Source organism: Oncorhynchus mykiss, chromosome 8 (genome assembly GCF_057628025.1).
Source record: "Oncorhynchus mykiss isolate SJ-2025 chromosome 8, ASM5762802v1, whole genome shotgun sequence".
Classification (NCBI taxonomy): Eukaryota; Metazoa; Chordata; class Actinopteri; order Salmoniformes; family Salmonidae; genus Oncorhynchus; species Oncorhynchus mykiss.
In genome coordinates this window covers 67666093-68242808 of record NC_143029.1, presented here as the reverse complement: position 1 = coordinate 68242808, position 576716 = coordinate 67666093, and the positions used below count along the sequence as shown (strand labels likewise).

The window sequence follows — 576716 nt, the reverse complement described above, 5'->3', positions numbered from 1 at the left end:
GAGAACATTACTTTAAATAGAACCATGAATAAACCTGTAGGAAACGTTATGCTGAAGTATTGAAATTCCCACAGAAGAACGTTGTTTCATAACATTCTCTGAGCTATTGGAGAACATTCCCCATGTCAAACCATTTGGAGAACGTTCCTAGAACATTACAAAAAATGTTACTATGTTTGAACTTTTAGGAAACGTTCTGTTTAAAGTTAAAAAAAACATTATTTTGTCAAGTTCCTTAAAGGTGATGAGAATGTCCCAAAGACAAGCAACTATCCTGCACCATAGGACAACCATGCTCCCACCAAGCTCTAAGAAACATATGGTTCACTGAATGTTATGAGTGAGCTGGGTCACAACTCATTGTCTTTTGTTACTATTGTTTTGATTACGCTATTCCCACCTGCCCTGTGTGTATGTGTGTGTGTGTGTGTGTGTATGTGTGTGTGTGCTGTGTTTCTGAGTGTAGGAAGCATCATGTCCATTTAGAGTACAGTGGAGAGGCATGAGGCAGGCACTGAAGAGAGCAATCAAGATGTCATAAAAACACTATCTATAGTTCATTGCTTTCCTATCTCTTCTTGTAATTGGCACAGCTGTGTGCTGGAACCTATGAGAGAAATCATAGATTCACAAAAACGCATGGACCATTTGGACATTGTGAGGGGAAATAGAATGTTCAATATGCACATCTCATTCTCCAGCTATATGGTCCAAAAAACATCATTAATTTCTGTACCATCGTCAAGACAGTGTTATGTGGTCCTTATGACAGAGCATTCAAGTAAAGTGTTACTAAACTAGGATTACCCAATACCCAAAGCCTTTATAAGGATCTCATTATCTCAATAAAAGCCTCTGGCATTACCAAAAAAAAAATCACCCAAACACTGATGAATGAAATACTTTATAACCACTATTCCTTTGTGTTTTTTATGTTTAAAAATCAAATGAGAGCCATGCTGAAGCCCTGGCGGGCTGTGCCGGGTCGGGTCGTACCATCTTTGGCGTAGAGGGAGATCTCCACTTTCCTCTCCTCGGAGCCCAGCAGAGCCTTGGCCATTTGGGCCACGGCAGGCCTCTTGGTGTGCGGCCCATACAGGAAGCTGCAGGTGCACGGCTTCTGCATGACCTCAGCGCGCGTGTAGCCGCACATGCCACAGAAGGCGTCGTTACAGAAGATGATGGCGCAGTTCTCCACGCGAGCATTGGCGATGATGAACTTGCGATCTGAAGAGGGAGGGAGTAATAGATCAATATTGTTTTAATCTAAAGAGTCATTGCAATTTGTCATCACATATAATACAGTCTACTACAGTTCAATCTAGTACAGGCTTCAGTGAATGAGTCAGAATACAATCAGACATTTTATTAAATAGTTTGAGGAGTGATCATCGGATCCAGATGGGGCAACTTGTCCCCCTGGCAATCTAATGTAAGTTAATGGTACCTAAATTAGCATTTTCCAAATTATGTCCAAATCATTTTCAAGTAACATCATTGAATTACAAAGTCATTTTTTCAGATACTTTACGATGATTTGGACATGAGATGGTGCGAAAATTATTAATAGTGAAATATGCAATACCATTTTGTTTAAATATTTGATTTATTTAATTAAAATAAGACACATAGACTTTAGCCTTTAAGAGTTAATTATACATTTAAAAAATAGATTTTAAACACTAATCTTCAGGGGGGCAGTTACCCACAGCACTTGGGAAAAACTGCCCTTTTGTAAAATTAAGATTTCATTAAATAACTAATGCATTCGGAAAGTATTCAGACCCCTTGACTTTTTCCAAATTTTTTTATGTTACATCCTTATTCTAAAATGGATAGTTTTTCCACCCCCCTCATCAATCTACATACAATACCCCATAATGACAAAGCTGAAACAGGTTTTTAGGAATGTTTGCAAATGTATTAAAAATACAAAACAAAAAAACTCACATTCACATAAGTATTCAGACCCCTACTCAGTACTTTGTTGAAGCACCTTTGGCAGCGATTACAGCCTAGAGTCTTCTTGGGTATGACACTACAAGCTTGGCACACCTATCTTTGGGGAGCTTCTCCCATTCTTCTCTGCATATCCTCTCAAGCTCTGTCATGTTGGATGGGGACTGTCGCTGCACAGCTATTTTAAGGTCTCTCCAGAGATGTTCGATCGGGTTCGAGGGCTCTGGCTGGGCCACTCAAGGACATTCAGAGATTTGTCCCGAAGCCACTCCTGCATGGGCTTGGCTGTGTGCTTAGGGTCTTTGTCCTGATAGAAGGTGAACCTTGGCTCCAGTCGGAAGTCCTGAGCGCTCTGGAAGAGGTTTTCATCAAGGATCTCTCTGTACTTTGCTCTGTTCATCTTTTCCTCGATCCTGACTAGTCTCCCAGTCCCTGCTGCTGAAAAACATCCCCACATCATGATGCTGCTACTTACTTGTTAGATATGACTGCATGGTCGGAACTAGAAGCACAAGCATTTCGCTACACTCGCATTAACATCTGCTAACCATGTGTATGTGACAAATACAATTTGATTTGATTTGACCATGCTTCACCGTAGGGATTGTGCCAGGTTTCCTCCAGACGAGACGCTTGGCATTCAGGCCAAAGAGTTCAATCTTGGTTTCCTCAGACCAGAAAATCTTGTTTCTTGTGGTTTGAGAGTCCTTTAGGTGCCTTTTGGCAAACTCCAAGTGGGCCGCCATTTGCCTTTTACTGAGGTGGCTCGGTGGAGGCCTGATTGGTGGAGTGCTGCAGAGGTGGTTGTCCTTCTGGAAGGTTCTCCCATCTCCACAGAGGAACTCTGGAGCTTTGTCAGAGTGACAATCAGGTTGTCACATCCCTGACCAAGGCCCTTCTCCCCCGATTGCTCAGTTTGGCCAGGAGGCCAGCCCTAGGAAGAGTCTTGGTGGCTCGAAACATCTTCCATTTAAGAATGATGGAGGCCACTGTGTTCTTCGGGACCTTTAAATGTTCAAAAATGTTTTGTTACCCTTCCCCAGATCTGTGCCTCGACACAATCCTGTTTCAAAGCTCTATGGACAATTCCTTCAAACTCATGGCTTGGTTTTTGCTCTGACATGCACTGTCAACTGTGGTACTTTATATAGACAGGTGTGTGCCTTTCCAAATCATGTCCAATCAATTGAATTTACCACATGTGGACTCCAACCAAGTTGTAGAAACATCTAAAGGATAACCAATGGAAACAGAATGCACCTGAGCTCAATTCCGATTCTCATATCAAAGGGTCTGAATACTTCTGTTTTTAATTTTGTATACATTTGTAAACATTTCTAAAAACATGTTTTTGCTTTGTCATTGTGGTTATTGTGTGTAGATTGTTGAGGAAAATGTTTTATTTAATCTATTTTAGAATAAGGCTGTAACATAACAAAATGTGGAAAAAGTCCAGGGGTCTGAATACTTTCTGAATGCACTGTATTTCCCTTCATAGTTTGCTTGCCTAAGCATGACCATCCATCATCCACATACCTCATTTTAACCAAACTTTGCTTTTTTTGTGTCAGCAATTGGACATTGTTCTTAGGGGGGGCTAGTTACCCCACATTACCCTATGCTTACTGGATACATTTAAAGCAAGCATTCTTTCCAGCCTTACTGATTGAACCTTTCGTAAACTAAAATACAATTTAAATTGGTTATTCTACTTGACCAAACATGCCATATCAGTGACACTAAGGCATGTAACCTTGCATGAGAACTAAGATGGGAGAATCTGTACGGTGCAAGTCTGTTTTCACATTCAACTACTAAACTTGCTGTTTATATCAAAACTATAAACTGTTTAGAGCCTTAGAAAAACAAGTAGATGACGTTTTGGTATCAAAATATGTCCCCAGAAGGAAACATTCAGTGATGGATTTTAGTTATTGAAATGTAGCTGCTTTACTCTCTCCCATCCTGCTTAGAAATGCAGCTCGGGTTCTTCAGGTCCTGCTGTGATATAAGCCATATTTATGCCCTGACAGACACTGCTGCCCTATTTATATCCACTTGAAATGTTGGTCTCCCAGTAAATGTCAGGTAGAAATGTAGCCATGCCTTTATCATTAGACTATGTGTGTAAAATTCAAATAGCAAGAGGGTAAACATAGAATTAACCCAGAGACTACACAATCAAATGTGTGGCATACTGTACATATTTAATCTTCACCTATATTATTTGGTTCAATATTTGCTAAGTCATATCAAGGCAACATTTTGCAGAGACAATACGCTCCTTTTTACAAGACAATCATAACACTATATAATAGAAAGTGGTCACATCTCATGAAACCTATTAACTTTAATGAACACGGGCAGATTACCTACAATGATAGCCTAGTATTTTCATTTTAATCGGGACAAATTGCAATTAAGACGCATTTTGCAAATCGAAAGACACGGTTTGCGTTACATTCCAAATCACAGCATGGTTCCCCAAAATGACTCAATATTGAAGAAAAAAAGTTCTTACTCTGTCCTTCGAATTTTCGGATGATTGTATCCAGAAAAGTGTTCTGAGGAGCCACGTGTCCCCGCCGAACAGGCATCTTTTGGGCGGTATTTCCCTCGGTTTGGAAAGTTGGACCGCAGGCTCTTGTCTAGATCTCGCACTCTGCACCGCTGTAGCCTATGTGGCCCCTATAAAAATCCCAAAGTAGCTGAAAACATGTCACAGCCACCACCAAGTCCTGCGACGTGACGTGTCAACTACTTTTTTAATCACTTTCTAAAGCAGACACTCCGACGATTGTATTTATACATTACCCAAACAAGTAGTATATTTGGCCGTGTATCAACCGACCTGCTTTGATGTTTACGGATGATGTATCCATCCTTTTCTTCCCTGCTTGGAAGTAGCAACGCCTCTTCAGTGAAAACTGCAATTCCAAATCACAGGTGCCTACAGGACTGTGCTGCGGATAATTAGAACATCTTTGACATTACTGCTCTATTATCCTGTTTCACTGTCAGACCGTGGCTGCAACCTTTGCTTTTGAAATGACGATGGTCTATCAAGTAATGGATGGAGTTCTCAGGAAAATAATAATAATAATTTGGGGGAGGGAGAGTTGGGATGTGCAAGAAACTAATTTCCGTTACTGTAACAGGACAAAGGACAACAGGAGAAATATAAGTACCCCTGCATCTCTGTCAGATGCGTCTCTGTAATACTACTAGCCACCTAGCAATTGTATGAAGTTGGCTTCAGCTAGCCCAGATAGGTTCCCAAACTCTCAACCTCATTACTAGCTACCAAGAAGCCATTTCGGCTAGCTTGTCTAACTATCTTAGCTGGCATGCCTGCTGGCAAGGTTGGTTGTTTTTAGAAAAGAAAGCAATAACTAAATGTCCTGAATAATACTCCAATTATTTTCAAACATTTACACAATTGTTTTTGCAGAGATGCAGAGAAGCATTATTTTTTTAAGTCAGGATACAGACAGCTCAACTGGTATGCTTAGATATGTAGAAAAATATTTTACAAATATTTTGCATAGAATTAAGCATACTGATGATGGCTCTAGGTTGCAGGAAACAGCTGTTTCAGGTGTTTTGAAAAGGCAAAATTCTCCAACTTTCACCCCTCCTGACCTCCACCCTGGCCAATGTCATGTATATTGTTCTCCCCCTAATTTAATGTACTTTGTGCCCCATAGGATTTTTGTCTCTGTCCGTTCTCCAAGGAGTGTTTTTGTCTTGTTGTTATACAGTCAAACTCAGGTTGACAATTTAAGAAATTACTTTATTGAACAGGATATTTCCTTTCTGTGTGTTAAAAATTGATTGTGATATTGCAAAGGGTAAAACTTCTACATATAGGCCTAGATCAAGGAGATTCATGCTTTGCTAATTATTTAAAAATATATGCTATTAAATAGCCTACCATCTTATAGCATAATTGATTCACCACCTGGGCTATGCTCATTCACATTGGACCATGTGCCATCATTCCAGACTGAATAATGAAGGGTGTGATTGCCATCTAGAGACACAGAAAGCACATTACTAGAGGGTTTGTGGTAGGTTACAGTATGACCGTATGACCAGCAGGTGGCAACAGCAGGTTATAAATGGCCAGGTTTGAATGCTAAACATTTTAGGATTTTGCTCTCATATGCAATTAACCTTGTCTGTTTATGTTCCACTGTCTACAGGTTCTACTTTGGCATTTGATTCAGCCATTATGTTCATTACACTTAACAATGGCTATAAGGGAAATATGAAACTCTACCTGTGTGCAAGCTTGTCTCTCGAACCTGGGCCTCGAGAGACAAGCTTGCACCCAGGTTGAAGTTCATATTTCCTTTATAGCCCTTGTTATGTCCGCAAGGATGGGTTTTCAGCCGTCTTGGAACGTTTGGTATAATGTGCTCTTAGCAAAGATTTCCGTATGCTTTGCCTGTTGCTTTCTGACTGTAGGTCTAGTCCCTAACTAAATTGTGAAGGATATGCTTCTATGTCAAAACACTGCCCATTGACAAGCCAGTCAAATTTAACAACGTTTTTTTTTTGTATTCCAATGCTACTTTGTTCTATCCAAACTATAAAATTATCCAACTGGTAAGACTACAGATGATTGACAACATGACAAATTGGACTATACTACAGCATTTTCCAAATAGTTTATCTGTCCTGTTGACATTTGCTTTTCAATTGAAGTACAGTTGTTTTTGTCAATACTGTATGAGCTTTGACAATAAACTACCTACGAACTGCCAAAGGAACACTTAATGAGCCTCACAGTCTTACAAAGTATTTAACCTCTTATCTTATCTTCCCGTGACAAAGTTTATGACCATACTTCTAGCACATACCGAGAACACAGTTTGATTTACAGACTTAGGGTAAGTTGAGCCAATGGCAAGTTGAGCAAATGGCGAATGTGCATAAAGTTGGCAGAATTCATACTATCTGACGTCATTAGCACTATCCACTCAGTTTTTAAACTACATCACGCAATATGGTTTAATGTGCCAATAAATCAGCACAATCTACTTTTTTTGTTCAGTCTTGAAGCTAAAATTGGGATAATGTATACTCTGCTAATGACAATACCATAAAAAAAAGTAACGGAGAGCAATGTACAATATGGCGAACTTAGAAAAACGAGGAATTTGTGGTAAGTGCATGGGGGACACCATCTTTATGCACCTCCTCTATTGAAGGGTTTTCTTAACAGGCATAATGCAGGGCATTGTCGCTGAGGTATGAAGAAACAACAAGGCCTGTCCCGTGTTAGAAAAAAGTACAACGTTTTTCTAAGGTGTTTAAGACTGAGTTAAAAGATGCTTAAAATGATTAAATGACAAAACGTGATTATGATTGTGTTTGGGAAATAAAGATAGACCTGGTTTTAAATAGTGGTAACATTTCATTCAGCAGCATACCACCCTGCATCCCACTAGTGGCTTGCTTCTGAAGCTAAGCAGGGTTTGTCCCTAGATGGGGGACCAGATGCTGCTGGAAGTGGTCTTGGAGGGCCAGTAGGCACTCTTCTCACAGGTCTAAAAAAAAAAAGGTTTTAAGAGTATCCCAATACCCCAGGGCAGTGATTGGGGACACTACCCTGTGTAGGGTTCCATCTTATGGACGGAATGTTAAATGGGTGTCCTGACTCTCCGTGGTCACTAAATATCCACTTATTGTAAGAGTAGGGGTGTTAACCCTGGTGTCCTGGCTAAATTCCCAAGCTATCATGATCACCTGATCATCCCCAGCTTACATTTGGCTCATTCATCCCCCTCCTCTCCCCTGTAACTATTCCCCAGGTTGTTGCTGTAAATGAGAATGTGTTTGCAGTCAACTTACCTGGTAAAAAATTAAAATTCAGTACATGAATTTGTAGGTGCTTAACTTACCCTGTCCTGTGGCTCAACTTAGCTTAACTTAGAGGACACTTTTTTAGGACAAGCTACAGTATGTTTTCAAAACTGTAATGTTGAAATGAATTCTGATTATTTCCAGGGATGCATAACACCCTGAAATATATGTACATATCTTTCTTAGAAAGAATACTATATTTCCCTTGATGGAGTAATGCTGAATGTAAAAATTGTCTCAACAAAAAAATGGCTCAGCAATGATTACTGGAAGATGTATTTTAACATTTCAGTTAAATCACCCAGTAGTAGATTTGAGATTATTACTATTTTGTGGCATTTAATGTTATTCGTATGGTTTTTCCAGAATCTTCATTGTCATTAATAGCCTTTGGTCTTTTAAATCCTTATCTTTTCCAATTGTTCCATATGTTTTCTCTGGGGCACACTCAGGCTGATGTGATTTCCATGTGTTGCCTATAGGGCCTTTTGTGTTTATTGCCGTTTACCCCAGGGGGCCACTCTCCCTCGCTCTCGACTGGCAGGGTCAGTTTAGCATTCAACACCTCTGAATTACCCAGCAGGCTTTGCTCTGTGTGAAAGGAAACTACACTGTGTTTACCAGTGCTAATATGTAGTAGTCTACTGGCCTACAAAGGGGGGTAAAATATAGGAAGGAAGACAAAATCCTGTGTCACTGTACCATAGTTCTACAATGTAAGTTACAAATAAAGGGCTTTTTTCAGTAAAGGGAGAGTTGTTCAGGAAGAGGTGCCCCCTGTGACATTAGGAGTCTTGTCTATTGTAGGTGCTATAGCCTAGATGGGGATGAGGTTGAGTGGAGTAAGGAAGGAGGACTTTCTCTGGGGGAGGAGTTGTAGAACACTCCTTATTTGGAGAGAGCCTGGTCACATGGGGACAGAATCTAAGCAATATAGGTGAGAGAGACAGAAGTAGATAGCACTTCGAACTGTGCCTCGAAAAGGTGAGAGGGACTAGAGTAGTATACTTTCTCAGAATAGAGCCAATGCGGTGAGGGGATAAAATGCCCACCAACTTCACTGTGGTTCCTGTAGAGGATGGCGGGGCCGGGAAGTCAACTCTCGAAGGTGTGTTTAGTGAGGAAGATGAAGAAGACGTTTCTCCACGACGGCCCTACTCAGGTGAGGGCACACTATGTTGACGTTTTCAGGACAGGCTCAGACAAGCAGTGTAGAATCTGTAGAACAGCTGAACATGTTGACTTTAACTTAGCTTTGGAACACAACATTCCTCAGGGAGTCCAAACAATACACAGACTCCCAATGTTGTGTCCCAAATCTAACTGGCCCTTGACTTACAGAATTCTGATATGATATATGGCTTTGTTTGTTTGTTTATTTTTCTCTGTCCTAAGGAGACGAACATACCTTTTATGACAAGAGCGAACTTTTGAACTTTTTGTCATTTTGACAAGAAATCAATTCCTGAAATGAACCAAAAACAAGTGAGGGCTTTCTGAGATCTTCCTTGCCTTTCGCTCTCTCTCTTTCTACCTCTCACTCTTTCACTCACTCATTCACACATCTTTCTTCCTCTTAATGTGAAATCTATATGGATAGTAGTCTGTTCTCTTCCAAGGTTTCTCAGCCTTACATTCCACAGTGGAAGTCACTGCCAAAATGCCACTTGTCTGTCAAGTATTAACTTGCTGTAAACCAGTAGAGCTCCACTGTTCTCTTCTTGTTGGAAGGGAGAGTGGGTTAGGGTTAGTTTTTTTAAATGTCACAGGCTGACTGTCTGCTCTTTACTACTGTAACGAAACTATTTTAGTATTTGCACATGGCATTCTTGTAAAACCGTAGTAATCTCAGATTCTGAGGTGTTTTTTCACTTGGGGGGGGGGGGATTATATACCCCAGATGTTTGTTTGTTGGAGTGTGTGGATGTGTTTGTGCTTGCGTGGGTGTCTGCCTGTGTTTTTCTGAACAAACTCTTCCCACATTAAAAAAACTGTAGTATTTACTGTAGTGTTTAGTATTTACTGTCGTGTTTGGGACATGACTGTGGTATTTACTGTAGTGTTTTGCTTACATGACTGTACTATAGTATAAATACTCTAGTATTACTATAGATAAATACTATAGTATATACTAGAGTTTTTTATGTTTTTGTGGACATAACTGTAGTATTTACTATAGTGTTTTATTTTATCATCTTTGACATAGAAGTGGGGGCTTTCTCCTTGAGGAAACCTACTGGACAATAGTAAAAGAGCACATTTCCATAACCTATAGGAAGATAAGAGTCTGGAGTCTGAACGGATAGTTCAGAGCTTCTGCTCTTCTCCCGAGTGGCGCAGAGGTCTAAGGCACTGCATCTCGGTGCAAGAGACATCACTAAAGTCCTTAGTGAAAGTCCTGTAGTATTTACTACAGTGTTTTTTTTGCGGATAACATTTTAGTATTTAATATAGTATTTTACAGTACGTTATAAAATTATATCAAATATAAAACACTCAAGAAAAACAATCACATTCATCAACAAAGAGGTCCTCAATCAACACTGAACTGCCCGAAAGGCACCAGAACATCCAGTTGTAGGGAACTCTGAAGATTGTTCCATACATTGGGTGGGAAGAGACTAAAAGTCTGTAGCAACAGATGGAATTTCCAGAGTTAGCCATCCCTGTGATCGGGTATGGTAACCCGTACTTCTATGGGCTTTATAAATGAATTAAAGGCAGTGTTTCGTTTTACGCAACGTCAAAGAGGGCCATCCTACTTTATGATTGAGCAAGTAGTGATTTGTTACTTTCCCTCTGGCCAGTTCAGTTAAGTGAGTTTAGCTTCCAGGTGCCACCACTGCTGCCTGAGGGGGGATATGAGATATTAGAATACAATATTGGCCTCACAAAGTGGTAAGGAGGGGTCAGAGGTCAGGAGCAGTACAAAAGATAATCGAGGAAGGTAGAACTAGCGCTTGTGTTTGATCATTTTTGGAGTAAAATGCTATGGGATTTACAGTACTTGGTGTTTGGCAATTGTAGTGCCCAATTGAGTAAAGTCAAACACAAACCTTTCTTTACTACTAAGAAATGGTGCTTTCATTTAAATCTAGCTGCAGATTAACATTTCCAGTGTCACTGAGAGTGGAGCTCTTAACCTTTCTGACTGCTGTTTGTAAAGGCAGTACAGTATGAGTCACACAGGATACATGTAAGGGAAGGCTATGGGCTATGGTCACATTGGCTGTAGTCAGCAGTAGGAATGCTCCACTCAGTTCCAGATTACCAGCTCTATCTGTGTTACATCATGTGCTCTCCTCTATGTTCTCACGCCAACAGTACCTTTACACAGTGCTGTCTCCACAAAATACATCCAGTATAAACAACTTTTTTTTCCAAATGGGCTGCCTCAGGGTAAAGCTTCACAGAATTGTTTTTCTTTAACTGACATTATGGGTCTCTCCCTGAAATGCACTAAATACTGTATACTGTCCATAAGTGCTTTTTTTGTGTTGTCATAAAACTTTACTTCACCAAAGTCATAAAACCTGTGGGCCAATTGCAACTATTGAAAGCCACCAGATTATCGCCAGCTGATCTCTACTTAAACCATCAATATGCTCTAAAATCACCCGCAAAGCTGATCTCAATTTCAACCAACATTAGCCAGGAATTTACCATTCCTAACGCAGATGTCGGGGATGTCTTTTAGTCTTGATTGCAGCCAAAAATAATGTAAGACAATTTCGCTCTCTGGTTAATATTATCATCAGAACAATTTAGTCCTACTTTATGAGCATTCTAGGGGCGATTTATCTATTTGACAATCATCCCATTCAACTGAAATTAAGTATTTCCTCATGTACCACAGCAACTGAAGCAATTTACCAAACACATTGTGTGAATGGAAAACTAATGTTCTACTCTTATTGTTGCAATCATGCTTAGTTTACCCTGCAGGTGCATGTAATCTTTCGTTTTAAGAAGTGCAGTAGTAACCTTGCAGGAGCGTGTAAAATTCTGCCTGTTGGTTGCAATCGAGCCTGTCTTTCTAATCCAGTATGTGGATTGCCGAACATATTTGATTCTCTGTTGATTTCATTCAGTGAGCCTGAGCCTGAGTCTGAGGCAGTGTGTGTGGCTTGTCTGGACAAGACAGGACAGTTATCCCTGTCATTCATAATTGTGTTTATCAATGAGGAAGAGTTGGGCCTACTTCCTTTTTGGAAATTTAGGATGCCAATTGAGCTACAGAACCACGGTAGGCTACATGCTAATTATTTTGACTTAACTTTGCTTCCTGTTCTGAAAACTACCTCCATTGACATGCCAATTAAACATCAGACAATTTCAGACAATTTCAGTCTTGGGATGAGGATGAGATTACCATCTGTTGGACATATCTGTTTTTCTGTGTCTGTGTTCCTAGAGAAGACAGAGGGGCTCTGTGGTTACAGTCAGGCTAACCACACTGTTTGTTTACAATGTGATCTTCCAATCTATTTCTGTCAGAAATGTTGTCTCTGCACTGACTTACTGTAGGTTCTTATCCTACAGTCATAGCCAAACGTTTTGAGAAATATAAATTTTCACAAAGTCTGCTGCCTTAGGTTGTATGATGGCAATTTGCATATACTCCAGAATGTTATGAAGAGTGATCAGATGAATTGCAATTAATTGCAAAGTCCCTCTTTGCCATGCAAATGAACTGAATCCCCCAAAAACATTTCCACGGCATATCAGCCCTGCCACAAAAGGACCAGCTGACATCAAGTCAGTGATTCTCTCGTTAACACAGGTGTGAGTGTAGACGAGGACAAGGCTGGAAATCACTCTGTCATGCTGATTGAGTTCGAATAACAGAGTGGAAGCTTCAAAAGGAGGGTGGTGCTTGGAATCATTGTTCATCCTCTGTCAACCATGGTTACCTGCAAGGAAACACATGCCGTCATCATTGCGTTGCACAAAAAGGGCTTCACGGGCAAGGATATTGCTGCCAGTAAGATTGCACCTAAATCAACTATTTATCGGATCATCAAGAACTTCAAGGAGAGCGGTTCAATTGTTGTTCAGAAGGCTTCAGGGCGCCCAAAAAAGTCCAGCAAGCACCAGGACCTTCTCCTAAAGTTGATTCAGCTGCGGGATTGGGGCACCACCAGTACAGAGCTTGCTCAGGAATGGCAGCAGGCAGGTGTGAGTGCATCTGCACGCACAGTGAGGTGAAGACTTTTGGAGGATGGCCTGGGGTCAAGAAAGGCAACAAAGAAGCTGGAGCTTCTCTCTAGGAAAAACATCAGGGACAGACTGATATTCTGCAAAAGGTACAGGGATTGGACTGCTGAGGACTGGGGTAAAGTCATTCTCTGATAAATCCCCTTTCCTATTGTTTGGGGCATCCGGAAGAAAGCTTGTCCGGAGAAGACAAGGTGAGCGCTACCATCAGTCCTGTGTCATGCCAACAGTAAAGCATCCTGAGACCGTACATGTGTGGGGTAGCTTCTCAGCCAAGGGAGTGGGCTCACTCACAATTTTGCCTAAGAACACAGCCATGAATAAAGAATGGTACCAACACATCCTCCGAGAGCAACTTCTCCCAACCATCCAGGAACAGTTTGGTGACGAACAATGCCTTTTCCAGCATGATGGAGCACCTTGCCATAAGGAAAAAGTGATAACTAAGTGGCTCGGGGAACAAAACATCAATATTTTGGTTCCATGGCCAGGAAACTCCCCAGACTTTAATCCCATTGAGAACCTGTGGTCAATCCTCAAGAGGCAGGTGGACAAACAAAAACCCACAAATTCTGACAAACTCCAAGCATTGATTAAGCAAGAATGGGCTGCCATCAGTCAGGATGTGGCCCAGAAGTTAATTGACAGCATGCCAGGGTGGATTGCAGAGGTCTTGAAAAAGACGGGTCAACACTGGAAATATTGACTCTTTGCATCAACGTCATGTAATTGTCAATAAAAGCTTTTGAGACTTATGAAATGCTTGTAATCATACTTCAGTATTCCATAGTAACTTCTGTCAAAAATATCTAAAGACACTGAGGCAGCAAACTTTGGAAATGAATGTTTTTGTCATTCTCAAAACTTTTGGCCACGACTGTACATAGACAGAAATAAGAGTAAGGCATTCAACATAAATTGATTACTGAGGCTGTTGAAATCCTGTTCACAGGACACTGCTGGCCAACACACAGTCATCCTGAAGCTCCTTAAATGTGGCTACAAGCTCCACTCTGTCAATAGACGTGCACGCATGTGTAAGGGCAGAACCAGGTTTTTGGGGGCAGCGCTCACTTTTGTCCACATCGTCGTTGCGTTCCAACCAGAGAGGAAGTCTGTCTTGTGTAGTACATATCTACTAGGGGGCTTGGGGAGCCAGAGTAGTTTACCAAGCAAGAGGGTCCTTGTGTGGTGTATGTGCACTAGGGGGAGCCAGAGTAGCTTACAAAGCAAGAGGGCCCTTGTGTAGTGTATATCCACTAGGGGGAGCCAGAATAGCTTACCAAGCAAGAGGGTCCGAGGCACTCTAACTGTAGCTAGCAACAACATTTAAACTTCCGGATCCGGTGTTATATGCCTTTTTGTTGACGAATACTATTTAGCTAGCTACATGCAAACATGTCTCTCTAAGAATTGCAATTGCTAGAGCTTGAACAGCGAGTTGAACTGCTCTTACTAAGAGAGGACGATGGAGAATACATGTCTCTTGTCCAACCTATGTGAAACATTGACGAGGAAAGACCTTTTCAATACTTTCGGATGTCGGTTGCCAGATTTGACAACTTGCTTCAGTGGCTTGCCCCTTATCTCACACGAGAAATTCACAACTTGCCCCGTAAGTGCTGCAGAATGGCTGTCTGTGTCTTGCTGCAAGATATAAGCTAGGAATCTTTACAGGTTGTACCATCTTCACGGAAGTGTGCCAGGCTATCTGGTATGTCCTGAAGGAGGATTTTGTTGCTTATCCTTCCGTGGAAAAATGGGCAGAAATCGTCAGAGAGTTTGGGGATCGTTGGAATTATCCGTTTTGTGCAGGAGCTGTCGACGGAAAACATATTCGGATGCGAGCTCCAGCGAACTCGGGCAGCGAGTACTACAACGACAAGAGCTTTTCCTCAATAGTCCTTATGGCAGTCTGCAAAGCAAGGTAGCGCTTCACCATGATCGACATGGTCGGAAGGGAGATGTGGGAATCTTCTCACAAAGAAAGTCCCAACTCATTGCATTCCAGCTGCCGCTACCAAGACCAGAGTGCTTGCTGGGGACCCAAACACAGAGCCCATATGTCTTTGTGGTAGATGAGGCATTCCCTCTGAGGGCAAACCTGATGCGACCATATCCAGGTGTTACGGTGCGTGAATGAGGACCCAAAAGCGAATTAACGTAAACAGAGCTTCTTTAATAACAAAACAAAACGTAGGCTCAGATGGACCGGCAGGTTCCGACAGGACAGGACAAGGTTGCAGCAAACATGACGATAGTCTGGTTCAGGCATGAACAACACAAACAAGAATCCGACAAAGACAGGAGCAGAAACAGAGAGAGATATAGGGACCTAATCAGAGGGAAAAAGGGAACAGGTGGGAAAAGGGGTGAATGAGGTAGTCAGAGAAGACAAGGAACAGCTGGGGGAAAGAGGGACAGAAACGGTAACCTAGTACGACCAGCAGAGGGAGACAGGGTGAAAGGAAAGGACAGAAACAAGACACAACATGACAATACATGACAGTACCCCCCCACTCACCGAGCGCCTCCTGGCGCACTCGAGGAGGAAACCTGGCGGCAACGGAGGAAATCCTCGATCAGCGCACGGTCCAGCACGTCCCGAGAGGGAACCCAACTCCTCTCCTCAGGACCGTACCCCTCCCAATCTACGAGGTACTGGTGACCACGGCCCCGAGGACGCATGTCCAAAATCCTACGGACCCTGTAGATGGGTGCGCCCTCGACAAGGATGGGGGGGGGGGGGGAAGACGAGCGGGGGCGCGAAGAACGGGCTTGATACAGGAGACATGGAAGACCGGGTGGACGCGACGAAGGTATCGCGGAAGAAGAAGTCGAACTGCGACAGGATTAATGACCCGAGAAATACGGAACGGACCAATGAACCGCGGGGTCAACTTGCGAGAAGCCGTCTTAAGGGGAAGGTTCTGAGTGGAGAGCCAAACTCTCTGACCGCGACAATATCTAGGACTCTTAGTTCTACGCTTATTAGCAGCCCTCACAGTCTGCGTCCTATAACGGCAAAGTGCAGACCTGACCCTCTTCCAGGTGCGCTCGCAACGTTGGACAAAAGCCTGAGCGGAGGGGACGCTGGACTCGGCGAACTGAGATGAGAACAGCGGAGGCTGGTACCCGAGGCTACTCTGAAAAGGAGATAGCCCGGTCGCAGACGAAGGAAGCGAGTTGTGGGCGTATTCTGCCCAGGGGAGCTGTTCTGACCAAGACGCAGGGTTGCGAAAAGAAAGACTGCGTAAGATGCGACCAATAGTCTGATTGGCCCGTTCTGCTTGACCGTTAGACTGGGGGTGAAAGCCGGAAGAGAGACTGACGGAAGCCCCAATCAAACGGCAAAACTCCCTCCAAAATTGAGACGTGAATTGCGGACCTCTGTCCGAAACGACGTCTGACGGAAGGCCATGAATTCTGAAAACATTCTCGATGATGATTTGTGCCGTCTCTTTAGCAGAAGGAAGCTTAGCAAGGGGAATGAAATGAGCCGCCTTAGAGAACCTATCGACAACCGTAAGAATAACAGTCTTCCCCGCTGACGAAGGCAGTCCGGTGACAAAATCTAAGGCGATGTGAGACCACGGTCGAGAGGGAATGGGAAGCGGCCTGAGACGGCCGGCAGGAGGGGAGTTACCGGACTTAGTCTGCGCGCAGACCGAACAAGCAGCCACGAAACGACGCGTGTCATGCTCCCGGGTGGGCCACCAAAAACGCTGGCGAATGGAAGCAAGCGTACCCCGAACGCCAGGGTGGCCGGCTAACTTGGCAGAGTGAGCCCACTGAAGAACGGCCAGACGAGTAGGAACGGGAACGAAAAGAAGGTTCCTAGGACAAGCGCGCGGCGACGGAGTGTGAGTGAGCGCTTGCTTTACCTGCCTCTCAATTCCCCAGACAGTCAACCCGACAACACGCCCCTCAGGGAGAATCCCCTCGGGGTCAGTGGAGGCTACTGAAGAACTGAAGAGACGAGATAAAGCATCAGGCTTGGTGTTCTTAGAGCCCGGACGATAAGAAATCACGAACTCGAAACGAGCGAAAAACAGCGCCCAACGCGCCTGACGCGCATTAAGTCGTTTGGCAGAACGGATGTACTCAAGGTTCCTATGGTCAGTCCAAACGACAAAAGGAACGGTCGCCCCCTCCAACCACTGTCGCCATTCGCCTAGGGCTAAGCGGATGGCGAGCAGTTCGCGGTTCCCCACATCATAGTTACGTTCCGACGGCGACAGGCGATGAGAAAAATACGCGCATGGGTGGACCTTGTCGTCAGAGAGGGAGCGCTGAGAAAGAATGGCTCCCACGCCCACCTCTGACGCGTCAACCTCGACAACGAACTGTCTAGAGACGTCAGGTGTAACAAGGATAGGAGCGGATGTAAAACGATTCTTGAGGAGATCAAAAGCTCCCTGGGCGGAAACGGACCACTTAAAGCACGTCTTGACAGAAGTAAGGGCTGTGAGAGGAGCTGCCACCTGACCGAAATTACGGATGAAACGACGATAGAAGTTCGCGAAGCCGAGAAAGCGCTGCAGCTCGACGCGTGACTTAGGGGCGGGCCAATCAATGACAGCTTGGACCTTAGCGGGATCCATCTTAATGCCTTCAGCGGAAATAACAGAACCGAGAAATGTGACGGAGGAGGCATGAAAAGTGCACTTCTCAGCCTTCACAAAAAGACAATTCTCTAAAAGGCGCTGGAGGACACGTCGAACGTGCTGAACATGAATCTGGAGTGACGGTGAAAAAATCAGGATATCGTCAAGGTAAACGAAAACAAAGATGTTCAGCATGTCTCTCAGGACATCATTGACTAATGCCTGAAAGACAGCTGGAGCGTTAGCGAGGCCGAAAGGAAGAACCCGGTATTCAAAGTGCCCTAACGGAGTGTTAAACGCCGTCTTCCACTCGTCCCCCTCCCTGATGCGCACGAGATGGTAAGCGTTACGAAGGTCCAACTTAGTGAAAAACCTGGCTCCCTGCAGGATCTCGAAGGCTGAAGACATAAGAGGAAGCGGATAACGATTCTTCACTGTTATGTCATTCAGCCCTCGATAATCTATGCAGGGGCGCAGAGACCCGTCCTTCTTCTTGACAAAAAAAAACCCCGCTCCGGCGGGAGAGGAGGAGGGGACTATGGTACCGGCGTCAAGAGCTACAGACAAATAATCTTCGAGAGCCTTACGTTCGGGAGCCGACAGAGAGTATAGTCTACCCCGGGGGGGAGTGGTTCCCGGAAGGAGATCAATACTACAATCATACGACCGGTGTGGAGGAAGAGAGGTGGCCCTGGACCGACTGAACACCGTGCGCAGATCGTGATATTCCTCCGGCACCCCTGTCAAATCACCAGGCTCCTCCTGTGAAGAAGAGACAGAGGAAACAGGAGGGATAGCAGACATTAAACATTTCACATGACAAGAGACGTTCCAGGAGAGGATAGAATTACTAGACCAATTAATGGAAGGATTATGACAAACTAGCCAGGGATGGCCCAAAACAACAGGTGTAAAAGGTGAACGAAAAATTAAAAAAGAAATGGTTTCGCTATGATTACCAGAAACAGTGAGGGTTAAAGGTAGCGTCTCACGCTGAATCCTGGGGAGAGGACTACCATCCAGGGCGAACAAGGCCGTGGGCTCCCTTAACTGTCTGAGAGGAATGTCATGTTCCCGAGCCCAGGTCTCGTCCATAAAACAGCCCTCCGCCCCAGAGTCTATTAAGGCACTGCAGGAAGCTGACGAACCGGTCCAGCGTAGATGGACCGACAAGGTAGTGCAGGATCTTGAAGGAGAGACAGGAGTAGTAGCGCTCACCAGTAGCCCTCCGCTTACTGATGAGCTCTGGCTTTTACTGGACATGAAGTGACAAAATGACCAGCAGAACCGCAATAGAGACAGAGGCGGTTGGTGATTCTCCGTTCCCTCTCCTTAGTCGAGATGCGGATACCTCCCAGCTGCATAGGCTCAGCTCCCGAGCCGGCAGAGGAAGATGGTAGTGATGCGGAGAGGGGGGCAACGGAGAACGCGAGCTCCTTTCCACGAGCTCGGTGACGAAGATCAACCCGTCGCTCAATGCGAATAGCGAGTTCAATCAAGGAATCCACGCTGGAAGGAACCTCCCGGGAGAGAATCTCATCCTTTACCTCTGCGCGGAGACCCTCCAGAAAACGAGCGAGCAAAGCCGGCTCGTTCCAGCCACTGGAGGCAGCAAGAGTGCGAAACTCAATAGAGTAGTCTGTTATGGATCGATTACCTTGACATAGGGAAGACAGGGCCCTGGAAGCCTCCTCCCCAAAAACAGATCGATCAAAAACCCGTATCATCTCCTCCTTAAAGTCCTGATACTGGTTAGTACACTCAGCCCTTGCCTCCCAGATTGCTGTGCCCCACTCACGAGCCCGTCCAGTAAGGAGAGATATGACGTAGGCGACACGAGCAGTGCTCCTGGCGTAAGTGTTGGGCTGGAGAGAAAACACAATATCACACTGGGTGAGGAACGAGCGGCATTCAGTGGGCTCCCCAGAGTAACACGGCGGGTTATTGATTCTGGGCTCCGGAGATTCGAAAGCCCTGGAAGTGGCCGGTGGATCGAGGCGGAGATGGTGAACCTGTTCTGTGAGGTTGGAGACTTGGGTGGCCAGGGTCTCAACGGCATGTCGAGCAGCAGACAATTCCTGCTCGTGTCTGCCTAGCATCGCTCCCTGGATCTCGACGGCTGAGTGGAGAGGATCCGAAGTCGCTGGGTCCATTCTTGGTCGGATTCTTCTGTTACGGTGCGTGAATGAGGACCCAAAAGCGAATTAACGTAAACAGAGCTTCTTTAATAACAAAACAAAACGTAGGCTCAGATGGACCGGCAGGTTCCGACAGGACAGGACAAGGTTGCAGCAAACATGACGATAGTCTGGTTCAGGCATGAACAACACAAACAAGAATCCGACAAAGACAGGAGCAGAAACAGAGAGAGATATAGGGACCTAATCAGAGGGAAAAAGGGAACAGGTGGGAAAAGGGGTGAATGAGGTAGTCAGAGAAGACAAGGAACAGCTGGGGGAAAGAGGGACAGAAACGGTAACCTAGTACGACCAGCAGAGGGAGACAGGGTGAAAGGAAAGGACAGAAACAAGACACAACATGACAATACATGACACCAGGTAAGATACACTAAATACATATGACTATACATATGATGTGAAAAGAGTAAGAGGATGGGGGCCTACAGTATGTCCAAAGCATAGGCTACACAGTTGTTACAGTACACATTTGATAGCTTTCATCTTCCTGTTCAATACTAATGGAGTATGTTTCTTTTATTCAAAGTTTCTTCAGGCCTTGATGACGCCAAGAAGATCGACAACTACCGCCACTCAAGAACCAGACGAATTTCAGAGAATGGTTTTGGGATCCTTGCTGGAATATGGAGGGTCCTGGGACAAGCTCTTGAGCTTGCCTCAGAGAAAGCTGAGGCCATTGTGAAGGCCTGCATGGCCCTCCACAACTACCTTTGCACCACAGACACTACAGACACTGACAACACTGTACATCCACCCCACGTTTGTTGACCACTCCACAACGACTGGGTCAAGGAGAGTGGCGACAGGTGGTAGAAGGGGACACCAGCTACCAAGAAACATGTCGGCAGACAGGGCAACCAGTGTTGCTATAGACTTGCGCAACAACCTAGAGAACTAATTCCTCACACCAGCTGGTCAAGTGTCTTTCTAGGATTCTGCGATCACGCGTGGCACCCTACAGTAAATGTTGGAGTGTGTTTTGCAAAACATGTACACATATGTTCTCTTCCTCTGGTTGATTACTGTTTTATATGTCATGTTGTGAGCTCCACACTTTGGTTTGCAGTTGGATTTGGCTGTTTTACTTATTCACACTTTACAAATCACATAGTCTACCATAATGACAGTTACTTTATCCTTGTGTTTTAGTTTGTAATATATTTTTTGGAGGCTAGACCCTTGTGAAATTTACCTAACCTTGTGTTATGTGTAGTGGCCTTTCAATGAATGGCTGTTCAGCTGTAGACAATAAGGCTAGACCCTGGAGCCATTTACCTAATTAACATAATACAAGGTTGTACATAGTCATGTGAAGTGACCTTTTAATGGAGACCTTCCTGCTATGGTACATGGTTGAGAATGACTGTCCAGCTGTAGACAATAAGGACCCCCAAGACTTGAACCTCATCTACAGTTGAAGTCGGAAGTTTACATACACCTAGCCAAAAACTCTGTTTTTAACAATTCCTGACATTTAATCCCAGTAAAAATTCCCTGTCTAAGGTCAGTTTAGGATCACCACTTTATTTTAAGAATGTGAAATGTCAGAATAATAGTAGAGACAATGATTTATTTCAGCGTTTATTTATTTCATCACATTCCAAGTGGGTCAGAAGTTTACATACACTCAATTAGTATTTGGTAGCATTGCCTTCAAATTGTTTAACTTGGGTCAAACGTTTCAGGTAGCCTTCCACAAGCTTTCCACAATAAGTTGGGTGAATTTTGGCCCATTCCTCCTGACAGAGCTGGTGTAACTGAGTCAGGTTTGTAGGCCTCCTTGCTCTCAGATGCCTTTTCAGTTCTGCCCACAAATTATCTATATGATTGAGGTCAGGGCTTTGTGATGGCCACTCCAATACATTGACTTTGTTGTCCTTAAGCCATTTTGCCATAACTTTGGAAGTATGCTTGGGGTCATTGTTCATTTGGAAGACCCATTTGCGATCAAGCTTTAACTTCCTGACTGATGTCTTGAAATGTTGCTTCAATATATCCACATAATTTTCATACCTCATGAAGCCATCTATTTTGTGAAGTGCACCAGTCCCTCCTGCAGCAAAGCACCCCCACAAGATGATGATGCTACCCCCGTGCTTCACGCTTGGGATGGTGTTCTTCAGCTTGCAAGCATAATCATTTTTCCTCCTAACACAACAATGGTCATTATGGCCAAACAAACAGTTCTATTTTTGTTTCATCAGACCAGAGGGCATTTGTCCAAAAAAGTACAATCTTTGTCCCCATGTGCAATTGCAAACCGTAGTCTGGCTTTTTTATGACGGTTTTGGAGCAGTGGCTTCTTCCTTGCTGAGCGGCCTTTCAGGTTATGTCGATATTGGACATGTTTTACTGTGAATATAGATACTTTTGTTTCCTCCAGCATCTTCACAAGGTAATTTGCTGTTGTTCTGGGATTGATTTGCACTTTTTGCACCTAGGTACGTCCATCTCTAGGAGACAGAACGTGTCTCCTTCCTGAGCGGTATGACGGCTGCATGGTCCCCTGGTGTTATTACTTGCGTGCTATTGTTTGTACAGATGAACATGGGTGGTACCTTCAGGTGATTGGAAATTGCTAAGGATGAACCAGACTATTTTGGGCTGTTTTCTTTGAATTTTCCCATGATGTCAAGCAAAGAGGCACTGAGTTAGACGGTAGGCCTTGAAATACATCCACAGGTACACCTCCAATTGACTCAAATGATTTCAATTAGCCTATCAGAAGCTTATAAAGCCATGACATAATTTTCTGGAATTTTCCAAGCTGTTTAAAGGCACAGTCAACTTAGTGTATGTAAACTTCTGACCCACTGGAATTGTGATACAGTGAATTATAAGTGATATAATCTCTGTGTAAACAATTGTTGGAAAAAATACTTGTGTCATGCACAAAGTAGATGTCCTAACCAACTCCCAAAACTATAGTTTGTTAACAAGAAATTTGTGGAGTGGTTGGAAAACGAGTTTTAATGACTCCAACCTAAGTGTATGGTAACTTCTGACTTAAACTGTACACAGCTCATGTACAAAGCAGTTCAAGTTTACTGAGTGACTGATTCAGAACAGTAATATGTTCTGCTACAAGTTCAAATAACCAGACAAAGACATTTGCAGACCTTTTAGATTTTTTTTTACAATCATAAGCGGAAATATCAGGAGGAAAATGGTCCAATATAAAACACAATGTAATACACAGGTGAAAAGTATGATGAAAGGGGAAATAAGAGAAAAAAACACAAAGTAAACAGCAATAAATTACCTAACACCTTAACATGTGAATGAGAAAATAAGTAAATATAAAAAAAACATGCAAAATAACCCCAGTAAATTACCCACCACCTAAAGTGTAAATAAGAAAAAAGCTTTTGAGGGGTAGGGTGCTCTGTCTCACTCGAGAACAAATGGAGTGGGGATGCTCAGGAGTATTTCTGTCTGTAATAAAGCCCTTTTGTGTGGAAAAACGTATTCTGATTGGTTAGGCCTGGTTCCAAAGCCCACCCATGGCTGCGCCCCTGCCCAGTCATGTGAAATCCATAGATTAGGGCCTAATGAATATATTTCAATTGACTGATTTCCTTCTATGAACCGTAACTCAGTTGCGTTTATATTTTTGTTCAGTATACATCATGTCATATACATCATATCATATCATATCATATCATATCATATCACATCATATCATATACATCATGTCCCAAACAAACGGGAGACATTTATCAGAAGGAATACCACCCATGGCACTATGTCATAGATGGCCTTTTCTGGACACTGCTGCCAGTTTCTGTAACTCCTGATGGTGGGGGGGGGGGGCAATGCAAATAGTCTGGATGGCCATTTGATTAGATGTTCAGGAGTCTTATGGCTTGGGGATAGAAGCTGTTTATAAGCCTCTTGGAACTAGACTTGGCGCTCCGGTACCGTTTGCCATGCAGTAGCAGAGAGAACAGTCTATTACTAGGGTGGCTGGAGTCTTGAACAATTTTTAGGGCCTTCCTCTAACACCGCCTGGTATAGAGGTCCTGGATGGCAGGAAGCTTGGCCCCAGTGATGTACAGGGCCGTACGTACTACACTCTGTAGTGCCTTGTGGTCGGAGGCCGAGCAGTTGCCATACCAGGCTGTGATGCAACCCATCACGATGCTCTTGATGGTGCAGTTGTAGACCCTTTTGAGGATCTGAGGCATGATCTGACCCATGCCAAATATTTTCAGTCTCCTGAGCGGGAATAGGTTTTGTCGTGCCCTCTTCAGGACTGTCTTTGGCGTGGTGTATTCATGCATCTCAATAAACTATAACCTTAAAATGCATTTTTTTTCCTTGTACAGTTGTGTAGATAGATTCATCACTGATCCTACTTCCATCATCCATGTCAGACTTACTCCCATCTGAGCTACCTGCCATGGCTGCTTCATTCTCAGTACAGCTATGCACATCCACCAACCAAACGCATTACTGCGTTCACTTTCGAAACCGAATGTTATGATCCAACACAAAATACAAAAAATGTCAGTGTCCAAAATCAAATACGCAGTCCGAAGCGACCTCAAAGGAGCGTATTACAAGGAGTCGCCCCTTTTGTGATGAAAAACAACATTGCAATGCTATGCTACGCTCCGTGCCCTCCGTCTCTGTAGTGTGTGAATTGAGCTTAACACTCAATAATTAGCCTATACCCTTGGGGCATTCAACTGTTGTGTTATGAAGATCTGGGTTGAAGATATGCAGTATTTTGTTCTCAGTGAACCTACATTATGTTGGATATCTTGTTTACAGTAATTGAACATACTGGTAGTTGTTATGATATATTCTTATGGTGTTCTGCATGGTGTTACATGATACTGTTGTCATATGTCAGATAAGCGAATATCTGTCTTTACTGTAGACATGGTCTACTCAGCTGTACCTAATAGCTGTATGTCATGTGATCGGAGCAGATAACTCTAACAACATAGTTATTATTAAGTTATCTAGGTTATTCTGAGAAAGGAACCAGAGAGAATGGGAGTAAATTGAGACAACGTTTGTTTCCTAGGCCCTAGTGTTCCATTTCCCACAATCCCCTTATAATCCCCTTCCCCTCCAGGTTCCTATCCCAGATATTTAGTGGCGTACAGGATGTCAAAAGGTTATGACGCAAGTGGACTGTTGGAGCCCTTTTTGTGTGGAAATAGTCCTCCTTTCAGGAAAAGGATGTTTGTTTGTGATGCTTGAAAGCTCTCTATTAAACGTACAGTATGTTTCCCACATTGTTCTTCCATTCAGGAAAAACAGACTCAGTGTCAAGAGACAGTCATCCCTTTTTTCCATTTATCAATTGCACTTTGTCAAAGAGTTTGGTCATGAGGCCTTAACATGTATTCCAAAAAACATAAATTATAAAGACAGGGTGAGACCCAGATGCAGACACAGTGTAACGATGTACGCTAAGAGTCGGGAAGCAAGTTCAGGGAGTGAATACTTTTAATAAATAAATGAACAAAACAAAAAACACAAGCAGCGCACCGACATGAAACAGGAACAGAAACAATGACGACTGTGGAAAAAACCAAAGGGAGTGACATATATAGGGCAGGGAATCAAGGAGGTGATGGAGTCCAGGTGAGTGAGTCCAGGAGGTGATGGAGTCCAGGGTAGCCTAGTGGTTAGAGTGTTGGACTAGTAACCGGAAGGTTGCGAGTTCAAACCCCCGAGCTGACAAGGTCTGTCGTTCTGCCCCTGAACAGGCAGTTAACCCACTGTTCCCAGGCCGTCATTGAAAATAAGAATTTGTTCTTAACTGACTTGCCTGGTTAAATAAAGGTAAAATAAATTTTAAAAATGATGTGCAAATGCGCGTAACAATGGTTACATAAACCCAACGCGCGGGTCTCCGACCATGATGATGATCCAGGGGATCAGGAGCTGACCGGTTACCGTGTGGGAACCTATCAAACTGGCTGAGGCGCAGGAGCATGATGACAACCTAGAGCACCTGAAAGAGAGAGAGCATATGTGACACACAGGAGACAGATGGTTCGAGTCTCTGATATTTATTATGGGGCAGGCAATAGGCAGGTCGAGGACAGGCAGAATGCCAGAGTCCGAAAGGTACAGGGCGGCAGGCAGGCTCGAGGTCAGGGCAGGATGAATGGTCAGGCAGCCGGGCTAAGTGTCAGAACAAGCAGAAAAGGTCGGAACCGGGAGGGCTAAAAAACAACAAAACAAAACAAGAGCACAGCAAAAAAACATGCAAGTATGCTTGAAGAGACAAACTGGCAACAGAGAACTCCGGTATAAATAAGCTGGGGAAGATGGGCGACACCGGGAGGGGGTGGAGACAAGCACAAAGTGAAACAGATCAGGGTGTGACCGAAATAGGACAGCACTCTAGTCAAGAAACTGAAATTGACATATTTTTATTGCTGCCCAAACGTTTCAGGTATGAACCCTTCTTCAGCATGTAAGGCAATGGCAGTCAATGTCACAACAATACCACACAGGTGGGCATAACATGTATTCCAATATAAGGTCCATTGATTAATATGCGTGAATGAAACGGAATCAGAAAGGACATTGTAGGCTAATATGAGTGGTTTCAATATGTATTTATGACCTTTATTTAACAATCTTACTGGTGGATATAGGCCTAGAGGAGAATTACGTGTTTGAGAACTAGAAGCCCAAGTGAAGGTGCTAGCTGGCTGCAGTCCACATCGTCACACGTTCTCTCTATGACTTTTTCACCAACTGTTCATTTTTTTTTTTACTTTACCCCTAATTCTGTTACCGAATTTAGCATCTGCACTGTTATTTCAGTAAATGTTTTTTTTTTGTGTGTGTGTGTGTGTGGAAATTGTTAAAAGTAGTTGTTATGATGTGCTTCTCGGTGAGAGGTGTAGGAGTCAGGCGCAGGAGAGCAGGTATGTCTAAGAAGCGTAATTTAATAATATAGTCCACCAATACAAAACGGTAGAGACAAAAATCCCCAACATACGCTCCAACTACGCTCCACATACTCAGAAACTCCTGACATACAGCTATTAGGTACAGCTGAGTCGATCATGTCTAGAGGAACAAAACACAGTACCGACACTAAATACAGGTGCGTAACTGTGAAAACATCAAAATACGAACGAGCAACAAAAACCACAAGTCTAATCCCGCACGAACTAAGACAGGCAACAGGTTACCCTTATACAACACAGAATTAAACACAAATGAAACCAGGTGTGAAAGGATCACAGACAAAACAAACAGAAGAGGAAAAAGGGATTGGTGGCGGCTAGTAAACCGCCGAGCGCCGCCTGAACAGGGAGAGGAGATACCTTCGGTAGAAGTCGTGACAGCAGCTCCCGCAGCGCGCCGACGCCGGCCTCGAGGACGACCCGGAGGACGAGGCGCAGAGCGATCCGGATGGAGGCGGTGAAACTCTCTTAGCATAAGTGGATCCAGTATGTCCTCCACCGGCACCCAGCATCTCTCCTTCGGACCGTACCCCTCCTAATCCACGAGGTACTGAAGGCCCCCCACCCGACGCCTCGAGTCCAGTATGGACCGAACTGCATACGCCGGCCCCCCCGATGTCCAGGGGAAGGACCTCCCGCACCTCATCTTCTTGAAGCGGACCAGCCACCACCGGCCTGAGGAGAGACACATGAAACGAGGGGTTAATACGATAATAAGGGGGAGCTGTAACCTATAACACACCTCGTTTATTCTCCTCAGGACTTTAAACGGCACCACAAACCGCAGACCCAGCTTCCGGCAGGGCAGGTGGAGGGGCAGGTTTCGCCAGACCCGGTCCCCCGGTGCGAACACCGAGGCCTCGCTGCGGTGGCGGTCAGCACTTGTCTTCTGCCACCCTTCGCCCTGTTTAAGGTACCCGTGGGCGGCCTCCCAGGTCTCCCTTGAGCGTCTCACCCAATCGTCCACCACAGGAGCCTCGGTTTGTCTCTGATGCCATGGTGCCAGAACCGGCTGATAGCCCAACACACATTGGAAGGGCGACAGGTTCGTAGAAGAGTGGCGGAGTGAGTTCTGGGCCATCTCTGCCCAGGGGATGTACTCCCCTGGCAATACGACCGCAGAAACCTACCCACCATCCTGGTTCACTCTCTCCACCTGCCCATTACTCTCAGGGTGAAAACCTGAAGTAAGGCTGACCGAGACCCCCAAACGTTCCATGAATGCCTTCCACACCCTGGACGTGAACTGGGGACCCCGATCAGAAACAATGTCCTCAGGCACCCCGTAGTGCCGGAAGATGTGAGTAAACAGGGCCTCCGCCGTCTGTAGGGTCGTAGGGAGACCGGGCAAAGGGAGGAGATGACAAGACTTAGAAAACCAATCCACAACGACCAGGATCGTGGTGTTGCCCTGTGACGGTGGCAGATCGGTCAAGAAGTCAACCGACAGGCGAGACGAAGGCCGCTGTGGAACGGGAAGGGGTAACTTCCCTCTGGGCAGGTGCCTAGGAGCCTTGCACTGAGCACACACCGAGCAGGAGGCCATATAAACCCTCACGTCCTTGGCTAGGGTGGACCACCAGTACTTCCCACTAAGACATCACACCGTCCTACCGATCCCCGGGTGACCAGAGGAGGGGGACGTGTGAGCCCACCAAATTAGCCTGTCTCTTACCTCCAGCGGAACTTACACCCATCCAGCTGGACACTGTGGTGGCGTAGGCTCAACACGCAATGCTCGCTCGATGTCTGCGTCCACCTCCCACCTCACAGATGCCGCTAGACAAGAAGCCGGGAGGATGGGTGCAGGATCCGCTCCTCCGTGTCATCTAGTCGGGACAGTGCGTCTGCCTTAGTGTTCTGGGAGCCTGGTCTATAGGAGATGGTAAACCTAAATCGGGTGAAAAAAATGGCCCACCTTGCCTGACGAGTGGTCAGTCTCTTTGCTGCCCGAATGTACTGTAGATTCCGGTGGTCAGTCCAGGTGAGAAAAGGGTGTTGAGCCCCCTCAATGTCTACACACCTTCAGGGCCCTGACAACAGCCAGCAGCTCCCGATCCCCCACGTCATAGTTTCGCTCCGCCGAGCTGGGCTTCTGAGAAAAGAAAGCACAGGGGCGGAGCTTCGGTGGCGTACCCAGGCGCTGTGAGAGCACTGCAAAAGAGGGGTTCTGATGCGCCAGCAAGGGAGCCGAGGTAAAAAGAGCCTTCAGGCGACCAAAAGCCCTGTCCGCCTCAGCCGACAACCCCAGATGCACCGGCCCCCCCTTCAGCAGTGACGTAATGGGAGCAGCCACCTGCTCAAAACCCCGGATAAACCTCCAGTAGTAGTTGGCAAACCCTAAGAACCGCTGCACCTCTTTTACCGTGGTTGGAGTCGGCCAATTACGCACGGCTGCAATGCGGTCACACTCCATCACCAACCCCGATGTGGAAATGAGATACCCAAGGAAGGAGACGGCCTGTTGGAAGAACAAGCATTTCTCAGCCTTGATATACAGGTCATGCTCCAACAGTCGCCCAAGTACCCTGCGCACCAGAGACACATGCGCGTGTAGCGGAATAGACCAGACTATAATCGATGTAAACAACCACACCCTGCCCGTGCAGGTCCCGGAGAATCTCGTCTACAAAAGATTGGAAGACTGCTGGAGCATTCTTCAACCCGTACGGCATGACGGGGTACTCATAATGGCCAGATGTGGTACTAAACGCTGTCTTCCACTCATTTCTCTTCCGGATATGCACCAAGTTATATGCACTCCTGAGATCCAGTTTTGTGAAAAAACGTGCTCCGTGAAATGACTCAATCACCGTGGCAATGAGAGATAGCGGGGTAACTATACCCCACCATGATGAATTTTAGATCTCTATAGTCAATGCACGGACGCGGCCCTCCCTCCTTTTTCTTCACAAAAAAGAAACTCAAGGAGGCAGGTGAGATGGAGGGCCGAATGTACCCCTGCCCCAGAGATTCAGATATGTATGTCTCCATAGCCACCGTCTCATCCTGTGACAGGGGATACACGTGATTCCTGGGAAGTGTAGCGCCTACCAGGAGATTTATCGCACAATCCCCTCGTCGAGGAGTTTGTAATTGGGTCGCCCTCTTTTTACAGACGGCGGTAGCCAAATCAGCATATTCTGAGGGAATGCGCACAGTGGAGACTTGGTCTGGACTCTCCACCATCGTAGCACCGATGGAAACTCCTACACACCTGCCTGAGCACTCCTCTGACCACCCCTTTAGAGCCCTCTGTTGCCACGAAATCCTGGGGTTGTGACGGGCCAACCAGGGGATCCCCAGCACCACAGGAAATGCAGAAGAATCAATGAGGAAGAGACTAATTCTCTCCTCATGACCCTCCTGCGTGACCATGACCAGTGGAGCCGTAGCCTCCCTGATTAGCCCTGACTCTAATGGTCGGCTATCTAAGGCATGCACTGGGAAGGGTTTGTCAAGCTGAACAAGGGGGATCCCTAACCTATGCGCTAAACCACGGTCAATAAAATTCCCCGCCTCGCTTGAATCTACTAGCGCCTTTTGCCAGGAAGGAGGGGAAAATTCAGGAAAACCAATCAATACATACATGTGACCAACAGGGGGCTCTGGGTGAGCTTGGTGCCGACTCACCTGAAGTGTCCGAGCAGTACTCGGCCTGGTATCTCGACTCCCTGGAGGGCCCCCCCAGCACCGGTCAGCAGTGTGCCCTCTGCAACCACAGCTGGCACAGGAAAGGCCCCCTCCTCCGGTCGCCCTCGCTGCAGCACCTCCTAGCTCCATGGGCGTTGGAGTGGAGGAACTGGGGGATGGAACTAATAGAACTCGATCTGGACGTCCGCGGGCCGCCAGCAAGTTGTCCAACCGAATGGACATGTCAATCAGCTGGTCCAAGAAGAGGGTGGTGTCTCTACAGGCCAGCTCCCTACGGACGTCCTCATGCAAACTGCACCTATAGTGATCAATCAAGGCCCTGTCGTTTCATCCCACACCAGCGGCCAAGGTCCGGAACTCTAGAGCAAAGTCCTGAGCACTCCTCTTCTCCTGCCTCAGATGGAACAGCCGTTCACCCGCCGCTCGGCCCTCAGGTGGGTGATCGAACAAGGCCCGAAAGCGGCGGGTGAACTCTGGGTAGTGGTCCCTCGCCGAGTCAGGATCGTTCCATACCGCGTTGGCACACTCCAGGGCTTTACCTGAGAGGCAGGAGACAAGGGCGTTCACGCTCTCACCTCCCAAAGGAGCCGGATGAACGGTTGCCAGGTATAAGTCCATCTGGAGTAAGAACCCCTGGCACCCGGCCGCCGTCCCATCGTACTCCCTCCGGAGTGCGAGTTGAATCCCACTGGGCCCAGGCAATGAAGGAGAGGGTAGTGGTACTGGTTGGGTTGTGGCTGATGGAGGCGTGGGAAGGCCACCTCTCTCCCATCTTTCCATCGTTGCCATCACCTGATCCATTGCGGTACCCAGCCGGTGTAACACTGCTGTGTGGTGTTGAACGCGCTCCTCCATGGACACTGGGAGTGCGTCCGCTCCTGCTGACTCCATATCTGAAGCGTAATTTAATAATATAGTCCACAAATACAAAACGGTACAGACAAAAATCACAAAACTATGCTCCACATACTCAGAAACTCGTGCAACCGCACGGAGGAACAAAACACAGTACCGACACTAAATACATGTGCATAACTGTGAAAACATTCAAATACGAATGAGCAACAATAACCACAAGTCTAATCCCGCACGAACTAAGACCGGCAACAGGTTACCCTTATACAACACAGAATTAAACACAAATGAAACCAGGTGTGAAAGGATCACAGACAAAACAAACAGAAAAGGAAAAAGGGATTGGTGGCGGCTAGTAAACCGCCGAGCGCCGCCTGAACAGGGAGAGGAGATACCTTCGGTAGAAGTCGTGACAGTAGGGCTTATGCATATAGTTGTATGGTTGGTTTAACTTTACAATCATTGGTTTTGTTGTGGCATACATTTTAAAGTAAAATATCTGAGTCTCAGCGTCATTCCGTTACTGTGGAATTGCCCTTGCTAATGAAAGTGTGTCTGATCAAGTTACTGTAGCTGCAAAGAGTGTCAATAAGCTTTAATTCTGAACGCTTGAATCAGATCTCTGGTGAAACGGGGACCTCTTTTGGCAAGGCTTTTCATAGCGTGGCGTGTGGGATAGAGCTTTTCATTGAAACATAAGTAGTACCTCATCTGATAGTGTGCTGTGTCATTTGAAATATGGCATCAGATGTGCTAGTCATCACCACAGCAGACCTTTCAATGTCACTGTCAGACGCCCTTTCAGGTCCATGTTATTTATGTGCCAGACAACAACTCAGCAGTCTATTGACTTTGGTGTGGCTTGCACTTTTCACTTCCCAGAGGATCGGGTACACATGGATGGATTATTTCTCCACGTCCTCTGTCTCAGCTACTCCATAATGATTTCCATTTGAGCTGTTAAATGTAAAAAGTACAGAAGACTCGGATTATGTTTGAGGATTTTTGCGGCCTGTATACTGTTTACACACTTTTTATGCTAAGCTAATAGCTGAGTGGAATAAATGTGTCAAATCAAATTGTATTTGTCACACGTGTTTAGCAGATGTTATTGCGGATGTAGCGAAATTACTGTGTCTCTAGCTCTAACAGTGCAGTAATATCTAACAGTAATATCTAACAATTTCACAACAATACACACATCTAAAGTAAAGGAATGGAATTAAGGGTATTTAAATATTGGGCGAGCAATGTCAGAGCGGAATAGACTAAGATACAGTAGAATAGGATAGAATACAGTACATACATACAGTATATATGAGATGAGTAATGCAAAATATGTAAACATTATTAAAGTGACTAGTGTTCCATTATTAAAGTGGCCAGTGATTCCAAGTCTATGTATATAGGTCAGCAGCCTCTAATGTGCTAGTTATGGCTATTTAACAGAATTGAACAGTCTGATGACCTTGAGATAGAAGCTGTTTTTCTGTCTCTCGGTTCCAGTTTTGATGCACCTGTCCTGACCTCGTCTTGTGGATGATAGCTGGGTGAACAGGCCGTGGCTCACATGGTTGTTGTCCTTGATTATCTTTTTGGCCTTCCTGTGACATTGGGGGCTGTAGGTGTCCTGGCGGGCAGGTAGTGTGCCCCCGGTGATGCATTGGGCAGACCACACTACCCTCTGGAGAGCCCTGCGGTTGCGGGTGGTGCAGTTGCTGTACCAAGCGGTGATACAACATGACAGGATTCTCTCAATTGTGCGTGTGTGCGCGCGCGCGTGTGTGTGTGTGTGTAGGGTCATGCTCTGTAAGCTCATTGAGCTGTGTTTCAGGGCACATAATTAAAGTAGCTAAAGCTGCACCCTCCCCCTCCCTTCCCCTCTCTACACCTCTCCCTCCTCTACCCCTCCCTCCAGTGAGTGGATGAGGGGTCAGGAGCGCAAGGGCTGATGCTGCTCCACTGCCTCCAGACAGGACAAAGAAAGGATGTCCACAACTCTGGAGCAGCTGATTCCCAGGGCACCAAAGACACGTTAATCAAATCTGCTACAGAAAGCTACCTAGCGCAGAACAGACAGACATTCATAGAGAACTGTGTTACACAGATTCAAGTCAACTCAGTTGAAGGGGGGCTAGGCAGAGCAGACTGAGGTCTGTAACTACTGAGGTTTCCAGTAGCATACTGGAAGAGTGTTGTGGACCCCAGCTGCACCTCCCCCCTGGTATGGAGCGTGGGGAGGGTTCACGACGATCAGGTGAGCTCATTTGTGTGATAAACCCTATGAAATAATCAGGCTAGACATATTTGCATTTTCACAATCTGGTCTGTAGTAAGAATTTTGCTCATGACCACAGCTGTTTGTCTTGTTGTGGAAGCTTTGGTTATGCCATCATCATGTATGTGTTTGTTAGGTCTGTCCTTGTGTATTGTACTGTAGTTGTTAGTCTGTGATACGTATATCTGCGTTTGCATTAGTGCTGGGGGGACCGAGGGTTAAATATAGGGATTTGATATCTCTCTCTGTCTCTGTGTCTGTGCGTCTTACCTTCAGGCTCAGGTGTGCTAGGCTAGGCAGCTTATGAATCTGCCACTGTGGAGGCTTAACGAGTTATAAACAGCTCTCATTGTCATTTATTATCATAGAGGCCGCACCACTTCACTTCACACTACCTGATGAGATTGTGTCGTTGTGTGGACAGATTTTTCAACATTTGGGTGGCTTTAAATAGTGAAAATGTCTGTTAAATCAGCCAAATGGTTAATATTTGAGCGAGAGAGATTTTGTCTACATTGGAGTTAAATTAAGATATTCCTAGTGTCTGAGATTCTTACCTTGAAGTTATTCACTTAAGCCAACGGCAAAATGTGTTATTATCATACAATTTGGCAAGTGCTTCTACTGTATGTTCAGCTCTGTTCATCTCTGTCAACAGAACAAACATACTGTAAATCAATAGGATTATCTCCCAGAATTAATGCATAAACCTGAACCTATCCACCTCCCTAGATTGACACAGTGTCAGCTCCCCTCTAATTTATTGATGTAGCCTGATAGAACTGGTACCTGCGCCTTCCCTGTGTCTGGAATGAACAGAGCAGATGGAGATGGATGGTTCTACAAATGCCCTCGTCTTATCTTCGGAAGACTGGCTGGCTTTCCTTAGCCTACTGTAAAATGTCCTGGCTGTCTGTCAATTGTATTTAGTGTGCTAGTTTTGGTTTGCCAAACTCATGTCATTAGAAACAGCGACTGTGGAAAGAGACTACCCACTGGAAACAAACTGTTTGAATCAACATTGTTTCAACGTAATTTGTCAACGTATTGTGATGTGGAATCTCTACCTGGAAAAAATATATTGGATTCGAACCACAGGATTATGTCATCATTGTAACCAATCTTTAGCATGGACAAACCTTGTAAAATATGTTGAATTTTAACCTTTGAAACAATGTCAGATCTTCAACATTATATCCACAATATGTATATCATCACTTTTGCTATACAGTAAATAGCCTAATAACTTGTCGTCACGTTAACAAATTATGTTGGATTCACGTCTCCAACTAAACCCAAAATAAAAGTTAAAGAATAGGATTAAGCCATTGGCTCAGATTAAATTATCCAAGCATTATACATGGTATGACCAAAAGTATGTGGACAACATCTCATTCCAACATCATGGGCATTAATATGGAATTGGTTTCCCCTTTGCTGCTATAACAGCCTGCACTGTTCTGAGAAGGCTTTCCACTCGATGATGGAACATTGGAAAGGGCCTTCCCCAAACTGTTACCACAAAGTTGGAAGAACATAATCGTCTAGAATGTCATTGTATGCTGCAGTATTAACATTTCCCTTTACTGGAACTAAGGGCCCTAGCCTGAATCATAAAAAACAGCCCCAGACCATTATTCCTCCTCCACAAAACTTTACAGTTGGAATAATGCATTCGGGCAGGTAGCGTTCTCCTGGCATCCGCCAAACCCAAATTTGTCCGTCGGACTGCCAGATGGTGAAGCGTGATTCATCACTCCAGAGAACGCGTTTCCTCTGCTCCAGAGTCCTATGGCAGGGAGCTTTACACCACTCCAGCCGACGCTTGTCATTGCGCATGGTGAACTTAGGCTTGTGTGCGGCTGCTCAGCCATGGAAAGACATTTCATGAAGCTCCTGACGATCAGTTATTGCGCTGACTCCTAGTGAGTGTTGCTACCGAGGACAGATGATTTTTATGCTCTTCAGCACTCGACGGTCCTGTTTTATGAGCTTGTGTGGCCGACCACTTTGCGGCTGAGCCTTTGTTGCTCCTATATATTTCCACTTCACAATAACAGCACTTACAGTTGACCGCGGCAGCTCTAGCGGGGCCGAAATTTGACAAACTGACTTGTTGGAAAGGTGGTATCCTATGACGGTGCCACGTTGAAAGTCATGGAGTTCTTCGGTAAGGCGGTTCTACTGCCAATGTTTCACTATGAAGATCGCATGGCTGTGTGCTCGATTTTATACACGTGTCAGCAATGGATGTGGCTGAAATAGCCGAATCCACTAATTTGAAGGGTTGTCTACTGTAACTATAAATGTCTTCTTATGCAATCATAGAAACCGTGCATGTCTGTGGAGATCTTCACAATTGCTATAATAATCTGTGCAGAATCTCGAACAGCATTGATCACTTGCACTAGGTAATTTTTATATAATCTCAACTGCAATCCAGGTCATTTGGACGTTGTAACGTATGCGCTTGGAGTCAGGAAGAAAGTGCCGAAGGTGAGTTTAATGATGAGAGACGGCAGATAAACAAAACAGGAGACTCATACTGACCAAAACCAACACGGCCTGATGACTGAGGCTACTGAGGGTTAACTAAAGGGAGAGTCAAGGTGTGTCACGCCCTGGTCTTAGTATTCTGTGTTCTCTTTATTATTTTGGTTAGGCCAGGGTGTGACATGGGTGATTTATGTGGTTTGTTTTGTCTAGGGGTTTTGTAGTTTATGGGATTGTGTTTAGTTAAGTAGTCTAGGAAAGTCTATGGTTGCCTAGAGTGGTTCTCAATCAGAGGCAGGTGTTTATCGTTGTCTCTGATTGGGAACCATATTTAGGCAGCCATATTCTTTGAGTGTTTCGTGGGTGATTGTTCCTGTCTCTGTGTTTGTTGCACCAGATAGGGCTGTTTTGGTTTTTCACGTTTATTGTTTTTGTGTATTGTTCATTTTTCATCTTTTATTAAAGATGTATAAAGATAGCCACGCTGCATTTTGGTCCTCCTCTCTTTCACCAGAAGAAAACCGTAACAAGGTGATAAGATCCAGGTGTGCATAACGATGGGGAGCAGGTGTGCTTAATGATGGTTGCCAGGTGTGCGTTATGATAGTTGCCAGGACTGGTGGTTAGTAGACTGGTGACGTCTAGCACTGGAGCAGGAGTAGGCGTGACAGTTGTGCTATTAGCTGAAGCACAGTGATAACACATTAAGTCAGGGTTTCCCAAGCTCAGTCTGCGGGGCCCCAAGGGGTGGACGTTTTGGTTTTTGCCCTAGCACTACACAGCTGATTCAAATAATCAACTAATCATCAAGCTTTGAATCAGCTGTGTAGTGTTAGGGCAAAAACAAAGATGTGCACCCCTTGGGGTTTGGGAAACACTGCATTTAAGTTGCTGTATAAATATCTGAAATTGTATTCCCATTTGAACTTTGCTGTGTTTTAAATGGTTGAAAGTGCAGTGATAACACATTTGAGAATTCAACAAACTTCTGGCTGTCTTTTTGAGTGGATGAATAAAGGTTGAAATCTCATTGATCAACGTCTCAATCAAATATTACCCAATTTCCATGTTGGAATTACGTGGTATATCCAGTGTGTACTGTAGGGCAAACTAAATATGTATTGCAAAGAAATCTGATGCTTGAGAAATTGTGCACTTTTCATTGAAACCCTCTTGGGAAGTAACATCCCATCTCATTTACAAGGAAGTCTCTGTAATGGAAATGGTTGATCTGTTGTGATGATTAATAGCAGATTGGCGAAACACCTTTTATGGAACTCTGTCTGCTGTTATAGGCCTGAATACTACACTTCATAATGAGATGACAACATTGAAATGTTCCTTATCACTGCATCTCACCTCTTATTTTACACCAAGTGGAGAGCAATCATGAGAAAATAACATTGTATTACAGTATCACAAAAAGAGAGTTTTGTTCAGGGTAGTTTGTCCTTGTTCATCATACTGTACAGGAGATCTACAGTGTCATTCTCATTGACCAGTGTCACTAGCAGCCTCATCAGATGCACACGATCGCATTGATTTCTCTCGTCACAGCATAACCCCATAGGACATTACTACAGAAATGACAATCAACATGACTTTGTCTGGACTGTAGAGGTTTTCTTTATCGATTGCAGAAGAAAGTGGTGTTTGTGTTGTTTCATAAGAAATGTAGTTTAAAAAGAATTGCAATATTTTGGTACCATGTAATCAATAAGATACCATGAAATCAATAGTGATTGGACAGACAAATATAGTAGAGGTGTTTTCTTTCTCCTTGTCTGTTGTCTCCCAGGAGATGTCACTCCCAGAGAGAGCAGCCCTTTCATCAACAACACTGACCAAGACCAAGAAAACTACTACGATGGCAAAAACATGGCTCTCTTTGAGGTAATCCACATGTCAAGGCTTTTGATATCATAATGTAATTCATTACCACATGGGTTTAATGCCACTTTAATCTAAAGTGAGAGCTATGTGCTTACATGGATTATATTGTAGAGTACATATCATCCAAACATTTGTTGCTTTTGTTTGTTCTGTACTTGGATGTCTTCAATGCCATGATGTCCCGATTCAATGTCGTTGTATCCTTATTGACAGGAAGAGATTGAGAGCAACCCCATGGTGTCCTCCCTCCTCAACAAGCTGGCTAACTACACCAACCTCACCCAGGGGGTCACTGAGCATGAGGAGTATGAAAATGAGGAGGGGGTTACAAAGATTAGAGTCAAGGTACGGACCACATTACCATTGTGCATTATTAAGAATTTCTCCTGGTGGGTACTTTGTGGGAGACCTCGCTAAAGAGGTACAGTAGTAGACAGACATTGTATTAACTGTCAATCCACTTGACAATGACGTTGTTGTTGGATCACAATAACATCTATATTATTGTGCAAACCAACATGAGTTGACTAGGTTAGTGTGGTAGCTATGCAACAGCACTTCTGAGAGCAGAGCGCATGTGAGAATATAAAGCAGCATTCTTCTGACCAACCAACCAAAGAAATACTCCTACTGTTGCTATTCAGCGTCACAGCACCAACACGAGGCCGCAGAAACTAACCATGCCTCTGTCCCCTGACAATTACCCCAGTACCTCTCCCTGCTGGAGATCTGATTGGCTCAGGGGGGGGGGGAGGTTGTGGAGACAGAGTGGATAGTGAGGATGCCACTCCAGGTTGTGAACGGTCTATGAACAAGGGCCACATTGACCCTGGTAAAAAGGCGTATAGGAGAACCAACAGCAGTATTGAGAGAGGGCTGTGTTGTGTTATGGGATATATGGTATGTACTGTATTCATTGCAGTGTCTTTGTGGGGGGGGGGGGGGGGGGGGGGCTGTCGATATGACGTGTGTGTGTGTGTGGGGGGGGGGGGGTTCTCTGATCTTGAAAGAGTGGGGGCCATTGCACCTTTGGAGTATAACAGGGGGTGCTTATGTCATCAGGCGGTGGATGAAACATTAGAGTTGTTCATTTATCCTGTGGTGATCGGGGCATGGATTGTATGGCTGTAATGAAGTTCAGCAGATCATTGTTAAGGTAGCCTGTTACTGTACACTGTGTAGCATTATGTTTGACTGTTATATTTGGCTATTCATGCTTTCCAAACTGTAAAAGCACACAGAGCAAATACAGTATAATTTCACTGAATAGTTCTGTTGTTTATTTCTCTGGAGAACTGCAAAGGACTTCAAATACATTACTGTTATGACATATGAGCATGAGTTGGGCATGTGGAAAATAGGCTGGGCACTGTGGAAGGATTCTCTACTGATGCTTTGTTACTGACGTCTTGTTTCTGATGTCTTGTTACTGATGTCTTGTTACTGATGTCTTGTTTCTGATGTCTTGTTTCTGATGCTTTGTTACTGATGTCTTGTTTCTGATGTCTTGTTACTGATGTCTTGTTACTGATGTCTTGTTACTGATGTCTTGTTTCTGATGTCTTGTTACTGATGTCTTGTTTCTGATGCTTTGTTACTGATGTCTTGTTACTGATGTCTTGTTTCTGATGTCTTGTTACTGATGTCTTGTTACTGATGTCTTGTTACTGATGTCTTGTTTCTGATGTCTTGTTTCTGATGCTTTGTTACTGATGTCTTGTTACTGATGTATTGTTTCTGATGCTTTGTTACTGATGTCTTGTTACTGATGTCTTGTTTCTGATGCTTTGTTACTGATGTCTTGTTACTGATGTCTTGTTTCTGATGTCTTGTTACTGATGTCTTGTTACTGATGTCTTGTTACTGATGTCTTGTTACTGATGTCTTGTTACTGATGTCTTGTTACTGATGTCTTGTTACTGACGTCTTGTTACTGATGTCTTGTTTCTGATGCTTTGTTACTGATGTCTTGTTACTGACGTCTTGTTTCTGATGTCTTGTTACTGATGTCTTGTTACTGATGTCTTGTTACTGATGTCTTGTTACTGATGTCTTGTTACTGATGTCTTGTTACTGATGTCTTGTTACTGATGTCTTGTTACTGATGTCTTGTTTCTGATGTCTTGTTACTGATGTCTTGTTTCTGATGTCTTGTTTCTGATGTCTAGTTACAGACGATTTGTTACTGATGATTTGTTACTGACGTCTAGTTACTGATGTCTAGTTACTGATGATTTGTTACTGATGATTTGTTACTGATGTTTTGTTATTGATGTTTTGTTCAAAGGACATTGCTATGTCTTTTAGCATTACATCTGACTACTCATTGTCTGAAAAGCCAATGCAAACTGTATCCTAATGCCACTCTCTCCCTAGACCCCCATAAAAATAATTATTTACGTTCTAAATTCTAAACTATGACACACGTTTATACTGCGAACAATTTATCAGTTGTGTTTACATAATTTTATCAGACAATATTTGCCAAACTTCATTTGGCAACACAGGAGGATGGATGTGGGATGGAACAGGCTAAACCAAAACAACGTATGTGATGGAATTGTTTCAGGAGGATTGGGGTGATATGGTTGGCATGTGACAGTGTTGAGTATGTGTAGAGAGAGTAATGAGAGTTTTATGAGAGTAACCCTGCTAAATTATGTTTGTAGTCGTGAGAAAATATTTGTAATCGTGTCGCTACAGGGCACAGTTAAGCAGCTGACTTCAGACCAGTGACTTCACCATTGTTTTTTATGCTGCCAGTGACCGGATTCTGACTGAAATGGTTTTGATGGTTGCTAATGAGCCAATTGTAAAATAAACATTTTCTAAATAGTGTACGGCTCTGATAATAGTCTGTCAGCGCAAGTCTTTTTGCCCACAATACAATTGAAGACCAAAAATTATCTCAGTATTTACTGTGGCTGATTTTATTTGATTTATTAGGATCCCCACTAGCTAGACTTACTGGGGTCTGACACATTACATGAGAGACATTACAGGCAAAATACTTTAGAGTTTACATACATTTAAAAACATGAACATGTATTGTGCGTGTGTGTGCATCAGTTACACATACATGTCAGTACATACAATATACTGTATATATAAAAATATGTGAACACCCCTTCACCCCTTTAGCAGATTCAGTTATTTCAGCCACATCCATTGCTGACACGTTTATAAAATCGAGCACACAGCCATGCGATCTTCATAGTGAAACATTGGCAGTAGAACGGACTTACCGAAGAGCTCAGTGACTTTCAACGTGGCACCGTCATAGGATGCCACCTTTCCAACAAGTCAGCTTCTCAAATATTTGCCCTGCTAGAGCTACCACGGTCAACTGTAAGTGCTGTTATTGTGAAGTGGAAACGTCTAGGAGCAATAACGTCTCAGCCGCGAAGTGGTCGGACACACAAGCTCACAGAACGGGACCGCCGATTGCTGAACTGGTCATCGGGAGCTTCATGGAATGGGTTTCCATAGCAGAGTAGCCTAAGATCGCAATGCCAAGATTCGGTTGGAGTGGTGTAAAGCTCGCCGCCATTGGACTCTGGAGCAGTGAAAACACGTTCTCTGGAGTCATGAATCATGCTTCACCATCTAGTAGTGCGACTGACAAATCGGGGTTTGGAGGATGCAAGGAGAACGCTACATGCCCCAATGAATAGTGCCAACTGTAAGGTTTGGTGGAGGAGGATTCCTTGCTTCCAACTTTGTGGCAATAGTTTGGGGAAGGCCCTTTCCTGTTTCAGTATGACAATGCCCCCTTGCACAAGGCGAGGTCCATACAGAAATAGTTTGTCAGATCGGAGTGGAAGAACTTGACTGGCCTGCACAGAACCCTGACCTCAACCCCATCGAACACCTTTGGGATGAATTGGAACGCCGATTGCGAGCCAGGCCTAATCGCCCAACATCAGTGCCCGACCTCCCTCTCAGTGCCCGACCTCCCTCTCTTGTGGCTGAATGGAGGCAAGTCCCCACAGCAATGTTCCAGCATCTAGTGGAAAGCCTTCCCAGAAGAGTGGAGGCTCTATTGGCAGCAAAGTGGGGACCAACTCCACATTAATGCCCATGATTTTGGAATGAGATGTTTGACGAGCAGTTGTCCACATACTTTTGGTCATGTAGTGTACACACAACAAGTTGGTCACATGGGGGAATGGTGTTGTGCCATGAGGTGTTGCTTTATTTGTTTTTTGAAACCAGGCTTGCTGTACACTTGCCCTATATAAGATGGAAGGAAGTTCCATGGACTAAGTGTGTGTGTGTGTCAGTGCTGTGTGTAAGTTGGCTATGCAAACAATATGGAATTTCCAACACATTAATGCCTCTTTTATAAAAACAAGAAGTGATGTAGTCAGTCTTTCCTCAACTTTTAGCCAAGCCAAGAGAGACAGGCATGCATAGTATTAATATCAGCCCTCTGATTACAATGAAGAGTAAGACGTGCCGCTCTGTTCTGGGCCAGCTGCAGCTTAACTAGGTCTTTCCTCACAGCACTTGACCATATGACTGGACAATAATCAAGATAAGAGAACTAGAGCATGGAGGACTTGCTTTGTGGAGTGTGGTGTCAAAAAAAGCAGAGCATCTCTTTATTACAGACAATTGACCTTGTATTCTCAGCTGTATTTTACAGGATTGTACAACATTGTATTGTATGCTGTATTGTGGCATGACAGTACATCTTATAGGCCCTGCTGTACCATAAGCTGACTCATGGTAATCCTACTGTACCTCTTTTCTTCCCTGGCCCTCTACGTTGGCTCCTCCAGAGTCCTCAGATGGGCACATTCATCGGCGTGTACCTGCCCTGCATGCAGAACATCCTGGGAGTCATCCTCTTCCTGCGTCTCACCTGGATTGTTGGCACCGCCGGCATTTTGGAGTCTTTCGCCATCGTCGTCATGTGTTGCACCTGTGTGAGTACTATGTAGTAATACAAATAGAGTACTAAAGTGTGAGTACTATTGGGCTTAACTACTTACATACAAACACTTCGTTTTGGGGAGTTCAGGTACTAAACTGTGGAATTCTCTGCCAATCTTAGTTCTCTCTGCCATGAATGAAGCGGTCTCATTTTGGTCCCTGAGGACATTGTAACCATACACCCACCAATGCTACTCTTTTGTATTTTTTTTACTCTCTTACAGACCATGCTGACAGCGATATCCATGAGTGCTATTGCAACAAATGGGGTAGTGCCAGGTAATGTCAGTTCAACTTATTTTCCACCTTGAATAAGAAACCTCAACCTCAACCAATAAGAAACCTTATTTAGCACTCTATCACTATTGCATTGGAGCTATAGTCTGTGGCTGACTTCTTTTCCTTTCCAGTCCTTTTACCTGTATCTGTTCTCTTGCCCCATGCAGCCGGAGGCTCCTACTACATGATCTCCAGGTCTTTGGGACCAGAGTTTGGTGGGGCTGTGGGCTTGTGTTTTTACCTGGGAACCACATTCGCTGGCTCCATGTACATCCTGGGTACCATTGAGATCCTTCTGGTAAGGATAAAACATTGCCTGGTCGTGATATAGGAAATACACAATGTTTAGAGGCAGGAGTTTTTCATTACCACATGACTCTTCCAGGAGTTGGTACCTTGTAACAGCCTATAACAATGGCTTAGACTTTTTCCTGGACATGTCACATGGGCCGGGAAAACTGTTGGCCCAAACAATGTTTCATGAAGGTAGTGTCCGAGCTTTCTCCTATTCTTGTTCCAGACGTACATCGTGCCGAACGCTGCAGTGTTTGTGGCGGAGAAGAAGGAGGGCGAGGCGGAGGCCATGCTGAATAACATGCGTGTGTACGGGACTTGCTGCCTGGCTCTCATGGCTCTGGTGGTGTTTGTGGGAGTCAAATATGTCAACAAGCTGGCCCTGGTCTTCCTGGCCTGTGTGGTGCTCTCCATCATGGCCATCTACGCCGGAGTCATCAAGACCGTCATAGAACCACCAGACTTCCCGTGAGTTAGATAGTTAATCTATAGGCAAAGGAGATGCTTGTGTCTATGTTTGTCTGGTCAGATTCATATTCACACTTTAAAGGACCATCATCAGTCATCTGATCTACAGGGATGAATACTAAAGTGATCACACATCGATATCAGTGAGACAGATATTTATAGACGCTTTAGAGTGGTTACAGTGGCCAAAAGGAAAAGATTCTTAGTTCTTTATACAAGAAAATATCCTGATGAATATATGTATATATTTCCCACAGAATCTGTCTCCTGGGGAACCGTTCCTTACAGAACCACAACTTTGAGAAGTGTGTGAAGACAGAGGTGATCAAGAACGTGACGTACACCACTAAGCTGTGGGAGCTGTTCTGTGACAGCCGCCACCTCAACGCCACCTGTGATGAGTACTTCACCCTGAACAACGTCACTGAGATCCAGGGCATCCCAGGCCTGCTCAGTGGGGTCATCAAAGGTCAGTGGAGCAACAAGACAAATTTCTCAAACAATTGTTGCGTGGTAATAAAGTTATCTGATTCTGTGTCAGAGGACACTTATTGGCACTACTACTACTTACTCACTTACCAAATGATTATTGGCATATTTTATCAAAGCCGTATCATCTGGTTTGATCAACCTGGGGCACAATAAGGAAGTCAAACTAGTCGGGTCATGGACTCTACAAGGCGTCAAAAGTGTTCCTCAGGGATGCTAGCCCATTTTGAGTGCAATGCTTCCCACAGTTGTGTCAAGTTGGCTGGATGTCCTTTGGTTGGTGGACCATTATTGATACAAACTGGTGCGCCTGGCACCTACTACCATACCCCATTGGAAGGGACTGAAATATTTTCTCTTGAATGGCACATATACACAATCCATGTCTCAATTCTTTGAAGGCTTAAAAATCCTTCTTTAACCCGTCTCCTCCCCTTCATCTACACTGATTGAAGTGGATTTAACAAGTGACATCAATAAAGGATCATAGCTTTCACCTGGATTCACCTGTCATGGAAAGAGCAGGTGTCCTTAATGTTTTGTACACTCAGATTATAGTCTACTATAATGCGTCTCCTCTGTGTCTCCTGTTAGACAACATGTGGGGGGACTACGGGCCCAGTGGGATGCTGGTAGAGAAGAAGAGGCAGTCATCTGTTCCAGCCCAGGATAACTCCAGAGATATCTACATGCCTTACGTCTTCAACGACATCTCCACCTTCTTCACTCTGCTGGTGGGAATCTACTTCCCCTCCGTCACAGGTTGGTATAGTAGCCATATTGTCATATTGTAGCTACCTCCATATGACATAATGTATTGTTTGTCATCCTCACGCTGATTGTAAGGGTGTTACTGTAACTTGTGCTTTGGAAGAGTTACTGTAACTTACGTTTTTGTGTTTTTAGTTTTGGTGTTGTTTTCTGCTGTGGAGATTTAAGTATGTTGGTGATTTCCTGAATTTCAGCTTCTGAAGAATCTATGTGTGTCCCATCACAGGAATCATGGCGGGCTCCAACAGATCTGGAGACCTCCGAGATGCCCAGAGGTCTATTCCTTTCGGCACCATCCTGGCCATAGCAACCACTTCTTTCATTTGTATCCTTGGAGAAACCATGGAGTTGATGACGTGCATGTGTGGAGTGGTGTGCATGCATGCATGGAGTGCTGGCATGTGTGTTTTAGTGTGGGAGAGTGTATGTGTTGTGCATTTGTTAACTTTGACAACACTATTTCTTTCTTAACCCCAACTCCCAGACATGACCTGTGTTGTGCTATTTGGGGCCTGTATCGAGGGTGTTGTTTTGAGAGACAAGTAACTACTATTCCACAGTTATTATTTACGACATGGCAATAGCTGTTATGACATTATGTACAGTAGCATTGATGCAGAAGCCATCCCTGCTGTGTATAACTTGTATATTTAAAGACCTTTGTGTCATTCAAACAGTGCCTTCAGAAAGTATTTACACCTTTTGACATTTTCCACATTTTGTTGTGATACAGCCACATTTTTGTCACTGATCTACACATGATACCCCATACTCTCAAAGTGGAATTTTGTTTGTAGAACGTTTTTTAAATCAATAAAAAATGTAAAGCTGAAATGTCTTTAGTCAATAAGTATTCAACCCCTTTGTTATGGCAAGCCTAAATAAGTTCAGGAGTAAAAATGTGCTTAACAAATTGCATAATAAGTTGAATGGACCCTCTCTGTACCACATATATATAATTATCTGTAATGTCTCTCAATCGAGGAGTGGATTTCAAGCCCAGTTTCAACCACAAAGATCAGTATTGACTCATGGGTGTGAATACTTATGTTATTAGATTTCATTTTCAATCAATTTGCAAAACTTTCTAAAAACTTGTTTCCACTTTTTCATTATGGGTTACAGTACCTGTGTTTGTATACCATTCAACTGTGTCTGTTTCCGCTACAGATTTGGGGACTCTGTCAAGAAGAACTTGGTGATTGGAACTCTGGCATGGCCTTCTCCATGGGTGATCGTGATTGGCTCCTTCTTCTCCTGCTGTGGGGCAGGGCTGCAGAGTCTTACTGGTGCCCCTCGTCTGCTGCAGGCCATAGCACGTGACGGGATTGTCCCCTTTCTGCAGGTAAGAAGGTCCTAAAGTCTTTGCTATGCCCCTTGCTATTGCATCTCAATAACATAAACACTTCAGCTAGTTTCTCTATCTCTTTATTTTTCTCTCTCCTTCTCCATCTCTCTCTCTCTCCCCTCCTCCAGGTGTTTGGTCATGGTAAAGCCAATGGGGAACCTACCTGGGCCCTCTTGATGACCGCTGGGATCTGTGAGATTGGAATCCTTATTGCATCACTGGATGCTGTTGCCCCCATTCTCTCAATGTGAGTGTGTTCAGTATGTGTGTAGAAGGTGATACTGCAAATGTGAGCTTGTGTCTTTCTCTCTATAGTAATGGGATGTTTTATCCTGTCAGTTGTGTACAGTATTAGCTCATTGTCCTTTTGGAAGCCTATAAGTCCCTTCTATTCGTCTTCTCCGTGGGGCTGGGTTGCAGGTTTTTCCTGATGTGCTACCTGTTTGTCAACCTGGCCTGTGCCGTCCAGACACTGCTCCGCACTCCCAACTGGAGGCCCAGGTTTAAGTTCTACCATTGGTGAGTTAATATTTCCCATGCCAAAAGTGTCAATTCAGGGATCTTCGACTCTGGACCAATATTAAGTTACAGCCCAGCACTAACACACCGAACACATCCAATCAACTAATCATGAAGCACTTTGTGAAATAGGTCATATGCAGTCTTAAGAGCAAATATTCAGAAGGAGGCAGAAGGTTCTGGTGCAAAGGTGTCCATATTTCTTAACAGTGATAGCCTGCGTTAAATATTTACAAGACAAATGGGTAGACAATGAATTTACTTCTCACACAAAATACCGAACTGCACTAAGCCTAAAACAGGCTCACTCTGTAGCTTCCATAGCTCTTACATATGTACATGGCTCAAGCAGCCTCCCCTCGATCAACAAACCCAATCTACCTAGAAACCTAAAACAGGCGCTTATACCCTCTAAGCCCCTCTCTGGTACATACCCATGTCCAATGACAAGTAACCACATAATTGGTATACAAATGTAACTGGCTTCCTCATAATTACCCAAATGCATACTGTACATTCTGTCTAAAACAGATGTGACCACTTCCATGTGCACTTTCAATTGGGCACACGTTAAACATTAATCATGAATTCTTACATGAATAGAACCTGCGAATGACCGCAACTCAGTACAGTATAGTGGTGCGCAAAGGCGCACAACTCAAATGACACAGACAAGACATGACTCACAGTGCTCCGACACAACGTGGGAAGTATGAACAAAGGAAAGCATTAACAGAATGAAACAGAGTCTCTAACTCGTGAGTGTTGCAATGATTCTGTGCACTGAAACAATGTTCCACTCTCGTAGGCTAGAGACAAGTAAATCACCGCATTTATGTTTGGAACCGATTATACGAAAAATACCTTTCCATACAAACATTTTACTACAGAACTGGGAATTAACCTTAAACAGTAGCTTATTGCTAACAAAGGAGCTAAATACTTATATTATAGTCATGTGCAGTGTTGAGTATAATGCTTCTTGAAATAAATGGCAAAATGCACATGGGAAATAGAAAGTGCTATTTGGATATAGAGCCGATTAGACAGTGTGCGTGTTCGTGACAAGTGGGCATAAATCCACATCATCACACACTTGATAAGTTAAATCAGGTGTGTCAGTGCTGGGCTAGAACGAAAGCCTGCACTGCTCAAACGTGCCCAAGATCAGGATGTAGTAACTCTGACCTAATGCCTATCCAACCAATAAGCCCATTCAATAAACTGTTGTCCTGTTCTCTGGTCCCTGCAGGACGCTGTCATTCCTGGGGATGAGCCTGTGTGTCTCCCTCATGTTCATCTCCTCCTGGTACTACGCTCTGGTAGCCATGTCCATCGCTGGATGCATCTATAAGTACATTGAGTACAGAGGGTAAGATTTTGGTTTTCTAATAACAGCTCAATAACATTAATTCAACTACTGCAATTGCATTGGTAATGTCCCCACTCAAATCAAATCAAATGTTATTGGTCATGTACACATGGTTAGCAGATGTTAATGTGAGTGTAGAGAAATGCTTGTGTTTCCAGTTCCGACAGTGCTATAATATTTAACAAGTAATGTAAGGGGATGGAGTAAGGAAATGTACATATAAATATATGGATGCGTGATGGCAGAGCGGCATAGGCAAGATGCAGTAGATGGTATTAAATACAGTATATACATATGAGATTAGTAATGTAGGATATGTAAACATTGTTAAAGTGGCATCATTTAAAGTGACTAGTGATACCTTTATTAAATACATTTATTAAAGTGGCCAGTGATTTGAGGAACTTAAAATGTTCACCGAGGAACTTAAAATGTTCCACCTTCTCCACTACTGTCCTGTCGATGTGGATAAGGGGGTGCTCCCTCTGCTGTTTCCTGAAGTCCACAATCATCTCCTTAATTTTGTTGACGTTGAGTGAGAGGTTATTTTCCTGACACCACACTCTGAGGACCCTCAACCCCTCCCTGTAGGCTGTCTCGTTGTTGTTGGTAGTCAAGCCTACCACTGCAGTGTCGTCAGAAAACTTGATGATTGAGTTGGAGGCGTGCATGACCACGCAGTCATGGGTGAACAGGAAGTATGGGAGAGGGCTGAGAATGCACCATTGTGGAGCCCCAGTGTTGAGGATCAGCGGCGTGGAGATGTTGTTTCCTCAGGGAGATGTCCCCACGGAATTAAATATAACACAGTATTATATCTCTAGAGTCCATGCCTTTCTTTAACCCATTTTCTGGACAGTGTTTTGTAATTATACAGTTTGGTTACAGTTTGGTGTATTGGCATTGATATCTAAATGTGTGAGATTTCTGTAATCCTAACAGGTTTTATGTAGTGCTCCTGCCTTTTTTAACCCTCTCTCTGATCTCTTTCCTCTCAGGGCAGAGAAGGAGTGGGGAGACGGGATCAGAGGTCTCTCCCTGAACGCTGCCCGGTACGCTCTGATCCGCCTGGAGGAAGTGCAGCCACACACTAAGAACTGGAGGTGAGAGGCTGAGAGCAGTGTAGAGCGTAGGGTGAGGAGGGTGAGAGGGTGACTCCTGAGGGCCAGAGTCATACTCAGTTATGTAATTTTCCACTTTTCCACTTAGACACATTGTACATTAACTTTTAAATATGAAGAACATGTATTTGACGTTTGAGACCCATAATGTGCGTACATGAATGATATGTCCTTCCTTGGTCTAATGTTTCTGTACTTTAGGTTTGAAATGTAGAGCTGTCACTCTAAAAAACGAAGGATGATGACTGACATTTGGTTGTCTTGCTGTCCTGCCTGATGACCTAGTTTAGTGGCTTGCCTTGATGTCTATTTATCTGAACATACACTGACTGTACTGTATCTCTCCCCCCAGGCCTCAGTTACTGGTGTTACTGAAGCTGGATTCAGACTTGGGGGTGAAACACCCTCGTCTGCTGTCCTTTACCACCCAGCTGAAGGCAGGGAAAGGTCTGACCATCGTCAGCTCTGTGTTGGAGGGCACCTACATGACCCTGGGGGCTGAGGCCAAGAGCGCAGAGCAGGTGAGAGACACTAATATCACATGACCAGGGTGGCAGAGAATCAGTGTTCAGACAAGGTAAGATGTGCAGAACAGCCGCAGTTGGAACAGAATCACCCTTGGCTACTGATTCTCAGACCCGTCCAATATGATAAATAGAACTGCATTACTAGTGTTTTGTGCTCGCTGGAAGCAGGTGTAATTTAGCCACCCACTCAAATAGTAAAGAGTAAGTAATATTATCCCTGACTCTGACATTCTTACTCCTGTGCGGTCACCACATTGGGGGCTATGGAGTTCTCAATTCATTATCCCATAAAAGAGAATTCTGCCACCTGCTGGGAGGTCAGATGGGTGTGCTAAAATATCATAGAGGCAAACCGTTAGAGATGAATAATATACTCAGTAAGTTACAATATTAATTTACAATCAAACTGGTGAAGAGAAATACATTATTATATCTGTTTACCTCACTCTGTCCTCTTCCTCATCCCAGATTACAATCTGATGAAAGCTGCCTTTCCGTTTTTGCTCTGTCATGCTACCCTCCAGCCATGGTCAATGATACATTCTGACTGGTCTAATTCAAGCACAAAGAGGTCAATAAAACGCTATGCGAGGACAAACGCCAATGGCTCTGTAGAAGTTCCTGTAGTCAGCTATATAGATGTTTCCATTTATTAGCCACACATGTTAAAACATGATTTTGGTCACTCACTCTTGACTTCATGTCCAAGTTTAGAAAGAATTCATAAAGCTTACAACTCCAAAAAAGCCTCCTTCATACTTTCTGCATAATTTCTGTAGTATACTTGCATCAAAATGTTTAATCTATTATGAGCGGCTTGCAAGTGTAAAAATAGCATTCATGGAAACTATTTATATTCACTCTGTCCTCCATTAATCCATTTTCCTCTTTCATTCTCTTTCCTCCTGGCTGTTCCTCTTCACTTGGTGCAGAATGTCAAGTCGGCCATGCACGCAGAACGTACCAAAGGTTTCTGCCACGTGGTGGTGTCCTCTAACCTGAGGGATGGTTTCTCCCACCTGATCCAGTCGGCAGGGCTGGGGGGCATGAAACACAACGCCGTCCTCATGGCCTGGCCAGGGGCCTGGAAACAGGCTGAGGACTCCTACCCCTGGAAGAACTTCATTGGTCAGCAGTAATTTCATACTCTACTATACTTTACTATAATAGTCTACAGTACCTTTAAGTAGCATCATCAAGTATGTCTGACTAAAGTAGTTTCTCCAGAAGACATTCACATACATTTGAAAAATTAACCTAGCTAGTTACACAACAGGGCCATAAGTATGTGGACACCCCTTCAAATTAGTGGATTCGGCTATTTCAGCCACAACCGTTGCTGACAGGTGTAGAAAATCGAGCACACGGCAATGCAATTTTCATAGACAAACATTGGTATTAGAATGGCCCGTACTGAAGAGCTCAGTGACTTTCAACGCTGCATCATCAAATCACTTCTTCAAATTTCTGCCCTGCTAAAGCTTCCCCGGTCAACTGTAAGTGCTGTTTTTGTGAAGTGGAAACATCTAGGAGCAACAACGGCTCAGCCGCGAAGTGGTAGGCCACACAAGCTCACAGAACAGGACCGCCGATTGCTGAAGTGCGTAGCAATCATCTGTCCTCGGTTGCAACACTCACTACCGAGTTTCAAACTGTCCTTTGGAAGCAACATCATCACAAGAACTGTTCGCCGGGAGCTTCATGAAATCGGTTTTCATGGCCGAGCAGCCGAGCAGCCGCACACAAGCCTAAGATCACAATGCGCAATGCCAAGTGTCGGCTGGAGGGGTGTAAAGCTCATCGCCGTTATACTCTGGAGCAGTGGAAACGCATTCTCTGGAGTGATGAATCATGCTTCACCATCTGGCAGTCCGACGGATGAATCTGGGTTTGGAGGATGCCAGGAGAACGCTACCTGCCCGAATGCATAGTGCCAACTGTAAAGTTTGATTGAGGAGGAATAATGGTCTGGGGCTGTTTTTCATGGTTGAGGCCACTTTTTTCCACTGAATTGATATCTCAACGCTACAGCATACATTGACATTCTAGAATCTAGAATGTCAATGTATGCTGTAGCGTTGAGATATCAAGATGATTCTGTGCTTCCAACTTTGTGGCAACAGTTTGGGGAAGGCCCCTTCCTGTTTCAGAATGACAATGCCCCTGTGCACAAAGCGAGGTCCATTCAGAAATGGTTTGTCGAGATTGGTGTGGAAGAACTTAACTGGCCTACACAGAGTCCTGACCTCAACCCCATCAAACACCTTTGGGATGAATTGGAACGCCGACTGCGAGCCAGGCCTAATCGTCCAACATCAGTGCCAGACCTCACTAATGCTCGTGCGGCTGAATGGAAGCAAGTCCCCCGCAGCAATGTTCCAAAATCTAGTGGAAAGCCTTTCCAGAAGAGTGGAGGTTGTTATAGAAGCAAAGTGGCGACCAACTTCATATTAATGCCTATGATTTTGGAATGAGATGTTCGATGAGCAGGTGTCCACAAAACTCCATATACTTTTGGCCATATATTATACCTTGAGTGAGATTTGGTTTTGGGTTCCGAGAATGTCAAGCAAGTGAATGTCTTATGGTCGAGTCAAGTGTTTTTCCTGACCAAATGACCTGACCAGAGTCTGTCAAAACTGTGGGACCTAATTATATGGGTTTCTTGTTATGTGGGTCCTTATCCCACAGAGACGGTGAGAGAGACAACGTCAGCCCATCAGGCCCTGCTGGTTGCTAAGAACATTGACAAGTTCCCCAGCTCTGAGGACCGTCTGGGGGAGGGCACCATAGATGTGTGGTGGATCGTCCATGATGGAGGCCTTCTCATGCTGCTGCCTTTCTTACTGCGCCAACACAAGGTACTCTGACAGGGGCACCATATACCCATGGGTACTGTTGCTTTGTAAAAAATATATATACAGTGCCTTGCGAAAGTATTCGGCCCCCTTGAACTTTGCGACCTTTTGCCACATTTCAGGCTTCAAACATAAAGATATAAAACTGTATTTTTTTGTGAAGAATCAACAACAAGTGGGACACAATCATAAAGTGGAACGACATTTATTGGATATTTCAAAAAATTGTAACAAATCAAAAACTGAAAAATTGGGTGTGCAAAATTATTCAGCCCCCTTAAGTTAATACTTTGTAGCGCCACCTTTTGCTGCGATTACAGCTGTAAGTCGCTTGGGGTATGTCTCTATCAGTTTTGCACATCGAGAGACTGAAATTTTTTCCCATTCCTCCTTGCAAAATAGCTCGAGCTCAGTGAGGTTGGATGGAGAGCATTTGTGAACAGCAGTTTTCAGTTCTTTCCACAGATTCTCGATTGGATTCAGGTCTGGACTTTGACTTGGCCATTCTAACACCTGGATATGTTTATTTTTGAACCATTCCATTGTAGATTTAGCTTTATGTTTTGGATCATTGTCTTGTTGGAAGACAAATCTCCGTCCCAGTCTCAGGTCTTTTGCAGACTCCATCAGGTTTTCTTCCAGAATGGTCCTGTATTTGGCTCCATCCATCTTCCCATCAATTTTAACCATCTTCCCTGTCCCTGCTGAAGAAAAGCAGGCCCAAACCATGATGCTGCCACCACCATGTTTGACAGTGGGCATGGTGTGTTCAGGGTGATGAGCTGTGTTGCTTTTACGCCAAACATAACGTTTTGCATTGTTGCCAAAAAGTTACATTTTGGTTTCATCTGACCAGAGCACCTTCTTCCACATGTTTGGTGTGTCTCCCAGGTGGCTTGTGGCAAACTTTAAATGTCACTTTTTATGGATATATTTAAGAAATGGCTTTCTTCTTGCCACTCTTCCATAAAGGTCAGATTTGTGCAATATACGACTGATTGTTGTCCTATGGACAGAGTCTCCCACCTCAGCTGTAGATCTCTGCAGTTCATCCAGAGTGATCATGGGCCTCTTGGCTGCATCTCTGATCAGTCTTCTCCTTGTATGAGCTGAAAGTTTAGAGGGACGGCCAGGTCTTGGTAGATTTGCAGAGGTCTGATACTCCTTCCATTTCAATATTAGCGCTTGCACAGTGCTCCTTGGGATGTTTAAAGCTTGGGAAATATTTATGTATCCAAATCCGGCTTTAAACTTCTTCACAACAGTATCTCGGACCTGCCTGGTGTGTTCCTTGTTCTTCATGATGCTCTCTGCGCTTTTAACGGACCTCTGAGACTATCACAGTGCAGGTGCATTTATATGGAGACTTGATTACACACAGGTGGATTGTATTTATCATCATTAGTCATTTAGGTCAACATTGGATCATTCAGAGATCCTCACTGAACTTCTGGAGAGAGTTTGCTGCACTGAAAGTAAAGGGGCTGAATAATTTTGCACGCCCAATTTTTCAGTTTTTGATTTGTTACAATTTTTTGAAATATCCAATAAATGTCGTTCCACTTCATGATTGTGTCCCACTTGTTGTTGATTCTTCACAAAAAAATACAGTTTTATATCTTTATGTTTGAAGCCTGAAATGTGGCAAAAGGTCGCAAAGTTCAAGGGGGCCGAATACTTTCGCAAACCACTGTATATTTATAAAATAAACTGCTTTCTAATGGAGGCCAGATGTTCACAAAGTGAATTGCAGGGGGCCATTAAACAATTTCCTTCTCCGTGCCAGGTGTGGAGGAAGTGTAAGATGCGTATCTTCACCGTGGCTCAGATGGATGACAACAGTATTCAGATGAAGAAGGACCTGCAGATGTTCCTTTACCACCTCCGTCTCAATGCTGTAGTGGAGGTGGTGGAGATGGTAAGTAGCTGCACTCACTCAATCATATGTGTTAAATAGGATCAATAAGAAACCATTTGTCATTGTTTTGCCCAAAATATTGCTTTGTATTTATGTCCTCAGCACGATAGTGACATTGCAGCCTTCACCTATGAGAAGACCCTGGTGATGGAGCAGCGCTCTCAGATGCTGAAACAGATGCAGCTGTCCAGGAACGAGAGGGAGAGAGAGGTAACGTGGTGCTCTACTCTGTCTGGCTCTGTTTAACTCTATCACTATAACCAGGTGGTTCAATAGTGAATAAAGCATTGTTTATATTGACAGGCAAACACATGATCACTGCTTTCAATGTTAACTGTAGGCCTGTGCAAAGTGTTTAAAACAAAGACAGCGATTGCACTTCACGCACGGGACAGATTATATCTGTGTTCCTTCCTGTTACAGTAGTTATTTACATCCTTGTCGTGTGGGGCTCGTAATATTGGCCAACTGTTGTGACATTTTGGCCTGTCCTGATTTCCTGCTATTGTGTTGGATGTTCTGGGCTCGCATTGGGTTGGGCTTCAGATTCAGAGCATCACAGACGAGTCGCGTATCTCCATCAAGAGGAAGAAGTCATCAGTGGTGGAGACACTAAAGGCCCCAAACACACTACAGGTCCCAAGCCTGTCCATTTCCAGGGACATGGATGAGGAGGTAGCCAAGCAGCCACGTGATGTCCCATAAACATCCCATAAGCATCTCCCTCCCCTCTCCTTCGCCACCCTCTAGCCCGTCCTCATACCTGTATCTGACATGGACAGAGCCACAGCTATTAAATACCCCAAAAATGGCTGTGATTTGTGAATTCTTGAGGAACTCTTAAGGAATGACAGAGATGTTCAAGTAGCAGCGTACTCCAATGCTGTATGTGTTTCTGGAAGCAGTGCTGGGAAGCATTGCTCTGAGGGAATATGTCTGTGGCAAAATAATTAACTGGAACTGAATTATAGGATGTCTATTGCTGTGGCCCTCTCCACGTCATTGTCACCACACTCCTCGATTAACTTACCTGAGAGTTATCGGCTTTGTAGCAGCTATTAGACTTAGATCTTTTTAGAACTAAGAACTTAGAGCGTTTTAGAAAACTGCCAACCGCAACCCTTCAACTAGAAATGTAGTCCCAGTTCTCATCTTTCCAGTATTTACCATTTTCAACTTCACTACAATTTATTTGCATTATGTTTTTATTATTGTTTGCTGTAGTACACTTCATTTTGTTCCTATGTAATGCATTGTTTTTATGTCACTTTGTTATTTTCATGTTGAGTCATTGAAATGTATTTCATTACTTTTCCGTGGAGGAGACAAATTAAGTAATGAGAATATCATCCCTAATACAATGTGGATCTTTTGTTAGGAGTAACATTATCATTCTTGTCGGTAATGCAAAAGAAGGATAATCTCCATTCTACACTTGGGCCGGCCTGCTGATCCTGTCTGATGGGAGGCACCACTTTGTTTAGCGTGCTGCCTGGGTCTGTAGTAAAACCAGTGTTGTTATTCCCCAGGCTCAGCTGATCACTAAACTGGGCACTAAGTCGCACGGCAACCTCAACGACAACGCTCCCGCCACGCCCGACCACCGCGTCCACATGACCTGGACCAAAGACAAGCTGATCACCGAGAGGAACCGTAACCGCAGCGAACCCAACGTGGGCGTGAAGGACCTGTTTAATATGAAACCGTAGGTATCTCCCCCTAGAGGCTCCAGGCTCACACTGCAGCATGCTGTTGGACCAGAAGTATCCCTTTCACACTACTCAGTCTAGCCAAGCCTTGCTGTTCTGTACTGGTCTTGTATTGGTACTGGGAATTCCATAGATGCACCTGTCTACTGCACAGATACTGAATCATAGCAACAATAGCTACTGTTATTTGAATTAGAGAGTGTGTCATGTACCATTACTTGAACTAGTCTTTGTTCTTAGGACGTTACATAGTGAATAACCTGGCATCAGTCTGTAATCCATCATTGACAAATAGTTGTCCCTATTTGTATATGAAAGAATGTGATTAACCGATATATATGTTTTGTTTCCTTCCTTCTAGCGAGTGGGAGAGTCTGTAAGTCAAGTTTCCCTTTGTCTCAACTGTGTGATGGTATGTGTGATCCTTCCCTTTCCATGTCATGACCTTACAGTTTTTATTGGAGAAGCGAGGGTTGTGTGAAGTCTTTCTTCACTTCTCTCCTCCTCCTCCTCACAGTTGATCTGCATGGAAAGGATAACGTTCTCTCTGCATGCATGACCTTGCCTAACTTGCAGAGACTGTTTGCTATAACCATGAGCATATTATATATAACATATTTGCCTTGATGTATCAGTTAGTAAGGCGTGATATTATTACTAAAGACAAAGTTATTTTGTCATGAAATTATCTCCACCTACAATACTCCTTAATTAGATTATGTTAAGCCTACTAATACAATGCTACTGTAACCATGACATGAACCTGATCTCTATGCTTCTGTAGTATCAACATGACATAACTCCTGACAAGGTCAGTCATGAACACTGTCAGAACAATATAATACAGTTTATGGTATGTCTATACCGTAGCATGTCTATTGAGGCCTTCAATATACAATGACTTAGGGTAGCTAATTGGTTTACTGTCAATTCTTGGTAAGCGTGTTACTAAATTTGAGTCATGAGCCATGACGCCGTCAGGTCACTTATAATGAATGCATATGACAGGTGTGATATCATGTTTATAATAGCATTCTGTAGTAGGATATAAGGCATAGTCTAAGGTTGTGTCTCTAATGGCAACCAATTCCCTATATAGTCCACTACTTTTGACAGGGCCCATTGGGCTCATACGGCTCTGGCCAACAGTAATGCATTATAAAATGAATAGGGTGCCATTTGGGACACAGCCCAAGTAGAAAACATGTAAGAATTGTTCCTCCTGAGTTCAACCTGTACTCTCATAGGAACCAGTCTAATGTGCGGAGGATGCACACCGCGGTCAAGTTGAATGAGGTTGTGGTCAACAAGTCCCAAGGTGCTCAGCTGGTGCTGCTGAACATGCCTGGGCCGCCCAAAACCAAGGGAGGAGATGAGAATTGTATCCTTTTTTAAACCACTAGTATACTCTGAACTGGACAACTGAGTGTCCACTTAGTCAGTATCATCTTACAGTAATATCAACTGACATGGATGGAAGCTATACGCTGTTTTGAACACCATAAAGTAGTTTGGGTATCTCCAGCTGTTATTGCCCTCATTATTTTTACTTTTGACATTTCAAATGACTGTACCATAGATGCCATTAGTACTCTTCCACATCAATGTTTATATCCAGACTGCAGTTGTTTCTCCTTTACCCCATGGCCTATAGACATGGAGTTCCTGGAGGTTCTTATGGATGGGCTGGACCGGGTGCTGCTGGTGCGTGGCGGAGGCAGGGAGGTGATCACCATCTATTCTTAGCGCCAGCAGACACAAGGCGGGCATGGTGCAGCCTCGGAGCCTCCGGTGTGGCCGGCCAGCCAAGTGGCTGGGCCTCAGCCTCTGCCACAGTGCCAGGAGAGGAGCTGGGCGCCCCCTACAGTATGGGAGGACAGTAGGGGGCTACCTCCACTCTTAGAGCAGGCTGAGCACACACCGCTGCTGACTGGTGGAGGACATCAGAGGGCACTCTGGATCATCCTCCCTTTTTATTTCTTGTCATATTCCTTTCAGGTTTTCCATGTCAGTCGTTATGAATAGGAGTTGTTTCAGTAGAACAAAGTGCATGAGTAATGATATTAGATTAGATAGAGACGTCCTCTGATGACATAGCTCAGGGCACTAATGCAGTATGGTCTAGTCCAGTGATTCCCAAATTGTAGTGCGAGCGAGGAGTCAGCGGGGGAGGGGGGCGCAGTAAACTATACTGCATTAGTGCCCTGAGCTATGAGCAGAGGATGTCTCTGTTGACATAGCCCCCCACTCTGTCCGGCTTTCAACTTACTCTTGAAAGTTGTAATAGTAGAATGCCCAAATTGCAATTTCATTGAGTAGTAATGCATTGGGTATTTTTCCTCTTGTCATTGCATACCTTAGAGAGCTATTTATAACTTGTCATAAATGTCCAGATCAACTAGCCCATGGCAGCTAATGGTTTTTAGCTTTTGCCCATAGAAATAGACTTGGCACGCGTGCAGGATGTTTCCCAATGCTGGAATGAAAAGGTTTGGGAACCCCTGGTCTAGCCTTTAGCTGATATGGGATGTAGCTTGTAAGTTCAGATGGTAGACAGGTGTTTAAATAGCAGGTTGGGCAGCCTACTGCAGTAGGCCACAATACAAATATGTAGTTTTGTTACACTAAATTAGATAGGTTATGTTTTATTTTACAGTACTATTTAAGGTAATTATTAAGTAACTGTTATGTAACTACTTTTTTCCCCATAGAATGTCTGTGTAAATACCTGATCAAACAGCTTTAAAATAAAGTCATAGCCAGGAGATATGGATATGCTATACACAATAGTTTTGTATTTGAAACAGTTCTCACCAAAGCAAAACTCTTGAGATTTTTGTGGTCCATTGTGGTGACCAAACTTAATATACTGTACATTAAGATAATCACCAGGCTTCATTTGATCTAATCAAATGACGGGCCTTTATGGTTTGGATTCTGTGTCAGAGATGAGGCAGAACAGAAGTCAAACTGTACATTCTGATCCTCGAATGTCTATGAGTGCGTCCCAAATGGCACCCTATTCCCTATTTAGTGCACTACTTTTGACCAGAGCCTACAGTTGAGGGATCTTAATTTGAGCCAGTTTGCTACAGCAGGAAAATAGTCCTGCAGCAACAGGAAATGTGAATTATTATGTGGCTTATAATTAATGGACATTTTTGTAGGGGTTAATACATTTTTCAGAATGGAAAATCAGGTCTGAAATTTCAAAGTGTAAATTACAAACTTTAGAAGCCTTTTTAAACCTTAAATACACTTTTACATTTCCTGCATTGTATGAAAGTTCTCCTGCAACAGAGTCATCAAATGAAGATCCTACATCTGTATCAGCTCTGGTCAAAAGTAAGGCACTATATATAAAATTGAGTGCAATTTGGGAGGCAGCCTATCATTTAGGTGTTATATGGGGAATGAACTGTACAGTACATTGGGTTATACTGAATAGTGTATAACTGAGTGACATAGTATCCATGTCATGTCACATTTTGCTGCACAGCATGACATGTGTGTGTTGTCTAGTGCAACATTAGACTTACTGCACTGTATGCATTATTGATTCCTTTTTCAATTCACTAAATCAGGTGACTGACTACTTCTGCTGTTTACATATCACAGTGTATTAGGAAACATAGTACCTTATTTAATTGTCTGTGTTGCTGTGTACTGTGCTCACCAACTGTGTAGCAGCAAAACGTCAGATTCCAACAGTACATGTACACTTAAATAGGAAAGCAGCCATTGTGTGTCGATATTGAGATCATTCATGTTTCTTGAATTGATTTATTTAATGTAAAGTGACTGTCTGCACTCTGTCAACAGATGTTGGATGTGAATTCATGTGCTTCCTGTGGGATACTGTAAACATTTATTTATGTCCCCATAGAGTATTGCAGGTTAACATAGGACTATGGGGTCGACATTATTGTACACTCCACCAAAGCTTATGCTGTCTACAGTACCTACCTATATGTTTGTTTGAATCCAATCTCGTGAGGTTATACTGTGTTTTGAGGGAGCCTGTATGTGTCTGCGGTCTGCACCATATGAAATTATGCAAGACATACTGTATGTTATTTGTCACTAAGATTTAGCTGATGTTGTTTTTAACAATAAGTGTCAGCTGAATATGCAAGAACTATACGACTATGACCTGCTCTATGACATGGTGTCTAAATCCATCATTTAAGACAGATGGTAGATGAATGCAAAGATTGTGTTGCACTATTTTGTATTAAACTATAGATTTATTTGACGGTATTATATATTGCTGTCCTATTATATTCTGTAATCCACCTTATAGAAATACAGTGGGAGATAAAGTACAAACATGTCAGCTGATTCTCCTCATATGATATGTACTGATACGAACCCTATAGGTTCAGATGTGCCAAAGATATTTTGAATTAATGAATGACTGAGTTAACGTATTTCAATTTAATGTTAACAGCATATCATAATAGTATAGAGTATGTAATATCTGATATCTCTAAGTAAACTCTTAAGACTCATTTACTCGTCCATAGTAAGTGTTTATTGAAAACTAAAATGAGAAATGTAAGTATGGTTTTCCCTCTACATCAACAATCGGTAGGCAGCATAATATTTACTGTTTCCTTTCATCTTCTGTAACTCTTTAGATTTTTTTTTCTTCCTTTTTTGTAAATTGCATTGAGAAAATACACTGTTTGAGAAGACTTGACTGTTGGCGTTTGAGAAAATTGTCCTTACCATTTCGTAACGTGTGATTCCACTGTTTAGGAATAAACAAGCTACAGCCTACATATTTAAGAGACTGTGTGAATAATGTGAATATAATCTGAATAACAACTGGGGCCATATAGAAGTTGTACCAAGTTCTTGTTTTTATGTTTCAGAGGACATTGCATACAATAGAAAAATGGCTCAAAACATTTTACTGGAGAGGTCTTGTTGGCAATCAGAATCATGTGAAAACTTCCCACTGTCAATAATTTGCAAAGGTTTAGCACTCGTGACAGTGAGAACTAAACTGGGCCAGTCAGTTATCAGTAGCAATTAAAAGGCTTTCATTACATTGGGACTGGAAAACTGTACTGCACTCAAAGGTTGAACTTTTATCCAACATCCACTATCATAGCCTACCATAAAAACAGCATGATATACATTTGAAAACACTTTCCAACATGCTGAAGCATATCCTATGACATTTCCCATGATATTGTCTTATTTGCTGCTTGGCCGCTTTCCACTGGCAAGGATTATTATCATGTGGCTGGGAATCAACGCCTAACAACCTCTGAAACTGTCCCAACAGCCCAGCACAAACAGCTACTGTGTTAAACCAACTTATGTAAGTCCTTCCAGACTAAAGGGTCACAGACACAATGATAACTAATGTTCTAGAAATAAGTATAATGCCTCTAACAACATGCATTTGTATCCCAAAGCACATGAGAATTTAATTCAAGTGAGCCATGTTTATTGATGTTAATGTTGTTTGTGATTAGTGTTTTCCCATTTAGGACAGTACACCCACCCATTACTTATCGGAGAAGCCCTCACTAAAACTTTCCTCCCTCACAGACAGTTTTCAAATACATGTGTGCCGTGATGCGTGAGCAAACCAGACAAATTAGGAAATGAGGATCGGCCAGGAACTTCCAGAAAAACTAAGATCTCCATGATGTTTTGTTTCCCTTTATGGGTTAACTATTATCATAGGATGTTATTCAATTATTTTCCACTTACTTGGCCCACTTATAAATGGCATGATGGGGGTGTTGTACCATGCTGTACCATATTAGCCATATTTCCCTGGGACAACTAGAGCCTTGCACTACATGTCTTGTTCTCTTTTTAGAGTCTGACTGGGGAAGGGGAAACCTCTGTTTTTGTTCACAGGCTGCTTTTAGTATCCTTAGAGAAATAATACTATGAGAACTGAACTGAACAGACTGATTTAGTATTGGGGGTACAGAAGGGTGACATGGGTTTTGAGATTATACAGTTACATTGGAGAGCTTTATGTCACACTCAAAACAGTTACCCAGATATCAAACTTCTCAGCTTTTGTATGCACTTTGCCAAGATGTAGTTTCACTGTTGTTATCTTGAAACATTTAATGTAGGAAGCCCCCATCCCAAATCCATGCCCCACCTCTCCTCTCCTGGATGTTTGATGGTCTGTGACTAAAGAGAGCAGACTGTGGCCCTTTCAGCTCAGTGTCACCCTGGGTACCCCACAGATATCAATCAATATTCAAAGCCTGACAGAATTCTAAAATAATGGGTCCCATTTTGAACCATTGTACACACCCCATTCCCAGAGCCCAGTCTATAAGAGGTTGCTTCAGAGACATTGGGGTGGAGGAGGCAAACCTCTATGGAAATGTTTTTTCTCACTCACATTATAGACATTTCCCTACAGGCATTATGGTAAGGAATTATTGTATGCAGGAGGACACTTAAGACAGTGTGGAGTAGCTTAGTGGTTAAGAGTGTTTGGCCAGAAACTGCTAGTTCAAATCCCCAGGCCGACTATGACTAGGTGAAAAAGGCCCTTGAGCAAGGCACTTAACCCTAATTGCTCCTCTATGTCACTCTGGATAAGAGTGTCTGCTAAATGACTGAAATGAAAATAAGTTTAGCTGTTTATCATACAGTACATCACACCTCATAAATTGAAATATGTTTATCACAAACTGTGGTACTACCAGAGATTGTATCAAATACTGGGGGCTAAAGTGTGCTAAAGTGTGTATTTGTGGGGGGCTGTGTGTGTGCAGAATGTTCATGGCAAATGTACATTTTGTGGCTCCATTTTCTACATATTTGAAAGCTTCTTTGAAATCATCTTGTGCTCAATCAGAATTGAACTAATTAAATTGATTAAGATTGGTAATGGCAATTGCTGACCCATGGTTTGAAAGATCAGAATGACATACACTGTCCTGATTTAGCCCTCCTCTGTAAGCTGCTAGCTAACCCAGTCACATCCCACAAATGGCATTCCACACAAGTCAAATTTCAATTTTTTTCGAGCACTGTGAATACTAAGGCTGTTCTTGGGGAAAATCCACTTTCAGTACGTAAGCCATTACCGCGGTTACCAAAGCAATCAGTCAACAACCTATAACAACAGTAGGGACACAGCAGGGGATCTGGCCTCCCATCATGTAAAAGAAAGCAAGTCTCACTTCTCAGATCTAAACTCACCATGTAGGCCGACTCAGAAACAAAGCAGGCATTGGGAAAATATTCATCCACTCTCCACTTTTAAGCCTAAAATGACCAATTCAAACTCATTCTACTGAAACGAGTATGATAAAACTGTGAGTTGAATAGGCTTACAACATAAAAAGGAAAGGCTTTTTTAAAATCTACCTCTGAAAAGGATGATAGTGATCTCATATACAGATATTGATGCTTTTGATGGCCACGGTTTGTGCCTTCCTTAGCCACAGTTTAATTTAACCACAACATACAGGTTTGTCATCATGGGCAGATTGGCGATTAAGAGTACACTGTGAATGGAATCCTTGGAGATCAAATGAACAGTGAATGAACGGACAGTGTCCTGATTGCCCATTGAAACTCCCATTCCTTTCCACTGCCTCGAACAGTTAGGTTTGGAACCATGTGAATTGTCCAAGAGGATGCAGACCCGCGGCCTGACATCGCACAATCTGACATCGCACAAGAATATCACCTGCCCTTCCCCAGAGCCTCTTTCACCACCAGCCACATGAGCCATGCGTGCCCTAGCCAAATCACTTTAAGTAATTTGCGGGACATTAACATTAAAGTTGATTTGACCCTCGTTCCAAATTTAGCCAATCTAACTAAACTTGTTGAGTGCCTCTTTGTAACATCTCTATTGGTGTCTAGGACAGAATACTGAATCTCAGATCAAGAATGTGAACATTTTGTTTTCTGAATAAAGAGAGGTTGTTGTTCGCTAGGTTTCAGTGGAGAACAAAATTACTTAGGCTTTAATAACGTATCAGCTGCATCTTGCTGAGAGTGGAATTCAACTAAGCCCTGGGATGTAAAGTAATGTTCTCAGTGCTTAGTTATCATCAGAATGCTTGTCGAAGGTGCAAGTGATGTGAAGAATGTGTGTTACTTTAGATTCCGTTTGGGTTACTAGATTCGAACTGGGATAGTTTGGAGCAAAAAGATAAAGAAGCATGCTGTGACTGCAATCTTTCTATCAGATTACTCTACTGGCGATAACATTAATTGCCAACAATTCATTCACAATCTGCCAACGGAGTAATGGGTTAACTCTACAGGTCAGGATTTGTAACTTGTGAGAGACAGCCAATAGCTGACCAAGGGCAATAACACTGCTGGGTCATTAGCTAGCTGTGTCTTGTCTCAACTTAAGGCCCTGGCCGCTACACTTAACCCCAGGGGTCGGAGGTCGGCTGACACCAGACCTTGTTGATAACAAATGATTTCTGTTGAGTGGCTTCGTTAAGAAAAGGCTCAGTGACCTGGCTTGTTAAAGCAGGGTCCAGAACAGCCAAATTATCATTATATTGCAGGGGGGGATACAGAGGTTGAGGAGACAGGTGCTCCTGCTAGAAAATAATACCTCATGCAGATGTCACTACTCACAAGCCTTAAAGCCTAATGAGAGGAACCCCCCCCCCCCCACCCCCCCCCCCACCCCACCCCACCCCTCCAAAAAACAATGGAGAGGGGTGGTATTTGTGGTTCCAAAAATAAATAGGCTAAACTAGTAATATCTGTTAATGAATCTCGGCCTTGAATTACTGTAAATACTAGAAATCAGATGAGTTATACATTTTTAAACATATTGTAAGAATTACATGGCACAGAATTATATGATGGAACAATGCCGTCTCTATAGTGAAACAAAAGCTCTTTGCAAGTTCCAGCAGAACATCTTCATTGTCATGACAACAACAAATCAGTTATGTAAGATAGATAGGATCTAACCCTGTACGTATTGTCCTTGGGAGTTTAGAAGAGCATGTAAACTCCAATCATCAGGGAGAAACAATCATGTCTGAATTCTCCACAGTTTAAATGTAGAGTAGGGAACCTTTACCAGAAAACCATTATCATTCTGACACCTACTAACTGTAGGTGTTAACATCCCAACCCAACTATTTTCTCTGAAACCAGCCTCTTCTGTGTTCTTGGTGAGGGAAAGATTGATACATGCAGATAGCTGTGAATGCAGCTTTGGGGCAGTATGATTCTTACAATGTTCTTACAATGTTCTTATGTTATAGTGCAATGGTTTGCCATAACACGGCTTACTTTGTCAGTGCGTGACTATGCCACTAGTTCCTTTATTACAGAATTAAATGGTTTTGGTTTGGGTATGTAATGATTTTGGTTTGGGAATGTAATGGTTTTGGTTTGGTTATGTAATGATTTTGGTTTGGGAATGTAATGATTTTGGTTTGGGAATGTAATGATTTTGGTTTGGGAATGTAATAGTTTTGGTTTGGGTATGTAATGGTTTTGGTTTGGGAATGTAATGATTTTGGTTTGGGAATGTAATGATTTTGGTTTGGGAATGTAATGGTTTTGGTTTGGGAATGTAATGGTTTTGGTTTGGTTATGTAATGGTTTTGGTTTGGGAATGTAATGATTTTGGTTTGGGAATGTAATGATTTTGGTTTGGGAATGTAATGGTTTTGGTTTGGGAATGTAATAGTTTTGGTTTGGGTATGTAATGGTTTTGGTTTGGGTATGCAATGGTTTTGGTTTGGGTATGTAATCATGTTGGTTTGGGTATGTAATCATTTTGGTTTGGGTATGTAATGGCTTTGATTTGGGTAAGTAATGGTTTTGGTTTGGGTATGTAATCATGTTGGTTTGGGTATGTAATGGTTTTGGTTTGGGTATGTAATCATGTTAGTTTGGGTATGTAATCATTTTGGTTTGGGTATGTAATCATGTTGGTTTGGGTATGTAATGGTTTTGGTTTGTGTATGTAATCATGTTAGTTTGGGTATGTAATCATTTTGGGTTGGGTATGTAATGGTTTTGTCATGATGTGTTTTGTGAGACAGAGGAAAGTGTGGCTGACTGATTAGAGGGCTTCAGCTAAAATAACAATTAGGCAAATTGTCTGAGTAAATTATTTTCAAGTCGGTGCAAGTAAATTAACAACATAAATCTTCATCAGGATTGCTTTCATTAGAGCTTTCTTTCCCTCTCCCAGTGTTCTTGGAAACATCATGTCATAAACTTTGATGTAATAAATCAGTTGATGAACAATTATTAAATCATATTAGATTGACCAATGACCATCCAAGATTGATGTTAACATCTCCATGATCCTTTAAAGAAACCACATCCAATTTCAAACTCTGTTCTGGAGGAATATGGTGCAGTTGCATTTCAACTGATATCAGCTCATAATAGCATATTGTGTCAGGTATTTGTGGGGATGTCTGGCATGGTCAACATGCCAACAGGGTACACCTTGCTAGCGCTACCCTTGTCTCCAGCAGGCCCAGTTCATGAAGTCTGCCACAGATTAGCATCTAGACAGGGTGCTGAGAGTAATGTGATACAGGGTCTATGGAAAGGCCTTAACAGACCCCAGTGGTTGATGACAGCTAAACATCAAACAGACTTGCAAGGTATTCACCTATGACCTTATTACTAAACTTCACTGTCACAGTGCCACTACCTATTGTTAGGTATCAGCCATGAAAGGATGTTTACCATTCGTTTTGCAATATTTTATAAATATTTATTTCCTTTATTTAATTAGGCGAGTCAGTTAAGAACACATTCTTATTTTTAATGACGACCTAGGAACAGTGGGTTAACTGCCTTGTTCAAGGGGAGAACGAACTTGTCAGCTCAGGGATTTGATCTTGATCTTGCAACCGTTCGGTTACATGTCCAAGGCAGTTAACACACTGATTTTTTTTTCCCAATTTTCCCCAACTTGTCTCATTGAGTCAGAACAAAATTAAGGCTAACTCAAAAATGACAATTTATTGCAACACTCTAAATGAAACACTTGTGGAATTGGTTATACAAACTTTTATTTTTTTACAGTATGTAGAGGAGCTATCCCCAGCCAGCTTGATAAAATGATTGCAATATAGTTGACATGCCATCATATTCAGTAGGTCTAATAAAAATAAAAATAAACAGTGCTACTGGAAAAGTCTATGGCAGTTCAGCTAGTCGCCATTAAAATTGCGAGGATAAGAAGTTTAACGCAGCGGTTCAGTGAGGGATTTTAAGGAGTCAGATTTCCATGTCCATGGGCCAGTGACTCACTGAAGAACTGAGAATGTCTTTGTTCGATTGGTGGGTTTACTCCAGGCTGAGAGAGAGAGAGAGAGAGAGAGAAAGAGAGAAAGAGAGAGCGCGCGCGCGGGAGAGAGCTTGAGAGTGCACTCAGCCGCAGGAGATGCAAAGGTCCGCAGGAGACAGAGCGCGTGAGAGAGCAGATTCCAACTCTAAGCACGTTAAGGACCATTTTGAATGATTGGATTTTGCAAATCGAGCCCAAAATGATTATTCGGTAAGGGTGTTTATTTGAATGTTTTGTGCTTAATTTTGAAGACCAAAAAAGTTTCGGGCTAACTCACCTAACATCATTTGCTTATCTCCAGCATGTCCAGGTGGTCTCTGGTTATTCATCTCGTCCTGCTGTATCACTTTTCTACTGCGGTTGAGGTCATTGAAGGTAAGACGTTTTGAAATGTAAGTATTCATAATTAATATAGGTCTATTTGATGTTTTTTTTTTCGGGGAGATAGGCTACTTGGAAGTGCTGTATGTGATTCTCAAAGCCTAGGCTATTGACCTGCTACGTGTTCCGCGGTAAAGAATGTCTTGACTCTGACTACTCTTGGAATGAACATGGGCTAATTGAAAGACAAAAGTATCTTATTTTCAAATAGCCTTCATTATGTGAAATTGGTTACATACAGTATGTCAAATTGATAAAGGCTACATGATCACTTTGCGAGGAAGTTGATTTAAAGCTTGAATCCTTAGCTGCTAAATCGATTTTTGGACCTATAAATGAATGTTATACTCTATACCCATTGATTGTTGAAAAATATAACGTATAAATGCCTTGTGAGCTTAGTTCAACTGTTCTACCCCATCAGAACCAATCATATAAGCTTGTTTTACTCCAATGTTTGTAAACTATGTAAATGTAAACACACACTGTATATCCTCAAAACATGATTCAAACTCTAATTTGGATGGCCAGTCCTTGCATCTATAGCTCTGTCTATGAAGTTGAGAGTGGTTACGTTTCTCCAGGCCATCCCTCGGCTTTTTACTAAAACAGAGGCTGGGCAACTGCTTTGTTATTGTTTCAATTAAAGCCACAGTGCCGGTCATAATTACGTTATTCCTGTGTTTTATATCATATTGTACAACAGGTGATGAAACTAACTGCAAAAGTGTGAAAAAATGTAATCAGTGTTATTTCCTTATACATGCTTTCCGAAAGTATTCACACACCTTGATTTTTCCACATGTTGTTGTGTTACAGCCTGTATTAAATGTGGATACGATTTAGATTTTTTTTCACTGGCCTACACACAATGCCCCATAATGTCAAAGTGGACTATGTTCATCCAAATGAATTAAAAATGAAAAGCTGAAATGTCTTGAGTCAATAAGTACTCAGCCCCTTTGTTGTGGCAAGCTTAAATAAGTGCTTAACAAGTCTATGTGAGTCTGCCCCCCCCCACCCCCACCCCCCCTCAACAAGTCCATAAGTTGCATGGACTGTGTGCAATACTACAGTTTAACATGATTTTTTGATGACTACCTCATCTCTATACTCCACACATCCAATTATCTATAAGGTCCCTCAGTCAAGCAGTGAATTTCAAACACAGATTCAACCACAACGATCAGGGAGGTTTTCCAATGCCTCGCCATGAAGGGCTCTTATTGGTAGATGAGTAAAAAAAATCTGACATTGAATATCCCTTTGAGCATGGTGAAGTTATTATTACACTTTAGATGGTGTATCAAAACACCCAGACACTACAAAGCTACAGACGTCCTTCCTAATTCAGTTGCCGAAGGGAAGGAAACCATTCAGGGACTTCACCATGAAGCCAATGGTGACTTTAAAACGGGTTATAGAGTTAAATGGCTGTGATAGGAGAACTAAGGATGGATCAAAGCATTGTAGTTACTCCATTCCACTAACATAATTGACAGAGTGAAAATAAGGAAGCCTGTTCAGAGTACAAATATTCCAAAACATGCATCCTGTTTGCAACAAGGCACTAAAGTAATACTGCAAAAAACGTGGCACAGCAATTTACTTTTTGTCCTGAATACAAAGTGTTATGTTTGGGGAAAATCCATTATAACACATTACTGAGTACCACTCTCCATATGTTCAAGCATAGTGGCTGCTTCATGTTATGGGTATGCTTGTTATTGCTAAGGACTGGGGAGTTTTTCAAGATATAAAATAAATGGAATGGAGCTTAGCATAGGCAAAATCCTAGAGAAAAACCTGCTTCAGTCGGCTTTCCACCAGACAATGGGAGATGAATTCACCTTTCAGCAGGACAATAACCTAAAACACAAGGCCAAATATACACAATAGTTTCTTACCAAGAAGACAGTGCATGTTCCTGAGTGGCAGAGTAATAGTTTTGACATAAATCTACTTGAAAATCTATGGCAAGACCTGAAAATGGTTGTCTAACAATGATCAACAACCAATTTGAAATAATTTTGAAAAGAATAATGGGCAAATGTTGCACAATCCAGGTGTGGAAAGCTATTTAGAGACTTACCCAGAAAGACTCACAGCTGTAATCACTGATAAAGGTGCTTCTAAATAGTATTGACTCATTGGTGTGAATACTTATGCAACTCTGTGTTGTTGTCTGTTCACACTGCTATGCTTTATCTTGGCCAGGTCGCAGTTGTAAATGAGAACTTGTTCTCAACTAGCCTACCTGGTTAAATTAAGGTGAAATAAAAAATACAAATAAATAAATGTAAATGAGATATTTCTGCATTTTATTTTCAATAAATGTGCAAACATTTCTACAAGCATGTTTTCACTTTGTCATTATGGGTAATTGAGTGCAGACTGGTGAGAAAATAAATCAGTTTAATAATTTTTCAATTCAGTTTTAGCTTTGAATGGTGACATCACCATGCTGTAAATTGGTTAATAGACCAATAACAAAGAGAGTACCAAATCTCGATACCAATAACAGCAATTTTTTTGTTTTTCCCTCCCCACTCAGACCACTCCCAGACATTTGCTAAAAAACTCCTTTTGCCCATTTTAATGGAATTATATTACAGTACTGTACTTAATTGTTACCCAGAAATGAAATGATTTGATGTTGAATATAAAAACGTCTGCATTGGGCCTTTAAGGACTCTGGCATTAAGGTGTGAGATGTAAGCCTATTTAGTTTTATTTTAGTGTACATTACATTGGACCACCCAGGCTTCAGATGCTTTTCAAATGACCCGTCAGCTGAAAATGTTACCTCCACACTGAAAGTTGAATGCAACTATTGTATTGTATGAATAGCTGAAGGCAACTATTTGATAAACAGATTCAGAGCTAGTCTGAGTTATATGATCATATGACGTCCTTATGTGGACCTGCATTTTTTGCATATGTATTCAAAATAATATGTGAGTCACATACAGTACAATACGTATAAATGAACACTTTTTAGAGTGTATAGATATCCCCCCTTCCAATTTAGCATGTCTAATCGATTGAATTTGTTTCAATGGGTCCTCATATACTGTGCTATAGGATGTGGTTCTATTGCTTGTTTGATGGGACATGGTCTCCTCCCCATCCTCATGTGTGCACAGTGGACCTGGAAGCAGTGGTCTGGTTAAACACAGCACCTGGGTGTGAACTGGTGTGGTCACTTCTTATGTAAATTAGGTCTTCCCTCTTGTCCACATGCTTGTAATGCTGACCATGCCCGTGTGGAAAAGTGACTTTGAAGTGGGAGAGGAGGAAAACACTCCCAGCCCATTCTCTCGATGGGTTTTAGACAGGGACGTGAGAGGGAGGGATGATATTGGGGTGTTTCTCCAACCCTGTGTGACAGGGTTTAAATACGGTTTCTGTGTTTACAGAGCTGCACATTCACTGGGTTTAAGTCAAACCAAGAAAGCCAAAAACATCCCCTCTGGCTACAGACTAATTGAGTTGGTGAGCAGATATTATCCATTTATGCTTCAGCTTGCCATCTCAGACAAGTGCACTATTGTGGAACCTTATGAAGTAAGGTTCACTAGGACATTGTTATTACCATAGAGATATAACTGTGCTGTTATCTAAGGTTGTTACTTTATCATCAACCTGACTCTGCACAGTACCATCTGTTGAACACAGACTTAAGTTAATCGCTGAAGTGCTATTCAGAAATACATATTTCATTTTCAATCTGCTGTCTAATGGAGTGGCTCTGGAGAATATCATGTTAACTATGCCTCGAGTCAAATTAGAATAAAGAATACCAAAAGCCTGTATAATAACATAATTCTGATTCGCAATGTGCAGTTTTGAGATGTCTGCGTTAAAACATCGGAATGTATATATGTATGTGTAGGAATGTCGTAATTCTAAAAATAATCATCACTCGATTGCCAAAACATCTGGTAATTAAGACGTGAAAGGCAACAGGGATTGTGTCGTCTTCCCACAAAATACACTGCTAACTGAGGTATAAAAAAAAATATGACTGAGGACTTCATCATTTTACAGTCAAGTCTATTTCACAGATTTTTAAATGTTTTATTGGGGCCGAATATTACTGCCTTTCACATTTGATATTAGTTTAGTGCAGTTCCTCACGAAGGAACTCATGTTTGGTCAATAAAGTACAGTGAAGTGACCCCCAGTGGGAGTTTTCTTTCGAAGCCCAGTTAATATGTTGAACAATTCACAGTATTAACCTTATTCAAAGATTTATGGGCTAAGAAATTCCCTCCACTTCTTGGAAAGGGTCCCAGTGAGCTCCATTTACAGTATATTGCCATGAAAAACAGAATTGTGTTTAAAGACCAACTGTAAAAGTTGTCACTGAGCTATAATGTAACGGTTAGCTTTAGTTTTGAGGAGAAAAGCCACTCAATGGAAAGTTATTTTCCTTTTTGGGACGTTGACGTGAATACAATATTTTCCATGTGCTCAAATGTTTTTATTTTGTAGACGTGAGGTTTCCTCCTTGGTTACATCTGTTGAAAAGGCTAGTAAGTACAATCCTCATCTAAAGATGATCCACATTTGAATGTGAAGGCAATCTTGTGTCTGCCTTAGAAAACTGTAAGTGACATGAGTTCATACGAGAATCTTATCTGATTACAATCTTAGAGCAATCTTAGAGGGAAATGTGTTTTTAGACAAACAACACATGAAGCTTTAAATTCACTAGAATTCATTAAAATCATGTCCAATGAGGAGGAGTTCAAATGAAGGGGAACATAAAGTATAGTGTTCCTGGAGGCTCCATGGGGGGCACTCAGCACTCTCCCTCTCTCTCTCTCTGTCTCTCTCTGTCTGCTGCTGCTCCGTCCTGTAAAGTTGTGGAAACACGCCCAGTGAAAGGGAACCCTGGCCATTATGCAGCTGTGTTGGGGACGACCTGACACAGATTCATAGAGAGATTACACTGGCATGGAGAATGAATGACTAGATGTACCTCCTGTCAACACCTCACATTTAGGTTGCAACATCCCAAATGGCACCCTATTCCCTTTATAGTGCACTACTTTTGACTAGGAGAGTGTTATTCCTGCTGGGTGGTGTCTTCTCTCTCATCTGTGAACTCTTGCTCTGATTGGTCTGCTTGTGTTTGTGCTGCATAGATCACATATTGTTAGATTATAGCAGCATCTCACCACCTCATCAAAGTGCTGTCTCATGAGAACCATTGAATGAACTAGACCAGGTGACACATTTAACATCCCAGGTGTGTTCAAACTCTACACTGTTCTCAATGTTAGGTAGAGGTTAACCAAACGTAGCATGTGTAAAATAAATTAAAACCTGTCAGGGGAGGTTCTCTTCTGCACTGTTCAACCAATCCAGGAGCAGGAGTTAAGATGTCACCTGGTTAATGTTAAAAAGCAGAAGTCGTGTCAGAGGCTCTCTTTCCATTTCCCCTGAAAACTTGAACATTCGGTTGTTGGGGACTCTACAGAGGCTAGTTAGAGGTGAACATGAGCTCAAAATGAACTTGTAAGATCATAAATGCTGCTGGCATATGGGTATATTTACACCAAATGACTCCAGTCTTCTCCTGTGAGACCATAATTAGAGGAGAGTGTGACTTGGGGGCTACAAATCATTGAGATACCAGTCGACACTAGACAGTGATGATCACAGTGACAGTTCATAGTTTGAGGGCACGTTACTAAGTTATCTCACTTGTACATTTGACCTCTTTCACTCCTGTACATTTGACCTCTTTCACTCCCTACAAAGGGAGATTTATGAATGAACTCTGCTGGTGCTGAATCACTGCTCAGTCACTGTAACAAATCTGTCTCAGTCTGAACAATAATCTAAAGAGGTTTGTTTTACTGGACTGTTTTCCTGTGTGGACATAATGTTGCCACATTTTGTTGTGACGTGATGCCACCAGTGCTGTATGATTTCCGATTGGTTGAGTGAGTCAGTGAAATGGCTAGATAGTCTTTATAGAGCGGACTGAAAGACAAAACAAGACCCAGAGGCATTGTGTTCTTTTTACCTGCCAAAGTATGTGTGTGTGTGTCTGTGTGTGTGCGCATGCATTTGTGTACTTCTTGTTTTTGGAAAGGGCTTGCTTGTCTGAACCCTGATACACTGCTAACTCTTCTGTCCTGTTGTGTTGTGAAGGGACCCTTGGCAGACCCAGAGAGACGGCGCAGGCCCTCCTCTGTCTGACCCAAATAAGCATGAGTGGCAGACCACACAATGCATCTCAACAGGTCTCTCTGCCCAGCCATTCCTACTAATTGTGGGAACAGCGTTGCAGCAGAAACGTCCCTAGTGAACTGTACTGTACTCCCAGATGTTATTAGGAATCTAGTTCTTAAACAATTTATTGCATTAATGGTAATGTAGTACTTTAGCTGGCCTGACCTCCCACTCACCTTTACCCCAGGTTAGAAGGTATTCATATAGAATTAGATAAATAAACTAATCTGATGCTCATTACCCAGCAAGACAGGTGATGTTTCAGAAAATGTTCATGTTAATTACATTGATCTTTAAAGGTGTGCCCTTAAGGCTGACCCTGAGCTCTGTTTGTTATTGCTTCCAATGAGGGCACGAAATGAAATATGGCCGTGTTAGCCCTTGTAGTGCTACTGTACTGTAGACCTGTGTTCAGGTCAGCCCAGCCTCTCTATACAGCCTGTGATAGCCCAAATGTAAATAGTTACACCCAAGCACAGGAAGACATGGCCATGAATGAACTATTCTCAACTGAAACATGATGTAGAGGTGTTTAAGAGATGAATAGGACTGGGGGGCATTTAAATGCAATCACTTAGATTGTAGACAGGAAATCAGAAAATGAGAGGGTGGTCTCATAAAAGTTGTGGTCTAATGTGTCTATTTTTGTCTGTGTTTAAGAATGCCACGATTTGATGTTATGCTCGGAAGACCAAAAAGTGGCACTATTTACAGTTGAAAGTGGCATGAAACATTTCAGAATTTCAGTACTAATAGTACTCTGTGAACATCCTGAAACCAAGAAAATGTCAGCTACTAGCACCTGACCCCCCATCCATCACCCCCCCCCCCCCCCCTCCTCCAGTGAGAATGGGATCTGAGGATTTACACTTGTGCTCAAGAGATTAGAAGTTTCAAGATTTTTCAGGCTGAGAAGTTGTGTTTAGGTAGTGGCTTACAGCTGGGCCAACAAGAGGACTGGCCACAGAAGTGTCTCCTAGCCAACCTTCACAAATGTCCATAGACAAGAAACCTCATGATACTCATATAATACAATGTGTTGATTGGAGATTCAATAGAATTCTCCCATTCAAACTCATGTAAAATCCCACATATTTGGGGCGTTTGAGCTAGTTCAAACAATTACACAATTGACAATGGGAGTGAACCTACAAGGCCACCACGGACCAAATGAGCTCATAAAGGGTAGATCAACCATGAGAGACCACTTGTCTATAGGACTTACCACATTGACTCGCCTATTCAGCTCTCCCAATTATCTGGGGCACGCATTACCCAATGGAAAAACCACATAAATGAGCACATGGCCCTCCTCTGTCCCCTACTACGCTTGTCTTCAGGCGATGGTGGGCTTGGGGTGAGGGTGGGGATAAGGGTGGGGGTTAGGGTAAGGTCGGGGGACACTTTTTCAGTGGGCCAGATGTCAAGATTGACCAAGGCTTAGCCCCGCATGCCAGGCTTAGTATTGTCAGAGGACACACAGCTGTTGAAAGAGACTTTGACATTCAAGAGTTAATTGAAGTTAATACTAAAACGTTGCTGGAACGTTTCATGCCTTGTATTATTCAATCTGTGGACATTAGTGTACACATCGTACAACTGAAGGATTCCTGATCAATATCACATTTTATTGGTCACATACACATGGTTAGCAGATGTTAATGCGAGTGTAGCGAAATGCTTGTGCTTCCAGTTCCGACCGTGCAGTAATATCTAACAAGTAATGTAACAATTTCACAAATACCTTATACACACAAGTGTAAAGGAATGAATAAGAATATGTACATGTAAATATATGGATAAACGATGGCCATGCGGCATAGGCAAGATGAAGTAGATGGTATAGAGTACAGTATATACATATGAGATGAGTAATGTAGAGTATGTACAAATTATATAAAGTGGCATTGTTTAAAGTGACCAGTGAAACATTTATTACATCTAATTTGTAATTATTAAAGTGGCTAGAGATTTGAGTCAGTATGTTGGCAGCAGCAACTCAATGTTAGTGATGGCTGTTTAACAGTCTGATGGTCTTGAGATATAAGCTGTTTTTTAGTCTCTCAGTCCCAGCTTTGATGCACCTGTACTGACCTCACCTTCTGGATGATATCGGGGTGAACAGGCAGTGGCTCGGGTGGTTGTTGTCCTTGATGATCTTTTTGGCCTTCCTGTGACATCGGGTGCTGTAGGTGTCCTGGAGGGCAGGTAGTTTGCCCCCGGTGATGCGTTGTGCAGACCGCACTACCCTCTGGAGAGCCTTACGGTTGTGGGCGGAGCAGTTGCCGTACCAGGCGGTGATACAGCAGGACAGGATGCTCTCGATTGTGCATCTGTAAAGGTTTGTGAGTGTTTTCGGTGACAAGCCACATTTCTTCAGCCTCCTGAGGTTGAAGAGGCGCTGTTGCACCTTCTTCACCACGCTGTCTGTGTGGGTGGACCATTTCAGTTTGTCCGTGATGTGTATGCAGAGGAACTTAAAACGTTCCACCTTCTCCACTACTGTCCCGTCGATGTGGATAGGGGGGGTGCTCCCTCTGCTGTTTCCTGAAGTCCACGATCATCTCCTTCATTTTGTTGACGTTGAGTGAGAGGTTATTTTCCTGACACCACACTCCGAGGGCCCTCACCTCCTCCCCGTAGGCTGTCTCGTCGTTGTTGGTAATCAAGCCTACCACTGTAGTGTTATTTGCAAACTTGACGATCGAGTTGGAGGTGTTCATGTGTTATGTGCTCTGATAACTTCCAAAATAACTTGCATTTAACATAGGTTTATATTATTGACCTCACTGTAATGCATTTAATACAAGTCATTCCACTCAATCAGCCAATGCCAGACACGGTGTATCTTCTTTACTCAATTACCAATGGCTGCAGGCAACTGCTGTCCACCATTCCTACATGGCTGTCACAGCACACAGCCACACGCTTTAGGCCACTGTCTGTATCTGAGGAGAGGAGAATGTCTGAGGTTGGGTAATTCTCCTCTCATGACTTTCTTTAAAGCTAATAGAATTGGCTGGACGACCTGCCCTGAACATCACAACCACTTTGGTCAAAAGAGACCCTCTCTGTACTCACTCTGTGGAGAGCTGTGTCGCTTTATCCACTAAGTTCACTCAAGGTTATCTAGAGCCAAAGCCAAACTCTGGATTCATGGCATAGAGGCATATCCTCAAATACAAGGCGCCTTTGGGATATTTTAATTTGCTGCTGAGCCACGTTACTGCTCTTCAAGGTTGTGAAAGTCGGTAAGCCGAAGTGCAAAGTACTTTTCTGTATACGTTACCCACTGTCAACTGAAGACCTGTAAGTAAGCCGTTCGATTAGTGAACATACTCACTCAAGGACATTGATTGTCTATCAGTAACATCAACATCAGGTTTAGTCTATTGCTATACTCAATCTGCACTCTGTGGTTTACACAAAATGGCAGGGTCACCACCCAGGCGTAGTATTTTGGAAATACAGTTTTGTATCTCAAGGTTGGGTTGGGTTAGGTTGATGTCTCACAAGGGTCAGATATTGCTGTGCCTTAATAATCCTTTGTTGGCTTTTTGGCTTTTCATTCTTTCTCTGAGGACATTCTAGAACAGGCATTCTTATTGTGAGGTCAGCTTTCTGGCCACCCCCAGGTTAGGTAACAACACACCCACTCATAGGCTCTATCTTCTCTCTGTTTTGGGGCTTTTCCCACCATACTTAGTCTGTCTCCTGGGACCCCTCCTCTCTTCCCAGCCCAGGTTAACTGTGTGATTGATCCCTGAGTGACAATAGAGGAGCTCCCTAGTTCTAAAATAATTGATTGAAGAAAATGCATTCACTCTCTTCTCCCCCCCTTTTCAGCTCTGACCTGCAGGTGGTCACTGTGTCTTTAGCTGGGTGTTGGGGAGACAGGAGGTGTCTTCAGCTCTAGCATTCTTTACATTCTCTGGATTTCACCTTCCCTGAGGGAGGCGGTCTGCATCACAATAAGGATGGGCAGGCCTTAGTCCTACCTAATCACAAACAAAGCCTATGTCAAAACCCCCTAGGACTGGTTTACACACATGGGGTGGCAGGTAGCCTAGTGCAAAAGAGCATTGGGCCAGTAACTGAAAGGTTGCTGGTTCGAATCCCTGAACCGACTTGGGGGGGGGGATCTGGGGGGGATCTGCCAATGTACCCTTGAGCAAGGCAGTTAACCATGTAAATCGCTCTACTTCCACTTTTAATCCAACCCCACATACATAGGTTTTGGCGAGGTGAACTGCCGCACTAGGAGTTCTTGTAGGGGTTAAGTGCCTTGCTCAAGGGCAGGACTTTGGCATCTAGGATTTTTTCCTATTGCTGTTTTCCTAGCAATAGGAAAACAGACCTGCAATCGTGGCTGCATTGAGTTGGATCGCTAGGAGGGAGAGGGAACTTATGTATCTATGTGTGGAGGGAGAGTTTAAAGGTGACATGTTCTATTATTACCTGTCCGAGAGTGGAGAACAGTCACACGCTGTCTACCTCTCCACTGGTCTCCATACCTAGCTCTTATATCTAGACAGGGATTGGGATTTTATGTTCCTCTGACACAATCAATACATTGGCTACTGTATGGACATGCTACATACTCTGTCCTCAAATTGGATTGGTCCAACTGTAAATTCAAAGGAATGTTTTATGCTTTTTATGTCAAGTTGGCATTTTGTCCATAGTAACGCCCTTTTATTTTAATGTCATGTGGCAGTTTTATGCCGTTGAGATTTGATGTAGTTTTATTAAAGACATTGGCCAGCCCTCAGATAAAATTTAGGCTAAACTGAATGTATACAGTGCATTCAGAAAGTATTCAGACCCATTGACCTTTTCCACATTTTGTTACTTTATTCAGCTTCCCTGTAATAGTTTGCAAACCCTGCCACATCCGACGAGTGTAGTACGATTCAATCTTGCCCCGAAGCCACTCATGCGTTGTCTTGGCTGTGTGCTTAGGGTCGTTGTCCTGATGGAAGGTGAACCTTTGCCCCAGTCTGAGGTCTTGAGTGCTCTGGAGCAGGTTTTCATCAAGGATCTCTCTGTACTTTCATCTTTCCCGCCATCCTGACTAGTCTCCCAGTCCCTGCTGCTGGAAAACATTCCCAACAGCATGATGCTGCCACCACCATGCTTCACTGTAGGGATGGTGCTAGGTTTCCTCTGGACTTGACGCTTGGCATTCAGGCCAAAGAGTTTAATCTTGGTTTCATCAGACCAAATAATCTTGTTTCTCATGGTACGAGAGTCCTTTAGGTGCCTTTTGGCAAACTTCAAGCGGGCTGTCCAGCCTTACTGAGGAGTGGCTACCTTAGTATTTAAAAAAGGGATTTCTGTTTTTTATTTGTGATACATTTGCAAAATATTCTAAAGACCTGTTTTCACTTTAAATTTTTCAATTGTGTGTAGATTGACGTGGAAATGTTTTTATTAAATCCATTTTAGGATAAGGCTGTAACGTAACAAAATGTGGGAAAAGTCAAGGGGTCTGAATACTTTCCTTACTGTAAACAACTGGTGAGGATAGTTACTGGAGAAGGGATCTCCTGAATATCCTAACGTCTGGTGGCATACTAAAAATGTATTATTTATCAAGGAAAATAATATTCAAAGAAGAATAGAACATCAGAATGTTGGTCTTGCTACATGATGGGACAAATCTTTTTTTGAGAAAGAGACTGAGATCATACTGAACTAGAGGCCGGTGGGCCCACGTGTCTGACTAAATCACCCCAATAAATCCAGACTGAACTAGAGGCCGGTGGGCCCCGTGTCTGACTAAATCACTTCAATAAATCCAGACTGAACTAGAGGCCGGTGGGCCCCGTGTCTGACTAAATCACCCCAATAAATCCGGACTGAACTAGAGGCCGGTGGGCCCACGTGTCTGACTAAATCACTTCAATAAATCCAGACTGAACTAGAGGCAAAGTGGGCCCACGTGTCTGACTAAATCACTTCAATAAATCCAGACTGAACTAGAGGCAAAGTGGGCCCACGTGTCTGACTAAATCACCCCAATAAATCCAGACTGAACTAGAGGCCGGTGGGCCCACGTGTCTGACTAAATCACCCCAATAAATCCGGACTGAACTAGAGGCCGGTGGGCCCACGTGTCTGACTAAATCACTTCAATAAATCCAGACTGAACTAGAGGCAAAGTGGGCCCACGTGTCTGACTAAATCACCCCAATAAATCCAGACTGAACTAGAGGCCGGTGGGCCCACGTATCTGACTAAATCACCCCAATAAATCCAGACTGAACTAGAGGCCGGTGGGCCCACGTGTCTGACTAAATCACTTCAATAAATCCAGACTGAACTAGAGGCAAAGTGGGCCCACGTGTCTGACTAAATCACCCCAATAAATCCAGACTGAACTAGAGGCCGGTGGGCCCACGTGTCTGACTAAATCACCCCAATAAATCCGGACTGAACTAGAGGCAAAGTGGGCCCACGTGTCTGACTAAATCACTTCAATAAATCCAGACTGAACTAGAGGCAAAGTGGGCCCACGTGTCTGACTAAATCACCCCAATAAATCCAGACTGAACTAGAGGCCGGTGGGCCCACGTGTCTGACTAAATCACCCCAATAAATCCGGACTGAACTAGAGGCCGGTGGGCCCACATGTCTGACTAAATCACCCCAATAAATCCAGACTGAACTAGAGGCCGGTGGGCCCACGTGTCTGACTAAATCACCCCAATAAATCCAGACTGAACTAGAGGCCGGTGGGCCCATGTTTCTGACTAAATCACCCCACTGAACTAGAGGCCGGTGGGCCCACGTGTCTGACTAAATCACCCCAATTAAACCAGACTGCTTTTGATCTGCTGCCCATAATAATGATACAATATTTGAGGAGCTCTTGATGAGAGAGCTTCCCAGTGATGGTGATTTAATGTGGCGAAGCTCTGTTTTTCTTCACCCGTGAAGCCTCCTTTGCTTTGCTAAATGATTAGTGAGAACTGACCTCTTGTCAAGGTTGGCTGACAGGTTGGCTCTTCTCTTTAGTGAGACCTGAACCCTACTGACATCACATTGGTCAATCTAAAGTGGCAGAGACTGCTGTGATTAGCTGTGGGTTGTATGAATTTACGACTGTGCTGTAAGCTATAGGCAGTCCCAGTTGGTGTTCATGTAATATTAAGGAATTCCCCTTGACCACGCCCACAAATTGGGGAAAACATTCTTTCCTATTGACCCCCACTGTAAAAGAGGCAACATCGTCGTTGATTTTTTTGTTATACAGAAATAACAAAACGTAGAAAACACAGCTATGGTGTTGTTCAATGTACATGTAGACAGGTCAAAAATTCTGACCTACGGTTCGAAATGCTCCAACGTAGAGAAATAGAGCCTGCAAGAAGAGCCCTGTGGCTTCAGGCTATTTGGTGTTGGAGAGGAAAAGGGGCATAAGGGAAGCCAAACAATATAACTGTTCTCTAAGTAGTGAGAACGTTAGGGAGCAGGCAATGTTGAGCAGGCAATACATCAGTCCTCATTGTTCATTGCAATGGGCATTTAAATCACTTTGGGCCAAAGCTCTTCTATACATGTGATGAAGTTGCAGGTGTTACTATATTACTATATTGTCAAAGGTCTTGTGTGCTGTTTCCCTTTGGAAAATTAGTCTCATCTCTGTGTGAATAGATTCACAACATGCTTCAGCTGATGGCTCGTGACAATAAACCAATTAATGGATGTTGTGGGGGCATTGAAGTGAGACTGAGGTTAGTGGTTACCTTCCCTGGCCTCCTAGCTCCCTGCCCCCTGGCCCCTAGTCCCCCTGGGTAAGACTGGAATTAGAGAGGGGTGCAACATGGATCCCCAGAACACCCTTACAAAAAATACTACCACCAGGGGGCAGGCAAACCAGGGCTTCCTTTCTTCCTCTCTGCTTTTCTCCAGATTACAGTAAATCCATCATCTGGTCCATTTAGTAAACTTCCAGTCCCTCATTAGGACCACGGTAGCCCCAGTGTCCAGTCTCTTTAGTATGGAGTCCATCCATAGCACCTCTGTGGATTGCTGTGAAATGATAATGCACTGTCTATTCCAAGTCCCGGTTGAAATATACAAACATGCAGATCACAGTAACAGTTAGTGTTCAATGGATGATTGTGTATAGGTAATCTTACTGTGCATTTTAATGGGTTACTGTTACTGACGCAATATCTGAACAGTGTGTTCCTCTGTTACATATAAATGATTGGTCAGGGGTGGGCTCATCCTCCTCTGTGTGTGTGTGTGTGTGTGTGTGTGTGTGTGTGTGTGTGTGTGTGTGTGTGTGTGTGTGTGTGTGTGTGTGTGTGTGTGTGTGTGTGTGTGTGTGTGTGTGTGTGTGTGTGTGTGTGTGTGTGTGTGTGTGTGTGTGTGCGCGCGCGCGCGCGCGCGTGCGTGTGTGCGCGCGCTGCTGGCAGGGCTGTCAGAGCCATGAGTATTGAGTAGCGGAAGAGGCTTCTCTTTGTCACTATGCCTGCCTGCCTGTCTGCCCAGCACCTCTGATCACTGAACTGTGCAGGCTTGGCACAAACCCATCTCCTCTCCTCCTCTCCTCCGTGCCTTGTTTCTCCTCCCCTCTTTTGTCACAGTCCAGCTTTACACTCTCCCATGTCAAATCAGTGCCCATGGCCCCTCAAAGTCAGACAGCCACTGATTGGCAGATTCCTGGCCCTGTACTATTTGCCCTAGTTGAGCGTTTCTGTCAATAATTTAAAAAACTGTGGAGATGTACCTCTACACCTGTACTTCTATTGAGTTTATTAATGGACATGAATGCAACTGACTGAGGATAGGTAATATGTTAAATGCCAAATGTTGTAGAAACCGTTAATGTTCAATTTAATTATTTGTTCGTTTGTGGTGCCTTTTTTACAGAATACTTTTGAGATCTTGTAGTCCTGATTTCTGTCCCTGGGGGATTGAAAAATATGTGCAGTGCTCACCATGTCCTTATAAGCACGAAATATCTCTTCCAGGAGCCTAGCCAATGTCGCAGTGCCCATTATTGAACATTCTTCCAACTGACCACCATTTGTTTTGTAAGCAAAGACCAGTGATAGACAGTTCCTTCATGTTCAGTAAGCTGTAGTAGAGTTGGTGATAGTGGTATACGGAGGGGGATAGCATTACTCAAGAGGGCTGTGACTTACATGCTCTTAACACACCCACTGTGATGCGAGCCGGACATAGTGTAGAGCTACTGCTGTGCTGGATGTATAGTAGAGCTGCTGCTGCTGTGCCGCCTGTGAAATACCTAAGTCTGCATGGTGCTGAGGAGCAGGGGTCACTGCTAGACACTGAGCAGAGCAGAGGAGGACCAGGAAGGGAGAGCGAGAGGAGAGAGAGAGCGAGAGGAGAGAGTGGCTCACAAACACACACACAAAGAGAAAGAGAGAGAGAGCGAGAGAGAGCATAAAGTGAGAGAGTTAACATAGATAGAAGGAGGGAAGAGAGGGGAGGCTAAGAGCTGAACTGTTCTGCTGAGAACATACATCTTGTTGAAGTTTTGAGTCAGTACTTGGAGCATCAGGACAGGATGGCTCTCCTGCGTCTTTACAGTCTGCTGCTGCTCATGGCTCCTGTTCATGGCCAGTGGTGGAGTGCTTTCCTGGGGAGAGCACAGGAGATGACCACACAGCCCCTCACCACCATCCCCACAACCACCCAGGTATTGTGGACCACAGAAGGGACAGAGGTGGGCCAGGTGGGGACTCAGACGGAGGTCTTCACCACTGCACCTGTTCAGAGTACCCCGCTACAGAGCATACAGGAGCCTGCTGGTGATGGAACCACAGAGATCAAGCCCAAGGCTAAGAAAATATCTCTGAAAATGTGGAAGAGTCGTGGTGAGTTAGTCTGGAGTATGCTGGGTGATGTAGTTGTTTCAGTTTTATTTCCGTGGTGGGATTCTGACCAAAAAGTTGTCTTTATGTTGTGGTTAAATAACAATCAGTTCTGTTACTGGTTCTGTACATTAGTGTTTGCAATTTCAATGAAAGAGAACCAATGCAGTAACGATTTAGCATAATGCTCTGAAAACTCTTTCCTGAAGGAATCTGAAGACACTGACACGTGGCAGCTGTGGATCTGTGGACTCATGGTGGTTCATTATTTTTGTTAAAGTAGTCTCAAACTGATACTTGTAGTGGGATCATGACAGGGATTAGTTAGTGTGTTCCCCCACAGCTTGAGTGCGGCTACGCTTTTTTAGCTTGTCTAATTGAGGCTGTGCGTTGTCGAGGGGAGTAGGCTTGTGGTTTCCTGCTAGCCCCTTGGTTTCCAATGTTAATCCCTATCACATGATATTATAATAATAGGATTAGGGCCAGGGGCCTTCCTGGAACCTGGAGAAATTGGGGTCTGAGCGTGAGCATTGTTTCAGAGCCTCCCGCTGGGCTTGGCTGGATTGTGGGGTGAGAGAAAGAGGGAAGTGGGGGACAGACGGTTGAGGGATGGGAGGGCTGGGATACGGGATCCAGAGTTATGTGTACCACAGGATGATGGTTCCGCTGGGTTGTGGGGTGAGAGAGAGAGGGGGAATCAGGGACGAATGGGTGAGGGATGGGAGGGAGGAGATACAACATGTTTATCATTGAGATAGATGGTGCACCAGTTATAGTGTAAATCAGTTACCAACATACTAAACAAAGCAGAAGAATAAACGTCCTCTCACAATAAACTGTGTTTATTTTCAGCAAACTTAACATGTGTAAATATTTATATGAACATAACAAAATTCAACAACTAAGACATAAACTGAACAAGTTCCACAGACATGTGACTAACAGAAATTGAATAATGTGTCCCTGAACAAAGGGAGGGTCAAAATGAAAAGTAACAGTCAGTATCTGGTGTGGCCACCAGCTGCATTAAGTACTGCAGTGCATCTCCTCCTCATGGACTGCACCAGATTAGCCAGTTCTTGCTGTAAGATGTTACCCCGCTTTTCCCCCAAGGCACCTGCAGGTTCCCAGACATTTCTGGGGGGAATGGCCCTAGCCTCACCCTCTGATACAACAGGTCCCAGATGTGCTCAATAGGATTGAGATCCGGGCTCTTCGCTGGCCATGGCAGAACACTGACATTCTTGTCTTGCAGGAAATCACTCACAGAACGAGCAGTATGGCTGGTGGCATTGACAGGCTGGAGGGTCATGTCAGGATGAGCCTGCAAGAAGGGTACCACATGAGGGAGGAGGATGACAACAAGCTCAGTCAGATGATGTTGTGACACACCGTCCCAGACCACGACGGACCCTCCACCTCCAAATCGCTCCCGCTCCAGAGTACAGGCCTCGGTGTAACGCTCATTCCTTTGACGATAAACGCGAATCCGACCATCACCCCTAGTGAGACAAAACTTCAACTGGTCAGTGAAGAGGGTTTGTGCCCATAGACGACATTGTTGCCGGTGATGTCTGGTGAGGACCTGGCTAACAACAGGCCTCTCTCAGCCTATTGCGGACAGTCTGAGCAATGATGGAGAGATTGTGCGTTCCTGGTGTAACTCGGGCAGTTGTTGTTGCCATCCTGTACTTGTCCCGCAGGTGTGATGTTCCGATGTACCGATCCTGTGCAGGTGTTGTTACACGTGGTCTGCCACTGCGAGGACGATCAGCTGTCCGTCCTGTCTCCCTGTAGCGCTGTCTTATGCGTCTCACATTGCAATGTATTGCCCTGGCCACATCTGCAGTCCTCATACCTCCTTGCAGCATGTCTAAGGCACGTTCACGCAGATGAGCAGGGACCCTGGGCATCTTTATTTTGGTGTTTTTCAGAGTCAGTAGAAAGGTCTCTTTCGTGTTTTCATAACTGTGACCTTAATTGCCTACTGTCTGTAAGCTGTTAGTGTCTTAACGACCATTCCACAGGTGCATGTTCATTCATTGTTTATGGTTCATTGAACAAGCATGGGAAATAGTGTTTAAACCCTTTACAATGAAGATCTATGAAGTTATTTGGATTTCTTATGAATTATCTTTGAAAGACAGGGTCCTGAAAAAAGGACATTTGTTTTTTTTGCTGGGTTTATATGTCTGATGTCTTAACTGACTAGAAGAATTGGGTGCTAAATGATCGTCCAGTAGACTCTTAAGTAAATCACAAGTCAAAGAGGACAAACTCTCTCAGAACAAAATGTGATGTTCGCATTTATAGTAAAAACATGAGCTTCATGATGAAGGCTCTCATGTCTATTCTTCTGTCTGAGCTTTATCCACCATGGTAATGTACAACAGCTGTCTGTCGCTCCAGCCTCCATAAACAGTAGCTCTGCTCCCAGATATCCGCTCACTCAGTATGACAAGCTACTTAAAGAACTTTACACAGGTTCACACCCTTCACCTGTATGTTATTAGCATTACTATGTTGATATACTAAGGCAGGGTCCTCATTGAGGACATTGGATGTGCATGTTTCGACCAAATGTTATACATGAAATTCTAATGGATCTCTCTCTCTCTCTCTCTCTGATCCCACTTATAGATTGGCTTCTCTGTGGCAGTCTGGGTTGTGTGACTCAGTCAGTGTTTGTGTGAGGCAGCATATTGTGGGAGGCATTCATTCCGAGTAGAGGATGTTCAAACACTACGACCCTCCTCCCTAATTGTCATGTATTTTTCCACTTCGCTAATTTGATGAATTACAGACCCAATCAGAGACCCTGTCTAGCCTAGTGGCAGAGATCCGAGGTCCACTGATGTGTAGAGGAGGGTTAATACTTGACAAGACTGAGGTGAAACTAACGGCCAAGAGGTTACCTCAGTGGAATGTTGGGGTGAGAGTGGTCGTCACGGGAGACGAGCTCCATGTGGGAGAGAATGGAGAGAATGTGATCGATCTTTCTCCACTAAGCACTCTCCCTACACCACGATGATAAGCCCACCAACGCCAATGAAAGGCTTTTCACCTAGTTTCTGGAGTTATTTGGGGGGAATTAGGGTCTGAAGAGGGGAAGAGGAAGAAGAGGGAGAGCAATGATCCATAGGTGAATGTCTAACTCATTAGGGTTTTGTTACTGTCAGTGATGGGGATAGATTAATTTGTGAAAGAACTATAGACCATGGACACATCAGTTACCGCAAGATGAGATATTCTCTACATCTGTGCTTATGCTTTGTGTGTTCTCATGCAAACAATGATGTAATAGTGATTGTGATGATAGTCAGGTGATAGCACAGAAGTACATCTGCTAATGGATTAGATACATTGGAGGAGATCCATAAATGTTCAGTGGTGAAATGGCATATCTTTATGACGTATGGTGACATATCTTGACGAGAGCATTGGATGTTATCGTTGTACAGTTATGCAATGCTGAAATCAGAAATGTTGCTGATATCTATAATAGTACCGTACCCTTCTGTCATGACGTTGGCCTGGGGGAAGGTTTATAACAGTCATAAATACCTCTTCCCCCCCTTTTCCTCTCTCTACACTTAGCATCAGGTAGCTTGGTCACAAAAATCTGAAAAGCAATCAAATTAATCGTTTACCTTTGATGATCTTCAGATGTTTTCACTCACGAGACTCCCAGTTACACAACAAATGTTCCTTTTGTTCCATAAAGATAATTTTTATATCCAAAATACCTCTGTTTGTTTGTCGCGTTATGTTCAGAAATCCACAGGAAAGAGCGGTCACGACAACGCAGACGAAAATTCCAAATAATATATGTAATGTCCACAGAAACATGTCAAATGTTTTTTATAATCAATCCTCGGGTTGTTTTTAAAATATATAATCAATAATATATCAACCGCAACGGTCTTGTTCAGTAGGAGAGGGAAAGGAAATGGCTGTCCGAACTCTGTTGTGCGAGCAAAACCCATGTGACCACCTGACGAGATGTTATCTTTCCGGCTCATTTTTCAAAATAAAAGCCTGAAACTATGTCTATGCCTTTAAATGGAGCAATGGGAGGCTATGGAACATGGAGTTTTCAAAATAGAAGCCACTTCCTGGTTTGATTTTTCTAAGGGTTTCGCCTGCAATATCAGTTCTGTTATACTCACAGACAATATTTTGACAGTTTTGGAAACTTTAGAGTGTTTTCTATCCTAATCTGTCAATTATATGCATATTGTAGCATCTGGTCCTGAGAAATAGGCCGTTAACTTTTTTTTCTCCAAACATAAAAATAGTGCCCCCTAGCTTCAAGAGGTTAACACCCCGGCCATCCTACAATCTAAGCTTGATGCCCTCAATCTCACACAAATTATCAATGAACCTGCAAGGTACAACCCCAAATCCATAAACACAGACACCCTCATAAATATCATCCTAACTAACTCTCCCTCCAAATACACCTCTGCTGTTTTCAACCAAGATCTCAGCGATCACTGCACATTGCCTGCGTCCGTAATGGGTCTGGGGGTCAAACGACCACCCCTCATCACTGTCAACCGCTTCCTAAAACACATCTGTGAACAGGCCTTTCTAATTGACCTGGCCGGGGTACCCTGGAATGACATTGACCTCATCCCGTCAGTAGAGGATGTCTGGTTATTCTTTAAAAGTGCCTTCCTCACCATCTTAAATGAGCATGCTCCATTCAAAACATTTAGAACTAGGAATAGATATAGCCCTTGGTTCACTCCAGACCTGCCTGCCCTTGACCAGCACAAAAACATCCTGTGGCGTTCTGCATTAGCATCGAATAGCCCCCGTGATATGCAGCTTTTTAGGGAAGTTAGGAACCAATATACACAGCCAGTTAGGAAAGCTAAGGCTAGCATTTTCAAACAGAAATTTGCATCCTGTAGTACAAACTCAAAAAAGTTCTGGGACACTGTAAAGTCCATGGAAAATAAGAGCACCTCCTCCCAGCTGCCCACTGCACTGAGGCTAGGAAACACTGCCACCACCGGTAAATCCAAAATAATTGAGAATTTCAATAAGCATTTTTCTGCGGCTGGCCATGCTTTCCACCTGGCTACCCCTACCCCGATCAACAGCCCTGCGCTCCCCACAGAGACTCGCCCAAACCTCCCCAGCTTCTCCTTCACCCAAATCAAGATAGCTGATGATCTGAAAGAGCTGCAAAATCTGGACCCCTACAAATCAGCCGGGCTAGACAATCTGGACCCTCTCTTTCTAAAATTATCTGCCAAAATTATTGCATCCCCTATTACTAGCCTGTTCAGCCTCTCTTTCGTATCGTCTGAGATTCCCATAGATTGGAAAGCTGCCGCGGTCATCCCCCTATTCAAAGGGGGAGACACTCTAGACCCAACTGCTACAGACTTATATCTATTCTACCCTGCCTTTCTAAGGTCTTTGAAAGCCAAGTTAACAAACAGATTGCCGACCATTTCGAATCTCACCGTACCTTCTCCGCTATGCAATCTGGCTTCAGAGCTGGTCATGGGTGCACCTCAGCCACGCTCAAGGTCCTAAATGATATCATAACCGCCATCGATAAAAGGCAATACTGTGCAGCCGTATTCATCGACCTGGCTAAGGCTTTCGACTCTGTCAATTACAACACTCTTGTTGGCAGACTCAACAGCCTTGGTTTCTCAAATGATTGCCTCGCTTGGTTCACCAACTACTTCTCCGATAGAGTTCAGTATGTCAAATCGGAGGGCCTGTTGTCCGGACCTTTGGCAGTCTCTATGGGGGTGCCACAGGGTTCAATTCTCGGGCCGACTCGCTTCTCTTTATACATCAATGATGTCGCTCTCGCTGCTGGTGATTCTTTGATCCACCTCTACGCAGACGACACCATTCTGTATACCACTGGCCCTTTGTTAACTAACCTCCAGATGAGCTTCAATGCCATACAACTCTCCTTCCGTGGCATCCAACTGCTCATAAATGCAGGTAAAACTTAATGCATGCTCTTCAACCGATCGCTGCCCACACCTGCCCGCCCGTCCAGCATCACTACTCTGGACGGTTCGGACTTAGAATATGTGGACAACTACAAATAACTAGGTGTCTGGTTAGACTGTAAACTCTCCTTCCAGACTCACATTAAACATCTCCAATCCAAAATTAAATCTAGAATCGGCTTCCTATTTCGCAACAAAGCATCCTTCACTCATGCTGCCAAACATACCCTCGTAAAACTGACTATTCTACCGATCCTCGACTTTGGCGATGTCATTTACAAAATAGCCTCCAACACTCTACTCAACAAATTGGATGCAGTCTATCACAGTGCCATCCGTTTTGTCACCAAAGCCCCATATACTACCCACCACTGCGACCTGTATGATCTTGTTGGCTGGCCCTCGCGTCATACTCGTAACCCACTGGCTCCAGGTCATCTATAAGTCTTTGCTTGGTAAAGCCCCGCCTCATCTTAGCTCACTGGTCACCATAGCAGCATCCACCCGTAGCACGCGCACCAGCAGGTATATCTCACTGGTCACCCCCAAAGCCAATTCTTCCTTTGGCTGCCTCTCCTTCCAGTTCTCTGCTGCCAATGACTGGAACTAACTGCAAAAATCTCTGAAGCTGGAGACTCTTACCTCCCTCACCAGCTTTAAGCACCAGTTGTCAGAGCAGCTCACAGATCACTGTACCTGTACATAGCTCATCTGTAAATAGCCCATCCAATCTACCTCATCACAATACTGTATTTATATGTTGTATTATATGCTGTATTTATGTTGGCCAGGTCACAGTTGCAAATGAGAACTTTTTCTCAACTAGCCTACCTGGTTAAATAAAGGTGAAATAAAATTAAATAAATTAATATAGAGTTTGAAATATTTAAATATAGAGTTTTCTATACAGCTTTAGGCTCACACTGTCACGTTCGCTGGAATAAATATCAGACCAAGGCGCAGCGGATGTTGAGTTTCACTTTATTATTAAATCATGAGGAACTTAGCAAAGACAAAAACAAATAAACAATAAACTAACAACGAACCGTGACTACTGAGATGCTACGTGCACTAACTCAAAACAATATCCCATACACACAGGTGGGACACAGGTGGGAAAATCAGCTGCCTCTAATTGGGAATCATACAAATCATCAACGTAGAAAATAAACTAGAACACTACATAGAAATAAATAAACTAGATCACCCCCAGTCACGCCCTGACCCACTTCACCATAGTGAAACAATGGCTCTCAGGGCATGACACATACATGTGATTCTGTTCATTTTGTTTAGATCTCATGAATATGTTGTTTCCTCCTCCTTACAGACCGTGGCTCTACGGGACACCTAGACCTGACCGAGTTGATCGGAGTGCCACTCCCTCCATCTGTCTCCTTCATCACCGGCTATGAGGGCTTCCCGGCCTACGGCTTCGGGCCTGACGCCAACATCGGACGTCTCACCAAGACCTTCATGCCCGATCCTTTCTTCAGGGACTTTGCCATCATTGTCACCATCAGGCCCAGCAGCAAACAGGGAGGGGTGCTGTTCGCCATCACTGATGCCCAGCAGAAGGTGGTGCAGCTGGGGTTGGCACTGACGCCCGTGGAGGACGAGACCCAGAGGATTCAGCTGTACTACACCGAGGGGGGCGAGGAGTCCTCACACAGCCAACAGGTGGCGTCCTTCAAGTTGCCTGATATGAGGAATAAGTGGACGCGCTTCACTCTGTCGGTGCAGGACCAGGAGGTACGCCTCTATATGGACTGTGATGACTTCCAAGCAGAGACCTTCCACAGGAGCAGCCGCCAGCTCAGCTTTGAACCCAGCTCAGGCATCTTTGTGGGCAATGCTGGAGGAACTGGCCTGGAGAAGTTTGTGGTAAGTAATGTCTACCACTTATTGGTTTTCTGTTTCATTTGACCATGTTGCATAGTGTGTCTGTGTTGGTGTGTGTGTGTGTGTGTGTGTGTGTGTGTGTGTCTCTGCGCTGTGTAGTGTGAGTCCTACTGTTTGCCCAGTCTGTGTTAGCATGAACATTACTCCAATAACAAGATCGTCTGTGTAGAATTATTCTGAACAACTGTACTAAAAGCTCCACAGATGGGTATTCTTCCACCTGGCTGTGCACCACTTGTTTAGCATACAATATCCTATTCTAACAAGAATGTTTAGCTATATCATGTATAGTGATTACTGTATGAATGTGCTCAGTCATGGATTATAGTCAGTTGATCACAGTTTTTCAGAATCAGCTCATATATGGTTGTATAACTCAGCTCCAAACATTCTGGTATTTGACAGCCATCGATAGGACACAGACCTGATTCAAGGCTAACGGGAGGTCTTGGCGGTCTCTCAGAGAGGAAGGGAGAGATATCAGTAAGCCTTGTTTAATAAACAGAACCACCTCTGCATGGTCAACTCAGCTCAGCTCAAGGCCTCACGTTAATGTATCCTATGATCTCTGTTCCAGTCTTCCCTGAGAGGAGAGACTGAGGTTCACTCAAATCAAATCAATTTTTATTGGTTATATACACATGCTTAGCAGGTGTTATTGCGAATGTAGGGAAATGCTTGTGCTTCTAGTTCCGACAGTGCAGTAATATCTAACAAGTAATCTAACAATTCCACAACAACTCCCTAATGCACACAAATATAAGTAAAGGGATGGAATAAGAATATATACATATAAATATATGGATGAGCGAAGGCAGAGCGTCATAGGCAAGATGCAATAGATGGTATAAAATACAGTATATACATATGAGATGAGTAATTTAAGATATGTAAACATTATTAAAGTGACTAGTGATCCATTTATTAAACAGTGTCTTCCCCTTCTACCCCCACATTGACTGTCTTTCAGTGACGTTACAGAGAGTGAGACCATTGAGATATTTCATCTAGATTATCTATGGAGACAACTGTACGGCTGTTTCAATATAGTCAATGAAAATATTAATATCATACTTCAAGCCCAATAAGAGCAAAAGTTCCCTTAAAGCCTGGCCACTTCAATATGGTCCAACAAACACTGATGATGGAGTGAATGTGAATGGGACTTTATTCTCCAAATGAACCGTCCTGCAATGTTCTTTATTAGCATGCGGCTGTGCTTTAAGAGTGGTGCTGACGGTGGTGGTAGTGGTGTGTGTTTGGGAAAGTAGTTTCCATGGCGATGGCAGCAAAGTGGGTAGCTTTTCCTTTTGTTGTTGTGAGGCACTTTGGTGCCGGCCAGGGGCCTGAGCGGTCCAGGAGGGGTAAAGACAGTGTCAGTCAGTCAGAGCAGAGGGGCCAGAGAGGGAGGGAGGAGAGGGGGAAATAAGGGGGAGAGAGAGGGAAGAGGAGAGGAGTGGAGGGAGGGAGGGAGGGAGGGAGGGAGGGAGGGAGGGAGGGAGGGAGGGAGGGAGGGAGGGAGGGAGAAATAAGGGGGAGAGAGAGGGAAGAGGAGAGGAGTGGAAGCAGAGAGGTGGAGGGGGGTGAGAGTAGGTGGGAGAAGGAAGAGGAGAGAGGCAGAGAGAGGAGGAGGGAGATGGGTAGAGGGGTGAGTGAAAGGGGGAGAATCAGGGGGAAAGAGATCCCACAGCCAACAGAACACAGTGGACTGTCTTGCTGGGAGATACAATACTGATGGGCCAAATGCCTTGCCAAGAGATGGCTCTCACCCTTCAAAACCAGCCTGGACAAAGCTCTGGGTTTTGTTCTGATGCAGCCTTCATTAGTTTCACTCGCTCCCTCTGTCTTTGTGTCTTTGGACTTGTGTTCTGCCTCTGTTTCTCTCTATCTCCTATGGTATGATTTTATGATTTCACAGTAAATGTGTTTCAGTCAGCAGTTTGCTGTGTTCTGTACTCTGTATTTTACTGATCATAATCTGCTACTGTACGTGATGTTAATCTACTCATCCTGTCGGCTTCTAGTCCATGGGCCTTAGCCAATGCTTTTGTTGCCACACTCTTTCATGATCACTGGTATTCTCTATAATGTCCTCCAATGACGTCATCGTGTTGCACATTACACGCTTTAGGTTAATAACGCGGAAGGAATGCTTGTGACAGTGACAGTTAATGAGTGGGTGCCCAGCCCTGTCAAATACTGCTCACAGATTAAAATGTGTGTAACCATGTGTTGCTTGTAGAAAGGGCCTCTTGCCTCTAAATGTAAGCATTTTCTACCTGTATAGGAAAGCCTTCAGAATAAACGTTCCTGCTGTGTGACTCTTTTTGCTTCTCTCTCTCGTCTCAATTTAGCCAATTCAATTAGCTATATCAGCACAATAACTCCCTATTATACATCACCAAAGCATTATCACATCTCTCTTTCCCTCTGTACAGGGCTCTATCCAGCAGCTGGTGATCAAGCCGGACCCCAGGGCTGCAGTGGAGCAGTGTGAAGAGGATGATCCCTATGTGAGTGTCTACACCACAGCCTGTTCCATAGATATGTATTCATCCATAGCCTTGAGCTCCTGATATTCTAAAGGCCTTGCCAGTACAGATTCTTTAATACGTGTTAAGCTTCTGGCTCTCAAGACTAATTTATACATGACTTGACTCTGCATAGAGCATACTGGTGGCTCCCTCTTGTGTTTAAAATATGAAGTACTGTTTCTGGTTGATTGCTTCACTGGCTCTCACTCATATCACTCACTATGTAACAACATTTGCCTGTACAAAGCTGCCACTACTCTGGCCTTCTGTGCCTAAATGATGGAATGAAGAGTTAGTTTCCTCTAATGGTTAGTGAGAGAAATGCTACTTCTAGACTACTGGTGTCAATCTCTTCTTTTTTATTTTATTTTTATTTCACCTTTATTTAACCAGGTAAGCTAGTTGAGAACAAGTTCTCATTTAAAACTGCGACCTGGCCAAGAAAAAGCACAGCAGTTCGACACATACAACAACACAGAGTTACACATGGAATAAACAAACATAGTCAATAATACCGTAGACAAAAATAAAAATCTATATACAGTGAGTGCAAATGAGGTAAGATAAGGGAGGTAAGGCAATAAATAGGCCATGGTGGCAAAATAATTACAATTAGACACTGGAATGGTAGATGTGCAGAAGATGCATGTGCAAGTAGAGATACTGGGGTGCAAAGGAGCAAGATAAATAAATAACAGTATGGGAATGAGGTAGTTGGATGGGCTGTTTACAGATGGGCTATGTACAGGTGAAGTGATCTGTGAGCTGCTCTGACAGCTGTTGCTTAAAGCTAGTGAGGGAGAAATGGGTCTCCAGCTTCAGTGATTTTTTCAGTTCGTTCCAGTCATTGGCAGCAGAGAACTGGAAGAAGAGGCGGCCAAAGTAGGAATTGGCTTTGGGGGGTGACCAGTGAGATATACCTGCTTCTTTGAATAGAGATGTGTGGTAATGTCTCCTGTATTCCAGGCTTCTGGGGATGGGAGTGGGGATGACACGTTGCATGACCGTGAAACAGATGACAAGTTGATGAACATGGAACGAAAAAAGGAAACAGCACAGGTAAGTAAAAGTGGGAGGTGTGAGCACGGGGTGTAAGAGAGGAATGTGTTCGGTGAAACAGAATGTCAGCAGACGTTGGGTGAGCGTTGGTGAGACAAGGAACGTCCGCACAGCTAAGATTGGCTTGGGCACAAGGCACATTGTTGTCTGAGCAACACTCCCTGATAGACTTCATTGGACGTCTCTTACATGTAGCAGAACAGCTTTTCTGTATCATCAGTTGAAATTTGTCCTGGTACAAAACACAAGTATGTAAAAGTGAACACTGGGGGATATATTCAAGTTCAAGTAAGAAGATTCAGTACCTCCATCTCTACCCAGAGATAAGTCTCTACACTGGCCTTTCATGTGTGTTATGGCTATGGGTAGCAGTGGTTGTTTATGTACCTAGTGAACACCCCTTGGTTGTTGTCCGTTTCTCTTCCTTTGCTGGATTGCTCCAGATTCTGGCTGTGTGTTTGCTAAATTCACTTTCATCCTCCTATCACTAGCCGTGTAACACACTGTACTTGTCATCTCACTCTGCCCCTAAATAAACGCACAATCTGCCCTGACCCCAATTCCTACAAATAAATATATTACATAAGCTGCCTGTTCTTATTTGAATCTTGTCCAGATGTTTTAATTAGCTAGATATTTCATTGGACAATTGGACAATTATAATTTATTTCAAATAAATTTGACATTGTTTTATCAGTTTACTTACTGTTCATTCCTGCTTCCCTCCCTCTTTTTACAATATCTCCCTCCCTGATTTTCTTTCCCTCCAGCCAGAGGACATGCTAAGCGTGCCAGTGCGAGCTCCACCCACAGAGTCTCCAGAGTTGGAGCTAGATGAGTACACTGTTCACCTGACCCCCACAAACAAAGCACATCAGGAGATGCTGCTCGAAGGTGGGGAAGGCAGGTTCACCATACTCTGATCTTAACCAATCATGTCATGGCATTACAGGGCACTTTCAAATAACTTGATTGGCAAGCTTGATTTAACTCACCTGGTGACTGTAAATTATTAGATTTTCCCTTTGCATTGATCAATCTTATTTGTCTCTCATTGGCTATTCTAGTTTTTTTTAAAGGTTACATTTATTTAACTAGACAAGTCAGTTAAGACAATGTTTATTTTTTTCAATAACAGCCTAGGAACAGTGGGTTAACTGTGGCACAATAACAGATTATTACCTTGTCAGCTCAGGATTCGATCTTGCAACCTTTCAGTTACTAGTCCAACGCTCTAACCACTAGGCTACCTGCCACCCCAGGTAGTCTAGTGGCTAGAGCGTTTGTTGTTTGAAAATATCAAATATCCCTCAATGGTTAGCATTAATTGAAGCCTCATTGGTGAATCCTATTGGTGTCGCTTTTTCCTCTCAGGACCCCACCAAACAGAGGAGCCAGGGGAGAGGTCAGGGGATGTAAGTAATAGCTAAGATTATTACAAGTAACGTGCCTCAAACCCTGATCTGCTTTAAATGCTTAAGTTATTCAGCTTAAGTTATTCAGTATTTAATAGATTCTACACAATGTTCTCCTGCTGATCCTCAGGGCAGGCCTCTTAGCTACGGACAGAAAGGAGAGCGAGGAGAGCCTGGGCCTATGGGTCCTGCTGGCCCCCGTGGCCCCCCTGGCCCTTCCAATCCCTCTGAGGATAGGTCTGGACACGGCCAGCCAGGACCAAGGGGCCCTCAGGGGCCTTCAGGGGCCCCTGGGGTGCCAGGGAAGGACGGACAGCCTGTAAGCTTTACCTCATTATAATCTCCCATTACTCTGTGATACTAGTACATGTTTGATTATGTTTTCTATTATCTTTACTTGATAAGATTGAACAGATACATCTAAGGACTGTTCTCATTTCAGGGAAGCAAGGGTGAAGATGGAGACCCAGTGAGTACATCTGGTCTTGTGTCAAATGTGTATGGTTTTGTTATGTTATTATAGAAATATACTGTATGACCTATGATGTAAATATGACCTATGTTAATCCCCACAGGGACAAAGAGGACCTTATGGATTCCCAGGGTTGGCAGGAGAGGTTGGAGTCAAAGGAGATAAGGTACAATAATTACAACTAAATAATTATATATATTTGTGTATGAGATAGGCAGTTAGTCTTACCATGTTCTCTTCTGTACAGGGGGACACAGGAGTAGGCTTACCGGGGCCTCCAGGCCCTCCCGGACCACTCAAATCTCACAGTGTACCGGTGGGTGTCAGTGTAACATCCTGGAAACATTGGATTGAACTGGGGATTTGTTTAATTGCTTGTTTTCCTTTGAATTACAGTATGGAGAAGATGCACTCGGCTCTGGCTTTGGGGACCTTGACGATACAGAATTTATCAGAGTAAGAACATTCTTCTAATCTGTCATTCTGCTGTCAGTCTATCTTGTGAGCGGACCAAGTCATTTGGTGTCACTCTAAAGCGGAAAGGTGGAATAAACGAGTCAGGAGTAGGTTCTCTTGATTGAACACAGTTCTCTATTGAGAGATTTCTGTCAATACAAACACTCCAACACAATCAATGAGAGTCTCCCAAGGAACAACATACACATTCTTCTTTAGATGACACAGGAACACAAGAGACGATTATCTTTCAACTATAACAACAATCACAGATTTGTCACCGTCTTAATGGCTCTTCTTGGATAGCTCCCCTCTCTTGGTAGCCATTCTAGATAGTTTATCTTCTTCCCCTTTCCTGCTGGTTCCCTCCTCTCTCTTATAGGGGAAAGAGAATATGTCATTAGTACTGTCAGCTGTGCTTAATTGCTTCTGGTTACCTTGTCTCACATGCCTTGTTGGGCTACTATCAGTGAGCTCAGCCTGCCCTCTGGTGGTCCTTCCACAATCTGTTATGTTTTTTCTCTCTAATAAAACGTCTCTAGGATGAGTATTTGAGCCTCGTATTACCAGCCTGATCTCGCAAGCTCTCATAAATATGTTTCACTACATGGAATCACATATTTAAATAAACTTGCGATATCAGGCTGGTAGTAAGAGGCTAAGCATATTTACCTCTCTGTGTTAAATGTGTGCTATGGCATCCCATATCCAGCAGATAGGGGTGTTTCATCTGATCACATAGAGTTGAGACCACTCCACTATAGTGATGTGGTGATTTTAGTGAGGTGTCCTCTCTCTCCTAGGGTTCCCCTGGTCCTCCCGGCCCTCCAGGTCAACCTGGCCCGCCTGGTCCCACCCGTTTCTTCGAAGCCTCCGAGGGCTCATTCCCTGGACAACCAGGTTCTCCAGGGCCACCTGGCAGAGACGGCCTTGTTGGGAAACCTGGACCACCGGTGAGATCTCTCTCTGTCCCACGTTATCCTTATTAAGATCCATTATGGATGGTTCCCCGTTTCCACCGGTTACCAACTGTTGATGTTCCCACTTTTGTTTTGTATTGTAAATGTTATTTTATAGTCTATATGTGTATGCATGCATTGTAGCTGACAGTGGTTTCCTCTCTACTCTCTGTTGTTATTGACCTGGCTGTCCCTGGCCTTTATTGTTTCAGGTGATTGAGGATTGGTTTAGTGGTTCTGGTTCGGGCTCTGCATTTGGCTCTGAGTTTGGCTCAGGGTTGTTCGGCTCTGGGCTTGGGTCTGGCGAGGTATTGCCCTGGTTCCGTTACTGAACCAGTAGGCTTGAAAAGGAAGACTGTACTCTCCAACCATGTTTTCTAACAGCCTGGCCCATTTAACTTACTGTGTGTGTGTGTGTGTGTGTGTGTGTGTGTGTGTGTGTGTGCGCGCGCGCTTATTGGCTTCTGCTTATAGTTGTTTACCCATCTATGAAACCATCAAGGCTCTATGCTCATCCCCCATCCTCTCATTAAATGAGAAACAACCCAGGTTTGACTTTAACTGCCTTGATGGACATTGAGCTTGAGCTACAGTATGTGTTTCATACATCAAACATGGTCCAGCTACATTGGAGAGAACCTTCCTTTTTATATAAGTCTGTTGCGTGCGTGCTTTCACTAACTGCATTGATGGAGCTTGCACTTTTATTTTTTACAGTCGATGAGCCATGTTGTTCCTTCAGGAATGGCAAAGGGAAAATGGTGGCACCGGCTGGCTAAGATGTATTAAAAATGTTGTTCAACCTATTGAGAAAGTAGAATATCATATTTTATGATGAAAAGTAACTAATTCTGTTGGATTAAAGTAATTGAAAAAATAATCTCATCATGAATAATTATGAGAAACCTTTTAAATGACTTGGAAGTTATCTTTGCAATGGTACATATGGTAGATACTATGACACTAAGAAAAGCAAGACAGTCTTGGTCATGGTTGACTAGTCACTTGTGTGACCTTTATGTGTAGGAGATTCAGAGAGCGACGGTTGTGACATCACATCTCTCTGCTGTTGATTTAAGGGTCCTACTGGTCTGGATGGGGATGCTGGGTTGACAGGGCCTACAGGTCTGAAGGTAAGATGACAGTAACTCAGGAGGCTATTGTTTGTATTTTACAAGGGAAATTAGCTGGCTAGATCCCATATTACCATGTCCATTGCAAATGCTTGCTCAAATCTATCTATTTTCCTCACATAGGGTGAACAAGGACTAGCTGGACCAAACGGACCAATGGTATTTTAACCATCTGACAACTCAGTTATCAATTATAAAATGCATAAATCAACCAATGAGAGCTTTGTTCCTAATCATGCTGTTGACATGCAGAAGCATCTACTTTAGGTGTTGTCATTTTAAGTCAAAACTATACTTTGTTCTTCATAGTCAGTTAAATGGGTCTGTTCTTCCTCGCAGGGTGTATCAGGTGACCCAGGGCTGACAGGAGCTACAGGACCGATGGGACCAGAGGGGAAGACGGGCGACCCTGGACCTCGGGGGCTGCCTGGCCCCCCCGGACCCCCAGGAGGAGGATTTTTTGTCGAGGTGCTGTTTTGTTGATTTTACTGTTGAGTCAGTTTCCCATCATACTGTTGTCTTGTTTTGTCTCTATTAATTCTGAATGCAATAATGTTGTGTGTTGGTGCTTGCAGGATGTGGAGGGGTCTGGGAAGAATGACATGGTCCTTGGCACAGAACTCAAAGGCCCTCAGGTGATTGAGATTGGTATATGTGTGTGTCTCCTGTAGTTTTGAAGTCATTTTACATTGTATTTCACCTTGAGATCCATGGGAATAACTGTTGTTATCTACTCTCTTCTGTAGGGACCTCCTGGTCTCCCTGGCCCTGCAGGACCAAAGGTAGGATTACAAACGAGGAAAATAACTAGGCTGTGGAAAAAACTAGGTTCACATGGAAATCTGATCAGTTTTATATCCTGTCTGTTTTCTACAGGGTGAAGATGGGAAGGATGGGGCTCCTGGGTTGTCAGTGAAGGTTGGTTGCATCTCTCTTACACCATCTTCTACAATATTATTAGTGGACATTGGTGGATGTGTCTTCACCTTTGTTCTGTCTCTTTTCAGGGTGAGCCTGGTGCTTCTGGACCTGAGGGACTCCAAGGGCTAGCTGGGTTACCAGGCGCCAGGGTCAGTATTGAACCAGAAAGTATAGCATCATCTGCAGTAACCATGAATTTAAAGTTTGTAGCTAGCTAAACCTCAACTACTACCTGTCTAATATTTTTAACTGTGTTGTGTGTGCTTGTCTCTGCAGGGATTGAAAGGAGACAAAGGTGATCCAGGACCAAAGGTATGTTAGTGTTAGACAGCAGAACGACTCCAAACTAACCCTGATGTGGGCTGTTCTTCTGTTCATCATATGTTCATCATATAATACTTGTGGTTGTATCAAAGCCTGTTACAACATTATAGACCATCTTTGGTTGTGTCATTCAAATGGCTTGTTGAGTTCATGGGGGTTCTTTGTCCTAACTCTCCTGTGTGCGGTGTCTTACAGGGGGAGTGTGGTCCTGATGGACACAATGTACCTGGTCCTCCTGGTCCTCCCGGCCCTCCAGGACCAATTATCAATCTGCAGGAGGTACGTCCACCCCACACACCTCTCATCCCCTGTCTGAGTGCTGTTTCACAAATCACACACACACATTGAACAGGAATAGAGCTGTTGTCGTTTATTAAGGGTTATTAACTTCATGAGCATTCATAACAGGAAGTAACTTGAGTTGCCTGTCACCATCCACATGGTTTTAATATATTCATAGTTTGTACAGTATGTAAAGCTTACAGCTAGTATAGCTACATTAGATTTGCTACTGTAATCAATATGTCATATGTTTATCCTCAGCTCCTCCTGAACAATACAGAGGGCATGTTTAACATCACTGAGATACGTGGGCCCCCTGGCCCAATGGTAAGTAGCACAATGTTAATTTGATGTATTTCTGAAACTCGCCCATTATATTTAAATGGCAATATCCATTATGCTTTACATGAAATAGTCTGGATGCTGGAGCATGGCACATATCAATATGCCTCAGGGCAGTTTGCATTTATTGCTATTTCATGCATGGGCAATGATGCTAATTATTCATTCACATCTGTCATGTATGAAGCCAGAATGGCCTGTTTTCAATTGCCATGCCTATTTACTAGAGATACTCAGCTAAGGGTCAACCTAACCACCCAAACAACCATAATGCATACTTGATCCATAACACAGGCTACTTATACAATGCATATGCTTCGCCTACTTACATAATGCATACACATACACTTAACTATGATGTTATCAGTTTTAAAAGCTTGTTCTTACATTACAGCCTTGGAAATGTTTCTGCTGTATTTTGTGAGATGGATGCTATCATGCTAGTATATTCTGCAAAGACGCTGCATGCTACTTTATTATTGCATGTGATTGACAGCTATGCTGACCCAGTCCTGCTGCCTGCCTGTGTGTGTTTTGTTGCATGTCACAGGGCCCTGAAGGCGAGCCTGGCAGAGCAGGATTCCCTGTAAGAGCAACTCCATACTTAATATGTGATTACTGGGTTGTTCCACGAAAAGAGTGCCCTTTCTTTGATATTTTAAGTAAAAATTGTGCACTAATATTGCATTTTAAAAGTCTGTGCTGTTTAATATGGACCACATGGAGAATTCAATAAATCTGTTTTTTTTATATGAATAAAGTCTTGCTGAAGTGCCAATATTCAGCATTTTGACATGTCCCTCCATCAACCCTGTAACCCACTTAATCCCAAAACGTCCAAGTTTCACCTGCATTGTAAAACCCTAGTTATTTTGTTGCTTTGACAAAGTCATTTCTGATGATTATTATTTATTTGATGTGACAAGTGATTCATTTACAGTACGTCTGTCCCTCAAGGTCAAAGCTGTTACGTGAACTGAACTCGTAATATGGTGAAACAGTTTTTTTTTCAAAAGAAACATTGAACATCTAATATTCAAATCATAGAGTAAAAGCAGGTGAGCTGGTTCTACTATTTTTGGCAATTTTCTGGTGTTTTGTGGTGGAAAACTGAGTGGGTCGAGCATAACATGATTTAACAATTAGATTTTTGGGGTGAAGCTTGCATTCAATTGCCAATCCCTGCTGCACACAACAAGCTTCCATTCCCCCTGTCACAATGCGATTTATGGCTGCTTTAAGAAGAAATCGTCAACGGTCAACCCTGTTACTTTATTTTTTATTAACCTCTTAAGATGGGAAAACATGTTTTTTATGAAATTAGACATGTGGTCTTTATGACAGAATGTTCAAATTAGGTGAAATCAAAAAAATAATTTGACCAAGGTACACTTCTCAAAAGGCACCGAATTAGTGGAACAACCCAACCCCATATATAACATTCAGGATGGATTGTATATTTATGTACTACTGTAAATACCATGCTGATTTAATTTTGTCTTTGCTTCCATGGGAAGGAATTGGGTAGGTTCCTTATCATAATGATGAGTCTGTAGTTCTGAATATAACATATTTTGACTCAGCCACTATAAGTAAATATGCTCTAATATGCTTATCTTCTCTGTCCATAATTATTATTGTGGTCTTTGCCCAGGGCCCAAGAGGACCAAAGGGTGACAGTGGGCTTCCTGGTTTTCAAGGTCCACCAGGAATGAAGGTAAGGATCAGAAGCTCTGTTAATGTTTACTGTCCCTCCATGCCAGATAAGTACTACTTCATGGATCTTACATCAGATAGGACTTTAACAACCTAACCAAGACCTGATGATCATGTCTATGTGTCTGCTATGTATTTCCTCCTCATAGGGTGCGAAAGGGGAAGCTGGTGTCACTATCGCTGCCGATGGAACTGTGTTGACAAGTGTCAGGGGGCCTCGGGGACCAAAAGGAATCAAGGTGACTCCTCTCTCTACCTCTAGGGTTAAAGGTCACTGTATGGTAGTGGTTTTCTGATGATTAGGTGCTCTGACCATGTCGGTGTGCTTTTCACAGGGTGAGCGTGGCTTCCCTGGAGCTTATGGTGTCATGGTAAGTCAATGATGCCTTGTAAAAGCATAAAATAATGCTCTATAGAAATGTACACTTGTATTATACATATTGGTATCTGTAACAACTGTAAACATCTACTGTCTAGTAGTGGGTGAACGTGAAATTATAGAAAAGCATGTTATTTTTCAGGGACCAATTGGACCAACTGGACAAAAGGGAGAATACGGGTTCCCTGGTCGACCGGTCAGTGCTTTTTGTCAACCCTCTGCTGTTTTAATTTGGTTGAGTAAAAGATGAGTCAATGTAACTTTCCCTGTTTAAGTGTTGGCCTTCTTACCTCCGCAGGGGCGACCTGGAATGGCAGGGAAGAAGGGAGACCAGGGAGATGCCATTGGTCAACCAGTAAGAATCGCCATCTTAAAACATGATTTTATGCGAGTACAGTACAATCAACTAAGTGACAGAAAAGTGAGGTGTCATTGACTGTGATTGATTGATCTGTGTGATTGTGTTTGTAGGGACTTCCTGGTCCTCCTGGCCCTCCCGGACCCCCAGGACCAGTAACAGGGCTCAATGGAGTAAGTACAGTATGCCTGTATAAGTACACATTGATGTCATTGCTGTATAAGTACACATTGATGTCATTGCTGTATAAGTACACATTGATGTCATTGCTGTTTCTCTACTATAATTAGTATGCGCTATGGAAGAGATTGGTCCTTTGATTTAGTAGCAATGTTCATATAGAAGCAACAAGACACACCGGAGACAAACAAAACAGAACAACAAAATGGTAGTTTGTCTCCAGTAATGATCTAATGTCAACACATGAAGAACTCGCTTTCATTGGATATCCAGATGTCGTCAATATCAATGCTGATGTCATAATTTTCCTCTGAATCTTAAAGACAGTTTTTCCGGTCCGTCCCAGACCGTTCTGCAAAACACCAGTAAGTTTGTGTTTGAGCCCCTTTAAGGCTCTTTGGGTGTGGCGGCGCATGTAAGTCCGTGGGCTCTTACCCCTAACAGGCAGCCCCTCCCTTCCCTCCCCTCCTGTCTGCAGCCGTGCTGTCTCCCTCCGTGTTTCCTGGGTTTGTGGTGGTCCTCACGATAGCATAAAGCTGGCTCCTGCTTCTCCGCAGGTCAGAAGGTCATGTGACATCATAGTCACTTTACATATATTTATATATCTCAACCACACTAACTAGCCATATTGACTTCAATACATACATTTTAGAATCTATGAAGAAGAAAAAAATCAATTTTCTGCCTGCTTTATGCTGACGGTGTAAAAATTCCCCTCGAGTGTTCTTGTTCCTTAACTCTGAGCCCTGGTTTGGCGGGGTGGAAGGTTTCTACCCCCGGCATGTTGCTGTTGCATGTGGTTTTATCTGTTGTTGTTTTTTAGCTTTACAGTGCTAAAATGTTAAGGCTAACTCCTGTGATTCAAGGTGACCAACCAAAATAAGAACATTAAACCGAGTTCCTTACTACCTCTTGCCATCCTTGTCCTCATTCTATGTTTAACTTTTGTGTGCAAGGCTGGCATGGATGTTTGGATGCCAATTAGGCTGGCATGGATGTTTGGATGCCAATTAGGCTGGCATGGATGTTTGGATGCCAATTAGGCTGGCATGGATGTTTGGATGTAATTACAAATCTCTCTCCTATAACATGTCTTTTGATTTTCAGACATTTTTGAATGGCCATCTTGACTGAAACAAAACAACTATACCTGTTGTGTATAGGATGTAAAGCTGTTTTATTGTTGATTATTTGGTGGTGGATCTGGTTGTGGGTATAATTTCATATTTTAACCGTGAAATCCTTCCACAATAACCATACCATTTTGACTTGTAGGTTAATGGCAGCAAAGGGTCGTCACAAGGTAAGTCATCAGATATTCCATTGTGCGCAAGGCATACATTATACTCTTGTGAAAATGAATCTGAGCATACAGGGTGATCATCATAACCGTATGATCACTAGTCTATGGACAAATATTTTCAACATATACATACAGATGAGCTCAGTGGTCTCATACACCTGTACTGTATTTCTGTGAAGGTGGCAGGAGAAGAAACGGAGGTGCTAAAGGGGAAAAGGGAGATGTTGGACTTCCTGGAATGCCTGGAGAACCAGGTATGCATGTGCAGCCAGGGGTGCAGTTTCTCCTCCATTTAACTTGTTTGTTGGCAATAATCGCACTTGATTAGAACCGAAACTGTTTCCATGAGCGTCCTCAGACGTGTTTGCAACCGACATACAAGATGACATATAAGATGTGTGTTCTCCCTCATCAGATGATATTCTACCAGAAGGCTTTGTAGTGAGTATTTTACCTTAACTTCTTTGAAGAACATTTACCAGTTCAAAACTCACTGTATAAGTAGTGGAAATGTATGTTATGTAAATCTTATGCATGTGATAATACATTAACAGTCTGATTCAACCAAACTGTTTGTTCCTCAGGGAGAAAAAGGAGACATGGGCTATGAAGGAATGAAAGGAGACCAGGGTGAACCTGGGTTGCCTGGCCCTCCAGGTCTTCCTGGGAGATCAGGCCTTGTGGTGAGTAATTCCAGGCTCAAAATACTCAAAAGTACAGTATACATTTTACAAACTATAGTCAATGTAAATACATGATACACCTATTACTTAGACATTTCAGTAATGGTCAGAGACACTGTCAAATGTACATTTTGTATATGCTTATGTAGGGGCCAAAAGGTGAGTCCGTCATTGGCACCGTTGGTCATCCTGGAGCTCCTGGTGAACCAGGGGTTCTTGGCATTGGACGACCAGGCTCTCGGGGGCCCCCTGGCCCTGCCGGACCCCCTGGACCACCCCCTGTCTATGGTTCAGGTAACTGTGCATGGTGTGCTCGCTAAAATACATCTTAAACTTAGCGTTGCTGTCAAGTTCCATATGTATGCATTTGAAAAGCACAAATGTATGTTTAGTCGACCTACAGTACACTGCGATACCTTTGTATGACTGTTCTATTTTTCAGCTGTGAGTATTCCCGGCCCACCTGGGCCTCCCGGTCCTCCTGGGATTACTGGCTATGAAAACCCGGTAAGGCAACCAGTAGGGTACTTCCTTATATACTCACCAAGTCAACATAAAGAAATGTGTGTATGTGTTTACCGACTTGTGTGTGTGGGTTTGCGTGTGCACTAGTTCTCACATTGTCACCATGGATTGGCTTGAGCAGCGTTGTCTATGTCCAGAGGATTCAGTGTGAACTTCCTCTCTTCTCGCACCAGGTGTCCACATACAGGAACACCAACAGTTTGATAAGGGAGAGCCACCGTGCTGCAGAGGGCTCGATGGCATATGTCTCAGACAAGGGAGAACTCTACGTTAGAACTAGAGATGGCTGGCGCAAGGTTCAGGTACTGCATGCCTTTACAGTCCCACAGTGATGTCTCCAGTTAATTAGAGCCTTTGATATGGCTAAATGTAGCAAAAAAATATAAAATGTGATGTTGCCTGTGCTTATTCAGTGTGGTGTGTCCTGTCTCCCCAGCTTGGTGAGCTCATCCTCGTCCCAGCAGAGAGCCCATCCTCTGCAGTGTCCCAGGCCCTGAGCAGACCAGGAGATCGCACCATACCCCACAGGCCACACAGCCAGGTACTGTGGTTACACTGCGCATTATATCTGCTCTCTTCAGTTTGTTATGAATATTTCATTTATGATTTCATTATTCATTCAGTGTCAATCTGCGCTTGTTTTTTTAGGAACTAGTTGGAACTAGCTACGTGCCCAACTATAATGTCCTACCTCATACAGTACACTCAGTACCAGCGGTAAGGTGGAATTTATACCTCTCAGTTGCGCATTTATACCTCTCAGTTGCAGTCACCGTGGACTAGCTTGAGCTGTTGGCAATGGTTACTTCCATTGACTTTTGCCCCCCTCAGCTGCACCTGGTGGCCCTGAATGCTCCGTTCTCTGGGGACATGCGTGGCATCCGGGGAGCAGACTTCCAGTGCTACCAGCAGGCCCGAGCCATGGGTCTCACTGCCACCTACAGAGCCTTCTTGTCCTCACACCTCCAGGACCTGGCCACCATCGTCAAGAAGGGAGACCGCTACAACATGCCCGTCATCAACCTCAAGGTACAGCTGTTGTCTCTTATGACAACTAAAACATAAACAATGGACTGATAGGTCCTGAGTTTTTTTGGTTATGATGCGGTTGTTGAAATTAAAGCGAAGCCAGTTCAGAAAGGGAAACCGAAAACCGGCTAGCTGATGCGTCAGCTGAGATTGCACCAATTAGATGCTAGTAACAATCACGCTTACCTTATTTGGCGGTCTATTTCATCTGACCGGTTCTGCTCACACATCCTGCTGCCGCTTGCTGCTAGTCTGCATATGCTTCTTTTGCTCCCACCACCCCAGCCTCCACATGTTAGATTCTGTTTTCCTGCTAGGGAATTGGTATAGCCATCCCTGCTTGTAGGTCATTTTAAATATTGATACTTTGCTTGCACAGTGAGCTACCCTGAAGGAGCAGAGCCTATATTACCAAGATTTGCATTATTCATTCTTTAATAAATAGTTAAATATATTTATACGTGGTGTTTCCTTTCTGAACTACAGGAAGTATGTGACTGTAAATGTGGCTTTAACCACATCTTTTCCACAGGGAGAGGTGATCTATAGCAGCTGGATGAACATATTCTCTGGGAACGGAGGCGTGTTTGACCCATCCATCCCCATCTACTCCTTTGAAGGACGGAACGTCATGACGGACCCTACTTGGTGAGTGACCAGCTTTGGCTGACCCCTTAAAACACACACAGAAAACAATCACAGATTGGGATATTTAGGTGAACACTGATGCAAGTCACTCTGGATAGGAGTGTCTGTAAATGTAAAATGGCATAGGTCTGTGTGTAACTCTCAGTGTGTGTTTTCTGTGAATGCAGGCCTCAGAAGCTGGTGTGGCATGGCTCCAGTACGGTGGGCATCCGTATGACCACTAACTACTGTGAGGCGTGGCGGGCGGGTGACATGGCGGTGACGGGCCAGGCTTCGCTCCTCCAGACAGGCAGACTTCTGGGCCAACACACCCGCAGCTGCTCCAACCATTTCATAGTGCTGTGTATCGAGAACAGCTACATTGACCACAGGAGGTCTAATTAACATCAACACACATACATCTAGTATACTCTCTCACAAACACACACACATACGTCTCCTATTAACATAGAGCAGCTATGTGCTGGACAACATGAGGCGCTATCACACACCACAGCACTCACATCTCTACCACAAAAAGACAGAGCAGCTTCATACTGACCACAGATGAAACTCCCTCTGTTCATTCACCTCTCAATATTAAACTCTCATCAACACAGCATCACTACATTGCACTGGTCACTAATGTATGTTTACTGTTTCTTTAAGAAAGGTGTAAATATAATGTAAATTACTTCCTGTCAAAAGCACTGCATCACTCCAATTCATTGTGTTTCAATTTGACTGAAGGAATGCCAAAGAACTGGTGATCAGCAACCAACCGACTAACCCACATTGTTTCTGCAGGAGTAGCCTTTAACACGGTTTATTTTTGTTGGTTTGCTCATTCGAGTCTTATTCTTAAGTGCCTAGTAGAGTAGTTTGCATAGAGACAGCAACCATTCTAACCTTTTGTGGTTTACTGTATCAGACCCCAAAACAAACAATATGATGAAATTAGGACGACTGATTTTTCTGTTTTCCGTGATAAAAAAGAATAATGAAATGCCAGGATCTATTCAGACAAGGGAACCATGTGTTGCTCCCTCAAGCCTTGAAGTCATTTAGATGCACTGAGTTTATTTGAATAGTTTGGGGTTTCCATATCCATGAAGGCTTTTTGTCTGTGAAAATTAAGGGTTTTTCTGTTGCGAGCGACTTTGTCTTAGTATTTAAGTTGAATTCTAAGTTTCGTATTTTATTTATACTGTAACAGCACATAATCTTAAAATGTGGCAGCACATAGGTTCACTTTGAAAATTAAATTGAACAAAATATATATATATATATATATATATATATGTTCAATCTGCCTGCGCTATCACCATGAAATAGTTGTTTTTGTACGGTATTCCACTAATTGACTTACTGTAGATGTACTTTAAACAAATCTATGATTGAGAACTAGATATTTGAATAGCTGTTACAGTGATTCAGAGAAACTATGTACTCATTGACTGGTGCTCAGTGAATAAATGTTTTTTTTTAAAAGTCTTGGCTATTAATTTAATGTGGAGCTTAATTTAATTTGTGTCAATAAATGCATTTACACCAAATGTGCACTAGATGGTAGCACACCATCTCGCTTTACCGATAGTGTTGTTGAAAGTGGGATTGGGACGTGAACCTCAAATAAAACACCTCAGCATAATTTGATATGAGCGCTGATACAGCTTTATAAATCTGGGTGGTGACATTTAAACATATTTCTGGTTTGTGGCTCAACGGGTTATCAAATCGGTCTTACTGGATGACTGACTAGGTGTTTCTTACATGTGCAATGATACAGTACCACCTCAGTGCAAATGGAAGACTTCTATGTTTCTGTTTTGAATTATTCATTGACCACAGTCATTTTATTATATAGACGTTCTTCTTGTGAACAGTGTTCTCTGAATGTGTCATTGTTTCCCTGAATCTAAAACTGCCACGCACTGATCTGTTTCACCTGTCTTTGATTGTCTCCACCCACCTCCAGGTGTCACTTGTTTTTCCCATTAGTCCCTGGGTATTTATTCAGGTGTTCCGTTTGTCTATTGCCAGTTTGTCTTGTCTGTCAAGTCAACCAGCGTGTTTTTCCGTGCTTCTGCTTTTTCTTATCTCTCTTTTACTAGTTCTCCCGGTTTTGACCCTTGCCTGCCTTGACTCTGAAGCAGCCTGCTTGACCATACTGCCTTGCATTGACCTCAAGCCTACCTGCCACTCTGTACCTCCTGGACTCTGACCGTGTTTATGATATTTTGCCTGTCCACGACCATTCTCTTGTCTGCCCATTGGGTTATAATAAATATCATAGACTCGAATCATCTGCCTCCCGTGTCTGCATCTGGGTCTCGCCCTGTGCCCTTATAGTATGAACTGGACATGACAGATCCAGCAGACTTGGATCAGCTCCGCCACGCTGTCTCCCTATAGGGAGCCACCATTGGGAGACATGAGGAGCTACTGCTAGACCTTTTGGAAGGGCTTCGCCACGACAAAGGGTTCAAGGCTATTATGGCGCAAATCAGGGAGTTAGCTCATAGACAGTCTGCCACCTCCGAGACACACCCCCCCCAAACACCCAGTGAGCTTTTCACTATTAGTGGTGGGTTTGAACAGCCTACCTCGGCTCCCCGAGAACCCCGCTTACCTCCTCCGGAGCGATATTCTAGGGATCCCGGAACCCAGGGTTTTCTTTCCTCATTTTTGAGCTGCAGCGATCTTCGTTCCCTTTGGATTGGTTGAAGATAGTGTATATTATTACGCTAATGTCGGGAAGGGCGCTCCCCTGGGCTACAGCAGTTTGGGAGCATCAATCCGCTATTTGTTGTGATTTGGAAGACTTCATGACAGAGGTGAGGAAGGTTTCCAATTCTCCGGTATCCGGGAGAGAGGTGGCCTGAACTACTTGAATTACGGCAAGACTTTCGCACGTTGGCCGCCGAGAGTGTCTGGAATCCGGAGTCCCTATTCGATACCTTCCTTCACGGATTATCAGAGGTGATAAAGATGAGCTAGCTGCTTGGGAGTTTCTGGTGGACCTCGATTCCCTCATCGCCCTCACCATTAGGATTGATGGATGTCTACGGGAACGCAGGAGTGCGAGGTCTGGCCTAGGTCACACTCATCCATTTGCTGCGGCTCGCTCACCTCCGAAGGAATCCGGAAGTCCCCAAAAGCTGTTTTTCCGAGAGGATCCGAGGCCACCCGAGCTCTCTTGAGAATCATCGATGACAGGTGAGTCGGATACACCGGAACCTATGCAACTGGGAAGAGAGATTATCGCCTAGGGAACGTTCACGCAGGCTAAGCTCTAATTGTTGTCCGTATTGTGGTGCTGTAGGGCATTACATAGCCACCTGCCCAGTGAAGAGACCTGAATCCTTAGTAGGTACAAGTACACTGGTGAGCCTGACTGGGAACCCTTTAATTCCCATTACCCAAACTCGATTTTTATGTGATCTTGCTGTGGGGAGACCAGCCTAAGTCTCTCCGGGTGCTCATTGACTCTGGTGCAGATGCGTTTCATGGACGCTACCCTTCTATCGGAACTAAGTATCTCTCCTCAACTCCTCTCCGTTCCCATGGATGCCAGGGCACTGGACGGCCACTCCATTGGAAGAGTTACACACAGCACAGTTCCCATTAATATGCGGATATCTGGAAACCACAGTGAGTCAATACAGCTTCTCATTGAGTCTCCACACATCACTATTGTTTTGGGCTTTTCTTGGCTCCAGAAGCACAACCCGGATATTGACTGGACCACGGGTTCAATCCTGAGTTGGAGCCCATTCTGCCATTCACATTGCCTGAAGGCGGCACAGCCTTCCCCAGAATGTCTGCCTCCAGGATTGAGTACAGCCTCAGATCGCTCTGCCATTCGCGCAGAATACCATGACCTCCTGGAGGCTTTCAGCAAGGCTCGTGCTACCTCCCTTCCTCCACATCGTCCTGCCGATTGTGCTATTTACCTCCTCCCGGGCACCACACTGCCTCGAGGCCGGCTAAATTCCATGTCTGGTCCTGAGACCAAGGCCATGGAGGAGTACATCGAGGACTCTCTGGCTGTTGGGAGTGTTCGTCCTTCTGCCTCTCCTGCTAGTGCAGGATTTTTCTTTGTGGGGAAGCTCAAGACCCTGCGACCCTGCCAGTGGACACTGAGTACCTGGTCATGCCGTTTGGACTCCTCAACGCACCCAGTGCACTAGGACTAGTCTCCCAGTCCCTGCCACTGAAAAACATCCCCACTGCATGATGCTGCCACCACCAAAAATATAGAATACATTTTAGTTTACTAAAATTAATTTAGTTTAGTAAAATTAGTTTTTAGCTACAGCCATGTCTATCAGGCATGCTTAGGCACATATTTTTATAGTAAAACCAGCTTATCAGTTTTAGAGATTTACAACCGTAAATTGTTATTGTATCTTATCACTATTAGCTAGTAAACTTAGCTAGCTAGTTTACTGGATATGCAATAATTGTTATTTACATCTGTTTGGAGTCTTATCTTGTGTCATGCCTATAATTTTGTGAGATTGAAATGCATCCACTGTCATAATCAATCTCAAAACTCGGCAATTATGTTACATAACTAGCTAGTAGATTTACAGTTGCTGATGTTAAACGTTTGCTAACAAGTTAAACGTGAGGCATGGCACATAAATTAGCAGGCGCCAGGCTAACCAACCAGCCAACTCCAGTCATGTGCTAATGTTTGTTGGTAAACCTAGCTTTAGGTAGCTGGTTGTAACTTTGTAGCTTGCTGTTTAGTAGCCATATCTAAGACTGTAGACCTGTAGTTGTTTAGCTAACTTAGCTAGCTATCTAAGTTAGCAAACAATTGTTTTTTGATTTCCCTCCACTGAAACAGTCTGTTAGCCAGCAATACACAAAATAGGTTTCAGTAGATAAACTAAAGTGATCTAACTAGCTAGGTGGCTTGCAGGAAAAATTACTTACTTAGCTAGCCTCCGTATTTGTCATCTGCCCTCTTGGTGCTGGCATCGGATATAGCTAAATCCAAGTATTTCTTTCTAATCCTCTTTCCTATATTCCAGTTGAAACATCAATGGTTGAATGTCACCATGTAGCTAATAGAACATCAAAAAATGGTATATCGTCAAATTCGTTGGGTGGAATCACTTGACGCCATTGCGTCAGTTCTTTCAGTTTTGCCCAAAGGATTGTGTTGTTAATTAATGTCTGCCTCCCTTTTTAAAAAGCCTGCCTCGGGGGAGGATGTGGCCAGAGCACCAAGCACCGCCCCACACGAGTTGTAGTCTCAGAGACTGGAAATAATGTGTCTGCTTGTATATTTAGCAATGAATTCAGGGATAGAAACATTGCTGAAAGACGTCCAATGGCTCTACTGAACTAGGACAACATATCTACCCACACAAAAACGTATAGCGTTATCAATACCACATAGAGCACAGGTGTCAAACTCATTCTACGGAGGGCAGTGTGTCTGCGGGTTTTCACTCCTCCCTTGTTCTTGATTGATGACTTAAGGTCACTAATTAATAATAATTAAGTTTGCTACACCCACACTAGCATCTGCAAAATATGTGTATGTGACCAATAAAATTTGATTTGAACTATCCACACTTGGTTGTCTCAGGCTTTGCGCAATGCCACAAAGCAGGACTACATTTATTTTCAGATCACACCCCCATATCAATAGACTAGAAGCCGTCATAGGGTGTATCATTCAGCGCGCGAAGCCCAGTACTTCCCTACTTCTGGGCAATTATGTGTGAAACACATCTCACTGACGTAGGCACGCCTCAGACATGATGAAAACATGCCCAGATTCCTCCAGATTGAAATTCCCCATTAACCAAATTAGACGCTCTCTCTCATTGACCTCCATAAAAAAATATGAAAAATCGCCACCTGCTGGAGAAGACAGATTTTGGGCCCAGTTATCCCTCTCGCTTCACCTCTTCCTCTATTCTCACTAACTGCACCATGAATGCAGCCCTCACTTGCATTGTTGGAGGCAATATTTGTCAACCAATCATTAGGGTGTTTTTGTTTGACCCACTCGAACATGAACATAGATGGGACTGAAACATGATCGGGATAGAATTGAAAATTATATTTGAGACCTCTTTCTAACCAATTAGTTGTGCACATATTGGGTCTCCGGGGTGGTGCAGGGGTCTAGGGCACTGCATCGCAGCGCCAGCTGTGCCACAAGAGACTCTGGGTTCTCCAGGCTCTGTCGCAGCCGGCCGCGACCGGGAGGTCCGTGGGGCGACGCACAATTGGCCTAGCTTAGTCAGTGCGGCTTGGTTGGGCTGTGTTTCGGAGTCCATGTTGTAGCGACAAGATAGTAATTACTAACAATTGAATATCTTGAAAAGGGGGGTAAAAAAAATTTTTTTTTGCACATATGTTTTCAGTTTGTGATATGGGGTATAGAAAAGTTTATTTAGACGTTTATACAGAAACTTTTACAAACAATACACCGTATACAAAAGTATTTGGACACCCCTTTGAACTAGTGGATTCCGCTATTTCAGACACACTCGTTGCTTACAGGTGTATAAAATCGAGCACACACCATAGACAAACATTGGCAGTAGTGACTTTCTCAGCTCAGTGACTTTCTCAATGACTTCCAACAAGTCAGGTTGTCAAATTTCTTTAGAGCTGTGCGCAATGCCAAGTGTTGGCTGGAGGGGAGTAAAAGCTCGCCGCCATTGGACTCTGGAGCAGTGGAAATGTGTTCTCTGGAGGCATGAATCACGCTTCACCATCTGGCAGTCCAACGGACAAATCTGTGTTTGGCGGATGCCAGGATAACGTTACCTGTCCCAAGGCATAGTGCCAGCTGTAAAGTTTGGTGGAGGAGGAATAATTGTCTGGGGCTGTTTTTCATGGTTTGGGCTAAAACCCTTAGTTCCATTTAAGGGAAATCTTAACACTACAGCATACAATGACATTCTAGACGATTCTGTGCTTCCAACTTTGTGGCAACAGTTTGGGGAAGGCCCTTTCCTGTTTCAGCATTACAATGCCCCCGTGCACAATGCAAGCTCCAAAAATAAATGGTTTGTCAAGATCGGTGAGGAATAACTTGACTGGCCTGCAAAGAGCCCTGACCTGAACCCCATTGAACACTACAAGCTGGTGTCCACATACCTTTGGTCATGTAATGCATCTGGCCTTCTCCCCCTCCCCCTTCACTTCAATGGTGGGCTGAGAATAACTTTCCTTGTCTCTAAATATTAAAATAGAGTGAAGGACAGAATAATTTGACTGCTCTCTGCTTGGTGTTACTTTTCATCATGTTCTGTACTCTAGTTTCTCTCTGTTCAATAGCTTTTGTCTCTTGAGGAAGAAGGCAAGCTGTCAGGACATTCTGTATTCAGGTTTTATTCTCTCTCTACATTGAGCTCAGTAATAGTGTTTTGATTTACAAATACCTTATTCTTGTTCTCAGCTGAATTGCTCACCTGGGAGTGCAGGCAGATGTACTGCCTGAGCCCTATGGGCCCTGGTCAAAGGACTTGAACTATATAGGAAATAGGGTTTCATTTAGGAGTGGGATGCAGCCATATTTTGTCAGCTGGATAAATATTTAATCTTGTTATTTCCAGATTATTTATTTAGAAGTGGTGCCTGTACACAAAGCGAGATCCATACAGAAATGGTTTAGTCGAGATCGTTGTGGAAGAACTTGACTGCCTGCATAGAGCCCTGACCTTAACTCCATCGAACATGAATTGGAACACCGACTGCGAGCCAGGCCTAATCGCCCAACATCAGTGCCCAACTTCACTAATGCTCTTGTGGCTGAATGGAGGCAAATCCCCACAACACTGTTCCAGTGGAACATTCTAGTGGAAAGCCTTCCCAGAATAGTGTAGGATATTATAGCAGCAAAGGGGGGGACCAACTCCATATTAATGCCCATGATTTTGGAATGATGTGTTAGATGAGCAGGTGTCCACATACGTTTGGTCATGTAGCGTATGTTGACGCTGCCATGTTAATCTGAGTTTTGCTGTTGGGAAACCACTACAGTGTCCGACTTTCGGCTGTCGCAGATGCACCTCCCCCGACTTCATTCACTGATTTTCGACTACCGTCTGCATGCTTGAACACGCCCAGTGTGAGAAGGGGTTGGGTATGAGAGAGAGGTTAAGGGCGGTTGGGGGAGTTCCATGTGGGCGGGGTATTTTCGCGTTGTTGGCAATCAGACCATTTTTTTTCCTCCAAGCAAAGAATACAGAAGTTGGTGAGAAATTGCCCAGAGTAATTTGTTATGACAATGGATACAATACGCTATTATTTCATATTTTTGGTCACGTTTCTTGGAGCAGGAATTCACATATCAATCGGTAAGTGAAACAGAATGTTTATTGTCAAGCAAATGACCAGGCGGGTGAGAGAACGAATAAAAAGTCACTTGCACGAAAATGGCCTCAGTTGCCTATAGTTTAGGACTAGGAATTGCCATGGCCAGACATTTATATCCCGTTGTGTTGAAGTGGCTGATATGTTGTCTAGCAAAAGAGAGACTCGACAATTGCTCTTTCTGTACTTGGTGAAGTCGATGTGTCCTGTATATATTTTTTGTAACCAGTTGTTTGAGTCATAGAACGAGCAAACCGAACCGAATGAATAGGATCGGCACATATGAGCTGTTGAAAAGGTGACAGTTTTATACTTGATACAATGTCCAGATAATTATCATGGAAGCGTGATAGGGTGGCGACATTGGATCATACAATGCTCCCGCTTCGTTGCTGAGGATGTGTAGTGTCTCTAGAGATCTAAAAAGCTCGTCATAGCACTTGTCGAATACAACAAAATAAGTTATCTGAAGACATTAGTCCAAAGAGCACATTATCATCTAAAATGTCTAAATAGTCGATTATTGATAAGGACTCACGTAGGAATATCAATATGTAGCCTAGGCTAAGCCCCTAGGCTATTTAACGTTAGATACACTGTTGCAAATAACTGACTACCGAATGACCCGTTTACCAGATTCAAAGCATACGATTTGTTACATAATATTGGAGACGTATCGATTCAATACGTGGTGTTTCTGATAATTGACTAACAAGGAATGATTACTTAGCCTACCAAACATACTCTACGTGCCTGCTGATGCATCCATGGATACTGGGGGCGCATGTAGCCTACGTTGACATTGTTACCCACGAGTAGTTGCCTGAGGCATCAATTTATATATTTTTCAGCTTCTCAATTGAAGCTTTGCTATAGCAAAATTACCTTTTCACAGTATAGTCATTATCTCGAGTTCCAATTCTAAAATTGTGCAGTGAGTTTATTTTATTTTTTATAACGGATGGATAGGAGATGTAGTCTAGAGATGAGAAGGTTATAGTTAACGAAGCCATAGCGTGTTTAATCTTAATCGCGATCCAATTTACGGAGTAGGCTCGTGGAAACAAAGCATCCCATCTGTATGAGGAATGGTGATTGGCTCCATTTGTCCACTGATGGGCAGAGCTGAGAACGGCTCATCCACACATACCTTCAATGTACAGAGAGCACAAATGTTCCAGCACAAGCATCTTGTAATGGATGACTAGAGGAGAGAAAAGCAGGGACATGATCAGAAACATGATCTCGTTTTCTGCTGTAATATGTCATAGGTTCATAAATGAGTAATGTTATTTTGCATGGTTAGATCTCATCTGGTCAATGCCTATCAGTGTACTGTGCTGAGATGTGAATAGGTCTATATGTAATTTCCATAATGTGATTTACGAACCTATAGTCTACCATAGGGAATAAACCCTCCTCAGAGCACATTCCACAATGTGCACAGAGGGATGGAGTTCTGTGAACCAATTGAAGATGGGTCTTTCCATGTCATTTCAGCCATCCACAAAGCCCACCATCTCAGATTGTATCTGTAGTTAGAAAGAGACAAGATTAGCATTCCTGCTAAATTTGGTTGAAATATAATTTCATCTCTGATAAATTAAGGTAATTGATTCCACACAAATTGGCCATTTTTAAATTATAGGATTCATATGCTAATTCAGAGACTTTCCTCAATTGGCCCAGACCAGACCTAATATTTAATCCACTTTAGAATAAATCAATTTGATGTCACGTGCCAAATACAGCAGGTGTGGACCTTACAATGAAATGCTTACTTACAAGCTCTTAACCAACAATGCAGTTAAGAAAAATAGAAATATAACAAATAATTAAGGAGCAACAAAAAAATAATAGTAGCGAGGCTAATATACAGGGGGTACCGGTACAGAGTCAATGTGTCGGGGCACCGGTTAGGCGAGGTAATATGTACATGTAGGTCGAGGTAAAGTGACTATGCATGGATAATAAACAGAGTAGCAGCAGTGTAAAAATGGGGTGTGGGGACAATGCAAATAGTCAGGGTAGTCATTTGAATAACTGTTCAAGAGTCTTATCGCTTGGGGGTTGAATCTGTTAAGAAGCCTTTTTGACCTAAACTAGGCGCTCCGGTACCGCTTGCCGTGCGGTAGTAGAGAGAACAATCTATGACTAGGGTGGTTGGAGTCCTTGGCAATTTCTTGGGCCTTCCTATGACACCGACTGGTATAGAGGTCCTGGATGGCAGGAAGCTTGGTGTACTGGGCCGTACACACAACCCTCTGTAGTGCCTTTCGGTCAGAGGCCGAGCAGTTGCCATACCAGGCGGTGATGCAACCAGTCAGGATGCTCTCGATGGTGCAGCTGTATAACTTTTTGAGCATGTGAGGACCCGTGCCAAATCTTTTCAGTCTTCGGATGGGGAATAGGCGTTATCGTGCCCTCTTCACAACTGTCTTGGTGTGTTTGGACCATGATAGTTTGTTGGTGATGTGGACACCAAGGAACTTGAAGCTTTCAACCTACTCCACTACAGCCTGTCAATGAGAATGGGGGTGTGCTCGGCCCTCCTTTTTTTGTAGTCCACAATCATTTCTTTTGTCTTGATCACGTTGAGGGAGAGGTTGTTATCCTGGCACCACACTGCCAGGTCTCAGCCTATAGGGAGGAGGTCAGTCTCATCATTGTCAGTGATCAGGCCTACCACTGTTGTGCCGTCAGCAAACTTAATGATTGTGTTGGAGTCGTACTTGGCCATGCAGTCATGGGTGAACAGGGAGTACAGGAGGGGACAGCGCACACACCCCTGACTGGCTCCTGTGTTGAGGATCAGCGTGGCATATGTGTTGTTACCTACCCATACCACCCGGGGGCGGCCCGTCGAAGTCCAGGTCCAGAATCCAGTTGCAGAGGGAGGTGTTTAGTCCCAGGATCCTTAGCTTAGTGATACGCTTTGAGGGCACTATGGTGTTGAATGCTGAGCTGTAGTCAATAAATAGCATTCTCATGTAGGTGTTCCTTTTGTCCAGATGGGAAAGGGCAGTGTGGAGTGCAATAGAGATTGCATCATCTGTGGATCTATCGGGACGGTATGCAAATACCGACCCGACAGCCATGCCACATCTGAGCCGGTGTAGTACGATTCAATCTTAGGCCTGTATTGACGCTTTGACTGATGGTTCGTTGGCAGGAATAGCAGGATTTCTTATAAGCGTCCGGGTTAGAGTCCCGCTCCTTGAAACCGGAAGCTCTACCCTTTAGCTCAATGTGGATGTTGCCTGTAATCCATGGCTTCTGGTTGGGGTATGTACGGTCACTGTCGGGACGACGTCATCGATGCACTTATCGATGCACATGTCTGTGCTAGCAAAACAGTCCTTTAGCTTAGCATCTGTGTCCTCTGACCACTTCCTTATTGAGCGAATCACTGCTTTAGTTTTTGCTTGTAATTTACCTTTATTTAACTATGCAAGTCAGTTAAGAACAAATTCTTATTTTCAATGATGGCCTAGGAACAGTGGGTTAACTGCCTTGTTCAGGGGCAGAACGACAGATTTTTACCTTGTCAGCTCGGGGATTTGATCTTACAACCTCTCGGTTATTAGTCCAACGCTCTAACCACCAGGCTACCTGCCGCCCCATAAGCAGGAATCAGATTTGTTATGGTCAGATTTGCCAAATGGAGGGCGAGGTAGAGCTTTGTAGCTGTCTCTGTGTGTGGAGTAAAGGTGGTCCAGTCCCCCCCCCTGGTTGCACATTATACATGCTGGCAGAAATGAGGTAAAACAGATTTAAGTTTCCCTGCGTTAAAGTCCTCGGCTTCTAGAAGCGGTGCCTCTGGGTGAGCATTTTTCTGATTTCTTAGGGCCCCACATCCGGTGAAACTGCAGAGAGCTAACATTTTAAATACACCATTCGTTGTATTAAACATTCTTGTAAATACATGTATCTTACATCATTTAAAAGATGAACGTCTTATTAATCCAGCCGCTGTGTCAGATTTCAAAATGGTTTACTGCAAAAGCAAACATGCGATTTTCTGAGGACGGCGCCCCACACACACACACACAAGTATTATTAGCATGTTCCAACCAAGCCTTAGCGTCACGAAAGTCAGAAATAACAATAAAATACATTGCTTACCATTGAAGATCTTCCTCTGGTGGCAATGCCAAGTGTCCTAACTACACAGTGAATGTTTGTTTTGTTTGATAAAATAAATTATAGCCTAACACAAAACATTTGTAAACCGGTTGCGTCTTGATTTCCGTCTCATTCAACTTTGGACGAAGCATTCGTGGTAATTACACACACTAAACAAACGTTTATCCAGTCATGGTTGGTTTCATTGCAATCCTCTGGTTGTTACTAACGCAATCCTCTGGTTATTACTAACACAACCATACATGATGATTCTTTTCCCAGGATGTATTGACCGAAACAAACCGATTTGAAGACACCAATCAATGACCTCATTGCGCACCAATGGTAGGACCAGTCTATTGTTGATTGACTGTATTTTGGCCCAATGACCACTGATCATCTTGAAATCTAGCTTGGAAGATAGCCAATGAGCTAAGGTAAACGGCAATATGTAATGGTTATACGTTCGAAGACCAGCATTTGTCGTAAACTCTGGCGTAAAAGAGGTTCATTCGCCATTGCAAATCCTACTTGACGGAGCTATGAGTGTTATGCATAGCAGTACATATTCAATAACATTTTCAACAAGTTTATATATTTAAATTATGGTGAGTAAATCAGGAAAAGCTAAAACAAAGTCTAGGTATACAGATTTAACCCAAATTATAGAGGAAATCTTCAGAAAGATGAATCTTTCAGCGAAGCTAGTTTTGCTAGTTTCGACTCCCAGACGGAAGAAATGTTTCTGCACGGCGAGGATGCCATGCTGGATTGGTAAGTTCTAATGCTAATGTCATTGTTTGAAATTAATATGAAATATTATTCATTTGAGATTTTTTTAGTTTTTCTTATTTTATTTGCAATATAAAAATATCATCTGTAATGAAATGTGTAAAGTACACATTGGCAATACTGTGTGTGTGTGATATGTTTATGTAAAATAAATGTACAAAATATGGAATGGAACAGCTCTTCACCATAGTGATTATGTTCCCTGTACTCAGATATATATATATCTGTTTATTTTACGTGTTGATACAGGGCTCATACGTGAAAGTATTGTTACTGATTTTTGTAATCTTTCACAGTGGCAGTGATTCTGATTATGAGCCGCCACTGTCTAGGTGTCCATCTCCCTCTGAAGCTGGTTCATCCAGCCGGACCTCCGCTGTTTACTGCTCCTCACCTACCTGGCCATCTAGAGATGTGAAGTCTGTGACAAAGAAGAGGAGGTGGGGAAGAGAGAAACCTGCAGAAAGAGGGCCAGAGGGTCATTGGCACTCTGTATTAGAAGATGATGTGGAACCAAATCCACCAGTTTTTAGACCCAGAAGGCAGCCAGGACCTCAACTAGACATGAATGCAAAGTACAGCCCCCTTCAACTTTTTCAACTGTTTTTCAACTCATCAGTTGTTGATTCTCTGGTGGCGAACACAAATAAGTATGGGGCTAAGAAGCAGGCAGGAAAGAAAGAGGCATGGAAGACCATTTCCATGTCAGACCTTTTCTGCTACTTTTCAATGGTCATTTACATGGGGCTGGTGAAGTTGAAAACTCTAAGGGACTACTGGAAAACGTCAGCTCTCTATCAACTGCCTTTCCCCATGACTATCATGTCTTGTAAAAGGTTTCTGACTATCTCACGGGCGCTTCACATCAGTGACCCAGAAATTGATGGGGAGAATGACAAGAAGAGAGGCACACCAAGGTTTGATAGGATCTGTAAAATAAAACCTCTCTACCCCAGCATCGTTGATGCCTGAAAGACTTACAGTATTTTCAGCCCGCCCAGAACCTGTCCATCGATGAGAGGATGGTAGCCTCAAAGGCCAGAATCAGCCTCAAACAATACATGCATAACAAACCAACCAAATGGGGTTACAAGCTGTTTGTTTTGGCTGATTCTGTGTGTGCCTACACTTGCAATTTTTTTGTTTATGAGGGGAAAAACAGTTTTGCTACCGGTTATGGACTGAGTTATTATTCCGTTATGGAGTTATTGGATTTTCAACTGCTGAGGAAGGGCTACAAACTGTTTGTGGACAACTTCTACACAAGCCCTACCCTGTTTACAGAGTTGAGGAAGTGGGAGGTGTGGGCTTGTGGCACCATTCGTACCAACAGGGTGGGATTTCCAAAGACCAAGGTGAACGACATGCCTAAGTGGGCTGAGCGGGGTACCATACAATGGATCCGTGAAGATGGCCTGCTGTTTGTGAAGTGGATGGATACCAGAGAGGTGGTCATGTGCTCCAGTATCCACAAGTCTACAGAATCAGTTCTGTTTGCGTGCTAATATAAGTACCATTGACTTTTGGGCTGTTTCCCCCCTCTTGGTCGACCAAGAGTGGTCTATTTTTTTAGACCAATTGATTGGTAAAAAATGGAAACCGTGGATTTGTCAATATATAGACACAGTAGACACAGTGGAGATCACGTCATCAGGCTTGTGAAGGACGGTGCCTGGGCATGGACCACAAAAAATCTCCCCCTTCCAGCTGCTGTGAAGGACTACAACAAGAGCATGGGAGGTGTGGACCTGTCAGATGTGCTAATACAATGCTCTTCACAAGACCATGAAATGATACAAAACATTTTTCTATCATTTCATTGACATTGCTGTGGTGAATTCCTTCAATATCCAGAAGGAAATGGCCAAGAGCTGTGGACAGCCCCCCCATCTCACAGCTAGCCTTCAGGGAGCTGCTGATCCAGGAGCTTGCTAGCTACAGCAAGTCCACTGTAGCACCTTCTGCTCCAACCAGTGGTGTTCACCTGCCCAGATTCATCTCTGCAGGCATGAATGTGCCACAGGGCAAAAAGGGCACAGTAGGGAGACGTCGTTGTGCCCTTTGTCACAGGAAATGCCCCATCACCTGCACCACCTGTTCAGTAAGCCTCTGCTTTACAGCAGAAAGAGACTGCTATGGGCCATGGCACCAGCAGCACAATATTGTGTAGAGGACTGAGGGTCTTCACAATATTGTAAATAGAACATGTGTAAATAGTTACCCTTGTTATTTGTTTGTTTATTATTATTTATTTATTTTATATATTTTTTTCTTATATATTTTTTTGGGGGGGTGTGTGTGTGTGTGTGTGTTAGAATATAATTTATGTATTTTGTATATAGTTCTTTCCTTCAAAATGTATCACTGTACCAACTCGGCCACTTGGGTACATTTGGGTACATTTGTGTGGGACACCTGGGTGACTTCATGCTCAATGTCATGTAGCTCGCTCATTTTTTAAGTTATCTGTCTAAAACGTTGCTCAGCTATTGTTGCCATCTTATGTTCTTCATTCAAATCATTCACAGCATCCTATCTGTATGTTTGGCTGTTCTTGGTAATTTGAAAGATGATGCAGCAACAATAAAAAACAGAAAACGTATGTTTATTTCCTTGTATTTTATTTTACCAGATCTATTGTGTTATATTCTCCTACATTCAATTCACATTTCCACAAAATTCAGAGTGTTTCCTTTCAAATGATACCAAGAATATGCATATCCTTGCCTCTGTGCCTGGGCTACAGGCAGTTAGATTAGGGTATGTATTTAGGTGGAAATTGAGAAGGGGGGGGGTTTGCTGACGACACAACGGTGGTAGGCCTGATCACCAACAACAATGAGACAGCCTATAAGGAGGAGGTCAGAGAACTGGCAGTGTGGTGCCAGGACAACAACCTCTCCCTCAATGTGAGCAAGACAAAGAAACTAATCGTGGACTACAGGAAAAGACGGTCCGAACAGGCCCCCATTAACACCAACGGGGCTGTAGTGAGCTGGTTGAGAGTTTCAAGTTCCTTGGTGTCCACATCACCAATGATCTATCATGGTCCAAACACATCAAGACAGTCGTGAAGAGGGCACAACAAAACTTTTTCCCACTCAGGAGACACAAGATTTGGCATGGGTCCCCAAATCCTCAAAGTTCTACTGCCGCACCATCAAGAGCATCCTGACCGGTTGCATCACTGCCTGGTATGGCAACTGCTCGGCATCTGACCGTAAGGCACTACAGAGGGTACTACATACGGCCCAGTACATAACTGGGGCCAAGCTTCCAGCAATCCAGGAACTATATAATAGGCGATGTCAGAGGAAAGCCCATAAAAGTCCAGTCACCCGCACGGCAAGCGGTACCGGAGCGCCAAGTCTAGGACCAAAAGGCTCTTTAACAGCTTCTACCCCCAAGCCATAAGACTGCTGAACAACTAATCAAATGGCCACCGGACTATTACCCCCCCTCCATTTGTTTTGTACACTGCTGCTACTCGCTGTTTTATTATCTATACATAGTCACTTCACCCCTACCTACATTTACAACTTACCTCTAACCTGTAGCCCCGCACACTGACTCCGTACTGGTACCCCCTGTATATAGCCTCGTTATTTTGCTTTATTTGGTAAATATTTTATTAACTCTTCTTGAACTGCACTATTGGTAAAGGGCTTGTAAGTAACCATTTCACTGTTAAGTCCAAACTTGTTGTATTTGGCGCATGTGACAAAGTTTGATTTGATTAACCACGTTTCCATCCACGTCATACTGTATTTAAAAAAAACAACAGCTGTGATGGAAACAGGAATTTTCGGTAATGCAGACAGATTCTACATGGTGAGATCTTTTTGTGTCAGTAAAATTCTTTATACGGATTTTAGAATATTCACATCAATCTGTCGTCAACTGGATGGAAACATATCTATTGTTAGACATTTTTGTTGATCCAAATCAGATATTATGTACTTTAATATTTATTGAATATTATATGAATCCTTTAATTTAAAATGGCCAGTTTGGGTGCAATCATTTAGCTTCATTTACCAGAGAGAAATTATATTTCAACAAAATAATGTTGCAAGAATGCTAACCTTATATTTCTTACAGAAATTATTTCAGTACAATCTGAGATCTAATACAATTTTATTGGTTGTGTACATAATTTAGGAGGTTTTGTGGCAGGTGCAGCGCAATGCTTATTTTCCTAGTAAACAATGCAGTAAATGTCTACAAAATAATAATAAACTATGAGATGGTGGGTGTCAATCCTTTCTTTTGTTTTTTTTCAGATAAAACGTCACAGATTTCACATCAATTGACACAACCATCGTTTAGCTACTTTGTCAACCAATATTTCTCATCAACAAAGGCTTTGTTAATGAATGCTTCTGCTCCACATATTGAATAAAAATGGTCGGGCCAGCACAAATTTATAGAATTTCTTACATTTTATTTCGTAACATCAGCCTCAAGGACACATATTTTGGTCACAAAGGCTTTGTTAGCTGTCCACAAAGCTAGAATATTTCAGCCAACTTTTTTTTGTGAATTGTCTGGGCTGTTCTATCCTTGACACTGCTGTTATGAAATAGCCTAAACATAAGAAATAGCCACTGCACTATATTTGTGAGTGCTGCTAACCTCTACATTCATTATGTAAGTGTTCAATGTCCTTGGTGACAGGCAATGGGTTAAGCAAGAGCCATAGGCTAGATGGATATTCTATATGACTGGGTAAAGCCTTCGGATTCTGCACAGGCACTAGGCATATGCAGACCGACCACATAAAAAGCTTATCCCACTATCTGACAGAATTATGTTGTTGGGTCTAACTGTTGGCAGAAACACTTGTAGCCTTGGTTTCTGTTGGGTGTGTTCATGACTAGGTTTTGATTACGCTGTAGTGCTTATCATTTTCATGACAGGCTATAGACGGGTTTGTTGTTTAGCAACAAACAGGCGCATGCTCAACTATGGGGCAAAACTGTCTAGGTTGGCTTAGTGTTGACAATATTTAATCTCTAATGTTTATTGAAAACATAAATACATTTGCACAATGAGCACTTGTCTCTCAAATACATTGTTAGTTTTTGGTTCGCTAGCCAGCAAATGTGAGCCATATTACCATAGACGTGACATCAGTCAAAACAAGACATGGTATCAAGAACAAGATGAAACTAGCTGAAAACGAGCCACCTACATTCCCCACGTGGCAGCTTCTTGTCATTGTTGCTAGATATACACACACACACTGTAGTGTATGTGGACACCCCTTGAAATTAGTGGATTCGGCTATTTCAGCCACACCGTTGCTGACAGGTGTATAAAATCGAGCACACGGCCATGCAATCTTCGTAGACAAACATTGGCAGTAGAATGGCCTTACTGAAGAGCTCAGAGACTTTTAACGTGGCAACGTCATAGGATGCTACCTTTCAGTTTGTCATATTTCTGTCCTGCTAATCTGCCCCGGTCAACTGTAAGTGTTGTTATTATGAAGTGGAAACGTCTAGGAGCAATAACAGCTCAGCAGCGAAGTGGTAGGCCACACTAGCTCACAGAACAGGACTGCCAAGTGCTGAAAATCTTCTGTCCTCGGTTGCAACACTCACTACCGAGTTCCAAACTGCTTCTGGAAGCAACGTCAGCACAATAACTGTTCATCAGGCGCTTCATAAAATGGGTTTCTGTGGCCGAGCACTCGCACACAAGCCTAAGATCACCATGCACAATGCCAAGAGTCGGCTGGAGTAGTGTAATGCTCGCCGCTATTGGACTCTGGACCAGTGGAAATGTGATGAATCACACTTCACCATCTTGAAGGACGAATCTGAGTTTGGAGGATGCCAGGAGAACGCTACCCGCCCCAATGCATAATGCCAACTGTAAAGTTTGGTGGGAAATCATAACACTACAGCGTGCAGTGACATTCTAGAAAATTCTGTGTTTCCAACTTCGTGGCAACAGTTTGGGGAAGGTCTTTTCCTGTTTCAGCATGACAATGTCCCCGTGCACAAAGCGAGGTCCAGACAGAAATAGTTTGTCGAGATCAGTGTGTAAGAACTTGAACACCTTTTGGGATGAATTGGAACACCGACTGCAAGCCAGGCCTAATCGCCCAACATGAGTGCCCAACCTTACTGATTTTCTTGTGGCTGAATGGAAGGAAGTCCCCACTGCAATGTTCCAACATCTATTGGAAAACCTTCCCAGAAGAGTTGAGGCTGTTATGTCTGCAAAGGGGGGACCGACTCTATATTAATGCCCATGATTTTGGAATGAGATGTTAAACGAGCAGGTGTTCACATACTTTTGATCATGTAGTATATGTTGATCTGAGCCTTGTTATTAGAAAACCACTACAGTCTCTCACTTTCGGCTGTCGCAGATGCCCTTCCCCTGACTATATTCACCGACTTTCAACTACAGTCAGCCCGCTTGAACACCCAGTGTGAGTGAGAAGGGGTTTGGTATGACTGAGCGGTTAGGGGTGTTCCATGTGGGTGGGGTATATTTGTGTTGATGGCCAATCTGACATTTTATTTTTCCTCAACGCAAAAGACTAACGAAGTTGAGCGTGATTGATTGCCCAGAGTAATTTGGAATGACAATGGATACAATGCGCTGTTTCTTGACGCAGCAATTCACATATCCATCGCTAAGTGATCCAGTCACTGCCGTATATGGCTTTAGACACAGAATTGTGATTCTCTTAGTTAGATTTTCACACTTGGTTTTTGTTTTCAAGAATTGTGTTTTCAAACATGGCGCAGGTCACGGGGAACCGAGCTGCCAGGAATGTTTATTGTTACGCAAATGAGAAAGCCGGGGAGAGAACGGTGGGCTGAGAAGAACTCCTGTGTTCCCAACTCAACGTTCGCTTTCCACATCATGACATTTTAATACTCTATCCCTGTTCTGGATAAAACCTTAAATTGACTTTCCCTGTCTCTAAATATTCAAATAGAGAGGACAGGATAGTTTGACACTGCTCCCAGCCTGGAGTTACTTTTCATCTAGTTTCTCTCTGTTCAATAGCTTTTGTCTCTTGAGGAAAAAGACTAGCTGGCAGGACATTCCATATTCAGGGTAATTCTCTGTGTGTAGATCTACATTGAGCTCAGTAATAGTCTTTGATTTACAAAGACCTGTTCTTGTTCTCAGTTGAAATGCTCACCTGAGTGTGCAGGCAGATTCCAAATTGCACCCTATTCCTTATAGGAAATATGGTGTCATTTGATAGTGGAATGTAGCCATAGTTTTTCAGCTGGATAACTATTTAATCATGTTATTCCAGATTTATTCATAAGTGGTGCCTGTGAATCGAGACCGTCCGTCTGTGCACTGCCAACAACTATAACAAGTTAAACTGACAAATGTTATTTATTTTCACATTTCCAAACAAGTGTACAAGTACCTTACAGCTCAGCATTTCTCCGCTCGCAAAAAAATGAATTAAACTAAGCAGGTTAGGGTTTTTATTGTACTTGGACCAACTCGGGAAATGTTTCCTCTGAAATTGGTTGTGTTGGTTGGTGTGCTATAAGGACAATATGGTTTGCCAAGACAGGGGAAAGTGAAAACACAAACGTGATCTCAGAAGTACATTGTTGGCATTGTAGGTTTCCACAATATTCAAATATCCTTTTACCCTAGAGCAAAGCAATTTTATATGAATTATCGATTAATATAAAATAATTATAGAGGAGCAAAGACTGCTCTTTAGAGACTGACAACACAATTAGTCACTAAGCTAAGGGCAAAACATTTGGTGTTTCTCGAAATGCATACTACCGTATTCCGAGCACGCAAATTGGAGTACAGCAGAGTCGGAGTATGAGTCCAAATCATAGTAGGTCTATAGGGCTAACTGGCTAGCTCCTACTGTTAGCTAGCCAGATGACCATGAATAATTCTTAGCTAGCTACCCACAAAGATTTGACATGCCTAACATTAGTTTTAGGTCATTTTTGCCTGTTGAACTATCTGGTTAGCTATATTTTAATTGTCATATTGTAGCTAACTGATAGTTATGAAGTAAAATGTTTGCTTTGTGTATTGTATATCATGTTTAGTCTTTATTGACATTTTCCTGGCTGGAAGAAGGTTCAGTGAATGTGTAAGTCCGTAGTAACTCAACAGTGCTAACTAGCTAGTTAGCTAGCTACCTACAAAAAATTGACATCTACCTTGCATAACCTTAGCTTTAGGTCAGTAGAACTTTTGTTTTGCATATATCTTGTTTCATCTCCATTGTTGCCATTGTCTTGGCTATAAGAAGGTTCAGTAATTGGGAGGATCAGTGTGAGGTAATATGGTAGGTGCTGCTCAAACAGTGGAGGCTGCTGAGAGGAGGACGGCTCATAGTAATGGTTGGAATGGCGTCAATGGATAGGTATCAAAGATGTGGTTGATACCATTTCATTAACTCCATCTACACGGACCCGAATCTACACGGACCCGGGTCTCACCGATGAGTTCGTACCACACCAATCTTAGTTGAATATTTATTTACTAAAAAGCTAAAATGATGATAAAAGATACACATAGACAAAACACATTTTAGGCTATTGATTAGAACTTAGTATAACGGGCCAACACACTATGGCGCGTGTTACCCAAAATGGGGATTTCAAAAAAGAAAGTACACGAGAGAAATATACATTTGGGTGAATTTGTCAGCTACACTATTCTGACCCTAGCCTTGCCCCAAACTGCCGCTCTTATGGGTCAGAATATAATGATGTAATTACGTGGGGGAGGTCTCCGAGGATTCTCTGCGTGGACCGTTCAAGGGACCGTTCAGCTGCTCGATGATGCACTTCTCCGGCGCGCCTTTCTGGTCGTCCTCACGATGTCAGTGTCCTTTTGGCTTAGGAGTCTGTTCCCTCACCCTTGCTATGGAAGGGGTCTTCTGAGGACAGACAGCTCAGAGCTCACAGCGTAGGAATGAAACAGTGTAGAGACCACAATTCGATGGGAGATGAAGGCTAGGTGGTTCGACTTGAATTCACCCGCTTAGACACAGCTACTTATCCATAGCTTGGGTAGAAAAATATTTCTTTGTCTTCAAACTTGCATTGCGTTTTGGGTTTGTTGACTTTTTAGACCTTGGCTGCAGCTTGGGTTACGTAGTCTTCTCTGGAAATTCTTTACTCACAGGTTTTATATCCTTGGTCAGAAGTGGGCATAACCGCCTTTAGGGCAATTCTCTGGGCGTACCAAGTTAACCAAGTTAAGGTCTAGATTTGACTCAAATCCAATTTTAGACAACTAACTTCACATTTCATCTTCCCCAAAACATTCTCTTTGATTTGGACATTTTTCCATACAACGTACAATGTATAAACATCAAACATATACTAGGAAAACTCTACACGTTACAATGTTTTCGTAATAACGTCATCTATTAACCTTTTCATAACAAAACAAAAATGACATACATTTTCATATTCCATTTATCGTCATGACCACCATTGTGGCTGACGGAAACCATTGTTCCAAAGTCCCTTTATTTCATGTGTAATGTTCTGAGGCTGGTTCTCCACGACAAAGGAATTTGTCTGTGGCCTGAGATTTACCAGGAGTGTGAGGGGTCATGAAACCCCCACATCTTCAGACCCCTAGATCTCTCCTCCTCTGTTGGAAATGAGAGATAATTGTTGTGGTTGTTGTGTTCTCCTGTAACCTGACCTGATCAGGACAGTCATGACAGAAGTATGCATATTGACAAACACCCAATAATACTTATAAAAACATTGTTTTTTCCCGAAACCACTGTCTAGAGGGTGTATGGAGGAACATGTGTTTTTGAACGCTTGTTTTGGAGTGGCTTCTCCATACGTGTGGCTGTCTTCCAGTTCAGTGTGACTCACAGGGTGGATTTGGAGAAGACCAGTTGCTGTACCAGGCTGACTTTTTATTTTATTTTCTCCAGACTTTGCTGTCTGTCACTTCCCCTACAGGCAGAGCAGGCATATTGAATAATGCTTCAGCAGAAAACACATTCTGCAGAAGCCCAACAGATTCCATTGAAGTTCATCAAGTCAAAAGCTATACACTTGGCTTTGTGTTCCAGCTCTAAAATCGATTTAGGTTTGTGTTAAATTAGGTAATCTCAGTGTACTGTCATCAGCTAGTCCGAATAGGCTCACACCTACTGAATTACTCTGAGGTCCCTAAAGTCATGAATGGGCAAGGAACAGGCCACGACCAGACATCTGCTGAAATCAGGCCTTGCCACACCACACACACACACTCGTGAGGACAAAAGAGCTTCAATCAGGGTGATGGAGCAGAGCAGCAGGGCTGTGACCTGACTATGGAAATGAATGTAGAGCTGTCAGCTCAGCGGAGTCAGACACACAGGGAGGGAGAAGCAGCTGATCAGTGTGACCAACACAACAACAGCGTCAGATTAAGATTAAATCTCTCTCTCTCTCTCTCTCTCGGTTTATTTCATTCCATTTGACGAGTTTTGTCATTTTATTTTGTTTGGAGCGCTCCTGTCAATGTTGAGTAAGGACGCTCACCTGATAACGCTTAGAAGTAGGCCTATAGGCTACCTGGCATGCGTGCCATTGTGGGCATATACGTGTGCCAATTTGGGGATCTGATAGTATTTCTGATTGACTTAACACACCACCACTAATGAGCTGTGGAGCTTCTCAAAGTAATGTTTTCTTCACCTCAAACGGCAAACAAACTAAGTCTGTTTTTACATCCATTGAGATTGACAATAGCTCCTCAATGTAGTTGTAAAATCTTTCCAGCTCTCCCCCTTTCTATAACCACTCAGTGTGAAAGGGAAAAATGTCATACTCTGATCCAGTGGAAATTTAATAAAATAAGCCTACCTGACTATTTCTTATTAGTGCTTAACTTGGAGAGAAATAGGTTCTGGTACTCATTTTGGGTGCTGGTAATGTTTCTATTTAGGTGCAGGAGTTCCACAATACTTTTAAGCTAATATTATATAAGAGGAACTGGAGCTCAAACAGTAGAACATTTGAGGTGTTGGTACTCTGCTCCGGTGAGCTCCTGTCCAAGTCAAGCACTGCTTCTTATCCCTTGCACAAATAGCCTACAGCTGTGTCTGGCCCGAGCTCACTGGTGTGGGAAACTGAGGGCCCAGAATATTTTATACAATTTTGCAAGTTCAGCAATATTTTATACAATGTTGCAAATTCTCGCAAGCTTTAGGGACTCAAGTTAATAGTTGATACAATGTTTCAAGTTCAGGCCATGCAAAGCCAATGTGATTTATAGGATACCTGCAAGCTGCTGTTTTTATTTGTTGGCTTTATGTAGGCTAATTTTACACATTTGGCAATAGAAGTTGCTTTTTAGGTTTATCATTTTAATTTAGATTTGGATAGAATTTTGATTAACCACATGACAATGATTTTGAGATATGAAGACTATTATAAATGTGCATATTAAAACTATATCTGGCACGCAGATTGGTAAAAATGGTAACATAAATTGGTATTCCACATGAGAAAGCTTGCCGACTCCTCTTGTAGCCTATTACCGGTAACTTCAGGAGAGTAGTGACAGAATCTGTGAAATCCAGCAGGAGAGGGAGGAGAATGTTTGTTTGTTTGTTTGTTTGTTTTGGTCAGGTTGGTCAGGTTAAGTTTTTTTTTTCTCTTCTGGTTATCTAGATCTCTGGCTTTAATCTTATTTCATCAAACAGTAAGCCTAAAGCATCAGATAAGCTCAATGCATATAGTTGATTTTATTAAAACACAAGGTGTGTCAATATATGGAAAAATACACATACCATTTTTATCTACCAAACGATTGGTCGAAAGAGCAGGCGACTTTCGGTTGAGCAATATATATTTTTTTCAGGGACAGTCCTAAAATAAACACCTGTCTAGATAAGGTTCCACAGTTGACAGTGCAGTACTTTTTCGAGCTGAAAGACGATGGCCAGAGCTTACCCATAATGTTGCACAACGATGTAATTCAGTAAGTCATAGTTTTAGTAAAAGTGTGATATATTCAGGCTTGAAGTGCTAAATCCAAATATGTGACTTCGGATGTTTCCGGGAGTCTTGCCTGTCTTTTTCAATGAGATGTGCAAATTATTTTCAGCCCATGTTTCAGGGTTGGGTTTTATATATTAATCAGAAACACCTGCTGCAAAGTTCTTCCTATTCGCAAGTCATCTGTAGCCTTAATTTAAAACAACCACAAAGTCAAAATTCGCTATATCATACACATTTTATGAAAAGAAAAAGGTTGTGCTAAGGTTAGCAGTGCGGTTGAGTTAGGTTTAAAATCCAATTTTTAAGAGAAAATGTAGAAGTGTATTACTTTGTGTCTGCCACCTTGCCATGGAGCCAATTAAAATAGGGTGTGCAAACTGTTTTGGCACCTCCTTTTTTACATGCAAATTATCATAATTCATGATCCATCAAATTTCACTTTGTTTTTAGGAAGTCTGCATATTTTTATTTTTATAAATGGTAAAATTGTGTGATCTGACTGCATTTTAGAATGCCGCTCCCCCTGTCACCCCAAGATGAATGGTTTTGACCAATAATGTTTTAGGCAAATTCCTTTTGCATGGCCGGGTGTGCAGAGTTGGCTCATTCCATTGATCTTAAAGAAAAATCTCCACCCATCCGGGGGACCAGTCCATGCAAAACAAACTCGCCCATTATTTCAATACATGCTCCAAACCGTTTAGTGGTTATACTATCCATTTTACCGGAGCTTATATAATTTTTATTTCTATGGCAGATTTGCGGCCGCAATTTTGATAATGCAATGAAATTTCGCTGCCCTATTTCGATAATGCATTCATATTTCCTTATTTTTACTATTTTCTACATGTAGAATAGTGAAGACATAAACTATGAAATAACACATGGAATCATATAGTAACCAAAAAAGTTGCCATCCTTTGCCTCAATGACAGCTTTGCACACTAAAAGCTTCTTCAGGCTAGGCAACCTCCGGTGAAACTGGAGGGCGTGTAATTCAAATAAATAATCATTAAAGTTATGGATATTAAACATTTAGGAACATACAAGTGTCTTATATAGGTTAAAATATTTACTTTTTGTTAATCTAACTGCACTCTCCGATTTACAGTAGGCTTTACAGCGAAAGCATGCCATGTAATTGTTTGAGGACGTCACCTCACATCAAAATATTTTTCCACCGGGCACAGGTTTCATAAATTCACAAATAGCAATTAGATATTCACTTACTTTTTGAAAATCTTCCTCCGATTTGTTATCCAAAGGGTCCCAGCTATAACATGTAGTGTCATTTTGTTAGATAAAATCATTTTTACATCCCAAAAAGTCTGTTTAGGTATGGCAATCAATTTGAGTAATCCACTCGTTCAACATGCCAAGATAGGATTCTGAAAATCTTCCCCTAAACTTTGTTTCAACAAGTAAAAATACGTTTCTAATAAATCCTCAGATACTATAAAATGTAATTCAACTATAATATTTTATACGGAAAGAAGTATGTTCAATAGGAAAACGATATTAGCAGGTGTGTCCTCTTCCTCACGCGAACATGCACACATTTCCAAGTCTGTGTCCCTGTACTAAAACTCAATATTCTTCCTCGTTTTAGAAGAAGCCTGAAACCTTGAACATTGAGTACTGACACCCAGTGGAAGCCATAGGAATTGCATCCTGAGAGCTAGATTTCAGAATGCCCCTATACTTTCCATTGTAAAGCATGGGCTTTTCTTTGGATTTTCTCCTACCATATCTATTGTGTTATAGTCTCCTACATTATTTTGTCTTCTTTCCAATGGTACCAATTATATGCATATCCTGGCTTCAGGTCCGGAGCAAAAGCAGTTTACTTTGAGTACGTCAGTCAGGCGGAAATTGAGTAAAGAGGACCCTAGCCCTAACAAGTTTTTTTAAACTGAAGTGGTGCTCCCATAACTTTCATTAGCTGGCTAAGGTTAGCATGCTAGCTAGTTACACTGACAGCTGTCAGTCAGTGCCCCAGTTCTCTGCCACACATGGAATTCACCACAACATTTCCACCCCCATTTTTTCCCACCTTTATTTAACCAGGTAGTCCAGGAGAGAACAAGTTCTCACTTACAACTGCAACCTGGCCAAGATAAAGCAAAGCAGTGCGACACAAACAACAACACAGAGTTACACATGGAATAAACAAGCGTACAGTCAATAACACAAAAAGTCTATATACAGTGTGTGCAAATGGCGTGAGGAGCTAAGGCAATAAATAGGCAAAGTAATTACAATTTAGGAAATTAACACTGGAGTGATAGATGTGCAGATGAGTCTGTGCAAGTCGAAATACTGGTGTGCAAAAGAGCATAAAAGTAAATAAAAACAATATGGGGATAAGGGTAGGTAGATTGGATGGGCTATGTACAGCTGCAGCGATCGATTAGCTGCTCAGATAGCTGATGTTTAAAGTTAGTGAGGGAAATATAAGTCTCCAGCTTCAGCGATTTTTGCAATTTGTTCCAGTCATTGGCAGCAGAGAACTGGAAGGAAAGGCGGCCATAGGAGGTGTTGGCTTTGGGGATGACCAGTGAGATATACCTGCTGGAGTGCGTGTTACGGTGGGTGTTATCGTGACCAGTGAACTGAGATAAGGCGGAGCTTTACCTAGCATAGACTTATAGATGACCTAGAGCCAGTGGGTCTGGCGACGAATATGTAGCAAGGGCCAGCCGACTAGACCATACAGGTCGCAGTGGTGGGTGGTACATGGGGCTTTGGTGACATGGATGGCACTGTGATAGACCTCATCCAGTTTGCTGAGTAATGTGTTGGAGACTATTTTGTAAATGACATCGCTGAAGTCGAGGATCGGTAGGATAGTCAGTTTTACGAGGGTATGTTTGGCGGCGTGAGTGAAGGAGGCTTTGTTGTGAAATAGGAAGCTGATTCTAGATTTTATTTTGGATTGGAGATGCTTAATATGAGTCTGGAAGGAGAGTTTACAGTCAAGCCAGATACCTAGGTATTTGTAGTTGTCCACATATTATTAGTCAGAACCGTCCAGAGTAGTGATGCTAGTCGGGTGGGCGGTTGCGGGTAGGGAACAGTTGAAGAGCATGAATTTAGTTTTACTAGCATTTAAGAGATGTTGGAGGCCACGGAAGGAGAGTTGTATGGCATTGAAGCTCTTCTGGGGGTTAGTTAACAGTGTCCAAAGAAGCGATATCATGGATATACAGTGCCTTGCGAAAGTATTCGGCCCCCTTGAACTTTGCGACCTTTTGCCACATTTCAGGCTTCAAACATAAAGATATAAAACTGTATTTTTTTTGTGAAGAATCAACAACAAGTGGGACACAATCATGAAGTGGAACGACATTTATTGGATATTTCAAACTTTTTTAACAAATCAAAAACTGAAAAATTGGGCGTGCAAAATTATTCAGCCCCCTTAAGTTAATACTTTGTGGCGCCACCTTTTGCTGCGATTACAGCTGTAAGTCGCTTGGGGTATGTCTCTATCAGTTTTGCACATCGAGAGACTGAAATTGTTTCCCATTCCTCCTTGCAAAACAGCTCGAGCTCAGTGAGGTTGGATGGAGAGCATTTGTGAACAGCAGTTTTCAGTTCTTTACACAGATTCTCGATTGGATTCAGGTCTGGACTTTGACTTGGCCATTCTAACACCTGGATATGTTTATTTTTGAACCATTCCATTGTAGATTTTGCTTTATGTTTTGGATCATTGTCTTGTTGGAAGACAAATCTCCGTCCCAGTCTCAGGTCTTTTGCAGACTCCATCAGGTTTTCTTCCAGAATGGTCCTGTATTTGGCTCCATCCATCTTCCCATCAATTTTAACCATCTTCCCTGTCCCTGCTGAAGAAAAGCAGGCCCAAACCATGATGCTGCCACCACCATGTTTGACAGTGGGGATGGTGTGTTCAGCTGTGTTGCTTTTACGCCAAACATAACGTTTTGCATTGTTGCCAAAAAGTTCAATTTTGGTTTCATCTGACCAGAGCACCTTCGTCCACATGTTTGGTGTGTCTCCCAGGTGGCTTGTGGCAAACTTTAAATGACACTTTTTTATGGATATCTTTAAGAAATGGCTTTCTTCTTGCCACTCTTCCATAAAGGCCAGATTTGTGCAATATACGACTGATTGTTGTCCTATGGACAGAGTCTCCCACCTCAGCTGTAGATCTCTGCAGTTCATCCAGAGTGATCATGGGCCTCTTGGCTGCATCTCTGATCAGTCTTCTCCTTGTATGAGCTGAAAGTTTAGAGGGACGGCCAGGTCTTGGTAGATTTGCAGTGGTCTGATACTCCTTCCATTTCAATATTATCGCTTGCACAGTGCTCCTTGGGATGTTTAAAGCTTGGGAAATCTTTTTGTATCCAAATCCGGCTTTAAACTTCTTCACAACAGTATCTCGGACCTGCCTGGTGTGTTCCTTGTTCTTCATGATGCTCTCTGCACTTTTAACGGACCTCTGAGACTATCACAGTGCAGGTGCATTTCTACGGAGACTTGATTACACACAGGTGGATTGTATTTATCATCATTAGTCATTTAGGTCAACATTGGATCATTCAGAGATCCTCACTGAAGTTCTGGAGAGAGTTTGCTGCACTGAAAGTAAAGGGGCTGAATAATTTTGCACGTCGAATTTTTCAGTTTTTGATTTGTTAAAAAAGTTTGAAATATCCAATAAATGTCATTCCACTTCATGATTGTGTCCCACTTGTTGTTGATTCTTCACAAAAAAATACAGTTTTATATCTTTATGTTTGAAGCCTGAAATGTGGCAAAAGGTCGCAAAGTTCAAGGGGGCCGAATACTTTCGCAAGGCACTGTATACAGAGAAAAGATTCGGCCCGAGAATTGAACCCCGTGGCACCCTCATAGAGTCTGCCAGAGGTCCGGACAACAGGCCCTCCGATTTGACACACTGAACTCTGTCTTAGAAGTAGTTGGTAAACCAGCCGAGGCAGTCATTTGAGAAACCAAGGCTGTTCAGTCTGCCGTTAAGAACACAGTGATTGACAGAGTCGAAAGCCTGGTCGATGAAGACGGCTGAACAGTACTGTCTTTTATCGTTTAGTGATATCGTTTAGTATCTTGAGCGTGGCTGAGGTATACCCGTGATCAGCTCAGAAACCAGATTGCACAGCGGAGAGGTACGGTGGGATTCAAAATGGTCAGTGATCTGTTTATTAACTTGGCTTTTGAATTCTTTGGAAAGGCAGGGCAGGATGGATATAGGAGTATAACAGTTTGGGTCTAGAGTGTCTTCCCCTTTTGAAGAGGGGGATGACCGCGGCAGCTTTCCAATTTTAGGGATCTCAGACGATACAAAAAAGGTTGAACAGACTGGTAATAGGGGTTGCAACAATGGCGGCGGATAATTTATGAATGAGAGGGTCCAGATTGTCTAGCCCAGCTGATTTGTAAGGGTCCAGATTTTGCAGCTCTTTCAGAACATCTGCTATCTGGATTTGGGTGAAGAAGAATCTGGGGAGGCTTGGGCAAGTAGCTATGGGGGTGCGGAGCTGTTGGCCAGGGTCGGGGTAGCCAGGTTGAAAGCATGGCCAACTATAGAAAAATGCTTATTGAAATTTGCGATTATCGTGGATTTATCAGTGGTAACAGTGTTTCCTAGCCTCCCAGCTGCAGTGGGCAGACCTTTTTGGAGTTCGAGCTACAGGATGCAAATTTCTGTTTGAAAAGCTAGCCTTTGCTTTCCTGACTGACTGTGTGTATTGGTTCCTGACTTCCCTGAAAAGTTGCTAGTGCAGTCCGCCACAGGATGATTTTGTGCTGGTCGAGGGCAGTCAGGTCTGAAGTGAACCAAGGGCTGTATCTGTTCTTAGTTCTATATTTTTTTGAAAGGGGCATGCTCATTTAAGATGGTGTCCTCATACAGCCCTTGGTTCACTTCAGACCTGACTGCCCTCGACCAGCACAAAATCATCCTGTGGTGGACTGCACTAGCAACTTTTCAGGGAAGTCAGGAACCAATACACGCAGTCAGTCAGGAATTACTTTTAAAGAACGACCAGGCATCCTCTACCAATGGGATGAGGTCAATATCCTTCCAGGATACCCGGGTCATGTCGATTTAGAAAGGCCTGCTCGCAGAAGTGTTTTAAGGAGCGTTTGACAGTGATGAGGGGTGGCCGTTTGACTGCGGATCCATAGCGAATGCAGGCAATGAGGTAGTGATCGCTGAGATCCTGATTTGAAAACAGCAGAGGTGTATTTGGAGGGCAAGTTGGTCAGGATAATATCTAAGAGTGCCCATGTTTACGGATTTAGGGTTGTACCTGGTGGGTTCCATGATCATTTCAGTGAGATTGAGGGCATCTAGCTTAGATTGTAGGACTGCCGGATTGTTAAGCATGTCCAGTTTAGGTCACCTAACAGAACAAACTCTGAAGATCGATGGGGGGCAATCAATTCACATATGGTGTCCAGGGCACAGCTGGGAGCTGAGGGGGGCCTATAACAGGTGGCAACAGGGAGACTTATTTCTGGAAAGATTCATTTTTAAAATTAGAAGCTCGAACTGTTTGGGCATAGTCCTGGAAAGTAAGCCTGCAAAGTTCTGTCAATCTCTGCAGTAGCTTGCAACTCCTCCCCCTTTTGGCAGTTCTATCTTGACAGAAAATGTTGTAGTTTGGGATGGAAATCTCAGAATTTTTGGTGGCCTTCCTAAGCCAGACACGGCAAGGACATCAGGGATGATGGACTGCTAAAGCAGTGAGTAAAACAAACTTAGGGAGGAGGCTTCTGATGTTAACATGCATATTTACTTTCTATCCCTTTTCGATTTTTAATTTGTTTATACCTTCCGGTAACCTGCCTCACCCAATGTGATACGGAACCGCTATTATCTTTACATTTTTAGAACACACTCAAGAACCTCCAGAAGCTAACCAGCTAACTGGCTACAAGCTATTTAGTCATTGTTAGTTTTCTAACCTGGATAACACTCGCCAGTCCAGCTTCCCTGCCCCATCCACCGCTGCCCCTTGGACACTGATCACTTGGCTACATAGCTGATGCATGCTGGACTGTCCATTAATCACAGTAATCCATTCTGCTTGTTTATGTTTTATCTGTCGGCCCCAGCCGCACTTAGGCTCTGTGTGTAGTTAATCCGACCCTCTCTGCCTAATCAATCGCCATTCTACCTGCTGTTGTTGTGCTAGCTGATTAGCTGTTGTTGTCTCACCTACTGTTTTAGCTAGCTCTCCCAATTCAACACCTGTGATTACTGTATGCCTCGCTGTATGTCTCTCTCAAATGTCAATATGCCTTGTATACTGTTGTGCAGGTTAGTTATCATTGTTTTAGTTTACAATGGAGCCCCTAGTTCCACTCTTTATACCCCTGATACCTCCTTTGTCCCACCCCCCCCACACATGCGGTGACCTCACCCATTACAACCAGCATGTCCAGAGATACAACCTCTCTCATCATCACCCAGTGCCTGGGCTTACCTCCGCTGTACCCGCACCCCACCATACCCCTGTTTGCGCATTATGCCCTGAATATATTCTACCATGCCCAGAAACCTGCTCCTCTTATTCTCTGTCCCCAACGCCCTAGGCGACCAGTTTTGATAGCCTTCAGCCGCACCCTCATACTACTCCTTCTCTGTTCCGCGGGTGATGTGGAGGTAAACCCAGGCCCTGCATGTCCCCAGGCACCCTCATTTGTTGACTTCTGTGATCGAAAAAGCCTTGGTTTCATGCATGTCAACATCAGAAGCCTCCTCCCTAAGTGTGTCTTACTCACTGCTCTAGCACACTCTGCTAACCCTGATGTCCTTGCCGTGTCTGAATCCTGGCTCAGGAAGGCCACCAAAAATTCTGAGATTTCCATACCCAACTATAACATCTTCCGTCAAGATAGAACTGCCAAAGGGGGAGGAGTTGCAGTCTACTGCAGAGATAGCCTGCAAAGTAATGTCATACTTTCCAGGTCCATACCCAAACAGTTCGAACTACTAATTTTGAAAATTACTCTCTCCAGAAATAAGTCTCTCACTGTTGCCGCCTGCTACCGACCCCCCTCAGCTCCCAGCTGTGCCCTGGACACCATTTGTGAATTGATCGCCCCCCATCTAGCTTCAGAGTTTGTTCTGTTAGGTGACCTAAACTGGGATATGCTTAACACCCCGGCAGTCCTACAATCTAAGCTAGATGCCCTCAATCTCACTCAAATCATCAAGGAACCCACCAGGTACAACCCTAACTCTGTAAACAAGGGCACCCTCATTGACGTCATCCTGACCAACTGGCCCTCCAAATACACCTCCGCTGTCTACAACCAGGATCTCAGCGATCACTGCCTCATTGCCTGTATCCGCTACGGAGCCGCAGTCAAACGACCACCCCTCATCACTGTCAAACGCTCCCTAAAACACTTCTGTGAGCAGGCCTTTCTAATCGACCTGGCCCGGGTATCCTGGAAGGACATTGACCTCATCCCGTCAGTTGAGGATGCCTGGTCTTTCTTTAAAAGTAACTTCCTCACCATTTTAGATAAGCATGCTCCGTTCAAAAAATGCAGAACTAAGAACAGATATAGCCCCTGGTTCACTCCAGACCTGACTGCCCTCGACCAGCACAAAAACATCCTGTGGCGGACTGCGCTAACATCGAATAGTCCCCGCGATATGCAACTGTTCAGGGAAGTCAGGAACCAATACACACAGTCAGTCAGGAAAGCTAAAGCCAACTTCTTCAGGCAGAAGTTTGCATCCTGTAGCTCCAACTCCAAAAAGTTCTGGGACACTGTGAAGTCCATGGAGAACAAGAGCACCTCCTCCCAGCTGCCCACTGCACTGAGACTAGGTAACATGGTCACCACCGATAAATCCATGATTATCGAAAACTTCAACAAGCATTTCTCAACGGCTGGCCATGCCTTCCGCCTGGCTACTCCAACCTCGGACAACAGCTCCCCCCCCCCCCGCAGCTACTCGCCCAAGCCTCTCCAGGTTCTCCTTTACCCAAATCCAGATAGCAGATGTCCTGAAAGAGCTGCAAAACCTGGACCCGTACAAATCAGCTGGGCTGGACAATCTGGACCCTCTATTCCTGAAACTATCCGCCGCCATTGTCGCAACCCCTATTACCAGCCTGTTCAACCTCTCTTTCATATCGTCTGAGATCCCCAAGGATTGGAAAGCTGCCGCAGTCATCCCCCTCTTCAAAGGGGGCGACACCCTGGACCCAAACTGTTACAGACCTATATCCATCCTGCCCTGCCTATCTAAGGTCTTCGAAAGCCAAGTCAACAAACAGGTCACTGACCATCTTGAATCCCACCGTACCTTCTCCGCTGTGCAATCTGGTTTCCGAGCCGGTCACGGGTGTACCTCAGCCACGCTCAAGGTACTAAACGATATCATAACCGCCATCGATAAAAGACAGTACTGTGCAGCCGTCTTCATAGACCTTGCCAAGGCTTTCGACTCTGTCAATCACCGTATTCTTATCGGCAGACTCAGTAGCCTCGGTTTTTCGGATGACTGCCTTGCCTGGTTCACCAATTACTTTGCAGACAGAGTTCAGTGTGTCAAATCGGAGGGCATGCTGTCCGGTCCTCTGGCAGTCTCTATGGGGGTGCCACAGGGTTCAATTCTCGGGCCGACTCTTTTCTCTGTATATATCAATGATGTTTCTCATGCTGCGGGCGATTCCCTGATCCACCTCTACGCAGACGACACCATTCTATATACTTCCGGCCCGTCCTTGGACACTGTGCTATCTAACCTCCAAACGAGCTTCAATGCCATACAGCACTCCTTCCGTGGCCTCCAACTGCTCTTAAACGCTAGTAAAACCAAATGCATGCTTTTCAACCGTTCGCTGCCTGCACCCGCACGCCTGACCAGCATCACCACCCTGGATGGTTCCGACCTTGAATATGTGGACATCTATAAGTACCTAGGTGTCTGGCTAGACTCTAAACTCTCCTTCCAGACCCATATCATACATCTCCAATCGAAAATCAAATCAAGAGTCGGCTTTCTATTCCGCAACAAAGCCTCCTTCACTCACGCCGCCAAACTTACCCTAGTAAAACTGACTATCCTACCGATCCTCGACTTCGGCGACGTCATCTACAAAAGTGCTTCCAACACTCTACTCAGCAAACTGGATGCAGTTTATCACAGTGCCATCCGTTTTGTCACTAAAGCACCTTATACCACCCACCACTGCGACTTATATGCTCTAGTCGGCTGGCCCTCGCTACATATTCGTCGCCAGACCCACTGGCTCCAGGTCATCTACAAGTCCATGCTAGGTAAAGCTCCGCCTTATCTCAGTTCACTGGTTACGATGGCAACACCCATCCGTAGCACGCGCTCCAGCAGGTGTATCTCACTGATCATCCCTAAAGCCAACACCTCATTTGGCCGCCTTTCGTTCCAGTTCTCTGCTGCCTGTGACTGGAACGAATTGCAAAAATCGCTGAAGTTGGAGACTTTTATCTCCCTCACCAACTTCAAACATCTGCTATCTGAGCAGCTAACCGATCGCTGCAGCTGTACATAGTCTATTGGTAAATAGCCCACCCATATTCACCTACCTCATCCCCATACTGTTTTTATTTATTTATTTTTCTGCTCTTTTGCACACCAATATCTCTACCTGTACATAACTATCTGATCATTTATCACTCCAGTGTTAATCTGCATAATTGTAATTATTTGCCTACCTTCTCATGCCTTTTGCACACAATGTGTATATATAGACTCCCCTTTTTTCTACTGTGTTATTGACTTGTTAATTGTTTACTCCATGTGTAACTCTGTGTTGTCTGTTCACACTGCTATGCCTTATCTTGGCCAGGTTGCAGTTGCAAATGAGAACTTGTTCTCAACTAGCCTACCTGGTTAAATAAAGGTAAAATAAAAAATAAAATAAAAATAAAAAATGAACCCAAGGCTTTTAAGGTTACAGAAGTCAATAAAAGAGAGTGCCTGGGGACACGCAGGGCCTGGGTTAACCTCCACATCACCCGAGGAACAGAGGGAGGAGTAGGATGAGGGTATGGATAAAGGCTATCAAAACTGGTCGTCTAATGCGTTGGGGACAGAGAATAAAAGTAGCAGATTTCTGGGCGTGGTAGGATCGATTCAGGGCATAATGTACAGACTGGTATAGTAGGGTGCGGGTACAGTGGAGGTAAACCTAGGCATTGAGTGACGATAAGAGAGGTTGCATCTCTGGATGCACTAGTTATGCTGGGTGAGGTCACCGCATGTGTGGGAGGTGGGACAAAAGAGGTATCTGAGGCATGTTGAGTGGAACTAGGGGCTCCGCAGTACACTAAAACAATGCTAACTATCCTAAACAACAGTATACAACGCATATTGACATTAGAGAGAGGCATAAAGCAATCACAGGTGTTGATTGGGAGAGCTAGCTAAGACAATGGGTACGATAACAACAGCTAATCAGCTAAGACAACAACAACAGGTAAAATGGCGATGAATTGGCAGAGAGGGTCAGTTAACTACACACAGGGCCTGAGTTCGAGGCTGGGGCCGACAGAAAACAAAAATAAACGAAATGTATTACCGTGATTAATGAATTAGTCCAGCAGGCTTCAGCTATGTAGCCAAGGTATCATAGGTTCCAGTGACAGCAATAGATGAAGCAGGGAAGCCGCTGGGTAGTTTTTACTACGCTAGCAAGCGAATGACACAGCGTTGAAAAAAAAAGAGTTAGCAGGCCGAGGCGAGTAGAAGCCTCTGCTCCGATGTCCGGCAAAGGCCGGTTGAGGGCACAACGGATGGAATTACGTCGGCAGACCAGTCGTGATGGAACGGTGGGGCTCCGTGTTGACAAAGGGTCCAGGCCAGTTGGCAAACTAGGTATTGTAGCCAGAGTAATTTAGTTTGCTAGCCGGGAGATATGCCTGGCTCGCGGTTAACTGGTGCTAGCTTCAGGACATGGGCGTTAGCCACTATAGCCACTCGGTAGCAGCTATGATTCGGTGCTAAGGTCCAGAGCTTACGGCAAGAATCCAGTGGCGTAGTGGATTCTAGTCGTGTTAGTGAAGAGCTCAGCTGTGTAGCTGAGTGATCACTGAGCATGCCGGCAGGTGGACCTGGCTCAAAGCTAGCTTCAGGGCTGGGCCTCTCGGTGCCAGCTAGCTAGCTGTGAAGATCAGGGGTAATGGTCCAGGGCTTACGGCAGGAATCTGGTGTTGTAGTGGAGAAAACACCCCGATACTGGCAGGCTGTCCAGTATTTTCCAGGCTAAAAGTGGCTGGTGTCTGTGCAAAAGGTAAAGGCCGCTAGCAGTGGCAAACAATGACTAAATAGCTAGTAGCAGGTTAGCTTCTTATGGCTAGCTCCTGATGGAGGTTCTGGCTATGACGTTTAAAAATAGCAGATCCGTTTCACATTGGGTGAGGCGGTTTGCCGGAAGGTATGTTTAATAATTTAAAAAAATGTATTAACAGCCTGCATCAGTCTTTGAGGTTGAACCTAAATGAGAATTTCTGCTCTGACAGGAATTGCTTGAAATTTGTGCGGCAACTTCCTCTGAGGTGGGCCTTAACTTCAAAGTAGCCTATGCTTACCTGGCAGAATGATATCATGATTATTTTCATGAATCCAGTGGGTATTTGTTTTGCAGACTCTACCATGACGTGCACTACAAAAACACAGCTAAACAACAGCCTCTTGCTAGGTGTGCATTTTAAGGCTAACTACATCCAAAAATCCAAATGTCTTAGATTTTTCCAGACCTCAGTGGTCATCTGATTGTGTAAACATTGTTGGGGACTTAAACAACAAAATTGGATGTTCTTTCAATTATTATGAAATTCTATACATGTTTTGTTATTTAACTGGAAAAAAAATAAACATAAAAAAATAAAGATAATGTGGGCTATTTACTTCATTTATCTGTTTTATAATTTGAATAACAAACCATGGTGGTAATTCATATCTTGCAGTAAAGCTGTAAATAAGACTTTGGTTTCAAGAGAAGACATGTTAAAGGTTTAACAGGGGATGCCTGGCTGTCTACTTTTTTTGGGGGGGGGGGGGGGGCTACTCTATGTACTTGTGGAAAACACTAAGCTGTATAGGATGAGCCATGACTAGAATATAGTTTATATATATAAAGTGGTAAAAAAGTTTATTAAAGTGACGAGTGTTCAATGACTGTATAGTGCCGTGACCCGTGACCCAAAAATGATACTTTTGAATAATCTGTCCATAGAACATTCTTTCAAGAGTCTTGATGTTCTTCCAGGTGCTTTTAGGTAAACTTGAGTCAACTTTTTGGATGACATGGGTCCCCTCATGTGTGGGGATGCTTTGCTGCCTCAGGATCTGGATGACTTACCTTAATAAAAGGAACCATGAATTCTGCTCTGCATCAGAGAATTCTACAGGAGAATGTCAGGCCATCCGTCTGTGAGCTGAACCTGAAGCACAGCTGGGTCATGCAGCAAGACAATAATCCAAAACACACAATCAAGTCTACATGAAATTGGCTAAAAAGCAGCTCATTTTACCTTTTGGAATGGCCTAGTCAAAGTCCTGACCTAATTCCAATTGAGATGTTGTGGCATTTCATGCTTGAAAACCCACAAATGTCGCTGAGTTAAAGCAGTTGTGCATGCAAGAGTGGGCCAAAATTCCTCCATAGTCATTGCAGCTCCCAAGTGGTGCAGCGGTCTAAGTCACTGCATCTGAGTGCTAGAGGCGTCACTACAGACCCTGGTTTGATTCCAGGCTGTATCACAACCAGCCGTGATTGGGAGTCCCATAGGGCGGCGCGTAATTGGCCCAGCATCGTTAGGGTTTGGCCTTAGTAGGCCGTCATTGTAAATAAGAATTAGTTCTTAACTGGCTTGCCTAGTTCAGTAAAGGTTCAATTAAAAAAAAAAATGTGGCACAACCAGTTATTGAGTGTAAGGGGGTAATTGCTTTTTCACACAGGGGAATTGAGTGTTGCTTAACTTCTGTTAATTTAATAAATAAAATAGGTTATTTGTAAACTCAAGTTCCCTTTTTCTAATATTAGGTTTTGGTTGAAGATCTGATTCAGTATCAAAAATATGCATAAATAGAGAAAATCAGAAAGGGGGGCAAATACTTTTTCACGGCACTGTACATAGGACAGCAGTCTCTAAGGTGCAAGGTAGAGTATCTGGTGGTAGCTGGCTAGTGTCCTTAGTGTGACCGTTGTCCACTGTTTAGGGCCCCCGAAGTGTTCTCTTGGACCTGAGAGAAGCCTTTTCCAGCGAGGCCAATGACTATTACAACCTTTTGTGACTAGGGGGCATTATTTTCATTTTTGGAAAAATAACGTTCCCGTAGTAAACGGGATATTTTGTCAGGACAAGATGCTAGAATATGCATATAATTGACAGCTTGGGATAGAAAACACTCTAAAGTTTCCAAAACTGTAAAAATATTGTCTGTGAGTATAACAGAACTGATATTGCAGGCGAAAGCCTGAGAAAAATCCAATCAGGAAGTGCCTCATGTTTTGAAAGCGCTGCGTTCCAATGCGTCCCTATTGACCAGTGAATGGGCTATCAACCAGATTACTTTTTCTCCATATTCCCCAAGGTGTCTACAGCATTGTGACGTAGTTTTACGCATTTATGGTGAAGAATACCCGTAAGTGGCTACATTGCGCAAGTGGTCACCTGATGCTCCCAGAGTGATTCTCGCATAAAATACAGAGGTAGCCATTATTCCAATCCGTCCTACTGAAAAACCAATTGGTGGATATATTATCAAATAGATATTTGAAAAACACCTTGAGTATTGATTATAAACAACGTTTGCCATGTTTCTGTCGATATTATGGAGCTAATTTGGAATATTTTTCGACGTTTTCGTGACTGCAATTTCCGGGCGATTTCTTAGCCAAATGTGAAGAACAAACAGAGCTATTTCGCCTACAAATATAATCTTTTTGGAAAAAAAGGAACATTGGCTATCTAACTGGGAGTCTCGTGAGTGAAAACATCCGAAGCTCATCAAAGGTAAACTATTTAATTTGATTGCTTTTCTGATTTCCGTGACCAAGTTACCTGCTGCTAGCTGGACAAAATACTATGCTAGGCTATCGATAAACTTACACAAATGCTTGTCTAGCTTTGGCTATAAAGCATATTTAGAAAATCTGAGATGACAGGGTGATTAACAAAAGGCTAAACTGTGTCTCAATATATTTTACTTGTGATTTTCATGAATAGGAATATTTTCTATGAATATTTATGCCCGTTGCGTTATGCTAATTAGTGTCAGTCGATGATTACGCCCCCTCATGCGGGACGGGGAGTCACTAGAGGTAGAGCTTCTGCAGCAACAGGGCCCTTGGCTCTACAGGCCCTACCTCACCCTTCAGCTGGTGGAGACGTCTCGCATACCTTTCCTTTCACTCCCGCTCTCTACCGCTCCCCACTCCATAATTTCCTCTGGCTGTGTGCTTAGACCCAGGCATTTCCATCTGTCTCTCTGTGCTCCAACCTGCTGCTGCTCACAATCAATTTTATTTTCTCTCTTAAAGCCTTTTAGTGATTCCATATGAAACCAGCACAACAAAAAAATACTATGATTTTGAGAATTTTCACAAAATTGTACCCATAGGATGAAAATGGTTATCAAAGTTTGCATATTTATATTTGGCATATTTATATTTTTGGCCTTACTCAGGCTTCCTTTTTTAAGCTGCAATATATAACTTTGAGGGTGACCTGACCAAATTCGCTTAGAAATGTGAATTATAGATCTGTCATTCTCAATGAATTCTCTAAGAAGTTGTAGATCTGTTCTATGTGCAATATTTATTTCTACACTTCCATTGCTGAATTTTTGTTTCTGCATCTTTTACTTTCTGTTTTGTACACCAGCTTCAAACAGCTGGAAGTTCAATATTTTCGCTTATGGAAAATATATTTCACAGCGTTTTACAATTATTCTTTACACTATACGTGCTTGTTTTGTCACAAACTGAAATTAAGCGAACTGTTAGAATTTTAGCAACAAGGAAATGGCAGAGCAATTTCTGCACACATACACACAAATGTTTTCTGTATGAAATGGGATGTAACAAAAACATGTGCAGATATTCCAACCTGGAACTTTGATATGAGTGTGGAGGTATATTAAGATAAAAACAATTTTGATTTGACATATTTTGTTCTTCATGTTTCTAATTTTCTATATTCATAAATTGAATGTAAAATATTTTGTTTTACTGATCTCAAACGGAGCATGCAGTAAAGCTTCATATGCCACATTTGAGCTTTTTAGCACCTACAGATGAAGCATTATGGAGTCTTACAGGCCTGGGTAAGGCCAAAGTGTCATAAATATGCCAACTTTGATGAATTATTTCTCTATTATGATTTTAGGTATGTCAACAATTCTTCCTTCAAAGGACCATTCTATGGATACAATTTTGTGGAAAAAAAAATGTGTCCTTGAATGACTTTTTAGTGATAAAAGCATGCAGTGGATGAATTGGGTTGTCATTTTTTTGAGGAATCCTGCTGGTATTGGGTTTTGTTCATTGTGTGTTTTGGAGTTAAAGAATTTTTAGTGATGCTGTAGCTGAGTTGTAGTGATTATCCTGTTCCAGTGAGGCTGTCAATCATCATTCTCTAAGATTCTGTTCCCGCCTATTGGCAGGCCTTGCTCTTTCTGGCTTGGGGGCAGGGTAGTGGGTGCCGGGTGTTGCCAGTGGTGCTGTCTGATACTGTTAGGCCTTATGGCCGTCTGTCTGTCAGTCATCCTGCTCCCAAGCCATGTCACGCCACCCACAGCCTCAGGTATGCCTCCAGAATATGAGGGGAGCAGGAGAGCGATTGTAAGACCATCAAGGCTGCAGGTGCCTGGGGGGAAAGGAACAGGCAATCATTCACTCCTCTCATTCCCTTTAGCTCTGATCTCTCTCCGGTTTCTTCTGCTGATCACAGTATTACAGCGACCATACTGATGAGCTTTTCCAATGCTCTGAGTCCTATGAGAACACCTCCTAGAGAATCGTTGTTTCTTTGTCCTCCTGTTCTTTATTTATTGTCCTGGCTCTATTCTGCTGTAGCCTCCCCTGTAACCTGTACACATCCCCATGTACAGTGTGTCCAGTAGACGTTTTCTCTCCGTCTGCTGGTCTCTAGATTGTAAATGTCTAGTTCTACCTTGGGTTTCTTTTCATTCCACCATTGAGATATAAATAGGGTGTTCTTATTCTATGATGATTGGATGGCACAGTGGGGGCTTCAATTCTATGCCATTCGGTTATATGGAGCAACTCACTCTGTCTGCCAAGCCCACTGTCTGACTGTTACATATGTGAATCTCCAATGCCAGCTACCTTTTTGTAAACAGTAGGAAAGATGGGCTACTTTGAAGCTAGAAAGCAGCTCCGTAAAGATATTTTGATGCTAGTCACCTTTTTCAGATCTTTTGGTGCTTTTCAGCTGCTTGCTTTGAAGTGTAACTCGTTTTGATCAGCGCTGACATCAGGGGTGTCAAAACATTAGTGGTGCCTTTCCATCTATTGATTGGCCAGCCAGGTTGAAGCTCCTGTCACTGCTGATAGAGAATTGATTGGCCAGAAATACAGATAGAGGACAAGCTGTGGGAGAGAATAAGTAGTTTTTGACTGATTTGTCTAATAACCCCTAGAGATTGGGTAAGTAAGGTGGTTGTGGGGGAGTGAAAGAACCAAGGCAAGGAGTGCAGAGTGGAAGGAAGGAGTCTGAGGAAGGGAGGAGAAGCTGGCTGGTGATTCACGAATGAATTAGGCAAGCACTCTAGGCAGCGATACTTTGAGCGACTCGGAGTACCTGCCACCTCGTATCGGTCTCCTGGGTGCCTGCCTGTTCCAGTGGACTGGTTGCATCCCAAATGGTACAATATTTCTCCGTAGTCCACAACTTTTGACCAGGGCCCGTATGAGGGAATATCGAGCCATTTTAGGATGAAGTGGGACTCAGCGAGCCATGCAGGGTTCATCCTCATTCCTCACACCCAGGGCGGTGTGATGTGTGATAATGATCAAACCAATTTAGAGGCTACATGGCATGTGTAGGACATGCATGCAGGCCAAATCAAGCGGAGTTGGCTGTGCTGGATAAATTCTGTTGCATGCTCTAGGCCTGTGTTTCAATTAGATGTTGAAGGCTATGCGTGATCCTCAGAAAGCTCCTTTGTTAAATAGTTGAAGGTCTAGTACAGAACCCAATATTTATTGAAACCCAACTCCACTGTGCATCTCTTTCATATAATGACACAATGTTAAGCGTTTGATAAATGGATCGAAAAAAGCAATTTTGAAGAAAAAAACGACTTATCCTAACTTTTCTCTTTTGGGCTTGGAGATTTAGGTCGATACTTTTGTTTTTATGTTTTCAGCAGTCTCTGCCAAGCAGATGGAGAGAGCAGTAGATAGATGGATGCTTCAGTCAGTGCTACAGGATAAATGATTAGACTGCCCCTGCCAATTTTCTCTCACAAACAACTCTCCTCTCCTGACTCTCTCTGCAGTACTCCTGCCATTACAACTCCCTCTCAAGTCCCTACCCCAGATCCTCTCTCTATGAATGCAGCAGAGTTCATTTACGGATAGTGTTCCTTTAATGGCCACCCTCTCTCTCCCTTCCTGGGCTCGTTTCAAGCCAGAGGTCTAGAGGTCCGTCTAGACTTCCTGCTGTCCCACACTGCTTTAATTGTAGCCTGTGGTTTGGTGAGAGGCCATTCTAGGTTGGGCATCCAGTGTGTGTGTGTGTGTGTGTGTTTTGTGCGTGCCTTTGCGGTGTGTTTAGTGTGTCTAGCCTACACAGTAAATTTGCAAGTGTCAGTCTTGGTTTTAAGATACAGTAAGTGTTCTGAGTGATTCTAGTGGGGTTAACATCAGTGAGATTGAAATGTACACGTTATTTGAATCCCAGTGGAATCACCTCTGCATGGTGGTGTTACTCGACTGTGTTGAGTTCATTTCCGTTAACTCTTTGACTATATATATTATACATTTAATTATAGCCAGCATATTGTGACTTGCAGGTCTGATGTGGCTCATTCAAACACATTCACTTGGGCAGAATTTATTGAACGAAACCACCATCATGTCTCTGTCACTATCAAACACAGTTATGGGTTACACAGTTATCGCTCACATAAATTCAAAACATGAATTCAAAAGGCATACTGGGAAATACGCAAATAAGCCCCCCCCCCACCCCCCAAAAAAAGAAACTAACACTAAATATGTTATGTGTACCAGCATCAACTTTAATAGCCATGGTGTTAGGGACCAACACTATAGTAGGGTTGTTAGTTTGTCAAGACTTTGTAAAGTGTTAGTTTAACACTATTTTGGTGGTTCATATATAATTTCTAAGAAAGTGTTACATTTTAACACTGTGGATGTTAAGATTCTGATCTCAAATTTGCTGTGTATGTAAGATCACAGGAGCTGAGTCACTTGCTGCAGGCTGGGTGTAGTGCTAGGCCCACTACATCTGGCTTGTGTTGGCTGCTGCTCTGCATGATGGCACGTTTGTGCACATGCACAACTATACACACCCCTCCCCCAGCCATCCCTGTGTAACCTGAGCTATGGGGCCAAAGGCTGACCAATAACAACCCTCTAGTCTGGATTCTCCTGTTGCTGTGAAGGCATTAGCAAGTCTTTCCTTCTACTTAAGGGTCACACACAACGCACAGAATTTTGATCGAGCCTTCATCTGCCGATTGTTCAGTGTTTTAGTGACACCCCTCTGTAGACGTCTGACTGATGCCATTTTTCACCTGATTCTACATGTAAAATTGTTGCTCACTCGCCGCACATTATGTTCAGAAGACCTGAGGTGCTAATTCCTCTTGGCCAGAAACCGCTATTGGTGTGTCTGAGCCCTTACTGTGTTCTATGGTGTCTTCAGTTGCAACCCAGTATCAACCACATCGTGTACTTACAAACCACATCCGCTCTTATCACATTTATCCTGCAATTACTGTTCTGAAAAAACATCCCTACCTGTTGTGCACTAAGAGTGACAATTTTCATATGACAGAACTGGTGTATATTCCAGACATATTGAAAATGTTAATGTGTTGACTTGGCTATGCGTTTCTTTTTTATCAGATGTACTTCTTCCTTTTATCAGAACAAGCACTTCTTTCTTTTTATCAGATTTTGTTTCTATATTCTGTATATTCACTAAAGCCCATCCCCTTTCTCCTCTCTCAGCGTTGCAGTGCGACTGCCAGTGGTGTAGTAACAGTACCTGCTACACGGATGGCCTGTGCTTTGTGTCCTTCGTCAAGTCGGGCAGTAAGATGGTGGCACAGGGGAGCAGGTGTTTACTGGAAGCAGACCTCATCCCTAAAGACAGGCCGTTCTTCTGCGCCCCTTCCAAGAAGGAGAACACCGGTGTTGTCCCTGTCTGCTGCAACAGAGACATGTGTAACAAAGACCTCAACCCAGAAGACTACTCAGAGACATGTAAGTGTCTGATATGTCTCAGGTCTCTATCATCTTTCACATGCATGACATGTCCTAAATTGGCTACTAGCTCATAGGCAATTACCTAATGTGCACTGCATCTGTGTAGATCTGAAAGGAGGAAGTCATAATATGAAAATGTTGCCCATCATATTACCATATACTTTCCTAATCATTTCAGATGTACAAAACATGTTTTGGGGGTAGGTGCTAGGTGTATATATGTGGTATTGGGTGACTCAATCTAAACAGCAAAGCAGAGAACTGATGGCGAGACAATATATTTCTAAAGCATGTTTGATCCTCCATTCACTATTCTACAATAGAATAAGGGTATATCTCCTGCACAAAGCATTCCCTGTACTTTCAAGGACCATGGACCTTGAAATATGTCACAGAATTGTCTGTGTTACTGTGTGTGTGCGCGCTCTGCATAAGTACAATTGAATTTTTCCCCCATTCTGCTCCTCTTTCAGTTTCTGTCACCTGCTTTGTTAAATATGAACCCATACATACAGGCCACAGGCCCAAGTCATTTTTCAGCTCTGATTTATTGGATGTTAGGTCATTTTTATAAGAACAGGGGGTGATTGTTAGTGATACTATTCTCCCAGCAACAACCCATGTTTCTTCATGAGTTATTTACTTTCTCCCCGCAAGGCTCTTCCTGTTTCTTTTATAGCACTCTCACTCATGCGGGAGAGTCACAATTACAATTTAGAAACCCAGTATCCTGGACACGGACACACATTCCATTGAACAAACATTTTAGTTTAAGACCATCTTAATCTGTGTTCAGGAAACTGGCACTATATGTCACTGAATATATCTGAAGCAATGTCTCTGCTTGGACACGCTGTCGGGTTCTGCTCTTGTGGTCAGAAAGAAGCACCTCACTGCTCCCATTCTTGATCATGGGTCTGGAACTGCCTCCATGCTGTGCTTCTCAGTATGGTAGTCAGCAGATATCCTCTCTCACCATACTGTCATTCAGTAATAGCAAGGCCGTTCTTAAGCCTTCCTCTGTGTGCAGCTGTGACTATTGGAAAGATTTGACAGGTTGCAGTCACCAGGCAGTTGGATGATTTGAAAAGCTCCAGAAGCGACTTTTGAGGCTTCATAATGGAATTCCACGACAGCTCTTATTCTGAGAGCTGAAAGTGTCTGACTTAAAGTTCCATTAATATTTGATCACCCTCACGTTTCAGATCACACTCCTCTGATTCTCAGCCAAATCAATTAGAGAAAGTCTAGCCAGTATCAGGAAATGCATTTGAATTTAAACCGGACCGTTGCAATGTTTTCGAAGGAACTCTTATCAGTTCCTGCTTTTTTTTTATCACTGTCCCATGCATGTGTGTTAGTATGGCACAACACTAACCCCAGTCTCGTCCCCCCTCCAGTCCCCACAGCCCGTACCCCTCCAATGAGCCCAGTGACCCTGGCGGCCGTCATTGCGGGGCCGGTGTGTATGCTGTGTTTCGTGCTGCTGCTGGTGTTCTATGTGTGCCACAGCCGCTCGATTATCCACCACCGCGTGCCTAACGAGGAAGACCCTGCCATGGACCACCCCTTCCTGGCCGACGGCCATACCCTCAAAAACCTCATCTACGACATGACCACCTCAGGCTCCGGATCAGGTGGGTTTTGTAGTTCTATGTACTACTGTACATTCATCACACCCTTTGGGAGATACGTTTTAAACAGATTGAGTTTAACCTTTCTGATCTCCCCATCCCGGATCCGGGTTCGTGAATACAGACTCAAGCTCATTACCATAACGCAACGTTAACTATTCATGAAAATCGCAAATGAAATGAAATAAATATGCTAGCTCTCAAGCTTAGCCTTTTGTTAACAACACTGTCATCTCAGATTTTCAAAATATGCTTCTCAACCATTGCAAAACAAGCATTTGTGTAACAGTATTGATGGCTAACGTAGCATTTAGCATTAGCATTCAGCTGGCAACATTTACACAAAAAAACAGAAAAGCATTCAAAAAAATAATTTACCTTTGAAGAACTTCAGATGTTTTCAATGAGGAGACTCTCAGATAGCAAATGTTCAGTTTTTCCTGAAAGATTATTTGTTTAGGACAAATCGCTCCGTTTTCTGCGTCACGTTTAGCTATGAAAAAACCCCTGTATCCAGGATTGTGTAAATCTATCAGCAAGCTCATTAGCATAACACAACGTTAACTATTTATGAAAATCGCAAATGAAATGAAATAAATATGCCATCTCTCAAGCTTAGCCTTTTGTAAACAACACTGTCATCTCAGATTTTCAAAATATGCTTCTCAACCATAGGAAAACAATCATTTGTGTAAAAGTAGCTAGCTAGAGTTAGCATTTCGCGTTAGCATTTAGCGTTAGCATTAGCGTTAGCATCCAGCACGCAACATTAACAAAAACATAAAAGCCTTCAAATAAAATAATTTACCTTTGAAGAACTTCTGATGTTTTCAATGAGGATACTCTCAGTTAGATAGCAGATGCTCAGTTTTTCCAAAAAGATTCCTTGTGTATTAGAAATAGCTCCGTTTTATACATCACATTTGGCTACCAAAAAAAATCCATAAATTCAGTCCTCAAAACACAAACTTTTTTCCAAATTAACTCCATAATATCGACTGAAAACATGGCAAACGTTGTTTAGAATCAATCCTCAAGGTGTTTTTCACATATCTCTTCATTGATACATCGTTCTTGGACACATGCTTTCTCTCCTGAATCCCAGGAGAAAATGACCGCACCTGAAGATTACGCACAAATTTAGACAAAGGACACCGGGCGGACCTCTGGAAAATGTAGTCTCTTATGGCCAATCTTCCAATGATATGCCTACAAATACGTCACAATGCTGCTAAGACCTTGGGCGAACGACAGAAAGTGTAGGCTCATTCCTTGCGCAATCACAGCCATATAAGGAGAGAATGGAAAACAGAGCTTCAGAAATTCTGCTAATTCCTGGGTGATGCATCATCTTGGTTTCGCCTGTAGAATGAGTTCTGGGGCACTTACAGACAAAATCTTTGCAGATTCTGAAACTTCAGAGTGTTTTCTTTCCAAAACTGTCAAGAATATGCATAGTCGAGCATCTTTTCGTGACAAAATATCGCGCTTAAAACGGGAACGTTTTTTATCCAAAAATGAAATAGCGCCCCTAGAGCTCTAAGAGGTTAATGGAGGAGGTGTAGCATGCTCTACTATGGTACCGATAAAACCGGACATCTTGTACAAAGCTTTATCTTCGTACATATGTTCCTAAAGTTAACATAACAGTGTCCCTTCTCCCTACCAATGCAGTTTTAGCACCTCGGGGTGCTAGAATCTCCCTTAGGATAGATTTACCTATTCCATCTATTTTAAATTGGGATGCTATATCAGCCCAATGCACAAAGTCTGACTGTAGGCACTTTCAAATGACATTTACTGACAGGGTTATGTAAGTTGTTCTGAAAATGCCTAGAAGTTGTTTCTATAGAGCTGCAATACTGACCTTGGGAACGCTTACAGTTTCTCATACTAAATGGGTTGTATTAAAGAAGTTCTTCAATTCTGTGGTTTTCTATGGAGCGGTCCGCAAGATGTAAATGAAATGTTCTTGGCTATGAATGTTTCAGCGAATGATTGAGACCTGAGTGTTTCATCAGTAATACATCCGTTTAGCAGCCGGTGAGACTGTGACATACAGCTAGCTACCAGTCAAGGACCATCATTCAATCATGGAAACAGAATCGTATTAATCTAATTAAATCAGAAAAATAGAATTGTGGCCATCATTCCATAATGGCTTTAACATGAACTGTCCATAGAACTGGAGATGAAAAGTTATTCAGCAACTTGATATCAGCCTTCTATTGATGGCGAGGTCGTGACAGTATTTGGTTTTTCCCTGCCCTGGCACCAACTTACTGGTTATTCGCTTTGCTCATTGAGTTTAATGTCCAGGTTGAAGAGAAGGTAAAATAATGCAGACCACCCATGCAGCTGGAACGTGGGCAAAAGCACGCTCTAGAACAGGGTTTTCCAAACACCTCTCTTGCCTCTCCCCCCAGGGGCACTGTTGCAGGAATTAAATTCCTCTGTTTTAATACCCAATTAAAATGAAACACTTAATCCTTACCGTTACCCGTAGGATATTCTCCTTGGGACTTTCAACGTTAATATCTCATATCTCACTACTCTAGACTAAGTTTCCCTCTCCTCCCCTTAGATATTAATTTCTTTCAGCATTGTACAGGTTCAATTATTCTGTTCACCTAGAATTACCCTGCCTTCTCACCAAGCCTAATTTATCCTCACCTGTTTTAATATATCTATCTGCTACTTCTTCATAGTCAGACTACTTCCCATATACAGATAGACTACTCAGGTTAAAACTTTATTTAGGTATGTTTTTTGAATTAATGGCTATCCTATTTGTACAGAACAAGCGTCCCATCAAACAATACGTACTATATCTCTCCTTAATAACCTTCCGGCTTGCAAAACCAGGATTTATTAAGCTCTAGTTTATTTATGGTAGTGCACCTTACCACAGGTCAATTTCAGACCTGTTTCCTTCCTATCGATTTTGGTTAAAACACAAAGTAGAAACCCATTGTATTTGTTCAGAATATTCAAGCACCTATCATTGATTAAATCCAAACTCCTTTAGAACATTCAATCAAAAATATCCCAAATAATCCCTCCCAAATTCGAGAATAAAGGCTACTGACCTTGCTGCCGACTGGGAAAAGCACTGTTCGTTGGATCTAGTCACCGTTCCTGTCGGTCTGGGGTGTACATCGGCCTAGTCGTTCCCTCAATTCAGAGGCCAGGTCTTAAATAACGGGACCAGACCCGCTCGTGCACGATTTACTCGGCGTACGACCTCCAGATGGCAGGGACGGATATTTAGATCCGGCTCGAAGGACCAATTGTTGCAGGAATTAAATTCCTCTGTTTCAATACCCAATTAAAATTAAACACACAATGGACAGAGCCCAGTCTTAAAGTCAAACAGCAGATTTTATTCACGAGAGTACTGCTCCTTACACATTTTACCACAGGTTATAAACTGAAAATGATGTCAGCGTTTTCTAAATGTTCCGTCTCTTCTTGACACTGGTAGAAAGGCTCTATAGTTCTCAAGCCTTCCCACCTCGCCTAGAGCCAAGGTCAGCCAGTGTAGATAAGCATTCTAGCCAGTCTGGCGATATAGTTCATTCATTTCTACCAAGGAACAGACAGTCATTGTTCTAATTCTTGATTATATTTACACACATTATATTCAGTACTAGGATTAAAAAGAAAATTCATACATATACAGTAACATAATAGTATTCTGATTAGGTCATATACAGTAACATAATAGTATTCTGATTAGTCAGTCCTGATTGAAATGTATACATAATTAGTCATTAGTGATAAAAATTCCCTTAACAGGCACCTTTTGTTTTTTTGCCTTAGCAATACACTGTTGATTCAGATAATCAAAGTTTGATGATGAGTTGGTTATTTAAATAATCCGTGTAGTACTAGGGGGGGGGAAACCAAACTGTCCTGCCCCCCCCCCCCCCCCCAACTCTGGCTTCAAAGCAGAGTTGAGTTTGAGGGTTCTAGACTGTTTTATATACATGTACGGTCTACACCAGGTGAAACCAGACAGACAGAGGACCAAGGTACAGACACTCTTCAGACAGTGACTAATTTGCTCTATTTTCCGAAGATATTTTGTTTGACGTCTTTGAAACAGAGAGTAGCTACAGGTCTGACTGTTGAAGTCTTCCTACTGTACCTCTGTCTCCTTCAGTGTTCTTCTGGCCTTGTGCATACATTGGATTTGTCGACAGAAGGAGTCATTCCATTTTTGGATCCAATGGTCTGCTTTTAATCCGTGTCTTCAGTGTCTCTTCCACACAACCACCATCACAGTTGCAAGTTCCTCTCACCTTGCTGTATAGAACTGCTTTCAAACTTCTCCTAAAACCCTGGCCTCCTAATAACTGGGCTCCCTCTCCATACAACCCCCCCCCCCTCCACAGGTCTGCCCCTATTGGTGCAGAGGACCATAGCCAGGACCATCATCCTGCAGGAGAGCATCGGAAAGGGAAGGTTCGGGGAGGTGTGGCGGGGCCGCTGGCGAGGAGAGGAGGTGGCCGTTAAGATCTTCTCATCCCGGGAGGAGCGCTCGTGGTTCCGTGAGGCCGAGATCTACCAGACAGTCATGCTTCGCCACGAAAACATCCTGGGCTTCATTGCCGCTGACAACAAAGGTCCGAGGGAATATTGGAACAGGGTAGTGTTCAGTAGGGAGAAACATTTTTGAAACAGGGAGGTACTTGTCCAATTAAGAGCCCAGATTTTCATTTTCTGTAGGAAAATGTTTTGATAGTGTGCCCTACTGCACATGACTGTATTGATCCTATTTTCTATGACCAATGATGCTCTTAATTTGACAAGAAGTTGGAACTGTGTATTTGGGACCAAGATAGTATAGTCAGGATACTAGCGTTTCATTGAGTTTCTCTGATGATCTGTTGTAAATGCAGGCATTGTGTAAAGTGTAGCTCACCTAACTTATCTCTCTCACTCACTGTTCTCTCTCTCACTGTTCTCTCTCTCCTTTCTTCTCAGATAACGGCACGTGGACCCAATTGTGGCTGGTATCAGATTACCATGAGCACGGCTCCCTTTTTGACTACCTGAACAGGTACACGGTGACAGTGGAGGGCATGATCAAGCTGTCCCTGTCCACCTCCAGCGGCCTGGCTCACCTGCACATGGAGATTGTTGGCACGCAAGGTGAGGAGGACCAATCAAAATGTGGCTCTTAATGTACTTCGTATAGCATATGTATCCACATAACATGTACATAGTTATGAAATGTAGTGGTTTTACTCTGCACTCAGATATTCCTTTCTCTGCATCTCTCTTCCTTTTCCTCTTCTCTCTCTCCCCCGCTCGCTCTCGCGCTCTCTCTCCATTTACCCACTTCCCCCTGTTCTCCTCCCCACAGGTAAACCTGCCATCGCCCACCGCGACCTGAAGTCTAAGAACATCCTGGTGAAGAAGAATGGTACTTGCTGCATCGCTGACCTGGGTTTGGCTGTCCGGCATGACTCTGCCACTGACACCATCGACATCGCCCCCAATCACAGAGTTGGAACCAAGAGGTGACTGCCTGCACGGCCAGAGAAACAAGTGTCTGCAATACACACAGAGGGAGAAACACACATACACTGAAAACACAGAAATGGACACACACACAGACAGATAAAGAGAGAGAAACCTCACGTAATGCGACAACTACTTAAGATTAGGTAGAACTCAATTAGGTTGCATTATTTTGCTCGGGTCCCTTAATCCACACGGCTGTGTATGCCCTCATTGGAGTGCTGTCAGTATTGAGTCTGTCTTGGGCTGAGGCTCAGGGAAAATGACATCTGAGTCATTGGGCCTGTTGACATTGGATGCCTGTGAGTGATAGAGAGAGCGGAGGAGTGATGACGAGAGAGACTGCTGAGTGGATACAGCGTTATCTCTGAAATCTTAATCCGCTCAGTGGAAGGAGCGGGTTGGCAAAGGATCGCTATCTGATCCGATTGATCCATTACACTTCTCGGGTAACAGTGTAAAACATGGTTAAAACGATCATTTTGATATCATGAATGGTGAATTCTTGCATCCATAGCTCGGTCTATGAATTTGAGAGTGATTCAATTTCTCCAGCCCCATCCCTCAGCTGTTTACTGAACCAGGGGTGAGACGGCCCCTTTGTTATTGTTTCTACTGCTGATTACTGCTTTAAGGTATCGCCTGCATTACTTTTATTTGCGTTAGTATCGCCATTTATCACTAATGTTCATTGTTTACAGTTTAAGTCGGAAGTTTACATACACTTAGGTTGGAGTCATTAAAACTAGTTTTTCAACCCCTCCACAAATGTATTGTTAACAAACTATAGTTTTGGCAAGACATCTACTTTGTGCATGACACAAGTCATCTTTTCAACAATTGTTATGACAGTTTATTTCACTTATAATTCACTGTATCACAATTCTAGTGAGTCATACATTTGTATACACTAAGTTGACTGTGCCTTTTAAACAGCTTGGAAAATTCCAGAAAATTATGTCATTGCTTTAGAAGCTTCTGATAGGCTAATTGACATAATTTGAGTCAATTGGAGGTGTACCTGTGGATGTATTTCAAGGCCTACCTTCACACCCAGTGCCTCTTTGTGTGACATCATGGGAAAATCAAAAGAAATCAGCCAAGACCTCAGAAAACAAATTGTAGACCTTCACAAGTCTGTTTCATCCTTGGGAGAAATTTCCAAATGCTTGAAGGTACCAAGTTAATCTGTACAAAAAATAGTATGCAAGTATAAACACCATCGGACCAAGCAGCCCTCATACCGCTCAGGAAGGAGATGCGTTCGGTCTCCTAGAAATTAATGTACTTTGGTGCGAAAAGTGCAAATCAATCCCAGAACAACAGCAAAGGACCTTGTGAAGATGCTGGAGGAAACGGGTAGAAAAGTATCTATATCCACAGTAAAACGAGTCTAATATCAACATAACCTGAAAGGCCGCTCAGCAAGCAAGAAGCCACTGCTTCAAAACCTCCCTAAAAAAGGCCAGACTACGGTTTGCAACTGCACATGGGGGCAAAGATTGTACTTTTTGGGGAAATGTCCTCTGGTCTGATGAAACAAAAATAGAACTGTTTGGCTATAATGACCATCGTTATGTTAGGATGAAAAATGGGGAGGATTGCAAGCCGAAGAACACCATCCCAAACGTTAAGCATGGGGGTGGCAGCATCATGTTTTGGGGGTTCTTTGCTGCAGGAGGGACTGGTGCACTTCACAAAATAGATGGCATCATGAGGGATGAAAATTATGTGGATATATTGAATCAACATCTCAAGACATCAATCAGGAAGTTAAAGCTTGGTCGCAAATGGGTCCTCCAAATGGACATTGACCCCAAGCATACTTCCAAAGTTGTGGCAAAATGGCTTAAGGACAACAAAGTCAAGGTATTGGAGTGGCCATCACAAAGCCCTGACCTCAATCCCATAGAAGATTTGATGGCAGAACTGAAAAAGCTTGTGCAAGCAAGGAGGCCTACAAACCTGACTCAGTTACACCAGCTCTGTCAGGAGGTATGGGCCAAAATTCACCCAACTTATTGTGGGATGCTTGTGGAAGGCTACTTGAAATGTTTGACACAAGTGAAACAATTTAAAGGCAATGCTACCAAATACTAATTGAGTGTATGTAAACTTCTGACCCACTGGGAATGTGATGAAATAAATAAAAGCTGAAATAAGTAATTCCCTCTACTATTATTCTGACATTTCACATTCTTAAAATAAAGTGGTGATCCTAACTGACCGAAAACAGGGAATTGTTACTGGGATTAAATGTCAGGAATTGTGAAAAACTGAGTTTAAATGTATTTGGATAAGGTGCATGTAAACTTCCGACTTCAACTGTAGGTACAGTGCCTTGCGAAAGTATTCGGCCCCCTTGAACTTTGCGACCTTTTGCCACATTTCAGGCTTCAAATATAAAGATATAAAACTGTATTTTTTTGTGAAGAATCAACAACAAGTGGGACACAATCATGAAGTGGAACGACATTTATTGGATATTTCAAACTTTTTTAACAAATCAAAAACTGAAAAATTGGGCGTGCAAAATTATTCAGCCCCCTTAAGTTAATACTTTGTAGCGCCACCTTTTGCTGCGATTACAGCTGTAAGTCGCTTGGGGTATGTCTCTATCAGTTTTGCACATCGAGAGACTGAAATGTTTTCCCATTCCTCCTTGCAAAACAGCTCGAGCTCAGTGAGCTTGGATGGAGAGCATTTGTGAACAGCAGTTTTCAGTTCTTTCCACAGATTCTCGATTGGATTCAGGTCTGGACTTTGACTTGGCCATTCTAACACCTGGATATGTTTATTTTTGAACCATTCCATTGTAGATTTTGCTTTATGTTTTGGATCATTGTCTTGTTGGAAGACAAATCTCCATCCCAGTCTCAGGTCTTTTGCAGACTCCATCAGGTTTTCTTCCAGAATGGTCCTGTATTTGGCTCCTTCCATCTTCCCATCAATTTTAACCATCTTCCCTGTCCCTGCTGAAGAAAAGCAGGCCCAAACCATGATGCTGCCACCACCATGTTTGACAGTGGGGATGGTGTGTTCAGCTGTGTTGCTTTTACGCCAAACATAACGTTTTGCATTGTTGCCAAAAAGTTCAATTTTGGTTTCATCTGACCAGAGCACCTTCTTCCACATGTTTGGTGTGTCTCCCAGGTGGCTTGTGGCAAACTTTAAACGACACTTTTTATGGATATCTTTAAGAAATGTCTTTCTTCTTGCCACTCTTCCATAAAGGCCAGATTTGTGCAATATACGACTGATTGTTGTCCTATGGACAGAGTCTCCCACCTCAGCTGTAGATCTCTGCAGTTCATCCAGAGTGATCATGGGCCTCTTGGCTGCATCTCTGATCAGTCTTCTCCTTGTATGAGCTGAAAGTTTAGAGGGACGGCCAGGTCTTGGTAGATTTGCAGTGGTCTTATACTCCTTCCATTTCAATATTATCGCTTGCACAGTGCTCCTTGGGATGTTTAAAGCTTGAGAAATATTTTTGTATCCAAATCCGGCTTTAAACTTCTTCACAACAGTATCTCGGACCTGCCTGGTGTGTTCCTTGTTCTTCATGATGCTCTCTGCGCTTTTAACGGACCTCTGAGACTATCACAGTGCAGGTGCATTTATACGGAGACTTGATTACACACAGGTGGATTGTATTTATCATCATTAGTCATTTAGGTCAACATTGGATCATTCAGAGATCCTCACTGAACTTCAGGAGAGAGTTTGCTGCACTGAAAGTAAAGGGGCTGAATAATTTTGCACGCCCAATTTTTCAGTTTTTGATTTGTTAAAAAAGTTTGAAATATCCAATAAATGTCGTTCCACTTCATGATTGTGTCCCACTTGTTGTTGATTCTTCACAAAAAAATACAGTTTTATATCTTTATGTTTGAAGCCTGAAATGTGGCAAAAGGTCGCAAAGTTCAAGGGGGCCGAATACTTTCGCAAGGCACTGTATCATAATTAAGAGGACCGTGTCCAGTGTCGTTCCCACAATGATATAAGGAATGGACAAGGATGTGTAAAAGAGTAGATGAGGATGTGAAAATGGTTACGTGTACAACAATGTGTCAGGCTAATGCTATACAGAGGGATGGAAGAAGGGGGTGTGAGGGGAAGTGTGAAAGGAAGAGTGTGAGGGAGGAAGGTTGAAGCTGAAGTGTTGCAGCGCGGGGCATGTCGAGCAGTGCTGGGGGGCTTGGCTGGTCACAGCGGTCACCAGCAGGCAGCAGCTAATCCGCCTCACTGATGCGGTCTTTCTGTGCGTGCTGTCAACCCCACTTCAACACACACACAAGCTCACACACACACATACACACATGCACATGCACACTCACACTGACGTGTGCAAACACACATTATGTTCTCCTGTCCTTGTGGAGACCTAAAATTAAATTTCTGTTCAAAATCCTATTTTCCCTAACCCCAAAACTAACCCTAACAACCCATAACCTAAACCTAACCTCTAAGCTTAAAATAGCCTTTGTCCTCATGGGGACATGGAAATGTTCCTTGTTTTGAGGATTTTAGGTCCCCACACGGACAGAAGAACCCACACACACACACACACACACACACACACACACACACACACACACACACACACACACAACGTCCCTTCCCCCCCCCCCCCCCATCTCACCACCACTGTCCCCTGGGGCCTCCAACGACATGTTCCCCCCACCAGGCGGCGCTGCAGTCAGTGACAGTGTGCTAATGTGTCGCCTGGCTTTGTATTCTTGCCACACTGCCCTTCCTGTCCTTTCATGTACACTGTGATGGACCGTGAACTCTAACCTACTACAGCCCCTCTCTCTCGCTCGGTCTTGCTCGCACGCTCTATTTCTCTTGCGCTATTTCTCGCTCTCCCGCTCTCTCTCTCCCGCTTTCCCTCTCCTGCTCTCCCACTCTCCTGACAACACTGCAAGGCTCGCCTCGATCAGATCATCATGTAGTGAAGGATTGGACAATAGACTTGAGAGTGTACACATGGGTCACTCAAGATACTCTGAGAATAATGAGATCATGTTGTCACACTGTCTGAGAGGCTAAAGGGAACTGTCTGGTGAATGTCTCCTCAGGTACATGGCCCCTGAAGTCCTGGATGACTCCATAAACATGAAGCATTTTGAGTCATTCAAGCGGGCAGATATCTACGCCATGGGCCTGGTGTTTTGGGAGATCGCACGGAGATGCTCAATAGGAGGTGAGTTAACACTATGCTCCGAGTTGTTTTGGCCCCAAGGACCTTGGCTAATTCTGAAGCATCAAGTCCATTACACAGAGCAGCCAGCCACTGACACAAGGCTTTGGATCTGTGGGACTCTGACTCTTCTCTCACCTGTCCCTTTAAGGCTTGGTGTCATCACATTTGTCATTCTCTGATATTTTCAACATTTTCTGTCAGAATTGTATCGTAGATTGCCATTGGCTTGTGTTCTTAGATTGGCATTGGCCTTTATTCTGTGTAAGCCTTTGTCTAAGCCAATCCTGTGTCTTTTGCCCCCCTAGGTATCCACGAGGACTACCAGCTGCCCTACTATGACCTGGTCCAGCCAGACCCCTCGGTGGAGGAGATGAGGAGGGTGGTGTGTGACCAGAAACTACGGGCCAACATCCCCAACAGGTGGCAGAGCTGCGAGGTATGACACCATGCACTTCTTACCTTTAGGCACTGCCCTTAGGAATATCATCCATTTTGTTTCTCGCTCCCACTCTCTGTTTCTCGGTTGGTCTGTCTACCTCTGCTCTGTCTCCATCTCTTGCTTTCTCCCCCTCTCTCTATCTTTCTCCATTGTTTTGTCTCTACTCTCCTTTCGGTCTCCTGCAAACAGCCTTCCCACTTCATCATCACTAGATCCACTCTCCCTCTCCTCTGTCTTTATTGATGCACTTTGTATTGCTGGAGAACAGACAATTAGATTACATCCAATTTGCAGTAATAAAGCTTCCTAATCAAATCATCATCCCCTGCAAGGTTACAATGGCTGCTGCCAGAGCATCAGCATCCCAGGTCAGCTGTAAAGCAAACCACTGGATTGATGGCCAAGCTTGTGAATATTAAATGGCCCATCAGTCTATAGTCCATCAGTCTAACTGGCCCATCAGTCTGTTCTGTTCACTCTGTCTGCAGTTGGAGAAACAAGGCAGATATGAGCGGTTTTAAATCACTCAAAGCTGATATGCTAAATTGACACGAAGAGCACATCAGGGACACGTTCAAAGAGATGAATAGGAGACCATCTCTCTGCCCTTGTCTATGCTGCTCGTCACTTTAAATCTGGAGATGGACTGGTGTTCGTTCAGCAGTGCTGAGCTTTCTCTCTCTGTCTCTAATGTTGCCAATGTTAAAAGTCATAAACATTTCCACAGCTCGGCTGCGTGGGTGTGAGCCGCCGGCATACATACATACACGTAGCAGCAGCCTTTAGTTAAGAGAATGAGTTTATCTGGATGTCTAGACAGGTCTGTTCCAGCCAGGGTCATGTTGTTTAGCGGTCTCCTCTAATAAGCAAAGCATTCACACAGACCGCTGGTTCTGAGGCGGAGCACATGTCCGTGACATCTCGACAATGAAACGCAATGTTGGTTCAGGAACTATGTTTATTATAAGATGCGGTAAAGACGTCAATGGAACAGAGACCGTGGGGATAGAAAGACGTCGGATTGGTGCACATTCAACAAATCTGATCTAACAAATGGGACATTGGTAGTGGTGGACAAAGTGTCCGATTTTCATACTTGAGTACAAAATAAAGATGAATAGAAAATGACTAAAGTGAAAGTCACCCAGTAAAATACTACTTGAGTAAAATATACTTAAATATCAAAAGTAAATGTAATTGCTAAAATATATTTAAGTGCCAAAAGTAAAAGTATAAATAATTTCATATTCCTTACATTAAGCAAACCAAATGGCACCATTTTCTTGGTTTTTATAATGTACGGATAGCCAGGGGCACACTCCAACACTCAGCCATCATTTACAAACAAATCTTGTGTGTTTAGTGAGTCGCCAGGTCAGAGGCAGTAGGGATGACCACATGTTCTCTTGATAAGTGTGTGAATGGACCATTTCCCTGTCCTGATAAGCATTTACAATGTAACGAGTACCTTTTGGGTGTCAAGGAAAATGTATGGAGTAAAAAGTACATTATTTTCATTAGGAATGTAGTGTAAAGTAAAAGTTGTCAATAATTTATAAATAGTAAAGTACGGACACCCCAAAAAACGACTTAAGTGGTACTTTAAAGTATTTTTACTTAAGTACTTTACACAACTGTTTATTGGTCATCCATCACCATTGATGTATTGTAACAGGCCCACAATGTGGTTACCAGTGTTAGATTTTGATATTTGGCTGTTTTTGCTACATAACATTTAGAAGTAGTCCCTTTTCAAGTTTAGAAGAAGTTGAATGCTAAATGCCGACTCCCGTTCATTAAAGGTGGCTTCGGAAAGTATTCAGACCCTTTGACTTCTTCCACATTTTGTTACGTTAAAGCCTTATTATGAAGTTGATAAATACATATTTTTCCTCAGCAATCTACACACAATATCCCATAATGACAAAGCCAAAACATAATTTTTTGACATTTGCAAATGTATTAAAAATAAAAAACAGATAACTTAAATATTCAGACCCTTTGCTATGAGACTCGAAATTGATCTCCGGTGCATCCTGTTTCCATTGATCATCCTTAAGATGTTTCTACAACTTGATTGGAGTCCACTTGTTGTAAATTCAATTGATTGGACATGATTTGGAAAGGCACACACCTGTCTATATAAAGTCCCACAGTTGACAGTGCATGTCAGAGCAAAAAGCAAGCCATGAGATCGAAGGAATTCTCTGTAGAGCTCTGAGACAGGATTGTGTCGAGACACAGATCTGGGAAAGGGAACCAAAAATATTCTGCCGCATTGAAGGTCCCAAAGAACACTCCCATCATTCTTAAAAGGAAGAAGTTTGGAACCACCAAGACTCTTCCTAGAGCTGGCCTCCCAGCTAAACTGAGCAAGCGGGGGAGAAGGGCCTTGGTCAGGGAGGTGACCAAGAACCTGACTGTCACACTCTGACAGAGCTCTGCAGTTCTTCTGTTTAGATGGGAGAACCTTGCAGAAGGATAACCATCTGTGCAGCACTCCACCAATCAGGCCTTTATGGCACACGACAGCCCGCTTTGCCAAAAGGCACTGAAAGACTCACAGACCATGATAAACAAGATTCTCTGGTCTGTTGAAACCAAGATTGAACTCTTTGGCCTGAATGCCTAGCATCATGCTCTGGGGATGTTTTTCAGCGGCAGTGAGACTAGTCAGGATTGAGGCAAAGATGAAGGAAGCAAAGTACAGAAATATCCTTGATGAAAACCTGCTCCAGGTTGTGCTCAGGACCTCAAACTGGGGTGACGGTTCACCTTCCAACAGGACAACGACCCTAAGCACACAGCCAATGTTTCTACTGTGTTTAAAGCTGCCCATTTAATAGTACATGCTCTAGCAAACTGAAATATGTTATTAGAAGAACAATCAAAGTCTTGATTGAAGAATAATTATAGTGTTTATTTAATTTAAAGATGTGTTTGTTTGAAACACTGCACTGTATCCCTGTTGACGTGCCATTGCAGAATCATTTGCGTGATGTGCGAGTCTTCAAGGAATATGTATTGGTTGATAGGAATAACGTTGTTTATGATGTGTTGAAATTTCCATGGAAAATGATGCGTTTATGGTTTAAATGTATTTTGGGCTATTGCTTAGGCCTACTTAGGTGCTTATTTGGCCTTTTCCCGAGAGCGAGCAGGTGGGGCAGGTAACAGGTTGGCAATAGTAGAGCCATACCGAAGTTTTGTTATAAACTTTTCAGGCATCAACTCTGTCTATTAGCTACTGAGAATATATTTGATTTATCCAAATCGTTATGTCAATGCCCTGTCTGTTATTTTTTGCACAAAGTCTATTGGCCAATTCGTCCTGCACCGTCGTCACTGTCCGATCCGCTGCCTCGGCTCATGCTTCACAGTAGGTGTTCAGTGTCCGGGCATACTGCTGATTACAGCCCTGCATTCAACACCGTAGAATCACTGACACATCAACAGGACCGCCAGGACCTTTGGCGGCGATCGGGGGATTGATAAATAGGGATGTTGTGGATTGGTATTCAGGCTTGTGGCTGTGGCCTGGATGTTGTAAGTCTGACCAGCCTCTTCACGTCAGAGCTCCATTGTGTCTCCATTGCTTACAGGGTAACGTTGTCATTGCTGAGACGTGCGCACTATGGGTTGAAGTCTTAGTTCAGACTTCTGCTGCAGGTTCAACACCATGCCTCTGAGTCTCTGTCACTGTTTATCTCTCTCACGCTCATGAGTTCTTGCACAACAACAGTGATTCTACTTCAAAGAATGACATTGACTTTGGTTGCAAAGGGAGGGTATATTACTGGGTATACATTCAGAAGTTTACCAATAAATTACCAGCATTTTGGTATCTTCCAAGGATTTTATGAAATCTATCACAAGACATCTAGTGGTTGTTTGTTGTACTTTAGATTATCACAGGTAATTATCTCTGTCCCTCTGTGGCTTTATCACAGGTAAAATATATGAAATAATTAAACAAGATGATTAAAATGAAAAGGCTGTAAAACTACACATTTAGTGAATACCATTTATGTTTTATATGATAGATTCCGCATGAAATATGCTTAATATTTTTAGACACTTGTTAATTTTACGTTGTCAATATGTATTTGTCAATGTTTTGGTTTCAAACTGGTGGCAGTTATGAAAATAGTTGGACAAGTTTCAGAGGTAATTGAAAATAATCCCATTTATAATTAATGTTTTTTTTTTCATTAATTAGGCTATTTTCTCTGGAACCATATGGTCTATCTACTAGAAATTCATAGTCGATGTGGACACAGATATAAAAAATTAACACCAAATATGAATAAAACATTGTTTTTTTTTAAATGACAAATTACCAAGTTATGATAGGTTGCCATAGAACTTCTGTTAATTACCAAAAATCCTGAAGATTCTGGTAAATTACCAGTAGCTTTGTAACTCTAATTGTGACATTGCTACAGACATGGTGTATACTCAACGATTGGTGGGGGCAGCTACTATCTCCGTGCTCAACAACTTGCAAAACAAAATGTGGGTGTGTTATTGCTGCTTGTGATATTGACCCACTGTCTCCCCTGCCTCTGTCCCCTCCCTAGGTGCTGCGAGTGATGGCTAAGATCATGAGGGAGTGCTGGTACTCCAACGGGGCGGCCCGCCTCACCGCGCTGCGCATCAAGAAGTCCCTGTCCCAGCTCAGCCAGCAAGAGGGCATCAAGATGTAGACTAGAGGGTCAAGACTACCTGTCTGTCTGGACTTTCTTTCTGTCCCCATCGCTATGTGCTGTTCTCTTCGACATCTCTTTCTCTGAAGAGGAAGGGAGGGGATAGTACAATTCAGGTGTGTGTGTGTACCTTTCAATGTCTCATTCCTTCAAGGCTGATTGGAGAGATTGCTTCTCTGCTCTTCTCTGTTCTCCTCTGATATTGCATCAGGACATGGGTGGATTCTGAATAACATTCTAGACTCTGGATGCAGAGACACAACCTCCTGTCCCTCCCGTTGTTTTGCCTGACTGTATCCATCCCTTCTTTCTTACCCCATGCAAGAAATGCTGGACTTTATTGGGACCTCCTGTAGGAATTCCATTGCAAATATTCTGAATCAAAGAAAATATGCATTGAAAGAAATTCTAAATTTTGATATACCTCTCTCTGGTCATTTCTCAAAGTACCAAGGTCAGTGTCTATTTAAGTGTTTTGTTTAAACATGATTAAGTGTTACTTATATGAATTTCTTTATTTCACTTAATATCTTTCACCTTCAAATGTTTATTTTACAGATGCCAGATCCATATTTTTTTATGTGTTTTGTCAAGCAAAACAGAACATGACCTCATTAAGCTTTGTCAAAATGCAGTGAAATATGCAATATCTTGTTCATTGCTATGTATATATATGTTCCTTAAAGTGCATACAGTGCATTCAGACAGTATTCAAACCCTTTGACTTATTCCACATTTGTTACGTTACAGCCGTATTCTAAAATTGATTAAATTATTTTTTCCCCACTGATCAATCTACACACAGTACCCATAATGACGAAGCAATTTTTTGTATGAATGTTTGCAAATGTATAGGGGAAAAAAACTTGGATGGGGAGTGTTGCTGCACAGCTACTTTCAGGTCTCTCCAGAATTGTTTGATTGGGTTCAAGTCCGGGCTCTGGCTGGGCCACTCAAGGATATTCACAGACTTTTCCCGAAGCCACTCCTGCATTGTCTTGGCTCTGTGCTTAGGGTCCTTGTTCGGTTGGAACGTGAACCTTCGCCCCAGTTTGAGGTCCTGAGTACTCTGGAGCATCAAGGATCAAGGATTTTCATCAAGGATTTGTCTGTACTTTGCTCTGTTCATCTTTACCTTGATCGTGACAAGTCTCCCAGTCCTAGCCACTGAAAAACATCCCCAGAGCATGATACTGCCACCACCATGCTTCACCGTAGGGATGGTGCCAGGTTTCCGCCAGATGTGACGCAATCTTGGTTTCATCTGGCCACTCTACCATAAAGGCCTGATTTGGTGGATTCCTGCAAAGATATCTATATTTTTTTATAATTTAAAAGTTTACAACTTTTTTCTCCCCAATTTCATGGCATCCAATTGGTAGTTAGTCTTATCTCATTGCTGCAATTCCCATACAGACTCGGAAGAGGTGAAGGTTGAGAGCTGTACGTCCTCTGAAACACAACCCAGCCAAGCTGCCCTTGACACAATGCCCACTTAACCCGGAAGCCAGCCACACCAATATGTCGGAGGAAACACCATACACCTGGCGACTGTGTCAGCGTGCATTGCGCCTGGCCCGCCACAGGAGTTGCTAGAGGGCTCATGGGACAAGAACATCCCTGCCAGTCAAACCCTTGCCTAACCCTGACGACGCTGGGCCAATTGTGCGCCACCCCATGGGTCTCCCGGTTGCGGCTGGCTGCGACAGAGCCTGGACTCGAACCAGGATCTCTAGTGGCACAGCTAGCTTTAGACCACTGCACCACTCGGGAGCTCTGTCAGAGTGACCATTGGGTTCTTGGCCACATCCATGATCAAGGCCCTTCTCTCCCGATTGCTCAGATTGCTCGGACAATTTCTTCAACCTCATTTTTGCTCTGACGTGCACTGTCACCTTTATATAGACAGGTGTGTGTCTTTCCAAATAATTTCCAATCAATTTAATTTATCGCAGGATGGATTCCGTTCAAGTTGTAGAAACATCTCAATGATGATCAATGGAAACAGGATTCACCGGAGCTCAATTTTCGACTCTCATAGCAAAGGGTCTGAATACTTATGTAAGTAAGGTTTTTCTGTTTTTTATTTTTAATAAATGTGAAAAACTTTTGAAAAAGCTGTGTTCACTTTGTTGTTATGAGGTATTATGTGTAGATTGATTAGTGGAAAATGTATTTAATCCATTTTAAAATAAGGCTGTAACGTAACAAGATGTGGAAAAAGTCAAGGGGTCTGAATACTTTCTGAATGCACTGTATATGAGTGGTTGTATATGGGTGTACTCAATTCCAATGCATTTGGTGTGTGTGTGTGTGTATACAGGTGTACATTCTGTATGCATGTGTACTTGCAGTACATCTACGCTGATAGATATACATGTACCTCTATTTTATACAAACTGCTCTTTTGTTATTTCAACCACAACCAGGAAGTTCTCTGAATCAGTCATCCAATCATATGTTAATGTGGTAGTAGGAGGTTCTCTGAACAAATGGCTCCTCCCACTGCCATAGGAAATGAAGCAGTGGAGATCAGGGTCATATTCATTAGGCACCAAACGGAAGGAAATGGACTGAAACAGGGTGGGTCTACCTGGACTAAATGTATCTAATAAGATAAATGTTTTTAAACATTTTGCTAAGGTGTGCACGAATGAATAAAACCCAGGGTTGCCATTAGGCCTAAGCAACACCATGATACCAGTTTACCTGTCACTCTTCTCAGCAGTAATGCATCCTGTACAGTTTTAAGGGAAAGCATTGATGGAGCTACATTATGTAGGCTTTTTTATTTCCTGCATACTTTTATTGCTTTTATGTCAATGAGTTTTCACATATCTATGGGCATAACATTTCAAACAAGAATGTACATTTTGTATATCTTAGAGATGTGTACAGCTCTACCTTGACAGTGAGAAAGCCCCTTGAGACCTATACAGGTCCTGTAGTTGGATCTTTCGTTGTTGGCATGAAAGAAAAAACGAAATGTTAATTTATTAGTTGGTAATATCCTTATGCTTTTAAACTTATAGATTTGATCATGTGACCTCACTTTTTATTTTCCAATAGGACAAAACACAGTAAACATGAATTTAAGCGAGTAAAGGAAATTCTGTAGACATTGTTTCGTATCGCTTCAGCAGTAAGGAATGCACTTTTTGGCATTGTTGTCTTACATGATCCCCAAAAAATCCTAATCCCAAATAGGAGTAGGCTACAGTATGATGAAGAGAGTTCAGATGGATGCTCCTCAATAAGTGCCATAGCATTTTGTTTGACGAGTAGTGCTATTTTTTAATATATATTTTTTGACAAAGGCACATGTATTCATATCTGCTACTGTGTTGTGTTGGTTTTTGTCTTTCAGCACGTTTACAGCATAACCTGCTTTAACCAACCAAAACACCCTTTAAATGTTGTGCCATACATGAATGCAGAACTGGTCAACCGGGCATCATGTGGATGAAAAACAATAGATTGTGTTTTTTGGTCACATTCATCAGACTTGAGGTGAAGAATATTGCTGCTATAATATACTGTTTGTGTTGAACCAAAAAAGTATTATTATTTTACAGTGGAACACAAGATGCAACCGTTCTCATTTACTCATCAAAAAATGTTACTTTCTACCGCATTCTTCTGTCTCAAATCACCAGCAGCCTTTCACTTTCTGAAGCAGCATTTGACTTTTCTGAAGCTAGAAACATCCAGGTACTCCTCTCAGCAACATCAACCACCTCTGAGTCCCTAGCAGCAGGACTCCACTAACTATGGACTCCACTAACTATGCTCACTATCTGCTAGTGTAGTGTTCACCAGGAACTTTGTATTTACCCCCTCCAATGTCAATGTTTTACGATATTTCCTTTCCCAATTGTTCTATAATCTACAAATGTGGTGTGTTGTTTATGTCATGCATGGTGCTTTATACCTGTATACTGTACCATTCCCCATTAGTTTAGTTTAACTAGTGTGTGTCACTGAATTCCCCATTCTGCCAGTGATACAGTATGTAGCCATCATTATACAGGCATGATTACTGCTGTCACTGACCTGAACTCAAGCACTAAACGAGGAAGTGCCCCGCAGTTGTGTACTGAATGAGATGCTCTGATTAGCAGAAGGGGAAAACGACCAGTGAGGCAGGCAGGCAGCAAGGCATTCATATTTAGTAGTGGGCTTCTGATGCAACCGCAAAATTGGAAATTGATATTTAAGCTCTGCTGTGTAGTACAGATTGTGAAAGAATTTTAAAAATGTTTCTGGTAAGCAAGCCATTGTGAAACGTACAGTATTTGATAAATGGGATCCAAGCTGAAAGTTCTGTTGTGGAAAATGACTAAATCAGTCATGCTATCCTGTGTTTTACTTAGATAATTGTTCTTGTGTTTAATGCTAGTGTTTTTCTTGCTGATGCAGCCTTGTCTTGTGTGACTTAGTCATAAGTCTGGGCGTACAGATAAGAGCTGGGTGCAACCGCAGTATGTGACATCCCGTTTGTACTATCTGCAAGAACTCCTCTGTGTGTAAACTTGCAGGAAGTAACAGACAATGGTGGCAACGTCAGCTGTCTTAATCTGCACAGACAAGCTAAACGCCTCTTATACACCATGTTCCCCACCCCTGTTTGCACACATCTGCTAACTGCAACAGACAAAGAGGATGGACATTTCTCTAAAAGATGAGAGCCACTGTTCGTTGGGCTTTTAACTGCACTGTTGAGTGGATTGTTGACCGCTCCATTTTTGCAAATCTTATAATTAAATTCTTCAAACAACAATTTTGTCTCTCTTCCCTTATGGTTAGAATTTCCACTACAGTTCCCTTGACATCTTTATCACATGTTCTACAGTAGCTTTTAAGTGTCAATTAGCTGCAGTATGTGCTACTACATGCTGGCTCCAGTACAAAAGAGCCTTCTTATTTCTAGCAATGCCTACTTTTCACTTATGTAGAATATTATATGGAACCATATTCAAAGTACACCATATGTGCTCCCATGATTCTGCTGAAAAGGGAGGAAATGGAACAAAGTGAAGTTTGGCTAAAAAGTAAAAACACAATCGAAAAATGTTAACTATACCTCAACAGACCAATGTTTTTTTCAATTATAATTTACCTCAATGTACATAATACTTTATCTACCACGTTTTACATTTTATTTTTATGAAATGTCTAATCAAAAAAGTATATTTCTTTATTTGAGAGTGGTAGTCGGTGTACTGTTTGTCCCATATGTGTAAGAAGTAATCCTATTGCCTGAACCAGAATCTGAGAATGTTTCATCTTGAGAATTCTGCAGAGTTTTATAGAAAGGCAGTATATCGATGATTTGTGCCAATTGTGAGGTCGGCATTTTCTCCTCAAGATACAGTATGTTGTATTTACCTTTTACAAAGTGTTTAAAAGAATGAGCGCTTGACATAGGAATTCAGAGGACACTGGCTATTATTTGAAGATAATGTATAGTGAAGTAAGATGTTTTGTGAATAAATATATACACATTTTATTACCTGACTTTTTTTCCCCCTCTTTCAAAGGTGCTCTGTTGTTGGTGAATTCATAAGGCACTGCAGCCAAGTCATTCAATTGGTATTGCAATATAGAAGTATCCAACAGTTTGAATATAAATGCTTTAATATAAGTGGTGTATGTGTTATGAAATTATTGTAACGTCGACCACATTTGCCCCTTCCATGCTGCTCCCACCAACAGATGGTGGTGTTGCCTAAAAGTACACGGCCACAGGGATTCTTGCATCTAGTGTGATGAGTTGCCAGCTTTACACTACTCCCATACCTGATAGCACATTCAAAGATTCTAGTACTGTAAATGCATCCATTTGACTTTGATTTCCTAACATTTGATATGACATTAGGGGTTTGGGTTTCCATGCCATTGGGGGTTGGGTTTCCTTGTTTCTCAATGTAATCCATCAGGTGTTCAAACTTTTATGACGTCTGGGATGTAAATAAGTAATGTGTTCAGGGGGAAATAAGGAAGGGTCTGACTGTCTATAGAGTCTAGACATTCCCTGGAGACCCTGTCTGGCTGTAGGAGATCCCTCTGTTCTGACCCATTGGAGCCAGACTGAGAACATCAAGCCATCTCTTACCTCTTGACAATTCATCCAGACATCAATGCAGTGTTCCTTCATTTGTCAAATCCAATTTGAGGGTTCCAAGGTGGTGAGTTCTGGAATTCTATAGTGTGAAACTTGAAAAATCAGTAATTGGACTCTTGAAGGGGGAAGACATGAGCATGATGGGTTTCTATAGGTGCTGAGCATTTTAATTGTAACAGATTTAACAATGACTACATGCTATTTGAAAGGGAAGAACATTTTCAAAACCGGGAGAGAATAAATCAAGTCTGGAATGAAATAAAATCACCCTTCTGGATTTGGGCAAGTTAATCTCTTTATCCCTCTTCTGTCCTCACTTCATCCATTCATCATTTCCACATTGCTATATTTCTAGAAAGCTTGATAATGGTGGTCAGTGGGAATACAGTGAGCACAGGGAGACACATTTACCATCTGAAAAATGTGTGCTTATACATGCTCTGGTGATATGATAGTTCTCAGAGGTAATTCACTCTGGGATTAAATTTTCTGCATTATTTCCATTCTGGGAAAAGTTATGTTCTGACAGTTGGTCTGATTTCCCTTCCGGTTTGTTCTAGTTCTCCATGCCTTGGCTTGGCCTACTTCCGCTGATTTTATTACAAACAGTGCATTCGGGAAGTACACTGCTCAAAAAAATAAACTAAAATAACACATCCTAGATTTGAATGAATGAAATATTCTTATTAAATACTTTTCTTTACATAGTTGAATGTGCTGACAACAAAATCATACAAAAATTATCAATGGAAATCTGGATTTGGAGTTACACTCAAAATTAAAGTGGAAAACCACACTACAGGCTGATCCAACTTTGATGTAATATCCTTAAAACAAGTCAAAATGAGGCTCAGTAGTGTGTGTGGCCTCCATGTGCCTGTATGATCTCCCTACAACGCCTGGGCATGCTCCTGATGAGGTGGCGGATGGTCTCCTGAGGGATCTCCTCCCAGACCTGGACTAAAGCATCCGCCAACTCCTGGACAGTCTGTGGTGCAACGTGGCGTTGGTGGATGGAGCGAGACATGATGTCCCAGATGTGCTCAATTGGATTCAGGTCTGGGGAACGGGCGGGTCAGTCCATAGCATCAATGCCTTCTTCTTGCAGGAACTGCTGACACACTCCAGCCACATGAGGTCTAGCATTGTCTTGCATTAGGAGGAACCCAGGGCCAACCGCACCAGCATATGGTCTCACAAGGGGTCTGGGGATCTCATCTCGGTACCTAATGGCAGTCAGGCTACCTCTGGCGAGCACATGGAGGGCTGTGCGACCCCCCAAAGAAATGCCACCCCGCACCATGACTGACCCACCGCCAAACCGGTCATGCTGGAGGATGTTGCAGGCAGCAGAACGTTCTACACAGCGTCTCCAGACTCTGTCACGTCTGTCACGTGCTCAGTGTGAACCTGCTTTCATCTGTGAAGAGCACAGGGCGCCAGTGGCGAATTTGCCAATATTGGTGTTCTCTGGCAAATGCCAAACGTCCTGCACGGTGTTGGCCTGTAAGCACAACCCCCACCTGTGGACGTCGGGCCCTCATACCATCCTCATGGAGTCAGTCTGTTTCTGACCGTTTGAGCAGACACATGCACATTTGTGGCCTGCTGGAGGTCATTTTTCAGTGCTCCTCCTGCTCCTCCTTGCACAAAGGCGGAGGTAGCGGTCCTGCTGCAAGGTTGTTGCCCTCCTACGGCCTCCTCCACGTCTCCTGATGTACTGGCCTGTCTCCTGGTAGCGCCTCCATGCTCTGGACACTACGCTGACAGACACAGCAAACCTTCTTGCCACAGCTCGCATTGATGTGCTATCCTGGATGAGCTGCACTACCTGAGCCACTTGTGTGGCTTGTAGACTCCGTCTCATGCTACCACTAGAGTGAAAGCACCGCCAGCATTCAAGTGACCAAAACATCAGCCAGGAAGCATAGGAACTGAGAAGTGGTCTGTGGTCACCACCTGCAGAACCACTCCTTTATTGGGGGTGTCTTGCTAATTGCCTATAATTTCCACCTGTTGTCTATTCCATTTGCACAACAGCATGTGAAATTTATTGTCAATCAGTGTTGCTTCCTAAGTGGATAGTTTGATTTCACAGAAGTGTGATTGACTTGGAGTTACATTGTGTTGTTTAAGTGTTCCCTTTATTTTTTTGAGCAGTGTATTTAGAACCCTTAATAGTTGGAAAAAGTCATGTAACAGCCATATTCTGAAATTGAGGGAAAAATGGAAAAACATCTATGTACACACAATAACCCTTTATGACAAAGCAAAAAAAGCGTTTTAGAAAATGTTAGCAAATTTATGAAAAAAAAATTATATCACATTTACATAAGTATTCAGACCCTTTTACTCAGTACTTTGTTGAAGCACCTTTGGCAGCGATTACAGGTTCAATTCTTCTTGGGTATGATGCTACAAGTTTGGCACACCTGTATTTGAGGAGTTTCTCCCATTCTTCTCTGCAGATCCTCTCAAGCTCTGTCAGGTTGGATGGGGAGCGTCGCTGCACAGATATTTTCAGGTCTCTCCAGAGATGTTTGATCGGGTTCAAGTCCGGGCTCTGGCTGACATTGGTGTAAAGTACTTAAGTCAAAAATAAAGTACTACTATTTAAGCAGTTTTGGGGGGTATCTGTACATTACTTTACAATTTATGTTTTTGACAACTTTTACTTTACTACATTCCTGAAGAAAACATTTTCCCTGACAACCCAATGTACTCTACATTTTGAATGCTTAGCAGGACAGGGACATTGTGAAATTTACGCACTTATTATATATTTTTTTTATTTTTCAATTTAACCTTTATTTAACTAGGCAAGTCAGTTAAGAACAAATTCTTATTTACAATGACGGCCTACACCGGCCAAACCCGGATGACGCTGGGACAATTGTGCTCCGCTCTATGGGACTCCCAATCACAGCCAGTTGTTATACAGCCTAAACCACTTATCAAGAGAACACGTGGTCACCCCTACTGCCTATGGTCTGGTAGACTCACTTAACACAAATGCATTTGCTTTTGTAAATAATGTCTGAGTGTTGGAGTGTGCCCCTGGCTATCTGCAAATTTAAAAAACAAGAAAATGTTGCTCTCTGCTTTTCTTAATATAAGGAATTTGAAATGATTTACACTTTACTTCACTTTATCTATACTTTTACTCAAGTATGACAATTGGGTACTTTCTCCACCACTGCTGGCTGGGCCACTCAAGGACATTCAGAGACTCGTCCCAGAGCCACGGCTGCGTTGTCTTGGCTGGTACTTTCTCCACCACTGCTGGCTGGGCCACTCAAGGACATTCAGAGACTCGTCCCAGAGCCACGGCTGCGTTGTCTTGGCTGTTTATTTAGGGTCATTGTCCTGTTGGAAGGTGAACCATCACCCCAGTCTGAGGTCCTGAGCACTCTGGAGCAGGGTTTCATCAAGCATCTCTCTGTACTTCGCTCAATTCATCTTTCCCTCGATCCTGACTAGTCTCCCAGTCCCTGCCGCAGAAAAACATCCCCACAGCATGATGCTGCCACCACCATTTCCTCCAGACATGATGCTTGGCATTCAGGCCAAAGAGTTCAGTCTTCGCTTCATCAGACCAGAGAATCTTGTTTCTCGTGGTCTGAGATTCTTTAGGAGTGGCATCCATCTGGTCACTCTACCATAAATGCCTGATTGGTGGAGTGCTGTAGACAAGGTTGTCCTTCTGGAAGTTTCTCTCATCACAGAGGAACTCTGGAGCTCTGTCAGTGGGATCATTGGGTTCTTGGTCACATCTCTGACATCTCCCCGATTGCTCAATTTGGCCTGGTGGCAAGCTCTAGGAAGAGTCTTGGTGGTTCCATTTAAGAATGATGGAGGCCACCATGTTCTTTAGGACCTTCAATGCTGCAGACATGTTTAGGTACCCTTCCCCAGATGTGTCTCAAAACAATCCTGTCTCGGAGCTCTACGGACAATTCCTTCGACCTCATGGCTTGGTTTTTGCTCTGACATGCACTGCCAACTGTGGAACCTTTTATATAGACAGGTGTGTGCCTTTCCAAATCATGTCCAATCAATTGAATGTACCATAGGTGGACTCCAAGTTGTAGAAACATCTCAAGGATGATCAATGAAAACGGGATGCACCTGAGCTCAAGGGTCTGAATACTTATATAAATAAGGTATCTGCTTTTTATTTGTAATACATTTGCTAACATTTCTCAACCTGTTTTCGCTTTGTCATAATTGGGTATTGTGTGTAGATTGCTGAGGATTTTTTTTATTTAATCAATTTTAGAATAAGGCTGTAATGTTATAAAGTGGAAAAAGTCAAGGGGTCTGAATAATTTCCGAAGGCACTGTATACCACAAATGCACTTCATTTTCATAAGACTTTGTGCAACAAGAATCCTTGTTTTTTTTAAAAAGCCAAACAGATGGTCTCTGTTCTCCTTGACAAATTGATCGACTGCAAGTCAATTCTATCACATCATGTGCTCTTCCCCAGCGGGGTCCACCCTATGTTCCCTGGGCCCTGTGCTCCCTCAGTCCCCACTGAACCAATTTCAATCAAAATTGGCACAAAAAACAAAAATATCAACGCAACATGTAAAATGTTGCTCTCATGTTTCATGATCTGAAATAAAAGATCCCTTACATTTTCCACATGCACAAAAAAAGCTTATTTCTCAAATTTTGTGCACATTTGTTTACATCCCTGTTAGCATTTCTTCTTTGCCAAGATAATCCATCCACCTGACAGGCGTGGCATATCAAGAAGCTGATTAAACCGCATGATAAAAGGCTACTCTAAAATGTTCAGTTTTGTCACAAGACAATGCCACAGATGAGTATTTCTGTCTGTAATAAAGCCCTTCTAATTGGCTGGGCCTAGCTCCCCAGTGGGTGGGCATATGCCCTCCCAGGCCCACCCATGGAATCCATAGATTAGGGCCTAATTTATTTATTTCAATTTACTATTTGCTTATATGAATTGTAACTCCTGTAAAATCATGAATTGTTGCATCTTGCGTTAATATTTTTGTTCAGTATCATTTATATTGTTTTGGGGATGGAGATCATTAGAATAATACCCAATGTTCATTTTCACACATTTGTCATTTAGCAGACATTTTTATCACACCATAGTGGCATCACACTTCCATCACACAGTAAATTTGGGGTGATAGAGGGCCACAAAATTGTGAGATACTATTAAAATGTTATAGAAAAGTACTGTATGTTTTATTTAAATTGTAACTAATTACAAAATACATTGCATTGTAGTTCAAGCCAGTGAAATACACATTTCAATTGCTCTTGAGTATTTTGTATTTCAAAAACATGTACGGTAACAGAAATACTGCCCATCTCTGTTCAATCATGTAACAGTGGATCAACTCACCAAAAGGCATGAGTACATCAAGAGTGAAAAATATAAGCTATGTAAAATGTTATCACTCCCTTTTTAACCTGGGTAATATTATGTGTAGTGGAGGATGCAGGATGACACATGAATAAACACATAGCCATCCCAAAACTACACTGCCAGCTGTCCTGAGGCATGAGTAAATACACTTTTTATACTCTAGTAATACAGTGCCTTGCAAAAGTATTAATCCCCTTGGTGTTTTTTCTATTTTGTTGCATTACAACCTGTAATTTAAATGGATTTTTGTTTGGATTTCATGTAATGGGCATACACAAAATAGTGAAAATTGGTGAAGTGAAAATTAAAAAATTACTTGTTTCAAACAACAACAAAAAAAAGTGGTGCGTGCATATGTGTTCCCCCCTTTGCTATGAAGTCCCTAAATAAGATCTTGTGCAACCAATTGCCTCCAGAAGTCACACAATTAGTTAGATTGCACACAGGTGGACTTTATTTAAGTGTCACATGATCTGTCACATGATTTCAGTATATATACACCTGTTCTGAAAGGCCCCAGAGTCTGCAACACCACTAAGCAAGGGGCAACATGAAGACCAAGGAGCTCTCCAAACAGGTCAGGGACAAAGTTGTGGATAAGTACAGATCAGGGTTGGGTTATAAAAAAATATCTGGAACTTTGAACATCCCACCGAGCACCATTAAATCCATTATTAAAAAATGGAAAGAATATGGCACCACAACAAACTTGCCAAGAGAGGGCCGCCCACCAAAACTCACAGACCAGGCAAGGAGGGTATTAATCAGAGAGGCAACAAAGAGACCAAAGATAACCCTGAAGGAGCTGCAAAGCTCCACAGCGGAGATTGGAGTATCTGTCCAAAGGACCACTTTAAGCTGTACACTCCACAGAGCTGGGCTTTACGGGAAGAGTGGCCAGAAAGAAGCCATTGCTCAAAGAAAAAAATAAGCAAGCTCGTTTGGTGTTTGCCAAAAGGCATGTGGGAGACTCCCCAAACATATGGAAGAAGGTACTCTGGTCAGATGAGACAAAAATTTAGCATATTGGAACATCAAGGAAAACACTATGTCTGGCACAAACCCAACACCTCTCATCACCCCGGGAATACCATCCTCACAGTGAAGCATGGTGATGGCAGCATCATGCTGTGGGGGTGTTTTTCATCAGCAGGTAAACTGGTCAGAATTGAAGGAATGATGGATGCCGCTAAATACAGGGGAATTCTTGAGGGAAACCTGTTTCAGTCTTCCAGAGATTTGAGAATGGGACGGAGGTTCACCTTCCAGCAGGACAATGACCCAAAGCATACTGCTAAAGCAACACTTGAGTGGTTTAAGGGGAAACATTTAAGTCTTGGAATGACCTAGTCAAAGCCCAGACCTCAATCCAATTGAGAATCTGTGGTAAAGATTGCTGTACACCAGCGGAACCCATCCAACTTGAAGGAGCTGGAGCAGTTTTGCCTTGAATAATGGGCAAAAATCCCAGTGGCTAGATGTGCCAAGCTTATAGAATTGCTGTAAAAGGTGCCTCTACAAAGTATTGACTTTGGGGGGGTGAATAGTTATGCACGCTCAAGTTCTGTTTTTTTGTCTTATTTCTTGTTTGTTTTTCAATAAAAACTATTTTGCATCTTCAAAGTGGTAGGCATGTTGTGTAAATCAAATGATACAAACATAGGAAAAATGCCAAGGGGCGTGAATACTTTCGCAAGCCACTGTATAGAGAAGCGATAGCTTTCTCAGAAAACTGAGAATTGACCCGGAACAAAGTGCACTCGCAACAAACCAGTATATCTAGATTGAAGGTGCCTCAGTCAGAGCACATTTTTCAGGTAAGGTTTGAAAGTGGATGAGGTGAATCATGTAGTGCGGGTACACGCGCACACACACACAAGTTGTATGGACTACTGAGCATCATTGTGTAACAGTATCTTGTGATACAGAGAGCTCTTACTGTGAACAAATATTTTGAGTCGGTGGATTACATTTAGGATGTTGGATAAAGAGCATGTAATCGCGTCATTAAGCAATTGGGGACATTATGCTAATATCCTCAGGGTTTTGTATTCAGTGAAGAGAGTAATCCTGTGAGCCACTGACTGCTGCTGTGCTGCTGCTTCACACCAGGAAAATACATCTCTAGAAAGTCAGCTTGTAGGTGCTTGCAATGTCTATAGTGTACACTCACTATAGTTCTCCATTCAGAGAACCGTTTTCTGTAACGAGTGTGGCTTACAGTAATTTAATTTAGTTCTGTATTAACAGTTGTTGGAAATAAACAAAGGGTTCATTTAACATGTTTTAAGCTTTTTAAATGAATCGATTAAAAAAAGCTCTGCAGGACGTGTACAAAACACCCATTTATAGGATTTGATGTGTGGCATCCATTTAAAATGAAAATCCATTGGAAATGAGTGAACTAATGGGATACTGAAATCAATGGTTTGTGTTCTACATCAGTACAGCCCAACAGCTTGCCTCACGTACAGAATATAAGAGCTGGATCATGCTTGAAAATCAGACATGTTACACAGATGTTGACTGACACCTGGTGGTTTAAAGTAATGTATTAGGATTATTGTTGAATGAGAAAAGTGAACACCAGAAACTTGTGATGAGAAATATTAGATTTGGAATCTGTGTACAGAGCATTGTAGTGACATTATCTTGAACCATTTGGAAGGAACACAATACATTTCCAGATTAATCACTTACCCCAGAGCCAAACTTTATTAGGCAAGCTGGTGATACATGTTAACTGTGTACTATGCTAATTCAGGATACCGTGAAAACATTGTGAGAAACAACAACCACAATCTACATCTGAATTCATTAGCAAATTGCATAGATTATTGGCAACACTACTTTAATAAAATATAGAAGACATCACAGGAGGTTGGTGGCACCTCAATTGGAGAGAACGGGCTCGTGGTAATGACTTGAGTGGAATCAGTGGAATGGTATCAAATACATCAAACATGGTTTCCATGTGTTTGATGCCATTCCATTTCTGTTTTCCCCTCCGCAGCCTCCACTGGAAGACATACACAAAATTCATTTTGAGGGACACAAAGGGAAACAGAGTTGGTATTTCTACAGTATGTCCACAGTATTATAGGCTACTAATCTGATCTAATCTACTGATCTGTACTAGGCTGCTGATCTGTACTAGAGATACTAAATGCTACTGATCTAATCTACTGATCTGTACTAGAGATACTAAATGCTCTGACAGCAGTGATATTAAAAACATAACATATAGTGGGCAATAATACAGTATCCTGAGTGGGTGATCTGAGTTATGCTCAGATAGATGCTGCTCTTCCAGCTGACACAGTGTTGTTGACAGAGCACCATGCAGGCAGGCAGGCTAGTTGTTAATAGACAAACTGTTTGGATCCATGTCTGTTTTATACCATTGGGTCTCACCTCTGGTCGACATCTTAGAGGTGACATGAAAACAAACACTGAGACAAACCCATTGTGATTCAAACTGAGGCTGCTCTCAGACACAGACTAAGCTTAGTCCCGGACTAAAAAGCTATTATAATACATGTTTCAATGCATGCTTTTTAGTCCAGGATCAGGGTTATTCTGTGTCCAGGAAACCAGCCCTTAATGAGCATGGATGTTTTAACCACCGAGATGCTATTCCATTACCATACCAGACTCGCTTTCTACTCGAACGTGGGCCAGTGACCCATCTCTGCACTCAGTTGTGGCAGGGTTGAGAACTCTAAAGGGTTTGAAATCATTTAATTAATTCCAATGTCTTTTTCCTCCTGGTTACCTCTTTTCCGAGGTCTGCAGCACCTGTTCGTAGGGTGGAGGAGGGAGGTTGCAGTAGGCGGGAGGGGGAGGGTGTGGGTAGGGTGCTGCCATGTGGGAGGGGTGGACTGGGTGGGGATGGGCTTGTATGGGGTATGTAGGTGTGAGTATCATCCCTCCTGAGGCTCCATAGTTTTGCATGCCGGGCTGCTGCAGTCCTAGAGGACAAAGAGAGTAGAGAAATTAATGGAATTTACCATGGTCACCATCTATGCACTATGTATTGTGTCAAGTTTTATTTCGTAAGGTTGACGTAAATAACGGGGCCAGCAATACAGGGCAGATCACAACACACACAACACACAATACCACTATCCTCTAGACTTCTGCATTGTGACTGCTACATTTCCTGACTGCTATAGTGAAAGCTGAACTGATGATGATGATGAGTGATGTTTGGGTTTAGAGAGTATGTGTTACAGGCATGAATATGAATAAGCAGCATTTCTCTCCAACAGCTCAGTTTCCATTGGTCCACTCAGGGACAAGGATGGACCATGGTGCAGGACTGAACTAGAACATATTACATTTTACACCTCAACACAGATAACATATGGAATATTAGCACCATTATGTTTTACTCCAATTCCCTCCGGAGCCAGAATATTAAATATTAATACCAATATTTCCAGGTCAGTGACTGCAGGGTCTTGGAGGAGAGTGTGTGTGTATGAGAGAGAGAGGAGAAGGGAAGAGGGTGCCATTTGGGATGATCCAGAATCAGTAGTACAGTCAATCACTGTACTGTATGAGATCAGAAACACAGGTCCCATCTGTCCCGACATCAGAAGTTACTGAGGACTGGAGCAAACTGAGAAAAGTTCCTTTGTACTGCTGTGTATAAATTACTGTGGAATAGTTAGCAATGAAATGAGAAGGAGACAAGGACATGAGTAGACGGGTGGAGTGGGAGATAAAGTGAAGGAGATCTGGAGAGAGGATGTGGGAGTGGGTAGTTGAATGAGAAAATGAAGGAGGTGTACTTGGAAAGAAATAGGATATATAGTGAGGGTAGGGAGAATGGGAGAGGGATTGGATGTATAAGTATGATATGAAGAGGAGGAAGTGGAGGAAGAGGACATGGCACAAGGCGGTTGGTGTGGCTGTGACTCACCTGAAGCTGTCATTGGGTGTCTGGTGAATGACACATTGAAGGTGTCCTCAGGAAGTGGGGAGGGGTTCATGCGTCTGCGGATGAAAAACCCTGCCCCACAGCAGAACAATACGCCCATCATCAGCAGGAGCCTGCAAACACAGACAGCAAAACTTGAACGTTTATTCAGAACTTTCTACGAGCATCGTCAACTCCAATGTAATATGTATATCGCCTTACAGCCAGAATGGGATACATGAAAGAAAGAGAGAGCTGGAAGATTTTCTGACCTTACGAGGGAAAGAGACCTCCATGCATTGAGTCCTCTGACATCAATGGTAGTCTTTGAAAGACCTTACATGCTCAATTTAATGGAGTTAGAGAGTTCATCCTTGACAGTCTGGACTCTTATTACACAAGTAAAATAATATCCCAATAGCCCAGTATCGATATAAATTGGACAATCATGTACAGTACCAGTCAAAAGCTTGGACACACCTACTCATTCAAGGGTTTTACTTTATTTTTACTATTTTCTACATTGTAGAATAATAGTGAAGACATCAAAAAAGACAAATCGAAATATATTTAATATTTGAGATTCTTCAAAGTAGCCACCCTTTGCCTTGATGACAGCTTTGCACACTCTTGGCATTCTCTCAACCAGCTTCATGAGGTAGTTACCTGGAATGCTTTTCCAACAGTCTTGAAGAACATATACTGAGCACTTGTTGGCTGCTTTTCCTTTACTCTGCGGTCCAACTCATCCCAAACCACCTCAATTGGGTTGAGGTTAGGTGATTGTGGAGGCCGGGTCATCTGATGCATCACTCTCCTTGTTGGTAAAATTGCCCTTACACAGCCTGGAGGTGTGTTTTGGGTCATTGTCCTGTTGAAAAACAAAGGACAGTCCCACCAAGCACAAACCAGATGGGGTGGCGTATCGCTGCAGAAACACTGACAGTGTCACCAGCAAAGCTCCTCCATGCTTCACGATGGGAACCACACAGGCGACCTCTGCGTCTCACAAAGACACGGCGGTTGGAACTAAAAATATCAGACCAAAGGACAGATTTCCACCGGTCTAATGTCCATTGCTCGTGTTTCTTGGCCCAAGCAATCTCTTCTTATTATTGGTGTCCTTAAGTAGTGGTTTCTTTGCAGCAATTTGACCATGAAGGCCTGATTCATGCAGTCTCCTCTGAACAGTTGATGTTGAACCATACTTAGGTAGCCTTTTCCCACCTGTGTGGTGTGGGTAGTTATTTTCTGTTTAGTGCGTTTTGCACCTGACGGAGCTGTTTCGGTTGTTCTTTTGTTGCTTGTTGTTTAGTGTTCAGCTTTACCATTAAAATTATGAACACGTACCACGCTGCGCTTTGGTCCTCACCTTCTTCCACCAACGGCCGTTACAATGAGACCAAAATTTAACTTTTTGGCCTGAACGCAAAACGATTTGTCTGGTGAAAACACAATACATCTTTCCACCCAAAGAACACCATGTCATGTATTGTCATGTTGTGTCCTGTTCCTGTTCTTACTCTTCACCCTGTCTCCCTCTGCTGGTCGTATTAGGTTACCTTTTCTTCCCCCCTTTCCCCCAGCTGTTCCTTGTCTTCTCTAACTACCTCGTTCACCCCTTTTCCCACCTGTTCCCTTTTTCCCTCTGATTAGGTCTCTATATCTCTCTCTGTTTCTGCTTCTGTCTTTGTCGGATTCTCGTTTGTGTTACTCATGCCTGAACCAGACTATCGTCGTGTTTGCTGCAACCTTGTCCTGTCCTGTCGGAATCTGCCTGTTCATCTAACCTTGTCCTGTCCTGTCGGAATCTGCCTGTCCATCTGAGCCTACGTGTGTTTCGTTATTAAAGAAACTCTGTTTTGTTAATTCGCTTTTGGGTCCTCATTCACGCACCTGACAGAAGAATCCCAGCGACTTCGGATCCTCTCCACTCAGCCGTCGAGATCCAGGGAGCGATGCTAGGCAGACACGAGCAGGAATTGTCTGCTGCTCGACATGCCGTTGAGACCCTGGCCACCCAAGTCTCCAACCTCACAGAACAGGTTCACCATCTCCGCCTCGATCCACCGGCCACTTCCAGGGCTTTCGAATCTCCGGAGCCCAGAATCAATAACCCGCCGTGTTACTCTGGGGAGCCCACTGAATGCCGCTCGTTCCTCACCCAGTGTGATATTGTGTTTTCTCTCCAGCCCAACACTTACTCCAGGAGCACTGCTCGTATCGCCTACGTCATATCTCTCCTTACTGGACGGGCTCGTGAGTGGGGCACGGCAATCTGGGAGGCAAGGGCTGAGTGTACTAACCAGTATCAGGACTTTAAGGAGGAGATGATACGGGTTTTTGATCGATCTGTTTTTGGGGAGGAGGCTTCCAGGGTCCTGTCTTCCCTATGTCAAGGTAATCGATCCATAACAGACTACTCTATTGAGTTTCGCACTCTTGCTGCCTCCAGTGGCTGGAACGAGCTTTGCTCGCTCGTTTTCTGGAGGGTCTCCGCGCAGTGGTAAAGGATGAGATTCTCTCCCGGGAGGTTCCTTCCAGCGTGGATTCCTTGATTGAACTCGCTATTCGCATTGAGCGACGGGTTGATCTTCGTCACCGAGCTCGTGGAAAGGAGCTCGCGTTCTCCGTTGCCTCCCTCTCCGCATCACTACCATCTTCCTCTGCCGGCTCGGGTGCTGAGCCTATGCAGCTGGGAGGTATCCGCATCTCGACTAAAGAGAGGGAACGGAGAATCACCAACCGCCTCTGTCTCTATTCCGGTTCCGCTGGTCATTTTGTCACTTCATGTCCAGTAAAAGCCAGAGCTCATCAGTAAGCGGAGGGCTACTGGTGAGCGCTACTACTCCTGTCTCTCCTTCAAGATCCTGCACTACCTTGTCGGTCCATCTACGCTGGACCGGTTCGTCAGCTTCCTGCAGTGCCTTGATAGACTCTGGGGCGGAGGGCTGTTTTATGGACGAGACCTGGGCTCGGGAACATGACATTCCTCTCAGACAGTTAAGGGAGCCCACGGCCTTGTTCGCCTTGGATGGTAGTCCTCTCCCCAGGATTCAGCGTGAGACGCTACCTTTAACCCTCACTGTCTCTGGTAATCATAGCGAAACCATTTCTTTTTTAATTTTTCGTTCACCTTTTACACCTGTTGTTTTGGGCCATCCCTGGCTAGTTTGTCATAATCCTTCTATTAATTGGTCTAGTAATTCTATCCTCTCCTGGAACGTCTCTTGTCATGTGAAATGTTTAATGTCTGCTATCCCTCCTGTTTCCTCTGTCTCTTCTTCACAGGAGGAGCCTGGTGATTTGACAGGGGTGCCGGAGGAATATCACGATCTGCGCACGGTGTTCAGTCGGTCCAGGGCCACCTCTCTTCCTCCACACCGGTCGTATGATTGTAGTATTGATCTCCTTCCGGGAACCACTCCCCCCCGGGGTAGACTATACTCTCTGTCGGCTCCCGAACGTAAGGCTCTCGAAGATTATTTGTCTGTAGCTCTTGCCGCCGGTACCATAGTCCCCTCCTCCTCTCCCGCCGGAGCGGGGTTTTTTTTTGTTAAGAAGAGGACGGGTCCCTGCGCCCCTGCATAGATTATCGAGGGCTGAATGACATAACAGTGAAGAATCGTTATCCGCTTCCTCTTATGTCTTCAGCCTTCGAGATCCTGCAGGGAGCCAGGTTTTTCACTAAGTTGGACCTTCGTAACGCTTACCATCTCGTGCGCATCAGGGAGGGGGACGAGTGGAAGACGGCGTTTAACACTCCGTTAGGGCACTTTGAATACCGGGTTCTTCCTTTCGGCCTCGCTAACGCTCCAGCTGTCTTTCAGGCATTAGTCAATGATGTCCTGAGAGACATGCTGAACATCTTTGTTTTCGTTTACCTTGACGATATCCTGATTTTTTCACCGTCACTCCAGATTCATGTTCAGCACGTTCGACGTGTCCTCCAGCGCCTTTTAGAGAATTGTCTTTTTGTGAAGGCTGAGAAGTGCACTTTTCATGCCTCCTCCGTCACATTTCTCGGTTCTGTTATTTCCGCTGAAGGCATTAAGATGGATCCCGCTAAGGTCCAAGCTGTCATTGATTGGCCCGTCCCTAAGTCACGCGTCGAGCTGCAGCGCTTTCTCGGCTTCGCGAACTTCTATCGTCGTTTCATCCGTAATTTCGGTCAGGTGGCAGCTCCTCTCACAGCCCTTACTTCTGTCAAGACGTGCTTTAAGTGGTCCGTTTCCGCCCAGGGAGCTTTTGATCTCCTCAAGAATCGTTTTACATCCGCACCTATCCTTGTTACACCTGACGTCTCTAGACAGTTCGTTGTCGAGGTTGACGCGTCAGAGGTGGGCGTGGGAGCCATTCTTTCTCAGCGCTCCCTCTCTGACGACAAAGGTCCACCCTTGCGCGTATTTTTCTCATCGCCTGTCGCCGTCGGAACGTAACTATGATGTGGGAAACCGCGAACTGCTCGCCATCCGCTTAGCCCTAGGCGAATGGCGACAGTGGTTGGAGGGGGCGACCGTTCCTTTTGTCGTTTGGATTGACCATAGGAACCTTGAGTACATCCGTTCTGCCAAACGACTTAATGCGCGTCAGGCGCGCTGGGCGCTGTTTTTCGCTCGTTTCGAGTTCGTGATTTCTTATCGTCCGGGCTCTAAGAACACCAAGCCTGATGCTTTATCTCGTCTCTTCAGTTCTTCAGTAGCCTCCACTGACCCCGAGGGGATTCTCCCTGAGGGGCGTGTTGTCGGGTTGACTGTCTGGGGAATTGAGAGGCAGGTAAAGCAAGCACTCACTCACACTCCGTCGCCGCGCGCTTGTCCTAGGAACCTTCTTTTCGTTCCCGTTCCTACTCGTCTGGCCGTTCTTCAGTGGGCTCACTCTGCCAAGTTAGCCGGCCACCCTGGCGTTCGGGGTACGCTTGCTTCCATTCGCCAGCGTTTTTGGTGGCCCACCCGGGAGCATGACACGCGTCGTTTTGTGGCTGCTTGTTCGGTCTGCGCGCAGACTAAGTCCGGTAACTCCCCTCCTGCCGGCCGTCTCAGGCCGCTTCCCATTCCCTCTCGACCGTGGTCTCACATCGCCTTAGATTTTGTCACCGGACTGCCTTCGTCAGCGGGGAAGACTGTTATTCTTACGGTTGTCGATAGGTTCTCTAAGGCGGCTCATTTTATTCCCCTCGCTAAGCTTCCTTCTGCTAAAGAGACGGCACAAATCATCATCGAGAATGTTTTCAGAATTCATGGCCTTCCGTCAGACGTCGTTTCGGACAGAGGTCCGCAATTCACGTCTCAATTTTGGAGGGAGTTTTGCCGTTTGATTGGGGCTTCCGTCAGTCTCTCTTCCGGCTTTCACCCCCAGTCTAACGGTCAAGCAGAACGGGCCAATCAGACTATTGGTCGCATCTTACGCAGTCTTTCTTTTCGCAACCCTGCGTCTTGGTCAGAACAGCTCCCCTGGGCAGAATACGCCCACAACTCGCTTCCTTTGTCTGCGACCGGGCTATCTCCTTTTCAGAGTAGCCTCGGGTACCAGCCTCCGCTGTTCTCATCTCAGTTCGCCGAGTCCAGCGTCCCCTCCGCTCAGGCTTTTGTCCAACGTTGCGAGCGCACCTGGAAGAGGGTCAGGTCTGCACTTTGCCGTTATAGGGCGCAGACTGTGAGAGCTGCTAATAAGCGTAGAACTAAGAGTCCTAGATATTGTCGCGGTCAGAGAGTTTGGCTCTCCACTCAGAACCTTCCCCTTAAGACAGCTTCTCGCAAGTTGACCCCACGGTTCATTGGTCCGTTCCGTATTTCTCAGATCATTAATCCCGTCGCAGTGCGACTTCTTCTTCCGCGATATCTTCGTCGCGTCCACCCGGTCTTCCATGTCTCCTGTGTTAAGCCCGTTCTTCGCGCCCCCGCTCGTCTCCCCCCCCCCCCCCCCCATCCTTGTCGAGGGCGCACCTATCTACAGGGTCCGTAAGATTTTGGACATGCGTCCTCGGGGCCGTGGTCACCAGTACCTAGTGGATTGGGAGGGGTACGGTCCTGAGGAAAGGAGTTGGGTTCCCTCTCGGGACGTGCTGGACCGTTCGCTGATCGATGATTTCCTCCGTTGCCGCCAGGTTTCCTCCTCGAGTGCGCCAGGAGGCGCTCGGTGAGTGGGGGGGTACTGTCATGTATTGTCATGTTGTGTCCTGTTCCTGTTCTTACTCTTCACCCTGTCTCCCTCTGCTGGTCGTATTAGGTTACCTTTTCTTCCCCCCTTTCCCCCAGCTGTTCCTTGTCTTCTCTAACTACCTCGTTCACCCCTTTTCCCACCTGTTCCCTTTTTCCCTCTGATTAGGTCTCTATATCTCTCTCTGTTTCTGCTTCTGTCTTTGTCGGATTCTCGTTTGTGTTACTCATGCCTGAACCAGACTATCGTCGTGTTTGCTGCAACCTTGTCCTGTCCTGTCGGAATCTGCCTGTTCATCTAACCTTGTCCTGTCCTGTCGGAATCTGCCTGTCCATCTGAGCCTACGTGTGTTTCGTTATTAAAGAAACTCTGTTTTGTTAATTCGCTTTTGGGTCCTCATTCACGCACCTGACACACCATGCCTAAAGCAAGGCGGTGGCAGCATCCTGTTGTGGGGTTGTTTCTATTCAGCAGGGGCTGGAGCACTTGTCAGGATAAAAGGCAAAATGGACAGTGCAAAATACCGACAGATTCTTGAGGAGAACCTGCAGCCTTGAATGTCCTTGAGTGGCCTAGTCAGAGCCCCGACATAAATGACTTAAAGAGTGCAGTCACCATGCAATTTGACTGAGCTTGAACAATTCTGCAAGGAAGAATGGACAAACATTGCACAGTCTAGGTGTGCAAAGTTAGTAGAGACAAAAACAAAGAGACTCATGGCTGTAATTCAAGCAAAAGGTGGTTCCACCAAGAATAACTCAGGGTGGTGTTCACTTATCCAAATAGGGTATTTTGCTGTTTTAATTTGAATTAATTTTCAGATAAAAAAATAAAATAATTATTTACCAGGCGATTGTGGGTTACTGTGTGTAAATAAAGCTTTTATGTGTTTCATTTCAGGCTGTAAGGCAACAAAATGTGAACATTTTGAAAGGGGGTGGTGACTTTCTATACCTGTTATGAATTTTATGAATAATGACTAAATAAATATAACATAGAACTATAACTAACAGAATTCTACCCTGTCACTGTATGATTGTATGAAATATATATCAGAATCATAAATCTAAATCTGATGTGTGTAGTTCTAGTCAGAATTAGAACAAGGACTTTTTGTTCCTTTTTAATATGAAAGCAGGGTGCAAGTGTGAAACAAATGATAAGAAGAGCTATCGACAGACAAGCTGTTCTACTGTGTTCCTTACAGGACATTCTGTCCCCACCCAGGGAGGGGAGAGACCTTGGGCTTGTAGTAGATTGTATAACAGGTGGCAGACAATGTATGAGTAGGAGAAGACTTGTGAACTATATTGTCATTGTCTCTGAGAGGAGGAGGGACATTTATGACGAAATGTGAGGTATATAGAAATGATAAGCAGAGCTCTTGTAAATAAACATGCTGACTATGGTAGACTGGCCTCTGTCTGTTTCATTTTAATAAGAACCTTACAAATTCTTAGTAACAGACAGAGTATTTTAATTGAAGTTCAGTTTATGAACATTGAGAACAAAATTATCTTAACAATATCCACTGTATATGTACATACAGTGCTTTCAGGAAAGTATTCACACCCCTTTACTTTTCCAGATTTTTTGGGGTTACAGCCTGAATTTAAAATTGATTACATTTAGATGTTGTGTCACTTCTCTGCACCACATAATGTCAAAGTGGAATTTTGTTTGTAGAATTTTGGGGAAATTCATAAAAAAAAAAATAAAAAAAAAATGTCTTGAGGCAATAAGTATTCAAACCCTTTGTTAGGGCAAGCCTAAATAAATTCAGGGGAATAAATGTGCTTAAAAAATCCCATTAGTTGCATGGACTCATTCTGTGTTCAAAAATATTGGTTAATATGATTTTTTAATGACTACCCCATCTCTGTACCACACACAATTATCTGTAAGGTCGCTCAATCAAGTAGTGAATTTGGTAGATGTGTGTTAAAAAAATATTGAGCATGGTGAAATTATTAATTAGGCTTTGGATGGTGTATCAATACACCCAGTCACTACAAAGATACCGGCATCCTTCCTAACTCATTTGCTGGAGAGAAAGGAAACTGCTCAGGGTTTTCCCCATGAGGCCAACGGTGATTTTAAAACAGTTACAGAGTTTGATGGTTGTGAAATGAGAAAGCTGAGGATGGATCAACACCATTGAGGTTACTCCACAATACTAACCTAAATGTCAGAGTGAAAAGAAGGAAGCTTGTACAGAATAAAAAATATTTCAAAACATGCATACTGTTTACAAGGCACTTACTGTAAGTAATACAGCAAAGAAAATGTTTTGTCCTGAATACAAAGCATTATGTTTGGGGAAAATCCCACACAACCCATCACTGACTACCACTTTTCATACTTTCAAGCATGGTGGTGGCTGCATCATGTTATGGGTATGCTTGTCATCGGCAAGGAATAGGGAGTTTGTTGTTGTTGATAGAAATAAACAGAATACAGATAAGCAAAAGGCAAAATCCTACAGGAAAATCTGGTTCAGTCTTCTTTCCAACTGACACTGGGAGACTAATTCACCTTTCAGCAGGACCATCACCTAAAACACAAAGCCAAATCTACACTAGGGTTGCTTACCAAGATGGCGTTTAATGTTCCCGAGTGTCCTAATTACAGTTCTGTCTAAATCGGTTTGAAAATCTATGGCAAGACTTGAAAATGGCTTTCTAGCAATGATCAACAACCAACTGGACAGAGCTTGAATAATTTTTAAAAGAGTAATGGGCAAATATTGTAGGTGTGCAAAGCTGTTAGACACTTACCCAAAAAGACTCACAGCTGTAATCTCTGCCAAAGGTGTTTAACATATATTGTCTAAAGGGGGTGAATACTTATCTCCTCAAGATATATTAGTGTTTTATTTTTCATACATTTTTTATAAATGTTAGAAATCTCTTCAATGTTATAGTATTTTGTGTAGATGGTTGATAAAAAGTCAAGTCAATCAATTTTAATCCCAATTTGTAACAGCAAAATGTGTGAATACTTTCTGAAGGTACTGTATCTACCTCAATTACCTCATACTCCTGCACATTGACTTGGTACTGGTCCTCAGTGTATAAAGCCAAGTTATCGTTAGCCCACTCATTGTGTATTTAGTTATCATGCTATAATTGTTCTATTATTTCTCTCTGCATTGTTGGGAAGATATCATAAGTAAGCATTTCATTGTTAGTTTACACCTGTTGTTTTACGTGACAATAACATTTGATTTGAGGTGAAGGATTTGTTGTAAAATATAGTATAAGGACCTTTCTCTCAAACAGGTGTACTGAACTAAAGAACCAACCAAAGTCAAGATGAACCTCTACGCTGAAGCATGAACAGTCATGCATGCACTAGTTTGTCCACCCGCACCCGCTTGTAATTGCTAATAACCCATCCCTGAATGGGCAAGACAATAGATTTAAGTGCCTTTGAATGGGGTATGATAGTAGGTGCCAGGCGAACCAGTTTGAGTATATCAAGAACTATAATTCTGCTGGGGTTTTCATGATCAACTGTTTCCCGTGTATATTAAGAATGGTCCACCACCCAAAGAACATCCAGCGAACTTGACACAACTGTGGGAAGCATTGGAGTCAACATGAGCCAGCATGCTTTCAACACCTTGTCGTCCATGGTCCGAAAATTGAGACTGTTCTGAGGGCAAAAGTGGGTGCAACCCAATATTAGGAAGGTGTTCCTAATGTTTTGTACAATCAGTATCTGCTAAGTTTCTGCTTATAAAACCAGACATTTTGGTAGGCTATTTCTTAGTCAACTTGTCTATAATTAGATACATGTAGCTTTTCTTGTCATTATGTTTCCATATTTGATTTATTTTTATTTATTTCACCTTTATTTAACCAGGTAGGCAAGTTGAGAACAAGTTCTCATTTACAATTGCGACCTGGCCAAGATAAAGCAAAGCAGTTCGACACATACAACGACACAGAATCACACATGGAGTAAAACAAACATACAGTCAATAATCCAGTATAAACAAGTCTATATACGATGTGAGCAAATGAGGTGAGATAAGGGAGGTAAAGGCAAAAAGGCCATGGTGGCAAAGTAAATACAATATAGCAAGTAAAACACTGGAATGGTAGATTTGCAATGGGAGAATGTGCAAAGTAGAAATACAAATAATGGGGTGCAAAGGAGCAAAATAAATTAATTAATTAAATACTGTAGGGAAAGAGGTAGTTGTTTGGGCTAAATTATAGGTGGGCTATGTACAGGTGCAGTAATCTGTGAGCTGCTCTGACAGTTGGTGCTTAAAGCTAGTGAGGGAGATAAGTGTTTCCAGTTTCAGAGATTTTTGTAGTTTGTTCCAGTCATTGGCAGCAGAGAACTGGAAGGAGAGGCGGCCAAAGAAATAATTGGTTTTGGGGGTGACTAGAGAGATATACCTGCTGGAGCGTGTGCTACAGGTGGGAGATGCAATGGTGACCAGCGAGCAGGGATAAGGGGGGACTTTACCTAGCAGGGTCTTGTAGATGACATGGAGCCAGTGGGTTTGGCGACGAGTATGAAGCGAGGGCCAGCCAACGAGAGCGTACAGGTCGCAATGGTGGGTAGTATATGGGGCTTTGGTGACAAAACGGATTGCACTGTGATAGACTGCATCCAATTTGTTGAGTAGGGTATTGGAGGCTATTTTGTAAATGACATCGCCAAAGTCGAGGATTGGTAGGATGGTCAGTTTTACAAGGTTATGTTTGGCAGCATGAGTGAAGGATGCTTTGTTGCGAAATAGGAAGCCAATTCTAGATTTAACTTTGGATTGGAGATGTTTCATATGGGTCTGGAAGGAGAGTTTACAGTCTAACCAGACACCTAAGTATTTGTAGTTGTCCACATATTCTAAGTCAGAGCCGTCCAGAGTTGTAATGTTGGACAGGCGGGTAGGTACAGGTAGCGATCGGTTGAAGAGCATGCATTTAGTTTTACTTGTATTTAAGAGCAATTGGAGGCCACGGAAGGAGAGTTGTATGGCATTGAAGCTTGCCTGGAGGGTTGTTAACACAGTGTCCAAAGAAGGGCCAGAAGTATACAGAATGGTGTTGTCTGCGTAGAGGTGGATCAGAGACTCACCAGCAGCAAGAGCGACCTCATTGATGTATACAGAGAAGAGAGTCGGTCCAATAATTGAACCCTGTGGCACCCCCATAGAGACTGCCAGAGGTCCGGACAGCAGACCCTCCGATTTGACACACTGAACTCTATCAGAGAAGTAGTTGGTGAACCAGGCGAGGCAATCATTTGAGAAACCAAGGCTGTCGAGTCTACCGATGAGGATGTGGTGATTGACAGAGTCGAAAGCCTTGGCCAGATCAATGAATACGGCTGCACAGTAATGTTTCTTATCGATGGCGGTTAAGATATCATTTAGGACCTTGAGCGTGGCTGAGGTGCACCCATGACCAGCTCTGAAACCAGATTGCATAGCAGAGAAGGTATGGTGAGATTCGAAATGGTCGGTAATCTGTTTGTTGACTTGGCTTTCGAAGACCTTAGAAAGGCATGGTAGGATAGATATAGGTCTGTAGCAGTTTGGGTCAAGAGTGTCACCCCCTTTGAAGAGGGGGATGACCGCAGCTGCTTTCCAATCTTTGGGAATCTCAGAAAGAGAGGTTGAACAGGCTAGTAATAGGGGTGGCAACAATTTTGGCAGATAATTTTAGAAAGAAAGGGTCCAGATTGTCTAGCCTGGCTGATTTGTAGGGGTCCAGATTTTGCAGCTCATTCAGAACATCAGCTGAGCAGATTTGGGAGAAGGAGAAATGGGGAAGGCTTGGGCGAGTTGTTGTGGGGGGTGCAGTGCTGTTGACCGGGGTAGGAGTAGCCAGGTGGAAAGCATGGCCAGCCGTAGAAAACTTTTTTGAGTTAGTGTTGCAGGAAGCAAATTTCTGCTTGAAAAAGCTATCCTTGGCTTTTCTAACTGCCTGTGTATAATGGTTTCTAGCTTCCCTGAACAGCTGCATATCACGGGGGCTGTTCGATGCTAATGCAGAACGCCATAGGATGTTTTTGTGTTGGTTAAGGGCAGTCAGGTCTGGGGAGAACCAAGGGCTATATCTGTTCCTGGTTCTAAATTTCTTGAATGGGGCATGTTTATTTAAGATGGTTAGGAAGGCATTTAAAAAAAATATCCAGGCATCCTCTACTGACGGGATGAGATCAATATCCTTCCAGGATACCCCGGCCAGGTCGATTAGAAAGGCCTGCTCGCTGAAGTGTTTCAGGGAGCGTTTTACAGTGATGAGTGGAGGTCGTTTGACCGCTGACCCATTACGGATGCAGGCAATGAGGCAGTGATCGCTGAGATCTTGGTTGAAAACAGCAGAGGTGTATTTAGAGGGCAAGTTGGTTAGGATGATATCTATGAGGGTGCCCGTGTTTAAGGCTTTGGGGAGGTACCTGGTAGGTTCATTGATAATTTGTGTGAGGTTGAGGGCATCAAGTTTAGATTGTAGGATGGCTGGGGTGTTAAGCATGTTCCAGTTTAGGTCGCCTAGCAGCACAATCTCTGAAGATAGATGGGGGGCAATCAGTTCACATATGGTGTCCAGAGCACAGCTGGGGGCAGAGGGTGGTCTATAGCAGGCGGCAACAGTGAGAGACTTGTTTTTAGAGAGGTGGATTTTTAAAAGTAGAAGTTCAAATTGTTTGGGTACAGACCTGGATAGTAGGACAGAACTCTGCAGGCTATCTTTGCAGTAGATTGCAACACCGCCCCCTTTGGCAGTTCTATCTTGTCTGAAAATGTTGTAGTTTGGAATTAAAATGTCTGAATTTTTGGTGGTCTTCCTAAGCCAGGATTCAGACACAGCTAGAACATCCGGGTTGGCAGAGTGTGCTAAAGCAGTGAATAGAACAAACTTAGGGAGGAGGCTTCTAATGTTAACATGCATGAAACCAAGGCTATTACGGTTACAGAAGTCGTCAAAAGAGAGCGCCTGGGGAATAGGAGTGGAGCTAGGCACTGCAGGGCCTGGATTCACCTCTACATCGCCAGATGAACAGAGTAGGAGTAGAATAAGGGTGCGGCTAAAAGCAATAAGAATTGGTCGTTTAGAACGTCTGGAACAGAGAGTAAAAGGAGGTTTCTGGGGGCGATAAAATAGCATCAAGGTATAATGTACAGACAAAGGTAAGGTAGGATGTGAATACAGTGGAGGTAAACCTAGGTATTGAGTGATGAAGAGAGAGATATTGTCTCTAGAAACATCATTGAAACCAGGAGATGTCATTGCATGTGTGGGTGGTGGAACTAATAGGTTGGATAAGGTATAATGAGCAGGACTAGAGGCTCTACAGTGAAATAAGCCAATAAACACTAACCAGAACAGCAATGGACAAGGCATATTGACATTATGGAGAGGCATGCTCAGTCGAGTGATCAAAAGTGTCCAGTGAGTGGAGAGGTTGGTTGGGGGTCACGGCGATTTAGACAGCTAAATCGGTAGCAAGCTAGCATAGGAGCAAGCTAGCATAGGATGGAGGTCTGTTATTAGCCAACTCTTGCGTTCCGTCAGTAGATTAGTGGGTTTCCGTGTGGTAGAGGGGATTAATCCAAATCACACAACAACAACAAAAATAAAAACAATAGATATAGTTATAGAGGCCCAAGAAGAAAAATAAATAAATTAATTAAAATAAAATAAAATAAAAATTGTCCGATTGTCTATTCAGATAGCAGCCGATAAGATAGCCAACGGCTAGCAGGCCGCAGATGGGCGCCCAGGCAACGTTGCACCGGAGGAGCCAGCCGGACAATTCCCTCGGGTAGACAACGTCGGCAGTCTAGCCGTGAAGGCCCGGTGGGGTTCCGCGTAGGCAGCAAAACGGGTCCGGATAGGTGACTGCAGCCCAGGAGTGATTGATGGAACTCTTCAGCTGGCTAGCTCCGGAACAATTGATGTTAGCTCCGGAATCGACGAAAGCCGATAGTCACACGGATAGCAGCTAGCTAGCTGCGAGATCCAGGCATGGACGTCCAGAGCCAGCGGTCGAAATCCAGGGACATGGAGAGAAAAATTGGTCCGATATGTTCCGCTCCGAGCCGCGCTGCGCTGCACCGCGCCGTACAAAACTGGCGATAGATTCTCGAGCCAAAGGACAGCCGATGACCACAAACCGTGGTCAGCTGAGTACCAACGATTAGCCAGTAAATAAGCTAACTAGCTTCTGAACTAGCCCCTGAACCAGCTTCAGAGTAGCTTCTGGACCAGCTTCTGGCTAGCTCCCGGATAGCTTCTGGCTAATTTCTGGCTAGCCTCTCGGAGGATCACAGATCTGAGGTAAATAATACTTTTTTATATAAATATAAATTGGTGAAGCGGATTGCAGGAGAGTGTTCTGAAGATGAGTTTTTGGAAAATTAAAAATGTATGTGAAAAAAAAGTTGTAAATATATACTGTATATATACGGGACACGACAGGACGAGGACAAAAATACGTCTGAACTGCTATGCCATCTTGGGGGAAAAAAAGAAGACTAAATAAACCCTAGCTCACCAGAATATTGGTACATCTGCTTCCAGCTAACACTCTCAAAAACGTAGATCCCCTGAACGCAGCTCACTCTCCAGATCCCAATCACCTGAATTCTAATCACCTGTTCACACACCTGTATGTCATTATCACACAGTATTTAGTTCAATTCTTTGCACCCCATCATTGTGAGATAGTTTGTTTTGTGACACACTTCTAGTCGGCACGCTGGTTTTCCTGTAATTTAATCCTCCCGTGTATGATTGTTTTTGCATACCTCACTAAGACACCTTTTGCCTATTCCCTGCCTGTACTTTAGCCTATCGGATTTCCTGTTATCAACCTATTGCCTGATCTCCCAGACGACGTTACTAGCCTTTTCCCTGCCTGTACTGTTGCCTTTTTGGACCCCCTGTGTATGACCTTCTGCCTGCCCCTGGACTTCAATCTAGGATGAACAAAAATATAAACGAAACATGCAAATTTATCAAGATTTTACTGAGTTTAGTTCGTATAAGGAAATCAGTCAATTGCAATAAATTCATTAGGCCCTAATCTATGGTTATCTATGGATTTCACATGGCTGGGAAGGGGGGAAGCCATGGGTGGGCCTGGAATGGGAGCTAGGTCCAGCCAATCAGAATGTGTTTTTCCCCACTAATGGGATTTATTACAGTCAGAAACATTCCTCAGTTTCATCAGCTGTTTGTGCGGCTGGTCTCAGACAATCCCGCCGGTGAAGAAGCCGGTTTGGGGGTCCTGGCCTTGCCTGGTTACACATGGTCTGTGAATTTTTGCCCGGGTTGGACTTACTGCCAAATTCTCTAAGACGACATTGGAGGCGGTTTATGGTAGAGAAATTGACATCAATTCTCTGGCAACAGCTCTGGTGGACATTCCTGCAGTCAGTATGCCAATTGCCTGCTCCCTCAAAACTTGAGACATCTGTGACATTGTGTTGCGTGACAAAACTGCACATTTTAGAGTAGCCTTTTATTGTCCACAACACAAGAGCACCTGTATAATGATCATGCTGTTTAATCAGCTTCTTGATATGCTACACCTGTCAGGTGGATGGATTATGTTTGCAAAGGAAAAATGCTCACATTTCTGGGATCTTTAATTTCAGCTCATGAAACATGGGATCAACAATTTACATGTTGCGTTTATATTTTTGTTCGGTATATATAGTTGACATCAGTAAAGTTTTTCTCTGTCATCTCTACTTTCGCAGAGCAAAGGCGTTTAGGGACCGGGGAGAGAATGCAATAACTCTACCCAAAAAAATGTAAAGATTTTCTGTGCAAATTTTCCAAATGACACCAGTTTGACCGGCTTGTATTGGAAATAGAAAGCTGTGAAAACAATCCATGTTTCTGATAATATTTCAGTTTGGCTTGAATGCATATTTTATTTGGATTAAATAGTATCAGCTTTAATGATGCTGATACAGATAATGCCTTTTACAGAAGGTATCTAATTGTGCATTTGCATTCTCTCAGGATGCTGAAAGAAATAAATCATATTTCTCCACTCCTGTTCCAGAGTCAAAATGTAGCCAAAATGTATAATTTTACTGCGAGAAATGCTTAATTCTGAAGGAGTTAATATAAAAAGATTATTGTAAATAAAAAAGTGTTCTAGCTTGTTATGGCTAGCGTTCCCCTAGGGGGTTATGAGCCCCTCCTTTATAGTAGAATCATACAACCAGAATCTAAAGACGGTGACATCTTGTGGAAGCCCTAGGAAGTGCATGCACATCCATATCTAAAATGGACATCAAATGGCACTGTTTTCAAAATCGAGTTCTCACTTCCTGTTTGGATTTCTTCTCTGGTTTTTGTCTGCCACACAAGTTCTGTTATACTCACAGAAAAAATTCAAACAGTTTTAGAAACTTCAGAGTGTTTTCTATCCACCAGTAATAATAATATGCATATATTCCTATCTGGGAAAGAGTAGGAGGCAGTTTACTCTGGGCACGCCTTTCATCCAAAAGTGAAAATGCTGCCCCCTAGCCCCAACATGTTGTTCTTAACTGACTTGCCTAGTTAAATAAAGGTTAATCAATAAAAAATAATAGGTTATAGGCCCTACAGTCAGTGTCTGATCTGAAGAGTAGGCTACATACAGTTTCCTTGACATCTCATATGCCTACTTGAAGTCACCTTCTTGTGACTGTCGAATTTGTATAACACCTCATAATCATCACACATACTCTTTCCCAAACATTACTTTTCTGGCCCTCCCTTCTCTTTATTTCCAACTCTATATTTGAATTAAACTCCGACATTGTCCTTTTTGCCTCAGTGGATCGATGTAAATTTTTTCTGCCTGTTCCTAAAACCATTTAGCCATGGCGTGTAGACAAACGTACAGTTAGACCCTAAAGCTTAGGCTTACGCACTAATGCCAGATAGCCTAGAATAATGAATAAAAATTAATGGCTTTTTGTAGGTAGGCTATTGTTTCCTCTTTATTCAACCCACGCTTCAAACACACAATATTTAATGACCCTAAACACGCCTGACCTGTGGATATAACTGCGGGGACTGCAGTTTGAGTCAACTTGCGCATCACTAACATGCATGTATGCTAGGGCTGACCCCATTTAGTCGACTAGTCGATTGTTTGGTCGATAGGCTGTTGGTCGACCAAGATTTCTTTAGTTGAACATGTAATCAATAGCCTAACTGTTAAATGTCCCTGGATTTATAAATCATCAATGTGCAGTGCCTTGCGAAAGTATTCGGCCCCCTTGAACTTTGCGACCTTTTGCCACATTTCAGGCTTCAAACATAAAGATATAAAACTGTATTTTTTTGTGAAGAATCAACAAGTGGGACACAATCATGAAGTGGAACGACATTTATTGGATATTTCAAACTTTTTAAACAAATCAAAAACAGAAAAATTGGGCGTGCAAAAATATTCAGCCCCTTTACTTTCAGTGCAGCAAACTCTCTCCAGAAGTTCAGTGAGGATCTCTGAATGATCCAATGTTGACCTAAATGACTAATGATGATAAATACAATCCACCTGTGTGTAATCAAGTCTCCGTATAAATGCACCTGCACTGTAATAGTCTCAGAGGTCCGTTAAAAGCGCAGAGAGCATCATGAAGAACAAGGAACACACCAGGCAGGTCCGAGATACTGTTGTGAAGAAGTTTAAAGCCGGATTTGGATACAAAAAGATTTCCCAAGCTTTAAACATCCCAATGAGCACTGTGCAAGCGATAATATTGAAATGGAAGGAGTATCAGACCACTGCAAATCTACCAAGACCTGGCCGTCCCTCTAAACTTTCAGCTCATACAAGGAGAAGACTGATCAGAGATGCAGCCAAGAGGCCCATGATCACTCTGGATGAACTGCAGAGATCTACAGCTGAGGTGGGAGACTCTGTCCATAGGACAACAATCAGTCGTATATTGCACAAATCTGGCCTTTATGGAAGAGTGGCAAGAAGAAAGCCATTTCTTAAAGATATCCATAAAAAGTGTCGTTTAAAGTTTGCCACAAGCCACCTGGGAGACACCAAACATGTGGAAGAAGGTGCTCTGGTCAGATGAAACCAAAATTTAACTTTTTGGCAACAATGCAAAACGTTATGTTTGGCGTAAAAGCAACACAGCTGAACACACCATCCCCACTGTCAAACATGGTGGTGGCAGCATCATGGTTTGGGCCTGCTTTTCTTCAGCAGGGACAGGGAAGATGGTTAAAATTGATGGGAAGATGGATGGAGCCAAATACAGGACCATTCTGGAAGAAAACCTGATGGAGTCTGCAAAAGACCTGAGACTGGGACGGAGATTTGTCTTCCAACAAGACAATGATCCAAAACATAAAGCAAAATCTACAATGGAATGGTTCAAAAATAAACATATCCAGGTGTTAGAATGGCCAAGTCAAAGTCCAGACCTGAATCCAATCGAGAATCTGTGGAAAGAACTGAAAACTGCTGTTCACAAATGCTCTCCATCCAACCTCACTGAGCTCGAGCTGTTTTGCAAGGAGGAATGGGAAAACATTTCAGTCTCTCGATGTGCAAAACTGATAGAGACATACCCCAAGCGACTTACAGCTGTAATCGCAGCAAAAGGTGGCGCTACAAAGTATTAACTTAAGGGGGCTGAATAATTTTGCACGCCCAATTTTTCAGTTTTTGATTTGTTAAAAAAGTTTGAAATATCCAATAAATGTCGTTCCACTTCATGATTGTGTCCCACTTGTTGTTGATTCTTTACAAAAATGTTTGAAGCCTGAAATGTGGCAAAAGGTCGCAAAGTTCAAGGGGGCCGAATACTTTCGCAAGGCACTGTATATACAGAAATAAGACCAGTTAGCCTTGTGCTAGCCTCATCTCCCGGCTAGCCAACAATGTAAACCAACTACAATATCTCTCTTGCCAATTGGCCTGGACCCGTTGTCGACACAGAGCCCTGCCGATCCATCACGACTGGTCTGCTGATGTAATTTGGCTCTCAACCGGCCTCTGCGTCGTGGATGTCAGTGAAGACCCATCTGCTAGCCCCAGCCCGCTAGCTTTCTGAACGCCGTGTCTCCCTCTCGCCTAGCGTAGTAACGACTACCGAACGGCTCCCTGTTTCATCACCTACTGGACTGTTCATTAACACGGTACTTCATTTTGTTTATCTGTCGGCCCCAGCCTCGAACTCAGGCCCTGTGTGTAGCTAACTGACCCGCTCTGCCCATTCATCAGCCTTTTAATCGTTGCTGTTGTCTTAGCTGTTTTCCCGTTGTTGTCTTAACCCTTGTTGTCATAGCTCTCCCAATCAAAACCTGTGATTGCTTTCTGCCTCTCTCTAATGTCAATATGCCTTGTATACTGTTGTTTAGGGTAGCTCTCATTGTTTTATTTACTGCGGAGCCCCTAGTCCCGCTCAACACGCCGTAGATAGCTCCTTTGTACCACGCCCCACACATGCGAAGACTTCACTTAGCTTAACTGGTGCCTCCAGAAATGCAACCTCTCTCATCGTCACTCAATGATTAGGTTTATCTCCACTGTACTCGCACTCTACCATACCCCTGTCTGTACATTATGCACTGAATCTATCCTACAACGGCCAGAAATCTGCTCCTTTAATTCTCTGTTCCCAACGCACTAGACAACCAGTTCTTATAGTCTTTAGCCATACCGTCATCCTACTCCTCCTCTGTTCCTCTGGTGATGTAGAGGTTAACCCAGGCCCTGTGTGTCCCCAGGCGCTCTCATTTGTTGACTTCTGTAACCGTAAAAGCCTTGGGTTCATGCATGTTAACATCAGAAGCCTCCTCCCTAAGTTTGCTTTATTCACTGCTTTAGCACACTCCGCCAACCCTGATGTCCTAGCCGTGTCTGAATCGTGGCTTAGGAAGGCCACCAAAAATTCTGAAATTTCCATCCACAACTACAACATTTTCCATCAAGATAGAACTGCTAAAGGGGGAGGAGTTGCAATCTACTGCAGAGATAGCCTGCAGAGTTCTGTCATACTATCCAGGTATATGCGCAAACAGTTCGAGCTTCTACTTTTAAAAATCCATCTCTCCAGAAATAAGTCTCTCACTGTTGCCGCTTGTTATAGACCCCCCTCAGCTCCCAGCTGTGCCCTGGACACCATATGTGAATTGATTGCCCCATCTATCTTCAGAGTTCATACTGTTAGGTGACCTAAACTGGGATATGCTTAACAACCCGGCCGTCCAACAATCTGAACTAGATGCCCTCAATCTCACACAAATGATCAAGAAACCTACCAGGTACAACCCTAAATCCCTAAACATGGGCACACTCATAGATATCATCCTGACCAACTTGCCCTCTAAATACACCTCTGCTGTTTTCAACCAGGATCTCAGCGATCACTGCCTCATTGCCTGCGTCCGTTATGGGTCCATGGTCAAACGACCTGGCCTGGGTATCCATGAAGGATATTGACCTCATCCCGTCAGTAGAGGATGCCTGGTTGTTCTTTAAAAGTGCTTTCTTAAATATGCATGCCCCTTGAAAAAAAAGTAAAGTCTGGTTCACTCCAGACTTGACTGCCCTTGACCAGCACAAAAACATCCTGTGGCATACTGCACTAGCATCGAATAGTCCCCGCGATATGCAACTTTTCAGGCAAGTCAGGAACCAATATACAGAAAAGCAAAGGCTAGCTTTTCAAACAGAAATTTGCATCCTGCAGCACTAATTCCAAAACGTTTTGCGACACTGTAAAGTCCATGGAGAATGAGAGCACCTCCTCCCAGCTGCCCACTGCACTGAGGCTAGGAAACACTGTCATCACCGATAAGTTCACAATAATCGAGAATTTCTTTTTTTTTACCCCCTTTTTTCTCCCCAATTTTGTGGTATCAAATTGGTAGTAGTTACAGTCTTGTCTCATCGCTGCAACTCCTGTACGGACTCGGGAGAGGTGAAGGTCGAGAGCCATGCATCCTCCGAAACACAACCCAACCAAGCCACACTGCTTCTTGACACAATGCCCATCCAACCCGGAAGCCAGCCGCACCAAAGTGTCAGAAGAAACACCGTACACCTGGCGACCGTGTCAGCAGGCACTGCACCCGGCCCGCCACAGGAGTCACTAGTGCGCGATGAGACAAGGATATCCCTGCCGGCCGAGCTGGTCACGGGTGCACCTCAGCCACGCTCAAGGTACTAAACAATATCATAACCGCCATCGATAAAAGACAGTACTGTGCAGCCATCTTCATCGACCTGGCCAAGGCTTTCGTCTCTTATCGGCAGACTTTGTTTCTTTAATGACTGCCTCGCCTGGTTCACTAACTACTTCTCAGATAGAGTTCAGTGTGTCAAATCAGAGGGCCTGTTGTCCAGACCTCTGGGGGTGCCACAGGGTTCAATCCTCGGGCTGAATCTTTTCTCTGTTATACACTGCTCAAAAAAATTAAGGGAACACTTAGATTCCAAGAACACAGGATGAGATGTTACTATCCTTTGTGCAAGCACTTCCAAGAGTTAATGAACAGTGAGCCTGGTGAAATTTGGGGAGCGCATCATCAGTAGTGTACCTTTGGTTCCTAGGGTGTTTCGGCCTTTCACACTATACACCCTCCCCAAAGGCGGCCAGCGACAGGGTGATCAATCCTACACTTGCGTCCCATTCCCAATTAGTCATAGGAGTTGCCTTGTTGATGATAGCCAACATCCCATGGGACTATGCATGGCAGGGGCATCCTCCTCCCTGAGTCAAGCATTGTTGACCACATACCTCCTGGCCCTCTCACTTCGGGGCCCAGCTGGGGTCTTTCCTCTTCATCCAGAGCCACTGACTGCTGCCTTCTGCCGCCTCCGATACAGCTTTGATTGCCGAACGCTGGCTCTGGCCCTTAATTCCAAGGTCTCTAAGCAGTCTGGTTGTAGATGTTGCCACAAAACCTCTGCAGCCCACCTCCACTGGTCGGACTTCTGTGTTCCAGCCATGATGCCGTGCTTCGGCAGCTAGATCGGCATAGCGCAGATGCTTTCGCTCATAAGCCTCATCTACTGAGTCCTCCCAGGGTACTGTGAGCTCAATGATGAAGACCTTCTTGAGTGAACGGGACCAGAGCACCATGTCAGGTCTTAGGGTGGTGGTTGCGATCTCCGGAGGAAACACAAGTTGCCGGCCAATGTCAGCTAGCATTTTCCAGTCGCGGGCCAAGCGCAGCTGGTCTCGCTCTAATGGTGTCGAGCCGCGCTTCGGTGGTTTAGCCCCTTCGCGGACAAAGTTTGTCCGTAAGGGGTGTGATGCTGCTGGGGGTGGTAGGGAGTTGGTGGCAGCTCGCTTGTCCTCCAGGGCGGACGCAAGGTTTTTAAGGACTTGGTTGTTACGCCAAGTGTAGTGTCCTTGAGTGAGGCTTGTTTTACACCCTGTGAGAATGTGCCTGAGGTTGGCTGGCATGGAACAGAGGGCACAGTCCGGATCTTCACCATACCATTGGTGAAGATTAACTGGTGTTGGAAGGACGTCATATGTTGCTCTGATGGAGAAGCTCAACCGCCTCGCTTCCATGGCCCACAGATCCTTCCAGCTTATCTTCCTCTTCTCCACACTGTCCCATCGAGTCCACTGTCCCTGTTTGGAAAGAGAGACTGCCTTGGCCCACCTTGCAGCCTCCTCCTGATGGCGTACTTCCTGCACTACCATCTTCCGCCGCTCTGGTGCAGTGGCCTTACTCCAAGCAGCACGGCTAGTTAGCCCAAGGCCTCCTCTCCCTTGCTGAACATGACCCACAATGTCAGCATGTCTGAGGGCTGCTGTTGCCTCCTGGACTGCTTTTCCTGGCCTCCATTTGCGCCCAGTTGCCAAGGTCGGCGCGTTGTTGCTCACCACTGGGTCTCGAGATTCATTCAGTGTCATCTGGAGCCTGGTTTTTGAACACTTGAATTCCTCTGTTAGACTGGTGAGGAGCAGCTTGAGGACACCATCTCCATAGAGGCCTATGGTGGTAAGGCATCGTGGAACTCCGAGCCACTTCATTAAGTAGCCTGTGACTCCTCTTTCCATCTTCTCCACTGTTGAGATTGGAACCTCATACACTGCTAAGGGCCACAACACCCGGGGTAGGAGACCAAACTGCAGACACCAGGCCTTTAACTTTCCAGGTAGCTGGGTGTTGTCGATGGACTGTAGGCTACTACTGATGTCTTTGCACAGCTGTTGCACCTGGTCTTTGTCCTTCAGGCTTGCATCATACCACCTTCCAAGGCTTTTTACCGGCTGCTCAGACACTGTTGGGATTTGGTCATCTCCGATGAAGAATTTCAGGTCAGAGAGTACTCCCTTCACAATCGAGATGCTGCGTGACTTGGATGGTTTAATCTTCATACGGGCCCAGCTGATGTTCTCCTCAAGTTTTCTGAGCAGTCTCCTGGTGCATGGGACGGTGGTGGTCAATGTTGTAATGTCGTCCATGTAGGCTCTGAGTGGAGGGAGGCGGAAACCAGAGTCGACTCGCTGTCCACCAGCAACCCATTTTGAGGATCTGATGATAACCTCCATTGCCATTATGAATGCCAACGGAGAAATGGTACATCCCGCCATTATACCTACATTCAGGCACTGCCATGAGGTGGTGAACTCTGAGGTGGTGAAGCAGAACTGCAGATCCTGGAAGTACGACTTCACCAGGGTTGTGATGGTGTCCGGTATGTGGAAAAATCTGAAGGCAGACCACAGGAGTTCATGGGGCACAGAGCCAAATGCATTGGCGAGGTCGAGAAAGACTACATGGAGGTCCCTTTTTTCCACCTTGGCCATTTGGATCTGGTGCCAGATCATGCTGGAATGTTCCAAGCAGCCAGAGAACCCTGATATTCCTGCCTTCTGTACAGATGTATCGACGTACGCATTCCTTTGCAGGTACTCGGCCATCCTCTGGGCAATGACCCTAAAGAAGATTTTACCCTCGACATTCAGTAAGGAGATTGGGCGGAATTGGCTGATGTTCACTGCATCCTTCTCCTTAGGGATCAGGACCCCGCCTGCCCTACGCCACACTTTGGGTATTATCTTATTTTTCCAAGCTGTTCTCATAAGCCTCCAGAGGAACCTCAGGACGTCTGGTGCGTTCTTATACACTTTGTACGGGACTCCATTTGGCCCCGGGGCTGATGCTGTTCTTGCCCGTCGAACTGTGTTTTCCACCTCTTTCCATGTCGGAGGGCTGGTCTCAATATGATGTTCCGGGGGTTCAATGGGTGGGATATCTGATGGGATGGCCAGATGTTCATGTCGCTTTGAGTCAAAGTTTGTTGTTCTCAGGTGCTCCTCTAGGTCTTTCTTTGTTGTTTTTAGAGCTCCACTTTTTTCCTTCGTGAAGAGACTTTTAAGGAACTTGAAGGGATCTTTATAGAATCGAGTTCTAGTTTGTTCTTTCTTCCTTCTGCGTTTCCGTAGGTTCTCTGCTCTGCGGAGGGATGCCAACCGGGTTTTGATATCAGCCTGAAATGCCTCTATGCCCTCCTTTTCCACTTCCGAGGCCTTCTTCCACTGTTTCTTAAGCTGTCGCCTTTCTTGAACGAGGTGCTTGATTTCTTGTTGCCTCCTGGAAACTGGTGGGGTTGGAACCTTTCTCCCGCCTTTTGCTTCTTCCACTCCAAATCTTTCTGTCCCGTACTCATAGATAATGTCCCCCATCCTCTCCAACTTCTTCTCCACTGTGTCTCGAAGTTTCTCGAGGGTCAAGGTAAGGTCAGTATTCACTGTTTCCCACAACTTCTTGTCACTGGCGCCAGGCCACTTCACATACGGCCTGTGCCCTGGTAGTCTCCTCTCGACTGCAGGTCTGGGAGGCTCGGTGAGTTCCACTCCTGTTGTTGGTTCCACCTCAGTTGTTACTTCGGTGCTTGAGTTTACGTCCTCCATGACAGTGGTGCTGATGCACTGCAAACTATGGTTTGCGTCCAGTTGCTGTGCTTCATTCGACTGATTTGATCGCTTTCGCAGAAAGTAATCAATGCGAGGCCTCTGTCTCTCTTTACCCAAACACCCCTTCTTCCCCTGGTGGATCCTCAACCCATGGTGTGATGTAACTTTCCTCCAACCACAGACACATACCTGCATCTGTTTGTGGCCCGCTGTTGCAGCAGAACTTGTGACAGTTGCTGTGGTGTTCTCTTGTGCTGTGCTCTCATTACTCGTAGTCGTTTCCGGTCCAGTCGTTACCATGTTGTCAGCCGATGAGTCATCTTCCGCCCCCGCTCTCGCAGACTCTAGGGGTATTCTCGTATGTTGACTTTCTGTAGCTAAAAGCGGGTGTTTCCAACATACTGCGAAGCATGGGAAACTACAGAAATGGGAAGCTACACCATGACTGTCCCAGTGGGGTCTATTCCCTCCTGTCAGCCGTCTCTCCGTGCCGCCACAAAGACTTTCCCCTGTTGTCAGCTGATCTTTATCAGCAGTCACTGGACAAGTCCAGATATTCAGATTCCAAGAACACAGGATGATATGTTACTATCCTTTGTGCAAGCACTTTCAAGAGTTAATGAACAGTGAGCCTGGTGAAATTTGGGGAGCGCATCATCAGTAGTGTACCTTTGGTTCCTAGGGTAAACAACACAATGTAACTCCAAGTCAATCACACTTCTGTGAAATCAAACTGTCCACTTAGGAAGCAATACTGATTGACAATAAATTTCACATGCTGTTGTGCAAAAGGAATAGACAACAGGTGGAAATTATAGGCATTTAGCAAGACACCCCCAATAAAGGAGTGGTTCTGCAGGAGGGGACCACAGACCACTTCTCAGTTCCTATGCTTCCCGGCTGATGTTTTGGTCACTTTTGAATGCTGGCGGTGCTTTCACTCTAGTGGTAGCATGAGACGGAGTCTACAACCCACACAAGTGGCTCAGGTAGTGCAGCTCATCCAGGATGGCACATCAATGCAAGATGTGGCAAGAAGGTTTGCTGTGTCTGTCAGCGTAGTGTCCAGAGCATGGAGGCGCTACCAGGAGAAAGGCAAGTACATCAGGAGACGTGGAGGAGGCCGTAGGAGGGCAACAACCCAGCAGCAGGACCGCTACCTCCGCCTTTGTGCAAGGAGGAGCACTGCCAGAGCCCTGCAAAATGACCTCCAGCAGGCCACAAATGTGCATGGGTCTGCTCAAACGGTCAGAAACAGACTCCATGAGGGTGGTATGAGGGTCCGACGTCCACAGGTGGCGGTTTTGCTTACAGCCCAACACCGTGCAGGACGTTTGGCATTTGCCAGAGAACACCAAGATTGGCAAATTCGCCACTGGCGCCCTGTGCTCTTCACAGATGAAAGCAGGTTCATCTGAGCACATGTGACAGAGTCTGGAGACGCCGTGGAGAACGTTTTGCTGCCTGCAACATCCTCCAGCATGACCAGTTTGGCGGTGGGTCAGTCATGGTGTGGGGTGGCATTTCTTTGGGGGGCCGCACAGCCCTCCATGTGCTCGCCAGAGGTAGCCTGACTGCCATTAGGTACCGAGACCCCTTGTGAGACCATATGCTGGTGCGGTTGGCCCTGGGTTCCTCCTAATGCAAGACAATGTTAGACCTCATGTGGCTGGAGTGTGTCAGCAGTTCCTGCAAGAGGAAGGCATTGATGCTATTGACTGGCCCGCCCGTTCCCCAGACCTGAATCGAATTGAGCACATCTGGGACATCATGTCTCACTCCATCCACCAACGCCACGTCGCACCACAGACTGTCCAGGAGTTGGCGGATGCTTTAGTCCAGGTCTGGGAGGAGATCCCTCAGGAGACCATCCGCCACCTCATCAGGAGCATGCCCAGGCGTTGTAGGGAGGTCATACACACTACTGAGCCTCATTTTGACTTGTTTTAAGGACATTACATCAAAGTTGGATCAGCCTGTAGTGTGGTTTTCCACTTTAATTTTGAGTGTGACTCCAAATCCAAAATATTCATGGGTTGATAAATTTGATTTCCATTGATAATTTTTGTGTGATTTTGTTGTCAGCACATTCAACTATGTAAAGAAAAAAGTTTTTAATAAGAATATTTCATTCATTCAGATCTAGGATGTGTTATTTTAGTGTTCCCTTTATTTTTTTGAGCAGTGTATATCAATGATGTCGCTCTTGATGTGGGTGATTCTTTGATCCACCTCTACGCAGACGACACCATTCTGTATACATGTAGCCCTTCTTTGGACACTGTGTTAACAAAACTCCAAACGAGCTTCAATGCCATACAACACTACTTCCGTGGCCATCAACTGCTTTTAAATGCTAGTAAAAACTAAATGCATGCTCTTCAACCGATCGCTGCCCGCACCCAAACGTCCTACTAGCATCACTACTCTGGACGGTTCAGACTTAAGAATATGTGGACAAATATAAACACCTAGGTGTCTGGCTAGACTGTAAACTCTCCTTCCAGACTCATATTAAGCATCTCCAATGCACAATTAAATCTAGAATAGGCTTCCTATTTCGCAACAAAGCCTCCTTCACTCATGCTGCCAAACATACCCTCGAAAACTGACTATCCTACCGATCCTTGACTTTGGGGATGTAATTTACAAAATAGCCTCCAACACTCTACTCAGTAAATTGGATGCAGTCTATCACTGTGCCATCCATTTTGTCACCAAAGCCCCATATACTACCCACCACTGCGACCTGTATGCTCTCGTTGGCTGGTCCTCGCTACATATTCTAAGCTCCAGGTCATCTATAAGTCTATGCTAGGTAAAGCTCCGCCTTATATCAGCTCACTGGTCACCATAGCAACACCCACGCGCTCCAGCAGGTATATTTCACTGGTCATCCCCAAAGCCAACACCTCATTTGGCCACCTTTCCTTACAGTTCTCTGCTGACAATGACTGGAACAAATTGCAAAAATCGCTGAAGTTGGAGACTTATATCTCCCTCACTAACTTTAAGCGTCAGCTGTCAGAGCAGCTTACCGATCCCTGCAGCTGTACACAGCCAATCTGTAAATAGCCCATCCAACTACCTACCTCATCCCTATATTTGATTTTGTTTTTCTGCTCTTTTGTACACCGGTATTTCTACTTGCACATCCTCATCTATCACTCCAGTGTTAATTGATAAATTGTAATTACTTATTTATTGCCTTACCTCCTTACTACATTTGCACACACTGTATATAGATTTTTCTATTGTGTTATTGACTGTACATTTGTTTATGTGTTTTTGTTGCACTGCTTTGCTTTATCTTTGCCAGCTCGCAGTTGTAAATGATAACTTGTTCTCAACTGGCCTACCTGGTTAAATAAAGGTGAAATAAAAATATATAAAAAATGTAGCAGATATTGGATATGGTATAAAGAGTATGTGGCCTACAGGCTGGAGATAAAATGTATGACAATGTAATGAGAAGGACGCTTTTTACATCATGCAGGTTCCTCAGATCAAACAGCCTAACCTATATGGGCACAATCAAATAAAATGTGAACTGTCATGTTAACAAACAACATATCCTAAAATCAGAACAGGCCAAAGTAAAATGGACATTATGGAATGGACAATCACTGTTGTCCAGGTGTTTCACCCCATTGCCATGATCAGTGGTTTCAAGTTTGTTTCTGTAAAAAAATTTGACAAGCTGATTACAGCAAGAAAAAATTGCTTCTGCATTAACCGCTGTGTAAACACATTGCGAATAGGCTCACTATAAATCCTTATAAAGTTGGGTAACTGATACTCAGTGCATAAATAGCCAAATTGATTAGTCACAGGAATCAGGACAAATAAAGCCAACGCAATGGCCTGTTTTACAAATGGTGGGCCTACCACATGGATGGGCATCCATAAAATGCCCTTGGGCCGACATGGTAGGCTACAACCAAGTAAGCACAAGCAGACATCTTTTGGATGTCTTTTTTTGATATTGTCCGGACTTTGTTTTTTGGTGTTTTACAAATGGTAGGCTTACCACATAGATGGGCATTCATAAAATTAAATTTCAGGCAACACTGTAGGCTACACCTCAATAAACATGGACCAACACCAACGCCTTTTGGACATATTTTCTTGGTGCAGTTCCAGACCGGCCTTGATTTCCACATCCACTGACATTGGTTTTTGGTCTAAATATAGACATCTATAAATGACGTATTCAACTTTCATTCAGAACCAAATATGAGCCTGATTTCAACACCCCCGTCTGTAAAGTATGTATTTTCAACATCTGGAAAATTAGTATTTTCAGCGTCCTAGAAAATATACATTTGAACATACAGAAAATACCTTTCACCCTTCCAGACTCATATCAAACATCTCCAATCTAAAATCAAATCTAGAGTCTTCTTTCTATTCCGCAACAAAGCCTCCTTCACTCACGCCGCCAAACTTACCCTAGTAAAACTGACTATCCTACCGATCCTCGACTTCGGCGATGTCATCTACAAAATAGCTTCCAATACTCTACTCAGCAAACTGGATGCAGTTTATCACAGTGCCATCCGTTTTGTTACTAAAGCACCTAATACCACCCACCACTGCGACTTGTATGCTCTAGTCGGCTGGCCCTCGCTACATATACGTCGCCAGACCCACTGGCTCCAGGTCATCTACAAGTCCATGCTAGGTAAAGCTCCGCCTTATCTCAGTTCACTGGTCACGATGGCAACACCCACCCGTAGCACGCGCTCCAACAGGTGTATCTCACTGATCATCCCTAAAGCCAACACCTCATTTGGCTGCCTTTCGTTCCAGTTCTCTGCTGCCTGTGACTGGAACGAATTGCAAAAATCGCTGAAGTTGGAGACTTTTATCTCCCTCACCAACTTCAAACATCTGCATTCTGAGCAGCTAACCGATCTCTGCAGCTGTACATAGTCTATCGGTAAATAGCCCACCCAATTTACCTACATCATCCCCATGCTGTTTATATTTACTTACCTTTCTGCTCTTTTGCACACCAGTATCTCTACCTGTACATGACCATCTGATAATTTATCACTCCAGTGTTAATCTGCAAAATTGTAATTATTCGCCTACCTCCTCATGCCTTTTGCACACAATGTATATAGACTCTCTTTTTTTTTTTTTTTTTTTTTTCTCCAGATCGCAACCCCATAGAAAATCTTTGGAGGGAGTTGAAAGTCCGTGTTGCCCAGCAACAGCCCCAAAATACTTATTTTCCACCATAATTTGCAAATAAATTCATTAAAAATCCTACAATGTGATTTTCTGGATTTCTTTTCTCATTTTGTCTGTCATAGTTGAAGTGTACCTATGATGAAAATTACAGGCCTCTCTTAACTTTTTAAGTGGGAGAACTTGCACAATTGGTGGCTGACTAAATACTTTTTTGCCCCACTGTATATTCACGCCTAGAATAAAAACCTCCAGGCTTGCATCCTAACTGCCAATTTATTCGGAAAAAATAAAGAATTACAGGGAGCAGTTTGAAAAATAATAATCCTGTCCGAATCATCTTCTGGAATAACTGACATTCTGGACTAATAGTTACATAACCAACGTTCTCTAGTAATACTAGTCCTGTGAGAATAGGTCTTTGGTCTAAAGAGAGCAAGGGATGAGGGAATAGGGAATGTTTTTCCTAAACAAATTAGGGATTTCAGAAACATAACTTTTCAGTCAGAAATAGCTTTAATTATGTTGCACCTTCAGCCACATGGACAGCGCAATAAACACTTTGATGTTCTGTGGTGTTCGCTGCAGGAGGAAGGAGAAAGAGACAACTGGATGCTAGTCACAGTCACCCCGTGTTTTTTTTTTTAACACAGCGCAGCAAGTCTTACCCTGGCCCAGCACTATCAAATCAAGAGTAAGAGAGAGAAAGCGAAAGAGACAAAGAGAAAAGAGAGAGATAGAGCAGGGAGGGGAGTAGGAGGGAGTATATTAAATAGAGTAGGATGAGAAGCTAGACTGGCAAGCTAGTCTTGGGGGAACTCACCAGAAGTACCATAGTCTCTGGATGGAGAGAGCTCGGACACAGCACCGCGTCCCACAGCAGTCCTCATACGACCGGCATCTACAACGTGCACGCGCACGCGCGCACACACACACACACACACACACACACACACACACACACACACACACACACACACACACACACACACACACACACAGAGAGAGAGAGAGAGAGAGGAATCCTTACAATCACCAGCATCTAGAAAACTGAGAGAGAAGGCTTTTCTACAAACAGTACAGCCCTCTCAAAACACATTCAGACAAATGGCAGTTCTCATATGCACAGTACTGAGATAAATGTCTGAGACAAATACCAAGAGGCCCAGGAGAATAGACATATCAAGCAGATGACAAACGCTCTGCAGTCTAAGGTGAATATTAAGTAAACTATTGAGGGAGCACTAGAATTTGTTCCAATTTAATTTCAGTTTGTCTTGAGTCCCTGAGCTGAAGTTGGATATCTACAGTTGAAGTCGGAAGTTTACATACACTTAGGTTGGAGTCATTAAAACTTATTTTTCAACCACTCCACTAATTCCTTGTTAACAAACTATAGTTTTGGCAAGTCGGTTAGGACATCTACTTTGTGCATGACACAAGTAATTTTTCCAAAAATTGTTTACACAGAGATTATTTCACTTATAATTCACTGTATCACAATTCCAGTGGGTCAGAAGTTTACATACACTAAGTTGACTGTGCCTTTAAACAGCTTGGAAAATGCCAGAAAATGATGTCATGGCTTTAGAAGCTTCTGATAGGCTAATTGACATAATTTGAGTCAATTGGAGGTGTACCTGTGGATGTATTTCAAGGCCTACCTTCAAGCTCTGTGCCTCTTGGCTTGAAATAATGGAAAAATCTAAAGAAATCATCCAGGACCACAGAAAAAAAATTGTAGACCTCCACAAGTCTGGTTCATCCTTGGGAGCAAATTCCAAATGCTTGAAGGTACAACGTTCATCTGTACAAACAACAGTACGCAAGTCTAAACACCATGGGACCACGCAGCCGTCATACCGCTCAGGAAGGAGACGCGTTCTGTCTCCTAGAGATGAACATACTTTGGTGCGAAAAGTGCAAATCAATCCCAGAACAACAGAAAAGGACCTTGTGAAGATGCTGGAGGAAACAGGTACAAAAGTATCTATATCCACAGTAAAAACAAGTCCTATGTCGACATAAACTGAAAGGCCGCTCAGCAAGCAAGAAGCCACTGCTCCAAAACCGCCATAAAAAAAAGACAGACTACGGTTTGCAACTGCACATGGGGACAAAGATCGTACTTTTGGAGAAATGTCCTCTTGTCTGATGAAACAAAAATAGAACTGTTTGGCCATAATGACCATCGTTATGTTTGGGGGAAAAAGTGGGAGGCTTGCAAGCCGAAGAACACCATCCCAACCTTGAAGCACGGGGGTGGCAGCATCATGTTGTGGGGGTGCTTTGCTGCAGGAGGGACTGGTGCACTTCACAAAATAGATGGCATCATGTTGTAGGAAAATTACGTGGATATATTGAAGCAACATCTCAAGACATCAGTCAGAAAGTTAAAGCTTGGTCGTAAATGGGTCTTCCAAATGGACATTGACCCCAAGCATACTTCCAAAGTTGTGGCAAAATGGCTTAAGGACAACAAAGTCAAGGTATTGGAGTGGCCATCACAAAGCCCTTACCTCAATCCCATAGAAGATTTGAGGGCAGAAATGAAAAAGCTTGTACGAGCAAGGAGGCCAACAAATCTGACTCAGTTACACCAGCTCTGTCAGGAGGAATGGGCCAAAATTCACCCAACTTATTGTGGGAAGCTTGTGGAAGGCTACCCGACATGTTTGACCCAAGTTACACAATTTAAAGGCAATGCTACCAAATACTAATTGAGTGTATGTAAACTTCTGACCCACTGGGAACGTGATGAAAGAAATAAAAGCTGAAATAAATAATTCTCTCTACTATTATTCTGATATTTCACATTCTTAAAATAAAGTGGTGATCCTAATTGACCTAAAACAGGGATTTTTTACTAGGATTAAATGTCAGGAATTGTGAAAAATTGAGTTTAAATGTATTTGGCTAAGGTGTATGTAAACTTCCGACTTCAACTCTATCTGAACCCCCTGCTGATCAATTGTCAGCATCTGTATGCAGGAGAGCTGATGATGAATGGCTCTCATTGTGATGCCTTTATTTGTATGGTAGGTTCAACGGAACCAAGAGTTTTCAAGTCTTGGTTCCATTGAACATGCCATGTAAATAAAGGCATTTTAATTAATGATATGAAGAGTGCCTTGGTCCTCCTTTCTCTTTGATTATTTTTTTTACCCATTTTACCAAAGAACACCTATCTACAAAGACCTACTATTGTTTACCCTGGCAGCACTTCCCTTCCTTTTTTTGCTACATGCTCTCATTGTGACTTGACTACTCTACACACACACACACACGCAGGCACGCACGCGCGCACACACACAAAATGTTTTATATGTCAAATATAGGAACCTTTAGGTAAGAATGAATCATACTTAGTCATTGAAGTAAGTAGAAACTCATTGATTTTAACAAATTACTTTTCTAGTTTTTTCTATGTCGATGGGGCAGTGCTTATTGTATGAGGCAGAGACGTGATTTGGCAGTTCCAGGCTTCAGATCTGCAATGCGCAGAGAGCCGCGGTATCTGATGTTTTTCAAGGGCAGATAGCAGTTTCAGTTTTAAACATAGAAGAGATATGATCTATGGCATCATTACAGATTTCAGAGAAATGTTCATCATCCACTGATCTGCACTGAACATCCAAATCCTCTGGCTAAATCAACGGCAATCCACTTCCATGACAAATCCTCCACAACATTTGAAATACTCCCTCTCCTTCTGTCAGTATTTTGTACTGCATTTTAAAACCAGCAGTACTATAAGTGTGAGAGCTGAATTTCCGGCTTTCAGCATTAAGGCCATCCATTACACAAGTCATTAGCAGCACACCGCTAGGAGAGGGCATAGAGCTGAGCCAGCATTCTCTTAATAGTGCACTATTTCAATTCCACAGTCGCCCTGCAATATACTGTATTTCATTAGATCTGTGTGTGCACTATTTCACAGAGGCAATTCAATCCAAATCCCCCAGTCACTGCAGCATGCTAACTCCCAGTAATGCTCTCTTCTCTCTCCTACCATAACTCCAACTCCATCCTTACGCTTTACATTTTTTATAACTCCTACTGATGCACCACCACTGTAGTGCATTTTTAAAAGCTCCTCATACATTGAAAATGAGGCCTTTCTAAAAAGCAAGTGCTCGAATTCTGCAGCCAGCCTAGTGGCTAACATGTTTTTATAATTGCAAAGACTCTGTCTGAAGACTAATTATTAGTCCATTAGTTCAATGATTTAGATAGAAGTCAAAGAGCTTCTCCAATGTAATTTCTCAACCCAGTGGATGCTGTGTAGTCTCAAAAACCAGACCCTCGGCAACACAGTGACTATGGTCTGGTTTCATTGATGGAGTTTTTAGGCATAGAGGAACTACGTCACAGCCTACGTCACTACCTTTCCACTTAAATAAAATACGAAATAGTAGCTAGCAAGATGGAGATCACAAAGCTTATTTTTAATGAGTGCATTTCGCAAGTGGCTAGTTTGCATCAACTACCTTAACTAAAACCACTGCAAAGGTTTTGTCTGCAAACTTTGGTTTTGAATCCCGACATTCTGGCATATCTGCCTGGTGATTTGTTGGGAGTCCCCAGATTTTTTTCACCTTATCAATGTAGGCAGTGACGTAGGTATTCTATGCCAAAAGAGTCCATCGTAGAAGCCAAACCCTAATCACTGTGATGCCTAGGGTCAGGTCCTCGAGACTAGATGCTGTGTTGGATTTGATGATTGGATTTGGAAAAGCTACAGCTTATTCATTATTTCCCTTCGCCGCTTCGACAGCATGCTTTTTGAATGACTGCCAAAATGAGTCTGCTATGATAGTGGAGTGAGTCAAAGGCTGGTATTGACTCATAATAACGTTACCAACCTGGGTTATTTCTCTGTATTCATTTTCTTTAACCAAACACCACCCGGCCTTCAAACAAGCCAGAGGGAATCAATAGACTGCACTCTTTAAATTCACAGTTTAATCTGAATGGCAGAAGGTTGAAAACAAATAAATGTGTCTTATAAAATATTAATGTCTTACTATTAACAATTAATATACAGTATGCTGCAATGTAATTTTGTCTGTGCCCAGATGAATTATGTTACACTATATGTACACTATACTTACATGAAATAGATTGGGTAGCCTCCTTCAAAATACCAGCAGTACTTCTTGGAAGCTGTGCACTGTATATGAGAAGAGGAAAACTGGTCATTGATTTATAGTTGCTGGTAGGAAATCAAAGACCAATCTCAGAGGGAAAATGAAGCATCATGATAAAATAATCTTGAAAGGCAGAGAAGAAATGAGAGAACATGTTGAATGGCCATTGTGTTGGGCATGTAAACATGTCAACCATGGGAATTCCTTGTAGTTGAATTTCTCTGTGATGTGCCAAATGTGACCACCAAACAGGACTTGGTTGTCTTGTCATAAACATTGGTATTATAAATATCACTTTCTTAAGCAAAGTTCATATTTCATGAACCAAGCTTCTATTTCATGCTCTGTGTTCAGAGGCCAACTCAAGATGATTGTGAACCGCTGACTGCAAAGTCCAGACGAGACCAGAACCCACTCTGCACACATACAATGCAGCCTCTGTCAGACCAGGCCCAGGGCTTTGTGTATAACAAGCCTCTAAATGAGATACTGGAGAAAAACAGGCTGTGGACTCACTATTACTGCCCTCACTGGGCATAATCACAAGCTATTCCACTGTGTTCTTTTCTGAGGCTCTGGCTTGTATGATGATGAGACGTCCACTTTGTTTGATGTCCTTCCATCACCATTTAAAGCATGTGTGACCTGTGAGGCGAGCCAGCTAGCATTCGCCCTTGTGTAATGGGAGTAATTGTGGGAAACACTCCAGCCTTTTTTCCACACCAGCCTGCCAGGTGGATGTTTGTGTCCACGGTCAATTGCAGCTAGCAGGGTGTCCCTTCCAAATACAGTCATGGCAGGGGGACACAAAGGCAGCCCCTGAGCAGGACTGGAGCCTGCCTTTGTGGTCACGGAAAGGACCACAAAGAGCTGTTTGTCACTGCTTCAGCTCAGTGACAATTAACAATGGTTAGCAGAGGAAGAGCTGCCTCGTGTGTGTGTGTGTGTGTGTGTGTGTGTGTGTGTGTGTGTGTGTGTGTGTGTGTGTGTGTGTGTGTGTGTGTGTGTGTGTGTGTGTGTGTGTGTGTGTGTGTGTGTGTGTGTGTCAGTGGAGGCTCCTCAGAGGAGGAAAGGGAAGACCATCCGACTCAGCGAATTTCATAATAATAACATTGTGAAACATTAAAAAAGGTGATCGTTTTTAGATAAATCTATACTAAATATATTTATGTCACCAAATAATTTATTAAAACACACTATTTTGCCATAAAGGTCTACAGTAGTCTCAGCAGCACTCTTTAGGCTAGCACAATGGTGTAGCCAGGGGAGAGCTAGCTTCTGTCCTCCTCTGAGTACATTGACTTCAATACAAAACCTAGGAGGCTCATGGTTCTCAAACCCTTCCATAGACTTACACAGTAATTATGACAACTTCCGGAGGGCGTCCTCCAACCTATCAGAGCTCTTGCAGCATGAGCTGACATGTTGTCCACCCAATCAAAGGATCAGATAATTAATCTAGTTCTGAAAGCATAAGCTACAGCTAGATAGCACTGCAGTGTATAAAATGAGAGAGAAATACAATAGTTGAACAGTTTTGAATAAATAAATAATTTTCAAAATTAAGGAGAAGCAAGAGAGCGAAAGAGAGTTAACTATATTTCACAGTATATATTTTTTTCACTTTCACTTACTTAGCTAGCGTCAAATGCAGCTAGCTAATTTAGCCTACTCAAACACCCGGCTCAAACGGGGTCGGATGCTATGTTAGCTAGCTGGCTATGGGTATCCAACACTGGAACTCTTCCAAGTTAAGGTACGTTTTGGTTTTATTCATTTATTACCACCGGGGCCCACCGGTGTAACTGCTAAAGTGCTAAAGTGTTTGTTCTAGTAGCTATGTTGACTATGACGTGACAATGATGTAGGCTGTGTGTAGTGGATAGTGGTCATGATATGAAGGTTTGGCTTGGAAAGGTTTCTTCACCTAGATAGATGGAATTATATATACAAGAATTTGTGCGTGATCAGGGGTGTTTTCATTGTGCCTTTTCTGTTGAAAAACTTTTCTTAAACGGAAGCAAACGGAACGAAACATGTATAACCATATCTGAATTTGTCCACTCAAAACTTGTTTGCAGATGTTGGACTATTGATTACACCCTAGATCAGCTAGATGCACGCAAGAGTGTGCAAGGCGGCATTGAATGTGGCACTGTCTGTCACCTTGATTACTCAAAATTCTCTCGACCCGAATTACCTACATTGTCAACTTTCATTCATATGCTAGGTTGTAGCAACCTCATGAAAATTCGAATATCATGTAGTAGCCTAAACCTATCGATGTTACATTGAGCTGGGTGAATGGAATATGAATGACAGTCATCCAATATGCTGTAATAGGACATGTTCATAAAACAAAAATCATCCTTCCTCATCTTAAACGTCACCAACCAGCTACCACCACCAACCAGTGTGTTGTCTCTTATTTGATGGAACCAAATGATCAGCGGCAAGACAAGGCCAAACTAATTCATATTGTGGTATGATATGATCCAGGCTGATGTAAATATGAGCCCAGTAAGATTGTTATGAATGCTGAATTTTTCAAAAGAATGTTTAATTTCAAGAACATAAAATAGATCTTAATATATTACTACAGAATAGCCTTCGATATACCACTGACTTATGTAACCTTACATAACTGCCTAACTTTCATACGCCTTAATAGTTTTCAATAGCCTACAATTTCTGCAGCAGCAAGGCACATTGTTATGTTGACATTTAATTGGCTTTAATTCATATTTGAGAGACCAACGAGTCAGAAGCAAAAAGAGGGCAATAATTATTCACTTTCATATTGATTGAATTACTGACTATAAATATCAGATACTCACCTCATCCACTAACCAAAACAGAAATATGATTCCACACAGAACTGCCATAATTCACGAGATGTCAACACCGGACAGTAGCCTTGTTCACCTAAACACCGTGATAATCCAAAATTCATCAGACATAGAAATCATTCTTTGTCCATCTCGTCGCATAGTGCGTTTGCAGTTTGGCGAGCCACGGGCCACGACTGTTCTATGTTTATTTCGCGCTGTCAATCGGTGCCATTGGTTGGTGCGGCTTCAAACAGTCAAACAATCGGAGCTGATCTGTTCTTCACAGTTGAGTTCGTCACTGGCAATTAGCTTTAGCATCAAATCGTATTGTACATATTATTTTTTACAAACGTACGTGTTTTCCCTCTGCACACATTCGCGTAAAGATGATCATGATCCACACGACACGCCCCTACAGTATCCCTAGGAACACTGCACTCAAGGACGCAGAAGCACTGCTTGAAAGCGCTGACAGACCATTCATTCAGAACTATTTTTTTTAACCCATGACAGGCTATGACTCCACACTGTCACAACTTCTGTGTAACAACATTTAGATCACACAAATCATATGCAGTATGCAACGCAATGCTATAGAGCCCTCAAACTCAACTCTGGACCTCAAAGCCAGTTCCACTGAGCTTTTTATTTGTTCGCTTCTTATCAGGGGCTGATTTAGACCTGGGACAGAAAACCAGCAGGCTCGGAACCTTGTAGGGAAAGAGTTGAATACCCCTGCTATAGAGGTTTTGTAATTTGTAAGAGTAATGAGTAATGAATGAAGGATTTAATACATTAATATATTTTCTGATCTTATTGGTGTGGGTGTGTCTAAATGTTGTCTACATGTTGTCTAAATGTTTCATGAGTAGCCCATAGTGTTCTCTCTGATCGCCATCAGTTACTGTCTGTGAGTCTCACAACAGAAGTAGATGACACAGGCAGGAGCAACACTCATGTCCATCGCCTGGCAACCATATATCCTTCAGAACAGACCAGTATCATGGCCCTGGGTCCGGGTTGCAACAGCTTGTGTGCTTGTGTGCTTGTGAAACATCAATACAGAATAGTTCTCATGCATGCCTCTACAATGCTTTATTATTGGTGGTTGCCTGCCTGAAATCTTAAGCTGTCAATCGGTGCAGCTTCAGACAGTCAAGCAATTGGAGCTGATCTGTTCTTCACAGTTGAGATTGTCACAGGCAAAGTCATTTCCGGGCAAGAGTGTCTGCTGGCATCATGCTTGATGAGTAAACAGTGTTTACTCATTAGGTGTGCTTGCTGAACACAAAGCACAACTCTTGATTTCTTACATAGTCATTATTAGATTTCTTTAGCCAGCTCTAGAGCTTAAATCTCTGGAGTTTAAATATTTAAGACTGCCCCAACTCAGATTGCTTGAGGATTTTATTATAGAATTTATACTTTTTTAACTATAACAATATTTAAATTATCTCCCAATGCATTTCAATGGCATAAAAAGGCCTATAGACTTGAATGGTCAAAAAAAAGCTACAATTCTAGACCTTTCTCATACACGGTTTAAGCTGTCAACACCAAACCGACATTGAGATGTTCAGACTGGCCCAACTTAGATTTCTTGTCAAAGGATATATGATACTTTTGGAACTATACATTTTAAATTGGCATAAATTAACATGGGTTTGAATGAGAATCATAGGAATACAGTGGTTGCTATTCTAAATGGCCCTGCCCCTACAAGCTACAAGATCAACTTTAAAACGTTCAGGTTATCCTAACTTCAAATTCTCTAAAACCAGAATGAGACAAAATAATATGAGAATATTGTTCCTACTGGAAGATGAGGAAAAATGAGACCTTTCCAGCTACGTGATCATGCTGATATCGGAGGAGCTTGACATTGATGTATCAACGTAGGATCTGGAGCGATGCCATCCGATCAGCGTCAAACAGAAGAACGCTAAATATCCTTGCATGGTCACCTTTAAGCTGTGGAACTATAAGACCAAAGTCAACATTCTGAAGGCACAGGAGGGAAAGGAAATCAAAATCCATGGTCAGTACATTCGATTCCTCCAGGACCTGTCTGCTAAACTGAGGAAAAAACACAAGAGATTCATTCTGATCAGACAGTCACTGGAGGAAAAAGGTATCAAGTCTCAACTCCGATTCACGACAGTACTATGGGTATGAAAGGGAACACATAAAAAGCGATAAGTATACTAGGCTACATACAGTGATTCCCAAGACCAGCTTATCGTAAATTGAGACAATATGTGAGTGGGTGTTTGTATGAGTGGGTGTATGTGTAGGTGATGTATGTGCATATGAATGGGAGAGTGAAGGGGGGTGAATATGAATATGTGTAGGAGTGCGGGCGGGAGAGAATGGGTGTGCGGAGGTATAGGGTGTATGTTGTGTGTGATTGAAGAAGAATGTATAAGTAAATGTATAGAGGGGTGTAAATGTGTCTGAGAAGAAGGGGGGGGGGGAGGTTGGGATAAACTAGGCCTGGGTGGGTAAGAGAAGGCAAGGATGGGAGGTGGTGATAATCTTGGCTTGTGGGAGCATGGGTTTGTAAGGATGGGTGGCTGGTACTACATAGCTATATGGAATTGTTTTAAGAAATATATGTACTGTATAAAAAATGTGTTTGATTACAAATTATTTTTGGCCTTACTGCCCATGCAAACGCATTGAATAACAGATTCACTACATGGAACAACAGATAGTCCCCCCCAAAAAAATCTGAAGGAAGTTTGTTCGGAAGAGTCTGTTCTATATCTGAGAGAAATAAGAACGATTAGGAAACACTTTTTAATTATTATTTTTTACATGTATTTAACTTCTTCTTTTTGGCACTTAACAGTCTCTATATATACTTCCATTCATTTTTCAACCGGTACTGGGGGACCTTCAGACCAGTCTTGTGAGGCCTGTGAGCATCCTACAGCAAAACAACAAACACGTGCGTGTTCGTGAGTCTCACCTGTCATTTTGGAGTCACTTTTATTATAAATAAGAATATGTTTCTAAATATTTCTTCACTACTGTGGATGCTATCATGATTACGGATAATCCTGAATGAATTGGGAATAATGATGAGTGAGAAAGTTACAGACGCACAAATATCATACCCCCAAGACATGCTAACCTCTCACCATTACAATAACAGGGGAAGTTTTTTTGGGGGGGGGTATGATATTTGTGCTTCTGTAACTTTCTCACTCATCATTATAAATGATTCATTCAGGACCTTCTGTAATCATGGTAGCATTCACATTAATGTGGAAGTGTTTGGAAACATTTTACTCTTATTTACAATAAAAGTGACTCTAAAATGACACAATACATTATTTACCATTCATTTCTATTGGGCACAAAATAATCTGAAACACAACCAAGACAAACAGCAAATAAATCCAACAAATTTGTAGAGTCATTGCGTGCAATGAATATGGGACCCAAATACTTAACTTTTTACTACTTTAATACACATACTGTATAAGTGAATTTGTCCCAATACTTTTGCTGCCTTAAAATGGGGAGACTATGTACAAAATGTGCTGTAATTGCTAAACTATTCACACGATATGGATAAAAAATACCCGCAAATTAAAGCTGACTGTCTCCCGAATTTTGTGATATCCAATTGTGATCTTGTCAAGTCTCAGCCTTCGCCTCTTCCGAGGAGTTGCAGCGATGAGACAAGATCGTAATCACAAAATTGGGCAAATTTAAAAATAAAAAAAGGTACAGTAGGGTTGTGGATCAGAAAACCAGTCAGTATCTGGTGTGACCACCATATGCATCATGCAGCGTGACACATCTCCTTCACGTAGAGTTGATCAGACTGTTGATTGTGGCCTGTGGAATGTTGTCCTACTCTTCTTCAATGGCTGTGAGAAGTTGCTGAATATTGGTGGGAACTGGAACATGCTGTTGTAATCCACACCAAGTGAAATCACTGCAACACTTAAGCTGCAGTCAGGTTCAGAATGGGTGGAAAGAAATAAGTTAGAAATATGTTTGTTTCAAAAACTGAAAGCATTATATTTGGGACAAATCATTCACTAAAACCTAAACCTCAACAAAATCTTGTAACGAATAATGTGGTAATTGAGCAAGTTGAGGAGACTAAACCATGGATTCTAAACTGTCATGGTCAAAACATATTGATGCAACAGTAGCTAAGACGGGCACCGGTCTGTCCATAATAAAGCGCAGCTCTGCCTTCTAATCAACGCTATCAACAAGGCAGGTCCTACAGGCCCTAGTTTTGTTGCAACTGGACTACTGTCCAGTTGTGTGGTCAGGTGCCACAAAGAGGGATTTAGGAAAATTACAGTGCCTCTTCAACCTCAGGAGGCTGAAGAATTTGGCTTGTCACCAAAAACACTCACAAACTTTTACAGATGCACAATCGAGAGCATCCTGTCGGGCTGTATCACCGCCTGGTACGGCAGCTGCTCCGATGATAACCGTAAGGCTCTCCAGAGGGAAGTGAGGTCAGCACAACGCATCACAAGGGGCAAACTACCTGCCCTCCAGGACACCTACACCACCTGATGTCACAGGAAGGCCAAAAAGATCATCAAGGACAACAACCAACCGAGCCACGGCCTGTTCACCCCGCTATCATCCAGAAGGCGAGGCCCGTACAGGTGCATCAAAGCAGGGACCGAGAGACTGAAAAACAGCTTCTATCTCAAGGCCATCAGACTGTTAAACAGCCATCACTAACATTGAGTGGCTGCTGCCAACATACTGACTCAACTCTAGCCACTTTAATAATGGAAAAATTGATGTAATAAATGTATCACTAGCCACTTTAAACAATGCCACTTTATATGTTTACATACCCTACATTACTCATCTCATATGTATATACTGTACGCTATACCATCTACTGCATCTTGCCTATGCCGTTCGGCCATCACTCATTCATATATTTTTATGTACATATTCATATTCATTCATTTACACTTGTGTGTATAATATAGTTGTTGTGAAATTGTAAGGTTAGATTACTTGTTAGATATTACTGCATGGTCGTAACTAGAAGCACAAGCATTTCGCTACACTCCCATTAACATCGGCTAACCAGGTGTATGTGACAAATAACATTTGATTTGATTCTCCCCTACCAACCTACACGTGCACTCCTGTGTGAATCACAGCAGGCCACCTTGTCATCCCCATGGCAAAGCTCCAGGGCTAAGCTTGGGCGGCAGGGCCTTCTCCAGGGTCGCTCCTCCCTCCAGCAATCTGTGGTTCTAAGTCCATCACCATCTTTCAGTCCATCCTGAAGCCCCACCGCTTTGACAAAGCCTGTCCTTAATCCCCCCCCCCCCCCCCCCACCCCACCCACACACACACACAAAGAAATACACTACTCTCTTCACCATACTGAGCAGCACCTAACCCAAAGCCTTACCCTAAACTGTGTTCATATCCAAATCCCAACCCTACATCACACTCTATCCCTTTCTTGAGCCCACCCCTCTCTTTATTCATGTTCTTGTTTAGTCTGATGTTTTGACTCCTGTTAATTTGTTTGTTTTTGTAGTAACTTTGGGTCCTTGAAAAGCGCTCTATAAGTACCATGTACTATTATGACACACGGTGACTATTTCATCAAGGATGAAAAGCCAGAATCATACAGGAAGATGATCAATCAGGCACACTTTATTAATATGGATACCAGCAAATTATGAATCTTATAGCAAACTATACCGTTACAATACACTCAAAACATGTAAACATTCAGGCATTATAATCCAATATAACAGCACAATTCTCCCTCCTCAACTGATAAAGAAATGTCATTTCCTCTCCCTATAAATTGCTAATAACACTACAGTGACACCCAGTTAAGTGTCCAAACCACACTGGGTAGTGTGTACTTGTGTGACACGGGATGCGACGATAGATATCAATAGATGGGACTGACATGGATGTTAACAATGGAGAGAACTGAGCAGGCCAATAAGGCACCAATTCAGTCTGTCAGCATCCCGGAATTAAATACAACACTAATTTGGAGACCATTGAAATACTGGTTTCTGTTGTGGCCCCATTCAGAGGGATAGTCACTGGGGAGACAAAGAACAGGAGGACTTATTCTACCATCGAATTGCAACCTCTTTTAAGTTTCATCACCATCAGCCATGCAGAAGTAGTTTTGAAAAAGAGAGAAAAGGAGAAGGGAAGCATGTTGCAAGAACAATCACAAGAGTGATTTATTTAGTGCTAACACCAGGGAAGTATTTTCAGCAGTGGCGTCACGTCTTTGTAAATGAAAATGGCGCTTTATGGTTGAATAAATAGAATAAAGCAACACTGTCAACACATGACAATACACTCCCTCTCCAAGGAATGAACATGAATCAAATAATACTTTAAAACAGATGTGCCAATTGCAGTCTAACAACATTTTGACAACTGAAGTTGCAGTGTAAATAACACACTTTCACCTGCCAGAGCTATCTAAATATTCATCCGTGCAATATTTAGCTGGGGTATCAGGCAAACACCTATTGTAGAGAGTGAATGATTTGAACATGCAAGGATCAGTATGACACTGTTTTGCTTTCCACTTCTGAGTGCACGTAGCTAAACGACATAAGTCAATAAATGTCATGAGATAAATAAGTAATGAACATATAAAAGCACCACCAGCTAATGCTAAAGCATCATGAGCTGTGTTCAACTACCAGAATGTTATAGTACATGTAATGTAGATTAACTTGAATAAGTAACACAATGCAAACATCAAACTATTAATGGACCTTTCATCAATGTGAAGATGTAGTACATCGGAGGTCTGTTGTGAGTAACAGCCTAACCCTAATATAATAAGCTGACATGCCTTAGAGACCTATCTGTTTCTGAAAGGCATTGCACGTCTCCTTTCCCTCATTTATGAATAAAATCCCTTAACATTGCAAAGACGTTGCGAGTGCGTCTGTCAGTAGTACAGCAGGTTACAGTAGCTGTACTGTAGAAGGCTTATTTATGGCCGGATCTTGTGCGCTTGGACATCTACCAGTAGGCTGAGAAGAAAAAAAACATAATTTCTAGAAAACCTGGGAATTTTGGAAAAGTTACTGTAACTTTGCTGGGGCCCCCCGGTAGGCTGGGACCCCACTGTGTCTCTAGGCGTCCTGGGCTGATCCCTGGCCTTGCTGGCTCAGCTGCTGGATGCGGTCGGCCAGCTCCAGACAGTGGAGGACCCTGTGGCGCTCGGCATGGAGCTGGTCACGGGGGACCTGGCCCAGAAGCTTCTGACTGAAGAGCACCAGGTCCTGCATGAAGAGACCCACCGGCTCCCTGGCAGCCGGGGGAAGCTGGGTCATGGTGCATGAGTCAAAGCGGAAGTTGATATTCTTCACTCTGGGCAGGCCAGGACCCCGCTCCTCAATCCATGTGAGAGGCCTGTATTAAAACCATAATATGTTACAAGGAGGTTATAGTTAACCCAAAGTTTCAGGGCTGGACTACCAGTATTTTCTTTAGATGTAATAAAGGCAATTATGTTTGAGGCTGGCCGAATAGCTAGGTTTGAGGTGTTGTGAAGGACACGTTATCTGATATTATTACTTGATCCTAATGTACAGTACATACTTCTGCTCTTTAGTCATGAGTTGAGTGGTCATCTTCATGTACTTGTTCTCCTGGTCTTCCTCCATGCTGGCAGTGGTGACAGACAGCTCTCCAAACAGATCCACCAGCCAGGTAAGCCGGGCGATGCCACTGAAAGCTGGAAACCCAAAGCCCGGCTTCAGAGGACCTCCTATCAGACGACACATAGGAACACTACAGTCAGAAGTAGTTGTAAAGGGACATGTAATCCATTGGCTCATTGTCAATCATCATCTGGTTACATTTAGGACTGGTTAGCACACATTTTGCATTGATTTTGTACTCATCACATTACAGTACATACACTGTTGTGGTGCGCATATATATATATATATATATATATATATATATATATATATATATATATATATATATATATATATATATCACACCATAAAGCATAAAAGGAACATGAACATTGAAGTGAATTTCCCAACAGATACAGTTATATTTCATTTGGTGCTTGCTGCCTCGTACAGTCCAACTCCTAAAACTGCCCTGACTCAAATGTCAGACACTACTCCCTCTGGCTCTTCGACTCGCTCTCCGCTACGATTCTTAGTCAAAAGTCAGCCGCTATAAAATATTGTCTGTCATCTGAGGTTGTGTGGAGCGTTTCAAGTTGAGAACTATGATTTATTATTCAGTCACGGCTGCTTTAGGAGAAGCCCATTCATATGCATTAACTAACTTGTTCCCCAGCAGTGCTCTGATGAATAGAACAGAGCTAGTCTGCATCCCAAATGGCACCCCATTCGCTATGTAGTACACTACCAATGACAATAGTGCACTATGTAGGGAATAGGGTGCTGTTTGACATGCACCTCTAGACTTCATCAATAACACCCTGCTGTATTTCACACCAGAGACCTGTCTGCCTGCCTCACTCCACAGGCTGGCTCTCTTTCACATCAACCTAAATGGGTGTACTGTGGAGACTGAGAAAACAACATTTTACAAGTCACTTTGATGGGAGCTATACTATATCAAAAGCTCTGGAATTAAATATTCATTCCGAACCCTGTGACCTGGACGATGTACATCAAATTGATACGTTATGCAGTTATTTTAGGTGATGTATCAGTGTTGTATTTGAGGTGATGCATCAGTGGTGCTGGGATTTTTGTGTATTTGTGCTTTACTCCCTGTCCCAGTCTGTCTCTCACCTGTGAAGTGAAGGGATCCTTCCTCCAGCTTTTTCCCTGCTATGTCCTTCTTCAGCTGCTTAAAGTCGGCTGTCAAGAGTTCTATGTGCTCCTCATGCAGGACCACTCCTAGGTACATAGTAGACATAGAACATTAAATACATAGGTGATCAATACTAGTTAAGATACGCGTCTACTACATCATCCCCATAATGTAATCAATACTTCACCCTGTCTTCTCTATACACTTCGAATTAACCAAAATAAATCTCTCCCAATGATTATGTCCAGCTCACCTTTTTCCTGAGCCAGGTCCCAGAGGTCCACGGCAGTCTTGTATGTCATGGCCATAGGATATTCCACACAGACATGCTTCCCAGCTTCCAGAAATGTCCTGTGCTCCGTTAGAACATGCAAAATAGTATAGGATAATTGTGTTTGTTTGAGTAGCCAAGAAGGGTGTCAAAGAGACCTTGCTTCAACAGAACATTAATAAAAAATTATGAAGACGATTTAAAAAGACTTCTGTACTAGGGAGATGCACAACTCAAATGTAACTTAATATCCCAAACTTTCCAGTAAGAGCCATTGGTCAATGTTTCAATAACCCAGGGTGTTCAGAGTTTGGAAAACTTCACATTGACCACTCTTAAACTCCTTGTAACTTTCTCAAAAACATTGTTTCCAATTAAATTGACAACAAAAGAAGATAATGAAGTATCCTGTATGAAAAAGTCGTTCAAGAACATTTCAGCGCCCCCCCCCCCCCCCCCCCCCCTTTACTTTTCGTTTCCTTTACAGTATGAAGGGCAGTACCTGCTGTTCCATTTAGACCGTTAGCCTGGAACTGTCTAGCAGTGAAACATGATGACTATGTTCTCAACACCCCTCATTAACCAGCCTAAAATAACTATCCATTCTTTAACAGCCTGTCTAAGCCTCTCTGTACACTCCTAACATTTAGCAGTGAGAGGGAGAGTAGAAAGCATAATTTAAGAGTGTGTTTTCGCTACAGTTTGCAGTCATAATGAGGGCCCTTAGAGAGCAGTAGCCTTGGTCATGCTCTCCAGGGTTTGAGAGGTAGACATCAAACAGCTACACATATTGTAATCAGCTGTGGGAGAGGGAGGAGACTGCTCAGGATAATGTGAATGCCAGAGGAGCCCCCCGGGCGACATTTGTTGATACAGCTCCGGAACCGCCTCAGATGTTACCTGATCAATTTACAATGAAGCACCTATGAGGGTCAAGGACGATATCTTGAACAACTTGCTAAACTGTCGTGTTTCTGTGTGTCCCAACGTTGTATAATACATAGCTTATAAACTACAACTGTTAGACAGTTTGTCTGAGGGCCTGGTAAATGGAACAGGCTCAATGAATGGTTAATTAACCTACAGAGCCTCAGTGGACTGAGAAAGAAAAGCAACAGTGTACTGAAGCTTGACACGTGTTCCAGTGCTGACTCCTAGTGGTGATTTGTAACATGGTGAAACTATAGCTCTGTTGTGTAAGAGCACTTCAGACAAAAACAAAACTGATGACGGGATAACTAAACAACTACCACAGAGGACCGTCAGAGACATGGGGTCAGTGAGAGAGTTTTACCTGATGTTTTCCTCATGCACAGCGTTTTCAGTGCAGACGAAGGCCACCTTTATGTCATCTCTCCTCAGGGCATCCTCGATAGTGATCTGTTTCACTCCCTGCTGCTCCTCTAGGGTCCTCCTATGGGAAGACAGCACTAGAGTTGTATTCAGTAGGGGGAAAGTGATTTGAAAAAACATGAACTTGTCAACAGCACAGTTGAATTGTTCCGTTGTGTAAACAGTGTGCACGACCCAGGCAACATGGTCATCCACACATCCCAGCTGCTGCCTCTGTGATCGAGTACAGGACAGGTCAGTGATTATATATCACCATTAAACAAGATCACGTAATATGATTTTAATCGCCTGGAGCTTCACTCTACAATATTGAAGTATTACAAAAGTTAAAAAGCGCACAGTGAAAAATGACAGGCGACTGACCTTGACTTCAGTGCTTATTTATTTCATATTTTCAGTGCAACAAAGGTCATTGCACTGCAAATATACACTGAGTGTACAAAACATTAAGAACCCCTGCTCTTTCCATAACAGACTGACCAGGTGAAATGAAGGTGAAAGCTAGCTATGATCCCTTATTCATGTCACTTGTTAAATCCACTTCAATCAGTGTAGATGAAAGTGGGGGAAGACACATTAAATAAGGATTTTTAAGCCTTGAGACATGGACAGCTTGGAGCAGACATTTTCTCTCTCTCTCCTATTGAAAAAGCTACGGTCCGGTTGAAATATTATTGATTATTTATTGTAAAAACAACCTGAGGATTGATTATAAAAAAAAAACATTTAAAATGTTTCTACGAACTTTAAGGATACTATTAGGAATTTTCGTCTGCCCGTCATGACATGCACGAGCCTGTAGATTTCTGAACAAAACACACCAACCAAATGGAGGTTTTTGGATATAAAAATAATCTTTATCGAACAAAAGGAACATTTATTGTGTAACAGGGAGTCTCGTGAGTGCAAACATCCGAAGATCATCAAAGGTAAGCGATTCATTTTATTGCTTTTCTGACTTTCGTGACCATTCTACTTTGCTGCTAGCTGTTTGTAATGTTTTGTCTGCTGAGAGAGATGTCCTAACATAAACGCTTGGATAGCTTTTGCTGTAAAGCATTTTTGAAATCTGACACGCCAGCTAAACTGTGTTTTGCTATATTGCACTTGTGATTTCATGAAAATTAAATATTTTTAGTAATTTAATTTGAATTTGGCGCTCTGCAATTCAGCGCATGTTGACGAAAATTATCCCGCTAAAGGGATGGGTGCGCCAAGAAGTTAATACTAGTTGTTCCTGCCAAAACCAGCACCTGGACACACTGCTGTGCACAAGGTTTCTATTTATTTCGTATATTGCAACCATTGTTTTTTATTTTTTTTTTATTTATTTTTTACTGTCAGCAAACAATGAGATGTCTTGGTGCCTCACCTGGAAATGAAGCCTTTGACACTGAGCTTCTCAGCTGCACTGGAAGGCAGAGGGGCTAGCATGTCCCTGATCCTCACAAAGCCTGCTGTCCCGATGCCCACCACTACTGAACCAAACATGTCTGACAGCAGAGCGAAACAGGGAGTTGGGAAGGAAATGGTTAGAAAGAAACCAGTGTCTTGCTCCTTTCAATTCTGTCAAAGCCAACCTACAGTGCGTTCGGAAAGTATTCAGACCCCTTGACTTTTCCTAATTTTGTTACATTATAGGTGTTTAGAAATGTTTGCAAATGTATTAAAAATAAAAAACCTTATTTACATAAGTATTCAGACCCTTTGCTATGAGACTCGAAATTGAGCTCAAGTGCATCCTGTTTCCATTGATCATCGTTGAGATGTTTCTAGAACTTGGAGTCCACCTGTGGTAAATTCTATTGATTGGAAATAATTTGGAAAGGCACACACCTGTCTATATAAGGTCCCACAGTTGACAGTGCACGTATGTGCAAAAACCAAGCCATGAGGTCGAAGGAATTGTCCGTAGAGCCCCGAGGTAGGATTGTGTAATGTCAAAACATTTCTGCAGCATTGAAGGTCCCCAAGAACACAGTGGCCCCATAATGATAAAGTGAAAACAGGTTTAGAAATTTTAGCAAATGTATTAAATACAGAACTGAAATATCACATTTACATAAGTATTCAGACCCTTTACGCAGTACTTTGTTAAAGCACCTTTGGCAGCGAGTACAGCCTGAGTCTTCTTGGGTATGACGCTACAAACTTGGCACACCTGTATTTGGGGAATTTGTTCCCATCTTCTCTGCAGATCCTCTCAAGCTCTGTGAGGTTGGATGGGGAGCGTCGCTGCACAGCTATTTTCAGGTTCTCCAGAGATGTTCAATCTGGTTCAAGTCAGGGACTTGTTCAGGGACTTGTCCCGAATACACTCCTGCGTTGTCTTGGCTGTGTGCTTAGGGTCGTTGTCCTGTTGGAAGATTAACCTTCGTCCCAGTCTGAGGTCCTGAGCGCTCTGGAGCAGGGATCAAGGATCTCTCTGTACTTTGCACTGTTCATCTTTCCCTTGATCCAGACTAGTCTCCCAGTCCCTGTCGCTGAAAAACATTCCCAGAGCATGATGCTGCCACCACCATGCTTCACCATAGGGATGGTGCCAGGTGTCCTCCAGACATAACGCTTAGCATTCAAGCGTTATGGCATTCAGGCCAAATAGTTATTGGTTTCATGAGACCAGAGAATCACCTTTAGGTGCCTTTTGGCAAACTCCAAGTGCGCTGTCATGTGCCTTTTACTGAGGAGTGACTTCCGTCTGGCCACTCTACCATAAAGGCCTGATTGGTAGAGTGCAGCAGAGATGGTTGTCCTTCTGGAAGGTTCTCCCATCGCCACAAAGGTACTCTGGAGCTCTGTCAGAGTGACCATCGGGTTCTTGGTCACCTCCCTGACCAAGGCCCTTCTTTGCCAATTGCTCAGTTTGGTCAGCTCTAGGAAGTCTTGGTGGTTCCAAACTTCTTCCCTTTAAGAATTGATGGAGACCACTGTGTTCTTGGGGACCTTCAATGTGGAAGAAATGTTTTGGTACCCTTCCCTAGATCTGTATCTCGACACAATCCTGTCTCGGAGCTCTACGGACAATTCCTTCATTCAACCTCATGGCTTGGGTTTTTCTCTGACATGCACGGTCAACTGTGGGACCTTATATAGACAGGTGTGTGCCTTTTTCGAAATCATGTCCATTCAAATGAATTTACCACAGGTGGACTCTAATCAAGTTGTAGAAACATCTCAAGGATGATCAATGTAAAAGGGATGCACCTGAGTTCAATTGAGTCTCATAGCAAAGGGTCTTAATACCTATGTAAATAAGTTTTTTTTGTGTGTGTGAATACATTTGCAAACATTTCTAAAAACGTGTTTTCACTTGGTCATTATGGGATATTGTGTGTAGATTGATGAGGGGAAAATGTATTTCATCCATTTTAGAATAAGGATGTAACTTAACAACGTGTAGAAAAAGTCGAGGGGCCCGAAAACTTTCCGAATGCACTGTATGTCCAGGACTTATCTTGGGTCTTTGTGCAATGTGCACAGTTGATAAAGGCTTCCTTCCTATCAGACCTAAAATGGTGCAGTGTAATAATGAGTACACTAACGTTAGCTATCATGGTGGGATGCCCCGCGACCCCGCGATAGCTATATACATCTCAAGCTATCCATATTACAGATATATAAACTAGAACTAGGGTGGGGTGCTGATCATTACAAATTACAAATGCAAATCATTACAAATAATAGGAACATTCGAGGTCTCCATTGATTTACACAAGTAACTTAAAGATTAGACAAGGAATTTCATAATTGACATGAAAATGGTAAGTCTATGTTCTGCATGACATCAAGAACAAATACAGTAACACACGTACAACTTCACGAATTTCCTGGAAACAATGCTGCAATGCTGTCCTTGTTGAATGAGTTCCGCATTCAGCACTAATTAAAACTGGTTTACATACAAGCATGATGTCCTTACCTACTTTCTGTATTGCCCTTGACGACAGTAAATTGACGCAGATGACTCGCTTATGTGAATAAACTGCTACTGTCGAGCTCTTGTCGCTGTGATATAACTGTCTAACAACTTTCATAACACATTTTTTTTTCAAGACAGCTTGCGTGTGACGTGTACATAGAACGTGAAGTCTCATCACGTGATATGGACGTCTCGCCTCTTATGTGGTTGTACTTTTTGTTATAAAAACAAATTACGACATTAGGTAATTATTATCTTTTCGTTCATTTACATAACGTTTACATGTATTTTAAAATGTATGGATGTGTTTTAGCCAATGACTGGTTTCAGCTCAAGCCAGCTTTAGGTTAGATTTAGGTAGCAATATGGCGACTCCCATAAATACAGCATGAATGTCCTCAGTTCAGTCTCTAATTGAACTGTTGTTGTAGATTACATTCTGAATTATATTTTTAGAGTAGTGCATTTTCCTCTAAATTGAATTTGGTCGTAAAAGTCTTCGTACGAAATGCCTACACCAGACTACAAGAACGTTTTGCTTGAATTAATTTCCAAGGCTGCGCTACAGTGCTATCCTTGGTTGCGCTTACCCCCAAAATATGAATTACACTTTGAATACCCTAGAGGGCGATGTCACAAGAAGCCTAATCTATAACGTTACTGAACAAAAATTGTTACGCAACAATTTCAAAGATTTTACCGAGTTACAGTTCATATAAGGAAATCAATCAATTGAAATGCATTAGGCCCAAATCCATGGATTTCACATGACTGGGTAGCGGCGCAGCCATGGGTGGGCCTGGGAGGGCATAGACCCACCCACTTTGGAGCCAGGCCCATCCAATCAGAATTGTTTTTTCCCCACAAAAGGGCTTCGTTACAGACAGAAATACTCCTCAGTTTCATCAGCTGTCCGGGTGGTTGTTCTCAGACAATCCCGTAGGCGTTAGGTGATCGCTGGATGTGGAGGTCCTGGGCTGGCCTGCTTACACTGGTCTGTGGTTATGAGGCCCGGTTGGGCGTACTGCCATATTCTCTAAAACAACGTTTGATAGAGTAATTAACATGAAATTGTCTGGCAACAGCTCTGGTGGACATTCATGCAGTCAGCATGCCAATTGCACACTCCCTCAAAACTTGAGACATCTGTGGCATTGTGTTAGGTGGCCTTTTATTGTCCCCAGCACAAGGTGAGCCTGTGTAATAATAATGTTTCAATAAGCTTCTTGATATGCCACACCTGTCAGGTGGATGGAGTATCTTGGAAAAGGAGAAATGCTTACTAACAGGATGTAAACTCATGAAACATGGAACCAACTCTTTATAAGTTGCATTTCTATTTTTGATCAGTATAGATTGACACTAATATGAATATACTGTAGGGGATCATTTTAAGAAATACAGTGCCTATAGAAAGTCTACACTCTTGAACTGTTTACATTTTGCTGTCAGAAAATTAAATCTAAAAAGGATTACGTTACATTTGTTTTCATACAGATCTACACAACCTACTCTACTCTACATTTTCAAAGTGATAGAAAGTCATAGAACATTTTCCAAATTGGATAAGTCTCTACCCCCCTAAGTTAGTACTTGGTGGAAGCACCTTTGGCAGCTGTCACAGCTGTGAATAATTTTTATAAAAATTCCACCAACTTTGCACAACTCTTAGGGTGACATATATCCATTGTTTTTGTCAAAATTGCTCAAGCTCATTCAATTTGGTTGGGAATCATTGATGGACGGCAATATTCAAACCTTGTTCTTTATTTTCAAGAACATTTAAGTCAGTACTGAGACTAGACCACCCAGGAACACACAACACCTATTGGAAAGCCATTCTGGTGTGTCTTTGGCATGAATATCTTTGTAATGTAAGATGCACAGGCATCTTTCTTTTCAATTTGTCATACAGGCCAGTAATATGGAGTTAATGCAAAGTTGTTGATCCCTATGTATTTTTAAGTATTGTTGTGGATAAGCTTGTTACAGGCAGGAACTGGGGAACATTTTTCATAACTTTCTTTTACTTTGAAAATGTGGAGCAGGTTGTGTAGACCTGTAGGAAAAATATCTAATGTAATCCCTTTTTAGATTTCATTAAAGGCAGAAAAATGTGAAAACAGCTCAAGGGGGTGTAGACTTTCTATAGGCACTGTATTTTGTGCAAATTTGTACCTGTGTACAGGTCTTAAGTGGGTTCTCAGGGTAGTCTTGTGTTTTAAGTAGTCTTGTCTTGGCTTTCTCTGCTCCAAGACACTGGACTGTTACTCTCTCCCTGTCTACTTTTTAAAATATATATAATTAATGCCCTACCCAAACCTCGTTATTTCCTTGTACAATTATAAGCCTACTGCACCCAGTCACACAGAATTTGGTCAGTAAAAGAGGAAATTGTAATTTTAATGTCTGACCTACCCTTAAAGTTAGAATCCTTAGTTGCTACATCCATTTTTGTACTTATCAGATAATAAGGCTATTGATTATTGAGGAATATGACTAATAAATGCCTCATGAGCTTACTTAATGGTCGTAGCCCATCAGAACTTAAAATATAAGCTTGTTTTAGGCCTAATGATTGTAAGCAATGTAAATGTCAACACTGTATAGCCTCAAAACATTGTTAAATCTATAATTATGTTTATCATGGATGATCAGTCCTTGCATCCATAGCTATGTCTATACATTTGAGAGTAGTTACATTTCTACAGGCACATCACTCAGCTTTTTACTAAAACACAGGCGGGGCGACCCTTTGTTATTGTTTCAACTAAAGATCTTAGCTTTAAAGGGATAGTTCACCCTAATTAGAAAGATATATATTGGTTTCCTTGCCCTGTAAGCAGTCTATGGACAAGGTAGGACACAAATCCATGCTTTGATTTCATCTGTGCTTCATGTCAAAATCATACTAAAGTATCAACAAAAATGTATTGTGTAACTCAATGAAGTTACTTACAGATGATGTGGACATGTTAATGTAGGTACCATTGATTTGCATTGGATTTGTGCCAAACATGCTAAAAAGCTAGCATTTAAAACAGTGGCCAAGTAAACAAAACCAAAGCATGGACTGCTGTCCATAGACTGCTTACAAGGTAAGGAAACCAATGTAATTTGGGTGAACTATCCCTTTAACAAAACAGATTTGATAAAGACGACAATAAAGAGTAACAGATCCAAAATAAATATTATTATTTTATGAGTTGGATGATCAATTGTGCAAATTATTTGAATGTATGCTCCTTTTGACTCAAAGATTCTGATGAAATGTGGGATGGTTTTGTGGAATTTGTACATTTTGGAGAACGTCTTTATAACTTGTATGTCTGTCATCAAACAGTCCACTCCCCAGGATATTCTTGTCACTGGTACTGTGAGTTTGCTACTCTAAGCAACAATCATGAGGGTCTCCACAAGCAAACTCCAGCAGATGGCCATCTACACCACCTTGTTGACTGGTGCTGGATGCGGCACAATGTATTACCTTCTGCAAAGTACGTATCACTCAGTGTAGGTGTTGCCATGGATAATTCATGGTTCTTTAATGTAAGAAAGTGAATGAAAGCAAAATGTGCTCATGTAAGTATTTCTGCCTGCCACTCTTTGTTTTCTTTGCTAGAGAACTTCTCACGGTCGGACTACCACCGTCTAGCCCTGGAGCAGCTGAAAGCCAACCAGACAGCCATGGACAGTCTGGGAGCACCACCCCTGAAGGTCCACAACATCCACCTGTCTGACCGACACAACCGGGTGGAACCTTACACGGCTGAGGTAGCTCTCTGGGGATATTCCTCCTGTATGGGAACCAACTAGGAGCATCACCAGCATTACCATTATCCATCACTGTGTGCAAGATATTAATATTACTTTTTATGTTTCAGATCAAAATCCCAGTGACAGGATCTAAAGATGGTGGCTACCTCTACACATCCTCAGTAAGAGACCCCCAAACACTTGGGTATGTACTCTTCATCAATATTATTCTATATAAATACAGAGGAAATTAGAGGAAATTGATTGATCCATATAATGCAATTGAATGCTGTTGTTCATCATACAGTAAGTACCCTTCTCTCTTTCCCTGGCGCCACTAGGTGGAATTTAACGCAGGCAGTGCTGCAGCTTAGAGAGGGTCAGCGTATTGACCTTCTCACATTCACACCACCGCCAAATAAGACAGAAGGACTTGAGACAGGCAACTGGTCCTCCTGATCTGCTCACCAGTCACCAAAACTACAGTGTGATGAAGGTAGAACTGCTACAATTGTCCCCATGTCATCAGGCATGGTGTCGCCATAGCTTTATGAATTGAAGTGTCATAGTCATATTTGAAAAAAGCACCAGAGTGCAGTGCTGGACACTTATTTAGACAAAAGGGCATACACAAGCTGCCTCTTGGTTTGGAATAACCACAGTCATGTTGATGATTTGACCAATGTTTATCAATGCTACTGTGTACATAACATTTACATACAGGGAAAATGAAAAAAGTGCTACGTCCATAAAATGTCATGCATATTCATTTTGCTCAGCGCTGTCCTGAGCAAAATGTTCATCCTACTGGTGAAAATGAAAGGACAATAACAGAGCAGCAATTGTGTCATATGCAGTGGTAAAAAACAACAACATATTCCTAGTATAATACAATGCATCTGATGAACATTTCTCCAGATTAACAATGTAAATTGGCAGTGTTGGGGAAGCTACTCTGAAAAGAGATTACCAGCCACCAATTACGTTAAGTAAACTATATTACTCAATCTGCAATGACATAGAATATAAATAGCAAGAACAGATAACTCTGTAATAAGATGTTAAGAGAACGTGTAATTTATCCTATTAAACACAAAAATGTTGTTTCAGGTGAGAATTAGCCAGGTCTGAAAATTAAGGAAATTCTTGCCTACCTCACTCATATTTTATTTTTACAAAAAAAAGTAGTTTAATTCCATTAGTTACCTACACCACTAGATGGCAATAAAGTCATTAACTATTGAAAACACTACAAATATTTGAATTTAGTTGCACTACCACAATGTGCAAAATGTAGTTTAATTACTAACTGAACCACATTAAGTTCAGTACACCCCAACACTGGTAATTGCTTAGTCCAAAGCCATATCTTAATATCCAGCACTTGAGAAACATTTAGGCAATGGTTCCAGTTGTACTGTACAGTATCTGAACAACCAGAAATGTTGTCTCCCAAGGAGGTATTGTTCTATGTTTTCAGATTGATTTATTCGGATGTGACATTTTACAGTGAAAATGAGATCTGTAAAACGTGGAAAATAAACGTGGAAATAAACAGTCAAATGGCTTTATACAAGTTATGATAGCAAAATAAATTGTACTTGTGAATTCTGAACATACTGTATGAACATTAGGAAAAGAATGGCAAACAAGCTAAACATGAACCACAATATTAAACAGAAAGTGAAAGAATGGAACCAAACAAACAACGTCAGAAGTTGAATTCATTGAAATGCAATGCAGGCAAACAGATATATAGTTTGGCTTGTGGAGTACAGACAGTGTGGTGTGGTAAACAATATACAATCAGTAAAGAGTCCATCTACAGTAGAAGTGCTCATACCCATCTATCAGAAGATTATCTTCTGTAGGGAGCTGAATGACTCCTCAAACCTGAATCGCTTGGAGACGGCCTTCGCATCCTGAGACAGTCTCTGGGTCGGGCATCATCGTTTTGCATTATCCTATGGTGTAGGCAGCCACTACTATCAACTCATAAACAAACATGAAAATGCACATCCTGAGGCTGTGTTCCTAGTGGCCAGTGATTTTAATGAAGGGAAACTGAAATCAGTTTTACCCCATTTCTACCAGCATGTCACCTGTGCAACCAGAGGCGACAAAACTCTAGACCACTTTTACTCCAGCCACAGAAATGCATACAAAGCTCTCCCCTGCCCTCCCTTCAGCAAATCTGACCATAACTATCCTCCTGATTCCGGCTTACAAGCAAAACTCAAACAAGCAGGAAGTACCAGAGTGGTACAGAAGTGGTCCGACAAAGCAGATGCAAAGCTACCAAACTGTTTTGCTAGCAAAGACTGGAATATGTTCCAAATTCATCTGATAACATTGAGCTCTTTACCACATCAGTCACCGGCTTCATTAATAACTGCATCAACGACGTCATCCCCACAGTGAACGTACATATACAGTGCATTCGTGAAAGTTATTCAGACCCGTTGACTTTTCCACATTTTGTTACATTACAGCCTGAATCTACACACAATACCCCATATTGACAAAGCAAAAACAGTTTAGATATTTTTGCAAGTGTATAAAAGAAAATGGAATATCACATTTACACAAGTATTCAGACCATTTACTCAATACTTTGTTGAAGCAGCGACTACAGCCTTGAGTCTTCTTGGGTATGATGCTACAAGCTTGGCACGCCTGTATTTGGGGAGTTTATCCCATTCTTCACTGCAGATTCTCTCAAGCTCTGTCAGGTTGGATGGGGAGCGTCTCTGCACAGCCATTTTCAGGTCTCCAGAGCTGTTCAATCGGGTTCAAGTCCGGGCTCTGGCTGGGCCACTCAAGGATATTCAGAGACTTCTCCTGAAGCCACTCCTGCGTTGTCTTGGCTGTGTGCTTAGGGTCATGGTCCTGTTGGAAGGTGAACCTTCACCCCAGTCTGAGGTCCTGAGTGCTCTGGAGCAGGTTTTCATCAAGGATCTCTCTGTATTTTGCTCTGTTCATTTTTCTCTCAATCCTGACTAGTCTCCCAGTCCCTTCCGCTGAATAACATCTCCATAGCAGGATGCTGCCACCACCATGCTTCACCGTATGGATGGTGCCAGGTTTCCTCCAGGTGTGATGCTTGACATTCAGGCCAAAGACTTCAATCTTGGTTTCATCAGACCATTGAATATTTTTTCACATGGTCTGAGAGTCCTTTAGGTACCTTTTGTCAAATTCTAAGCGACCTTTCATGTACCTTTTACTGAGGAGTGGCTTCCATCTGGACACTCTACTATAAAGGCCTGATTGTTGGAGTGCTACAGAGATGGTTGTCCTTCTGGAAGGTTCTCTGGAGCACTGTCAGAGTGGCCATCTCCCTGACCAAGGCCCTTCTCCCCCGATTGCTCAGTTTGGCCAGGTGGCCAGCTCTAGGAAGAGTCTTGGTGGTTCCAAACATCTTCCATTTAAGAATAATGGCCACTGTGTTCTTGGGGACCTTCAGTTCTGCAGAAATGTTTTGGTACCCTTCCCCAGATCTGTGCCTCAACACAATCCTGTCTCAGAACTCTGGACAATTCCTTCAACCTCCCTCATTGCTTGGTTTTTGCTCTGACATGCACGGTGTCACTGTAGGACCTTATGTAGAAATGTGTGTGCCTTTCCAAATAATGTCTAATCAATTGAATTTACCACAGGTGGACTCCAATCAAGTTGTAGAAACAACTCAAGGATGATCAATGGAAACAGGATGCATCTGGGCTCAATTTCGAGTCCCATAGCAAAGGGTCTGAATACTTATGTAAATAAGGCATTTCAATTGTATTTTTTTTACTACATTTGCAAACACCTGTTTTCGCTTTGTCGTTATGGGGTATTGTGTGTAGATTGAGGGAAACATTTATTTAATCAATTTTAGAATATGGCTGTAATGTAACAAAATGTGGAAAGGGGGAAGGGGTCTGAATACTTTCTGAATGCACTGTATCCCAATCAGAAGCCATGGATTACAGGCAATATCCGCACTGATCTAAAGGCTAGAGCTGCAGCTTTCAAGGAGCGGGACACTAATTTGGATGCTTATTAGAAATCCCGCTACGAACTCCGACGAGCCATCGAACGGGCAAAACGTCAATATAAGACTAAGATTGGATCAAACTACGCCGGCTCTGACGCTCGTCGGATTTGGCAGCGCTGCAAACTATCACGGATTACAAAGCTGCCCAGACGAGATTAATACCTTCTATTCCCGCTTCGAGGCATGCAAATATGAACCATGCATGAGAGCACCAAGACCTTCAAACAGGTTAACCTTCACAAGGCCGTGGGCCAGACGGATTACCAGGACACGTACTCGGAGCATGCGCCGACCAACTGGCAAGTGTCTTCACTGACATTTTCAACCTCGCCCTGACCCAGTCTGTAATACCTACATGTTTCAAGCAGGCCACCATAGTCCCTGTGCCCAAGGACGCCAAGGTAACCTGTCTAAATGATTATTGCAACCCACACACTCACAGATACTTACACTGACTCTCCAACACACACACATGCACATTGACGCCACTCACACACAGTTTTGTTTTTCTATCGGACCGAGCTTCTTCGAAAAGAAAGCACAGTTTCGGTGGCGTACCCCCGAGCGCTGTGATAGCACAGCACCCACCCCAGCCTCGGATGCGTCTACCACCACTATGAACGCTAAAGAGGGGTCCGGATGCGCCACCACGGGCGCATCAGTGAACAGCGCCTTCAACCGATTGAAGGCTCTGTCAGCCTCTGTCGACCACCGTAAACGCACTGGCACCCCCTTCAGCAGTGAGGTAATGGGGGCCGCTACCTGGCCAAAACCCCGGATAAACCTCCGGTAGTAATTGGCAAACCCTAAAAAACGCTGCACCTCCTTCACCGTGGTTGGAGTCGGCCAATTACGCACAGCCTTAACGCGGTCACACTCCATCACCAACACCGAGGTGGAAAGACGATAACCCAGGAAGGAGACGGCTCGTTTGGAGAACACACACTTCTCAGCCTTGACGTATAGGTCATGCTCCAGGACTCTACCAAGCACCTTGCGCACCAGAGACACATGCGCGTACAACCGCACCCTGCCCGTGCAGGTCCCTGAGAATCTCATCTACAAAGGATTGAAAGACGACTGGAGCATTCTTTAACCCATACGGCATGAGGAGGTACTCACAATGGCCCGATGTGGTACTAAACGCGTTTTTTCACTCATCTCCCTCCCGATTACGCGCTCCTGAGGTCCAGTTTCATGAAAAAACGCGCTCCGTGAAATGATTCCACCGCCATAGCGATGAGAGGTTGCAGGTAACTAAACCCCATTGTGATGGAATTGAGACCTCTATAATCAATGCACGGACGCAGACCTCCCTCCCTTTTCTTCACGGAAAATAAACTTGAGGAGACGGGTGAGATGGAGGGCTGAATGTACCCCTGTCCCAAAGATTCCGTGACATGTCTCCGTAGCCAACGTCTCCTCCTGTACAATGGGTACACGTGACTCCTGGGAAGCACAGCGTTTACCTGGAGGTTTATCGCACAATCCCCCTGTCGATGAGGTGGTAATTTAGTCGCCCTCTTCTTACAGAAGGCGATAATAAATCGGCATGCTCAGAGGGAATGCGCACAGTGGAAACCTGGTCTGGACTCTCCACCGACGTGGCACCGATGGAAACTCCCATGCACCTACCTGAACACTCCTCTGACCACCCCTGGAGAACCCCCTGTCTCCACGAAATCCTGAGATTGTGACTGGCCAGCCAGGGAACCCCCAGCATCACTGGAAACGCAGGTAAATCGATAAGGAAGAGACTAATCCGCTCCCTATGATCCCCCTGCGTTAACTTGTCCAGTGGAACAGTGGCCTCCCTGACCAGCCCGGACCCTAATGGCCAGCTATCTAAGGTGTGCACGGGGAAGGGGGGGATCTATCGGCACCAGCGGAATTCCCAGCTTGAGGGTGAGTCCACGATCCATAAAGTTCCCAGCTGCGCCTGAATCGACTAGCGCCTTATGCTGGGAAGAGGGTGAAAAATCAAGGAAAAAAATGTATACAAACATGTGACCAACAGGGGGCTCTGGGTGAGTTTGATGCTGACTCACCTGGGGTGACCGAGAAGTGTTCTGCCTGCCCTCTCAACTCCCAGACGGGCTCCTCCAGCACCGGTCGGGCCGTGTGTCCTCTCCGACCACAGCTGGTGCAGGAGGAGCCTCCTCCTCCGGTACCCCTCGAAGCGGCCCCCCCTAACTCCATAGGAATGGGAGCGGGAGGGCTAGGAGGTGGAACTGACAGGACCCTTTCTGAACGGGAGTCGTGACAAGTTAACATATCCTGGGAACATAGCACTATTCTTTGACACTCATAAAACTAATGGAAGAAAGTAGGTGCTTAACGAAGTGATTTTTTTATTGACATTCGTTAACAGTATATTTGCTTGAATTGAAAGCGCAGCCTGAGAATTACTGAGCCCAACAGACAACCAAAGAATACTGTCGGGCCAAGAAAATCAAGGAGGACATAGTGGGGACAGACAGTGAAACATATATACCTCAGAGGGTTTCTGAGAACAAAATAATGGTTTTAAAACGTTCACTAGCTGCCATCTCTTAAAGAGGAAATATCATGTGAGATATTTTCAAAATAGGCAACAGATTGATGTTTGAAAATTGCATTGCTTGATCTTCAACCACACAAAATGTGCATAGCATGAGACACATTTTCAACAGTAACTTAAACATACTGCATAAAAACATAGTGTAGAAAATAAATAAATAAAAATACATGAATAACTCCCTTCAATCTTGTACTGTATATCTGACAGTTTGTCATTTCAAAATGATTTCAGGAACATATTACTGAGTATATTAGAAATTGTTATACATTTCCTGTATATCTTACAGCCTTTCAATTTTATAATAGCAACTGTAAATGCACTCACTATACATTCCAGAATCTTAGTTGTCCAAGGAAAGGAACACGAGATAAAGTGAACAGATTGGATCAGAAACATAGGTCATGTAAGTACAGTAGTGTTTAATGTAAGTTTCTGGTGTCTCTCTTCTAATATCAAACTACTATAACGATGCACATGAAAAGATGGGACATATACAATTAATGAATTGGTCTGCAATCAACTCAGTTATAGGCTTATGTCTGTGTGACAGTGGCATGCTGTCATATACAGTGTTTTCATGTTAAGGCATGGCATTTGCAGACTATAACAGCTGTCATATCCTATTGTGATAAAGTCGCGATAGCATATGTGCATTAAATGTCAACACGAATGTAAATTAATAAAGCAACCCTGTGGGGTCTGTCCTAAAGGATGTGGCATGGCAACCTGGAACGGACAAAAGACACTCCAACATGACGTCCATTTTGAGTCAATTACATTTTCATCATGTCATACCACATATGGCTGTGGGCAAGGGTAGACATACAGGCATACACTGAAACAAAAGCAAACATGTTAACTCTGCTAAAACACAAGCGGTAACAGGTCAACAGCATTGTATGCTACTGTATTTATTTCAGCAAAAACTATATTTGCAAGTGATGTTAGATTTAAAAATATAATTGATTTTTGTTTGAATAGTGGTATACCTATTTCAGGTGAGTTTACTAAGTGTTAACTCCTTACAAGTGCAACAATTATTCAGGAAGAATAAGATCCAGTACAATCTAAACACAATACCCGCAAATTTACTTCAAATCATCTCTCTCTTGGTGTTTGAAAATGATAACAAAAAACTTCAATATCTCCTGTTGTGTTTTCCATGCTTGAAAAGATCTTGTAAAAAACACATTAAAATATATATTTTTAAATTTCCAAAATAATGTGTGGTGTTATTCCCAGTCTACCATATACAGATGAAACAAATACATTTTGTGATAATGAAACATTCATAATATCCTGACTGAATTGTGTTGAAACAAGAGAAAACACATCTCATGTAAACATCAAATGGTTCTTAAAATCAAGAGGGGAAAATAAGTTTTCACATGGAACACATCAAAACAGTTATTCTTCTGATCAGACATTGGTAATAAAGTGTGTTTCTTCACCTCCCTTCACTCTAATCACTTACAGTGAAACTGTGGTTTGTGTTAATTTCCCAATCAACATCAAGGTTTACATCAATTCCACATATTTAGTGATAACACATCGTTTTGACTTCAGTTACAGTGCAGTATAACAACTAATATCCTTAGAATCTTCCAACAGTCATTTTGCGAATTGTGGGAGGGTCTTGCTATATTTTGGAATCTCTCTTGATATATCACAATGTTCACAAAATCTTGGTAAAAATCATATTTACTTGAAGTTCTTTATGGACAATATGCTTTGGTTATTATTTTAGTAGTAATACCCTTCAGCAGCCATTTTGTCCTTGAGAGCTGATGATGAGCCAGTCCTTTGCTGATGTCCTATCCTGGGATAATCCCAGTCGCAGCAGTATTTGAAGTGGAATTGTTGAAGTTGGAACACAACGTTTTGATATAATGTTGGTTGTAGTGGTTCTTCACGTGACAGTTTTTGAGGCATTTTTCTCCCTCTTATTATGTGAATTGAGGCATTTCTTTAGTGATAATTGTGGTTGTGATTGGTGATAGATTGTGACGATGCTAGCTGAGGCTGTTGGTGCAGAGATGGACTAGCCGATTCGTTGGTGTGATTTGTTGAGTCATGGCCCTGAGTACTGTTATAGGCTGAGGCCAAATAAGAGCTATTGCATACAGCTTGGTTACTTTATGCAATATCCCCTTTACAAAGGTACATTGTAATAGGTGAGTAATGCATGCGGTGGTGGTTGGCTTTTCCTTTTTCTTGTACACTGTACATAGATTGTTAAAAAAGAGAAATGTACAGTCCTCTGGTTGTTGTATTGAAATGTACAGTAAAAAGGGAGCGTTGCATACAGTAGAATCCCCGGTCCTGAGGCACAGGATTCGACAGTAAGATCTTGACTGCTTTCCAAATGGAACCCTATTCCCTAGTGCAGGGTTCCGCACATGATGTTATTTACATGGACATAAAAGACTGTAAAAACACCAGCAAATCAGCTCCAAGTAATTTTAACTTTGGAAATCTGTTCCAAAGTATTCCCACGCATAATAACGAGATATTGTGATCATATACAAATGTAAGTAACGTTTGAAGTGATTGTTTTAGTGAAATATTATATCTGTTTGGGATTCTTGTGGTCAATTTGCAGTCTACAAATGATTTGTAATTACAGTATGTTCCGGCCCCCTGACCATCCCCTCAAGAAAAAATTGTCCCGCGGCTAAATCTAGTTGATGATCCCTGCCCTAGTGCAATACTAAGGGCACTATACAGGTAATAGGGTCCCATTTGGGATGCACAATGTCTTTCTCCTTCACTCAAGGCCAAAGGTGCTGGTCTCCTCCACAGCGATAAGCAGTTTATCATAGAGCATGGTGTAGGAAAGGTACGGAGGGAGATCCAGCCGGTTGAAGCATGTGTGTGCCCTGGAAGATAGATATACTGTAGATCATCAGCATTAGACAACCACATCAACTGAATAGTTTTTTGCCAAATGCGTTGTATGTGAAAGTTATGCAGGGGTTTGAAGGATAACATAATTAGGAAAGTTTGAATCCAAAGCATGTACAGACCTATAATAGCCTATAATTTAATCATACAATTCTAGTCTTGGGTAAAGAGTTTACTGTATATTACCTGGGTAGAGCGGTGATCTTGCCCCACTTCTCGATACAGAAGCGTCGCAGGCCGTTGCTGCCCCGTAGTGCGGTGAAGCCCTCGTAGGGAACACTGGAGGTGCCCGTCACAAACTGCAGCAGACGCAACCTCTGCTCGTTGTTGAAGCGCTCCACTGCCCCCCAGAACCACCGGATCACTATGTGGCTGTCATGGTAGCCTGCAATGGAGAAGGCCAACGGAGGTGGTAGCTGGTCCCATACCGGATGTGCAGTAGCCAACTCCTTTATTGTTGCAATGCCATAGAAAAGTTGGCTACAGCATATACAGTTTAGGACCAGGGGCTACAGGGGGGCTGGTTCAACAAGGGAATGTGGCATGTGTGTTCAGTCCATCTAACAAGATTGACAATTAAATGTCAATCAACATACAACATACAGTTGAAGTCGGAAATTTACATACACTTAGGTTGGAGTCATTAAAACCCGTTTTTCAACCACTCCACAAATGTCTTGTTAACAAACTATAGTTTTGGCAAGTCGGTTAGGACATCTACTTTGTGCATGACACAAGTAATTTTTCCAACAATTGTTTACCAACAGATTATTTCACTATTTCACTTTCACTGTATCACAATTCCAGTGGGTCAGAAGTTTACATACACTAAGTTGACTGTGCCTTTAAACAGCTTGGAAAATTCCAGAAAATTATGTCATAGCTTTAGAAGCTTCTGATAGGCTAAGTAACATCATTTGAGTCAATTGCAGGTGTACCTGTGGATGTATTTCAAAGCCACCTTCAAACTCAGTGCCTCTTTGCTTGACATCATGGGAAAATCAAAAAAAATCAGCCAAGACCTCAGAAAAAAAATTGTAGACCTCCACAAGTCTGGTTCATCATTGGGAGCAATTTCCAAATGCCTGAAGGTACCACGTTCATCTGTACAAGCAATAGCACGCAAGTATAAACACCATCGGACCACGTAGCTATCATACCGCTCAGGAAGGAGACGTGTTCTGTCTCCTATAGATGAACGTTCTTTGGTGTGAAAAATGAGTCCAATATCGACATAACCTGAAAGGCCGATCAGCAAGGAAGAAGCCACTGCTCCAAAACCGCCATAAAAAAAGCCAGACTACAGTTTGCAACTGCACATGGGGACAAAGATCATACTTTTTGGAGAAATGTCCTCTGGTCTGATGAATCAAAAATATAACTTTTTGGCCATAATGACCATCGTTATGTTTGGAGGAAAAAGGGTGAGCCTTGCAAGCCGAAAAACACAGTCCCAACCGTGAAGCACGGGAGTGGCAGCATCATGTTGTGGAGGTGCTTTGCTGCAGGAGGGACTGGTGCTTCACAAAATAGATGGCATGAGGCAGGACAATTATGTGGATATATTGAAGTTGAAGCTTGACTGCAAATGGGTCTTCCAAATTGACAATGACCCCAAGCATACTTCCAAAGTTGTGGCAAAATGGCTTAAGGACAACACAGTCAAGGCATGGGAGTGGCCATCACAAAGTACAGACCTCAATACCATGGAAAACTTGTGGGCAGAACTGAAAAAGCATGTGCGAGCAAGGAGGCCTACAAACCTGACTCAGTTACACCAGCTCTGTAAGGAGGAATGGACCAAAATTCACGCAACTTATTGTGGGAAGCTTGTGGAAGGCTACCTGAAACGTTTGACTCAAGTTAAACAATTTAAAGGCATTGCTACCAAATACTAATTGAGTGTATGTAAACTTCTGACCCACTGGGAATGTGATGAAAGAAATAAAAGCTGAAATAAATAATTCTCTCTACTAGTATTCTGACATTTCACATTCTCAAAATAAAGTGGTGACTCAAACTGACCTAAGACAGGGAATTTTTACTAGGATTAACTGTCAGGAATTGTGAAAACTGAGTTTAAATGTATTTGGCTAAGGTGTATGTCAACTTCACAAACACATATTACCCATAAAAACATGTTGGGCTAGATTCCCTTACCCACTACATTCACCATAGTCCTACACGTTTTTAAATTTTTTTAATTGAACCTTTAATTAACTAGGCATGTTCATTGAAGATTCTCCATTAGCTAATGTCCAGTGATGTGCTTCACTGCAGTCTGCTCACCTCCTCTATACTCTGTGTTGTTCCTCCAGTCATTGAGGTCTATCTCAGCTGTCCCAGCAATGACCAGCTCCAACTCTCTGGCATCGAACACTGACACCAGCCGTGAGTCCACCACCTGGAGAAATATTGCAGGAACATAGAACATTAAAAACGATGTAGGAGTGTACATACTGTATGTGACTTGTTTCAGGTAACTATGTTGCACATCACTACTTCACAGGAGAGGCATTTGAACGAGAGAGAGAAAGACAGAGAGAAAGATTGCCAGCCGGGCCTGCCGGTGAAACTGCTAAACTGCTTTCTGACTGTACACTGTACCGCATGATTTTTACTAACGTGTTAGCTCTAGTAGCTATGTTGACTAAACTTTGTAAGCTTGTAAACTTTAATTCATAGACTTCTGTAGGTTTTAGCAGCCTCATGATGGGTACAAGGAAAATGTGAGTATCATGTAGTAGCCTAAACCTAGCGATGTTGCATTGAGCTGGGCGAATGGAATATGAATGACAGTCATCCAATATGCTGTAATAGAAATAAGGTCATGCTAATAAAATAAATAACCATACTCCCTTGGCACTGACCGCCACTTGTGCAGATAATCCTTTCTACCGCAGCTTTTCTGAAAGATATCATGAAGAAGTACAAAAGCGTTGCTAATGCTCTCCACTTTCTGGAAGAAGCTAGTGCCATGCTGACACTCTCTGACTCTGAAAATGAATCAGATGATGAGGAAATCCCTGATGTAGGTAAACACATTTTCATTGAATCAGATATTGTAGAGTCTTCTGGACAGTGATAGGGAAGAAAATCAGTGGAATTCCCGATGGAAACAGAGTATGATGGCTAAAGAGATGTTAAAAGTTCTGCTGTTCGATTGCAAATATGCGGAGGGAGTTGAAAAGAGAGCACAGAAGGCTGTTGTATGAAACAACTGTCTCCGAATTTCATCTTCAAACTTAGGGCAACCATGGCATCTGACAGAGAGGGCGAAGCGTTCATCCATGTATACAAGTAAGAGTCTAGCTAGCTACATTTTCAGATATTATATGTTTTTAATTTTGTCAGCAAGTCATTTTCACTGCAAGTTAAAGCTTACTGTTAGCTAGGTAGCTAACGTTAGCTGGCTGGCTCGAGTAGAAATATTATTCACATCTCAGAAATCTACTTGCATTGCTAGTTATAGCCTAATGTTAGCTAGCTATGCATGGTGGCTAGCTATGACAATCAGTATGGGTTGATATTATTGCCACATTCAAAACAACTGGGAACTCGAAACTAGGAACTCGGGAAATCTCAGACTTACAACTTCAGTGCGTACAAGACAACTAGGAACTCAGACAAAACAAGCTCCAACTGGGAAAAATAATTTTGAACAGTCATCCAACACGGAATGCCAAGTCCGTGAACCCGGGCCTCTTTCTAGAGCCCAGACTTTCCAACCTGAAGATCACTGATGTCATGATTTGACCTGGTATTTTTCCAAGTTCCCTGTTGTCTTGAAAGCACCATAAGGTTCATTGTTTAGCTAGCAAGCTATCAGGTAGCTAATGTTAGCTACCTGATAAGATGGCGCCGGAGATGAAGGCTAACGTTTTGCGTGCCCCCAGCCGATTGTTTTCTTGTTCGTTTATTCGCGTTGATTGTAACTTATTTTTGTACTTATTTTGTACATAATGTTGCTGCTACTGTCTCTTATGACCGAAAATAACTTCTAGACATCAGGACTGCGATTACTCACCACGGACTAGCAGAATCCTTTTTTTCCCTTTCATGACTCTGTCGAGCCCGACGCGAATGACATACTGCTTCCTCGGGAACAGGCCCCGATCCCCTTGATCTGCGTGAAGAGGAGGCGGAGAAAGAGGGGCCGAAGGTCAGGCTGCCTTCTGAGAATTCATAGGCGATCGAATAAACCTACCTGCAAACGTGCAATCTTTGGAGAATAAAATCGATGAGTTACGTGGAAGATTAAACTACCAACGAGACATTAAAACTTTAACATCTTATGCCTCATGGTGGCTGAACAACGACAATATCAACATACCGCTGGCTGGTTATGCGATGTACCGGCAGGATAATACAGCAGCGTCTTGTAAGACAAGGGGAGGCAGACTATGTATATTTGTAAACAACAGCTGGTGCACGATAACTAAGGAAGTCTTGAGCTATTGCTTGCCTGAGGTAGAGTATCTCATGATAAGCTGTAGACCACACTACCTACCGAGAAAGTTTTCATCTAGATTTTTCGTAGCTGTTTACATACCACCACAGTCAGAGGCTGGCACTGTGAATGAGCTGTATTCCGCAATAAGCAAACAAGAGAACGCTCACCCAGAGGCGGTGGCGCTCCTAGTAGCCAGGGGCTTTAATGCAGGGAAACTTAAATCCGTTTTACAAAATTTCTATCAGCATGTTAGATGTGCAACCAGAGGAAAAATAACTCTGGACCACCTATACGCCACACACAGAGACGCATACAAAGCTCTCCCTCACTCTCCATTTGGAAAATCTGACCATAATTCTGTCCTCCTGATTCCTGCTTACAAGCAAAAATTAAAGCAGGAAGCACCAGTGACTAGATCAATAAAAAAGTGGTCAGAGGAAGCAGATGTTAAGCTACAGGACTGTTTTGCTAGCACAGACTGGAATATGTTCCAGGATTCCTCCAATGGCATTGAGGAGTACACCACATCAGTCATTGGTTTCATCAATAAGTACATTGATGACATCGTCCCCACAGTGACCATAAGTACATACCCCAACCAGAAGCCATGGATTACAGGCAGCATCTGCACTGAGCTAAAGGCTAGAGCTGCAGCTTTCAAGGAGCGGATCTCTAACCCGGACGTTTATAAGAAATCCCGCTATGCCCTCCGATAAACCATCAAACATGCAAAGGGTCAATAAAGGACTAAGATCGAATCGTACTATGCCGGCTCTGATGCTCGTCGGAGGTGGCAGTGCTTGCAAACCATTACAGACTACAAAGGGAAGCACAGCCGAGAGCTGGCCAGTGACACAAGCCTACCAGATGAGCTACTTCTATGCTTGCTTCGAGGCAAACAACACTGAAACATGCATGGGAGCACCAGCTGTTCCGGAAGCCTGTGTGATCAAGAACTCCGCAGCCGATGTGAGTAAGACCTTTAAACAGGTCAACATTCACAATGGCGCAGGGAAAGACGGATTACCAGGACGTGTACTGTGAGCATGCGCTGACCAACTGGTGTCTTCACTGACATTTTCAACCTCTCCCTGTCTGAGTCTGTAGACCACCATAGTCTTTGTGTTCAAGAACTCTAAGGTAACCTGCCTAAATTACTACTGACCCGTAGCACTCACGTCTGTAGCCATGAAGTGCTTTGAAAGGCTGGTCATGGCTCACATCAACACCATCATCCCAGAAACCCTAGACCCACTCCAATTTGCATATCGCCCCAACAGATCCACAGATGATGCAATCTCTATTGCACCACACACGGCCCTTTCCCACCTGGATAAAAGGAACATCTGTGAGAATGCTATTCATTGACTACAGCTCAGCATTCAACACCATAATGCCCTCAAAGCTCATCAATAAGCTAAGGATCCTTTGACTAAATACCTCCCTCTGCAACTGGATCCTGGACTTCCTGACGGGCCGCCCCCAGGTGGTAAGGGTAGATAACAACACCTGCCACGCTGATCCTCAACAAAGAAGCCCCTCAGGGGTGCATGCTCAGTCCACTCTTGTACTCCCTGTTCACTCATGACTGCACGGCCAGGCACGACTCCAACACCATCATAACATTTACAGATGACACAACAGTGGTAGGCCTGATCACTGACAACAACAAGACAGCCTATAGGGAGGAGGTCAGAGACTTGGTCGTGTGGTGCCGGGTTAACAACCTCTCTCTCACCGTGATCAAGACAAAGGAGATGATTGTGGACTACAGGAAAAAGAGGACTGAGCGCGCCCCCATTCTCATTGCCAGGGCAGCAGTAGAGCAGGTTGAGAGCTTCAAGTTCCTTGTTGTCCACATCACCAACAAACTAACATGGTCCAAGCACACAAAGACAGTCGTGAAGAGGGCACGACAAAACGTATTCTCCTCAGGAAACTGAAAAAGATTTGGCATGGGTCCTCAGAAGGTTCTACAGCTGCACCATCGAGAGCATCCTGACTGGTTGCACCACTGCCTGGTATGGCAACTGCTCGGCCTCCGACCGCAAGGCACTACAGAGTGTATTGTGAATGGCCCAGTACATCACTGGGGCCAAGCTTCCTGCCTTCCAGGACCTCTATACCAGGCGGTGTCAGAGGAAGGCCCTAAAAACTGTCAATGACTCCAGCCACCCTTGTCATAGACTGTTCTCTCTGCTACCGCACGGCAAGTGGTACCTGAGCGCCAATTCTAGTCAACAGCTTCTACCCCAAGCCATAAGACTCCTGAACATCTAGTCAAATGGCTACCCAGGCTATTTGCAGTGCCCCCCCCCCCCCCCCCCCCCTCTTTACACAACTGCTACTCTGTTGCCATCTATGCATAGTTACTATAATAACTCTACCTACATGTACCCCCCCCCCCCCACCCCCCACCCCCCATATATAGTCTCGCTATTGTTATTTTACTGCTGCTCTTTAATTACTTGTTACTTTTATCTCTTATTCTTATCCATATTTTTAAAACTGTATTGTTGGTTAGGGGCTCATAAGTAAGCATTTCACTGTAAGGTACCTGTTTTATTCAGAGCATGAGACCAATACATTTGATTAGATTTTTTAAGCTACATGTCTAAACAAAAGACTCCCCTTTGCCAGATGATTACATGACCCATCAAGTTAGCCAGTTGTGTCTAGGGTTGATTACGGTCATCTATTTTATTTAATGAACATGTTTATATGTCTAGACCAGGTATTCATTTCCCCAGGGGTACGTGCAATGCCGTTGGGGGTACATCAAATAAAAATGTGATTTTTACATTTTTTTTCCTTCACATTTTCAAACAGTCCATTTATATTTTCCAACGGGACTGTACATTTAGGTGAGTTTTTTCCCCGCCTGAGTAGCCTCGTTTTACTGCTAAAATAAACATTTTACCGTCTAGTGTTCAGCGAAATAACAACATAATGTCACATACAGGTAGCCTAGTCAAATAATTAACATCCAATCACATTAACCGTTACTCTCTCATGGGAATTCCACTAACGGTCCGTATGTAGCTGCTGCTCCTGTTGGTATCTGTACTGATGGCGCAAAAGCCATAACAGGGAGACATAGTGGAGTGGTAACGCGTGTGCAAGCAGTTGCTCTCGACGCCACTTGGGTACACTGCAGCATCCACCGAGAGGCTCTTTCTGCGAAGGGAATGCCTGACAGCTTGAGAGACGTTTTCGATGCTACAGTGAAAATGGTTAACTTTGTTAAAGCAAGGCCCCTGAACTCTCATGTATTTTCTGCACTATGCAATGATACGTGCAGCGACCATGTAAGGCTTTTACAACATACAGAAGTGCACTAGTTATCAAGGGGCAAATTATTGACACGTTTTTTTTCAATTGAGAGACGAGCTCAAAGTTTTCTTTAATCACCATAATTTTCACTTGTCTGACCGCTTGCATGATGACGAGTTTCTCACACGACTGGCCTATCTGGGTGATGTTTTTGCTCACCTGAAGGATCTGAATCTAGGATTACAGGGACTCTCCGAAAATATATTCAATGTTATGGACAAAACTGAAGCTATGACTAAGAAGGCAGAGCTCTTCTCTGTCTGCATTAACAAGGACACAGGTCTTTCCATCATTGCATGATTTTGTGTGTGCAAATGAACTCAAGCTTACGGACAATGTCAAATGTGACTTACTTTCCCGAAACGGATGACACAAACAACTGGATTCGTTATCCCTTTCATGCCCTGCCTCCAGCCCACTTGCCGATATCTGAACAAGAGAGCCTCATCGAAATTGCAACAAGCTGTTCTGTGAAAATTGAATTTAATCAGAAGCGCCTACCCGATTTCTGGATTGGTCTGCGCTCAGAGTATCCTGCCTTGGCAAATCGAGCTGTTAAGACACTGATGCCCTTTGCAACCACATACCTATGTGAGAGTGGATTCTAGTCCTCACTAGCATGAAAATGAAATACAGGCCCAGACTGTGTGTGTAAAATAATTTAAGACTCTGTCCAATACAACCCAACATTGCAGAGTTATGTGCATCCTTTCAAGCACACCCTTCTCATTAACCTGTGGTGAGTTATTCAGAATTTTCCATGAACAAATAAGGTTTTATATGTAAGATGTTTAAATAAAGAGCAAAATTATTGATTATTATTATTTTATTATTTGTGCCCTGGTCCTATGAGAGCTCTTTGTCACTTACCACGAGCCAGGTTGTGACAAAAACTCACCCTCATTCTTATGTTTAATAAATGTATTGTATAGTGTGTGTGTAGCAGGTTTACAATGATGGCAAAAAACAACATTTGAGAGTGCGCTGACCCTGGTGCTAGAGGGGGTACGCAGCTGGAGGTTGAAAGTTTGAAGGGGTACGGGACAAAAAACACGTTTGGGAACCACTGGTCTAGACAATAGTGACCCATCTACTTAGATGTGGCTGGGGGGTGGTTATAGCATTTCTTTCACACGACCCATCAATTTAGACAAGTGTGTCTGGGTAAGAATCATTTAATATTTATAAAATATTTATCTGGGCACTTTCTATTTTTGATATTGCTACTATACAAATATGCAAGTAACCATTTCACTGTACCGTTTATACCTTCTGTATCCTGTGCATGTGACAAATAAACTTTGATTTTATTTGATATAGTCTCTGTTTGCCAGATGTGTGAATGTGAAGAACCACATGACCTGCACCATAGTCAGATTAGGATATTGGCCAAGGAATAGATAGTGTATTTTTGCTACTTCTTTCACCACTTCTATTCTTGAAATCTTTGGTAGTTTACTACACTACCTTACTCACTCTGTTTAGCACATGGTCTCAAATGTGAATCCTTAACGATATGGGTGGGGCTAAGGCTTAAGAGGGTGTGAAGAAGAGCTCTCCAGTTGGTGTACCAAAACATTCAAGGGCCATTTTTTCAAAAGTGTGGTTACAAGTTTATTAACTTTCAAAGCAGAACTACTTTCCCAGTGTTCCTCAACTGCAGTGTATGATATACCATTTTCTAGCTCTGAGTTTCTACTTTTATCCAATATAAAAATCACAATTTCAAATAATTGTTTCAAATATGTAACCCAAGCCGGTCGGGTCACATATTTAGACACATTGCTCCCATCATTGATTTGGTGATTTCATTTGATAGTCATTGCATTCTAAGAAACTTTAAGAAATCCTATTTGAAGTGCAAAGTGAAAACCCTCTTAAATCATAGCAAGGCTGGAAAAACAATAAACCAAATTGGAAATATTGGGGGGAAATCATGCCATGGCCAATGGTTGTTGCCCTGAGAGTGTTTGCTCTACCTCATAGAAGCCTCTGACCAGTGCCTCTGTCTGCTGGACCACTCCTCTCTCCACCCTCCACTTCACCATGCGGTCAATGTACTCCTTCTTATTCTTTTCTGTCACATTAATGTGGGCCCCTCCAGACTTCAGCTCTCTCTCTGTTACCTGCCCACAAAGAGAGTAATATCCATATAACAATACAGACAAATCTTACAAAGGAAAAGTCCCCATGAAAGTGTACAGTATACAGTATACTGAAATATACACTGTAAAAAAAGTTATACAGTACTTCAGCTTGCTATGGGTGTATGTGTTTAGACATTGTACATTGTACGTATTAGTACTTCCCACATACCTGTCCGAAGACTTCCTCATTCACAGTGAAGGTAAGGTCCAGCACATCAGTGATGTCATTGTCTTTCATCCACTGTAGACTCTGATGGAACTCCTCATCTAGATACTCCAGATCACTCAGGTCAGTGGCTCTGCACAGGTAAACATATTTATCTCACAGATGAACACATACCTAAGAGGGTGTGAAGGTGTGGGTGTGTGGGGTTCACTAGCTATTACTGCACAAAGCAATCCATTGTCTTAAAGTCAATTAAGGGGAGTGATTAACTTTCTTTGTGTGTAAATGTAAAGGATGCTGATTCTGTCAGTTGTTCTGTCAGTAGTCTATCATCATCATCATCCAATCTGGAGAGACTTGTCTTTAGTTATCACGCTAGAAAGTCAATCTGGGTTGACTGTGTTAAGTCTAAAACTACTGGCAACATTTATGCCTGATTGCGCACTAATCAATTCTGGATAATGTTTCTTTCTTGTGTACGTGGCAGAGACATGTTTCCATATAGAATAATTGTAAAGGCCAATTCAGACAGACAGAGACAGAAACACAGACAGGCAGGTGTGCAGGCAGACAGACATAAACTCACAGTCTGAGGAGAGCCTTGTAAAAGGGCCGCGTGAAGAAGGCATCCAGGAGATATTGGTGGATCAACGCCAGTCCCAAAATACGCCCACTAAACCGGAACCTGCACAAAAACACACAGAGACAGGTCTCACACACAATTACAAATCCAATGCAATGAAAGTGTTTAGGTCTCATCACATGAGACTTCCATGAAACCCATTCATTTTCTGTCTCAAATAAGTAAACGAAGAACAAGCCCATGGTCATGTTCATTAGGACAATGGAAAACACTTGAAAACGCTTTGCAACAGAACACAACAAAGATTGTTTCTCATTTGACAAGTCAAGGTCGTCCCTCACAGTTAGTCAGTTTTCTTCCCTTTGGTGCCTAATGAACACAACCCAGGACAAGTTTAAACCCAGGACGAACAGATGTCCTCTCACCATTCCAGATGGTTCTCTACGAAGGCAGACATGGGGCTGATCTGGACGGTGTACGTGTCGTTGGCTGAGTACTCAAACAGGCCATAGTAGGGGTTGAACAGCTCCTGAGACAGCAGGAAGAAAAACTCTCTGGACGGCCCACTGTAGTCCAGCCTGACGGCGTGGGAAGAGAAGAGACCAGTTATCTGTCAGTAGCAGTCAGTGATGCTAGAAGAATGAAACAGACATGCACTATCCTCTATATAGCCCAAAAACTAGCAGTTCATTCTTTAAAAGACGAGAGGGGGTTCTTTCTTGACACATGCATTACTTTTTCAAGTAACTTAATTTAATTCCATAATTGTAAAGACATGCACTTTCATGCAATGGTTGAACTCCACAGATCAAAGTCCCTCTTTGTTGTAATGTCTGTGTTCAGGTCAATAGAAGCAGCTTTGGCTTACCCCTCCTCTCCTATGAAGGTGATGTAGAGCTTATTCCTCTGTAGTTCCTTGCGTGAGTAGGCCATGACCTGGTTAAAGGTACCCTCCAACAGGTGGTCTCTCCGGACAATAAGCCTGGAACACAACAACATCATAGGATGCTGAGCAACACAGACATGGATATACAACATGGTGCTAATTTGCACACACAACCCTAAAGTTTCTTAGAAACAGTAGGGTTGTGGCCTCCCAGGTGGCGCAGTGGTCTAGGGTACTGCATCGCAGCGCTAGCTGTGCCACCAGAAACTCTGGGTTCGCTCCCAGACTCTGTCGCAGCCGGTCGCGACTGGGAGGTCCGTGGGGCGACGCATAATTGGCCTAGTGTCGTCCGGGTTAGGGAGGGTTTGGCCGGTAGGGATATCCTTGTCTCATCGCGCACCAGCGACTCCTGTGGCGGGCTGGGCGCAGTGCGCGCTAACCAAGGTCGCCAGGTGCACGGTGTTTCCTCCGACACATTGGTGCGGCTGGCTTCCGGGTTGGATGCGCGCTGTGTTAAGAAGCAGTGCGGCTTGGTTGGATTGTGTTTCGGAGGACGAATTACTTTTGACCTTCGTCTCTCCCGAGCCCGTACGGGAGTTGTAGCGATGAGACAAGATAGTAACTAATAATTGGATACTACGAAATTGGGGAGAAAAACAGGGTAAAATTTAAAGAGAAAAGAAAAAGTAGGGTTGTATAGAGCTGTAACTATACTTGAAAAAGGTGTGAGTGATCATGTTGCTGGACAGTTTTCCTTACTTGATTTTTCCTGGGCCCTGGCCATAGCCTTTAGCCTCCAGTTTCCTGTAGAAGTTGCGTAGTTTGGCCTCAAAGTCTCTCCGGTACGGGGCAGGTGCTCTCGCTCTTGACATTCCTGTTGACAAGCGCATTCAACTCCATGACATGAGACACAGACCACACCAGGATAACCATCTGTGACGTTTTTATTTGACCAATTCTTGTGAATTAACCAAATGTGTGTACATTTTCAACCCACTATCTCTCCATTTGTCATTAGTGCAAACCCACCTGGAGAACTCTGTGGTGAAGACCCAGGTGAACAACGAGGAGAGAAGCTGAAGCCAGGATGGAAGGAGGGTGGAACATATGACATGATTTCCTCTTCAAACAAGCTGCATAGAGAACAAAAAGTCACAAAAATGAAAATAATTACAATACTACAACAGTTTTTTTTTTCAGGGGTAATATGTACAGTTGCATCCTACCTCAATAGTATAACCAGGTCTGCATCACATGCCAGTTTCTCCAGTCTTTGGGTACCCTCTGTTCTGATGTAGTGGATCTTTTCCCTGCAAGCACACATGACACTATAATCTGGACTAGACTGGGTAGGTGTGTTTTATCAAATCTGACATAGAATAGAATAACTTTATCATCTTTATTACTGTGTAACTATTCCTATAATTACAGTGTAACAAGTACTCATTAATACACCGTACTTAGGGTTACTTCAGGGTTAGGGTTGAACCGAGATGTGGACATTAATGCTAGGGTTAAGGTTAGGGTTAGGGTTAAACCGAGATGTGGACATGAAGCTAGGGTTAAGGTTAGGGTTAGGGTTGTACCGAGATGTGGACATAAAGCTAGGGTTATGGTTAGGGTTAGGGTTGTACCGAGATGTGGACATGAAGCTAGGGTTAAGGTTAGGGTTAGGGTTGTACCGAGATGTGGACATGAAGCTAGGGTTAAGGTTAGGGTTAGGGTTGTACCGAGATGTGGACATGAAGCTAGGATTAAGGTTAGGGTTAGGGTTGTGCCGAGATGTGGATATGAAGCTAGGGTTAAGGTTAGGCTTATGGTTGAACCGAGATGTGGATATGAAGCTAGGGTTAAGGTTAGGGTTAGGGTTGAACCGATATGTGGACATGAAGCTAGGGTTAAGGTTAGGGTTAGGGTTGAACCGAGATGTGGACATGAAGCTAGGGTTAAGGTTAGGGTTAGGGTTGAGGCTTGGGTTAGGGTTGTACCGGGATGTGGACATGAAGCTAGTGTTAAGGTTAGAGTTAGGGTTAGGGTTGAGGCTTGGGTTAGGGTTGTACCGGGATGTGGACATGAAGCTAGGGTTAGGGTTAGGGTTGAGGCTTGGGTTAGGGTTGAACCAGGATGTGGATATAATGCTAGGGGTAAGGTTATGGTTACTGCTATAAGTAATAATGAGTAATTACAAGACTTGTTACACTGTAATTACATGAGTAGTTACACAGTAATAAAGGCACTAATGTAAGGCGTTACCCTTTATTTCTCCCAAAGGAACCAATACAGTAGTGAGTGAGAAATATTCAGATTATCTGAATCTACAAGGTCCTTATTTGAAAAACAAATCCAATTTATCCCCCAGTGTTTATCTACCTCAGGGAATGGTTCCTGGACAGGGCTGGCTGGCGCTCTGTTAGAACTTCTAGTATTCCAGGCTGACGCAGGAAGACCACTATCTTCTCATTATAAGCTGTGAGTGGAATTGAGTTCAGAAGACAGACTTACACAACAGAAACTATATGGTAAATGTGAATTATGACTGTGTTCTTTGTGTATGTACAGTACACACCTTGTGGCACTGGGTCTGGGGGATGCTGACTCCGTATTGCTGCCACCACACTGTTCCCTGGCCGTGACAACAAGGCCACACCTCGACTACGGGAGACCTCAGAGGCCTGAAAAAATACATATGAAAAAAGGATCAGTTATAAACAAGCAAATACATAAATTAAATTCCATATTTCCATCATTCTATTACATGATTGGCCCTTATTAAACAGTTACTACACTTAAAAACAAGGAAATGTCTTCTGTGTGCTGTTTGACTCTCCTGACCTCTCCTGCGCTGTAGCTGCGTAGTCTCTGCAGGTGCTGCCTGTGGGTCAGGTGGTTGGGCAGGCAACCGTTCTGTAGGGGGATTCTGGGGTCGATGAACGTGGTCGCCCGGCTGTTGTGGTCCACAAAGAAGTTCTGGACCAAAGAGAAGATGTTACAGGTAAAAACTTACCAAAGTTAGAAACACAAATCTAAACACTGCTAGATCTGAAGGCAAATACCAAATCAATAGTATAATTAGTATACTTATTCAGCCCACCCCACCCCTCAATTTTCCCACATATTTTCCATCTTTCAACCAAGGTACAATCAGCCCTTATGTGAATAGGTGGGTGAGTTATCTGTGGATGAACTGAGGATCTTTGTCTCTGCACCTTGCCCTGAGGGTCAGTCTTGATCTCCCAGCCCCGGGGCAGTTCCAGCTGGGCGTCAGCGAAGCGGTTGAGGAATGTGACCAGGTCTCTGTTGTGCTGGTACCTCTCAAGGTTACGAGCATCTCTACGAATCTTCAGGATCATGTGCTTCAGGCACGTACTGCTGGTGAACATGCGATAGGCCCCCTGAGAAGAGAAGAAGAGCTCGGCATGACCATGGAAACTAGAAACTCCATATGCAAACAATCTGAACCAAAATGGAAGAATATTAAGCATCTGTTACTGAAGACAATACGTTACTAAGCATTGATATTGCTGTTCAAAGGGAAATTATGCTTATTTGTCAGATGAGCCATGCTGACTGTGTAGAGTTATAAATGTCCACTGGGGAGACAGGTACTCACATAGTTGGCGTGGAGGACAGTGAAGAACTCTGGGTGTGTGATGAACTTCACTGCTGGGCTCTGTAGCAGAGCTGTGATTTTCTGACTGTTGACTGGAGATGATGATGATGAGGAGGAGCTGTCTCTTCTCAGCTCTACACACACACACCAGGAGAAACAAAGGAACAATTCACTGAATGGTGACTTATGTACAATTTTGTATGTATGTAGTACTTTGATAAGTCTCTCACTAAACAGGATATGTGTAGACCCATTAGTTTTACAAAGCAAGACTACACTTAAATAGCACATCAGCTTATTGCATTCTGTAATTGTGACATTGTGGTGTGGTCCTACTCACCATTAGCCATTGGAGGAGAGTCAGTCTCACTGCTGTTGTTGTTGAGGCTTGTTCTCTCACTCCTGCTTCTGCTTTCTTCATTCTCACTCCTGTCTGTGGCCATGGTCCTCTGGATGCTCTGGTACCTGACAAACACACCAGCACACATTTACCAAACATCCAGAAATCAGAGCACCGCTGCCTGCATGTAGACCAATTCTTTAAGAGTGCAAGAAACTAGTGAACATGACTTATCATATGCTATCTCTTATCTGAGTATGTTTACATGCACAGTAATAATTTGATTCTAAACTGACTATGGCAGTAGGAAGATTATGCAGTAATCATGTAAACACATTACCTTGCTTATCTTAATTGGCGTACGGTCAACATCGAAGTAAACATAGGCAGATTAAAACAACTTGTTTTAATCTTTCAAATTATTAGAACATGTAAACATCTTAATCGGTGTTCCAGCGGTGTATTTGATCTGTGTATGTGCTAACACCAGCCGAGAGCCTCCCTCTTTAGACCGAATGAAGTGAGTTCGGAAACAACTCAATATATGCGTCTTAGAAGTAGTTTTCACATACAAACTGTATATGTGCGAACTCAGAATCAAATATGCTTCCCAGAAATAACATGGTAGAACGTGGTAGAACGTTTATTTTGATTGGTGATTTTCTGCATTTATCAGAGTGCATTCAGTATCCTGATTTCAGATCTGTCCATGGAAACAGGATTATGTGTTACGGTGAGTAAATGAGGACCCAAAAGCGAATTAACTTAAACAGAGCTTCTTTAATAACCAAACATAGGTAGGCTCAGATAGACCGGCAGATTCCGACAGGACAGGACAAGGTTACAGCAAACATGACGATAGTCTGGTTCAGGCATGAAACACAACAAACAAGAATCCGACAAGGACAGGAACAAAAACAGAGAGAGATATAGAGGTCTAATCAGAGGGAAAAAGGGAACAGGTGGGAAGAGGGGTGACGAGGTAGTTAGGAGGAGACAAGGAACAGCTGGGGGAAAGCGGGGGAGAAAAGGTAACCTAATACGACCAGCAGAGGGAGACAGGGTGAAAGGAAAGGACAGAAAGACACAACATGACAATACATGACAGTACCCCCCCACTCACCGAGCGCCTCCTGGCGCACTCGAGGAGGAAACCTGGCGGCAATGGAGGAAATCCTCGATCAGCGCACGGTCCAGCACGTCCCGAGAGGGAACCCAACTCCTCTCCTCAGGACCGTACCCCTCCCAATCTACGAGGTACTGGTGACCACGGCCCCGAGGACGCATGTCCAAAATCCTGCGGACCCTGTAGATGGGTGCGCCCTCGACAAGGATGGGGGGGGGGGGGGGGGAGACGAGCGGGGGCGCGAAGAACGGGCTTGATACAGGAGACATGGAAGACCGGGTGGACGCGACGAAGGTATCGCGGAAGAAGAAGTCGAACTGCGACAGGATTAATGACCCGAGAAATACGGAACGGACCAATGAACCGCGGGGTCAACTTGCGAGAAGCCGTCTTAAGGGGAAGGTTCTGAGTGGAGAGCCAAACTCTCTGACCGCGACAATATCTAGGACTCTTAGTTCTACGCTTATTAGCAGCCCTCACAGTCTGCGTCCTATAACGGCAAAGTGCAGACCTGACCCTCTTCCAGGTGCGCTCGCAACGTTGGACAAAAGCCTGAGCGGAGGGGACGCTGGACTCGGCGAACTGAGATGAGAACAGCGGAGGCTGGTACCCGAGGCTACTCTGAAAAGGAGATAGCCCGGTCGCAGACGAAGGAAGCGAGTTGTGGGCGTATTCTGCCCAGGGGAGCTGTTCTGACCAAGACGCAGGGTTGCGAAAAGAAAGACTGCGTAAGATGCGACCAATAGTCTGATTGGCCCGTTCTGCTTGACCGTTAGACTGGGGGTGAAAGCCGGAAGAGAGACTGACGGAAGCCCCAATCAAACGGCAAAACTCCCTCCAAAATTGAGACGTGAATTGCGGACCTCTGTCCGAAACGACGTCTGACGGAAGGCCATGAATTCTGAAAACATTCTCGATGATGATTTGTGCCGTCTCTTTAGCAGAAGGAAGCTTAGCAAGGGGAATGAAATGAGCCGCCTTAGAGAACCTATCGACAACCGTAAGAATAACAGTCTTCCCCGCTGACGAAGGCAGTCCGGTGACAAAATCTAAGACGATGTGAGACCACGGTCGAGAGGGAATGGGAAGCGGCCTGAGACGGCCGGCAGGAGGAGAGTTACCGGACTTAGTCTGCGCGCAGACCGAACAAGCAGCCACGAAACGACGCGTATCATGCTCCCGGGTGGGCCACCAAAAACGCTGGCGAATGGAAGCAAGCGTACCCCGAACGCCAGGGTGGCCGGCTAACTTGGCAGAGTGAGCCCACTGAAGAACGGCCAGACGAGTAGGAACGGGAACGAAAAGAAGGTTCCTAGGACAAGCGCGCGGCGACGGAGTGTGAGTGAGCGCTTGCTTTACCTGCCTCTCAATTCCCCAGACAGTCAACCCGACAACACGCCCCTCAGGGAGAATCCCCTCGGGGTCAGTGGAGGCTACTGAAGAACTGAAGAGACGAGATAAAGCATCAGGCTTGGTGTTCTTAGAGCCCGGACGATAAGAAATCACGAACTCGAAACGAGCGAAAAACAGCGCCCAACGCGCCTGACGCGCATTAAGTCGTTTGGCAGAACGGATGTACTCAAGGTTCCTATGGTCAGTCCAAACGACAAAAGGAACGGTCGCCCCCTCCAACCACTGTCGCCATTCGCCTAGGGCTATCCGGATGGCGAGCAGTTCGCGGTTTCCCACATCATAGTTACGTTCCGACGGCGACAGGCGATGAGAAAAATACGCGCATGGGTGGACCTTGTCGTCAGAGAGGGAGCGCTGAGAAAGAATGGCTCCCACGCCCACCTCTGACGCGTCAACCTCGACAACGAACTGTCTAGAGACGTCAGGTGTAACAAGGATAGGAGCGGATGTAAAACGATTCTTGAGGAGATCAAAAGCTCCCTGGGCGGAAACGGACCACTTAAAGCACGTCTTGACAGAAGTAAGGGCTGTGAGAGGAGCTGCCACCTGACCGAAATTACGGATGAAACGACGATAGAAGTTCGCGAAGCCGAGAAAGCGCTGCAGCTCGATGCGTGACTTAGGGGCGGGCCAATCAATGACAGCTTGGACCTTAGCGGGATCCATCTTAATGCCTTCAGCGGAAATAACAGAACCGAGAAATGTGACGGAGGAGGCATGAAAAGTGCACTTCTCAGCCTTCACAAAAAGACAATTCTCTAAAAGGCGCTGGAGGACACGTCGAACGTGCTGAACATGAATCTGGAGTGACGGTGAAAAAATCAGGATATCGTCAAGGTAAACGAAAACAAAGATGTTCAGCATGTCTCTCAGGACATCATTGACTAATGCCTGAAAGACAGCTGGAGCGTTAGCGAGGCCGAAAGGAAGAACCCGGTATTCAAAGTGCCCTAACGGAGTGTTAAACGCCGTCTTCCACTCGTCCCCCTCCCTGATGCGCACGAGATGGTAAGCGTTACGAAGGTCCAACTTAGTGAAAAACCTGGCTCCCTGCAGGATCTCGAAGGCTGAAGACATAAGAGGAAGCGGATAACGATTCTTCACTGTTATGTCATTCAGCCCTCGATAATCTATGCAGGGGCGCAGAGACCCGTCCTTCTTCTTGACAAAAAAAAACCCCGCTCCGGCGGGAGAGGAGGAGGGGACTATGGTACCGGCGTCAAGAGCTACAGACAAATAATCCTCGAGAGCCTTACGTTCGGGAGCCGACAGAGAGTATAGTCTACCCCGGGGGGGAGTGGTTCCCGGAAGGAGATCAATACTACAATCATACGACCGGTGTGGAGGAAGAGAGGTGGCCCTGGACCGACTGAACACCGTGCGCAGATCGTGATATTCCTCCGGCACCCCTGTCAAATCACCAGGCTCCTCCTGTGAAGAAGAGACAGAGGAAACAGGAGGGATAGCAGACATTAAACATTTCACATGACAAGAGACGTTCCAGGAGAGGATAGAATTACTAGACCAATTAATGGAAGGATTATGACAAACTAGCCAGGGATGGCCCAAAACAACAGGTGTAAAAGGTGAACGAAAAATTAAAAAAGAAATGGTTTCGCTATGATTACCAGAAACAGTGAGGGTTAAAGGTAGCGTCTCACGCTGAATCCTGGGGAAAGGACTACCATCCAGGGCGAACAAGGCCGTGGACTCCCTTAACTGTCTGAGAGGAATGTCATGTTCCCGAGCCCAGGTCTCGTCCATAAAACAGCCCTCCGCCCCAGAGTCTATTAAGGCACTGCAGGAAGCTGACGAACCGGTCCAGCGTAGATGGACCGACAAGGTAGTGCAGGATCTTGAAGGAGAGACAGGAGTAGTAGCGCTCACCAGTAGCCCTCCGCTTACTGATGAGCTCTGGCTTTTACTGGACATGAAGTGACAAAATGACCAGCAGAACCGCAATAGAGACAGAGGCGGTTGGTGATTCTCCGTTCCCTCTCCTTAGTCGAGATGCGGATACCTCCCAGCTGCATAGGCTCAGCTCCCGAGCCGGCAGAGGAAGATGGTAGTGATGCGGAGAGGGGGGCGACGGAGAGCGCGAGCTCCTTTCCACGAGCTCGGTGACGAAGATCAACCCGTCGCTCAATGCGAATAGCGAGTTCAATCAAGGAATCCACGCTGGAAGGAACCTCCCGGGAGAGAATCTCATCCTTTACCTCTGCGCGGAGACCCTCCAGAAGACGAGCGAGCAAGGCCGGCTCGTTCCAGCCACTGGAGACAGCAAGAGTGCGAAACTCAATAGAGTAGTCTGTTATGGATCGATTGCCTTGACATAGGGAAGACAGGGCCCTGGAAGCCTCCTCCCCAAAAACAGATCGATCAAAAACCCGTATCATCTCCTCCTTAAAGTCCTGATACTGGTTAGTACACTCAGCCCTTGCCTCCCAGATTGCCGTGCCCCACTCACGAGCCCGTCCAGTAAGGAGAGATATGACGTAGGCGACACGAGCAGTGCTCCTGGCGTAAGTGTTGGGCTGGAGAGAAAACACAATATCACACTGGGTGAGGAACGAGCGGCATTCAGTGGGCTCCCCAGAGTAACACGGCGGGTTATTGATTCTGGGCTCCGGAGATTCGAAAGCCCTGGAAGTGGCCGGTGGATCGAGGCGGAGATGGTGAACCTGTTCTGTGAGGTTGGAGACTTGGGTGGCCAGGGTCTCAACGGCATGTCGAGCAGCAGACAATTCCTGCTTGTGTCTGCCTAGCATCGCTCCCTGGATCCCGACGGCTGAGTGGAGAGGATCCGAAGTCGCTGGGTCCATTCTTGGTCGGATTCTTCTGTTACGGTGAGTAAATGAGGACCCAAAAGCGAATTAACTTAAACAGAGCTTCTTTAATAACCAAACATAGGTAGGCTCAGATAGACCGGCAGATTCCGACAGGACAGGACAAGGTTACAGCAAACATGACGATAGTCTGGTTCAGGCATGAAACACAACAAACAAGAATCCGACAAGGACAGGAACAAAAACAGAGAGAGATATAGAGGTCTAATCAGAGGGAAAAAGGGAACAGGTGGGAAGAGGGGTGACGAGGTAGTTAGGAGGAGACAAGGAACAGCTGGGGGAAAGCGGGGGAGAAAAGGTAACCTAATACGACCAGCAGAGGGAGACAGGGTGAAAGGAAAGGACAGAAAGACACAACATGACAATACATGACATTATGAGGGTATTGGGGTGTTGGTTTAACATGGAATTATGAATCGTTCTTCTTACAAAGCATGTCAACGTTTTAATCAAACTATTATAGTAATCTGACTATCAACAATAATTGCATTATTGTGTGCATGTAACCGTACTCATTGAGTCTATGCAGTCAAATCCAGCTTGAAAGGTCACAATTTGTCTGCCAGTAATATTTAGTGCAGATTCTTAACTGCCCGTAGGGATAAAATACAGTTGTATTCTATTGAATATGGACTTTTGTTATTGAATTCAATGTTAATTCATCCAGAGAAGAGGGGCAGAACTCAAGCTTATACTCACAAAGCCCCAGAGAGAGAGGAATTGAATTTGAGACCATTGATCAATGGATTATACCACCATAATAGTCTTCTACACATGTAAAGTCTGACAATGAAAAAGATCTCTGACACAGCCCCGACACTGTCCACTGCTCATGCTTCCAATTGGACACGCTTCTCATTCCAGACACACACAGCGAATTCCACCAGCGCAGCAATAATGAATTTCTTCTCCCTCCCTTTCTGTCTCCCCAATCCCATTAAGAGATTTTAATGCACTGCAGTTGTATAATAACACTTATGCAATAACACTTATTCACAGCCTGTTCTGCACATTTCTCATTTGATTTTTACTGTCAAGTAATTCTTTCTCCATCCAAAATATCTCAGGCATTTGATAGAGAGTTCTTCTGGTAATGGCTCTAATATTAGCCCCGCCAAAAAATCACACCTTACATAGCAAGCAGCCACAGCACATACCAAATGTTCAGCACACAAAATATATTGGTATCAGAGATTCAATCATTTGATCTTAATACAGAACTCCCCAATACTCATAAAGAACTGAACCATTTATATGAAAATCATCCAAAAAACAAAGAGCCTTTACATTCTTCCTACAACCACCAAATGGCCCTATATAATGCATGTTTTCAGTTGTGCTTTTTGAACATTAAATAAAGAAACAATTCCAAAAGTATCGTAGTGACTTCAAAAAAAGTGGAGTGACTACAACATGACTACAGAACTGTGTTTTGGACACTGTCTCCCTAGCTCTCTTCTCTTTCTTACCCTCTACCCCTTCACTCACCTTCTATTGAGCTGTTCCATCTGCTGAACGGATCCGGACCTCCTCATGCCGTCGGGCGTGGCTGCTGAAGTGGGTCTCTGCCACGTGGTGGTCCTGTTGATGTGGTCCACATAGAACACACGACCATGGCTGTCCACACGTGCCTCCCAGTCTACACACACACACACACACACACACACACACACACACACACACACACACACACACACACACACACACACACACACACACACACACACACACACACACACACAAGCAAACAAGAAAATGCACATCCAGAGGTGGCACTCCTAGTGGCCAGTGATTTTAATGCAAGGAAACTAAAATTGGTCTTACCTCATTTTTACCAGCATGTCACCTAGAGGTGAAATAACTCTAGATCACCTTTACTACACACAAATCTGAAATCTGACCATAACTCTATCCTTCTGATTCCTGCTTACAAGCAAAAACTCAAACAGGAAGTACCAGTGATGTGTTCAATACAGAAGTGGTCCAATGAAGCAGATGCTTAGCTACAGGACTGTTTCGCTAGCACAGATGGGAATATGTTCCGGGATTCGTCCAATAACATTGAGGAGTTTACCACATCAGTCACTGGCTTCGTTAATAAGTGCATCGACAACATCATCCCCACAGTGATTGTATGTACAATATTAGTCAAAAGTTTGTACACACCTACTCATTTAAGTGTTTTTCTTTATTTTGATCGTAGCGGGATTTCTTATAAGTGTCTAGATTCGTGTCCCGCTCCTTGAAAGCGTCAGCTCTAGACTTTAGCTCAGTGGGGATGTTGCCTGTAATCCATGGCTTCTGGTTGGGATATGTACAGTACCAGTCAAAAGTTTGGACACACCTACTAATTTCAGTGTTTTTCTTTATTTTTACTATGTTCTACATTTTAGAATAATAGTGAATACATAAAAACTATGAAATAACACATATGGAATCATGTAGTAACCAAAAAATATATTTTATATTTGAGATTCTTCAAAATAGCCAAGCTTTGCCTTGAATAGCCAAGCTTTGCCTCATAAGCTTTACCTTTGCACACTCTTGGCATTCTCTTAACCAGCTTAATGAGATAGTCACCTGGAATGCATTTCAATTAACACGTGTGTCTTGTTAAGTTCATTTGTGCAATTTCTTTCCTTCTTAATGTGTTTGAGCCAATCAATTGTGTTGTGACAAGGTAGGGGTAGTACAGTCGTGGCCAAAAGTTTTGAGAATGACACAAATATACATTTTCACAAAGTCTGCTGCCTCAGTTTGTATGATGGCAATTTGCATATACTCCAGAATGTTATGAACATTCAGATGAATTGCAATTAATTCCAAAGTCCCTCTTTGCCACGCAAATGAACTGAATCCCCCCAAAAGAATTCACTGCATTTCAGCCCTGCCACAAAAGGACCAGCTGACATCATGTCAGTGATTCTCTCGTTAACACAGGTGTGAGTGTTGACGAGGACAAGGCTGGAGATCACTCTGTCATGTTGATTGAGTTCGAATAACAGACTGGAAGCTTAAAAAGGAGGGTGGTGCTTGGAATCATTGTTCTTCCTCTGTAAAATATGGTCACCTGCAAGGAAACACATGCCGTCATCATTGCTTTGCACAAAAAGGGCTTCACAGGCAAGGATATTGCTGCCAGTAAGATTGCACCTAAATTAACCATTTATCGGATCATCAAGAACTTCAAGGAGAGCGGTTCAATTGTTGTGAAGAAGTCTTCAAGGCACCCAAGAAAGTCCACCAAGCACCAGGACCGTCTCCTAAAGTTGATTCAGATACGGGATCGGGGCTACACTAGTACAGAACTTACTCAGGAATGGCAGCAGGCAGGTGTGAGTGCATCTGCACGCACAGTGAGGCGTAGACTTTTGGAGGATGGCCTGGTGTCAAGAAGGGCAGCAAAGAAGCCACTTCTCTCCAGGGAAAAACATCAGGGACAGACTGATATTCTGCAAAAGGTACAGGGATTGGACTGCTGAGGACTGGGGTAAAGTAATTTTCTCTGATGAATCCCCTTTCCGATTGTTTGGGGCATCTGGAAAAAAGCTTGTCCGGAGAAGACAAGGTGAGCGCTACCATCAGTCCTGTACCATACCAACAGTAAAGCATCCTGAGACCATTCATGTGTGGGGTTGCTTCTCAGCCTCAGACAATTTTGCCTAAGAACACAGCCATGAATAAAGAATGGTACCAACACATCCTCCGAGATCAACGTCTCCCAACCATCCAGGAACAGTTTGGTGACGAACAATGCCTTTTCCAGCATGATGGAGCACCATGCCATAAGGCAAAAGTGATAACTAAGTGGCTCGGGGAACAAAACATCGATATTTGAGGTAATGCCGTCCCTTGTAGGGGTGCGTCACTTGAGTGGGTTGAGTCATTGACGTGATCTTCCTGTCTGGGTTGGCGCCCCCCCCTTGGGTTGTGCCATGGCGGAGATCTTTGTGGGCTATACTCGGCCTTGTCTCAGAATGGTAAGTTGGTGGTTGAAGATATCCCTCTAGTGGTGTGGGGGTCGTGCTTTGGCAAAGTGGGTAGGGTTATATCCTTCCTGTTTGGTCCTGTCCGGGGGTATCATTGGATAAGGCCACAGTGTCTCCTGACCCCTCCTGTCTCAGCCTCCAGTATTTATGCTGCAGTAGTTTATGTGTCGGGGGGCTAGGGTCAGTTTGTTATATCTGGAGTACTTCTCCTGTCTTATCTGGTGTCCTGTGTGAATTTAAGTATGCTCTCTCTAATTCTCTCTTTCTTTCTCTCTCTCGGAGGACCTGAGCCCTAGGACCATGCCTCAGGACTACCTGGCATGATGATTCCTTGCTGTCCCCAGTCCACCTGGCCGTGCTGCTGCTCCAGTTTCAACTGTTCTGCCTGCGGCTATGTAATCCTGACCTGTTCACCGGACGTACTACCTGTCCCAGACCTGCTGTTTTCAACTCTCTAGAGACAGCAGGAGTGGTAGAGATACTCTTAATTATCGGCTATGAAAAGCCAACTGACATTTACTCCTGAGGTGCTGACTTGCTGCACCCTCGACAACTACTGTGATTATCATTATTTGACCATGCTGGTCATTTATGAATGTTTTAATGTTTGAACATTTGAACATCTTGGCCATGTTCTGTTATAATCTCCACCCGGCACAGCCAGAAGAGGACTGCACACCTCATAGCCTGGTTCCTCTCTAGGTTTCTTCCTAGGTTTTGGCCTTTTCTAGGGAGTTTTTCCTAGCCACCGTGCTTCTACACCTGCATTGCTTGCTGTTTGGGGTTTTAGGCTGGGTTTCTGTACAGCACTTTGAGATATCAGCTGATGTACGAAAGGCTATATAAATACATTTGATTTGATTTATTTCGGGTCCATGGCCAGGAAACTCCCCAGACCTTAGTCCCATTGAGAACTTGTGGTCAATCCTCAAGAGGCGGGTACAAACAAAAACCCACAAATTCTGACAAACGCCAAGCATTGATTATGCAAGAATGGGCTGCCATCATTCAGGATGTGGACCAGAAGTTAATTGACAGCATGCCAGGGCAGATTGCAGAGGTCTTGAAAAAGAAGGGTCAACACTGCAAATTTTGACTCTGCATCAACTTCATGTAATTGTCAATAAAAGCCTTTGACACTTGTGAAATGCTTGTAATTATATTTCAGTATTCCATAGTAACATCTGACAAAAATATCTAAAGACACTGAGGCAGCAGACTTTGTGAAAATTAATATTTGTGTCATTCTCTAAACCCTTTGGCCAAGAGTGTATACAGAAGATCAGGAAACAGACTCCAGTGTCAAATCTGCTGAATTGGAGAATCGCCTCTTGAATCGGGGCAACAGCGTTCAGGTCCCGAAAGATGCAGGTATAAGGGCTGGAATACTTGACAGAGAGAACTTGTTGCGAAGGTGAGTGCCTTGTGATACATCAGAGAGAGTGTATTCTGTTACAAAATACAACACTGAAGCAGAGAACATTAAGAATCATCCAAAGTGATATGCTACTACGCCAAGTCTTCCCTGAGCCACCAGTCATACGCTTGTCCGACCCTAGATGTCCGACCCTAAGTGACAAATTAGTCCACAGTTATCTTCCTGGGGACTCTCAAAAAACTTGGCTGGACCACAAACCCAGATGTAACCAGTGCAACCATTGCAGAAATATTGCACAGAATAAGTATTTTGTTGACACAGCTTCTAAAATGGAGTATTACGTCAAGCATTTCATTAACTGCAAAACCACTCATGTCATCTATAGATTGGAATGTCCACAGTGCAAGGTGTTCTACATTGGACGGACAAAGAGACGCTTTCAAGACTGCTTAGTGGAACACAAGTACGCCATGCGGGTAGGCAATGAAGACTACCCCATGCCAAGGCACTACAAGTCCTTACACCATGGCAACCCTGACTCCCTACAAGCTATGGGTATTGATCATGTTCCGGCCTCAATTAGAAAAGGGGACCGACCGTCTTAAACAGTTAAACCAAAGGGAAAGTTTTGGAATTTACAAACTACAGGCCACTAAGTACCCTGGTTTAAATGAAGATATGGATTTACAAACTACAGGCCACTAAGTACCCTGGTTTAAATGAAGATATGGATTTACAAACTACAGGCCACTAAGTACCCTGGTTTAAATGAAGATATGGATTTACAAGCTACAGGCCACAAAGTACCCTCGTTTAAATGAAGATATGGATTTCTCACCCTTCCTGTAGGGTAGTGATAGGTCCATTTGCTGTCATCTAGTGGACATTTTTCTCAATTTCCCTCAGCTATGTTTAGACTGTTGTTGTTCATGTTTGATGTGTTCGAGTGTACTATGGAATATATTGCTCTCTTATTCTTGACACTTCTCCTAGTCATATTTAAGGTTATAACTACCTTTCTAGGCGTTCTGATACTTCTAGCTTGGAGTTACATTTTTTGATAACATAGCTACAGTATTTAACTTTTTAATGTGTATAATATTGCTTACTAGGTGTGTCCAATCAATTTTGCAACCAGTCCCTCTTTAAATTATGGCTAATTGGAAAAGCTGTTCAAAAGAGGACATTGTATTATTTCTTTGTACCCACTGACGAAGGCCATGCAGCTGAAACGCGTCAGATTATTAAAATTGTGTTTCTATTGAACATGCCATACAAATAAAGGCATTTTAATTAATTATATGAAGAGTGCCTTTGTCCTTCTTTCTTTTTAAGGTACACTTGTTAATTGACATGCATTCCAGGTGACTACCTCAAAGCTGGTTGAGAGAATGCCAACAGTGTGCAAAGCTGTCATCAAGGCAAAGGGTGGCTACTTTGAAGAACCTCAAATATAAAATATATTTTTATTTGGTTAATACATGATACATGATTCCATATGTGTTATGTAATAGTTGTGATGTCTTCACTATTATTCTGCAATGTAGAAAATAGTAAAAATAAAGAAAAACCCTGAAATTAGTAGGTGTGTCCAAACTTTTGACTGGTACTGTACATGTCCCAACCAGAAGCCACGGATTACATGCAACATCCCCACTGAGCAAAAGTCTAGAGCTGCCGCTTTCAAGGAGCGGGAAACTAATCCAGACACTTATAAGAAATCCTGCTACGATCTTTGACAAGCCATTAAACCCTCAAATATCAGTACAGGACTAAGATTGAATCCTACTACAATGGCTCTGACACTCGTTAGATGTGGCAAGGCTTGCAGACTATCACTGATTACAAAGGGAAACCCTGCCGTGAGCTGCCCAGTGACACAAGCCTATCAGATGAGCTAAATCCCTTCTATAACCACTATGATTATTATTTGACCCTGCTGGTCATTTATGAATGTTTTAACATCTTGAAAAACAATCTAGCCTTGTACTCCTATAATCTCCATTGGGACAGCCAGAAGAGGACTGGACAACCCTCAGAGTCTGGTTCCTCTCTAGGTTTTGTCCTAGGTTCCTTCTACTTGCTTGCTTTTTGGGTTTTTAGGCTGGGTTTCTGTATAAGCACTTTGTGACATCTGCTGATGTAAAAAGGGCTTTATAAATACATTTGATTGATATGCTCGCATCGAGGCAAGCGACACTGAACTATGCATGAGAGCACCAGCTGTTCTGGACGACTGTGTTCTCTTGCTCTCCGTAGCAGGACAATTTGTGACTTGTTTTGGTAATCAGTGGCTGTATCGGAGGAGGAGTGGTTTCATTTATTTTCTGAATGTATTTCACCAGCTTCTCAGGCTCAATCTCAGAATGCTTCATTCTGTAGCTAGAGGACTCCTGATATCTCCAGGAGTGGTAAGTATAATTTATTTTGTCTTTATCTGTTGTGGTCTAGTACTATCTTTTTTGCTAGCTAGGGCCATCTACTTTAAGTGCTACATGTCTTCCCAGTGGCCTACTTGGTGTGTGAACTGCTGACTGCTCATAATTTAAAGATAGTTGTGACACATCAACCAGGATCAAAGGGCAGGGCAATTTGTAAATTGTTTTGGTAATCAGTGGCTGTATTGAACGGGGAGTGATGTCACCTCTTCTAGGCAATCAGCAATTACTACAGGGAGGTGTGCTCTCCACCTCTGCTAGGCAATTAACAATTAGTGTTAGTTCTTCAGTTTCCCCTGATTTCTCAGTGGCAACTGTATGCGACAGTCATGTCAGTGGCAGTTTTGTTGTGAAACTAAGACCGTCGCCAAAACATAGACTGTTCTGCAGAGTTATTCAAGGAAGGCTCCACACCACTCTCTCACTTGAGTATCTTACCCAGCTATTTACAGATCATCCCATTTCTCTTTTGTATCTTTGTCAACTATGTGTGTGTTTTCTATACCTGTTCACACCTCTCCCTGTAGGCTTTACAGATGCTCTCCACACCTTGGCTGCAACCCTTCTAATTTAGTGTACAGCATTTGGGCAGCATTTGAAACTGCCCATCTGCGGTAAAGAATGACAAGTTCATCTCAGCCTACGCTGCCATTCAGTCCTTTGACGTTTTGGCCCTGACGGAGACATGGATCACCCCAGAGAACACAACAGATGCTCTTTCTTCATCTGACTATGTTTTCTCTCATAGTCCGAGAGCAAGTGGGAATTTTCTCTTTTCTCTTTCCTCCCTCTCTCACCTGTCCATCTCCTCATTTGAATCCCGTGCTTCACTTAAACTTGTCCACTCAAGCTTAACATTATTGTCATCTATCGCCCAACAGGTGCCCTTGGAAAGTTCCTCAATAGGCTTGACACCTTGATAAGCTAATTTCCTGACGATGGCGTCTGCCTTTGATTAATTTCTTTCCAACTCTCTCCTTCCTCTTTGCCTCTTTTGACCTCACCATTTCCCAAACCTCTCCAACTCACCAGGCAGGCAATACACTTGACCTCATCTTTACTAGAGGCTGCTCGTCTTCTAATCTCACTCCAAACCCCCCCCCCCATTCTCTGATCACTACTTTGTTTCCTTTTCTCCCTTTCCTCCAACCCTAAACACTCAGCCGCTACCTAGATGGTCATGCGCTGTCGCAGGACCTATCATCCTTTCACTCCCTCCTCTCTACCTTCTCTTCCTCTGTATCCACTTCTAAAGCCACTTTCTACCACTCAACATTTCAAGCTTCTACCTCTAACCCTAGGGAACTCTTTTCCACCTTCTCCTTCCTTCTTAATCCTCCATCCCTCCCCCTCCCTCCGCCCTCTCTGCGGACGACTTTGTCTCCACTTTGAAAAAAAGGGTGACAACATCTGCTACCCTATTGAGTCCACTGGTCACACAGAACTACCCTACACCTTGAACTCTTTCTCCCCTCTCTCTCTGGATGACATCATGCAACTAGTGAGATCTGGCTGCCCGACAACCTGCGCGCTTGACCCCATCCCCTCCTCCCTTCTCCAGACCTCTGGATCTCAGATCTCTAGAGACCTTCTCCCATTCCTCATGCATATTCCTTGTTTATCAACAAGGAATATGCATGATTTGACAACATCTATACCAAATGCTTACTTGGTGGCAGTGGTTCATCGATGGTGGGGTAGTGATGAGAATCAGGACGCAGAGCAGGAAGCTGGCTAACTGGAGGATGACTGGAAGGTAAGGGACAATCTCCTATGGGACGACAAAAACAGGTCAGTCTACCCTAAGTTATCCAAACTACATCTCCATATCTCAAGTTAGTATTCAGTGAGGAGATCAACTCACGTCCTATCCTCCCACTGGGCCCAGCCACGGGTGATTCTCCATTTCCCATGAAGCTCTGGGGGCTCTGGACCTGCGTGGATGGGGCCTCTTGCCATTGGGGCATGCCATCCCCTGGCTCCCTGCTCTCTGCCCCGCTCACTTCCATGTCCTCATCCTCTTGGGAGGAGAAAGCACTGCTCCCCTCAGATGTCCTGCTTGCAGCCAGTAGAGGTGCCCGGGTGTGGCCTACTCGGCCCTCGTAGCATGAGCTACTACAGCAGGGCTCCATGTCATCCTCGTCGGACACTCTCTGGTGACCCCTGACCTGGCCCTGGGGGTGGCGGCCCTTGCTGTCCAGCAGCAGGGCCAGGTCGGACAGACGCTCAATGGACAGGCTGCGGGGAAGGGTCCTCCTTGGGCCAGGGGTCAGGGGCTCGGCCTTCTCATCCTCTTCTGAGCCATCCTGGTCCCTGGGGCTTAGCTGGTCAGGGCCTGGGTCTGGGTCTGGATCTGGGTCCAAGTCGGACTCCATCTCAGCCTCAGCCTGCTCTCCCTCCCCGTCCTCCTGGGTTTCTGGCTGGGCAGAGGGCAAGCTGTGGAGGAGGTGGTGGATGCGGATGTAGTGTGAGCGAGGGGTTTCAGGCTCCCCGCAAGCCGAGGCGATGACTGTCTCCAGCTCGGACACAGGCAGGGAGCAGGGCCGGTTCTTACGTCTAGGGGTGGTCCTGACGCGCAGGGAGCAGCAGTCCTCGTCTCCCTCTTCCTGCCCCACTGCCTGCTGTTCTGCTGGCCCTCGAGAGGCTCCAAACACTGCACTCTCCATGTCCTGCACTACAGCAGAGTGTACTGCAGAGCTGAACTGACCCTCTACTGGGGCACTTTCCACCCCCTCTGCCCACTCAGCCTCCTGCCCAATAGCCCTCTGCTCCTCTGGGACAGCAGGCTGAGGACTAGTGGGGGTCTGCTGGTCCCCTTCCTCACTGTTCTCCTCTACCGTGGGTAGCTTCTCTGCAGAAACAGCTACAGCCACAACCGCCTCCCCATGGGCACCATGGACTTCTGGTTCGCTTGGTTCTGTTTTTAGGGCCTCGGCTCGGGAACAGCCAGGCCCTGAGTCTCCATCTCCATCTGTGGGCTGCTTTGAACTCGAAGGCCTTGCTGGATCCCCCTCCATAGGAGTGTCAGTATCTGTATCCCCTCCAATAGGGAGTTCTGGAGCTCCAGTATATTCCTCCTCATCCATGGGGAGTTCAGGAGCCCCCGGATCCAGGCTCATGGTGTCCTCTGCCTGGCCTTGGGCCTGGGAGGACTGGCCTTCCCCTAGGTTCTCCTGCACAGCGGCACACTCAGGCTCCGTGCTGAGAGACATGTCCTCATCATCTGCAGGGGGAGAACAGAGCTCATTACCTCACAGTCAGGGGCCTGGCTACGACACAGTAGGGCATATCCACATTAACTCACACTCTTTTAACTCTTAATAGACTATTCTGTTTCTGCTATGGTATGTCAATAAATATAAAATATTGTATAGACCGAAGCAGCATGACAATATGGCACATGGCAATACCAGAATAATCAATGCTTAATATCTGCCTGTCCAAACCTAGATATGACAGTTGATATTTACAGACATACAGTAGATATTATATATTCTAATTGTCCTACCTCTGTATTAAGAAACAGACTAATTGAACCTAAATGAGAGGAAGAAGACAAACAGGATGTGAACAAACCTGGGTTCAAATACTATGTGTTTCTGTTAAAAAACTTTGAGTTTTGATTGAGCCTACTGAGAGAACCAGATGGGTGGGGTTTGTAACTGTGGGACTATTCCCTGAGCTCCATTACGCCAGGCAAGTTTGATCAAGTGCAGATAAAGTGTTTGAAGGAAAACTAGTATTATTTGAACCCAGGTCTGGATGTGTGTGAGATGATGTGTGTGAGAGAAAAAGGAACCTGGATGAATGGAGGAAGTGATCTCAAATCTGAACTGCAGCTGTCCACTGACATGTTCCGTCGGCAGCCTTCGGCCCAGTGTGTAGCTGACCACACGGTCACTATGGAGGAGGAAAGAAAGAGGGGAGGGAGAGAGGAGAGGTGAGAGATAAAGAGAGGGGGGTGAGAGAGGGAGAAAGGGAGAGAAAGAAAGGGAGGTGAACATAGGGTGAAGGGGGGGGGGGGGGGGGGGGGGATTCAAGAGGGAGTTACTTTATGATTCAACCCCCCCCACATTTTGGTGTTTGCCCTGAATTAGAGGGCTCTTGTAAAGGGTTTCCAAAATATCAACTCATAAGCATTTGATTATCCTGATAATCCTATGAGCGTCCTGTTTATTCCTGAGCCATACCCAATAGCATGCTTCTCCAGTAGCCGCTGCACAGGCATGGACAGCTTGCCCAGGAAACGTTTGATGATGGGACGACTCTTGGCAAACTTATCTTTCACCTCGATCTCCAGAACGTCCGTGGGCAGAGACACAAAGTTGAAGCGCTGAGGAGAGCGAGAAAGACATAGAATCCATTTTTAAATGCCTGTATAGGGGCTGTGTGTAAGTATGCGTGTAGTGTTAGAGATGCGTGTCACTGTGAGATGCTTGTGTAGTTGTTAGTAGTATTGAAAACACTTGCAGCTACAGGAAACAAAGAGGGAGCTATCCATGGTGCTGAACTCAAAGTAAGACTAAGGTTAACTTTGGAATGGAGGGAATAATAGATATGACACAATGCATTACCCAACCATGTGTAACCTCAAATGACAGTGATGCCAAAATGTAAAGGTAAAGAAAAAATGAAACCTCTTTAATTAAATTGGACATTTTAATTTAAATCATTTTTTAAATTCACCCTGTGATCTCTATAACATATGAGCTATGAACTGGCATCCCTCCAGATATCTCTATATCTCTACATTAACTGACCTCTATGGTTGTAGCTTACTGTACTGTTCTGTAGTGTACTGTGCTGTTCTGTACTTGTAACAGAACATCAATGCATCAGATATCACTGGCTCAGTATTACAGTAGATGCCTGCCTAAAGCATACAGCGAGCATGTTTGCATGCATTTTTTAAATCATTGTCCTAAATTGCAGGTCATATAGTAAAGGGATGTAAAAGTAGTCCATAATGTATACATACAATAGATATAGGATCTGTGGTAGTGGTAGTAGCAATAGTAGAAGAGGCAGTAGCAGTGGAGGCTCCTCAGAGGATGAAAGGGAAGCCCATCCTCAGTGACTTTCATAAAAATATAAATAGTGAAACAATTAAAATGTTCCCTTACATTGGTACCCCAGGAAATTTGAGGTTTTATTACATACAGTCGGGAGGAACTACTGGAAATAAGAGCAACGTCAACTCACCATCATTACGACCAGGAATGCGACTTTCCCGAAGCGGATCCTGTTTTGCCCACCACCCAGGACAATGGATCGGATCCCAACCAGCAAACCAAAACAACGACGCCGTAAAAGGGGCAGACGAAGCGGTCTTCTGGTCAGGCTCCGGAGACGGGCACATCGTGCACCGCTCCCGAGCATACTACTCGCCAATGTCCAGTCTCTTACTACAAAGTTTGATGAAATCTGAGCAAGGGTAGCATTCCAGAGAGACATCAGAGACTGTAACATTCTTTGCTCCACGGAAACATGGCTCACTCGAGACACGCTATCGAAGTCGGTACAGCCAGCTGGTTTCTTCACGCATCGCACCGAGAGAAACTAGCATCTTTCTGGTAGAAGAGGGGCGGGGGGGGGGGGGGGGGGGGTATGCCTTATGATTAACGAGACGTGGTGTGATCATAACAACATACAGGAACTCAAGTCCTTCTTTTCACCTGACTTAGAATTCCTCACAATCAAATGTCGACCGCATTATCTACCAAGAGAATTATCTTAGATTATAATCACATCCGCATATATTCCCCCCCAAGCATCAATGGCCCTGAACGGACTTTATTTGACTCTATGTAAACTGGAAACCACATATCCTGAGGCTGCATTCATTGTAGCTGGGGATTTTAACAAGGCTAATCTGAAAACAAGACTCCCTAAATTCTATCAGCATATCGATTGTGCTACTAGGGCTGGTAAAACCCTAGATTATTGTTATTTTAACTTCCACGACGCATACAAGGCCCTCCCCCGCCCTCCTTTTGGAAAAGCTGACCACGACTCCATTTTGTTGCTTCCAGCCTACAGACAGAAACTAAAACAGGAAGCTCCCGCGCTCAGGTCTGTTCAATGCTGGTCCGACCAATCTGATTCCACACTTCAAGATTGCTTCGATCACGTGGATTGGGATATGTTCCGCATTGCGTCAAACAACAACAGTGACGAATACGCTGATTCGATGAGCGAGTTTATTAGCAAGTGCATCGTACCCACAGCATGTCGTACCCACAGCAACTATTAAAACATTCCCAAACCAGAAACCGTGGATTGATGACAGCATTCGCACGAAACAAAGCGCGAACCACTGCTTTTAACCAGGGCAAGGTGACCGGAAACATGACCGAATACAAACAGTGTAGCGATTCTCTCCGCAAGGCAATCAAACAAGCCAAGCGTCAGTATAGAGACAAAGTAGAGTCGCAATTCAACGGCTCAGACACAAGAGGTATGTGGCAGGGTCTACAGTCAATCACGGATTACAAAAAGAAAACCAGCCCCGTCGCGGTCCACGATGTCTTGCGCCCAGACAGACTAAACAACTTCTTTGCTCGCTTTGAGGTCAATACAGTGCCACTGACACGGCCCGCTACCAAAACATGCGGACTCCCCTTCACTGCAGCTGACGTGAGTAAAACATTTAAATGTGTTAACCCTCGTAAGGCTGCAGGCCCAGACGGCATCCCCAGCCACGTCCTCAGAGCATGCGCAGACCAGCTGGCTGGTGTGTTTACGGACATATTCAATCAATCCTTATCCCAGTCTGCTGTTCCCACATGCTTCAAGAGGGCCACCATTGTTCCTGTTCCCAAAAAAGCTAAGGTAACTGAGCTAAACAACTACCGCCGTAGCACTCACTTCCGTCATCATGAAGTCCTTTGAGAGACTAGTCAAGGACCATATTATCTCCACCCTACTTGACACCCTAGACCCACTCCAATTTGCTTACCACCCCAAAAGGTCCACAGACGACGCAATCGCAACCACAATGCACACTGCCCTAACCCATCTGAACAAGAGGAATACCTATGTGAGAATGCTGTTTATCGACTACAACTCAGCATTTAATACCATAGTACCCTCCAAACTCGTCACCCTGGGTCTCGACCCCGCCCTGTGCAACTGGGTACTGGACTTCCTGACGGGCCGCCCCCAGGTGGTGAGGGTAGGTAACAACATCTCCACCCCTCTGATCCTCAACACTGGGGCCCCACAAGGGTGCGTTCTGAGCCCTCTCCTGTACTCCCTGTTCACCCACGACTGCGTGGCCATGCACACCTCCAACTCAATCATCAGGTTTGCAGACGACAGTGGTATGCTTGATTAACAACAACTACGAGACGGCCTACAGAGAGGAGGTGAGGGCCCTCGGAGTGTGTTGTCAGGAAAATAACCTTACACTCAACGCCAACAAAACAAAGGAGATGATCGTGGACTTCAGGAAACAGCAGAGGGAGCACCCCCCTATCCACATCAACGGGACAGTAGTGGAGAGGGTAGTAAGTTTTAAGTTCCTCTGCGTACACATCACGGACAAACTGAATTGGTCCTCCCACACAGACAGCGTGGTGAAGAAGGCGCAGCAGCGCTTCTTCAACCACAGGAGGCTGAAGAAATTTGGCTTATCACCAAAAGCACTCACAAACTTACAGATGCACAATCGAGAGCATCCTGTCGAGCTGTATCACCGCCTGGTACGGCAACTGCTCCGCCCACAACCGTAAGGCTCTCCAGAGGGTAGAGAGGTCTGCACAATGCATCACCGTGAGAAAACTACCTGCCCTCCAGGACACCTACACCACCCGATGTCACAGGAAGGCCATAAAGATCATCAAGGACAACAACCACCCGAGCCACTGCCTGTACACCCTGCTATCATCCAGAAGACGAAGTCAGTACAGGTGCATCAAAGCAGGGACCGAGAGACTGAAAAACAGCTTCTATCTCAAGGCCATCAGGCTGTTAAACAGCCACCACTAACATTGAGTGGCTGCTGCCAACATACTGACTCAATCCCAGCCACTTTAATAATGTAAAAAATGTATCTCTAGCCACTTTAAACAATGCCACTTAATATAATGTTTACATACCCTACATTACTCATCTCATATGTATATACTGTATATACTATACCATCTACTGCATCTTGCCATCTTTATATAATACATGTATCACTAGCCACTTTAAACAATGCCACTTTTATATGTTTACATACCCTACATTACTCATCTCATATGTATATACTGTACTCGATACCATCTACTGCATCTTGCCTATGCCGTTCTGTACCATCACTCATTCATATATCTTTATGTACATATTTTTCATCCCTTTACACTTGTGTGTGTATAAGGTAGTTGTGAAATTGTTAGGTTAGATTACTCGTTGGTTATTACTGCATTGTCGGAACTAGAAGCACAAGCATTTCGCTACACTTGCATTAACATCTGCTAACCATGTGTATGTGACAAATAAAATTTGATATGATTTTAATTTGAGATAAAACTACACTAAATATATTCACGTCACCAAATAATTGATTAAAACACACTGTTTTGAATTAAGGTCTACAGTAGCCTCAAAAGCACTCTGTAGGGTAGCTCCATGGTGTAGCCGGAGGACAACTAGTTCCCATCCTCCTCTGGGTACATTGACTTCAATACAAAACCTAGGAGGCTCGTGGTTCTCACCTTATTCCATAGACTTCAAAGTAATTATTACTTACTTATTACTTCCGGAGGACGTCCTCCAACCTATCAGAGCTATTGCAGCATGAACTGACATGTTGTCCACCCAATCAAAGGATCAGATAATTAATTTTAGTACTGAAAGCATAAGCTACAAATAGATAGCACTGCAGTGCATAAAATGTGGTGCGTAGTTGACTCAAAGAGAGAGAGAGAGAGAGAGAGAGAGAGACAATAGTGGAACAGTTTTTAACAAATACAATTCTTCAAAAATGAAGCAGAAGCAAGAGAAAGAGAGATTTTTAAAACTTTCACCTAGCTAGCAAATGCAACTAGCTAGCTAGTTTAGCCTACTCAAACAGAGAGGGATGCTACAGTATGTTACCTAGCTCACTATGGCTATCCAACACTGGAGCTCTTCCAAGTCAAGGTAAGCTTTACGTTTAATTCATTTATTGCCACCAGGGTCCGCCGGTAAAATTGCTAAACTGCTTGCAAACTGTACACTGTACTGCATGATTGTAGCGGGTTTACTAACACGTTAGTTCTAGTAGCTATGTTGACTTGACGCCAGCTGTGTGTGGTGGTTATGATATGAAGGTTTGGCTTGGAAAAGTTTTAATGTCTGGACACAGACAACTGACGTGTTGTGCACTGAAGTCTACAAGCGAAGCCAAAAGGTGAGAGGAGGAGAGAGAGTAGATGCGAGAAGGAATTTTACAACAATCTGGCTGCTATGAAAGTGAACTGTGTTTGCATGTGATCAGGGGTGTATTCATTCCACCGATTCTGTTGAAAAACGTTTCTTAAAAGGAAGCCAACGGAAAGAAACGGAGATAAACATACCTGAATTTGTCCAATTGAAATTTGTTTGCAACTGTTGGACTAATGATTACACCCTAAATCAGCTAGATGCAGGCAATATTGTGCAAGGCGGTATTGAATATGTCCATGTCTGTCACCTTGATTACTCAAATTTCTTTGCACCTACATTGTAAACTCTGATTCATAAGCTAGGTTGTAGCAACCTCATGATGGGGAATGATAGGGAAAATTTAAGTATCATGTAGTAAGTAGCCTAAACCTATCCATGTTACATTAAGCTGGGTAAATGGAATATATCATACGCCTCATCTTAAACGGCACAGACCGCCATTGGGCAGTAGTCATACTAATCATGGATTATACCACCACTCTCCTAGTTACTAGTGTGTTAGTGTGATGATTCAAGGTCAGTGTGTTCTGAACCTGCAGCATCATCACAAGCAGACAGGCCTAGCTGCATGGGCCAATGACTGTAGGGGAATGGGCCTGTGTTAGTTATTATCAGGATGATTGACTTTCACTTTTACTGTAGGCCACAGGCTGTAATGTAATGGCTGTGTGAGTCTAGACTAATTGTTCAACCCAAACAATGATTCACAAGTGAAGAGAGATTCCTTAATTTAACCCCTAGAGTTGGTGTCCGCACCCCCGCGGATTTCAAATGTCTGTTTTAAACTAGAGATATCTGGCTCTCACAAACACACAAATAACCTGGGCAAAGTGTCAAAAACATGAAAGGCTAATAGTAAAATGTTAAAGTAAACCAACCGATAGTAGACCAATCAGGCAAATCTTAGTCATAAGGCATATTGGGACAAGAGAGGTTTGTCTCAGTGACTTTATGTGCTAGCTAACATAAATTGATGTCCATGTTCTGCAGATAGCATGTACGTGCATACAGTGCCTTCGGAAAGTATTAGGCCCCTTGACCTTTTCCACATTTTGTTACAACCTTAATCTAAAATGTATGAAATAGTTTTTTTCCCTCATCAATCTACACACAATACCCCATAATGACAATGCAAAACCATTTTTTGTTGTTGTTGCTGATTTATACAAATATAAAAAAGGGATTTTCATAAGTATTCCGACCCTTTACTCAGTACTTTATTGAGGCACCTTTGGCAGCTATTACAGCCTTGAGTCTTCTTGGGTATGGCGTTACACGCTTGGCACACCTGTATTTGGGGAGTTTCTCTCATTCTTCTCTAAAGATCCTCACAAGCTCTGTCAGGTTGGATGGGGAGCATTGTTGCACAGCTATTTTCAGGTCTCTCCAGAAATGTTCGATCAGGTTCAAGTCCGGGCTCTGGCTGGGCCACATAAGGACATTCAGAGACTTGTTTTCCGAAGCCACTCCTGCATTGTCTTGGCTGTGTGCTTAGGGTCGTTGTCCTGTTGGAAGGTTAACCTTCGCCCCAGTCTGAGGTCCTGAGTGCTCTGGAGCAGGTTTTCATCAACGATCTCTCTGTACTTTGCTCCGTTCATCATTGCCTCGATCCTGACTAGTTTCGCAATCCCTGCCGCTGAATAACATCCCCACAGCATGATGCTGCCACCACCATGCTTCACCGTAGGGATGGTGCCAGGATTCCTGCAAACGTGATGCTTGGCATTCAGGGAAAAGAGTTCAAGCTTGATTTCATCTTACAAGAGAATCTTGTTTCTCATGGTCTGAGAGTCTTTTGACAAACTCCAAGTGGGCTGTCATGTGCCTTTTTACTAAGAAGGGGCTTCCGTCTGGCAACTCTACCATAAAGCCCTGATTGGTGGAGTGCTGCAGAGATGGTTGTCATTCTGGAAGGTTTACCCATCTCCACAGAGGAACTCTAGAGCTCTGTCAGAGTGACCATCGGGTTCTTGGGCACCTACCTACCTGACCAAGGTCCTTTTCCCCCGATTTCTCAGTTTCCCTGGGTGGCCAGTTCTAGGAAGAGTCTTGGTGGTTCCCAACTTCTTCCATTTAAGAATGATGGAGGCCATTGTGTTCTTGAGGACTTTCAATGCTGCAGACATTTTTTTCTACCCTACCCCAGATCAGTGCCTCGACACAATCCTGTCGCTGAGTTCTACAGAAAATTTATTTGACTTCATGGCTTGGTTTTTGCTCTGACATGCACTGTCAACTATATAGAGAGGTGTGTGCGCTTCCAAATCATGTCCAATCAATTGAATTTACCACAGGTGGATCAAGTTGTAGAAACATCTCAAGGATGATGAATTTCGAGTCAATTTCGAGTCTCATAGCAAAGGGTCAGAATATTTACAGTATGTACAGTTGAAGTCGGACGTTTACATACACCTTAGCCAAAAACATTTAAACTCAGTTTTTCACAATTCCTGACATTAATCCTAGTAAAAATTCCCTGTTTTAGGTCAGTTAGGATTACCACTTTATTTTAAGAATGTGAAATGTCAGAATAATATAATTATTTATTTCAGCTTTTATTTCTTTCATCACAATCCCAGTGGGTCAGAAGTTTACATACACTCAATTAGTATTTGGTATTATTGCCTTTAAATTGTTTAACTTGGGTCAAACATTTTGGGTAGCCTTCCACAAGCTTCCCATAATAAGTTGGGTGAATTTTGGCCCATTCCTCTGAACAGGGCTGGTGTAACTGGGTCAAGTTTGTAGTGCTTCACGGATGGGATGGTGTTCTTCGGCTTGCAAGCCTCCCCCTTTCTCCTCCAAACATAATGATGGTCATTATTTTTGTTTCATCAGACCAGAGGACATTTCTCCAAAAAGTACGATATTTGTCCCCATGTGCAGTTGCAAACTGTAGTCTGGCTTTTTTTATGGCGGTTTTGGAGCAGTGGCTTCTTCCTTGCTGAGCGGCCTTTCAGGTTATGTCGATATAGGACTCGTTTTACTGTGGATATAGATAACTTTGTACCTGTTTCCTCCAGCATCTTCACAAGGTCCTTTGCTGTTGTTCTGGGATTTATTTGCACTTTTCGCACAAAAGTATGTTCATCTCTATGAGACAGAATGTGTCTCCTTCCTGAGCGGTATGACGGCTGCGTGGTCCCATGGTGTTGATACTTGCTTACTATTGTTTGTACAGATGAACTTGGTACCTTCAGGCATTTGGAAATTGCTCCCAAGCACGAACCAGACTTGTGAAGGTCTACAATTTTTTTCCTGAGGTCTTGGCTGATTTCTTTTGATTTTTCCATGATGTCAAGCAAAGAGACACTGAGTTTGAAGGTAGGCCTTGAAATACATCCACAGGTACACCTCCAAATGACTCAAATGATGTCAATTAGCCTATCAGAAGCTTCTAAAGCCATGACATCCTTTTCTGGAATTTTCCAAGCTGTTTAAAGGCACAGTCAACTTAGTGTATGTAAACTTCTGACACACTAGAATTGTGATACAGTGAAATAATCTGTCTGTAAACAATTGTTGGAAAAATTACTTGGTTCATGCACAAAGAAAATGTCGTAACCGATTTGCCAAAACTGTCGTTTGTTAACAAGAAATTTGGGAAGTGGTTGAAAAACGAGTTTTAATGACTCGAGCCTAGGTGTAGGTAATCTTCAACGGTAAATAAATTAGCAAAAAATTTGCTAAAAATATCTAAATACCCGTTTTCGCTTTGTCATTATGGGCTATTGAGTGTAGATTGCTGAGGATTACTCTTTTTTTCAATCCATTTTAGAATAAGGCTTCTAACGCATCAAAATGTGGAAAACATCAAGGGGTCTGAATACTTCCCGAAGGCACTGTATGTGCCTGGATGGAACACAGCACATGTTATAAAGAGGCCTTAATAATGGATCAATTAATCGAAGCACCACAGCCAGTACCCATCGTTAATCTTTGGAAACGAAGGTTGCCTCGTGCTGCTGCCCCATGAACAACATCCAGAAATAAAACTCAGCTTCAGCATTATGTTTATGCAAGCACGAAGAATGGTATGAGAAATAAATATTAATTTGTGATTGCAGCAGACAGTCATGTGATGTGATTCTGGAGCCCTATAGGAAGACGGAGTGGCTACATCCCAAATAGTACCCTAGTCCCTATATAGTGCACTACTTTTGACCAGAGTAGGCCGTGGTAAAAATAAGTGCACTATAAAGGGAATAGGGTGCTATTTGGGAGACAGAGGGGGAGATCTATTATTGAAAAGTGTTTCAGCTGCTGAGAATAGAACATGACGATGGTGTGAGGCTGTTTGCATTCCAAATGGCACCCTATTCCTTATATAGTAGATGGGCGCTGGTCAAAAGTAGTGCACTAGGAAATAGGGTGCCATTTGGGATGCACGGTGTGCCTGAGAGGCAGAAAGCTGGTGGTGGTGGGGTGCTGTGGTTTATATATAACCCTGGCCTGTACTGATGTGCGCCCTTACCTGTACTCCCATGACTCTCTCTGTCAGGGAGTCTTGAGGGAGCGAAGGAAGGCTGCGGCTGATCTGAATATCAAACAGGGGAGGGTGAGGGAGTAGGGTGCACTTTTCCGCTGCCTTCAGCCTTCCTCACAGAAGCCCTGGATAATTTTGAGGTACAAGAGGGAGACACGAAGAGGGAGGGACCTACTCTATTAGCTAAACTCTTCATTATACAGTCAGATCCAGCATGAAGCCTCCAGAAACCATCACCGCAGGTGTCATACCTCCCCTTATCCATACTGATAATTTCCAAGAATACAGAGTGGCGCTGCTATATCCTTCCCCTCAATATACTGAAGGGGTGTTGATACTGTACCAAAGCAGAGCTGGGTCCGTGACACATTTCCTGCCCTTTCAGGGCGACACCACTTAATTGAACCATTAGCTAAATGAGTACCGGTAACCCAGTAATAGCCTATTATAGGGAGATAGAGATGATTTTACCAGCATGGTAATAAAAGAGGATTATCACATGAGGAAACTCTGAGTCACGGTGTAAATGTATAATTCATACATTATAAATTATAATGCATTTGGACTGTTCTTGTCCTTGAAATAGCTTTCGAAACCAAAGCCCCTGAATCAGAAGGAGACACTGTCTGCTGAGTAAAGGAAGTGGAAGAAGGTTAATGATGAAGAATATAAAGAGGCAGGGAAGGAGGGAAGGAGGGAGGGAGGGAATACTGCTGTGTTCAGGAGGAGGAGATACAGGCAGGGAGGGAGGGAGTACTGCTGTGTTCAGGAGGAGGAGATACAGCCAGGGAGGGAGGGAGTACTGCTGTGTTCAGGAGGAGGAGATACAGCGAGGGAGGGGAATATCCCTCACTAAACAAGTCAAATGTTAATAAGCCTACTGCCTGCCAGTCCCTCAAATGTCTTTCCCTTCCCTCTCTCTAAGAGACATGTAAAATAAAATTCCTCCTCTTTCCCACTTATCCTCCTACCCCCTCTACCTTCCTCTACTCTCTCTCTCTCTCGCTCCCTCTCTGTCTATCTCTGCCTGCCTGCATGCCTGCCTGTTTGACCAATTTTCCGACTGTATGTCCTCCAAAGCACTCTCCTCATTAGCAGTGTAAATGTAAATCCCCCCATGATGAGGAGGAGGAGGAACACAGCGGATGGGTTTAATGAGATCTCAGCATCCCTTGCAATACACATTGTTCCTCAAGTTAATATCGCTCACCAAACAACACTGTCACATTCATACACACTCACTGAATATACAAAATATTAGGAACACCTTTCTAATATTACGTTCCACCCCTTTTTGCCATCAGAACAGCCTCAATTCGTCAGGCATGGACTCTACAAGGTGTGAACGCGTTCCACAGGGATGCTGGCCCATGTTAACTCCAACGATTCCCGCCCATGTTGACTCCAATGCTTCCTGCCCATGTTGACTCTAATGCTTCCACAGTTGTGTCAAGTTGGCTGGATGTCCTTTGGGTGGTGGACTACTCTTGATACACACAGGAAACTGTTGAGAGTGAAAAACCCAGCAGCGTTGCAGTTCTTGACATACTCAAACCAGTGCGCCTGGCACCTACTAACATACCCTGTTCAAAGGCACTTACATATTTTCTCTTGCCCATTCACCCTCTGAATGGCAATCATACACAGTTCATGTCTCAATTGTCTCAAGGCTTAAAAATCGTACTTTAAACTGTCTCCTCCCCTTCATCTACACATTGAAGTGGATTTAACAGGTGACATCAATAATTTACATTTTTATTTATTATATTTAACCTTTATTTAACTAGACAAGCCAATAAGAGACTAGCTTTCACCTGAGCTGTGTTCAAATACTCATACTAACCACACTAACCGTACTATATGTGACTTGAATTGAGTATTTAGTGAATTGAGTATATAGTGAATTGAGTATATAGTGAATTGAGTATATAGTTATTGGTCATAGCATGGATATAGTTAGTATGCCAAAAGTTCACGGATGTCGAACTAAATTCGCCAAAATACGAAGTATACAAGCAGTGGACACTATTTCAGTGCATTTAGGGACCATAATGCAATTCTTCAGAAAATGGGCATAGCTTCACAACATTTTCAGATTTGTAGAAAATGGCGGAAAATATGCAGCCGAAGCAAAGAAGTCCTACAAGAGCGGATACAAACTCATTGCTTTAACTAATTATGTCAAATGTTAAGAAAATGTTGAGCAATGTAATAAAGTAATGACTTTCAAATAAGTTACATTGCATGTTATGTTGGTTGACAATTTGTTAGCTATGCTATCCTTATGAACCGCATAGCATTACAGCAGCATCTACCGGTATGTTAGCTAGTTACCTAACATTAGTTGGCTACTAATACATCGAACTTGCCAGGCAGTATATTAACTATATGCTATCTAACTAACTACCCAACATTTATTGACTTGATTATTCACACAATTCTTAGCTATTCTTAGCAATGGAAACATCTCTGCACCATCTCTGCAGCACTCCACCAATCAGGCCTTTATGGTAGAGTGGCCAGATGTAAGACACTCCTCAGTAAAAGGCACATGACAGCCCACTTGAAGTTTGTCAAAAGGCACCTAAATACTCTCAGATACTCTCTGGGAAAGACCCCAGCTGGGCCCCGAAGTGAGAGGGCCAGGAGGTATGTGGTCAACAATGCTTGACTCAGGGAGGAGGATGCCCCTGCCATGCGTAGTCCCATGGGATGTTGGCTATCATCAACAAGGCAACTCCTATGACTAATTGGGAATGGGACGCAAGCGTAGGATTGATCACCCTGTCGCTGGCCGCCTTTGGGGAGGGTGTATAGTGTGAAAGGCCGAAACACCCTAGGAACCAAAGGTACACTACTGACGATGCGCTCCCCAAATTTCACCAGGCTCACTGTTCATTAACTCTTGGAAGTGCTTGCACAAAGGATAGTAACATCTCATCCTGTGTTCTTGGAATCAGACCATGAGAAACAAGATTCTCTGGTCTGATGAAATCAAGATTGAACTCTCTGGAGGAAACCTGGCACCACCATTTTCAGCTGCAGTAACTAGGAGTCTCGTCAGCAAAGATGAACGGAGCAAAGTACAGAGAGATCCTTGATGAAAACCTGCTCCAGAGTGCTCAGGACCTCGGACTGGGGCCCTAAGCACACACAGCCAAGACAATGCAGGAGTGGCTGCGGGACATGTCTCTGAATGTCCTTGAGTTGCAGAGCTTGAGAGGATCTGCAGAGAAGAATGGGAGAAACTCCCCAAATACAGGTGTGCCAAGCTTGTAGCATCATACCCAAGAAGACTGGAGGCTGTAATCCCTGCCAAAGGTGCTTCAACAAAGTATTGAGTAAAGGGTCTGAATACTTAAATGTGAATGTGATATTTACAGCAAAAAAAAAGTCTAAAAACCTGTTTTTGCTTTGTCATTATTGGGTACTGTGTGTAGATTGATGAGGAAAAAATAAAATATACTAGGGTCTAAATACTTCCTGAATGTTGCAGGGATAGTGCTATAAACTCATCACAACCAAACCACAACTGTTGTAACCCATTTTCAGCACTTGTTCTCTTGAGCAAAAAAATGAAAAACAACTTTGGTTACACCTGTATAAATTCTGTACATCCCAGTTAGTGTTTCCATATGGTTCCAGGTCAACAGTACCTGTATAACATATTGTATAAAGCACCTTAAGACTGTCACTCTGCCTGACTTTATTGCCCTGTTACAGAGAGCATACTCAAGGTTGCTTGCTTTTTCATAGTCCTTCGAGCCAGATAGCAACAATTGTCTTGGAACACATAGAATATAAAGCCTTGTCAGGGCCTTCCTCTCACCTCTCTCTGCCAGCGGGGGTTGATGGTGTTACAGACGATGCTGGAGCGTTTCTCCTGGCCGTGGTGTGGCAGCGCTGGAAAGATGCTGTTCCTGCCGGGATGGATGGCGATCTTCAGGTAGGGGTCAGGGTTGAAGAACATCCCTTTCTTCAGCCCCGTGGCGTGGAAATCTACCAGAGACGATAAGAGAGGAGGAGACGATGAGGATAAACGGCTTTAAAATTACACCTTTAACGGCTTAAGAAAATCCCCTACTTCTGACAAAGAAGAGCAGAGTGCAGTCAGCAGGAATGTCCTTGAGAAAGAGAATGTTCCTTTTAGCTCTGCAAATCAATTTGGTTCAATATCCTGTGTTGCCACAGTATGCTGTACTTCTACAATAGTAGTAGTATGTTCTACTATAGCAGAGCAGAGACAGAATAACTCTCCCTGAAAAATAGGTCTAGACAGACTTATTATTTTGCATAACGTTGCATTTAACTTGAACTTCTCTCCAACTCTGCTCTGTAATATTTGTGACAGACATGTCATACAGTAGCATAGCCTCCCAGTGATCTGGGACCAGACAGGGACTACTACAGTCAGTATGTTTGTTCAGTATTTGTAAGCCTGTGTTGATCAAAGCTGAAGACGAAAGGGGAAGAGCTGCTGTCTGAAATCCCATCTGCCTCCCCCTGACATCTCCCATGCAGCTGTGGGGGGAGAGAATCGTTTGGATACACGACTGAGCAAGCTGTCACACCCACCTTTCATCTGCACTACCTCACTGTGAATCAGGTGGAACTGGATCATGCCTCTACTGCTGCTGCTGCTGCTGCTGCATCCCTCAGTTAGGAATCCAACTCAACTCAAGACTCTCGGAAACACTTAGCACAATAGACTCACTGTGCTTTTCCTATGATGAGTCAGGATGTTAGGATGTTTTTGTGACATTTCTACAGATGTGATGTATTTCTTCATGCAGCGTTTGGGAATGAAACAGCGGCATTTAAGTATGGAAGTGTTAGGAGAAAGGAATCCTTTTCATCATCGTCATGTAAGTGTGGGTTTGTCGATATTTCTCTAACTGCTAGCATTCTGTATCATGCCAGTTGGCACAGAACATTCCTTCCTGTAATGCACATGATGTACTCCAGATGGATGATAGTACTGTATCTGAATCCTGGGATGAGTTGCTATGGAGACACAAGCTGTGTGTTGCCCTTTGCCACAGTAATGCTGGCACATGTGCTGGCCCAACCCTGTAGAGATGTGTTGCCAAGGTAACGTGGTGGTAGGGGGGGGGGGGCATGCTCACCTGAGAGGGAGAAGCTAATGAGTCTTCTGCTGCCTGTGCTCTGGGGGACTTCTTCATTTGTGACGGGCTTAAACACCTACACAGAGAGAGGGTGAGAAAGAGAGATAGAGAGAAAGAGAGAGAGAGAGAGAGAGTAAGAAAAAGTAACATCAGCGCCCACCTTTACAGCACCTCTCCTCCCTGTTCCTCCTCCACAGGTGCCTGCCTAAGGATCTTTATAGCAGGCAGGTGGATTTGTGGAAAATAGCCACTGAGAGATGATGGAGGGCCACTGAGAGATGATGGAGGGCCACTGAGAGATGGGGGTGGAGGATAAGGATGAGACAAGGACACCCCTACCGACCAAGCCCTCCCTAACCCGGGCGACGCTAGGCCAATTGTGTGTCGCCCCACAGACCTCCCGGTCGCGGCCGGTTACGACAGAGCCTGGGCGCGAACCCAGGGACTCTGATGGCACAGCTGGCGCTGCAGTACAGCGCCCTTAACCACTGCGCCACCCGGGAGGCCCTACAATGGCATTTTGTGGCATTGATGTGTTTCTGAGATTGTTCCTCTGGGTGTGATCTCTAGGAGGACAAGTGAGTAGTCATTATAGCAGTGTGGGCGTATGTAGGCTGTGGGGGCAGGGCCTGCATAGGCCTGGGCTAATGCATTTCACTCCCTGGCTGCAGTGAGCCTCCAGCAGACAGCTGGAGTGCCCACAGGGGACCTCTACTACAGTGTACTCCACAGGGACAACACAAGGACATTATCTGATTCCCCTCTCTGTTCACCTCTGGCTGTGGCGTATCTGTCTATCTCTCAGACTGCTGTCTGTCTGTGTGTGATCTCTCTCAAGACAGGCAATGTCAACCAGCCAATAAGCATATAATAATTTACACTTAGCACCACTTTCAATTTCAGGATTTTCTTTTCCGGTCAATGAGAAAAGAAGGGTAACCAATCTAATGGATTGCTAAATCCATTATATCTGCCCTTTAAATCACGTCTGATAACCCCTAGTAATCCAGGTAACACTGGACAACAGATGACATGCTAACCCCTTTCTGGAACAGTCAGGATTTTTCTTCTTACTTTTCTTACCACTCTAGGCTCTAGTGATAAGCTTCAACCCAGACAATGGAAAAATATTTAGATGGAAAGACATACAGTAGATCCGTTGTAGTAATTCACCATCTCTTCCCTTCAGTGCCCCTTGAGAAGCCCATATAAACATATAGCGCCCATGTACAGTAGCACTAATACCAGGCTGGGACTAAGTAGTCCTACACGCTCACCGGAACTGAGGGGTTCTTCACAGTCAAACTGGGGGTGGTGGCTCGCAGGGCCCCGCTCACACCATGGTAGTATTTAAAACAGATCTTGGTCTCCACTGAGAGGAAAGAAGAGACAGATGACAGAAGAGAGGACAGAAGTTAGTTTAAGAGAGATTGTCCTATCTTTTTAGAATGACCTACTGTTTGCATTATACACTATTTCTCTGTTTATTGGCACCTTAATCAGGTTTCACAGTTGGAAAGCTCTCAAAAACAGGCCAGAGACACACCAGCGTGACCTAAGAAAGCTGTTGTGAGCAGCATGCCAATAAACTGGGGGAGAGAGAGCAGACGGTCCTCAGCTACATGGTTATTAGCAGCGGAGCCTGACACAGAGAGATAATACTATCCCTTTAATTACACAGAGAGATAATACTATCTATTTAATTACACAGAGGGATAATACTATCAATTTAATTACACAGAGATAAGAATCTCAGTGGCTGCTTTCCAAGCTGCTAATCTACTGTGGTAGCTAAATGGAGATGCTTGAGAATCAACACCATTGAGCCTATAGGGTGGCACACAGGCACCAGCGAATGGTATTGGCCAAAAGATTGATTGCTGTCTCTGCCTGGCCGGTTCCCTTCTCTCCACTGGGATTCTCTGCCTCTAACCCTATTACGGGGGCTGAGTCCCTGGCATACTGGTGCTCTTCCATGCCGTCCCTAGGAGGGGTGCGTCACTTGAGTGTGTTGAGTCACTGACGTGATCTTCCTGTCTGGGTTGGCACACCCCCTCAGGTTAGTTTCGTGGGCTATACTCGGCCTTGTCTCAGGGTAGTAGGTTAGCCTAGTGGTTAGAGTGTTGGACTGGTAACCAAAAGGTTGCAAGTTCAAACCCCTGAGCTGACAAGGTACAAATCTGTTGTTCTGCCCCTGAACAGGTAGTTAACCCACTGTTCCTAGAACGTAATTGAAAATAAGAATTTGTTCTTAACTGACTTGCCTAGTTAAATAAAGGTAAAATAATAAAAAATAGGTTGGTGGTGTGGGGGCTGTGCCTTGGCAAAGTGGGTGATGTTATATCCTGTCTGTTTGACCCTGTTTGGGTATTTATGCTACAGTAGTTTATGTGTCGGGGGGCAAGGGTGAGTCTTTTATATCTGGAGCATTTCTCATGTTTTATCCGATGTCCTGTGTGAATTTAAGTATGCTCTCTCTAATTCTCTCTCTTTCTTTTTCTCTCGGAGGACCTGAGCCCTAGGACCATGCCTCAGGACTACCTGGCATGATGACTCCTTGCTGTCCCCAGTCCACCTGGTCATGCTGCTCCTCCAGTTTCAACTGTTCTGCCTGCGGCTATGGAACCCTGACCTGTTCACTGGACGTGCTACCTTGTCCCGGACCTGCTGTTTTGGACTCTCTCTACCGCACCTGCTGTCTCTAACTCTGAATGATCGGCTATGAAAAGCCAACTGACATTTACTGCTGAGGTGCTGTCCTGTTGCACCCTCTACAACCACTGTGATTATTTTTATCTGACCCCGCTGGTCATCTATGAACGTTTTAACATCTTGGCCATGTTCTGTTATAATCTCCACCCGGCACAGCCAGAAGAGGACTGGCCACCCCTCAGAGCCTGGTTCCTCTCTAGGTTTCTTCATAGGTTCTGGCCTTTCTAGGGAGTTTTTCTTAGCCACCGTACTTCTACATCTGCATTGCTTGCTGTTTGGGGTTTAAGGCTGGGTTTATTTTATATCGGCTGATGTAAAAAGGGGTTTATAAATAAATGTGATTGATTGATTGATAGATATCTGATTCTTGCGAATGAGCTGTCCCTACTGATGAGGTGGGAGGAGCTCTTTGAGGGATGAGTCTTACTTTAGGTTATTAAACAATAAGCAGTGTTAGCTAAATAACAAAATCACCCACAGATGACAACGTATTACTTTAGCAGAACCAGATGAGGGGAGGATAGCACTATGGTAGTTACTCATAGCTGCACTTTGTGTCTAAGCAGAGCTGTCCACACCGGGGCCTACTGTACTATACAGTCAGTGTCGGTTCTCTAGTCTAGAGGGACTAATGGGATCATTTGGCTGTATAAATGATGTCAATTATTTTATTTATGGAATCTCTTCCAAATAGACTTGCTTTAATCTGTACAGAGTAAGGATTTGTGATTCTAAAGGGAAATCCTGAAACTTATGGAATTCTGAAGATACAAAATGGTCACAATGGTAATGAGAAACAAAATGGTTATGAGATAATTTCAGTGTTACAGTGGGGCAAAAAAGTATTTAGTCAGCCACCAATTGTGCAAGTTCTCCCACTTAAAAAGATGAGAGAGGCCTGTAATTTTCATCATAGGTACACTTCAACTATGACAGACAAAATAAGGGAATTTCTGGCTCTCACAGGCTTGTAACTTCTTCTTTAAGAGGCTCCTCTGTCCTCCACTCGTTACCTGTATTAATGGCACCTGTTTGAACTTGTTATCAGTATAAAAGACACCTGTCCACAACCTCAAACAGTCACACTCCAAACTCCACTATGGCCAAGACCAAAGAGCTGTCAAAGGACACCAGAAACAAAATTGTAGACCTGCACCAGGCTGGGAAGACTGAATCTGCAATAGGTAAGCAGCTTGGTTTGAAGAAATCAACTGTGGGAGCAATTATTAGGAAATGGAAGACATACAAGACCACTGATAATCTCCCTCGATCTGGGGCTCCACGCATGATCTCACCCTGTGGGGTTAAAATGATCACAAGAACGGTGAGCAAAAACCCCAGAACCACACGGGGGGGACCTAGTGAATGACTTGCAGAGAGCTGGGACCAAAGTAACAAAGCCTACCATCAGTAACACACTATGCTGCAAGGGACTCAAATCCTGCAGTGCCAGACGTGTCCCCCTGCTTAAGCCAGTACATGTCCAGGCCCATCTGAAGTTTGCTAGAGAGCATTTGGAGGATCCAGAAGAAGATTGGGAGAATGTCATATGGTCAGATCAAACCAAAATATAACTTTTTTGTAAAAACTCAGCTCTTCGTGTTTGGAGGACAAAGAATGCTGAGTTGCATCCAAAGAACACCATACCTACTGTGAAGCATGGGGGTGGAAACATGCTTTGGGGCTGTTTTTCTGAAAAGGGACCAGGACGACTGATCCGTGTAAAGGAAAGAATGAATGGGGCCATGTATCGTGAGATTTTGAGTGAAAACCTCTTTCCATCAGCAAGGGCATTGAAGATGAAACGTGGCTGGGTCTTTCAGCATGACAATGATCCCAAACACACCGCCCGGGCAACGAAGGAGTGGCCTCGTAAGAAGCATTTCAAGGTCCTGGAGTGGCCTAGCCAGTCTCCAGATCTCAACCCCATAGAAAATCTTTGGAGGGAGTTGAAAGTCCATGTTGCCCAGCAACAGCCCCAAAACATCAATGCTCTAGAGGAGATCTGCATGGAGGAATGGGCCAAAATACCAGCAACAGTGTGTGAAAACCTTGTGAAGACTTACAGAAAACGTTTGACCTCTGTCATTGCCAAGAAAGGGTATATAACAAAGTATTGAGATAAACTTTTGTTATTGACCAAATACTTATTTTCCACCATAGTTTGCAAATAAATTAATTAAAAATCCTACAATGTGATTTTCTGGATTTTTTTTCTCATTTTGTCTGTCATAGTTGAAGTGTACCTATGATGAAAATTACAGGCCTCTCTCATCTTTTTAAGTGGGAGAACTTGCACAATTGGTGGCAGACTAAATACTTTTTTGCCCCACTGTATGTAAAGATTTAGTGGTATATGCTACATCCATTATAAAACAGCTCTCTCAGTGTGTGGGGGATGTAGTGTACTGTAATGTAGCTGGTTTTGGATGTATTTCCAGAAATGCACTTACGCTCCACAAAATAAGAGTTGGCCTCAATTTTCCACACTATCTGGCCCTTGTGCGAACCATTCACTCCGCGGCTCTTGTAGTCTAGAAAGTTCTCAGACGAAACTTCTTCTGAGAGAGTCGAAAGGGAGGGAGGTGAAGGTGAGATACAAAGTCCCATTACAGTATCACACAAGCATTGTCAGTTCCCTGTGGATACGTAACATTAACTGTGTCTGAGCACCACAACACCACCTTCAGATAACCTCAAATGATAAGGGAAGGCAGACTGGACATGACCTGACCTAACATGACCTGAGTCATCGCATTGCTCTCTATGTAGTGTACATACAGTCCCTTTCAAATACTGTAGACTTGAATGAACACATTCTAGTTCTTGTACTACACACCTATTCCTCTTCCCCAAAAGCTAACTCCAAAGAAGATCACATGCAGTATGTATAACAGTTTACAAGATTTGAAATAAGCTGCTCTTCATCTCACTGTCTCTAGCTGCCTCACTATCATCTACTATTACGTATTGCTTTGGTCCCTTCTATGAAAATTACTGTTATGGCAGTGCTCACCGATGAGGTACATGCCAATCCAGTCCCCAGCGTCCACCTCCTCCTTGATGTCCCAGCAGATGAGGATGTCCTGGGTCAGACCGATGGCATAGAGCGAGGTGCTGACGGTGAGCGTTGAACGGCTGTGTGATGTCACCAGGTCTGTGTCGCTGGTCGAGCGGTGCATAGTCGCCACGACCTCAGGAAAGCCGTTCTGGAAGTTGACGTTAGGGAACTGCTCGGGATTGTAGCTGTGGCGGATCGGGTGCTTACAGCGCCGGCGGTTCTGGGACGAACGTGACGGGGATGCCATTGCTGCTCGTCCAAGTCCGAGAAACCTGTTCTGGTACAAGTTCTGGAGAAGAGGAGAGGAAAGAAGGAGAGAAACTGTGAATGGGGAGGATGGAGAGCTAGTACTGGAGAGATTTTTAGGAGGCCAAATGTTAGCATGGCTATTTCTGCGTTTTTTAGATAAAATTCAAAACTTTAATCGCCATCTTTAAGAACATTGCAGGTGTGTTTTTCTGTTGGTTTATTCTGGCAGACTAAGAGGTAGTGATTTGTACCATCCTGCAGAGAAAGTGGAGCTATAGTGGGAATATTACCAGCAGGAAATATAATCCTAAAATCTTTCGGAAGTTTTTCCAATATGTAGCAATAACTTCTGAGTGGGAGGAGAGACAACAATGCCTAGTTAGTGAAGAGGGAGCAACACAGTGCTATGAGTGAGGAACACTCCAAGGTCCTGTCCTGCTCAGACTGTTCAGAGGTGACTGAGTGTGCTGCCTCTCTCTCTCATATGTTTACATTGCCAAAGCAAGTGAAATAGCTAATAAACAAAAGTTAAACAATAAAATAATGAACAGTAAACATTATACACTAAGTTCCAAAGGAATGGAGAGTGTTCAAAACAGTCTGAATGGATTTAACGAAGCCTATGGATTGAGTAGAATATAATATAACTTTATTGCGCCAAGGATGCATGTAACATGTAGTTAATACCAAGCATGAGATTCCCACATTGTAGCCTGTACATTGAACGTATTCACTGATCATGTACTCTACCTTTGCAAATAAAGGTGCGGTTCAGGTATGAACGTCTTTGAGACGTTCCTTTACAGTCATATCCAATACCAGGAGTATCAAACTCCAGTATTTGATGCTGTGTCTGCATGTATCTATTACAATCATACCAGCAGCGCAAGAAGTGGGGGGGCATAATATATATATATTTTTTGATCCAGTCGGATAAACACTCCAAATAGCCTTCAACTGCTTGGTGGCATCCGCATGGTCCTAAAGCACATCGTTGCTTTGTTTTTTATAATATTCCAATGATAATACTGGGGAGGCACAAAAATGCCATTTCAGAAAGTGAAAGTTGCACCCCTAAATTATACACTTCAACAGTGTTTACCAATCATGCCCATGGGACAGCAATGGTTACACATTATAACTATGCAATAGACTAGAAACATGATTTAACTAGTTAAAGGCTGATTTGTAACTGATATACACAGAAACAGAATTTAAAAACAGTACACTATACTTCCTATGCATTATGTAAATACTCTAAAACCGGTTCATCTCAATATCTACTTTCCTTCATCTGCACTGATCTGAGGACACAGGATTGGTGTAGTATTTATCAGTATTATTATAGTATATAGTATTTATTTATCAGGATTGGTGTAGTATCAAATGAGAGACTTAATTTCAACTAGGATAGAATGTGAAACGCTTTATTGAAAGAAGTTATCGAAGTGTTATAAATACATAATACATGCATTATAAATATTATAATTGTAATCTTATATTATAAATAGAAGTTCAGTCTGTTGTTCAATGCACATCTGGTGTGCATGATAAACACAGAGGAATAAAGAGGAGATGAGGAGAGAGGTTTGAGAAAAAGTGTAGTAGACAGAAAGGAAAAGAGGAGCAGGGATGACAGGATATGATTCATGAATTACAGTGCAACTAAATGTAATATTCTCTCAGTTCATCACAATTGTATAATAGTGTCTCTCATGGTGTCTCCCCAGTTGGCCCGAGCGGGTGAGGTGGCGATGATGGGACTGGGGGTTTGCATCCTCTCTCACATCAAGACATACCTGTAGACGAGAGACAGATATAGCATGTTTAAGCCTTGTGGGTTTTTTATTCTAACACTGTCAGTCATCATAATCATCAGGAGGTGAAATGCAAAACTGACCTTGGATCATTAACTCTGGGATTACTACATCTCTAGCTGCATTTCAGTGTAAAGCATCTATTTAATAATACTTCCTGTTGACCCGACCAAGTGACCTCTCACCTCTGATCATACTGTGCCCTCTATGTAGCCAGTTCAGATTCCTGAACTATAACCTAGAGGATTTAGGCAGAAGGGGGGAAGAGGGAGGAAGTGAAGGAGAGAGACGGTTATTGAGAAAATAAGGTAGTTGAAGAGACAGTGTTCAACAGGAATCTGTGTGTCGTCTCACCCGTTGTCCACACTAAGTGGCTGAAAAGTACTTTATACTGGAAAACATACAGACACACGATGACAAACAATATATTGTTTTCTACATTATTTTCTACATAAATAGAAATAATGACCATGTCTTACTATTCTCCATGGTTGGCCCTTTTGCCTGTTCTTCTAAGGTGGAAGGAGCCACAGTTATACACCTGAGCCAGCTTACTGCACAACACAATCCATCAATCAGATTGATACACGAGTGTGTAGCTGTGGGTTATAGGGTGTCTAATTGTTCTTCTATTTCAATATGGGTGACTCTTAAAGGAGCCTGTTCTGTTTTTGTACAGACATTACCCTTACCTAAACTGTGAATTGAATAAATGCAGTTGACATAGCAAAGTAAATGGAAGAATACACTTATTGCAATGTGGATGGCTCTTAAGAGCCTTTGGTTGTGCATAGTCTAGTCTTTGGTGTTGCCAAGGAACAGCACCCTCTTCGAAGAAGTAGGAGGTGAAGATCTCCCGCACACGGATTGCCTCCTGTGCTGCGTTGTTAGCGCCCATCCTTGAAAAATCCTGCAGATCCCCTCCTGGTCCTCATCTACATCCTCATGAAGTTCTGCAGGACACAGGTAGGCAATCTCAGATGGCCGTGGTAACCAAATCGTTTTGAAGGAATCTCCAGTTGCAAGGTATCTGTAGGAATATGGAAGATAGTCAATATTAGACTTTGACATCCCCAGGTCATTGTGGATTTCTAAAGTATAATATCTCTTATAACAAACCATGATAACATTGGATAGACAGATGCATGTGCACACACATGGGCATGTGTAGCAAACAATAGCAGGATCATATCAAGGATAGCATCACAAATAATAATACGGTTGAAGTCTGAAGTTTACATACACCTGAGCCAAATACATTTAAACTCCGTTTTTCACAATTACTGACATTTAATCATAGTAAAAATTCCCTGTCTTAGGTCAGTTAGGATCACCACTTTATTTTAAGAATGTGAAATGTCAGAATAAAAGTAGAGAGAAAGATTTATTTCAGTCACATTCCCAGTGGGTCAGAAGTTTACATACACTCAATTAGTATTTGGCAGCATTGCCTTTAAATTATTTAACTTGGGTCAAACATTTTTGGTAGCCTTCCACAAGATTCCCATAATAAGTTGGGTGAATTTTGTCTCCTGACAGAGCAGGTGTAATGGAGTCGGGTTTGTAGGTCTCCTTGCTCATTCACGCTTTTTCAGTTCTGCCCACAAATTTTCTATGGGATTGAGGTCAGGGCTTTGTGTTGGCCAATCCAATACCTTGACTTTGTTGTCCTTAAGCCATTTTGCCACAACTTTGGAAGTATGCTTGGGGTCATTGTCCATTTAGAAGACCCATTTGTGACCAAGCTTTAACTTCCTGACTGATGTCTTGAGATGTTGCTTCAATATATCCACATACTTTTCCTGCCTCATGATGCCATCTATTTTGTGTGCAGCAAAGCACTCCCACAACATGATGCTGCCACCGCCGTGCTTCATGGTTGGGATGGTGTTCTTCGGCTTGCAAGCCTCCCCCTTTTTCCTGAAAACATAACTATGGCCATTATGGCTAAACAGTTCTACTTTTGTTTCATCAGACCAGAGGACATTTCTCCAAAAAGTACGATCTTTGTCCCCAGGTGCAGTTGCAAACCGTAGTCTGGCTTTTTTTAATGGTGGTTTTGGAGCAGTGGCTTCTTGCTTGCTGAGCGGCCTTTCAGGTTATGTCGATACAGGACTCGTTTTACTGTGGATATAGATACTTTTGTACCTGTTTCCTCCAGCATCTTCACAAGGTCCTTTGCTGTTGTTCTGGGATTGATTTGCACTTTTTGCATCAAAGTACGTTCATCTCTAGGAGACAGAGCGTGTCTCTTTCTTTTTTCACCTCAAATTGACTCAAATGATGTCAATTAGCCTATCAGAAGCTTCTAAAGCCATTTTTCCAAGCTGTTTAAAGGCAGCATGGAAATTTAGTGTATGTAAACTTAGTTTATGTAAACATACACAGTCAATTTAGCGTATGTAAACTTCTGACCCACTGGTATTGTGATACAGTAAATTACAAGTGAAATTATCTGTCTGTAAACAATTGTTGGAAAGATTACTTGTGTCATGCACAAAGTAAATGTCCTAAACGACTTGCCAAAACTATAGTTTGTTAACAAGAAATTTGCGGTGGTTGAAAAACGAGTTTTAATGACTCCAACCTAAGTATATGCAAACTTCCGACTTCAACTGCACATAAATACCACTTGAAGCTTGATGATGAGTTGATCATTTGAATCCGCTCTGTAGTGCTAAGCTAAAAACTAAAATGTGCACACCCCTCTGAGTCCCCAGGACCAGGACTGAGAACCACTGCTCTTCATTGGGACCTCTTCATCTGCAGACAGGCTTTCAAAGCTCTCTGTATCTGAGGGCATAAAACATTGCAATAAACAGACTTCATTTTACTCAAATTAGACAGCACTGAATATTATGTTACTATATCTCTGTTCTCACTTCTAGGGCCTGGAACTACACAAAAGTACCCGCCCTATCCAGAATAGCCTACTCTCTCACTTTGACAATTGGGGCTGCTGTCCTTTCACCGTTCTCAATGGCTGTTACCTAGCTACCTACAAATGCATTTGGAGTTTGTTTTTACAATGATAAATACATCAAGACACCTAGCTAAAATTAAGTTAGGTATCTGGTCATATTTAATTAACTTAGCTACACAGTATGTAAAGTTGGCTAGATAGCGAACTGCTACGTTAGCAGTTCATTTGAGTTAGCCTGCACTATAGCTAGTTAGCTAATAATACATTGTTTAAAAAGCATTTTTTTTTTTACTGTATTTACTTACTTGAATAGGTTCTCCCAGCCATGTGAAAGATTGGAAACAGGACAGCAAAGTTTGTTTGTCACCAGAGCGGTTTAGAGCATATTACTATTTACCTGTGAATAAATTCATGAAATAAATAATGGATTAAACTATTTACTAACCAGACCTTCATACAAACTTGCTATGCTGAATTCTTGACGCACAGTCGAATGTGCTGCTATATGCTGCCAGCACACCCACAAGTGAGCCACTCTGGCCGGCACAGAGTACTAATGTACACAAGCTATTATTGTTATTTTATTGTGTTACTGGTTAGTTGTTTTTTTTTTTCTTACTTTTTAATTCTGCATTGCTGGGAAAGGGCTCGTAAGTAAGTATTTCACAGTAAAGTCTACACCTGTTGTCTTTGTGTGACAAATACCATTTTATTTGATGTAGGCTAAATTTGGACTCAGGATCAGGAGTGTCGAAATATGATTTCTTTCAGCATCTGAGAGCATCTTGAGAGAATGCTAATGCACACTTAGATAGGTTCTGTAGAGGTGTTACCTTATCAGCATCATAAAAGCTGATAGTATTTCAATCACATCAAATATGCATTCATGCCAAACTGAAATATTATCAGAAACATGTTGGGTTGTTTTCACAGCTTTCTATTTTCTTACAAATGGTCAAACTGATGTCATTTGGAAATGTTCCACCGAAAAACTCCAGTATTTTTGTTCTTGCATTTTCTCCCCATTTCCTAAACGTCTTTGCTATGTGAAAGAAGCAGAGATGACAAACAAAACTTTACCAATGTCAACTAGATTGAAGCATTCCTTCTATCAATTTATGACATTATTCTGGTGAGCAAGGATTTGTTTTGTGTTCTAGGGCAACATATAATGATGACAGAAGAGAAGCTCCATATACAGTATCTAATTATAGACAAGTTGACAGCCATCTCTGACTGTAGCCTACGGCGCATTTTCTATATTAGCGCGTTAGGGTCGGGTGCAGGCCTCAGATTTTCACTTTATCACATACAGGAAAGTATTCAGACCCCTTAACTTTTTCCACATTTTGTTACCTTACAGCCTTAATTACAAAGCAAAAACAGGTTTAGACAATTTTGGAAATATATTGAAAATAAAAACAGAAATACCTTATTTACATGTATTCAGACCCTTTGCTATGAGACTCGAAATTGAGCTCCGGTGCATCCTGTTTCCATTGATCATCCTTGAGATGGTTCTACAACTTGATTGGAGTCCACCTGTGGTAAATTCAATTGATTGGACATGATTTGGAAATGCACACACCTGTCTATACAAAGGTCCTACAGTTCACAGTGCACGTCAGAGCAAAAACGAAGCTATGAGGTCGAAGGAATTGTCCGTAGAGCTCTGAGACAGGATTGTGTCGACGCACTGACCCGGGGAAGGGAACCAAAACATTTCTGCAGCATTGAAGGTCCACAAGAACACAATGGCCTCCATCATCCTGAAATGGAAGAAGTATGGAACCACCAAGATTCTTCCTAGAGCTGAGCAATTGGGGGAGAAGAACCTTGGTCAGGGAGGTGATGGATAACCTTCCATAAGGACAACCATCTCTGCAGCACTTCACCAATCAGGGCTTTATGGTAGAGTGGCCAGACAGAAGCCACTCCTCAGTAAATGGCACATGACAGTGTGCTTGAAGTTTTCCAAAAGGCACTTAAAGACTATCAGACCATGAGAAAGAAATATACTCTGGTCTGATGAAACCAAGATTAAACTCTTTGGCCTGAATGCCAAAGCGACATGTCTGGAGGAAACCTGGCACCATCCCTACGGTGAAGCATGGTGGTGGCGACATCATGCTGTGGGGATGTTTTTCAGCGTCACAGACCGGGAGACTAGTCATGATTGAGGAAAAAATGAACGGAGCAAAGTACAGACAGATCCTTTTTTTTTACCCCTTTTTCTCCCCAATTTCATGGTATCCAATTGTTTTAGTAGCTACTATCTTGTCTCATCGCTACAACTCCCGTACGGGCTCGGGAGAGACGAAGGTTGAAAGTCATGCGTCCTCCGATACACAACCCAACCAAGCCACACTGCTTCTTAACACAGCGCGCATCCAACCCGGAAGCACCAATGTCAGAGGAAACACCATGCACCTGGCAACCTTGGTTAGCGTGCACGGCACCCAGCTCACCACAGGAGTCGCTGGTGCACAATGAGACAAGGATATCCCTACCGGCCAAACCCTCCCTAACCCGGACGACGCTAGGCCAATTGTGCATCATCCCACGGACCTCCCAGTCGCAGCCAGTTGCGACAGAGCCTGGGCGCGAAACCAGGGTCTCTGGTAGTACAGCTGGCGCTGCAATACAGCACCCTTAACCACTGCGCCACCCGGGAGGCCACAGACAGATCCTTGATGAAAACCTGCTCCAGAGCGCTTAGGACCTCAAACTGGGGTGACGGTTCACCTTCCAACAGGACAACAACCCTAAGCACACAGCCAAGACAACACAGGAGTGTCTTCCGGACATGTCTCTAAATGTCCTTGAGTGGCCTAGCCAGAGCCCGGACTTGAACCCGATTGAACATCTCTGGAGAGACCTGAAAATAGCTGTGCAGCAAAACTCCCCATCCAACCTGATAGAGCTTCAGAGGATCTGCAGAGAAGAATGGGAGAAACTCCCCAAATACAGGTGTGCCAAGCTTGCAGCATCATACCCAAGAAGACTTGAGGCTGTAATCACTACAAAAAGGTGCTTCAACAAAGTACTGAATAAAAGGGTCTGAATACCTACGTAACTGTGAGATTTTAGTTTTTTAAAAGTTTTTTTAATAAATTAGCAACATTTTCTAAAAACCTGTTTTTGCTTTGTCATTATGGGGTATTGTGTGTAGATTGATGTATATATATATATATATATATATATATATTTTTAAATCCATTTTGGAATAAAGCTGTAACCTAACAAAATATTGAAAAAGTCTAGGGGTCTGAATACTTTCTGAAGGCACTGTATAGTCAGGTGGTTGTTAGCAATTTCGGGCAGGTGCGGTTGAACAAACCACTAGTGCACACACACGCGTGCACACATTCACACACACACACACACACACACATAGTCTCTACTCAGTCACTACTCAGTCAATGCTGGCCAAGTGAAAGATGAAGATATGTCTGTTAGTATGCCCGGGCAGCTGGCCAACACAATAGACCAGACCCCCACTCCGCGCTGAGAACAATCCACCAACACAATGACCCCTCAATAGCCTGTCTCATTAGAGCCACTTTCTGGCCCTCCAGTGTGGAAGTACATGCAGCTGCCAAGCATCCTCTTCAACAACTATGCCACTGTTCTTCAGCAACAAGGTCACTTGTCTGCCTTGATACAACCTCTGTATGGATGGAATGCCACCATACACAACACACACTGTTTAATAAATATTTGAGCGGAAGTAAAAAGAGAAAGGGAAGAGCAGGGAAGAATGTGACAATTTGACTTGTCAATCTCTGCTGTGTGTGCAGGTTAAGTAGAATAATTGAGTAGATAGAATAGTTGAGTAGATAAAATACTGAAATGGTGAATAAGGTAGTTTTAAAAAAAGGTTACGGTATACAGTAAAAGATTCATATTAAAACACCAGACAGAGAAAATACTACAGTACAGTGGTTTATTCTCTGTCTATCTAAGAGTTGGCCTATTACTTAACTCCTTTTAGGAGCCATATGAGATAACGTGGCTCAGTGATCATCAGTTTCCCTGTACTATCTGCACTGTGCAGCAACTGAAGACATTAGTCCACTTACATAATACAGCAGGCCAGGCCTACATAGCTCTTCTTTCACATAAGCTCCCAACCAATTAATACATGCAGGGATGCAGACAGTAAAATTACCCTCCGTATCACCTTTAAAGGCTGCCAACTCATTATAACAATATCACTATACTAGTAGAATGAAGCAGAGTTGTAAATCCCTTGTGATTAAAAACAGTAAAAAAGGTTGAGTGAAATACAAAGAAATTGTGTAGAGAAGTCTTGCTATAAAAATAAAAGGTGCCTCTACAAAGTTGGACAGTTGCCAGCATGATGCATGGAAATGCCCCACTGTAATGAATCCCATACTGTAGGCTAACTACCTCTACATAAAGCTCATGATTTTAATCTAATTGGATTTACTCACTGAGACGAATCTGAAGAATAGGACCTGGTGCACTATCATCCCGCCATCACAAATTATACTACAGCGAATCAGCAGCGTGAGGCTAAACAAACCACATAGCTGATCGCAGCGTGCAGCGTGCAGTGTGCATCCATGGGAACGCAGCTAGGACAATATGGCTGCATTTAGACAGGCAGCCCAATTCGGATGTTTTTTTTTCGATAATTGGTCTTTTGACCAATCAGACCAACTCTGAAAAATATCTGATGTGAAAAGATCTGATGTGATTGGTCGAAAGACAAATTAGTGGAAAAAATATCAGAAATAGGCTGCCTGTCTAAAAACAGTCTATATAGCATTCTGTTGCATCCAGATACTGAGGTCCTGATACTGAGTGTCTTATTCACAGCACTAGATTAGCAGCAACATCAAAAAATATCCTTCCAGTCAAAGGAGCAATGTTCAGTCCTCCTAATGCAGCTCAGCACTGGGACTGCCTAGCTGGTTGGTTAGATGACTCACTCAATGCATTTTTAAACTATGTAATGAGCGGTGGCTCAGCATTCTACTTCCTTCTGCTCATTTAAATCCACAGGGCTAAACCAAGCAGGGCTGGAGCAGGGAGGTGCATTTTGGGGGATTTTGTAAAGGTGCTCTCCCATCTCTCATCCATTTAGGAGCTCTACTGTTACTACTCCATGCCCAGAGACGTGAGGAAGACAATAGATTCATCTTGATTAAATGTGCTTAGTAAGGTGTATCAAATAGATAAATTCTCCTTCAAATACATGACAGTATAGTAGGTCTAATATATACCAGCCAATAAGAGGCGGCAGGGGTGATCAATTAGGCCCTCAAATCCATTCCAAATGTAAGTGTATAATGGCTGCAGACACTTGGCAGGCAGGGAAATACAATCCCTCTCCAACTTGTATGAGTCTGGGAGAAAAGTGAGTATTGGAGGCAGCAGAGAACAGAGAGTTTACAAGTGGATCCTGACTAGACAAAAGCCTGAAGGAGCTTGAGGAACAAAGAAAGAAATAGTTCAAATTAGTGTGAATTGCTACAAATCCACATGGAGAGTTTAATCAGACATTCGAAGATATGGAGAGACAAGGGGTAGGATAAAACAGGGTATTCTGTGGTTATGTCTCCTTGTTGTTTTAATAAATCAGCAACTCCGGTCAGTGTCTCTGTCATAAGTTGCCCCAGGCAGTTTTACTACATTTTCTTTACACTGAACTATCCCACTTGACTTACACTGAGTAAAACCAAGTAAAGAAAATGCTGTATAAACGCCTAGCAGCATTGCCAGTTCATAAAAGATTGTCTATGGGGGCAACCCACACATGCCAAATAAAATGTATTACATTTTACTTTCCTTGATCGACAATATGACAGACACTGAAACTGTAACAGGAATATTAGCTTGATTTTCCATATACCTTTCTGGTATTCATAGACCTTTCACTGTGAACAAGCTGTCTCCTCCACAGTGGTGATTTTAACATGGATCAATAGACTGCGGGTCCCCCTTCTACATGGTAGCTTGAGTCTTTGGCAGTTACAGGTGAATCAATAGTAATCTGGTCAATCTCTCTGCTACTGATCAGGATTACTGCTATTACTGCTACTCATGAGCACTGACTGCCTTTTATAATGAAAACAGTCTCTATCTCCCTGTGCTGTGTTGAACGGGCTGGAACAGCCTGTGTGTTGTAGGCGGCCTATGGTAGCAGTAGTACTATGGTAGCAGTACTACTATAGTAGTAATTTAGTAAATTACAAATATTGCCTTCCTCCTTATCTAACCACTCCATTCTATGTAGTGTTGTATTTTAGATTCAAACACAGACACAGAGCAAGAGACTCTCTCTCTCGCTCTCTCACTCTCCCCGTTTTATGGTGGGGCATCCCTATAGGATTGACCTACTCTGACTTGGTTATACAGACTCGATCAAAACACACCCTACGAATGGAATGCCTATATCAATACTCACTTTCTAATATCAACAAACACTGCGAGACCTCTCATAGTCAGCCATAGTAGTAAGCTACAGTACAGGGGTGATTTTTTAGTGGCTGGCCATGATTTAGAGCACCCATGGAAACAATTTCGTTGTTTGAGAAAATACGAGGCGTCAACCTCAGTCAGTATTATTTTGTAGCACATAGAACTCGTGATCCCATGCATCCAAATTAACTAGCGCTCGATTCAGACACGAGCACGTATCAATTTAGCCACGACTATCTTATTCACAGATGGACAAATACATGTATCTAAACGTACCTGGGTCAGTGTCACCTGCCTTGGAATCATACTAGATGAAACTTCTCATTCTTATGGCATTTCTCATGCGTGGGTGTTTTAAGAATAAGATATAGCATATCCTCCGTTGGGCCATGTTCCAGGTTTGTTGGACGATTTTCTGGTCATTCGTACGGCGATGCTGCTGTGCAGTGGTCTTTCTCTTGGGTACCACAATGCTTCGACCAATAGCGGACCATTTTGCATCAATTTAGCCTGTTTCGCTGCCCCCGCCCATGCACGCATCACGCACAAATTAAAGGCCTACGCTTTGCAAGGCACTCGCACGCATATCACAATTACGTATTTATACTGAACAAAAATATAAACGCAACATGCAACACTTTTACAGTTCATATAAGGACATCAATCAATTGAAATACATGAATTAGTCCCTAATCTATGGATTTCACATAACTGGGCAGGGATGCAGGCCCACCCACTGGGGAGCCAGGACCAGCCAATCAGAATGAGTTTTTCCCCACGAAAGCCCTTTATGACAGACAGAAATACTCCTCAATGAAATTTGAGAGAAATAAGCATTTCGTGCTATGAAAAATGTATGGGATTTTCTATTTCGGCTCATGAAACATGGGACCAAGACTTTACATTTATATATTTGTTCAGTGTATATAAACTCAGCAAAAATATAAACGTGCTCTCACTGTCAACTGCGTTTATTTTCAGTAAACTGGTCCTGGCTCCCCAGCATTTCGCTTTTCGCTAACCATGTGTTTGTGGCCAATAGAATTTGATTTGATTTGATCAACTGTAGCCTACTGCTAACAACTTCAGCTGCAGGTAGCCTAGAGAAGACTAAGCGCTCTGATCCTCTCTGGCCAGGGGAAATGAAGAGGTAATGTCATGTATTTATAGCCTAAACTGTGTATTTATAGCCTAAAATAGGCCTATTTATTTGTATTAAGAGAAAATGTGAATGTGATCAAATTGGTTTTACATTCAAACTTTGGGTGGCTAGGCTACCTTATCAATCCACAATGATTGATTGTAATTAATCAATCAAGACAATAGTCATGACATACTGTGTGAGTCACTTCTTAATACAAATGCAAAGGCCTACCTGATGCAACCCTGCATAAAGCAAAATCAGCCCTTTTAGTTCTATTGTCCAATTGCAGTTGTTGCCCATTTTATTTTAAACCATATGACCTGATTTAAAAAAAACTCTGGTCCCTTCATAACCCATATAAAACCGTTTTACAGCTGATTTATTACTATGTCAGACCCTTGAACTTGGGTTCGGATTGGACCTGGTTAGGTTAGCCCAGTGGTTCTCAAAACTCTTCTCAGGGACCCCCAGATGTTTCAAAATGTAATTTTAGCCCTGAACTACTTCACCTGATTCACCTAATCAAGGGTTAGTTGACAAGTTGAATCTCGTGTGCTAGTTTTGGAATATTTCAAATACATGAACCGGCTGGGAGTCCCCAAAGAGTGGTTTGAGAACCACTGGGTTAGCCTACCAGATCAGGAAAAACTCTGGGTCCCAGGAAAACTTAGTATCTCAGTATTTCAAAATGTTTACTTACTTATCTAAAAATGTCAACTTAGTGTGCAGATATTTTTAGATAGTTTCTCGAGATTTTGACTTGCGTATCTCAACATTTTTAGATAGTATCTCAAAATATTTTGTTGTATAATTTTTTTAAATTCTTGGCGGGAATGGGCTTCCATACCTTGAGTATCAATTATAGACCATGGGCTACTAGAGATTGTGAAACCTTGGAGACTGAAATCATTGATAAATTAAATTCTTTAGTAGTCTTATGTGTCACTTTTGAATGAAGCTATAGTTCCTCTGTGTTATAGAAGGCTTGCTTGCCAGGCTTATGTTTCCTTTGTACTGTGATGAATAGTGCCACCATGTGCCCATTAAGTGTTGCATCACCCTCCCTGAGACCTAAAGTAACTTGTGCTTCTGACATTCACAGAAGCCTGTTTACCTCTGCCATCTGAGTGCTGGCTTTTAAAGGAGGCTCTGTTTGTAAAGATAAGGGTATGTGTTTTCTCACCTGTCTTAGTTGAACACACATATTGTAAGTCAGGTTAAGCATTTAAAAAAAATGTTTACCTTTGTTTAACTAGGCAAGTCAGTTAAGAACAAATTCTCTGGTTCAGGACAACATATTTTTATCTTGTCAGCTCAAGGATTTGACCTTGCAACCTTTCGATTACTAATAAAGCACTCTAACCACTAGGCTACCTGCCGCCCAATCATCTGGTAAATCACTGGTAAACAATTCCACTGAAGAATGATTTTGTAATATTGTTAGGGCTGGTTTCTCGGACACAGATTAAGCTTAGTCCTAGACTAAAAACATATTCAATGGAGAACCTTCATTGAACATGCTTTTTAGTCCAGGGCTACACACAAAATTGTTTCTATCTGTAACCTAAAAGGGTTCTTCGGCTGTCCCCATAGGAGAACCATTTGAAGAACCCTTTTGGGTTCCATGTACAACTTTTTCCACACAGAGTTCTATATGGAACCCAAAACGGTTCTACCTAGAACCAAAAATAGTTATCCTATGGGGAGAACCCTTTTGAATCCTTTTTTTTCTAACAGTGTAGGCTTAATCTCTGTCCGGGCAAACCGTCCCTAAATGTTAAGCAAAGTGAAATATAAATAATAGGATGAGTAACAGGATGCTCTCCAACCAGTTTCTGAGAAGAGAAGTGTGAGTAGGGGAAGTCTGAGTAATACCAAGAACAGGCTGCTCTGAAAATAGCTATATTGAATAAATTGTTGGTTTTCTTTCACCATAGTTATGGCAACTAGAATATGGTATGATAGGCCTACAGTACATAGAGTATGATTGAGCATATAATATGCATCTCTCTCAACAGGTAGACCGATATTCAGCTGCTCAACATTCAGAGCCACAAGGCACAAATATATTTTTTATTTTATTAGAAATGTAATGCAAAGATTCAAAGATAGTAACATCTCAAGTTCCTGAAGCAAATCAAATGTACACTTTCTTTTATAGAATCAAATTATTTAAAATATAATTTGTATTGTAACTTACAATTTAGCAACAAATGTTGAGTACATCAAGTCAGAAGCAAAAGTACACATAATTGTAATTGCATGTACACATTGTGTTGCGCTGAAATTCCCTGAGAACATTAACATAAAACCCTCCTCAAAGCATGCAAACAGAGCTAAACATCATGGAAAACATGTACCTTATCAGACATCTTGTACATCATTTACAAATCATATCAACAGTTTGTCCTCTGTAGCTCAACCTGGTAGAGCCTGACACTTCCAATGCCAGGATTGTGGGTTCAACTCCTAGGACCACCCATATGTGGAATGCATAAGTCAATTTGGATACAAGTGTCTGCTAAATGGCATGTTTTTGACCTGGCAGGAGATCACTAGAGCTACTGTAAGTACCAGCACAAAATGTTCTACTGCTTGATCTCCTGTTCCTCTTGTAGAATATTAACTCAAGGGGCCTCCTGAGTGATGCAGCCATATAAGGCATTGCATCGCAGTGCTTGAGGTGTCACTATAGACCTGGGTTTGACCCCAGGCTGTGTCGTGACAGGGAGTCACATAGCGCGACGCACAATTAGCCATCTGGGTTAGGGGAGAGTTTGGCTGGGATCTTCAGGTGAGCTGTGTTTCCTCCGAACATATTGGTACAGCCGGGTTAAGGAGCGCGGTTTGGCGGGTCATGTTTCGGAGGAGGTATGACTCTACCGAGCCCGTTGGGCAGTTGCAGCAATGAGACAAGATCGTAATTGAAAAAGGGGGTAAAAAAAAAATAATATTAGCTCAAAAGTATTGTGGAGATCCTGCACCTAAATTTAAACAGTAAATGGGTACCCTAAATGGGTACCGGAACCTATGCTCTGGCTTGAAGACCAGTTCCTTTCTCATATTCATACATGGTATGTGGACTTTTCTGAGAAGTTATTCTACTGTTGCCACTTTGGCTAGTCATGATATGTCTCTTCAGACATGGGATGCGCTTTGCAAGTAGTTGCCAGAAGTGACTCTGAAACTTTTTCCCAACAAACGTGTAAAAGACAGGGCTCACACAACAGTAGAGGTATGCTATATTCCTAGTGACATACATAGCGTGGTTAAGCACTTCAGAACACGGCTCAGAATCATCACTGGTGGAGATCTGGAGGGCCCTCAACAGAATTACAACATTGTATGGGGTCCAGCACACAAAAAACGTGAATATAATCACGAAAATCAGCTTGACTGCCCTGCACTTCCCTCTCATCTGGGTTGACATGATTCGGACCGTGATTCTAACATAGCAGTACATGACCATAGCCAAGGGAAACAGGAAGAAGATCACAAACTGCTGATAGTAACCAACCAGCTGCCATTTTCTCATGATCGCATTGGAGAAGCCCGTCTCCTCACAAAGGTATCCGTCACGAGGATCCTCCCGGACATTGTATAGAACCAACTCCTTGACACTGGCCAGCAGGCTGATACACCACACGACTGCCGAGGAGACACAGGCGTAGATCTTCCTCCTCCATTTGGGGGCGTTGATGGCATGGACCACAGCTAGGTACCGGTCAAAGGTCATGAGAGTGAGGAAGAGGATGGAGCTGTAGAATCCTAAGAAGTACAAGCTACCCACTAGTTTGCACATGACCGAGTCAAAGATCCACCCATAGAGGTGGTACAAGGCCCAGAAGGGCAAACTGGAGGCGAACAGCAGGTCAGAGATGACCAGGTTGAGGAGGAAGATGTTGGTGATGGAAGTGAGCTTCTCGTATTTGTAAATAATGCACAGAACCAGCCCATTCCCAATGATGCTTAGCAGGAAATTGATGGTGTACAATATTGGTGTGAACTTGGCTCCAAATCTGTTCACATCAGCTGTGGCACAAAGATTCACCAGTTTATCCACAACATAGATGGGGTCTGTGTAGTTATAATCCATGTCATTTTCATCGCTGAACAAATCCAAGAAGTCTTTGTACTCCGCCATGGTTGTCAGTCTCTTAACCTGTTTAAAGGTTGTAAATATGTTTTATTTTCTGGTCTGTTATTATTAGTATTTGCAGATTGCAAGATAAACAGATAAACACAATATTTAGCTGGTAAATATGCTTTAATTTATTTAATCAAATTAAGTAAATACAGAGAAACTACTAATTTTAACTACTTAATTTCTCAGTAAATACCCTACAATCTGCAAGTGGACTGTATACTTAAAGCAATACTTTAACAACTTACCAGTGTGACTTTTCTTGGTCCTGGTGTTGTGATTGTCAGAAAGGAAGTGTTGTTTTCCTGTTAAAGTGTCAATGCTAGTATAGTAGGTTGAAGCTTTGTGTGCGAGAGGTGTTGGTACTGCTAGAGATATGTGATCTACTCCAGCCTAAGAGCCTCCCAAACAAGTGGATTTCTTGACACTGTTCAATAGAGGAACCATATTCAAATGAGTAATAAATAGATTGTAACAGGGGATTCAACTACAAGACTACAACAGAAGTTTATTCAAAAAAGACTTCACAGTCAACAGTGTTTTCTCTGATAAGAAAATACAAGGAGAAATGTATTCATTTGTTTTGAAAATGTGGAAATCAAAATAAGAAAGTCAATTGTAACAGGCCAACAATATTTGAAAAGTATACTACAAACTGTATCAAAATAGCCCATTTGATATATTAAAACATATTTTGGGAAATAATAATAATAAGAAGGATGGAAGTTAAATCAGGAAAAACTGTTCATGGTTACTACAGACAGACGACGCATACTGACAGTAAACATGCTTGTTTCCATCCAGCAGGAGGTTCACTGAACACTGAGAGGAAAATGCAGAAGTTGTGTAACAATAAGCATATCTATGATGACTAGGACAATAAATATGTTTATACCCGTAGAAGTGAAGCAAATTAATGACTGACAAGCTTGATTGAAAAGGAAAATAAATTACTTATAAAAGTAATTTCTACATATAAAAAATATAGTACTTTGTAGTGAAGAGCTAGTAGTTTTAAAGTGAAAGACTTCTGATGCAGAGTCGTATGTTCCTAGTGTTGCTCTTGAACATACAGTAAATCATTTGGGAGAACTTTTTCACAATTGCTACCTGTCACTCCAGATCATGTTTAATGCTTTGGATCCAACAAAGAGGTAGTTTAACTAAGGCAGTGCAATTCTCATTGTAAGTTTCTATACCTCCTCGACACTGATAGACAGTAAAAACAACATTGTCACTCGGATATTATGAGCCAGTGATGGGGTAATAATATCCCTAATCCCCACTTGTCCTCATCACTTCTGCCTGTTCACTGAATTACCCCTGGCCTGAAGACAGTGTCAAACAACCCTGTTTGGCTGGATACCAATTTGCGTCACTTTGTTGCCCTATATCCTCTGTTTCTTTATCTCAAGTTTGAGTGGATCATCCCACATGAAACAAAGGGTTAACTCACTCACTCCAGCAGCCCTTGATTTTTCAGTGAGCAGTCTTTGACTTAGTTAGTCTCAAAATGTCAAATTAAAATGTCCTGCTTTCCTTGTGAGGCCTAGAAGTTGGGTCCTTTGCTGTAGCGTTCCTCTCTGAAAATAGCCTGGTAGCAGGAGGTGGGGTCACATACGCCATTGGCCCCAGGAGGGCCACGCTTCCCTGGGATGCCGGGGATTCCTGACTTCCCTGGTTCACCTGGAGGCCCTGAGACACCGTGTCCGTCACTGCCTCTGGGCCCCTGGAGACCTGCAGAGGTGGAAGATAAAGACACAAAGAGTATAATTGTTTATCACATATCCCTGACAGCCACAGGGACAATCTACAGACTCCTACACATGTTGATCAATTGGTCAGACAGTATGTTGGTCAGTATTCAATTGTAGATGACTGGTATAAATTTGTTTGTGAAAACATGAATAGCATCACTCAACATTCCTACAAGAAGTGGGGATTCTTACCTGCTGGGCCGGGAGGACCTGTCAACCCTGTGTCTCCATCTCCTTTGGACCCCTTTAACCCCATTGGTCCAATATCACCTGCACATAAGAGCATAGCAAAAACAGCCAGCAAGGTTACTTAATCCCAAAACCATGGAATTGCAATTTACATCAACAGCACTACATAGACTGAAGTAAAATTCTTTGACCGTCAATCCCTGTAACCCACTGTGTTACCTTTGTGCCCATGAGGCCCCATCCGGCCTGGCTGTCCTGGGTAACCCGGTAAACCGAGCGTGCCAGGGTACCCTGGCGTTCCACTGGGGCCCTTGGGGCCGGCCGGGCCTGGCTCACCAGGTGGCCCCTTCACTGTCTCACACTGCCCACATTGACTTTTTGGTGCCATCATTGCCAGGAGCTGCGGCAGCTGATCTGGATAGGGAAAATTAGCATTTATTCTGTATGCAGCACACAATACTAACTAGTCTTGTTTCTGTATTGACACAAAGTACATTGTTGCAATGACCAGTAAGCCTATGACATTTCTTTAGTTTGGAGCCAGATCCTAATTTTCAGGAGTACTGTCGGTCTGTTATTGTGTAATCTCTCCAAGAGTGTTACGTGTCAAAAATAGCAACTTGTTCTGACACATGCCCAGACACAGTGATTAGGAAACCATGCACATTGCAGAGGATGCGCTTTTGTCACCAAATTGCAGAAATGAAATCTGCATTGGTGCGCTAGATGGAGGCGTGCTGCTGTACACATACAGTGCCTTGCGAAAGTATTCGGCCCCCTTGAACTTTGCGACCTTTTGCCACATTTCAGGCTTCAAACATAAAGATATAAAACTGTATTTTTTTGTGAAGAATCAACAACAAGTGGGACACAATCATGAAGTGGAACGACATTTATTGGATATTTCAAACTTTTTTAACAAATCAAAAACTGAAAAATTGGGCGTGCAAAATTATTCAGCCCCTTTACTTTCAGTGCAGCAAACTCTCTCCAGAAGTTCAGTGAGGATCTCTGAATGATCCAATGTTGACCTAAATGACTAATGATGATAAATACAATCCACCTGTGTGTAATCAAGTCTCCGTATAAATGCACCTGCACTGTGATAGTCTCAGAGGTCCGTTAAAAGCGCAGAGAGCATCATGAAGAACAAGGAACACACCAGGCAGGTCCGAGATACTGTTGTGAAGAAGTTTAAATCCGGATTTGGATACAAAAAGATTTCCCAAGCTTTAAACATCCCAAGGAGCACTGGGCAAGCGATAATATTGAAATGGAAGGAGTATCAGACCACTGCAAATCTACCAAGACCTGGCCGTCCCTCTAAACTTTCAGCTCATACAAGGAGAAGACTGATCAGAGATGCAGCCAAGAGGCCCATGATCACTCTGGATGAACTGCAGAGATCTACAGCTGAGGTGGGAGACTCTGTCCATAGGACAACAATCAGTTGTATATTGCACAAATCTGGCCTTTGTGGAAGAGTGGCAAGAAAGCCATTTCTTAAAGATATCCATAAAAAGTGTCATTTAAAGTTTGCCACAAGCCACCTGGGAGACACACCAAACATGTGGAATAAGGTGCTCTGGTCAGATGAAACCAAAATGGAACTTTTTGGCAACAATGCAAAACGTTATGTTTGGCGTAAAAGCAACACAGCTGAACACACCATCCCCACTGTCAAACATGGTGGTGGCAGCATCATGGTTTGGGCCTGCTTTTCTTCAGCAAGGACAGGGAAGATGGTTAAAATTGATGGGAAGATGGATGGAGCCAAATACAGGACCATTCTGGAAGAAAACTTGATGGAGTCTGCAAAAGACCTGAGACTGGGACGGAGATTTGTCTTCCAACAAGACAATGATCCAAAACATAAAGCAAAATCTACAATGAAATGGTTCAAAAATAAACATATCCAGGTGTTAGAATGGCCAAGTCAAAGTCCAGACCTGAATCCAATCGAGAATCTGTGGAAAGAACTGAAAACTGCTGTTCACAAATGCTCTCCATCCAACCTCACTGAGCTCGAGCTGTTTTGCAAGGAGGAATGGGAAAAAATTTCAGTCTCTCGATGTGCAAAACTGATAGAGACATACCCCAAGCGACTTACAGCTGTAATCGCAGCAAAAGGTGGCGCTACAAAGTATTAACTTAAGGGGGCTGAATAATTTTGCACGCCCAATTTTTCAGTTTTTGATTTGTTAAAAAAGTTTGAAATATCCAATAAATGTCGTTCCACTTCATGATTGTGTCCCACTTGTTGTTGATTCTTCACAAAAAAATACAGTTTTATATCTTTATGTTTGAAGCCTGAAATGTGGCAAAAGGTCGCAAAGTTCAAGGGGGCCGAATACTTTCGCAAGGCACTGTAGTTCAACAGGATACTACTGTATGCATAGACCTACAGTTACCAACATAGTCACTATTTTGAAACGGCATGGATATGTGCACTTGGTGAAAAAACAAAACAATGGACGATTGCCTAAATTCCTAGCAAGCATTTTGAAGTTTATCATTTTTAACAGCAGAAAATCTTCAAGAATCCATACAACAGATAATGGTCATGCTCATGCATGAAATAAAAAAGCAGGAAACATACTCCGAAGAACATTAGCGCAAAGCTTCATCAAGTGGTCATCAGTTGGTGGCTTCCCCTGAAAGACAATACATTCACATCAGTATGCTGGTAGTTAATGAGCTGGTAATGACTCTATTGACATTTTTGGGCAAATGGCTTTGACTCGAGTCTAAAGGAACAGATGCGGACAACTCACAGGTTTGCCTGGGTATCCCAGCTCTCCTGGTTGCCCTGGTAACCCATCTTGTCCAGGAGAGCCGCGAGCTCCAGCAGCTCCCATCAGACCCACTTCCCCCTTCCTCCCCTCCGCCCCTCTGGCTCCAGTATCTCCTGATTGGCCTTTCTAGTGGGGGACAACATCACAGCTAATTCAGTTGGTGTATTGTTGTATGTTTGCAAACATACGAGTATGGAAACAATTAAACAGACAGCAGTCTGTTGAATTCACTTGACTTTTGAAAGCAATGTCTGCATAGGATGGTGTCATTCTGTTCAATATCTTTTTTATTTAATTGAATATGTTCAATGTAAAGACGGAGGGGGAATTTCCAAACCACATACACTACCATTCAAAAGTTTGGGGTCACTTAGAAATGTTTCTGTTTTCAATGAAAACATACATGAAATTAGTTGCAAAGGGAATAGGAAATATAGTCAAGATGATGACAAGGTTATAAATAATGATTTTTAATTTAAATAATAATTGTGTCCCAAAACATTCCTATATTTGCAGAAATTACAGCCTTGCAGACCTTTGGCATTCTAGTTGTCAATTTGTTGAGGTAATCTGAAGAGATTTCACCCCATGTTTCCTGAAGCACCTCCCACAAGTTGGATTGGCTTGATGGGCACTTACGGTCAAGCTGCTCCCATAACTGCTCAATAGGGTTGAGATCCAGAGACTGTGCTGGCCACGCCATTATAGACAGAATACAAGCTTACTGCTTCTTCCCTAAATAGTTTTTGCATAGTTTGTCACTGTGCTGGTCCTGTTGTAGGAGGAAATTGGCTCCAATTAAGCGCCGTCCACAGGGCATGACATGGCGTTGCAAAATGGAGTGATAGCCTTCCATCTTCGAGATCCCTTTTACCCTGTACAAATCTCCCACTTTACCACCACCAAAGCACCCCCAGACCACCACATTGCCTCCACCATGCTTGACAGATGGCGTCAAGCATTCCTCCAGCATCTTTTTATTTTTTCTGTGTCTCACAAATGTTCTTCTTTGTGATCCGAACACCTCAAACTTCGATTCGTCTGTCCATAACACTTTTTTCCAATCTTCCTCTGTTCAGTGTCTGTGTTCTTTTGCCCATCTTAATATTTTATTTTTATTGGCCAGTCTGAGATATGTCTTTGTCTTTGCAACTCTGCCTAGAAGGCCAGAATCCCGAAGTCACCTCTTCACTGTTGATGTTGAGACGGGTGTTTTGCGGGTATTATTTAATGAAGCTGCCAGTTGAGGACTTGTGAGGTGTCTGTTTCTCAAACTAGATACTCTAATGTACTTGTCCTCTTGTTCAGTTGTGCACCGGGGCCTCCCACTCTTTCTATTCTGGTTAGAGGCAGTTTGCGCTGTTCTGTGAAGGGAGTAGTTCACAGCGTTGTACCAGATCTTCAGTTTCTTGGCAATTTCTCGCATGGTATAGCGTTAATTTCTCAGAACAAGAATAGACTGACGAGTTTCAGAAGAAAGGTCTTTGTTTCTGACCATTTTGAGCCTGTAATCGAACCCACAAATGCTGATGCTCCAGTCTAATGAAGGCCAGTTTTATTACTTCTTTAAATCAGAACAACAGTTTTCAGCTGTGCTAACATAATTGTAAACGGGTTTTCTAATGATCAATTAGCCTTTTAAAATGATAAACTTGGATTAGCTAACACTACGTGCCATTGGAACACAGGAGTGATGGTTGCTGATAATGGGCCTCTGTAGATATTCAATTTAAAAAAACAATTTTTAAAAAATAAATAAATCAGCCGTTTCCATCTACAAGAGTAATTTACAACATTAACAATGTCAAAAACAAGGACATTTCTTTTTATTTATTTTAATTTTAATTTGACCCCTTTTTCGTGGTATCCAATTAATAGACAAGTAGCTACTATCTTGTCTCATCGCTACAAGACAAAGGTTGAAAGTCATGCGTCCTCCGATACACAACCCAATCAAGCCACACTGCTTCTTAACACAGCGCGCATCCAACCCGGAAACGTCGGAGGAAACACCGTGCACCTGGCAATCTTGGTTAGCGTGCACTGCGCCCGGCCCGCCACAGGAGTCGCTGGTGCGCGATGAGACAAGGATATCCCTACCGGCCAAACCCTCCCTAACCCGGACGACGCTAGGCCAATTGTGCGTCGCCCCACGGACATCCCGGTCGCGACCGGTTACGACAGAGCCTGGGCGCAAACCCAGAGTCTCTGGTGGCACAGCTGGCATCCAGCAGTACAACGTCCTTAACCACTGCGCCACCCGGGAGGCCACAAGGACATTTCTAAGTGACCCCAAACTTTTGAACGGCAGTGTATGTCTGTTTGTTTTCATAGACCATAAGGTTCTCATGAGAGAGTAGAGAATGCAGAACTGACTACTAGATACATTTCCCTTCCCTTCATCAGAATTTGTTTCTATTTGTTAGCATGATAGGACAAATCGTCTTCTAAATACACCTTCTGTACCATAGGTGCACTTTTCAATTACTCATTGTACAACTGAGAAGTTACATTTGTAAATTGAACTTCGACCTATGTCAAATGAAAGGATAAAGTAGAACATGAACTCTCTAAGATGAAATGAATCAGATCAAACTAGTTAAACTCACCTCTCCTTTGCTTCCTTTGAGTCCAGTTTCTCCCTGCAGTGGCAATCATTCACAACATGAGGATAAAAACACTGAAATAAATGGATGGTCTAAAAGGCAGTATGAATATCCTTTAGTTACAGTATCATTGATGCATGCTTCCTAAACAGAGTTAAGAGGTGAAAGGTTAAATGTTACATACGTTTGCCCCAGTGTTCCCAGGAACTCCATTGTTACCTCTCTCACCCTGGAGATATAGGAGGGTAAGGGTGGTGATGAAAAACACCATTCAATGCTGTTGCTCATAATATAACATACATTTCAGATTTCTTGTATTGTATTATACCTGGCTTCCTTTGGGACCAGGTTCACCAGTTTCCCCCTGAAAACCATGACAGATATGTTATCTCGAGTCAGTCATATTATTCTTTTTTATTATATGTATTTGTTTACAAATTGAACCTTTATTTAACTAGGCAAGTCAGTTAAGAACAAAATCTTATTTCAGAATGATGGCCTACACCGGCCAAACCCGGATGACGCTGGGCCAACTTTGCGCTGCCCTATGGGACTCCCAATCACGGCCGATTGTGATACAGCCTGGATTTGAACCAGGGTGTCTGTAGTGACGCCTCTAGCATTGAGATGAGGGCTTGTAAGTAAGCATTTCACTGTAACATGGGCACATGTGACAAATACAATTTGATTTGATTTAGACCGCTGCGCCAATTGATAACAGTTAGGACTGTACCAAAAACCAAAAAGCCATACTCTACTCTAGTTAAGTTACTTTTGTAATGTAGTTTATACATAACTACTTACTGAATCAAGCATATGTGAAAGTGTTTATCATTTTGTAATTCATTACCTTGTGACCTTTGAACCCTGGCAGTCCTCGGTCACCAGGTAACCCTTGAACCCCCTGCTCTCCCTCCAGTCCCTGGAGAATCAACAAGAAACGCATTCTTCATAATGGCTTCAACAAAATATAACAGTTCCACTACTGTATAACAACATACATGTACAGCGGCATCCGAAAGTATTCTCCCTTGGCATTTTTCCTATTTTGTTGCCTTACAACCTGGAGTTGGGGGATTTGTATCATTTGATGTACACAATATACCTACCACTTTGAAGATGCAAAATAGTTTTTATTGTGAACCAAACAAGAAATAAGACAAAAAACAGAACATGAGCGTGCATAACTATTACCCCTCCAAAGTCAATACTTTGTAGAGCCACCTTATGCAGCAATTACAGCTGCAAGTCTCTTGGGGTATGTCTCTATAAGCTTGGCACATCTAGCCACTGGGACTTTTGCTATTTCTTCTAGGCAAAACTGCTCCAACTTCTTCAAGTTGGATGGGATCCGCTGGTGTACAGCAATCTTTAAGTCATACCACAAATTCTCAATTGGATTGAGGTCTGGGCTTTGACTAGACCATTCCAAGACATTTAAATGTTTCCCCTTAAACCAGTTAAGTGTTGCTTAGGGTCATTGTCCCACTGGAAGGTGAACCTCCGTTCCAGTCTCAAATCTCTGAAAGACTGAAATGGGTTTCTCTCCAGAATTTCCCTGTATTTAGCGCCATCCATCATTCCTTAAATTCTGACCAGTCTCCCAGTCCCTGCAGATGAAAAACATCCCCACAGCATGATGCTGCCATCACCATGCTTCCCTGTGGGGATGGTGTTCTCGGGGTGATGGGAGGTGTTGGGTTTGCGCCAGACATAACGTTTTCCTTGATGGCCAAAAAGCTCAATTATAGTCTCATCTGACCAGAGTACCTTCTTCCATATGTTTGGGGAGTCTCCCACATGCCTTTTGGCGAACACCAAACATGTTTGCAAATTGTTTTCTTTAAGCAATGGCTTTTTTCTGGCCACTCTTCCGTAAAGCCCAGCTCTGTGGAGTGTAGGGTTTAAAGTGGTCCTATGGACAGATACTCCCATCTCCACTGTGGAGCTTTGCAGCTCCATCTTTGGTCTCTTTGTTGCCTCTCTGATTAATGCCCTTCTTGCCTGGTCCATGAGGTTTGGTGGACGGCCCTCTCTTGGCAGGTTTGTTGTGGTGCCATATTCTTTACATTTTTTAACAACGGATTTAATGGTGCTCCGTGGGATGTTTAAAGTTTCTGATATTCTTTTAGAACCGACCCCTGATCTGTACTTCTCCACAACTTTGCCGCTGACCTGTTTGGAGAGCTCCTTGGTCTTCATGGTGCCGCTTGCTTGGTGGTGCCCCTTGCTTAGTGGTGTTGCAGACTCAGGGCTCTTTCAGAACAGGTGTATATACAGTGCCTTGCGAAAGTATTCGGCCCCCTTGAACTTTGCGACCTTTTGCCACATTTCAGGCTTCAAACATAAAGATATAAAACTGTATTTTTTGTGAAGAATCAACAAAAAGTGGGACACAATCATGAAGTGGAACGACATTTATTGGATATTTCAAACTTTTTTAACAAATCAAAAACTGAAAAATTGGGCGTGCAAAATTATTCAGCCCCCTTAAGTTAATACTTTGTTTGGCCACCTTTTGCTGCGATTACAGCTGTAAGTCGCTTGGGGTATGTCTCTATCAGTTTTGCACATCGAGAGACTGAAATTTTTTCCCATTCCTCCTTGCAAAACAGCTCGAGCTCAGTGAGGTTGGATGGAGAGCATTTGTGAACAGCAGTTTTCAGTTCTTTCCACAGATTCTCGATTGGATTCAGGTCTGGACTTTGACTTGGCCATTCTAACACCTGGATATGTTTATTTTTGAACCATTTCATTGTAGATTTTGCTTTATGTTTTGGATCATTGTCTTGTTGGAAGACAAATCTCCGTCCCAGTCTCAGGTCTTTTGCAGGCTCCATCAGGTTTTCTTCCAGAATGGTCCTGTATTTGGCTCCATCCATCTTCCCATCAATTTTAACCATCTTCCCTGTCCCTGCTGAAGAAAAGCAGGCCCAAACCATGATGCTGCCACCACCATGTTTGACAGTGGGGATGGTGTGTTGCTTTTACGCCAAACATAACGTTTTGCATTGTTGCCAAAAAGTTCAATTTTGGTTTCATCTGACCAGAGCACCTTCTTCCACATGTTTGGTGTGTCTCCCAGGTGGCTTGTGGCAAACTTTAAACAACACTTTTTATGGATATCTTTAAGAAATGGCTTTCTTCTTGCCACTCTTCCATAAAGGCCAGATTTGTGCAATATACGACTGATTGTTGTTCTATGGACAGAGTCTCCCACCTCAGCTGTAGATCTCTGCAGTTCATCCAGAGTGATCATGGGCCTCTTGGCTGCATCTCTGATCAGTCTTCTCCTTGTATGAGCTGAAAGTTTAGAGGGACGGCCAGGTCTTGGTAGCTTTGCAGTGGTCTGATCCTCCTTCCATTTCAATATTATAGCTTGTACAGTGCTCCTTGGGATTTTTAAAGCTTGGGAAATCTTTTTGTATCCAAATCCGGCTTTAAACTTCTTCACAACAGTATCTCGGACCTGCCTGGTGTGTTCCTTGTTCTTCATGATGCTCTCTGCGCTTTTAACGGACCTCTGAGACTATCACAGTGCAGGTGCATTTATACGGAGACTTGATTACACACAGGTGGATTGTATTTATCATCATTAGTCATTTAGGTCAACATTGGATCATTCAGAGATCCTCACTGAACTTCTGGAGAAAGTTTGCTGCACTGAAAGTAAAGGGGCTGAATAATTTTGCACGCCCAATTTTTCAGTTTTTGATTTGTTAAAAAAGTTTGAAATATCCAATAAATGTCGTTCCACTTCATGATTGTGTCCCACTTGTTGTTGATTCTTCACAAAAAAATACAGTTTTATATCTTTATGTTTGAAGCCTGAAATGTGGCAAAAGGTCGCAAAGTTCAAGGGGGCCGAATACTTTCGCAAGGCACTGTACTTAGGTTGGAGTCATTAAAACTCGTTTTTAACCACTCAAAAAATGTATTGTTAACTATAGTTTTGGCAAGTCAGTTAGGACATCTACTTTCTGCATGACACAAGTAATTTTTCCAACAATTGTTTACAGACAGATTATTTCACTGTATCACAATTCCAGTTGATCAGAAGTTTACATACACTAAGTTGACTGCCTTTAAACAGCTTGGAAAATTTCAGAAAATGATGTCATGGTTTTAGAAGCTTCTGATAGGCTCACTAACATAATTTGAGTCAATTGGAGATGGTGGATGTATTTCAAGGCCTACTTTCAAACCCAGTGCCTCTTTGCTTGACATCATGGGAAAATCAAAAGAAATCCGCCAAGACTAGAAAAAAATTCTAAACCTCAACAAGTCTAGTTCATCCTTAGGAGCAATTTCCAAATTCCTGAAGGTACCACGTTCATCTGTACAGAAACAGGTACAAAAGTAAAAGGTTTGGCCATAATGACCATCGTTATGTTTGGAGGAAAAAGGGGGAGGCTTGCAAGCCGAAGAACACCATCCCAACCGTGAAGCACAGGGGTGGCAGCATCATGTTGTGGGGGTGCTTTGTTGCAGGAGGGACTGGTGCACTTCATAAAATAGATGGCATCAGGGGGAAGGAAAATTATGCGGATATATTGAAGCAACATCTCAAGACATCAGTTAAATCTTGGTTGCAAATGGGTCTTCCAAATGGACAATGACCCCAAGCATACTTCCAAAGTTGTGGCAAAATGGCCTAAGGACAACAAAGTCAAGGTATTGGAGTGGCCATCACAAAGCCCTGACCTCAATCCCATAGAAAATGTGTGGGCAGAACTGAAAAAGCGTGTGCGAGCAAGGAGGCCTATAAAACTGATTCAGTTACACCAGCTCTGTCAGGAGGAATGGGCCAAAATTCACCCAACTTATTGTGGGAAGCTTGTGGAAGGCTACCCGAAATGTTTGACCCAAGTTAAACAATTTAAAGGCAATGCTGCCAAATACTAATTGAGTGTATGTAAACTTCTGACCCACTGGGAATGTGATGAAATAAATCATTCTCTCTACTATTATTCTCTCTACTTAAAATAAAGTGGTGGTCCTAACTGACCTAAGACAGGGAATTTTACTGACTTTAAATGTATTTGGCTAAGGCGTATTTAAACTTCCGACTTCAACTGTATAGCATCTTTCACCTATCCCCACACAGCTGAAAAATACCTACATTCAGTCCAGGTGTCCCAGGATGTCCTTCTGATCCACGTGCACCTTGGGCCCCCTACACATGTAGAGATGTGTTAACACACACATTAACACTCCCAGAACACACACAAACTACATCACGAAAAGCACATGTACATAACAGAATACATACACAGACAAAGTATATGCAGCTCATACATACACACACACTCACTAAGGATAGGGGAAATGCAGTAGCGGCAAGAATTCACTAGTTACCTTTGAACCTTCAAGTCCGTAAGTTCCAGGTGGACCAATCGGACCCTGAAGACCCTGTACATGAGTGAAAATTCAGTTTTTAAAACAATGGCTTAATCATCTGTAAGGCATAATGAAATGAACCTCATGAAAATAATGTGATTTTAAATCATGTTAAATTCTGAGGACTAGACTTTATTATAGATCAAAGGCGAGGCAAATAGTTACTTTTATCACACCAAATGGTATAGGGACAAAAACAAATTGAAAGATACACAGAAAATAATTGGTGAAGAAAATGGTGAAAATGTGAGAATGATTTGAAATCACATGACAATACAATACAATGTCCTCATTGACTTTTCAGTTCTTCTAAAGTGGTCATGTAAGCCACAAGTCGGATAGAAGAACCTCAGTTCAATTCAAGCATAGAGTTGCAATGTCTTGACATTCCAATTGAGGGCAGCAAAGTTGAGGTTCAGCAATGACACTTAAATGTGCTGTACAGTTCCTACTTACACGTACATTCCTATTTTGTGGAGGATCTCACTCTGAATTTTGCAGAGAAGCGTTATGGAGCAGCAAAATAATTATTTAATTTTCAATAGGGTGAAAAGAAAAGAGAAGAAAATATGTAATGAACATCAAGCATACTGTACTTTCAGGTCCGATCCGTCACCTACCTCTTGTCCTTTTGGTCCAACCAGCCCCTCTTGTCCGGGTGGGCCTCTCTCCCCCTTGTAAAAACAAGGTCAAATCAAATGTATTAAAAAGGCATTTTATATTGTTTTCAACACACGTTTTACAGTTACTCTTTCACTGAATATTTCATTAGTCATTTGCTGTCTGAGGAGGCAAAGAGAATGTCATAATGACACAGAGGGTGAGCCAACCAAGTCATTGATTGCGCCATGGCCAACTACTGGATTATTTTGTCTAAGTTTGATCTGTTTATTACCCGAGGTCCAGCAGGCCCCATCTGCCCGGGAAGGCCTCGGATTCCCTATGAAGATTATGAAAAAACAGAGATATCACACTCAGGAGAACTATGAAAAAGGCAAATATCTACAGTACCAGTCAAAAGTTTGGACACACCTACTCATTCAAGGGTTTTTCTTTATTTTTACTATTTTCTACATTGTAGAATAATAGTGAAGACACCTAAACTATTAAATAACACATATGGAATCATGTAGTAACCAAAAAAGTGCTAAACAAATATATATATATATATATATATATATATATATATATATATATATATATATATATATATATATATTTAATATATTTGAGATTCTTCAAAGTAGCCACCCTTTGCCTTCATGACAGCATTGCACACTCTTGGCATTCTCTCAACCAGCATCACCTGGAATGCTTTTCCAACAGTCTTGAAGCAGTTTCCACATATGCTGAACACTTGTTGACTGCTTTTCCTTCACTCTTCGGTCCAACTCATCCCAAACCATCTCAATTGGGTTGAGGTTGGGTGATTGTGGAGGTCATCTGATGCAGCACTCCATCTCCTTCTTGGTCAAATAGCCCTTGCACAGCCTGTAGGTGTGTTGGGTCATTGTCCTGTTGAAAAACAAATGATAGTCCCACTCAGCCCAAATCAGATGGGATGGTGTATCGCTGCAGAATTCTGTGGTAGCCATGCTGTTTGAGTGTACCTTGCATTCTAAATGAAACAGTGTGATTGTGTGACACCTCCACACCATCACAGCTCCCCTCCATGCTTCACGGTGGGAACCACACATGTGGAGATCATCCATTCACCTACTCTGCGTCTCACAAAGACACTGCGGTTGGCAACCAAAAATCTCAAATTTGGACTCATCAGACCAAAGGACACATTTCCACTGGTCTAATGTTCTTTTCTCGTGTTTCTTGTCCTCCTGAAAGTCTCTTCTTCTTATTGGTGTCAATTAGTAGTTGTTTTCTTGCAGCAATTAAACAATGAAGGCCTGATTCACAAAGTCTCCTCTGAACAGTTGAATTGTGTCTGTTACTTGAACTCTGTGAAGCGTTTATTTGGGCTGCAATTTCTGAGGCTGGTAACTTGCAGCAGAGGTAATGCTGGGTCTTCCATTCCTGTGGTGGTACTCATGAGAGCCAGTTTCATCATAGCAACTACACTTGAAACGTTCAAAGTTCTTGACAATTTCCGGATTGACTGACATTCATGTCTTAAAGTAATGATGGACTGTCATTTCTCTTTGCTTATTTGAGCGGATCTTGCCATAATATGGAATTGGTATTTTACTAAATTGGGCTATCTTCTGTATACTTCCCCTAGCTTGTCACAGCACAACTGATTGGCTCAAACGCATTAAGGAAAGAAATTCCATAAATGAACTTTTAACAAGGCACACCTCTTAATTGAAATGCATTCCAGGTGACTACCACATGAAGCTGGTTGAGAGAATGCCAAGAGTGTACAAAGCTGTCATCAAGGCAAAGAGTGGCTACTTTGAAGAATCTCAAATATAAAATATATTTTGATTTGTTTAACACTTTTTTCATTACTACATGATTCCATATGTGTTATTTCATAGTTTGTGTTCACTATTATTCTACAATGTAGAAAATAGTAAAAATAAAGAAAAACCCTGTAATGAGTAGGTGTGTCAAAACTTTTGACTGGTACTGTATATCAATAAACATGTACAGTATCATTTCTACAGCTCTATTTCAGCACAGCTGAGGGTCTCTTACTGCTCTTGAAATATCCTGGAAACTGGGAAGAAAGCTGTATCATGATGATGATGATATTGTGCACATGAAATTAGAGGCCCACTTTCTATTTCCAGTTCCCATGTTTACCCGGCTGGCAATGACCACAATATCAACCTAGTTTACAGCCAGTCAGAGCTTTCACCCATTATCTACAGTAAGTAATGACACTCATGGGACTTAGGGAGGGAGCCATGATGATGATTAAAGTTAGCAGAGAGGACAACATAAACTGTTAGTTCCACTCCTTGTGATGCATTGCAGGATTTTACAGTTGTAGGATGGCTTGGCTGACTGGCTCATTAGGACTTTCATACATTTTTCAATACAGTTAGATTTTACTTGATTTCCCCATAAACAGGAACATTGTAATTATGGGCAAAGTGGCACAGCAGAATGGCATCTGAGGGCACTGGCCACCACACCTAAGTTCAAATAGTATTTGTTTTCTTTCAAATACTTTGAGCTTGATTGGAGAATGGCATGCGAGGGCACTGGCTACATTAGCTACATGTCGAGCCACAGGGTTTCATGTTGTGCGAGAGCCAGACTATAGGCTCGTACATTTTTGGGGAGTCAATATTCATGGTATAATATTTATCAAACTCCTCGTGCTATTTTTGGTAAGCACATTAGGTGCTGCATCCATTTTCAAACAGACCAGCTTAAATTCAATGTTGTCTGTGAAATGCTAAAAAAAAACAGGCTTGCATTGCATTAGACAGAGACCAGATAGACAAATACAGTTGTCAATATAATCGTCTATCTCCACCTGGTGGCCTTTCAGTGGTCTCTTTAAATAGGTTGAAAACAGGAAAGAACGTCCCAATGTTTACCTCATCCACCTCATTGAGGTGAGAACTGGTAGTTACTAAAGTATTTTTGATTAGCCTCTAGGACTAGGTGTACTTCTGCATTAATCATTCATTTGATCCCAGATAACCCTTGTTTACTCAATGCAGTGGAGGCTGGTGGGAGGAGCTATTGGATGACGGGCTCATAGTAATGGCTGGAATGGAAAAAATAGAATGGAGACCTCCCTGACCAAGGCCCTTCTCACCCGATTACTCAGTTTGTCCGGGCAGCCAGTTCTAGGAAGAGTCTTGGTGGTTCCATACTTCTTCAATTTAAGAATGATGGAGGTCACTGTGTTCCTGGGGACCTTCAATGCTGAAGAAATGTTTTGGTACCCTTCCCCAGATCTGTGCCTCGACACAATCCTGTCTCGGAGCTCTACGGACAATTCCTTTGATCTCATGGCTTGGTTTTTGCTCTGACATGCACTGTCAACTGTAGGACCTTACATAGACAGATATGTGCCTTCCCAAATCATGTCCAATCAATTGAATTTACCACAGGTGGACTCCAATCAAGTTGTAGAAACATCTCAAGGGTGATCAATGGAAACAGGTTGCACCTGAGCTCAATTTCGAGTCTCATAGCAAAGGGTCTGAATAAATAAGGTAATCTTTGTTTAAAAATATATATATTTACAAAAATAAAAATACATGTTTTTGCTTTGTCATTATAGGTTATTGTGTGTAGATTGATGAGGGGGGGGGGGGGGGGGGGGGGAACAATTTAGTCCATTTTAGAATAAAGCTGTAATGTAACAAAACGTGGAAAAAGTCAAGGGGTCTGAATACTTTCCGAAGGCACTGTACGCAGTATTTCCAAAGACTATGAAAGAGGAGACTGAATATTACATCATAGTGGTTCTCATAATATTTATATGGTTTGGAAAAAGGAAATTAAGGTTGTTAGAGATCAACACTTAATCTTCTTTAGTAGAAACAAGGTAGTTAGTGGATGTAGGCTACATATGGATTACACACAGATGCTATCAGGTCTTTTTAGCAATTGGTCAAAATTATTTTTAGTGAAAGGTTTAACCCAAAGACAGATTCTGCCAAGATGGGTGTGGTTATTGGTGCTCCCTCAGCCAGCTGGTTCAGATTCTGGCCAGGGGCCACAGTACCACACTAAAACATTAGCTGCATATATTACTCAAGGTTTTCATGCTCCTATTGTGGACAAGGAGGAAATGTGGCTTAATTTTTTTTTTTGTGGACACGGTAGGGACAATGTTTATTATTTTATGTGTTATATCAATGTGTATTTTAATTTTTCTGACAGATGATAAACATAGACAAATAAGCTTAGACATGTTTTTATGTTTAATCATATGAATGGTTTTCTATACACCAAGTGTGGATCCTGGGGTCATGTATACACCAATGTAGCAAACATTGTGGTTGGATGAACACCACATTTGGAGAAAAATCTACGCAAACACCATGACTATTTTGAGTTAAAAGTCCTTAATGTCATTTTAGGTGACTTTATAAACGATCCATGGTTTTAGTGTATATTGGAAAAATATAGTTGCTATGATCATTTAAAGGGAGCAGGTAGTAGAATGCATAGGATTGGATGAGGATGATGAGTAAATGGACTGGCTTAGTGAATGGTTCCAGCTTTTATTAAGAAATAACGTTTCATTTGAACAATGAAGACTCACCGGAACTCCAATCTGTCCATCACCACCATGAACCCCAACGTCTCCTTTCTCACCCTAAACATAATAAAACAGAAGTATGATATTCGCATACTTGATATACTGAAATAGCTACTGTAACATGTGAAAATATCCATTGAGCTTTGAGACAGATGACCGCCTCAAGTTGGGGGGTTTCCATACCCCGTCAGTGAAGTTTAAAACTATCACTCTTAACAAAAATGTTCAACAAAAAATGTATTCTAAATCCTCACTAACACAACATGCACACTATTCATTTTCCAAGGTGAGTGTAGAGTGCAGCAGTAGAACAGAGTGCACGAGAGAAGAGACGGTCCTTCTCAAACACTCATACACCTCCAACATAGGTTTATGATATAAACCACAGACCACAGTACACGCTGCTCAGTCAGGTTTTCAATAATAAAGGAGGTAAGCAGGGAAAGCTGTGGGTTTATAGGTCCTGACACACAGAGGGCAGCTTTTGAAGTGCTTCGCCTTCCTGAACATCTAACAGGCACACGTGCGACAAAGAGCCTATCATTAGCAACATAAGAGGTCTGTATGATCTTATAAAAAGACATGGTAAAACTGTAATGGCTGTAAATATTGAGGATGACAAGTGTTGATTATGGCTTTCAAAATGTGTAACCAACACAGTGTGGGAGATGTTATCCAGAAAAGGAGTTAGTATCTACCGTCAAACTTATTGAATGCTCTTCAGTTTTAGCCATGCTAACTACATCTCTGCAATAATGCATGTTCAATTACATAAAAGCTCAGAAATTAAAACTGCAACCAAGGCATGAAATCAAGAATAACCCTGTTATCAAAATCTCAAATTACATAGCACCCAAAAATGCTATAATGAATACTGCATACTATATCACAATTACTCATGTGATTCGCCAAATTACAAGACATTAGTTACATTTTTAAGACACTGGAATCCTATTTTGGAACACTCTTAGTAAAAAGGGTGTTGGATGTTGAATTGTGTTCTTGTCTTGTGTGTTTTAAATATAGCATTGATTACTGTACTCACATACAGAATGAACGTGTTCTGAACAAGTTCACACAAGTCAGTCATCAATTTAACCTTTCATGTCAATACACGGAATCTATCTATTTTAATCTAAAATGTTGGTTATGCAAAATGAAAGTCTGAAAGATTGTTGAAAATGCTAAAGTGTATCACATCAATCACACATCATGGTCAAAACTTGATTGAGTATGAGTCACTTACAGTGGGGAGAACAAGTATTTGATACACTGCCGAATATGCAGGTTTTCCTAATTACAAAGCATGTAGAGGTCTGTAATTTTTATCATATGTACACTTCAACTGTGAGAGACGGAATCTAAAACAAAAATGCAGAAAATCACATTGTATGATTTTTAAGTAATTAATTTGCATTTTATTGCATGGCATAAGTATTTGATCACCTACCAACCAGTGAGAAATCCGGCTCTCACAGACCTGTTAGTTTTTCTTTAAGAAGCCCTCCTGTTCTCCACTCATTACCTGTATTAACTGCACTTGTTTGAACTCGTTACCTGTATAAAAAACACCTGGATTTCTGGATTTTTGTTTTAGATTCCGTCTCTCACAGTTGAAGTGTACCTATGATAAAAATTACAGACCTCTACATGATTTGTAAGTAGGAAAACCTGCAAAATCGGCAGTGTATCAAATACTTGTTCTCCCCACTGTGGGTACTCCTTCCAAGATTTCTAATCTCTTCAAAGTATTGTGATTTTTCATGCACAGGAAGGAACAATGTTTCTCCCCGTGTGGAACGAAGCATTCTATTTGACATGGATGTTTAGGCAAGATTGTGCAAAAATGAGTATTCTTCTCTTGCTTTTGAGGTTGTGCCTTACTCTAAAGCAGGGCTCTCTAGCCATGTTCCTGGAGAGCTAGCCTCTTGTAGGTTTTCAATCCAACCCTAATCTAGCGCACTTGATTCCATTATATTAACCAGATACTCCAGTGACCGCTCTATCAATTTAAACAAATATCTTCAAAAATGGAAAGCAGTCGGGAGGAGGCAAGACCATTCTAGCAAATGCGAGGGCAGAGACGCGTGTGAACAACAGGCACAACTCTAATATAAAGTGTTTTTTCTCAAAGTTGCCAGGATGTCATGTGACCTACTTATATCAGTACATTCATAACAACCTAAGCATTACGAAACATCTATTCAATCAAATAAGCCACACGTAGCAAATAAACCATTACATTTTTTGTTAACCAAAGTCAACACTCTCATTGAACTCCGTACAAATCCTCCTTGAGTGAAACAAACAAACAAAACTGCACCTTCTAGAGAAAACATATTTGGGGCCCAGTTATCCCTCTCGTCTTGCCTCTTCCTCTCTGCTGATTCTAATAATTAGCTGGTTGATAATCTGAATCATGTTAGTTACAACTGGGGTTGGATTGAAAGCCTACAGGAGGGCCAGCTCTCCAGGGACAGGATTGGAGAGCCATGTTTTAGAGTAAGGCACAGCCTCAAAAGCAAGAGCAGAAAACCCATCTTTGCACAATCTTGCTTCATTCTACATGCGGCGGAACATAGTTCCTTCCCGTGCATGAAAAATCACAAGAACTTATTTGATACAGGACCTCACACCAAGCTGTTTTCTGAATTACAACAGGAATCCTTTGTAACTTAAAACTATGAAATTATTTCCACACAACCATTTTTACTCATCTAGGATAGCAATTACCCAAAACTTTATGAGACTTCATCTGACATGTAACTTTCATTCAAGTTTTACATGGAATTTTATGCATGCATCTCAAAACATTCCTGTGCATTTTGATCCAAGTGTAGCCTGGTACTGATAGACTTTTTTTCCTATTGTTGTCAATGCAAGTACGCTGGCTGGTTAAACCAAACCTCTCCGACATCTAAAGTATGGTGTGTCTGGTTTTTACAGCTGCTGTGTCCTGTGAGCTTCAGGGCCGTGATTACAGAGTGCAGCAGCCAAGCCCGCTGCAGCGCCATGCCGCACTGTGAAAACCCAACCCAATGAACAGGCTTTCATCTGGGCCACCACATCAAACCAGTCGGTTAGCTGATCATGCACTGGATCCAGACCAGCAGGCTAGAACTGGGGGTGGGACTGGGGATGGGGAGCTGGGCTGGAAAAGCTGGGGTTTTGCTTGAAGAATTATTTGGGGACCTTGGCTTCTAATCCAAAATGAGAGGGAAGGTTGGGAAAAAATGTATATAAAAAAATACATATTTAGGACACATTTAGCTGATAATAAGCCAAGGAGTTCCAAAAAAAGTATTTATTCAATGAATTTGAGCGAGAGGATGACCATTAGCCATGACAGTGACTCACTGCAATTACAAACTACACTCAAAATAATATGTCACCAAGATAAATATTATCTGTGTACAGAAGATTTTTACAGTTAAATCAAATGGTGGCATCCCTGGTGTTTTACAATTTCAGCAAACCAGTGTGAGGTTTCACTTGTACTTTTCATGGTTACAATGCGCAAATGTCACATCCCTCACAAAACCGTTCCTTCTCCAATTGCAAGACGACACAAACATCTTACTAAGCCAAGACCTTTATCAAAGCTACTTTACGGGTAAGTGTGGATAGTTTAATAAGCCGGTAAATGGTAGGGTGTCACTAATTTACACCACTCCAAAAGGAAGGGACATGTTCCCTGGGCGATAAACAGATGCTGGGGCAGATGCAGAGCTCTGAAAATAGATTGCAGGAACAGAAGCCACGCTCCGCTCTGCAGCGCTCACCCCTCATTATAGAACACCGAACTCACGCCAGGCAGCGAGCCAGGTTACACATACTACTACTGGAAGCTGAAACGATCCTTTGTGTCCCTGGATCTCCTAGATCCACTACAGATCCAGCCCACACACCACAAAGTTCCCTCAGGAAAAATAAACCTTTTAAGTCTAAGGCTAGTTTACTAGGTACTGATGGGCATATGAGTATTCATTGAATATAGCCTGCATTACAGTATGTAGTTGAAAGCATCATCAGTTCAACATCTAATTAAACACAGGGTTATAGGGTTTAGCTACAAAAGTAATTATCCACAAATGGGGTAATGAAATGATCCCCATTCATTAAAAAAATAAATAAATAACTGAACATATATACAGTTCAAATCTGGGTAACCTGCTTCCTGTTCTTTCCAACCAAAGCAAAGAACATCAAATATACTTTAGTCAATGTTTACAAGTGAACTAACAATGTTCCTACCTCCCGCACCCACCACCTCAACTCTAGAATTAGCTTATGCAGACTTTCCGCCACCTAGACTAGCTTGTGGAAGTGTCTTTATATAGAACTCTGAGTGAAACTCTAACATTTCAAACCTCCTCCTATGGAACCACCGACTCCATAGAAAAAGGAAAGATTAACCACAAATATTCCCTCTGAACCCCCCCCCCCCCCCCCCCCAAAAAAAAGAAACCCACAGATATCATCTCTAACAAGATGTCACATAGCTCGCAGTCCCTTGCATGTCACATCTGCCATCGCCTACAGACGATTCCATGTCACTTTATGAGGGAATGTGGAATGAAATCTCAACTCACCTTCACTCCAGCTGGTCCAACAAAACCATCCTTTCCTACTGGCCCTTTGTCCCCCTGCACAGAAAACAACATCATTTCAATTATAAAATGCTGTATAGTAACCCTGGACTTCCCTCTGACCAACAAGCAAACTGATACTGTACTGTTGTCATTGGATGTTTTGTTGTACAGAATAGGGTTGGGCCAACATGATTCAATCAAATATTGTGATGTTTTATATTGGCGTTAAGTGCAAGACTACTCTATTTGAACTTTACAAATCAAAAAAACTGTTCAGTTTTATACGTTAGGGTGTTGTGTTGAAAATGAAAATATGTTTAAAATGAAGTCTAAATGAATACTCTAAGCTTTATTTTTTTCACCATACTGAGGTTATTTAATGAGAATGTGACTTTAATATAAAAATAAGCATAAAAATTGCAGTCTGGAACTATCTAGTCATTAACGGTGCAAAGTTATAAACAACGGATATCACAATATATTGTAGAAGAGGTCTCCTTAGATATCGCCCAACCCTAGTACAGGATAAATAGCACTTCTCATACAGCGATGAAGAAAATGCTGTTGAATACCAGACAGTTCCACACCTTACACAGATATGAACATGAAGGTCAACATACATAATAGGTGTATACAAGCTTACATGTGGTCCATGCTCCCCTGGTGGTCCCTGAGCTCCTGCTTCACCTGGACTTCCCTGTACATATGAAAATGTTGGAGAAAAAATGTCTGCATTAAAGAGTCAACAAAATATAGCACTACATTCAATTGCCATAAAATATTTCTGACAAAGTTTGTCTCTTACCTTTTCTCCTGGAATTCCTGTGGCCTCCAATTTAAGTTGTCTCTCTGGTCCCTACAATGGAAACAGTCTTTTAAAACCCTTGTCCATTGGCACCGCCACCATTATATGGTCTTTAAGACCTGACTCCCTCGGAGTATGTAGTGTGTTATTAAGGTAGTCTGAGAATACGTCTATCGTCTACAAACACTAAATTAAACTGGATATTGGCATTTTGTTTTCATCATTCATGTCTACACTACTTGCACCTGCTTAGTAGTCTGCCTATTACGCTGGGCTGCTCCCACAGCCGTGTGTGTGTGTGTGTGTGTGTGTGTGTGTGTGTGTGTTTGTGTGTCTCTCTATAATTACACTTTATTAAAGGGTCATGACTCACTGTAGGTCCTGGAGGGCCAGGTCTGCCTTCAAGGCCTGGTGCTCCCTTGTCACCCTGCAGCCAGGATGAATCAGCTCAATCACAAAGACATGACCTCAATTCAAAACTACAGTAACATGGTTTAGGCCCGGGGCCTTTAGATCTAATAGCGAGATCAAATCAAATCAAATTGTATTTGCCACATACACATGGTTAGCAGATGTTAATGCGAGTGTAGAGAAATGCTTGTGCTTCTAGTTCCAATCATGCAGTAATATCTAACAAGTGATCTAACCTAACATGATGAACCATACAAAGAATTATGTGATATGAAAATTATTTGTTACAGTATATTGTGAACCTATCTCATGATGCTTACTTTGGCCCCATTGAGTCCTGCTTCGCCCTTATGCCCTGGTATGCCCGCTTTGCCCTAAGTTGAATAATGAAACCAACATTACAAACACAGTGGCAGTAAGTATAATCAGCAAAATGCAGAAATAGTAGTGACATATATTTCACTCACATTGTTCCCATTCTTCCCGAGTTCTCCTGCCATTCCACGTTCACCTGGCTTCCCCTTCACAAAGAAAATTAGCAACAATTCATCAGAATCACCATACTGTTTGATTGATCCTCATGTTTTGAAATGAGATATATTTAAGATAGATAGCCAGTACTCACAGGCTTACCGTCAGGACCAGGTGGCCCCTCCCTCCCTTTCTCACCTCGGAAGCCCTACAGGGTTCAAACAGACAAGCTATGAACTAGAGATTTACATACAGTCATCCATCTGATGGAGTTGGCATTTTGTTCTGTACAGCTGTTTTGTCATAAATCTCAATCAATTTATGATTTAATTATCACCATAGGCCCAGGAAGACCAGGAGGCCCAGGTTTCCCCTGAGGGCAGTTACAGCTCTCCACTGCTGCAGGTTGTCTTTCCAGAGGACACTGGGAGCAGAAAACTATTTAATATAACAGGAACAACCCAACAAGTCTACAAATGTAATGTAATAATTACAATGTAATGTAAAGACAGACAACCAACAAACATACTCACCCTGTCATCCTCTTGTATAGAAATAAATAGAGAACGATAATGATATGAAGATGAAATTATCTTTGCCCCCCCCTGCCTTCAATAGAAACCTTCAGTGACATGTGGAAGTAAATTATGAGTCTCGTAGTTACAGTATCATTACACTCACCACAGAGTATATTTCACACGCTGTCTCTTTCTCACTTTGCTCTGGATCGCAGTAAAGCCTCAGTTTTTGTATCTCAATCTAAAGAAGGATTACAAGACGAACATAGTCATGTTACTGTGTCATTATAGTAAAAAAAAATCATCTAAATATAGAAGCTCCCTTAAAATGAAAGCAAACCATTATTTGTACATATATGGTTGTTGCATTTCTTCAAGTTTGCACAACACCCATTGTTACTCACAGGAACAGTTGCTTCCATCTTGACCTTCTTGGCGACCTGTATCTTTCCTTTGATGTAGATGGGAAATACAGGTTCTAGTAGCTGCTCCTCTATCTGCATGTCGTCCAGGTAACAGATGATACGTCTGGGTTTAACAAGCAGCTTCAACTGGTGCCACTCTGAGTCAAAGAGTCTCTGTAGAAAAAGTAAAACTTGCTGAGTAGGTAACTATCATTTCAAAACATAAAGAGCTGGTTTCCCCAGACACATTTAGCATGCGTTTTAGTCCAGCACTAGGATTAATATGTGTCCAGGAAACCAGTCCAAAGGTGTTGGGGGTCGTTATGTCAGTGTGTTTCTATAGACCTTAATTCCTCTGTCATTGAAAATGACACACTGTTCTTTCTTGTTGACACTGGTGGTTGTGCTGGTGAAGATGACAGACTTGTCCAGTCCATTGAGGGTCACAGCGAACTGTTTCAGCCCATCCTGAGAGAGCACTCTGATCAGGTCCAACTTCAAATGGTTGGTGGGGCTCTTCAAGCGTAGAGTGGCCACAAACACATAGGAGGGAGGCAGACCCTCAGGGAAGATGGCCCTGGAGGATCAATAAAAATGGCTTATACTGTATGTAGAAGTGTGTTACAGAAATCTCATGTGAGCTCTAAGGAGTTTACTGTCAGAGTGTGTGTGTGTGTGTGTGTGTGTGTGTGTGTGTGTGTGTGTGTGTGTGTGTGTGTGTGTGTGTGTGTGTGTGTGTGTGTGTGTGTGTGTGTGTGTGTGTGTGTGTGTGTGTGTGTAAACGGTCAGTCCCCCTACCTGGTGCTGTCGGTGAGGTCCAGTCGGGGGCTAAGCAAGTAGGAAGTCTCTGACATCAGCGAGCCCTGGACTTTCTTTGCTTTCATGTCGATCTGCATTCTGGACAGCAGCTCAAATCCCTTTACATTGGCTGTTCCAGGGATCTGCATTGGGCACACAGACTCTGAGAGAGAGACAGACAGACATAGAGAGCAAGTCAGTTTAGACCACAGTTATTTCATCTTGGAGGTTTATGACACATGCACTGTGCATTATGGAAATGTCTCAAAATAAGCTATCTAAGCTATCATTAGCCTCACAATCCCAGACTCACCCTCACACAGCTTCTGCTCCATGGCGTCTCGGATGTTAGCGATAGAGCTGTAGTCCTCAGCGTAGAGAACATATGTAGAGGGGGGATTGTTGGCCATGGACACCAGCTCGGAGTTGGTGATCTCGTTGCCCACGCCCACAGCGAACAGGATAATATTCTGGGCCTTGGCTTCCACGGCCGCGTCCACCACGTCGTCCTGGCTACGGCCATCTGTCAGCACCACAGCAATGCGGTTCCTGGCAGGCTGTGTGCGGTTTGAGGACGGGAAGACGTGCTGCGTGGCAAATTTGATGGCCCTGCCCGTCTGGGTGTTGCCCCCCAGGTACCCAATGGTGTTGATGGCGCTGACCAGTTCCTGGCTGCTCAGGTGTTTGCCCAGCGGAATCTCCAGACGGGGCGTGTCACTGTACTGGACCACGCCCACCTGGGTGTGACGGGAGCTCACGTCAAAGCCTCTGGTGATATTGACCAGCCATCGTTTGGCCAAGTCAAAGTCTGGAGTGCCCACGCTGGAGGAACCGTCGATTATGTAAACCAGGTCGTTTGATGCTGTGCTACAGCCTGGAATCAAGGAAAGAAGAAATCTTACCCACCTCGCTGGCTAACGACATCAAAACCAGTCTTTATAAATCTGCATTATATGACAATATTGACATTATAGGCCTGTGTACAGTAGTAATATTAGTTAGAAATTGCAGGCACAATGTTAATCATTATCATTAATTGCAATACATAAAAATGTATTTACCCGCTTGAACGTCAACATCTTCCACTAAATTATCTCCCCTCAGATGTGGAAGGAACATCCATGTTAATACGGATCCTAATATCCATTTCTTCATTGTTGATCAACAGTACTGCAAAGTTCTCCTTGAATTAAATGAAGATGGAGGATACAAACTAAATGGCAAAATACATATTGTAAATATGTAATAAGCTAGCAAAACATGATTAAGCCAATAATAGCAAAACATGTAAAAATGACTTTCAAAGTCCCATGCGATAAATTAATGTTGTACCCAAAACTGCACATTGATTGTACATGTTTTACAGGAATATCGATTTGACTTTTGCCCATTACTCCAGTACATTTTTAAGAGAAACTTTAACAATTGTTAAGACAGTTATCTTACCTTCACTCTTTACTCATCAGCTGCCAATATACCAGTCATCAATGTAAATGCAAACAGTCCTGCAGTAACACAGCGCGTCTAGATTTACTGAAACAGGCTACTTACTCCCTGCTGTACAAGATGACAGGCTGTAACATAGCTAGCAGACATGAATAGATGTTCCTGGAAGCCTTTTTATACCAAACCAAACTGTGACGTGGACCTGAGACTTCTCAATGAGAACCTAGTGGCTTTGGGTTGGGATGTGGATTATAGGGGAGTGGTTACACCCAGCCTCTGAAGCATGCTTGTCTGCAGCCACCTGAGAGAGGTACTGTAGTGTCAAATCTGTTGCTGAAATCATATGCTGCTTTATAGGTCAAATATACTTGCTTGTATATCTGGTTCCATTTTGTGGAACAGACGGTTAAAAGCCCTTGCTGCTGAATCCAAAGCTCCCATTGTACATTGTGGTAGTTTAGCAGACACTCTTATCCAGAGCGACTTGGAAATGTTTTTTGGGGGATTCAGTTAATTTGCATAGCAAAGAGGGACTTTGGAATGAATTGCAATTCATCTGATCACTCTTCATAACATTCTGGAGTATATGCAAATTGCCATCATACAAACTGAGGCAGCAGACTTGGTGAAAATTAATATTTGTGTCATTCTCAAAACTTTTGGCCAAGACTGTACATATGGACGAGCAATGTCAGAGCAATACGGACTAAGATACAGTACACTAGTATAGAAAACAGTTTATACACATGAGATGAGTAATGCCAATATGTAAACATTAAGTGACTAAGATACAGTTGAATAGTATAGAATACAGCATATACATATACATATGAGTTGAGTAATGCCAGATATGTAAACATTATTAAAGTGAGTAGGGTTCCATTCCTTGAAGTGGCATGTGATTCTTAGTCTATACCAATTGATCACATTTTGGCTGAAATTTGTAAGTTACCTGGTAGTGTTTCATAACGCATTCATTCAAGACAAGAGTAGGTCTATACAGTGTTTGGTGTAATCTACCGAAGCAAACTACAGGGCCTGGTGGATTGTAATGAAATACTGCCATCTGTCGACAAAGATAAGAAAACCCATACAGAATAATACAACCCAATTTATTTACATGACCTTTATCTGAGATATTGAATCTGAAAACTACATTGTGAGCAATATTGTGTGAATATATTTCAGTGAACTGCGCTTCATGCCACATATAGCAAATATAATTAAATAAAATGTTATAGAACGGAATAATAATGTATTGAAACATATATTTAAAAAAACATGTTGTTAGCGTTCATGAGCGAATATAACTCGGGTGCAATGAGTTATCACCATTATCACCACCCGGTGTCCTGCTAGATGAAGTTAGGACCCAGCAGCAGCTAATGAAAGTTGGGAGGAGTCAGCGATGCAATTTCGAGTGGTATAGTCATGAGCGCTCGTAAATATTACCGTTCTCCTAACAGCAGAATATTGTTGGCAGCACGATCGCTGATTTTTGTTAAAGCATTTTTTTTTAAAGAGTCCCCCTGCAAAGACATGCTAGACTGGCAATATCAAATTTATTTTTGCACTTTCTAAAGAAATGCTGATATAAATAATACTTTTTATATTGTATGTCAAATTACCCATTTATTTTTTCAAAGGTGATTGAAACCACCTTTGAAAAACGTCATTGATAATTTGATATTGAATTAATTTATACCAGAATTTCTTTAGAAAGTTTACACCAATACTGGTATGTTGAAAGCTATCTTGTACGCTATATTTAAATAAATAAATATACTTTTAATAAATACGAATATATGTAATTGAAATAACTCAATAGAGCCTGCAAAACTTAAATTAGTCACTTGTGCTGGGCATTGGGTTTAATACAATGTGCTGGTGACTCATTACTCCACCCACTCCATTCACTGCAATAGAATGTATATGGAATTACATATTTGTTTATAGATAAAAAATAATAATTCTTTGCAGAGGTAAAAGTGGGGTTGGGAATAATCAGTAGCATGGTCTGTAGAGTCCATATATGGTTTTATTTATTGGGCAACTGATGTCTAAATAGCCAGAAGTACTTTTCACTCCACTCATTCCATTGGTCCCATAGTGTATTGCATTGGGACCAATGGTGTGGCTGGAGTAGAAACCTTAGACCTCAGTCCCCCAAGAAATGACACCATCTATAGATTCCATAGACCCAACTGAGTGATCCCAACCCCACTTTTACCTCGGCACATAGAATTGTTTTTCTCTATAAGCCAATATGTAATTTATAGGCCTATAATGTATTGCATTGCAGTGAATGGAACTGGTGGAGGAGAAAGTGCTATTGGGCATTTAGACCTCAGTCCCCCAAGTAATAACACCACATATAGATTCTACAGATCCTACTGAGTATTTCCAACCCCACTATTACCTCAGCACATAGAATAGTTCTCTCTATAGCCCAATGTTGTTAACATAACAATATGAACATTGTATTTTCGATAGTGATCTTAAATGTTTTTAGAAGCATATTTGTAAATATTTCCATAAAGTCATTATTGCATTTGCTTATAAGCACAATAAAAACAGACATTAATAAAAATGTAATATATTTTGAATTACACTGTACAAAAATATAAATGCAATATATAATGTGCTGGCTCCATGTTTCATGAGCTGAAATAAAATATCCCAGAAATGTTCCATACACACAAAAAGGTGACTTCCCTCAAATTGTATGGACAAATTTGTTTACATCCCTGTTAGTGAGCATTTTATCCTTTGTTAAGATAATCCATCCAGCTGACATGTGTGGCATATCAAGAAGCTGATTAAACAGCATGATCATTACACAGGTGCACCTTGTGCAGGGTACAATAAAAGGCCACTCTAAAATGTGCAGTTTTGTGACAACACAATGCCACAAATCAATTCAAATTGTATTTGTCACATGCGCCGAATACAACAGTTGTAGACCTTACAGTGAAATTATTACTTACAAGCCCTTAACCAACAATTATTTAAGAAGTTAAGAAAAACAGGAGTGTGCAATTGGCATAATGACTGCAGGAATGTCCACCAGAGCTGTTGCCAGAGAATTGAACGTTAATTTATCTACCATAAGCGGCCTCCAAGTTCGTTTTAGATAATTTGGCAGTACATCCAACCGGCCTCACAACCGCAGACCACGTATTACCATGCCAGCCCAGGAACTCCACATCCGGCTTCTTCACCTGTGGGCTTGTCAGACGCGGAGGTAGGTGGTTGCTCAGGAGTATTTCTGTCTGTAATAAAGCCCTTTTGCAGGGAAAAACGAATTCTGATTGGATGCAGCTGGCTCCCCAGTGGGTCAGCCTGGCCCACCCATGGCTGGGCCCCTGCCCAGTCATGTGAAATCCATAGATTAGGCCCTAATTTATTTATTTCAATTGACTGATTTCCTTATATGAACTGTAACTCAGCAATATCTTTGAAATTGTTGCATATTGTTTATATTTTGAATCAGTATAATGAGCCACATTGTAATGTTTAGAAATGAGGACCTTTAATCTGAAGGTTTTTAATAAGGTACAACATGACGTCATCGTTTGTGCTGCTGTCAGAATACTAGTCTTGAAAATTAGTTACTGAGCCAGTAATTTCCGTCGAATATCACATAACCACTCGGCTGCGGTGTACGGATGAGTACTGAACGATTATGTAAAGTTCTGACACATTTTAATGAATTGATAATTGCTAACAAGTCCTGCCGAAGAGTTGATCATGCTGAAAATTAAGATTCCCATTCGAACGGCGGAAGGAGACCATACTGTCGAAGACGAGCAGGAAAATACCGATTGCAGCAGTCACACTATTGATTCGGTTCCATATTGTAGTGTGAGGTTCAAACATTCAACGGGGGAGTCATATCGCCAGTGGCAAATTGACAAGAAGGCTGTGTTTGAGTGGTTCGGCTTGCACCTCAGCCCAGCGAAGCGGATAGAGTTTATGTACGGACTACTTCATATGTGTCAACCACTTGAGATTCGCTTTTTGGGATCATGTCTTGAGGATCTTGCACGGAAAGATGTCCACGTTTTCCGGGACTTTGAGATAACAGCAAACTGTCAAACTGACTTGGCCTTCCTTAAGGACGTTAGCGACCCTGTTGTGCGTTCCAAACTACTTGTCTACCTGTCACTTTTGCGATCTGGAAACAGAGAATGTGCGGACACACTGTATCGTGCTTTGAGCCATATAGACCCAGAGCTGTACTTAAATACTTATCATGGCGTTCCTTTATCTCCACGTGGTGGGAACACTCAGAATGTACCTGATCAACATTGCCCTCGCGAGGGTGGAATTGAGTCTGGGAGATCTGTACATCCCAGCGGGACTCCACTGGAGGCAGAGTCGGGTTCCCTGGAGCACTTGGCACTGCTTTTCACCATGGCCTCACTACACCCTGCGTTCCCTTTTTACCAGAGGGATACCTTCAGACACCAGTTGGATAATGTGGAACTGGTTTTAGAGGAGAGAATGGATTGCCACAAACGCATGAGTTTCCAGGTAAACACCACTTGACAGTGGCATGTTTATAGTGACCGCCATTGTAAACAAACTCGTACTATTTGGGACCGCGGGAGGAGGGGCTGTCTTGTATTTAGAGTTTATAGTCTCTGGGTTACGGCGTATTCCCGTGATTGACTGAAGTGCAGCTCAAGAGTGGAATTTGTGGCTTCCTCATTTTACCACCTCTCCTTAGATTAGCTTCTTACCTACCCCACTCCTTATGGTCACAGGGCAGGTGAAAGTAGCTAACTCCTCTGATTGGCTTCCATCATATTTACTATCCAGTGTCATTAGATCATTACAGGTGAGGAAACGACAAGAAAGCCAGTGAAGGCACTGGTACTGTGACTATTGAGATGCATCCCCTGGGGGCCTCAATAAGACTTTCTCGAGAGTTACTTTGACAAGAATGAACTATATGTATTATTAAACAAGGATCACCCCTTTTTCTAAAATGTTACTGGCCACCTTAGCCATAGGAATGAACAGATTACGTTTTAATCAAAGTCTATATAGAATCAAATATTCTCAATTTCAGCCATCTTAGTTTAGATGGCATAATGTAGCAATTTATTTCTGGTAAATTGGGGCCAAATAATTGATGTAGGAATATGCTGTAATAACATGTACTGTGAATAGGCTTGTGGGGTCAGTAAAGAGGTTCAAACCTTTCATGCCAAGTAGTAATGCAAAGCACTGTTTAATTTCCAAGAACAGTCGTGAATGCCATGGCCATATGACTACAGACTGAGTTCATTGCGCTGTCACAAAAGGACAGACACCATAGACTTTGAATGAAGATCACTTTCTCAATTTGCCTTAGGGCAATTCCACATTAATGGAATTATGCTGAGACTCCGATTTTTCAATTTAAAATGTATGCCAAACAAAAAACATTGATTTCAAAGTTTCACAAACCATACAACTCTATGTGCAATGACTAATTTGAACAATTTACACAGTAAAACAAAAACATTTACTGGAAAACTGTGCAGATGCAAAGTTTGTTAACAGAATTGCAGTAAAATATCCCTCTGTTATTCTGTTAGCAAACTTTGTATCACAGTTCTTTCTGTAAATGTGTTTTTGTAAAATGGTCAGTGGAAATTGTCAAAAGTAGTCCTTGTGCATAGAGTTGTATTGTTGGTTAAATGTTCAAATCAATGGTGTTGGTTTGGTATACATTTTAAAGTGAAACATCTGACACTGTAATTCCATTACCATGGAATTGCCCCTTGTGCACCAGGAGAATAGAGAGAGAGTTTATCTGGCTTTAGCAGACATTCTGGCCATGGCTACTGTGTCTTCTGTCATCTTGTCCACAGCAGCTAGCTACAGTAGCCTATATGAATGGGAACACCCAGCATTCTTGTTTATGATTGCATTGTGATCTAACTTTGCATTGTGTTGGAGAAACCTCTCTCTCTCTCTGTGATCCAGTGAAAAAGCCAAGCGTTTTAATGAGACACACCCTCTTACTCATGTCTGGCTGGCTGACTGCTCTCTTACAGGGGCATTCTATAATTCCGTCTTTTTATTTATCTGTTATTTTACCAGGTAAGTTGACTGAGAACATATTCTCATTTGCAGCAACGACCTGGGGAATAGTTACAGGGGAGAGGAGGGGGATGAATGATCCAATTGTAAACTGGCTCTCAGCATAATGGCTTGTCTTGGCTGGCTCTCAGCATAATGACTTGTCTCATTCAGACAGTTAGTTAGCCTACACTTTCCTGTGGATTGGCAGTATTTCTAATCCAAATGGAGATGATTTATGAATAGAAATGAAACTGAAAAGAGTTATTCTCAAAGCATGCAGAGAGGAGAAAATTAGTGTTGGTTCCAGTTGTTCAGTGCTGTAAGGGGGCAGTTGTTTGAAAGGTATTTGACTGTACTTGTGCATGTGACATTGAAACTTGATTGGGGGAGAAAGCACAAATGCATACTAAACCATCAATCTCTTCACTTTCCTGGTTACAGCAGAAGCAGCATGCCCTTCGAAGGGAGGATCTCAGCCCCAGGAGCACTGACATGGGTCAGTCGGCCTGCTGTATTCCCAATCAGCTCCCCAACAGGACATCATCCCAGAGAGAAGGTAGTCTCAATCCGGTTTGTCATTGTGTCCTCTGAGGTCTCTCATTTCCATGTTGAGAGGAGTGTTCAAAGCAAGATGTATTTTAGCCTAGTGCATTTGAGGTGAAACGAGACCCAAACTATCAGATATGATACAATAAACAGGATATATTTTAAATTAACTGTATTTTGAACAGTAATCAAAATTACATTTAGATGAACACAGTGGCATACTGCAGTTTTGTGGAAAATGGATAACTTCCTGCAATTCTACACGTTTATGTCATGGGGCAAAGAGAAACATTGGCAATCTGAAGCTCAGGACCCCAAAATGTCAGTTTTATAGCTAATCTCATGCTATTTTACACATTTTGCCATGAGGCAAAAATATAATTTCCATTGCTTATGACATGTTCATATACTATCTGGGGAGGGGAGTGCAGGGGGTATGGATGAACAGCAATTAATTGCTCAAAAAAATAACTCTGGTCTTCTCTCTTCTTGCAGAAGTTCACATTGACAAGATTGTGCTAAAGACGATATCTTGGAACCGAGTAAACAGTGAATACAGTATTGAGGTATGTACTGTAGGTTCATGTTTGGACTCTGTGCCTTGGTATGTTATTTTCCTGTGTATTTTATTCTTATACATTTTGAGGCATACCTGCTGAAGGATCTAGATATACTTTATGTTTTATTAGGTGCATATATGGTGGGCCACCAGATTACTTCGTGCTTCCTCCCATTCAAATGATGGCACTGACAAAACGTTTTGTTTTTGTTGTATTTTTTTCTCTGTAAATCATGCAACGTTCTCTTACAACATCTGGACAGGCAGAGATCTAAGACTTTGCCTGTCCCTTAATCAATTGGCCCAGCGTCGTCCGCATTAGGGTTTGGCCGGGATAGGCCGTCATTGTAAATAAGAAATTGTTCTTAACTGACTTGCTTAGTTAAATAAAGGTCAAATAAAAATAAACAGTCAGGACTGTATGGCCAGGCATCATTATGACAGGCAGGACTGTGCTGAGGATGAGAACAAGACAGAGCGCCAGGTTAAATAGGACAGCAGGAAGGATTGCGCCCTCCTAATCGCATGCTGTCCTCCGTTGCATGAGAACACAATCTGGTGGAAATATGTCCTAGCTCGTTTGCCACGCCAAAACATCTGCCGTGACTGTTTTTACAAGCCTGCGGCGGCGGCATATCAGCCTGTAAAAACGTAACTAGACTAGAGGGTTGAAGGACTTGAGGTTAGCTCCAGGATTTTACAGCACTGAAATGATGAGGGGTCATCTTGACTGCTTTCGCTCAGATAGCCGTAGTAGTAATAAAATAGACTAACATCTGACCAAAGTTGTCCTTATCTGTGGACTAGTCATGTAGCTTGTTGAGTAGCTAGAACAAACTAAACGGTTCAAATCAGATCTATGTTATGTGGATAGCAAGATGGGCTGTATTGAGACTTCTGAATAACATCAGTTAAAGGAAAAGGACACACACTATATTTTGGTATTTGTTTCATTCATCCATTTCTGCATGTCACCAATCAAGTTTAAGATGTATGACTTTCAAAATACAGAAATGATCCCTGTATGATGCATTTTGTGTCGTGATGCAAAATAATAATTCATTTAATTTTTCTGCTTAGTCTGCTCTACAGAGACAGTGGTACTGAGTGTGCACTAGTGTGACCTGTGTGGAGGTGTGTCACTGATATGAATGTCTAGGCTAGATGATGATGGCCTATCTATGATGGAAGTGAGGGATTTTTATATTTTCCCTTGGTCTATGGGAAAGACATGTCTCAGTCGAGGGGATTGTGTCCAACAGGGCATAGATAGCACCTCGCTTTCCAGTTTTTACGGGTGGTAGAGAAGTAGAAGGGTTTAATATGTTATTGAACCCTACTGTCTTATAGCCTACTTGAAAAGGATGCAGTTAAGAGGCACTGTGTTAGAAATCAACTGGCACGCTCTTGGCTGAAATGTGGAAGGGGACAGTGATAAAATGTTGTTGCCAGCCAGTGCTAGAAACACACACTAGAGAGAGGGGTGGCTTGCTGGGCAGTGCCATCTGCTCCGCTGGGCATGGTGTATTAGTATGTTAAAGACCAGAACATGATCTTCAGCACAGGATGCACGTCACTCTGTCTACTCTAGGCCTGCCCTAGACGCCCAGGCTACTCTTCGTGGTGTTGTGAGAGTAGCCTGTACAACTAGGGCTGTGCTGAGGCCTACAGAGTTTTGTGTAAAACAATGCTGTGAGAGTCTGTTTACTATGCCTAGGCTACCTCTCACAGTGCGTGCCACTGGTGATGTACAGCACTTTGCCGGACATGCTAGCTGTTTTCGGCGGCACATCATCACTTCAAACGCATTCCGTCGTGGTGTTATCGGTTGGCCTACTGGTAGTACCGGTAAAGTGTAAGTTATGAATCATAAATCACCATACAGCTGACACATTTTGATTTCATAAATCATTTTGAGTTCAAGTTGGTTGTCCAAAATACTATCAGCTGGCACTACATCTTTGCTGATGAATGTCCTGATCTCTGGCCAGTCAATTGGTTAAATTACATTGTTGTTTCGTCTCTTAATCGCTTCCAATAGATCTGAAAATGATACAATAACCATTCATTCAACCGACTGTTTGTTTATAATGAGGGACGTCCCACGTTTAACCTGGACACACAAATAGTAGGAATTTGCGCAGACTTCAGCCATGACTGCATGAGAGAGAAATGAAACATCTGCATGTCGCCTGCAGGTGCGAGTGTGTGTTTCACTGTCCAATCCCAGGTTTGAACATGATCCGAGCGTGTGATCTGAGGCTGTTCGGTCTCTTGGGCATCAACTTGGGAAAGCCTTAAGGGAGAGCAGACAGTGCATTATAAACAAAGAGCCGCATATATTGGCCAAAAAATAACACATCTTTTTTTCGGTGTGTAGAGAAAAGTGAGGTGGGGCATCCGACAAATTAAACTTTGTCCGGCCTTACTGTTCTGGCTTGTTAAATTTGAATTTGACAAAGAGCAACAGATTTGTCATATCCCACTTCAAGTTGTGAGTGCTTTTGCATTCACCTTTGTCAGATCAGGGATCATGATGAAGATGGAATAGGGTGCTGTTTGGGGACTCCACTCAGCCATTTGAACTGTTTCCCCTAGAATTTAGCTAGGGGGGTCCGGGAGCACCAAAACATTTTTGAGGCCCTTGTTGGCTGCAGAGGCATTTAGCTTCTTTTTTTAAGTGAATTTCTTGCAATTATACACATTTTGCCATGGGGCAAAAACAAAAAAAAAGTTTTGAAGATGCACTATGCAGAAATCCCTCAGCCAGTTCCTGGTTGCTAAAATTCTATATAGTTTGCCTGATTTCCGTTTATGTGATCAAACAAGCAAGTATAGTGTAGAGAATCATTGTACCATCTAAACTGCTGGGAAATATATTTTCCATAACCAAAAATATTGTTACTCTGTGATGGACAGGGTAGAGTAGAGACTGCCAGTCTGTGAAAGAGCTGTTTTTAAATTGACACAATACCTCTTAGCAAAGGTGTCAGCTAGAGATTACATGCAGGAGCTTGTAGGGATTTGTAGTTTTGCATAGTCTACTTTGATGCTAATTAGTATTTCCAAATCTGAGAGTAAATAGAGCCGAGTACATTGATAAAAGTGACCTTGTCTGAGAGAGATTTACACGCTTATGAAGAAGTCACGCCAGGGTAAGCCTACATGAAACTTTACTTTAAGTGGTTCTAAAATCCACTATGGGAAAAAATGTATGATTGGAGCCATTTCCATATTTGACCGCTAGGTTTTATGGGTATTATGACTCATACAGTGGTACTCTATTGCATCATGCTGTCAAAAGCAATGTATCGGCTGTGTGTTTAGTAAAGCATACTTATGATGTGATGTTGTCTCCTTCTCTTCCCCTCTTCTAGGTCCAGTGGTCTGACTCAACATGGACCACAGTGACCAAGACTCACCATGAGCTGGGTGACTTCCTGTCCAAGGTACAAGAGAAAAAACACATCCCCATCAATAGATTATAGGCCTAGAATATACTGTATTTAATGTCAGGAGAAATGAAATCACACACTCCTCCATTTGTACAGAGAGGTCTCTAAATGTTGTCTTATAAAGGTCAACCCAGATGCTGTTTTTACTTTCCAAATGTTGTCATGTGTTTTCTAGTCACTGAATGCTCTGTGTGCATGCTAATAGGACTAAAGCTAATACTGTGACTTTCTGTATTCAAATGTATTTCTTCGTCTAGCTTTATGTATACCCCTAAATGTTGTATGTAAACATCATGAATATACAGTGGCAAAAAAAAACCTTTGGAAATACCTGCATTTCTGCATAAATTGGTCTAAAATTTGATCTGGTCACAACAATAGACAAACAGTCTGTTTTAAACTAATAACACACAAATAATCATATGTTTTCATGTCTTTATTGAACACACCGTGTAAACACACAGTGCAGGGTGGAAAAAGTATGTGAACCCTTGGATTTAATAACTGGTTGACCTGCCTTTTGGTAGCAATAAGCTCAACCAAACGTTTTCTGTAGTTATGGATCAGACCTGCACAACGGTCAGGAGGAATTTTGGACCATTCCTCTTTACAAAACTGTTTCAGTTCCACAATATTCTTGGTATGTCTGGCGTGAACCGCTCTCTTGAGGGCATGCCACAGCATCGCAATCGGGTTGAAGTCAGGACTCTGACTGGGCCACTCCAGAAGGTGTATTTTCTTGATAAACTTGGGAATTAATTTTTCCGTCGACTATAGAAAGCTGTCCTGGCCTTGAGGCAGCAAAGCATCCCCAAACCATGATGCTCCCTCCACCATACTTTACAGTTGGGCTGTGCCTTTTTTTTTCTCCACACATAGTGTTATGTGTTCCTTCCAAACAACACAACTTTAGTTTCATCTGTCCACAGAATATTTTGCCAGTAGCGATGTGGAACATCCATGTGCACTTTTGCAAACTTCAGACGTGCAGCAATGTTTTTTTTGGACAGCAGTGGCTTCTTCCATCGTTTTACGTATCGTAAACTCATCAACAGAGATGTTAGCATGTTACAGAGATTTCTGTAAGTCTTTAGCTGACACTCTAGGATTCTTCTTAACCTCATTGAGTGTTCTGTGCTGTGCTCTTGCAGCCATCGTTGCAGGACGGCCACTCATAGGGAGAGTAGCAACAGTGCTGAACTTTCTCCATTTTATAGACAATTTGTCTTACCGTGGACTGATGAACATCAAGGCTTTTAGAGATACTTTTGTAACCCTTTCCAGCTTTATGCAAATCAACAATTCTTAATCTTAGGTCTTCTGAGATGTCTTTTGTTTGAGGCATGGTTCACATCAGGCAATGCTTCTTGTGAATAGGAAACTCAAATGTTGAGTTTTTATATAGGGCAGGGCAGCTCGAACCAACATCTCCAATCTTGTCTCATTGATTGGACTCCAGGTTAACTGACTCCTGACTCCAGTTATCTTTTGGAGAAGTCATTAGCCGAGGGGTTCACATACTTTTTCCAACCTACACTGAATGTTTAATAAAAAAATACAACTTGTATTTAACACGGCAAGTCAGTTAAGAACAAATTCCTTTTTACAATGACGGCTTAGGAGCAGGTGGTTAACTGCCTTGTTCAGGGGCTGAACGACAGATTTCTACCTTGTCAGCTCGGGTATTCGATCTAGCAACCTTTTGGTTACTGGCCCAACTCTCTAACCATTAGGCTACCTGCTGCCTTGTATTCAATATAGACAAGAAAAATACAATTTGTGTTATTAGTGTAAGCACATTATGTTTGTCTATTGTTGTGACTTAGATGAAGATCAGATCAAATTTGATGACAAATTTATGCAAAAATCCAGGTAATTCCAAAGTGTTCACATGCTTTTTCTTGCCACTGTATGAATGTATATGATAACCGCTCATGATTCCCTGAACCCCATACAGAGGTCCACTGAGCCCTTTGAGAAGGGCCTGGTGAGGTTACTGGCCCAGGAAGACCAGTATGAGCCCAGGGACCTGGAGAGGACACTACAGTGAGTTCCCCTCTTTGTTTGATCATTCAGCTCAGAGCAGCACAAAGTGTCATTGGAAATCTCAACAGGGTTTTTATAATGTCAAAACAAAAATATACACTGCTCAAAAAAATTAAAGGGAACACTAAAATAACACATCCTAGATCTGAATGAATGAAATATTCTTATTAAATACTTTTTTCTTTACATAGTTGAATGTGCTGACAACAAAATCACGCACAAATTATCAATGGAAATCAAATTTATCAACCCATGGAGGTCTGGATTTGGAGTCACACTCAAAATTAACGTGGAAAACCACATTACAGGCTGATCCAACTTTGATGTAATGTCCTTAAAACAAGTCAAAATGAGTCTCCGTAGTGTGTGTGTGTGGCCTCCATGTGCCTGTATGACCTCCCTACAACGCCTGGGCATGCTCCTGATGAGGTGGCGGATGGTCTCCTGAGGGATCTCCTCCCAGACCTGGACTAAAGCATCCGCCAACTCCTGGACAGTCTGTGGTGCAACGTGGCGTTGGTGGATGGAGCGAGACATGATGTCCCAGATGTGCTCAATTGGATTCAGATCTGGGGAACGGGCGGGCCAGTCCATAGCAGGAACTGCTGACACACTCCAGCCACATGAGGTCTAGCATTGTCATGCATTAGGAGGAACCCAGGGCCATCCGCACCAGCATATGGTCTCACAAGGGGTCTGAGGATCTCATCTCGGTACCTAATGGCAGTCAGGCTACCTCTGGCAAGCACATGGAGGGCTGTGCGGCCCCCCAAAGAAATGCCACCCCACACCATGACTGACCCACCGCCATACCGGTCATGCTGGAGGATGTTGCAGGCAGCAGAACGTTCTCCACGGCGTCTCCAGACTCTGTCACGTGCTCAGTGTGAACCTGCTTTCATCTGTGAAGAGCACAGGGCGCTAGTGGTGAATTTGCCAATCTTAGTGTTCTCTGGCAAATGCCAAACGTCCTGCACGGTGTTGGGCTGTAAGCACAACCCCTACCTGTGGACGTTGGGCCCTCATACCACCCTCATGGAGTCTGTTTCTGACAGTTTGAGCAGACACATGCACATTTGTGGCCTGCTGGAGGTCATTTTCCAGGGCTCTGGCAGTGCTCCTCCTGCTCCTCCTTGCACAAAGGCGGAGGTAGCGGTCCTGCTGCTGGGTTGTTGCCCTCCTACGGCCTCCTCCACGTCTCCTGATGTATTGGCCTGTCTCCTGGTAGCGCCTCCATGCTCTGGACACTACGCTGACAGACACAGCAAACCTTCTTGCCACAGCTCGCATTGATGTGCCACCCTGGATTAGCTGCACTACCTGAGCCACTTGTGTGGGTTGTAGACTCCGTCTCATGCTACCACTAGAGTGAAAGCACCGCCAGCATTCAAAAGTGACCAAAACATCAGCCAGGAAGCATAGGAACTGAGAAGTGGTCTGTGGTCACCACCTGCAGAACCACTCCTTTATTGGGGGTGTCTTGCTAATTATCTATAATTTCCACCTGTTGTCTATTCCATTTGCACAACAGCATGTGAAATGTATTGTCAATCAGTGTTGCTTCCTAAGTGGACAGTTTGATTTCACAGAAGTGTGATTGACTTGGAGTTACATTGTGTTGTTTAAGTGTTCCCTTTATTTTTTTGAGCAGTGTGTGTGTATATATATTTTTTTACCCCTCCACCACCTCTTCGGAGGACAACTATCCTAGTTTTTTTACAGCTTTTTTGCTACATATACATACATGGTACTTTTATATATAACAACAATACATTACCAAACAAACTCTTTAATCCCAACCCTCAGACACGCTCATCTCGTCCCACCTATCACCATAGACCACCCTCTCAGCCCATCCCACCTATCAACATAGACCGCCCTTGTTTGGTTTCCATGTGCCATATATTTTTCACTTGTTCTGTGATGTTTTACAACATTTTATCTTTCTAATAGTATATTATCCACAGATTGTGAGCTAAAGATGAAAACCTTTCCTGCGAGTATTATTATATTATTTATTGATTGTCTATGGCTTTCTAGATCGCCCAACACTGCTATTTGTAAGGTTAATTTTAAGTGAATGTTGTGATTTGTTTATTTTTTACCCATTCCTGAACCTGTGACCAGAAACAAGCTACATAGTGGCAATACCAGAATAAGTGATCTATTGATATTGTCTGTTTGCAACAAAATCTACAGAGCTAGATTGTTGTATGCTCTCTCTCTCTCTATATATATATATACAGTGCCTTGCGAAAGTATTCGGCCCCCTTGAACTTTGCGACCTTTTGCCACATTTCAGGCTTCAAACATAAAGATATAAAACTGTATTTTTTTGTGAAGAATCAACAACAAGTGGGACACAATCATGAAGTGGAACGACATTTATTGGATATTTCCAACTTTTTTAACAAATCAAAAACTGAAAAATTGGGCGTGCAAAATTATTCAGCCCCTTTACTTTCAGTGCAGCAAACTCTCTCCAGAAGTTCAGTGAGGATCTATGAATGATCCAATGTTGACCTAAATGACTAATGATGATAAATACAATCCACCTGTGTGTAATCAAGTCTCCGTATAAATGCACCTGCACTGTGATAGTCTCAGAGGTCCGTCAAAAGCGCAGAGAGCATCATGAAGAACAAGGAACACACCAGGCAGGTCCGAGATACTGTTGTGAAGAAGTTTAAAGCCGGATTTGGATACAAAAAGATTTCCCAAGCTTTAAACATCCCAAGGAGCACTGTGCAAGCGATAATATTGAAATGGAAGGAGTATCAGACCACTGCAAATCTACCAAGACCTGGCCGTCCCTCTAAACTTTCAGCTCATTCAAGGAGAAGACTGATCAGAGATGCAGCCAAGAGGTCCATGATCACTCTGGATGAACTGCAGAGATCTACAGCTGAGGTGGGAGACTCTGTCCATAGGACAACAATCAGTCGTATATTGCACAAATCTGGCCTTTATGGAAGAGTGGCAAGAAGAAAGCCATTTCTTAAAGATATCCATAAAAAGTGTTGTTTAAAGTTTGCCACAAGCCACCTGGGAGACACACCAAACATGTGGAAGAAGGTGCTCTGGTCAGATTAAACCAAAATTGAACTTTTTGGCAACAATGCAAAACGTTATGTTTGGCGTAAAAGCAACACAGCTGAACACACCATCCCCACTGTCAAACATGGTGGTGGCAGCATCATGGTTTGGGCCTACTTTTCTTCAGCAGGGACAGGGAAGATGGTTAAAATTGATGGGAAGATGGATGGAGCCAAATACAGGACCATTCTGGAAGAAAACCTGATGGAGTCTGCAAAAGACCTGAGACTGGGATGGAGATTTGTCTTCCAACAAGACAATGATCCAAAACATAAAGCAAAATCTACAATGGAATGGTTCAAAAATAAACATATCCAGGTGTTAGAATGGCCAAGTCAAAGTCCAGACCTGAATCCAATCGAGAATCTGTGGAAAGAACTGAAAACTGCTGTTCACAAATGCTCTCCATCCAACCTCACTGAGCTCGAGCTGTTTTGCAAGGAGGAATGGGAAAAAATGTCAGTCTCTCGATGTGCAAAACTGATAGAGACATACCCCAAGCGACTTACAGCTGTAATCGCAGCAAAAGGTGGCGCTACAAAGTATTAACTTAAGGGGGCTGAATAATTTTGCACGCCCAATTTTTCAGTTTTTGATTTGTTAAAGTTTGAAATATCCAATAAATGTCGTTCCACTTTATGATTGTGTCCCACTTGTTGTTGATTCTTCACAAAAAAATACAGTTTTATATCTTTGTTTGAAGCCTGAAATGTGGCAAAAGGTCGCAAAGTTCAAGGGGGCCGAATACTTTCGCAAGGCACTGTATATATATATAGCATAGCATTCTGTCGGTGGCAAGAATTTTATATAATCATTTTATTTGGAAAAACTCTTAAGTGTTGAATCAAGTGTAGTTTTTTTGTACCAATTCATAAACCATGTGCCATGGAATTGGTACATCAAATCTCCTCCCATATATTTTGCAACCTGTATGGTGCAGCTGTCAACAGTTTTGTCCTCAGATGAAACTGGTATATTTTTCTATTTATGCCAATTCCTTTCAGCCAATTTGTATCTTTAATATATGGCAGGCAAACACGTTCCCTACCTTCGCCCTTTTCCACTTGCCTCGTCCATTTTTGTGGTAGTGCTGCAATCAGTTAGTTGTACATTTGGATTGAGCAGATATTCCCATATATTTTCGATAACTGCATATGTGACATAACTCCTCCATTTCTATTCATAGTGTCATTAATAAATATAATACCATGAAATAATATTTTTCTTATTAATCAATATATTTGAGTTTATAACATTTAACAAACATAACATTTGTTGTAATATTTGTTCTATATTTTCTGGAGGTTAAAACTGAAATTGTAACCAGCTCTGTATGGCTTGTTTAAGAAAGGGCGATACCTTAAGCAAAATTTCATTTTCAATTAGTTTGAAACGAGAAATTGTAATCTGTATGAAAGCAAAAAAGCAATTTTGAACAACGGATGAGCTTTTCTTAATAATCTACTGGAGAACCATTTTGCGTTTAAGTATAACTTATGTTTGAGTGTAGCTTTTAACAGAGAGGTTTAAAGCTTTTAGTATTTAATCATTTTAACCCCCCAAACTCATATTCATTATGCAAATAGGCATGTTTAATTTTGTCTGGCTTAGCATTCCAAAAATAATGAAATATGTTTTGCTCATATGATTTTAAAAACAAATCCTCTGGAGTAGACAATGCCGTTAGTATGTAAGTAAGTAAACTGTGATAGGACCAAATAGTTTACCAATGTAATTTTCCATAAATAGGCAAGTATTTACCTCTCCATGGTTGCAAAGTCTCTCTATTTTTGCTAGCTTTCTATTGAAATTTAATTGAGGTAAGTTCATTTATAATTTGAGATGTGAATACCAAGTATGATACTTGAAGCTCAAGCACTTTCCTGTTACCTTTTTTACATGTTGCTTTACTCTCAAGCCTCAATATTGTGTAGAAAGTAGAGTAGTCTACCCTCTAGTTGTTGTCACCAACGCTTCCATAAGCTCCAGTGTTGTCAGTTATGGTGAAGAACCTCAGGCTTCACATATGTCAGAACCATAGAACCCAGGCAATGATATCTAGGTCAATGGTGATGATGTCATTACCAGAGGGATTCGCTGGCCATCCTTTACAGATATGGATGGGATCACTTTTTCCGCCCTTCCACTCCCATTCAAGCCCCACCAGCACTTTGACTTCCCACTCAAAGTGTACCATAACCATACCTTTCTGTTTGATGTACTAGTATACAACAGGTGATTGTACACATGAAATTTCAATTTCCAAGTCACCTTCTCTCTCCCTCTTTCCCTCTGTATAATTTATATCTCTAACACCCCCCCCCCCCCCCCATCTCTCTCCACTGTGACAGGGAGATGCTTCTGTCAGCCCCAGCAGCCTTCAGGCGGAGACGAGAGGTCTGCAGGTTCCTCCTCCCCCACTGCAGCCACTGTAAGTGTCTGTGCCCCTGTCTCAGCCTTCAGGGAGGTGAGATATCATATGCTCCACTGACCTTTACAGGAATGCATGTCTACATGAACCATCCACATGATTGGTTAGGGATACCTTGGAACTCGGAGCACAATTACCCCTCTCTCTTCTCAAATAATTTGTATGTGGATTGATCTGGTCGGTTCCTAATGACTAATCGTACCAATGAACATCTTCTCAGTCATCCTAACTCCATATTTTTCACTTCCTTTGACAACGCCCTGAGCCATGTTTCAGTAGTGCTACCAGGGGACATGTAAATCCTCCAGAAATAAGACACGCACTGCTTGATGGCAAGCTTAGAGAATAAACCCAGCTTCACAGTGAACACTTCTCAGCATAGCTGCAGGGCCAGGAGGCTGTTTTACCACATGAAAACCCAGCCATTATAAATTGACTTAGTGAAATGATTATTGAGAAAGTTTCCTCAAGCATCCATTGCTGGTTGGTTTCACACAGCTGCATCAAATTGACCACAGAAATTCATAAACCAATAGTATTTATTTTGTTAGAGATGTGGAAAAGTTGTGATGTTGTGTAGGCAGGAGGTCTCGTCGCACATTCCCTAATATCTCACCATCCGGTCTCTCCTACCCAGATAACACAGTACCTCCTGGAAAGACCTGTAAGGCACCTGAGCACTTTAAAGAAGACTGCACTGAGCCATCCAGTCAGGACCATGGTGTGTGTGCTGTATGGTATTAGTTATATTGTCTTTAGGCAGAGTAATGATTTATTTAGCATGTCTGTCATTCTTTGTGGGGTTGAAATGACATCGTATTTGTAAATGGCTATTTCATAGACAGATATTCGTTGCCTGTAGTTGAAGTTCACTAGTACTTCTCTCTCGTCATTCTCCTCTCCCTCACCCAGACATAGGTTCTCACCACCTAAGGCATCAGACGGCGTGCAGCAGCAAGAGGCTAGGCCAGGGGTAAGAGCTCAACATGTTCAGTCCAAGACTTGTGACCTTGTGTCTGATGCACTGATGGGTTATACTAAGAGGATCCCTACTTTCACTTTATAGCACACGGGTGACAAAGAGCAGCCAGAGTGAGAGCCAGAGGCCTGCTGTTCACGCAGAGCACAATGGAGTGATGCAGAGGAGGAGGAAACCAGGCATCATGACCTGTAGGACAGACCCACATCAGGTCAGTCGCACTGGCCTCTCCTTTCTCTCTCTGGCCTGGCCATTAGAGATGCTGGTAGGTTGGCGGTGGAGGACTGTCTATGTGCTGTATACTGCTGACTGGCATTTGTTATTTTTTGTTTCGATAATACTCATTTGAATCTGTTTAGGGTGTTAAATGACCTCCTCTCTCTTCAGAACGCAGATGAGAAATGGGCTTTCACTCCAGAAAAAAAGAGCAGAAGAAGACTAGGTGGAAGGAGAAGTGTTGGAGCTAAAGGCTACAACACCAGCAGCTTCATCAGACCACAGTCAACACACATGACCAGACAGGGTGCCAGTAAGAGGAAGTAACCAATGGGTGTGGCAATAGCCTACCCTATTTGTTTTCCAGCTTAACAATTAACATTATAACAACATGTATGTTGTGTGTTCCTTTACCACTGTAGAGCCGGTCCAGAACAGGTATGGAGACACGTGGTCCGATAGCTCCAGTACTCCCTCCAGTCCCCAGCACGAGGCACATGAGAGCCTGGATATTGAGGACCTGGAGGACGAGAGAGGTGAGTGGCCTCTAAACCCTGTCTGCCCCCCTCTCTTTTCTGTCGGGAACTCATGGGGTTTAATCCTAGTCCTGAACTAAATAGCACTTTCATTGGAGATTCTCCATTTTAGTCAAGAACCAGGCTTTAACTGGTTCTGGGAAACCGGACCATGACATCGGAGTCTTTAGTGCTGTTGAAACTCAAGATGTCTTTTTAATGATAGCTTCTCTCCACCAGACACTGCTGAGAGTTACTCAGACCACTCCATCCAGGAGAAGAGGGCGAGTGATCACAGCAGAGGGGAAGTTGTAGCTACTGTACACGCTATAGTCCCTGTCCCCTACAGAGAAGAGACATCCTACACTGGCAGTCCCCTGAGTGTACACCCTCTATCAATGACGGTCCAGAATGGGCGAACCATGCCAGACAGGACGGTCATGGTCACTCCACAGCCGGGGGACGGTTCACCAGCAGATGGGGCACTGACTGGGACCACCTCCATGGTTCCTCAGGAGTCCATCCCAAGCCAAGCTTCCCTGGGAGACCCTGAGAGGCAGGGGCACGTGTCTGCCCCCCTGAGCTCACCTCAGCTAGCCAATTTAGGATCCAGCATTCACCTAAAGCCCCAGTGTTATATGACCCCTACCAGCCCAGAGAGTAGAAGCACTAACCCCCATCACCAGCCCCCAATGAGCGCCATCAGTGTCATCCCCCTGACCTTCCATGTGTGCCCCCTGAGGCCAGCATATACCAGCACTGACCCAGCCTCCACCGCCACCCTACCCCTAGCAGCCTCTCTCCCTGACCCTAGCACCAGGACCCAAGCCCTGGCTGCGCCCACCAGCCTACCCACCCCTACCTCCGTGACACCCTCCTCAGTGGCCACTGTCACCCCAGCTGCAATCAGCCAGGTTCAGGCCACTCTGCCCCCAGCCATCCCCACTCACACCCCCGGCCCCGTGGCCAGCCCAGCCCTGACCCTCATCCACAGCACGGCCCAGGGAGATGGTGCCTCCTGCAGCAGCTCTTGGGTGGCAGCAGGGCAGGCCCAGACCCAGCAGCAGGCCCTCCCTCCACAGCAACAGCAGATGAGCTGCAATTCCCGTGGAAGCTGTGGTAATAGCCACTCTACCGCCCCCAGCCCCAACTTCTCCTTCCCTCCCCAGCTGGGGCGCCAGGTCTTCAGCAATGCCCACCTCCCTCTCTTCCACCTCCCATCCATGTGCAGCACTGGATATCCCAGCCACCGCAGCCAGGTCCAACACCAGAGCAACGCCACCACCCAGCTACCATTCTACCCCCCTCCACCTCACACGGCCACCCCCACCTCCACGCCACCTCCACGCCACTCCCACCACATGCTGGTCACCCAGGCTGGTTACAACCTGCAGCAGATGGCAGCGGCTCCCTTCAACAGCCTCTACACGCCCATGTTCTCCTCGTTGGGACTGGGACTGGGCACGGGCACGATGAAGAGCAGTGCCAACGTCTCTTGCTATAACTGTGGGCTAAGCGGGCATTATGCCCAGGACTGCAAACAGCCCTCCATGGACGCCGGGCAGCAAGGTAATATTGGCCAGGCTAGTGGCAGAGAGAGGAGGTGAAGTCTCTCAGAGATTCCTCATCCTTAGTTTCAGCATAGGAAGGCAAAGCTTTATTTGGTAACGTGTTTGTTTTTTTTGTTCACTGTGTTTTGCACTGTCCAACATTTTTATGTCTGAAGCTGGATTGTCTGAATGAGCTCTATTAAATACCCAGGCCAAGTGTTAAAACATGTTTTGATAGGACTGACTCTGAATCTGAAAGACTAGCATAGACTATGGACATCACATTTCTTTAGGTTACTTGTTAGGCACGCGACACTGACACACTCCTGTGTGTGTGTGTGTTTCAGGTGACTTTCGGCTGAAGCACACGGCCGCCCACTTCTTTGAAGCAGACCAAACTGACTGACATGAGGGGACCAAGGCAATGCTTTGTTTCTCACTACAGTAAAGATTCCAGAAAATGTTTTCGTGGGTTGAGTTTTTCACCAATTGTATTACTTTGCAAATATCCGGACTTGTTTCTCAGCAGAGAATGGAATCCTGTATCATTCTCAGACTTTTCAGGGCGGTGGTATTTTGCCCTGAAGTACAAGACAGGCTCACGTTTCCAGACTAGTCTATTAAAGAAAGAGAACCACATCTTTAAATGGTGAGGTGGTAAACTTGCATTTAATAAGGATTAATGGATTGGCTGAAGGTTGTTATATCCACATTTCAAAGCAGGTCTTTTTAGTACTTTTCAATTAGTTTCTTACTTTTTTATATTATCTCATAGGTGTTCAAAATGCAAGATACAGTTTCAAAGCAGCTAGTCGTTAACCAGCTAATTTTAATTTTATTCATGCGAGAACAAAATATGTGAAGAACCTCACGCTCTTATTTTTGGGGGATTGTGATAAAGCGGAGAAAAGATGCATGGTTTATAAGATAACGTATGTATGACATAATTAGGTTTTTGACAGAATATGCTGAATGTACCACAAATACCCTGTATTTGATCTGTTTTACAAGCTAATGGTATTCCATTGGAGGGAAATTTTGTACGAAAAAATTGTTTTATCGCCGTTTGTTACCACTTGATATAATGTGAAGCGTGTATTAAGTCAATCCTGTCTCATTCATGATGTTAATGCTGCTGCTGTTTGGTTTGTTTCCTGGGGGCAAAAATGCACTAATTTGTGTATATGTGGGTGGGTCATGTCCCCAATGCTCTCAGGCAATGAGAGGACTCTTGTGGTTGTATCCCTTGAGCGTCTCTCCTCTAGGTAGAGATTTATTGAGGTCCAAATCAACCCCCCACCCACCAATAGGCACTTGGGACGATCCAAAATCACCCTAGCCACTTCGGAAATCTGAATGCATTGGATAGGTTAAATCAATGGTGAAAGCTTTACCTGAGCTTGCCTTCTGATAAGCCAAGTGGAACTCTTGCCATATTGCCTTCACCTAATACAATACTTCCTGATCTAAGGTTTGATTTTTGGATTGGGCTACAGAATCAATGGTCCCTTGTCCTACCGCCATGCATGTACTGTACCTGTTGAATGTGTGGCTCCTGCCTGTTTGTGTAGGCGTGTCCAGCTCTTTGTTGCCAGAACGTATGTGCCATATTCCTCCTTTCTCATGCAGCAAGGAGGTTGTATTATGCATGTAAGTGTGTATTTGTGCACAGCAGTAAGGGGCTAACTTCACACACATACCTTGCCTGTATGATTGACAACTATACAGAATAACTTCTGTATTAGAAAAAAGGTAACACGGTTGTTTGTGGGTTTGAAAGCCACTTGTCTTTCACTGTTCGTTGAGGTGGATTGTTTTGTGTTTTCCACACACAGGCAAAAACTATGTAAACTATTTGAAATTACATTCAGGTAAAATCACTGTTTTATAAAGTGGAACTTATCCTCTGTTTTTCTGTAAGCAGCTTTTAATTTTTTTTTAAATTTTTATTTAAGTATTTTATATTGGATTTCAGAGGCCTAGTTGTTGACTTTATTTTAATTAATATCTTTATTTTGATAAAGAACATTTAAAGTTGAGTGGAAAAATAGACTATCAAGCTTGGGTTGTATTTGTTTAACTTCTCTATAGTTAAAGATGCTGTGCTGTAGATTAAGGTAGTGTTACCTCTGATGCGATGACTGTATTACTAAATGTTAACATGTAGTCACTGAAAGGGAAGAAGACAATAGTTCCTTCCTGTGCTAAATTAAGCTACCAGAATTTTTTTCAGTTAAGTTGGTAGCAATCAAACAGCTAAGTTTATATATTTTTTTATATGGCGAGAAACCCATACTATAATGAACAAAAAGAAGTGCAATTTCAAACATTTTAATGAGTTACAGTTCATATGAGGAAATCAGTCTATTTAAATAAACACATTTGCTCCTAATGTATGGATTGTACATGACTGGGAATACCGATATTTATTTATTTTATTTTATCTGTTATTTTACCAGGTAAGTTGACTGAGAACACGTTCTCATTTGCAGCAACGACCTGTGGAATAGTTACAGGGGAGAGGAGGGGGATGAATGAGCCAATTGTAAACTGGGGATTATTAGGTGACCGTGATGGTTTGGGAATTTAGCCAGAACTCCGGGGTTAACACCCCTACTCTTATGATAAGTGCCATGGGATCTTTAATGACCTCAGAGAGTCAGGACACCCGTTTAACGTCCCATCCGAAAGACGGCACCCTACACAGGGCAATGTCCCCAATCACTGCCCTGGGGCATTGGGATATTATTCTTTTTTTAGACCAGAGGAAAGAGTGCCTCCTACTTGCCCTCCAACACCACTTCCAGCAGCATCTGGTCTCCCATCCAGGGACTGACCAGGACCAACCCTGCTTAGCTTCAGAAGCAAGCCAGCAGTGGTATGCAGGGTGGAATGCTGCTGGCATATGCAGCCGTTAGTCAGATACCTTAAAAGAAATGGGCCTCAGCATATCGTCACAGTATTTCTGTGCATTCAAATTGACATCGATAAAATGCAGCTTGCCCAAACCATAACCCCACCGTCACCATGGGGCACTCTGTTCACAACTTTGACATCAGCAAACCGCTCCCCTACATGATGCCATACACGTGGTCTGCGATTGAGGCTGGTTGCCAAATTCTCTAAAATGGCGTTGGAGGCGGCTTAAGGTAGAGAAATGAAATTTACATTTTCTGACAACCGTTCTAGTGGACACTTCTGCAGTCAGCATGCCAATTGCATGTGCCCTCAACTTGAGACATCTGTAGCATTGTGACAAAACGGCACATTTTAGAGTGGTCTTTTGTCCCCAGCACAAGGTGTACCTGTGTAATGATCATGCTGTTTAATCAGCTTTTTGATATGTCACACCTAACATGATCCAAGTGGATGGTTTATCTTGGTAATGGACAAATGCTCACTAACAGGAATGTAAAAAAAAATTGTGCACAAAATCTTGAGAAATACACTTTTTGTGTGTATGGAGCATTTCAGGGATCTTCTATTTCAGCTCAGGAAACATGGGACCAACACTTTACATGTATTAATAATTTTGTTCAGTGTATATCGTGTTGGCAAAATAAATGATTTACTATTGTATTAATGTTTTTCACTTGGTCAAATCAATTCTGTACTGTACAGTCACCAGCCAGAAGGTGGCAGTGTATGTCAAGTGTAGATATCAATGTTGTACTTGATGAGAACAGTATTTATAGTAGGAGCAGTAAGTTTTTTGTTTTTTTGTTGAAAATAATACTGATCAGAAAGAGGGGTTTCTGTATTTCAACATTGCATAGAACTATGTCAAATCGTCAATGTTGAGGAAGAAATCTTATTTCATCAGCATAGTAAAATGTGTAAGTCAGAGACATCTAGATATAACTAAGGCTATTACTTATTTCACTACATTGACAACAATTCAATGTAACAAGCAGAAAACAGAATCGTCCTGCCAACCATTTGAAAATGTATTCTGTATACCAAATGCATTGAGCATGCTTCCTCTGTCACTTAAATTAATCTGTTGTAGCCTATTTAGATCATGACTGAAGCCAGTGAAACCCTGTTGACCAGACAGTCTGTTAGCATTAGGAGATTTTCTTGGAATAGTCAAGTCAAAGCAAGGTTTTAGTAGCCAGCCATTGGCACTGTGTGTAAAGAAGAGTGGTGGATCAGTTGAGTGACTGATGACTCCGTGATAGAGCTGCCAGTGGCGTGTTCAGCAGGATGGAACATTCAGATAGAAATAGGCTATGTAGATCAAACATGCCTCTGACATGTAGAATAAAGAATCACATCAGCTATATTCATGGCCTTTCTATCGGCCCAGTAGTCTCATTTGAACCCGGGGTGTATGTCATCCAGGGTTTCGGGTTGATGATGCGTGTGCCATGCAAGAGTACAGGCTTGCGTGCTCCAGTCAGCTGCAGCCCTGCATGGTCTTGTTTCCAGTGACAGCATGGCAAACGCAGCCCTCTCATTGGACCACACTGAAGCATATGGAGAAAACGGAAAGACATGTTTAGTATCCCCATCATACCTGATCCCATATCAACTGTAAACTTCATGTTAAATTTGGGACAACCTCATTTTAATTCTAATGGAAGTATACAAATGACACTTAAATCTCAATATCACAAAGCTACCCGTTTCAAAACTAACACCAATCACAGCTAGGGGTGGGTGTTTCTAAGCTCACAGAGAGCCAACGGGACAGAGCCCATAATTATGAATGGTCACGCAACATTCTGATGGGATTACGCAGGCCTCCTAATTGTCCCTAGAATTTCTAAGCAAACAGCTGAAGGCAGGGCTTTCTCCTATAGAGCTCCATTTTTATGGAATGGTCTGCCTACCCATGTGGGAGACGCAAACTCGGTCTCAACCTTTAAGTCTTTACTGAAGACTCATCTCTTCAGTGGGTCATATGATTGAGTGTAGTTTGGCCCAGGAGTGTGAAGGTGAACGGAAAGGCTCTGGAGCAACGAACCGCCTTTGCTGTCTCTGCCTGGCCGGTTCCCCTCTTTCCACTGGGATTCTCTGCCTCTAACCCTATTACAGGGGCTGAGTCACTGGCTTACTGGTGCTATTTCATGCCGGCCCTAGGAGGGGTGTGTCACTTGAGTGGGTTGAGTCACTGATGTGATCTTCCTGTCTGGGTTGGTGCCCCCCCTTGGGTTGTGCCGTGGCGGAGATCTTTGTGGGCTATACTCGGATGGTAAATTGGTGGTTGAAGATATCGCTCTAGTGGTGTGGGGGCTGTGCTTTGGCAAAGTGGGTGAGGTTATATCCTTCCTGTTTGGCCCTGTCCGGGGGTGTCCTTGGACGGGGCCACAGTGTCTCCTGACCCCTCCTGTCTCAGCCTCCAGTATTTATGCTGCAGTAGTTTGTGTCGGGGGGCTAGGGTCAGTTTGTTATATCTGGAGTACTTCTCCTGTCTTATCCGGTGTCCTGTGTGAATTTAAGTATGCTCTCTCTAATTCTCTTTCTCTCAGAGGACCTGAGTCCTAGGACCATGCCTCAGGACTACCTGGCATGATGACTCCTTGCTGTCCCCAGTCCACCTGGCCGTGCTGCTGCTCCAGTTTCAACTGTTCTGCCTGTGGTTATTATTATTTGACCATGCTGGTCATTTATGAACATTTGAACATCTTGGCCATGTTCTGTTATAATCTCCACCCGGCACAGCCAGAGGAGGACTGGGCCATCCCTCATAGCCTGGTTCCTCTCTAGGTTTCTTCCTAGATTTGGCCTTTCTAGGGAGTTTTTCCTAGCCACCGTGCTTCTACACCTGCATTGTTTGGGGTTTTAGCCTGGGTTTCTGTACAGCACTTTGAGATATCAGCTGATGTACGAAGGGCTATATAAATAAATTTGATTGATTGATTACTAACACCACTGAAAAACTGGCCCCACCCCTCCCCTGCAGCTGTCACTGTGGTTCCCCCCTCTCCTTCCACTAGGCTGTGCTACCCTACCCAGTGTGATGTGTCCCCTCTGGCTGTTTGTGCCTTTCCCCTTCCGCTGCTCGGTTAGTCACAACAGATAGCGTGCAGCCTGATTAAACATTTAGAGATATTACACAGGCAGGGAAAGAGGAGAGTACCCATACCTCTTAAATCAAGAGGCAGCATGCTGCAACAGTCACACGCGGAGAGGGAGCAAGATTAATGAAGGAGATCTCGATCGTATTGTTGTGAGGAAGGATGCAGTAGTGCAGGCAGACAGGTGCTTCTGCAAAGTAATGTCTTAACTGAAGCTTTTTCACAGCAGGCCTCAAATGAGCTCAGCCAACCAATTCAGGGTTTCCATGTGTGAGTGCACTGTACAGTAGTTTGGCATGTTTCAGCATGTTAACACCTCTCCCTGACAGAAGAGTAAATTAGGAAAACAGACTGACAGGGGAAATGATTTATTTAATAGATGTTCTAACAGACATTCAGCATCACGCACTGACAAAGTTTCTTACTGGAACAATTTCTGTTCATTGTACATGGAGGGGTGGGTGGTGAGTCCCATTTCAGTAACAAAATCGCTTGTTAGTGTTCAACGGTTGTTTCATCAAGTATCATATCCTTACAGATCCTTAAGGACTACAGTCCAAGCCTTTCATTGGATGTCAGTGGAATCGGATTCACAAGTGCAAAAAGTGACAAATCTGTATTCTGTGATTTTCTGCAGTCTCTTTTCTTCGTGCCTTGTGAGCCAGGGTCGCAATCTCTAGGCACCAAACAAAAAACAACAAACAGGGAGGGACTATCCGAACTTGTCCAACAAGGAATGCTTGTTTTAGTTTTCTGTTGCAAAACATTTTGCTACGTTGTGCATGAATGAATACGACCCAGGTGTATCTCTCCAGACTGGTTATTTATTTCAGCAGTTTGTTGGCAGTGGCGGCCATAGAGGAGGACATGGAGGTCATGGTCACGGTGGGGACGGTGATGTCCTTGAAGATGGGCTGGGTGATCCCTGCGTAGGTAGGCTTATTCTGGTTCAGTGTCTCCATGATCATCTGCTTCATATCTCGGCTGGCATCCCCTCTCATCGCCAGTAAGGCCACGATGTGCTCCTCCCTATGGGCCAACAGAGGACAGACACAATCAGAGACCTATGATAGCAATGGCTATCATAAACAATCTATAGTAGTAACGAAACATCATATACGTCTGGAGTAACTTCTACTGCCAAAATGGTTCTATCGAAAACCATGATACCCATCTAGCCTGTGTGTTCAGTGAGGTATGATCTGACCTGATGTCAGGGTATTTGGACACCAGCGTGGAGACCTCCAGGTAGAGCAGGGTGGGGTCTGTGAGTTTGAACACCTCAGCTATAGCAGCGATGGCATCACACAGCCGGTCAGTCTCCTCACCCTGGAAGAAGACAGAGACAATAACTTAAAGCATTACAAACACACACTATATATACTAATTACTGTAACAGAGGATGAAATGATCAGATAAGTAGTCTTCATTACATCAAATGACTGAAGGAATGAAACGTACAGTAAATCAAGAGTCAGGGAATTTAGAACTAATTCAGTGTTTCCCAAACCTGGTCCTACAGTTTCTTTGTAGCCCTTGACAAACACACCTCATTCAGCTCAATGAGTACTTGATGATTATTTGACTAGTTGAATCAGGTGTGCTTGTCCAGGGTTACAAAACACACGTGTACTGTTGGGGTAATGGAGGACCAGGGTTATAATTGACTAAAAAAAGGTATCAAGATGCCAGTGGTTTCTAATACAGATTTCTTTAGGGGGGAAAAATCTTCCAGTATCAAGTTGAAATAAAACCACTCACAGCAGTGAGTTTCCTGAAGAGGAACTTGAACTGCTCAGCCTCCTTAATCATCCTGTCTGCTCCCTCCCTCCTCTCATCTGCGTTCTTGAACGTGATCCGTTTCTGCATCACAGCCTTGATATACTCCACCACCACCCTGCGATGGGCCTCGCTGGTCATCTCCTAAACATATCACACAACACACTCAGTCACATACACAGGATGTACATGCCAAACTGCTCTCGGTATGGATTTCTCCATATCAATCAATTGGCCAAGCCTTTAATTTGATATGATGATATCAATTGATTGATTTCGCCATGTACCGTATTGAAAGGCTTCTTGATCTTGGCGAAATCGTTGAAGTAATCTTCGACTGTCACACAGATCGTGTCCACTGCATGGGTCCCCGTCAACCACTTCCTGGTCAGCAACTCATTGAGATGATGCTGTAGAAATCAAAACCATGGAATGTTACCACAGAATCTACATTCAACATAACCGGATTCATGGCAAACATTCTGACAGTCTATAAATATTAGACTAAGTTCTGACCTCCAAATCTAGGAAGACTTCATCCAATAGAAACTGGCAGCCGTCTTTGGCCACGTCGTTCAGGGTCTTCTCTATGGCAGCGTCATTCTGGGTGGGCTCCGTAGATTTAAAGTATTTCTTCTTTAGACTGTTAATAGACTCCCTAGGGACAGAGGTATGGTTAGGTACACATTACCCACATTAAGTTAGAGACTGAAATATTTACAGAGAAATGTCAACGGCACTCACTTGAATGTATGACAGTTGTTTATAATGGCGATCATGTATTGGACGTAGCACTGAGGGAGCTGCCGGTCTCTCAAGTGGTCCTCCTTGTAGGCAATCGCCTCTTCCCTGTACCTGAACAGAAATACAAAAAAATTGTAGATGTCAAATACAGTATATCAGGGATGGAATGCTTTGTAACGCACCGTTACTGCCATCAATGTAAACAACTAAACACTACACAATTACTAACACAACATTATGAAACCCTTGTTACCTGACGAGAAATGAATTCATCTGTTTTAAACAGAGCTTCAGGACCTGCTCTTTAAACGTCTCATTGATCTGGGCTGCCACCTGGAGATTCTGCTCAAACATCTGATGAGGACAGAAGAACAAACATGTCAGATGATGACACCCCCCCCCCTCCTCTTCCAATAGACTTAAAGTACACACTAGTGACTCACTGTAGTATTTATTCAGCCAATTCTAAGATCCCAATTTTGTTATATACACATTGTCTGGTATAGTAACCTTACTATAGTAGCAACTAGTCCACTTAATCTCTAACCCACAACTGGACTCAGGGTGATGTCCCAGAGAGGTGGATACTGGTTATACCTGGAAGACGATGGCAGGGAGGGTGGTCTGGTAGTACCCGTCCTGATCCGCCTCTGGTTCTGTCTCTTTAAACCAGTCCTTCTTGTCTGTCTCCAGAGCCTTGCGCAGCCAGCCAGTGATGTTGGACTGTTGAAGGGTGAGAGAGGGTCAGCCAGAGCCCTGTTAACTTTGTCTTTACAATTCATGAAACATTTCATTAAAGGCGGATTCCCTTGTAAAGACTTTGAATGGCAAATCCAGGTTTACAAACGCGGAGACTGGGTTGTATATCTGACAAGAGCTGTCGTAGAGTATGTCACTGTAATCATAGTGTGTTGTCTGGACTTACAGTGAAGGTCTGCAGGTATTTGCTGAGCAGCTCATCCACCACCTCCTGAGGCAGCAGAGGATCCATCAGGTTGATGTCATACTCTGTCAGCAGCTCTGGGTGACCCATCATCTCCTCACTGGAACAAACACAGTGGGGTGTGGGAATATTGCAATACTGACTGTACTATACTGTTTGTGGAAATTCATATGTTGCATGTCTTTTAACGTAGCAGACCGACAGACAGAACATCATGACATGCTCGTGCACATACGGCAGGGTCCCCTAACTGGCAGCTGGCGGTTTTATTTTCCCCCCCCCCCCAAGTTTTTCGAGCAAAACAATGTGGAATTTTTATTGTCTGACATTTTAAGACTGTAAAAACACCAAGAAATCAGCTCCAAGTGATTTTAATTTAAGACATCTGTTCCCGAGTATTCGCACGCATAATAGAGACGTGATTGTATACAAATGTAAGCAAAGTTTGAAATGACTATGTTTAAATCAAACATTATATATGTTTGGGCTTCTTGCGGACAAATTGCAGTCTACAAATATCTTGTAATTATGTTCCGTCCCCCCGACCATCCAGAAAAATATAAAAATTGGCCCGTGGCTGAATCTAGTTGACAATCCCTGACATATGGCAATGCCTGAATATAAATTATATACACAGATACTCAGAAACATAGGCTACTCACAAGCAGTCACACAAACACACATACTCAGAAACACACACAAATTCACAGAAAATCAGTGAATATCTATAATTAAACAGCATCAGTCAATCGGTGGTCGTGGTTTCCATTGTAGCCTAATGCACAGCAGGCTGATGCTCAAGTCATAATTGGATATAAGGCTAGTTCTTTGTGTTTTGAATGTGCATACATTACATCCCCAAGCTGTTCATTAGTCTTTCTCTGTTCAATTCTGTTGTTGCATGCGATGTGCATTCATTGGATTATCCACACCAGTTTTGCTTAAATCACATGCCATGCCCTACCTCTTGTGCCTGGGGACTTTAGCTTTAAATATTGAGTTAATTGCTCTTTGCAGCACTTACAAGTCCTTCCCATATAAGGAGAGTACAACAGTATTTCCGTGACTATGTTCCCTCTATATCATTTTAATGATTTTGACAGAGTGAAATAAGTTTCCTCTCCACACACACACGAGATAAGTTACCTCTCCACAGACACATGAGGAGAGAGGTTAAAATGGTGCAGGCCAACATTTTTACAATGGGAATACCTCCTCCTCTCTCTCCTTAGTGTTCAACTCTTCACATTGTAAATTCAAACAAGATATTCCTACAATGGAATGAACGGTATAACTATGACAACAAGATCTATAAAGATATTCAGCAGCCTAAACTGGTTGCAGCAGCACAGAGCTAATGTACTACAACTCCTGCATATTGCACTCAGCTATGATTGGACTGGTGCCCAGTTATCACTGATGCGACAGCAGTCACAGAGATGGAAGATCAGAGCATCACCTGTATTCAAAAAGTGTGCTGATCTAGGATCAGGCTCCCCCTGTCCATATAATCTTATTCACTATTATCTAAAAGGCTAAACTGATCCTGTATCAGCACTCCTACTTTGAAACTCAGTGAATACGGGCCAAGACAGGATACCTTTTGTATGTGTTGAGGACCCAGGTGAGGAGGGACACAATTTCATTGGCCTCCAGGTCTTCTGCAGCCAGCTCCTGCACCCGCATGGACACGGCGTTGTGGTAGAGCTTAAAGAATCTGTCAAAGGTGTTGTAGTGTGGTGGGAAGCACTGCACCATCAGGTTCTTCACCACAATCAGGTCGTCCAGTACGTACTTCCTGGTGATCTCTAGCAGCCTCACCATCCACATCTTGTCTGCCTCACGCGTCACCGACTGGCTGCCCTCGATGCGTGTGGTGACTGTGCCTTCCAGCACTTCAAACATCTTCTCTTTCCAGCTCTTGGGCCGGCCCGGGGGGATAAAGCCGGTCTGCTTCTTGCGGTCCAGCATGCGCCGGTCGATCTTCTCCTCACGCTCAATGATGCGCACCACTGAGACCAGCATGGTGGGGTCGCGGCGCACCGTGCCCATGGCGCGCTGCAGCACCATCCACAGCTGCTTGGCCAGATCGTCAGATAGGCCCTGCACCTCGCCAAAGTAGTTGCGGATCAGGTTCATGTCGTGAGTGTTTTTGCTGTCCATTCGGTACTGCTCGTACATGAGGTCGTCCCGCGAACACTCCAGATCCATGAGTTTACGGTGGGCCTCTAGCAGCTCGGCCTGCTCAATCAGAACCTGGGTGTCTGCGACTATCTCAGGCACTGCACAGGAAGGTGATGATATACATTAATAATATATTGTAACAATAGTCAGTAATTACACAAATGCACAGCGACACAACAATAACAGTTTCTAATTAAGTGGTATCTCTGAGGTATGTAGTTGTGTAGCGTACCTGAGAAGATATTCTTTAAGTTCTCGACGGCTGAGGCAAGCTGACTGTGTTGGACCACGGCGTCTTTTACATCTTTGAGGTTTTCAATAGTGTTGATACTCTGCCTCCAGTCCTTACTAACGTCTGCCAGGGAGTTCTGGATGTCCTTTACATCCCCAAGGGCATTGTGGAGCTGACTGAGACCTGTGCGGACCCCATCCAACTGGGACTGGATGGCAGCCTGGGGAGAGTGATACAGACCATGTAAGGTGCTTCAGGCCAGAGCCATGTACTTACAATAAATATACAGCTCTCATTCAGACAATAGTTAGGGCTTTATGAATAATAGGGCTGTACAGAATGTATTATGTCTTCTTAGAGTCATAATTTTCTACCTTCAGTCGGGCTTCTACTGAAGCTTTCTTGCGGGCCTCTCGCCGGCGATACTGCTCCACTTTGTCCAACTGGTCTGAGCGCTGCAGCATCCCTGCCACTCTCTGCACGGCCGTAGCAACCGCCTCCCTGTTCGTCTCCTCCATGACAACGACGGCAAGTTGTGTCTATCAAAGATCAAGATGTTCACGAAACTGAATTTTACAAGTTGTGATTACGACCAAAATGCTGAAACGCCCTGTTGATAGGTCGACGACGTTATTAATCCGTTGGTACTAACGGTGTGTGGAGAGGGTGCTCATTGCATAGCAGGGTAACGTTAGCTAGACCAACAGTTAGCTAGCCTGCTTGCTAACGCTAGCAGCCTTGGCTAATGCTACTTAATATTGCTATAAAATGTCAGCAAAACGTTAGCTAGCTACTACAAGCTGGAAGCGAAGAGAACTGTCTCATAAAATTTATTTTACTGGAGTACAGTAACTATTGACTACCTAGCAAGCAGCGGCCCATTTGCAATCATGGTAGGGTTGCCATCTAGCAGCCAAACTAGCTAACGTTAGCAAGACAACTAAGTTAGCTTGCTAACTAACGATACCGAGGTCGACGAGAGGAAGGACACACACGGGCCATTAGATAAACACAACGCTTACCCGTGTACAAAACACGGGATAAACATTTGTACACGGGATAAACACAAAACACAATATCTTACCAACTCCAATAATCGGTTTGAATAAGTAAGAAGTCGTTCGATTAATATGAAATTAATTCCAACACTATCAACTGCTTTTCCTGGTTGACAGTTCCCGAGCGCCGCCCAGCTGACTGCAGCGCCCTCGAAAGGATCCTCTGTGTGCAATTTTTTGGCAGACTACGCAATTTCTCAATACTTCATTTTATAATCCCTTTGCTTTTTATACAAGTCAGTAGCTACTATGTGTAGCCGCATAAAATGTTTTTTATTTCCCCAACTGTACTAAGCACTAAATGCAGACACATTCTCATAATAAATAGCATTGCTTTCTATACCGGCATCCAGCATCAATTAAATTCAATAGGCATCTAACATACAATTGTATTTTTTTTGGCACAATGAAATTATAAAACAGATGATACTATTTCGTTTATTTTAACAATGATAAGAGTATTATCCGTTTTATGATATTATTGTTCTAAATAGTGTAATATTCTATGTTAGATGCCTATTGAATTTAATTGATATCTGAAACTTGTATAACTGTAATCCTTCCTGAAAAATGTAGCATACAGTGCAACAAGCAGGCTGTTGTATCGATTCATTGTTACACTGTATTACTACAAATCTTTTATTGTTTCACTCATGTGGGGTTGGACTGGCCATCTGGGCAAATGGCAGAAATACCAGTAATAAAAAATACACAAATAAAAAGTGTTACCAAAAGTTGTTTAGAAACAAGTCTGCAATTAAAGTATTACAATTTTTAGAATAGCTTTGAAAGAAATAAATTAATTTACAGATTTTTATTTTAAAAACAGCATAATAGAATGCTGTAGAAATGTTGCAGCTATGCAGCTATGGAATATGTAAGGGAACATGTCATAATTTCACATACTGTATTTTTTTCAATCTTTTCAAAATATAATAAAACATTGGCTTCATAAAACAGAACTACAGTTCCTAACATTTCTTTTGAATGCACTACAATTTTACAAAAATGTACAAATATAACAATGGACCACGAACATAAATTAACAGTATTGCTGTGCAATACATTTGGACATTATTATGTTCAGATACCGCCTTAGACATTAATGTGTGTAAATAGCTGTTAAGTGACGCTTTGTTAAATCTTAATTTATAACACTGTCTTTAAAACAAAAATGACAAACTCACTGTTAAAATAATACATTAATTCAACCGATCAAAGAATAATTCATTTAATTCACTTTTAACAAGCAACACCTGTTAATTGAAATGCAATCCAGGTGACTACCTCATGAAGCTGGTTGAGAGAATGCCAAGAGTGTGCAAAGCTGTCATCAAGGTAAGAATATAAAATCTAAAATCTATTTAGTTTTTTTTCTATTTGTTTAACACTTTTTTGGTTACTACATGATTCCATATGTGTTCTTTCATAGTTTTGATGTCCTCACTATTATTCTACAATGTAAAAAATAAAGAAAAACCATGGAATTAGTAGGTGTCCAAACTTTTGACTGGTCCTGTAAATCTGAAAAAAAGTTATATTTATCTTGTGTGTCTTATGTACAAAGTCCTTATTAAAACACCTGTCTTTGCTTCCATATATTTTTGCTTTGTAACACTGCTGATTACCTGAGATTAAATAACTACCCACCCTGCCATATTATGCATCAATACAATAAAGAAGCAATGTGGGGCCCAGATGGTTTATGAGATTTTCCATTGACCTCATTGCATGTAGATATATGGGTTTGGTTTGTGTACAATATCATTCAATGCACAGTTGTGAATCATATTTCTCTGCATGGGTATTTGGCTAATGTCATGTCCATTGTCTGACCAAGGAGGTGAGTCCATGGGTTCCCTCTTTATAGAGTGGACCAGATGATTCCTGAACTCGTAGTTCAGTTTGTTGTCTTGCTGTATGTAGCCTTTATGCTCCACAGTACCATTCCCATACACATTGCTGACCATACAGTTTGCTCCCTGACTGCTACACAGAGGGTCTGAGTGAGGTATCCTATGATCCTTCTGAGCCCTGCTCCCCACTGGGTATAAGTATTTGTGGTATCCGTTGAGCGTTGGGCTCATGTTGGTCTTGTTCCTTTGGCAGGTGGTGTATTGGTCATGGTAGTCAGCCTCCGACTTCACCTGTGGTTCTTCTGAGTAGGCCATGCTGTAGCGCTTCTCATTCCCCACCCAGGCTAGGTTGTGGGGCATGCTGTAGATGTTGCAACCGTTCTCAGAGTCAGAGTCCTGCTCTGTCTTTATGGCTGTCTCAGGCAACACCATGCCATTGTAACAGTCAAGATGGCCGCCCATGTAGTTGTTGTCTGCCTTCATGCCGTCCTCACAGAAGCTCTCCGCCTCTGGGCTGTGGAGGCCTCCGTACAGTTTGTTCTGAGAGGCATCCTGTCTTTTAGCGTGATATCCTGGAGACATCCTGTAAGGTCCAGACTTCCCCAGGTTGTTGTACTTGCCTTGTCTGCATGGTATGTAGCTGCTGCTGGGGCCCTTTCTTATGGTGGACCCGGTGCGGATGTCCCATGGATGATTAACGCTCTGAGCTTTGGGCCCACCACCCATGGAAGACAGGCAGAAGTTGATGGGCTCCTCCTGGGTGTAGTAACCATTGTTCCTATACCTGATGCCGTCTTTGGAGAGGGGTGTCCATGGGGTATAGTGGCAAGGGTCTCTGCTGGAGCTGCTGGACCAATTCAGAAGCAATACGTCACTGCTGTCACATGAACCTCTGGTGTTTCGATGCCTCTTGTCACTGTGGGAACACAAACAAAGATGACAGACAGCATTCCTTTATTTAGGAAAATGGCTAAGGAAAATATATCCATGGTCATGTATGCATTATATAATCTTCTAGTTGTGTACATTTACAGTATGAAGTAGTAATTTGACTGATTTCAGCATACCCAGTGATTGGATTCTGAAACTGATGCTGTAATAAACATGTGTCTTAAAATGTAAATTGATTGTAAGCTAAATGGTGTACATGCCTGGCTCCTTCAAAAAGTGTTTAGTAAAACCATGATATAGACAGACACAGTATTTAAAAAAGAATGCTCACTGCTCAGCTCTCCCCATGCTCACCACTCCCACAGTACTGCTTACCTGTGCTTATCTGGTGTGGGGATGACGGGGCCCTTGTTCTTGTTCCTGATCGTCGTGCTCTTCATCTTCGGCTCTGTGATGGAGGGAATCATGAGGGGCACGGCCACACAGAACAGGGCCAGCTGGGGGGGCAGCAGTGCCCCGGAGTCTGTCTTTTGCTTCTGGCCCTGCAGGAACTTCAGGCTGCCCTGGAACTGCATGCTCTGCCAAACATAAAAAAATCAATCAAACAATCAAAGTGAACTATAAAGCCCTTTTTATGTCAACATATATCTTCATAGTATTTGTGCTTTACAGTAACAGTAACCTAACCTAGACCCCCAAGGAGAAAGTGCACATACATTACTGAATAGCCAATCAGAATTGACTTCATACTGTGTGGAGCATAACGGTTAATGCCGTTTGTAAAAGAGTGGATATTGTCAGGTACTTGTGCGAGCCAAGGTACTCACTCACCAGGAAGCCTGAGGTGCTGTCCAGCAAGCAACGGACTCGGGAAATGAAACAGCGCGTGAGGAAGGAGGTGCGCTCTAGAGGAACACCGTCAGGCTCCTGGGCATGGAAGAGACTGCTCATCACAAAGTCATCACCTACAGGACAGCCACAGCATTTTTGTTAGTACAACCTATGTAATAAACGCTCTACTTTAAATTTGTTTTGGTCTCCTAACCACCAATATTACAGTGAGGGGTTTAGGATAGTATTGCAAATGACAAATAAAATACAGTATCCTTTCTTTCTTTCTGTGTCTTGTATACAGCAACTAATGTACTAATCCCTTTGTCCCTCTACAAAATGGTCATGAATGGAAACTAATGTAAATGACAAGTTGCATGTGATCATGAGGGGCTTTCCTGCATCCTTTAGCAGTTCCACAGAGAGACAAAGGTTCTGTTGATGGAAATGATCTACACACCAATTCCTGTGGCTGAGTGCTGGTCCAGGGAGGCCCCCTGGGTCCCGGGGTTCATGGCCCAGTGGAGTTGTCTTCTGAACTCCTGCCGCTCTTCCACATGGATATAATCAAAAACATTCTGGTGCATCACATCCGTCTACGGAGGAGAAGAGGGAGAGGGGAGGAGATGGGGAGGAGAGGGGAGGAGATGGGGAGGAGATGGGGAGGAAACGGGGAGGAGATGGGGAGGAGAGGGGAGGAGACGGGGAGGAGATGGGGAGGAGCAGTGGTAAAGGAGGAACGAGTCATCAAACATTCAGCCCTCCAACCAATTAACCCCCAGTTACCCGTCCATTGTGTTTGGTCAACGCATTGACCTCCCCACTTAACCTGTGTCTCGGTCGGGTGAAACACATCTATGGTCAGACGCCATGGAGGTTTCTAGACAGACACCGCAAGTGTCAGCCTGCAGCGAGCCCACTGAGAACTTAACTCTTCTGTTTTTCGGTTTCCCACCGCTGACCAGAAGGGTGTGGGAGGGAGGACCTTCTGTGACAGACTCAGTTCAATCAGCATCCCTCCCTCTATGTGGGAGATCTTGATTCTAAACATGGCATAAACTGTTTTTTTCAAATAATTGTTTTTGTAGAAGAAAAGCTTAGATGTGAAACGGAAAGTCAGAATGTATAAAGAGCTTGTAACTGTGCTGTCATCATTACCGAGTGTGTTCAGTCATTTCAAACTGCTTTGTTTAACTGTTTGCCAGTCAGAGATCTATAAATGATGATTTAAATCAATAAAACTGAGGAGTAAATAGTGAAAGCATTAAGTAATGACTTGTATACAATGTGTATCACAGCAGAGTAATTGGTGACAACAGTTGAATCGGTGAGTGATGAGTTATGACTCCCTGCAGTTTGCATGTATAATAAAGATCCCGACCTCCCCTCTCCTCAGTTAGTGGGATGATGGGTGGCCCTCCTCGCTGCCTTGATTGTGCTTTGCGTGACACTAGAGCTGCTTGCATGAGGACAGACGCAACACTATCCTGATGAAAAACCCTGCAACCCCAGCCCACACTCGTAATTCCTCTCTTTTTTCCATCTCAGCTATACCCTCTGTTCATAAAACGACAGACTCCCACTAAAATATTCAACCTTCCCATAATATCCGCTTCTTTTGCATGCAACGCTTTGAACACTTGCCCTGTGAAGCACCCCGCTTGTTGAACACACAGCAACACCATCTTAATTCCCATCAGAGGAACGATCACTGTCTCTTTAGTCTCCTTCCCATGTTAAAACCCCGGCTTTAATTAGGCCTAATAGAAATCTATTCACTCAAAAAGGACAGTTACAAACTTGCAAAGTAAATTCAATGGAAAAGTTCCAGCTGTTTGCTTCTAGAATAAAATAAATGTTGTTAAAATCCAGTGAACTACACAATTGGCTATTTTCAACTTTTGACATGGTTGGTCATATGAATCTTTTTCATTCAACCACAGTTTGATTTCTGTTATGTTTAATTTAATTACTAAAAGGGCATGGCCTTGTAATAAAAAAACTCTTCTATGTCAATTTTGTTATGTTTTCTATTGTTGGTGGTTTACTATAAAACAGTTTTACAATGCTGTATAATGTTTCCTCAGAATGTAATTTTCTATGAAAGGCTTGTACAATGGTACTGTACTTCAACTGCATTTATTACGGCTTGATTGATCATTGACCCTCAGTAGCAAAGTGAATTCTGATTTATCATGACTTTGAGAATACAAGGTGTGATTGAAACATACCTGATGAAAGCCCAAGTAGTCAACAATGGAGGTGGAGGTGTAGAAGATCAACCCATCTGTGCTCACCACCAAGGCAAACCCAGTCAGGGACTAGAAGAGACAAGAGACAGACCCACATGTTAATACACAACGGCATTAACAGTCATGTTAAATGTCTGAACATGAATTCAGGATATCATCTCTTTTAATTGAATCAGAAAATGTTCTGTATATTTGTCCTCTGTATTTCTTATACTTTTCCAACACTTTCAGTATTACCAAAGTCAACATTTTGTTTGCCTTAAAACTTAAATAATAAATGTCATTCATACTGTATGTGTGTACTAAGAACACACAGGGGACAAACTTCAGTTGCACTTGATTGATGAGTAGTTTGTTGATAAATGTTTTTTTCCGATAATGAATGGATATCGGAATGAAACATGCAAAATATTCTCTTCATGCCTCCTGATTTGAAGAGAAAAACAGGGAGAACGGGAGGAAACAACACACAGAGTTCCTCATTGACTTCCCTGTGTTGGCTGGTGCTGGAGCTGTTGTGTTTGACATTGTCGTGACTCTGGCCTGCTCCTTGGCAGGCCCTGTCACCTCCCGTCTAATTCAAGTCAGCCCAGGTCAGCTGGGCCCTCTTTTCCCACTCTCTGGTGTGATACTGACCTAACCGTGTCACCATCTTCATTCAGCAGAATCATGGTCGGCTGCTTTGGTGTCACGCTATTGTGGGAGGGGAGGGCGGGAGTTCGGGCAGGGCGGGGGTTTGGGGAGGACGGGTATTCTGAGACACGGAGGGCTGAGGGTAGTTCCGGGCGGAGGGTTGGTCTTACTCATCATCCAACCAGTTCCACTTTTGTGCCACGATATCATCAAGACATGTTCTAAACCTCAATAATCAATGTGGCTAAATTCAACTTTGTGTCATTTTTTCATTCAACAATTGTATTTATTATTTAAGAAAAAACACAGTCAGGGCAGACTGCATTTAATTCTGTTTAATGAACATGTTGTATTTATGGTTTGTTAGTCTTAAGCTTAAGCTTTCACCAACTGGGCACAAGACTATGATGTCCCATTCCTTTCTGATTTCCAGCCCTATCAGTACTCTCATCAGTGATCTCTTGGGAGGACAAATCACAACCTGACCCTTCTGCTCCACTTTGTCTCACCTCCAGTAAGAGGTCACTCTCCACCACGCTGCTGCTGGTCCCCGGGGTCCCCATGGACAGGCTCTCTTTCCTGGTATCCTGGTGGTTCACAGGCGACTCCATGATGTGCTTTCTGCATGGCTTCTCCTGGATGGCTGGATGAGAGAAAAAAAGACAACTTTCAAGGGACTAACAGGTTTATTACTGTAGATGTGGAGTGTATGATAAGTAATCAAAGAAATGTTTTGCCTTTACCTCCCTTATCTCACCTCATTTGCTCACATTGTATATAGACTTCTTTTTCTACTGTATTATTGACTGCATGTTTGTTTTACTCCATGTGTAACTCTGTGTTGTTATATGTGTCGAACTGCTTTGCTTTCTCTTGGCCAGGTCTCAATTGGATAATGAGAACTTGTTCTCAACTTGCCTACCTGGTTAAATAAAGGTGAAATAAAAATGAAATAAATATCAGATGATTAGGGTACATTAAAAAAGGTAACATTCTCCATTCCAAAAGAACAATTCTCACAATTCAGATTTCAATTCATACTGATATGAACTCATTACTGCAATATGCACACACAGAGAGGCAGTACAGTACACACACACTTTTTTACAGCATCATTTCCTATCTCCCTTTTTCTTGAAGCTATGATTAAAGGGTGTGTGGATCCTACATTCTGTGTCCAGAGAGAGGCAGTGTTTACACCTGTCTCCCTGGGAACCACAGAGGAGAGAGAGAGGCAGTACAGTACCAGGCTGCCCCTGCTCCTGGTCCGCTCTGCTGCTTCCCTGTGCTGTGGCATCTTCCGGACGGCAAGGGAGGGAGAGCACAGAGCAGAAGTGACTGTGCCCAGAGTGCGTGTGAGAGTCCCTGCTGTCTGACAGCCTTTGCGTGTTCACAGCACAAAGATACAGTATATTCACCAGCGGCACAAGGGGGTCAGGGAGGAAAATGGGCGGGAAATTGGCCCCAAGCCACCTCATTAGCGTATTCCCACCCTCCTGGCTCCCTGGCTGCCCCCTCCATGACTAAACCAGGAAATCCAGGTCAGGATCACTAGAGGGAGGAAGGGAGAAATGGATAGAGAGAGAGGGGGAGAGAGAGGGAGTAGGAGCTGGCTGGCTGAGGTGACACTGTCACGCAACTAAAACGTCTGTCAATCTCCTCCATATCCCTAACAGTGGTCTGGCGCCTGTTCAAGCCATTGCATGTAAGATGGCAAGCTACATTAGCCTACAAAGAATTTCATAATACCTACAGCTGTTAAATATTGACGACCGCTAACTTACACAGAATTCTCTGCCTAAACATTAGGCCCACAATGCAACTGAAACAACATACCTAGTAGATGGGATAAATAATGCATGCAGTTACATTTATATGTATAGTATTACATGCAAACATACGCTGTCAAGGTAATAACTAAGACTGTGGGAAATCCATGACATTATTCCTTATGGAATTGTCCAAACATCATGTCCTTAAGTTGATATACCTTTTAGCATCAACAGTCTATACTGCATGCCATGACAACTGCATTGGTGAAAGCATGGATAACATGGAAATGCACTCTATCAATTGTATTATTTCTACTTTTAGGAGTGAGCTAATGGAGCTAACCCACAAACACACAGGCAAGCAGGCAAACACATGCACGGACATGAGCTAACACACACACGCTTGGTGGCAGGCACACACACACACACCTCTGGGGATGATATGAAAAAAAACAGAATAGTAGTAATAGCAATCGTGCCAACAAATCCTCTTCCAGCCATTCCCTATTAGTCGGAAACGGCCAGCATATGCTTTGCTGGGAATTACTACAGACAACTTGGTATGTTTCATAGAAGGCACATTCAATATAATTTCCACTCACAATGGATGTTAATGCTCACTTACAACAAAGAGGTCACGACTTATGTGAGGGCAATGATGAAGAGCACGCACATCTTTGCCCTTCCTAAGATAATGATACCACATACAGTACAAAGCATATGAGCCTCATCTGGAAGAACCAGTGAAAACAAGAGAAAATTGTTTGCACAATATGTCCAGTTAGATTACCACAGGTTTGACATTTCCACATTCAGACAAACTGCTTGAACTGACCACAGGAACTCAATGGGAGAGGTGCCATTGTTACAGTCAATGATCATTACGCCTCAATCACAGCGGATCCAGTGAAATGTAAACACAAGCTTCCTTTAATACACTTGCCCTCAAACACACAATGAGTCATTCATATTTGCTTCTGTTGTCCTCACAGTCACAGCAAGGGCAAGGCATAAATCATTCAGATGATTTCATCACGTTTACTGTACTCTTCCTTCAGAGGCTTGTGATGAGTATCTACTGTATCTGTTCTAGATGTTGTTTTATTCAGTAGGTTGTGTGAGATGAACACTAAGCACTGCTTGTGACTGTATACAATAAGTATGATCAAATGGATCATATGGAGGGAGTGATCTTTGTCAAAGGTACACACGCATTGTTACACGAGATGGAGAGGAGCCATACTAGTTAACTAGGTATGCCCAAAAAATGGACCTATTACCATCAACTGAAGAGTACATGGTGTGCTTGCTAGTTCTTAATTCACTGATGTATTTACAACGGAATCCACTAAAGTGGCTCTGGTTCATAACCACATCACAGCACCAATCACTCTTCATCAGGAGACTGAAGCTTTTGAAAGTACACCCAAATTGACTTTGACATTGAATCGCCTGGATGCTATTCCCTCTACTCCACATAGTTTATTCTCTCTATAGCTTGTCTCATGGCGTGATTCAAGCAGATAGAGTTGACTTCATCGGTCTGCCTGTGACACGATTTCTAATGAATGTTCCCTCCACAGTCCATGGAAATCCGACTCATCACAAGGATTCCTCATGTGATCGGTTGCAGGGCAAATCAGCACGCTAATCCAGGCCATGATTTCATTATCACGTGCTCCAGTTGGAGGTTTGGCTCTCCATTATCAATACAAACAGCAGTTTTCATCACGCAAGCCTGAAGGGGGGATCTGGGAGTGGTGCGTTGGGGTAGGAGGGGTGGGATTGCTGCTGGATGGATCCCAGCATCCACCACCACTACACATCACCTTTAAGGCCACATAACATCCCACCAACCCAGCAATCAGGCAGAGGCATACACCTGCTAGTGGGGGAGGAAGAGATACACCTGAGATACACATCCCACCAACCCAGCAATCAGGCAGAGGCATACACCTGCTAGCGGGGAGGGAGAGATAAAGGGAAGAAGGGATGTGTAGCTGTGGAGGGGAAGGAACGACCGACTGAAGATAGAGTCAAGCAGTGGCGAGTGGCAAGCCAACAGTTACCTACCACCACTCACATCACCAGCCATTCCTTCTGTTCTGTCCATCACTCCCAGGCTGTGGGGAGTGGGCACGGGCAGGCAACCACTGCTTAGGACTTCAGAATAGCATGACATATACAGTACCAATCAAAGGTTTGGAGACACCTACTTAAACAAATCTAAATATATTTTATATTTGAGATTCTTCAAAGTAGCCACCCTTTGCCTTGATGACAGCTGTGTACACTCTTGGCATTCTCTCAACCAGCTTCACCTGGAATGCTTTTCCAACAGTATTGAAGGAGTTCCCACATATGCTGAGCACTTGATGGCTGCTTTTCCTTCACTCCGGGGTCCAACTCATCCCAAACCATGTCAATTGGGTTGAGGTCGGGTGATTGTGGAGGCCAGGTCATCTGATGCAGCACTCCATCACTCTCCTTCTTGGTTAAATAGCCTTTACACAGCCTGGATGTGTGTTTGGTCATTGTCCTGTTGAAAAACAAATGATCAGTTCTTGCAATAATATGGACTTGGTATTTTACCAAATAGGGCTATCTTCTGTATACCACCCCTACCTTGTCACAACTGATTGGCTCAAACGCAATAAGAAGGAAATCAATTCTACAAATTAACTTTAACAAGGCACACCTGTTTATTGAAATACATTCCAGGTGACTACCTCATGAAGCTGGTTAAGAGCATGCCAAGAGTGTGCAAAGTTGTCATCAAGGCAAAGGGTGGCTACTTTGATGAATCTCAAATATAAAATATATTTTGATTTGTTTAACACTTTTTTGGTTATTACATGATTACATATGTGTTATTTCATAGTTTTGATGTCTTCACTAGTATTCTACAATGTAGAAAATAATGAAAATAAAGACAAACCCTGGAATGAGTAGGTGTGTCCAAACCTTTGACTGGTACTGTAAGTCAAACGACTGTAGCCAGCAATAGCATCCATGTTAATGTTGATGTGATGCTGCCTTGGAGGAAATAGCAGGAAAACTAATGATGCACTTGTGTTATGAAGCTCCAATATTAACACAGTCTTAAAGAGGTACAGTATCTATGGCTGGATGTTGTACTCTTAGTTGCCAAAATGTCCCTCTGGTGACTATTGACATGGGTTGGTCACTGCTGCTATACTGGCAGACTCTCACCAGAAACAAAAGAGGACAAAGTCAATTGTCCACAGACCATAAAAATGAAGGAATTGTTATTAGTGGACCAGACTTAATTCAGCTGAATGTTAACATGGTGAGACTGTTGAGGTCAAACTAGAAAATGTGAGAATACAAACCACCCATTTAAAGATGTTAAAAGCAAGCTTGGATCCCACAGTTTCTGTGCCAGGACTTAGTGACACGTTGACTGTGTCTGAAAAACAATACCATCCTTTATATATGAATATTGAAGCGGTTGTAAGGTTGTCTGAGCGGTTTGCTGAGTGGCAGAAGAATCCTATTGTCTACCATCAGACAACGGACCCCACTAGCTTCAACTATGTCATTGCTGACCTGAGCCAACACCCCAGAATAGTTCAAAACTACCTGGTGATATAACAATAGGGGATTTGGAAACTCAAAAGTGTTTTGTTCTTTGGGAATAAGTCAAAGAAAGAAAAAAAAAAAAAAAGTCAAAGAAAGAAATAGAGTGAATTAAAAAAAAGAGATAGCAAGCAACACCATTGCATGACTATTGCCTCTCCTGTACCAGTGTGAGAGAAACAGAAGAATGTGTGGGTGTGATTTCACCTGTTTTGTGTCAGCTGAGTAAATACTTCCTATCGAGAATGGGGAGGGGAACAGAAAATAACAGAGCAGGGAATTAGTAGGCAAAAGGGGGGGAAGAGAGTGTGAAGCTGTGGGACTCCCAAAGCGTGCCGTGTAAATCCTTCCCCTGCACGGAATCCCAGGCGTTGCGTGAGGGGGGTTCCGGCGGCTCCCGCTCCTGCTCTCCTCCCGCCTGGCTCTGAGCGTGCTCTCTTTCAGTAACATCCCAACACTTTTCTGTGGTGTGCGGCATCACTCCACAACAGGCCCTGACAGGGTCAATGAGGCCTGAACACTTCAGGTTAAAAGCCTGCGGTGTGACAGACCCAACAGTGTTCAGACGTTTTAATCTGTCACCCTCATGGCACTCACTTTCCGAGCCCAAATGGGGAGAATTTCACAGCAGACAATGGCTCATATACTGACACATATACATACTGTAATTTACACGCAATCCACTGACTGGAGCCAGGGCAGCTTTCAGGGCTTGACTGGAAAAACATGGTGGGGAGAATCTTTAAATCTGTGGTCTAAAAGGAAAGCAGATGTCTGCTACTTCACACATTGACACGGAACACATGAAAACAAAAGGTCCATAAACCAAGCTTCATTACTATAGGGGCATGCTGCACATCCAAATGCCGTATCTTTTTAAATAAAGAGTCAAATACAACAAGAATGTTTTCAGTTATAGAGCCGTTGTTGTAATAGTGAGGACAGTTAGCAACAGTCAAATCAAATTCCTACAGGTTGTTGTAAAAATACTCAGAGGACCACTAAGTAATATCGCTGAACTGAAGAATTGCATAGTTCATTGTTAATTTCAACAATATCTCAATTTGTGGTTGAAAATAGTATTTTTTTCCCCACAGAAAAAGTTTTGTTCCAAATACACATTCCTTTCTCATATACTGTATCTGGCCTGATGCAACAGCTATCCAACTCTGACATGATAGATATACCTACAGCATGAAAGCTACAAAACTGTATCTTTATCTTTTGTTTTAGTAAAGAATATATTGAAAAGGACCAACCCTCTCTCTCCCTGGGATACACTGCTGGGGCTGTTGTTGATGGGAGATTACATGCTAATCAAACCCAGACACTCCCCTGACAGACAGTCAACGTTACATTTACAACCAGATGTGTGTTTATGCAGGGGAAATAGTGTCGGTGGGAATGGAATGACAACACTGCCCAAATGCTCTGGTTCATGATCTTTTTATAAAACAACATATTTTTGTAATATTAAAAACATGAGAATTACAAACACCAATCTCAGATGTCAGAAACCATGGTGATTGGACTAACATTGACCATCATAATGACTCTTTACCTCCAAACTTTGAAGGGGGAAAAAAACTCTCAATTCTGGATTTAAGGCAATCATTTTAATCCACTGACAATGAATCAAGGAGAGCAACGAACACCTACCCCCAAAATAACGCCTTTGTAGGTTTTGGAACTATTAGTGATCTAATTTGCTTATGTAATCAGATTTTGAGCTATAGCCAACCAACTATGTGTAGAATTACCCAAATTATATACCCTCAATTCCATTCCACTTTCGAAATCAGTCTTCAGAATTCCAGGCCAGCAGGCCCTCGTAGTTGTTCCATTAACTATATATAATGCCATTGTTGTAGGTTTTATGTTTGAGAGACAGCCATTTAGCCAAGGAGCAGATTGCATAAAAGCCAAGTGACATCATGGGAGTCATAAAGAAGAGCCGAAAATAATCTTAATACCAATCTTGGTTTATGTGTTGTTCTGTATGGTTGCTTGCATGCAAAATAAAACTGAGCACACAAAAAAGCAAGCCGGGGTTGAGTAGAATGTGTTTTCAATAAGTATTTGTCCCGCCTTGCATTAAAGGTCCAATGCAGCAGTTTTCATCTCAACATGAAATAATTCCTGGGTAAGTACCTTACTGTGATTGTTTTCAATTAAAATTGTTAAAAAGAAACTAAAATAGCTTCTCAAGCAATTTTGTTTGGACTGTCTGGGAGTGGTCTGAGTGGAGAGGGGGAAACTGAACTAACTGGTGATGTCACCAGGCAGGCCAAATCTCCATCCCACCCAAACAGGCTAGAAATTCAGGCCGGGTCTTTTCAAACAGCTCTTATGCTAAAAGGGCATTATCATCCTTTCCAACTTCTGTTGAGTGAAAAAAAAAAAAACAGCAGCGTTGCAGTTCTTGACACAGTCAAACCGGTACACCTGGCACCTACTACCAAATCCCGTTCAAAGGCACTTACATTTTTTTGTCTTGCCTGTTCACCCTCTGAATGGCACACAAACACAATCCATGTCTAAATTGTCTCAAGGCTTAAAAATCCTTCTTTAACCTGTCTCCTCCCCTTCATCTACACTGATTGAAGTGGATTTAACAGGTGACATCAATAAGGGATCATAGCTTTCACCTAATCAATTTATGTCATAGAAATAGCAAGTGTTCCTAATGTTTTATACACTCAGTGTATATAAATCACAGGAAAATCACATTGTTGACTGCACTGGGCATTTAATCAAATCCAACATAAAGCCACTGACCTTTAAAGAGCGACTGCCCCTGAAACCAACCAATCTCTTGAAAATGGCCAATGTGGCATCGATATGAGTCAGAAACCTTTATTCTAGTATCAAAATTGACTAAAAAGTATAAATAAAATAATGTTGGTATAAAGTCAGACTTGTTTAAAACAGTTTGGAACCTCAGTGCATCACAACGAGTAAATTAAGGATGGGTTTGGATTACAATAATGTCAACAAATCATGCTGCCTTTTGCCAAACTCCACGTGTAATTCACACCTCCGCCCTCTTTGCATCCCTTCATTAAGTAGGGCTCTGTTGTTTCATCGCCCCCAACGCAATCAAAGGTCACGGCCGTTTGAGACTGAAAAGCCCTAGCTATACCACAGAAGAAAAAAATTATACTCAACTGACCACTCTAACAATGAAAATAAATGTTTTCAAAAATGGAAGGCAGTCGGGAGGAGGCAAGATCAGGTGGGGCCATTCTAGACAAAGACAGGGTATATCAGTACACTTGTAACAACTTAAGCATCACAAAACATCTATTTGATCAAATAGGCCACACGCAGCAAATAAGCCATTACATTTTTTGTTAACCAAATTTGACACTCTCATTGATACCTGGGTCTTATTCACAAGGGTGCCCTGATTAAAGCAATGCAACAATCGAACACAATATTAAACAGCAATCAAATGACAGCAAATTACCTTTGAATAGGTCAATAGCCTACAGATGAATATGAGCAAAACGCAATTGCTGAATTTATGTAGATATTCTACACTAAGTGTTTTGTTAACTTTCAAATGTAGGAACAGATCCATGTAGAATAAACCCTTTACATAATACCATAGAAGCAGTGTTCTACTAGTATACTGTAGCAATTTGCACCTTTCATTGTCATTGCCAGCCAATACAGATACTGTGCTACCACCATTTTGTCTGGTGGTAATGGGACCTTTGCAAACATGTCAGAGTGGTGTCCCATTTACAACAGGAGTTCCCTGATCCTGGTGCAGAATACACAGGGTTTCTCCCTCCCCATATTGACTAATACCATTCAATTGACCTTGTCACGCTGTCTTGTCAGACCCAGTTGTAAGTATAAAACAGCAAGATTTATCTCAAAAGATTGTCATACAAACCAGCAAATGTAGAGGCTAATAACAATTGCCCATGAGCATTTCTCTCTAAAACACATCTGCCAGTAGAGTAATGAGGTAGAGAAGTGAATTAGACAAGAGGAATATGCAGCTGCCAAGCATAAGCAATGCCATGACTAATGCATTCAGACCAGAGCCTTTAATTCTTTAATTTCATTGGCTTGGAACATGTATACAGCAGTACTGCACAAAGCAAAAAAGTCTGGGTGGCTATGGAGGGATAAAACGTATACGAAATAATGACATCAAGGACACCAAATAAATATATCAACCTTCTAAACGCTGACTTAACTACGCTATAAATGTCATAGAAAGCTTTTAAGAAAGGTACAGTATAATAACTCACATTGAAGTCAATGGAGCTTCCTGCTCCATACCACCTCTAGACTGGGTATGTGAATCAATCTTAACATCTGTAAAAACGTATGTCCTGGTCTCTGTGTAGTGCTGTAAAGGCAATAAGGGTCACTCATTTCTGCAAGGCTGGTCTTCTACTCGTTGCACTGATCTACAGATCGTTTTCATAACCGTTTCTGAGGTCAGAACCCAGTCTGCTGCAGTCACGCAACTGCTCGGCTGGTGAGCTTAACTACACCACTACTACACGAAGAGCCTCTTAAAGAGACCGTGTGCCGACTTCCTAAGAGGCTAAAAGTCATTACTCAGTCACAAGTAGTTACAGTACTTACCTGTATCAGGAGGGCTCTACTGTTACTAACACTGTGAGGTTTTCCTCCTCAATGGCTCTAAGAGCAAACATGTTCACCTCTCGTCCTTGTATTTTTGAGTGATACCTTTGTATCAATCACTGGGTTTTGTGAGGTGAACTGGATGAGAGGCAGGGAGGAGGTTTTAATTTCTAGGACTGATTTGCAGGTTAGTGTCTTTCATGACGAATCTTGTTCTGGAGGCAGCTCTGCAGTGGTCACTAGCCGGCACAGACACAAAGTCGTAAAATCTGATTTAAACCTAAACATAACCTTACATTTTTTTTCTTCATTTTTACAATATATCCAATTTTTACTTTGCAGCTGGCCCATATAGCGGAAATCACTCAGTTCTGCCTACAGGACTAGACTCATCCCAATAAACGTCAACCTGCAACATTTCACCCTTGCTGATTGACATTACTGTGAGTAGCTACTACAGTAATGCGAGTCTTCAGAGGGTCAGTGTAAGGTGCAGAGGAGAGGATAAATCACTGGGAATCTCAAGAAGAGTGGCGCAGCGGTCTAAGTGCTAGAGGCGTCACTACAGACCCTGGTTCGATTCCCGGCTGTACCACAACATTGATTTGGAGTCCCATAGGGCGGTGCACAATTGGCCCATCATCATCCGGGTTAGGGTTTGGCCGTCATTGTAAATAAGAGTTTGTACTTAACTGACTTGGCTAGTTAAATAAAAGGTTAAATCAATAAAAAAAATCTCCAAAATAAAGAGAAGCCTATATAAACATCAGTGAAGTTACTTGAGGAGCGAAATCTGAAATCTAAATAAGACTACTTACTTTCACAGCCATGTTGAACCTACATCTTATGAAATGATATCATTGTTGTTTACACATTACCGTAACTACCATAATATACCTACCTAATTTAAAAGCTTAATTAACAAATTAATTCAACTCAATTGTTACTGCCTAAATTCCCAGTCCGAGATCTTATCTTTCAGTTTTCAGGGGTTTGTTCACGTATGGTTCACATATGGTGCTGTCCTGCAGTCTGCAGATGGACAACTTATCCCTAGTAATGGTAGCTCTTCCAACACCAATTAGGTTACAGGCCAAAGTGACACCCAAGCTGATGGAAGCAATTGTGCGTCTGTCTCACGAGGGCGACAGAGCTGGTGAGAAGTTTAGCTATCATCTTAGTTCTAATCAGAGATTACGTTCTTGAGTCGATAGAGTTGTATATGAAGTGACAAGTGGTAGAGTGACTAGTCCGAAGGGCAGTTGGATTTGTTGTAGAAAAGCCGTTGTCCGTTGAAACACTAGAAGCCCTGAAGATGGTATGCTACTACTGTATGCTATTACAGATGATCAACCCCTGTCATCCTCACTTTTGAACATTTGTCTATTTGTCTGTTTCCATTAACATACATTTGTTGTCTTGCAGCTTTCATTGTTATCATGCCAAAATGCATCACAATATCAGTGGTGAAAATGCTTGTTAAGAGGGTGTGACTAGAGATTAAGCTGATGGAATGTTTTTTATGATCTGATGTCACATTAAAAATCACAGTTTAGACAAAAGGGCTTGTGCCAAATCAGTTAGCACTGCAGTCTCTGCAATAAGACCAAGAGTAGTGCCCCTGCCTTATGACATATTGGGGTCACTACCTCACGCTATTGCGTGCAGACAAATCAGAATATATTTTCACTCCGTGAATATCGCCTTTGAGCTGATTGAACACTTTAACCGATAATCTGGTGACTGAATATCAGTGAAAAGCAGTAAAAATACAAAAAATACATTCACTGGATCAAACATACTGTACATACTATATGATATAATATGACATCTGTAAAGAATGATAATCATTTTCAATGATAATAATTATGTGTTACAAACAGAACAAGCTAAATGAATTGTACCCTTTTCTAAAAACAAATGAAGTGAACAATAGCTTTCTGGATTAAGTGTAACAACAAATGGGATTTGAGAAAAGCTAATATGATTGTAAATTATCCTGGCCCATATTAGAATCGGGAGTTAATTGCTTGGATCCATTGGAAGGAATGTTTCTGATCCGTATTGAAAAACAGTCTATTCAAACATGATGACTAGAAACAAGAGGGAACTGGAATTTCCCCGATCTGCACGCAAGCTGAAGGGAATCTGCCAGAGAAGGTTTTGCAGCTGCCAAACAGCAGTGTAACACTCTGCCCTCCAGTAAACATGGAGATGGGAGAACTCAAGACCTCTTCTGTTTACTGGTTCCATTTTAGCCCCTTGATGATAAACACTACATGTAACTGGAATGGGAAATAAGGAACCAGACTGCAGTGTGAAACATCACAATTCAAAGCATTCACAGTACTTACACCAAAAGGTTTTACATAAAAGTAATGCTCTCTCATTGGTACTTCAAAATGTGCCTCTCTTTGTACCAACTGTATAACATTTCAAAACCCTGTCACTCATCACTCTCAATGTCATTAAATCAAACCTAGAACATTTTCTGCATTTCCCTATGAAGACTATCAGTCTGTACATACAGTGTGTTTCCAGAAGAGCATTTAAAGGTTATGGACGATTACCCAGTCTACCTCTCTTGCTTTCATGTGGTCAAATCCACTCACCTGGCAGCGCCTCAAATACATTAGCTCGGATTAGCTTCATTTTAATTACTTAATTTGGCCACATCTGGGATATAATTCCCTGAAAGTCGGATCTGATTCAACAATTTAGGTACAGTATATAATTATTTGATTTGATTATAACCAATTCAAATTGTGTTTACAATACGCAACAGATCATAAACAAAATCAGAAAATAATCACATTTGAAAGCCATCATTCATATTCACACACAGCATCCTCCTCGTGTCATGTGAAGGCATCAGATTCCAACCAAGCAAAGCTGATCTATAAAACCCAACATTGTGGCATAGTGCACTTGGTACATACCTTTCTTTCTTGAGCATTACAATGAGCCCTGAGGGCAGCCCAGGGCCTTGCCAGGGAGCAGTCACGCGATGTACTCGGGAGAAAGTGGAGAATTCATTAACTCTCTGATCTGACTATGCCTTCCCTGACACTTTCACTAGTGCACAATTACTCCCTCATGTGCTGGAGCACATCACAGCTTCCTAATATCTTTCATGATCTTTTCCCCCGTTACTCTGTATTTCACAGAAATACACTGTCATGTCGGCTCATAGAAATCAAACAGGCAAGTTAGCTGGCGCTGACAAGACGCTCAGCATACATCAAGCTTCAGGTAACACTTAAGGAACAGGCAGCATGGAAAATGACATGATTTCTATGGACTTTTGGGGATTCTTATGAATCCATCACATCCTTCTCTAGTCTGATCAAAGAGAAGCCTTTTCATGATGAATGTGCAACAGGCAGTATCAGAACCATGGTATTATTTACCATTGACACTGTGATCCTACCTGCAAGGACACATACCTGAAACCACAGTGAGCAGTGTAGTTTGTACTAGTTCTATCGTTTTATATTGACGTTTTAGTCATTTAGCAGGCGATCTTATCTGGAGCGACTTACAGGAGCATTTAGGTTTAGGTGCCATGCGCAAGGGCACATCCCATGCTCAGTGATTCAAACCAGTGATCTTTCGGTTACTGGCCCAATGCTCTTAACCACTAGGCTACCTGCCACCCCATCACTTTACCTGCCCTTTTATAATTGAGCTCACTGCAATGAAGTGAAGTGCATGCCTCAATCCTATTAACCACTCTGTGAGCTTATTGCGATCAGCAGTGAAGACCGTACAAGAGTGCGTGATGTCTAAATGGGCCTGATGAACAGAACCTGGCAAGGGGAACCACAGCTGCTGACAAAAAGGAGGAACAGTACATAGCACAACTTGTACTGCACACCCATTCATAAGGCCATAGGGGTTTACAGCGTTATTATGCTCCTGTGTGGCTAAGTCGGTAGAGCATGATGCTAACAACGATTCCCGCTGGGACCACCCATACATAAAAATGTATGCACACATGACTAAGTCGGCTAAGGGCTGTTCTTAGGCACATCGCAATGCGGATTGCCTGGATACAGCCCTTAGTCGTGGTATATTGCCCATATAACACAAACCCCGAGGTGCCTTATTGCTATTATAAACTGGTTACTAAAGTAATTTGAACAATAAAAATAAATGTTTCGTCATTCCCGTGGAATACGGTCTGATATACCACGACTGTCAGCCAATCAGCAGTCAGGGCTCGACCCACCCAGCTTATGATATATGATATATCCTTATACAGTATCCTTTAAAAGAACAGCATCGATCCCCCTTACTCACACACTGTGTCAGCTGAATGAGATACGTCATCAAGATTATTCACAAATGTACTTAGCAAATAGCACACAAAATGAGAGATGACTGAAAAACAAGAAAACCACAGTTCTGGCACACATCCTGTGTTAGTGGTGTAACAGCTACAGCATTGTCTCAGGCTGTAGCTGTAAATAACATCTGCTTTAAACTTGAAGGTTTGTAGGGTGCTAAAAACCTATTAAAAAACAACCACCTGTTGAAACTGGAATATATTCTTGTGTTTAAGGGTCAAATCTTAACCAATATTTGTAGTGCTTCATTTAGTCTTATCCAGGGGTCATAAAATCAGACTTGGTGATCAACTCGGGGAGTTGAGTACTGGGTGATCAAATTTGAGCATAATTGTGCCCGACAACAGTCCAACAAGTGTTGGGACAACAAAGGATTTCGCTCTGCTGCATGCTGTGCTCTCAGCTTGTCCTTGATGGACCAAAATATTTAGTGGTTTGGGGTCTGCCACTCACGCCTTTTGTTGTGCAGTGCCAATCTACACAATTATTGACTTGAGACTATTCATGCAAAGATACCCACCAGCTCCAGCATGGCCACAGAAAGAGACAAGCTCATTACATCCCTAATGAGGGAAGATGGTTTAATATTTGTTTTCTGTTCTGCTGTAACTGTAGATGGGAGATTTCAATTGGACAATACAATTACTTTAAGTTTGTAGCTATTGATATTAGTGAAAAGAGCAGAGCTACTAATTTCCGTCATTAGATAGCATATCTATCCTTTTTGTTCAAAACAGGTAAGCTACCTCCAGTATGAGCTTTGCCTTTGAAGCAATTCAAAGCTTTAAAGATGTACAGCATATTGCAAAGAAGTCATAAATAGCTGATGGCTGACACCTCATTTAACATGTGGCCATTTGAGTCAAAACCTGTTCTGAATCAGATAATCAAATTAAGTTAACACATGTAGCAACCCCACCTTGACCTAACATATTTAATTACAGAAGGGACTGGAAATGACACAGAAAAAAACAAGAAGGTACATTTAACCAACATATATATAAGTATATTGCAATAGTTCATATAGGCTACCAGGCATGTTAATCCAATACAATGATCAAGGGTGCCACAGTGGCGTCATGCATGCATGGGTAAAATATCTGTTTGGTCATGTTTTCCACCTTCATTTTCTCAATGTAGTAAACCTTGTCAAATACGTAGAAAAGTAGGAGAGAGGTAGGAGTGTGCATGGTGAAAATATCAAAAGGCTCGTGATGTCTTGTATGCCTGCTGTAGCGGTCCATGAGATAAACAGCAGAGCACATGTAGAACCTAGTTCAGCTAGCTGTCTGAATGTGTTACACCCAGCCTGATGATTCATACCACCCTTTTTGTATGATAAATAACATTCTTTCAGCTGTCTAAATGTTGTCTAAAATGTTGTCTAAATGTTCTCATTAATAATGTTAACAGAATTATAGCTTCATGACAGGGAAGCAGCACTAGGGTAAAATAAGTGTGGCAGCACTGTGGATGTGATGCAACTCAAGTGTACAAAACAACATTTTCATTATAAAAACAAACTTTGTAAGGTTGTGATAATTTATTTTTTATTTTTTATTTTACCTTTATTTAACCAGGCAAGTCAGTTAAGAACAAATTCTTATTTTCAATGACGGCCTGGGAACAGTGGGTTAACTGCCTGTTCAGGGGCAGAACGACAGATTTGTACCTTGTCAGCTCGGGGGTTTTAATGAATTGCACAGTACTGTATGCATATGATACAGAATGTACACTAGTGCACCATGAAGTGTGACATCTAATATACAACAGATCCTGCAGTAAAAATAAATCATTTTCATACTACAGTATAGGTTGTAATCTTAGCATTCAGGGCCAAAACCCGCATGCTCGCTGTCACGATAAGGTGTAACTGCTGTCACGAGAGACTGTATAGGGTGTAACTGCACCACATGGGGACGCTGTGCTGTCCGTACCTTGAAAGAAGCTTTTGACCCGGAGGTAGCTGACGCTGAGGCGGAGCACTGAGAGCTTGTCCAGTTTGGAGATGATGTCTGGGGTGAAGGGTAGGAGACTGGCCAACCGCTCCAGCTCTGCATTCAGACGGTCACGGTGCCTCTTAGACGGGTTGGTCTTCTGGCTGGCCGCTGTCTGTTTTCTGTCGGATATAGAGCCAAATAATTTAACAAGGTTAATTGATGTTATGAAAAATAAATAATCTAGGAAGTATTAGATCAATTTCCTGAGGCCAAAAATACAGTGCTATTTCCCCAATGATGACTGGTTTATTCAATAAGCAAGCATGCATTAATGACATATAGTCTCCTCTGGTATATTAATCAATAGTTATTGGAACCTGTATCCTGTCTAAGGGGATATTTTGAGAATGGTCAGGGGTGGTCTGTGGGGTCTGAGAAACAGTAAAGTCCTTGAGTAAAAAGTAAAAACAACAATGACTAAATAATGAAGAGGGAAAGCCTCTGTAGCTAGCAGGTCCTTCAACAGAATAATGCTGAAGAGACAAATGCTCACAGATGAGCATGAACTATATCAAATAAACTGGTGTAACAGGTGTACTGTACCAAATCTTACTCTCCAATGTAATAATGTAAATACATGGTATTAGCACCACAATTCAAAGTGTAACCAAATACCCTTGGAAATAAACACAATATAACAACGAATGCTTTTGGGTTTGATGCTCTGTTTAAATTGTAGCCTATGTTTGAACATAAATTATTTTTGTCAATTAATTTACAAATGTGTGGAATATCTATCAATGCCAGACTTTAAACAAGGTTACTGTCATTATAGAATATATTTTAGTTTGCACATGTAACCAACAGGTATGCATTTCATGTGAGATGAACTACTAAAATCAAATAGGTTGATTCTAAGAACTCATGACTACTATTGTGTTGGCATGTGTTGCTGCCATCTTTAGGTCTCTCTTTATGTAGTCTTGTCGTGATGTGTGTTATGTCCTATAATTGTATTATATATATATTTTTTTAAATCCCAGCCACCATCCCCACAGGGGGCCTTTAGCCTTCTGGTAGGCAATCATTGGAAATAAGAATTTGTTCTTAACTGACTTGCCTAGATTAATAAAAAAATATATTATTATTGAATGTAACAAGTCACTTTTGTACAACTTTTGCACATGTCAAATATAATCATTCATTCATGATCGGTAGTGTGCAACAGATGAGAAATAGATGGTTGCATTATTCCAATCATATAGCTTGATAAGATAGGTCAATTATGATTTAATTAATCAAATCAAATAAAACATTCAATACAAAAGTGACAATATCTGGTAGTGGTACTCAACTGTTTTTGGATGGGCTTCCTTCTCTTCCTCCCAGCATATAAGCAGTCCCCAGGTGGAATCATCATCTGAGTCAATTAACATGAATGCATTACTGGTCTCAAGAAGACAAAGCTTACACGAAGGGCATATTACGATAAAGATTCGCAAGTCCCCGTCAAGCAACAATACGGATTGGTGTTTAATATTTATTCATTCATCTATCACAATAAACAACGGCAAGAGCTGCCACAATGAAACTCATTTAGCATCCCGTTATTTCACAACACCCGCATACGTTTGTTTACATTCCGGGACCAATGGCATAATAGCGTGGAAAAGTGTAATGCGTAGTAGCCTAAGCGTAGGCATAGTAAACCATCGATTCAAGGGAAATTACCTTTGCTGATACATTTTTTTTAATTAACAGATCTACTAGCTTACATATTGTATACAAATGTAACAACTCACCTAAAGGCTGTTCCAATCAATTTGCAAATCAAAGTTAATAGGCAGTCCTCAACCGTCTAGAACCCCGTAAATGTACAATTTGTGAATAAAGTTTAACAAAAATAACTAAACTATTGCATACAATACAGCTCTCAGTAAATGTGCTTTATCAGTCGGCGGTCTTCTTGTCAGGGATGTGGTTGATGTTATATACCCGATTGGGTGGCGTTAAATTCCACGTAGGCTATTTCAGGTGGCGGATTCATCCCAATGACCTGGCATGCTCTTCGCACGCAACTCTCCGGGATGCTCTTCAGGACTGGGACCCACAAGCAGTTTCGCACTTCTCAGAGTTTAAGCCAGTGAGCGAGGGTCTCTTATTATGGATATTATTTAATATTTACATATAATGGAATACGTTCATTTACAAACGAAATAGTATTAATGTAGGTTATATCCACCATTAGCATTCATTTTGACGTTTGGAAAGGAATGGAAAGAGCCACAGCAATTTTCCGGGAGGACAATAGCCAAAATGTTCATGTTCTCACATAAAAAAAAAATGTAACTTCACTTTCCTACGTAGCGAAGGGTACAAGACACCAAATTAAAAACAGGGTGAGTAGCCAATTGTTCTGGAATAAATATGTAAAAATTGTCATTGGATGTGCTACTGTAGCCCAATAATGTACTAACGGAGAATAGAGTCTATGGGCTAGTGCTATTGTAGCCAATGTAAACGAACTTCTGTTAAACATAACTTATTTAAAATAGTGTGTGTGCATCTAGGCTATGCTAAAGTCTATTCAATGTATTGCATCGTCGAGATCAAACGAGGGGGACAGTAGAATTATGCCTAAACACTGCATGAATGTCCCCAGAATTAGGGTCAATGGGTTCTTAATAAAACAAATCCTTCCTAAAAAAATAAATACAAAAATAATGTTATTCAGTGTATAATATTCTGTCATCAATAAGAAAAGATCATTTTATAGTAATATTTCTTTAGAACCAATGGCAATTCATATGGCAAAAATGCTAATATTCTTGCATATAATAAAACCGCTCCCCTAAATGTCCCACTGACATGAGCATGAACCATTGGCCTGAACTCTGGGCCACCAGTACAATGATAGGGGAAAGTGCACCATTTAGTGAGCACCACGCACTGCAAAAAATATATTTATTGAAATGCATAGACATGAGCAGTATGACAAGTGTTCAGTGTTTTTTTTTAGAGACAGTACATTGATAGTCAATAGCAACATGCCAGCAAAACAAGTTGACAGTAGGCTACTGTAGCTGCAATCACAAATTCCTTACAGATAAGCCCGAGTTCAATTACTTCCACAATATCTATGGCTGAGGTGGACCCTACCTAATCTTCCAGGATGTAATTGGGGTTGACCACTAAGAAGGGGTCCTCTTCGATGACAGGTTCCTCTCCCTCATCACCAACTTTCTTCAGCCCAGTCTTCGTTAACTCTATGATAATGTGGTCCTATAATGAACACAATACAGAGCATGTCACTCACCAATTTTACAAAACACTTTTGTTGTCAGATCAAAATCAGAAATGTTCTTCAAACAGTCAAATATTTGATGGTCTTGGTGTGTCTTGTTTCCAAGGCTTTACTTACGTAATGGATTAGTCTGTGAAGCACTTTCTCTATAAGATTCTTCTTGGCAACCAGCTCAGCTTCTGACTCTATCTCACTCTCCATTTCTTTCAGGTACCAGTTAATCAGCTCGCTCATCTTCAGTGAGGACTCATCAACTAAGAATGAAACATTTGTTAAACCTTGGAAAAACTAGTATCTTTTTGAATTCATGACATAAAAACTTTGCAAAGTAACGTTGCAGTTTGTTAAAAGGGTGAATCTGCAGTTGCTACATCTATTTTTTGACACACACACATTGATTTTTGAAGTATATAACCTCATGAGCTTAATTCCATGTCACCACATAAGAACCCAAAATATAAGCTTGTTTTACTCCAATATTTGTAATATATTGGAGTAGACAAACACTATATCCTCAAACATTGTTAATCTATATTTTTTCTATCTATATATAATTTCTTCTTAATCTTGGTCGGTCAGTCCTTGCATCCATAGTTATTTCTATGAATTCCGAGAGTGGTTACATTTCTCCAGCCCCATCCCTCAGCTTTTTACCAAAACAGTGGCAGGAGCTTTGTTATTGTTTCAACTGTAGATGGCCCCTTTAAGCTCTTACTATCTTCCATCTTCTGCATGTGAAAAACAATGAGGTTGGAGACCCTTTTGTACTCAGCAAAGGTCATCTTGAGGGCAGGCTTGGCAGTGCTGGTCTTCTCAGGTCTGCCTGCCCCATGCTCTGTGTCCATAGCCTCCTCTGCATGATTGCGATTAGTGCCAATCATGTCACTATGATCTGGAGAGTGAGGGTGGCAATTTAATTTAATGTATACGTGTATCACTTTCAATAAATATATTATTTCACAAAGGTGAAAGTGACCGTTTCTTACCATTCATTTCCCCATTGTCTTGTTCCTGGTCGAAGTTGATATCTGGGGAGTCGACGCGGATGACAGACTTATTCAATAGCCGGAAGGCCTCCTTAACGTGTTTGGGATGCACCTTTAAATAAGTCAACTTAAAGGGTGAAAATGTGTTGTACAGTCAATTTAACTTCAGATATCAGGCAAGCTTATTCATTACATGAGCAAAATTGCTGAACCACCTCTGTTACACAAACAACCATAATTATTAGCTTTAACAAGTAATGAAGACAAAAATACAGTTTTATTCTACAATGTATAGGGGCCTATACATATAGGGATGTATACTTCAGTAGTAGGTGTCTGACCAACCTCATCTGAGCAGTAGAGCCTGGCCATGCCCTCAGATAGTCGGAGCATGCTCTCTAGCTGCCTGACGGTGATACGCCAGGCTGACTTGGTGCTGCCGCTGCTGTCCCGCTGACGCAGGCGCTTGTACTGGTCCACCACAAACTCTTTTGCCTCTGCTGTGATCTGGGGTCAAAGTGCACCACACCAACGACAGGGAACAGAAAGCATGTTACGGTAGGTAGGTCTTACTGAACGCTGCATCTGGGCGGCAGGGTAGCCTAGTGGTTAGAGTGTTGGACTAGTAACCGGAAGGTTGAAAGTTCAAACACCCGAGCTGACAAGGTACAAATCTGTCGTTCTGCCCCTGAACAGGCAGTTAACCCACTGTTCCTAGGCTGTCATTGAAAATAAGAATTTGTTCTTAACTGACTTGCCTAGTTAAAGGTAAAATAAATAAATATAAATCTAAGCAGCCCAACACAAGGAACACAAACATAGGGAAATTATAACCTTTGGTTTAAACTGCCGAGCAAACAGTATGTATCTCTGTATCTCATCAGTGGCGTAGACTCGCTCCACAGACTCCATGTTTCTAAAGTGCAGGTCTACGATACGCCTGGCTATGGCATAATCTGTCACCTAGACCACAAGACAAAGGTGAAAATGCAAAATGTGTCAAGTTTCCAAAACATACATTTCCATTCAATATGGGCTTACTGTAGGAGTTGAAAAAGTTAGTGAAACCCTCCATTTTCTCTCTTACCTCATTGCACTCATCAATCAGAATGAAGAAGAGGTCAAATCTGGACATGATGGGTGCTGACATGTTGACGTTCTGTTTCAGAGACTTAGAGCGGTTGTATCTCCCGTCGATGGGGTTAGCAGCCGCCAGGATGGAGGTGCGAGCATTCAGAGTGGCCTGAACACAACACAGTCAAACAGCTCACAACTCAAACCACTGATACTCCCTCTGCACTGAGTAGTAATAAGTATTGCGGAATTATAATTATAAGAAATAAATTGTGTACAGCTACAGCACTATTCCCACATAGCATACCTTCACACCAGCCTTAGTGATGGAGATGGTCTGCTGTTCCATGGCCTCGTGAATAGCTACCTGGTCTTTCAGGTCCATCTTGTCAAACTCATCAATGCAACAGACTCCCTGTGGATGTTGATAACAGGACAAAGTTAGATCAAAGCGCACAGTGCCCCCCAGAGGACATATGAACGAACTGAAACGCATAAGATGACTGTCCCGTACTAGAACACAATGCTTACGTTATCTGCCAACATGAGGGCCCCAGCCTCGATGACAAACTCATGGGACTCCTCATCTTTCACTACAGCTGCCGTCAACCCGGCCGCGCTGCTGGCTTTCCCACTGGTGTAGACTGCCCTGGGCGCAAAGTCCTCCACGTGTCTAAAGTAGGGCATACCACACACATCCATCAGAGTTAAACACCAACCTTTACCCTCAAAACATCCACACCACTCCTGCTTCCATCATGTAGTAGGCTACATTGCTATGAGGAATAATGAGACCTCCAGAGACTAGCAACACAGGCTGTGTAAACAACTCAAAATGCTTCTGTTAAAGCTTTTTATTTTTCAAACTGGTTTGAGTTAAATTTCAAATACAACATATGTAGGTTATACAAATAGGATAGTGCTTGGTGATTTACTTTAGGAACTGGCTCTTGGAGGTACTGGGGTCCCCAACGATGCAAACATTAATATCCCCCCTCAGAGATGTGCCCTCCATGGTCGTCTTGCCAACACCGCCAAAGAGCATCAATAGGATTCCACGCTTGATCTCATTATTCCCTGAAATATTTTCTCAGGTTAGGCAGTGCATTTCAAAACAGATGTTTTAACAGTTTACATGACAAATCTATTCAATTTCCACACCATGGATAGTGGGGAAGAGGCTGGTGCAGAGGTTGTGGTAGAGGTTCTTGTCCTGACTCATCTCAAACACTTTCTCCCACTCCTGAACAGTCATCTGGTTCTTCACACTCTCTGCAGTCTGGTCTTCCTGTCGTAGATCTTTACCACCAAACTACACACAGGAACACAGTTTGTGGTTTACAATACATAGTCTCTAGATCCATCTCCCTCGCTAGAGGCACCTTCCCATGTTAAATACATTTTAAATAAATCTAAATAAATTTTTAACTAATGGACAAACCTGAGGGTTAGTGGGGGCCACGTAGCAGGCTAGGAAGGCCAGTCTGTAGGACAGATCCCTGACACCTAGAGCCTTCAGTCCCTGGATCCCATCTGCATCAAAGCCCTGCCTCCCCCCAGTCACTCTGCTGCTGGTCTCTGCCCTGGTGCCTGCAGTGCATACATGGAGAAAGTACAGGTGAGAATGTTACTATTACTGTTACTATTATACCATCGCAATGTTTTTTTTATTCAGGGTCAGGTATGACTTTAACCCTCAGAAAGCCATCTTGTGTGTATGAAAAGGCATGGTGTGTGGAGGGAAGTTCCTCACCTGACACAGCCAGGGCAGCAACATCTGGTACGACGATCAGTGTGCCGGTGAAGTCACAACGGTCCCCTGCCTGAGCCATCTCCACAGCCTCTGCCCTCAGGATCACCTCCACACTGCGGGGGATGGAGCCACGAGGCAGCTCCGCCTGGGTCTCCTGGATACGCACCTATATGAACACCCATGCATACACAATTAGAGCCCTGATATATCATGCTATGGTTTCCTTGTCTGCTGGAGGGTCAATCTGGCCTGGTGGACTCATGCAGTCCAGCCTCTTCGTACCTTCTGAAAGTCCACAAAACGGGACTTGTTGGGGTCCAGCATGAAGTGACGTCGATTGGCACAGACTGGGTTCTTACAAATGTTGGGCAGGGTGTATTTAAACTGCTGCTCAACATCTTTCATAACGGACTGGCATTCCAGACACAGGAAGGTACCACTGACCAGCTCAGGGTGCACTGGGTGTGTCCTCACCACCTGGCCACTGATACGCAGTAGGGACCCAATCCGGGCCGTGGAGAGCTCTCGGATCCTGTCAAGGGACAATACAATCAACTTAACACTTAAGGTAAGTAATAATGTCATGTATTCAGAGAGATCTGGTTCAGTAGTTTGATCATTACTTTTGTCTTGATGGAAAGTCAGAGAAGGCCACATAGAACTCTTTGGCTACTGGCATGTTACCATGATCTCTTGCAAAGTAACGCACTGCTCTGCATAGGAATGGGTATACCCTGGGGATGACAAAACATGGACAAGTAGCAGGTAGCCTAGTGGTTAGTGTTGGGCCTGCAACTGAAAGGGTCACTGGTTCAAATAACTGAGCCAACAAGGGGAAAATTCTGTCAGTGCGCCCTTGACCAAGGCACTTAATCTTAATTTGCTCCAGGGGCACACTACTATGGAAGATACTGTAAAACACCACATTTCACTGTATCCATCTGGTGTGTGAAAATGAAACATCAAATGTATTCCCTTCGTGGATTGATTGGAAAACATTTTAAATGTTTAGTAACTTGCTGGTTCAGTGGAGCATTAGAATGAGTTTTTTGGCCAGGCCTACCAAATTAGAATTTCAATTACCTGTAATACTCCTCCTGAATAGTGGTAGCTAGTTGCTGATTGAAGTGCTCAATGTTGGTGAAGTTTACAGTCAGTGTGTTTCTCTCTGGTCGAATGAGCTCCTCAGCATCTGGTTGATACAAAATCTCCCCGTTTGTGTCCTGAAACCTGTGTGTAAAAGTGAGGGGTGAGTTTACGTATTGATTATCACTCGTATTAAGCACTATTATTGGGCTCATCCAAACAACTTACTCCTCCAAGAACTCAAGAAATAACTTCTGACATTTTTCTGAAAGGTCATCTTTTACTGAAACTCCTGCAGTGCTGGTCTCGGCTGCAGACTCCATCCTGAAAAATTATGACAGTTCTATTGATGGAAGAGGGTGCTTCGTTTGCCAACCTCCCCTGCAAGCTGTTGTAGAAACAATGCACACAGGTGTGCCATCGAGTATAATTGGTATTTAGCTCCGCCCACAACTGCACCTCTTGAGGAGAAAAAACTAAAGCTGCGTTCACACAGGCATCCCAATTCTGATCTTTTTTTCAGTAATTGATCTTTTCATATCAGATGTTTTTCAGAGCTGATCTGATTGGTCAAAAGACTAATTAGGGAAAAAAATATGAGAATTGGGCTGCCTGTCTAAAGCCTTGTTCACACTGGCAGATTGAAGTGACTCAAATACTATTTTCCCATATGAAAAATTATATAATATAATAATAATTTACTCAACTTCTATAGAGCTGTTCATTACAGTGCTTGAAAAAGCAAAACAAACAAGAATCAAACAATACAGATATATGATCTGGAGTCGAGACCACGTTTTTCAGACGTTTTTCAAGCCACCAACAGAGAGTCAATACTGACAAATACATTATTTTAAAATGTACATGTATTTACGTGTATGTAAATTACAGATATTTAAATGTATGTTTGAGCCTTGTGTACAATACCTTCAGAAACTATTCACAACCCTTGGCTTTTTCCACATTTTGTTGTGTTACAGCCTGAATTGGATTACATTTAGATTTTGTGTCAATGGCCTACACACAATACCCCATGATTTCAAAGTGGAATTATGTTCAGAAATCTTTACAAATTAATTAAAAATGAAAAGCTGAAATGTCTTCAGTTAATAAGTATTCAACCCCTTTGTTATGGCAAGCCTAAAGTTCCTTAGTAAACATTTGCTTAACAAGTCACATAAGTGGACTCACTCTGTGTGCAATAGTGTTTTAACATGATTTTTGAATGATTACGTCATCTCTGTACCCCTCGCATATGTAAGGTCCCTCACTCGAGCAGTGAATTTCAAACACAGATTCAACCACAAAGACCAGGGAGGTTTTGCAAAAAAGCAGACATTGACTATCCCTTTGAGAATGGTGAAGTTATTATTTACACTTTGGATGGTGTATCAATACACCCAGTCACTACAAAGATACAGGTGTCTGCCAGTCTACCTGCCCAGCAAAACTCTCCCTTGTCCTTTGAAGAATATTTCTGGGCGGATACGTTGTAGTCTGTCGTCGTGTCGTAGAACGGTTACGTTGTAGTACCCTGTCATTCTGAAGAGATTGTCCGTCCTTTCCTAGGCCACTGGTTCATCATTTCCAACCAATGCCTATTCACGTGGGTGTGGCCACTGAGTGAGCATATTTTACTTATGAAAACAATTCTCTCATTTTGAAAGATAAAATAACTTATCATTTTTTCACAAATAGTTTTATATTCAAACATTTAAATTGCACAACAATTCCATGTGAATCTGATAACTAGAATGTGTAGACTTTCCAAGATACAATTTATGTTGTCCTATCATCAGTAATAATGTCTCCGACGATAACTGATCTGACATCATATTTTTTAAGTACAAACAGATACTTTCAACTGGTTGGATTATCGAAATAGTACTCCGTTCCCAACCTTTTTATGTTACCATACTCTCTATATGTTAACAAAGGGCTTTCCAAGAGTCCATTCTGTAGAGCAGAGAGAGAAAGGGGAGAAAGGTATTTGTCATGACAGCTGTCATGTACCTTTTACATAGGAGTGGCTTCTGTCTGGCCACTCTACCATAAAGGCCTGTTTGTTGGAGTGCTGCAGAGATGGTTGTCCCAGCCGAGCAGGTGTCCACATACTTTTGGTTATTTTCATATCAACTCAATCATTAAACTTTTACATGCAAAACGTCACTTAGGGAACCTAACACCTCGATCACACCGGCAGTGTCAGTGGGTTTTGGTACACCAGAAGTACATTGATTTCTAATGGAACGCTGCGTTTGCATTGCAGCATTGCTTTGCAGAAGCAGTTGCTGTGTGTTCTCTGTGGTGTATACATTTGATTTATCGAACGTATGCATCAGATTGTATACATAGACGACTTGACAGAAATGGTAGCAGAAGGTGAATTTTGAACTTTTGTTGCACATGCATCCAGATAATGTGTCGTACCCTTTTGCGCAATAACGTAATGCTGTAGGTGTGATCGAGGTGTGAAAGGCGCTGCATGTTCAATCCAATGTCCTGCATTGGCCGTGCAGCATTTATGGTGATATGGCCTCTGCAGAATTCAGGGCATTCATACTTCTTGTGCTTCGCTGAGCAGCGCAGAGCTGTCGTGAAGGAAGTTGTCAAGTAATTGAGTTTGTGTTTATACAGGACCTCCCGCCCTCACCTACCGTCAATCAACCTTGTCAATGGAGAGCCATACGGAGCCACCATCCCACCCTCAGCCTGGACTGTCTTCCCGGCAATGCACACCTTAACAAAGAGGCAGTCCCTACCTTGTCAGGACGTTAAAGGATTGCCAGTCCACCTCAACCCACAGGAGCAACAGAACAGCCACCAACTCCCTGAGACATATCAAACAATCCTTTAGACCTGCATCTGGTGGTGGTCTATCCAGGTCCACCTCAGCAATGATCTACCAGACCAGGCCCGTCTTAGCATAGCTCAACTAGATCCGGCCCATCACAACACAACACAGCTCAACCAGATCCGGCCCATCACAACACATCTCTACCAGACCTGGCCAATCACTGCACAGCTCATCCAGACCCGGCCCATCACAACACAACACAGCTCAACCAGACCCGGCCCATCACAGCACAGCTCTACTAGATCCGGCCCATCACAACACAGACAAGGCCCACCTCAACTCAGCCCAGCTCTACACAGCCCCGACCACTACATTAGGGTCTGGCAAAACACTGTTGAGGATAGTGCACCACATGATGCAGTCCACCCCATGTATCATTCACATCATCAGCCATCATATTCTGAGAGTTTGGAGCTTCACCAGCCACACTGCCCTCCACACCACTCTCCTCAAGTCCCCCCACAACCTCCCTCCCAGGCTAATTTTGGTTACTCTCCCTACTCCCATCCCCAGGACAGGCCTGGGACATTCCTTCCCCCTATGGCAGCCCCACCCTGCAACAGGAGCCACACCAAGGCCTCCTGTGCACACTCAGAATAGAGCATTGGCAGCCATTCCGATCTCTTGCAGCAGCTCCACTCCCTTGGCAGGAGCTTCAGCTGGGTGGACAGAGCTCTGCCAACACTGCTCTCCCAGTTCCCGCCCCAGCCACTGCATCCAGCGACTTGAAGGACGTCTGTCAAATGCTCAGTCTACTCTGCTCTCAAGTGGTTGGCATGGACCTTGGCAAAGTCTCAGCTCACTCAACAAATAGCTGCAGATGACCCTATGCTCTTATGGGAATGAGCTGAATGCCCCCTCTGACTTTAAATATTGTAGGGGGCTTGGGCTAATGCACATAAATGTGCGAAATCTGATTTAAAAATGGATACAATTGACATGGTTACAGGACTCATTCTGGTTCTCTCTGAAACATTGTTGAATGGTTCTGTATCTGATGAAGAGATTGAAGTAAATGATTCTAATGAATTTAGATGTGACAGATTACAGAAAGGGGAGGAGTGGCCATACATGTAAAAATCTAATTTGATGGCGTTCCAATCTTTAAATATCTCTGTTCGCAAGAAATTTGAGCTCCTGGTTGTAGATGTGTCCATAAACAATATTTTGGAAGACAGTAAATGCACGGAAGTGTACAAATTCCCTTCTTCCCTGCCTAAGAAAGTTCTGTCTGACTCTTATTTGAGAGAAATGGTGCTTTAATTGACCCTGGTCAGTCAATCGAGGGCTCTTCCTTCTGCCAGCCTCTAGCTGACTCAATGGTTAACCTGTCAACTTCCAGTGAATCTTTGTTTTCATTTCTACAATTTACTATCTGTGATGTGCTAGATGCCTTGCTTAATATGGATGTTAAAAAAAATCCACTGGGGCTGATACGCTTGATCCATTTTTGCTGCAGCTTTCTGCCCCCGATTGCTGAATCATTAACCCATATTTTTAACCTGACGATTATATCTGGTACTATCCCCAACATTTAGAAGGCGGCCCATGTACTCCATCTTCACGAAGGTGGTGACCCTTGTGACCTAAATAATTATAACCCTATTTCTAAACTTTCTTGTCTAGCTAAAATATTATAATCCTTGATCAATTCTCAGCTAACCGCAGGGGTCGATTCTGTGTCCTGTACTTTTTACTGTTTACATTAACAATATCGAGAAAAAAAACTGTAATAGACACTTGCATGCCGATGATACTGTTGCGTATGCTATTGCCCCCATGGTTGACCAGGCTCTATCTGAACTTCAGTCTGCCTTCATTGTATTACAGAAAAACTTTATTGACCTGAAGTTAGTATTGAATTCAGGTAAAATTAAGTATATGTTGTTCTCTACAGCGTATAAAAATAACTTTGATTTAAGCATATGTACTTTAGATGGTATCCATGGTGTCCATTGATTGTGTCCCTACTTACAAATATCTGGGAATCTGGATAGATGATAGGCTGTCTTTTAAAAAAACATATTGATGAGTTAGTTAAGAAGCTGATGTTAAAATGGGCTTCTTCTATAGAAATAGGTCCTGCCTCTCACTAAATAGTAGAAAACAGATTATTCAGTCTACGTTCCTATCCTTCCTAGACGATGGCTACTTCATCTATATGAATGCTGTGTTTGCCTTGCAGCATTGGGTTACACCTCAATCACACCCACAGAGTCATTGCGCTTTGGTACACCTGAAGTACATTCCTTTCCAATGGAACACTCTGTTTGCCTGGCAGAATTGCAGCATTGAGTTGCAGAGGCAGTTCCAGTGCGTTCTGTGTGGCGCAAGTGTTGGATTTATCGAATGTATGCATCTAACTGTATGGATAGAGTGCTTGACAGAAATGGTAGCAGAAGGTTAATGTTAAACTTTTGTTGCACACATATCCAGATGATGCTGCGTACTATTTGCGCAATGACATTGTCAATGTGATTTAGGCATAAGGTACCAGAGGTAAATAGAGACTAAAAATTATAATCGGGGTAAAGAAGGTTGTGAGGTGTGAGTGTGTATTTTACACATACTGTATATATACAGTGCCTTGCGAAAGTATTCGCCCCTCTTGAACTTTGCGACCTTTTGCCACATTTCAGGCTTCAAACATAAAGATATAAAACTGTATTTTTTTGTGAAGAATCAACAACAAGTGGGACACAATCATGAAGTGGAACGACATTTATTGGATATTTCAAACTTTTTTAACAAATCAAAAACTGAAAAATTGGGCGTGCAAAATTATTCAGCCCCTTTACTTTCAGTGCAGCAAACTCTCTCCAGAAGTTCAGTGAGGATCTCTGAATGATCCAATGTTGACCTAAATGACTAATGATGATAAATACAATCCACCTGTGTGTAATCAAGTCTCCGTATAAATGCACCTGCACTGTGATAGTCTCAGAGGTCCGTTAAAAGCGCAGAGAGCATCATGAGGAACAAGGAACACACCAGGCAGGTCCGAGATACTGTTGTGAAGAAGTTTAAAGCCGGATTTGGATACAAAAAGATTTCCCAAGCTTTAAACATCCCAAGGAGCACTGTGCAAGCGATAATATTGAAATGGAAGGAGTATCAGACCACTGCAAATCTACCAAGACCTGGCCGTCCCTCTAAACTTTCAGCTCATACAAGGAGAAGACTGATCAGAGATGCAGCCAAGAGGCCCATGATCACTCTGGATGAACTGCAGAGATCTACAGCTGAGGTGGGAGACTCTGTCCATAGGACAACAATCAGTCGTATATTGCACAAATCTGGCCTTTATGGAAGAGTGGCAAGAAGAAAGCCATTTCTTAAAGATATCCATAAAAAGTGTTGTTTAAAGTTTGCCACAAGCCACCTGGGAGACACACCAAACATGTGGAAGAAGGTGCTCTGGTCAGATTAAACCAAAATTGAACTTTTTGGCAACAATGCAAAACGTTATGTTTGGCGTAAAAGCAACACAGCTGAACACACTATCCCCACTGTCGAACATGGTGTTGGCAGCATCATAGTTTGGGCCTGCTTTTCTTCAGCAGGGACAGGGAAGATGGTTAAAATTGATGGGAAGATTGATGGAGCCAAATACAGGACCATTCTGGAAGAAAACCTGATGGAGTCTGCAAAAGACCTGAGACTGGGACGGAGATTTGTCTTCCAACAAGACAATGATCCAAAACATAAAGCAAAATCTACAATGGAATGGTTCAAAAATAAACATATCCAGGTGTTAGAATGGCCAAGTCAAAGTCCAGACCTGAATCCAATCGAGAATCTGTGGAAAGAACTGAAAACTGCTGTTCACAAATGCTCTCCATCCAACCTCACTGAGCTCGAGCTGTTTTGCAAGGAGGAATGGGAAAACATTTCAGTCTCTCGATGTGCAAAACTGATAGAGACATACCCCAAGCGACTTACAGCTGTAATCGCAGCAAAAGGTGGCGCTACAAAGTATTAACTTAAGGGGGCTGAATAATTTTGCACGCCCAATTTTTCAGTTTTTGATTTGTTAAAAAAGTTTGAAATATCCAAAAAATGTCGTTACACTTCATGATTGTGTCCCACTTGTTGTTGATTCTTCACAAAAAAATACAGTTTTATATCTTTATGTTTGAAGCCTGAAATGTGGCAAAAGGTCGCAAAGTTCAAGGGGGCCGAATACTTTCGCAAGGCACTGTACCTGGTAAAATAACGGATAAATAAATAAAAATACACTTCTGAGTGATTTCAGAGAGGCCCAACTCTGCAGAAAACCTGTCTTTATATAGAAGTTGTCTCGAGATGGCTATGCATATTCTTGGCATATGGCTAATAGCATAGCATCTCTCTCCATTACAAGCAGTTGATGTCAACAACCCTCATCAAATATTCAAAAAGGTTACAATAATGACATGTATCCACCAATCCAAAGAAAGGATAGGTGGGGGCTAGACAACCCGCTGTGGCTAACGACTCCCATTGTTAGGCCAGAGAGACATGTATCTTGTCAGTATATCCATAATCTTTGGTGATATTAAGCACGAGCACCACCACTGCACACACACACGTATTTACTATGACAATAGAATAGCTATGTCAGCAAATTACTACTGTCTGAACAAACAGAAATCTGATTTGTTCACTTGCTGTTTGGATAGTTAGTATTCCAAAACAGGTTTGAAAATAAAAACTGATTTGAGCATTAAGACCTGTGTGAACAAGGCTTTAACGCCGCCAAACAGTCATCCATATGTATGTTGAAATGGGTCTGCATTCATACAATAATTAAAAACGTAAAAAATAATAGCATTATGATAGGCTAATTTAAAATGTTTATTATTGAAATAGGCAAGAGAAGATCCAATCTCATACATTTTCTGCCTGCATCCTGTCTACGATGTGAACGTTTTCAGTGATTTAGGCTGTGTTTAGACAGGCAGCTCAATTCTGATATTTTTTTTCTCTCAAAAATGTGTCTTTTGACAAATCAGAAAAAAAAGACCTGATGTGATTGGTCAAAATACCAATTAGTGGTCAAAATACCAATTAGTGGTAAAAAAATATCTGAATTGGGCTGCCTGTCTAAACACAGCCATTAAAGTACATTCTGATTAAAACTGATCATGGGAAAGTAGCAACCTTCGGTTCTAATACCCACACAATACATCTTGTTGACAAGCTTTACAGTTTACAAATGAATGGCAATGAACAGCTAAGTAGGTCATTCATGGATTGTAACATCAAGAAACCAGCAATGATCTATAATATCCAGGGCTGCGTTTAAACAGGCTGCACAGTTCTTATATTTTCCCCCTCTAATTGGTCTTTTGACCAATCACATTAGCTCTTTTTCACAACCAATTAGTGAACATTGATTAGAATTGGGATGCGTGCGTAAACATCTCAGCCCAAAGTTCACATCAGCTTTGAAGGAATAAAAACCATCAGAGGGAATACAGAAACCTTTAATTTTTATTGACCATACATTTAAAAAAAAAAGTGAACCACACTATACAAATGTTTTTCTGGTAGCTGGTAACAATGCAGATTACACTTCTAAGGGCCTTTTTCAAACACAGATCGCTTTCTGGAAGTGCAGCTAAAATTGCACTCATCTTTTTTTAAAACATACGTTCATAATTTGCTACTGCCACATAAAGCAGCAGTGTCTTAATAGCTTCTCATCTATTACGTCTTTTTGCTTCTTAAATGCAGATAGGCAGTAGCATGCAACCCTCGGTGTGAAGGGTTTTGATAGTTTTTTTTGTATGTTATTAACTTTGCAAGATAAAAGTAAAGAGGTAAAGGTCTCTGTCGATATTTACATATCAAAATGTATCTGTCGATCCTGAGCAGTTCAGATGGGATCTTCAAACAAACACTGGGCGAGCAGCTATCCCATAATGTCAGAGTTTAAAGGGAAGTCCAGCTTTCGCAAACCACCTTGATGATGATTGACAACTTTTTTCTTCTTTTTCTCCTTCTGTGCTCACATTCCTGACAACATTGGCCAAATGTCAAAAGGAATGATGTTAAAATTACTCAAAAGACAACTTTAAAAAAAGAAAGGAGGGAGGGCAATGAAAAGGTTTTAAGCCAAGTAGCTGTAAGTGTCTTTCTCTCCGTCGACACGCTCCAGGTACTCCTTCTCGATCAGGATGTCGATACATTTCTGAAAGACAAAAACCATACATGACCATTACTAACTAACATGGCACATGTTGCATACAGAAAGTGGTTTCCATAAACCTACAGGAGTATAGATTTGTTACATTTCTGAAAGACAAAAACAAGCACGTTCCTACCATGGCAGATGTTGCATTTACAGTATGTGGTTCCAAGAAATCCTCTGGGGTAAGGTAAATTTCCATCTAACGTGGCCTAATTTACAGCATAATTTACCTTGATGACGGGAACTCTTGGTTTAAACCTGGATGACAGCTGATTCAGCACCTCTGCCAGGAGTTGCTGATGTTTTAGCACTTTGCGCATCTTCATGATTCTCACAATGGCAGCCTACAGCAAGGTAGAGAAAGAGAGAACACAGCAGGTTTAGACCAAAATGATCCTGGGTGAATATTCTAGACCAGAGAGGTTGTTTGTGCACGCTAGACAATAGACAGATTTTTGTGAGTGTGACTGAATGCTTGACAAGGTGAGTAATGTTGACAGTGGCAGCAAGCAGTGTGAGTTAGATCAGGGGAAAAAATAGAAGTGTGAGATGTACAGTGTACCTGTATTAACAGTTTCCTGTCCTCCTCTATGTTCTTGTGAGTGGTTTCCTGCTCCTGCTTCTGCTCTGTCTTCATTGGCACGTTAATGTTCACCCGAAGTTTTTTGCTGTATAGATTCAAATCAAAATATATCAGCAACAGTTCATGGAATCTATTACAGTACAGTAACATCACAGCAATTTGGAATATCTGGTTCCACAACTTGCAGGTTTGTGACCTATATTGATTACATGGTGTGTGTAATGACTCACTTTTTGTATCCCAGGAAGAGTTTTATTAAGGTGTCTGGTTTGAACTCTACTTCATCCACATTTGCATTCTCATCCTCCAGGACCTAGACAACAGAACATTGCTTAGGTCAAAGTTGAAATCCACAGTGCAGAATAGTTAATTGATGGCTCCCCTAGCAACTAGAGTTGTTTGGTAGATTATCTGAAAATAAGAGGCATAAAACCTACCAGCAATTTAGACTTCAACAAGATTTGCAACACCTGCACCAAAATGTCCTGGTGAGAACAAAAACAAAACAAGCAACGTATAAGGCAGATAGTGGGCTGTTGCTTTCAGCTTATACACATAGTATACCAAACATTAGGAACACCTTCCTAATATTGTGTTGCACCCCCACCTCCCCCTCTTTACCCACAGAACAGCCTTAAATTGGTTGGAGCATGGACTGTACAGGGTGTCGAAAGTGTTCCACAGGGATGCTGGGCCATGTTAAGTTGGCTGGATGTCCTTTGGGTGGTGGACCATTGTTGATACACACGGGAAACTGTTGAGCGTGAAAAACCCAGCAGCGTTGTAGTTCTTGACTCAAACCGGTGCGCCTGGCATCTACTACCATACGCCGTTCAAAGGCACTTAAATATTGTCTTGCCCATTCTCGCTATAAATGGCAGGCATACACAATCCAGGTCTCAATTGTCTTAAGGCTTAAAAAAATCCTTCTTTAACACATCTCCTCCCCTTCATCTACAATCAGTGGATTTATCATCAATAAGGGATCATAGCTTTCACTTGGATTCACCTGGTCAGTCTGTCATGGAAAGAGCAGGTGTTATTAGTGTATTCCCATCAGAGCATAAGGTGTTCCTTTGAAAGACCATCCATCAAAGAGAATAGACTCTCTGTCTGTAGCCAACTAGATACCGTTGAGTTGTCAGTACTCACTATCTTGATCTGTGTGCTGTCTGCGAGCTGCTGCACTGTGTAGACGTCCTCAGCATTGTACTGCAATAGGATGGCCATCTGGAAGGTAGAAGCCTGGGAGGACAGGAGGAGCAACAGGAAATACGTCAAAACCATTCAATAGTAGAGGATACCATGACATCTCCGCTACATGCATATTGTTGATTCATTATTTTTTTCTTGTTAAATAGTCAGCACACACCAGTATGTTTGTTCAACAGTGATGGTTGTGAGAGTCTGAGAGTAAATATTCATATTTTATCTGATCAGACAACACCTGTAATCACCTGCAGAGTGTATCTGTTCTTAAAGCAGTTGGTGACCAGCTCTCCTTTGGACAGGTGGTAGAGCCAGGTCAGCTTGCGCCCGCTGTGTCTGCTGGCGTAGAAGGCAGTGAACCTTTGGTAACTCCTCTCCAGCTGAATGAGGGTAGGAGAGAAGAAAAGAGAGAACAGTGAGTAAAACAGTGATCAATGTCAGTAAATTGGGTCACTGTGGAGGGGATCAGTTAGTCTCTCACCTCAGAGGGCAAGGCAAATGTACAGGACTGCTGGAAGGGCCAGGAACCAGAACTGAGGACCTGGATGCTGAAGTCCACTGAGACGCACACACACAGAAAACCGATCAACAATCTTCCTATAATAGTTATTTGTTTCAATGTGATTTTTTAAACGTTTGGTTAGGAAAAACCAGGGCCCTACTAAATCAATCCAGGTTTCCGAGATTAAGAAACAAATTTCTGTCATCACATAATGAATCCCAGAATGGGGGACAAGGTACCACCGCATATCAGAGTCACAGACAGATATACTCACAGTCCAAAGGCTCAGAGTTGGTGAGGTGCTTTTTAAATTGTTCATTTAGGTCTTTGCTGACTCCGATGTCCTGGAACATGCGTTGGAGTTTGGAGGTGTACTCGAAGCCGCACGCTTGCTGTTGGGAAAGAGGGCAGGACATGCCATTAGGACAGATGATCCCAGGTAAAACACAGTCCAAAGACTGAGCAACCAGAGAATATCTAACAGATTTGTACAATAAACAAACTGCACAACTCTAGTTACCAATCACAATGTAATGTCAATATCACGTTGAAAATGCCAAATTAAAAACATGGTCATGAGGAGGTAAACAGATTTTTTGTGGTATAGTACCTTTAGTTTGGAGATCATACTGGCTTCAGCATCATCACTGGCGCTGTTCTGATGGACTAACCGCTTAGCCAGCATCTTGGCATAGAACTTCTGGAACACATCTTTGTCCTCTATGTACTTAAAGACCACCATCTAGGGAAGAGAACACATAACAGTTAGAGAGCTGTGAATAGAGACTACATCTCGTAAACCAACTCAAATGCAACGCCGGGCTGAAGGAGGGAGAGGAGATCGGGTCTACAATGGAAGGCAGCCAGTGCAGAAGCTCCACTTTTCATCCTGTCAACTCCAGGCAACCAGATAATGTATAAAATGCAGTACCAGTGTGGCAGCTGAGAAAAAAGGAAAAAAATGCAGTCCAACTCACCACTTGGTTTAGTGTGTCTTCTAGCTCTGCCTCCTCTGGGTTCTTTGAGCTGTGCAAAAAAAGAAAGAAAATAATTCAATTTAAAAATCAGACATCCTGCTCTTGTATGTTAGCAGTGTCTATTAAAACCACAAGAGTAGACGTCGTATTGACTCTAGTCAATGTGAACCATTTCAGAACAAATGTCCATAGCAATACTGGAGTGCTGGCTACTGGTCTCAGGCGTACGTAGACTTGAATATCAAACTGTGGTTCTGAGTTATACATTAAGTGAATGTGCCAGAGCAGAGGCACACCTCTTCTTCAGCAGAGAGTCACAGTATCTAGCCAGTAGCTCTGGGGATTTGCTGGATGACTGCACCATCTTGGTCACAGCATTGTTGTTTATGAAGCGTCCACAGGCCTGTGAAGACAAAAAATGGGTGTTCAAAGTTAACAAAAACAGTAAGTGTGTGTGTGTGTGACACCGTCTGAAAATGTCTAACACCACAAAATATAGTAAAATATGAACACACCTTGTCCAGAGCAGCAACAAAACCAGCATCGTTGTTGAACGCTGACATTACTAAAGCATTATACTTCTTGTGGACGTCTAAGATGGTCTGGACATACATTTTGGGATCCTGTGGTGAAATAAATGAAAACAAAGTCAAGGAACACTCAAGTGAACTGGAGAAAGGACTGTCTCAGATTATTCTAATAAAGATGTGAACCGGTAAAACCCAATGCGCACATTTAACTATTAAATCCATTGTAGTTCTTACATTGAGAGCTGCTTCTCCACACTTCTCTATAGCAGCAAGGCCCTGGTTGTATATGTGCGTCTCCAGGAGTTTCTTCAGCTCTCCCAATCCATCAGTGATCCGGGACACCAAATTGTACATCCGCCCAAGGTCTACAGACAGAGAATGGCGATGCATGTCACATGCTCCAAACACTACACTGAAATTCTTACATACAAGCCCTTAACCAACAACGCATTTTGCCACATTTCAGGCTTCAAACATAAAGATATAAAACTGTATTTTTTGTGAAGAATCAACAACAAGTGGGACACAATCATGAAGTGGAACGACATTTATTGGATATTTCAAACTTTTTTAACAAATCAAAAACTGAAAAATTGGGCGTGCAAAATTATTCAGCCCCCTTAAGTTAATACTTTGTAGCGCCACCTTTTGCTGCGATTACAGCTGTAAGTCGCTTGGGGTATGTCTCTATCAGTTTTGCACATCGAGAGACTGAAATTTTTCCCCATTCCTCCTTGCAAAACAGCTCGAGCTCAGTGAGGTTGGATGGAGAGCATTTGTGAACAGCAGTTTTCAGTTCTTTCCACAGATTCTCGATTGGATTCAGGTCTGGACTTTGACTTGGCCATTCTAACACCTGGATATGTTTATTTTTGAACCATTCCATTGTAGATTTTGCTTTATATTTTGGATCATTGTCTTGTTGGAAGACAAATCTCCGTCCCAGTCTCAGATCTTTTGCAGACTCCATCAGGTTTTCTTCCAGAATGGTCCTGTATTTGGCTCCATCCATCTTCCCATCAATTTGAACCATCTTCCCTGTCCCTGCTGAAGAAAAGCAGGCCCAAACCATGATGCTGCCACCACCATGTTTGACAGTGGGGATGGTGTGTTCAGCTGTGTTGCTTTTACGCCAAACATAACGTTTTGCATTGTTGCCAAAAAGTTCCATTTTGGTTTCATCTGACCAGAGCACCTTCTTCCACATGTTTGGTGTGTCTCCCAGGTGGCTTGTGGCAAACTTTAACCGACACTTTTTATGGATATCTTTAAGAAATGGCTTTCTTCTTGCCACTCTTCCATAAAGGCCAGATTTGTGCAATATACGACTGATTGTTGTCCTATGGACAGAGTCTCCCACCTCAGCTGTAGATCTCTGCAGTTCATCCAGAGTGATCATGGGCCTCTTGGCTGCATCTCTGATCAGTCTTCTCCTTGTATGAGCTGAAAGTTTAGAGGGACGGCCAGGTCTTGGTAGATTTGCAGTGGTCTGATACCCCTTCCATTTCAATATTATCGCTTGCACTGCTCCTTGGGATGTTTAAAGCTTGGGAAATCTTTTTGTATCCAAATTCGGCTTTAAACTTCTTCACAACAGTATCTCGGACCTGCCTGGTGTGTTCCTTGTTCTTCATGATGCTCTCTGCGCTTTTAACGGACCCCTGAGACTATCACAGTGCAGGTGCATTTATACGGAGACTTGATTACACACAGGTGGATTGTATTTATCATCATTAGTCATTTAGGTCAACATTGGATCATTCAGAGATCCTCACTGAACTTCTGGAGAGAGTTTGCTGCACTGAAAGTAAAGGGGCTGAATAATTTTGCACGCCCAATTTTTCAGTTTTTGATTTGTTAAAAAAGTTTGAAATATCCAATAAATGTCGTTCCACTTCATGATTGTGTCCCACTTGTTGTTGATTCTTCACAAAAAATACAGTTTTATATCTTTATGTTTGAAGCCTGAAATGTGGCAAAAGGTCGCAAAGTTCAAGGGGGGCCGAATACTTTCGCAAGGCACTGTATATATATATATATACATATATATATAAATAAATTGTATATATATATATATATATATATATATATCAAAAAGTTAAATACATTTACATAACAATAACAAGGCTATATATAGGGGGTAACGGTACTGAATCAATGTGCGGGGGTAATTTGTAAAGTGACTATTGATAGATAATAAAACAGTTAATAGCAGCAGTGTAAAAACAAAGAGGGGGACGGGTCAATGTAAATAGTTCAGGTGGCCATTTGATTAGTTTAGTTGTTCAGCAGTCTTATGGCTTGGGGGTAGAAGATGTTAAGGAGCCTTTTGGTCCTAGATATGGTGCTCCGGTACTGCTTGCCGTGCAGTAGCAGAGATAACAGTCTGTAGTCTTAGACAATTTTTTGGGCCTTCCTCTGACACTGCCTAATATACAGGTCCTGGATGTCAGGAAGCTCGGCCACAGTGATGTACTGGGCCGTATGCAACAGATCTGGATGCTCTCGATGGTGCAGCTGTAGAACATGAGGATCTGGGAACCCATGCCAAATCTTTTCAGTCTCCCGAGGGGGAATATGCATGGTTGTGCCCTCTTCACAGCTGTGTTGGTGTGTTTGGACCATGATAGTTTGTTGGTGATGTGGACACCAAGGATCTTGAAACTCTCGACCCGTTTCACTTCAGTCCCATCAATGAGAATGGGGGCCTATTCGGCCCTCCTTTTTCTATAGTCCACGATCAGCTCCTTTGTCTTGCTCACATTGAGAGAGAGGTTGTTGTCCTGGCACCACACTGCCAGGTCGCTGACCTCCACCCTATAGGCCGTCTCATCGTTGTCGGTGATCAAGCCTACCACTGTTGTGTTGTCAGCAAACTTAATGGTGTTGGAGTCATGCTTGGCCACGCAGTCGTGGGTGAACAGAGTACATGAGGGGACTAAGCACGCACCCCTGAGGGGCCTCAGTGTTGAGGATCAGCGTGGCAGATGTGTTGTTGCCTACCCTTACCACCTGGGGGCAGCCAGTTAGGAAGTCCAGGATCCATTTGCAGAGGGAAGTGTTTAGTTGCAGGGTCTTAGCTTAGTGATGAGCTTTGTGGGCACTATGGTGTTAAATGCTGAGCTGTAGTCAATGAGCAGAAATCTCACATTGGTGTTCCTTTTGTCCAGGTGGGAAAGGGCACTGTGGAGTGCGATTGAGATTGCGTCATCTGTGGATCGGTTAGGGCAGTATGCAAATTGGAGTATTATTAGGGTTTCTGACATGATGGTGTTGATGTGAGCTATGACCAGCCTTTCAAAGCACTTCATGTCTACCGACGAAAGTGCTACAGGGCGGTAATAATTTTAGGCAGGTTACTTTCGCTTTCTTGGGCACAAGGACCATGGTGGTCTGTTTGAAACATGTAGGTATTACAGACTCGGCCAGGGAGAGGTTGAAAATGTCAGTGAAGACACTTCACTGACACGTCATCTACCTGTACATGACCATCTGATCATTTACCACTCCAGTGTTGTTAATCTGCAAAATTGTAATTATTCGCCTACCTCCTCATGCCTTTTGCACACAATGTATATAGACTCCTCTTTTTTTTCCTACTGTGTTACTGACTTGTTAATTGTTTACTCCATGTGTAACTCTGTGTTGTCTGTTCACACTGCTATGCTTTATCTTGGCCAGGTCGCAGTTGCAAATGAGAACGTGTTCTCAACTAGCCTACCTGGTTAAATAAAGGTGAAATAAAAAAAATACAAATAAAAATTGAACACAGATAGACCTGTCTTCAATTTGATCGATTATTAACGTTTAAAAATACCTAAAGTTGTATTACAAAAGTAGTTTGAAATGTTTTGGCAAAGTTTACAGGTAACTTTTGAGATATTTTGTAGTGACGTTGCGCAAATTGGAAGCTGTTTTTTTCTGGATCAAACGCACCAAATAAATTGACATTTTGGAGGATATATATGGACGGAATTAATCGAACAAAAGGACCAATTGTGATGTTAATGAGACATATTGGAGTGCCAACAAAAGAAGCTCGTCAAAGGTAAGGCATGATTTGTATTTTATTTCTGCGTTTTGTGTAGCGCCTGCAGGGTTGAAATATGCTACTCTCTTTGTTTACTGTTGTGCTATCATCAGATAATAGCTTCTTATGCTTTTGCCGAAAAGCCTTTTTAAAATCTGACATGCTGGCTGGATTCACAACGAGTGTAGCTTTAATTTAGTATCTTACATGTGTAATTTAACAAAAGTTAGATTTTTATGTCATTTTATTTGAATTTGCCACGCTGCATTTTCCCTGGCTTTTGGCCAAGTGGGACGCTACCGTCCCCTATCCTAGAGAGGTTAGACTAACTATATTTACCTGTACATGGAATTGTATTTGTTGTTTTTTTACTCAATTTTTTCATAATCTTTATAGGAAAATGCCTCGGGCACTATCTGATGTGTGGAGTCATTTCACTGCAGCTAATGTAGAAAGAAAAGCTGTGTACATTTGCAAAGACTGTGCCAAATCATTTGTGAAGAATGCCGAATCATCTGGCCAAGTGCATAAAGTTCCCTCAATGCTCACAACAAGAAACCTCTGACAAAAGTCCCTCTACTTCTATTCCAGGTAAAAATGATGAATCAGACACGTTATCGATAGCAACAGCTCATGGTCCTCCTGGAATCAGAAGTTTTTTTACTCAATGGAGGAACGTAGTCTGAGAAATGCTGATGAATGTCTTGCTCGAGCTGTGTATGCAATTGGTTCACCTCTGATGTTCACAGGTTTATGTATATTGGAAGAGAATTCTGAATGTTCCTCGCCCAGCATACCCCTCCAACCAGACATGCTTTATCTACTCATTGCTGGATGCAGAGTTCAAGTGAAGGTCAAGCAACTCATAGAGAAAGCAGACTGTATTGCAATCATCTTTGATGGGTGGACGAATGTTCGTGGGCAAGGAATTATTAACTACATAATCTCTACTACCTCATCCAGTACTCTACAAGTATTCTTGTGTCTGTGCTCTTGTAGAATACTGGATGAGGTAGTATAGATTATGTAGTTAATAATTCCTTGCCCACGAACATTCGTCCACCCATCAGAGATGATTGCAAGTCATCAATGACCCATCAGGAGCTGAAGGCAGTTATCAATGACCTTGGACCACAGCAGGTATTTGCACTGGTGACAGACAATGCTGCAAACATGAAGTCTGCTTGGTCTAAAGTGAAGGAGTCTTACTCTCACATCACACCCATTGGCTGTGCTGCTCATGCATTGAATCTGCTCCTTAAGGACATCATGGCACTGGAAAAAAAAGAAGTGCTTTTCAGCAGCAGGGACAGAGACTGATAAGGATAGAGGGAACAATGAATGGAGCCAAATACAGGCAAATCCTTGATGAGAACCTGCTTCAGAGGCATTTCACTGTACTTGTGCATGTGACATTAAAACTTGAAACCGTCCTTAGACTGGGGTGAAAATGTACTTTCCAACAGGACAATGACCCAAAGCAATGCTTGAATGGCTTCAGAACAAGAATGTGAAAGTCCTTGAGCCAAAGCCCAGACTTAATTCCCATTGAAAATCATCAGAAAGACTTGCTGTTCACCGCCACTCTCCATCTAACGTAACAGAGCTTGAGAAAATCTGCAAGGAAGAATGGGAGAAAACTCCCCAAATGCAGATGTGCAAAGCTAATACAGACATACCAAAGACTACTCAAACCTGTAATCACTACCAAAGGTGCTTCTACAAAGTACTGACTCAGTGGTGAGAATATGTATGTAAATGAGATCTGTATTTAATTTTCAATCAATTCTAAAAACATGTTTTCACTTTGTTATTATGGGGTATAGTGTGTAGATGGGTAATTTTTTTATAGATTTTTTCGATTTTGAATTCATGAGGTAAGAAGAAAATGTGGAATAAATAAGTGGCTATGAATAATTTCTCAAGGAAAAGTATAAATGTACAAAAAGTACATAAAGCACAAATCTGGCAATAGCAAAAAGGCATGTCTGGCTGGCAATTGCCATTTGGACTCTCATCCATACCTTCATTTTTGTCAGCGTCCAGAAGGTTCTGGAACTCTGTGTGGAAGATCTCCAGGTGCTTCTCAATGAGCACCTGCTCACACTTGCGGGCCAGCTCGTCCTGCGTGCTCTCATGGAGGTACACCTGCACCCTCCGCTGCTCCTCTAACAGACGCGCCTCAGCCTGAGAGAGAGACAGAAGGAGAAAGAGAGCCGAGTGAGAGACCGAAAGAGATGGAGAAAGAGAGGGATTCTGTACATTTTTACACTAAACAAAAAGGCTACAGATACATCTATTTGGCTCAATATACTGGTTTCATAACCCACCTTTTTCATGTATTCAGTAACTGGATTTTGTTGCAGGAACTCTGTGCTCTCTCGTGTGTAAAAGCGCTCGGTGTCCGCCAAGAACTGAGTCTCGAAGTACTCTTTGTAGACTGACAACGTGGGGCCTTTGGCAAAGGCATCATCCTCATTGAGACCCAACTCAACTGAAAGACACACAACCTCCACTGTCAACTAACATAATTTCAGAACCATGACATCACATCTCACAACAGTTTCAAATTGGTTGAACAACACACCATTAAAATGTGCCAGGACCTACCATAGGACTGGACGACTCCACTGATTAGCCTAGTGTTGATGGTCTCTCCGTTACGTTCCTTCTCAATGAGCTTCAATACAGCATTTGTGACCTTAGTTGGGAGGGGGGACACATTTAGGATCATACCTTCAACAAAATGTATCGTAATCAACTAAGACTGGGAATAACTTTTCCACAGCTAATCTGAGCGGATACTCACTTGTTTATTCAAAGGTCTGAAAAGGCATTCTCTCCATGTCACCAACGCGAGCTGAAAGGAGAGGAAAGGATGAGGCAATGCATACAATTGAGAAAACCATTTAAGAATATAAGATTTAGGTTAACAAAAAAACAAAAAAAACGTTTTGTCTTACGGAGTAGATTTCATATATCCCTTTGCGCCCCTCGTCACACTCGCGGCGGACCCAGTGCCGGTTGAGGTAGGCACAGATACCATTCAGCACTTTGCTGGAGAATCTGTAGTCTTCCCACTGCTGTGTGTAGAACTTTAATACACTCTCATCCATCAGGTCTTCTCCATCCTGCAGATGATGGGGACATGAGTGATATTTACAGTGCCAAGAAAAAGTATGTGAACCCTTTGGAATGACCTGATTTCTGCATAGATTTGACATAAAAATTCCCCTGATCTTCATCTAAGTCCCAACAATAGACAAGCACAGTGTGCTTAAAGTAATAACACACAAATTATTGTATTTTTCTTGTCTATATTGAATACATCATTTAAACATTCACAGTGTAGGTTGGGAAAGAGTATGTGAACCCCTAGGCTAATGACATCTCGAAAAGCTAAATGGAGCGAGGAGTCAGTTAACCTGGAGTACAATCAATGAAACAAGATTGGAGATGTTGGTTTGAGCTGCCCTGCCTCATAAAGGTCCATACCCAAACAGTTCGAACTACTAATTTTGAAAATTACTCTCTCCAGAAATAAGTCTCTCACTGTTGCCGCCTGCTACCGACCCCCCTCAGCTCCCAGCTGTGCCCTGGACACCATTTGTGAATTGATCGCCCCCCATCTAGCTTCAGAGTTTGTTCTGTTAGGTGACCTAAACTGGGATATGCTTAACACCCCGGCAGTCCTACAATCTAAGCTAGATGCCCTCAATCTCACTCAAATCATCAAGGAACCCACCAGGTACAACCCTAACTCTGTAAACAAGGGCACCCTCATTGACGTCATCCTGACCAACTGGCCCTCCAAATACACCTCCGCTGTCTACAACCAGGATCTCAGCGATCACTGCCTCATTGCCTGTATCCGCTACGGAGCCGCAGTCAAACGACCACCCCTCATCACTGTCAAACGCTCCCTAAAACACTTCTGTGAGCAGGCCTTTCTAATCGACCTGGCCCGGGTATCCTGGAAGGACATTGACCTCATCCCGTCAGTTGAGGATGCCTGGTCTTTCTTTAAAAGTAACTTCCTCACCATTTTAGATAAGCATGCTCCGTTCAAAAAATGCAGAACTAAGAACAGATATAGCCCCTGGTTCACTCCAGACCTGACTGCCCTCGACCAGCACAAAAACATCCTGTGGCGGACTGCGCTAACATCGAATAGTCCCCGCGATATGCAACTGTTCAGGGAAGTCAGGAACCAATACACACAGTCAGTCAGGAAAGCTAAAGCCAACTTCTTCAGGCAGAAGTTTGCATCCTGTAGCTCCAACTCCAAAAAGTTCTGGGACACTGTGAAGTCCATGGAGAACAAGAGCACCTCCTCCCAGCTGCCCACTGCACTGAGACTAGGTAACATGGTCACCACCGATAAATCCATGATTATCGAAAACTTCAACAAGCATTTCTCAACGGCTGGCCATGCCTTCCGCCTGGCTACTCCAACCTCGGACAACAGCTCCCCCCCCCCCCCCGCAGCTACTCGCCCAAGCCTCTCCAGGTTCTCCTTTACCCAAATCCAGATAGCAGATGTCCTGAAAGAGCTGCAAAACCTGGACCCGTACAAATCAGCTGGGCTGGACAATCTGGACCCTCTATTCCTGAAACTATCCGCCGCCATTGTCGCAACCCCTATTACCAGCCTGTTCAACCTCTCTTTCATATCGTCTGAGATCCCCAAGGATTGGAAAGCTGCCGCAGTCATCCCCCTCTTCAAAGGGGGCGACACCCTGGACCCAAACTGTTACAGACCTATATCCATCCTGCCCTGCCTATCTAAGGTCTTCGAAAGCCAAGTCAACAAACAGGTCACTGACCATCTTGAATCCCACCGTACCTTCTCCGCTGTGCAATCTGGTTTCCGAGCCGGTCACGGGTGTACCTCAGCCACGCTCAAGGTACTAAACGATATCATAACCGCCATCGATAAAAGACAGTACTGTGCAGCCGTCTTCATAGACCTTGCCAAGGCTTTCGACTCTGTCAATCACCGTATTCTTATCGGCAGACTCAGTAGCCTCGGTTTTTCGGATGACTGCCTTGCCTGGTTCACCAATTACTTTGCAGACAGAGTTCAGTGTGTCAAATCGGAGGGCATGCTGTCCGGTCCTCTGGCAGTCTCTATGGGGGTGCCACAGGGTTCAATTCTCGGGCCGACTCTTTTCTCTGTATATATCAATGATGTTTCTCATGCTGCGGGCGATTCCCTGATCCACCTCTACGCAGACGACACCATTCTATATACTTCCGGCCCGTCCTTGGACACTGTGCTATCTAACCTCCAAACGAGCTTCAATGCCATACAGCACTCCTTCCGTGGCCTCCAACTGCTCTTAAACGCTAGTAAAACCAAATGCATGCTTTTCAACCGTTCGCTGCCTGCACCCGCACGCCTGACCAGCATCACCACCCTGGATGGTTCCGACCTTGAATATGTGGACATCTATAAGTACCTAGGTGTCTGGCTAGACTCTAAACTCTCCTTCCAGACCCATATCATACATCTCCAATCGAAAATCAAATCAAGAGTCGGCTTTCTATTCCGCAACAAAGCCTCCTTCACTCACGCCGCCAAACTTACCCTAGTAAAACTGACTATCCTACCGATCCTCGACTTCGGCGACGTCATCTACAAAAGTGCTTCCAACACTCTACTCAGCAAACTGGATGCAGTTTATCACAGTGCCATCCGTTTTGTCACTAAAGCACCTTATACCACCCACCACTGCGACTTATATGCTCTAGTCGGCTGGCCCTCGCTACATATTCGTCGCCAGACCCACTGGCTCCAGGTCATCTACAAGTCCATGCTAGGTAAAGCTCCGCCTTATCTCAGTTCACTGGTTACGATGGCAACACCCATCCGTAGCACGCGCTCCAGCAGGTGTATCTCACTGATCATCCCTAAAGCCAACACCTCATTTGGCCGCCTTTCGTTCCAGTTCTCTGCTGCCTGTGACTGGAACGAATTGCAAAAATCGCTGAAGTTGGAGACTTTTATCTCCCTCACCAACTTCAAACATCTGCTATCTGAGCAGCTAACCGATCGCTGCAGCTGTACATAGTCTATTGGTAAATAGCCCACCCATTTTCACCTACCTCATCCCCATACTGTTTTTATTTATTTATTTTTATTTTTCTGCTCTTTTGCACACCAATATCTCTACCTGTACATAACCATCTGATCATTTATCACTCCAGTGTTAATCTGCATAATTGTAATTATTTGCCTACCTCATGCCTTTTGCACACAATGTATATATAGACTCCCCTTTTTTTCTACTGTGTTATTGACTTGTTAATTGTTTACTCCATGTGTAACTCTGTGTTGTCTGTTCACACTGCTATGCCTTATCTTGGCCAGGTCGCAGTTGCAAATGAGAACTTGTTCTCAACTAGCCTACCTGGTTAAATAAAGGTGAAATAAAAAAAAAATAAATAAATAAAAACACTCAGAATATTTGAATTCGCTATTCACAAGAAGCATTGCCCGATATGACCCATGCTGCCTTGCATAAAGCTGGAAAGGGTTACAAAAGTATCTCTAAAAGTCAGTCCACGGTAAGACAAATTGTATAGAAATAGAGAAATTTCAGTACTGTTGCTATTCTCCCTAGGATTGGCCGCCCTGCAAAGATGACTGCAAGAGCACAGCGCAGAACACTCAATGAAGTTAAGAAGAATCCTAGAGTGTCAGCTAAAGACTTACAGAAATCTCTGGAGGATGCTAACAGCTCTGTTGACAAGTCTACAATGCGTAAAACACTAAACAAGAATGTTGTTCATTAGAGGACACCATGGAAGAAGCCACTGCTGTCCAAAAGAAACATTGCTGTATAAGTCTGAAGTTCACAAAAGAGTACCTGGATGTTCCACAGCGCTACTGGCAAAAAAAATTCTGTGGACAGATGTAACTAAAGTTGTGTTGTTTGGAAGGAACACACAACACTGTGTGGAGAAAGAAAGGCACAGCACACCAAAATCAAAACCTCATCCCAACTGTAAAGTATGGTGGAGGGAGCATCATGGTTTGGGGCTGCTTTGCTGCACTACGTAGAGTGACTCTCTCAGTATCTCTACACCTGGACAGCTTGCTATCATCAACATAAAAATTAATTCCCAAGTTTATCAAGACATTTTGCAGTAGAATGTTAGGCTATCTGTCCGCCAATTGAAGCTCAACAGGAGGTAGGTGATGCAACTGGACAACAACCCAAAAGAAAGAAGTAAATCAACAACATAATGGCTTGAACAGAAGAAAATACACCTTCTGGAGTGGCCCAGTCAGTCCTGACCTCAACCCGATTGAGATGCTGTGGCATGACCTCAAGAGAGTGGGTCACACCAGACATACAAAGAATATTGTGGAACTGAAACAGTTTTGTAAAGAGGAATGGTCCAAAATTCCTCCTGACCGTTGTGCAGGTCTGATCCGTAACTACAGAAAACTTTTGGTTGAGCTTATTGCTGCCAAAGAAGGGTCAACCTGTTATTAAATCCAAGGGTTCGCATACTCTTTCCAAACTGCACTGTGAGTGTTTACACTGTGTGTTCAATAAAGACATGAACAACTATAATTGTTTGTGTGTTATTAGTTTAAGCAGACTGTGTTTGTCTATTGTTGTGACTTAGATGAAGATCAGATCATATTTTATGACCAATTTATGCAGAAATCCAGATAATTCAAAAGGGTTCACATATCACTGTAGTTAGAGATAAGCATGCACATGTGGTAGGACATTTGATATGCTTCCTTTTAACCTTTACTGGAAGGGCTAATAGAGAATTAACTAGCAGGCCAATTCATTTAATCGATTCATTGACCTCAGTCCATTTAAAAAAGGCACAGAACAGAGCATTACCTTGAGCAGGTTGGTCAGGTAGTTCTTGAGGAACTCCTTGAGTCTCTTGTAGAGCTCCAGGCCCACAAACTGGGCCCCTCCTGGGGTGGGGGCCTTTTTGGAGGGCTTGGATGGAGGGGGCCCTGCCCCACGGGCCTGATTGGACTGATGCACACTGGTACAGTAGTTATAAACATGTCTGGGTGGTGGGTAAAGGCAACAACATAAATGTAGAAATACTGACAATGGATTATCCCAAATATGCTTTAAACTGAGGAAAACCTGTTCTGGTGTCAGCCATAAAAACTGCCCTTAATAAAGAGACACACTTGGAAGCACACAGTCAGAGAAGCCTGAGAGTGTATTTATGTGGAAGGATACGTGTACAGTTCCATATATCGTGATTTGGCCATGCTCTGTCTCGTGTACACCTGCTGTATTCCTGCTCGCAGGTCATCCCAGATCTGGTCCAGGCCAATCTGCTTGAGCCCATGAGGGTTCTGGCTTCTGTTGGATGACATTGTCTCTTTGCTTGTTGTTGCTCTCCTTTCAGATGCTCCGTGCCACGTCTTCTTTTATTGCTTGTAATGAAACCGTCAAGAGCTACTCCTCCATAAGGTGATAAAGAGAGAGGCCACAATGTAACACAGAGACAAGGTGGGGTCTTCTCTTTGGAGTGGCAGACGATCTTGGAAGACCCCCTTCAAGTAGCAATCAGGAGAGCATCCTGCCAAGAAACCTGCAAACAAACACAATGTAAGAAAGGAGAAAACATTGTATAAGTCCCTGAAGAGTAAGAAAAAATCTTGCATTGTAGAATGTTGTGATTGCAACAAATGATGTTGACATTCAATTGAAAAAGATCATTACCTGGCTAGAAAAAAAACATGCAATAGGATCTAGCTCATCAATATTTGCACTTGAAACTGCATCCATTGTAGACTACAGTACACAGCAAAATTATTGGAATAGTTCCCCTGCCATATAAAGCTAGTATCTGCTATCCAGGTGATAATGTATGACATATTGTTAGAGATTAGTCTAGTGAGTGTTATATTGACTCCAGCCTCCCCTTGATCAAGACCCAACAGCTGGGCCTGAGATCTGACCTTCACTGGTCCTGAATACTGTAACTACATTAGTGTCAGTGAGTGTCTGCCCACCCCAGTGCAGCCTGGCTGGGGGAATACGGCTGACTGGATTTGGCTTTCCTTCAGGTGGAAACCTAAACCCTACTGCCCTCGGCTTCTGTTGTTAAACCTGTGCAGGGTAGGCAGGGCTGATTTCCGGCATGGAGCAGGAGATCATTCAAGTGATATTGAATAATACATTGAAGGTAGAGAAATCACAAAGAAAAAAATATATAATTTAAGCGTAGACAAGAGCGCAGAATTATGATTTCAAGATGAGGCCTAACCTGACCTTGTTTCATTACATGTTAACATATTTACATATAAACTTGGATTCTACTAAGTCTTAGAATACAACCATAGACATAAAATACACAAGGGGTATGCAACCCTGGTCCTGGAGCAGGCACTTCATGTTTTTGATTTAACTGATCTGGAAGACCAGGTGTTTTGAATGTAGGCAATCACTGAACTGATCATTTAGTTAAGTCTTGTGCCTAGTTGGGGGAAAAAAATTCTGCGACACTTCAGGAACAGGTTTGCCTACCCCTGATATGGGCGAACCAAAGTGGATATAATGATATCCTTGGATAATAAAGTAAAACATATCTTATGTGAATACTGCAAGTATTGCGCATGAATGACAAACATGAGATGGTAAGATAAGTGTTGGGGCTAATTGTTAAATAACCAACTGTTCAAGATAATTACCATTTCAGTCCAGGCCCAAGTATTCATCAATTTATCACAGGGACAGTTGTCTCTAACCAAGGCAAAAGATGCAGATTAAGCAGCAAACACACTGAAAATAGGTAGCCTAACAGTGGGCAGCAAAGAGGAAGCTACAACGATAGGGACAGTATATTTTGCCAAAATGATTGCCACTGAGTTGGTGGCAAACAATCTTTGAGGGACTAATGCCTGGCTTGCAATCCGACATTACATACCTATTCTCTGTATATTGCTAGCTAGCTTTTTGTTATTTGCAAAACCTAATATTGATAGCTAACTAGTCCAAGGCAATATCGTGTCATTAAATATGAACTTTCTGGCAATGCTAGCTACTACACCTGTAGTCCATGCACAAGCTTGCCAAGGAAGCTTCTGAACTTTACATTTGCTATCTAGCTTTGTCATGCCATGGCTAAACGTGAAATATTAACCTGGTTAGTGGTGCAGTGTAAGCAAACGTAGCAGTTAGCAATGTTTTTGACTAGCTGACATTAGCATTACATTTGCTAGGTGTACTGTTAGCTAGCTAGTAACTTAAACCAAATAGTCGATAATACAAACTGCAAATTTGGATTGGCAAACGTTATAACCAACTTAGCTAACATGGTATTAGCCAGTGAGCTTTCAGGGTAACGTTAGCTAACTACCGTGAGAAATGAGGCCTGTTCAGGCGCAACGCTAGAGCTAACTTAAGCTACCTGACCACAGAAGCCAATTAACGTTACGGATAAACAGCCAGGCAGTGTTCTCTGTATAAATACAACACACAATAGTCGTGTGTGTTCTGTTTTTGTATAACTAGCTAGCTAGAATAATATTCAAGTTCACTGGTGATTTGTCGTTATGCTTAGCTAGCCAGTCAGTTTAGCTACTGTACTAGCTAGCTGACGTTAGCTTACCATCGTGTAGTGCTCGTTCTTGGCTCCAAATGAAACAAAACAGTACCAATTAGAACCAAATATTACGTTTTTAATCTGAGTAAAGTATTGGAATACTCCTTTTCAAAGACACAACCCCGTTTCCCTCCAAATTATTTAATTTTCACTGCCACAACAATAGCTGCGGCAGTGCATAGAAATAACACTTTACAAATGTGTTTGCAGAAAGATGTCCCATGGAATTTGAGTGGAATTTAAAGTTCCGGACACGCACGGCTGATTATAATGGACATACTGTATGTTGTGCATGGAACAGCACGATTTGTGAGAAGGTCAAGGTTCTAATGAAAACTGATTGATAATCATGTATGCCACTGCAACAAACAATTTGTCGTTATATTCTGAAACATGCTAAAATTAATGATATTAGTATTGGTTTTATGCAGGGCTGGCCCCAGCCAAAAGTGACTTTAGGGCCCCTCATTTTAGGAATTCAGTCAGGTCTTAACTTACTAGTGAGAGTAAGAATAGTATAATACACAAGGTGCAATCCTGACATTTGGTTGTGTATCAGCATTTTTTTGTTGTCGGTCACTCAATGAGCCATGTCGGCTAACAATTTTTAGATTGGTAAATTAGTCTAGTCAGCAATCTAAATGTAGTAATCATAGCCAAATACACACTGGGCACATTGGTCACTCTCACTCAGATAATGTATTAACATGGTATAGGTCATGGCAAACTGTAGAATTGCAGGAAATTTGCCTTAGAACTGAAAAAAACATATCCCCTCAATAGTAAAATATCAACATTTTCTCATGGCAAAATGTGTAGAATTGCAGAAAACGTGTTACTTTTAAAGTATGTTTTTCTCCACTGTCAAGAGGGGCCACTAAAATGTTTTACTGTGAGGTGGGGGCCCTCCCAACCAAATCTCACTTAGGGCCCCCAAAAGGATAGGTCCACTATAGTTTGACGGACCAGGCTAGTGTCTACCATAAATGTCAGGGAGAGGAAGGTTCTGATGGGGAGGCATCTGATGATAAAGCAACCACACTCTTTGTATGGCAAGGCTTGTTTAATGATTTATATTAAGACAAAAATCACATTACGTATGCAATCTCAAGCCTAACATACAATACTGAACATAAGTAACAAATTAAATGCATTTTGGGGGACATGATCTTAAGCCACTGTAAAATACAATTTTTTACTATTTGTTTTTCACACAGAATTAAAGAAAACTGGCATTTAATTGTAATGAAAAATTAAAATATTATAAAAAGGCTTTTGCACATCATCCCTCAGAAACATACAAAATATTTCCAAGTAATTCATGTAAAATATATTGTACTGCAATGTGGTACTGTTTTAGTTTACATATCATGCTGCTAATGAAAGTAAAAAATTGTAATCAAACGCCAATTGTTCATTTGACAAGTGGTTATCAGTAACATAAATAGTGTATCCATTATCAGTATGCTATAATATTGAAGTGTTAATCTGACGTGAGCTCATGCTTTGTCATAGTGTTGCTCTACAGTAATTGTCCTCTGATTATTTTAGCTTACAAAATAGTAAACTTTGATACAGTTGCAACTTGACTATTACCACATAGTTTGTGATATTCAAATGAGCAAAACTATCTGAAGCACAATCAAGGTTTTGCTCCCCTTTACAACAATAAGCCAAACTGTACCCTTGTGAGATGCAGAGGGGTTTGTGTTGATTCATAATAGCCTACATGACAAAATATCAACAACAAACAAACAATGACACAATTACCAAATAATAAGTGGTGCAAAATTGCTGTGGGCATGTGGAATGCTGACATATGTAAGGAGGCATGCCTTCAGTTTGCAGAATGCAGTAACCGCTAATAATTTCATGTTCATTGCAAAGGTTTTCATTACTCTCTCTCATGCTGTCTACATTCCCCTTAGCTTCTCGAATCCCCCAGTTCTTGTCTTCTGAGCACACACTGTGTTGTCTGTGTTATGCCACTCTAAATACTCAACCCACATGATGTGAATATGAGCATCTTAACGTGGGAAAGGCTGACATAGAAAGCATACTTGAGTCTTGTTGGCACTTGTAAGAGAGAACCGTTTAATATTGTGGGGCATTCTGAAAATAAGGAAATAAAATTAGTAGACATTAAACCTCACTGTACTCTAACAATCATATACAGTAAAATATTACATAGTACCACATGATGCCAACAAAGCCATACAAGTTCAGGTATTAATTAAGAGCATGTATACAGTTGTGGCCAAAAGTTGAGAATGACACATTCATTTTCACAAAGTCTGCTGCCTCAGTTTGTATGATGGCAATTTGCATATACTCCAGAATGTTATGAAGAGTGATCAGATGAATTGCAATTAATTGCAAAGTCCCTCTTTGCCATGCAAATGAACTGAATCCCCCCCAAAAAAATTCCACTGCATTTCAGCCCTGCCACAAAAGGACCAGCTGACATCATGTCAGTGATTCTCTCGTTAACACAGGTGTGAGTGTTGACGAGGACAAGGTTGGAGATCAATATGTCATGCTGATTGAGTTCGAATACCAGACTGGAAGCTTCAAAAGGGTGGTGCTTGGAATCATTGTTCTTCCTCTGCCAACCATGGTTACCTGCAAAGAAACGTGCTGTCATTGCTTTGCACAAAAAGGGCTTCACAGGCAAGGATATTGCTGCCAGTAAAATTGCACCTAAATCAACCATTCATCTGATCATCAAGAACTTCAAGGAGAACGGTTCAATTGTTGTGAAGAAGGCTTCAGGGTGCCAAAGAAAGTCCAGCAAGCGCCAGGACCGTCTCCTAAAATTGATTCAGCTGCAGGATCAGGGCACCACCAGTACAGAGCTTGGTCAGGAATTGGCAGCAGGCAGGTGTGAGTGCATCTGCACACACAGTGAGGTGAAGACTTTGAGGATGGCCTGGTATCAAGAACGGCAGCAAAGAAGCCACTTCTCTCCAGGAAAAACATCAGGGACAGACTGATATTCTGCAAAATGTACAGGGATTGGACTGCTGTTGACTGGGGTAAAGTCATTTTCTCTGATGAATCCCTTTTCCGATTGTTTGGGGCATCTGGAAAAAAGCGTGTCCGGAGAAGACAAGGTGAGCGCTACCATCAGTCCTGTGTCATGCCAACAGTAAAGCATCCTGAGACCATCCCTGTTTGGGGTTGCTTCTCAGCCAAGGGAGTGGACTCACTCACAATGTTGCCTAAAAACACAGTCATGAATAAAGAATGGTACACATCCTCTGAGAGCAACTTCTCCCAACCATCCAGGAACAGTTTGGCGATGAACAATGCCTTTTCCAGCATGATGGAGCACCTTGCCATAAGGCAAAAGTGATAGCCAAGTGGCTCAGGGAACAAAACATTGATATTTTGGGTCCATGGCCAGGAAACTCCCCAGACCTTAATCCCATTGAGAACTTGTGGTCAATCCTCAAGAGGCGGGTGGACAAACAATACCCACAAATTCTGACAAACTCCAAGCATTGATTATGCAAGAATGGGCTGCCATCAGTGGCCCAGAAGTTAATTGACAGCATACCAGGGCGGATTGCAGAGGTCTTGAAAAATAAGGGTCAACACTGCAAATTTTGACTCTTTGCATCAACTTCATGTCATTGTCAATAAAAGCCTTTGACGCTTGTAATTATACTTCAGTATTCCATCTGACAAAAATATCTAAAGACACTGAAGCAGCAAACTTCGTGAAAATTAATGTCATTCTCAACTTTTGGCCATTACTGTAGTGTATCACTGTCCATGGGGACAGCTGAACTTAAGCCATGTTCTTTCATTTTCCTTTTAGCAAATAGCAACCATCATAAATACATCCCTATTGGCCTTAGTATTTATATTGTTTCAAGGGACAGTCAGTGGGCCCATAATGAAATAGTCTAAAACAGAAGGCTAAGTGGCTGAACCCTGAAGGCACGTTGGGTTAAGCCAGATATTGTCATTTCTATAACTGATATGCTATAAACCTTTTCATAACAATATCATAGCAAATCCCTTACAAATGTCCCCAAATGTGAAACTGTCATCTCATACCAGATTACAATCTTTCCAGGAAGAACCATCACGTAGCAAGACTGGGCAAAACAGATAAAGCACGCTGAATAATTTGGTACAAAAAAAATTTGGCGAGATAAAAGACACATTTGTGAGGAAATACAAGTGCTACTGTGTGGAATGGTGCAATGAAGGGATGTCATAATCTTGAAGCATGCCATTGTATTATACACACAAAGGACTGCAGTGCAATCAAATTAGCACATTACAATACAATGTCAATGTCTGACATAAACCTTGTGTTTTTTAAACTGTGAAGGAATAGTCGTCTCATTTGGCAGCAAAGGAAATAAGTATACAGTTTGTGCTTGACCCACTAAATGCAGGCATAAACATCTCTACAATCAAAGCTCAAATCATTAAGACATATCAACTGTAATGCAAAAATAAATAAAAAAGTTATATAATTTAATCTCCCCCATTCTCAGTTCAGTGGATGCAGTAATTGAAATAATGGCTCCATGTGAATGACTGATATCATGTTGACAAAACTCCTCACTCAATGTAAATACATTATAGACAAGCCAGCCAAAGCACACATCTAGTCCAAGGGGACATCTCCCTAGTCCACAATGACACATCATTCATCCCTCAAAGAAAGCCTTGCCTTCACACAGCGAAGAGCAATGGGCACACCTCTGCCCAGTACCAAAATGTGAATGTCCGATTAGATGAACCACTCCTTCTTGCTCTCATCGATGGTTTCTGTGAAGGCGGGGTCATTGACAATGATGGCTGCATCGGCACAGTCCGCAGACTCCGCCCCTTTGGCCTCGTTGGTGTGGTAGGAGCCCTTGTGACGGAACATATGGCGAATCAAGAACACCAGGGTGCAGAGGATGGTGAAGATGACCACAGCAATGATACCTGCAAGTACAACGGACATTATGAGGAACATGACCTTTAAAAACATCAACAACCCTGTATAGTCAGCGAGTTGGTTACTGCTCCTACTCACCTCCGATAACTGCAGAGTTCTGATCAACTCCATCCCGGCTAACTCTTTCCTCGTTGAATGGGAATACAGCACCAGCTGAAAAAGTAAACAAAAACAAAATCTCAGCAACAAAATATCTCTGCCCCAAAATAATCCAACAAGCTAAAAAAAATGTAAATGCGGTCACATGTTTTAGAGACAGAATATGTCAATTGTAAACTGGCACATTTTGACATCTATTAAAACAACTGGACAGGAGATGTACACTGAGTATACAAAACATTTCCATGACCGACTGACCAGGTGAATCCAGTTGAAAGCTAGGATCCCTTATTGATGTCACTTGTTAAATCCACTTCAAATCAGTGTAAATGAAGGGGAGGAGACAGGTTAAAGAATGATTTTTAAGCGTTGAGAGAATTGAGACATGGATTGTGTGCCATTCAGAAGGTGAATGAGCAAGACAAAAAACACAAGTGCCTTTGAACGGGGTATGGTAGGTTTGTGTCAAGAACTGCAATGCTGCTGGGTTTATCACACTCGATAGTTTCCCGTCTGTATGAAGAATGGTCCACCACCCAAAGGACATCCAGCCAACTTGATACAACTGTGGGAAGCATTGGAGTCAACATCAGCCAGCATCCATTTGGAACACTTTTGACACCTTGTAGAGTCCATGTCCTGACGAATTGAAGCTGTTCTGAGGGAAAAAGGGGAGGGGTACGCAACGCAATATTAGGAAGGTGTTCCTAATGTTTGGTATACTCTGAGTGTATAGCATGCAGTATATGCACAGTATGTGAGTCTATGGGGGAAGTAGGAGTGGGCTCAGAGTCAAAAGGTGCAGTCTACTCTTTTTTTTTTCTGTGGGCACTAGTCCATTTGAGTGGATCCTGCAGAATCCGTGCAAAAAACACATTTTAGTCATTTAGCAGATGCTCTTATCCAGAGGGACTTGTTTTAAAAATGATATTTCTTACATTCAGTCATCTAACAGAGTCCCATCCAGAGAAGCAACCAGGGTCAACGTCCTGCTCAAGGGCACGTCAACAGATCTTCCACAAGGTAAAAAAATGGGGACCTGAACCAGAACTATCAGCTAGATGTCTACCGATTTAATTAGGGCCGATTTCAAGTTTTCATAACAATCGGAAATCGTTATTTTTGGGCGTGGATTTGCCGATTTTTATTTTATTTAACATTTTTTAAACCTTTATTTAATCTATGTTCTCATGTTCTGAGCAAGGAACTGAAACGTTAGCTTTCTTACATAGCACATATTGCACTTTTACGTTCTTCTCCAACACTTTGTTTTGCATTATTTAAACCAAATTGAACCAAAATGTTTCATTATCTACTTGAGGCTAAATTGATTTAAATGTTTATATTAAGTTAAAATAAGTGTTAATTCAGTATTGTCGTAATTGTCATTATTACAAATACATGTAATTTTTTATTTTAAAATTGGCCGATTAATCGGTATCGGCTTTTTTGGTCCTCCAATCAGGTATCGGCATTGAAAAATCATAATCGGTCGACCTCTACTATCAGCCCTCGGACTAAGCCCCCAACTGCCAGGTCACCAGGCCACCAGCCCTCCAAGACCCCCCCACAGAAAACAATGCAAAAAACAAGATATCAAGGACAACAAAAATCATAACAGCAAGGCCAACTGAATATGTATGGCACTATTTACATGTGTGAATGTGCACGTTTGAATGCGTGTATATGCATGTGTACAAACACCTCAGGCAAACAGGCATTCGCTGTAACAACAATGCCTGTCAGTGTCATTCAAACATACTTTTTGGTTTGTTTTGACTTTTTAAAAACTTTTATCCTTGACCGTCATTCTATCCCCCACCCAGCGACTCCACGTCCACTTGTCTCCAGTTCCACAACACAACCCTCAGCTCATCCCACCCATCTCTGCTGGCCACCCTCTTCGGATTTCTACGCACCATACAGTGAGGGAAAAAAGTATTTGATCCCCTGCTGATTTTGTACGTTTGCCCACTGACAAAGAAATGATCAGTCTATAATTTTAATGGTAAGTTTATTTGAACAGTGAGAGACAGAATAACAAAATCACAAAAAACGCATGCAAAAATGTTATGTTATATTGATTTGCATTTTAATGAGGGAAATAAGTATTTGACCCCCTCTCAATCAGAAAGATTTCTGGCTCCCAGGTGTCTTTTATACAGGTAACGAGCTGAGATTAGGAGCACACTCTTAAAGGGAGTGCTCCTAATCACAGCTTGTTACCTGTATAAAAGACACCTGTCCACAGAAGTAATCAATCAATCAGATTCCAAACTCTCCACCGTGGCCAATACCAAAGAGCTCTCCAAGGATCTCAGGGACAAGATTGTAGACCTACACAAGGCTGGAATGGGCTACAAGACCATCGCCAAGCAGCTTGGTAAGAAGGTGACAACAGTTGGTGCGATTATTTGCAAATGGAAGAAACACAAAAGAACTGTCAATCTCCCTCGGCCTGGGGCTCCATGCAAGATCTCACCTCGTGGAGTTGCAATGATCATGAGAACGATGAGGAATCAGCCCAGAACTACACAGGAGGATCTTGTCAATGATCTCAAGGCAGCTGGGACCATAGTCACCAAAAAAATAATAGGTAACACACTACGCCATGAAGGACTGAAATCCTGCAGCACCCGCAAGGTCCCCCTGCTCAAGAAAGCACATATACATGCCCGTCTGAAGTTTGCCAATGAACATCTGAATGATTCAGAGGACAACTTGGTGAAAGTGTTGTGGTCAGATGAGACAAATGGAGCTCTTTGGCATGAACTCAACTCGCCGTGTTTGGAGGAGGAGCAATGCTGCCTATGGCCCCAAGAACACTATCCCCACTGTCAAACATGGAGGTGGAAACATTATGCTTTGGGGGTGTTTTTCTGCTAAGGGGACAGGACAACTTCCCTGCATCAAAGGGACGATGGACAGGGCCATGTACCGTCAAATCTTGGGTGAGAACCTCCTTCCCTCTGCCAGGGCATTGAAAATGGGTCGTGGATGGGTATTCCAGCATGACAATGACCTAAAACACACAGCCAAGGCAACAAAGGAGTGGCTCAAGAAGAAGCACATTAAGGTCCTGGAGTGGCCTAGCCAGTCTCCAGACCGTAATCCCATAGAAAATCTGTGGAGGGAGCTGAAGGTTCGAGTTCCCAGACGTCAGCCTCGAAACCTTAATGACTTGGAGAAGATCTGCAAAGAGGAGTGGGACAAAATCCCTCCTGAGATGTGTGCAAACCTGGTGGCCAACAACAAGAAACATCTGACCTCTGATTGCCAACAAGGGTTTTGCCACCAAGTACTAAGTCATGTTTTGCAGAGGGGTCAAATACTTATTTCCCTCATTAAAATGCAAATCAATTTAGAACGTTTTTGACAAGGCGTTTTTCTGGATTTATTTGTTGTTATTCTGTCTCTCACTGTTCAAATAAACCTACCATTAAAATTATAGACGGATAATTTCTTTGTCAGTGGACAAACGTACAAAATCAGCAGGGGATCAAATACTTTTTTCCTTCACTGTATTTCAACTATGCTGTGATGTTTAACATACAATTTGAATCTATCTAATCGAATAGAACCCACAGAGTGTGAGTTGAAGGTAAATACTTTTTTTTACGAGTATTAGTATATTAGTAATTGACTGACCAGATCTCTCAACAATACTATTTCTAAGGTCAATTTTTGATAAATGTTGTGCATTTTCAGCCATTCCTGAACCTGAGACCAGAAACAGGCTACCTAAGTGCAATACCAAAACAAATTGTCTATTGATTCTGTATCTTCACAACAAAATCTGCAGGGCTGCGATGATTGATTCTGTGCAATAATTTTAGCTGAAAAGCATGAAGTCTTGAAACTTGCATTGTTTTATATATCAACTCATACACCTTGTCCATGTAATCGCTACATCAAAAATATCTTCCCAGCGATTTACAATTAAGATAGCTTGGTGGGACAACCACATAGTGGCGAGAACAAGTATTTGATACACTGCCGATTTTGCAGGTTTTCCAACTTACAAAGCATGTAGAGGTCTGTAATTATTTTAATCATAGGTACACTTCAACTGTGAGAGACGGAACCTAAAACAAAAATCCAGAAAATCACATTGTATGATTTTTAGGTAATTAATTTGCATTTTATTGCATGACATAAGTATTTGATACATCAGAAAAGCAGAACTTAATATTTGGTACAGAAACCTGTGTTTGCATTTAGAGATCACACGTTTCCTGTAGTACTTGACCAGGTTTGCACACACTGCAGCAGGGATTTTGGCCCACTCCTCCATACAGACCTTCTCCAGATCCTTCAGGTTTCGGGGCTGTTGCTGGGCAGTACGGACTTTCAGCTCCCTCCAAAGATGTTCTATTGGGTTCAGGTCTGGAGACTGGCTAGGCCACTCCAGGACCTTGAGATGCTTCTTACAGAGCCACTCCTTAGTTGCCCTGGCTGTGTGTTTATGGTCGTTGTCATGCTGGAAGACCCAGCCACGACCCATCTTCAATGCTCTTACTGAGGGAAGGAGGCTGTTGGCCAAGATCTCACGATACATGGCCCCATCCATCCTCCCCTCAATACGGTGCAGACGTCCTGTCCCCTTTGCAGAAAAGCATCCCCAAAGAATGATGTTTCCACCTCCATGCTGCACGGTTGGGATGGTGTTCTTGGGGTTGTACTCATCCTTCTTCTTCCTCCAAACATGGCGAGTGGAGTTTAGACAAACGCTCTATGTCTCATCAGACCACATGACCTTCTCCCATTCCTCCTCTGGATCATCCAGATGGTCATTGGCAAACTTCAGACGGGCCTGGACATGCGCTGGCTTGAGCAGGGGGACCTTGCGTGCGCTGCAGGATTTTAATCCATGACGGCGTAGTGTGTTACTAATGGTTTTCTTTGAGACTGTGGTCCCAGCTCTCTTCAGGTCATTGACCAGGTCCTGCCATGTAGTTCTGGGCTGATCCCTCACCTTCCTCATGATCATTGATGCCCCATGCCCCAGATCTTGCATGGAGCACCAGACCGAGGGTGATTGATCGTCACCTTGAACTTCTTCCATTTTCTAATAATTGTGCCAACAGTTGTTGCTTTCTCACCAAGATGCTTGCCTATTGTCCTGTAGTCCATCCCAGCCTTGTGCAGGTCTACAATTGTATCCCTGATGTCCTTACACAGCTCTCTGGTCTTGGCCATTGTGGAGAGGTTGGAGTCTGTTTGATTGAGTGTGTGGACAGGTGACTTTTATACAGGTAACAAGTTCAAACAGGTGCAGTTAATACAGGTAATGAGTGGAGCACAGGAGGGCTTCTTAAAAGAAAAACTAACAGGTCTGTGAGAGCTGGAATTCTTACTGGTTGGTAGGTGATCAAATACTTACGTCATGCAATAAAATGCAAATGAATTACTTAAAAATCATACAATGTGATTTTCTGGACTTTTGTTTTAGATTCGGTCTCCCACAGTTGAAGTGTACCTATGATCAAAATTACAGACTACATGCTTTGTAAGTAGGAAAACCTGCAAAATCGGCCTGCAACCTGCAAAACTGTATCTCAGTCACAGTAAGTACATTTTTCTTCAATAAAGTAGCTAATCAGCAAAATCAGATCTAGTAGGGGAAAAATCTAGTGCAAGTACTGGGTCACGAAATACTTAGTTTTTTGTTATTTTCACATACACACATGTACACACATACAGTAGGGCAGGGATCGCAGATGCCTCTCACAGGGAGCTTATGCAAGGCTAAGATCAAATGATAAAAGGATTCTCCCTCTTATTCTAATTTTTCATCTAAAATTCTATTTGTCTTTTACTATCAGTGGTGTAAAAATCAATAACTGAAAAGATCAACCCACTACTTCCATTAGGCCTAGCTGTAAGATAATTGAACTTGTTAATATTAATCCTTACCAAAGCAGTATCACTAAAATGACTTATCTGACCTATTGAAACCTCACATATGCCTCCATAGGTTAAACATACAGCATAGTCACTGAGAGATGGAGTTCATACCCTAGTACAGAGCAGACCATTCTCAGAGCAGGCAGGAGATGGATCTTGTGTTTCCCAGCAATATATCTCATGTATCTGGAAAAGCTCGCCCAGGATCAATACACTGACCCAGTAATAACCACCCTGTAGAGCAATCCGCAGGAGCTAAACAGCACATGGGTTTAAATGGTACAATAGCTGGAGGAGAAGAAAAATACCACCATTAAACATAACGGCTTGACGTTACAATGAAATATCAGATCTCTTTGGAGAACTGAGTGGACCGCTGGTGCTGCCAGTTAACCGCTGACAATTCATCTACTATACACACTAACGGCCTTACAGTGCTTACCGTAAAAACGCAGTATTCAAGATGGAACAAGACGTAAAACCACAAGAATAGAATCCCATGACACTGTATGAATAAATGGTTCCATTGGCTGGACAATCAAAGGAGATAGATAAATACACAATGATTTACTGTACCTGAGTCCATGTGCCAGGGATCGTTGGCAGCAGCCATTGGTGAGATCGTGAGAGGAGACGCCCCACAGTTTGACTCCACTAGAATGCCCTGGGTGGTCACCGGGGCGACGATGCCAGACCTCAGTGCTGCCTTCAGAGGGGCGATGTTGTTGAAATTAACTCTGGACAGACAGCCCACAAACCCTGGAGTGTTGTACTTCTCTATGAGGACTGGGTCAATCTGGCCAGTTTCTGATCAAAACCAAGACAAATTAAATTAAAACATAACAGCAGTTCTGGATTAGATAGGAGTTCTTCCTTATGGTATCCCTGTCAACCCATGTGAAATGTATAGACCTTGAGTGTATCAGTGCACAGTAGAGCTTTATCATCTTCTGCTTGTGTGGAGCTGCTGACTGACTCTATCTGACCACTTAATACTGGTCTACCACCACGATGTACTACTACTCAGCACACTGCAATACTGTTTGATTTTGATTTGATTTATGTTCACTGGAATCTAGCCTCTGGTTGGTGATGCTGTATTCCCAATCCCTAGTCTCCCCCTACATTACAGACAGGCAGCTACTGTACAAGCTCCTACTGCAGACATATACTCCCAATAGACCAGGGAAAACAAAGTATCCAATTCTACTGCAATACAGTATTCTCCAAAGGTGGCTAAAGAAGAAGAATTTCACAATTTTAAGGTTACATGTAAGAAGGATGTTTCATATGCCCCCGGGTTAAAAAAAATACAAAACACATCCTGTTTGGAACATTAGCCATGCATTGTGCCATTCATGATCTTTACTTTTGAGAACTCATCCCAATACCTACAGGAAGAAAATTCACCATCTTAAACCAATGATAAAACTACAGTGGCAAGGTTTGTTAAAAGCAACATAGGCCTACCCTACAGTCTTTCCTGTATAGGAAATACCAATCTAAAACAAATCTTGCAACCACAAATCACAAGGTCAAGGTTTACAATAAGTCTCCCCAATACCTATGTACAGTGCCTTGCGAAAGTATTCGGCCCCCTTGAACTTTGCGACCTTTTGCCACATTTCGGGCTTCAAACATAAAGATATAAAACTGTATTTTTTTGTGAAGAATCAACAACAAGTGGGACACAATCATGAAGTGGAACAACATTTATTGGATATTTCAAACTTTTTTAACAAATCAAAAACTGAAAAATTGGGCGTGTAAAATTATTCAGCCCCCTTAAGTTAATACTTTGTAGCGCCACCTTTTGCTGCGATTACAGCTGTAAGTCGCTTGGGGTATGTCTCTATCAGTTTTGCACATCGAGAGACTGACATTTTTTCCCATTCCTCCTTGCAAAACAGCTCGAGCTCAGTGAGGTTGGATGGAGAGCATTTGTGAACAGCAGTTTTCAGTTCTTTCCACAGATTCTCAATTGGATTCAGGTCTGGACTTTGACTTGGCCATTCTAACACCTGAATATGTTTATTTTTGAACCATTCCATTGTAGATTTTGCTTTATGTTTTGGATCATTGTCTTGTTGGAAGACAAATCTCCGTCCCAGTCTCAGGTCTTTTGCAGACTCCATCAGGTTTTCTTCCAGAATGGTCCTGTATTTGGCTCCATCCATCTTCCCGTCAATTTTAACCATCTTCCCTGTCCCTGCTGAAGAAAAGCAGGCCCAAACCATGATGCTGCCACCACCATGTTTGACAGTGGGGATGGTGTGTTCAGGGTGATGAGCTGTGTTGCTTTTACGCCAAACATAACGTTTTGCGTTGTTGCCAAAAAGTTCAATTTTGGTTTCATCTGACCAGAGCACCTTCTTCCACATGTTTGGTGTGTCTCCCAGGTGGCTTGTGGCAAACTTTAAACAACACTTTTTATGGATATCTTTAAGAAATGGCTTTCTTCTTGCCACTCTTCCATAAAGCCCAGATTTGTGCAATATACGACTGATTGTTGTCCTATGGACAGAGTCTCCCACCTCAGCTGTAGATCTCTGCAGTTCATCCAGAGTGATCATGGGCCTCTTGGCTGCATCTCTGATCAGTCTTCTCCTTGTATGAGCTGAACGTTTAGAGGGACGGCCAGGTCTTGGTAGATTTGCAGTGGTCTGATACTCCTTCCATTTCAATATTATCGCTTGCACAGTGCTCCTTGGGATGTTTAAAGCTTGGGAAATCTTTTTGTATCCAAATTCGGCTTTAAACTTCTTCACAACAGTATCTCGGACCTGCCTGGTGTGTTCCTTGTTCTTCATGATGCTCTCTGCGCTTTTAACGGACCTCAGACTATCACAGTGCAGGTGCATTTATACGGAGACTTGATTACACACAGGTGGATTGTATTTATCATCATTAGTCATATAGGTCAACATTGGATCATTCAGAGATCCTCACTGAACTTCTGGAGAGAGTTTGCTGCACTGAAAGTAAAGGGGCTGAATAATTTTGCATGCCCAATTTTTCAGTTTTTGATTTGTTAAAAAAGTTTGAAATATCCAATAAATGTCATTCCACTTCATGATTGTGTCCCACTTGTTGTTGATTCTTCACAAAAAAATACAGTTTTATATCTTTATGTTTGAAGCCTGAAATGTGGCAAAAGGTTGCAAAGTTCAAGGGGGCCGAATACTTTCGCAAGGCACTGTATTTAGTGTAGTTACAGTTATGTTGTTATCCAAAACTCTATGCCACCTCAAGTTAGTCAAATACAGAAGTGTAGTACCTGTTTACCCTGTTGTCCTCCCTGAATGTAGTGATGCTTGCTCTGCCTCTACCTTGCAGACCCTCTATCCACAGCACAAGTCCTTGCCTTATACAGTGCTACCACTGGCCGCTGTACACCTGTCCATGTCCATGATCGTCTGTACACCTGTCCATGTCCATGATCGTCTGTCTGTGATCGTCTGTCTGTCTGTCTGTGATCGTCCGTCCGTCCGTCTGTGTCTATGATCGTCCGTCCGTCTGTCTGTGTCTATGATCGTCCGTCCGTCTGTCTGTGTCTATGATCGTCCGTCCGTCTGTCTGTGTCTATGATCGTCCGTCCGTCTGTCTGTGTGTGTCTATGATCGTCTGTCCGTCTGTCTGTGTCTATGATCGTCTGTCCGTCTGTCTGTGTCTATGATCGTCTGTCCGTCTGTCTGTGTCTATGATCGTCTGTCCGTCTGTCTGTGTCTATGATCGTCTGTCCGTCTGTCTGTGTCTATGATCGTCTGTCCGTCTGTCTGTGTCTATGATCGTCTGTCCGCTGTCTGTGTCTATGATCGTCTGTCCGTCTGTCTGTGATCGTCTGTCCGTCTGTCTGTGTCTATGATCGTCTGTCCGTCTGTCTGTGATCGTCTGTCCGTCTGTCTGTGTCTATGATCGTCTGTCCGTCTGTCTGTGTCTATGATCGTCTGTCTGTGTCTATGATCGTCTGTCCGTCTGTCTGTGTCTATGATCGTCTGTCCGTCTGTCTGTATGATCGTCTGTCCGTCTGTCTGTGTCTATGATCGTCTGTCCGTCTGTCTGTGTCTATGATCGTCTGTCCGTCTGTCTGTCTGTGCCTATGATCGTCTGTCTGTGTCTATGATCGTCTGTCTGTCTGTCTGTGTCTATGATCGTCTGTCTGACTGTGTCTATGATCGTCTGTCTGTCTGTCAATGATCGTCTGTCTGTCTGTCAGTCAGTCACCAGGTCCATTTACCTCTATCTGCCTCGCTGCCAGCTAGTAGTCTATTTGTCTTCCTGCCAATACATCTATCAATCTGTTTGTTTTCCTGTGTGTATACCTGTCTGTCAGCCTGTCTATGTACCTGCCAGGGTGTCTACGTGCCTGCAGCCTTGGTTAGCCAGCGAGCTCTGAATATGAATGCACCCCGAGTGATTCAGTCCACCTCCTTTCCTTACCTTCCCCACAGCCAGACCAGAGAAAACATGGAGAAAATATGATGTCATGGATCAGTGAACTAATGCATTCACCGCGCGGCTCAGAGAAAACCTGGATGTGCGTACAGGAGTGCAAGATGGGGGATCAGGATCGGGCCTCTGTGCTCCCTCCCTCCCTGAGGATGATGTCAGAGATCGGTGGGCCTGTTGTTAATTTATTCACAGAGTGCAGCAGCAAAGCACTCTAGGGAGTCGTAAGGCTTTACCAGCCAGGCAGAATGGGGCATTCTACTGTTCTCAGAACAGGACCAGTGTACTGGTGTCTGACTCCTGCTGACACAGTACTGCTCCCTCCCACTACATCACATTATTAGAGTTCCTATTCCATCCCTCGTCTGGTTACAGAATACTGTTGTGTTGTGTGCTGCAGTGGTGTGGTACTACATCAGTCAGATTAAGACCTAGACAATATGGCCACTAAAATACACGTACATGATTTTCTGTCAAGGCAACATCACCTTTACCATCTATATTGATACCCTCATTACATATATTAATACACCTGGACTAAACCAGGACTCATCACTTTTTAGCCACGGATGGTCAACACAAATTATGGTTCTGTTTTTTATCAGAACACACAGAACCAAAGTCCTAAAATGACTTAGGGGCGAATTCTAAGAGATCTGTACACATACCTCTGATGGCATTTATTATATTTGCACTCCAGTAATACATGGATTATATCTGCACTTACCAAAGACTTTCCCCAGGAATATGGTCTTGACCAGGTTGAACTGAGTGTCAGAGTCATCAGGCAGAGTGTAGCTGACTGGGGGGTAATGATCCAACTGGAAAATAATACCATATGGTCCTGAATCATGATGTATTACAGTCAGTTATAAACCCAGTTCAGCTGTACTGTATTATTACTGCCCCCTAGTGGTAGGCTTTAGAAAAAGTGTGCTAATAGCACAATGCACTAAACACCATCTCCACAGACAAGGTGGGTCAGGTGTGTCAACAGCCTAATGCAGTCAGAGGACAGCACACTCTCACTGAGAGTGGTGTCCTCCCCTCCTGAGAGCACTAGTCCTGCCGTTCAACTCCTTAATGAAGTGCTTTATCTATAGTCTATGTAGCTATCAATCAGCCTAATGTAGTCAAGAGGACAGGGAAAGGTTGTATTTTGTTGGATTTCATGACGTCAGCAAATCTCCCACTGAGAGCAGTGCCCTCCCTGGGACAAGTAGAACATTAAAGTCCAACCTTTCAACTGCTTGATGAAAATGGTTCTTTAAATAAAGCTACATTGGTATGATTTTTACCTGCAGCCTAACGTAGTCTTAGAGGAAATAAAACATTATTATTATATTTTTTTTTGAATTTCATGACTTCAGCAAATCCCACTGTGTGTTAGATCAGCCTTTGTGACAGGGGAACACTAGGGTCATACTGGACCTGCAGCTGAAAAGTGCTTTATAGAGAAATAAAACCACATTACTGTCCTCATTATTATCACCTGCAGCCGTACGTTCCTCTCCTGCCTGGAGATGTTGATGTGGTGGGGCTGCCCGTTGGCCATGTTGCGCTGGTCCAGGTCGATGGTGAACGGCTCCCTCAGGCCTCCCAGGCTGTAGCGGATCTGAAGTGTTCCTGACAGAGGGAGATGGAATGGACAGTCAGTCCCAATGTTCCATCACCATCGTAATTCATATGGTTGTCAGTCCATATTCTGATAGGCTTAGTAACATGGTAAGAGTATCACACTCAAGTGGAAATTGTATTTTAAATGACGCTTTACATTGCCAAATACTAAATTGACTATCACTCTCTCTTTCTGCTTTTTCAGTGAAATATGTATGTGCCTGGGACCATGCCCAACCTGTGTGTTGCACTATATAATTAGCTATTGAGCTAATTTACAGTACATTCTGTGGTTCTTTGCTGACCGAGTCATTAACTTCACCCTCCAAGCATTTCAAACCCTATAAACGGACGGCCAGGGTTGCTCTCTTGTTCTTTCAAGCATTTCAGACCCTTTGAGCAGTTTCTCTCTCACCATTGTGTCTGAGCACCACAGCCAGGTAGTCCTGAGTCCTAGAGCTGATGTACACCAGGATGCTCGGGGCGTTGGAGGTGCTGAAGCTGAACACCAGCTCCTCCTGGGTCAGGTTGCCCTCCGTGGGCAGCAAGGGAGACAGGCTCTTCACATCCCTGATAGCTGGAAGGCCCCTCTCGGGAAGGAAGTCGTAACGAACGAGTGTTCCGCTCTCGAAGTAGCCGCCCACATCTGATACACACAGGAGACATTTGGCAGCAATACAAAACATCAGCATAAGTTTGAGAGATTGACAAGCGTATCGATATTAGCCTCCCTAAAGCAATGTGTAAAGTTGAAAAAAAAAAATACCAGGACATATTCAGAGTTACTATTCTCTCACATGACTGTGACTGTATTTTACCTTCAGTGCAGAAGGGCCCGTCATACGCCGTCAAGGTGCAGTCACATGAGTAACCGTTGTATTTCTCCATGCACTGGCCACCGTTTCTGCAGTGCTGCCCATAGCTGGTGCAGTGGCCAGAGCAGCCAGGCTTAACCCCTGGGGTGACCTTCGCCCTCTCTTCCAGGTCAAGGGTCACACCGTTCATCTTCAGGGCACGGATACATCCTAGGAACCCCCTCTGGCCACCCGATGCACCTGAATGATAACGTTTATGACAAGAAGTTGTATTAGGTATTTTGGTTTACAACAACTTATGTTACAAAGTACACTTCTGGTAAAAAAAACAACAAAAAAAAAACAGGTAAACTCATGTTTGTTTTTAGTTGTTGAAGTTGTTGAATTGACATCCTTATACCTTTTGACATTGTTGTTGTGTGCAATGTGAAAACTGCGTGGGCCTGTATCCAACAGCGCAGCCTGTATAAGTCGGGTCATAACACCATGAGCTGAGCAGCAGTAGTCTAACCCATATAGACATATAAACTGGATCATCATTACGCTATGTGGTGGGAGGCAGGTAGGCAGGATATCTTACCCACGTAGAGCTGGCTGTATAGCTCCAGGCGGGTGTGACCCTGTGGGGGTGCAGGGCGAACCTCCTTGTAGTGCCCATCCAGCTGCAGCACAGCTTCCTTCACATTGCGCTCAGCCACCACCCTGTGCCACTGGTCATCATTAAGAGGAGTGGACGACCTCACACTCAGCTCCACCAGACCGTTGCCCACATCAAAGGAGAAGGACACAACCGTGGCAGCTGGGCAGGAGGGGAGAAAGGGCAAGGAGTTAGATAAGGTTTTGGGTGCTGCCAAACAGGCTTTGGATGTCAGAAGTGGAGAGGTCTTGTATCTGCCTTATGAGCTGGTGGGCACAAAGAGGATAAGTAAGTAAGAGTCTAAGTAAGTAATTTTCGGTGAGAAACAACTTAATTAAGAGGTGGAAATGTGTCAAGGAGGTTGTTTTTGAAACAAGGATTAGGCTTGGGCTATACAGGAGATTTGAAAGACCTTGGTCTGTTTCGGAGTGGTTGAAAAGCTAACAAGCATTTTTACCGAAATTGAATTCTGCTTACATACAGTGTTGACTTTTCCCATGAATGCGAAGGAAACTGTTGTATCATTTCCGTTGCTGTTGAAATCATGATGACTTCAAAATAAAAATGAATGACACTATGTATAATTCACAGCTCTGAAAAACTGATCACTTTCTAGATGTGTATTTGACAAGTACCTATCAGCCAACACTTATAAATGCGTAAAGCAGACAAATACTTCAGGGAGCAGTGAGATAGCTCTCCCTTTCACAACGACACAGTTCTCTCATTTCCCCGTCTATCATCATTTACTTTATTGAAACCCTGTTGACAGGTATCATCATACCCCCTGTTGGGTCCAATTCTACAGAGACGTACGTTACATACTGACAACTTGTCTAATCACCCAACACCCTGTCCGATTGCTTAATCCACAGAAATCCCAGACTCCAGGCTGCCATCGAGTAATGAGATTTCACAGCGATTGTGATTGAGCTCTTTTCCACTTACCAGGGGGTCTCACCCTGGACCACATTGGGAGAATCATTATTTGATTTTATTTCCCAACCGACTCAATAGATCTATATTAAAGGGAGCTGTCTGACTGCATTTGTTCTCCATTCAGAGCATGTACTGAAGCTGTGGAGATGACATGGGGGAGCCTTGTCAATCATAGATCCACCTGTTCAGAGCAGATGCTTGGCCTGCAGGACTGGCAGAGAACATTCTGAAGCTCAGAGAGGAATTTTGGAGTGGAGCCAAGTCTCATTAAAACAACTGCCAGTGCCAAGCTCTAAAGAGAAATTCTAATGTGTACCAGTACTCAAGAGTGTTTAAAACTGTTTAAAATATAAAAGCTCACCAGAGGCTTAGTAAATCCATTTCCCTTGGCAGACTAATACTATACCTTGTGAATATTAAAATGGGGGGAAAATATTGAATATGAAATGTTTTTTTAACAGAATATTGTCAACTGAATCACTAATAATACTGCTCAAATATTGTCAACGCATTGCACCAAAAGATGGCGTCAGTAAAGCTTCAAACCTGCCAGAGAAAAAGGGTCAGAAACAATAACAATGGGTTCTGAGGCGACGGAAGCAGCTCAAAGATATTTCTGACCATTGATCTTTCCCAGCGGAAGGAAACTGCTCTCCCACCAGCTCACAAATCATGCTTAAATGTCACTGGAAACCAATTTCATCTAACAATACCATTTCCAAACAGGGTTCCCACTGTGCTGGTGAACTTTAAGTTAATACTGACTTCTAGCCATTTCTAAGTGGAGATTTCTAAAGCACTGAAGTTGAATATAAGCTGAAAGAAGTATGGACTACGATCGATGAGATGGATGGCAGCCTTTATGGAGAGCCCTAGAGGTATCTTGGGAGGTTTCACCTTCACAATGTTCTCAGACTGAGACTCTACAGTACACACACACTTGTCCCTCAAAATTCAATCTACCATCTTGTTACAGTCCCCAAGAGTTGACTGAGAATCTGTACTAAGAACTGAATAGTAGCTCTCAGGGAACATGGCAGGTGACAATTGCTTAGTGGCTGGTGTTTTGTTTTTAGGAGGAACACGAGATTCTTGTTTTGTGGCCACAAGACAGACAAGATACTTTTTATATAGTGGAAAGTCATAGTGGCAAGTCAAAGTCGATATCTACTGTGAATAATCCTTACCAACACTGTCCAAAACCACTGAATTTATACCGCATCTATACATTATATATTGTAATGGGATCATTTTTTGCAGATGTTGACCCAGAGCTTTGATATTGAACTGCACAGACACACATCCACAATATAAGTCTACAGGTAGTGTATATCGACCTGTTACTGAGTAGTGGTATACTCACCTTTTAGTTCCAGGCGGATGAAGTCAGCGTTGCCAAGGTTCTCCAGAAAGACGCCATAAGAGGAGGAAGTCTTGAAATAGAAAGAGATGTCAGCACTGGTCTCTCCTTGGAAGGTAGGGAAGTGCAGGTAGGATCCAGGCGTGTTGAAGGATGCTGCGTTCCAGTAGTTACCTGGGAAACAGACAGGAAACATGAATCACTCAATGTGCATTCTAGTCATACAAAGCAGAGAATAATGGCCCAAAATACTACCATAGGTGTGGAAATTATAACAAACCCACCATCTCCTTGACAACGCAGTGGACCCACAGTCAATTTAGCCTCCGAGCCAGCACGATTAGTGTCACCAACCACCACCTGACTCACAGGCAAATGGTCTTTATACACCAGAAGACCAGCGTCCTCTCTCCTAAATTAAAAATAATCAAATATGTGAGATACAGAGGAATATTTTCACTACAAAAGGCACAACAGTAAGATTGTAACATTTGCATTGTGCTACAATGGATTATGTTTTGATTCATTTCATGTATGACATTTCAGGATAACTAGATTATAAAACTACATTTTAATACTGTAAACATCGAATCTATGGTCTTGTTCAGTCACTCACCACCGTGTTTGGTCAGCGTCACAGTTGCAGTAGTACTTGGGGTCGGTGCAGTTCCTCTCGATTCCACAGGCACACTTCTGGATCCCTGGGCCTGAACCACCCCAGTAAAAATGCCTCTCATTGGCCCTGCCAACCCACCATGTAAATGGAGATCCCTCTGCAAAACAACAACAACATGAATCAGCACAGTAAAAATGCCTCTCATTGGCCCTGCCAACCCACCATGTCAATGGAGATCCCTCTGCAAAATAACAACATGAATCAGCACAGAACTTACCAAAACCACAACATACTCAATACATAAGCATCATGGTACAATATTTGTATATCTACAGTAAACAAATGACCATAGATAGTCTAAGCAGTTTTTCATGTACTCTTCTCTACTGGTACACAGACAATAACATGCTACCGTTGTTGATGTCAAACTCGCATAGCAAATAGCCTTGAAACTGAGATGAAGAGGCTATTGATGCCTATACTGCTTATGTTATGTGCAGTCCTATGTTTAGATCCTTAAACAAGTGTAACCAGCTGATCCATCTTCCTTCACTCTATTTGGCACTTTACTTTTTTATTGATTGAGACAAGCTATGTGGTCTATTAATCAGCTATTCCTCCTGTTCCACACCATCAGCAGCACAGACCGATAGTGTTATTCAGCACTCCAGGTAATCAAAAATGACTTGCTCTAAGGAACGGGAAAATAACTGGCGTGAGGAATCACATCAAGTGGAAATGTCTGTTTGTATAGATGGACAAACAAGATCATTTATCAAGACAAACACACCCCAGGGCATTTGTTCTTGTTCAACATCTCCACCGTGCTTGTGTAGTCATACTGACTACTGTAGGATCACTGAACAACTCTTGTGTTTTGCTGTTTACAATGTGAATTATGCTTTTGAATTTCAAGTAGTCAAACAACAGGCATGCTTAACAATAAGCAGTGGGAAAAAAACAATGTTTACACAATGGTAATTTGGGAAGGACAAGAAAATATAATTTCATTTGCCATTTTCCATCTTGTCATTGTTACTTATCAGCAGCACCTGGCTGAAGTTTCCCTCCAGTGAATGACAAATAATAATTTTATGAAAAATAATAATTGGCTGGTAGTACATTATTGAAGGGGTCTGGTATCAAGCCACTGACAGTGAAATATTTACGCAATGTTTGCATCAATGGGGAAATAATAGTTGAAGGACAATGGGACTGCTGTTTCTAGCCACAGGGGTGGTCTGTTCAACACATGCCTCAGAAATCAGCAAAAAAAAATTCAGCAGAAGCCAAGGGGACACAGAGTGAAGCGGTGAGGCTCCAGGGAGAGAACAAAGGCTGTTACACAGGCTGTTCCCCTGCAAGGTATCCATGTTCCACACTGGTCCACATGCAGGGGGGGGGGGGGGGGGTGAAGAGAGGGAGATGGAGAGAGAGAGACAGAGAGAGGGGGGTGGATGGAGAGAGGAGGGTGGATAGAGAGAGAGAGATTGAGGGGAGCAGCATGGACCATTGTGGGGTTCTGGGTATTCCTTGGCTATAGAGTAATCAATAATTCAGGTTCTTTATGGTGATGAGAAGGGAAATAGGCTAAGCTGAGGGCCTGGAGGCCAAGTGTCTCCCGTCTGTGTGAGGGGAGAGAGACAAACCAGCAGCGGTGAAACTGGGAGGTAGAGTAAACTTCTATTCCTCAATACTGGATGAATGGGCACCACTGAGGCCAACACAATAAGACTACCAAATGAGGGAGAGCTACTACCACCAACCAGCAGCTCTGACCAGGAATTTCTGACTCCTAGTCTCTTTCAGCTCACTGATCCTGCCAACCAACACGCTCCCTTTCACCATGCTAAACGGCTGTTGAGCAGCAAGGTGTACAGAGCTCACCAGAACACTAATGATGTGTGGGTTTTATCTGTCAACGTCTCCAGTCAGTCAGGCCCCTGTCTCAGATCCTAACACATCCAAAGGACATGATGAAAGCTTGTTATGCTGCTCATATACACCGAGTGATGCACAAATCAGTGTCTACTCTAGAGGCTGGGAGCTGGGGCTACCCTGCTGCGGACAAAACCTCAGGCTCAGAACTCTATGGACCCTCAGGGGGAACGGCTGTTGCTTGATAACGCCAGATGAGATAAAAATCAAACAAGGTAAAAAAAAAAAACACTACATTGTTGGATGAAACTGACAAGCTTTTAGGTTCTGTGGCTGTCATGGAATTTCAGTTATAATGTTCCATATGGTTGGCTTAAGGGAATAAACCAGTTCCATTTATCACAGGTCGTATTCCTCAGAGCCACTGCAATAAACGCTTGGCTCAATTCTATGAGTAATGACAAGGGATGACAACTGCTGTGTCGCTGTCTAATGTACGCCAGCTTGTCGCTGTCTAATGTACGCCAGCTTGTCGCTGTCTAATGTACGCCAGCTTGTCGCTGTCTAATGTACGCCAGCTTGTCGCTGTCTAATGTACGCCAGCTTGTCGCTGTCTAATGTACGCCAGCTTGTCGCTGTCTAATGTACGCCAGCTTGTCGCTGTCTAATGTACGCCAGCTTGTCGCTGTCTAATGTACGCCAGCTTGTCGCTGTCTAATGTACGCCAGCTTGTCGCTGTCTAATGTACGCCAGCTTGCCTTCACATCTCGTGAAACAGTTGCCAAATCAAATAGATAAGAGTATTCTTCACGTGTAGCCATAATGCTAATAACAATCGGCTGAACAATCTAGCAACACCTAAATGGACATTCATCAATAACAAACACTGGGAAGGGGCAAGAGAAGACAACATATTATTGCAATTTTCTCTCTCCAGATGCCTAAATTGCTGTGTCTTTGTTGGAAAGGATACTACAGTACTGTCCAATAGAAACAGATCCTTAAAATATTCTCAGATGTACACAACAATTAACATACAAACACCAATATCCTCTTTACCTGGCGTATTGAGCAGTCGAGACATTCGGCAGGCGTAGGCAACATGCTGTTCACAGTACTCCGCACTGCCCATGATGGCTGTCACCTGTCGTAGGGAGAGAAAAGAGGGTTTAAGCAATGCAGAATGCATAACATTTAGTAATAGTAGTGGAGCTGAGTGAAAATACAGTGAGAACATCTTTAATAAAAACGTAGCTAGCTAGTGTCTTCGGCTGTAACATCAAAATACATAGAAAATACACATAGGGCTGGTTTCTCTAGACTGAAAATATAGAGTTTCTCCATTGAGTATTGTTTTTTTGTATGAAACTAGGCTTAATGCGGGTCCATTAAACCCACTGATAAAATACAGATTTCTTTCCCATTGAGATGGTTCCTTTATGAATGATTCAATGGGTGAAGATGTCATAAGGTGACCTGCTCTGTGGACATGTTGTAATTGAGCTGCAGCACAGCCTTCCCCTCCAGGTCTGAGCCAGTCACTGAAGTCTGGGGAGACAGGTTGTTTCTCACTGTCGTCCAGACCTTGTCCTCTGCAACACACACAGTCAACAACACCATCAACAAACCAGTCAGCCGTGTACAATATTTACAGGGGAATAATTAAATGTGGGTCAACCATCAATGCAGTCAAAACTGGGTGCAATGACATCATTCCAACCAGATACCAGATTTGGTTGTAATCTGGTTATAATTATGTAATTTTAACATGATTGGCCCGCTGGGATGGGACAAAATCATCAGACGCAGAGATGGTTTAGTTGATTTTCATCTTGGGTCTTATTGAGAGGTACTCTTACCAGTCATGTTGCAGTTGACTTTGAAGGGGCCAACAGGACCACTCCCATCAGGGTCGATCCAGTACGTGCCAGATGTTTTACCAAGGTGTTTGTATTCCTCACAGGACTGTTCATACACGGCTGGAGAGGAGGAATACACACGCGAGAGAGGAAGCCACATGTATTATGAAGCGGACATTGCAGTAGAATGACTTATTCATCATTACAAATCCAGGTGTTTCCCCATTTGTAAGGGAGGTGAATGATGTGCAAAAATGTGACTGACGTTTCAGATGGGTCCCTGAGGGTATGAATATTGACAGACCATAGATGAAGATGTCTTGATAGGCTAATGAGGAGGAAGGGGAGGATACCTACAGGTATGGCATGTAGCCCCGGTGTATCCTGTCCCGTTACAGGAGCAGCTGAAACTATCCCAGGTCTGAGAGCAGCGGCCTCTATGTTCACAGTGGTTAGGGACACATCTGTGTGGGGGGGGAGATCATTCTCACATGAAGAAGAAGAAGTGACCTCTAATTTAACTACTTTGACCTTTGCGAAACTACAGATGGGTCAGAAGAGAATAGATAGGACAACATAGGAAGAACTTTCATAGAGTGCATATTTCAAACGTAATTTACGCTAAAAAACAAATTCATTGGAAATGGATGGATACAAATTCAACAAGAAGACATCTAATTGAAATACGTTGACCTTTGTGAGACAACAGAGGATGTTACTGTGCTGTCGCCGTGTCATGACAGTAATCAGCCAACACACGGGTGCTGTGAGGAGGTTCGTGACCTTTGTTTCATGTATTTTTGATACCACTTCATGGTGAACGTTAGGCTGTATCACTGTACTCTCTTAGTCCATGTCCAGTGCAGGACCTCCTTAACCCTGCTGGTGTGTGATCAAAGGGCTGTGGTAACATGGAGTTCCCTTTGAAGTTAGTTGAACTCCCCCTGCTAGCATAGTTTAGAATGACGATTTCATCACCACAATCCTGTAAATTTACACAGGGCAGAGATGTTGGAACGTTCCTATTTAACGGGAGAGAAAATCTGGTGTATCGGATAACCTTGGCCCTAATAGATCAGTCAAATGAACAACACAATCAAGAGTATTCAGCCATAAATGGATTTATCATATGTACATATTACACAAATGTCCCTTGAACAATAATATAGTTTGATTTGACTAAGGACGTTAAGTTGAAAACAAATCTGGATGACCGTCCAGAACATTTTTTTTGCGGTCTTGAAAATGTCTTCCTCTGACATTTTAAAGGGTGTCGTTAACAATTCCAGCACAAAAAGGTTGGAATAACAGGATCTACAGTTTGACTCCTAATCACTAACGGAGAATAAGAAGCAGAGATAAGATTCCATTTATGAACCAGAACCATGTGTTGGAGTGAACCAACATACTGTGAGAATACCGTTAATGTGCTTATCTTGATAAGAATGTAAGCGCATGTCCAAATTCTCCAGGCGGACTGAGTAACCTTTTGCTAAAATTGCATTTCCATATCTCGGGAGAAGCAACAGAGCTTTTCCACTTTATTGTTTTGATGAGTTTTGCATTGGGGATGTGTGCCTGTTTGGCTGTGTACACAGGCATTTACCAGCAGGAGCACAGAGATTGCACACCAAGACATCCACTAGCAAGCCTTATGTGATCCTCTGATCCCTGCCTCTCGCTGTGTCGCTGTGTGAGATGCTTTCTTGATCTTGATGGGCCACCTACCGTCTTTATGAAAAGACTGTGTAATGCATGCCCATGAGCAACCAGCCCCTCAGGTAATGTCGCAGTAGGTTTTTATACATTCACTTTCATGATCAACAGCAAAGCAAAAAGGCTGCTTAGATTATCAAGCTCAATAAGATCTTTGGGGAATGGTATAGAATATTACCTGTCTATGATGGCACACATATCCAGGCTGACATTCTCAAAGGTTCCCATGTTGCCTTGCTCTACCGCCACCAGGTCAGCGAGCTGGTCGTCCACGTGGATCAGTTGCATACAGCCCTGGAAGGAGCGCTGGGCAGGGGGAGTGTTGGTACGCAGGAAGTAGCCTGCATGAGGACAAGAGGGAGAAAGAGTTCCAAAGTTAACCATATGATCAAGACAGAGCTTTCTGTTTGAAAAGTAAGCAACATTAATTCTGAGTGTTGGTGTTTTCGTTTAAATCATTAGGGAAGAGTTTCATTCAATATTTAAGACACTGTCTTAAAGGAAACATCTTCAAAGGCTAACAAAACACAAAGAAAACAAAAAGGCAACCAATCAAAAGTAACAAAGAGGATTTTCTTACAAAGCATGCCATCAAACACAAAAAAACATGTACTGTACACACAATAAATCACAAGACTGTTTGTCAGACTGAATTATAGAAATGTCATCATGAATAAGTAAGTAACAAGCCCATTATGAGGGTTTACACATTATAGACCAGGGCCTGGTTTCCTAAAAGCATTTAAAGGGTATGCTCATCGTAAGAACCTTTGTAGGCGCATCGTTAAATCTCAGAGCTTGTTCCTAAAACCATCTTCACTAAAGTTGCACTTGAAAGCGCTTGTTATTTAACGCCTCAGACCACTAGTTGAACAGCTAAGTGTGTTGTCACTTTATACACATAAGATCTCCACATAACATAGAGTCAAGATGTCTCTCTGCGACCGCAGATAACAAATACAAAGTTGCAAATGTCTTTGCAATTGTTACAAAGAAGCAAAAGATAATACCATGCTTCAAATAAAAACAGAGATGAATGCAGTATTGAATACAGTAGGCCTATAGACTACATAGGACAATATTGAAATCATATTAAAATCAATTTCATGTTCATTCCATTGAGTTCTATTTTGCTAACTGTAGGCTGTCAAATGTTTTCCTTCATATTTAATATGTAACAACATGTGCGCAATGATATGCCACATCTACGATAGTTTAGTATTATAGGGTAGGCTAAGCATTGGAATAAACTGTCTCAATATTTGCAGCCATATAGGCAATCATTCTAATGTGAATGTAAAATGTGAATGAAGAAACGTGATCTGATTGCAGCACTGTTTCAATCCTATCAATATAAAAACAAGCTTGTACGAAAGTGAAAGTTCTCCCTACGAGGTGTTTTGGGAAATGCATCCGAGTTCGTTATAGTAACGGTGCATTGTTAAATCACTTGTAAACCTAAATTCCATCTCTTACGAGTGTTTTAACGATGCATCGCAGGGTGAGATATGGCAGTGGGACGGTAGGCCCCTAAAGGGCAGGTAATCCAAGAAAGACGAGTAGGCGGCCACTACATTGCAACAAACTTTAGTGAACTATTTACAGAACATATTTACAAAATAATACATATAGGAGCAGTCAGCAGTGCACATCAGGATACACAACGGCAACACGTTTCGACTTCTAGAATCTTCCTCACGCTGCCTGAAAGATGCCAACTAGAAGTTGAAACACGTTGCAGGTGTGCATATCTAATGTATAATGCCTTCTGCTCCTATATGTACCATTTTTAGGCTATTTATATTCAATTAGGAAGTTTTCGGCGGTCACAGAGAGACAGATACACATCTTCATTCTATGTTCAGCAGATATTTCCTGTGTGTAAAGTGTCGCGGGAGGACAAACGGTGATTTAACGATGCACTCAGCTGTTCAACAAGTGGTCTGAGGCAGGCGTTAGATTACAAGCGATTTGAAGTGCAACGTTAATAAAGACGGGTTTGGGAAACAGCTCGAGAATGTAAAAATGCTCCTACGAAGGTTCTAACGATGAAATAAGCCTTATTATGCTTTTGAGAAATCGGGCCCAGAGCCATATACCTGTCCAGGTATAGAGCTACATGGTTCTGTTATAGACCATCTGTGTAAATACCTCCAAAGTAGTATTGGCCCCCTGTTCTAATCTGAATGGGAATGACCGTTCTGACCGTGGACGCCTCATCACCATCGATGGTCAGCATGGCGCAGTTCTCCAGAGCATGGAGATAGACGTTATGCCACTGGCCGTCGTTGAGCCCCGAACCTTAACAGTGACCACAGACAGAACAATATGGCTTCATGAATCACAGTCACGGTGGGTGATAAGCAGACAACTGCAATTACTGAAACATCAGAAAAACAACAATACAACAATACATTCTGAGAAAGACTATGATATACAGATCTGTTTGGTATTCCCTCTCTTTACTAAAATATCCTTCTTAAACACAACGAAACAACATGACCATGGACCAAGTAGCTACCGACTCGACTAAAGTGAGTTTAGAGTCACTACTAACAGAACTTTGCACCTGCAATGAGAAACTGTCTAAGCAAATGAAGAAAATATTCAAATGTCAAAAAAATATAAAAACTGACTGAACTGGGCAAACGTGTGGAGGAGGCTGAATCTGGCTTAACCCTTAAAATCACACTGTACACTTTTCTGACAATCTGAAATGGTCCACCCACATAGACAGTATGGTAAAGAAGGCGCAACAGCGCCTCTTCAACTTCAGGAGGCTGAAAAAAAATTGGCTTGGCACCTAAAACCCTCACAAACTTTTACAGATGCACAATTGAGAGCATCCCTTTGGGCTGTCTCACCACCTGGTACAGCAACTGCACTGCCCACAACTGCAGGGCTCTCCAGAGGGTGGTGCGATCTGCCCAACGCATCCCCGGGGGCAAACTACCTGCCCTCCAGGACACCTACAGCCCCCGAGGTCACAGGAAGGACAAAAAGATCATCAAGGACATGAACCACCTGAGCCACGGCCTGTTCACCCCGCTAATATCCACGAGACGAGGTCAGTACAGATGCATCAAAGCTGGGACCGAGAGACTGAAAAACAGCTTCTATCTTAAGGCCATCAGACTGTTAAATAGCCATCACTGGCAGGCTTCCACCTGGCTACTCAACCCTGCACCTTAGAGGCTGCTGCCCTATATACATATACTTGGAATCACTGGCCACTTTAATAATGGAACACTAGTCATTTCAATAAAATTTAAGTAATGTTTACATACTGCTTTGCTCATATCATATGTATATACTGTATTCTATTCTACTGTATTTTAGTCAATGCCACTCCGACATTGCTTAATCTAATATTTACATATTTCTTAATTCCATTATTTTACTTTTAGATGTGTGTATTGTTGTGAATCATTTTTTTAGGTACTACTGCACTGTTAGATACTACTCCACTGTTGGAGCTAGGAACACCCGCAATAACATCTGCTAAATACGTATATGTGACCAATAAAATTTGATTTGATTTGAATGAACTGCATAGACTAGGACAGCCTCTTAACAGACAATGTAGCACAGATGGGTCACTGGACCATTGAACTGTTTAGGCAACTGAAATGAAGTGAAGATGGACTATTACACCCCACCACATCAAAAGACACAAAAGAGAAAGATGTGTTGTTAATGCCTTCACTCACACACCTATTGAAAAGACAATCACAGTACCACTCAAGCGATCTGTCTAAATTAATAACACTTTAATGACTATTGGCTATGCAGCTTAAATGGCAACCCATTCATTTGTAGGCTATAGACATGATCTATTTCTTTAAGTAACGAACTGACAAGGGAACAGGACAACATGATGATTGCTATGATCTGAAGAAAAAAAATTGGAATGTTCCCTTCGCAGACAGGCTATAAAGGCCTGAGTAGATGGGATGAATTTAAATTGCCAAATATGAAAAAAGACTGGGAGAGATAAAATATTAGAGCCTAAGACGCTGAAATTGTAAGCACGCTGTACTTTTATTTCAGTTGTTTTCTCTCTCTCCCTTCCTTACCTTTTCTTATTTAATTGTGCCCAATTAAGGCATGATAATGGAGAAATTGATATATGAATAGAAAAATACAGCACCAGTCAAAAGTTTGGACACACCTACTCATTCAAGGGTTTTTCTTTATTTGTACTATTTTCTACATTGTAGAATAATAGTGAAGACATCAAAACTATTAAATAACACATAAGGAATCATGTAGTAACCAAAAAAGTTTTAGATTCTTCGATGTAGCCACCCTTTGCCTAGATGACTGTTTTGCACATCAGAGGCATTCTCTCAACCAGCTTCACCTGGAATGCTTTTCCAACAGTCTTGAAGGAGTTCCCACATATGCTGAGCACTTGGCTGCTTTTCCTTCACTCTGCGGTCCAACTCATACCAAACCATCTCAATTGGGTTGAGGTCGGGTGATTGTGGAGGCCAGGTCATATGATGCAGCACTACATAAAAAATCCCTTACACCACCTGGAGGTGTGTTTTGGGTCATTGTCCTGTTGAAAAACAAATGATAGTCCCACTAAGCACAAACCAGATGGGATGGCGTATTCGTTGCAGAATTCTGTGGATCATCCGTTCACCTACTGCGTCTCACAAAGACACGGTGGTTGGAACCAAAAAAATGCTAATTTAGACTCATCACATCAAAGGAAAAATTTTCCACCGGTTTAATGTCCATTGCTCGTGTTTCTTGGCCCAAGCAAAGTCTCTTCTTCTTGGTGTCCTTTAGTCGTGGTTTCTTTGCAGCAATTCAACCATGAAGGCCTGATTCATGCAGTCTCCTCTGAACAGTTTATATATTTGTCTCTCCATTTAACTAGGCAAGTCAGTTAAGAACAAATTTTTATTTACAATGACGGCCTTCCCAGGACAACACTGGTGCCAATTGTGCGCCGCTCTATGGGACTCCCAATCACGGCCAGATGTGATGCAGCCTGTATTCAAACCAGGGACTGCAGTCACGCCTCTTGCACTGAGAAGCAGTGCCTTAGATCACTGAGCCACTCGGGAGCCCAGTTGATGATGTTGAGATGTGTCTGTAACTTGAACTCTGTGATGCATTTATTTGGTCTGCAATCTGAGGCTGGTAACTCTAATGAACTTATCCTCTGCAGCAGAGGCAACTCTGGGTCTTCCTTTCCTGTGGTGGTCCTCATGAGCCAGTTTCATCATTGCGCTGGTTGGTTTTTGCAATTGCACTTGAAGAAACTTTCAGTTCAGAACTTTTAAAGTTCTTCATGTCTTAAAGTAATGATGCACTGTCGTTCTTATTTGCTTATTTGAGCTGTTCTTGCCATACATAATATGTACTTGGTCTTTTACTAAAATAGGGCTATCTTCTGTACAGCACCCCTACTTTTTTTTTCTTCTTCAGGTGGTGGATCAACTTGAATATTGTGGATAGATTGTTGCTTCCATCAATGTAATTGTCTGCATCATTTCCAATACCCCATATATTTTGGGGGTTAATATATATATATATATATATATATATATATATATATATATATATATATATATATATATATACACATACACACTACCGTTCAAAAGTTTGGGGTCACTTAGAAATGTCCTTTTATTTGAAAAAAATAATAATTGTGTCCATTAAAATAACATAAAATTTATCAGAAATACAGTGTAGACATTGTTAATGTTGGAAATGACTGTTGTAGCTGGAAACATGATGTTTATGGAATACCTACATAGGCATACAGAGGCCCATTATCAGCAACCATCACTCCTAGAAAACCCGTTTGAAATTATGTTAGCGCAGCTGAAAACTGTTGTTCCGATTAAAGTAGCAATAAATCTGTCCTTCTTTAGACTATTTGAATATCTGGAGCATCAGCATTTGTGGGTTCGATTAAAGGCTCCAAATGGCCAGAAACAAAGCACTTTCTTCTGTAATGTAAATATTTATTTTTTAATGTACAATAATAATATTATTTATGAAGGCCCTTGTAAACGAGAACAGTAAATTGGCACACAAGCAACTAACAGTGTATGGAGGTGTATGCTCAATACAAAATTATAACTAACTCCTCGTAGCTCAGCCACCAAATTGGAAGAGACAATTGATGAAAGAAGAAATAAAAATCATAAATGGCTTAGTATAAATAAATACAAAATATTTGTTCAACTTAAAATCTAAAGGTTTGACAGCAATACAGTTGGTTTTTTGTTTTCTCAAATCCTTGGCATCAGGTCAATGAACTGCCGTATAGTGCCTTCAGAACTATTCACACCCCTTGACTTTTTCCACATTTTGCTGTTACAACGTGTGATTAAAGTTGATTTCATTGTATTTTTTTGTGTGAATGATCTACACAAAATACTCATGTCAAAGTGGAAGAAAAATACATAACCCCCCGCCCCACTAATATAAGTATTCAACTCCCGAGTCAATACATGTTACACATTTTATTTTTATTTTTTTAAATCACCTTTAGCAGCGATTAGAGGTGAGTCTTTCTGGGTAAGTCTCCAAGAGCTTTCCACACCTGGATTGTGCAACATTTTCCCATTGCTCTTTTAAAAATTCTTCAAGCTCTGTCACATTGGTTGACCATTGATAGACAAGCAGATTTAAGTCCAAACTGTAACTCAACCACTCAGGAACATTCACTGCCTTCTTGGTAAGCAACTCCAGTGTTTTAGGTTATTGTCCTGCTAAAAGGTGAATTAATCTCCCAGTGTCTGGTGGAAAGCAGACTGAACCAGGTTTTGCTCTAGGATTTTACCTGTGCTTAGCTCTATTCCGCTTATTCTTTTATCCTGAAAAACTCCAGAGTCCTTAACGATTACAAGAATACCCATAACATGATGCAGCCACCGCTATGTTTTAACATTTTTATTCTGTACAGGCTTCTTCCTTTTAACTCTGTCAATTAGATTAGTATTGTGGAGTAACTACAATGTTGTTGATCCATCCTCAATTTTCTCCAATCACAGCCATTACACTCTGGGACTGTTTTAAAAAGTCACCATCCATGAGCGCTTACCTTCCTCTCTGGCAACTGAGTTAGAAAGGACGCATGTATCTTTGTAATGACTAGGTGTATTGATAAACCATCCAATGTGTAATTAATAATTTCACCATGCTCAAAGGGATATTCAATGTCTGTTTATTTTAAAATTGTACCCATGTACCAATAGGTGCCCTTCTTTGCGAGGCATTGGAAAACGTCTCTGCTCTTTGTGGTTGAATCTGTGTTTGAAATTCACTACTCGACTGAGGGTCCTTACAGTTAATTGTATGTGTGGGGTACAGAAATTAGGTAGTCATTCAAAAATAAAGTTAAACACATACGTATTATGTGACTTGGTAAGCAACTGTTTACTCCTGAAATTATTGAGGCTTGCCATAACAAAGGGGTTGAATACTTATTGCCTGAAGAATAATTAAACATTCTAAAAACATAATTCCACTTTGACATTATGGGGTGTTGTGTGTAGGCCAGTGACAACAAATCTCAATTAAATCCATTTTAATTCAGCCTGTAAAACAACAAAATGTGGAAAGAGTCAAGGAGTGTTAATACTTTCTGAAGGCACTGTAAAACAAAAATTGGCAGGCACATACAAAAATACTGCTCAATATATGGGGCATTGAACAGTCAGCTTTGTTCAGACACGAGGAAACAGAATCATTAGAACATATTTTCTGGTACTCTCCATTGGTGTCTCGCTTTTGGAGTCTGGTCCAGGAATGGTTGTTATGTCATAATATCAGGGTTCCGATGGACCTGCAAACCGTATTGTTCGGGAATCCGAAACACCACAATCAGTCAATGGGAAATATCATTATACTCTAGGGTAAAGTATTTATTTTTAGGGCAATATCGGTAGAAATGTTACATATAGGAAGGTTCAGGAGCCTTGTAAGACATCATAGTAAAATGGAGAGTTGTATTGCAAAAGTAAATAGCAAAATGGCATTATACTGGAAAGATGGTTTAATTTGTGGACATCAAAGGGTTGGAGTTAAAATTAAAGTAAAATTTTTTTTAAATTATTTATTTCACCTTTATTTAACCAGGTAGGCTAGTTGAGAACAAGTCCTCATTTACAACTGCGACCTGGCCATTGCCCACTGTGCGTGAAAATAAAGTACTTCAAGAAAAAGGAAATTAGGAATATATGTATAATTATTGAACTACAGGTATCGTAGATGTGAGCAAAATAGCTGTAAGTAGCAGTAGAAATATTGTTGTCTGTTAGTTTACTCCAATTAGGGTAGATGATGGTAGGGGAGGAGGAAAAATGTATAGAGAAAATAAATTATGCAAGCAATGAAATTTACAGAACCTTCAATCTATCTGTAATATTAAAGACAAAAATACAAATATATACAGGGCCTAAGAGACAGGGCCTAACAGACAGGGCCTAACAGACAGGGCCCAACAGACAGGGCCCAACAGACAGGGCCCAACAGACAGGGCCCAACAGACAGGGCCCAACAGACAGGGCCTAACAGACAGGGCCCAACAGACAGGGCCCAACAGACAGGGCCCAACAGACAGGGCCTAACAGACAGGGCCTAACAGACAGGGCCTAACAGACAGGGCCTAACAGACAGGGCCTAACAGACAGGGCCTAACAGACAGGGCCTAACAGACAGGGCCTAACAGACAGGGCCTAACAGACAGGGCCTAACAGACAGGGCCTAACAGACAGGGCCTAACAGACAGGGCCTAACAGACAGGGCCTAACAGACAGGGCCTAACAGACAGGGCCCAACAGACAGGGCCTAACAGACAGGGCCCAACAGACAGGGCCTAACAGACAGGGCCCAACAGACAGGGCCCAACAGACAGGGCCTAACAGACAGGGCCCAACAGACAGGGCCCAACAGACAGGGCCCAACAGACAGGGCCCAACAGACAGGGCCCAACAGACAGGGCCCAACAGACAGGGCCCAACAGACAGGGCCCAACAGACAGGGCCCAACAGACAGGGCCCAACAGACAGGGCCCAACAGACAGGGCCCAACAGACAGGGCCCAACAGACAGGGCCTAACAGACAGGGCCTAACAGACAGGGCCTAACAGACAGGGCCTAACAGACAGGGCCTAACAGACAGGGCCCAACAGACAGGGCCTAACAGACAGGGCCCAACAGACAGGGCCCAACAGACAGGGCCCAACAGACAGGGCCCAACAGACAGGGCCCAACAGACAGGGCCCAACAGACGGGCCCAACAGACAGGGCCCAACAGACAGGGCCCAACAGACAGGGCCCAACAGACAGGGCCCAACAGACAGGGCCCAACAGACAGGGCCCAACAGACAGGGCCCAACAGACAGGGCCCAACAGACAGGGCCCAACAGACAGGGCCTAACAGACAGGGCCTAACAGACAGGGCCCAACAGACAGGGCCCAACAGACAGGGCCTAACAGACAGGGCCTAACAGACAGGGCCTAACAGACAGGGCCTAACAGACAGGGCCTAACAGACAGGACCCAACAGACAGGGCCTAACAGACAGGGCCTAACAGACAGGGCCCAACAGACAGGGCCTAACAGACAGGGCCTAACAGACAGGGCCCAACAGACAGGGCCCAACAGACAGGGCCCAACAGACAGGGCCCAACAGACAGGGCCCAACAGACAGGGCCCAACAGACAGGGCCCAACAGACAGGGCCCAACAGACAGGGCCCAACAGACAGGGCCCAACAGACAGGGCCTAACAGACAGGGCCTAACAGACAGGGCCCAACAGACAGGGCCCAACAGACAGGGCCCAACAGACAGGGCCTAACAGACAGGGCCTAACAGACAGGGCCTAACAGACAGGGCCTAACAGACAGGACCCAACAGACAGGGCCTAACAGACAGGGCCTAACAGACAGGGCCCAACAGACAGGGCCTAACAGACAGGGCCTAACAGACAGAGATTCAGCTACAGAAGACCCTCCTGGGGAGGGCCTCCCCAGATCGATAGAGAGAAGCAATTAATGCTTTCAAGGGAGAGGAAGGTCTTCAGACTAAATTAACAGGTCTACTGTAGTGCATTAGCCAGCATGGCAGTACTAACGGGACCAGGGCTTTCCAACCCTGTTCCTGGAGATCTACAGTCCTGTAGGTTTTTGTTCATACCCTAATCTAGTGCACCTGGGATTGAATTGAAAACCGACAGGAACAGGGTTGGAGAGCCCGGAACTAGACCTTACCTGAGGAGATGTCTATGCGCATGTTCTTCTTCTGGGTAACGTTGATGTAGACAGTGACCTTCCCCTCGGTGAGGCCCACCTCCACCACACCGTCGGCCAGGGCCGTGTAGAGGAGCAGACCGCTGGGGTTCCATGTTCGGAAGGACAGGCTGACCGACAGGGTGTCACTGTCCGACAGCCCCGGAAGACGCAGGAAGCTGGTGGCGTTGAAGAACAAGGGGAAGGAGTGTGTCTCACTGCAGGAGAACGTCAGGTTCCTCTGTAAGGTGGATAGTAAGTATAATAGTACATGGGTCTACAAGTTAGGGCAGCTTTTCCTTCTTGACTTTAGCAACAACAACAAAAATGTTATTCACACAACGTATAAACAAAGCTAGGATATATTTAGCATATATACAATTTTTTAGGTGCTTTTTAGATAGCAAACAGGTCTATAAATTAGGGCAGATTTTCCCTGTTGATTTAAGCTCAAGACATTGGCACAACCATATAAACATAGTTTGCATATATTTTCCATAAGAGGCGCATCAGAAAACCTAAGGTGCTTTTTAAATGTACATTTTGCGGTTTAATGCATGGGAAAATGCAAGCGCCTGCATTATTTCAGAGCGACACAGAAAATCACTCATCATACAGCAGCACTTGACAAAAAACTATTTTGGCTTCTCTTATCAAAGCTGACCTTTCTCCCTCTACTTGTGCTGAACACAAAGCATGCAATGCAACACCAAGGAACATGCTCACAGGAAAACAAAACAAGCTAAGAGGCACATAAGAAGTGAAATCAATAAAAATGGTTGGATCCATACTTCAGCACAGTAATGGCTCACACACCATCACATACCATTGACAACTGAGCAGTAATTGTCCTGTGCTAAACGTTGAGGACTTCTGAAGCTTGACACATTTAGTGGGTTCGATCCCATTGCATGGAATACTTTTTTATTCAACATTTCCCAAACAAAAAGAAAACGACACGTAATAAATATTTTTGCATCTTTGCTAAAATGAATTGAATGCTTTAAATGTATTCCAGAGATGCATGTGCATACATTTGCATCTTTGCTCATTTGCATGCCTGACAATATTCCAGAAATGCATGGCTATGACATCTAGTCTATAGGGTGGCCAAAGTGGTTCCTAATTCGGCTTCTTAAATTATGTATTGATCAATGGAGAATTTTTTTGGGGGCCACAAAGCCAAAACTTAACCAGTGATTTTTTAAAAACCTTTTGATTTCACAATTTTAACATTCTGTCATAAAGCGCACATGTCCAACTTAATAAAAGACATGTCCCATCTCAAGAGGCTTTTCTAATAATGTTTTATTTGAGTTTGTTATCGATTTAAACAAAAACACAATATGTCAAAGTGTAGGTCTAGATTTTGCGCTTCCAATGAGTGGTATTATATGGCTCTACAGTGGATGGTTTACCGGTGTTATGGTGCATTCGTAACCAAGTGGGAAGTGGGAATTTACCACATAAGGGAAAAATCCACTTGAAAAGCCCTCCAACTGGTAATTACTAGTTAAATCAGCCATGAATCCCCATGGAAGCTTGTTGTATGCAACAAGGAGGGGCAAATTAATGCAAGATTTACCACAAAAACATAGTTAGACAGGCAAGACATTTTTTATCTATGGGTTGACGTGTTATGCTCGACCCATTCAGATTTTTACCACAAAACACCAGAAAATGGCCAAAAAGACTATCATTTGACTATTACTGTAGATGTTCAATATTTCTTTTCAAATAAATATTTTAAAAGGAATAGTTTCACCATATTAAAGAGTTTAGTTTGAGTAACAGGCTTGACCTTAAAATGACTAAGTAAACTAATCACACTAAATGAATAACAATCTTCCCGAAATAACTTTGTGAAAGCAACAAAATAACAAAGGCTAAGCCATGATTGTCTATAATGGGACATGCCGAGAGATGAGTTCGGATTGGTCTGCCATGTAGCACGCTTCTGTCTATAACATGAGCTGGCCAGTATGTGTAGGTAATTCGGTAAACGGTGCTTTTTTTAAAGATATCACATAGTAGGATTGCAAAAGTGTTGCTCTCCACTTTCTGGAAGACAGAGTTTTGAAATTAGTGAAATGCCCTGTGGAATTAGAGTATGATAGCTAGGGAGATAGAGAAAATTCTGCCGTTTGATTGCAAATATGCAGAGGCAGTCAAAAAAAGAACACACAGAAAGCTGTTGTATAGAACACCTGTCTCCAGATTACATCTTCAAACTAAGGGCAACCATGGCATCCGTGACAGAGAGGAAGAAGCGTCTATCCATGTACATGGGTAAGATAGTCTAGCTAGCTACATTTTCAGAAATTACAAGTTTCTAATTGTCAGAAAGTCATTTTCATTTAAAGTTAAAGCGTACTGTTAGGTAGCTAGCTAACTTTAGCTGGCAGTCTCGATAGCTAATGTTGTGTGTATGATGTGTGTAGTAATATTATTTGTATCTCAGAGCCATTTTCATTGCTAGTTAACATTGAACCTGGTTGGTTAGTTACCTTCAGATTCATGCAGGGTAGTAACGTTATGAGTTGGGATTATGGTTCACTGTTTAGCTAGCTACATGTCTAAACGAAAGACTCCAATATGCAAGCAACCATTTCAATAGAGTGTTCACGATGCCCCAATCACCGCCAAGCCTGTCTCTCCTCTCTGGGGAGGTTCCCATTGCTTGGAAGGCAGCCATGGTGCGTCCTTTATTTAAGGGGAGATTAAGCGGATCCTAACTGTTATAGGCAAATATCTATTTTGCCCTGTTTATCAGAAGTGTTGGAAAACACTTATCAAGAAAGCCAGTCAGTTGATTGACGTCTACAGTTCTCTCTGGTATGCAATATTGTTTCTGCTCAGGTTATGTATGTGTCACTGCAACCTTAAAAAGGTCCTAAATGAGGTCACCATTCCCCTTGATTCTAAGCAATGTTGTGCTGCTATTTTTATTGACTTGGCCAAAGCTTTTGATTCGGTAGACCAGGTATTCACACGACGCAATGCCATCGGGGGTACGCCAAATAAAAATGGGATTCACATGTTTTTTTATTGACAATAAAAATATATATTTCTTCACATTTCCAAACAGTCAAATTATATTTCCAACAGGGCTATACATTTGGGTGAAGTTTTTTTCTCGCCTGAGTAGCCTCGTTTCACTGCCCAAAATAAAATTAATCCATCTAGTGTTCAGCAAAATAACAACACAATGTCAAATACAGGTAGCCTAGTCAAATAATTAACATCCAATCCTATTAACCGTTACTCTCTAACGGGAATTCCACTAACGGTCCGTATGTAGCCAAACGTAGCATTTGCTCATGTTGGTATCTGTACTGATGGCGCAAAAGCCATGACAAGGAGACATAGTGGAGTGGTAACGTGCGTGCAAACAGTTGCTCCCGACACCACTTGGGTACACTGCAGCATCCACCAAGAGGCTCTTGCTGCCAAGGGAATGCCTGACAGCTTGAAAGATGTTTTGGACACTACAGTGAAAATGGTTAACTTTGTTAAAGCAAGGCCCCTGAACTCTCGTGTATTTTTTGCACTATGCAATGATATGGGCAGCGACCATGTAACGCTTTCACATCATGCGCTGTTTATCAAGGGGCAAAATATTGACACGTTTCCTTGAATTGAGAGACGAGCTTAAAGTTTTCTTTACTGACCATCATTTTCACTTGTCTGACCGCTTGCATGATGACAAGTTTCTCACATGACTGGCCTATCTGGGTGATGTTTTTTCTCACCTGAATGATCTGAATCTAGGATTACACGGACTCTACGTAACTATATTCAATGTGGTGGACAAAATTGAGGCTATGATTAAGAAGTTGGAGAAAGACAACACACAGGTCTTTCCATCATTGTATGATTTTTTGTGTGCAAATGAACTCAAGTTTACAAACAATGTCAAATGTGATATAGCGAAGCACCGGAGATAGTTGGGTGCGCAATTACGCAGGTACCTTCCCGAAACGGATGACACAAACAACTGAATTCGTTATCCCTTTCATGCCCTGCCTCCAGCCCACTTACCAATATCTGAACAAGAGAGCCTCACTGAAATTGCAACAAGCGGTTCTGTGAAAATGTAATTTAAATCAGAAGCCACTGACAGATTTCTGGTTTGGGCTGCGCTCAGAGTATCCTGCCTTGGAAAATCGCGCTGTTAAGACACTGATGCCCTTTGTAACCACGTACCTATGTAAGAGTGAATTCTAGGCCTCACTAGCAGACTGTGCGTGGACAATGATGCGTGGAAAATGATTTAAGACTGAGACTCTCCAATACAACCCAACATTGCAGAGTTATGTACATCCTTTCAAGCACACCCTTCTCATTAACATGTGGTGAGTTATTCACAATTTTCAATTTTATATGTAAGATGGCTAAATAAAAGAGCAAAATTATTGATTATTATTACCAAATCGGAGGGCCTGTTGTCCAGACCTCTGGCAGTCTCTTTGGGGGAGCCACAGGGTTCAATCCTCAGGCCGACTCTTTTCTCTGTATACATCAATGATGTCACACTTGCTGCTGGTGATTCTCTGATCCACCTCTACGCAGACGACACCATTCTGTATACTTCTGGGCCTTCTTTGGACACCGTGTTATCTAACCTCCATATGAGCTTCAATGCCATAGACTTAGAATATGTGGACAACTACAAATACCTAGGTGTCTGGTTAGACTGTAAACTCTCCTTGCAGACTCACATTAAAACTCTTGGGATAGGGGGCAGCATTTTCACTTTTGGATGAATAGCGTGCCCAGAGTGAACGTCCTCCTACTCTGTCCCAGATGCTAATATATGCATATTATTAGTAGTATTGGATAGAAAACACTGAAGTTTCTAAAACTGTTTGAATGATGTCTGCGAGTATAACAGAACTCATATGGCAGGCGATAACCTGAGAAAGATGTCCCACATCCTGGTTGGATTTAAGGTTTGTAGTTTTTCAAAGCTTGGCCAACCGAATACACATTGAGATATGGATAAAGTTGCACTTCCTACAGCTTCCACTAGATGTCAACAGTCTTTAGAAACTTGAATGATGATTCTACTATAAAGGAGGGGCTCATGAAACCTCTGAGTCAGTGGTCTGGCAGAGTATCTCAGTCTTGTGACGCGCGCTCCCGACAGAGTTACCTCTCGTTCCAGAGCTTTTCTTCAGACATAGGAATTCTCCGGTTGGAACATTATTGATGTTTTATGTTAAAAACATCATAAAGATTGATTCCATACATCGTTTGACATGTTTCTAAAGGACTGTAACGGAACTGAGTTTTTGTCTGGACGAAGTGCCTGCGCCTCATGAAGATGGATTACTGGGCTGAACACGCTAAGTGGCTATTTGGACATAAATGGACTTCATGGAACAAATCAGTCATTTATTGTCGAACTGTGATTCCTGGGAGTGCCTTCTGATGAAGATAATCAAAGGTAAGTGAATATTTATGGTGTTATTTCCAGCTTCTGTTGACTCCAAAATTGTGGATATTCCTCTGGCTGTTTTGGGTTTTTTCCGTAAAGTTTTTTTGAAATCTGACACAGTGGTTGCATTAAGGAGAAGTCTATCTTTAATTCTGTGAATAACAGTTGTATCTTTTATCAATGTTTATGAGTATTTCTGCAAAATCACTGGATGTTTTGGAATCAAAACATTACTGCACGTAACACACCAATGTAAACTGAGATTTTTGGATATAAATATGCACATTATCGAACAAAACATACATGTATTGTGTAACATGATGTCCTATGAGTGTCATCTGATGAAGATCATCAAAGGTTAGTGATACATTTTATCCATATTTCTGCTTTTTGTGACTCCTCTCTTTCGCTGGAAAAATTACTGTTTTTTTGACTTGGCTATGACCTAAATCATATGTTGTGCTTTCGCTGTAAAGCATGTTTGAAATCGGACAAGATTAACAGAAGATTAACAAGATGTTTATCTTTCATTTGCTGTATTGTACTTGTTAATGTGTGAAAGTTACATATTTAAAAAAATATTTTTGAATTTCGCGTACTGCCTTTTCAGCGGAATGTTGTTGAGGGGTTCCGCTAGTGGAACGCCTGCCCTATTAAGCATCTCCAATCCAAAATTAAATCTAGAATCGGCTTCCTATTTCGCAACAAAGCATCCTTCACTTATGCTGCCAAACATACCCTCGTAAAACTGACTATCCTGCGGATCCTTGACTTCGGCGATGTAATATACAAAATAGCCAAACACTCTACTCAGCAAATTGGATGCAGTCTATCAGTGCCATCCGTTGTCACCAAAGCCCTATATACTACCCACCACTGCGACCTGTATGCTCTCGTTGGCTGGCCCTCGCTTCATATTCTTCGCCAAACCCACTGGCTCCAGGTCATCTATAAGTCTTTGCTAGGTAAAGCCTCGCATTATCTCAGCTCACTGGTCACCATAGCAGCACCCGTAGCATGCGCTCCAGCAGGTATATTTCACTGGTCACCCCCAAAGCCAATTCCTCCTTTGGCCGCCTTTCCTTCCAGTTCTCTGCTGCCAATGACTGGAACGAACTGCAAAAATCACTGTAGCTGGAGACTCACATCTCCCTCACTAGCTTTAAGCACCAGCTGTCAGAGCAGCTCACAGATCACTGCACCTGTACATAGCCAATCTGTAAATAGCCCATCCAACTACCTGATCCCTATTCTGTTATTTATTTTGCTCCTTTGCACCCCAGTATCTCTACTTGCACACTCATCTTCTGCACATCCATCACTCCAGTGTTGAATTGCTATATTGTAATTAATTCACCACTATGGCCTATTTATTACCTTACCTCACTTGTCCTACCTCATTTACACACATTGTATATAGACTTGTTCTACTGTATGTTTGTTAATTCCATGTGTAACAACTCTGTGTTGTTGTTTGTGTCGCACTGCTTTGCTTTATCTTGGCCAGGTCGCAGTTGTAAATGAGAACTTGTTCTCAACTAGCCTAACTGGTTAAATAAAGGTGAAAAAATAAAAAAATAAACCAGCCTTTAGTCTTGAAATCTTTGGTTGTTCACATGTGAATCCTTAAAGAGATTGGTGGGGCTAAGACTTAAGAGGGTGTGAACGATGCTGAATGGGTGTAGAGAAAGAAGTGGTTTACCAAAAAATTCAATGGCCATTTTCTCAAAAGTGAGGTTACAAGTTTATCAACTTTCAAAGCAGAATTACTTTCCCATTGTTCTTCAACTGTGGTGTATGATATACAATTTTCTAACTTGGAGTCTCTACTTTTATCCAATGTAAAAAACATAATTTCAAATTTTGCTACATAAGACCGAAACGAGCCGGTCGGTCACATTTTCACAATATTATTCTGACCTCATAGTATTGAAATATATACAAAACATTTTTGACTGCACTAGGCCTTTAAATACATTCCATAATATATGTTGTAATTTATTTAAAATGTATGAATGAAAATGTTTTTATACATTATTTGGCCAATTTAAAATATTTCACATGTATCCTAAAATATTTAGCTAAAAATACTTTTAAAATGTTTCCATATAGGATGACTTTAAGAAATTAATTTGTTTTCTGTCATAATCACCACAAGGTAAGAGTATCTTCTCTTCTGATTTATGCTACAGTGAGTGTACTGAGATGCACTATACTGTTTTATTGTAGTGCCTCAGTGAAAAAGGATCATTATATTGAAGTGAGGTGTTGCAACACTGGACTTTCCAAGTAAGTAATCACAAATACATGGCTGTTCTTACCGTTTATGTTTTCCAGGCATACCAGGGAATCACAAACCACCTAGAAAAGATGCTACTCAGATGTACAAAACATGTCAGAGAAAGATTCTTACAAAACTTGAAGTATCAATTTTCTTCCTCTTGACCAGGTTGGTAATGTTATCTCCGTTGTAGGTGATGCCCTCCATGCAGCCAACAAAGTTCTCCCTGCCTCCCGAGCTGGGCTTGGCAGAGAAGGGCATGCCTCCAAAACTGATCTGAGGACACAGAAGGAGAAAAAGAAAAGGGGTCAAGTATTATTTGAAGAGGCTCTGCAGCAGGAGCCACACCTCAGAGCAATTTGTCGCTTTGAATCAAATCAATACAGCAGCATACATCCCTTCAGAGAGTATATTGGTTTTCGCTTGTGCCTGATTGCATTAATCTCCACTTTATAATGAATGTATGTATGGTGTTGTGTTTTTTTACTTCTCTTTCCCTGCGGAGCCAAAGTAATTTCCTTCGGTATCGCACACCGATAATTACACAGACAAACCTAAAAGCTGAGCTTTGTACACACAGGGGAGCCGCAGTACAGAGAGAGCTTGCTCCGATTTGGCATCTGTGAACTAACACATCTTCACACAGACCTCTGAGTAACCTGACTCACAGGAGCCAAAGGATCTAATTAAATAATCTCTCATATCCCCTCTCCTCGTAGAGATAGGGAGGTATGTGAGGAAATGAACCAGAACAATATACAATACAACTTTATTGGGAGGGTTGTAGAAACGCACCAATGACAATATACAATACAATTTTATAGGAATGGATGGAGAAATTAACCAAGACAATATACAAACTATATAGGATTGGAGTCATTAAAATTCCTGTTAATTTAGAAAGTAAATCAAATTTAAATTTCATATTTTCCTAATTGAAAAGCATTGAAGACATTTTTTAATTTCAGTGTATTTCCTGAAATGACATTTTTATGGAATTCACCCCAACCCTGATAGGGAAGGAAGCAAAAAGAGTAACCACTAAGACAATACACAATAAAACTGTGGCCTACCTCATAGTCCAGGTCAAGATGATCAAATTCCCCGTTGGTGCGGAAGTGCTGCGTGTGGCGATCCAGGGTAAAGTTGACATTCCGTCGGTAACGCTCGATAATTACGGAGTGCCAATGGTCATCATCCAATAAACTTCCGCTTGTCACGGAGGTGTGCCCGAGGATGGAACCATACTGATTGCTGCCTGAAGTTTACAAGACATAAACAGATTGAATTCAAGAAAATGCTTAAGGCGACATTTTTCCTATAAACAACAGTCTGACATAGTGAGATAACATTTTACAAATGCTAATTTGTGTAGGCTACTGTGATGAATAATTATCTTTCTGACAACAACTATTACTGAAATCCATCAAATAAAAACTGAAGATGATTAATGCATAAGGGCCAGTCATATTAGCAAATATGCAGGAATTGTATCAAGTTTCATCAACTGCCGTAAGTAATTGCCATAAGAAGCTATATTAACAGTGACTACAGTACACTACAGTAGGTGTTCATCCATATGGCACTCTGTTCCCTATATCTTGCACTATTTTTGACCAGAGCACTATGGACCTGGTCAAAAGTAGAGCACTAAATAAGGAATAGGGTGCCATTTGGGACGCACACAGATATCCCATAGACAGGATCAGATAATGGTCCATTACCCAGGTTGATCATGAGCAGTAGTTTGGATCTCTTCAGCTCCAGGCTGATATAGTCTCCCTGCTGTCCCTCCCCATGCAGGAGCACACCGTTACTGGCCGTGGTTTTAAACTTCAGGGAGATGACATCCTTCAAGATCTTCATCTTCTTCATCTTGAAGCGGTAGGATATCACACCCTGGCCTTCGAAGTTGATCACATCCGCCCCTGAGGTCACCGAACAGTGATAAAGGTTACAGAGCTTAATATCCCCTCTACTGTCCTGTGTCAAGGCTTTTGACATTAAAGGTAATGTGAGTGTTAATGAGAAGAACCTATAGTCCTTTAGAGATCACCTACTGCAATCACAAGCAATGTCAAAAAGGTGAGGCAGCTTATACGGATTTCTCTTTTTATAATTGGAGGAAAAGAACAACTGCGGGAGAAATGACTGTCTCTAATACATATAACCATGGCTGCAAAGTAAGCTTGGGCAGTATCCAGATGGTCAGTATGAAGGTATGACATTGTGCCATATCGGGATATCCGGTAATACCGACACTGAACACAAGCAAGGGGCGCTATTTTCAAACACCACTGACTCTGTAATCCGAAGATTAGCATTGCTAACAAGTACATGATAAACTCCCATAGAGAATGCTATCTAAATGCTAATGAGTGCATTGTGAACTCTCTGACCTATACAGTCTCTGATGTATTACGACATCCCAGCTCATAAAGTTATACAAGTAACAAAAAAATACTACAGTTTGCTGCAAGCACAAAACAAATATTAGACAGCAAGGCTCTTGATTTAGGAGGGGATTCTCTGCTGTTACCAAGTGAAGCTTGATTTTGGAAGAAGCTAAACCCTTAGTTAGCTCTCGAAAGCTCTAGGCGTCATTCTGACTTCTCCCTAAAAATGTTCAGCCATTAGTTTCGTCTCCGACTGGCTCATGTGTACTACAATCCCAATGCGGTTTTAAAAAGTTTAGAAATTTCAACAATCATCGCTGGCTTTTGAAACATATGGCCTTATCGTTCATCAGTGAGAAAGAATCCTTCAAATAAAAAAAGATACTTACTGTAGCAGTTCTGCACATATCCATACAGCCATGGGTGCCTCCATCCGACGAAACTACACTTCAGCTACACTTCCCGAGTTATGCTTACACACAGTTGTTCAGAGCACGCCAGTTAGCAATTAGTACAGTCTTGTCTTCGGTCTGATTTTCGTAAACATGCGCTGTAACATTGACTTATGGCCGCGTGAGAACACTAACTCTAATCCTGTCAAGGTGTGTATCAATTTAGTTTTGTATTTTTTTATTATTTCTTGCTGATATTTAAGATAATGTCCTTATTCTACCTAAACCATACCGCAAGCGATGCGTGTTAATCTTCAGATTGAGCTCTTAACAAAACTCCCCCGAAGAGAAGACGCCTTTGTCCAATGACTCTTATGTGTAATGGAATGGAACTGAGAGTCATATTCAAGGGCTAACCACTTAGCTTAATAGCTACTAAATTAGCAAACCAAATGCACAACTGTAGAGCATAAAGCACATTTTGGACAATTAACTTAATAGTCATAAGATATCTAGCTGGCAAACAGTTTGTTGTGATCTCCATACTGTAACTACCTGGCGCGTGCTGCACAAGAGTGAATGACTCACAAGGCTCCGGTCTCTCATCGTTCTGTACTTGTAAACAAACACCACCTGAGTGGGGACTACCGGTAAGCTTCATTATGAAAAGTTATGTAACAGGTGAAATGAAGAACGCAATCTTCTTTACTTAAAAAAATTGCTACAAATATTAAAATGTATTAAAAATATATACTTAGAAGAAACCGCTTCAACGGTATTGGCGTTATTGAAATACCCCGGTATATAAGCCTACTTCAAATACTTTTCTGTCTGTTGAGATGTGCCAGCCTACGTGTCTTTAGACAGCAGCATGGCATTGTGATATCACCCTGTGGCAACTTTCTCCTTTCAAAGGTGCTTTCATCTCTTTACCCGGTCTGACAGTCGGATACATCTATTTGCTGTTCAATCTTAAGGGCATGGATGCAGTATTCGCAGTAAGGACAAGTGGCCAGGGGGAACTAGACTGTTCAATTACTAGAGCAAACAAGTTTCTCCTGGTCAGTTTTTCCTGTCTATCAGTTTCTACAGTGTGTAATACAGCATAGGATGGACACAATAAAGGGTGGTGTGGCAGGTGAAAGCTTTGAAGAAAGAAATTGATCAGTAAAGCGTGTTTTTCTGTAGTATAAGGTAACAACAGAAACCAGCCAAGGTAAACAGCTGTTCTCCATCTCCTACTCTATCAAAAACCTGTAGCTGTGTGAATGTCGCTGTTGGCACATAGATCAGTAATGTAATTATGTAAACTCAATGAATCTACATTACTGAGCATATTAATACACCCACCTGACAAATATGATACCAAGATAATTAAAACCTTCAGTATTACATATTAATTAAGCCCATATTGGCCAACACCTAATTATTCTCATATTTTCTTCATGTTTTGAATTAAGAGATTCCTTTATGTTCTTCTGTTAAAGGATGTTTGCATATACTCTCTCTTGTACAGTAGAGTGAGATGTGCATGGATGTACAGTACCGTACACTCACAGTAAGAACAGCCATAGACTTCCACTCTCAAGCCGATCCTCCCCTCCTCGCTCCACTCAAGTGGGATGATGCGGACGTAGCGTGTTATGATTGCATGCTGCAGATCATGGCGGACCACACTCTCGCTGTTGGAGTTGCCTGAAAATGCCTTGGAAAGCAAACAGAAACATAACCTTTAGGTTCCACATTTTGAAGCCAATTACTGTTCATGGGGAGCATTTCAGATGGTGTGTGATATTATTAAAAGTGCCTTAATAACAAAATAATAATACAGAATCATAATTTGGACCAGTAAATAATATGCTGTTCATTTGTCTGATGTGAGTTTGATAGGCTATACCAAGGAATTCCTATAGGGGCTTCCCAGCACACTCGTTACAAGCGACTTGAAGCCGAAGCTACATCTCTGTGTGATTTATTTCTATATTTCCCCCTTTCAGGTATGAATGCGATTTAATATATTTGTTAATGTCAGAATGTTAATTAGTCACAGCAAAGATGTTTAAAGCATTACATTTGTTATTTGTATGTTTAGACCACGTCAAAATGAGCCGTTTTTCTAGCTAGCTTGCTAGAAGGATGCTCACTTACACGAGGTGACTTCGTGATCAGAGCGTGCCCAAGAGAGACGAGCACAGCTCCTGTGTGTGTGGTTGATGAATGGGAACAATGGAACATTTTCGGAAAATGTGAATGTTGTTGTAATCTAAAGCACTAAATATGAATTCATTCAAGGTTATACATGTTTTTGTTATTAGGAGGAATTTGCATGCTGATGGGAATGAATCCATACAGAATCTAATAAATATAGGAACAGTATATACAAGGATAATCAATGGGGATTATTTATTTTTTTAACCTTTATTTAACTAGGCAAGTCAGTTAAGAACAAATTCTTATTTTCAATGATGGCCTAGGAACAGTGGGTTAACTGCCTGGGGGTTTGAACTTGCAACCTTACGGTTACTAGTCTATCTAACGCTCTAACCACTAGGCTACCCTGCCGCCCCTGCCGGATAATAAATAGTGGAATGCGTGATGCATTTCATTATCAATTTAAAGAGCGATAATAAAGGATTATTCAAGCCATTGCAAAGTATAAATGAGACAATATTGGTTTATTGAACAATTGTAACAGTTATGTAATTTAAAGATAATGTTTTGTGCATTTGTAAAAAATTATATATTGTACCTATCTATGTAAATGGTTCATGATTTTATATGAAAAACACTCATTACAAGTGACTTGAAGCTGAAGCTACATCTCTGTGTGATTTATTTATATATTTACCCCTTTCAGGGGTATAACAGGTGCACAACCAAAAGGTTTGTAATCCTAAGAAAACGGAAATGAATTACTTCTGGTTCGTTCAGCAATTGCTATGGGGAAAATGAATGGGGAAAGAATAGGGTTTTGGGATAAATGCCCGAAAATAAGGTCTGAGATGAACACAGGCTTAGGAGATATTATATGTTTTGTTCTATGAGGTAATATCAGTCAGTCAACATGACCTTCATTAATTATGAAGCCTTTTATGTGCTTTTTTTATTACATACAGTAAATGCTTAAAGATTTACAAAAAGTGACGTCAGCTGATGAAGATTATCTCATAGAACAAAATGTATAAAACCTCCTAAGCCTGTGTTCACCCCAGACCTTATTTTCGGCATTTATCCAATAACCCTACAACAAAATTTCCCCATAGGATTTGTTCAACAAACCATGGCGTTAGTGCCTACAAAAATACGCCATTACTATTGCTCACTTTAGGCTATAATTATATTAACAAAGTACAAACATTTAGAAATGATTGTTGATTAAGTAGGCATTTCTGATACACGAATGACAACTAACACACTCACCCATATGTCGCCATCTTGCCGATATGGTCTCCAGTTCTTTCCTGTATCACTGTAGAGGAGTCTGTACTGGGTTGTCCAATCAGAGCTGCTGTACCGGCCCTGTGTGGCAATGAAGGTGACTTGCTTCCTGGTGCCCAGGTCCACCTGCAGCCACTGGTAACGGTCAGTGTCCCCCGGAGACCAGCCTCCAGCACCTGGAGATGAGAGAAACAATCAAACCAGCAACCATTAGTATCCTCTGCTTCTATGTGGCAAAACATATGTGAGTGAAGTGAATGAGACTGCAGCTTAAAATAATCATAAGATAAAAATATTGAGATGTTACGCTTTCATTCTGAATTATTTTAGTTAATACCTCCTCTCCTGTTGAGCTTTGCATATCCAGCCCCATATCCACCAGAGTACACTGAGGAGCTGGTAAAAGCTGTGTGAGAGAGTGGTGTGGCCAACACTTCATCACATTTCCCTGGAGGGCAACACAAAACACAAGATACAGACAAAGGAGGAATGAGTCATCGTCCCATAAAATGACACTTCAGCGTGTTTTAACAATGTATTTGATTAAGTTATTTTCTTCCTTACAATTGTATTTTACATTACTGCTCCTTACCATAGACAGGTTTTTGGAGAGAATAGCACATGTGATGTCTCTTACCATTCACATCCTTTTCTATAGCAGGCCCGTGGTGGTAATGACTGGAAGCAAAGGCCATTCAATATAAGTACAATATGAATACTGGCAAGGCCAATTTCTGTCTGGTTTGGTTATTATTGAACACGTCAATAGCAATACATGAATAGCTTTGAAAAATAAATCAAACGTTCAGCCTGTCATGTTCCTGGTAGGCACACTCAATCTTGATGAATAACTTTCCAAAGATCAAATCAAAATCAAATCAAATGTTATTAGTCACAACAGCTGTAGACATTAAAGTGAAATGCTTACTTACGAGCCCCTAACCAACAATGCAGTTTGAAAAAAATATGGATAAGAAATAACAGTAACAAGTAATTAAAGAGCAGCAGTAAAATAACAATATCGAGACTATATACAGGGAGGTACCAGTACAGAGTCAATGTGTGGGGGGCACCGGTTAGTTGAGGTAATATGTACATGTAGGTAGAGTTATTAAAGTGACTATGCATAGATGATAACAACAGAGAGAAGCAGCGGCGTAAAGGGGGGGGGGGGCAATGCAAATAGTCTGGGTAGCCCTTTGATTAGGTGTTCAGGAGTCTTATGGCTTGGGATTAGAAGGTGTTTAGAAGCCTCTTGCGCCTGGACTAGGCGCTCCGGTACCACTTGCCCTGTGGTAGTAGAGAGAACAGTCTGTGACTAGGGTGGCTTGAGTCTTTGACAATTTTTAAGGCCCTCCTCTGACACCGCCTGGAATAGAGGTCCTCGATGGCAGGAAGCTTGGCCCCGGTGATGTACTGGGCCGTACACACTACCCTCTGTAATGCCTTGTGGTCGGAGGCTGAGCAGTTGCCATACCAGGCAGTGATGCAACCAGTCAGGATGCTATCGATGGTGCAGCTGTAGAACCTTTTGAGGATCTGAGGACCCATGCCAAATCTTTTCAGGCTCCTGATGGGGAATATGTTTTGTTAAGCCCTCTTCATGACTGACTTGGTGTGCTTGGACCATGTAAGTTTGTTGGAGATGTGGACACCAACTTAAAAAGCTCTCAACCTGCTCCACTGCAGCCCCATCGATGAGAATGGGCATGTGCTCGGTCCTCTTTTTCCTGCAGTCTACAATCATCTCCTTTGTCTTGATCACGTTGAGGGAGAGGTTGTTGTCCTGGCATCACACGGCCAGGTCTCCGATATAGGCTGTATCGTCGTTGTCGGTGATCAGGCCTACCACTATTGTGTCACCAGGCAAACTTAATGATGGTGTTGGAGTCGTGCCTGGCCGTGGAGTCATGAGTGAACAGGGAGTACAGGAGGAGACTGAGCACGCACCCCCAAGGGCCCCCGTGTTGAGGATTAGCGTGGCGGATATGTTGTTACCTACCCTTACCTCCTGGGAACGGCCTGTCAGGAAGTCCAGGATCCAGTTGCAGAGGGGGATGTTTAGTCTCAGTCTCAGGGTCCTTAGCTTATTGATGAGCTTTGAGGGCACTATGGTGTTGTTCGCTGAGCTGTAGTCAATGAATAGCATTCTCACATAGGTGTTCCTTTTGTCCAGGTGGGAAAGGGCAGTGTGGAGTGCAATAGAGATTGCATCCTCTGTGGATCTGTTGGGGCGCTATGCAAATTGGAGTGAGTCTAGCGTTTCTGGGATAATGGTGTTGATGTGAACCATGACCAGCCTTTCGAAGCACTTCATTGCTACAGACGTGAGTGCTACGGGTCGGTAGTCGTTTAGGAGGGTCACTTTAGTGTTCTTGGGCACAGGGACTATGGTGGTCTGCTTAAAACATGTAGGTATTACAGACTCAGTCAGGGACAGGTTGAACATGTCAATGAAGACACTTGTCAGTTGGTCAGCGCATGCTCGCAGTACACATCCTGGTAATCCGTCTGGCCCTGCAGCCTTGTGAATGTTGACCTGTTTAAAGGTCTTACTCACATCGGCTGCGGATAGCGTGATCACACAGTCTTCCAGAAGAGCTGGTGTTCCATGCATGTTTCAGTGTTATTTGCCTCGAAGCAAGCATATAAGTAGTTTAGCTCGTCTGGTAGGCTCGTGTCACTGGGCAGCTCTCAGCTGTGCTTCCCTTTGTAGTCTGTAATGGTTTGCAAGCCCTGCCACATCCGACGAGCATTAGAGCTGGTGTAGTACGATTCGATCTTAGTCCTGTATTGATGCTTTGCCTGTTTGATGGTTTGTCAGAAGGCATAGCGGGATTTCTTATAAGCTTCCAGGTTAGAGTCCCGCTCCCTGAAAGTAGCAGCTCTAGCCTTTAGCTCAGTGTGGATGTTGCCTGTAATCCATGGCTTCTGGTTGGGGTATGTACATAGAGGCCGACCGATTATGAGTTTTCAACGCCGATACCGATACTGATTGTTGGAGGACCAAAAAAGCTGTAATAATGACAATTACAACAATACTGAATGAACACTTATCAATAAAATCAATTTAGCCTCAAGTAGATGGAGAAGTGTTGGAGAAGAACGTAAAAGTGCAATATGTGCTATGTAAGAAAGCTAACGTTTCAGTTCCTTGCTCAGAACATGAGAACATATGAAAGCTGGTGGTTCCTTTTAACATGAGTCTTCAATATTCCCAGGTAAGAAGTTTTAGGTTGTAGTTATTATAGGACTCTTTCCCTCTATACCATTTGTATTTCATTAACCTTTGACTATTGGATGTTCTTATTGGCACTTTAGTATTGCCAGTGTAACAGTATAGCTTCCGTCCCTCTCCTCGCTCCTCCCTGGGCTCGAACCAGCAACACAACGACAACAGCCACCACATCGAAGCAGCATTACCCATGCAGAGCAGGGGAAACAATCACCCCAAGGCTCCGAGCGAGTGAAGTTTAAAATGCTATTAGCGCGCGCTAACTAGCCAGCCATTTCACTTCGGTCACACCAGCCTCATCTCGGGAGTTGATAGGTTTGAAGTCATAAACAGCGTAATGCTTGACGCACAACGAAGAGCTGCTGGCAAAACGCACGAAAGTGCTGTTTGAATGAATGTTTACGTGCCTGCTTCTGCATACCACCGCTCAGTCAGATACTTAGATATTGTATGCTCAGTCAGATTTATATGCAACACAGGACACGCTAGATAATATCTAGTAATATCATCAACCATGTGTAGTTAACTAGTGATTTATGATTGATTGTTTTTTATAAAATAAGTTTAATGCTAGCTAGCAACTTACCTTGGCTTACTGCATTTGCGTAACAGGCAGTCTCCTTGTGGAGTGCAACGAGAGAGAGGCAGGTCGTCATTGCGTTGGACTAGTTAACTGTAAAGTAGCAAGATTGGATTCCTCGAGCTGACAAGGTGAAAATCTGTCTTTCTGCCCCTGAACGAGGCAGTTAACCCACCGCTCCTAGGCAGTCATTGAAAATAAGAATGTGTTCTTAACTGACTTGCCTAGTTAAATAAAGATTAAATAAATATATATATTTAAATCGGAGCCCAAAAATACCGATTTCCGATTGTTATGAAAACTTGAAATCGGCCCTAATTAATCGCTCATTCCGATTAATCGGTCGACTTCTAGTACATACGGTCACTGTGGGGACGACGTCATCGATGCACTGATTGATGAAGCCAATTACTGATGTTGTGTATTCCTCAATGCCATTGGAGGAATCCCGGAACATATTCCAGGTGTATGCTAGCAAAACAGTACTGTAGCTTAGCATCTGCTTCATCTGAACAAATGTTTATTGACCTAGTCACTGGTGCTTCCTACTTTAATTTTTGCTTGTAAGCCGGAATCAGGAGGATATAATTATGGTAAGATTTGCCAAATGGAGGTCGAGGGAGAGCTTTGTATGCGTCTCTGTGTGTGGGGTAAATGTGGTCCAGTTTTTTTCCCTCTGGTTGCACATTTAACATGCTGATAGAAATTTGGTCAAAGGGATTTAAGTTTCCCTGCATTAAAGTCCCCGGCTACTGGGAGCGCCGCCTCTGGGTGAGCGTTCTCTTGTTTGCTTATGGCAGAATACAGCTCATTCAATACTGTCTTAGTGCCAGCCTCTGACTGTGGTGGTATGTAAACAGCTAAGAAAAATACAGATGAAAACTCTCTAGGTAGGTAGTGTGGTCTATAATTTATCATGAGATACTCTACCTCAGGCGAGCAATAGCTCGAGACTTCCTTAGATACCATGCACCAGCTGTTATTTACAAAAATACATAGACCGCCGCCCCTCGCCTTACCAGACGCCGCTGTTCTATCCTGCCGGTGCACCGTATAACCAGCCAGCTGTATGTTGATAGTATCGTCATTCAGCCACGTCTCCGTGAAGCATAAGATATTACAGTTTTGAATGTTGGTAGTTTAATCTTCCGCGTAGGTGATCTATTTTATTGTCAAAAGATTGCACGTTTGCTAGCAGAATGGAAGAAAGTGGGGGTTTATTCAATCGTCTAGGAATTCTCAGAAGGCAGCCCGCCCTCCGGCCACTTTTTCGCCGCCTCCTCTTCACGCAAATCACAGAGATCTGGGCCTGTTCCCAAGAAAGCAGTATATATCGTTCGTGTCAGCCTCGTCAGACTCGTTAACCTGTTGAGTGTAGGGGGCAGTATTTAGATTGTTGGATGAAAAACGTACCCAAATTTAACTGCCAATTTCTTAGGCCCAGAATCTAGAATATGCATATAAATTGTCAGATTAGGATAGAAAACACTAAAGTTTCCAAATCTGTCAAAATATTGTCTGTGAGTATAACAGAACTGATATTGCAGGAGAAAACCTGAGGAAAATTCAACCAGGAAGTGGCCTCTATTTTGAAAGCTCCATGTTCCATTGAATGCCTTGCCTCCATTTACAGGGATATCAACCAGATTCCTTTTCCTATGGCTTCCCCATATTGTGAAGTCTTTAGACATTGTTTCAGGCTTTTATTTTGAAAAAACGAGCGAGAAAGATCACATCGCGTCAGTGTATAGCTGGGTGTCCCAGCTGTTGTGTCTCTCTCTCCTATTGACGAAGTTAAAGTCCGGGTTGATATACACTAATCAAAAAAATAAAGGGAACACTTAAACAACACAATGTAACTCCAAGTCAATCACACTTCTGTGAAATCAAACTGTCCACTTAGGAAGCAACACTGATTGACAATAAATTTCACATGCTGTTGTGCAAATGGAATAGACAACAGGTGGAAATTATAGGCAATTAGCAAGACACTCCCAATAAAGGAGTGGTTCTGCAGGTGATAACCACAGACCACTTCTCAGTTCCTATGCTTCCTGGCTGATGTTTTGGTCACTTTTGAATGCTGGCGGTGCTTTCACTCTAGTGGTAGCATGAGACGGAGTCTACAACCCACACAAGTGGCTCAGGTAGTGCAGCTCATCCAAGATGGCACATCAATGCAAGCTGTGGCAAGAAGGTTTGCTGTGTCTGTCAGCGTAGTGTCCAGAGCATGGAGGCGCTACCAGGAGACGGGCCAGTACATCAGGAGACGTGGAGGAGGCCGTAGGAGGGCAACAATCCAGCAGCAGGACCGCTACCTCCGCCTTTGTGCAAGGAGGAGCAGGAGGATCACTGCCAGAGCCCTGCAAAATTACCTCCAGCAGGCCACAAATGTGCATGTGTCTGCTCAAACGGTCAGAAACAGACTCCATAAGGGTGGTATGAGGGCCCGACGTCCACAGGTGGGGGTTGTGCTTACAGCCCAACACCGTGCAGGACGTTTGGCATTTGCCAGAGAACACCAAGATTGGCAAATTCGCCACTGGCGCCCTGTGCTCTTCACATATGAAAGCAGGTTCACACTGAGCACATGTGACAGACGTGACAGAGTCTGGAGACGCCGTGGAGAACGTTCTGCTGCCTGCAACATCCTCCAGCATGACCGGTTTGGCGGTGGGTCAGTCATGGGGTGGGGTGGCATTTCTTTGGGGGGCCGCACAGCCCTCCATGTGCTCGCCAGAGGTAGCCTGACTGCCATTAGGTACCAAGATGAGATCCTCAGACCCCTTGTGAGACCATATGCTGGTACGGATGGCCCTGGGTTCTTCCTAATGCAAGACAATGCTAGACCTCATGTGGCTTGAGTGTGTCAGCAGTTCCTGCAAGAGGAAGGCATTGATGCTATGGACTGGCCCACCCGTTCCCCAGACCTGAATCCAATTGAGCACATCTGGGACATCAGGTCTCGCTCCATCCACCAACACCACGTTGCACCACAGACTGTCCAGGAGTTGGCGGATGCTTTAGTCCAGGTCTGGGAGGAGATCCCTCAGGAGACCATCCGCCACCTCATCAGGAGCATGCCCAGGCGTTATAGGGAGGTCATACAGGCACGTGGAGGCCACACACACTACTGAGCCTCATTTTGACTTGTTTTAAGGACATTACATAAAAGTTGGATCAGCCTGTAGTGTGGTTTTCCACTTTAATTTTGTGTGACTCCAAATCCAGACCTCCATGGGTTGATAAATTTGATTTCCATTAATAATTTGTGTGATTTTGTTGTCAGCACATTCAACTATGTAAAGAAAAAAGTATTTAATAAGAATATTTCATTCATTCATTCAGATGTGTTATTTTAGTTTTCCCTTTATTTTTTTGAGCAGTGTATAATCGATTATATATTGAAAAAACAACCTGAGAATTGAATTTAAAAAAAAGTTTGACATGTTTCTTTGAACATTACAGATACTATTTGGAATTTGTGTCTGCGATGTCGTGACCACTCGAGCCTGTGGATTTCTGAACATAACGTGCCAAACAAATTGAGGTATTTTGGATATAAAAATAATCTTTATGGAATAAAAAGGAACATTTATTGTGTAACTAGGAGTCTCGTGAGTGCAAACATCTGAAGATCATCAAAGGTAAGCAATTTAATTTATTGCTTTTCGTGACCAATCTACTTGGCGGCTAACTGTTTGTAATATTTTGTCTACTGAGAGAGATGTTCTTACATAAATGCTTGGATAGCTTTCGCCGAAAAGCTTTATTGAAATCTGACACACCAGGTGGATTAACAACAAGCTAAGCTGTGTTTTGCTATATTGCACTTGTGAATTCATGAAAATTAAATATTTTTTGTAATTTAATTAGAATTTGGCGCGCTGCAATCCAGCTGATGTTGACGTAAATGATCCCGCTAATGGGATGGGTGCATGAAGAAGGTAAAGGAAAAAAAGGATTCTGCCAGTCTGTGGTGAGTAATTGCAGTCCTCATGTCCAGAAGTTATTTTCAGTCTTAAGAGACAGTAGCGGCAACATTATGTACAAAATAAGTAAACAAATAAGTTAAACAACGCAAATAAAGTGTGCCAAGAAACACAAGGTGACATCATCACACAGCATACATAATCAGAGCGCGCAACAGAACATTGTACTGTCTACACTTGGTTTGTTGTTTATATTAAATATTTTTCATTAAAATGATTTTTGCTGCTAAGGATTCCACGGCTCGGTTATCCTTTACGTCTGGGACTGCAAGTTTGTGTTCCATTTTTTGCGTGGATACCGGGAGGGCTAGCTGGCTGTACTACAGACACCTGTCGTCGTCATGAGAAAGACTCGTTATCTTTTCGTAAAACAACTGTTTGCAGTAAAGAGCCAACCTGGATACTAAGGAGATCCAGAGGGATATCGACGAGTACCAACAGCCCATCATGGAAAGATCCGACTACCTCACAAAATAACTTTAACCCCCCCCCCCCCCTCAATTACCAATTTCCAAGGGAGATAAACAAACATCATAAGAGACTGTGTCCGGTACAAAGGCAACAGAGGGAGAAGGTTAAGTGTGCCTTTATCATTGTGGACAAACTCTTTATAGATGGACAGCTATTCCGAGACAGCCCCATAACACCATGGCTGTACTAAATTCTACAGGGAATTCAAGTTACAAAAAAAGAAAGTATGGGAACTATAAAAATATCTGAACATCATGAAGTGAATATGAACACACATGTACTCAATTACAAGTTTGCTTACACATATGGACTTATATACACACACACACACACACACACACACACACACACACACACCTGATCTCGCAATCTTCTCTCACTCTATTGTCGAGAACTGTTTTATAATTTAATATGTTTGTTTGTCCATCTTTTTTATGTATTTGTCTACAAGATTATATATGTTTAAACAAGCAAGGGGAAGATATCAGAATAGGGGCATTGGGGAATAATAACATTGTACGGAATACATTTGTACTGAAGTGAAGCCGTCTCTAGAGTAATGCAAGGTCTCGTTCATGATCATGTGAAACGTCAATTGCTATGAAAATGCTGGGTTGTGTTTTTCAATGATGTTAAAGGTAATTATGATGCAACTATGACGGTGATATGATATGGATTACAATTATCATCATGAATATTAAGGCTATACGCACTACATGTTACACACATAGACACTCAACCATGCAAATTGGCAGAGTCATTATTTATTTGGACAGCACACAGTCTTACTCTTATTGCAGACATTGTACACACTCTCACTAAATCACACCCAATATCATACTAATCAACCTACTCAGATGTACTACACACATATCTTGTCTCAATGTTCTAACATCTGTGGTATTGGCTCACAGGCAAACAGGCAAGGGAATAAAACGAATATTGCTCAAACCTATTTCTTGAATTCTAAATATCAGACATTTGAAAGCTCTAATTTTGACCGTCATAATACCTCTGATGGCAGTAACTTTACAAGCACTAATTATGGTCAATTTAGACTGAGAATAGTATCTAGATAAGGTAAGGGGTGAAATAATTATAGCCAGTTATAATTGTAACGGTTTAGCGGATTATTAAAAAAGAAGATCAGTCTTTACGTGGCTAAAGGAAAAGGAATATAACATACTGTTTTCATGAAACTCACTCTACATCCGTAGATGAAGTTGTGTGGAAAAAGGAATGGGGTGGTGAAATAATTTTCTGTCATGGACAAAGGAACTCAAAAGGTGTGATGATATTAATTAACAATAATTTTGATCCCAGTGTGCAAATAGTCAGGAGTGATTCGTAAGAAAGGTGGATCTTTTTGAATATGAAAGTGGACAAAAAGAGATTTGGCTCATTAATCTATATGGTCCAAATCAGGATGATCCATAATTTTTCGAAAACATTTATACAAGTTTATTGAACTTACAGGCAACAAATGAATTATCATATCATTATGGTAGGAGACTATAACACAGTGTTAAGTACCTCAATGACAGTAATCACTCGACAAACTACCATCACAGTGCCCTTAAGGAACTAACAAATATTATGGACACATTAGAAATAGTGGATATTTGGAGACTAAAAAATCCCAACCAAGTGAGATATACATGGAGGAGACTTAATCAAGCTAGTCGTCTTGACTACCTTTTCGCCTCTTTCTTGCATCAAAGGTTAAAAGAGTTTTAATAGGAGACAGAATGCGATCGGCTCATCTAATTGGCATTCACATAACTCTTATAGAGTTTCCAAGTGGACGGCGATATTGGACATTTTATCAAAGTTTACTGGAGGACAATTTATTTTTAACTAAGACAAAATAATTTATAACTGAATTTTTCCAGTATAATATAGGTTCAGGAAATCCCCTTATTGTTTGGGATACCTTTAAAATGTACCTTCAGGGGTCATTCTATTCAATATTCATCAATAATAAAAAAGCAGTTTCTGGCTAAAGAGACTAACAAGGGAAATCAATGAACTAATGGTACAGGTAGATAGCAATAAAAACAATACTACAGAGATGCAAAATAAGTTAGAGGAAAAACAAAAAGAAAGTGAGGAACTTATTCAAGAATGATCTAATGTAATCTATTACAAAAATAAAGCAAACTGGATGAAATATGGAGAAAAATGCAAAATTCTTCCTGAATCTCCAGTACAGGAATGATAACAAAAGAATTTGCAGAAACTCGTTACTGTAGACGGAATCCTCAATGATTCTCCAAATTACATTTTAAAAAGAGGAAGCTAAAATATTTTAGGCAGATGTTCTCTTTTCAGTCTTATCCTCTCCCACTGAATGAAGATCTCAGGTTCAGGAATGGCTGAAAATGCATAGCATTGATCTATAATTGACCCTATAAATATTCCTTTTATGAGATCTGGAGAGACCGGGTCAGTCAATTACTAATATACTAATACTCTTAGTAAAAGTATTTATCATCAACTCGCAATCTGTGGATTCTGTGATCTGTGGATGCTGTGATGTTTAACGTACAATTTCAATCTAATCCAATGATTAGATAGATTGAAATTGTACGTTAAACATCAAAGCATAGTTGAAAGATATATGTTACGTAGAAATCCGAAGAGGGTGGCCAGCAGAGATAGGTGGGATGGGCTGAGGGAAGCTGAGGGTTGGGATGTGGAATTGGAGACAAGTGGGAGTGGAGTTGCTGTGCGGGAGATGGTCAAAGATAAAAGTAAAAAAAATCACAATAAAACAGAATTAAAAGTATATTTGAATGACACTGATGGGCAGTGTTTTTACAGCTAATGCCGGGTTGCCTGAGGCTGATGCCGTGCAGGTGTTTGGGTTCTTGCATATATACACACACTATCATTCTAATAAACGCATACAAGAACACATATACATGTAATAGTGCCGGAAATGCACACAAAATTATACAATTGGCATTGTTGTTATGATTTTGGTTGTCCTTGTGTCTTTTTCTATCTTGTCTTTAGTTCATTCTCTTGGTTGTTGGTGCATTGGGGGTTCTTGGGGGTGGGGGTTCATTCTCTTGGTTGTTGGTGCATTGGGGGTTCTTGGGGGTGGGGGTTCATTCTCTTGGTTGTTGGTGCATTGGGGGTTCTTGGGGGTGGGGGTTCATTCTCTTGGTTGTTGGTGCATTGGGGGTTCTTGGGGGTGGGGGTTCATTCTCTTGGTTGTTGGTGCATTGGGGGTTCTTGGGGGTGGGGGTTCATTCTCTTGGTTGTTGGTGCATTGGGGGTTCTTGGGGGTGGGGAATGGAATTATTTGTATTTTTTATTTGTATTTTTTATTCTTGTGGGGACTGTAGGAGGGGTCTCAAATAGTTGAGGGACAGCTATTTGGGAACTGTGGGGGGATCTCGGAGGGTTCGGGTTCACGTTTTTTGGCCTGGTGGGAGATCTGTCAACGTGCCCTTGAGCAGGGCATTGACCCTGGATGCTTCTGTGTGTCGCTCTGAATGCGAGTCTGTTATGGTGTAGTTGTTGAGCGGCTTTACTGCAAGTATATTGTATGTTTCGGATATTCCATAAAATAAGATAAAAAAATAATACATTTTTTTTAAACAAACAAAAGGCACTGTTGGGGGCACGTAAAACGTCTGCCTTCTTCTCAGGCGCCATCTTATTGTCTAAGAGACTAACAGACTCCTAGTGTAACTTTTGCTAATGGCTCAATATTGCTTGGCTACAGAGGTCAACGGTAAGAATTCGGGGCTGCATTTCAAAACTCACTGCACACTCTACAATCTCATTAACTACAGGCCTCCAAATCAACATGCACCATGCACTCATGTTTAATTGGAGCTGCAGAGGTCAACATCATTTCCAAAAGTTAATTATCACTCTTGAATCTGTAGCCATAAGCCAGATACATTTAATAGACCTCAAAAGCAACGTTAAAGACTTAAGGAAAGGTTTCACTGCTCCTTTACTAACAAACTATGACATGCAGATTCAGATTTTAGCGATGTGGCTACCTCCCACCAAATTTGTTATAGAGATGCTATCTGAATAACTCCGCTGTCTACATTCCTGAGGTTTCCCTAAACAACAAACCAACTGCTTGGCAACTGCTTGGTAAATAATGCGAGAATAGTGTCAATATATCCAATATCAAATTGACTTGGATAAAAGGCTTTGCGTGATGTAGTGCATACAAATGTACTTTTTTGCTTAATTTTTCATATACCAAATAAAAATCTAAATTTCAACGCGTTTCCATTGCATGGAAATTACGCACGGCTGAAATGCGGTCACTCTTACCGATAGTTAAGTCACAAAAACTGTTGCGTTTACAGCAGATGTGGCTGGTTTAGGCGTGTGCGCTCTAGCCAGCAGATACAGTGCGTGTATAGCAGATACGGTGCGGGTATAGCAGATACAGTGCGGGTATAGCAGATACAGTGCGGGTAGGGTAGTCTACATGATGAGAATATTTTTATTTGTCAAAAGGCAGTCAAACCTCGATCATCATGTCTCCAGAATAAGACCCTCAATATTTATTGGAAAGGAGCATCAAGATCGCTGTGCACTTTCACCACCCTGTGAAGTTCATAAGATATTTCATCTGTGGCCTAATAAACTGTATGGTTTCCCGAGTCATAGTGGGAGGACCACACACAATATCATCGCGTGACTCCAAGTTTACTTCGATATGATGGTTATTATATCAATATTTGCACATAGCGGCGTTTCCACCACCATTTCTTGTATACTTAATTTGACTGACACAAAAAGATCCCACCATGTCCAACAAACGTGTCGGCATTTATAAAATATATTTATTTTATTCGATATGAGTTTACTCACATAAAAACTGGATGGAAACGTGGTTTATGACACTAGACAAGGACCAATGTGATTGTGGACATCTGAATCACCTACAGTAAGAATGTTGCTGGACCACTGAGTGCCTAAGGAGTTATATTGATTGTTTGTTACTTTCCCTTCATTTGCCTCAATTAACATTTAACAGACAATTGCCTCCATCAAAGTGTCTGCCCAGACTGACAAAGAAGGAATGCTTTTTGTTTGATAGAAATGCAAAAGAACAAACACATAATTTCCTCTTTGTATTTTGACAGGTGGAGATGGAATGTGTAGCCCCTCACAACAGAATAAAGATATCCAGACAACAAACACTTTCTAAGACCCAAGAAACCTAATAATTATTTGTGGATGAAAATGTTGAAACACACTGCCATGTTATAGAAAATACCCCACTGCTTTCCAAGACAGATTTTGTCAACAATGTTTTGAGAGCAGAACTTGAACGTGGAAGAACTTCATCACAATACTGTAGCTTTGGCATTCCAAAAGTTTTCTATACACCAGATTAGGTCATACACCGGGTGTTGACTGAGTTTTACTCATCATCTGTGAGCAAATATTGTGCTGTATGCACACCCACCTACACACACACACACACACACACACACCTTGTATCATGACCGTCTGTTGTAGTGAGATTGTCCCAGATGGTTGAACATACATTAAGTGAACCAGATGAATTCCTTGGCGCATAAAGGCATGGCTTAGATGCTGACAGCTCATTTCTCAGACTGCTGTTCATCTACTGTAGCTGTGGGCTGAGCCCAGATCTCCCCATCTCTGATGTAGACAGTCCAATGTTATTGATTTGGCAACAGAGCCTAAGTGCAGTCTCCTGTGATAGCCTCATTTCTGCTAAGAGCACAACGAAGACCTTCAATATCAGCAGCAGCAAGGCCCACTCTCATCTCATGTCTAGGACAGGCAGTACACATTTTCCTTAAACATAGGGACAATAATTCCAGCAGCCTTGTGGCTATAGTAGCACAACATTAACAAACATTGAGCTTACATGAAAACAAATTAATTGAGCACGATGACTACAGGGGAGCTGAGGTTTCAAAATGGCCACTGGATATTCTGTACATCAGCTCGTTTTCCTTATTGGTAATTTCTTGTCTAACAGTGCATGAGCTGCTGAGTTTTGTTTTAGTGGAGAATAGGCAGTTTATTCTATTTACATCACATGGAACTAGGCCTATATTACCATATCTATCTACACAAAACATTAGAAGTAATGTGGTTAATGGTGACTATAGCCACACGCCCACTAGCTATCATCAAGCTACGCCTAAGGCTTATAGACAACATTTCTTCATTTTATGAAGCAATTTAAAACCGGAAGACTCCTAAATATTCAAGACAATGTTGATGGGGATAAACTAATGAATTGGGTCCACCATGTAATGCTCCTTTAATTTGTTGATGACCCATGTCTTTTTGCTGCGCCAAGGTCAGTGACAATGGTAGAGTCGCTACAGTAATACACTGAGAAGTGTGGCATGTTAATCAGACCGCTCTCTCGCCCACATAAAAAATACTTCAGTTTACTATAGAATACTATAGTACTTACTATAGGATTCTGTAGAAAACTGTAGTATACTGTAGAATCCCAAACTACACACTGTACTATCCCTTGCTCATGGGTAGTACTTACCTTAGAATGCTGTAGTATCCTATTTAATTCTATACTACCCACTGTAGTATCCCTCAATCGTGTAACGCTTACTATGATATAACTAGTATACTTTAATATTCACTATAGTGTTTAATGGGCATGACTGTAGAACTGTATAGTGTAGTATTCAATGTAGTGTTTTGAGGACATGACTGTAGTATACAGTAGTATTTACTATAGTGCTTTTCCGGACATTACTAGGATTCTGTAGTATTTACTTAAGTGTCTTTGTGGACAACATGACTAGTATATTGTTGTAACTAGAGGTCGACCGATTAATCAGAATGAGCGATTAATTAGGGCCGATTTCAAGTTTTCATAACAATCGGAAAATTTGTATTTTTGTGCGCCGATTTAAAAAACAAACTAATATATATATATATATATATATATATATATATATATATATATATATATATATATATATATATATATATATAAAAATTGTACACCTTTTATTTAATCTTTATTTAACTAGGCAAGTCAGTTAAGAACACATTCTTATTTTCAATGACGGCCTAGGAACGGTGGGTTAACTGCCTCGTTCAGGGGCAGAAAGACAGCTTTTCACCTTGTCAGCTCGGGGGATCCAATCTTGCAACCTTACAGTTTACTAGTCCAACGCAATGACGACCTGCCTCTCTCTCGTTGCACTCCACAAGGAGACTGACTGCCTGTTACGCAAATGCAGTAAGCCAAGGTAAGTTGCTAGCTAGCATTAAACTTATCTTATAAAAACCAATCATAATCACTAGTTAACTATAAATCTGACTGAGCATACAAGCATACAATATCTAAGTATCTGACTGAGCGATGGTAGGCAGAAGCAGCCACGCAAACATTCATTCAAACAGCACTTTCCTGCGTTTTGCCAGCAGCTCTTCGTTGTGCGTCAAGCATTGCGCTGTTTATGACTTCAAACCTATCAACTCCCGAGATGAGGCTGGTGTGACCCAAGTGAAATGGCTGGCTAGTTAGCGCGCGCTAATAGCGTTTCAAACTTCACTCGCTCTGAGCCTTGGGGTGATTGTTTCCCTTGCTCTGCATGGGTAACGCTGCTTCGATGTGGTGGCTGTTGTCGTTGTGTTGCTGGTTCGAGCCCAGGGAGGAGCGAGGAGAGGGACGGAAGCTATACTGTTACACTGGCAATACTAAAGTGCCAATAAGAACATCCAATAGTCAAAGGTTAATGAAATACAAATGGTAGAGGGAAATAGTCCTATAATTCCTATAATAACTACAACCTAAAACTTCTTACCTGGGAATATTGAAGACTCATGTTAAAAGGAACCACCAGCTTTCATATGTTCTCATGTTCTGAGCAAGGAACTGAAACGTTAGCTTTCTTACATAGCACATATTGCACTTTTACGTTCTTCTCCAACACTTAGTTTTTGCATTATTTAAACCAAATTGAACATGTTTTATTATCTACTTGAGACTAAATTGATGTATTATATTAAGTTAAAATACGTGTTAATTCAGTATTGTTGTAATTGTCTTTATTACAAAAACTTTTTAAAAAGATATATATATATATATATATATATATATATATATTAAAATTGTCCGATTAAATCGGTATCAGCTTTTTTGGTCCTCCAATAATCAGTATCGGCTTTGAAAAGTCATAATCGGTCGACCTCTAGTTGTAACACCTGCCGACTAGGTTTAACTAAAATGGCACAACTACCAGACTATACGAGTTACTGTTTAATGAGGGGAACATCTCAACCAGACCAGAACATAAGACACCGGTTCTTGACACACACCTCTTGAGTTGGGTCAACAGTTCTAAGCAATACCAGACCAGACAACACTTTGCTCTACTCAGACAATCATAAATACTTAGGACTTCAAGTCACATATCATTTCATCAAAGATAATAATTAAAATACTTTGCATATTTATGATTGTATGATTGCCTAGTTAAAAAAATAAGTTGACCTAGCCACTATCTGGGTATGTATTACTGGTTGTCTGGTTATTGTTGATTATTTATACTTGTAAAGCCAAAATGAACTGCCGGTTGGTTTTTAATCTTTGTACAGAATTCCTCGCTCTGTGACATGGATGTGGGGGAGGGCATCGTGGCAGGTGTGCCCTTAACCATCTCTATAGTCACAGGATGACAGAGGGCACTCTATAAAACTCTATGGCAAGGTATTTATACGGGCATGTTCGAAGGTGCCTCTTTTCAATCCGGGTCCTTCACCCAGACAGAGCTGAGTAGTTGAGCGCGACAAACAACTCTCACAAAGAACAACCAGTACGTGTCATCGAAATGTGAGTACAAGCCTTTCATCTTATAAAAGAGGACTCTCTCACCATTGTTTGTTTTGTTTAGTTGATTTCGGCCAATAATGGCTGCGAAATGCTAACGGCTCAGTCAAACAGTTATTTTCAATTGACTGTTCTGTTCTCTTTGGTACTTGTAGTGTTAATAGACACATGCTTATAAGTTTTGCACTTTCTGTGCATTGCCTTTTGATATGCTAATTAGGCTTAATTTATGGCTATGCTTGCTACTTTTGTTAGCTTTATATTGTTTGTTATGCTATGCATGTAGCCATTGATTAAATTATCCTGCTACTGTATAACTTCGGCCTAACATGCAGCATGCCACTGCACCTCTTTCTAAAGTTCATTGTTGACTGCTGCTATATTTATGCAGTTTTTCAAATGTAAATGCTTATTGCATATTGTCAATGATTATTGACATTAATGGACAATGAATGATGTATTTTCATTGCTGTTATGGCATGTTATTTGTACCTTGCTGTTTCTCCTTTTTAGATCAACCATACCCCATACAAAGACAACCAAGTCTCAAGACCAGTCTCAACTGTCAATCATTCCATGGATCATCTCAGTGCCTGCATCTATAAAGCCTCAAACTGAACTGCATTACTGCCTCCGCCTGCTCTTCAACTGGAGTCCCACAGTAGATGGGCATCACCAGAACTCTCCCCTAAACCTCAATCGTTACAATCTTGTAACTGAAGTATATTGAGTGACCAGATAGGAACCAAAGGTTTTGTCAGTGTTTCCGTCGGAACCCTTATTATGGGAGGACATGCAGGGAATGTATAAAAGCACCCCTTAGTCTGCAAAAACACGACAACAAATACTGCAATATACTAGCAATTTTCACAAAAACAATACTGCAGTATACTAGTCATCTGCAAAAACACTCAAGTCTGCAGAAACACTACAGTGAATAGTAAATAAATATAGTAATACTACAGTATATAGACAATAGTATAACACTGGAACACAAGTACTGTGTTGTAAAGTATTTGTTACATTTTAAATGCATTGCAGGACAGGACAAGGGTCCAATTCATGCACTTATCAAGAGAACATCCCTACTCCCGCTGATCTGGCGGTGTCACTAAACACATGCTTTGTAAATTGTTGGAGTGTGCCCCTGACTATCTGTATTACGATTCTTTTTTTACTAGAAAATAGTGCTGTCTGGTTTGCTTAATAGAAGGAATTTGAAATTATTTATACTTAAGTATATTTTAGCAATTACATTTACTTTGATACCTAAGTATATTTAAAATCAAATACTTTGACTTGCGTAGTATTTTACTGGGTGACTTACACTTTTAATTGAGTATTTTTTGTATTAAGGTACTGTATCTTTACTTTTACTCATGTATGACAATTGGGTACTTTTTATACCACTGCATAAATCATGGGTTAGACTCAATATGTCACTGTGGAGCTTCTGACTTTCTGGTCCTTATTAGCACAGCCAAAGCCGTGACTGCAGCTGAGCTGTTATTGGAGCATGGCCTCCGCTTAAACTAATGGAATGGCATGTTTTGTCACCTCCAATGTATGTGTTCAATGATATGGATCTATGCAGCGGTACATAGGCTATGTACATTGACCTTGTTCAAAGATTTTCCTGCGTCAAACTAGGTAACTATTGTATTGATGGTATTCCAGAGAGGGAGAGAGAGTGGAAATTAGCTGTCTATAGGCTTCTGTCCTTCTCTTCCCCTGTTATTTTTCAACAATGAGTGAATGGCACTGTGATGCCACACGTGCAGACAATACTAAACAGTACAGTAGGCCCCTGCAAAGCCAATGAGTGTCGCAAGGACACTTGCTCACAGGATTAATATAAAAGTAGAAAAAGAAAGTGTTGGAGCAGATTTAATTCACTATATCAGCAAATGAAGCTCTAAGAATAATTATTCTCAGTGGGACCATTACTGTACTTTCATTCTGCTGTGATAATGAATTAGCTACTACTCATTGAGCACCAAGTCTTAGCACTCTGAGCGGAAAATTATAGAAGCTAAATCATTTATTCTGCTGGGAAGTTTGATCGAGTGATGTTTGAATGTTGAACTGTATTGTAGAACACATTAAAAACATCAGAGAACAGGGATACCAAATTGAAATGTGGCAGCAAATCACAATTTGACACATTTTTATTCACGGTGGAGCAATTCTGCTTGAAATGACATATTGCTCCGTTACATGTCAGTCAAAATGACATATTTATATTTCCTTGCCTTTTTAGATTAGTTTGAACAAAAGCAACACGCTTTCAGAAGCCATCCCTGTGAGATTTGCAGAGAGTAACCAAGCATCAAATTAAACACGCTCCTTCTACCTACTGCTGTCCTTCAAAGGAAATGGGTATTTTTGAGTGTTTAAATAACTCTCAAGATGCTGCTCCTTAACACCACAACGCTAGATGCACAAACACCACTCAATCATTGCCAATTTAGACACAGGACTTTATTTGCAGGAGTGGTAATATATTTGTTACATCTGAATTCAGTAACTGCTGCTATATAGGTACTGTATACTGTACCTACAGTTGTTGGAATGTCTACTTTGAGTTGATAAGGCCAATTCTTCTGCCAAGGAGTTCAAGTTCGTCCAGAAGGCAAGGTCAGTACAGGTGCAGCATCGCTGGGACAGAGACAGAAGCTGTTTTTCAATCTCAAGGCCATCAGACTGTTAAATAGCCATCACTAGCCGGCTACCAGTTACTCAACCCTGCACCTTAGAGGCTGCACCCTATACAGTGCCAGTACATTTCAGGCTTCAAACATAAAGATATAAAACTGTATTTTTTTTGTGAAGAATCAACAACAAGTGGGACACAATCATGAAGTGGAACGACATTTATTGGATATTTCAAACTTTTTTAACAAATCAAAAACTGAAAAATTGGGCGTGCAAAATTATTATACAGTTTTATATCTTTATGTTTGAAGCCTGAAATGTGGCAAAAGGTCGCAAAGTTCAAGGGGGCCGAATACTTTCGCAAGGCACTGTATACATGACATGGAATCACTGGTCACTTGAATGTTTACATACTACCATACTCATTTCATATGTATATACTGTATTCTATTCTACTGTATTTTAGTCAATGGCACTCCGACATTGCTCATCCTAATATTTATATATTTCTTAATTCCATTCTTTTAGATGTGTGAATTGTTAGATATTACTGCACTGTTGGAGCTAGGAACACAAGCATTTCGCTACACCTGCAATAACATCTGCTAAATATGTGTTTGTGACCAATAAAATTGTATTTGATTTACGGGTGATATTCTGTCAAAGAAATGGATGTGACATTGATCAATAATGGATGCCTTCTAAGAACTGGAATAACCAGGAAAATAATTATGTTAATATCGCAGACATAAATTGGGTGGGTCTAAACTTAATATGAATTCCTCCTCGATAGTAATGCAGGTGGAGATATCAGTGAATATGAGTCTGAATGGATATGAGGAGAGGGGAATCAAAAAGCTCATTTAAATAGAGAAATATGACAAGGTTTATACCAAGTACAGTCATCTCATTAAGTATCTCAGATCAGTAGTTCTCGATCTGTGGGGCGCAGGGGGGCCCCATAGATTTTGTTGTAATGTGTGAGTCATTCAACTATCACATATTAGACATGGCAAAATGTATAGAATAGAAAATTTGCTTTAAAACTGCATCATTTTCTCTGCACTCTATGACAAAATGTGTTGAATTGCAGGAAATAAGCTTACAGGTAAAGCTGTAAAACCTATCCAACAACAAGAGGCGTGATAACAGTTTGCGTCATGAACGTGGCAGGTGCGGAATGTTCCCCAATACTGGAAGGGGAGCCTGAGTTAAAAAAGTTTGGGAACCCCCGTCTTGCAAGCTCAATGAATGTTTTCTTTCAGTTATCATTTATTTTGCCCCCATCCCATACTAGATGTGAACTCCAAAATAAAATCAAACTATAATTACAATCTTCTCATACAATTATCTGTATGCATCATTTAACTATCTATTAACACACAAGAATAGAAAAAAATAGCCCACTTCTGCATCACATTAAACCACAATGCTGCTGCTACAGTATGAAAAACATTTGGTTTAAAATGTGCAATAAAAAAGGGGACAGTAATTAATGAGACAGATTTTTGTTTACCAGTAAACCAGAGCAGTTGCTTTAAAGGGAGTTCTGTGCCTAAAGATCTGTGTCAGAGACATGGTTAGTCCCATATGTACCTCCTTAGTTTAGAGGCAATGGGGCCACACTCAAACGCACTCAACTATCCCCACCATAGCATAGATACAATGTTTCAAACAGGATCATGTTTAATACGGAACCAATCATACTGAACACAGCAGCTACAGTTCAACATCATTGTGCATGCTATATTTGATCATGGATTTCATACAAGGCCATGTTTTTGGATAGCTCTATTTACAGCAGGAGCTGGCTTTAAGTTAAGCCCCTGAAGCTTGTGGTAAACAAAGCTATTCAATTTCCACTATTTAGCTAACTCAACTGGAGCTAATTACAATAAACATATATTTTTACAACCTCCCTAAAATGATGATGTTAAAAAGTTTCGATTTTAATCTCAGATTTCAGTGTTGGGAGTCATCTTGGGAGTCTGACTGACTGACACTCCATATGTTGTGAGTTAATACGGGTGATTACTTTTGTTGTGAACGCTGTCAATTATGCCTCTCCAACCCACAGCCCCATCAAGTGGTAATGACTGAGCTAGGCTTTGAATAGCTCCCTCCTTGGCTCCCTCTCTTTGTTCGACCCAATCATACTGAACACAGCATCTGCCCGCACTGCTCACAAATGAATACTAATTTTTTTTACGAAAAACATAGTCTGTCAAAAGCTGGTGATCCGCGGGGAGGTCTGCTGCCTGAAAGCGGGTGCATGAGTGCTTCCTTTTTAATCTCCTCTTGCTGGGACTCAGAAACCCCAATGATTCACTTCACAATCACACACAGAGAGTTATGACCAGCAATCAGCCATGGCAAGACATTGTGACTGGGAGTGTGTTTCCTACAGTTAACCCCCCATCTCAATCCAAACAACAATGTGATAAACGTGTAATCATTTCAGATATGCATGTATAGAGGCCATGAGGCCAACCTGTCTCCATATGTGCAATGCCAGTGACAGTGGAATAACGGCCATATTTTACTAGAGATTTAATGTGGTATTGTTATTTTGGGAGCTGATTTGGGGTAGGTCTTTGTTCTGGAGATGTCCACCAAGAGTGAACAAAAGGAGGATCCTGGAGAATGGGGGGAGGGTCACGGTAAGGGTCGTCACATGTTTTGACAAATGATGGTGGCAGGTGTCCAGAATCTTAATGAGCTTTCTCATTTGCCTAACAAAAAAACACCAATCTAGAGGTTCATTATCAAAAGGGGATATGCAGCAAGATTATTATCTGTAGACGTAATCACTATTCCCCTACTTACATGACCCACGCAGCAGCTTCAGTTCAATATTATTGTTAACATTTAGTTATTTAGGGTCACTGGACACAAGTATAAAATCCATACGGCATTTGTAAGGAGTAGTCTCTCTTTCAGACAGTAGAAATCCTCTCTCTTTTGTGCCATATGTTTATTGTACAGTCCATTGCAGGTATTTATGCCTGAAATATGCATGATTCATTTGTTTTTATAGTTCGTTTGGTGAACTAAAGAGAGACCTGATTTGTTTTGATCTATTCCCTATGGCTTCTCTATGCAGGTCTTTGAGCTACCTTAGTGAGGGTTGACTGGGTCCATTTTTCAATTGGATTTACTTATTTAATTGGCCAAATTGTATTACTCAGATTTGAGATGTATTTAAATCCTTTAGCCAGGGAAAGTACATTGAGTCTGATGAATTAAGTGATTAGTTCTAAGATTTAACTTCTTGGGTGGAAAAATAAAGAATTTAAACTATACATTGCATTTTCTATTGATCAATCCACTTTTTTAAAGGTCCTGAACAGTCATTCTGAAAAGTACTTTCTCTAATGGCTAACTACCAGGAAGTTTGAAAAGACAGGCTGAGTGGGTGGAGAACTTATATTCACGAGCTTGCCTTGATTGACCAGATCTTTGAAACACCAATGTCAAGCAACTTGGTTGCAATGCAGTAAAATCATCTCAGGCTAATTTGGTGATACACAAAGCAACTCAAACAACACTGAAATTGCACCTATGATATCATTATTTTCATTATTATTATTTTTTATTTTACATGGTCTCTTGTGATGCGGTTCACAGCAGCATTGACAGATATTGACTTGACAACGGCATCAAAGTTTTGAACAACCCTTCCCCCCCTTTTGTTCCATGCTGTCTGAAGACCTAGCTAGCCAGTAACTAGCTAACACCCGACACAGATGAAAGGAGAAACATATATACTGAACAAAAATAAAAACGCAACATGCAATAATTTCAAAGATTTTACTGAGTTACAGTTCATAGAAGGAAATCAGTCAATTTAAATAAATAAATAAATTAGGTCCTAATCTATGGATTTCACATAGTGGGCAGGAGAACAGCCATGGGTGAGCCTGAGAAGGCATATGCCCACCCACTGGGGAACCAGTCCCAGCCAATCAAAATTTCTCTCCACAAAAGGGCTTTATTACAGACAGAACTACTCCTCAGCACCCTAGAGTGTGGCCCCATTGCCTCTAAACTAAGGAGGTACATATGGGACTAACTATTTCAGGGATAATTTATTTTAGTTCATGAAAAATGGAAACACTTTATATGTTGCGTTTACATTTTTTGTTCGGTATAAGTATCCTTGCCATAGATGAATAGGGTAAACTTTGAATTATATTTGCCGACCCCCTACAGTCTAGCTAGTATATAAACCACACCTCTCTGCAAACACGCCTTCTCCAATGTTGGTTACAAGGCAGTACTTACTTCAATTAGGTAAGAGAATATCATGTTACCATTGGTGTATTAAAAATGAGAGTTAAGGTGATGTCACCTTGTCCTCTTAATAGTGAATCAAAGTGTTTGACATGGGGGAGGGGACCAGTAACTTCATGATCAATTTTATCAATGTAGAAGCAACAGTAATTTTTCATACTTTGGTTATCATACTTTGATCTGGTTCCCTTCAAATAACTAATTTCATGAAAAACATGATTGACTGTTCATGACCTTTAAATGGAATCTTACTGTAGGAAATCATTGACACACAAATGTGACACGTGGCCACAATGAGTCGGTCTTTATGTCCCAGTCATTACAAATACCAAGAGGTCAACACAGAGACATCAATGGAAGTAAAGGGTGATTGGCCCCTGGCTTCCCTTCTCATTAGGCAGGTTTCCATTGACCCAGGTTTGTTCGACAAAAGCAATGTTGCAAAAAGAATTGTGTCGTGTAATGGAAACAGCAGATACAGGATACATTTTTATCTGTTCGACAAGGATGGATTTGTACGGCTGAAATGCGGTCACTCTTACCGATAGTTAAGTTACAAAAACTGTTGCGTTTACAGCAGATGTGTCTGGTTTAGGCTTTTGCGCTCTAGCCAGCAGATACAGTGCGTGTATAGCAGATACAGTGCGGGTATAGCAGATACAGTGCGGGTATAGCAGATACAGTGCGGGTATAGCAGATACAGTGCGGGTAGGCTGTGCGAGTAGGGTAGTCTACATAATGAGAATATTTTAGCGTCGATCATCATGTAGTTAGCCATTAGACATTTGGATTGAAATGTGGAGTGGAGATTTATAGTTGTGGTGACATCACGTGCACCTTCAAAATGATTTGGAAATCAAACGTATTGCGACAAATGTGAATAAATTATGATTTACAAATCCTTTCGAAGGTGCGCGGGGCACGTGATGTCACCACAACTATAAATCTCCACTCCACATTTCAATCCAAATGTCTACTGCTTGCAAAATAAAACTACAAAAATTATGGTTTCTTTGCAGGACAATAATTGTCCTGACTTTCATGAATGCCTGAATTGCATCGCCTTGCTCTTCTGGTTGGCTGCAAGTTTCACCATCCAATTATTTCAGATCTACAGGAGTGCAAGGTTCACCATGGAACGGACCATGGCGATACGTTGGCACAGGATAATTATTAGAACATATGGCAAATATGAGTAAATTGTTGCCTTCTACCCATGCTGGCTTTCGTGGGCTACCTGAGACATGAAACAGATAGGTGGGAGGGCATACAGGCTGTCGACATTTTTTTCATGCGCAATTTGCCTTAATGAGTCATGGAAACACTTCAACCACTTAATTTTTATTTGACACTGTACGTTTTTAGGTGTGACATCATTACGTCCAGCTGTTTTAATGACACAAGATAGTTAAATGTAAACACACCCTGGAAAGCAATTGTCGCATCTATGTTCTATGCAAACTTTCTAAATGTCGGAAAAAATAAAATAAAATGGACAAATTAATGGAAATATAGCTACTGACAAGGTACTAGCAAAATAACTCATCTGGTTTTACCATGTTAATTTACTAACCCTTATTTAACCACAGAAGTCACTTAAATGACATGATAATCTGTCAGGGAAACCGCTACAATTGAAATCCAATAATAGTTCCATAGAAGTTTGGCTTTCAATGTGTATCTAGTCTAACACAATCGGTATAAAGATGTAGATAAGGTAACCAGGTAGTTACAGCTAAATCTGATCCGAGACGTTCAGAATGATGAAATCCAACCTTCATTAAATCTAAACTTTCTGCCTCTCCACTCATACAAATAGTGAAAGGTCAGTGCAGGCTGGAGGAAAGCAATTAAATTAAAAAATGTGTTTAGCAGCTCTAATAGGCACAAACACACAAGCTCTCCCTCTGTTTCTCTCTCCTTCGGTTTCTCTCCCCCTCCATTTCATTTATGAAAACTGAAGGAACATTGCAAACGCAAGTTGTGACGATAATGATAACAACAAGAAGTGTATATTTGGAGTTAAGAAAACTGTATCCTTATGGTGTGGCAAGAGAGTTTTCAAACAGTGTTAGTGAGGTCACTACCTCAGTGAGCTCAGCCTGCAGTCAGCTCTGCCTGTGAAGTCGTGTCAATGGTCAGGCTGTGTTCACTGAGTTTGGGCAAAGTTTTTCTAATTTGTCTGTGTGTTTCTCAACTTTCTATCAGGCATGATGATAAGATAGTTTGCCACTGAAACAAACTTATTTCGCGCACTGAATGAATGGCAAGGGCATAACATCTGAACACTTTACCACAATGTACACAACCTCTTGAATAGACAGAAATAACAGTGAGATTTTTATGGCTTAATTTGGAGGAGCTAATCATCTTTCCCTCTTAGCAGTTATAGAGTATGACAGAAATGACATGCAATACCCCTTCCTCTGTTCCTCAAACATGATCATGGGTTACCGTTACACTAAGGCCAAGCGTCACAGACAGGCATAGGCAGTGCCTCCAATAGGGAAATACATTTGCCAGAATTCCTAATTACTCCTGTCTACAGTGCATTCGGAAACTATTCAGACCTCTTGGGCAGGGCATGCGGCAAATGTAGGACTAGCTTATTGAGTTGCAGCTGTCAGTGAAAAGCATGAAGATATAGTATCTTGTGTATAATAAAAAAAAATTGAGACAAGAAGAAGGGGAGGGGTGTGTGGCGAGAACCTACACCACTATGTATTGTCTGTTAAATAGCCAAATGTAGTGCCAAATATCACTGAGTTATGTGATCTATTTTTTGTTTTATTTCAGTTGATCTGGATGTCTGTTTACTGCTGTCCTGGGACTTCTATGCTCTCATTTCATGGCATCTTAATGTCTCTCTTGCACATGTACATGTGTAAACAGACACATCCACACACAAAATATACTGAACAAAAATATAAATGCAACCATTTCAACGATTTCAATTATGTTCAGTTCATATAAGGAAATCAGTAAATTGAAATAAATTCATTAGGCCCTAATCTATGGATTTCACATGATTGGCCAGGGGTGCAGCCATGGTGGGCCTGGGAAGGCATAGGCCCACCCACTTGAGAGCCAAGCCCAGCCAATCAGAATTAATTTTACCAGACAAAAGGGCTTTATAACAGACAGAAATACTCCTCAGTTTCATCAGCTGTCAGGGTGGCTAGTCACAGACGATCCCGCAGTTGAAGATGCCGGATGTAAAGGTCCTGGGCTAGCATAGTTACACGGTCTGCGGTTGTGAGGCCAGTTGGACATACTGCCCAATTCTCTAAAACGATGTTGGAGGCATCTTATGGTAGAGAAATGAATCTTAAATTCTCTGGCAACAGGTCTGGTGGACATTCCTGCAGTCAGCATGCCAATTTCCTGCTCCCTCAAAACTTGAGCCATCTATGGCATTGTGTTGTGTGACAAAATGCACATTTTAGAGTGACCTTTTATTGTCCCCAGCACAAGGTGCACCTGTTTAATCAGCTTCTTGATATGCCACACCTGTCAGGTGGATGGATTATCTTGGCAATGAAGAAATGCTCGCTAACAGGAATTTAAACAAATTGAGAGAAACACGTTATTTCAGCTCATGAAACATGGGACCAACACTTTACATGTTGCATTTATATTTTTATTCAGTATAGATGTTGGTTAAATAATGACTTTGCTTGTACAGATCTTAATGTTTAACAGTTCCATTTAAAGTTAATGTCACATGGGACCAGCACTCTCCCCCAGCCATCAATACAGCTGTGTCAATCCAGTTTATTTTATGCCTGCTATATTGGCTTAGACTAGTTTAGAAATAAAGAGTAAAGCACGCAGATAATTTCCTAAAACACACGCTGTTACGATAGCTATCCTTCATATGTATGTATGCACGTTAAATATTAGGCTTAATTAACTCATGACTTATCACAGAATAAAACGACAGTAGGTGTTCTGATCTATACCGTTAAAATATAATTTTTAAATCAACTTTTTGGAGACTTAAAATGTGCCTTCAGTAAAAATAAACTATATTGCAGTACACTGTAATAAAAACCGCATCTCCCGAAACAACTGCAGAAACATGTATCAAGGGGAAGATTATTTTGACACAGACCAAACGTAGCCTATACTGTAGCCTGCCATTCAGAATCATCTATTGGATCTACGAACGACACAAGGAGTCAGGTCAAATGTAGCCTAATAAGCAGCATAGCCCCATCCCAATAAATAAATACAATAACCGACGATAAACACTGAAAACACCGATATAAGCACTGAAAACACCGGTACTCTTCTACTGCCATGTGTTCCAAGCAGGTCTGATGCCGAAGTGTTAAAACACTTTGACGCATAACACTCAGCCTGCAATGAATGCCCTGGTCCTTGTCCTGCACAAGACGGACACAAAGCAACGAAGCTCAGGACATATAGTGTGTGTTAGCCTACTCACTGGATGTTGAAGATGCTGAGCTGAGGCTGCTGATGCAACTGAAGATCCAGAGCAGTAATGTTAGCTCCGGTCCAGGAAGCATCTTCAATTAGACCTTGAAACAAAGAAAATTGTGTCAAGTTGTTGTTTTCCTTTGCCTATGGATGCTTCGTATAGTAACCCGCCTCTCTAGGCGGAAGCAAGCTGAAGACAGCTATCCAGATAGGGCTTTATTAGCTATATAGAAAGTGGCGGCTACCAAGCAATGGCTCGCTTACACGCTGGTGCGCATTATTCGCTACCTCTAGTGTCACCCAGCAAAACTAAACACTTGACAAAAACGGTCCTCTTTTTCAAAGAATATCCTCACGAACCATGTTTTTTCAGTGCACTGCCCCATTAGCTCTAACTGCATTGAGGAATACTCGCTTGCTAATTATGACCGGGCAAACAGAGTCGCCGCTGTTCAGGTACTGAATTGGAAATTGTCTTGTTGTTCCCCTTTATTTCGGTGATGGTACGGTCCACCAAACATACACAAGGGGACACGCGTCGGTGAAATAAAATTAAGGCGGAGAACATTTTACTCTGCCACATATAACATTTGGTCCAAGTCTAAAAGAGTTAAGCATACAGTTATATTTTCAGAGCTGTATATGCTACATTTAGTGTTGCATCATTACGTTTCACTCTGTACAGTATTAAATTAAAAGTAATTGTTACTTGCAGTGTTGATCAGTAGGCCTATTCTAGAGTTAATTATTTAGAGTAATGTTTACTCACAATATAATTGCAAGAGTTAATTCAACTCCTCTGGAGTCAAACAACACTATATTGGGGGTTACATTGCCATTGCCTGATTTTAAAACAGTTAAGAATTCAATGGCTGTAAGGAGAAAATCCGAGGATAGATCAACAACATTGTTGTTACTCCACAATAATAACATCAATTACAGTGTGAAAAGAAGGAAGCTTGTACAGAATAAAGAATATTCCAAAATACTGCAAAAAATGTGGCAAAGAAATTCACTTTTTGTCCTCAATACAAAGCATTATGTTTAGGGAAAATCCAATCCAACACATCACTGAGTACCACACTACATATGTTCAAGCATGGTGGTGTCTGCATCATGTTATGGATATGATCGTCATCGGCAAGGACTAGGAAGTTTTGGGGGGAGGTAAAAATAATCGGAATAGAGGTAAACGCAGGCAAAACCCTAGAGGAAACCCTGGTTTCCAACAGACACTGGGAGACAAATTCACTTTTCAGCAGGACAATAACCTAAAAGACAAGGCCAAATATACACTTGAGATGCTTACCAAGACGACATTGAATGTTCTTGATTGGCCAAGTTACAGTTTTGCTTAAATTGGCATGAAAATCTATGGCAAGACTTGAAAATGGCATTTAAGCCATTATCAACAACCAACTTGACAGAGATTGAAGAGTTGAAAAAATAATAAACCTGCCTATTTCTAAATGTCTTTTCTTAAAATGTGATTCTAAACCTAACCACAATTCTAACTTTATGCCTAATTCTCATCTTAAATTAAGACCAAAAATAAAATAGTTATCATCAATATTTACTATAGTCCATTTTGACTTTGTGGCTATGGTAACTAGTGGAAACCAATCTGTAGTCCTATCCATTTAAATATATATATATATTTAACCTTTATTTAACTAGGCAAGTCATTTCAGAACAAATTCTTATTTACAATGACGTCCTACCCCGGCCAAACCCTAACCCAGATGATGCTGGGCCAATTGTGCGCCGCCCTATGGGACTCCCAATCACGGCCGGTTGTGATACAGCCTAGAATCGAACCCAACACTAAAGGACACCAATAATAAGAAGAGACTTGCTTGGGCCAAGAAACACGAGCAATGGACATTAGACCGGTGGAAATTTGGAGTCCAAATGGGAGATTTTTGGGTCCAACTGCCCTGTTTTTGTGAGACGTGGTGTGGGTGAACAGATGATCCCTGCATGTGTATGTCCCACTGTAAAGCATGGAGGAGGAGGTGTTATGGTGTGGGGGTGCTTTGCTGGTGACACTGTCTGTGATTTATTTAGAATTCAAGACAAACTTAACCAGCATGGCCACCACAGCATTCTGCAGAGATACACCATCCCATCTGGTTTGGGCTTAGTGAGACTATTCTTTATTTTTCAACAGGACAATGACCCAACACACCTCCAGGCTGTGTAAGGACTATTTTACCAAGAAGGAGAGTGATGGAGTGCTGCATCAGAAGACCTGGCCGCCACAATCCCCTGACCTCAAACTAATTGAGATGGTTTGGGATGAGTTGGCCCGCAGAGTGGAGTAAAAGCAGCCAACAAGTGCTCAGTATATGGGGGAACTCCTTCAAGACTGTTGGAAAAGCATTCCAGCTGAAGCTGGTTGAAAGAATGCCAAGAGTATGCAAAGCTGTAATCAAGGCAAAGGGTGGCTACTTTGAAGAATCTAAAATATGAAATATATTTTGAGTTATTTAACAATTTTTTGGTTACTACATGATTCCATTTGTGTTATTTCATAGTTTTGATGTCTTCACTATCATTCTACAATGTAGAAAATACTAAAAATAAAGAAAAACCCTTGAATAGGTGTTCTAAAACTTTGACCTGTAATGTAAGTATTCACACCCCTTTGCTATGATACTCCAAATTGAGCTCAGGTGCATCCAACTTCCTTTGATCATCCTTGAAATGTCACTACAACTTGTTTGGAGTCCACCTGTGGCCAATTCAATTATTTGGACATGATTTAGAAAGAACACACCTGTTTTATAAGGTCCCACAGTTGTCAGAGCAGAAACTATACCATGAAGTCCAAGGAATTGTTTTTATAACTCCAAGATAGAATTATGATGAGGCATATATTTGGGGAAGGGTATAAAACAATTTGTAGTGTTGAAAGTTTCCAAGAGATTAGTGGTCATTGGAAAATTGAAGAAATACGGAACTAACCAGACTCTGCCTAAAGCTGGCCGTCAGACCAAACTGAGCAACCAGGCAAGAAGGAACTTGGTCAGGGAGGTGACCAAGAACCCATTGACCATTCTGGCATAACTACAGAGTTCCTTGGCTGAGATGGGAGAGCCTGCCAGGACAACAGTCTCCACAGCACTTCACAAATATGTGCTTTATAGGAGAGTGGCCAGATGGATGGCACTTCTGAGAAAAAGAGGCACATGACATCACGCCTTCGCAAAAAGGCACTTGAAAGACAGAGCATAAGGCAAAAGATTCTGCGGTCTGATGAGACAAAGATTTTACTCTTTGGCCTGAATGCAAAGCGCTATGTCTGGGGGGAAAAACAGTTTTACACCATTGTTCCCGTGAAGCATGCTATGGGGATGCTTTTCAGCAGCAGGGACTGGGAGACTGGGAAGGATGGAGGAAAGATTGAATGGAGCCAAATACATTCAAATTATTGATGAGAACCTGCTTCAGAGTTCAAAACGACAGACTGGGGCGAAGATTTACGTTCCAACAGGACATTGACCCAAAGCATTCAGCCAAAGCGATGCTTGAATGGCTTCAGAACAAGAATGTGAAAGTCCTTGAGTGACCCAGCCAAAGCCTAGACTCGAATCACATTGGAAATCTGTGGAAAGACCTGAAGATTGCTGTTCACCACTGCTCCCCATCTAACTTAACAGAGCTGGAGAAAATCTGCAAGGAATAATGGGAGAAAATCCACAAATCCAGATGTGCAAAGTTGATAGACAGACAGACCCAAGATGACACAAAGCTGTAATCGCTGCCAAAGGTGATTCAACAAAGTATTGCCTCAGAGGTGTGAATACTTATGTAAATTTGATTTTTTTTGTATTTTATTTTCAATAAATGTGCAAAAAAATAAAACATGTTTCCACTTTCATTATGGGGTATTGTGTGTAGATGGGTGAGACAACAACATGTGGAATAAGTATTTTGGGTCTGAATACATTTATCTGGACGATGGATGAAGTCTGCCTAAATATTTTTGTTTCATTTTGTTAAGACACTCCAGGACTGGACATTTTGTAGATTGTGGATAAAGACTTTTTCATATTTCTATCTGTAAATCGCAAAAAAAAGTGTGCAAAAATGCATTTTAGGTGGATTTCTTATCAACAAGTATCAATCTGGAGAATATGTCTAAGGATAACCCCACAACATGGTGTATGCTGATGCTTCTGACGATGAGAAAAAGTCAGACTTTCTGGAAATGTCAGTTAAAGACAAGTAAACGGAATTTAGACTATCAAACAGTAATTTCGACACAATCACCATCTCTTCAAAGTATGTTACTACATATAGTCCTGTTTGTAACATTCTCTATGAAATGGGCCTTTACATGATGCGCGATTCAATGAAGTTAGCTTAGAAATTACGGATGGATGTTTAAAAGTGCTTACAATTCATGACATACAGTGGGGCAAAAAAGTATTTAGTCAGCCACCAATTGTGCAAGTTCTCCCACTTAAAAAGATGAGAGAGGCCTGTCATTTTCATCATAGGTACACTTCAACTATGACAGACAAAATGAGAAGAAAACAATCCAGAAAATCACATTGTAAGATTTTTAATGAATTTATTTGCAAATTATGGTGGAAAATAAGTATTTGGTCACCTACAAACAAGCAAGATTTCTGGCTCTCACAGACCTGTAACTTCTTCTTTAATAGGCTCCTCTGTCCTCCACTCATTCATTACCTGTATTAATGGAAGCTGTTTGAACTTGTTATCGGTATAAAAGACACCTGTCCACAACCTCAAACAGTCACACTCCAAACTCCACTATGGCCAAGACCAAAGAGCTGTCAAAGGACACCAGAAACAAAATTGTAGACCTGTACCAGACTGGAAAGACTGAATCTGCAATAGGTAAGCAGCTTGGTTTGAAGAAATCAACTGTGGGAGCAATTATTAGGAAATGGAAGACATACAAGACCACTGATAATCTCCTTCGATCTGGGGCTCCACGCAAGATCTCACCCTGTGGGGTCAAAATGATCACAAGAACAGTGAGCAAAAATCCCAGAACCACACGGGGGGACCTAGTGAATGACCTGCAGAGAGCTGGGACCAAAGTAACAAAGCCTACCATCAGTAACACACTACGCCGCCAGGGACTCAAATCCTGCAGTGCCAGACGTGTCCCCCTGCTTAAGCCAGTACATATCCAGGCCCGTCTGAAGTTTGCTAGAGAGCATTTGGATGATCCAGAAGAAGATTGGGAGAATGTCATATGGTCAGATGAAACCAAAATATAACTTTTTGGTAAAAACTCAACTCGTCATGTTTGGAGGACAAAGAATGCTGAGTTGCATCCAAAGAACACCATACCTACTGTGAAGCGTGGGGGTGGAAACATCATGCTTTGGGGCTGTTTTTCTGCAAAGGGACCAGGACGACTGATCCGTGTAAAGGAAAGATTGAATGGGGCCATGTATCGTGATTTTGAGTGAAAACCTCCTTCCATCAGCAAGGGCATTGAAGATGAAAAGTGGCTGGGTCTTTCAGCATGACAATGATCCCAAACACATCGCCCGGGCAACGAAGGCCCGGGTTAGGGTTAGGGTTAGGGTTAGAAGCATTTCAAGGTCCTGGAGTGGCCTAGCCAGTCTCCAGATCTCAACCCCATAGAAAATCTTTGGAGGGAGTTGAAAGTCCGTGTTGCCCAGCAACAGCCCCAAAACATCACTGCTCTAGAGGAGATCTGCATGGAGGAATGGGCCAAAATACCAGCAACAGTGTGTGAAAACCTTGTGAAGACAGAAAACGTTTGACCTCTGTCATTGCCAACAAAGGGTATTGAGATAAACTTTTGTTATTGACCAAATACTTATTTTCCACCATAATTTGCAAATAAATTCATTAAAAATCCTACAATGTGATTTTCTGGATTTTTTCCATAATTTTGTCTGTCATAGTTGAAGTGTACCTATGATGAAAATTACAGGCCACTCTCATCTTTTTAAGTGGGAGAACTTGCACAATTGGTGGCTGACTAAATACTTTTTTGCCCCACTGTATGTAGTATAATAAATTAACGAAAATATACCTTTATCAACTGACTTTTTTGTTGAAAATACAGTCGTGGCCAAAAGTTTTGAGAATGACACAAATTTAAATGTTCACTAAGTCTGCTGCCTCAGTTTGTATGATGGCAATTTGCATATACTCCAGAATGTTATGAAGAGTGATCAGATGAATTGCAATTTTTTAAAACATTTTTAAACCTTTTTTTAACTAGGCAAGTCAGTTAAGAACAAATTCTTATTTTCAATGATGGCCTAAGAACAGTGGGTTTAACTGCCTGTTCAGAATGACAGATTTGTACCTTGTCAGCTTGGGGGTTTGAACTTGCAACCTTCCGGTTACTAGTCCAACGCTCTAACCACTAGGCTACCCTGCCGCCCCCTCAAAGTCCCTCTTTATCATGCAAATGACCTGAATCCCAGAAAAATATTTCCACTGCATTTCAGCCCAGCCAACAAATGGACCAGCTGACATCATGTCAGTGATCTCTCGTTAACACAGGTGTGAGTGTTGATGAGGACAAGGCTGGAGTGCACTCTGTCATGCTGATTGAGTTCGAATAACAGACTGGAAGCTTCAAAAGGAGGGTGGTGCTTGGAATGATTGTTCTTCCTCTGTTAAACATGGTTACCTGCAAGGAAACACGTCATCATCATTGCTTTGAACAAAAAGGGCTTCACAGGCAAGGATATTGCTGCCAGTAAGATTGCACCTAAATCAACCATTTATCTGATCATCAAGAACTTCAAGGAGAGCGGTTCAATTGTTGTGAAGAAGGCTACAGGGCCCACAAGAAAGTCCAGCAAGCGCCAGGACCGTCTCCTAAAGTTGATTCAGCTGCGGGATCGGGGCACCACCAGTACAGAGCTTGCTCAGGAATGGCAGCAGGCAGGTGTGAGTGCATCTGCACGCACAATGAGGTGAAGACTTTGGAGGATGGCCTGGTGTCAAGAAGGGCATCAAAGAAGCCACTTCTCTCCAGGAAAAACATCAGGGATAGACTGATATTCTGCAAAGGGTACAGGGATTGGACTGCTGAGGACTGGGATAAAGTCATTTTCTCTGATGAATCCCCTTTCCAATTGTTTGGGGCATCCGGAAAAAAAGCTTGTCCGGGGAGAACAAGTGAGCGCTACCATCAGTCCTGTGTCATGCCAACAGTAAAGCATCCTGAGACCATCCATGTGTGGGGTTGCTTCTCAGCCAAGGGAGTGGGCTCACTCACAATTTTGCCTAAGAACACAGCCATGAATAAAGAATGGTACCAACACATCCTCCGAGAGCAACTTCTCCCAATCATCCAGGAACAGTTTGGTGGTGAACAATGCCTTTTCCAGCATGATGGAACACCTTGCCATAAGGCAAAAGTGATAACTAAGTGGCTTGGGGAACAAAACCTTGATATTTTGGGTCCATGGCCAGGAAACTCCCCAGACCTTAATCCCATTGAGAACCTTTGGTCAAACCTCAAGAGGCGGGTGAACAAACAAAACCCCACAAATTCTGACAAACTCCAAGCATTGATTATGCAAGAACGGGCTGCCATCAGTCAGGATGTGGCCCAGAAGTTAATTGACAGCATGCCAGGGCGGATTGCAGAGGTCTTGAAAAAGAAGGGTCAACACTGCAAATATTGACTCTTTGCATCAACTTCAAATAATTGTCAATAAAAGCCTTTGACACTTGTGAAATGCTTGTAATTATACTTCAGTATTCCATAGTAACATCTGACAAAAATATCTAAAGACACTGAAGCAGCAAACTTTGTGGAAATGAATATTTGTGTCATTCTCAAAACTTTTGGTCACGACAGTACTAAGATTAATGGATCAAAACACAAAAAAATCTAAAAATGTGATAGTAGATGCAAAAATGTAATCTTAGCCTGTGATGCCTGGGCTTAAAAGTAGTCAGTCCCAATCACCTCCAGTTATCAACACTAACTCCAGAAAGTGTATCACTCTGTTGAGGGTTAAGATAACTCCAGTAGAGTAGTGATTTAAACTCCTTGAATTACTGTGTATACCCCTATTCCTATATATCACGCTCTTCCTTTCCATAACAACACAGGTACAGTTTAAGTCGGAAGTTTACATACACTTAGGTTGGAGTCATTAAAACTCGTTTTTCAACCACTCCACAAATGTATTGTTAACAAACTATAGTTTTGGCAAGTCTGTTAGGACATCTACTTTGTGCATGACACAAGTCATTTTTCCAACAATTGCTTAAAGACAGATTATTTCACTTATAATTCACTGTATCACAATTCCAGCGGGTCAGAAGTTTACATACACTAAGTTGACTGTGCCTTTAAACATCTTGGAAAATTACAGAAAATGATGTCATGGCTTTAGAAGCTTCTGATAGGCTAATTGACATAATTTGAGTCAATTGGAGGTGTACACCTGTTTATGTATTTCATGGGAAAATCAAAAGAAATCAGCCAAGACCTCAGAAAAAAAAGTGTAGACCTCCAGAAGTCTGGTTCATCCTTGGGAGCAATCTCCAAATGCCTGAGGATACCATGTTCATCTGTACAAACAATAGTACGCAAGTCTAAACACCATGGGACCATGCAGCCGTTATACCGCTCAGAAAGGAGACGCATTCTGTCTCCTAGAGATTAACGTACTTTGGTGCGAAAAGTGCAAATCAATCCCAGAACAACAGCAAAGGACCTTGTGGAGATGCTGGAGGAAACAGGTACAAAAGTATCTATATCCACAGTAAAACAAGTCCTATATCGATATAACCTGAAAGGCCGCTCAGCAAGGAAGATGCCACTGCTCCAAAACAGCCATAAAAAAGCCAGACTACGGTTTGCAACTGCACATGGGGACAAAGATCGTACTTTTTGGAGAAATGTCCTCTGGTTTGATCAAACAAATGATAGAACTGTTTGGCCATAATGACCATCGTTATGTTTGGAGGAAAAAGGGGGAGGCTTGCAAGACGAAAAACAACCGTGATGCACAGGGGTGGCAGCATCATGTTGTGGGGGTGCTATGCTGTAGGAGGGACTGGTGCACTTCACAAAATAGATGGCATCAAGGGCCTCCCGGGTGGCGCAGTGGTCTAAGGCGCTGCATCGCAGTACTAGCTGTGCCACCAGAGACTCTGGGTTCGAGCCCAGGCTCTGTTGCAGCCGGCAGCGACTCCTGTGGCGGGCCGGGCACAGTGCACGGTGTTTCCTCTGACACATTGGTGCTTCTGGGTTGGATGCACATGTGTTAAGAAGCAGTGCGGCTTGGTTGGGTTGTGTTTCGGAGGACGCATGGAAAACCTTCGTCTCTCCCGAGCCCGTAGTGGTGAGACAAGATAGTAGCTACTAACAATTGTATGGAATTGGGGAGAAAAAGGGTGAAAATGAAACAAAAAACGATATATATTTTTTTTTCATGTGGAAAATGATGTGGATATATTGAAGGAAGTTAAAGCAAACTTCCAAAGTTGTGGCAAAATGGCTTAAGGACAACAAAGTCAAGGTATTGGTACACCAGCTCTGTCAGGAGGAATGGGCCAAAATTCCACCATATTATTGCGGGAAGCTTGTGGAAGGCTACCTAAAACATTTGACACAAGTTAAACAATTTAAAGGTGATGCAACCAAATACTAATTGAGTGTATGGGAATGTGATGAAAGAAATAAATGTTGAAATAAATAATTCTCTCTACTATTATTCTGACATTTCACATTCTTAAAATAAAGTGGTGATCCTAACTGACCTAAGACATGGATTTTTTTACTAGGATTAAATGTCAGGAATTATGAAAAACTGAGTTTAAATGTATTTGGCTACGGTGTACGTAAACTTCCAACTTCAACTGTATCTCTGAATTATAGGCTACTCGGAATGATTATGTTGAGTCGTCGGCACTCAGTTACTTCCATTACTAATGTGCTATTTCAAGGAATTATTTTTAACATAGCCTACTACTGAAACGACATAAACATGTATAGATAGCACATAACTAACAACATCTACTGCGTTGTAGTCTGCAGGCCACAGCTATAGGCCTAGTCTATATACAAAGAGATGAATACTATTAAGGTGTTAGGAATAATAGTCTCGTCTTGTACTTCTTCCAGTGCCATAGAATAATCACTAATGTGCAGGACATTTCAAATTGTAATGTTTGATTTGTTTTTGCCTCAGGTTTTCATCCATTATCCATGAGTAATTTAGTCAAACAGTGGATGCACACACTTCAAAGAAAACTACACTAGCCTACTCAATTTTGACTTTTTTTACCTCATCAGATCATTAAACTTCTCCGAATGATATACTATATGACTAGAGAAGTCCTTTGTGTTCAAATGTTAGGAAATTAAAAGTGCCAGATGTAGTTCTGTCTGTCTCACTGGAGCAAACCTAATATGTAAAATACACCTGTGGTAGTGAATGGATGAATGTTAATCTTCGAAGTGTGATCGTCTCTTCCCTGTGCCTGTCAACCACTTGTATGACCTAATCTGAATAGAATTCTAATGGCATTTTATTTGATGGGGATATTTTATATTGGTCTTTTCCACACCGTTGCTCTGAAACCCCACCCTATGGCGATGTGAAAGACAATGCAACCTCAGAATCAACGATTCATACTTGGAGATGATTTTCATAACATGAAGCTTACGATTTTACTCACCTCTTCAAAATGTAATCCATACAGGTTTCCCTTCTGGTAAAATACAAAAATATATATTTTCACACACTGGGCTTTGAACCTTTTCCCACCACGTTACAAATTAATTTCCTTCTGCCTATAAATATAAAGCTCTACTTGTTTTCCTCATGTGTGTTGCATTATTTATAGCAGTAAAATGGGATAGAATGTGGGATAGAAGCCATAGAATGTGGAACACACAGGTTCACATAATACTCCTTTAGAATTCCCTAGAGATACTCACTGATTCTCAAGATTCTGCACTGTAGAGAGAAAGGTCATGTTTTCTGCTAGCCTTATAAGGGAACAAGGTCTACACAAGTGAACATAGTAAATGGAGAAAGGTTAAGTGCAGCAGAAGCTCTGCAAGCTTATCTTATCTGACTATGATATGAAATTGTGCAAAACAAACTGAGCATGAATAACATGGAGATTAAATGGAAAACAGGAGATAATGAACTTTATTTTATCAGTCCATTCAGAATCAGATCATGGAAGACAGTATCAGTCATTCCTTACAGGAAATGTAACAAATAATGTGTTAATCAAAACAATATGCCCAATGCCAACGCCCTAGATCGAAGTTAATATTTTCTGTGATTTAGAGGAAATAAACACATGAGATTTGATCTCTTATTAATCCAAATTTATTTACAAAGCAAACAAATATGAACTGAAGATAATTATAATATACAAAAAATGTTAACACTTTAATCCCATGTCCAGTTGCATGCAGGTAGTTAATCAGCCAGGGGAGATATTCAACCACCACTGCAAGACAAAATTATATGAATTAATTGCAAAGTCATTCATATAAAAAGCAATCTCCATTGAGGAACACTGCCATCTATCATCATTGTGCAGTGGTTGATTAACAGTAATAATAGGCTATTATCGATTAATACTTACACAATGATGTTGTTGATTGGGATGTGGATGAGTTTGACGAAGAAACCAATGAAGCCCATGATAGCAAAACCTATCGCTGTGGCCATGGCAATCTTTGAGAATTCTGAAATTAGAAAGAACAAAGTTTAATCCGATTTTCCATGGCCAAATTCAGATAGCTGCTACATTGCAAAGTTAGGTCAATCAGAGGCTAACAAATCATAAAATAAATACAATACAATAAAATGTACAATATTGTTATTGTAAACAACATATGAATTTGAACAGTCAACTGATTAATTAAGCAGAAAGAGTGATAATGATCTATAATACAGAGAAATATATGCCCAGTCAGTTTAATGCATCTATACCACAGCATGCTAGAGAGAGGCTTGTGAGAATCCCTCAAAGGTAAGTACAGTGTTTGATATCAGCCCTTCACAACAGTCAATTCATTATAAGGATATCTATGATATAGGATAGATTACCTTTTCTGTCTGGCTTGGTACACCTCTTCACAAGCCTTATCGAGTCCTTCACAAACTGCCGACTGGGCTCCACAAATTGCATTACCTGGTCCATGTTGAAAAGGTTTTTGTCCTACTGGGGGGGAACAATAAATAAAATGTATAAATGAATGTTTACTTAGCAGCCTATATACATATAATACAGTATAAGCTTATAAAAATGTGTTTTAGGTAACGTTAGCCTACTACACCAGTGTAACCCTCCAGTCCCCTATACTTCAGGCTTGGGTAAATGTTTCAAAACACTGATTTGTAATAATGTTTAACATTTCGTGAAGACAATGTAATACTCGTGTTACATTGTAGCTGATAGTGCTACTCTGCAAATGAAAGTTACATAACACTGTAACGACTGATCTTCATAATACAAGGTAAAGATATTACAATGCGCGACTTGATGCAACTTTAAAATAACACTATTAACAGAACAAAAATACATCCGTAAATTAATCTGATAGGGCAATTCTAGTTCACTTACCGGAATACTTAGACACGTATGTTCTAACTCGAAAGCTGACGTCGACTTCGTGTAAATGCGAAAAAGATTATAACCCGGATGGGATTAGGAAGGATGACGCGGACTCTTGATGCACGCGAACAGGAAAAGTGGCGCCAAGTAAAGTTTTTGGTTGTCACAGCCACAAAATCGAGATTGGCTATATCGTAACAAAAATATTCTGAAAACAAAACGTAGCCTTTTGGTCTTAAGGTTAGGAGCCGGCATAAGGTTTAAATCGGATTTAAAAAAATACACTGTTGAAATAGTTGGGGTTTCTGACTGGGCTACAAACCTGTACTTATTATGAATAAACTAACGTTAATGCCTAGGAATGGTTAGGCTACATGCTCCCCTGATAACCTCAAAATGGAGTCGGTTGCTAGTGAATGCTCAGTAATCGAACCTGACGAGAGTGAGGATGATTAAGCCTATTGTACCTGCTGCTACAGGTGTGGTGAAGTCTCCCGAGCCTAACCACCTGAGATGATTCTGCCCCAGTGGGAGAACGATTTTTTTGAGAAATTGGATCACTGCTTTTTGGCCACCAATATGTGTTTACCAAGCCATTTGGAGGAGGTTGATCTTCCGCACTAATACGCATGCGCTCAAAGATAACCCGGATGCAATCTCTGCCACCATAATAGCAAGCGTAGGGTGTGGTTTAAAATTGCCCCACCGTGCCCGTGATAATGTCGAGTGTCTTAATAATGTAGCCTACATATGTGAACATAATGCTCAAAAAGAAGAAAGGGCATTATTAACTGTTTAAAAACAATAATTTAATTGTGGTAAGCAGTTTGTGTAAATACAATTCAAATCCCCTCCTGTCCAGATAGGATATTTTTTAATCAACATAACATATTTTTTAAAGGTCCGCCCTCATGCAGACACAGTTAAATCAAATATAGATCCACTTATTTATTCCCCTAAAATGTATGGAAATCCATTTCTAGACGCAATCATTCAAGCATGGGCATTGAAGCAGTACGCGATTGATTGCAGTCACTCACTCACTACATAGCAGCAAGGTACTGCAGATGGCTGTCTTATTTCACAACAGTGGCAGCAGTTTCAGAAAAACCATAATTTAAGACCTTGAGTCATTGTTTCTATACATGTCCAGTACAAAATATTCTGTATACACACGGTGCTTGACTTGGGCCGGAGCCAGAGCCAGAATAATGCAAGAGCTTACCTGGGTTGAAGCCCCTGGGTCCAGGCCGGTGGGGTAAAAAAAAGGTAAGGTAAAAAAAGAAAACACAATAATACATATATACAGTATATGGTAGGGGGCCAATGTGGGTTACTGGGGGGCCATGCCTTGATTGGGTAATTGGTTAATAAAAAATATGATTAAAATAAATGCATAATAAATGAATGTGACTGATACGTATTTTTTTTATTTTTTTATCTAACCACAGGAGCCAGCTCTCAATGTTCAAAATACACCAGAGAGCATAATTTAGCCACAGAGGATTAATCGTTTTTTTTAAATAACTGTTGATTACATTTTATCACAAGTGCATACAGGTAACTGCCAAAATAAAGGAAACACCAACATAAAGTGTCTTAAAAGTGAGCTGCCAAAACAGCTTATTAAATGCCCAGAGCTGTCCGGACCGTTGTACCTGCATCCACATTTTTGGGGAAATGGGTAGCAGCTTCTCTATAAAACATAGTGGTCTATCACTGGCCCAGATTCACACACAGCATCAAAAAAAGGTTGATCAAAGTGGAATGAAGGTGGGATCTACATTGAATAGCAATGGAGGCTGGTGGGAGGAGCTGTAGGAGGACGGGCTCATTGTAATAGCTGGAATGAAATGTATGGAATGGTATCAAACATATGAAAACCACATGTGCGTTCCATTATTTCCATTCCAGCCATTACAATGGGCCCATCCTCCCATTGCTCCTCCCACCAGCCTCCACTGTAATGGAGTGGGCATTCATATCCTGATTCCGCTTTGTTCAAGTTTATTTGCTGCTATTCTGTGAATCCAGCATGCCAGCCTGGTTCACATTACATAAGCACTCTGTTAAATTGCACTGGATGTCATGTATTTCAATGGAGACGTCCACAACAGAGTGAAAATGCAACGCCACCCTGTGGTTGAAGGCTCCATAGCAAGACGAACTGGGCATAATAAAGCCAATTTATGTTTGATCCAAAAATGTGGTCGGAGGCTTTGTATGGAGGGTGTGATGCAATTGTTGAGCCCCCGGAGGCATGCAAAGGCCAAATCAAGCTCCATAATACATTCCAGTGTGCCTCCCAAATTTTGTAAAAGGCTTTGCATTTACTGCGATATGGCCTCAGCAGAAGGGCATTTATACTTCTTGCCTTCACTGAGCAGAGCTGTTGTGAAGGAAGTTGTCAAGGAAGTAACTTTGTGTTTATACCTCCCGCTCCCACCTACCGTCAACTAATCATGTCAATGAGGAGCTATACAGAGCCCTCTGCAATGTTACAAAATTTGGGAGCCCCACAGTGATGCGGTATGGAGCTCGATTTGACCTCCGGAGGCTCTTCAATTGTGTCACCCACTCTGACCACATTTTCAGATCAAGCATAAATTGGCTTTTTACAGAGCTCAATTGGCCTCTGCATTCCTCCAGAGGCTCTGCAATTGTGTTGTCCTCAGTCCAACCAGAGGCCGTTGAAGAACAGGAAGTTACCAAAGCACAGAAGAAAATTAAAAATAGTTTCTTGAATGAAAAGGTCATATTCTGCAATCTCCCCAAATAAAGGCGATCTCTGATGAGAGACAGGCTCTCCTCCATTTTGCGTTACAAACACTTCACTTGTCCTTTCAAAGGGCAAGACTTTGTGAAATAAAAATGTCACGATGTAAACGGAGCAGAATGAAATTTGAAATTGCACAGATTGAGAATGTCATGGATTTTAATATTGTGTTTTGCTTTTTAAATACATTATCAATGTCTTAAAAAGGCAATCAGCAGTTGCTACATTATTTTTTGGACTGGCTACCCATTGATTTTTGACAAATATAATTTATAAATCCCTCATGAGCTTATTTCAACTGTCGTACCCCATAAGAACCCAAAATATACACTTGTTTGACTCCAATGTTTGTAAACAAAGAAAATGTAAACAAACACTATGCAGCCTCAACATAGTTAAATGTATAATTTGGATATCATGGGTGGTCAATCCTTGCATCCATAGCTATGTGTATGAATTTGAGAGTGATTACATTTCTCCAGCCCCTTCCCTCAGCTTCTTACGGAACCAGGGGCAGGGAGGCGGCATTGTTATTGTTTCTTCTGCTGATAGCAGCTTTAAAAATCGACATAGCAGCCATGATCAGAATTAGGCCTACCCTTCAGCGTGTTTCTGTGTGCTGTGTATCATCTGCGTGTGTGCCAGTGAGAGTGGGGCGTTGCCCGAGAAGAGAGAGAGAGAGAGACCAACCAAATCATGAGAAAACAAAACGAGAATTACTTGACACATTGGAAAGAATTAACAAAAAAACAGTGCAAATTAGAATGCTATTTGGCCCTAAACAGAGAGTACAGAGTGGCAGAAAACCTGACCACTGTGACTGACCCAAACTTAAGGAAAGCTTTGACTATGTACAGACTCAATGAGCCTTGCTATTGAGGAAGCTACGTGCACACTGACCACAAAATGAGGTGGAAACTGAGCTGTACTTCCTAACCTCCTGCCAAATGTATGACCATATTAGAGACACATATTTCCCTCAGATTACACAGACCCACAAATAATTCAAACACAAACACAATTTTGATAAACTCCCATATCTACTGGGTGAAATACCAGTGTGCCATCACAGCAGCAAGATTTGTGCCCTGTTGCCACAAGAAAATGGCCACCAGTGAAGAACAAACACCATTGTAAATACAACCCATATTTATGTTTATTAATTTTCCCTTTTGTTCTTTAACTATTTGTACATCATTACAACACCGTATATACACATAATATGACATTTGAAATGTCTTTATTCATTTGGAACTTCTGTGAGTGTAATGTTTACTGTAAATTGTTATTGTTTATTTCACTTTTGTTTATTATCTACTTCACTTGCTTTGGCAATGTCAACATATGTTTGGCAATGTCAACTAAAGCTGCACCTTGGTCCACTTCCTTCAACGGCCGTGACGGAACTTCCCACCAACAACGGACCAAGCAGCGTGGTAAGGAGGAGCAGCATGTCCAGGATTCATGGACTTGGGAGGAGATCCTGGACGGTAAGGGACCCTGGAGGCAGGCTGGGGAGTATCACCGTCCACGGGAGGAACTGGAGGCAGCAAGAGCAGAGCGGCAGCGTTACGAAGGGACTCGGCTAGCAAGGAAGCCTGAGAGGCAGCTCCAAAAAATGTTTTGGGAGGGGGCACACGGGGAGTGTGGCTGAGTCAGGTTGGAGACCTGAGCCAACTCCTCGTGCTTACCGTGGCAAGCGGCGTACTGGTCAGGCACCATGTTATGCGGTGGAGCGTATGGTGTCTCCAGTGCGCTGGCACAACCCGGTGCGCTACCTTCCAGCTCCCCGAATCAGCCGGGCTAGAGTGGGCATCCAGCCAGGTCGGCGGATGCCGGCTCAGCGCATCTGACCGCCAGTACCTCTCTATGGCCCGGGATATCCTGCGCCGGCTCTGCGCACTGCGTCTCCGGTGCATCTGCACAGCCCAGTGCGTCCTGTGCCTGCGCCCCGCATCTGCAGAGCGGAAATAACCAGCCAGCCAGGACGGGTTGTGCAGGCTCTACGCTCAAGACCTCCAGTGCGCCTCCACGGCCCATTGTATCCTGTGCCTGACCCCAGAAGGACAGGGCCTCCTGTATGTCTCCCCAGCCTGGTGAGCCCTGTGGCAGCTCAACGTACCAGACTGCCCATACGTCTCCTCCCTCCAGTGATGATCCATGGCAAGAAGCCTCCAGTGATGATCCACGGCACGAAGCCTCCAGTGATGATCCATGGCACGAAGCCTCCAGTGATGATCTATGGCATTAAGCCATGTGAGGAGTCATGGCACAACGCCTACCATGACGGCCTCCAGTCCGGAGTCTCCAGCGACGGTCCCCAGTCCGGAGCCTCCAGCGACGGTCCCCAGTCCAGAGCCTCCAGCGACGGTCCCCAGTCCGGAGTCTCCAGCTATGTTCTCCAGTCCGGAGCCCCCAGCGACTGTCTCCAGTCCGGGGTCGGCGACGAGGGTCACCGCACCAGAGGTGCCACCAAAGTGGGGTGAGCCAGTGGTGGAGCGGGGTCTGTGTCCCGCATCTGAGCCGCCACCGCGGATAGATGCCCACCCAGACCCTCCCCTATAGGTTCAGGAGGGAGGGGGGGTACTGTCACACCCTGACTTTAGAGATCCTTTTTATGTCTCTATTTGGTTTGGTCAGGGTGTGATTTGGGGTGGGTATTCTATGTTCTATTATTTGTATTTCTATGTGTTGGCTAGTAGGGTTCTCAATCAGGGACTGCTGTCTATCGTTGTCTCTGATTGAGAACCATACTTAGGTAGACCTTTTTCCCACCTGTCTTTGTGGGAAGTTGACTTTTGTTTATGGCACATAGCCTGTAGCTTCACGGTTGTTTTCCCGTTTGTTGTTTTGCTGGCGTCATTTGTTATAATAAAAGAAAATGTATGCTCACCACGCTGCACCTTGGTCCACTTCCTTCAACGGCTGTGACAGCGAGATTGTAGCTCTTGTGAAAAGTGCCAATGTTAAGCACCATTATGACACCAGGCATATTAAATTCGATCAGATGTATCCCCTGAACACGGAGGTATTAACAAACAAGACTAACCAACTCAAATCCCAACATGAGAGGTCCACCAAAGTCCTTGCCAATTCCCTGACAGCCCAACAACGTGCAATGGAGTGTTCACTGAGGTTAGCTTGGGTTTTGGGAAAACCCCAAAAAACATTTTCAGATGCTGAGATGGTAAAATGATGCATGTGTGGAGTTGCTGACATCTTCCTGGAAGATAAACAAAGAGATGAGGTAAGGGAAAGATCAAACAGATCCCACTGTCAGATTCCACAGCAATGAGGAGAACTGAAATATTGGCTGAAGATTTAACTTCACAATTGATGAGGCCATTCAGAATGCACCATGCATTTCATTAGCTGTGAATTAATCAACAGATAACACTGATAATGCCCAGCTTCTGGTGTTTGTCAGATTTTATAATGAAACAAAGAAGGAATTCTGTGAGGAGCTGTTGAGCTTAACACATCTAGAAGCACACACACGGGGAGAGGATATTTATAAGGCCATCAAAGGGATGCTGACAAAAAGAGGGAAAGATCTGAAGTCAGTGGTCTCCATCATCACAGATGTAGCTCCAGCCATGACAGGAAGAGGGAGGGGACTGGTTGCACGTTTTAAAGATGACCACCCTGGCCTGACATTATATCACTGCATCATCCATCAATCTGTCCTGTATGCCAGTCTGGGAAAATAGTATTCTGCGGTCATGACAACTATGATGAAACTGATCAACATTTGGAGAACAACATCATCTCTACAACATCGCCTGCTACGAGGCATTCTGACAGAGGCCAATGGCAGTTTGGATGACTTACTACTAGCAACAATGTAAGATGGCTCAGCAAAGGCAGGGTTTTGAAACGCTTATGGGCCATTTAGGAGGAAATCAAAACTTTCTTATCCGAGCAAAAGAGGCCACTCAGTTTTCTGACCTTTTTGGAAGATGAGAAGATGGAAACAGTTGCATTTCTGACAGAGATTACATCACATCTTAATCAACTGAATGTTAAGCTGCAGGGACGGTTAAACACAGTGTGTGATATAATAAGAGCAGTCCAGGCTTTCCAGAATAAATTGGAGCTTTTCAAGAATGATCTCCAGGGAGAACTTGTTCCCCAATCTTCTGGTACAAACGCAGGGAGATAAAGATGTTCGCAACCATGTCGATTTCATCCAGAAGCTGATTGATAACTTCAAGGCTCGCTTTGATGACTTCACTGTTGGAAGAGAACTGCTGCTGCTTCTTATTACATTTTTCTATTTATTCTGATTTATCTGGGGGTTGAGGCAGCACCCACAGCACCACTACTTCCCACGGCTATACTGGTTGAGATGGTTTAATTAAAAAGGCATTAATCACAACGTTGTTGGTTGGAGCAACCATAAAATCTTTATTGCTCCTTTACCTTGCATCACAGAAGCTGGGCATTATCAGTGTTATCTGTTGATTCATCCACAGCTAATGAAATGCATGTGACAAATGTGACAAAGTTGTCAGAAGAAGAAAAACAGATCTTCAGATGGGTAGATGTTACATCACAGAAATAGAGTTGATAGAGCTGCAAGAAAATGTGACTTTGAATGTGCAGGCTGGTGATTGTGACATTGTTATTTTCTGGGGAAAGATTGTGCCTGCAGCTGATGTCCCTGTGCTCAAGAAACTGGCACTATACATCCTGACCATTTGGCTCCACATACAGCTGTGAATCAGCCTTCTCCACAATGAACTTTATTAAAAACAAATACTGCACCTGGCTCACCAATGAACACCTGCACCAGTGTCTCAGAGTGGCTCTCACACCATTTGTGCCAAAGTTCAATGCCTTGGCAGGAGACAGAAAGTATAATTTCTCTCATTGATGCAATGGCAAGGCCCAGAGTGACTTATACAAGAATATTGCATGGCCCACAGTGGTATTCTGTGCATTCAGATTATGTTTGTTAAGCCATCCTTTGTTCTCCAGAAAACATGCACTTGGTTAAGAGTGCACTTTTTGCATAGACAATTATGCAACCACTTTTGTTCTTCAGCAATGTTAAATTCGAAAGATGTTGTAATTAATTCAAGTTATTCGTCTCATTTAATTTATTTAATGTATTTAATGCACATTTTATATAACGTCATGTTTCCTAAGTCGTAGACAACTATGTTTGTTACTACGCCATACCACAGCGCTGATAAAGGACGATATCCCTCCGGACCTTTGCCACCTAGGATATTTGTGTCACTGGACCGTCTCAAATAGTAGTTGAGCACCCTTGCTATAAAATAATGATAGACTAACTACACTGAGTGTACAATACATTAGGAACACCTTCCTAATATTGAGTTGCAACCCCTTTTACCCTCAGAACAGCCTCAATTCATCGGGGCATGGAATCTACAAGGGGTCGAAAGCGTTCCACAGGCATGCTGGCCCATGTTGACTCCAATCCTTCCCAAAGTGATGTGTCAAGTTGGCTGGATGTCCTTTGGGTGGTGGACAATTCTTGATGCACACGGGAAACTGTGTGTGAAAAAACCCAGCAGCGTTGCAGTTCTTTACACACTCAAACCAGTGCGCCTGGCACCTACTACCATATCCCTTTCAAAGGCACTTAAATATTTTGTCTTGCCCATTCACCCTCGGAATGGCACACATAATCCATAGCCGTGTTCGAATACTCATATTAACCATAACCATTTATGATGTAACTTGAGGATGTAGTATGCTTATTGGTCATAGTATGGATATAGTTAGTATGTCAAAAGTTCCCAGATGTTGTACTACATTCGCCAAAATACGAAGTATACAAGCAGTGGATACTATTTTCGTGCTTTTAGGGCCCATAATTATATCTTCAGAAAATGGGCGTGGCTTCACAAAGTTTTCAGATTTGAAGAAAATGGGGGAAAATATGTAGCCGAAGTCCGACAACAGCAGATACAAATTAATTGTGTTAACGAATTATGACAAATGTTAAGAACATGTTCAGCAATGTAATAAAGTAAAGACTTTTCAAATAAGTTACATTACACGTTATCTTTGCTGACAATTTGTTTGCTACGCTATCCTTACGAGCCATATAAACTCAGCAAAAAAAGAAACGTCCTCACTGTCAGCTGTGTTTCTTTTCAACAAACTTAACATGTGTAAATATTTGTATGAACATAACAAGATTCAACAACTGAGACATAAACTGAACAAGTTCCACAGACATGTGACTAACATAAATGGAATAATGTGTCCCTGAACAAAGGGGGAGGTCAAAATGAATTAACAAAAGTAACAGTCAGTATCTGGTGTGGCCACCAGCTGCATTAAGTACTGCAGTGCATCTCCTCCTCATGGACTGCACCAGATTTCCAAGTTCTTGCTGTGAGATTTTACCCCACTCTTCCACCAAGGCACCTGCAAGTTCCCGGACATTTCTGGAGGGAATGGCCTTAGCCCTCACCCTCCGATCCAACAGGTCCCATATTGCTCAATGGGATTGAGATCTGGGCTCTTCGCTGGCCATGGCAGAACACTGACATTCCTGTCTTGCAGGAAATCACACACAGAACGAGCAGTATGGCTGGTGGCATTGTCATGCTGGAGGGTCATGTCAGGATGAGCCTGCAGGAAGGGTACCACATAAGGGAGGAGGATTTCTTCCCTGTAATGCACAGCGTTGAGATTTCCTGCAATGACAACAAGGTCAGTCCGATGATGCTGTGATACCCCGCCCCAGACCATGACGGACCTTCCACCTCCAAATCGATCCCGCTCCAGGGTACCGGCCTCGGTGTAATGCTCATTCCTTCAACGATAAACGTGAATCCAACCATCACCCCTGGTGAGACAAAACCGCGACTCGTCAGTGAATAGCACTTTTTGCCTGTCCTGTCTGGTCCAGCGACGGTGGATTTGAGCCCATAGGCGACATTGTTGCCGGTGATGACTGGTGAGGACCTGCCTTACACAGACCTACAAGCCCTCAGTCCAGCCTCTCTCAGCCTATTGCGGACATGGACAGTCTGAGCACTGATTGGAGGGATTGTGCGTTCCTGGTGTAACTCTGGCAGTTGTTGTTCAGATGTACCGATCCTGTGCAGGTGTTGTTACACGTGGTCTGCCACTGCGACAACGATCAGCTGTCCATCCTGTCTCCCTTTAGCACTGTCTTAGGCGTCTCACAGTACGGACATTGCAATTTATTGCCCTGGCCATATCTGCAGTCCTCATGACTCCTTGCAGCATGCCTAAGGTACGTTCACGCAGATGAGCAGGGACCCTGGGCATCTTTCTTTTGGTGTTTTTCAGAGTCAGTAGAAAGGCCTCTAGTGTCCTAAATTTTCATAACTGTGACCTTAATTGACTACCGTCTGTAAGCTGTTAGTGTCTTAACGACCGTTCCACAAGTGCATGTTCATTAATTGTCTATGATTCATTGAACAAGCATGGGAAACAGTGTTTAACCCCTTTACAATGAAGATCTGTGAAGTTATTCGGATTTGTACTAATTATCTTTCAAAGACAGTGTCCTGAAAAAAGGCTGTTTCTTTTTTTTTTACTGAGTTTAGCATATCATTACAGCAGTATGTACCGGTATGTTTGCTAGCTACCTAACGTTAGTTGGCTACTAATACATCGAACTTGACAGTATATTAACATATATGCTATGTAACTACCCAATTTGTATTCACTTAATTATGCACGTCATGCTTAGCTAAATGGTATAGTCGTTGTGCGTTCTCTATGGACCTTGTTAATTCGGGTGCGTTCATCTGAATAACTGGTACGCTCAACACCCGTTGAACATGACCGGTGTCAGTTAACTTCGGCAAAAAAGCGTAGTTAAATTGTTGCCAGCAGCAAAGTTACAGTCACCAACGCTCTGGATAACATGAAAACAGCCCAAACAGCTCTGCTAGGGCGAGTAAAATGGGCAGAGTGAGGTTCTCTCTCGTTTGTGTGTGAAAGTAGCTAGCTAGCTAGCCTGTTAGTTTAGCTGCTTGACTGCTGTTGTAAGGTCTGAACGCTTGGATCAACCCTACTGTCGGCCAGAGCGTCCAGTGTGCACTCAGAACGATCCAAGAGCTAAACACTCTGAATTTATGAACTGACAATCTGAAAAGCTCTGAATTTACGAACGCCCAGAGCGCACTATGCTCTTTGGCACTCCAGATTAAATTTACGAACACACCCGAAGTCATAAAGGATCTATCTAGTTTCTAATTTGTTATTCTAACAAGGGGTTGCAAAACAACAGCATCAACTTCAGGTAGACAGGCGTAGCTCTAGTACGCGCAACTGAAAGGATACTGTTAGTATACTAAAATGATATAGTTTTAGTATACTAAAATACCAATAGTATTGGTATTCGAACACAGCTCATGTCTCAATGTCTAAAAAAGGATCGGACCCTTTTTTCAATATTCGCCTAAAATGACATACCCAAATCTAACTGCCTGTAGCTCAGGACCTGAAGCAAGGTTATGCATATTCTTGATACCATTTGAAAGGAAACACTTTGAAGTTTGTGGAAATGTTATAGCTAGTGTAATTAATAGAGAATATAACACAAAATATAATACAAAGAAAATAACATTTGTTTTTTTGTTCCATCATCTTTGAAATGCAAGAGAAAGGCCACAATGTATTATTCCAGTTTAGGCACAATTTAGATTTTGGCCACTAAATGGCAGCATTGTATGTGCAATGTTTTAGACTAATCCAATGAACCATTGCATTGCGGTTCAAAATGTTGTATCAAGTTTGCCCAAATGTACCTAATTAGTTTATTGATACATTTTCATGGACATAAGTGTGCACTCTCCTCAAACAATAGCATGGTATTCTTTTACTGTAATAGATACTGTAAATTGGACAGTGCAGTTATATTAACACAAATTTAAGCTTTCTGCTCATATCAGATTTGTCTATGTCCTGGGAAATGGTCTTGTTACTTACAACGTCATGCTAATCATATTAGCGCATGTTAGCTCAACCGTCCTGCAGGGGGACACCGATCCTGTTAAAAGTGCATTTATTCTACTTTGTGGGGGGTTAAGTGCCTTGATCAAGGGCACAACGACAGGAGCTAGTAGGGCTACATGTGATCGGAGACCAGCAGCCTTCTAGTGTCAATATCACATTCATGCTGACTTTTTCCATGTAGGCTACATAGAGATGCCACCAATTAATGGTCATGGACATTTGGTTAAAAGTAATGGAAAAGTTATGAAATTCCATATGTCAAACTGAGTATGAACCCTTAACTCTGAATAATCAGGTCTCTATAACATAGGCTAATGCCATTTGGGAATTTCTGTGTACATATTCTAATGGACCAATTTCATCCCAAGTCAAGCTCTGCGTATACAGCATTCATATTCATAGTATGCATAACAATAGTATAACTATAGATTCCATAGTATAACCTATTGTGTAAGCATTCAAGGCATGCACTTTTCAAACAATTGACATATTCTAGCCTATCTATAATGATATTCAAGGATGATGTTCAGTCCCATGTTATCCCAAGCATTTGGCAGCTGAGTTCCCATAGTTTCTGAGCCATCTCATCATCCCTGGCAGCCCTGGTACAGCTGGAGGGTTTACAGTCACTGTGAACAATGCAAATACAATTCAGTAACAAATTATATGTGTATCATATACTAAATATCTTATGTAAACCTAGGATTTATCTAAAATGTCACTGTGGTCTAAAAACCAATTCACTTCATTGTGTGATTTCACCTGTAATATCCACCACTCTCTGTCTCCAGCTCTGGCTCCACAGCACAGTAGATGGAGGTCTGGGCACCTTGTACAATAGTTTTGGTGAAAGGTCTGACAATCTTCCAGGATATCAGCAGGGCTAAATTCATGTGTCTCTTCAGCTCAGTCCTCACTATACCTGGATGGACTGCATAAACTGTCACTCCAGTGTCTAACAAAGGAAAAATGGAAGTAGAGAATCAAACCTCTTCTAAATAGTGCAGTTATCACATATTACCTTTTATCTTAGAGAATAAGCACAAAATAACAAGATTTAGGGGCCTGGATCGACAATCTCATAAAACAGTAATTCTTGGATGTTTGTAAAAGAACAGCAGTGCTAGAAAGTATATTAGTGAACAAGATAAGACGTTCTAAGAAAAGTATTATCTTTAAGCTAGCCAATGATGCAAAACTTCTATGATGGAAAGCCAGCCAATCTTGCAAAGCTTCTATCATAAACCGCAGTGTTTTCAATGCAGTTTGTTTTGCTTGCCCAGGTCCACTGATAATGTCAACACCAATATGGGAGAAAAAAAAATGTAACACAAACCTTTTAGTCTCTTGGCCAGGGACCGTATACTCAGGATGTTTGCTAATTTGCTCTGTCCATATGCTCTTCTGGAGTGGTAGCTCCTCTCACTGTTGATGTCCTCTAGCTGGATCCAACCCCATTTGTGAGCCATGGAGGACAGGTTGATGATTCTGGCTGGTCTGGATCTCTTTATCAGATCAATCAGCAGGAAGGTGAGCAGGAAGTGACCTGAAAGACATGATATTCTAACATGCTACTCTACAGTAGATTTCTTATACAACGTATTACTGACTAATATTTTCATAGGGTAAGAACTATAGATAATATATAATTTCACCCCTATAGCCTATTTGTATCTCTTCATTTGTGTTAGGTTGCTCTGTCTCACCCAAATGGTTCACTCCAAACTGCATCTCAAAGCCATCTGCGGTCTTAGAGTATGGACACATCATGATCCCAGCATTGTTGATAAGAATGTTCACTTGTTTCTCCTCTGAAAGAGTATTTCCAAATAAAAAAAGTAATCACTGAAGTTAAGACTGATTGTGTTTTGTATTATATTCCATATTGTATTTCTACATGAGACAAAGTCATCACATTGAGATTATAAAGAGATTGGACGAGTGACAAGTCTCTACAAACCCCTGTTGATTAACTCTGCAAATTCTCTAATGGACTTTGTGTCGGACAAATCCATCTTTCTGGTCACAATGTTGGGGTTTCCAGATTTCTCAATGATCTCTCTCTGTGCCGCCTCAGCTCTGCCCAAGTCTCTGCAGGCCAAGATTATCCTGCCCCCTGATGATTATAGAAAAATGTCAGAGTATATGTCAAATATGTACAGTTTATGTCAACAAACATGCATCATGCTACCCATCCTTTCACCACAACATGGTGGTACATGTACTGTATACTAACATGCTGGTGCAAGTGTAACGGATGTGAAACGGCTAGCTTAGTTAGCGGTGGTGCGCGCTAAATAGCGTTTCATTCGGTCGCGTCACTTGCTCTGAGACCTTGAAGTAGTGGTTCCCCTTGCTCTGCAAGGGCTGTGGCTTTTGTGGAGCGATGGGTAACGATGCTTCGTGGGTGACTGTTGTTGATGTGTGCAGAGGGTCCCTGGTTCGGGCGAGGGAACGGTCTAAAGTTATACTGTTACACAAGTGTACTTACCTCTCTTTGCCAGGTCCATTGCTGTCTCTTTGCCAATGCCAGCATTGGCTCCAGTAATGATAACCGTTTTGCCATCTAGTCTTTCACTAGAGGACCACTGACCACAGAGAATAGCTCTAGAGAAACATAGGAACATGTGTGATTGTGAGCAGATACAGTAAAAATGACATATGTTGCTAAATCAGACCTGGAATAAGTAAAGCTTTTAAAATGGTTTTGATACATTTCAAATAATACTTTGGAGGTGTAACCCCCCTTAATTATGTTGGATCACTGTCCTACATACTGAGCTGGCAGATGATGTACAATCAATGCAGCAACTTGAGCCAAGTAAAGCAACATTCACATAAACCAACAACAGAATGAGTAGAGTAGAAGAGCATGCACAGCCTACCTTATTGTATAAATGTTTGACATTCTAGAGCTGTTGGCCGCCACACAGACTCCCTACCGTGTTGTCTCACAGCATGTCCTTTCTCTAAAGAATTACACTAGTTGAATTGCTGATCGAGTAAGGGTGTAGTGTATGCTATGTTAGAGTTAAGGACTGGATTATTGTAGTGGGTCAGATTGGGGTTGTAACAACTAATCCTAGATAATCTGCAAAAGTTCTGCCACATGATCCAATCAGGATCAGCAGGAGCCTGTGCATATAACCATTTCAATACATATCAGCAATTCTTGAACACTACTGAGATCTGATTTTAGACTGCATGTTGAAGCAATCATTTCTTTTTGAAAAAAATGAAAAGCAAAAAAATACTATTTTGAGAACATTGAGATGACGATACTGAAAAGAGAATTTCACAACGTAACATACTGTACCATTGATAACGTACTATGAATGAGAAAAGTTTATTAAAATATTGTTTTGACCTATAAACGCAACACTCTTAAAACTGGAAAGGTTAAAGTGAATACCAGCTAGAAGGAATGGCTATTTGAATGAAGAGAGTTGTACTAATATCCCGTGGGCAGATTCTGCATGTACAGCTGACCAAATTACGCAGGATTTTACTTCTAGGTTAACCGAGATTAGGGTTGTTCTAATCCTGAGACAAACCATAAAAGAAGTAGAGGCAAAACAATCTTTTTTTTTATTACTCAGGAATGCAGAGGGACAATAAACATATATTTGTATGTAGGAATATTTGTCATGATTTATGAGAGTTATGTAATATGAGCTGATGTTTAGGGCATTAACTATTTAAATAAACATGCTTCTTATTATTGGATAGTTGAATAAGTACAAAATATGATTAATAAACTGATTAACTTGATCAGAAGATACTGCTATTACTTTCCAATGTTATTCTTTTGGAGGTTTGTCTCTCCATGTCTTTTGATGACGAACAAGACTATTACAGCCTCTAATAAAACATTGTATTAGATATAGCCTGTCGTAGACAAATTATTAAATAAATAGTATCTGGACTTTCCTAGTTTAGTTAAAAACCTGACCAACAACACCATCTAGTGGTTGGCATAATTGCTATAGTGTTTTAGTTATAGTTAAATGAATCCCTAAGAAACAAACAAGTAATAAATATGCTTTACACCACATTATAAACTGGGTTGTTCGGGCCCTGAATACTGATTGGCTGGCATGTGATAAACTTGACACCTGTAACAATATAATGTATTCGGCACAAAAGCTTGCACAGGATAAACTAACATCACTTTGTCGGGCAAAGACACAACATCAAAAGTCAAAAGAACAGACAACGACTCTTCTGTTTCACCACTCACGCCACCCTGTCTGAGTAGCACCAAACGACGAGCATCACAAACACCGGGAATCTTTCCCTTCAGTTGGTCAGCTTTCACATTTACCTCTACTCCAGTAATCACTGCATTCAATGGCGCCCTTTTCTTGAGAGCAAAACAATTCACATCTCTTGCCCCCATTCGCTTAACACGGAGTGCCTGCTCCCTCTGACCAGCAGAAACACAAACAATTATCACAAGACCACTTCTGGTTCCCCTCACCAATTTCACAGCACCCTGAAACCAAAAATGGATCAGCCAAAAGGCAAGGGTCTACTTTTTCCAAAAACTTCACTCCTACTGTCACAGACTCATCTTTATCCTGACACTTCCTCCTCATTCACTTCTATTTCTCCTCCTGTCTTCAATCTCCCTTTTTTAAACAGACTCAAGCTTACCCTCTTTCTCCCTATCTGTCGTAGACTTCTCTTTTTCCCTCAATTCCTCCTCCACAAGTATAGTCTCCTTATGATAATACTGCACTTCTCCTGACATACATCTTGTTCTTGCCTTCTCAAGGGACGCCACTTAACCAGCTGTCACAATCTCCATACAATCAGCACAAACCCTCTCAGGATCTATCTTTCCCAACTGTCCCTTTATCTAGTTTTATACCGTGGCATTATTGAACACTAATTTCTGATTGGCTTGAAGGGCATTCTAGAGCGTACATTATTGACCTAAAACGCACGGTATATCAGCACGGTAGCATTCAATGGCTATAGTTCATTCTTACTTGTTCTATGTTTGAGCTGCTTTTGAAAGCAAAAGTCGAATAAAAAACATTATTGGCATTGTTGAATAGCAAGACAGGACTTATGGTTTGCTTAGCTAAACTAGCAGGTATGTTTGTTTGGATACCAAGGCAAATACTGTAGCTAAGGTATATAGTAAACTTGCTAGCTACTTCAGTGGATGTGGAAAACATTTCTAACTGCAAATGAACACATTTATAGTGGTACAGTAACTGTGTTAAATTATAGCCATGGTATAAAAGGGATAATCAACTCGAGGCACTATGCATTCTCTGGAAAATAATGTAACTCTGTGGAAGGTGCTAGACCCCCGAGTTGATTATATAGAGGTCGTGACTGGCTAGCTAGAAAGCAAGGGATAAGAATGCCCAACCATGAAGCACAGGGGTGGCAGCAACATGTTGTGTAGGTGCTTTGCTGCAGGAGGGACTGGTGCACTTCACAAAATATATTGAAGCACCATCTCAAGACATCAGCCTAGTTGCAAATGGGTCTTCCAAATGGACAATGACCCCAAGCATACTTCCAAAGTTGTGGCAAAATGGCTTAAGTACAACAAAGTCAAGGTATTGGAGTGGCCAACACAAAGCCCTGACCTCAATCCTATATAAAATTTGTGGGCAGAACTGAAAAAGCGTGTGCGAGCATGGAGGCCTACAAACCTGACTCAGTTACACCAGCTCCGTCAGGAGGAATGGGCCAAAATTCACCCAACTTATTGTGGGGAGGCTACCCGAAACATTTGACCCAAGTTAAACAATTTAAAGGCAATGCTACCAAATACTAATTGAGTGTATGTAAACTTCTGACCCACTGGGAATGTGATAAAATAAATAAAAGTTGAAATAAATCATTCTCTCTACTACTATTCTGACATTTCACATTCTTAAAATAAAGTGGTGATCCTAACTGACCTAAGACAGCGAATTTTTACTAGGATTAAATGTCAGGAATTGTGAAAAACGGAGTTTAAATGTTTTTGGCTATGGTGTATGTAAACTTCCGACTTCAACTGTATATACCTTTCAAAATATTTCCCCTAATGTTGTGCAACTTGCATAGCTACCTTCTCTTTCTCTATATATTTATTGTTGCTTCATTCCTTCCTGGCTTTCAACAGTTAAATCAAATAAATGTAATGTCCTTATCTTCATCATCGTAACGATATAGAATAAGATGCAGATGGATATCACTTCTCTTCATGTATATTGAATGGTTATGGGTCTGAATAAATAGCTGCTGTATTCTACCACCATCACGGTTCCCTACCTGTGAGTTATATTGGCTGCTGTATTAACATTCAACAAACAAGAGCTTGCATCCTGCTTGGAATAGTCTATTAGCATAAGAAATGCAGAAGAAACACATTTTTCAGCAAGCTATTCTAGTCTAGCTTTTCCTGGGACTCCAAGAGTTAAGGAGCGTTTTCTTAGGAGAGAGGCCAGTGGAGCGCAGGTTCTTTTGTGCAAGAGACAGAGGCTATATAAGACTGCCAGTAAGATTGCACCAAAATCATCCATTTATCGGATCATCAAGAACTTCAAGGAGAGCGGTTCAATTGTTGTGAAGAAGGCTTCAGGGCACCCAAGAAAGAACAGCAAGTGCCAGGACCGTCTCCTAAAGTTGATTCAGCTGCGGGATCGGGGCACCACCAGTACAGAGCTTGCTCAGGAATGGCAGCAGGTAGATGTGAGTGCATCTGTATGCACAGTGAGGTGAAGACTTTTGGAGGATGGCTTGGTGTCAAGAAGGGCAGCAAAGAAGCCACTTCTCTCCAGGAAAAACATCAGGGACAAACTGATATTCTACAAAAGGTACAGGGATTGGACTGCTGAAGACTGGGGTAAAGTCATTTTCACTGATAAATCCCCTTTCCGATTGTTTGGGGCATCTGGAAAAAAGCTTGTCGGGAGAAGACAAGGTGAGCGCTACCATCAGTCCCGTGTCATGCCAACAGTAAAGCATCCTGAGACCATTCATGTGTGGGGTTGCTTCTCAGCCAAGGGAGTGGGATCTCTCACAATTGTGCCTAAGAACACAGCCATGAATAAAGAATGGTACCAACACATCCTCCGAGAGCAACTTCTTCCAACCATCCAGGAACAGTTTGGTGACAAACAAGGCCTTTCCCAGCATGATGGTGTTACGGTGCGTGAATGAGGACCCAAAAGCGAATTAACGTAAACAGAGCTTCTTTAATAACCAAACATAGGTAGGCTCAGATGGACCGGCAGATTCCGACAGGACAGGACAAGGTTGCAGCAAACATGACGATAGTCTGGTTCAGGCATGACTAACACAAACAAGAATCCGACAAGGACAGAAGCAGGAACAGAGAGAGATATAGAGACCTAATCAGAGGGAAAAAGGGAACAGGTGGGAAAAGGGGTGAACGAGGTAGTTAGAGGAGACAAGGAACAGCTGGGGGAAGGAGGGTAAGGAAAGGTAACCTAATACGACCAGCAGAGGGAGACAGGGTGAAGAGAAAGAACAAGACACAACATGACAATACATGACAGTACCCCCCCACTCACCGAGCGCCTCCTGGCGCACTCGAGGAGGAAACCTGGCGGCAACGGAGGAAATCATCGATCAGCGCACGGTCCAGCACGTCCCGAGAGGGAACCCAACTCCTCTCCTCAGGACCGTACCCCTCCCAATCTACTAGGTACTGATGACCACGGCCCCGAGGACGCATGTCCAAAATCCTACGGACCCTGTAGATGGGTGCGCCCTCGACAAGGATGGGGGGGGGGGGGAAGACGAGCGGGGGCGCGAAGAACGGGCTTGACACAGGAGACATGGAAGACCGGGTGGACGCGACGAAGATATCGCGGAAGAAGAAGTCGAACTGCGACAGGATTAATGATCTGGGAAATACGGAACGGACCAATGAACCGCGGGGTCAACTTGCGAGAAGCGGTCTTAAGGGGAAGGTTCTGAGTGGAGAGCCAAACTCTCTGACCGCGACAATATCTAGGACTCTTAGTTCTACGCTTATTAGCAGCCCTCACAGTCTGCGCCCTATAACGGCAAAGTGCAGACCTGACCCTCTTCCAGGTGCGCTCGCAACGTTGGACAAAAGCCTGAGCGGAGGGGACGCTGGACTCGGCGAACTGAGATGAGAACAGCGGAGGCTGGTACCCGAGGCTACTCTGAAAAGGAGATAGCCCGGTCGCAGACGAAGGAAGCGAGTTGTGGGCGTATTCTGCCCAGGGGAGCTGTTCTGACCAAGACGCAGGGTTGCGAAAAGAAAGACTGCGTAAGATGCGACCAATAGTCTGATTGGCCCGTTCTGCTTGACCGTTAGACTGGGGGTGAAAGCCGGAAGAGAGACTGACGGAAGCCCCAATCAAACGGCAAAACTCCCTCCAAAATTGAGACGTGAATTGCGGACCTCTGTCCGAAACGACGTCTGACGGAAGGCCATGAATTCTGAAAACATTCTCGATGATGATTTGTGCCGTCTCTTTAGCAGAAGGAAGCTTAGCAAGGGGAATAAAATGAGCCGCCTTAGAGAACCTGTCGACAACCGTAAGAATAACAGTCTTCCCCGCTGACGAAGGCAGTCCGGTGACAAAATCTAAGGCGATGTGAGACCACGGTCGAGAGGGAATGGGAAGCGGCCTGAGACGGCCGGCAGGAGGAGAGTTACCGGACTTAGTCTGCGCGCAGACCGAACAAGCAGCCACGAAGCGACGCGTGTCATGCTCCCGGGTGGGCCACCAAAAACGCTGGCGAATGGAAGCAAGCGTACCCCGAACGCCAGGGTGGCCGGCTAACTTGGCAGAGTGAGCCCACTGAAGAACGGCCAGACGAGTAGGAACGGGAACGAAAAGAAGGTTCCTAGGACAAGCGCGCGGCGACGGAGTTTGAGTGAGTGCTTGCTTTACCTGCCTCTCAATTCCCCAGACAGTCAACCCAACAACACGCCCCTCAGGGAGAATCCCCTCGGGGTCAGTGGAGGCTACTGAAGAACTGAAGAGACGAGATAAAGCATCCGGCTTGGTGTTCTTAGAGCCCGGACGATAAGAAATCACGAACTCGAAACGAGCGAAAAACAGCACCCAGCGCGCCTGACGCGCATTAAGTCGTTTGGCAGAACGGATGTACTCAAGGTTCCTATGGTCAGTCCAAACGACAAAAGGAACGGTCGCCCCCTCCAACCACTGTCGCCATTCGCCTAGGGCTAAGCGGATGGCGAGCAGTTCGCGGTTTCCTACATCATAGTTACGTTCCGACGGCGACAGGCGATGAGAAAAATACGCGCAAGGGTGGACCTTGTCGTCAGAGAGGGAGCGCTGAGAAAGAATGGCTCCCACGCCCACCTCTGACGCGTCAACCTCGACAACGAACTGTCTAGTGACGTCAGGTGTAACAAGGATAGGTGCGGATGTAAAACGATTCTTGAGGAGATCAAAAGCTCCCTGGGCGGAAACGGACCACTTAAAGCACGTCTTGACAGAAGTAAGGGCTGTGAGAGGAGCTGCCACCTGACCGAAATTACGGATGAAACGACGATAGAAGTTCGCGAAGCCGAGAAAGCACTGCAGCTCGACGCGTGACTTAGGGACGGGCCAATCAATGACAGCTTGGACCTTAGCGGGATCCATCTTAATGCCTTCAGCGGAAATAACAGAACCGAGAAATGTGACGGAGGAGGCATGAAAAGAGCACTTCTCAGCCTTCACAAAAAGACAATTCTCTAAAAGGCGCTGGAGGACACGTCGAACATGCTGAACATGAATCTGGAGTGACGGTGAAAAAATCAGGATATCGTCAAGGTAAACGAAAACAAAGATGTTCAGCATGTCTCTCAGGACATCATTGACTAATGCCTGAAAGACAGCTGGAGCGTTAGCGAGGCCGAAAGGAAGAACCCGGTTTTCAAAGTGCCCTAACGGAGTGTTAAACGCCGTCTTCCACTCGTCCCCCTCCCTGATGCGCACGAGATGGTAAGCGTTACGAAGGTCCAACTTAGTGAAAAACCTGGCTCCCTGCAGGATCTCGAAGGCTGAAGACATAAGAGGAAGCGGATAACGATTCTTCACTGTTATGTCATTCAGCCCTCGATAATCTATGCAGGGGCGCAGGGACCCGTCCTTCTTCTTAACAAAAAAAAACCCCGCTCCGGCGGGAGAGGAGGAGGGGACTATGGTACCGGCGTCAAGAGCTACAGACAAATAATCCTCGAGAGCCTTACGTTCGGGAGCCGACAGAGAGTACAGTCTACCCCGGGGGGGAGTGGCTCCCGGAAGGAGATCAATACTACAATCATACGACCGGTGTGGAGGAAGAGAGGTGGCCCTGAACACCGTGCGCAGATCGTGATATTCCTCCGGCACCCCTGTCAAATCACCAGGCTCCTCCTGTGAAGAAGAGACAGAGGAAACAGGAGGGATAGCAGACATTAAACATTTCACATGACAAGAGACGTTCCAGGAGAGGATAGAATTACTAGACCAATTAATAGAAGGATTATGACAAACTAGCCAGGGATGGCCCAAAACAACAGGTGTAAAAGGTGAACGAAAAATTAAAAAAGAAATGGTTTCGCTATGATTACCAGAGACAGTGAGGGTTAAAGGTAGCGTCTCACGCTGAATCCTGGGGAGAGGACTACCATCCAGGGCGAACAAGGCCGTGGACTCCCTTAACTGTCTGAGAGGAATGTCATGTTCCCGAGCCCAGGTCTCGTCCATAAAACAGCCCTCCGCCCCAGAGTCTATTAAGGCACTGCAGGAAGCTGACGAACCGGTCCAGCGTAGATGGACCGACAAGGTAGTGCAGGATCTTGAAGGAGAGACAGGAGTAGTAGCGCTCACCAGTAGCCCTCCGCTTACTGATGAGCTCTGGCTTTTACTGGACATGAAGTGACAAAATGACCAGCAGAACCGCAATAGAGACAGAGGCGGTTGGTGATTCTCCGTTCCCTCTCCTTAGTCGAGATGCGGATACCTCCCAGCTGCATAGGCTCAGCACCCGAGCCGGCAGAGGAAGATGGTAGTGATGCGGAGAGGGGGGCAACGGAGAACGCGAGCTCCTTTCCACGAGCTCGGTGACGAAGATCAACCCGTCGCTCAATGCGAATAGCGAGTTCAATCAAGGAATCCACGCTGGAAGGAACCTCCCGGGAGAGAATCTCATCCTTTACCTCTGCGCGGAGACCCTCCAGAAAACGAGCGAGCAAAGCCGGCTCGTTCCAGCCACTGGAGGCAGCAAGAGTGCGAAACTCAATAGAGTAGTCTGTTATGGATCGATTACCTTGACATAGGGAAGACAGGGCCCTGGAAGCCTCCTCCCCAAAAACAAATCGGTCAAAAACCCGTATCATCTCCTCAAAGTCCTGATACTGGTTAGTACACTCAGCCCTTGCCTCCCAGATTGCCGTGCCCCACTCACGAGCCCGTCCAGTAAGGAGAGATATGACGTAGGCGACACGAGCAGTGCTCCTGGAGTAAGTGTTGGGCTGGAGAGAAAACACAATATCACACTGGGTGAGGAACGAGCGGCATTCAGTGGGCTCCCCAGAGTAACACGGCGGGTTATTGATTCTGGGCTCCGGAGATTCGAAAGCCCTGGAAGTGGCCGGTGGATCGAGGCGGAGATGGTGAACCTGTTCTGTGAGGTTGGAGACTTGGGTGGCCAGGGTCTCAACGGCATGTCGAGCAGCAGACAATTCCTGCTCGTGTCTGCCTAGCATCGCTCCCTGGATCTCGACGGCTGAGTGGAGAGGATCCGAAGTCGCTGGGTCCATTCTTGGTCGGATTCTTCTGTTACGGTGCGTGAATGAGGACCCAAAAGCGAATTAACGTAAACAGAGCTTCTTTAATAACCAAACATAGGTAGGCTCAGATGGACCGGCAGATTCCGACAGGACAGGACAAGGTTGCAGCAAACATGACGATAGTCTGGTTCAGGCATGACTAACACAAACAAGAATCCGACAAGGACAGAAGCAGGAACAGAGAGAGATATAGAGACCTAATCAGAGGGAAAAAGGGAACAGGTGGGAAAAGGGGTGAACGAGGTAGTTAGAGGAGACAAGGAACAGCTGGGGGAAGGAGGGTAAGGAAAGGTAACCTAATACGACCAGCAGAGGGAGACAGGGTGAAGAGAAAGAACAAGACACAACATGACAATACATGACAGATGGAGCCTTGCCATAAGGCAAAAGTAATAACTAAGTGGCTCGGGGAACAATACATCGATATTTTGGGTCCATGGCCAGGAAACTCCCCAGACCTTAATCCCATTGAGAACCTTTGGTCAAACCTCAAGAGGCGGGTGAACAAACAAAACCCCACAAATTCTGACAAACTCCAAGCATTGATTATGCAAGAACGGGCTGCCATCAGTCAGGATGTGGCCCAGAAGTTAATTGACAGCATGCCAGGGCGGATTGCAAAGGTCTTGAAAAAGAAGGGTCAACACTGCAAACATTGACTCTTTGCATCAACTTCATGTAATTGTCAATAAACGCCTTTGACACTTATGAAAATGCTTGTAATTATACTTCAGCATTCCATAGTAACATCTGACAAATATCTAAAGACACTGCAGCAGCAAACTTTGTGGAAATGTATATTTGTGTCATTCTCAAAACTTTTGGCCACGACTGTATAGTGAAAGTCCCCGCATACGTACTGATTTAAAAGCAACGATATTTGCGTGATAGGCTGTTTTAAAACTTTGCAGCTGCAATTAAATTAAATAAAATAAGCAGATTGAGATATGTAAATTAGATGTGCATGGTTACTACATGATTCTTCCATATGTGTTATTTCATAGTGTTGATGTCTTCACTATTATTCTACAATGTAGAAAATAGTAAAATTAAATAAATTACTTGAATGAGTAGATGTGTCCAAACTTATGACTGGTACTGTACTTTACTAGAAATTTGATAAACAGTGAAATGAGATCTCCACACATAGTATCGGCTGTAAGCCACACACAGGAAAACTCTTGTCATTGTAGTCAATAATTATCCAACTGTACCACCTGACAGGTCGTATCTGCATACCAATGACTACTGGAGAGGCCAGTTCTTATGTGTGTGTGCAACCAGTAAGTACTCTGAAAAGGACAACCTTATGTTATGTCAAAGGTATGACCATGTGTTTCTCTCATGTGTTGCTTCAGAAGAGGGTCAGCTAAATTTGTGTTTCTATTTATTCAGATGTTGTCTGTTTTACTATATTCTCACGTATTCCCTTTGCCAGATCTCTTTATTGAGCTTTTCAGACGACTTAGATCATGACTGTTATTTGTCGGTGCTGTTTAGCTATATACAGATTCTATGGGTATGATAGATCAATGTCCATATTGGATGCAATTTGAATAGAATTGATGGAGAGATAGAACGATTGTGAGAGTGCCCGCATGTGCAGTCATTTAAGGTAACAATATTTGCGTGATAGGCTGTTTTAAAACTCTGCAGCTGCAATTAAATCAAACAAATCGGCAGATTGAGATATGTAAATTAGACCACATTCAGTCTTTATATTACTGCAGCAAATGTAGTCCTACCTTTCATAAGAAAAAAAGTTACCCTGATGAGATGATACATGCATTATGCGCTGCGCTCTATACTGAGATACGCTGTCTGTCCCCACCCTGAGCTTTGATGATTGATCATACAGATAGCAGAGAGTAGGCCGGGGTCCATAGAGAAGACAGATTTAGACACATATAATTTAACAGTTCCGTTTCACGTCATGCTGTTCATAGAAATAATTGATTTGAATTTACCGGTTTCTTGCAGATATTTATCCTGAAAAAGGGGAGTGGGTTTGGGTGGAAAATCTCCGTACCCAGGTTGCTATTCAAACCTAGTTAGGGTTATGCCAAGATTAGGATAAGGGTTGTGGTTGGAGTTGAACTGGAATATGGACATGAAGCTAGGGTTGTGGTTGAGGCAAGGGAAAGTGTTGAACCCGGGATGTGGACATGAAGCTAGGGTTAGGGTTGTGGGTGAGGCTTAAGTTAGGGTTGAACCAGGATGTGGACATGAAGCTAGGGTTAACCCTAGACCTAACCTTAGTTTATCGTACTTTTAACCTGTGTTTTAACCTACTTCTCTTTGGACCCGTAAAGTGCTGGAGCTTGGTTTCACCTGGCTCTCACTTTGACCCAAGGTGCAGGAGCCGGTTCCAGGTAACATATTTCTAAATCATTTATTGGTGCAGAAAAGAGAACTGAAAACAATGAACTGAAACACCTTTATAATCTACACCATCACTAAATGGAAAGTCAACAAATACCCTTTAATGCTCCTCCCACTGATAAAGTATGGACTGGAGAAGCCCCTTACACTTCTTGATTTCTTTGTATTGCCTTTAAAAATGAAATGGTACCATATATATCTACACAATTCAAAATTGAAGACGTTGTGCGAATGTGCTGTGCATACAGTACAAGTGATGCAATGTTGAAAATAACTTTTATGCAGTACCACCAATAGCTAAATTAAGCCGGTTTACAAAGGCAATACAAAGAAATCAGGAAATGTTCTGGGCTTCTTCAGTTCATGCTTTATCATTGGGAGGAAAATGTAAGGGTATTTGTTGACTTTCCATTTAGTGATGCTGTAGATTAGAAAGGTGTTTTAGTTCCTTATTTCAGTTCTCTATTCTGCACTAATAAAGGATTATGGAATATGTCTCCTAAGATAAAGACGAGTGTATCAGTGTCATGATCTACATAGCATGTTGGGTACCTTCCTGGCAGACAGATTTACTGCATCCAGAGACTCCTCCTCCTGCTCTCAGTAAATGGTAAATTAGCATTGACAATATATAAACCCAAAGGGAATTACTGTAACCTTATCTTTGATATTCAGTCAATATTTGCTTTCATGTCTCGCCTGTCAGTAATAGGAAGTATTTGGTTATACTTCCGCCGTAGATAAATTGATCTACAGTCCCAGTCAAAAGTTTGGACACATCTACTCATTCAACTGTTTTTATTTATTTGTACTATTTTCTACATTGTAGAATAATAGTGAAGACATCAAAACTATAAAATAACAAATATGGAATCATGTAGTAACCAAAAAAGTGTTCAACAAATCAAAATATATTTTAGATTTTAGATTCTTCAAAGTAGCCACCCTTTGCCTTGATGACAGCTTTGCACACTCTTGGCATTCTCTCAACCAACGTCATGAGGAATTATTTTCCAACAGTCTTGAAGGAGTTCCCACATATGCTGAGCACTTGTTGACTGCTTTTCCTTCACTCTGCGGTCCAACTCATCCCAAACCACCTCAATTGGGTTGAGGTCGGTGATTGTGGAGGCCAGGTCATCTGATGCAGCACTCCATCACTCTTCTTGTTCAAATAGCCCTTACACAGCCTGGAGGTGTGTTTTGGGTCATTAGAGTGTTGAAAAACAAATGATAGTCCCGCTAAGCGCAAACCAGATGGGATGGCGTATCGCTGCAAAATGCTGTGGTAGACATGCTGGTTAAGTGTGCCTTGAATTCTAAATAAATCACTGAGAGGGTCACCAGAAAAGCACCCCCACACCGTCACACCTCATCCTCCATGCTTCACAGTGGGAACCACACATGCAGAGATCATCCGTTCGCCTACTCTGCGTCTCACAAAGACACGGCGGTTGGAACCAAAAATCTCAAATTTTGACTCATCAGACCAAAGGACAGAATTCCAGCGGTCTAATGTCCATTGCTCTTGTTTCTTGGCCCAAGCAAGTCTCTTCTTATTATTGGTGTCCTTTAGTAGTGGTTTCTTTGCAGAAATTTGACCACTCAGTGAAGCATTTATTTGGGCTGCAATCGGAGGCTCGTAACTACAACTAACTTATCCTCTGCAGCAGTGGTAACTCTGGGCCTTCCTTTCCTGTGGCGGTCCTCATGAGAGACAGTTTCATCATAGCACTTGATGGTTTTTGCGACTGCACTTGAAGTTCTTGAAATGTTTTGTATTGACTGACCATGTCCTAAAGTAATGATTTACTGTCGTTTCTCTTTGCTTATTTGAGCTGTTCTTGCCATAATATGGACTTGGTCTTTTACCAAATAGGGCAATCTTCTTTATACCATCTCCCTACCTTGTCACAACACAACTGATTGGCTCAAACGCATTAAGATGGAAAGAAATTCCACAAATGAACTTTTAACAAGGCACCTGTTAATTGAAATGCACCCCAGGTGACTACCTCATGAAGCTGGTTGAGAGAATGCCAAGAGTGTGCAAAGCAGTTTTAAAGGCAAAGGGTGGCTACTTTGAAGAATCTAAAATATAAAATATATTTAGATTTGTTTAACAGTTATTTTGGTTACTACATGATTCCATATGTGTTATTTCATAGTTTTGATGTCCTCACTATTCTACAATGTAGAAATTAGTAAAAATAAAGAAAGTCCCTTGAATGAGTAGGTGTGTCCAAACTTTTGACTGATACTGTACTAGAAATCTGGTAAAATCTATCAGCTACAAGCCACACGCAGGAAAACTCTTGTCATTGGAGTCAATAATTATCCAACTGTACCTCCTGACAGGTCGTATATGCATACCAATGACTACTGGAGAGGCCAGTTCTTAGGTGTGTATGCAGCCGGTGAGTACTCTGAAACGGACAACCTTATGTTATGTCAAAGGTATGACCATGTGTTTCTCTCATGTGTTGCTTCAGAAGAGGATCAGCTAAATTTGTGTTTCTATTTATTCAGATGTTGTCTGTTTTACTATATTCTCACCTATTCCCTTTGCCAGATCTCTTTATTAAGCTTTTCAGACGACTTAGATCATGACTGTTATTTGTCAGTGCTGTTTAGCTATGTACAGATTATATGGGTATGATAGATCAATGTCCATTTTGGATGCAATTTGAATAGAATTGATGGAGAGATAGAACGATTGTGAGAGAGCCCGCATTATCTTCTACATTTACATCTACATTTACATTTTGGTCATTTAGCAGACGCTCTTATCCAGAGCCACTCACAGTTGGTGCATTCAACTAAGGTAAGACGACCACCTAACTAACCAAACAGTGAATTTATAAGCATACTCTTTGTATCTAAATAATAGTGTTAAATGTCTTACTTCAAACTTACTCCTTATTTAGCATTTCAGAGACCCAAGACGAGAGAATGGGGAATGAGAGCAATACATCTTGCGACAACATAGATGACAATGTCATACCTAAATCATACAGATATGCATTGCTGTCAATATACACTATAGTGCTTATTGGAGGGATCATCAGCATGTCCCTCATGATCAACAACATCAAGTTCAACGCCTGCTCGGTGACCACCACAGCCGTCTTGAACCTGATCATGGTCCACATCCTCTTTCTCCTGACCGTGCCCTTCCGCCTCTACTTCTACGCGGCCGGCGAGTGGCATCTCGGGCCTAACTTCTGCAAGGTGGTCAGTGCCATGATCCTCGCCCACATGTACCTAGCCTTTATCTTCTACGTGATAATTCTGGTGATCCGCTATCACGACTTCTTCAGGAGTTCTAAGCAGGTGTTCTACAGGAGGCTACATGCCCTAGGGGCCAGTGCTGCTGTCTGGGGCCTCATGCTAATTGTGGTGGTCCCTTTAACTGCTGTGAAATATGGATCATCTACAGACAGTAACACAACCACCAGTGAAAATCAGTGCTTTAACTTTGGAGGAGTTTTTGATGAGAAACATGCTGTAGCTGTGCTGAACTACATCCTCAGTGCTCTCATCATCATACTTACATTAGCCCTGGGCTGTTGTCAGATGTGTATTCTGTGGAGTGTGTACAGAACTCACAGGGCGATGATCTTCTCGCAACAGGAGTTTTGGGCTCAGATCAAAAGTATTTTCTTTATGCTGGCCATTATAGTATGCTTTGTTCCATACAATGCATTCAGGATTTACTATGTGAGTCATTTTAATGCCAATCTCCAGGTAAAGAATGAGATTGCTCTCGCCGTCACAACATTCAGCTGCTTTGACATGCTGACTTTTATAGGGAGAGTGTCGTTCAGACCCTGTGATACAATATGCTGTGTACTTTGATTATCAATACTGATTATTGAGTCAGATATTATTCTATTTGCACCTTATTTGCACCATGTTAACCAAATGTACAAAACTACAGTGCACAAAACATTAGGAACACCTGCTCTTTCCATGACATAGACTGACCAGGTGAATCCAGGTGAAAGCTATGATCCCTTATTGATGTCACCTGTTAAATCCACTTCAATCAGTGTAGATGAAGAGAAGGAGACAGGTTAAAGAAATATGTTCAAGCCTTGAGACATGGATTGTGTCTGTGTGCCATTCAGAGGGTGAATGGGCAAGACAAAATATTTAAGTGCTTTTCAAATCAAATCAAATCAAATCAAATTGTATTTGTCACATACACATGGTTAGCAGATGTTAATGCGAGTGTAGCAAAATGCTTGTGCTTCTAGTTCCGACAATGCAGTAATAACAAGTCATCTAACTAACAATTCCAAAACTACTGTCTTGTACACAGTGTAAGGGGATAAAGAATATGTACATAAGGATATATGAATAAGTGATGGTACAGAGCAGCATAGGCAAGATACAGTAGATGGTATCGGGTACAGTATGTACAAATGAGATGAGTATGTAAACAAAGTGGCATAGTATAGTATAAAGTGGCTAGTGATACATGTATTACATAAGGATACCGTCGATGATATAGAGTACAGTATATACGTATGCATATGAGATGAATAATGTAGGGTAAGTAACATTTATATAAGGTAGCATTGTTTAAAGTGGCTAGTGATATATTTACATCATTTCCCATCAATTCCCATTATTAAAGTGGCTGGAGTTGAGTCAGTGTCAGTGTGTTGGCAGCAGCCACTCAGTGTTAGTGGTGGCTGTTTAACAGTCTGATGGCCTTGAGATAGAAGCTGTTTTTCAGTCTCTCGGTCCCAGCTTTGATGCACCTGTACTGACCTCGCCTTCTGGATGATAGCGGGGTGAACAGGCAGTGGCTCGGGTGGTTGATGTCCTTGATGATCTTTATGGCCTTCCTGTGACATCGGGTGGTGTAGGTGTCCTGGAGGGCAGGTAGTTTGCCCCCGGTGATGCGTTGTGCAGACCTCACTACCCTCTGGAGAGCCTTACGGTTGAGGGCGGAGCAGTTGCCGTACCAGGCGGTGATACAGCCCGCCAGGATGCTCTCAATTGTGCATCTGTAGAAGTTTGTGAGTGCTTTTGGTGACAAGCCAAATTTCTTCAGCCTCCTGAGGTTGAAGAGGCGCTGCTGCGCCTTCTTCACGATGCTGTCTGTGTGAGTGGACCAATTCAGTTTGTCTGTGATGTGTATGCCGAGGAACTTAAAACTTGCTACCCTCTCCACTACTGTTCCATCGATGTGGATAGGGGGGTGTTCCCTCTGCTGTTTCCTGATGTCCACAATCATCTCCTTAGTTTTGTTGACGTTGAGTGTGAGGTTATTTTCCTGACACCACACTCCGAGGGCCCTCACCTCCTCCCTGTAGGCCGTCTCATTTTGAATGGGGTATGGTGGTAGGTGCCAGGCGCACCAGTGTGAGTGTGTCAAGAACTGCAACGCTCAACAGTTTCCTGTGTGTATCAAGAATGGCCCACCATCCAAAGGACATCCAGTCAACTTAACACAACTTTTGGAAGTATTGGAGTCAACATGAGCCAGCACCCCTGTGGAACGCTTTCGACACCTTGTGGTCAATGCCCAACGAGTTGAGGCTGTTCTGAGGGCAAAAGGGGGTGCAACTCAATATTAGGAAGGTGTTCCTAATGTTCTGTACACTCAGTGCATATACTTTGATATCCTTCGAAGTGAAAGAGTTATAACTCTTAAAGGTAAATTACTCATTATAGCACTTTCCTATGTAGGATATGATAATGCCATTTAGCAGATGTTTTTATCCAAAGCGACTCACAGACATGTGTGCATACATTTTACATATTGGTTGTCCCTGGAATTGAACCCACTATCTTGGCATTGTGGACGCCATGCTCTACAAACTGATCAAATCAGAAAAGACAAGAAAACAAACTGTGGAACTGTGTTTATTGCTAACTGTTGTAAAGTTCTGGAACATTAAACAAAGTAGTTACACACTCCCACTCCACATTGATGGGTTTGTACATGTTAGCTAAACTGATTCCTAAATAACCAGCCACCTAGTGTGTCATACTGTTACATTTACATATATTTTATGCTAATTTTGTAACAAACATATACATGTTGATAGATCATGCAATCTTTATATTTTTTACAACTACATTTTCAAGTGAATCATATTTTTGATTAAAATGTTACTCTTTGTTTGTACAATGTTTCTTGTGTTCACAGTTCCCTCCCTTTTGAGAAGACATGTCCATATTATTTAGAAAGGAATAATATAAGTAAGCAATAAGGCCATAGGGGTTTGGTATATGGCTAATATACCACGGCTAAGGGCTGTTCTTGTGCACAACGTAACATGGAATGCTTGGATACAGACCGTAGCCATGGTATATAGGCCATACACCACAAACCCCTGAGGTGCCTTATTGCCATTATAAACTGGTTACCAATGTAATTAGAGCAGTAAAAAAATGTCTGATATACCATGGCTGTCAACCAATCAGCATTCATGGCTTGAACCAACCAGTTTATAATAAGAATTAATCTACATCGAATGACTGCAATTAGTGCAGCATCACATTAGTGGAAACCAAGTCTGTTCTCAGGGCAGGCCTGGATGTAGATAAATATGTTTGAGTGGCGTTGAGACTATTTTTGCATTTTAGCTAACCCTTTCCTAACCTTAACCTAATTCTCCTAAACCCGCCACGTTAATTATCCTAATTATGCATGTTCTCCTAACCTGCTGCGAAAAGTTACTTATGCTAGTCAAAACCGGCAGACCTGCCCTGAGAACAGTCTTCGTTTCCATTAATGCGATACTGCTCAATCATTGAAAACGCTCATCAGCTACATTTTAAAGCATTACATAGCAGGAGTAGGCATGCACAGTTCATAATGAAGTACCCACTTCAGTGGTGCTTAGCTTCAACAACAGCACTGCAAACTGTTACACTAACTTGCCATAAAGTATTGGTTGCTGCATCTGTGGTCGACATCAATAGTGATACAGTCTCGGTTGAAAAATACAACTCCAAACAAAGCACACATGTATAAAATAGTGAAAGTACATTGCAGAAGTGTGTAAAGAAACACTGCACAAATTAGGATGTTGACAGACCTAGTGTAAATAATGCCGATATCAGGTATCAGACGTTTTACATCCAAGGCAGCGGTGTTCAACAAAAACCTGTGATCAGTGATATACAGTGCCTTGCGAAAGTATTCGGCCCCCTTGAACTTTGCAACCTTTTGCCACATTTCAGGCTTCAAACATAAAGATATAAAACTGTATTTTTTTGTGAAGAATCAACAACAAGTGGGACACAATCATGAAGTGGAACGACATTTATTGGATATTTCAAACTTTTTTAACAAATCAAAAACGGAAAAATTGGGCGTGCAAAATTATTCAGCCCCCTTAAGTTAATACTTTGTAGCGCCACCTTTTGCTGCGATTACAGCTGTAAGTCGCTTGGGGTATGTCTCTATCAGTTTTGCACATCGAGAGACTGAATTTTTTTCCCATTCCTCCTTGCAAAACAGCTCGAGCTCAGTGAGGTTGGATGGAGAGCATTTGTGAACAGCAGTTTTCAGTTCTTTCCACAGATTCTCGATTGGATTCAGGTCTGGACTTTGACTTGGCCATTCTAACACCTGGATATGTTTATTTTTGAACCATTCCATTGTAGATTTTGCTTTATGTTTTGGATCATTGTCTTGTTGGAAGACAAATCTCCGTCCCAGTCTCAGGTCTTTTGCAGACTCCATCAGGTTTTCTTCCAGAATGGTCCTGTATTTGGCTCCATCCATCTTCCCATCAATTTTAATAATCTTCCCTGTCCCTGCTGAAGAAAAGCAGGCCCAAACCATGATGCTGCCACCACCATGTTTGACAGTGGGGATGGTATGTTCAGCTGTGTTGCTTTTACGCCAAACATAACGTTTTGCATTGTTGCCAAAAAGTTCAATTTTGGTTTCATCTGACCAGAGCACCTTCTTCCACATGTTTGGTGTGTCTCCCAGGTGGCTTGTGGCAAACTTTAAACAACACTTTTTATGGATATCTTTAAGAAACGCCTTTCTTCTTGCCACTCTTCCATAAAGGCCAGATTTGTGCAATATACAACTGATTGTTGTCCTATGGACAGAGTCTCCCACCTCAGCTGTAGATCTCTGCAGTTCATCCAGAGTGATCATGGGCCTCTTGGCTGCATCTCTGATCAGTCTTCTCCTTGTATGAGCTGAAAGTTTAGAGGGACGGCCAGGTCTTGGTAGATTTGCAGTGGTCTGATACTCCTTCCATTTCAATATTATCGCTTGCACAGTGCTCCTTGGGATGTTTAAAGCTTGGGAAGTATTTTTGTATCCAAATCCGGCTTTAAACTTCTTCACAACAGTATCTCGGACCTGCCTGGTGTGTTCCTTGTTCTTCATGATGCTCTCTGCGCTTTTAACGGACCTCTGAGACTATCACAGTGCAGGTGCATTTATACGGAGACTTGATTACACACAGGTGGATTGTATTTATCATCATTAGTCATTTAGGTCAACATTGGATCATTCAGAGATCCTCACTGAACTTCTGGAGAGAGTTTACTGCACTGAAAGTAAAGGGGCTGAATAATTTTGCACGCCCAATTTTTCAGTTTTTGATTTGTTTAAAAAGTTTGAAATATCCAATAAATGTCTTTCCACTTCATGATTGTGTCCCACTTGTTGTTGATGATTCTTCACAAAAAAATACAGTTTTATATCTTTATGTTTGAAGCCTGAAATGTGGCAAAAGGTCGCAAAGTTCAAGGGGGCCGAATACTTTCGCAAGGCACTGTATGTGCATGAGGACAAATCACAACATTCTTAATTTAAGTCCCGTCCAAATCTGCCATGTCAGTCATTTTATACTGAACAAAATAATAAAAGGCAACCTGCATAAATGTCAACAACTTTCAACGTCAGCAGTGAAGAGACGACTCTGGGATGCTGGACTTCTAGGCAGAGTTCCTCTGTTCAGTGTCTGTGTTCTTTTGCCATTCTTAATCTTTAATTTTTATTGGCCAGTCTGAGATATGGCTTTTTCTTTGCAACTCTGACTAGAAGACAAGCATCCGCCTCTTCACTGTTGACGTTGAAACTGGTGTTTTGCGGGTACTATTTAATGAAGCTGCCAGTTGAGAACTTGTGAGGCATCTGTTTCTCAAACTAGACACTCTAATGTACTTGTCCTCTTGCTCAGTTGTGCACCGGGGCCTCCCACTCCTCTTTCTATTCTGGTTAGAGCCAGTTTGCGCTGTTCTGTGAAGGGAGTAGTGCACAGCGGTCTACCAGATCTTCAGTTACTTGGCAATTTCTCACATGGAATAGCCTTCATTTCTCAGAACAAGAATAGACTGACGAGTCTCAGAAGAAAGTAATTTGTTTCTGGCCATTTTGAGCCGGTAATCGAACCCACAAATGCTGATGGGCCAGATACACAACTAGTCTAAAGAAGGCCAGTTTTGTTGCTTTTTTAATCAGAACAACAGTTTTCAGCTGTGCTAACATAATTGCAAAAGGGTTTTCTAATGATCAGTTAGCCTTTTAAAATGATTAACTTGGATTAGCTAACACAGCGTGCCATTGGAACACAGGAGTGATAATGGGCCTCTGTATGCCTATGTAGATATTCCATAAACAATATGACGTTTCCAGCTACAATAGTCATTTACAACATTAACACTGTCTACACTTTATTTCTGATCAATTTGATGTGATTTTAATGAACAAAAAATGTGCTTTTCTTTAAAAAACAAGGACATTTCTTGGACATGACCCCAAAAACAAGGACATGACCCCAAACATTTGAACGGTAGTGTAACATTCTCTAGTATTACTAGTCCTGTGCGAATAGGGCTATACTCTGGTTGCAGCCAGCCAGCCATTGTTAATCGATACCGGCATCTACCTTGAGTAGCTTAATATGTCATCCTCTGACTATAAAATCCGAGCTACATTTTTGAGGGAGTGATATAAGAGGATTCGAGTAGTAGGCCTAGTATGAAATGAATAAACCGTACTCAATGTGGATACCGAGGTAGAGTAGGTTTTATGGTCAGGAATATTTGCGCTAAACCGTGTGAACATTTCTGGATTTAGATACTCACATCTGCTTAGGTCTATTGCCTTTACATAGAATGCATGGTTACAGTACAAACCCCCAACTTCCTTGCCATTTTCTTCAGCTCCGACAAAGATTTGCTTAACAAGTCACATAAGAGCCCCACAGTGGAGGTGTCATAAAACCCATAAAACCTAGCGGTCAAACGGAATGGTTCCAATACTCTTTCCACCATTCATTTTTTTTGGGGATTTTAGAACCACTTCAAACAAGGTCTGTGTTTTATGTAGACTTTCCCTGTCGTGATGTTTTGATAACCGTGTAAATCTCTCTCGGACAAGGTGACTTTTATCAATATATTTGGCTGTATTCACTCTTAGATTGAAAAATGCTAATTAGATTGAAAAATGCTAATTAGCATCAAAGTAGACATCATGCAAGACTACAAATCCCTACAAGCTCCTGCATTTAATCTCTATCTGCCACCTTTGCTAACAGGTAAATTTAAAGAAATGTGGCCAATTTATTCATTAGAACATTTAGCTAACATTCGATAGTTCATCCAGAGATTCGTACCTTTGCCTCGATTCGGCAGTCTTTTCCAGATCATCATGGCATATGTGGTTCTTTATGATAGCCACATTAGCTGCTAATTAGTACTTCATTTGTTGGGGGTAAATACAGGCAAATATATTAATATAAATCACATTGTCTGAGAGAGATTTACATGGTTGTCAAAACGTCATGCCAGAGTGAGCCTACACGAAAAACAGCCCCTATTTGAAGTTTCTTAAAAACAATTGGTACCATTTCGCTGTTTGACCGCTAGTTTTTATGATTCATACTGTGGTACTCTTGCTGCATTCACATGTTAGTCGGAACTCGGAAACTCAGAAATGTCCCACCTGCTGATTTGTTGAAAGCGGCACGTGTATCTATAACCAGTTAACATGTCAAAATGTCCGACAATTCTAGTTCCGACTAGCACATGAACGCAGCATTTATAGAGTGAAATGGGATACCTAGCCAGTTGCACAACTGAATGCATTCAACCGAAATGTGTGTCTTGGACATTTACGCAACCTCTCTGAATCAAAGAGACGGGTAATCGACGTACATGTCATCGGCGGCCGGGGAGCAGCTGTTTTAAACGGCAACCTTACGCACATCAGTGCTATCATTAGCTAGGGCGCACAAAAGGATGAGAGCGCATGAGGTATCAGCCAAGTCAGAAACAAACGTCTTCAATGCACTCCCTCCTCAACCGACTTGTATATATTTTGTGCAGCACTTATCCAGATTGATTTTAGCTTTACAAGTTTATAGCATCTCTGTGATTGCACTTGATGTGGTCCCCACTCCCCAGTGGCTCTCTAATACATTGATCATGGTTAATGAGAAATAGTTTATTTTGGCGTTAAATCCAAAATATATGTGGTTTAAAAATATACACTGCTCAAAAAAATAAAGGGAACACTTAAACAACACAATGTAACTCCAAGTCAATCACACTTCTGTGAAATCAAACTGTCCACTTAGGAAGCAACACTGATTGACAATAAATTTCACATGCTGTTGTGCAAATGGAATAGACAACAGGTGGAAATTATAGATAATTAGCAAGACACCCCCAATAAAGGAGTGGTTCTGCAGGTGGTGACCACAGACCACTTCTCAGTTCCTATGCTTCCTGGCTGATATTTTGGTCACTTTTGAATGCTGGCGGTGCTTTCACTCTAGTGGTAGCATGAGACGGAGTCTACAACCCACACAAGTGGCTCAGGTAGTGCAGCTCATCCAGGATGGCACATCAATGCGAGCTGTGGCAAGAAGGTTTGCTATGTCTGTCAGCGTAGTGTCCAGAGCATGGAGGCACTACCAGGAGACGGGCCAGTACATCAGGAGACGTGGAGGAGGCCGTAGGAGGGCAACAACCCAGCAGCAGGACCGCTACCTCCGCCTTTGTGCAAGGAGGAGCAGAAGGAGCACTGCCAGAGCCCTGCAAAATGACCTCCAGCAGGCCACAAATGTGCATGTGTCTGCTCAAACGGTCAGAAACAGACTCCATGAGGGTGGTATGAGGGCCCGATGTCCACAGGTGGGGGTTGCGCTTACAGCCCAACACCGTACAGGACGTTTGGCATTTGCCAGAGAACACCAAGATTGGCAAATTCGCCACAGGTTCACACTGAGCACATGTTACAGACATGGAGACGCCGTGGAGAACGTTCTGCTGCCTGCAACATCCTCCAGCATGACCGGTTTGGTGGTGGGTCAGTCATGGTGTGGGGTGGCATTTCTTTGGGGGGCCGCACAGCCCTCCATGTGCTCGCCAGAGGTAGCCTAACTGCCATTAAGTACCGAGATGAGATCGTCAGACCCCTTGTGAGACCATATGCTGGTGCGGTTGGCCCTGGGTTCCTCCTAATGCAAGACAATGCTAGACCTCATGTGGCTGGAGTGTGTCAGCAGTTCCTGCAAGAGGAAGGCATTGATGCTATGGACTGGCCCGCCCGTTCCCCAGACCTGAATCCAATTGAGCACATCTGGGACATCATGTCTCGCTCCATCCACCAACGCCACGTTGCACCACAGACTGTCCAGGAGTTGGCGGATGCTTTAGTCCAGGTCTGGGAGGAGATCCCTCAGGAGACCATCCGCCACCTCATCAGGAGCATGCCCAGGCATTGTAGGGAGGTCATACAGGCACGTGGAGGCCACACACACTACTGAGCCTCATTTTGACTTGTTTTAAGGACATTACATCAAAGTTGGATCAGCCTGTAGTGTGGTTTTCCACTTTAATTTTGAGTGACTCCAAATCCAGACCTCCATTGATAATTTTTGTGTGATTTTGTTGTCAGCACATTCAACTATGTAAAGAAAAAAGTATTTAATAACAATATTACATTCATTCAGATCTAGGATGTGTTATTTTAGTGTTCCCTTTATTTTTTTGAGCAGTGTAATTTGAGTGAAAGGATGATCAGTCATCCCTGCAGTAATCAATAAGTCCACTAGATGGTAACATATTGTCATATAACTTTTCAGTACAGCATATTAAATGACCAAGGTGTTTTTAAAATTATTATAGCATTTCATCACATTACTGCCAAGCTGGGCACTGGGGAAACCTAGAGCTGGTAAACTAGAATGTAGCACTGTATACAACAGCAGAGCTCCACTGTAAAATACCAATAGTGTCCATTGTCAAAAAGCTGTACATTCACATTTGTCAGAATAATGATTGAAAATATACTTTTGCAATTAAATTTCTCCATATGTGACTCAAGCTGCCTAAGTAAAAGGGAGAAGTTTCAATAGAGCAGTGGTGCCCTACACTCTCTCTCTAGTCTCTTGTTCATACATTTAGTTAGATTGTGCTTGGGTTGGGGGGATGTGCATTGGGGGCTAAATCCCTGGCCTTTCATCCTATAATCTCCTCTTCAAGGTCACGAGCGAATTAGTTTTCTATATCGACCAGAAAAAGGACATGGATCCAAAATGGAAGCACTTGGGCTCAGACTTTGCCGTTGTCTCTGTGGGGAGGCCTCCGAGCCAGGGAGACTGGCTCAGCTGGGGATTATAGCCTGGTTTCATCTACCAGTCT

At 42.7% G+C, this 576716-nt stretch overlaps 19 protein-coding genes and 1 pseudogene across 63 annotated transcripts in view; 7 read left to right on the top strand and 13 right to left on the bottom strand.

The window, feature by feature from the left end:
• The window catches only part of LOC110530392 (voltage-gated inwardly rectifying potassium channel KCNH2), a 72087-nt gene extending 66867 nt beyond the window's left edge, over positions 1-5220 (bottom strand). The window contains exons 1-3 of the mRNA XM_021613401.3: positions 4811-5220; positions 4481-4647; positions 997-1227 (exon numbers count right to left, since the gene is read on the bottom strand). Of these exons, the coding sequence (XP_021469076.3) occupies positions 997-1227; positions 4481-4556 (307 nt within the window). The 5' untranslated portion in view covers positions 4557-4647; positions 4811-5220. The remainder of the gene's footprint in view (positions 1-996; positions 1228-4480; positions 4648-4810) is intronic.
• A 3519-nt stretch (positions 5221-8739) lies between these two features.
• LOC110530391 (solute carrier family 12 member 7) lies at positions 8740-61365 on the top strand. 6 transcript variants are annotated; one of them, XM_021613395.3, is made up of 26 exons: positions 8743-8992; positions 37878-37972; positions 38186-38317; positions 42757-42903; positions 43135-43189; positions 43357-43487; positions 43710-43951; positions 44209-44420; positions 45035-45202; positions 45438-45536; positions 45696-45753; positions 46382-46556; positions 46688-46806; positions 46980-47078; positions 48331-48450; positions 49449-49553; positions 49924-50092; positions 51031-51226; positions 52790-52959; positions 54743-54874; positions 54977-55084; positions 55421-55549; positions 56404-56579; positions 56945-56959; positions 57831-57964; positions 58238-61365. In XM_021613395.3, exons 1-26 carry the CDS (start codon positions 8875-8877, stop codon positions 58327-58329), a joined length of 3396 nt encoding a protein of 1131 aa, XP_021469070.2. In that variant the 5' UTR covers positions 8743-8874; the 3' UTR covers positions 58330-61365. The 6 variants fall into 6 exon arrangements, with proteins under 6 accessions (XP_021469074.2, XP_021469070.2, XP_090038489.1 ...); XM_021613396.3 differs by having other exon boundaries at positions 8780-8992; positions 37881-37972; XM_021613397.3 differs by lacking the exon at positions 8743-8992 and adding an exon at positions 33228-33565.
• A 6537-nt stretch (positions 61366-67902) lies between these two features.
• LOC110530389 (collagen alpha-1(XV) chain) lies at positions 67903-110452 on the top strand. Of its 23 annotated transcripts, none has more exons than XM_090183136.1 (44): positions 67903-68098; positions 68190-68263; positions 91693-92246; positions 94703-94777; positions 95765-95857; positions 96628-96751; positions 97232-97272; positions 97403-97591; positions 97715-97741; positions 97848-97910; positions 97992-98060; positions 98141-98200; positions 99004-99153; positions 99372-99467; positions 100239-100292; positions 100416-100451; positions 100632-100760; positions 100868-100927; positions 101039-101074; positions 101169-101210; positions 101300-101362; positions 101490-101525; positions 101733-101816; positions 102081-102146; positions 102712-102747; positions 103816-103878; positions 104027-104116; positions 104213-104248; positions 104399-104452; positions 104555-104611; positions 104728-104787; positions 105118-105159; positions 106070-106097; positions 106277-106351; positions 106513-106538; positions 106682-106780; positions 106930-107074; positions 107223-107287; positions 107479-107607; positions 107742-107846; positions 107954-108022; positions 108137-108334; positions 108867-108982; positions 109150-110452. In XM_090183136.1, exons 1-44 carry the CDS (start codon positions 68088-68090, stop codon positions 109364-109366), a joined length of 3942 nt encoding a protein of 1313 aa, XP_090039262.1. In that variant the 5' UTR covers positions 67903-68087; the 3' UTR covers positions 109367-110452. The 23 variants fall into 23 exon arrangements, with proteins under 23 accessions (XP_090039262.1, XP_021469069.3, XP_090039266.1 ...); XM_021613394.3 differs by having other exon boundaries at positions 96628-96760; XM_090183140.1 differs by lacking the exon at positions 99372-99467.
• Positions 110453-117122: 6670 nt separating this feature from the next.
• Positions 117123-177003, top strand: LOC110530388 (TGF-beta receptor type-1). Of its 2 annotated transcripts, XM_036986007.2 has the most exons (10): positions 117164-117300; positions 121724-121786; positions 154452-154706; positions 156110-156346; positions 160741-160971; positions 161333-161500; positions 161715-161871; positions 166954-167078; positions 167384-167514; positions 172098-177003. In XM_036986007.2, exons 2-10 carry the CDS (start codon positions 121765-121767, stop codon positions 172221-172223), a joined length of 1452 nt encoding a protein of 483 aa, XP_036841902.1. In that variant the 5' UTR covers positions 117164-117300; positions 121724-121764; the 3' UTR covers positions 172224-177003. The 2 variants fall into 2 exon arrangements, with proteins under 2 accessions (XP_021469063.2, XP_036841902.1); XM_021613388.3 differs by lacking the exon at positions 121724-121786 and having other exon boundaries at positions 117123-117300.
• Positions 177004-186445: 9442 nt separating this feature from the next.
• LOC110530387 (WW domain binding protein VOPP1) lies at positions 186446-227522 on the bottom strand. Of its 2 annotated transcripts, XM_021613386.3 has the most exons (5): positions 226913-227522; positions 224040-224098; positions 219749-219826; positions 188685-188815; positions 186446-187728 (listed from the first exon to the last, which is right to left on the bottom strand). In XM_021613386.3, exons 1-5 carry the CDS (start codon positions 226958-226960, stop codon positions 187529-187531), a joined length of 516 nt encoding a protein of 171 aa, XP_021469061.2. In that variant the 5' UTR covers positions 226961-227522; the 3' UTR covers positions 186446-187528. The 2 variants fall into 2 exon arrangements, with proteins under 2 accessions (XP_021469061.2, XP_021469062.1); XM_021613387.3 differs by lacking the exon at positions 224040-224098 and having other exon boundaries at positions 226913-227340.
• Positions 227523-232556: 5034 nt separating this feature from the next.
• Positions 232557-241438, bottom strand: blvra (biliverdin reductase A). Of its 4 annotated transcripts, none has more exons than XM_021613381.3 (7): positions 241264-241438; positions 238717-238837; positions 237286-237405; positions 235974-236071; positions 235699-235806; positions 234515-234683; positions 232557-234325 (listed from the first exon to the last, which is right to left on the bottom strand). In XM_021613381.3, exons 1-7 carry the CDS (start codon positions 241436-241438, stop codon positions 234046-234048), a joined length of 1071 nt encoding a protein of 356 aa, XP_021469056.3. In that variant the 3' UTR covers positions 232557-234045. The 4 variants fall into 4 exon arrangements, with proteins under 4 accessions (XP_021469056.3, XP_021469057.2, XP_090038488.1 ...); XM_021613382.3 differs by having other exon boundaries at positions 241268-241421; XM_090182362.1 differs by having other exon boundaries at positions 237286-237421; positions 241268-241410.
• Positions 241398-257376, top strand: coa1 (cytochrome C oxidase assembly factor 1). 2 transcript variants are annotated; one of them, XM_021613384.3, is made up of 6 exons: positions 241399-241507; positions 244607-244760; positions 244886-245037; positions 245148-245224; positions 245361-245515; positions 256841-257376. In XM_021613384.3, exons 2-5 carry the CDS (start codon positions 244667-244669, stop codon positions 245476-245478), a joined length of 441 nt encoding a protein of 146 aa, XP_021469059.1. In that variant the 5' UTR covers positions 241399-241507; positions 244607-244666; the 3' UTR covers positions 245479-245515; positions 256841-257376. The 2 variants fall into 2 exon arrangements, with proteins under 2 accessions (XP_021469058.1, XP_021469059.1); XM_021613383.3 differs by lacking the exon at positions 256841-257376 and having other exon boundaries at positions 241398-241507; positions 245361-246582.
• Positions 251390-320142, bottom strand: LOC110530963 (E3 ubiquitin-protein ligase HECW1). Its single transcript, XM_036986005.2, has 28 exons — positions 319742-320142; positions 307982-308315; positions 307419-307526; positions 303531-303625; positions 302254-302329; positions 300957-301126; positions 287421-287563; positions 287030-287130; positions 285095-286453; positions 284900-285001; positions 276914-277064; positions 270041-270165; positions 269701-269834; positions 269297-269482; positions 268923-269057; positions 268657-268762; positions 268461-268557; positions 267317-267400; positions 267120-267223; positions 266850-266964; positions 266073-266186; positions 265630-265782; positions 265208-265306; positions 264625-264754; positions 264288-264434; positions 256812-256926; positions 254709-254907; positions 251390-254497 (listed from the first exon to the last, which is right to left on the bottom strand). The coding sequence occupies exons 1-28, from the start codon at positions 319769-319771 to the stop codon at positions 254386-254388; spliced, it is 4824 nt and encodes a 1607-aa protein (XP_036841900.2). The 5' UTR covers positions 319772-320142; the 3' UTR covers positions 251390-254385.
• A 2616-nt stretch (positions 320143-322758) lies between these two features.
• On the bottom strand, positions 322759-325577 carry LOC110530382 (C-C chemokine receptor type 8). The gene is made up of 2 exons (XM_021613380.3): positions 325002-325577; positions 322759-324771 (listed from the first exon to the last, which is right to left on the bottom strand). The coding sequence occupies exon 2, from the start codon at positions 324751-324753 to the stop codon at positions 323638-323640; it is 1116 nt and encodes a 371-aa protein (XP_021469055.1). The 5' UTR covers positions 324754-324771; positions 325002-325577; the 3' UTR covers positions 322759-323637.
• si:ch211-106n13.3 (vWFA and Collagen domain-containing protein) lies at positions 325236-352350 on the bottom strand. The gene is made up of 29 exons (XM_090182360.1): positions 352137-352350; positions 351752-351873; positions 351004-351564; positions 350691-350853; positions 350238-350469; positions 349893-350066; positions 349652-349729; positions 349308-349394; positions 349125-349178; positions 348967-349020; positions 348820-348873; positions 348462-348515; positions 348089-348139; positions 347927-347980; positions 347284-347337; positions 342695-342748; positions 338396-338440; positions 338121-338174; positions 337459-337512; positions 337223-337276; positions 332951-333022; positions 332429-332464; positions 332285-332329; positions 332104-332136; positions 329474-329620; positions 329299-329353; positions 326919-327113; positions 326703-326780; positions 325236-326490 (listed from the first exon to the last, which is right to left on the bottom strand). The coding sequence occupies exons 2-29, from the start codon at positions 351843-351845 to the stop codon at positions 326303-326305; spliced, it is 2874 nt and encodes a 957-aa protein (XP_090038486.1). The 5' UTR covers positions 351846-351873; positions 352137-352350; the 3' UTR covers positions 325236-326302.
• Positions 352351-355685: 3335 nt separating this feature from the next.
• On the top strand, positions 355686-377194 carry LOC110530374 (zinc finger CCHC domain-containing protein 2). Of its 8 annotated transcripts, none has more exons than XM_090182354.1 (13): positions 355686-356672; positions 358656-358770; positions 359256-359326; positions 362697-362768; positions 364732-364820; positions 370268-370347; positions 370985-371068; positions 371260-371320; positions 371414-371537; positions 371714-371855; positions 371965-372078; positions 372298-373626; positions 373955-377194. In XM_090182354.1, the coding sequence occupies exons 1-13, from the start codon at positions 355887-355889 to the stop codon at positions 374011-374013; spliced, it is 3126 nt and encodes a 1041-aa protein (XP_090038480.1). In that variant the 5' UTR covers positions 355686-355886; the 3' UTR covers positions 374014-377194. The 8 variants fall into 8 exon arrangements, with proteins under 8 accessions (XP_090038480.1, XP_036841897.2, XP_036841898.2 ...); XM_036986002.2 differs by having other exon boundaries at positions 371414-371591; XM_036986003.2 differs by having other exon boundaries at positions 370268-370383.
• Positions 377195-379982: 2788 nt separating this feature from the next.
• Positions 379983-386931, bottom strand: exoc3 (exocyst complex component 3). Its single transcript, XM_036985999.2, has 13 exons — positions 386597-386931; positions 385887-386051; positions 385513-385732; positions 384697-385378; positions 383079-383196; positions 382751-382876; positions 382407-382507; positions 382154-382264; positions 381926-382067; positions 381697-381819; positions 381392-381553; positions 380838-380959; positions 379983-380659 (listed from the first exon to the last, which is right to left on the bottom strand). The coding sequence occupies exons 2-13, from the start codon at positions 386028-386030 to the stop codon at positions 380455-380457; spliced, it is 2256 nt and encodes a 751-aa protein (XP_036841894.1). The 5' UTR covers positions 386031-386051; positions 386597-386931; the 3' UTR covers positions 379983-380454.
• Positions 386932-387195: 264 nt separating this feature from the next.
• ahrrb (aryl hydrocarbon receptor repressor b) lies at positions 387196-410725 on the bottom strand. The gene is made up of 8 exons (XM_021613376.3): positions 410661-410725; positions 409303-409484; positions 393543-393676; positions 392380-392469; positions 390609-390744; positions 390149-390282; positions 389693-389895; positions 387196-389342 (listed from the first exon to the last, which is right to left on the bottom strand). Exons 1-8 carry the CDS (start codon positions 410723-410725, stop codon positions 388295-388297), a joined length of 1992 nt encoding a protein of 663 aa, XP_021469051.3. The 3' UTR covers positions 387196-388294.
• A 1531-nt stretch (positions 410726-412256) lies between these two features.
• mcm6l (MCM6 minichromosome maintenance deficient 6, like) lies at positions 412257-417904 on the bottom strand. Its single transcript, XM_021613373.3, has 17 exons — positions 417737-417904; positions 417506-417652; positions 417046-417156; positions 416705-416954; positions 416423-416588; positions 416111-416259; positions 415831-415981; positions 415605-415746; positions 415201-415342; positions 414977-415084; positions 414683-414838; positions 414430-414558; positions 413941-414102; positions 413596-413707; positions 413325-413501; positions 412727-412863; positions 412257-412587 (listed from the first exon to the last, which is right to left on the bottom strand). The coding sequence occupies exons 1-17, from the start codon at positions 417829-417831 to the stop codon at positions 412465-412467; spliced, it is 2457 nt and encodes an 818-aa protein (XP_021469048.1). The 5' UTR covers positions 417832-417904; the 3' UTR covers positions 412257-412464.
• A 7918-nt stretch (positions 417905-425822) lies between these two features.
• Positions 425823-445240, bottom strand: LOC110530372 (cullin-1). Of its 2 annotated transcripts, XM_090182353.1 has the most exons (23): positions 444983-445210; positions 444063-444114; positions 442603-442960; positions 442243-442420; positions 437335-437502; positions 437181-437231; positions 436982-437072; positions 436702-436865; positions 436396-436558; positions 430576-430706; positions 430327-430434; positions 430108-430214; positions 429812-429860; positions 429445-429576; positions 429109-429226; positions 428814-428890; positions 428581-428712; positions 428276-428368; positions 427561-427608; positions 427354-427436; positions 427103-427208; positions 426771-426884; positions 425823-426540 (listed from the first exon to the last, which is right to left on the bottom strand). In XM_090182353.1, exons 3-23 carry the CDS (start codon positions 442740-442742, stop codon positions 426460-426462), a joined length of 2334 nt encoding a protein of 777 aa, XP_090038479.1. In that variant the 5' UTR covers positions 442743-442960; positions 444063-444114; positions 444983-445210; the 3' UTR covers positions 425823-426459. The 2 variants fall into 2 exon arrangements, with proteins under 2 accessions (XP_090038479.1, XP_021469046.1); XM_021613371.3 differs by lacking the exon at positions 444063-444114 and having other exon boundaries at positions 444983-445240.
• A 780-nt stretch (positions 445241-446020) lies between these two features.
• On the bottom strand, positions 446021-525038 carry LOC110530370 (contactin-associated protein-like 2). The gene is made up of 25 exons (XM_021613365.3): positions 524558-525038; positions 496383-496493; positions 496028-496221; positions 494165-494312; positions 491544-491747; positions 490893-491077; positions 489952-490095; positions 482081-482339; positions 473986-474135; positions 472013-472175; positions 470476-470582; positions 470119-470238; positions 469736-469851; positions 469319-469403; positions 466382-466538; positions 466050-466177; positions 465769-465939; positions 463410-463628; positions 462833-463069; positions 462430-462660; positions 461890-462023; positions 461125-461218; positions 456525-456755; positions 450021-450095; positions 446021-449929 (listed from the first exon to the last, which is right to left on the bottom strand). Exons 1-25 carry the CDS (start codon positions 524637-524639, stop codon positions 449730-449732), a joined length of 3945 nt encoding a protein of 1314 aa, XP_021469040.1. The 5' UTR covers positions 524640-525038; the 3' UTR covers positions 446021-449729.
• Positions 525039-535879: 10841 nt separating this feature from the next.
• On the bottom strand, positions 535880-537775 carry LOC110530371 (protein transport protein Sec61 subunit gamma). Of its 4 annotated transcripts, none has more exons than XM_021613370.3 (4): positions 537600-537775; positions 536625-536739; positions 536158-536260; positions 535880-536019 (listed from the first exon to the last, which is right to left on the bottom strand). In XM_021613370.3, the coding sequence occupies exons 2-4, from the start codon at positions 536716-536718 to the stop codon at positions 536010-536012; spliced, it is 207 nt and encodes a 68-aa protein (XP_021469045.1). In that variant the 5' UTR covers positions 536719-536739; positions 537600-537775; the 3' UTR covers positions 535880-536009. The 4 variants fall into 4 exon arrangements, with proteins under 4 accessions (XP_021469045.1, XP_021469043.1, XP_021469044.1 ...); XM_021613368.3 differs by lacking the exon at positions 537600-537775 and adding an exon at positions 537142-537461; XM_021613369.3 differs by lacking the exon at positions 537600-537775 and adding an exon at positions 537142-537276 and having other exon boundaries at positions 536625-536736.
• A 5663-nt stretch (positions 537776-543438) lies between these two features.
• On the top strand, positions 543439-544194 carry LOC149982086 (general transcription factor II-I repeat domain-containing protein 2A-like; annotated as a pseudogene).
• Positions 544195-548426: 4232 nt separating this feature from the next.
• LOC110529132 (retinol dehydrogenase 12-like) lies at positions 548427-551927 on the bottom strand. The gene is made up of 7 exons (XM_090183126.1): positions 551773-551927; positions 551379-551494; positions 550848-551003; positions 550594-550698; positions 550224-550433; positions 549650-549842; positions 548427-549516 (listed from the first exon to the last, which is right to left on the bottom strand). The coding sequence occupies exons 1-7, from the start codon at positions 551793-551795 to the stop codon at positions 549414-549416; spliced, it is 906 nt and encodes a 301-aa protein (XP_090039252.1). The 5' UTR covers positions 551796-551927; the 3' UTR covers positions 548427-549413.
• A 13885-nt stretch (positions 551928-565812) lies between these two features.
• LOC110529131 (putative G protein-coupled receptor 141) lies at positions 565813-569207 on the top strand. Its single transcript, XM_021611271.3, has 2 exons — positions 565813-565893; positions 565997-569207. Exon 2 carries the CDS (start codon positions 566022-566024, stop codon positions 566925-566927), a length of 906 nt encoding a protein of 301 aa, XP_021466946.2. The 5' UTR covers positions 565813-565893; positions 565997-566021; the 3' UTR covers positions 566928-569207.
• Positions 569208-576716: the final 7509 nt, after the last annotated feature.

Excerpts from the sequence above, each read along its gene's own strand:
- ahrrb (XM_021613376.3), bottom strand. The coding sequence starts at position 410,725 with ATGATGATTCCACCTGGGGACTGCTTATATGCTGGGAGGAAGAGAAGG. Across the intron at positions 393,677-409,302 it reads GGTCAAAAGCTTCTTTCAAG|CCATCCAGGAGAAGCCATGC; the intron begins GTACGGACAGCA and ends TCTCTCATCCAG. Across the intron at positions 389,896-390,148 it reads ACAGCACCTCAGGCTTCCTG|AGCATGCAGTTCCAGGGCAG; the intron begins GTGAGTGAGTAC and ends TATGTTTGGCAG.
- LOC110530389 (XM_021613389.3), top strand. The coding sequence starts at position 84,066 with ATGGCTCTCCTGCGTCTTTACAGTCTGCTGCTGCTCATGGCTCCTGTT. Across the intron at positions 92,247-94,702 it reads CTGGCCTGGAGAAGTTTGTG|GGCTCTATCCAGCAGCTGGT; the intron begins GTAAGTAATGTC and ends CCCTCTGTACAG. Across the intron at positions 98,201-99,003 it reads ACGATACAGAATTTATCAGA|GGTTCCCCTGGTCCTCCCGG; the intron begins GTAAGAACATTC and ends TCTCTCTCCTAG.
- LOC110530370 (XM_021613365.3), bottom strand. The coding sequence starts at position 524,639 with ATGCTTCCTGGACCGGAGCTAACATTACTGCTCTGGATCTTCAGTTGC. Across the intron at positions 496,494-524,557 it reads CTCAGCATCTTCAACATCCA|GGAAATGTGATGAAGTGTTG; the intron begins GTGAGTAGGCTA and ends GTTGCCCTCCAG. Across the intron at positions 466,178-466,381 it reads GACGCTGACCAAACACGGTG|GAGAGAGGACGCTGGTCTTC; the intron begins GTGAGTGACTGA and ends TTTTTAATTTAG.
- blvra (XM_021613381.3), bottom strand. The coding sequence starts at position 241,438 with ATGAGACTTCACGTTCTATGTACACGTCACACGCAAGCTGTCTTGAAA. Across the intron at positions 236,072-237,285 it reads GTGCATGAGGAAAACATCAG|GACATTTCTGGAAGCTGGGA; the intron begins GTAAAACTCTCT and ends AACGGAGCACAG. Across the intron at positions 234,684-235,698 it reads AGGATCCCTTCACTTCACAG|GAGGTCCTCTGAAGCCGGGC; the intron begins GTGAGAGACAGA and ends GTCGTCTGATAG.
- LOC110530382 (XM_021613380.3), bottom strand. The coding sequence starts at position 324,753 with ATGGCGGAGTACAAAGACTTCTTGGATTTGTTCAGCGATGAAAATGAC.
- LOC110530388 (XM_021613388.3), top strand. The coding sequence starts at position 117,225 with ATGACAATGGATACAATACGCTATTATTTCATATTTTTGGTCACGTTT. Across the intron at positions 156,347-160,740 it reads CACCTCAGGCTCCGGATCAG|GTCTGCCCCTATTGGTGCAG; the intron begins GTGGGTTTTGTA and ends CCCCCTCCACAG. Across the intron at positions 167,515-172,097 it reads ACAGGTGGCAGAGCTGCGAG|GTGCTGCGAGTGATGGCTAA; the intron begins GTATGACACCAT and ends TCCCCTCCCTAG.
- LOC110530963 (XM_036986005.2), bottom strand. The coding sequence starts at position 319,771 with ATGATTCCAAGGCAGGTGACACTGACCCAG. Across the intron at positions 265,783-266,072 it reads ACCTTCATAGGAGAGGAGGG|GCTGGACTACAGTGGGCCGT; the intron begins GTAAGCCAAAGC and ends CCACGCCGTCAG. Across the intron at positions 264,755-265,207 it reads TACAAGGCTCTCCTCAGACT|AGCCACTGACCTGAGTGATC; the intron begins GTGAGTTTATGT and ends TTACCTGTGCAG.
- LOC110529132 (XM_090183126.1), bottom strand. The coding sequence starts at position 551,795 with ATGTCAAACATTTATACAATAAG. Across the intron at positions 551,004-551,378 it reads AATGGACCTGGCAAAGAGAG|GGGGCAGGATAATCTTGGCC; the intron begins GTAAGTACACTT and ends TATAATCATCAG. Across the intron at positions 550,434-550,593 it reads GTTTGGAGTGAACCATTTGG|GTCACTTCCTGCTCACCTTC; the intron begins GTGAGACAGAGC and ends CATGTCTTTCAG.
- LOC110530374 (XM_036986000.2), top strand. The coding sequence starts at position 355,887 with ATGCTGAAAATTAAGATTCCCATTCGAACGGCGGAAGGAGACCATACT. Across the intron at positions 364,821-370,267 it reads GACCTGGAGAGGACACTACA|GGAGATGCTTCTGTCAGCCC; the intron begins GTGAGTTCCCCT and ends CCACTGTGACAG. Across the intron at positions 371,321-371,413 it reads AGCAAGAGGCTAGGCCAGGG|CACACGGGTGACAAAGAGCA; the intron begins GTAAGAGCTCAA and ends TTCACTTTATAG.
- LOC110530387 (XM_021613386.3), bottom strand. The coding sequence starts at position 226,960 with ATGGCAGTTCTGTGTGGAATCATATTTCTGTTTTGGTTAGTGGATGAG. Across the intron at positions 219,827-224,039 it reads GGCTACCCAATCTATTTCAT|ATGCCGGTCGTATGAGGACT; the intron begins GTAAGTATAGTG and ends TGCACGTTGTAG. Across the intron at positions 188,816-219,748 it reads CAGAGACTATGGTACTTCTG|GCTCCTGCTGATGATGGGCG; the intron begins GTGAGTTCCCCC and ends CTGTGTTTGCAG.
- coa1 (XM_021613384.3), top strand. The coding sequence starts at position 244,667 with ATGAGGGTCTCCACAAGCAAACTCCAGCAGATGGCCATCTACACCACC. Across the intron at positions 244,761-244,885 it reads AATGTATTACCTTCTGCAAA|AGAACTTCTCACGGTCGGAC; the intron begins GTACGTATCACT and ends TTTCTTTGCTAG. Across the intron at positions 245,225-245,360 it reads AGAGACCCCCAAACACTTGG|GTGGAATTTAACGCAGGCAG; the intron begins GTATGTACTCTT and ends TGGCGCCACTAG.
- si:ch211-106n13.3 (XM_090182360.1), bottom strand. The coding sequence starts at position 351,845 with ATGAAGAAATGGATATTAGGATCCGTATTAACATGGATGTTCCTTCCA. Across the intron at positions 350,854-351,003 it reads GGAGCAGAAGCTGTGTGAGG|AGTCTGTGTGCCCAATGCAG; the intron begins GTGAGTCTGGGA and ends TCTCTCTCTCAG. Across the intron at positions 349,179-349,307 it reads CTGGTCTTCCTGGGCCTATG|GGCTTCCGAGGTGAGAAAGG; the intron begins GTGATAATTAAA and ends TGAACCCTGTAG.
- mcm6l (XM_021613373.3), bottom strand. The coding sequence starts at position 417,831 with ATGGAGTCTGCAGCCGAGACCAGCACTGCAGGAGTTTCAGTAAAAGAT. Across the intron at positions 417,653-417,736 it reads TTTCTTGAGTTCTTGGAGGA|GTTTCAGGACACAAACGGGG; the intron begins GTAAGTTGTTTG and ends TTTTACACACAG. Across the intron at positions 413,708-413,940 it reads GGCTCTACTGCTCAGATGAG|GTGCATCCCAAACACGTTAA; the intron begins GTTGGTCAGACA and ends ACTTATTTAAAG.
- exoc3 (XM_036985999.2), bottom strand. The coding sequence starts at position 386,030 with ATGGAGGAGACGAACAGGGAGGCGGTTGCTACGGCCGTGCAGAGAGTG. Across the intron at positions 383,197-384,696 it reads GTCCTCAACACATACAAAAG|TGAGGAGATGATGGGTCACC; the intron begins GTATCCTGTCTT and ends TGTTTGTTCCAG. Across the intron at positions 381,820-381,925 it reads AAGTCTTCCTAGATTTGGAG|CATCATCTCAATGAGTTGCT; the intron begins GTCAGAACTTAG and ends TGATTTCTACAG.
- LOC110530391 (XM_021613395.3), top strand. The coding sequence starts at position 8,875 with ATGCCCACCAACTTCACTGTGGTTCCTGTAGAGGATGGCGGGGCCGGG. Across the intron at positions 38,318-42,756 it reads TTACAAAGATTAGAGTCAAG|AGTCCTCAGATGGGCACATT; the intron begins GTACGGACCACA and ends TGGCTCCTCCAG. Across the intron at positions 50,093-51,030 it reads AGGCCAAGAGCGCAGAGCAG|AATGTCAAGTCGGCCATGCA; the intron begins GTGAGAGACACT and ends CACTTGGTGCAG.
- LOC110529131 (XM_021611271.3), top strand. The coding sequence starts at position 566,022 with ATGGGGAATGAGAGCAATACATCTTGCGACAACATAGATGACAATGTC.
- LOC110530371 (XM_021613370.3), bottom strand. The coding sequence starts at position 536,718 with ATGGACCAGGTAATGCAATTTGTGGAGCCCAGTCGGCAGTTTGTGAAG. Across the intron at positions 536,261-536,624 it reads TACCAAGCCAGACAGAAAAG|AATTCTCAAAGATTGCCATG; the intron begins GTAATCTATCCT and ends TTCTAATTTCAG.
- LOC110530372 (XM_021613371.3), bottom strand. The coding sequence starts at position 442,742 with ATGTCATCCAACAGAAGCCAGAACCCTCATGGGCTCAAGCAGATTGGC. Across the intron at positions 437,232-437,334 it reads GGATATATGAAATCTACTCC|CTCGCGTTGGTGACATGGAG; the intron begins GTAAGACAAAAC and ends CTCTCCTTTCAG. Across the intron at positions 430,215-430,326 it reads TTGTTGCTGCTCTGGACAAG|GCCTGTGGACGCTTCATAAA; the intron begins GTGTGTTCATAT and ends TTGTCTTCACAG.